General features: G+C 40.5%; 3 protein-coding genes, 1 long non-coding RNA gene and 1 other non-coding gene across 5 annotated transcripts; 3 read left to right on the forward strand and 2 right to left on the reverse strand.

Moving 5' to 3' along the window:
* Positions 1-18,120: 18,120 nt before the first annotated feature.
* On the reverse strand, positions 18,121-18,210 carry TRNAY-GUA (transfer RNA tyrosine (anticodon GUA)). Its single transcript is given in 2 exon segments — positions 18,121-18,156; positions 18,174-18,210. It is a non-coding gene; the product is annotated as a tRNA-Tyr (tRNA).
* Positions 18,211-69,062: 50,852 nt separating this feature from the next.
* JARID2 (jumonji and AT-rich interaction domain containing 2) lies at positions 69,063-280,157 on the forward strand. Its single transcript, XM_066558193.1, has 18 exons — positions 69,063-69,611; positions 159,898-160,033; positions 189,005-189,146; positions 220,390-220,559; positions 234,607-234,783; positions 243,953-244,182; positions 252,012-253,029; positions 256,950-257,452; positions 262,565-262,657; positions 263,096-263,214; positions 263,345-263,415; positions 264,223-264,337; positions 267,557-267,662; positions 268,446-268,628; positions 273,532-273,662; positions 275,724-275,907; positions 277,396-277,503; positions 278,218-280,157. Exons 1-18 carry the CDS (start codon positions 69,567-69,569, stop codon positions 278,392-278,394), a joined length of 3,708 nt encoding a protein of 1,235 aa, XP_066414290.1. The 5' UTR covers positions 69,063-69,566; the 3' UTR covers positions 278,395-280,157.
* Positions 280,158-280,828: 671 nt separating this feature from the next.
* DTNBP1 (dystrobrevin binding protein 1) lies at positions 280,829-343,915 on the reverse strand. Its single transcript, XM_066558205.1, has 10 exons — positions 343,810-343,915; positions 340,429-340,479; positions 337,459-337,509; positions 336,723-336,783; positions 334,036-334,168; positions 327,491-327,623; positions 315,960-315,982; positions 286,081-286,236; positions 284,076-284,219; positions 280,829-281,727 (listed from the first exon to the last, which is right to left on the reverse strand). The coding sequence occupies exons 1-10, from the start codon at positions 343,863-343,865 to the stop codon at positions 281,480-281,482; spliced, it is 1,056 nt and encodes a 351-aa protein (XP_066414302.1). The 5' UTR covers positions 343,866-343,915; the 3' UTR covers positions 280,829-281,479.
* A 69,305-nt stretch (positions 343,916-413,220) lies between these two features.
* Positions 413,221-418,343, forward strand: LOC136556344 (uncharacterized). The gene is made up of 3 exons (XR_010783655.1): positions 413,221-413,295; positions 416,512-416,549; positions 418,302-418,343. It is a non-coding gene; the product is annotated as an uncharacterized lncRNA (long non-coding RNA).
* Positions 418,344-499,248: 80,905 nt separating this feature from the next.
* MYLIP (myosin regulatory light chain interacting protein) lies at positions 499,249-514,758 on the forward strand. The gene is made up of 7 exons (XM_066545169.1): positions 499,249-499,458; positions 500,463-500,653; positions 509,539-509,724; positions 510,468-510,665; positions 511,005-511,169; positions 512,601-513,021; positions 513,364-514,758. The coding sequence occupies exons 1-7, from the start codon at positions 499,372-499,374 to the stop codon at positions 513,451-513,453; spliced, it is 1,338 nt and encodes a 445-aa protein (XP_066401266.1). The 5' UTR covers positions 499,249-499,371; the 3' UTR covers positions 513,454-514,758.
* The last annotated feature ends 35,106 nt before the right edge of the window (positions 514,759-549,864 follow it).

Here is a 549,864-nt window from a genome sequence, read left to right on the forward strand (position 1 = left end):
AGGTTAATTAAAATTTGTGTGTCATTTCCATTTCCTCTGCATGTCTACAAGACTGTTTATTCTCACCATCTGAAAGAGATTCTCACCATCTGAAAGAGATATTAATTGCTGCTCTTGGTTTGTGAGAATAAATACTACAGGAGATCAAGTTCCCTAGTGAAGCCTTCTCAGTTTTGCTTTTAAACCCCAATGTAACAGCTTGAAAGGGCTGCTTTTATCTGCACAGCGATTGGCCTAGGATGCAAGCCAAGGGTGAAGTCCATTACCAGTTGTCCACCAAAATTTTGTTGACAAAGACTACATCAGCATTTGCTGCCCATTTCTATCACTCACAGCTCAGTGTAGTAAGAAGATTTTGTCCAGAGATTAGTTTTAGGCTATTTGCTTCAAATAATCCCCTTTCTTCACCACTTGTGCCAGCACTGTGGTAGCTGAAGTGATCAGGAGCAGGTAGGATCCCAAAACAAGATCTTGCACACAACCAGGAGAGACACAGAATGGAGAGAATGCATATGTTAGCTCATCAGTATTTCAACATTGATGCAACATCAATGCTGACATGGGGCCTAACAGACTCTGCTGCTGCACAGCTCATGGTGCATCTGGGGGATTGCTTACCTCCTGCCAGGATAACACCTTGTAGTAAGAGAGAGCACACAGTTTGGTGGCAATTTCTACCCCTGTGCCAGAGATCACTGGGTGGTGCAGCCAGTGCCAGCCCAAAGCTACCATAGCATGGTACCCATGACTGTTTTGACATCAGCATCACTTCCATTATGTCTGTAGGTGTGGGGTTTTTTTAAGTCCTGGGTGCTTAGACTTGTAAAGCCTGACCATATCTGTGATGTGAATGCTTCCCTTTTGCCAACATCGCTTCTTTCCAGGCCTTCAAAGCAACTACAGCAAAAAGCATTAAAGTGTTTCAGCTGGATGGGCAATGTCAGTCCCTCAGCTCTGGGAACATGAGGCCAACAAAACTGGACAAAACACAAAACAAGGTGCAAGCTGCTCACTGTCAGACCCCAATCCACCTTACAATGATGCTGAAGTGCATTGGAGTCTGGATGGAAATGGTAGGGCTGGGGTATGGAATAATACACCCACAGATTTCACTGATCCTGGCAGAGGGCTGATCTGCAGCCCTGTGATGTGCTACTGAAAAAAATACAATAGGAAAAATTAATGTCCATGGCAAAGTGAGATGCTGTAGTGAAATAGAACTCTTGTAAGTTTTAACCAGCCCAAGGAAGTACTATGTGCGTGCTAATGAACCATCCAGCTGACAGCAGCAGAGAGAGCATATACAACAGGCCAAAAAAGTTAGGTTACACTATTCATAGACCATTGTATTTCACTGAGATCTAACAAGGAACACCCATATGTAGCAGCAGGTGATGAGGGAGACTAGATAGTCCTTTAGCAACAGAATGCAGGTTAGACAAAAGAAACTGGACTGTGCTGCTCATGCAGGAGAGTAAGGAAGTGCCAGCAAGTGTACATTTTCGACAGGTCTTTCAGCTCCTAGAAGAGTTTTGACAAAGCTGTAGATCAGGCTTATATTGTTTTCAAAAATGAAAATCACTACCAAATAGTTGGCCAAAGTGCATAAAAAACAAACAAAATATATTTTAAAAATTCCACTGACACTTGCCTATGATTGTAAAAACTCAAAAGTTGGTTGTGCAGTACCTGTTAGCCATTTCAGTTACATGTGGTGTGGATGAAATGGATTTCAACTAAGCATAAAGAAGAGGAATTACTGTGGTATACTTTCAGCCAAAATTTCTAGAAATGTGACAGAGACTATAAATAATTAATTTCTAAGAAGACACAGTGTGAGAATACTTCTCAGTTAGCAGTATTTCTTTTGTCTCTCAACCAGTTATTCACCTGAACACTTCAGTTCTCAAGAGACCTAAAGTGATGCAAAAAACCTACCTCTCTTGCAGCATCTGTTTACAAAAGCTGCAGAGGCATCACAACAAAACAAATTTGGCTTCAGTGCTAATTTGCTCACAGTAAGTGTCACTTGAGACAAAAGCTAGCTAGACCTGGAGTAATAGATGGCAATCTCCGTAAATGTATCCAAACAAAATATTTCAGCAACACTGAAAGGCTGTGAAAACTGATAAGAAAACACAAAAGTTAGGGTATCGTCTTTTGGGCATTTCTGGGTGAGTCAAGCTACATTCAAGATCTTTTCTCTTCCTATTCTTTGGGGTGCCTAGACTACATTCATTTTATGCACAGCCCAAATGTTAGACTGCTGCTTTACAAGTTCTGCCTATTTTCTTGCATATATTGCCTTTCTACTACTGCAAAAAATACTAGGCTGACTTGATGGGGTGGGGAAACAGTACTTTGTACCCACCTCTGACCCACAAGAAATGAACAAGAATCTTACCACTGACTTGAGACAACGGGAAGACACTCTTACTGAGAAATAAAGGCATACATTATATTTAGGCACATGTACCTCTGGTACACTGGCAGCATAAATTGTTGCAAGTCTCCTGGGTCTATTTCTAATACAAACACCTAAGCCAGAACTATCAAGTGCAAACAATGACAATTTAAAAACCCTAATAAATCCTTAGGCTTTTGAGTAAAAGAGAGCACATCAGTGATTTGCTAATTAATGTATGGACCCTCTTGTGAAATGCTAGGGTGTCTCCAGAAACTCATCATGTATACTTCAATTTTCCCTAAAACATTTTGGCTATATGACACATTGAGAATATGTAACATATTTATCCCTACATCTTACAACAGTGCAACTGCCATTATTGGCAGCACAGTAATCGGATACTAAATCCTATCCATCACTTTTGAAATGTCACTCTAATACCAGCACCACAGCTCCAATGCACAGCCTCCCCTGGAGATACACTAGCCCTTGTACAAACAGGTATTTCAAAAACCCACTTCAGAAAATTCCACTTCACCTCAAGGTAAACTGGTGTTTATTTAATATCATCTTTAGAGTATTACAGATAGTAATTTTTTATTTTTTTTAACCATGACACCTTTGTGTCCTAGAAATGATCATGCTCAGAGTTATCCCAGTCCGCAGAGAGAGTGGTCACTGGAAGCCAAAACAGACAGGATATTTCCAGAGTCCCTTCCCCTGAAATTCCTGGTTGATGGGCACAGTTACTTACAGGACTGCAAGGCATGCTGCAACAAAACATATTTTCCCCCTTGACCAGTGAAACACCTGGGCTTGTCCCCAGGTGTCTGTAGACACTAGTCCTACACCCATCAGAGCAATATTGTATGCATGGCAGAACTCCAACAAAGAGCACCAGGAACAAGGTTAAATATCAGTCAGGGAGGTGCAACACCGAATAAAAGGTGAGATCCAGTGGGAGGAAAAAGATTACAGCAGTGCAGGATCCTGGGGTGCTCCTGTTACACTCACATCCTGAGAGCTCGCTCGCTCGTCTGTGCTTTTGGTTTTAATTAGCATTTGTTAACATATGGAGATATTTACCCAGAAGGAAGGTCGGTGGAGCGGTTAGCAGAAACAGCCTCTCTCCCTTTCCCCCATCCCCTTCCCACTGGGGCACGGGGGCCAGCGCTCCAGCTGGTATAAATCTGTGGTACTCTGCTGATTTACACCAGCTGAGCATCTGGCATCAAGACATTTCCGATTGTTTATAAAAAGAAGAGCAATGTGGTGTGCTACTTATAAATCTCTCCCCTGAGCCAAGGTTGTGGTCCTCACCTGTGTCCTGCTTGCCCCATCCCATCACACCGAAACAGCCAGGCCCACTCCTGGCCACTGTCACCTGGAGAAAACAGGTACAGGATCCTATCTCACATCAAATCTGTACAAAATGGAGGTGGGAGAGAAGAGGTGAAAAATCCCTGCTCCTTCCCCCAGCCACACAGGGAAGATTAGATAGCCAGTTTTTATAAATTGCCCCGAAGGGGTCAAGTGCAGGAATGATTGGTGTCAGCTTCTCAGCACTACATTTAACAGTACACCAAGGGTTACTTTTAATTTCTCCTAATAACTGAACAAATGGGACGGGGTGTCCAGCCTTCCGCTTGCAAGGGCAAGGCTTGGCCTTGTGCTGCCATCCCCTATGGTGCAGGAGGCATCACCTAGGCAGGTGATGGCAAGAGGCAGCACAGCCCCAGCAGAGAACACCCACTTCCAGCTTAGCCCCACTGTACCCCACCTCACCCTGTGCTTGCTCAGCTTTCTGGCCCCTTATTTAATGCAGGGGGATCACTTTCCCCCTGAGCCTGGTGGGACTGGTGTGCACAGGGGAAGGAGCATTTGGGCTTGCTCTCCCCAGTCCTCACCACCTCCCATGGCTCAAGCCATGTTCCCACCACAGACATTCCAGTTCCATTCCTACCTGCAGTTCTTGTTAGCATTTTCCCCAGGGACAAGTGGCAGGAAGGTGGGCCATCCCCCTTGCTTTCTTGCAGACCACATTTGTGTCTTTGCACTTATGTTGTTCCCAATCTTTACCTTGTTTTATTGAAGAAAAAGTTATTCCCTTTATAGCAGCTAAGAAATGATCTTCAAAATTGTCCAGCACTCATATCTTCAGTCTAATTGGGCTTCTAAACTGATTTGAATTCCTTTTCCTGTCTTTCCTTTATAAGGAAAATCTGAAATTTATACTATACATATTTCATTTATATTTAAAACTGCATAAGTTTCAAATATAGTTTCAGCGGGAAGGAAATTAAAATAAAATTTGATACCATAGAAATATTTTTGCATTGTGGTAATATTTTGCTGATCCATCTGCACTCTTGTGACAAAAATTCCTAAGCCAGGATAACATAATATCATCCATGTGGCAGCAACTGCTGCCTCAGGAGACAAAAGAAGAGGAATCGTCTTAGGTGAGAGCAATGAAAGAAGAATTTATTCAGCCACAGCAGAAATGGTCAGTCCAGATGGTGCCACAGCTGACCATGGGGCCAGGAGACAGCCCCTGTCACAGTGGGGGGCAGATCTTGCCATGGGTAAATCTGGGAAAGAACGAGAACCTAAACTGCAGCCACCCCATCTTCTCCAAGGCTGCCAGAGCAACTGTGTGCAGCTCTCTTGTAGACAGAAAGCCAAAGTATCGCATTCCTTTTGGATCCCTTGGTACTGGGGCAGCTACATTGCCAAAGATGGCATCACAATGCTCACCACATCACTTTATCGGCCTTGCTTCCTCAGAGAGGCAGCAAGGTATTTGGCTTTAAAGCACATAATGGTACAGCCTCAGCCCTGTGTCTCCTGATGTCCTTGGGAGTTTTGCTGCTGGCTTTAACAACCAGGCAGTCAGGGGGCTCACTGTGTGGTGCTTAAGCAGCCCCCCTGGAATCACAGCCCCAGACTGCAATTAGTCCTGATTTATTCTGGGTGACTACAGTTCAACACAGACCAGCACTGGTCTGGCTGCCACAACTCATCCTTGAGATTTGCCAGTAAAGGCAGCAATTCTTTTGATCTTCCTAATAGAGAAAATTGGAGAGCATACAGTCAGCCTCTCTTTCTTCCCCACTGCCATTTGGATATCACTGCAAGTAGTCTGAGGGGAAGTCCTGCTTGGAGCAGTCTGCTCCTACAGTTCTGCTGGCCACAAAGTCAGAAGATTTAAATGCTCTCAACATCTCAAGATTTAAATGCTCCCACCCCTGAACATGTCGGACATGTAAGGAAAAAGATCTTGAAATAAAAGCAAGTGTATTGCCTGGGGCAAGAAGGAGGGAGTGACAGAGGAACTTGTAGTATCATTTGACTGTAAAGCAAATTGTTTTACATAGGTAACACAGCTCGGTCAAGTAGGAATCAAGGTGTGACTGAAATTATTGATCAAGCACACAGCAGGGCGAGCAAAGAGCCCAAATCTGTCTTTCCAACTCCATTCACTAGGAGCTGCTTGTTGGCTGCTTCTCCAGTGCAGATCAGAGGGGGCCCTGGCTGGGCTGTACTGCACCAGCTCTGGGCAAACACAGCAGCAAGTACTCAGCAGGACACAAAGAACATTGTCTCCAGGAAAGGAGGGGTATGCAGGACATATGTCCTGTAAAAAGGATCAACTGAGATCGTGGTCATTTATTTAGGCTCTCCATTGTCCTTGTCCTTTGAGGTGTTTTCTGTGTGCCCCTAAGCACTCATTCAATCTGCAGACAAGATGTGACCACATGACCACAGTCACTGTAATGACAATTCTTCTGGACTGAGAGTGGGGGATCACAAGGCCCTTCTGAAGAGGGAAAGGTGCAAAGAGAAGCCACCATCCCAAAGAGGGGTTAGGCAGTGAGGATTGAACAGAAGCACAGCCACAGGAGCGGGGTGTGAGCAAACTCACAGCAAATCACTCCTGTCCTCCCGCCCCCCAGTATGGTCGTGATTATTGAAAAGCAGGGGAATACCAGCCATGACATCTGTACAAACACGCCACAGGAAACCAAATTGCAATGACATCAGCAATCAAGACCAGATTCTTGGTTTGTTTGTTCAGATATCAATATCCACTAAAGACAGCCCCAGTCACAGCTGTAATTGGCACAGCAGCAAAGGCTCCCAGGGCAGTAGGGAAGGTGAATAGGCCAAGGTGGGCAAAGAGCAAACCTGGTCCCTCTGGGATCCTCTACTGTTTCAAGAACAACTTAAGAACTGTTGTGGAACAGGGCATAATTAAATTAGTCTGGGGAAGAGAAGTGTCACACAAACATGTCCTGATCAGTGTAATTCAATGGCATTTTCACTTGACATTCTTACTGAAGTTCAAGCTGCCAGAGAAACCATTCAGCTACAAGCTCTTCTTTCTCCTCCTGAAAACATCAAATAACAAAAAATCACTTGCAACCAGAACTGTGCCAGCTGTTCCTTGTGAGTCGTGCAAAGTATAATGTACACTTTTCCCACCAACAGTGATAAAAGGTGGTTTTGTTTGTCCATTTGCCTCAATGTTTAAACATTTATTCTATAGGGGATTTCTTCTTTGGAGGTTAAAATAATGAAAGAGACCAGAATTTTTTGAACAGTTCACCTAATGTGGATCAAATGCTCTGTTCTTGGATCTTGGATGCCAGTTAAACATCATACTTACTATAAGACACCCAGTTATAATGCGAGCATTAGCATTTAGCACACATTTACTCAGAAAAAACAAGCCCACACAAACTACAATTATCTTAACTTCAAAAATGCAGGAATCCTTTTTTAAAAACCTCCAGGAGGAGACTTCCTTTAATGCTCTGAGTGCCTTAAAGTCATTCACAAATTAACAAGCACATAGTATGAATAAACTGAGTAGCTTAAGAGGTGCATGTGGCTCACCCTCAGGGAGCAGGGGGGGAAGAACCCTGATTTTCTGCATTAGAAGACTATGCCAAAAAAACCCCAAACAAAAAGGCTGAAGCACACTTTCCTTCAGGGGTCTTCCACTTTACCAGAAGTCCTAAAAATAAGGGAAAAATTCTGTTTTTTCTTTTTCCATCCACACAGAAGAAAATCCCTCTCTTCTGTATACTGTATGTCTCTATAATGCATCAAGCATTAGCACATACAGGCATGAAATACATTATAAGATTATTAATAACAATACATATTTGCTGCTAGAATGCATCCTTTTGCATCAAAATCTCAAGTAAATTAATCACTTCAGCAAATATTTAAGAACATCCTGGAAACAACGGAACTTAGGTGCTTTGCCTCACTGGGCCCTCAAGATGTAAATATGAGATTTGATTTTATTTTATTAGCTCCCAAAATCAAGAAAATAGTGAGCAAATGCAGAATTCACCAGATTTCACCAGATTCCACTACACTAGAAACAGAGATACTCATTGAAACCAGCAACTGTTTAAAACAGAGAAGAAAAACTAGGTTTTTCTTACAGCAGGTAATGAATTTCTGGAATATGTCCCTGCCTTGTCTTCTTTCCTGCCTCTCACAGGATAGAAGCAGCGCTGCTTATCTGTTAATCTTTCCCAAACCTCAGCTATCATCATTCGCCAAAGTAAGGAAACTTGCACAGCCAGGGAATGAAATCTGCCTTCTGCAGAGAGAAATGTGGAAAGCTGAGTCACTTCAAGAACTAAATAAAAATAGTGAAAAATAAATACAATAATATTTCTCTCCTGTTTTGGATGCTGGGGAAGGAACCTAAAAATAACAACAACAACAAAACCTAAAACCAGTTTGCTCTAGTTATGATAATCCAGGCATAACATTTATATGAGAACATAAAATACAGCACACAGCTGTAAGTAAAACAATATGTGTGTTCCTGAATAATGGGAAAATAGCTTGCCAATCAGGATATATTTTGAGCAAATGAAAGATGACCTGGAATTGACTCTAGAGTAACAACTTGATTACTTATAAAAATAGGAGGTAGGGGAAGAGAAAAAAGTAGAGGAAGCAGCGGTTGGGAAGAGCTTATGTTATGTGGTATTTGATGTATTTACTTTGAAAAGTTTCCTTTTGATGAATAATAAAAACAATGCTGTAACAGCCATCTTCATGCCAAAAAATAAGATTGGCTAGGGATTTTACAGCTAATGTGGCTCTGCTCACCCAGATACTTCATGTCAGAAGGCCACATTTAAACTCAGATGGTGAAACTGAAGCAAAAGAGATTGAATAAGGAATTCCTCTGGAGGTGAAGGGAGAGAAGAGCATGTGGCACAGTTCCTTGAGAGAGAGATTACTGGCTCTCCGGCCTGCAAATTGTTTCCATGCTGGTGTGCACAGCAACATACTAGTGTGCCTTGGAAGAAACCCAACACGCTTCCAGCTAATGCATTTTTTTCTTTCAATATCCAAGGTGAGTTTAGTGTTCATAAAAGCAGAAGATTGCCAGGCTTGTTGGCTGAAACAATCCACCACCACCCGTGAGGCATTCACCCTTCAGGCTCTAGGTCCTGGACGAACTGCCAGATATGTGGAAGGGGAAGAGGGGGGACAGTGCAACCCCACACCAGGTTACTGCTGGGAAAGCTTGGTCTGTACACTTGCAAAATATGTGGGATGAGTGCTGTGATGCAGGGCCCTGGAAAAACTCGTAGGTGAATAGTAGCACATTCCTCTGTCTCTACCCAAGAGATTAATGGCAAGACTCCCCCTACCTTGTTTGAGTTCCTCAGCCCTCATCCCTAAGAGACTTCAGGGCTAAGAATGTCTCTGTGACTCCCTGGATTCTTGTCTTTCTGCTGGTGCCAAATGCAATGGTAATTTCTGGAATAAAACTGGTATAAAGAAAGAGAAAAAAGTAGAATCAATGCACTTTACACTAGGTTTGAGCATTTTTAAATTTAAAGAAACCTTTTTGTTGGCTTTTTTCAAGTTGTGCTTGTACATTGTGATTGTACCACTGTGAAATAAACACCACTCTTATTCTTGTCCCTCTTCTCCTTTCCCATATGCGTGACCTTTTCCATTTGCTGGTTCCCTCCACTTCTGGGTCTTTGCCCGTATCTCTCTCTCTCACTCTCTCTCTCTCTCTCTCTCTCTCTCTCTCTCTCTCTCTCCTTCTGGGACATTTCCTAAAATTTAAATATCAGCCTAAAAGTCTTCCTCTTTAGTTGCTGAAGAACACAGTGTTGGGGTCAAATGTAATGTATTTCTGCCTAGCTCAAAAGCTGAGGGACTTTCCTGAAGAATACCACTCACAATTGCTTTCATGGTAATGAGGGAGAAAACTTCAGGTCTGGTCCTCATTTCCAGCTAATCTAAGCTTACATAAAAGCTCCTTGTGATGCACAAATAAATATTTACTATATGAATTTGAGCAACATTTCCTGCTTTGCAAAAACAAAGTTAGTGTTTGAGCTGGGCTTTCTGTCTAGTAGGTTTCTAATATACAGTGCTTGTTATGGCATCCTGACAGGTTTCTTCTTCACTTTCTCAGCAGAACCTGTTCACAGGAAACAGGAGGGCCCAGATTTATATACTTAAAGCAGCATTTTGTTGTTTTATGTTGACCCTTGTTTTAATTCAACAAGGGTCAAGCAGTGAGAAGCAAAGGATGGAAGAGCGAGTATAGAGGCAACATGAAGAAGTAAATCAGATTAATTTTTCCTGTGGAAACACTAGAGAGAGGATTGCTTTCCTTGGAGAACATGAGTTTGTTAACAGAGATGTTGCCATCATTACTGGTATGACTAAAATGTGGAGTGCAACTACTTCATCTTTTATACAGCTCTGTGTCCACAGAGGGGAAAGCTTTTAGAAAGCAATAAGGCAGCAGAAAGTCATAGTTATTAATCTGAGGTATTTAATCTCTTTTCTCCAGCTACATCTATTAGCTGTGCATGTGAGTCTTTAAATAAAAGCCTTTCTTGTGTCCTCTTCTTATGCACCCCTCCTTTGTTCTTTTATTGGTTTAAGCTGAAACTTACAGGGTCAAGAAAATCATTCCCATTTTTACTACAAGTCTTTATAAATAATAAGTCATACATATGTGAGGAGTAAGAACAAGAAGTAATTATTTGCCAAGGTCTGTCTTTCCTAGCAAAGAAAAAACAGCCATCAATTGTGTAGTTTTTTTAATAAAGTGGGTATCATCAAGTGCACTGAGGAGACAAAGGCCTCATCGTAAAGAAAACAAATGGGAAGGAACCTGTTGATACCTTGGCTTTGGAAAAGCTGTATTTCAGGGGGTTTTTCACCAGTAATTACTGTGGTGTAGGGAAAAGGCTCCAAGTTCCACTTGTTCTCAAATCACCAAAGATCCCTTATCATTCCCTTGACGCCAGGCTTTTTTGTTGTTTTATAGGAGGATATGGGATTTCCTCATAATTCATTCCGGAGTCTACTGCACTCCCCTTGAAAGAGGGCAGTTGATGAGAAAAAGCCCTGAAAGAGAAATACAACTCACATTAAAACACAGATTTTCTTTCCAGTCCCTGCACACACAGGGAAGAGCTTGGTACCAGTAGCATTCACACAACTGTCCCTGGGGGCAGCGTGCATCGGTCTCCTCGGTGGAACCTGCTCTCTTTGCTGCTCTCTTCTTCCTTTTTCCCACCAACAAGACTGAAAAGGAACCACCCAGTTTCATGCACTACTCCAATCTTCAGGATCTCAGGTAGCACTCTTCCTTTCCTGAGTCAGAACCTATTTAAGCCTTCTACTCTAATATGGTTTGCCATTTAGCCTGTGAGCTTTTCTCTTTATTCTGCCCATTGGCCACCTTGGGGGGGGGGGGGGGGGGAGATGAGAACCAATGGGAACTGCAAAGTTATGTCAAAGTAGATCTTTGTCTTTCCAAATGTAAGTTTCTTTGGTCTCCTTCCAGCTGCCATTTCCTATGCTTCCATGGAATACACAGCTCAGAGAGTTTCTGTACAGAAACACCCAGCATGTCTCTCCCAGCATTGCACCATTGCCTTTTTATTTTTTATTTCTCTTTTTGTTAAATTTTACATCATTTTACAACGCATACATTGCTGTTACGCTGTGGCAAGCTTTCAACTAGTAAGGAAGAAGCTTTAACAACTGTGTTTCTGAAAAGGCTCCAATTTATTCCTCATAAAGATCCTTGGGATAAAAAGCAGATTAACATTCAGAAGTAAGTTAAATGAAAAATTGAGGCTGCTCAGAGGGAGATATTAAAGGCTGATTGGCACAAAAGGGTACTTTCTGGCAAACTTCTTGAAGCACTAAAAGAAAAGGGTCAAGAGTCATCTGCTTAAGTAATGATCTCCAAGGCAAAAATATTGGCTGGTCCATCCCATAACTACAATGGACTATTATATGTATGTTCTATAGGCTGAATGCATCAATTATACTCATCATGTGGCTTCTTGAACATGCTTAACTTGCTATTTCCTTTTATTCAATGTGATCGCACATAAATTAATACAAAGGCATACATGAGAGTATTTTATACCTTTTCTCCTCTGTTTTAAATTTTGAGAATCAGTGGTTTCACTATGAATAATTTAGAGGGAAAAACTTTCAGAACTGGGGGGCTGGTAGGGCATGTCTGTGTCTGTGAGCTAAATTCTGTCCACTAACCACACTTATGCAGGATAGGAAACAGCTTTGCCAATCATTTCCTGTTACAAGCCATCATAACTCGCCTCGTAACAGGAAATGAGGACTCTGCAATAATGCAGTTTTAATTTTAATGCAATTTAAAAGAAAAAACCACCCAGTACCAGATGCTCATCAGAAGACCATTAAATGTTATTACTCTATGCTATTTCCCTTAGGAACTCTCATGGTTAAAAATCAACAATAAGAAACAGCCTATATCCTTTTACAGTGAATCTCTTCAGCTGCAGTTCAGCTGAGAGCTCTGACAGGTCACAAGGTTCGTCACAAGTTTGATATTTCTCAAAAGGTAAGATGAGATGAGGGTAATGGCTGTGTTTTTGCAGACCTTCTCACCACAAAGCTACTCATGCTCTCCTTCCCTCAGCCTGGTGAGAAGAGGCTCAAACACAGCTTTGTGTCCTCTCTGCTTTTTTCACTGTCCTTTCCTAGGTACATGTGCTGTTTCATTTCTCACCAAGGACCAAGCACTGGCCCATCCACATACAGGTGTCTTCCTGCAGGAAAGCAACAGTATGCCTCAGAGGATGGATGGATGGATGGATGGATGGATGGATGGATGGATGGATGGATGGATGGATGGATGGATGGATGGATGGATGGATGGATGGATCTCCAAGCAGGGCTCCTGCACCACAACCCTACTTGGTTGACACCACTCTCCTCCGTCTCCCTTAGATGACAGCAGGAGCATTCCCTTCCACCACACACCACTCTGCCCTCCTGGCATGGAGTCAGTGCTGGAAAACTGGTTGTGTCAATGCTCTAAAATTTAATACAGCGATATACTCCTAGAGTTTCATTCACTGGTAGTTCAATAGTTTTCTGGGACAAGGAACCAAGGAGATAATTATGTGTGAAAAGCTGTTGCTAAGTAAAATAATGGGAAAACTCGGTGCTGGTTTCTCAGAAAGTTAAGTCAATGGTTTACCAAGAGCTAGGAACTTGAGAAATAAGGAAGGGTGGTATGGACACAAAGCAGCCAAATCCTCAGAAGGTTCAGGTGACATTTCCTGCTCTACTGCAGCTGTTTAGGACCCATCACTCAACTGCAGCAATCCTAGGGACTAACAGTGTTACATGAAAAAAGGACATAGGTACCTCTCAATGTCACAGGAATGTAAGGATGGATACACAAAAGTCCGTGTGGAGTTCAAAACATAGTGATCTCCCAAAAAAATCCTTATACTGACATAAAATTATCAGTATATTTTTAGCTCCACATACTCAAGAAAAAGGCAATATGGAAGACGAACACCTCAACTCTGAGTTTAGAGAGATCCTTAATTCACAAATACAGATCTTCTCAAGTTTCTGTAAGGTTTGGGGGACTTAGAAGCAATCATGAAAACAAAACAAAAACACACAAAAAAAAACACAAAAAAAACCCCAACAAAAGACCCAAACAAACCAACAAACAAAACCTCACCATTTATTTTCTTCAGCCTTCAAATAAACATGAAACTCATGGACCCAACAGTCAGCCATAACTTTCTTCCCACAATTCCTGAGAAATGGAAGGGTAGTATACTGCAGGAAAAGGGAATGATGAAACCTCTCGATATGCAGGAAAAAAAAAAAAAAAAAAAAAGGAGGCAGGATTCCAGGATTCTTAGCATAAAGACACAGATACACAATACACAGACAAAGACTCTTTTCTTAGGAACTGGCAGCAACGCAGTACACCCCTCTCACAAACTGGACAGACAGAATTGGTTTGCAGTGCTGAAGAATCATCTGGCACTGCTTTCTATGAAGAGGCTGATGTTCAAGTAGTACCAGCTTCATTTTCACAGCAGACATCTTTAAGTAGTCAGGTAAGTAACCCCAGTGCTGCAGTGAGAATGCTGAGAATCTTCTAGGAAATTAGGCCAAATAGCTACAGCACCTCTGCACTGAGGAGTAATTGAACACTTTGATATGATAATTGATTATAGTGCATTGATTAAAGATGACAAGAAAGCATACATTCTCCAGATGACTTTCAAATTACAAAGCCACAAACTTCAAAGCTTATTTGGACTCACACAACAAAATAGATTTTGTTATTTACAATGTAAAAAAAATGTACCCTCTTAAATGAGGCAAGAATTTTAAATCAGTAAATGGTGAAATGGCACAACCTGAAATAAGGAAGTAATCAATGCTATCAAATGGCTTCAATCTGTCCTGAAAACTCTAATCATATCCAGATGATAGCATGGGACTGATTGGGTGTCTCTGGCAGCAATTCTTATCAAGGCCTGATTATAATGACGACAATAGGAAAAAGAAAAATTGGTTGTTAGAGGGCGGTTAAGAAGGCCTGAAGAAATGTGCAAACAGTTGCTTAGTTTGCTGTAAATCTATGTGGTATGGTGGATGCAAGTAAAGGCAGCAACTACTGTTGGTCATTTCCAGCCATGATGAGATGCTTTTCATAAATTCAGCTAAACACACACTGGAGGAGAGTTTTACTTCGTGGTAAAAGCAAACCAATTTGCAACCACTTGCAATTTCTACAAACTAGCAAATCATCAGCAAAGCATCTTGACTTGCTTCCTGGGTTTAAAAGCTTTTTCAAGCTCTCCTTAATTGCACATTACTTTAATTGCCATGATTCTACCTCTAGAGCTGTAAGGGAATCGTGCAGTTGTTGCTATTGATTTATATTATTATTCCAGACAGGAATCAGGACTGTGTTTTCCTTGCCATAATAAAAAACTTTACAAAGATATGACCCTGTACAGAGAGTTTTATCTAAGTCTGCATGACCAGAGGCAACAGGTGGCTACAAGAAAGCAATGACAGCAAAAAATGTTACAGTGCTCAAAGGAAAGCAGTGGGCTCAGTACAAAATTAAGGCTTCAGTCCTATCACTGATGCAGCACTACATTTCTGGGCTGAAACCTGATACCAGAGCATGCAGCTCACATCCAAAATTCGGAGACTACCCAGCATCCTCTGAAATTTCTTTAAGGTTAATCAAATTTTCCTAGGCAGACCCTGCTTTGCTCAGTAATTTCACATTGTGTCTGAATAAGCAATCCCTGCAACAGAGCTTTGGTGCAACCAGGTGAAAACAGGTGTCTAGAGAGAAGCTGGGATTCATTTGTATTGGAAAATCAAAACAAAGCTCAAGATACACAAAGTCATTCAATTCAAGTACAACTGAGAACCTGGAGTTATGCCAGTGCCAAAACTGCCCTTTTAATTTTTAATGAAAAGTTACTTTCAGGATGAGCACAGAGGAGACCAGCCACAAACCATGGAATGCTGCTTAGCAAAAGTGCAAAACACCCATGTAAGAAGAATTGTGGGTGTAGACAACTGGACCCAACTCACCAAGCTGTCCTATGGGAGTGCAAGCATTGCTCCTTCCTTGGGGGAGAAAGTACAGATATTTTGCAACATGTTTACACCAACTGGGTGAGCTTCAATTTCTTCACTACACCATGTGGGTATGCTGCTTCTAAACTAGGTGATAGGTTAAAGGTTTGATTAGGGACAAGAGGTGAGACAAGAAGACAAAAAGACAAGAGTTTAGGAAAGGAAAGTCCCACTCATCCCACTGATAACAAACACTATCTTGTCTAATGGGAGTGTACTACTGCTGGTCTATCATGTCCCCAGCTGGTTACATCTTTGTTTCAGAGGTTTGAACTATGGAGTGCCATTCCTCAGAAAAGGACACAGCGACCTTCACAATGTCTGATGAACCAGAGGTCTTTGGCTTGTTCAAGATTAAAGGAAAAGTTGAAGCTCATAATCAAAAAAGACAATACAATTTTTAAATGCTTCCCACCACACATGTGTGAGAAAAACACCAGGACTTTATTTAAACTCACATTTCTGGCTTGATGGCTACAATTGCTGGAACTTTATAAAATTACCTGATGTGAATGTTGTTTAAGAGAAAGAGACAGAGTCAGTGTTGTCGCTGCATCAGTAAAAAACAGGGGGGCAGCACTGGCAGCTGAAATAGCAGGCAATGGAGCAGCCATGGGATAACAGAAGCTAACCACATCAGGCGGTATTCTCCACAGGCCTCAGCTCTCCACTGGAGTGCAGCAACATGAGGGTGAATCCATAGTGGAACAATTTGCCCTCTTCAACCACAGAAAGAACACCATTTGCAATGAAAACCTACTTCTAACTAATCCTTTCTCCCTTCATCCCTGTTTCAATCATACCTTGTGCAACCCAGAGTGAAATATTAAGTCAGGAAAGATCTGCACATCAACAAAATACCTAAGAGGCAGGCAAACTGCCCATCAGTCACTGCCATTCCCCAGTCTCAGGGAAAGCATTGGTCTCTTCCCTGACATGAGTACAAGGATTTACATGGCATGATTATTGGCAGCTTTCAAGCTTATTTTAGCAATTAAAGGCATGAATCACAGAAAGGTTTCCACTTTGCTCACCAAGACCATAAAAGGCACATTGTAAGGAGGGAATCTGTCCCAGGTGCCTTGGGACAGATTTCTAATCTGGGTTAGTTACAAATATACCCGAGTTCCTCCTGTGACCTCACCCAGGCCCCTCTCTGCCTCCTCATATAAATTGACTGCCAGATTCCCAGTGCAGGTGATGCTGCTGTGCATCCTCCTCCCTAGGAGTCCTATCAGGACTGCAAAGGAATCTGCTTGCCTCTCTCACCCCTGCTTTTACAACCCCATGCTGCTGTGGGAGGACCTATGAAGGAATAAAGGGATGACCTGCCCACCCCCAGGGCCTGGAGAGCTAGTTTTGTTGCTGGGAGGAGAGGCAGAACTGCCTCCTCCTGTCCTGTGCCTCCCTGTGCCGAAAAGCCATTATGGTTATGAGGCTGTAAGTCTGTACTGCTTTGCAAGCTGAAGGGGAATTAATGCAGCTGGGTTTGGAAGGACAAAGGAAACCAGTGTTGTACTATGATCGATGGTCATTGATCTGACGCTAATTAGTAAAAAAAAAACCCAACCTTTTAGAATATTGGAATTACATATAATCGCTTGATTATTCATTCTAGCTGGTTTCTTGATGTATTTGGCTCCAACTACTAGAAAATATTTTTTACTAAGCACAATGAAAGGTAAGCAACTGAACAAAATTGCCACCTCCTTCTACCTTTGTTCAGCTTAGCACTGCACTTTGCATGAGGAGATGCTTTGCATGAGAAGCTTTGCATGAGCTTTGGGATTTAGATCCCTAATGTCATCTCGTCTAATGTAAACATATAAAACCCTCTAATCTTTTCTTTAATAAAGCTTCTTACAGACGTCTCAGAACTCATTGTGTCTTGTGAAAGTGAGTCAGTTTCCTGTGTGAAACAAAATTTTAACAGGTAGCAGTGCCCTGTTTTCTATTCTCCGAAAGTTTCTGTATGAATGAGTCCTTAAAATGCCTTCTTAACCTTTCTTAGCTCTCTTTCTTAAACATTTCTTTTATACCAGCCCCAACCTTTATAATTCTCCATTGAAATGGATAGTTCTTGGAAATGATATACCTCAGGACAGCGTGCCCAGTGGTATTCACAACCCTTTCAGGAGGCCAATGATCATTGTCACATGTAGTCAGCGTCTCAGACAGGTATCAGGACCTGAATGATCCTAGTGTTCCAATTTTTAGTCCCCAGCTCTCTTAGCTCCCCACTGCCCCACTCAAACCTCACAATTTCAAGATGAAAGAGTGAGATAGGAAAAGAAGTGAAACCAGCAACAAGGGTGCTCCAATAATTGGACCTGCCCCCATTTTCCACACTCCACTCAGGTAAAAGAAGCTTTGCAAGCTCTGCACCAGGTGTCTGCTCCAGTTCTCGAGGGTCTGTAGGTTTTGAGCTTCTGCAGGAAGAGAATCTCTTATGATGGCCATCAACTGATAAGCTAGATTTCACTGAATATTCTCAGTAGGAAGGGACCCACAAGGATCACTGAGTCCAACTCCTGAATGAATGGTTCATAGAGAAGTGACACTGGTCACAGCACCACAGCTGTAACAACCATCTGAATCAGAGAAAGAAAATAGACTAAATTTCTCACAGGGTATAGAGTGGTTGGAAGGGGATGTTCTACAAAGGTGTAAACTCTGGAAAAAAGTGAAAGACAAAACTGAAAACAAACCTCAAAAATCTTTCCTTTGAGCCGGAGTTGAACCAGCGACCTAAGGATTACTCTACAGAGACAGGCTACAGTCCTCCGCTCTACCAGCTGAGCTATCAAAGGAAGGTAAAGAAATGCCAAGAATGAGTCAAGACTGCATCAACAATAAATAGCCTTAGGCTTTAATGGGTCTCCATATGTATTGCTTTTCACAACAGCAAAACAGTATCCAAAAAAAGGCACAAAGCTAACTCTCCTGCAAAATTGGATTTTGGTTACAAAACTGCCAGTTTCCTTTGCCAAATAGTTCACAGCTCTTGTAAGACTGTTGGCGGTGGTAGCGTTAAGGTTGGAGTTCTTCTCATGACCCATATGAAATATGTCTACAGCTTGACAAAGAAATTTGCCCACTCTTTGGTGACCTTGCCACATTTCCTAAGTTGAACCAGGAATAGAGGGAGACCTCCCCTCCACACTATTCTCCACAACAGTTCTCCAGCCAAATCAAATAATAAAATAGCAAATGAAACAGTTAACACCTCCCTGGCAGCCTCCATAGTGAATGCAGAGGAACAGAAAAGAAGGACAGAAAGAAATAACCACTGTGGTTTCAATTCAAATCCAACCAACTCCCTCAGTGCATCTAAGACCCCTCAAACACAGATGAAGTTGCATTGCAACCAGTGGCCTCCCCAGCCCCTGGGCCTGGAAGGCTGAACCCTCTGTGAATCATCTGAGTGCTGCAGCTCACAGCTGTGGCAATTGAAAGCAAACTAAACTCTTCTGAATTATAGTGATTCACCAGCGTTTGTCTGTCTGAGCAGCAGGGTGGGGCACAAAGCTGTGAGCAGACACCCTGTTTGCCGAAACCATGCCATCCTACTTGTGATGGGAGTGTGTGCAGCAGCGTTACCTCAGTGCCCTACAGCATATCCATCCTTAACCCATGCTAACCTCCACCTCTTGCTTGTGACTCAGCCCCAAACACAGGGCTGTTGCAGAAAGCACATAGCCAGCAGGTTGGGGGAAGTGATTATTCCTACATATTCAGTGCTTATGAGCTTGAATTGGGAACGCTGTGGCCCACCTTGGCTCCTCAGTATAAAGCAGGCATGGACATCATGGAGTGAGTCCAGTGGAGGGGCACCAAGATGGTGAGGGGGCTGGAGCACAGGGTGGAGGAGGGAAGGCACAGAGAGCTGGGCCCATTCAGCCTGCAGAAGAGATGGATGAAGGGAGATCATCCTGCAGCCTGCACCTCCCAAATGGGAGAGTATAGGGAAGGCAGGGCCAGGCTCTGCTTGGAGGCACGCAGGGAGAGGTGATAGGCACAAGCTGCCACCAGAGAAATCTTGTTGAGATACAAAGGGAGAAAAATACCATGAAAGTAAAAATTTTTACCATTGCAAAATCTTTGCAGAGGATGGAATTTCCAAAGCTTGACTGACACAGCCTTGAGTAACGTGACCTAATTTTAAAGTCTACCCTGTCTGGAGCAAGAGGTCGGACCAGCTGCTCTTCAGAGGTCTTTAGCAAATGAACACAACAGCGATGTCCATGTCAGGAGGTTGATTCCACAGAGCAGATGGACTCACAGCAAAAACTATCACCAAGTACATCTCCGTTTGGAAAATACAGCTCTTTATCCTAACAACCAAACACGCACACACATTGTATTTATTTTCATACTAACAGACTTCTTAATGCTCCTTCACTGCTAAAACCAACACACACCTCAAAACAAATGCAGTAGGATGTCTTCCTGGGAATATAGGAAGGTCAGGAAATATTTGACTTATCTACAAGGTACTATTGCAGTTTCTCAGAGGCTTAATCCTGGTGTGTCATGACAGTCACTCACCCATCAGCAACGTATCAGCTGATGCTGTAAAGAAAAGCATATGGTAGAGAGAAAGAGAAAAGAGAACTGCTGTTTGCCTGAAGGGGCAACATCTGCACACTCTGGGGTCAGATGGCCTAGGTGGACCCATATGCAAGAATGTGGGGTTAATTTTGCACTGGAGAAAGAATGGCACAACAGACAACAAGGACCCAAGCTCCTAAATCAGGGCAGATAGCATAGCCCCAGGGATCTTTTCCAGTTTGCAATCCCCACAGCATTTTCAAGGGGTGCTTCAGGCTCCTTTCAAGCCAATTTAAACCCATTGTCATGAGTCTGCCTTATCTGAGTTACCTTTCACAGACCCCTAAAAAATAATCCACTAGTTCTCACACACACATTCAAGGACCCCAGACCTGAAAATTAATGCTCTACCCAGTTTAAGACTTTGGCACTGACATCTAATCCAAGGTAACAAACACAGACATTTTAGGGCTAGTATCACCATCTCTTAGCTGTCAGAAGTTGTTACTGGTGAAGATAACCCTAAACAATTTGCACTCTCCTGTTAGAAATCAGTAGTGGTTGAAGTCAAGATAAAAATCCAAATGATCAGATAAAAAGTAGATGCTGTTACTATCTATGCATGAACAAATGGGATGCAGAAACCACAGTGTTGCCTTGACAATAAAAAGCATTGGAGATGTCTTTTTGTGCAACTTGCTAGCAGTGATATATGGGTGATTTGTGAAAGATATTCTAAACTACAAATGTACCCTCCAGGGCAGGTTTTCAAAGTAGATATTCCTAAAAAAATTAATTAATTTTTTCTTGATTTTTTTTTTAACCTCGTAAGCTTTGAATGCTTAACAGAATTAAAATTTGGCATGGAGTCCATGAAAGATCTCTGATTAATTCGATTCTTTTAACTGATTAAATGAAGATATCAAGCTTTGAGAGCCATGTGACTGGAGCCCTGAGCTATATTTATTTATAGCCCTTTCCTATATAAAGGGAACAGCTCACCTGTTTCATGTGGTGTAGAATAAGATGAAAGGAAAGGATGTAGCTTGAAAGCAGGATGGAGAACAGCCAGAGGTAAAGCTACTAATAGCTGGACTGTATAATTACACTTGGTAATGCTATGTGTTTTGTTAAGCTCAGATTAGCATATGATGGTCTCCAGTGTTTTGTATACTTACAGAGTGACTTTCTAAGGTGGCCTTAAATGGTTTAAAGGTTTTTAGTTTGGTTTCGGTTGGTTTTTTTTCCAAGTGAAAAGATTTTTAAAATATGATTTATTCTGAAGGACTTGCAGGAATTGTTTTCCCTTCTTTTGAGGTGGAAATACACACATATTCTGAATAGGAGCATAAGGCTGGACTCACAATAAATTTGTGAAATCTCTGCATTCACTTTATTCCTGTCTGGGTGTGTGTTACATGCCACGGGTTGACTACTGTGGTTTCTAAACCACCAGCTAGGGATGATCTCAGGGTACCTCAATTTGGCAGCTTTGTGCTGTTATTCCTACAAGAGAAGAGGAGGTTTCCTCAAAGACTACTACTCACAGCAACTTGAATTTAGAGTCTGAAGCATCAGAGAAACAATCATCTCCCTCTGATCTACCTGTTAAAATTCAAGATAGAAATCGCTTTGGGCCAGGGACTACCTTGGTACTTAAAGGCTGAATAGCAGCTGGCACAACAGACCCCCAGTCCTGTCTGATGCCCCCAGGCTCTGTTGTGATGTAAATAATATGTAGGACTTCTTGGGCCAGCTTCAGAGACAAGTCTAATAATGCCAGTGCGAATGAATGCCAAAGGGCAGGAAGGCGGGAATGAAGAAAGAAAAGAACTGGGACAGTACATGAAGGTTTTATATAAAGGAAGTTTGATTGCATCCCCACAGTGTGGACTGCATTTCAGAAACACAGAGTTTATAGGACATTGCTTACAGCTACCCGTTTTTGTTGTGCTCAGAGAATCCATTTAATACTTCTGATGCTGTTCTGTTACAGCAAGACATCCAGAGGGAAGTATCCTTTGGGTATTCAGCACCTGAGCTGTGTATGCTGAATTTTTCTACCTAACAACCTTATAGGTCTGGGGTTGTTCTTAAGAAAAAGAAAATACTCTCTTATCAGACAGATTTTTAATTCCATTTTCTTCCTATGTATGGCCAGTTCCATAAGCAATTAACACACAAAAGCTGAAGTCCCAGGGCAGTCCCCAGATAACAGATCCAGATTGCACAACCCAGTAGGGATGATACAAGTGCCTGAGAGCTCATGCCATCAGCAGGCATGGAAAGAAGTACCCTCCATGTAGTTATCGAACTATTCTTCAACACTAAATGTTCACCCACGTTAAGTCAAGTTACAAAATGCAGCGAGCAGCATTCCTGTCCTCTCTCCCACAAAGAGTTCCAAGTCTTGCCCATCTCCTGGTGAAAGACAAGACTAATAATGAGTGAACTTTTCTTTGATGACGATCAGCCCAGAAAGTTTTGATTTTTGGGTGGCAATTAACCACAGCTGGGACATGACATTACACAGATACAATGTACTAGCTCCTAGCTGCTGCAAATTGTAAATCAGAGAGCCTCACCCCTATGTAGGTTAGCTTAGTTTCCATCCAACAAGTACCACGGTGCCCTTTTTGTTTGTTTGTTTGTTTGTTTAAGCAGTTTTTCCCTCTGTGTGTCCTCACTGCTTTGCCATAACAGTTGTAAATGCTGTGGCCTCACCGGAAGCTTCAGTGGCAGCAAAACCCTGCATCACCTGAGGGAGGGCAGTAGTGCAGAGTACAAAAGTGGCACTATTTGGGACACAGCAGAGCTCCCCCACGTCCTGTGACTGCTTCCCTTCAGGTGGCAGTGCTTCCATCCAGGCACTTCCCTTCCCCTGCTCATCAGGCCTCTCCAAGTATAAAAGCCCTAATGAAAATGAAACATGCCTGTCATACACAATGAGGAAAGGCTCAACTGCTGGCAAAAAAAATAGTGTGAAATTACAGTATCAGTGTGAGAGGGAGAGATATGAGCCCTCAGTCCCCAGGAGAGAATTTGAAAGTGCATAATTTTCTCCATTCATAAGTGGCATTTAAGGGGCAGATTTTGGAAGCTGAGAGGAAAACCCAGAAGAAAAAGAGCACTTACAAGTGGAGTGAATATTTCTGTCCTAAATATTTGGGACCGTTTTTTGATACGCAGGCTTGGTTTAGCACTGGGAGATGTCCATGCACAGCCCTGATGAACTGGTGTGGTTCCTAATGTGTTTTTCTACCCATAGCTAATGCTTTATCTAGCCTTTCTGAAGACTCAACACCAAATACTTTAGGGGTTACAAAAAAACCAAAACAAAACAAAAACAAGCAAAAAAAAAAAGGACTAGGATACAACTCTTTGGCTGTTTTTTCTCTTTACGGAAGAATTTAGCAGTTCTGGGTAAGGAGAAAACTTGCTTGTGTCAAGTTGTGGTAGGGGATATGTGCTTCTCACACTCATGAGAATATAATTTATTTTTAAAGAGCACTTTAATATAGCATAACAATATTACCACACATCTTGCTTAAGCAAAGAATTTTTCCAATCTATATTCAGTGCCAGATAGAGTGACCATAAAATGAGTTACTGTACCTTAAATTTCTGGCTTGGCTATAGTGATAGGAAGTTAATTAGACAAACTCTGACCATGTCTTCTTGATCTAAATCCGCATTACTTGGATATATAAGAATTACCAGCTGCATAAGAGCTCATGTTTTTGGAGGGAGCTGGACTTAAAGGATTAATAACAGGTAAAGGAGTGGAGAAAGATGGCCACTGTGGGGCCCAAACCAGTGAAGCAGCAGCACTTAAGCTCTTTTCCAGCTAAACTTTAACACCTCACAGTGCAGCCAGAATATGTTAGATGCATGTCTGAGGCATGATTGCTGGCTCAGACCGCATGTAAAACTAAGCTCTAAACACAGTTTGACTTTTTCAAGTTATTCTTAATTTTGGAGAACAGCGAATTGCAGCCAACTGCACACACTGATCTGAGGGAGCAGACCATACATAGCCCATGAGGTTACTGACCTCCTTGACCCTGGCAAATTCTGCTGGGCCATAGCAGACCTGGACCTACTGGGATTCAGCAGTCCAGGCAGCAGCAGTTTCAAAACTGGGCTTCACCTCAGCTATCAGAAGCAAAACCTTTGGTCAGTGTTTTCTGATGCCTCTTCTGCAAGGATCAGAGTTTCTGAGAAATTATTCTTGAGAGCTACCATGATCTTAAAAAAAAAAAATCTGTTGTGTTCCTACTTCCTTGTCAGGAGTTGGGTTACAAACTATGCCCAGATAATATATCTTTTCTGGTATTCCTACCTTTACATAGTCAGAGCCAAACATTCCAGATATCACTAAGCATCAAACAAGGAGTAGGGTTAATATTTAATTTCAAAGGATCAAAACATCCTTTCTGAAAGGGATGAGCAAACTTCAAAAAGTAAGAGCAAACACCTAAAGTAATGGTTACATCCCTACAAGCTGTATAATCTTTCCCTTTTCTTAGGTTAGGCTTGGATACAGCACTGAGAAAGGGACTGGGCCAAGGGATCTTACTGCTACTACTTTGTGGATGTTGTTTGTATTGCCACAGGACTCTGGGACCCCAAATGGGGATGAGGGTCCCATTGAACTAGGCACTATAAAAACAAACACCACACAAACTGTTCTCTGCTCCTGGGAGCTAATATTTGGCCATTTCTCTGCAGCATCTGGGGATAGAGCAGGGCACAAGGAAGTGTATTAGGGTATACAGCATGGACTGCAAGTAATCTTATTTCTGTAACCCTTGTCCTTTCTTACCCTACTGCTTCTCTTCTGTTTTTTAATCTGTTTTACTATCTCAGTTTAAATTTAATTTGTGAGCTTCTTGGGCAAAACTCTTTGTGTCTTTTCATTTGTTATGTTTATTATGGGTTTTTTCCCCTTTTTCATGGTTTTGAGACACAAAAATAATATGTATTATTGAAAACATGAAAGAAAACTTCCTTCCCTCCCTAACTAAATAAATGGATATGATCTATTTAAATGTGCCTCTCTGAAGTGTTATGATTTTGTACCTCTATAGAGCCTAATGTAAGCCTGTGGAACAATGAGCAACACAACTGGTATGGCAATACAAATAAAGAAATCTGGTCTACTTGTATATACACACCAAGTACTTCTCCAGATGATATGCAGACAAAGGAGGTAGAGCAGCAAAATAATTCCTACTGGTTAAATATGAAAAAAAGCTGCTGGTATACTGAATTGTAATCAATAAATTTGCAGGACCCCACAAAGATAAAGCAATGTGACAGAGTCAAGGGAATACAATCTCAGCATTTCCAGGACCTGGAAAGAAATGTGGATGTTTTCCTACCTCTATGGCCATTCCTTCCAGGCCAGCCTCATGCCTGCAGCATCTTCTTCCCCTGCCTACAGCCACAGCAGCTTCAGTAGTACCAAGGGACTATTTCTTGGGAAAGGGAGGCGTTGGGACATTGTCAGTTTTTAACATTCCCTAAAGAAGAGATTGCCGGGCCAGAAGAGGCCGTGAGGCGATAGCTACAGCAGCGCAGTAGGCCCAACAGCTCTGCCACCATCCTTACATAACTCCTGCATGCCCTAGAAGAGGAAAAGAAAGAGGTGTTTGTTAAAAGCTTGTTTAAAAGGCTGTGCTGAAGAGCTGTAAACAATAGGGTGTGTTAGTTTACACGGGCAGAGTAAGGAAGAGGATACAGACAGTTTAATGGTGCAATTCACTCCTGCCTCCCCTCCAGGCCACACGTATCCCCCGACTGCCATCTCTAAATACACCTGGCTTGCAAACCTCAAATTTACTCTGTCCAAGGCAGCAGAGTGTGTGATAGAATCTCCAAAGGGACCAAGGCTTCCCTCAGACTTCGTTCTGCTTCTTCTCACAAGCAGCAGAGAAAGGTTTGGAGCAGTGCACACCTTGTGAACACGGCCTGTCCTGGTCCGAGACCCACACGGCGGCCGGCGGAGCAGAGAGTCGGGGGAGCCCCTTCACAGTTCCACAGTCAAGGCTGGGAACTATTTGGATTAGATGAGGAATTTCAAGTGGAAACCATCAGAATGTGTGTGAGCGCCTGTGCGAAGCTGAGCTATGTTTAAAGAAAACAAATGGCTTCTTAGAGTACCTCTGCAAGGTCCCATTCTAAAAGGGGGTATAAGTAACTCTCATTTTTCCTGCCACTGCAAATTCAAATGGGATTATGGGGTGGGAGGAAGTCCTGAAAGCAGAGAATCAGGAAAAACCCACGACAGCAACTGTATGAATAAATTGGCAAGATACGCTCTAAATAGCTCTGATGCTGAACAAAAATAAAACAAACAAAAAAAAATCGTATTGCAGCCATTTTAAGATTTGTGCTTCCTTCTGCACCCCTGCCACTAAGCAGACTTCTTTAACATGTGACAAGAAGAATTCAGAGGCATGCTTGCCAAGTGTTTTCTGACCCAAATCCTAGAGGTATCCTCCATCTGCAGCAACAGACAGCTTGCTGTGCTCTGTCATTACCTTCTGTTTGGTTTTCAACACCAGCTACCCTAGTTAATGAACGAAGATGCAACCACCAAAGAAATTGAACAGACAAACTTTAGCAGCATTTCTGGAAAGCTTAGAGGAGGACTTCTCTAATCTTGAATAGGTCAGAATGCGGGACAATAATGACTGAGGCATGCATTTGTAAGTGCATTGCTAATAGCAAACTCATATATTAGGAAAACCAGCTACATAATGCCAGGTGAAAAGGATTTAAGGACAAGAAATGAAAGGCAGAGCCAACCATTCAATTTCTGTCACAACATCACACCTCTATCTGCAGGCAATAAATGTCATAGCTTGAAAGAGCCAGGCTGTCAGAAATATTTTTTCCTGCAAGATTGAGACCCAGCTACACATCCATAAAGTTCTTCTATGTAAATGTTTGCATGTGGCCCTTCACATCTAAGGTTTGTAGCAATGCATGGTATTTAGCAAAATGCCATTCCCCTAAAGGGCAGCATATTTTTATTCTTATAATTTTGCATGGAAATTAAAATGAACATATTTTAACATGGGAAAAGAAAACACTTTTCCCCCCAGCTAGGCACTGCTGCCTCACTGAAATGCGGCTGCTGATGGTGGCCTGATATTTTTCTCTGCATATTCAGAAACAATTCAAATACAACAAACGCCCATTTACCTACCACATAAACACAAGGTACTTAAAATGCTTGTCTTTGATAAACCATTCTCCCCTTTGAGGATCCATTAGGCCCAACATGAATGAAGCCTAAAAAGGTACTTAAAGCTTTTGGAGAATTCTCTGGATTTTCAGCTTCACATTTCAGTTACTGTGATGTTTGCATTAAGATGCTTGTCTGAGTTCTGCCCTGCAGGATTCAGAAAAAGAAAAATGTTCCATTTGTATTGAACACAACCAGTAGGTATTTAGCTATTTTTTGTGTATTATGACAGTACCATCTGGCATTCATCTGCCGTATACCTCAGGAGAATGTCCCCTTCCTACTTGCCTGTATGATGCTGGACAAAATGACAGAGTACACCAAAGGTTAACTTCCTGTAATGCAGTCTCATGGCTTATCTTGAGTAAGACAGTAGCTCCTTTATATTCCTCACTTTGCATTTCACATGTTCTCCTGCCTGCCTGGAAAACAGGGTCACAGGAGATTCTTATGGGTCAGACACCTCCTAATGTGAATCCAGGGGTAAGCCTAACAAACTTAGTAACAACAATCCATAAGGCCAGTTGGTGCTGCACATGCAGAAGGAAATGTGCAATTGAAATGGAAACTTGCCCAGTTAGGTTTGCTCTGTTCCACTGGAAAGCTCTGTACAGTGGAAGCATAAACAAACCACTGGTCTTAGAAGTCATGGTTCACCTGCTGACTCAAACACTCATGTCTGTCAGCCAGCATGAGAGGCCAAGGGAACTATCTGTTTGGGTTTCTCTTTTGGTCTCAACCTAATTTATCTTGTCAGTTCCAAGATCTCCGCTCCTTTCTTGAAAGGACTATAAAGGAAGTTTGGCTTTGCCCTGCCCTCCAGTTATTTGATTATTTTTAAGCAAACAAAGAAGAACTTCTCGTGGACCAGTTCAGATTGCCTAGTTCAGCTCCCAGGTAACTCTTAAAGCTATTTTCATCCTAGCCTCTTCCTCAAATGGCAGGTCCTTTGAGGAGATATACTTTAATACTCCCAACCTGCTTCTTGCAAACAGCCTTTTCAAGAGAAACAAGCCAGTCTTGAGCAATTAAGACCTATAGATCTCCCTTCACTTCCTTCAAAGCCATTGTGGAGGTGCAGCTGAAACCCATTAAATTCAATTGAGCCCAAATGGCCCATAAGTCATATGGAAACTTCCTCTGGGCTTTTAACAAAGAGCCTTGCTTTAAATTCCAAATTACAAACAAATTCAGTGTGTTCAGCCTTCACATAAAACATAAAAATTAAAGAAAACGTACAGAGGAAAAGTTGCATCAAATCACAGGGAGCATTATAAGAAAGCACAAGCAGCAATTCTTGTTCTGAAGTTACATTCTTCAGTAAGAAATGTCATATTAATTCATGGCAATATTTTCTTTAGTCTGGACTGGGAGCATGCTTACTCAGTGTGTGACTGAGAGAAACTGGTGGAATTCTTGACCCTATTCTCTCTGACTTTTCCTAAGAATGATTAAAAATAATATATGCTCACATCTATACACATAATTTGACGTGTATATATGTATAATTATACTTTATAGCATATAGCTACCACACTAATCTCAGGTTCCTCTATAATAAGTAGATAATAAACATTTATAGACTATATATACTCAACATTAAGTATTGCTTTATTGTGGGTCAGTTTTTTATCAAGTTGACAAATTTATTAATCTGGCTTTATATTACAACTCTCAATCTGTCTAAGATTGAGGATCAGTATATGTACTGCAGGATCATAAGTCAGCTAAACACTGAAAAGATACAGGCAGACACTAAACTTGAAAATTATACAGCAAAATTGTTCCATAATACATCTTTATTCAGATCCCCCCATGGGACTGGCATGCTGTAAAAGCCTTAAAAGAGCCTCTACTTGAGGGTTAATTTCACCCTAAGGGCTCTAGGAATAACTGGAGGCCCAGATCTTTATGACTTTGTATCAATTAATGTTTTTTACATTCTTTTTAACAAGAACTTGATGAAAAATATCCTGCTCTACCTATTCCATTTGGCACTCAAGTTACAAGTCATTAGAAGTATCTGAATCGGTTTTAAAAGTGCTATTTTATAAGTGGAGTGATATTTTCTGAAGGTAATGGCTCTGAGAATGCAGACACGCACATGTTCCCGAGGCACATGAAATTGAAACGAAAAGCAGCAGTGCCTTTTGCTTTCACGGCTAATCAGGACTGTGCCAAGCACTGTTCCAAAATGTAAGGGCTTGGCTGCCGATTGATTCCCTGCAGGCCCAAGGCCTTTGTCACGGTGGGGCAACATCCCCACGGAGGTGGAGCAGGGCTCCACTGTCTGGTGATGGACTCTGCACCACCAAGGTAGGGGGGTCAGGGCCCTGACACACAGACTTGGCCTCCTTCCCCTATCCCTGGGCAAATACTTTCAGGGGGCTTTGCACAGACCCACTGGCAAGGGCAGGTAAAATTATGACAATTAAACAGCCAGCTCTGTTTCTCCCAGCCCTCCTCCTGCTCATCTCCTTCCCCTCTAGCCCCCTCTCCCAACCTCCTCATGCTGCTCCCTCTGTGACAGCCCAGCACCACTTCAACTCACTGAGCTCAGCAAAAGCAAACACTTCAACAGAGCCTCCTAGGACAAGAAAGAGGGATGACAGTGCAAGGAAGGTACGACTGTGAAGCCAGGAGCGGAGAAAGGAGAAGCAGGACTGAATTGTGGCAACAATCTGCTTCATGGACCTGCATCTGAAAGGCATCAAATTTGTTAAATTAACAAGAGAAAAGGACAGCTGAAATGTGTCAGCCTGCATCTAAGAAAAAAAATAGAAAATAGGTCAGCATAGTATATTTTTATATATATAATGTACTATGTATAGTGTATTATGTATATTTTATATGCATAACAGCTTTACTCTCACCCCACTCCTTTCTCAACATCACCCAAAATTCATTGGTAGTTAAATCTCACTCTTGACACAGTGATAATAGAAACTACAGAACTTCTAAGATGACTACTGAGGTCTGGGAATATTAAACAGACAAGCTATTTCACAACAATGAATTAAGTAACACTTATTAGGAAAGTTTTAGGGGTGGCAGAAGGTGGGAAGGAGAGGAACGACCGAAGACCTAGAAAGGAAAAACAATGCTGAAAAATGATACCTGCTTGAAAGAAGTATGTTCTCTGGTTTATGTTTTTTCAATTGTCCTGAACTGCATACTCCACAGGAACACTGTAAATCGGAAGAATTGTGGACAGGACATGTTGAATTTTGAGTAAGTGGGAGAAGGAGAGGGGATTCGTTTGCTCTCTGCTGATTGCCCACTGCCAAGCAATAGCAAATTAGGACTGCTGAGAAACCAAGTGTGCTGAAATCTCCTCTTCTGGTGGATAAAAGTTATCTGAGGGCAAATTCATCCCCATAACTATAATGGGGTTACCCTAAGCTTCACAACTCTGAAAAAGGCAAAAATTAAAGTAATAATAAAATCGCCCCCAAAAATACAAGCCAGTATTCTAGGCATGTGGAAGGAAACAGTCCAATCTGATTCAACTGATGTTTGAGGGAAAAGACGGGAAATCTCGGGATGGGTCTGCAGCACTAAACAACAGACCAACAACACCAAATGCAGAGATGCCTCTAGAGCCAACACATCCCCATCTCAAGCCCAGCTCTGACTCAATTTGTCTTGGGCTGGCCCAAATACAGAAAAACACAGGCACTTGACAGTCACTGTCAGGATACTTTTGTTTACAAGCTAATTCATAAGTGCTTTCCAAAACAGTAAATTATTTTTTTTTCCCTCTGAACAAAACCCATGACTTCTAATTTGAAAGGGGATTTTAAAATGGTTGTGATTCACAGGGATTTATGGATGTTTCCCAGGGAGTTTCAAAAGCCTGGACTGTCTTCCCACAACTCCCAGGAAATGCAGTTAAAAGTCTCCCATAGGTCGTTAGTTCAGCGTGTTTGGACTGGTAGTGCGGGACAATCACCTGGCAACCTCTATCCCAAGGAACAATCACCTGGCAGCCTCCATCCCAACACCTGCGTGGGGCAGAACCCTTAAAGATGCTATGCAAGGCTGTGCCCAAAACTATTCCCCAGTGTGGTTGGGACCAGCATTAACTTGGACAACAGCTACATGTCATTTCCATTTCTGCATGTTGCTAATTTATAGAGAAACAGGATATGACTGGGGGCCAGCGGAACAAATTGGGGAAGGGAAGGGGGGATGCTCACTTAGGGAAATGAACCTTAGGAGATTTCTTAAGCCAAAGGCACTTTGAGAACACCATTCTTTGTAACCTAAGCACTATTTTGCATTAATCCCAATTTAGCCACTGAGATTTTTAGCTCCAACTGGTTACAGCAAATAATGCCCTGGAAAACCCTGGGTGAAGCTTTCTCACCCACCTGCCTCACACAGGACTCACTTCCAAGGGATCTCTAAATGTCAGCCCTTGAGTGATGGATTTTATACACCAGAGCCTGTTGCCTTGCACAATTTGAAGAGAAACCTTCCGTGTTTTTCTTTCCACCTTTTCTATTCACCCTGAACGTTGCCTTCACTGATAAAGCTAAAAAACCCCACCCTTGCTTGTTATCCTGACAATATTTAATTCTGACAGCACATTCAGTATGCTTCATGAAATATGCAACCCTGTGACTAATGAGGTATTTGCACGTAAGGGCCATATACAGTAAATTGCAGGGCAATAAAAGTAAAGGAAAACCATGAACTGATCAGCCAGCTGTTAAAATGAGGCAAAATGTGCCTTATTAAATGTGTTACGCTTTACCCAGATGCTGACTAGAACCCAGCACTGGCTCCCTCACTAAAGCTTCACCTTAAAAAAAATATAGGTCTCCATTTCTATTACCACATATTAGCTTTCTGCTTTTCAAATACTGATGGAAGTTCACCTCTCTGCTGTCTCCCTCCTTTCGACTCATCATGTAAAGGAAGCACTATTTTGATTTTATGCGTGAGATTGAGTCTGCTCCAGAGCTAAGCATCCTATCAGCATATGACCAACTAGCAAAGCTGACATTTTTGCCATGATTATCCATGAAAAGTGTTTCCTACCTCTGATTTACAAGAGCCCTATTCATGAGAAACGATTAATAGCTCACTAGTGCTGCCAAAAAGCACATAAATCTAGACATCCTCTATGCTCCTGACATGCCACTCATCTTGTAGATATGTTCAGATCTCTCTCTTCCTCTCTCCCGCTTATCTGTGTCTGATCCCCAATGGGCACACGCTCATGCTGATTAGGCAATACAGTTGCTGACTGGCACAATTTTAGGCTTATATTACTGATGGCACCCAATTAGAGGCTGCAGAAAGTAGTGTCCTTTCTGGCTTGTACTAGACAACCATGATTAAGTGTTAAATGCCTTCTAAATTAACAGGCAGTATCACCCATGTGTCTGTTACAACTTATCAGGGTAAGAAACCAGCTCCACTGCCAAGTTTTCTCTGTTCTCAGTTAAGTCTCCCAGGCTGTAGAGTAACAGAGCTGAGAAGAGGGCAAGCTGCACACAAGCGTACACCTGACTCAGCTGATGCTTAACTTACTCAACAAGGTTTCACACTCTTGGCATGAAACACGTCTCCAAGCGCCCCACTCAGATGTGATAGATTTAAACAAGCACTGTCTGCACCAGGGCCCACAGTATCATTCTCCATCCCCTCACTACCCCACCCCCCTGGCCTAATAAAAGCTGTTTCACAGCTCTTGAGCATCCTTCTTCTGAAGATCCTAGAGTGTTTTGCAATAACTAAAAAACGTGCCTATCCATTTTATTCCATAATTTCAGCAGGGCTCCTAGCACAACAAGACACACACACACACAACACACACAGAAAGTAGCTCATTGTACCTAGTGTGTGAAGAGACTATCAAGGTTGCAGTGTTTTCCCTATGTGTATCCACTGTGACACAAGCCTTTAATTGTTCAATCATGTTCTACTTTACAAATAATAGAGTACAACATGCCTTTTCCTCACTGACTTTGGTGCAGGCAGGTTACAGCTTGCTGCTGGGTTTTATTTCCGTATTCACAATGTTCACTGTTGTTGCAACCCAGTGCATTTTTAATTGAAGATATTAGCATCACACCTCAGAATCATGCACAGCTCCCACTGACATCTATGGAAACCCCAGCTATTATCCCAGCTGTAATAGTAATAAATATCAATGTTATTATCAAAAAAATTATTATAAAATAGCACATTTTTTTCTAGGTGTGTTTTAATAGGATTACTGGCAGCCATGTTCTGCTCAGTTTTTCCCTTCTTAACTTCCTCATGTGTAATTTCTGGTCCAACCTTACAAGCAGCTATCATCTTTTGAGTGCACCCACCCTGAATTTTGCTGGATCACACATTTTCAACAGATCCTCTTTGCAGTCATTGGACTTTAGTACTGCACAAACTACTTCTCAAGTAAATACCTGGAAAGAATTGCAGCAATGCAAAGGGATGTCTTGTTGAGTTGGGCAATCTCTACAAGTGTAAATGCTGCTCCATTCTCCATATACCTGATCTCCAAGCCATCTGGTCCTTTTCCTACATAACAAATGAACTTTCATCAAAGTTTCTCAACTGCTTCCTTAAAGAGAGGAGAGGTCTCTGTTATTTTCATGCCTGTGCCAAGGATAATAAAGTTATTCGTGTTGCTTCTCTGGCCATTGCATCTCAAATCTTTCTAAAGCAGAAACAGTACATTTTATCCCTCAAAATGATTTGCCATGACCTGGTGGCAGACCTGTATGCTGCCAGGCTGTTTGTGCAGCTCTAGCCACAGGCTACATGCCTGAGAAGGAAGCAGATGATGATGACATGAACAGGTGTTCATGGCAGCTGTATTTTGTGTAATGCTGTTTGCAAAGTATATAACCACTCAAAGTAAAAACAAAAAACAAACAACAGCAGCCATTTTTGTTGCTCAGCATGCCCACGCCTTCCTGGCCAGTGAGTCAGAAGAGCCAAAGGGCCTTGACTCCTCCCCCTTGCTCCTAAGCCATGCTTGCAGCTTCTTACCTGACATTTCTTCTGCTGCATTTGGAACGATGTCTCAGACTGAGTAGCTGGATTCTGCTCAGCTTTCGCATTGCTTTATTATTGCCTTCCTACAAGCAGCTAAAGACATGTTTAAATATTCCTATCATTTAGCCTGAAGGAAAACTGTTTAGCACATTTAACATCTCTACCCAGAACCCAGACTTTCCATAGATGTAAGACCCATCTGATGGCCACCACTAACACTTTAAAAAAATAATCTTCTAAAAGAACAGCTACATGCAAAGTAAATAGAGAATTCTTCTATACAACAACATAACTTGCTGCCCCAAGTGCAAAAGGAGATGTTTAAAACTGTAAGTTGCAAATAGTGAAAGTTATTTTTCACTCTTATTTCTGTGATGTGTACAAAGGAGAGCAGTAAGGACAAGGTGTTAATATCATCATCTTCCAAAAGGCACAATCAAGGCAAATGGAAACTGTGATGGAAAGCTCATCTACTGGGTATATACCCACTTTTCAGCTTTCCAGATAGCACAAAACCTTTTTCTTTACAACTGTGCTGAATAATGTAGAATTGAATACAACACACGCAAACAGACTCACCCCAAAAGCTTTCCATGTGTTTTTTTTAATCTGTCCATATATTTTCTTGGCCATTTCACTGGGAGAACAACACACCAACTTCTCTAAGGTAACACCCCTTGGTAGTGCAGGTAGGAAATGTTATCTATTGGGGTTGGCTGCACTATCTGATTAGAGATCTCCCGACAGCTCATCTTCACTGAGTTTCATAATTATGTGAGTGAGCGTCACTGATCCTCACTCAGCAGTTCCATGGAAGCTTTCTCAGTAGACACCATTTATTCTATTTCTTTTTCTGTCATCCTTATTTCACCATTTGCAGTACTCAGAATAGTTTCCAGATACCCTTTTTCCACAAAAGATGTTGTTTGTTGCTGTGGGGACTCATACTGAAAGCAGAGCAGAGAGGAATAAATGACACTTGGGGTATTTCATTACAGCCATAACCTCAAAAGGAGGAGGAAAAAGGAGAGGTGTTTAAAATAACTTTTGTTCCTCTCGGTCACAAAAACACACTGACAAATTACATATTTGTATTCTGTCAGTAGACAACATATTTACAAGAGCTCTTCTGCCTGTCTCCTTTTGTATAATAAAATGCTCTTGCTCAAGGTTCAGGCTATTTCAAGGATTATTCAATGCAGACTTATTCTATGGCTAACAAATGCATGATTTAACCAAGGAATGCCCAGGAGTAAGGGTAGGAATCAACACTGAGCTTGATCTTATCCTCCTTTGGCAGGTGCTGTATTTTCATAGACACAAATACAGCTAGAACAACTCTCAGGGAAAGGAAAAAAAAAAAACAACAAAAAAAAGAAGAAAATTATTTTCATGGATCATTTACCTGAACTTTTCAAACTCATTTCCTATGCATTTATGAAAATAAGTATAACACAGCATTTAAATTCAAATTAGTGACATAAAGAACCATGATATACTGAAGTTTCTTATGGCACTGTGCATGTTCTGGATGCTGTTTTGGTCCTTCTTAAATCAAAAGAGCAATCTGTCTAGCTGAAGTTCATGATGCCATTTTGTGAGTAAAGAAATTAATGGATATCAGCACCCAGTAAGACTTGAAGTGTAGGAAGCAACTTTCTCTACTGCTCATTTTTCAAGAGCATGTGTTTAAACATCAAACACTTAATGGGAGCAGTGAATACTCTCATCTGCTTGGCATAGCGAAATGATACCAAATAAATCGTGACATGTTTTGGGAGAATTTTATCACTAAATATTATGCACACACAGTCTTGATCCTTACACAGTTTGATGAAAAAAAGCTCAAACGGGTAACATGAAAGGATTTTTTTTCCCGAAGCTAAGAGAATCTTGCATGACCTAAGCTCCATTTTCTTTACTTAAATAAAGAAACTGAAAATCCAAATCATGATCTTTCTGAATAAATTAATGCTAATTAAGTAAGGAAAGTAGAAGTCGTGTGGTTCTAGCACCAGCAGAATCAAAGCACATACCATTATTTAGCTAATACAAGCAATTTTGTTAAACAAACTATACCTTTGTTCTGTAAATACTGGAAGTTAGGCTTTGGACAGATGTTCCCTGCTGTATACAGACATGCTGGGGAAAGGTTAGAGCCCCAGCTGTTGATCATCACTTCTTTGCAGAGGTTACTGCCCCCTCACATTTGTTGACAGAGCTTGCTTACAGAAACACTCCCGCAGCCACTTCAAGTTAAAGTGAGTGGCACTACTATTTAGACAGTTTAAGCTAACTAGCACGGCTGCTGAAAGAGTTCGTGCCTGACTGTACCTTTAAACTTCCAGTGTTCGCAAGGCTGCAAGTTCTCACAACTTCTTGTCAGGGCAGAAGATTTTCTCACCTTTTTGTGTAGCACCAGAGATCAAATCCCCAACCCCGTGCTTGTATATTTAACCTTAAGTGCCTCCTAATTAAACACTGACAATTGTGTTAAATGTGCTAGCCAGCTACAGTCCTATTTCTCCTCCATCCTTTTGCTTTGACTAGCTTTCAAATCACTTTTGCAATTCTGTGCTCTTCCAAACAACAAGCAAAATCCGTGTTATTTCACCATGCGAGAGCATCCTGCAGACCTGTTTGACACCTGTAAGGATACACCGTCTCAGGATACACAAAAAGCAGCTCGATGCAGTGATATTGGGACCCACCAGGCTATGGGCAGAATTCAGTATGTTAGACACGTGCCTCACCTTTCTTCACTGTTTTCTCACCTACAAAAGAGTGAAACTTTTGCAGTGTTCTTTGAAATGAATGAAAAGTGCTATATGTTTGTGTGTGATAACTGTTGTTAAGAATATAGATGCACTATTCTTTGGCTAGTTAAAAAAAGAAAATGCATCATTCAAGAATTTCATCAACAAAAAATTATTAATGTTTTGTGAATAGTTATGATGTTTGTATAAAGCAAGGTTTATTTTCTCACTCTTTTAAAAATAATATATATCTATGAGTAAATTCCAATATATCACCAATTAAGTGATGCATTGAATTTACAGTTGATTTTTGAGGGATTTTTTTTCTGTTTTTTATTCCTGGCATGCTAGGATATTGATTAAGCTGCAGAAAGTGTCATACACAGCATGCTATTTATGTGATGGTGTCCATATCCAAGTGAAATTGCTATGTTAGACTTTTTCCAAGAAAACAAAAATATTTTGCAGACAAAACAGAAGTTATCCAAGGCTTTAAAAACAAATTTTCTGATTCTTTCCTCAAGTGTGGAGTTACTTTATTTCATGCATTTTTCTACCTCCTCTACTGCTTGAGTCACAGATAATACCAAGTAGCAAGTACGCCAATAACCATATTAAAAGAACATTACAGATACAAAGTCAATCACTCAAAACTTACAACCTTACAAGATTTCCCAGACAATTGCATTTTAGGCCCCTTGGCATACACATTACATACAGGACTGTGGATGACATGACTATTTTTCCCAAAGCCATTTCCGCATTCAGTGAACAGACTAGATGCTAATTATTACATAAGAGAATGTTCAGGTTGTTGGGGTTTTTTGTTTTTTTTTTATTCTTACTATTCTCTATTAAACACCAGAAATACAGATATTTACTGAGCTGTACTCAAGACTTGCTACAAAGGCAGACTTCTGAATGTCTGTTGACTTTTCTGTCATGCCATCCTTGCACTACTCGAGTGTTTTCCAGCAAGAAATCACCCGTATATGATCCTGTGATGAGCGCCCCTTCATTTTCACAGGTGAAAAGATTTTATCATGACAAGCTGGAAAACACATATGTATTAAGTAGTTTCCTTAAATCTCCACAACTGAATAACTTTCCATCACATCCCTTCTATGTTTTAACAGTTCTCAAATTCTTCTTGCATGTGCGCTAGGAGGTTTGGAAAGCCAGGACCCTGACAACATTGAGACACATTGCTTCTACCTCCCAAGTACTGAATTCTTTCTCCAAATCATTGGTTATATGTTTATTTTTAAGAAAAGCAAAAAAGCAACACATTTCTCTTAAACTTGTTCTCAGAAAAAAAAAGCATACATTTTTGGAAACTTTAGATATTCCTCCAGGTCCAGTCTCCAGTCTGTACATTTTCAGTCCAAATTAAATAAATTTGACAAATCTTTAAGCAACTGAAAACTGGGTCTTGTGATGGGAAGTGTCAAGCAAGCTTAACTATAGGTGGCATTCACAGTTTCACCTATAATTGATACTTCCTAAAATGAGCCTTCTGGTAATCCAGATGAGGCCCAGCACAACAGCTCTCTCTGCATACCTACACAAAAGACTGAGGCTGTGCTAAAAGCTCTAATTCATTCCTCTGATGATCTGAAACAGGCATCAAATAATTTTTATCGTGCAATCACTGTTCACAGCCTCAGCAGAGTACCAGAATACAGCACAGACGCACAAATGAGCATCTAAAGCAGAAATGAGCATCTAAACCCCCTTCTTGACATTCCTACATAGGAACCAGTAGGCTGGTGAGTTACTACCACATAAGGAAGGCAGAAAGGAAAACTTCACTTCCAAAGAAACCACTTCTAGAAATAGGTGACTGTGATCCAGCCAGTTCTTACCCTGGTGAGTCATGGCTACATCTGTTCTGATACAGCCAGCAGTCATTACCCAACGTGTCTTCTCATGGTCGACGCTATTCCATAAAGGAAAAGACAAGAATGGAAAAGGCCTTGTCCCTAATAAACCTGGCTCTGTGTCATTGTAAGGAGCACCTTAAATGTGACTGACATCTGCATTCCCCTTTGCTAGCGTTTCTAGAGCCAGCTTTTCTCAAGCTCAGTTTTTATGTGTGTCTGTGGACTACAGGAGTAAATCATTGCTCTATCACAGCTCATTTACTCAACATACTACAACATATTGTAGTCCCATAAAGGGCTAAGAAATCCTTGATGATTTGAAACTCTGTAGTATACTACTCCACTTAGCAGAATCACTAAATAATAGTAAAATACAATCTGTCATTAACGGAATAATTGTTTTATTCCCCCCCCCCGCCATGGAAGCTGGAGGAAGCATATAAACAGTTCATGTCTTTTTATGGAAATGAAAACTAACACATTCAACTAACTAGGGGGTGGTTTTCCCCTTTTTTAAGTCAGAAAAATATTTTTCAGCATGTATTTATGTTTTCAAGATTGTCTTGACATCTGTTCTTAAAAAGCACAATGAAAGGCTTTTAACTACAAACACTGATAAAATATGGTAATGCTCTGTTTCTCCCTGCTGCAGAACTGCCAAGTAATAAGGATTTGCATGACTAAGCATCTATTATGCTGACATATGGAAAAGTGAGGAACAATCATTCTTTCTGGTTTGACAACATTTAGAAGGCAAACACTCCTTTTACTCTCCTCTAGGACATGTTGGGCCCCAGACAAGATGAACAGCATTATTCAACCAAATCAATTTTGAAATGGACATTTAAATGCTGAGTTCTCTTAAGCAGAGACACTTGGACAGCAACTTTATTATGTGAGCTAAAGGGCACTACGGGTTTGACTGACACTCGCAAACATACAGAATTTCATTTTACATGCCTCTACATATGTCTCTGCCACACCATCCAGAATCTGCTTCCTAGACCTAAAATAAATGTTCAGTTAAGCTTCTTGAAACAGCTTTGCAGAACTCCTGAATCTGTTTTCAATATATTGGGAAAAAAAATCCAGCTAAAGGATAAAAATGTTAGTAAATATTTCCAAACTAAGGTGTCTAAGGTTATTTTCACACCAGCAACTTCCATTGGCCAGCTTTCCTTTGAAAGCAGCCTCTGCAGGTCCAATTGACTTGAAGTGTCTGTCAGGTGCTTGGTTGCCAAGAAGAATATGATTTATCAGTCTAATTTAAAAAGGTTGCCCTCTTTCAGAATTAAATTTCTCCCTATTTACTCACTATCTTCCATTGTACCGTACAGTATATCAAAACTTAGATTTCAACAAAAACCACAGCAAATTGCAAATAAAATGTAATTCTGGGCTATGGTACTCAGGGGTAATGAGGTACCATTTATTTTCTAGACACCTAGTCCCTACTACACATTTCAGCATACATCTCCTTGAATGGCAATGTATCAGTGTGTATCTCCAACCGACCTAGAGCATCTAGATACCACATACAAAATAAGACATATCCTTACCATTTCTACTAAAAAAAAAAAGATGGTGTATTTCTGAAGATAAAACTGTCAGCTGCAGCATGTCCAGAAGCTGGCTAATGCAGTACAACTATGATGCCAATTCTTACTATCTCCCAGACAGGGTGAATAGCCTGTGGAAGTCTGAGAAAGAAGCATTTCCATGCTTCCATAGGATGCCCACATTTGTAACGATGCAGAAAGAGAGTTAGGATTCAACACACATCAATCTCAGCCTCCTGCAAGGAATTCAATGGACTTTGAATGGTGAGTCCAGCTTGGCCAGCAATTACAATTTTTAACAAATAGATACTGAAAATTATTAGAATTGCAATTAACCGGGGAAGTGGGAGGAAGAGATCACTACCACAGATCCTGAATGCATCACTGTTGTCACTGCACCTTTCACATCTCATTGCTGTATTCTGGATAAAGTTTCATTAATGGTAATCACCAGCAGTCATCATCTTCAGCTTAGTTTTGTACATAATGAAGCTTAAATCATTGTGTTATCTGCCTCTTTCCATCTGTTTACCTCTTCCCACTCCCTCCCCTTCCCCCAGCCTCCCTCACAGAAAACTTCCTGAGCTGTTGGCCAATCCAAATCAGTGATTGCATTTTGTACACACCCACTGATAGCACTGATACTGTCAAAGCAGAACAGGTGGAAATGCCCTGATGAAAAGAGACTATCTCCTAGTGACCTGTTGGTGGTCACCTGGAACAAAAGAATGATTGAGATGACTGACACGAGGAATAGAAAACAAGTTTAATAATTCTACAGTAAGAAAGTAAGCCTAAGTGTCTTTCTTACATAACTATATGTGTATGTACATACAAAATTAGGATACTTTTCTGCTTACTGTTTTTTCAGCAACTCACCAAGTATTATCACATGCCAAGAATAATAATTTCCATTAAAATTTATCAGTAGGCAGCAAGTGTCCTGAAGAAGATGTACATTTCCTTCCTTTCTCTTTTTTCCCTTCCAGAACAACTCTTCTCAAGCAGGGAGTCTTTTTTATTAGGATTTAAGCTGAGAAATGCCACACTGACAATCACAGGAAAATCAGATAAATAAGTATCTGGAATCAACACCTGATATAATTATTTGGAAATGCTGTCTTCCTGATTAATGCCTCCTTTGGATTATCTGGTGAATGCTGCAGTTAACTAACTTTCTTTTGATCCTCCTACTGGGAAATATAGAAAGGATGAGATGGTGGGGGTGGATAATTATGCTGAAGAAGATGCGAGTATCTGATCCATACTAGGAATGCTAAACTCAAGTAGTTCCCTCTCAAGACTCCTACTACAAACTAGATATGCCAGTGTGAAGCTGTTTAGCCAGTTTCAAATTGGTAAATGTTCTCATGTTCTTGCGACACCTGGCATATGGTGAATGCATTGAGACCTGTAAAAAAAAAGAAACAACCCAGTGATTCATTGTTAATTATTCAGAAAACAGCCAGAGATTCATTGTAACACTGTATTTCTGGAAAAGTGCAACTACACCCCAATTTTTTATCTGTTTTATGAGACAGAAACTGCAGGCGGGGTTGAGAACGGAATCTGAATCCTGATCTGTCTTACAGAATTTTGGGGAGTGTATTATGCGTGGTGAGCTGTGCAGATTCAAGGAGTGACCTCACAGTTGGGAGATTGGTATGAACTGTCCACTTTTCAATGATGGGCTCAGCCTTGCACAAGCAGCTTCATTCATGGGTTGAGTCAGATCTCTTGTAAAGGCTGAATTCTGATCTCCTAGTCTGACACAATTACTTTTCACAAAACATGCACACTCCACATGAGCCTATTCCAGGAAAATATTGATTTGTCTTTGCATAAGGAATATTTTAAGTAACTTTTTAATCAAAAACTTGCCATGTCACTCTCCTGCCTGTGATTTTCCATAGTTAAATCTCAGGGTCAGAATCCTCACTTTGATCTCCAACAGAAAGGCATGTTAATTACTTGTCTTCTTTAAAATCACTGCAGTGCTGCTCCAAGCTTAGCAGGAGAGATGTTCAGATTCAGCAGTGCCTCTCTCTTTCTTTCTTTCTTTCTTTCTTTCTTTCTTTCTTTCTTTCTTTCTTTCTTTCTTTCTTTCTTTCTTTCTTTCTTTCTTTCTTTCTTTCTTTCTTTCTTTCTTTCTTTCTTTCTTTCTCTCTTTCTCTCTTTCTCTCTTTCTTTCTTTCTTTCTTTCTCTCTTTCTCTCTCTCTTTCTCTCCTTCCTTCCTTCCTTCCTTCCTTCCTTCCTTCCTTCCTTCCTTCCTTCCTTCCTTCCTTCCTTCTCTCATGACTTCTGCTTAGCACCAGCAGCGATCCAAAGTGAAGGCTGACCCTGTGGAAGAAGTGGACCTCGCAGAAGACACAGAAAGGATAGGCATAGCAGTAGAGGACAGGTAGATTGAGGAGGGAGTTGAGCAGGTCTTTGGTAGGGACAGTTGGCAGAGAACATGCAGAGGCCAGTATGGGGTGAAGAGCAAGGATGTAAAGCATGCACAGCTGTGTAGTGGGAGGCCAAAGTAGCTGAAGGATGAGCTGAAATGTCCATTCTTGGACCTCTGAAGCAGAGAACCTGCCCTGTGCTAAGTTGAGTAACAGAGAGCAGTCCTCCAGGCCCTAGGCTGTTCCCTCTGTCCTGCAAAAGCAGAACATTTCAGCATCCAATTACCAGTGCAGCCAAGGAACAGCTGCCAGGCTGCCCTTGGGAGCAAATGCAAGAGCACCTGGGACTCTCCTCACCAGGAGCTATCCCTGCCATGGGAACAAAATTAATTCCTAAGAGACTGCATGACCACGTGTGGCAGATAGAAAATGTATAGCTAAGCATTATAAAGTCTTGGATCAAGCTGGGTAAACCCTTGTGAATTCTGGGCAGGCTGTGGATTTGAAACCATACCTCACTGGGCCCAGGCTCAGTTCTGCTATAAATCAAAAACATCACTAATGGATAAACAACATCATAAATCCTGTTGTTCAGCTCCTCTTTGCATTGCAGCACAAGGCATGTTGTGTCCCAGTCACTGAATAAAATGTACCCAAAAAAGGGTAATAATATTTAAAATTGTACTCCTCTCTGTTAATCAATTACATTAATAACACACTCAGCATGCCAGCAGATAGAGCTTTCTTGAAGTAGATAAGAACTAAGTCTGTTTTCAACAAATTAAAGCATGCCAATAAATTAAGGTATCCTATTGGGGCCAGCTGTAAACTTCATCCAGGCCAGCAAAAGTGCTAGTAACCAGGGGGAAATTCAGCCTCTATGTGAGGAGCATTGCCTGCATTTTTTGTACTTTGTTAACAATGCAAAATATTGATTTTTTATTTAAACATATTTTCCAAATAATATGGGAACCAATGAAAAATCAATAGATAAATTATGTGATAGGGAAGAAGTTTACACTTAGATCTGTTAGTTATACTGCACCTCCAGATTCCCTGGAATATGTAAAAAGCAGGCAAGTGAGTTCCATGGGGCAAGACAGCAAGGAGCACATAAGCCTGGATTTGTTCAAAAGTGCTTCCACAAAAGAAACAACTATATAGCTATCCAATCCAACTTTACATCTGCTTCCAATTTCATAGTTTTCTGTGTCTTTGATGAAAACCCAATTTTTCCCAAAAGGAATTGCAGCACAGTTGAGTAAATAAAGGTCTATTGATAAATCTAATGCATCTTTTACAGAGTGTGATGCTTCAGGGGTTTGGTGGTGGGGAGAAGAGTTTTGTCTCATAATGTTTTGCTGCATCTCTAAAGCTCCCTTTACATGTCACCACCTTCTAACCTAAGAGGCAGTCTATTTCAAGCAAGACTGAACTACCTCCTTTTTTTATCAGGATCCCTAGGCATCTTAGACACTCGCCTCCATCTAAGCAGACAGTCTGAGATTTTTTTTTTAGCTCGCATTTTTAAGCAATGTACAGTAGCACAGTTTCAAATCCACTTGACACTAGCTTGTCCTTCTGACACCCTCTCCAAAGAGAGGAGTAAAAAAAATAATAAAACATCAACAATAAATAATGCTTATTTTATTCTGTTTCTTTCATAGAAGCTCAAGAAAATTACATTCCTTCTAAGAGCACAGCTCATATAGTTCTTAAAGTAATGCTAGCCCTAGCTATGGGCTAGTTCACATTCCAGCTACTTATATTAAACTCTTGGCCCTTTCAAAATTAACAGAAATCAACAGGGACAAGACACACTGCTCGTGTTTCAAGGCACACAAAAACTTTGGGGTCTTGTCTGTCATCAGCCCACTATTTTCTGCTCTGCAGCCTTGTTGTCAGAAACAGTCCCCTGGCTACACAGGACACATAGCTTTTCAGGGGGACATGAAAGGTACTATAAATTGCTATCCGACACAATTGGGCCTGAAATCTGACTTGTATAAGGATGCAAAATTCCACTGAAGTCAGGGGGCCTGTGCTTATTAATGTCAAGGCTTCATTTCACCCATTAAAAAGTGAACTGTCAGCTAAGCTATGCTCTGTGAACTCTTGTGGGATTTCCTGCCTTCTTAAGTTACGCGTTTCCAGTTGCTTGGAGTCCCGTTAAATGTACGAATTTAAAATAAATGCATTTCTGGGGACACAGGATAGTCTGCCTACATTACATGATGCTTCCAACGTAAAAAAAAAAAAAAAAAAAAAAAAAAACAACCAAAAAACAACAAAACAAAAAACAAATAAAAAAAAACCCCACACAGAAATATGATGCATTTAGTGTAAAACCACACCTATCCCCCTAACAAATGTGTGCCCAGGAAAGGTGGACTATTCCTACATGAGACAGGAAGGTCAGGTCAACTACAGGATAAAGGCAGAGTCAATACCAGTTAACCTGATGCTTAAGACAGACCAAAAAAAAAGCCCCAAACACCCAAACCAAAGAACCACCCCCCCAAAAAAAAAACAACCAACCAAAAGAAACAACACAAACAAGAAAACACCCCTCCCCCGCCAAAAAAAAAAACCAAAAAACAAAAAACAAACAAAAAAAAAACCAAAAAACCAAAAAAACAACACCGAAACAAGCCAGCCCAGTAACTTTTTCCTTTCCTACAGCCAAGATGCAATAGGAGTGCTAATTTACTTAACATCCTTTCTTATTTCAGCACCTGTCTGGGGGTCTGTGGAAGCATTGGGACTGGCTAATCCACTGAATGATCTTTAATCAGACAGTAATATTAGGTGCTAATAGCTCTGATAAAGGGACTGTTTAACCCAACTGTTAACACAAAGGCGTGCCTGCCACAACGACTATTTCAACAATGCATTTGCCATTCATATTAATTAAAACTAATTCCTTGCAGGCCACAAAACGCACAGAGTAAACCCGCACGGAAAATGTCTAGATTCTACCATGACAAATCACATTAAAGTAAAAAAAAAAAAAGAAAATTATCCTGAGGCAATGAAATTTGTCTCAGAAAATATACTCATTTGGAAATACTCGAATTGTAAATCCATGGCAAAGCTGAAAAGGCCTTTAATAGAGTCATCTGAATGTATAACTATACATCTTTGGCTCTGTCCTGTGACTTCATAGAAGTCATTAAAAGCTTCTTGTAACTCAAATACAAAGCATTGAGCCTTGCTAAAGGTCGTGAGGAGACAGTCATTTATGTGTCGTTTAGACGACTGTCCAAGGCTCGAGTGGTTTAAGTGAAGCAGCAGAGTTAAGTCTCCTAGATAGGTTAACTGTATTTCATCTTTTTCTATTTCTAGAGAGCTTAAATAAATTTTAAAAATACATTTATCAGGCTATGAAGGGGTAAATCCTACACCCTCTGCATACAAATTTCACGCATAAAATTTATAACTACTTCATCTGGAAAATCTTAGGATTATATAAATGATGGCTTATCCTTTAGAAGTATTTAGTCTGCAGAAAAGTGTTTATCTCTTAAAAAGTCACACAATACTAACAGGAATACACAACTTAAGGACTTCAGAATTCAAATGGATCCCCAAGGATATTTTGGTTAAGAGGTAAAATGCATCCAAGTTAACTCCCCAACTCGTTTTATTCTGCAGTCTGTGAATGGAGAGACAATCAGTGAGCAAAATGAGAAGCTGTTATCAATGTGACTGTACAGCCCCAAAGCTGAACTCAGCTGTGATAACATCTGCCAGGACCTGTAGGAGCCATAACCTGGGAGGACAGAAGAGCGTTATGAAAAACCACACTCCAGAAACCTGTGCAATGCTCAAGCACTCCTTTATTAAAATGGGAGCGGTGGACATAAGCCTCCAATATTGATGTGTTAAAGTTTTCTTGCTAGCAGATCAGTGCCAAGTTATGTGTATCTATCTCCGGGGCAAAGAAGATTAAAAGCCATCTGGACATAATCCTGGGCAATCTGCTCTAGATGACCCTTCTTCAACAGGTAGTTTAGACAAGATGCCTATCAGAGACCACTTCCAGCCTCACATCTTCCAGCCATGAAACTAAAAGAAAAAAAAATCCATTAACACCTACTCAACTACCTCACCGAGAAGTTAACAGGAAAGGAGTACTAGCTTTTTTTAAAAGATAATGCTGCAGTGTTTTTGGAACTCCCTTCACTTTCAGCAGTTAGTCAGGAATGTGAGAAAGCTTTCTTTTACAGGATTTTTGCAAATCTTTAGCATTATCTTAATGCAGTTTTGTTAAGTGAATTATTTATTAACTTGATGCTCTCATTGATTCACATAGGGAACTCCCATAAAACCAATCAATTTGGCTTCTGAATGCAAATCAATAGCAAGCATTTAAAGGGATATTCTTCCTTTGATGCACATAGGAAACACCCATGAAACAATAAGAGGAAGTGTACAAAGGCTTTTCTTGCTAAAAATTGTGCGAGATAAAGACAGCTTTTGACTACGTCTGTTTTGGTGTTGTTTTGAGGTTATGATTTTTAACCTGATTTACATTATGCATTACTGAAAGTTAGCCTGGACTCTGTTTAAGGTTTCTCACAGAATATAATTTGTTCTCTGACTGGCATTACCAAGTTCTTCTACAGTTTATTTGAAAGGACATTTATTCTGGAATCACCCCTCATTTAATAAAACAGAGTATCTGTTACAGGATTTAAACATAATCTATATTCCGAAATAAAACATCCGTACAAGATACTGTTTTGCAAAATAGTTTGTCCCATAATAGCTGTGTCAATTAGTCTCACCATTTGGATATGTTCTGAGCTTAGCTGAGCAGAATTTTGAATTTGCAGAAACAGAAAGCCAGGCTTTATTGTTTTATTAAGGTTTACAAGCCAATCACTTCCTGGTTCTTAGTAAATTTACAGCCCGATATTCAACGGACTGTAAATTGCTAAATAGACTTATGTTAGCCAGGTACCGGGTTGAGCTTTTATTGTTTGTGAGGCAAGTTCATTTTGCCCTAGAGTCGATTTTTTCCTCAAACAAAATGCATTAAAGCTATTGGAACTGAGAATTAAAAGAATCCTTGTATTTGTCAATAAGCCTGTGCAAATGTGGATGCTTTATGGAAGTACCTTGTGTTAGAAATTATGCTGTCATACATTAAAAAGAAATAGTACCTTAGAAACTTAAAAAGTATTCAAATTTTCCAGAGTACTTTGACTCAAGAGATGTCAAATCACTTTGCACTTTTTCTTGATACCACCACAATGCTGGTGAATCATAGCTACAATCATCATGGGACCACAAACAATTCTCTGCCCTGATAAAGTATTTCAAATAACAAAGGACAGACAGCTGCTAATCACCGTGGCAGAAGCTTTTAGAAAAAGGGCATTTCTTTAACAATTATTTCAACTATAGCACTTAAACGGGTGCCCATCTTCTTTGTCACTTTATCCTTGACTTGAACAGCATTCCACATCCTGCCCAGAATCTGTATGGAGCCCAGCAATACCTAGATCAAAAACATTTAATGAAAATCCACCTAATTTAATGCAATAAGAGTGGGTTTGTGTGTAGGCTTTGTATCCAGTCATTTATTTTCTCCCCGTGTAAGACTTTGCTGTTCAGAACAAGAATCTCTCAGGTATCACCTAATTTTCCACAACTGTTATTAACGAGGAACTGCCATCCTCCCATAGACATTGGCATCAGTAAATCTGATCACAGATCATCTTTTCCAATACATATATCCATTCCACTGCTCCCACAAAAAAAAGGGGTGCAACATTGAGGAGGGCCAAAAAGATGATGAGATGGTTGGAACACTTCCTATGAGGAAAGACTAAGAAAGTTGGGATTGCTCAGGCAGGAGAAGAAAAGGCTCCAGGGAAACATTATTGTGGTCTTTCAGTACCTAAAGGAGGCCTATAGAAAAGAATGGGAAAAAACATTTTATCATAGCCTGTTGCAACAGGTCAAGCTTGGGGTGATGTTTTTAAACTGAAAGATTTGGATTATAAATAAGGAAGATTTTTTTTTTTTTTTTTTTTTTTTTTTTTTTTTTTTTTTTTACAATGAATGTAGTGAAAAACTGGGACAAGTCGCCCAGAGAAGGTGGTGGATGCCCTGTCTCTGGGAACATGGGAAGCCAGCAGGCTGACCCAGTTGAAGATGTCACTGCTTATTGCAGGGGGATTGGGCCACCAGACCCTTGAACGCCCCTTCCAAGCCAAACTATTATATTATAATCTTGGCCAATGAAAATGCAGACACACACAGAGAACTTGTTTAAGACAGCATTCATATTCTCTTGGAATCAGCAGTGAATTAGCCCTCTCTTTAGACTGGCACAAGCCACAACCCCTTGTTCCTTTCCTTCCTCTGTGGCACAGAACAGCCTGCTGTCCAAGGCCATCTGGACAATTTTGCTGAACTTTGGCTAGTGAAGAAACTTATTTATCACACTGACCTCCCTTGTTGCCTTATGCTTATGCTGTGTACTATTGAGCCGAAGTTTTCTTAAGGATTCTCAGAAATTACTTTTGCCCACATGGACAAAGTGTCAGAGGGCAGATTTTCTCTGTACCCTTCTGGAATAAACAGTGTACTTATAATCAACAACAGTTTGCAGAACCCAAACTGAAAGACTGACTCTTACCTTTTTCTGTCAGTATAAATATTTTCTGGGGATATCAACCATATCTCTTTGTTTTAATGGCATGTTTAAACATTGTGGTAGTGATGGAACTACTCCTCTTTGGCAACTGGAATTTACTTTGTTTAGAAAGATCCATATTTGATTGTGTTTTACAGAGAAAAGCCACGATTTCATGGCAGAGTCCTCATTTTAATGGATGTTCTCTCTCAGGATTATTGACCACCGGTTAGGAATTTCTATCTGATGGTGGAGAAGGCAATGTGAGAAGATGGGAACACATTGGAGATTTCCTGTTTGTAACATGAGCCTCTATACCACGACTTTCAGATTACAAACTGAAGAAGCTATTAAGGGAAAAAAGAGCTTCTTTGGAAGTGAACAAAAGTGATGCAAATTTCTCTTGCTAAGATTCTCCACATGCTTGTGCATACCACATTATGGCATTGCACCCCAGAAACTGATTGGAAGCAAGGAAAAAGGTATACAACTTTTCACAAGCAAGTATATCCAGAAAAGAAGGAGAAGGAAGAAAACTTGACTGGTCAACTTACAGTCCTGTTTCTGGATTCTGCAAGCAGGAGCACTGACAGAAATATTCTAATAGAATGATTTCCCATCAAAACATTCTGGACAGAGACTAAGGATGACAGGCTTCCTGGTTCTTCTGGCTTTACGTTATCTTGCCAGGTGGGCAACTGGAGGCTGCATTTCATGTATGAGGCATGCCAGGTGTGTAAATGGTTCCATTTTTAGCAGTTGCTGCATTACAGAATGTAACAATAAACAAAGATATTCCAGAGTGTGCTTCTCCCCAGCTCACATTGAAAACCTTTCCCGAAGTCAAGCTTTTCCTATTTCTTTGTCATTACAGCATATGCTGATGCACAGTCTTCTCAAAAGAAAAGTTTCATTGACTGCAACAATTGGAAATCACACCAGTAATTTCATGCTGTGAAAGGAAACATTTCCAATCCTGCTAAATTCCATTGTCTTTGTGACTTCCTGGGCTTTTATCCCTCTAGCTAAGGGAGTCCCAAAGGTTCAGGGGGACACAAAGGCAAGGTGCTCACGGTCAAGCACTGCCTTTTGTGCTAACAACTCTAAGGTGACAAATGAAGGCCTTATCTTAACTCATGGTTTCCTTGGGAGACTTGACTATATGGGTGGCTCCTCTTCCAAAGAGGCGTCAATCAAGTTAAATCAACATATTCTAGAGTTAACATACAAAATATAGGAAAACACGAGGTGTTCTTACATTATTCCCACACTTCAGTAGATGATTCTACCATTTGTAGTAAAAAACCCAGACTCCTACAGTGTAAGTGACAGAGGTGGTGCCCTCACGATCTAAGCACACCCATGTACCCATGCCGCCTTTGATTTCCAAGATGTGATTTTCATACCTCTGTATACAAACGTGTGCGTAAATAGGTATTACAAACACATAAAGGTTGTGGTGAAAGCTGTCATACTGTTTTTATAAGAGGATATTATGAAAGCCATTGCTTTCTTTTTCACATCCTAGCAAAGAAAAAATATACATACATATATGGGTCAACATCTTAGCACAATTCAGCTGCTCTCTACCACTCCTTTGTTACTTGTTTCAATGAAAGATAAATTATGAGATCCTTGTATGTATTTTGAAAAAAAAAAGAACATAAATATTTGTCAGAAATATGATGCCTACAATGATACTGAGTGGTAACTGGAGATTTTGATTCTGAAGTTCTCTAGTTATTTCGTACTGCAAGACATTTCTGCCAAATGTGTGTCCCGACTGTGGCAGTAATTCTGAAATTTTTAGTAAGCTGTTGATGAGAATGAGTCTATTTGTAGCCTAATTTTGTATCCCTGCTGATGACAGTAGATATATTCTCCAAAATACACTGATAAATATTACAGCATTGTTTGTTTCATCAGAATGTAAGTGCAAATGAAACATGTGGATAGTTTAGAGATAAATGTAATTATGCCTAAAGAAGGCTGATTTCTGTTTTAGCACTTTTCTGAGATCTTGGCTTGTTGTAAGACTCCGCAAGATCTGGGTCTTTGCCTGCCTCTCCCTTTTCTTTTACGGTGTGACTGCCTTATACAAAGTGATATTCGTATGCCAGAAGGTAGCATGTGTATATAGCAGTTACTCTGACCTGACAAGTACTGTAGTGTATTTCTTCTGAAAATTGCCCAAGGTGGGGTTATTTCGCCTGCCTTGACAAATTCTAGGCGCACTATCCGCATTACACTGTCACATCTACCTTAGGTTCATCTGCAGCTTATTACCGATGCTGCTGTTTTCAACTCTAAATACATTATAGAGAAAGCAAGGAAGCGCACAAACAAACCTATGTTAGCAATCATTTTTTAAAACAAAGCCTTAAGCAATGACACTGTGCAACAGCCTAGAGTGTTTGGGTTTTGGGGTTTTTTTTTGGTTTTTTTTTGGGTTTTTTTGGTTTTTTTTTTTTTTTTTTTGTTTGGGGTTGGTTCGTTGGTTTTGGGTTTTGGTGGTTTTTTGTTTGTTTGGTTGGTTTTGGGTTTTTGTTGTTTTTTTTTTTTTTAATAGCTGTGTTCTAATTCTTCAGAGAACAGAAAGGGGAGCTTTGAAAAGGTGCTAATAGAGCATGAATTTGCAGCAGTGTAGTTCACAGCTAACTAAGCACACTCCCACTTCGAGCTCCGTCTGGAGAAAAAATGAGGGCAGCAGAGAAGTGAATTAAAAATCATGCTAACAGTCCCAGCCACAAGCAGGGCAGCAGCAGCTTATAAGATCAGCCTCGTTTGGCAGGCTGCCTGTCATACCATGACCTAACAGGGCCAGGGCATCAGGGTATCTCATGCCTTGCAAAAAGAGGATGGCATGGGCTGCCAGGGAGAAGGATGGGAGCAAAACAAATATCTTTTAGGCCTATATTGAATTAACTTGTTTTACAGAACACTGACAGCAAACTTCTAGGTCTTTTCGGTGTGTTTGGGGAGTTCTTCTTTAATTTATTTTATACCGTAGACAAATATTCTCTCTGGATCAGCTGTCCTACTGGGAGAGATTACTATCGCAATGCCCCTCCTCCTGCCTGGGGGTATTGTCCCCTCAAATCACCCAGAGATGCTCATGTGCCTTCTCCAAATGTAGCCGTGGTTCCATGGCACTCTAATCCGATGTAAGCTGCGGCTGCCACGGTCCCTCCTTCCCCAGCTGCTGCCCTTTCCCGTGCCAACAAGGATGCTTGTCGGCTCTCACTCTGAACTGGTTCAGAGAAGACAGAACTAACTTCAAAAAAATCTTAGCACTGCCGTGTTAGTTCAGCTCCCTGTGGAGTCAGACCAGCAGCAGCGCTGGGGCAATACACGGGGTGGGGATAGGAATGATTCAAAGCCAGGCACAGCCTCTGCTCTGGTTTGGATCAGCTTACACCATCTTGGAACCACATTCCAGGAGGAGCCACCCAAGGCCTGCTATTGAAACTGCTCGTGGTGATGTCCTTCTCTCTGCCTGGCCCAGGGGTGTGAGTTTTCCTAAAAAGAGCTTCTTCATCAGATCAGAAAGGGTGGGCAGCCTGCCCTTGCTATCAGCAGCCCTTTCCTCAGACACACCTGCTCACAGGGTTTTGTGTGATCCCTGAATCCCACGAGGAGTTCCTGCATTCCTGTGGCAGGACAGGCACTCATGAGCAGTCCTCTGTTAAATCAGAAGCTCAAGTCAGGGTCAAAGCCAGCCTCCCAAGATCCCTCCAGCCAGGGCACTCTGGGCAGCTGTGATGAACCACCAGGATCCATGCCTAATGTGACAGATGATTCGAATGTAGAGATGCCAAAGAAAGATTGTAGAGACACACCAAAGTCTCTCTGGATTGGAAATTGATATAATTTCTTTTTTCTTTTTTCTCCCTTTCTGAAGTTTACCATTTTTAAAATCAGATCCTGAGTAATAAGGCAGTAAACAAAGTGGTTTCAAACTCCTGACTTTTTGCACACATAATTACATCTGATTGTGCATACTGGTGAGGAACATGCAACAGCAAACAACAAACACATAATTAAGACAGTTTTAGTATCTCCAAAGGTCACCTGCTTCTTTACAGTAGTAGCTGTAGAACAGTTTAGAGCCAAAACCCTGGAGGGCAAAATCAAGGGTTCAAAAATTAGCCTCTAGAGAGGGAGAATATCCCACAAAGATATATTGCGTCTTCACTTGAAAGGCGAGTTTAATTGCCGACTCTTTCATGGTCTTCCCCCACCACCTTAGTTTGATGAATGTTTAGTTCTGCTGTACCCACATACATCTGTGAAGAGTACATTCTGTAAAATGCTGTGGTGATAGACAATAGGAAATGAAGATGCTCAAACAGCAGAGGATGAGGACTATAAAGTCATCAAGAGAGAAAAAACCCTAACTTCCAGAAGTGAGAGAGGATGATCTGGGAAAAGACCATCAGCTTCTGAGGAAACAAAGGGAGGAAGCAGTTAAGTTAGAAGAAAACCCTGAAGGCACCTTTTTGATGTCAGACCTGGTACTGGAAAGCATCTTTACCTCCAGCTTCCCAGCCTGTGACATTTTACTTACAGCAGCGCATCTGAATGGGTGAGTGATGTAGCTTGGGAAAAGAGCAGGAGTAACACTGCTCAGACTTCAAATTGCATGATCGGGGAAAATATCTTAATAGTCTGAAACTACTGCAACACTTTCTGGGGGGAGATGGGTAGGGAAGTGAATAGAAAACATACGGGGAAGGGAAAGAAGGCAAGTTCAGTAAAGCAAAAACTCTAACCTAAATGGTTGCAGAACAGTGTACTGGTCTGAAGACACTAGAACTAAAATTTACTTTCTTTTTAAGTAGGTAAAACTGTTCAGCTTATTGTCAAACATCCACCTGTTTATTGCCAATTGCTTGATTGTCAGATGCTAATTTACACCCTAAGTGTCTTTGGGTTGAGATCACTGCCCTGTTCCGGAGGTAATCCTGTGGCCAGCATAGAACTATCCCTTAGGTGCAGTTCATTTGTAACACAATGGAGATTTGCATGCTCTGTCATAAGAGAGGGACTCCAAACAGTAGCAACACTCAGCAAAGAATGTTATCTGTGCCCTCCCTCACACCCTTCCCCTCGAAAAAAACTTCATGGATCGAGTTCTGCTTTTCCACTGATTCTCAGAAGTATAAAGATCCTCTCTGCCAGTTGCAGATGTGTTCTATTTTTTTCCTACATCAGATTATGAATCACTCTAAACAATGAAGAAAGGCTATTCATCCCAAATGGGGAAGATCTCACACACTATGTGATGATAAAGAATTTCACCCATTTGTGAAAAAAAGGAGAAAACACTACCCACAGAACTGCAACATCACATCCTCTGCACTTTGCTGAATGTTCACAGAACAACATTGGAAGTCATTGAAGTGTCAGATAGTGATTTCATCATGTGTCAGGCCTCCCACTAATAAATGATTCATCTTTCCCAGTACTGACACCTCAAAGAAAGAAGAAAGAAATTAATAAACTTTAAAGTGAGAAGTACTCTACTGATATTATACTTCCCAAATAAACACAAGCTTATGCACATACAAAGAATGTGTACATCAATAGAATTTAACCTTCTATTTATCTGATGTGTACTTTTAAGTTTTAAAAGCTAATCTCTCACAGAAAAAAAAAAAAAAAGATATCATGGAATTCTATGTATATTATACCACCACAATGCAAATTGAACAAAATTGTTCAATTTACAAATATGAGATTTCACAGAGCACACTATCCAGAGCTGTGTACTGAAACTGGATTTGGGGAGAAATCTTCTAGTTTACATAGAAGCAATTAGAAGCATGCTGGTGACAATAAAACAGCCCCAACATCTGAATTCTTTTACAGTTGGAAAAGAAATCAAATTCCTCTTGAAGGTGATGAGGAACTTACTTTTGACTCAAATGAAAATGGGACTGGGAAGAAAATCTGTCATTTTAATAGGAATTTGCATAATAATTTTTTGATGCTTCCTAAAGCCAGAACATCTTCCATTGATGACAGTAGCTCTACTGGATGAGCAGGACTAACTAGAAAGCCAAACTTAGGTATCCCAGAAGACATGAACTTAAATACAAACCCAAACTGCGCAATGTACTTAACAAGATACTACCATTATTGCTTGGCTTGCTATGACACTGAAGTTTGGAAAGTCACACACTGAGTTTCCAGGCTTTTTTTATTTTTCTCTATTGTAACAAAATGCAGTAGATACACAGAACACTCAAATTTCCACATTCTTTGTAAAAAATAAATAGTTAGGGGAAGAAAGCGATTCTAAAAGTATCAGAGCTGGAAGAAAAAAAAAAAGCTGTAACATGAATTTAAACCTTATGAAGCATTAAAGAATCCACATGGGAGAGAGACCTGACAAATGACCCCTCTGTAGGAAAAAAGAGACGATTGTAATTCACTATGAAACCATGAGGCACCAACCTAGAGAAAACCAGGCTTTGCTGGTTCTGCCACTAATAGAGCTCCTTTGACTGTAGGAGATTTTTTTTTCCCCTCGTCAAAACAGCATCTATTATAAACAAAACACTTCAATCAGTAGACTCAAAGCTGGATAGCATACAGATACAGAATTTATCCCACTTGATTCCTCTCTCCTGGAGAGGGGAAAAGAATTAGAGGAAGATGATAAAATTTGGACTTGGACTTGGAGACCCATTCTCAGCAGAAATAATTAGTCTGGTAGGAAAACTGCTGGGGACAGAAAAAAGCCACAGACCTCTAAGGTCTTACATCCTACCTAAGCAGGTACTTATTTCTTTGTCTCACTCTGAATATGTATACCAGAGTTAACAATATGATGAATAGAGTTCTTAAAAGCAGTAATACAGAAAAGCAAATTATTCTTTGCTGTTACCCCACCTGTGTTCTGGTAGAATTAATCTGGGCATTCAGGGTAAAGATGATGTCCAGTTTCTCCAACAGTTTGATTTAGCATGACCTCTTCACTGTCAGCAGAGGAATGTAAAAGATGGCAATGAACATTTGTATGCAAGAAAATTTACATGGCTGTGGGGCAGGATGCCTGGATGATCAAAAAGCAAAGAAAATACTAAATACTTAAAACACTTCACCATGAAATCGTTTTCTTCCCTTTCCCCCACCCTCCCCCCCCATGTTAAATCAGGTAGAAAAGTGTGATAATATTAAGGCTTAATCCAATTTAAATAAATTATTTTCTTGTAAATGTTAAAACAATCATTACATGCATCATTTACCCCCTCTTCTGCCCATAGTCTTAAATTATGCTCCATTATATCCAGATGGAAAAAATATGCAGAAAATGTTTCTTAAATATCGGAAATTTTGTTGTTGATTATACTCAGAGGTAAAAGTCATTAAGGAGTTCTAGCAAAAAAAAAAAAAAGAAATCTTAAAAAGCATTATGGGATTTTGTGTAGCAAACTTAATTAAGAAATTTCTTTGCTATGTAACCAACAATATTTTATTACAAGCTTAAGGTATAAGATCATTACAGCTCTCTGTCGTGCTTGGCAGCAAAGAAAGAACACATGCAAACAACAATCTTGTTCCTACAATTAATTACAAATGTACAAATGAGTGATATATCAGGCCCTGTCTACACTGCACAGTCGTGCATTTATAACCATTTCACCATTTCATACACAGTTATTAAATTCATGCTTTGCATCTACAGTAGCTAGATACCACATCACAGCCACGGGTAATTATGTTTATTCATGCACAGCTACCACCAGCCAGAAGTGTATGTATGTGTCAGTCCATTTTAGCAAAATCTACATCAAATAACCAGTAGTGCAGGTCTCTTCAGCTTCCCCCTTTTTTCCTTTTGAAGCAGGCAGACTGGAAGCAAGATAGGAGAAGGTAAGCCAGAAAAGAATGGGTGGCAAAGAGCAGGTGGTGACATCCAGCAGGCTTCAGCCAGGGCCATTCTGGGTCAGTTGATATGGTGACAATCAAACAACTCAGAATCCCTTAGCAACCCATCCTGTTTATCTCACAAATCCTTACTGTCCCAAAAAGGGTCTGCCACAGAAGAGGTGAGAAATTCTCTCTCCACCGGCAGCATAAATGGCTGAGGAGGAAGCACCCAGGCACTGGCAAGCCTCTGGCTGCTGGTAGGGACCTCCACCTGTGCTCTGAGGATTGCCAGTGGCAGAGCCCTGCAGGAAGGCTTCTGCAGCACACAGGACAACGAGCACAACGAGCAACGGGACACTGATGAATTTCCTCAGTAGAGAAGTCCATCTTAAACCCTGCCCTCAAAAAATTTCAGTTGATCCAGCTGAGCTACTGGATCACAGTGGGGTGCCAAGTCTGGGTATCCAACAAGAGCAGAATACAGAGAGCTACAGAAGAAAACAGTTCAGAGTGTGTCCATTTAAAGACTGAGCCAAGTCACAAACCAAGCAGAAATCCCTGCTGTGACTACAAGGACACAGCACCTACACACACTTTAGACACAGACCTAACCACATTGCTCAAGGCTTTTAACACTGATCTCACAGGCAGGATTTAAAAATCACCACTCTTGCTATTCTCTTCCAAGGCCAGCAAAGGATATTTTGCTTTAACCTCAAGCCTTCAGTTCATGCTTCTCCCTAGGAACATTTGTTTCACTCGGCTGTCCAAAGTCAGTCCTAGCCAGAAAACTGAATAACACCAGTCTCACTGAGAAGTGTGTCAACAAATCCAAACCACTGCAGCCCTGAGCACGTTAACTCACCAGACAGATTACTGGTTTATACAGGGAATTCCAGTCTTTGACTCACTGGTCCATAACAGTGTTCCCACGCCATTCCCTCACATCCAGACAATTCCCTCATCCAGAATGGTTTGCTAAGAAAGCCTGAGATTATTTCTGTTGTGTTCCATGCAGAGAAACTACAACATACAAACGTATTATTATACAGTGATGAGATGTTCCAGTTCCAAAAGCCATAAATTCTGAACAAGATTAGCTTGGGTTTAAAATTCATCTTCCTGGGTTCACAAGAGGAACCATCTCATATCCCAGATAGGCAAGCTGACATATTACAGTTTATGTAACCATATGTAAGGCACACACTTACTAGAAAGGGCTACTAGGGCAGTTGCCCACACTTTTTGTGACAGCTGCAGGTGCAATATTCTCCTGTCAAGTGATGAAAGAATTATATAGGAACTCAATATGACAAACTTTTTTTTTTTTTTTTTTTAATTTACTGAAAGTTTCAAAACTTTTAATTAATGGACACGACACACTGGGTACATGCATGGTGCAAAGCTGGCTAAACTGTCTTGGCTACTAGAGGCATACTTGGCTTTCTGCACTAATTTACCATCTCAGGTTAATTTACCTTCCAAGGGTACTTTTTATATACTTTTTAGTGGTATAAATGAGCACCCCATCATCAGCTAGACTGCCAGAGGCACTCAGATTGGTTTGTTCAAAGCTAGCTTTGCTATACCCCGTCAATCTGCAGTACAGATCTAATCTCTGTTTATCAGAAATGCCACAAGTGGAGCAACTCCCACATCCCTGTGGCACCTGTAGAGATGCAGGGAGTGATGACTACAGCAGATCCATCCGAGTTCAAGTGGAAGGGGAAAGAATGAAGGGGCTGGGACACTGCCCAAGGATCTGCAGAGCTGCCTATGTACTTCTGATCCTGGGGAAGCAATAACCTGATAGTGCTCTATCCTGCTGTCTTGGCAATACGCAGGCTTCAAAAAACATGTTTCTATTGTTACCAGACATTCACTTTAATAAACAAACTTTAATAAAACAAACAATTTAAAAGAAACGCCAAATCCTCTCACACAGCATTCCTCACAAGCCAATTATGGAGAACCACTCTCCTGGGCCAATGAGCAATCTCTTCCCAGGCCAGGCAGTGAGCAGGAATGGAGCCTGCTGCAGCTGCTAGGCAGGAAGGGCTGGGCCCACTGGGGCTTTGAAATAAAACAAACAGCTTGTTTGGCAGATAGCTATTTCTTCATGGACTGGTCAGCAGGAGGGATCGTGGAAGCTGGCTGGCTGCTGGTGTGTTGCATCCATGTCAGTGAAGAAGGCAAGTCTTCAGCTGTACCCAAATCCCTTAAGAATTACAGTTATGTGTGACTGACACTTGGTTGGTTAACCATTCTCTGTTGTTGTTGTAGCTGCTGCTGGTATTTAAAAACCTAAGTCAGCTTTTACCATGACTCACTTTTACACAATATCCTTAATCTACAAACACTCAAGGATGATAATTCAGCTTTATTACCCATATTCCCTGAACCCACATTTCATAAAGCATAAGCACACTCAAGAAAGAATGATTCCTAAAATAGCCAGGCATGTACATTTCTACCTTCTCTTCAGGAAAGCAGTTCAAAAACATAGGTCCTTGTAACACTTAAAATTGCTAACCTGAGCCTCTTGATAACAGCAGGCAATATCTTAAGAAACAGTTGGGGTTTTATCTTAGCCTCTCACACCAAGTTACTACATACCATCACCCCTGCTTACACAGGCACTGAACTGACAGAAGACATGGCATGAGCCAAACAGAGCACAAATTCTATCTCACATCAGCAGAAGACTGAAACTGCACATCCAAAGCCAGCACATATTACAAATTCAATAAAAAACAAAGACCACCACTGAAGTTATTAAACTGTCTATCACAAACAACAAGTAAATATACCCCAGTTTTTGGGCAATAAAAGCCATTCCTAAGAACAAGCAAGCTGTTCTCACACTTTATTTCCTACACTCTGCTCTTTGCTGCTTGATTTCATGGTGTTGACACTGTGCATTGCGGGGGTACCTCAAAAACTGGTCAAAAATCAAAAGCAATTGAGAGCACCCAGCACTTGGTAGGATCAGGCCTTTTCTATACTGCTACTGAGCACTGAATGGCCTGATAACCTTCCTTATGACTACATCAACTTGCTGCTTCTGCCTTTTCAGTAGGAGCCATCACTGTGTGTGTTGCTTGATTAGTTACAAACATGGCCTTTTATTAAAAACACAGCTTCCACCAGGCTCAATTGATTCTGCTTGGCTATAATACAAATGATGTTTCAAACATCTGAAATTTATGGTCAGTTACAAGGCAAAATGATGGCTAATTTTTGGCTAGTAAATTGGATGCCAGCAGCACAGACCCTGCCAACACTGGAGCCAAACTCAATTCCTTATTCACCATTTTTCCATGCTATTCATTGGCTGGAATCACCTCTGGGCAACTGAGCTGGGTGGTTTTCTGAACAGGAAAAGTGAGTGTGTCCTGTGCTTGGGAGGAGCATCAATACTGCCCATGCAGATGGGCTTTAGCATGCAGCATCTCATCTCAGAGCCCTGTGTACTCTCTCTCTTTGGAAATCAAGCCCTGGAAGACAGGCTCTGCCCAGACAGCTGATGTGCAGACAGGAAAAGCAGAATGCAAATGACAGATTCATGGAATGCTACCGGCTGAACTGGGAGTCTCTAGAGCCTCCGGTCCACCCTGGAGCACCAAAGCCTGTGCTGCCTCTTCCCTTCCTCCCACAAAATCACTGGATTCAACTTTCTACAGTAAAACTGGCCTTTGCCCCTTTCCATTTACCTACTCCCTGCGCCCTGTTCCCCAGCCCTCCATTCTCACAACCTACCTGCTTCTGCACTCCAGTCCCACTCTCCACTTCCTCCTCTCAATTCTTCCCCCATTCCCATGCCACTTTTCACCAATGGAATACTAGCAAGGCAGTCATCTTCCCTTCCCCTGCTCCAGCACTGCCCCATGTGTCTTTTGGCTGCAGAGAGGATCTCCCCTTGCCCATCAACATTGTTCTCTGATCACAACTTTGAGAGTATTAGTTCCACAAGCCTGATCTTCCCCACGGCTCTTCATAAGGCTGAGGGAGAGAGGAGGAGGAAAGACAGATTTTCAAACAAGCATAGAGAAGTAAAAAGAAGAGGAGGAAGAAGGATGGAGTGCTTCTCTCCACCCTCTCTTCCTTTCACTAAGACACTCCGGTTCCCCTTCTTCCTCATAGAGCTCTTACCTCCATGTAAAAGCCTCTTACTTCAATTTAATGAAATGGTTTAGACTACTAATTCAACTAAAACAGTTCAAATTTATGCAAGATTAGAGTATGCAGCCACTTGCACTGAAACAAAATCAGGAGTTCATATCAATTTGACAATTTTTGTTCAAGCTTGTGCACTTCTGAGCATTTTGTTCAAGCTTCTGTGCCTCAGGGGTTACTGTCCCACAATCCTACACAAGGACAAGCAACATTACATTGCTAGCTGTAAAAAGGAGTGAAATAAAATGCAAAGAAAAGAAAAGCTGACAAAGTACTAAGGTACTAAATTCAATAGAGAAAAGGCAGACAAAGAGCCAAATGAAGAGATTTGTGGTGCTTTTTCTGCAGTGCTTGCTCCAAGAACATCATGGCAGTCCACAAATGATATGTTGCCATCAGTTCTGTGTGCTAAAGGAATGTATTAATTCCATTTTACAGTCTGTAAACTGAAGCAGTCAGAAATGAAGATCTGAAGAGTCTCAAAATACCTAAAATCCAGGTCTTGTTAGCATTAAACACTGCATATTCTGCATTCAAAAGATACAGCTTCCAGCAGCCTTTGGTGCAGATGCACATGTGTAGTCCTAAGACAACCCATAAAATGAGGAACAATGCAAGAGCTACAACAGGAACACTTTAGCAACTACAAACATACTTATTTCCCCATCTCCTCTTCTACGTTTTCAAGTGGGAGAACAAAGTGTCCTGCACACAAGATTTGGATCCAAGAGCTATGATAGTCACAAACCACAACTCATCACCCACCTGACAACTGTAGCTATTTATGTACAAATTAGTAGTGCTGACCTGGCCACTATTAAAAGATTGATGTAAAGGGTTTAACCAGCATCACACTTCTTGGCAGAGGATCAACTTCTCCAAAGCAACACTCAGCTGCCTTAACAATGAGATTATGTCTTCCCTTCTTACACTCACAGGAACACAGGAGGCTAAGAGTTCAACAGACAACACTCTCTCTCCTTCAGCATGTACTCTAATTCATCCCCAGAGCAGGCTCACTTAATGCACCAAATAAAACCCAGTCATTCTATGGAGGTGGGGGGAAAGGTATGTAATCTATTTTAAGATTAATACAAAGCAATATATAGATGTATGGATAGAATTAATACTGCATAAGCATTTCCCCAATTCTGGCATTTCGTAACTTTTGAGTGCTTAACTTATCCATTTTCATATCCTTTCACTCTGACCATCTGTGGAGTGTCTGCCTGCACGTGCATGTATGGCCACTTCAAGGATCCTGGAGATGCCAGGCACCATGTCTCAATTACCCAGAGGCCTTTAAATCATGTGCATAAATCCACAGTGCATGAATCCACCCTTGGTGCATGTGATGCAGAATCTACTACACAAGTAGAGCCTAAGTGCATGCTGGAAGCTGCCTGTTGGGAAACCCTCAGACCCAGATGCAGAGGAAACACCTTGCGTGTTCAGCAGCTTTCTATGTTGCACGGTCATTATATTTGCATTTTATGTAAATATTTAACAAACACCTACATTTATACATATATTTCACAAGTAAAAGAGGTTGGGGGGAAGTGGCCAAACTGATTACCAGTAACTGGCTACTCGTATCTCTATTTCCCCGTGGGAACAAATAAAAGAAAGTTCCACTTCCCTCTTCCCCAAGGACTAAATTCACTCCAGTAGCTGGTTTTCTCTTAAATAAGTATTGCAATGCTATTTTTAATATTCTACTCCAATATTATGCAATGTGTTTCGGAGCTTTAAAGACCAAAGCTAAACAATAAGGCAGACTATGAATACAGGACAGCTGGGATGTAAAGCATGACAGGAAGTGGAGAGGAACCCCAATTAGGAAACATGGAAACCAGAATGTCAGGTCTAGGCATCAACTCAAGCCAGTGGCAAGGGATCTGTAGGCCGAGGTCTCTCTCTGATGGCCTCCACACCCTTCTTAGTTGCTAGAAGGAAGAGCTGTCTGCCTATGGTAAAGTTCAATCTTCTCAAACATGAAACAAAATATGCTATACATAAATGCTGTCATTGCTTGTCACACAAAAAGTTACTCTGTAGGAATGTGTGTTGATTTGACAGACCTGGGGGTCCACTTTTAAAGTCTCTTTACCTACTCCATCAAGCTTCCAAGAAGTGATTCAAACCTCAAAAAAAACCCCGAGAATTCCCCACAGATCTCTGCAGATGGCCAACCAGATTCCAGGGCTAGAAGCAAGTTCTGTAGCACAAAGCTACCAACCCTCTCTCACCCTCATCCTTCTCAATGTAAAAATCATTTTGCTTTAATCCATATAAGATATAAGGTCTCAGAATTCAAAGCTGCATCACTTTCTATTGTAGGAAATCTGTTTGACACTAGAGAATTTATTCTTGTCTTTTCTGTGGCATAATTCAGATAAATAAGAGTTGAAGGAAAGGTATCCAGAAGTGGTCTTTATGAACTGGTAAGCTGCCATCTGTCCACATAGAATCACAGCCTGCCCCCAGGACAAGGCTCTTTTATGGCCGATCTTGTCTGGCATCACACCCTTTGTTTGCCCACTGGGGAACTGTGGCTCACATGAGTTCATCCCATGTTCTTTCTGTCTTCCCCATACTGCTTGTGCCTATTGTTTAATCTATTTGACCAATAAAAAGAGAGAACAACCAAAAAGCTTTAAAAATTATATATTTTTCCTTATGAACTACATATTCTTTTTTATTAATTTTGACCTGTTTTGACCAGCACCCATAGCAGGACCTTCCACATTAACTTACTAAAACTCTTGCCCCAGAATTCTGAGGACACCACAAACCAATCTGCACATATATCTGTCTTCCAAGTCCAAAAGTGCCAAAAGCAGTAGTCCCCAAATTAAATTAAAAAAAAAAATACAGTCAGAGGCAAGTCAGCCATAATGAATGCTCTTTTCCTATAACCTCAGATGGATTTTATCTTCATTGAGATTTGAACTAGGCACATATTATGTAAACTCTAGTAGCTGGAGAGGTATCACCAAGGTTCCTCTTGAATGAAGTTTCCTTTCACTTTTCACTGAATTGTATGCTGGAAAGTTCTATTATATGCTAGAAAGTGACCATATTTCACCTCTTGTTCAGAGGCAACTGCACCTAGGATGCTTAGTATGCACAAGTCCAAATGAACCATGTATAAAATGTGATATGCTCATGCAAAGAAATAATACACAATATCCTCACCCCACTGCCCCCCTCCAAAAAACTGATCCTAAACAAACCATGCAAACCAAGAAATCCCCCTTCCCACCCAAAACAAAAAAACCCAACAAACCCAAAGAAACAAAAAATCCCCAAAGTTTTTTGTACAATAGCATTATACTCAGACCACTGAGGTTGTTGGAAAGGTTGACACTGGACAATGACTAAAAACTAGTTGTAGAACACATAAATCCAGTTTGGGAGCTCTTTTGTGTGTAATTGCTGTAAAAGTATTATTTAAAATGAAGAAATGAGTAAGAAGGAAACAAGGGGAAAAAAGGAACAAGGAATCTCTATCCTGCTAAGCAGTAGTCACTTCTCAAACATCTTCAAGCAGAGTTACAGTTGGAAGTGACCATGATGAAAGTCACAATGAAACTAGAAAAAAAAGTGACCAAATGTAATTGCAAACACTGACATCAATAGCAGTTAACCTATGATACTAAGTGCTATTGTACCAGCATTTAATTAATTTTGCAAAGCAGTCCAGCATCAGTATTTAAAAGGTCAGTCCCCAAAATGTACACAAGCTAGAGCTGAAAGGCAAGGCCCACGGCGGATACACGATACCCAGCATGTGCACAATACAATGCTCTGTGTAACAGAACACAAATGTAAATAGAGCCACGGATGCATGGGAAAGGTTTCTGCCACCCAGCCTCGAGAAGAAAATTCATTAGCTTGCACTGACAGTAAGCTCTTGTTCAACACATGGCACAAAAGCCAGCAGCAAACATAGCAACACCAAGACTTTTAAGACCACTCAGGAAGCAATCTCCAAAGTAAAGGGGTGGGGGAATAGCTGGGTTTGCTACCTTATGCCATCTGAGAAAAGCCAGGTAGGTTTTCCATAAAAACTTTTTGCTCAGCTCTTGACTCAGAAATACATGAATGGCCATCTTTGTCTCTTCTGGCTTTCCAAAATGTCTCTTGGAGGAGCACAGACTCGTTGTTACTAATTGAAGAAAAGCCAAGACAAAAGCATTTTTTTCCAAGGATGTCCTAGACCTTCATGCTACATAAGCACCTTAATAAAAACAAGAGAGGACAGGAAGTTAAACAGTCCTATGAGAAATGTGCATATTTCCAATTTCAAGGAATGAAAACCTCACTTTAGACTTACTCTTAAGAAGGAATCTACATTTTCCCATAAGAGACCTAATGGAAAGGCTTCAGAAGACTAACCTGATCACAAGTAGTATTATCCTAAAAGCTTTGATACTGGATGAGGCCAAGCACAGACCATTTTATACCCCAATTTTTATTAAACAAGATTGGGAAAAGAGTCCTGAAATAATTACCAATAAACACGAAGAAGTTAAGGGAAACAAGAGAAATTATGACATAACTTTATTTCTTCCATTCAGCGTCTTAAACATTATTTGTATTGTATTTCTAAGGTAAAGGGAGAACACCACGGTCACTTATTTATATAAATGAAGAAGGATGGTCTTGTTATGAACAAGTTCAGAAGTTAATACAATTAGAGTTGTTAGTGTTAATCTGAAACTGTAACAAGTTAATTGTGTTATTTAAATTGTTGTTAAATGTTAAACCTTGAAGTTACCCCCACCGTTAATCCCCTTACCCTACCAGTAACTTTGTTACATCTGTGGTGTACTGCCTCCGCTGCTTCCCAGCGCTGCTTCCCAGCGTGGCATCAGGTAACACCCCCGGGAAAATATGCAAACTAAGAGACGGTCAAGGAAATCCAACGAAAGACCCTAAAAACAACGAGCTGGCCGAAGATTTAAGGAACTAAGTGATGGGTCCTACTAGCCAAAAGTTCTCCTACTGCACCACCAAGGCTTTAGATGTCACTGTGACCTGACTAGAACTGGGTCAGAATGAGGACCCTAGACGACAAGCCTTAAATTGTCTTGCCAGACACGCCTTTGAGGATGGAAACCCCAGTTCTGCTGTGGAGCAAAACTGTCTACCTCCTCCTCTGGCCCACATCCAGAGCTGATCACTCAATAAAGGCATCCAAAAGGAGCTGGTCTCCTTGCCCTATTCATTTCAGCCTCATGGTGAAAACTTAAGACTAGGTACTAGTGAGTGACATTCTGGCAAGTTCTGTGTCCTGCTCTCCTGCCCCTGAACACTGCCACTCAAGAGTCTTGCACAAAAATTGTCATTCCTGTGGGGCAGATATAATACTTTCCAGAAGGGAACTGAACATAAAAACTGCAGGTGGAAAACAGTGTAAAGCCCCTAAAGCATCACCCAAGTGTAGTAATTAGCGTAAGAGTAAAGCAGCTCATAGTTGGTGGTGAGTCCTACAGAAAAGCACAAACACACACTGCGTACGGTGATACCTCACACCAAGGGAGATCATTAATGACGCTCTTTCCTCCCTGTCCCTAGAGGAGATGTAATTATAGAATCATAGAATATTAGGGGTTGGAAGAAACCTTAAAGATCACATCGTTATAGCTCCCGCTGTCCCGGGAAAGGACAATTCCCTCTAGATCAGGATGTTCAAAGGCCTTCTCCAACCTGGCTTTGAACAATATGGATGGAGACTCTACAGAATATTTTCTTTTCCAGGCTGAACAGTCCCAAACATTCGCAGCCTGTCTCCGTAGTGAAGGTGCTTTAGTCCCCTCATCAACTTCGTGACCCTCCTCTCTTGCTCCAACCCCCTCACCCGCCATTAAGGAACTGCTGGGCTTTTGCTGAAGGACATTCCACTTCCGTAACAGTTTACTTTCTTTTTGTTTTAATGAAATAAAAAATACACTTGAAATTAATCGAGAATTGGAACTTCGGGATTTCACACCAGGAGTTTCCAGGAGCCGCGGGCAGGTCCAGCGGCAGAGCCCGCCGGGGATGGGGCAGCAGGCGCCGACCAGCCCTGGGCGAGGACGGGCCGCTCTCCTGGGCAGCCGCCGGGCTCTCGGCGGCGTTTAAAAGCACACATCCATCCATCCATCCATCTGCACAGGAAGGTTATTCCCGGGCGCGCCGGGCCACCGGCCCAGCTCCCGCGGGGCAGCCCCGGCGCGGCGGCGGGGGCGCAGGAGGCGCGACCTCGGAACACCTTGGAGACACCGAGCGGGCCCCGCACGGGGCAGCCCAGCCCGCTGCGTGTCCCGAGCTGACACGCCCGCCCTCCCGGCAGGCAGTCCGTCTGTCTGTCCGGCAGACCCAGACCGCCGCCTCCTCAGTGGGCGCAGCATACAGACACGAAGTTTTCGGCCGCCACTTCCCAGCCCAACCCAGACACATTAATCCCCGCGCTCCGCCTGCAGCCTCCCGCGGCGCCTGCCTGCCTCCCCACTCCCTGTCAGCGATTCCCAATAAACTTCCCCCTCGCCCTTCTCCTCCTCCTCCTCCCTTCTCCTGTCGTGCCTCTCCCCCGCCCTCTGCCCCCCCCCCCCCCAGCCTCTACCATCGAGCGCCGCGGAGGGGGGAAACCGACATGGGGGGGGGGGGTGGTGTTGGGGAAGGACGAGCGTGGTGAAGGGGGTTCCGCGCCCAGCAGCCAATCGGCCGCCGGGCGCGCGGCGCACGCCGGGAGGTGTAGTTCTCCGCCGTTCGCCATTTTGTGGCGAGGGAACTACAACTTTCCCCACGAGCAAGGACAATTCTTAGGGCCTGCGCGGCCAAACGTGACTTTCAGGTGCTGCCAGCGCGGCGGGCCCCCCGTGCGTGCCGAAGCCGGGGGAGGCGCGGCGGGCGCAAGGACGGAGCGGAAGGACAGCCCTTGGCAGGCGGGAGGAGTGAGGAGGCTGCAGCGGGGCGGGGAGGGGGGCAGGGCACGGCGACAGAGCGTGCTGCGCTCTTGAGGGACCGTCTTCAAACTCCGGGCTCGGGTTTCGGCGTAGGGCTCGCGGCGACCTTCGCTGCCGGGTGGCCACGCTTAAATGCCGAAAGAAGGGAGGTGGGAAGAGGGGTGGGGGTTGGGAGAGGGAAGCGCATGACGCTTGACCCGCATGGAGTGTTCAGCGAGGCCTGTTGCATGCGCTGAGCGTGGCGAGGGGCCGGGCGCTGCGGCTGCTGCCCCGGTTGGGAATTAAAGGCGAGCCCTAGGCGGTGTATGCATGTATGTGTGTGTGCCGTGTGTCCGTGTGTGTATATATATACACACGCATACATACATACATACATATATATATATATACACACACACATACACAGACGCGCGCGCGCACACGCACGCACGCAGACATATATATTAACAACAGAGGAGGGGAGGAAAAAAAAAAAAAAAAGAGCCAGGTCCATTTAAAGTTGCTGGCGGAGAGCTGTTCTCATTGGTTAGGGGGGGAGCTGGAGGAGCGGAGACACACACGGTGCGTGCAGCACTCGCTGCCGCCGCCGCCGCCGCTGCTGCCGCCGGAGCCGCCGCCGCCGCCGCTGCTGGAGTTGTCCCTGCCGCTTTCCCTGCTGCAGCGGCACAAACGTGACTTCCAACGTCCCGATTATTTATCTTCTCCTCCCGGCCCCTTTCCTCCTCCAAGATGTAACTACAGCTCTGACACTAAGGACCTGCAGATCGCTTAGGCGGCTTGAAAAAGAGAAAAGGGGATATCAAGGGCGTCGTTTTTTGTGTTTAGGGGGAAATTTTCCATTATAATGCTTCACTAAAGTGAATTTTTTTTTTTTGTTTCCTTCGCATTCGTCTTTTTTTTTTTTTTCTTCCGTCCCCCATTTCTCGGATTTATTGCTAGGAGAATCACATTGTGAGGAAAGAAAGTCGGATTACAAGATACCACTACAAACAACCCCCTCCCCCCTGGATTTTTTCGGGTTTTTTTTAAATTTTTTTTTTTATTGTCTCGGCTTTAATTCATGAAGCAATTGTCCCCTTTTGCAATCAGAATTTGGATACCAGAATGAGCAAAGAAAGACCCAAGAGGAATATAATTCAAAAGAAATACGTAAGTGGTCATAACATACATCGTTTGACTCCCAGTTTTACGAAATGGCAGTGAATGTCAAGTTTATAGCTAATCTTGCAGCTCTAAGGCTTTGGGAACAAATGTGATGCTGAATTTGATTTTTCTGTGGTGTGGTGGGGGAGTTTCAGAGGCCCCTTTTAACAGGGAAGCCTGCTATCCAGTTCGGTTATAAAACCAGATTTGTGTAGCGATTCCTCCAGTGAATAAATGTATTGACCTCAAATGACACAATCATAATCTAGTTTTAGATGAAACGCGAGGAGCTTGGGGGGCTGCCCCGATGTGTCACCGAACTGCATTTTCAAGCGGTTTTCTTAATTCTGTGCTTTTGCATGCTAAAATAGGGTTGTTGTTGTTTTTTTTGTTTTTTGGGGTTGGTGTTTTGGTGTTTTTTTTTTTTTTTTTGGTTGGGGTTGGGCTTTTTGGTTTTTTTCTTTCTTCTTTTTTTTTTTTTTTTTTTTTTAATTATCTACGTGTGTCTGTCCCCGTCTGGTGAAGCGGCGACGGTGGTTGTTGGAAGCCCTTTAACTTGAAACCGAGTGGTTATGGCGAGCTGGTTTCTCGCAGTACCACATCCCCTTCTCCTGTGTGCGATCCTCGGCTGCTCTGCCTTGCGATAGACACCGGAGCAGCTGGGGATCGCCTTACGGGCAGCGCGTTCCTCAAGATTGACTGGAATAATGAGGAAAATGGCTCGGTGCTGTTTTAAAAATAATTCATTATGATGGCTCGAAAATTTGGGCTAATCCAGCGGAGCCTGGGCTGTATTTCTGCCTCTCTTTATTCAGCCGCTTAACCAATCCCTCGTAATTGTCTAATCCTTTAAACATATAAATGTGGATGGGTAGTTGGATTTTTGTTCGTGCTCCAGTTACGTTTTGATTGGCACAGGACAGTTCTTCCTTAACGTTTGGGAAAGCGGAGGGGATTATCTATATATGCAGTAAAGCGAATAATGATTTTTATCTCCATGTTTAAAAAAAAACAACAAATTTTGGGGGGCGGATATGGGGGGAAATACATAGAAATCCTCGCTTTTGGGCGTGTTTGATGCGAGGCTTTAAAAGTTGTAGTTTATATCGCGTCTTGTCGCCTGCGCCGATTTCTTTCAGCGTAGGGGTGTCCCTTGGCAGGGAGGGTGACCTTCGGGACACTTTGCCTCGGTATTCTATAGATTTGGTAAAAACTGCAGTTGACTCCAGCTGACTGCCGCTATCGATTGCCCGCCCCGCTGCAACGCTGCCCGGGGGAGGCGGTGGAACGATGTGTGTGTGCTTTTGGGGATGAAGGGGAGGGGGGGCCTGCGCGCTATGTCGAAGCTGCCCCCCTCCTCCTTTCCAACCCCCCCCGCACCCCCCTAAATTTCCGAATTAAAATACATCCGCATTGCAGAGGAGAGGGGAGCCCGGGGCCGGCGAGTTTAAAGTATGGCATCGAGACGGGAACGGCGGGTGGAAAGTCTGGCGAAACACGCGAGGCGTCCACGTTTCCCAGGCAGGCAGACAAAAGCGGGGCGGGGGGGAAGGAAACCGCGGTGTTATTAATTAAAGGGGGAGGGGGGGCAAGAGGAAGAGGGGGAGAGATCACCCCAAAGCCCGGCTCCCCCCGGGCTCCCCGGGGCGAACAATGCGGCGCCGCTCCCGCACCGCCGGGCAGGGGCCGAGAGCGCGGCTCCCGGGGGAGGAGAGACGAGGGCGGACAATGTGCAGGGGTGCTCGCTCTCCCGCTCACAACTTCGTGGCGGCGCTTTTATTTAACCCTTCTCGCCCGTCTCCTATTTTCCCCCCGAGCCCCTCCCCATTTTCGTTTTTTTGCAGGGGGCGGCGGTGCCGGCGGGGCGCGCTGGCGGCGGCGGCAGCAACAGGTTGCCGGGGCTGTGACGGAGCCCGCGGGCCGCCGGCCACGCCGCCGCCCGGCCAGGTTCGCCCCGCTCCCGTGACGTCACAAAGGGACGGGCCTGCGCGCCGCGGAACCTTCGGCGTCCCCCCAGCACTGCACCCCCCCGCCCCTCCGTGACGTCACGGCGAGGCGGGGCGGGGGCGGGAGGAGCCCCCGGGGCAGTGCTCGGCGGCGGCGGCGGCGGCGGCGCCGCGGGGGAGGGAGGCAGGCAGGCAGGGAGCGAGGGGGCGGCCCGGGCCAGGTGAGCAGGTGCGGGGCCGCCCTGCCGCCGCCTTCGGGGTGGGAGGAGAGCGCCCGTCACGTTGCCCTGTGGCGACAAGCGTGGTGGCACGTCTCCTGCCCATGACCTTCGGGCGCTACGGTAGCCCGGCGGAGCGCGCCGCCACCTCTTCCTCCTCCTCGCCAGTGCCAGTACAAGCTTCGCCTGCACCTCGAACAATGGTCCCGGTGTCGGGACCCATTTTGCCCACCCCGGTCCCTCGTGCCCCTAGGCCGGAGGTGATGCTCCGCCAGAGGAGCGAGGGCACAGCCACCGCACGGGCACCAGGTGTGGTACTTCATGGCCCCGCTTCTCTCGTGTCGCTGCCAGTTGTCACAGAGTCATGGAATCACAGAACGGTTTGGGCTGGAAGGGGACCTTGGAGATCACCTAGTTCCAACCCCCCTGCCGTGGGCAGGGACGCCCTCCACTAGATCAGGTTGCTCAGAGCCCCATCCAGCCTCGGCTTAGACTGGCCTTGTGTCAGGAGTGAAGCCTGTTCAGGCTGCTGCTGCTGCTGTTTTTTTCTTTTCAGCATTTGCGAAATGAATTCTGAAAACAAGAAGGTAGTGAGAACAATGGAGGAAAGCCTCCGTGTTGTGGGCTGCCCTCGCAGGGCTCGGCTCCCTGCTCAGTAAGTGCTCGCAATTGAAAGTTCTCTTAAACTTAGGGAGCGTTACCTTTTGCGATTGGCAAACCAGGAATGAGGAAATCCGTGTATACATCTTCTTTTCCTGTGGTTTAAAATCGCTATCGCTTAATTTTTAAAAGATCCATGGCTGACTCATGCAACTCTTTCTTCTCACTTTACCCTCCTCCTTCTCAAACATCTTTACATATCAAATATTGCCTTTTGGCTCCAGCCTCACAAAACTGACAGCTTTGTAAAGCATCCACTGAGAAGCCAGACTGCGTTCAGTATGCGTTTGGAATTAATAGTTCTTGATTCAAAAGCTTTGATGTCTTGTACGAAGTTCACAGGTGCATTTTTCTGACTGTTTTTGTGATGGTCGAATAGCAAATCTTCTGTTCCTGCTAGCTTAGGTCTCAGAGTATCAGACCTGGATTACCGCCTTAAAATACCTGCACAGTTCTGCCACGGTAGCAGATGGTGAAGTATAATTAAGGAGTAATGTCACTACTGTCACCTCCTGTGATTTGTTTCCTTATCCTTGCAGAAGTAAAAGTGCTGTAGTCTGCCATGAGGTGACACACTTCACCTACGGATGGCCTGGTAAGCCCCTCAGACAGAGGGCCAGCGAGGCCTGGCCAGGATTAGCATGCTGCAGACATCTGAGAGCTATGGTGCCTGCTGCAGCCTTTGAAACAATACTCTTTATTTGGGTGTGCTTGATGTGGGCTCAGGGAGTTGAGTTTTGGGGGGGGATGGTAACTGCAGCACCACCCCCTTCTTCTGCATCGGGGCATTTGTGCAGGAGCCTGACCCTGGGCACTCCAGGGCTTCAGCTGGAGCTGCCTGCCCTGTTGCTTTTTCTGTGAGAGGTTGCCATTTCTCTTCCCCATCCCCACAACTGACAACAGGCTCAAAGTCTGACCACTTCCTACAAGAAATAATGTAAAGAGGGTGCTGGCAGCAGAGATAGTACTCAGTGTAAGCTGCATCTTCATTCGCATCACCTTTGGGGGCTTTTTTTTGCTGGGTCTCTTTCACACTTGCTGTAACAATTCCAGCAGCATAGCTGCTCAAGTCTTTCCTGTGTGAAAAACTTAAACATGCTAGCTGCACTCGAGAGCTACTTTTGGGTTCCTCTTAACCTCCTTCTGGTCTCTTGAGACTATATCATTATGTTGTAAGTGGCTATAGGATAGTACATAAGTAGAAACTAATAATTAAAGTACTTTTTTTTTTTTTAATGAATATTTTGCTATCAACAGATGCTTTGCCCTGAGATACTAATGGACTCCTGCTCACTCTGATGGTCTGCAAGCCAGGAGCAGTAAGATGCTGCCCAGAGTGAATTAGAGTGAATCAAGGCCCCTGTGAAGAGTTTCTAATGTTCATTAAGCACTTTCACCTTCTCTTGTGAGGCCTATGAAGCCAGTATTAAAAACATATTACCCCCTCCTTTTCTGTAGTAATAGCTAATGTTATGCATATGCTAAAATGTGGTATAAACGTCAGCTGATTCTGTAAGGCAGTAGCATTCCCTCCATTTTATTGTTTGATGAAAAAGAAAGAAGTCTAAATTACTAGCTAGCCTGAAGCTACATGCTGTAACAGCGGCAAAGTTGGAACTAATCTGTATTTCTGCTGCCTTCTCCAGTATTCTATCCTGTAGCTTACAGCCTGTTGCTACAAGGCATGGCATCTGCATTATAAGAGACTACTTTATGTAGTTCCAACTTTCTTCAAAAATTTCCCCTATCCTAGTTATGGTCTGGACTGTTAGATTAATGTAATATTCTTAAGATAATAAAAAAGGCATTTCAGTATGGATGCTTCTATTTTTTTTTTAATAGATGATCATACCCTGCAGCTGATAGAGACCAGTTGATACTGTGATGACTCAGCTGTGGGAGTATTACATAAAGTAGGTCAACTTTTAAATCTTACAGTCTTAAGCTAAAGAGAATCCACGTTAAAATTTATGTTTTGTTTATGCACTTTACTGTTATTTCCTGGCTTGAACCTAAGTGAAAGCTCTTGAGGAGGTGGAACATGTTTTGGGGGGTTGATTTGGGGTTTGCTTTTGCCCATTTTTATTGTATAGTGACTGAATTCAGTCAACTTGACGGAGGGGAAAGACCAGCTGCTTTCATTTCTAAAGTTTCCAGTTTGCAGCAGTCAAGTGAAAGGAAGGCTTTAAAGGCAATTTTAAAGTAGGGAAAGCAAAAGCAGAGACACGTTTATTATTTTTTATTACAAGCACCCAGCTTTTGTGTGATCTAGCAGATGTGGAATTTGCAGAGGAATACTCAATTCTTCAAAATCCAAATTTGCATTTAAAACACTCTGGTTTCTCCCCCTTAGTCCTTTGCATGGCTTGCTTCCCAACTATAAATGTAAACCAAGTGTAAATGATGCATTGTTTGCCTTAGTGGGCAGACAGTCTGAAAACAATAGTGCTGATGGATTTGACTGCCTCTGTGTAAGATTAACGGGACATTAAAATTCAAGTCTATTAATGCAAATTTCAGTGTTGCCAAACCTGAACTTCCCTTAAGTGTTTCCTGGTGCTGATGGCCCTTAATGTCCCAACCCCACAGGCCAAAACTTAAGCTTGACAGTTTTTAACCTGTTGTTAGGACCTTAGAGAAAAGGGTAAAATGTACCTGGAGTTTAATGTCCAAATGAATGATGGGACATGGTACACATAGACTTTTTGTACTTAACCACCATTTTTTATTTAAAGCACTTTTAAGTGGTAGGAAGCCACCAGGAAACTTAAAATCTGCAAGCCCCTTGTAAAATTCAGGTCTAGTATGTGAGGATTACTTGGCACTGAAATTCAGATACAGGAAATAATATGATTGCCAAAATCTATTTGGTGTTCTCTTAGATCTTTGATGGGTTGGTTGTTTTGCTGGCTTATTACTTCTGGGAATATTGGATGCAATCCTTCTTGGTTTTTAACAGGCAGGTTTTATTTGGGAGCTCTTAGTTTTCATTTGGAGGGGTGAGTTTATTTCAGTCAGTTACAGAAACGTTTCCTCAATGAAGCAGTAGGTAGAAGTTTAAAACCATTTGCTGTTTCACTTGCTCGGGTTTCACACTTTCCCTTGTGTAATGACATCCTGTTCTGAAGTTGTTCCTTCAGTAATCTGACAGCAGCCTGGTATTTCCAGTGTGGGCTGTGGGAAAGGAATAAACCCTTTAATTATAGCAGTGAGGTCTTGTTTGAAAATATGCTAGCTCTCCTCCCCTCTGCTTGTCCTGTCTTTTTGTCTGACTCTTTCCTATGCAGAAAAGGGATCTGAAGCTGTAAAATGCTGCTGTTGAAGTTGCTCTGCAAGGGTGGCCATGATGAGTGGCAAAGCTCAGCAGTGCCTGGGACCATAGCCATGCCAAACACCGCGTCTCCAGGCTTGGGATCACGGTTCCTTGGTCCGTGAGCAGACGGATGCTGGGAGTGCACCCCATCTGCTCCCGTGCCAAGTTTATTGGCTTAATTTATGCTCCTGCAGGAAGCCATTCCAAGTGACCAGCCTGGCTAAGCACAGAAGCAGAGAAAGAGGCACAGGTGGAAATCGTTTCACTGGTACACATAGATAGGGAAGATGTGAAGCTGCTTCAGCATTTCTGCAGGAAATGTCTCATCCTGGACTGATGCATCACAAACAATATCCCCTATTTTTATCTGAAGGACAAAAGCCTCCTTTTATTGGGCTTTAATGGGATTGTGTGATTAAAAATCCACTGAAAACAAAGTGAGAAAGGTAAACTAAGGTCTCTGTATACTTTCTGCATCTAGGTCAGGCTTTTGGAGCTAGAGTAGTTTCTGGTCAGGTTCAGTTTAGTGCCTGTAGAACTGCTACAGGTGGAATTGGATATTTTGACACTGCTAAAATCAGTTCAGCAGAAATGTGATGATGCCCCCAGAAGAGTTCATAATTGCATCACTTGAGGGGCATGATTTAATCCTTTCTAAATGTCTCTCCTCTGTAATCTGCTTCGTCTTTTCTGCATGGCTTCTTGCCATCTTTTCTGCCAAGTTCTTCCCTTGATTTGCTCTGCAAAAAAGGCAGCCTTGGATCTGTGACTGAGAAGAAATGCAAATAATAGGAAGTTGAGAAACTGTGGCCTGCTGCTGTACTCCAGGAGGGTTTGTGGTATTTGAGTCCCTGGTGCTCTGCTTTCAGTTCTTGAAGCTTGCCTTTCTGGTCTGACATCTTTTGGATGACGTGATAGTTGCAGGAGATTAGCGTATTTTGGCACACACATGCTATGATGACTGGCTAACGATATTTACAGCATTCAAAAATAAACCATGGGAGCTCATTCTGACATAATCTACTAATCTTAGTTTTGCACTTTGATACTGTGTTGTCTGAGCCAAGTTAGGATAACTATATATTGCAAGCAATTCATTTTTAGCTTTGCTTGCAGATGAGTGTTGAGGCAGTGCATGCTTTTCAATTAAAAATGATGGGAGTGAATTTGGAGAAATTATCCGCTCTTTCAACTATATGCTTATTCTGTGCCTATTTTTGAAACAGTTTTATGTGAGTGGGTAGAGATGTATGCTCCACGATATTTCTGGATATGTTGTGTACTGGCATTTTGATGAAGTTATTTTTTTCCTTCACTGCCCACAAGAATGGGATGGTCTTCTGTGCCCTTTCCCACATTTGTATGTTATGGGAAGAACTTTCTTTTCTCTTTGAGCATTGTACTTCATTCTTTTTCTGGATAACAAAAAAAATCTATTACTGCCTTGGGTAAACTTTAGTCTTGTGCTAGGCATCTTGCTAGTTATGCTGCATTTGGGGGAGTCCAGCCAAGAGAGTAAGCTTTTGAGGCTCCCAGGTAGCAGGAATTCAATTTGCCCTGGACCTTGACAACTGCATTTAAACAGCTAAATAATAATTTTCTGTCCACATTTTTGAATGGCCTGCATGTTTAAGAATTGCAGTGAGGAACTTGGTGATGTAAAGCCTGTGAATCAAGTCAATGGCAATGTACAAATATTTTTTCAGGTTGCTACTATTGAAATGGACAGAAACCATGAGTCTTGGACAGGAGTCTGCAGTGTCTCAGTCTTTAAGATGCTTATCATATTTTTATTAGCTGTTATATTTAGCATATAGTTTCCTGTTTTGGTCTTAAACTGGGAGTCTTTATGTTCACAAAGTTCATTGCAATTAGATTTTTAAGATGCTGCAGGCCACCAACTTATGTTTATAGCTTTTTTTTCTTTTTGTAAGGTACCCATTAGACAGACTGAGGGTGACTTAGAGAAGGGATATGTTTCCTTCTTTCTCGCCTTTTTTATTTTATGGGTCCTACTTTCAGCCACTTTGTCCTACAGTTCTTTTTGGTACATCAAAGTTGTAAGCCAGATTTCTCAGCTGCAGCATGCATGTTAAAACCCCCAAAACAGAAATTTGCAACCCTGCACATATGTCAGATGAATTAGCTTCTTAACTCAACTTGAGCTGAAAAAACCTCAAAAATCCAACATACTTTTGTTTTGATTTGAGCCCTAGAAAACTTGATTCAGACTTTTGAGTTCATAAAACTCAAAGCCAATTAAAAAGAAGGCTTTCTGTTACTGTTTTTTAAGTTGACTGGTAACTAAACTGGTGTTGTATGAGGTTCCTTTTTTGGTGGTGTTTCAGGTGACCAGCCTTCATTAAGTCTATTTCACGTATGGATGACCTAGATGGAATGTACACCTGAGATGGGGTTTTCTGATTGATAATCACTTTTTTCCCCCCTCCTGAAGTGTAGTGATAATGATGATAATTCTCATGGCCTGTTGCCACTTTGCAGGCTGGTAAAAGATTTGCAAACTTAAGATTAAGGCTCCAGCAGCAGAAAGACTGCCTTCTTACAGTCTTGTTTGGGTATAGTAGAGCTTTTAATAAATTATTAGAAGAAGTGCTACTCCAACTAACTTCTGCTTTATAGCCGCAACTGAAAGGGACATTCTCTGGTCTCAGAAAGCCAGTGTTAATTCTATTGTAGTTATTCAGCTTATAATGGAGACATAGTAATATAATTCTGTAAGACAGGCAACTTCATGTAACTTAAAAGCTGGAATTAGGGCATGTTATAGTAACTGTAACTTGTGAATTATTTATAATGTGGAAGAAATAATGGTTGTCCTAATGGCAAATAATTTTGAAGCGGCTTTTTTTTTCCTGATCTGTTATGCCATGAACCAGTAAAAACAACAAAATAAGAAGTAGCTGTCAAGAGAACCTGTCCTGTCCTACTCTCTTTTTCCTAATCTGTGTTTGAATGCCCTGTGTATGGCTTAAGATTTTGCCTTCAGTAACAGCATTATGAATGTGGAGACCAGTGAGGTGCCTAGTGCTGTGATTCTGTGGTTACTCTAAGCCTGCACTGCACTGGAGGAAGTGGTTCAGCCTTCCCTCTGGCTGCTTCTTCCCCTTCTCTTCTGCAGGCTGACATGTGTCAGGTGATCACTCCCACCTCAGACTGGGGACTTTGCAGGTAAAAACTGAACTGACAAAATGTGGTTGATTTTTAATGTGGATTCATTTAATATTGCAGTTTGTGATGTAGCTAGAAAAATACTTGGTCTTGGGAAAGTGTTACAGGGACACCCAGTGAAGTGGCAAGGGAGGGGTAGGATTGCGTCTGTTAGCAATAGAGTGAGTTTAAATGGGCTGTGAAATTATGACTAAATAGGAGTCAAGATACATGTTTTATTTCATAGCAAGTAAAATTAGCTGTCCTTTTCTGTTTTAAGGGTTGTTCGGATTTAGATCTTGCTGTACTGCCTTACTGCTGGAAGCATCGTGAATATTAAACAATGTTGAAATTAAGTTAGACCTCACAGGTGAAAATGAAGCTAAAGGTGTTTGTGCCTGTGGTGATGGCAGTGCCATAATCATTTCCAAAGTGCTAAAATCAGTTCAAATAGAATTAAAAATGTTCTACTGTTACATGTTACGCTTGCTTAGGTAGGATTTGAACAATTTTGTCCTTCAATGAGAGAAATAAAAAGAGGAAGAAAAGAAAATTAAGATAGCTGTTCTGCTGGAGGCTAAGTTCCACTGCTGAATGTGGTAGAAGAACTGCTACTCTTTTCTAGTTCAGCAGCCACACACACCCATCCCATATGCAAGAGCTTCACTGTGGAATTGAAGCCAGTGTACTGTTCTATTTTCTACATCTTGGGATAAGAACCTGCTTACATAAGGGAATTCATCCAGAAATTTCCCATGGCTTTATTTGTTTTATTTTGTACCAGTCAATAATAAGTTCAGATAGCTTCTCATATTAAAACTACTCATATCTATTGAATGTGCACATGAACTGAAGGGCTGATGTATTTTTGCCCTGGGTTCCCAAGTAGTGTGAGAAGGCCAAACCATGTCAAATCAAAAAGCTGCAAAAACCAAGGCTTCCTTTAATTATAGGAGCAGCAGGATGTGGCATCACATGCTTTTTTCTCACCATTGAAGCCAGCAGTGGTGACGCTATGAATCATTCCTTCATGGTATGGTGCTTTGGCCATATCAATACAGCCAAAGAGCTGCATGTGAAATAGGGTCACTGAAATTATGAGACTTAAAGAGTAGTTATCTCTAGGCTCTTTTTTCTTCCACCTTCTCATCTTTAAATGGTCTGGTTTCAGTGCAAGCCTGCAGGACTTTTTAGTGGCACAGTTAAGGGAGCAGCAAGGCACAAGGACCTCTTTGGCTTTGCTGTGGATTAAAAAGACGTGGAATTGGCACCCTCAGTTTGGATCCAGCAAGGCACTGAAGCACGTGCCAGTCTCAAATGTATGAATACTCTTACTGACGTCAATTGAAGTACTTGGAGCTTATGAGTTAAGCACACGCCGAAGTGCTTTTCAGGGCTTGAGATTTTGCTGTTCCTGTGTAAGAGTGTGTGCAAGTATTTGCAGGCAGGAATGTTAGTTTTCCACAAGGGTGATAGCCATTTACTGGTTTTAATAACTTTACTAAGTGTAATACTGCCTGTTTTGGGTTTTTTTTTTCTGAAATGTTTCAGGGTTTTTGTTTTTTTTTTTTCTTTTTCAGCCTCTTAATGTTTTATTTAAAGGTAATAACTGTCATTTTTCTTTGCTTACTCTTCATTATAGTGTGCGTGTGTGCATAGTGCTGGCATTTTTACAGTTCACTCTCCCCTGTGTTCTTGTCTTCCACTGCTGTGCTTTTCTCTCTTCATTTCTGTGTATTTCTGACTAAGGTCCTCTATCCACTTTGTCCTTGTCTAAGAAAATCAGCTCTTACAAAGCTCCTGCCATCTCTTTGCAAAAAAGCAAAATGGACTATTGGTGCAGTATTATTTTCATTTCCTGAAGGCCGGACAGGGAGATGAGGCAAGGTTCATGCCGCTCATTTGGGAGGCCAGCTCCATAGGAAACACATTGGAAGGGGAGGGATTGTACAGTTAAAGCCTGTATGCAGAATTTGAGTGTTGTTTATAGAAAATACTGGCTGTGTGTTTGTTTTGCAAGGCTCAGCAAACTGTTAATACACAAATACTGTGGAGAAAAATAGAACGTGGCCCTGCTCATTCCTTTTTACAGTCCTTTTATGAACTTTTGGGAAATCAAATCCTGCTGATGTGAGCATTCAGGGAAAGCTAATTTCATATTTCATGTACATTAAAGACTTTTATTTATAAGCCATTAATATTCATGCTCTTTCAGTCAAGAGCAGCATTTTATGACACAACTGACCAATCATAAAAGCCACTTCGTGGCTTCCATTATTGAAAGGGGGTCTACAATCTTCATTTGAGTATGATCTTCCAAATTAACTAACGATGGTCAGATTTCTTGCAGCCTGGGTGACAGACCAGGCATAATGATCCTGTTGCTTTGGAGAGCAGGAATATGATTTTTACCAGAAATATGCTATGAAAAATACAATCTCCTGAAGTCTTCTGGGTAATATAATTTCTTGATCTCATACTTAGTATTTAATTATCGTACTACTTGAGCTGGCTCCTGTGAAAGCTGGTTATCTATAGTGCAAAAGATGGAAATGTGTTTATCATGTAAGTAATTATGTGTGTCTCCATATCACCCCCCCCCACCCCGTGGCATATTTTCTTATATACTTGTTGATTCCTTTTTCTTTCTTGGTGTAATTTTTACACCTTGCAGTTACTCTTGCAGTCAGGGATGCAGTGAGATTATTTCCCTGCAGGCATTTTGGAAATTACTGGGTCTCTAATTTGGATGGAGGAAAGTGAAGGGGTAAGCTATTATTCCTTTTCTTTATGCTAGCTTTGCTCAGATCCTGCCAGTGGCGAGCCTGTCATTTTCCCCCTTGCAGACTGCCCATCTCCTAAGGCCTTATAACACTGCTGTCCTCATGCCTGATGACTCAGGCCATTCCTGCTAGGCTCTGCCTTCTGGCCGAAATGGGACCAGAAGCAGCGTTCCTGCATGCATGCCTGTTTGTACGTGTCCTGCTTTCCTCTCTGCAGTAGCATCGACTTGACCACAAGGATTACTTAGCAAAGTGGTCAGAGATGTTTTTTGCTTTTTGGAACATTTTTTTCAGGATATGTCTTTGTCTCTTACTTTTTTTTCCTCTCCTTTTCGTGTCCCTGTTCACCTTGCAGAACCACAAGTAGATGGTACTGACTGCCTGAAGGACTTCCTTGTTATCAGCAATCTCAGAATCTTTCTGCTTCACTTGAGGCCATTTCGGAGGTGCTTCAAATCTCTGTCAGCTTATTGCTTGCACTCCACAAGCATGACTGCAGCTTCATCTCAGGCTTTCTTGGGAGCAGAAGTATATTCAGCTCTGGAGAGCTAACCTGCCCTCCAGCACAGTTTGTGAAACCAAGGTTAGTTAGCATAATGTCAGAAAATGGCCAGGATATTTATCCATGGTTGGAGTCCTGCTCATGTGGAGGATGGCTTGCCCTGAGTTTCTGGTCCTGAGCTCCTACCACTGTCCCTGTCTTTAGCCATCATGGTGGTATTTTTGCTGCTTTTACTTGTGTGTTCTCCCTCAGCATTGTATTGTGGTCATGTCTTCAGAAGGTCAACTACAGCTTGTCTCATGGACATGATAGCATAGGAGGGAAATGCTTCTCCATCTTCTACAATGGAAGAATAAATACAAGCACACTATGCTATTGCCTTTGGAATAGGGCTTTGAAGCTGTCTGTTCAGTCATGCTTTTGAAGGTGTTCTGAAATTGCTCCCAACCATCCTCTATAGGTGTTTTATCACCATTCTTCTGTTCTCATGGAGCAGTAAATTGCATCTTGGCTGAAACATTATCCTTTCTTCTTAAAAGACTTCATGGTGCTGTACTGCTTCTTCCTTAATTTCATGCTCTCCAAATGTCCAAGTATTTTTTTCCCAGTAAGAGAAGACCCAGTATTTTAATCAGGAACCCACGTGTTACAGAGCTGAAGCAACACAGTGTAGCACTTCGGCTTTAAAAGGTCACTCCTCTGCAGGAGAACGCCATTAAGACAGTTTCAGCTGGTTTCCAAATTTCCAATCCATTCACTTTCTCAGGGGCTAAATCATCTTTGATAAAAGCAAGGATCTGCAGGTGATCTGGGGGATTCAATAGTTTAATTTCAACATATGTGAATAATGTTAAGCCTGTGCATAAACTAGTCTAGTTAAGGAGAACAAAATAATAGGTGATCTCTTGAGGCAATCCTTTGAAACAAGAAGTAATATCTTATAAAATTTTAAGTACATAAGAAGGAAGATTGACTAGCTGTCATTATTTGAGACAAAGACTGTAAGAACAATGCTAATACTGGATGACTGATCTACCATTCAGCTTAGAAAGTAGGACAACGTCTAGTGTTATAGTGGACTTCTTATCAGGGCTCCTAATCCTGTCATAGATAAGAGAATATAAAACTGTCAAAAACAGGGGTTTAAATCTGTATCTCCTAGGTTGCTTTAACTTGCATGGCTGCCTTTATTTTTTTTTCTTTCCCCTTTTTGTAAATTGGTTTGATTGTTTGTTCATGCAGGAAGTCCCTAGAGAGAAAACAAGAGAATTTCCTCAATGAGATGGCCTTTAGGTTCTTGCAAGTGTCTGTTCTCAGAGAACAGACCTATCTCAAAACTTCGTCTTCATTTCATATTTGGTTCATGCTACAGCATGAGAAAGTTCTCTGGAGCAAAGTGTAATGCCATATAGCCTCATTTCATACATTTTTCCAGTGTATGTCTTAATGCCCATGGAAGTAAACTTGCACAGTTATTGTGTTGGCAGGGTTGGTAATCTCACAGCTCTTGTTGTAGAAGATTCATGTGTCTGGCTTTTCTGGACTAGGTTGTACAGCTGCTTTATTGTCACTTCTGAAAAGTGGTTCTGCCCACGTTTTCTCAATACAGCGAGTCTCCTTTTTTTTTTTTGTCAGTTTTTGACTTTCTGGTGTGGAAGACCAATGCAAATATTACCAGGGTTTAATAACAGCCTACCTTTGGATGAGTATTACTGTTGTGATAAAAATGATAGGAGGCTGGTTGCTCATTGATTTGTGCTTTTTGGCCATTTTCCAGGATGAAACTAACTTCATTACGCAAGAGTTTCAGAACACTGTGGAGTTGTTCATTTATTTCCTTTGACTGTTATCGAGCTGACAGCTTGCCTTTGGAGGGTCATATGTTCAAAAGCTGCCAATTGGATCTTGCTTCATTTTAGCCAAATGTGGCACAGTCTGAAGTGCATTTCATCCCTAATATCCCCCCTCCCCTTTTTTTTAACCCCCTTAACTTTTTTGCCTTTTAGTCTCTCTTCCTTTTCCCTCAATTCCTCCTGCTAAAAATAAAAATGATCTGGGAACAGAGGCAATGCCACAAATAAAAGGAATTAGGTTTTTTTTGTTGCTGCCTGTAATTTTGGTTTCTCTTAATAAGACTTTAGTTTCTCTGGTTAGACAGTTCTGTACTGTGGAGAAATGCACGCGTTTCAAAAATGGTAAATGGAAGGTATTTTTCATCTTGCTATTTTTGCTAACCAAAAAGTCACAGGGAACAATTTGGCTGCTTATTTCCAAATTGTTCCCTGTGACTTTTTTTTCCTCCTCCTGCTTCATCAGTGCTCTTTTCTTTTTGGGTACCTTTCCTCGGTAAGCCTGTATGAAGTTGGCACTGCACTATGCACTCAGCTGAGTAATCCTGTAGATGAAGGAGAAATGGGGAGGGAGACAAAGCACGTGTAATATCTGCCTATGTACTACTTGAAATCAAAAAGTATATTTCTGTTGTGTGACCCAGAGACATGGTTTCCTCACACTGAGCAGTTGTGAGGACAGGCATAAAATTTTTTCATGTCAGTAGGGTAGTATCTTAAATTCTTCCAAGTATTTCATACAACTTAGCTTTGTTTTTTTTAATGTCTCTATGCATACCTGAAAAACAGATGTTTTTGTGGTTCAGTCTTAAAGAAATGTTCTTAATAACTAAGTAAGATGAGTTGAATCACCTATTTTATGAAGTAGGCAACTTTGATTTTTCTGGCCTCTTAAATACAGTGTTAGATGCAATGGAAGAATAGTTTCAATTTTGAACAAATGTATTCTGTCTGTGAAAATTTTTTCTGTTAATTACTTTAAAATTTTTTTTCCCAGAGTAATTCGTGACTCTTTTTCATTACATATTTATGTCCTTGTTAAATGGAAAAATGCTACCTAAGTAGTACTATGCAGTGTATTAAGCTGCTTGCTTTAGTCTGAAAGAAGCTCTTAAGATTTCTCTTAGAGGAAAGCAAGCATATGTCCATTTCCTCTAAGATTTTGTCTCAAATTCCTTCTCAATTCAAGGCTTGTAATTTTCAGTTATTTTAAATTCACACGTATGTTTATACATTTATTTTATAAAAGTTTGTAGTGTGTTTTATACTTTAATGTGGATTATTTCTTAATTTTGCCTTGTTTCCTGCTTAAGTAGTATTCTGTAATTACCTGATTCACTCTGGTTGTGGGTGAATGAAACTATGAAATTTGTTGTCAATTAGCAATCAATGTGGTATCCATATTTTTAAATGTTATAAATTGCCTATTAAAGCTAATTTTCCAGGGCATCTCTATCTCCGTTCTTAATGTAATGCAGAATATTTTACAATAATGCCTAGGTTAACAATGATAGTCTTGCTGCATTGTGCAAAAAAGGCTTCTGTGCAGACCCAGCTGGGTTTCAGGCTTAATTCATTGCTCTATGGTGGGATCACCACAGCTGCTGTGGGGCCTTTACAAATGCAAAAAAGCTGTCAGTGTTTGTTTCATCAGATGCATAAATGATGAGGCCAAGTTGAGGAATCCATTCCAGTGCGCGCGGTGTGCATGCTGGAGGCATTATTGTTTATAGAATTAGTGTCTTAATGCTTTAAAATACATGGTGCGTGTTTTACCTTAGAGCAAAATAGTTTAGGAGTAAGATGGTTTAAGGATCCTCTGCAATTTAGTCCCTGCTTCTAACAGCGTTTGCCCTGACTTGTGTAAATGTGCATCTGAATTACTGCACTGTACCTGCCTTGGTCACGAGTAGTTCAGTTCTCCTGTCTTGTGCATCTTTTTTGCTAGTACTTTGATTATCGTAAGGAGTCACAATTAAATAACTGCACAGCTTTAATGCAGATTTTTGCCCCCCCTTAGCTGTCAGCCGCAGGAGTTGTGCTGTCTCCTATGGTCACCAGAAGTCAGAGTACTTCTTTTGGCTGTCAAGGCTTGAGCGAAGTTCCTTCCAGCCAATTAGCAAGTAACGATGATTGGTTTCAGAGAGGGCTGCTTAAGAATGCAAAGCATGCCTCTGTGCTGGGGCCGAGCACACAGTTCCTTTACCAATTCTCCTTTCCTTTGCTTGCAGCTCCAGGAATGTAACATGAAGTAGGGCTTTTACTTACATACTTACGCCAGACTGGCTTTTGGGAGGCAAGGGTGAGGGGGTTCAGGTCTTAAATTGTTTTTCTGTGGGAGCGCTCATGTGATCTTTCAGTCTTTGTTGCAGTCTGTTGGCTGCGTGCGTGAAGTTTCATTAGGGCATGCCACCCTTCCCATATCACGTAACTCCAGCAATAATAAGCATTGCAGGAATTGTAACTAACGCACCGTTTAAGCCGTTGTCGCTATGATTTTATTAAATGTGCTTGCGGTGTGGAATTTTGCTAATGCTGTAGAGTCATCTGTTATGCAAATTGAATGTAAGAATGGGCTAGTGGGAATTTGTTGTCTGTATGTTGGAGACCTGTCCTGTGCATTTGGAAATAAAATGAGCTAAATAGTGTCGATGCAGACTGCAGCTGAAATGTTCATGCAGCCTTTGCTTTCCTGCTTGGGGTGTGATATTGTCACCCCAGAGGCCAAATTTGGTTTGTAGGGAGGGGTGGTGCTGTGAGCATGCTTGCTGCTGGTACGTGCTGGCCATGTATGGGTGAGCTGAACATCCTAAGTGCAGGATACCTTAGGCACAGTTGTATACAAATTAGATTATGAGATTCTGGCTGGTCGACATGGCGAGTCAAAGCTGTGTTCTTGCTTAAGCTCTTCTGCCATAATGCAGGCAGATTTCTCTGCCGGAGCAGATGTTTCATTCAGGGCCTGACTGGTGGTATTCATGTTGGCCTGTAGCTAAAGCAGCACTTCTCCAGGTGTGACGTGTGGCAAGGATACTCTTGAGTCCTGCCAGGTGAAGTGGGAAGGCAGGGACTTCAGCTTCTTTTCTGGATTTGCTGCTTCACTGAGGCACATGAGTTGCTGCAACCCCAGCAGACGTGAGAGAAAGTCACCTCCTCCCCGCGCTGCTCTCATGGCCTCTATTATCTCTCGGCTCAGGCTCAAAAGGCGACCAGCCTTCTCATGCTGTTCCAGGGAGCAGGTTGTTTGCAGCTTTCCCTCTGTCAGCACTTTGTAGCTAGAAAAGCAGCAGCAGCCGAAAGAAATCCCTACCTGGCAGGCAGTGCCCTTACGTCCCTCCCTTCCCTGCTCCTCGTTTACAGTCGCCGTAAGCGCTGCCATTTATTTCCCTCGGAGTCTCTATTTTGTTATTTGCTGCTGCCTGGGGGACTGGCAGTGGTGTGGGAGGGCTGCCCTGGGGGTGCTGAGCTGGGGTGCAGCGACAGCACGTGCTTAGCCAGGACCTGGAGGAGCTCCATCCCTATGGCCCATAGATCAAGGGAAGAAAGGCAGTGGGCTTTGACTGCAGCTAAAGTATCCTCAGCGCCTGAGTGCTTTCTCTTAGCGGTGGTGGAAATGCATGTTTTTTAAGGAGGCTGTTTTAGGCAAAAGCAAAACTTCCTTGCAAAGGGCTATCCTTTTTTCAATGTGTAGGCCCTTAGGCCTTGCTTGGCCTCATGGCACAGTAGTTTGGCTGTGAAATGTGTACAGAAATACAATGAACACATCATGGGGCATTTGTATTTGGTGTGGGCATGGTGTAGTGGATGGGCAGCTACTCTTATCCCCCAGCAATGGAAACGTGCTTTTATGAGAGACGGGGAGTCCTCTCAGGCAGAAAAAAGTGTTGCAGCACCAGGAGGTGAAGTTTGTACCCATGATGTGGCTGCTCCTGTGCCCCATCGCTGCACCAAGCAGACAGGGATGTCACACAGGGATGTGAATTCTTTGCTGTGGGTGACCCTAGTGAGAGGCCAGATTGTGTCCAGCATGCTGCAAGTACTCTGTGAGGAGATGGGAGTCCTGCAAATTTGTCTCCTGAGGTCTTCCTCCCGTTTTCCTCTGATTCTCTGGTGTTTTATAGGCCATATGGCAGAAAGACGGAAATTATTATTAAATTCAAAAGGGGGAAGGAGCAGAAAGGGAATGTGACTTTTTTCCCTATTCCCAGGGCAGGCTTGTTAGTGGCCTGCACTGCTTGTTCCAGGAGTAGCTGCTGCTGCATCCCTGTCCACCACGGCATCCTTGCTTCAGCTCTGAGTCCCATCTGACTTTTGAGTTCAAGCTTAGAGGTAGAGCTGCTTCATTGGAATATTTTAAAAGTTAAACCAAATTATGTACAGTATAATTCTTCTTTTATTTTTTAATGTTTTTTAAAAACAAGCATTGTTGTAGAACCAGGCTTTAGGAAAACGCAAATTTTGAGCCAAATCATCTTTGTGGTTTCCTGTTGCCCTTTGGGTTGCTGGTAACATGCCAGGTCATGTTGGTAAAGAAAACATTTTAGTAGTTACATAAAAACTTGGATATATTTAGCTGTCCTGAAAAATGCAGCGGTAATGTTTTAAGTGTAATAAGCATTTTTATTAATTTTATTAAGTTTGCTCCCCCTACTCTTATGTGTTAAGCCACTAATGAGGAAGTAATGGAAACTGAGATTCCAGTTTTTTATTTTGACTTGTAAATGCATTGGCTTTGGAAATAGTCTTGCAGTGCTAATGGGAATGTTTGCTCTGCCAGTGTCAGGAATGTATTTCATGATAGGAGGCTGTGTTAAGCAATTGTCTCCTTGCTGGTGAATTGGCTCTTGATGGAGATTCAGAAGAGCTTATTTTAATTAGGCTTTGTTGGAAAACATGGCTCAATTTACTAACTGAGGTAGGTGCTGCTTGCCCATGGACTTTTCACAGTGTTAATGCAAAATTCCAGGATACTTGCTGTTTAGGCATGATTCTTCTAATACTGTTTGTATGAGACAAAGACAATTGTATAGTAAGGGCATCATATTTTGTATTAGGAAATGAAAAACCTCAAGGAGCATGTGGTTAGAAGCAGTATTTCAGAACCTTCTGTTGGGAAGTTGGATTTTGGATGAGGAATGTGGAGGTAATGTGCTGTTACTAACAAAGCACCTAAGCTTTGGAGGCAATACATTTGCCTTGGGAAAGCAGTGGTGAGTACTGAAAACCCTGCCACGTGCTCTCTGCAGAGACACGGCTTCTCTCCCTGTGCTGAGCTCTTCCTGTGGCAATTGTAAAGCAGGGGAGAGCTGCTTTCGTGCTTCGCTTGGCACAAGGCATGTTAATATGTAGCTGCCCCGTCTGCTTTTCTTTTAAATAGATTAGCTGGCGTTCAAGGCTGAGGGAAGTGCAAAACAAACTGAAAATATTTCAGATGCTTTAATTAAAAGTGGTGGAAGTGGAGAATTAAAGCTGCTTCTGTGTTAGGACGGCTTATTCAAACATGCAGCTTAACCAGTTAGACTGCAAGGTGGAAAATGCTAGAGATTGTGTATCTGAATTAAGCAATTTTAATTTGGTCTTTCATCTCTGTCATTACCGAGGGATATCCTGCAGGCTGGTTTAATGAACTCAATCTAGAGGTGTGTAGAGGCACATCTCTTTGCTTGACAGCAGCAAGATGGCATGCTATGACTGGCAGACATATCTTCAGCTTGTGTAATTGTCTGCTCTTGTCATATGATGACAAATGGAGCGATGATCATATTAAACAACAAAAAAGTTCAAAGTAACACGAAGGCTCTGAATAAACTCTTGGAATCAAAGAGATTCTCACATGACAGCATGTCAGCATGGGTATTTTTAGCCTGAATTAATGCAGCTATAGGAAACTCCCCTCCCCCAGAAAGTATTATGATGTGAAGTTAAATGTCAGTCAGGATTTTTAGGTTAAATTCTCCACTTCCTACAGGTGTGGGTGCTTGTCTTGTTAGCGCTCAGTCTGTTGCACGCACAGGCAAGGTGAAAAGTGTCTCAGGTCAGGAACTTAAAAAAATAAATAAAGTAGTAACTAGAGTTTGTCTGTAGACTGACAAAACTGAGGTTTTTTTTGAATGAGTGTCTTCCAAATCCCGATGCTATAAGGATGAGATCGTGCAGAAAAAATTCATCAGGAACTGAGCATAGTTAGGAGTTCTTGCAATTATGTTAGAGCGTAATATAAATTTCCTTCTTCCTCTTGTATTTATCCAGTTTTTTATCCCATCCTGGGTGAAAGTTAATGCACTTCTGTGCATTATGGTACGAGGTTTTAGGTTTTGCAGAAGAAACTGTCTTTCTGATAAAGTCTGAAATCAAGTAACATTTTTCCTTTTGTGAATAAGAGGATTCTGCAGAAGGGAAGTACCATTCTGAAAAAAACAGGGAAGTTGATTTAAAACAAAATGCAGTATTAAAGCGTTAGGAAACAGGACCCAAGGGGACAGAAGCTTCTCTGTGTGGCCCCTTTCTCCCACCCCCCCCCTTTCCCATTAGAACTGGGACTGAATGTAGTTAACCACAGTGGAAAATGAGTGATACAGATTTTCAATTTTATTCAATTCTTGGAGCTTACAGTTTTTCAGTTTGGTTGGTATCTCTGTTGCAGTTTTAATTAAGCTTTCCTCTTTTTTTTTTCCCTCTTTTTTTTTCCTTCCCCTCTAATCTATTTTTTTTCTGATAGGGAAGAAAACAATTTCAGCATTTTAAAAAACACATATGCTCCCACACATGGCCAGATTAAAACTTTTCTCCTCTGAATGCTTTATTCATAAACATCATATAAAATTGCTTTACTTCTGGATTGCCATTCTTGTGTGGTATCCCAGCCCTATAAGCACATTTTAAATGCTGTTTTCAAAAAAGGGCTCTTTTAGCAGCTGCCCTGGAGCTGGGTTTTGTTGCCGGGGTGGATGTGGGGAAGTACAGAGTGCCCAGCCCAGAATTCAGCATATACTTATGTCAGAATGGGTCTGAAATACATCCTTTTTTTTATGTGTAAAAGTCTTTTTCACTTGCCAGTTGAATCAGTAAAATATCAGGAAAATGTTTTGTATTTGTGATATCTGAAATATCCTTAGTTTAGTTTTGAATTTGAAAATTTTTACCATGGTGGTCCTGTTGTCATGAGAATAAAGGGTTGCACATGTAAGCCTCCATTCTCAATTTCATCAATAAAGTAATCTTAGTCAAAAGAGTGCCTATATAAAAATAGCCCTGTAGAACTTAACAGTTAAACCTTGTGTGAAATATGTCATTTAACGAAATCCCTGTGTGTCAAGTCTATTAACTTTACTGACAGAGCTAATTTTTATTAGCTGTTTTATTATTAACATCATGCAATTTCCACCTCCTGCAGAAACTACATGTAGCTACTGCTTTGGTACATGTATGAGTAAGGGCATATCTGTATCAAGAAAATGTGCAACTTTAGAAAGCTCAGGTGTAATTATGTTCCTAGTTTTGGATGCATTTTCTTTTCCATATATTAAAATGTGCCAGTAGAGTATTTTTCCATACAGATGAGACAGAAAGGAGTAGTGTTCTTTTTTGACTAGTGTTCATTTAAGCATTGAATACACGCAAATGTTAGAGCTGTTGCAGGAAAACCAGTTGTGCTTGCAGTCTGCAGAGCTGCACAAAAATCATTTTACTGTTTTTGTACTTGTATGTTTAGATGTAAGGAGCCATGGAGAGCTGTCAAACATGGACTCTACATTGCTGCCAAAGCTTCCTTCTGAGTATAAACATACCTTAAGAAGATCTACTGCCTTAACGCTATTCTCCTTCTAGTAGAGATTAAAATTCAGGAGTAGAGTTGATGTAGCTTAAAAAAGGAATAAAGCTAATTGGGCCTATTTGCTTGTTTTATGGCTTGAAAAATAGGCAGTAGATTAATCAGAGGTGCGATTCAACATCTGGACTGTTCATGCAAAGATGACAGGGAAGATGGAGATAGATTGTAGAGGGCTTTAAAGTGTGAAACAGCAGAGAAAAGGGAATTAGTTGAGAAATGCAAAGATGGAAGTGACCGAGCCAGCACAGTAGTTATAAAAGTGATTTCTGTGAAATATTCTGATGGGATTCATCACTGCGTAGTAAAAGAATATTGCAGTAATGGGGAAAGAAAAGAGTGAGAGTCTTTCACAAAGCGTTTTGGCACTGAGGAAGATTTGTGTCTCTGTGACATTTTGCAGGAAGAATTGGCAAGATTTGTCCCTGATACGAGCACTAGTGCCTGCAGAGGGGTGTGAAACACTTGATAGCCATATTGTATTTTGAGTGACGGTTAGTCAGCCAGCAAGTAGCAGCCTTTTACAAAACTATTCATGCAGTTGTGTGCAGAAAGGTGGGGGCTGGTTCTGTTATGAGTCTCTCCAACAGTAAGGGGAAGAGATTGTCAACTCTTGAAACATCTGTCTTCATTTCGACTACAAAAAGTAAATGTTTGGAAGTGATAGAAGCAGCATCTTTAGGAGCATTAGAAAATAGCCTGATTATTGTGGTAAATAGACTCACATCTCAGTGACTATTTCCATGTTGGTTTTAATCTGAGATTCCTTTATTTGCAGACTGATGGTTACATGTGGTGGATGCTATTGTTGACTGACTTGCCAGCACGCAGTCAAATGCTTGATTAGCACCAGTCACCAGCAACTTCTGTAATTGCCATGGGTTGAGTAAAATGATTACTTAGTATCTTTAGGTTGAGCAGAATAAATCTGGGTTTAGCTGTTCTGGAAAGGATGTGTCTTCTCTGATCAGCCTCTCCTTTTCCTTCTTTCTGTTACTAGTTGTATGTGAATGGATCTCACTGATCTTGAAGCCATTTTTGTGGACCAGGGCGATGTTAATATTTGGTGGAGAATGCATTCTGTAGGCAGCATTGTTTAATCAGCATCTCAGTAGCTGGTGTGAAGTGGCTACATTTCAGGATTAGTCCTTGCTGTAGCATACAGTGGAGAGGTTGAGTGCCTGGAGGATATAAGCAGTACAGCCCAAATGCCTCTGGTACCTACGTCAAGTGTCATTTATAGAATTTTGAACTGTATACTAAGGAAGAATAAAGTGAATGTAAATGTATTATTGCTCCTATTATAACACTTCAGTAGGATAAAAAGAGAGAGAAAAACTTCAATAGCTCTGATGATAGCCTGCCAGAATAAATGTTGGCTCAGAAGCAACTGTGGTAATGTAGCTTTTTTTCCTCAATCCATTTGAGTTAAATGAGAGTGGGGCCAAGCTGAGAAATTAGATTTTAAGTAGTGCTGGCTCTGCTGCTTCCAGGGCGCTCCAGATCTGCCATTTCCCTGTCCTTTCCATTCTTCCCCTGGTCTTAGCAGAGTTGAGTGGGTCAGGTCAGGGCTCATCAGCAGCAACAGGGTTTATGCTGTGCATGACACTGAAGGGAATAAGTGGTATCTGAGCAGGTGTGATTTTGCATTTAAATGTGAAGCTTACTGGTAGCATGGTAAAATAATTTTGACTTAAAAAATATATGGTGTGAAGAATGCAGATTGGCATGGGTGTCTGATTTTTTGGTATCTGACACTGGCTTTCCTTCTGAGTTCATGGGCACAAGTTCAGTTTACATCTGGTCTTACAGCTATGACACTCTTTTGCTTTTAGACCTATATGAATAGAGGGGTTATTTATAGGCAGCTTCTGAAATACATGGGGAAAAGACCATTTTTAGAATTCTAAATTTGAAATGCATATAGATGTGACTTAAAATCTTAGCCATTTAGTCTCTCTTGGGATTAGAGGGAGAGAAACGCCTGTAATAAAGGCAAAGGACTGACTTCAGACTGTGGAAAGATATTCCCACTGCTTGTGATGGCTTTACCCTCACTGGGCTGGAGGTTTGCTGTTGCTTTTCAGTTCCTTTAAACTTATGGCCAAGGAAGTCTGGGCTAGTCTTAAAAAATGCTTAGTGCCAGTTTTCCTATGTCGTAGGTATTGAGTAGGGGAGGGTGTAGTTGGATGAAGAAACTTTCCTCAAGAGGCTGTCAGATATGAAGGTAAATGTGAGACTGTTTGGTTTTGGGTAAAATATTGTGATGGTCATAGCAAATGCTCCAGTTGCCTTTATTTGTACTTAGCAACCAAAAGGCACCTTGGAAGTGAACCAGTTACAAACCCAAGCATCTGATTAGAAACAAAAATTTTAGTAGGCCTTTTAAGGGTAGACCCATGGCTTGACACGGTCCTGGCTAGAAATAAAATGCCAACAGAAATTCCAAAGATGCCTTTGATCTTGCATCCATGTTTGAAAATGATGGCTGTCATTTCCTTATGTGTAAGCATAGTGAAGCTGAAGAACCACAGGTGTTGTACTCCTGCCCATTGTAGTTTCGATGCACCTTTCTATCTTAATCCCACTCAAGCTTCAGTTAATTGGGAGGTGAGATCTTCATCTGATAGAAACTGGCAATTGAATTTTAATAGATCTCTGCTGAGTACATTCCTCCCCATTGGATTCTTTGCTTTTAGTTCTCTGTCTCAGCTTATGTATCCAATGCCGCAACATAATTTTGGAGGGAGGGAGGAGAAGAATAAGAATGGAAGGGGCAGCTGAGAGATGCATGTGCATTAAAAAATGCCACTTATAGTGTGGGATATTTAAGTTGAAAGATATGAAGTAAATATAGAAAATTAGATCATTTACCTTAGTATCATAGAATGTTGCTGTTTAAGATTTAGTTGTAGCAAAGATGATTTGTGGAGGCTGTGCTGTTGTGGCATTGCTTAATTTGTATATGCTCCTTCCTAATAAAATGTGTCAGTACCATTGTATGTTTGGTTTGGTTTCCTGCCTCTCTCTTTCCCTTTACAGTATTCTAGTTGGAGACAGGATTACAGTCTTGGGAGCCTGTGTTTTGCACGTCTGTGCACTGCTCACGAAGAAGCAATCACTGTAACTCATAAATATGGACACTCATCCTCCAAAGACATATAAAACATGTTTGAGCTATAAGGCTATACAAACACGGAGCAATGCTGATGACGACATGCAAACCACAAGGGGGAAGCTTGACTGGCTCGATCTTTTTAGAACCTGGAAATGTTTGTGTAGCCTTGTTGCTCGGCTGCGTGTCTTCCTTCATAGATAGATGGGTAGGTGGGTATCAAAGACTTGAGTGAAAGGCTTTCTTCAGCTGTGTGATGTGTTAAATCCTATCCTGTTGTCCAGCTTTTCAGCCTTAAGTCTGGTTTTCTAGTTTCTTTCCCTTTCCTGCTTACAGCTGCAAAAAACCCCAATTGTAATGACCAGAGGACCAGGACTCAGAATCTGATTTTTGGTCTGCAGCAGTTCTCCTGTTGGACAGTGTGTCAGAGGAGCTGTGTAGCCTGGAAGAGATGCCTCTGTATTATGTAGTGCAAGTCCCATGCAACTTTATAATCAGTGCATTCCTGCACCACAAGCTGTTTCAGGGAATGTTGGATCATGTGTGGAGTAAGGCTGGACATGATTATGGCCAGGAAATTATAGCTGTGCTGTAAGGAAGACATCAATGAGTTGCATTAAAAAAAAATAAAATTTAAATATATTTGCTTTCCTTTTATGTAATTTACCTTCTCAGATTCAGTTTCTCAGGACAGAAGAGGAGAAAAGTTGTTCCTAGTGTATTTTATACCTTTTCTTTCTATTTTGCATGTTAAAACAATTCAGTAATACTTCAAACAGCTTTTTAAAATTTTGGTTTTTTCTCCCCCTACCCTCTCCCATGACTGTAGTAGAAATTTTACTTTGAAAGTGTTACTTTCCCTATGTGGTGATTCTGGTCTTCTGGTGGTGATGGAAAAGTTGGTTTTTCATAGCCATGACTTCACACAAGTCCAATACAGCAAGAAATATCACTTTAAAATTTTATAAATTTAGGATTGTGCATCTTGAGGCTGAGGGATGTGGTGGAGCCAAGGACTAGACTGTTTTTTGGACAAAATATGAGTCATTGAGGCCGAATGTGATTTGACTGTGTTGTTTCTATGACCTGTCAGAAATGACATATATGTAGGTGCTAGTATGTTATCAATTAATGTATGATTAAATAGAGGATTTGAGAGCATATGTTCGATTATGTGTGATTTCCTGTGGTAAGGATGCCAAAATTCATGTTGCTTACAACAGCCAGATGGAGTTCAGGTTGGTCCTGACTGTGTCTAAGGTATAAGCCCCTTTCTCAGAAAAATAACAACTCTGGATATTTCCAAACAGCTACTGGTGCCTGGCTCTGCAATGGGTAGAAAGAGAGGCTTTGAAAAGAATTCCACCATGTGCTGTACGATGAGGTATGACAAGTGTCATGGGTTGGCAAAAATTGTTTACTTGGTTTTGTGACATGTAAAGGCAGGATGATTTTGTTTTCTGTGAGTTTGGAACAGTATTTGATCTGTTTGTCCTTTTTGAGTCTAGCAGGAAAGTGTGACTGGGTCTTTAATTTCCCCTGGGTGACTGCCAGAAATTACTTGTGTAGCACTCCAGCACTGGAGCTGCCCCTCTAACCCACTTCCTTGCTCTGCCAGGCTGTATCGAGTGTTGTCTGTCCTGGCTTTGCAAAGGAGATGCAGTGGCAGTGACACCTGAACTACAGTTAACCCCACCTCTCTTCTCAGTGACTGCAAGGCTTCTTGGGTCATGGACTGGGCCTAACTGGGCTGGGAGAGCAGAGACAAAATAGCACCAAAAAATGCCAGAACTAGTCAACTGGAGTTGTGAGAAAAGTTACATTGACATTTGCTATGTGCATTTAACTGTTTTGGTTGACTTTCTATGGATGAAATTGAGCATTATGTGGGATGTTTCTTTCTGTGAGACCTGTGCCATAACAAAACTTTTCTATTGGCACCTAGCACTGCTGAGTACCTGCTCCTTACTGACAGGGCACTGGATTCCATCCCTGCCAGGCTTGTACCTGAAGATCTCAGAGCATGGCAGTTCATGCATGCAGCATTTGTAAAATCAGGTTTGGCTAAAAAGCCATGTTACAATGGCTTTGCTAACACCTTACTTCAAAGACAAAAATGTTTAAAAGGAAAATATGCTTTATTGTAACAGCTGGATTCGAAAAAAAATTTTTTTTTACTTTGTTCATTTACATTTTGTTTCTCCCTATACTTTGAAATGTGGACTAAGTTTGGGTGTAAGCCTGTGTTGGGGAAAATTTTGCTTGGTGTCACATCCTGTAAATTCAGTCTAGAGAGTTTCCTAAGCAAATAATTAAGCAACTAAAACTCTGTGTGCTTTTGAACTGAGGCCTGTTGATCTTAAAATACAAAGAATTAATTCCGCAGTCTCTAAAAAGAAGTACAACATTTGCTCTTCCTTCCAACTTGGCAGCTAAATGAAGGTGGTGCAGTCAAAAGGAAGTGGCTACAAATAGATGAAGCATATTGGTTGTGAATCTGCCAAAGGTGGCCAGCTGTATTTCTATTTTCAGCTAATTCTATGCACTTAATCAGAGTTTTGGCGTAAATTAAAGACTAAAGGTATATTTAGTGATCATTAGGCCCTCCTCAGTAGAAGAGCTTGTTCTGTGGTTTAATAATGGGGATGACAGAGAAATAGAAGGTAGCCAGCTAACCATTATTGCCTCTTTTTCTGTGCTAAAATATATCAGGCCTCTGTGATCCTTAGAGGTTTTAATTTGCACTTTGATATAAATGCCACTTTTGGTAGAGCCACATCATTCGCATTCTTGACTTTTTCACTTTGGTGGGATGATTTCAGAAAGAGTGAGCCATAGACAGCACTGTACAAAAGCTTCTGTGAAAACTCCTGCTACCACATGAGCTAAATTGAGCTAAATACCCTGTAAGTAAACCTTTCAGTCTGGGTTTTCCAACTCTGTCTGGAGTGAAGGGTGCCTCAGGTCAAAAGGCTGCTGGTCATGCTCCTTGTTTCTCAAGGTTTTGGAAATACACATTGCGAAACTGTTATTGAGGGGGAAAAATAGAATGGAAACCAAATATACAGGTTTGTCATCTATATATAAAATATTTTAGCTTTTCATAGACTTAAAAGGAATTAAAAAGGCAAGCCAAAAGTGCTGGGTTTGGTTTTATAAGGGCTACCAGGGAAGTGTACACAGAGCATTTATATATTAAAAAATGTTAAGTCATTAAAAAATAATTAGAATTAGTCAATAGATATTCCTACACTATTTCCTGTCTGTTTCGTTCTGTTTTGGTTTTTTTCTCTTGTTTTATGCCTTTATCTTCGCCTTGAATTCCCTGAAGGGATACTTTTTCACTGTCCTGAGTCTGGAATGTACCCTGTAGGTTTTGAGCCCTACAAACTTTTGGGCATTGTCAGACACAGCAGGGCACCTTGAAATGCTCTGAAAAAGATTCATCTTGTGTCATAAGCTAGCAAATTCCTTGTAAGTGTGAGCAAGGCAGCAACCACAGCATGTTGGCATCAGTAGGGGTGGTTTGGGGCATCCTAACCTGGCAGAATGAACTAACACCTTTTTGGCAGTGCCTTTCTATTGCTCCTGCTGCTCTGCAGTGGATGGGCTGTCCTTAGCACTGGGGTCTGCTTTTGACTTCATTCCTGCAAGGGCACGTAAAAAAAGGAAATTACCTCCCCAATGCAGCAGCACAATAAATATCCCTGAAGGTCTCAGTCCATAAACCCTGTTATAATACCGCAATTTACAATTATGTTGTTATTTGTCAAGAAAACCATGAACAAATCTTTTGTAAAGGAATGCAAGGCACTAAATAGGGAAGCTCAAAAGCACCGATGCATTTCAGAGGGAATTTTTTAGGAGGTTCGTATCGATTGCCTTGCACCAGAAGTTGAAATGGGTGATCTGTGGTGTGCTGGAAGCGTGACTGAGAGCGTTTGCACTCTGCTGATTTATTCTGCAGAGGTGCATGTTTGGTTAGCATGGCCTCAGTGCTGCTACAAGCTGTTGTGGTGTGCTACCTTCTTAGTAAGAAGTCTAGTCCTCAAGATTGCTCCCTGGACTCAGTGGGGCTGGAGAGATGGCCCCTGTGTTGTGGGACAGGACTGTGGGAATTGTCTGACCTGTGAGTGTTTGTGCATTGATGCCCAGTGAGGCTGGCATTTGCTAAACAAACACACATCTCTCACCCACATTTTCGATTACAGATAATGTCCCTCGAGGAAATATAGGCTTTTGACAGCCCTGCCAGGAGAATGAATGTTGTTGGGATGGTATTGGGTAAACGTTTGCAGAACAGATGTGCTACTGTGTTAAGATGAACTACTTAAAATCAGTGAATAAACTGCATGTATATTCGTTTTAACTTATGATGTTATTGTGTCATACTAGAATTGAGTGTTAGACAGTTTGGCATTCTCTAATAGTTGATTAGCAAAGTCTTTCCCTCCCATCAAAAATATTTTTCCAGTTGGATTGCCCTCTGTTTATTTGTTTGCTTGTGTTTTGATCTTGAAAGACAAAATAGCTGTTTGCACACAGCAAAATAGCTGGATATGGTTTCTTGAAATGTCTGCTTAGAGGGTGGTATATCTGTCTCCCTGAAATATTTCCTGAGGTTAAAGCATACTGATAACAAAACTACTCTTGGCCTGGGCAAGGCAGAGTGTGTGGACAAACTCGTGTGGAGCCGAGGAGGCTCAGGGGCGAAGATCCTTCTGCACATCCTTCTTCGAGGCAGCGCTTGAAGCAAATGGCCAAATAGGAGAAGATGGGTTTTCTTCACTTGGTGCAGCAACTGGAACTGAAATTAATTTTAAACAGCTCCCTTGCCTTTCAAATCTATGATGTGTCTGCCTTTACTTGGAAGATCTGAGAAAGCAGGCTTTAGAAAACAAAAAGCATTGTTCCCTGTAACGAACCGACAATTGGTCCGTCATGGTTTTCAGTTGTATTCGTGATTACGCTTGTGAAAGAGATTAAAATACTTCTCTTTTATTATCAGCAAAGTGAATTCCCCTGCTGCCCGTTACTAACAAAGCGTGCCTGGCCCAGCTCTGCTCTGCCTTGGGCTTCCCTTCCATTCCCCGCGTGCTTATTCCTGTTCAGACTGGTGTATATGTGACAAAATCTGCTCAAATTCAGTATCTTCGTGGTGGGTTTAAATTTGCAGATTTCTCACTTCTTAGACTCTCACTTCTGTAGACTCTATAATTGTATGGAGAGCTTAAGAAGAATTCTGCTTCGGTATTTATGAATATTTTTTGAGCATTCTTCACAATAGGTTCAGGCACAGAGCATATCAGTGAAACTACATTCTGAAATGCATTTTACACATTTGGAATTTTTTGTCTTTTTGCTTTGGTTGTTGTTTAAGCATTTCATCTATCTACTTTATGAACACAGCTCTGATCAGGAATGCTTATTGTTTCATATTTGGGTCTTTGTTTTGATTGTCTAAAGTTCTTTTTTGTGTTGTGGGACAGTAGGTGACTGGGTTTTATCATATACTTATTTCTCATCTACCACCTCTTTTTTATACCTGCAAAGCAATTTGAAGACAAAATACAGACCTGCTGTCACTTTTAAAATTATTTTGACATACTCACTGCTTACGGTGTAAGTTTATTCCCAAACTGCAGAACTGATGTGTGTAGATTATTGAAAACAAGGACTGTGCACATTTTGGATCACTGATTAATTTGTAATTGATCCAGGAATCCCGCATTTGAGCAACCTATTTTGAAGAGATGCTGGCTGCATTTCTCCTGCATAGAACCATAAACTCTCCCAGTCAGGAGACCCAGCATGATGCTCTCCTTAACGGTGTGCAATCAGAAAAGTGATGACAGTATTTAAAATACAGATAGCTTGGTTTGAGACCTTCCTGTTTAAAGTTAGGGACAAAATTTATGAACCATATACGGGATGGAGGAGCCTGCCTGTCCCTGTCCCTACTGGGGCTCAGAGGGATGGTGTTGGGCATGCAAGGTTCTCCCAGCTCCTGGTGGAGGTGCTACCCCAGCATGATGTCAGCACCTGGGAGTCTGGCAGTGCCTCCTGTAATTAACAGCACAAGGTCCACATTCTCCACTTGGGACAATTTTGAGGAAAGGTTAATGCTGCCCAGGCCTGTAAACTTACTGCTAATGAACTGTTTGCAGTAACACAACAAGCAGTTTAAGCGTGTGGGTTCAGCAAACAAAGTGCAGTGTAAAGTTTATGTAATTAGTGTTAATGTTTGGTACAAAACACCCCATCGACAGAATCAGCTGACTTATCTCATTATAATCTATAGCTGTTTCATGAATGTAATAAAACATGAATTTTTAAGACAGGGTAGTGAGAGTAAGAGGAAGGCATGAAATTAGATTAGAGCCTATAAACATAAACTCTGCTTTGGACAGGGGCAGGGGTTGTCTTTTACAGCAAGCATTGACTTTATATTTGAGCAGTAAGGGCCAGGATACTGTCATCCTGGGAAAGTCCTTTTATCAGTCCCTTACAGAGAGGAGTGTTTTTTCAATTTCCTTTACTGAGATCTGGAGTTTCTGACTCGACTGTAGTGAAAGGTTTAACTGAGCTGTTACTTGGTGTTGTGAAATACTGAGAATCCTGCTCTGGAAGGAAAAGGGTTGTTCCGATCTCCTCTGCTTCCGTACCATGTTTCCGTGATATGAACTATGACTGTGTGGCTGCTGTCTCTGTCTTCTTCCTCTTGTATTGGAAGGCAAAAGGTCATCTGTGAAAGGAGAGGGGAAACGATAAGTGCTGACTACTGCAGCGGTAAGAACCTTGGTTTGCAGAAGGATGAGCAAAGTCCAGCAGTCCTGAACTGGGTGGCTCCTGGGCAGCTGTGGCTTTGGCAGGGTGAGGGATGGGCTGCAGCGTGAACCTGAGCTGCACAGATGTCATTCAAGCTGGCGGTGAAAGGGGTGACTTCACTGTGGTGGCAGCCAGGCAGAACTGAGTTATGCGGAACACTTGTTAATTTCCTGACTCCAGGAAATTTAAAATCCCTCTTAAAACAACACTTTAAAAAAAAATGGTATTTTTTATTTAGAAAGTGGCTAAAACTTCAGGGAGATCAAGCATATTCCTGGAAGAAATGGAGCAACTTCTTAAATCTGAAACATGAAATAAAATCAATGTTAGGGCACAGGGTTGGTAAGCAGGAGGAATGGCTGGTTTCTGCATTCATCAGAGCCTTTAAACAAGGCAAGAATGAACACTCTGTAGAGTTATAGGGTGTCTGAGGTTACCTGCTGTGAAAGAGCAGATTAGCATGCTCTGGTATTTTGTTTGACGTTTCAAGAAATTATCATATCCGGATAGCAAATCCTTGTATAGAAATATACTGCTGTTTCTTCCTGAGATAGTTTCCTTTATCCTAAGGTATTTTATCCTCCCCAAGATGGAGTTTACTGAAACTGTCTTCATTCAGAAAGTAAAGAAATTTATGGTACGATTTTTTTTTTTAAAGCAGCCCCATAGTCTGTAGATATGTTTTCACAACAGGAGGATTGACAGATGACTAACAGGATTTTCCTTTTGCTTTTTACAACATTTCATAAATGCTGAATAATTTCCATAGTATGAATTGTTTTCATGCTGGTGTGTAGTTCAAGTGGAAAAATGCCAGGTATCAGTAACCTACCCGGTATGCACAGTGCTTTAAAGTATCTTCAGTTATATTTAATATAAATACTGTAGGCCATCATCATCTTGATGGTCCTGGCTGTCCCTTCTGCCGTGCAAATACCTGCAAACACTCTTAATTCCCTCAATCCCACGTGTCTTCAGTGTGGAACTGGAAGCACTAACCTCCACGTTTATCCTACCTTATTCCAAAGTGCTGTGAGAAGGACTTGCCCTTTCAAACTCAGCATGACAGTGTACTTGAGCTGGGATTATGCCTTTAGCCCCCTACTTATAGTGAAATAAACATCTCTTGCTTATTTGGAAAAAAATCAAGTTTTCTACATTGTGCGTAGAAATCTATATGAATTTAGATTATTTTTTACTTTTGCTGAAGTTCTTTGTTATATTCTTCAACAGAATGATTCATTGTTTTATTCATGATATATTATCTATGCAGAAATGTCTTGATTGCATTTCATAAGCCCAGTAAATTGGCTTCACAACGGGAGAGTTAGTTTCTCCTCGTTAGTGATGCAGACCCTCACCAGTTGGGGCATTTTCGTTATTACGTCAGCAGCAGCATTGCAGTGGCATGGTCGTGCTCTGTGTTACATGTGGAGAACATGCAGAGAAATTTTCATTTTCTCCTCTGCCAGTACTTGGCTCGGGGGAATAACAGACAAAGTTTGTTTGCCACGTTTTGCTAGTAGTTGCTAGCTAACTTTTGTGCTCAGTGCTTTTCTCCCGTGGGTGTAAGTAGTCTTGGGGGATGATGACAGTCAAAAAAATGCTCCTAGCGTAGGATACCTATAGTAACTGAAGGTGGGAATTCAAACACAGGGCACAATTGTAGCTGGTTGAGCATCATCCCTGCAGTGTTCTGCAGAGGTAAGGTAAGGGTTGTATGTGCACATACATTTGTTTGCTTTTTAACACTTGGGTTTTTTAAACCTGTTATGATGAGAAGATTAAATATGTTAAGTTTGGGGTTCGCTTTTAATTCCAACAGCTTATGTAACTGAGTGAAAGTTAAATAAGTTACTGTGTTTTGGAATATTTGGTAAGCATCATATGTACTGTAGAGCCTCCAGGGTTTTAGGAATAAGCTACTTTCCAGGACCTCTGATGACATCCAGATAATACATGATATTGGCCAGAGGTAAAGCTGCTTCTTTTTAATAAACTGTTGCAAATTTCCACTACTTGCCTTGGAGAAAACCTGTCTTTTGGGAAATGGGAATTTATTTGGGACTTATTCCAAGATAAGGTTATGTTCAAACCTTGAGTCTGGAATGAAACACAGACAAGAAGAATATAATTTTAATGACTACAAGATGCCTGCAAAGTGCTGCTCTGAGTTCATCAGTAAATGAACTATCCTGACCCCAAGAGCAGTATTTGGTGGTTTTTGGTCCATTGAAGGTCTGCGTGGGATCAGCAGGTTTTCTGATGGATAAATGTGCTGAAGTGGCTGAGGGCATGAGCCAGGGAGGATGCACAGGCACAGGTGAGAGGGAGAGTTTGGCTGCTGCTGAGGAAGATGTGATGATTTGATGTATTTTGCTGCTATGAAAATGGGTGGTGTAGGTCACTTTAATCAATTGCTTTGGTCCGCAGAGTTGTCTGTGAAACCAGAACCAGCAGAGAAGGAGAGGTGGGATGCATGGCTTGACTCTGGGGCTCAGTGGAAGGGGAAGCAAAGAGAGCAGAAGACTTAAGAGCAAGCAGAGGAGTGAACTTCCCCATTTGGCAGCAGGGTGTTATAGTCTTGAGGAGCTTCATCTTAGGGCTTTGTCCAAGCCTCTGAAGTCTATTTGCTTATAAGGTCCCTCAGTTTGAGGGTGCTCACTGGGTTTGGTGGACAGCCCATGGTTGTGTCCTTGACTGCCAGCTCTTCCTGAAATCCCTGCTACATCCCTCAGCCTGAGGGGCAGGAGGGGAAAGAATGCCATGGGAGCACTATTTCCAGTTGTTGGTAGGAAAGGATAAGCAGATTGATGATGGGGAAAGTAAAGCAAATTTTTTGTTGTCTCCTGCTCGCATTAATGAGAAGGGTTGTGAGGTGCCTGTGTATGAGTTTAGATTTTGCTAAGCCAACTGATCTGTAAAAGCAGAGAGTAAATCCATTTTGCCCCTACTACTTTAGTAATTGGCAGAAGGCAGAAAGTCATTGTTGACTGAGAATAAACAGATTTCAGGCATTCCTAGACTGAGAAACCTGCTTAGCTTTCTAAAATCGGTCTCCCTGGTGCTCTGCTAAAAGCTTAATTGGCTGACATTTTGTATGTGAGAGATTTGCTCTGCTGGCCTAAATTGAGTTATTTTGTGTAAATGTTTTTGTGAGGTTTATAAAATACTCTCCTCAGAACATACGTGTGTATAAACTCTGGACTGTTTCTTTTGAAAGAGTAATAATGAGTACTAGATGTTGTGGCTTTGGCATACAGGGGATAATTTAACATGGAATTCAGTTTACACTTCTAGTTAACCTTGTGAGGGATAAATATCTGCTTTTTCCCCCCTGCAAAACCAGCTGCTAAGATACAGTCTTCCTGTAATTATGAAAAATGATGGCTGTGCTGGTCATGCCAAATAGTGGGGATGGATAGGCACTCTTTTTAAGCATTCCTTTCTTAACTGTGTAAGTGCTGCAGCTTCATCATAACAGGTACAGCACAAAGCTTTGCAAGCACTTGAATCCTTTACAAGTTGCTAGGTCTCATTAGGAAAGAGTTAATGTTGTGGCAGGGCCACTCTTGCTGCATTTCTCTGGCTTCAGCAGTGACCAAACTGTCTCCTCCTCTCTTCCTTACAGTGCTCGAAAGTCATCTCGCACACTTCCTTGCTCTGTTTTTAGTACATTGTAATTAGTATTTTCATTCAAGCTTTAAAATTCCTTGGAGATTTGCCTAGGAGAGGGCTGTGCACTTTTAACCCAGCTGCAGAAAAGGGATCTGCATCGTATTAACCGTGAAATTTGCAGGTCAGCGTTGGAATTTCAATATTTGGTGTTTATAACTTGCTGCCTGGTTTGGTCTTTTTTATTTCGCATTAATTTCCACCTCTTGTGCTCCCAAATGTGACTGTGTTTCTCTCCTTTTTTAATATTTTTTCCCTATTGGAATCAAGTGCTTACTCCATCCAAATATTTGATGAACTTTCTTGGCAGGGATCAGCAGAGCTGCAGAGTTGCTACTTGGGGCTTTCTTTGTTGGAGATCTGGAATGAGTTTAAACATTAAAGTTTGTTTAGTTTTGGATATGACAAAGGCTCCCCTTGAACCTTTTTTTTTTGCATGCTGTTAGTACAGTAAACATGTGTAGTACAATAAACACCTCCCCCCCGATTTAGGTGTCCAGCAGTTCATGCTGGGGATGGATAAGCCTAATTTCTTAGGGAAACAGGGCATATACAGTAGCTTTGTTTCTGTTGTCTTGCTCTGAAAACTTGTCTTCTAATTCCTAACCAGAAGAGGATTTTAGGACTATTTTGAATCATTTGCTGATTGTATTTTTTAACATGGAAGTGAGCTAGAGTGATTCTGAACTGGTGGCCCTGTGAGCAGAAAGGCAGGCAAAGCTCAGCAGTTGTCTCTGTGTTGCAATGTGCCCGTGCCTCAGGCCCCGAGGCTGGGAGAGCTGGCAGGGATGGAGGAAAAAATGTCATTGCTGCAGCCAGAGGAGCAGAACATATTTGGGGGCAAAAGCCATGCAGCCAGGGAAGAACCCCACTCTTCCTGTCCAGCACCCCCAGCTCAGTTCTCCCTTTCTATTCCCCTGCTATTAAACTTCCACTGGACTTTATTCTATTCAGATGTCCTGGTCAGAGGGATTGAAAACAAAAGGCATGGTTGAAATGCCAAAGATTGAGACTATTTTAGGAAAATGCTAATGTCTTGGAAATTGTCGAAGGTGCCAGCTGTGTGAAAGAGGGCTAGGGTTGAGTCAGAGAGGCTGGGCTGTGGTGCAGCCTCAGGGGAAGGAGGGTGGAAAGACGCTGGTGTATCATCCGAGAGGGAAAAGGAAGAGCTTCAGCCAAAGGTTGTTTCACTGCATGTAGTGGTTGTGTGCGTATTAAGAAGGTGGCTACAACAGGCACTTCTAATAAACATTTAATGGGGGGTATTCACTCCCTCTGTGTGTTGATCTGTGCCCTAGCAGGGTGTGCTGGTCTCCCACGCCTTTAATTTCATCTCAGCCTTGGAGTGATACAGCCTGTCCTTGTGGCTCAGTTCTGTCAGGAAATGCTTTGGTGTTGCAATGTGCAGGAAAAAAGGAATCCTGAACACAATCCTTCCTTGTCTGCCAGAGGAGCACCAAGAGAACCTCTGAGAATTTTTGTGGGGCAGTGGGTTTCTTGTTTTATTGTAGAACACTCCTGTAGTGCCTACCCTGCATGGCAACCACTTCTGGAGTAGGTGCTCGTGAATGTCGTGACTTTGTGGATGCCATCCCTTAGATCAGGAAATAACACATGTGCCTAAAACAGTTAATATTCTGGGGTGCATGCTGTACTATTCACTCCAAAAGGCTAGTAATTGGAAACACAGATTTTGAAGTTAAATGGTATGGTCTGAGCCAGACTGGTAGCTTGCTTCTGCATGAAGGGGTGAGTCATGCTTCCTCCTCCTTCCTCACCAACTTCCAGTTGCTGCCTTCCGCTCTGCCCTTTGTATCATGTCAGCCTTTCATCTGTTTGCAGAGCAAACATGATCAATTTGCTGGTTTGTTAGACACCCAATAAAAAAAAAAAAAAGCAGTGAGGGAGGAGTGGGGATGGAGAGGAGAGTGACTGGCCGGCCAGGGCAGGAGCTTGCTCAATCACATTGTGTAACCACACCCTTGGACATACACAGGCTCTCTGGCTGCCAGAAACCATCCCTTGGACTTTCACTGAAAAGGCAGCAGAGCCCTTCTGAGAAGCAATGGGCACATGGGCTGACTGGAAGCAGGGAATGCTTCCAAAGTGAAACTCTGCCTTGCTTTGACACTGATGCATGGCTGTGCACACAAATGTGATTTTACCCAGTTTTCCTTTCCAGACTCTTAAAATGAGCCGTGGCTGTGTTGCAGCTGCAGGGACTGGGCATCAAACCCAACAACCTGGATGAACCAGAGGTGTGAAGGTGAAATCTGTCCCAAATTTGCCATTGCTCTGTAAGTGAGAAGTATATAGTAGAGAGCATTAACACGCTGAAGTAGTACAAAATGTAATTTATTCTAGAATTGATAGATATTTCCCATCAAAACTAGAGTGTTTTGTATTATGAAAATAATGCCAAAGTCTGAAGACTACACTATGTTCACCCTGTAAAAAATACATCATTTTGTGTGTTTCCTAGAGGATATTTTGACAAGGGTTATGTGCAGTGACAGCAAATAGGAGTAGACAGGGTCATCCATTGAGCTGATCAGTCAAGAGCCTGAGAAAGTGCTGTTGAATCTTTGACAGCCTCCCCATGTCAGGAATTGGTTGACCTAAGTGCAGGCCAGGGAAGAGTCTAAGGGAAGGCTTCAGGACTGACCTAACCAGTTGCAAGTGTGGTGTTAGTGTAGTTGTTATAAGGGCTTCCTTTGTATCCAGAAAGTACAGCTTGTGTAGGTATGTTTTGATAACATGCTACTTAAGAAAATGAGTGATCTGGGATTTTGCCAATATGAGCAGGCTTATTTTCTTGATAAGCTCCTAGAAGCAGTAACTGCATAAAAAAAGAGAAAAACAGGAAAAGTTTATAGCAGAAGAAAATTTTTACTCTATTCACATGATGTTGAAGAACTTCTAAAAACTTTATTCTATAAAAATAAACTTTATTCTATAAAAAATTTTATTTTTTTGTCGCTTACAAAGCTTGCATTGCATTGTGTTGCCTTTGAGACCAGTATAAACCCACTGTAAGTGCTCTGGTGCCCATTTTATGGGAGGCAGACCCATTAGCTGGACAGCCTGAGGTTGGTGTTTGCAGCAGAGACATTGCTTATTGGGGAGGGATGGCAACAGTAGATGGAAGTTGCAGGATAATTCAGGTGAGCTTAAGCATGTGGGTCAAGGTGCCTGTACTTTGGTGCTGAGGGCCCAGCAGGAGTGAACTTTTCCAAAGATGTATAGGGACAGCAATTTACTTGTCACCAGCTATCTTGGAGGCCTTTTTGGTTGTGATGGTGGTGGTGTGTGGGAATGGTGGGTGCCAGGAACAGGCTCCCACCGCCACAGCAAATTACCTGGCTTGCAGCCTGCTCCTAGCCCTTTACAAGAGATAACCCTGGGGTAAGGGAGCAGCCAGAAAAGTGGGAGATTGGGTTATTCTGGCAGCACGACTTTCCCTTGGCTGGCTGGTACCCCAAGAGATCTGTGGGTGGGTGCGAACTTATTCTTTTACACGTGTGTGTGCTGCAAGCAAAACTTCTGTCGTTTGTGTGCCACCTAAATGATGCTTCCAGCGCATCCACCTGTATAGGTTTGGTGGGGTGGGTGGGCATGGCAAGCTGGGTGGCTCCTCGTCACCAAAGTAAGGTCTCATAGCCTGCCAGAGGGAGGACTCATCAGGGATAAGGATTAACTGGGGAGTCCTTGATTGGTTTAGCGTTTTGAATGGAATGGTTTCTGCCAGCTCCTCCCTTCAAAGTGTTCAAAACTTTGTACTTATGCAATGTCTGCCATGAAAAGATCTTCAAGGGTTTTGCACACATTTACGTCCTTCTCCCACAAATGTTGTCAGGCAGGAAGGAGGGAAACCATGTTTCTATAAATAACTGCTCCTGAGTGCACAGCAGCTTGCTGGGAGTTGTATGCAAACAAGGCAAGAACATTTCCTGGACCTGCTTCTTGTTCCTGGGTTTTTCATGCAGGACCTTCTCCTCCAGTAGTCCCTCTTGGCTTGCCCACTTACGCCAGTACTTCTCTTCTGGGCCGAGTGAGCTGGCTGCGTATGCTGGCTTTTGAAATACAAGGTGTTCTTCCTTGCAGAGTTGACAAGCCATATTACAAGTAGCAGACCTGTCATGGCAGTCTTGCTATCCCCACCCTGTTCAGCATGCACTGAGATGGAGGATGCTTGGAGGAAATACTTTCTGTTCACTCAGTGCCGTGTATTAATCATAAGTGGCGATGTCACAGTAGCTAAGAAATTAGATGCATCCTCCTTCTACTTCCTCCATGGTTCCTGGAATAGCCTCTGAATGGTGTCTTGTCTCAAACTGCGGTAAATCAGCCTGGAACAAAGGCATTATGAACAGGACTACCCACAGATGTCATGGGAAGAAACGAAAAATTGCAAGGCTTTACTTTTGTGCTGTTGTCACAGAACTTCTTCTTTTTTCCCTTTTCTTCGTAAATGATTCAAAGCTCTAAGGAGGGTAACATCCTCTCTTTAAAACCTGCTGTCAAAACAGAAAGGAAATGTACAATGCAAACAAAAAACCAAATTCTGTTTAGGTAACAATGACCTGTCTAAGTTGTCCTCGGTGTGTGGTCCAGAGAGCCAAAGTAGCTTCTGTTTAATTTATAATATGTACGTGCTCTGCAGAGTGCATCAAGAAAAATGAAAAGGGGAAAAAAAAAAAAAGAAAAAGAAAAAAACACCCTTCTGGAAGAGGGGGGATTAGAAGCAAACTGACAGACTGTTTATTACGCAGCGTATAACTTACCAAATGGCTTCATTTTTCTTAGTGGTCCAGACTTGTCACTTCCATTTGGCAAACTCCAACGCTGCAAATTCTGAAAGCAGCTATTATTGGCTTCTGCCCGAACTGTGCTCAGCTCATATAAATTTGGTGTCTGATCTTTTATATTGAGATTAATAAATATTTATTTAAGCAGACCAAATATCACAGGGCCTTTCCTACAAAATGTGAATTTGAATGCAGTGCAAGATTCTCAGGTAGGCATTTGATTGCTTAAATATGTATAATTAAGCTTCACACATTTATACCTTCTTTTTCCTGCCTCAGTACCTCTCTGTTCTGCAGTGCTATATGTAAAATGTGTAGCCAAACATATAGGCAGGGACTGTTATTAGCGATAATCGTGTTAAGAATGTGCAAAACTGCGTGGTTTAACATGGAGGAGAACAGACAAAGTAACTCTTGTTCAGTACAGCATGTGCTTTTCTTAGTTAGGACCATTACTCTGGTATATTAGGTGTATTAAGAGTTTACATTGTCTTGTCTGTGTGCAACTTGGACAATCCTGCTGAATTGGTCTAAAGAGCCTTCTTTTAATTCAAATTCATCCTCTCCTTTGATTGTTTCTCTACATAGGCCAGCCATCACACAGCATGGTATCATCATTTTACCAAAAAGCATGTGCAAAAAAGACTTTCGGGGTGCTCTTGGAGGGGCATTGTGGTTTTTGGGTTGCTCTAATGCTCTGTCACTTCAATTTTCAGATTTAGAATTGGCTCCCATAATTTTATAGGTACAGAAGCACCTGGGAAGTAACTGGGGTACTGCCTGACAGCCATTTGTGCAGCCAAGCATGGGGCTTTTTTTCCAAGGGTATTTGGTGTGGCAGGCTGGTAAAATGGCTTGTGAGGGGCCTGCTGCCCCTGTGGTTAGTCAGTCCTATCTCCTGCAGCCCACCCCAGTGGCCTGTCCAGTCCTTTTCCTCAGCAGAGATGTTACCACTGCTTGGTTTAGAAAAAGAAAGGTATGTGTGAAAGAAGTGTATGTTGGAAGAGAAACGGAAAAATACTCTGGATCTTCAGAGGTCATTGAGTATTGAGCTGCATTTTGCTTACAGTTTTCTTCTGACTTCCAGGAGGTTGCAATTAACCCTCTGCCCTTTGCCATTAACCCTCCTAAGGCCATTCCACCTCATTCCCAGCTGTGTCTTCCTGGCGCTTGTTCATTGAGTATTGGACAAATGCAGTGTTGGAGACACTGTTCTTGGAAAGACTGTGTGCTTCATTCTCTCTGTAGATCACCTCAGGTTGGAGCTTGGGAGTGGAGGATGGGAAGGGAGCACATGCACCATCCTACCTTTCCCAGGCTCGCGTCCAGGAGGTATTACACTTTGTCTTGATGGAGGTTTCAGCTGGTGGTGAATCACATCATTGCTTAATACCTTAGAAGCTGAAATTTTCTGCTGCCAGTTTTCAGGCGTCTGTCACCCTGGTTGATTGATTCATCTGTCCTGCATAATGACTGGAGATATTCATATGATATTTCCCCATGTTACTATCAGAATTAGCAGGGAGATTCAGAGTGTACTGAGCAAATTAGTAATTTTCCATTCTTTTTTTATTTCTTGCTTTTAAGATACCTGTCCCATTGCCTGATAAGGGAATTTATCTGTAACACCAGTAAGCTCTGTATTCATAGTTCTCCTCTGCAGTTATCCCCTGTTGCTTGTGAATTTTCAAAGATTTTCCTTTCAAGTCCAGGAAAGCTTTTATTTTAAAAATGCTTTGAAGAGCTCAGAAAGGCTGGACCTTATGGTCCACATTCATAGGCTATTAAAACTTGTCCCTTATACCTTACGGAGAAAGATTTTATTTTGATCTTCTGCACACCATTCTCCCTTGTATCTGATGATAAGGGAGTCATATTTGTCTTTTTTCTTTAGTTTTTCCTAGGGGGGGGAAAAAGCTAATATATAACAACAAAAAATAGTCCCCAAAACATCAAGTCAAATAGATTTTTCATTAGTTTTGCCTCAGAAGATTGTGGTAGGAACCCTAAATGTGTATTGAAACCTCTCAAACATTTTACGATAGTGGGCGGGATACGGAGCCTTCAGTGAAGTCATTTATACTCCTACGCCTTCATCAGTCACCAGTGAAGGGGGAAAAAGAAGTAGGCAGCTGTAGATGAAACTCTTCTCTCCTAGCTCCTGCAGGTTTAGTCCCACAGGATAGGCTGCCCTCTGCACTCTGTAAATCACCAGGAGCCTTTTAGGGAGAACGAGCCCTCACGTTTTGTGTGTACTTAAACACAAATCCGCTCTCCAAATTTTCTTGACAAGGTTTCTTTGTGTATTGCAGAGAAACAAAAGGCATAATTTAATTTTTCTGTAGATGCTGCCAATTTTCTTTTTCTATACATGCTACCTTAAAGGCAGATTTAGAGGGAAGGCATTTTGGCATCAGTCGGTGTGAGTCAGCGAACCTTTCCATCGATTTACAAGTTCTGACAAAACCTGCTTTTCAGACACTGCTTTTGATGCACTCCAGGGCTCTGGTAAAGTGGATTTCATTCTGTCTGGCCATCTCTGTTATTAGAAGAACCTGTTGGGAGAAAGAGGTTTTTCTGTTGCTTCAGGACAAAATGCAAAACTGGTTTCTTTAATTTGTCCCTGTAGATAATGTGGAAGTTCAAACTGACCCAGGACATTTCTTCCATTTTTATTTCTTCAGTTCTGGGTGAACGTGGTGTCTTTGCAAAGCAGGATTTACATAATCTGGATATTAGGACAGATGTCAATTTTTTTAGAATATAACTTTAAAGAACGGGAATAACAGAATGTTCTTTCTTCTATTTAAGAGCTAAAAATATTTATTGCATCTTGGGGGTTCTTTCTTTTTTTTTTTTTTAATCAGAATATTTAATCTTTTGGTTGGCAGTGCTCCTGGCATTACTGGAGACAATTTGATCAAATGCATGTTCGGTCTAGGTCATGGAAGAGTTTTGTGCAGCATAACAGCTGTTACCTGCCATTTAGTCACTGAATTCAGGAGATTGATGTGCTTTATTGGGCCAGCACAGCTCTCGATTGCAATGTCCTTTAAGTTACTTTCCAAAGAATTTGATTTAAAATATACATAACTAATAAAAGAGCTCTTGGAACAGGGTATGTATTTAAAACCCCATAATAATTTATGTTTCTGGTTGGAATGAAAGCACTTGGCTTGTTTATTATGACCCGTTAGTGGCTGCTCCTGTTAAAGACATTCCCTCAGCGGTGGGTAGGATGTGCAAGACCAGGGAAGCAACTATGGGAAGAATGGAAAAAGTTTTAAATTCTGTCCTCTGAGTCCTGATTTCTTTTGCTAATGCTTGTTGCAAAGGGAGGCTGCAGTGTGATTAGGGAAGATTTGATTCTGTACAAGTATCTTTATGAGTTTCTGTATGATTTTGAATTTCCGTTAACCAGTGGGCTACTAATGGAGAAACCATCTCTTGCCATTCGGAGAAACTGTATGGACATTACCTTTTTTTCTTGTGGTATGAACAACAGAATTAGGACAGACTTTTCCCCCCTTTCTTCCATCTATTTCAAGTTGTGCTGACTGGATACATACTCCTTTTAAAATCCCTTTGCACTGGAAACATCCATGTTTTGCAACAATTCAGAAACAAATACCCCCGCTCTTGCGCTTCTGTGTCTTGGCAGTGATCCTTAGGGACCAGAACATGGTCTTCCACTGCTGTAGCTGGGGGCAGCATTGGTGTATGGAACTCCAGAGCTTTGGAGCATTGGCTGTTGCTTGGCTGTCTGGCTGCCCAGGCAGCTCACTCTTAATTCTACCACTCAAGCTGGAAAATAGTTATCTTCTGGGGAAACTACATCTCTGGTCATAATAGTAACTTGCACCCCTGCCTCTCACATTTGCTTCCTGTGCAGGTCTGGTGCCTGGGGTGGCAGTAGCTGCCCTGGACAAGGCTGCTCTGCAGTTCTGGTGTCAATTAAAAGTTGTAGGTAACACGCACAGGGTGGAGGCAGGGCATGGTGTGCAGTGGCTGTGGAGGTGGTGGTGGGCAGAGCAGGAGTGCATATTGTCATGGAGAGCTGTGTGGACCTTTTCACACTGGTTTCTTTTCACTGCATTGTGAATTTAAAAAAAAAAAAAAAGTAGCAATTCTCATACCAAGATGGTGTCATCATCATCCCAAGACAGAACTGTGCTTTCAGTTGCATTTAGGAAGTCTGGGCCCTTGCTGGTGCAGGTGGATTTGAGGAAGAAGTGTGTGGGTTTCAGAGCTGGATTTGGCTTAGTCTCAATCTTAAAACTTTCTATTTTAAATTTAATATACTGACCTTCAATAATCAGCCTTTTAGGCGTGTTTTCTTGAACTAATGGAAAGAATAAATTGTTAAAGCAAATTTAAAAGAAGATCAGGACCATGCACGTTAGCCAGACACAGTGCTTGTTTCTATGCTGACTTTAAAAGCAGTGCTTTCCTTTCCCATGATAGAGCTGGATTTGTAGCAGTTGGCTCCAAGTTTCTATTGTATGCCTTTTAATTTTTAAGCAATTTGTTTTCACCACAAGTCTGTGTCTGGAGCAGCTTGCATGGCAGAGTGGAGACTTTTTTTATGGAAAGGTATGAGCTGTCATTCCTTTCTACATGCTGTGAGGTGTGGAAATATAATTATTGGTGTTTAGACAGGAGGAAGTGGAAGCACAGAGCCATTCTGTGTGAGGCTGGCCAGGAGAGCCAGTGCAGGCTTGGATGAGAAACATCAGCACCAGGTGCCCCTCTCAGGCCCTTGGGAATGGCTTGGCCTGTCATGCTGGGCTGGCTGCGTTCGTGGGGAGATGGAGGCGGGGGGAATGCAAAGGTGACTGGGACAGAGCACATTTGGTCAGAAATTACTATTGTTCAGAATCAGTGGCATCATTTATTTAATGCATCATTTCAGTTCAGTCTGGGTCCCATTTTCTTTTTGCAAAGGCACTGCAGAGGAAGTTTGTAGATGTGTGAGATTGCATTGCTGCTGCTTCAAACCAAATTTACCAGAGCACAAAGGCGTCACCCCAGTTTTAAAAATCTGTGTATGTAGGGTTTTTCACGTTCAAACACTTACTAACTTTAATGCTGAGAAACCTCAGCCTGAAAGGAAACCTTTTTATAGTCACCATGTGAAGGAGTATAAATAGATCTGTAGATTGAAGGGCTCTTTCATCCCCTGTCTGGAGCAGCCAGGACAGTGGCTGCTTGTGCTGTAGAGCTGGTGGGTTTTCAGATTCCTTGGGATCTGCAGAAGCCAATTAAGGAAAAAGTAGTTGGTGCTTTAAAGTACAATGCAGTATATAAGTTTTCAGTTGCCTGCTTCCTTCTTCCCCAACACTTTTTTTTTTGTGGTGTGTTTAATGAACAAGTCCCACACTTTCAACAAATTCATCTCCATTGTCCTTTTTTTGTTTTGCCTTTTTTTTAGTGGAAACTGTGACTCATGTAATATTTTAATCCCTGTTACTGAGCATCATTAAAATGAAGATTGTTCCCCAACAGTGTGTTTTTGATTTAAGAACTCTTCATGCTGTGAGTGCTCCCTGCATTGAAGAATGACATGTAATAAGTTGATGAAATTAGAAGTTTTATAAGACATAGTACTCATAACTTTTTCTTATGTAAAGTAACATACTTCGTGATTTTTAATTCTGTTTGCTTTTATACACACAGGCACATCTTACTTGATAATATATGAAGCACATTAAAGTACTAGTTAAGGTAGAAAAGGGGATAAGAAAAACAAATTACACATTTGAAAAGTAAGATTGTCTTTCAAAAAGTGTCCAGTGCTTGCAAGCAGATATGACTTAGGATGAGGAAAACATATTTCAGGAGGACCATGGGGATGCTGCTTAGTCCCTCTGCCTAAGGTATTCTTGTTAAAAGGGGACAGATGAGCGTTGAGCTCTTATGTATGTTCAGTAGGTATGGTGCAGGGGTCATGGGCTGGGAGGGGGTTGGCAGCTTTGGCATTTGGTGCCATGTCCCAGCCTTTGGCCAGAAGTCTGCGTTGGGCTGGCCCTGCCATTGGGCACAGGCTTGTGCTCTTGGTCGTGGGATTCGCTGCTTTGCAGGAGACAGCAAAGGGAGAGGAATGTGGTGTGTACATGGCTTGTTAACATCTGCATGCTGTATTTCAGGAAATTTCTTTCACTGTTTCTTCTAGGGGACTACTTAGCACTACTTAGCATGTGCCTTCCTTCCTTCCTTCCTTCCTTCCTTCCTTCCTTCCTTCCTTCCTTCCTTCCTTCCTTCCTTCCTTCCTTCCTTCCTTCCTTCCTTCCTTCCTTCCTTCCTTCCTTCCTTCCTTCCTTCCTTCCTTCCTTCCTTCCTTCCTTCCTTCCTTCCTTCCTTCCTTCCTTCCTTCCTTCCTTCCTTCCTTCCTTCCTTCCTTCCTTCCTTCCTTCCTTCCTTCCTTCCTTCCTTCCTTCCTTCCTTCCTTCCTTCCTTCCTTCCTTCCTTCCTTCCTTCCTTCCTTCCTTCCTTCCTTCCTTCCTTCCTTCCTTCCTTCCTTCCTTCCTTCCTTCCTTCCTTCCTTCCTTCCTTCCTTCCTTCCTTCCTTCCTTCCTTCCTTTCTCCTCCCTCCCTCCTCTTTCATGTAATGTAACAGTGACAGGCTTAATAGTGGCCCTAAATTTTTAAATACAGGTTGTGAAAGAAAGAAAACAAAAACACAAAAAAGGAGAGGGGGAAAGAAAGTGCAAATAAAGCAGATGTGTGCAACATCCTGTGCTTTTACCCAACACTTAATTTTTAAAGGGTTTTTTCTTTACCCACAAATGCCTCTTCCCTTAAAGAGAAATACTTTAGAAGCTGCACACTTACAAGTACTGGACACATCACATAAAAAGCATAACAGCATAAGTCCTTCAAGTTAGTAATTAAAAAATGGCAGGATTTTTTTTTAACCTTTTCATGCACTACCATTTCACATGCAGCAAGCTTAAGATGGAGAAATTTTTCTTAATTTCTTTTAAAATTGTCTGCGTGGGATTCCTTGGCTCACCATGGCTATAAACTCATAAAGGGTAGAGGTTGCATTTAGAAACCATCCAATTTAAAAGGGAACTGGGCGGGAGGTAGGAAACAATGCTGAGTGGGATGCTTAAATTGCTCAGGATGTTGTAAATAGAGCTGCCGCCTTTTGATCTTGTGAAGGGCCGCAGAGATGCCTTTGCTTTGACCAAAGGATGTTGGAAGCAAGTGGCAAGAAATCACCCACCTTCCATCCTGTTTTCCACAGTTGTTACTTGGCTTATGACTGGTGTTATTAAGGAGGTGTAAGGAAGCAGCGCAGACAAGGCTTCACTTTAGGGTCTTGTTGCGGCTGGAGAATTAGAGAGCGTGTTTGTTTCTGGTCTGTTCAGATGTTTTATGGCAGCCCCTTGTTGCTCGCTGCCTGCTCAGGCTGGCTACTGGCTCTCATTAGGTGTAACATCAGGCTGCTGCTTAGGAGGGAAAAAAAGAGATGAAAGCTCCTGCATAACTGGAGAGAGAGCCTGAATGAAAAGTTAATATTGGGGAGATGGCCTGTATGTTATTCAGAGAAGAAAGTAACTTGCATGTAAAAACCTTGCATAGCTGAAGTGGGGAATGCTTATGTGTGTGTGTATATATATATATATATATATATATATATATATATATATATATATATACAACAGTAACAAAATATAATGCATACACAGAATTAATTTTTTAAAGAAATACTTACAATTCCCCCCCCCCACCGAAAGCATCTCTGGCTTTCGGTGAAGAAATTTAGTGGTGAACAAAGAGGATCCTGTCTCAGCATGCTGCTGCCTGCTGTGCACTGGGGAGGCAGAAGTGGTTTTCTAATGTCACCCATACATACAGCCTTGCCCCGTGCACAAATTGTGACTTCCCCACTCTCATGGGCCAGTCCTTTCTTCTTCAGCCTCTTGTCCCACTGGAGGACAGCACCTTCAATGAACAAAAGGACCTTTGCTGCTGGATGGTTACCTTGCCTTATGTCATAGCAGTTTGAAACCACAGCCTGTGCCTTTTCTGAGGAGCAAAGGCTGCCAATTTTGATTGAACCAGATTCAGCTGGGGACAAGTGGCTTCTCAAAATGCAGTGCTGCAATCATTCAAAGATGCTTTTAATTGTCATAAATTAGAATTGCTGTCTCTTGCATTTTACAGCACGATGTCAGTGCTGGTAGATGGACAGTTAGCTCTTTGGAGGTTTTTTTATATACAAGACATTTCCTGCATTATTTAGACAACTGCATATGGGGGAATTAGTTTATTAAAAACCACCTCTTCCTGTAGAGATAATATCATGTCTTTACAGCACATATAGTAAACTGGTTTCTTAAACATTCCTGGTTATTTACAGAAGCAGGAAGAAGCAATCTTTCCACGTATCAGGGAGGTTGTAAACTAGAAGACCTGATGCTAATCTGAACTAAATTCCATGAAGTTGGGGACAGAAAATATTTTCAAGCATTTACTAGAAAGATATATATTGTATGTGAATAATTACATTCTAATAATAATCATAGTTTTTGCAAGCTACTGTATTTTAACTTGTCTGGGGTCCGTTATGGTGCGGTTCATAAACAAGATGAAACTATGTGGCTAATAATATGAAATGTTTCCTACTTTGATCTAATCGGATGCCTGTCTCAAGCTGGTGGTTTAGATCTTCATCAGAGGAGAGAAGGATGTCGGAAATAAGTCCTCTGGAGTGTTTCTCTCTTGGCAATTAGCCACAGGAGCTTCATTATTACTTTTTGCCTGGATCAAATGAGGTCAATGGCATGAGCTTCCTGCATGAGATCTTTCTTAGAAGCAGCAGCAGATGGTAACTGTGAACATCTCCATCCTGCAGGTCTGTGTCCTGACAGCAGCCACAGGATGCAGTCTAGAACCTTGGAGGGAGGGGTGGGAAAAGCAGACAAATGACTGGGGGCCTCTGAGGAAAACAGCACTTTGACAGTATTGCTCTGCCTTAAGATAAATATTCACACCTTTCAGAAAGTTGTGATGATGATGGTATAAGAGCAAGGCTTGCATGAATGGGAGGCCTGCTCACTTCAGGATTAAGATCACAGTGGCAGCCACCTGAAATTCAACTTACTTTTTGCTGTGCCATTTTAAGGAAAACTGCTTCAATGTTGACTAAAAAATGAATGCATTAAAAGCAATGCCTCTATGCCTGTATGCAAATATACAAATATAAGGTTTTTTTCTTCTACCTCATGATGAATTTCCATTATGTTTATGAATCAAAAAAAAAAAAATTAGGTCTGTAATCTTAACGGTGAATTTGTGTGTAGAATATTCCCTTAAAGTGTCTGTAGGAGTTTCCATAGCACCTGGCAGTGTCCTCATGAGGGATCCTTGTCAGATGAATGAGACACTGTCATCTTCTGCACATGTATTTGTTCAGTTTTAGTAGTGGTGTAATCCACTGACTTCCATCTCTCTAGAATAAACAGCAGAAATGAGAAAATTATATATTTGATAATGAACTATTGATGGAGCATCTTTAACCCTGTGACCTATCACGCAGTTTCTGCTATGCAGTATAATTAAGTTGCCTTGTCAAGTGAGGAAACAGTCTTATTTAAAAATAATACTTAAATATGCAAATACTTTTTGTGATAGTAAACAGTGAACTTCATTAGTATGTCTACAAATAATTTGATTTGTTGAAGTTTGTCGAAGTGGGGGGCTTTTTGGGTATTTTTGTAGAAGATCCTCATTGAACTTGAGCGAGTCCATCCATTGAGTCCTTCCATCCCAAATCTAAGTGCATTTAATGACAAAAGTGAGTTGAGTGGTTTAACTTTAAAAGCCGGAGTTTTAGTTGGGTGGCTCTTTCTGGAGCTGGGACATACTAACCAGAGTTCTCTCCTGACCCCATCTCTGTTTTCACTAAATGCAACTGGAGACAGGCATTTGGATTTGGATTCGGATTCCAGCATACCCTCTAAGTTGGCACATTCCCATCCAGTTAGATTATGTAAATGGTTTTATTGGCCTTTATTCCTTCTCTTCCCTAAGAGAGATGTGCCCTGCTGCAGTGGCTCAGGAGTGGATCCTGGAGGTTCTCTTAAGTGCAACAAATGTGCCCTGGGATGCAGGAAGAGATAGCAAAGAAAGCTAGGGTTTAACTGAGAGAATTCCTCAGACCTGGCACCCACCCTTGCACCTTGGTATACCCTAATCAGGTTTTTCTGGGCAGAGGAAAAATTGCTTAGTGGGAATACAGTTTCAGCTATTTGCATGGTATTTGTGTGGATGTTTTTAGAATCTTCTTGATCAACTTGAAAACTATGCACTTGTGTGGGTAAATCAGATTTCATTTTGAAATCAGTATTACCTGATCATGTGGTGGTAGAGGAAAGTTTGGAAAGCGTCAACTCTGTGGCTGAACAAAATGGTGGAAAAAACAACACACACACAGAGCAGAGCCCAGAATATTTTCATTTTGTGGTCTTTGTGAAATCTGGAGATACAGTATTAGTTTTTGAACCTTGTCCATAGTTAAGGAATCCTTTGCACAGGGTAACTGATGTAATGAAATAACATTGAAAAAAGAAAGGCAGAGAAATCGGCCAGAGAAGAGAAATGTACAATAATATCTCAGTGAGGCAATAAAATGACTTCAGTCTTTCAGTACGCTGATTCTGGTGGCTAAAGATAATCTAACACTTGTTGCTGAGGAGTGTGGTTTTCTGATGAGCTGATTTTAAGAAATGAGGATATTAAATACTTAGACGATATTGTCTTCTGTCTCTGAAAGGAAAGATACCATCTCACTCATATAGGCTGGTTGAAATTTTAATTAAACTCGAGCCAAAAAGCATTAGTGAATAGACGAAAGCAAATTCATTTAGAGACTGAAGAGACTAAGGGTGAGGGATTTCTATGTGAGAAAGATAAGGAAACATTATTTAATATGTTTATGCCATGTCTATAGTCAAAATATTTCTATGCTAAAATCTTTCAATAAAAACTGGGTTTCAGTTGGGATGTCGTTGTCAGGGATGTAGGATGCAAAAGAGTCAGAAGGCAGGGAAGGAACATGGTCGCTTACGGGAAGGAAAATACTTGTGAAGGGAAGAAGAATAATTGTCTCTCCTCCTGTCATGCCTTGTTTTCTTCCTGCTCCTTCAGCTGACTGAGTTGGCAGACACGTACAAGCAAATGCTCTTTAATTTTTGTTTTGGTAATCCCTCCTCCCCACCCGCAGCTTTCTGTCGTAGATGGCTCCTGCCTCTGATTGATGCTGCAAGGCAGGCTCTGGGAGGGAAGTGCAGTGCCTGGCACTGGCCAGGCTCAGTGGAGCACAGGATGGAGCATGGTGGCTACGGAAGCGGCGCCTCCCAGATAGGCATTAGCGGGATAACTGACAGCATGCCTGCTCCAGTACAAAGAACAACGTTTAGGCATGGTTTCGATGATGTGTTGAAGTAAACTACGTTATGATTATACTGCTACATTCTTGGCAGGCTTACCGTAAACCATAGTGTGCTTTTTGGTGTGTACGTGGCTTTTTTTTCCCTTTCGTATGGGTAAGCAGATTAGTTAATGCCTGCCTTTCATGAGCCTAGGCTTTCATCCTTAATGCTGGGGTTAAACTGCATTCAAGCTGTCTGTAGCCTGTGAAGGTCACACTACCATTTTGATTTCCTCTCCCCATGTTATGAGCCTCCTGCAGGAGCGGGTGCGGAAGGGTCACGCAGCCCCGATGCAGAGACTGAGCCTGCCCCCACTCCTCCTGCTCTGCTTAAGGGATGCTCTTCTACTCTTACGTGGTTTTTCAGAAAAAGCAGGTTTTTTGTTGTTTTTTTTCCTCAAAACCACCGTCATCCTTTTCATTGTGCTTAACTGCATGTCATTAAATACTCAGCTTGAAAGGCACCAACTCAGAAGTAGGACATGCATTTCTCTCCTCACTTTAAGATCTTGTGGCTTGGCTTTAACAGGCAGGCAGCTCCCACCTTGGCATGTCTGAGTGAAATCGATTGCCCTGACATAGGCTTCTGCTCCTAGGTTTTGTGCTTAGGAGGACACTGCTTCCTTCAGCCTATCCATATTTACATACGCCCAGCCTGGACTGGGCTACCTTTCCTCTTCCCTCCTGTATCACAGCATCGCTGCTGTCTCACCCACTGGCTGCCTGAACATCCGCCATCTGGTCCTAAAAACCAAATGAGAGCGGTGTGTTGTTTTAATTATTTTCTACTTGTGTGGTCAGGAGGTTATTTGGTCTGGTGAGCTCTACTTCAGGCAGGCCCTTGCTCTCATTAATACCACCTTGCATACATCCTGCACTAGTACAGGAATGGTTGAGCTATCCACTTGTGTGGCCGGCTCTTGATACAGCACAGTGGCCAGTATTTACAATTATAAGAGAAAGCTGTTAGATGTGGATTATCCTGTATTTTTCTCCAGTGATGGTAATTATATACGTAAATTTCAATTTAATCACAGGACTGAAGTCTCGCTAAAAATTCACATGTAAAAATTCCATTATCCTGAAGTAAATTTGGCTCATTTAGATTTTGAAATTGTATTTATTAAAGAGCCTCTTTTCTGATTTGAAGGAATCCTGCACAAGTATTTGTAAAACACAACAGGCTTATCAAAAGATGTAAAACTTGATGGAAGAAGAGAGCAAAAGCTAGAAATAAGAAAAATAGTTTTGTCAGCTTCTCGGACAAGGGATCATTTTTCACTTGAACAGACAAAGCAAACACTTGCAGCTGAACACTGAAGCTGGAAATGCCTGTACAAGATGTTCGTCATGACTTTTAAGTTTTATGCATCCTTGATGGAGTCCTGTGGTCAAGGCAACCCATCAGACAGTCACAGCAGGCAAACTCCTGCCTCCAAATCTAAACAGGTAAATGTCAGATTCAAAAATACTTTCACGTTCTAATTATTGATACACACTTCACTGCAGCAGCTTGGTATAGTGCAGAAACAGGGCTGGACAGGGTTTTGTTTCAGTCTGGTTCCCATTGTGTTTCTTGATTTCAGAAAAACAAACCCTAAGGGGATGTAGCTGGAGGAAAACAGTAGTAATTAGGGGCACTGTGCACTGAATTTGGCTGGGACTGTTGAAGCTGGCTTTACTTCCAGTTGCTGCTGCAGCAGAGACAGCTCCTTTCGTTCTTGCTGGGGATCATAAAGGGCTTGCTGCACCTTGAGAGCAAGAATATCTGCTCACGTTGTCACAAGATTAAGCTGACATGCCTCCAAGTCACTGCAGGGCTTCTGAGTCACTGTTTAGATGGTATGTTTAGTGAAGGCCCTTTCAAAAGGAATAAATCCTCTCGATGTGTCTATGAGAGTTCAGTATTGTCAAGCTACAATTTGAAATGGTGGAGATTTCTTTTATCTCTTGGGAAGCTAAATAGCTCAAATTCCTGGGGCTTCTTTAACAAAGAGACCTTAAATTTTTATATTTACTTTAATTTTTATTTAATAGCAGAGGTCTTCTCAAATATGCTGTTCATATGTCCCATATTAAGAAATATAGAATGGGGGGAAGTAAAAAGAATGCAACGTCTTTATATGTAAAAAGGAATGTTCTCCACATCATCAGCATGTTACAGAGCCCTTGGACATTTTGTGGTTGATGATAGGACACAAAGGAAATTCAGACTTCTGCATCTGAGTTAAGCAGCCTGGGTTTCACAGTGAGCTAATACACAGCTACTCCTGTGAGAACTCTGTGAATGGTGTAATGCACAAATCTGTGTTACAAGGAAACTACAAACATGTTCTCAGTAAATTAACGAGGAGGTTTAGTGTAGGCTTCAGCATGCATTTCAGAAAAAAACCCCACCCATCCAAAAGTGTTTGTGGTTTCTGAGTTCTCTCACACCGCCTCTGCAGATCCCTGTGATGCAAACCAGGTTTTGGTGAGTTAATCTTCCTTCTGTCCATGTGTTCGCCACCTCTCTCAGAAACAGGGCACAGCTGGGGAAGAGGGGCTGTGCCTGAAAGGAGTGATGAGTGGGAGTCATGAATAATCATTATTTCCCACAGAATAATTCAGGTGTGGTTTTGGATGAAAAGGGTATTTCATGGCAGTTCTTGAGTTTGTATAAATCATGTATGTATCTTTATGTTAAGGGTCCTCATCTGTGTTTTTGTTTGGAGTTTGTTTTAGGGCATTTTAAGGTGAGTTTTCTTGTTTGTTAGTTTTAAATACTGCAACTTGAATGCATGCTTCCTGTTACGCAATTTTTCACTGAACTCAGCAGAAGCTACCTCCTGTCATTTCCCTTTGAAACCAATATAATTGACAAATCTTTCTCCAGTTTTCTCCCATCAGCTTAATTTTTAACTTTTCCTTTTTTCTGTGCAGGAGGCTGCAAGACATGTAGGTTATTTTAAAAAGCACAGGCTAATTTTAAAAGGCCTTGGATTATCTCATTTTGAGAGAACGATTACAACTTGTTCATGACCTTGTGTATTGGCTCCAGACCTCTGACTTCAATAGCCAGTACAAGTGTATACTGATTAAAAGGTGAAGTACTTGGAAGAAGTATTTTGAGTATTTCAGAAATATCCTTGTGTATGGTGCTAGATAAATGTTAAATGGGAAAATTTTGTGTCCTCAGTAAATTCCTCTTTTAAAATAAAAATATTTGATGCATCTGGCAATATAAATCCTGCATGTTGTTTTGTCCAAACAAGGCAAATGTTTCCACTTTTCAGGTATTTTAAAAGAAAACTATGAAAACAGCAAGGATTATCTCATCTCATTATACCAGAAGATATTTAGTATTTCTTGGAATATTGCTTGTTTGTTCTCTTGTATCTTTCCAGATGGACTAAAAATACAGTTTTGCCTTTTCAACAGTTTGCTACTGGCCGAGTAGTGTAGTATCAGAACAGCTGATCTGCAGGTTTAGCCTCCAACAAAAATCATTACATTTCAAAAGTCAACATTTTGCTATCCTTATACCTTAATTTTGAGGTCAGATTTCAGCTCTGAAAATATTGTAGCAACCATAGTTAAGTTAAATAGTGAAGACTTGGGCATTCAGAAAAGGTGGTAAGGATTATTAATTTCTTTTTTTTTTTTTTTAATTGGGAAATATTTATTCCTTGCTACCCTGAAGCATCATTGCATGGATGCCCTGCGGTGTGAAATCGCGAACCATGTGCTTGACATGGAACATAGCCCTGAAAATACAAGTTTTATAAGGGGAATATTGGCAGAACACAAACTTTATTAATACTTGTAGTCAGTCTGCTCTAGTGTTTAAAATCCCTAGTTTCCATGTTACTTTGTAAATACAGCTTTGCTTAGCTTGTTTGAAAAGTGACCCTTTGTGACTCTTGAATTTGTGCATACTTCTACTTTCACTCAGGCTTTTTTCTCCTAGGGAAAACCTGGGGACATTGTTTAAGATTTGAGATGAGAAGTACTGGTTTTGCCTTGTCCCAGGAGAATTTGGATGTTTAGTAAGACAGCCCTAAAAGATTTTTTTTAACCTCTTCAGTAAGTAGAGGAAGCATTTGCAAGTCACTCTTGGCAGGAGACAAGACGCTGAAACACCTGACACTTGAATTCATCTCTGTTGAGAAAGTATTCCATGTTTTGAAAGGTAAAGCCTGCCATTGAGAAGCTGTGTTCTGGTTATAAATACTGTCTGGGGCACAGGTAGGGAGATGGTTTGGCTGTGCTGGTCCCTGCTGGAAGACCCCTGCTCTGCTCCTGGCAGCTCATGCATCACAAGGTGTGGAGGCGTGGGTGGACCAACTCACTCAAGAGCAAGAGGTCAGAGAAGGCTCATGCCCAGGGCATCTGAGGTGATGTCTTTCACTCTTTATTGGGTATGAGTGAATTGACATGCCTGTATTTCTCTGTGCTATAAGTCTGCAAGTAAATTGAACCCATGGTGATACTAATCCCAGTTGATGGCACAATGTTGGGGATACTGTTGCCTTTGCCCTCACTCAAATATGGTGCTTTCTGTTCTGCCGGAGGACACCTTCAGTGTAAGGTCAAGCCCACATGTTAAGTCCTCCTTCCCTTCAGGGTATCATCAGGCATTCAACTTACAAATCCTCTAAGTCTTCTGAGGTGTTTTCCTATGTACTTTTAAAAACTACATAATCACAGTGAAGAGCTGCTTCTACTAAGTTGGCACACCTTATATTTGATTAAACCTTTGCTTTGTGCTTGAAGGACAGCTTGGCTCGCTTCACAAATCCACTGGGTTTCCCTGTTTGAGACACAACAGTCACCTAGAGTGATTTTTCCCCCCCCTCCTCTGATTTATGGTTTGGGGGAAAAGGAATTGCCGGAGAGGGCAGGTCATGCCCTCTGTCTCCAGCTGATTGCAGAAAGTCATTTTGGCAGAGCATTTGGTAACATCTGCCATTTGACATGTCAGTGTTTCCTCCTATTTTTCATTTTCTTTATTTTGCTTTGTTACTTAGCCAAACAGTTTATGCCTAGTAATCCTTACTTTAGAAATCCAGGTCACTTTTGGTACAGTTTTACATCCTTGAAGCAATCCCTCCATCAGTTCATATCTCAGTATTTACCTGCAGGTACATTCCTTCTGACTGCAAAATGGTTTGGATTCTTTCTTCTGTCCCTCTCTCATGGACTCTGCAGGGGCTGCATCTCCCCAGCATGTTTTATTTTTCCCCCATCTTTCTAATGACTTGGAGATTTGGCATTTGTCCCTCGTTGATTTACCAAGTCCTATTCAGGTTGCAGTTTTTGTGTTAGAGGTCTGGGCTTTTATGGGCTAATAAGTGGTGGTGTTAACTGCTCTGATCAGGAGGTGGCCAGGGGATGGTGCTTCCCTCCCTGACTGGCTGAAACCCCAGGCAGAAACTCTGGAGCTTCATTCCTATGAGTGCAGAAGTCCATGTGAACAGTGAAGGCTTTGGGGTCAGTATCCAATTCGTACAGCTCAATCTCACTGAAATGTGATTTATTTTATGTGGACTGCAGTGCCACTCCATTTTGTTGTCCTTTTCCAAGGAGCCATCCCATGAAGTTTGTGTTGCAGTGCTGGTCGTTTTGCCCACCACTTCTTCCAGTTAGGCAGTGAAAGAGCTCCTGCATCTTGTCTTACGGTATTGCAAAAGTAAAACAACTGTGTTTGGCCCCTGCACTGTCTGGTGAAGCACTGGCCTAGAGGGACTGAAATCCAGGAAAATCTACAGTTTTTTTGTATGTTCTGTGTTTTAGTATAGAGGAAGGTAATGGAAATACTGTAGAACCAAGATGTCTGCTTCTGTGCATTGACTTCATAATTGATTTTTGCAGTGATATCCTTTGAAATTCATATTAGAAATGATTTTTGGCCTCATCTATGAAATCACCTTTTGGAAACTAAAGTCTGACATGCAGTTAGAAGGAATTTATTCACCACTGAGTAATTTTAAAAATGTGGGTTATATTTTTGATTCTCATGGCAAAGAACTCTGCTTGTTTTGTGTGTTCAGAGTTGGAAAAGTTCAAGTTTAAAATCTGAATAGATATTTTAATTTCTGCTATGCTGTTGATGAAAATGTTTATAGCAGGCTGTAGTTGTTATTTCCCCCCATAATCTGAAAGAGAGCCTGTTGAGCAGATAACTGTATGGATATACAGGCATTTGTAGAGAGATGTTTTCAGACAAATCTGCACATGCTTCTTCTTTGTCAGCTTTTTCTCAACATTTACGTGGTTCAGCCTCCCAGATATGCTGCTGCCTCTTTGGCAGTTTGGTACTGGGGAATTGACCTAGAAAACATTTGCCTGCTGCTGGAGGTAAAATAAGCAGAGGCAGCATGGAGGTGCTGTATGTGTTGTTTGGAATTTCATTTTGGTTGGTGCATGGATGGGGAAGCCAAAGGGAAGAGGTGCAAGGATTGTGGTGTAGGGTTTGGGATGCGATAGCCTGATTGATACATGCTGGCTTGAGATCTGCTTCTCCCCTCCTCACTGGCACTTTGTCCTCCTTCCTGTGTTATAGTCAGCATTTGGCTAAGGATAAATGTAGGAATATTTCAGTGGAGAGCAGGAGTGCCCCTGTCACCAACAGCCTGCTTTTAGATCAGCTTAAGTGAAGCATGAAAGCATAACCATAAGTTTTAGCATCCCTGGAAGCTTTCCTTCCAAAGGTGTTTATGTAAATGAATGAATTAATGGGAAAAAAAAAAAAAACCAGCTGCAAGCAACAATTGTAAACAAGTGGATTTTAAGCTTGTTGGTTTCTGGAAGGCTGTTTTGTATTTTGTTCTATTCATCAGTGGGTAGTTTGAACTGATAGAGAGGACTTGATAGAAGCTAAGTACACTCACAAAGAGAGGGGCGAACAATGCAGAAATATGCCACATCCTTCCTGATCCCCCTTAAATTTATCCATGAATATTTGGAAATTGATATGTGCTCAGTGACAGGACCTAATTGGGCTAATGTTAATGTGAGCCAAAGAAGAAAGCTTGTGTGTTGGTGAAGTTCTTTAAAGATGGATTATTTGTATTCACATTGCAGCCAGGTGAGTGTTTTCTACTGATACACTTCAGTAAGGTGAGGTTTGTGTTATCTAGAGGTCCAGACTGTAAAGAATGTAGGAGTTATAGGGGGTTTTATGTCTGATCTGTAGGATGTTGAAGATCTCTTGTTTTTACATTTCACTGATAGCATTGGTGGCAAAGGAAGGGCTTTTTTGTATGTGCTATATTTTTGGGATTCCTCCTGCCCCCCCTTTTTTTTTTTTACTGATCTTGCAAATGATGTTTCATCTAGCCCTTTTAATGATGGCATTTGGGAGTCAAATTTTATGCCTTGTTTTTTGTTTGTCCCTCCAATATTGAGCAGATGTTTCTAAGAGTTAATGTCGCTTCTCAGTTATCTCTGACAGAAATAGAGTCTGCTCTACATCAGAGAGTTTAGACTAATGCACATTGATCTTGGCAGGGAGAACACAGGCTCCTTGAGCTCACTAGGCAGTACAGGCCTGCAAATTGTTGTATTAACAAGCCAATTAATTAATAAGCAGGAAATTGATGTAAACCCCGAGGCAGTATGTACTGATACTATATTCTTAGGTTTTGAAAAATAGATGTTGCTTTAATACATAACATGAAGCACTCTCCATGCTGTTAAGGTCCAAGTGGGGAAAAGCTTTTCATATTTCTTTTCAAACCAAACTCCCTTTGACAGTTGTCACTGCCAAAAATTGCTCTCCCCGTGCTTTACCTCCTCTCCCAACTCATGTTTTTCCCAATGCATGTTTTTCCAAGAAGCAAGTGGAGGAGAGAAGATCGTTTACCTGCTAAGTGGAGTGGTGTAATGGGCTATTTCTCTGCAGCTTAACTACTTGGCTGCCATTTAATAGACTTGTATAGGTTTAATTTTGCTGCTTTACAGATGCAGCACAGGCAGCTGCACAGAGGTTTCCAGGTGTGCTGAGGGTGAGTGCCTTTAGACCAGTTCCCCTTTGGGAAGCAGAGTCCATCCCATGCAATAGCTGGGGCAGGCAGAGGGGTTTCTTTCTCTCTGGCTTGAGACATAACAATACTTGGGTGGAGGAGAAAATACCAGATTTGGAGTTGAGTTCATTTATGTTTCTCATCAGTGACTTTGTACACCCCAGGAATGTGTTGCATTGATCTAATCTGGTTTTCATTCAGTAGCTCAAAGCCTCCTCTGTGCTATTCATTTGATAGGCACTGTGCAGCTGTAAGAAGTAAAACTCAAGTTGTGCTGCACCTTGAATTAAGACTCTTTCTCTGTAAATGGCTCATATGCCTTAGGAAAATTTGATCCTCAGCATTAAAGAAGCAAATGTAAATCTCACACTCTTCAGAAATAAATCACCTGAGTTTATAAATGAAGTTCATTTCTACAGTCTTGGTAACTAGGTTTGACAGTGTTATTCAAAGTTGTGACATTAGTTTTTAGACTGTATAGGTTGTTACATACCCGTCCGAAGGCAATTAACATTTGTTTGCAGTTGGCTGAGTTTTTCAGTGTTTTAACCTGCTATCCCAAAATTTTGTATGCCAAATTTAGTCAATTACTTTTCTAAGGAATAAGGTATATTTTTTTCTTGAAGAAAGTGATGTTCAGATGATTACTGTAATATTTTTTCTCTTTGAAGCTGAACCAAAGTAACAAGGCAGGAGGAGAGGAGTAAGAGCACGAGCTTGTTGCAACTGTGGTTCTTCCATCACCTCGCCATCAACCAGTGTTTGCAAGATGGGCTTGGGGTTTCTTTTTTCTGGAAGGTTTAATGTGGAAAGCCACACTCTTGGCACATGCATCTCACCAGGCTGACTCTGCCTTCAAAGCACTGCAGAAATGCCACATTCAAAAAGAGTTTTTTCTCCCGCTGCCAGGATATCACTTGCTGTGCTTCCTCCCTTTCTCCGTGGTTCTGATGGTAAATCACAAACCCTAAATTAAAGGCAGGTTTTGATGCAGGGAAGTGCCCAATTGTGTGTGAGGGGCTTTGGTGTCTCCCGGAGGTTAGGTGGGTAGCATCCATCTGTCCGTCCGTGTCCATCCGGCCAGCCCTGTGTTTGCTGCTTCCCACTTGTGCGCACAAATTTGGCCTGGCTTAAAAAGAAGCATTGCAAAGAAAAAAGCCCCTCAGAGCAAGACGTGTTGGGGAGAGGAGGAGGAAAAAACCCCCTGACCTGCAGGTGTGTGGAGAGCCAGCTCCTCCAGCATTACAGTCTGAAGGTGGGCTGGGGTTTCCCAGTCTCCCTTCCCAGGCTGTGCCTAAAGCAGCAAGATAGGGAAGAGTCATCCTAAATAACTGGGGTTTGAGACTGAAAGCCAGCAGTACATGTTGGACTACAGCACAAACATCTTAAATAGAAGGTGGCGTTAAGAATTAATTTTTGAGCCAGCCTAGATGAAAAAGAAGCCAAATTTCTTATTCTGCTGAAATGATGGGGAACCACCTTACAGTTAACACTGGTGATAAATGTCAGACTGGTTTGTATTAAAAATGCTTTAATCTGATTTGGCCCCATTAATTTTTAAACTAGCAGAGGAGGTCATTAAATCACAAGTCCCTTTTTTGTTATAAATGCTTGCACCTCCGTGTTCCCTCTACTTCCACGGATTCTGCTTCTAATTAAAGTGGCAGTGTGGTTCGTGGTTTGTCAAGCAGATTAATGTGCTTTTCAAATCTGGGTTTTTCTTTTTTTCCCCTTCCCCTATATTGCTTGTCTTCCTGATGGTTTTTTTGGGCGTAGTGTTGCTACTGCACCTGTATACAAAGCCTACAAAAAGGTTTTGACTCTTACTGTGCGGGCTTGGGTGCACCGTGGAAGAGCCGGGGGTGGGGAGGCAAGGAGATGGAGAGAAATCTGCTTGTCACAGAATGACACATTCAGTCTCGTTTTCCCTTGCATTTGAGTGACGTGCGTTCTTTTTCCGACACCGTGGATGCGCCGCGTTCGAAGGTTCCAAAACCTGCAGTCCTTCCTGGTTGCATCCTCCCCTGGATGAGACCATCCGTGCTTGCCTTCTCCTGACTAAACTCGAAAGTGGCAGGTCACATCCCATCAGTGATGCGGAATTTGCTGTACCAGGGGCTGAGCTGAACTGGCACCTCGCCAGCAGCCTGAGGGTTGCACTTAATTTGCATATAAATTTACATAGGAGTTTAATTGGAGATAAATGCACATGTTTTTTATTTATAGAGCTCTGCTAGTGTATACACAGATTTACTTAAAAATTAACCAAAAAAACAACACACCAAGCTCACCTGCTTTAAAGCTGAGTGGGATTAGGGTTATAAATGGGGCTTGAACCCCATCACATCAACAAGCCCCTGACAGCTTGTGGCCCCTTTGGCCAGGGGCTCTTCATCTGTGAGGTTCCTGCCAGCCTGCAGCCCCATCTCTGAAATGTGCTTCCTCCATCCCTGCTTCCACCAAAAAGGCATAAAGCATGCTTGTTTCAGAGTGGCTTTGGAGCACGCCCCACTCTTCTTATCTGCAGGCAGCCTGTGCTGGTGCTGGATTCTGTGGACATGCAGTTACAAGCTGTAGCCCAGAGACCAAATAAGTGTCTTCCTTCCTCTCCCCCCTATGTGATATACAGCCCCGGTAGGCTCTGTGGGCAGCTTGCTAGAAGATAAAATTAATTTTTGAGTAATGCACGTTGGAAGGAATAATCTGAACGAGACATGCACATTACTGGGTTATAAATTAACTGTAACTACTGAGGAAAAAAGATGCGGGCATCACCCAGCCTGGCTCTTGCAAACCTTTTCATGTTCTGTTACAGCATGATGATAGTCAGGCAGAAATAAAATAAAATAAAATCGTGCAGAACAGAATGAAATACAATTATGAAACTTCTCTGTTGTTCTTGCAGAATTTGGTGGTCTGACGTCAGCTCTAAAAGTGTTTAATTTTGCTCATCTCAGAATACTGACGGAATGAAAAGCTGGCCGGAAATGAATCATACAATGAATAGAGGAATATAATTTTTTTTTTTTTTTTAATTTTAAAGTAGTTGGGGAGGTGGAACAATTGAGATGAAAAGGTAAAATGCTTGCAAAGTGTAGGCAGGTGGATTTAATGAAGGAATGCGTAAGCCACTTACGTATGGGTAGAAATTAAATGGCAGAAGTGTGCAACATAATAAGCAGTAGAGAAGTAAATGGAACACTGCTGTCTTTAACCTTGCTTTGCAATAGGTCGTCCTGCTTCTCTCATGGCTCCAGCAAGACTTCTGACATGATCCTTTAACCAGGGCAGGGGCAAATGCCACGCAGTGAGACATTTAAGTCAAATGAAAGGGCCGTGTGTGAAATGGTTAAAGGGAATTCTGTTTTCACAGTGAATAATTAAACTGGGAACTGATTGCCTTCTGTGCAGGAACATCCGTGTCTCTTTCCAAATCAGCCTTCTTCCTCTGCAATGCATTGTTCATTAAAATAGACAAACAAAAGCTCATAAGGTGTGAAGCCATTTTTTCTAAATCAGGTTGCCTGTTTTGTTGGGGATTTATGGGTTTTTTTAAAGCTCTGATCTTGGATTTTGTGCTGTCTAAAATGGCTGTGATAACTCTGTGATCTTGTGCACTGAGCTGTTAATGGGCAGCAGAAGCTCTCACTGAGAAATTTAGTATGGCTGAGAGTGTGCTGAGGAAAACGAGGAAGATGAAAACGTTGAGTCTGAAAATGAAGATCTACTTAATGCTTAAATACATAGATTAGAATCTAAATAATATAAAGGTTTTGACAGTGTAATACGCTTTTAAAATGTATTTTTTGAGTTTATGTTTATGGATTTATCAAGTAAATTGCCTTAATCTTCATCAGATCACTCTGAAAAATGTTCACTCTGACAATCCACATATGCGTCTCTAATAAGTGCATGCAAATCAGTAACAGTATGGACTCTTAGGCTAAACAGAATTTAATTTGCCAGATCAGAGGTAAAAAGAGAGAACAAAGCTGCAGCACAGGAAGCGATTTAGACTGATCTTGCCACTCCTCTCAGGTTTCTGATGCAGGGCTGATGTGTCTGTGTGGATTAGAGCAATGTACAATGTCTGATAGGCCAATATAGGGTAGAAACTGGAGAAATCTAATGAGCAAAAACTGAACAAAGCTTTGCCTTCAGGAGAATTTTTAAAAGTACAATAAAAGTTCCAGCAGCAGCTTTATGAAATATTTCTCTCTGTCATCACGGCCAGTTTGACTCATGTTTAGCTACAGATACCTCCCTCCCTTGCACTCTTACTTTTCTTTTAAAATCTCTGAAGTACTTTCTCCAACCCCTTTTCCTGTCAGCTTTGGAGGGGGGACGCGGGGGAGGGAGCAGGAAAATTTGTTCTTTCTAAAGCCACTGCTCTGTGTAACCCAATTTAGGAGCACAAACATTGGCTCTCTGTTGTGTAGCTGACCCCGGTGAGGAGGGACCAGAGTGTCATGGAGCTGCTTTGGCTCTCCTGAAGCTCATGAGGAGACTGTGCTGCCCGCTGTCTCCAGATCTCAGCCTGGAAATGCAGGCTGCCTGGGCAGTGCCCATGTACTCTGTGTGTGTGTTGTGCCATCCCATCTCAGCACAGGTGAGGGATGGCAAAACCCTTGGGAAAAAGGATGACCTGTCGTCCTTCTTTGGGAGAAGCAGAGCCAAACAATTCCTTTTGGCAAGCCATCTCTTCCCTGTGTCTCAGTAGATGTCTTCTGTAGGCAGTCTGGGATGGCTGCCTGCCATTCGCCTGTTTGAATTACGATAGAACTGATTTCTTTTTGTTCTTTCCTTAAGATCCCAGATCATCTGAATGCATCATGTGAGATGCTTTATGGTTTTGATTTTCAAAGGTGTTTCTTCTTTGGCTTGTGCAGTGCTGTGGTTTGCTGGCACTGTGAGATGCCCCCGTGCTGTCAGGACTGGTTTTGTTCTGCTCTGTGAAATATTGACATTCCCAGTGCTGGCTTTTGCTGGTGTTAGCACGCATAGAAAAAGTGCCTGATTAAAGGTTTGCCACATGTTGCTCATCTGTGTGAGTTTTCTTTGTTCTGTGACTTGGGGCAATCCTGTGTATTTGGCAGTATTTCTGGTGTGTGAGAACAGGGTCTGTCTTTCTTGATTCTCTTGGAAATGTGTGTGGTTTCTTTAATGTAGTAATTTTATTGAACAATTTTAAATGCAGTTCATACATGTATATTATATATGTATACTTGTTAAAAAGAAAAAAAAAGTAGTAATTTGTTCCAGAAGGGCAGAGAAATAGGAAGGGCACATTCAAACTGAAATACTGTTTTCCCAAGGTATTTTCATAGCTGTTGAAGTAATTCTTTCTTTGTGTTTTCTTTCTGTGTAACATACATTGCCTTCTTTCTTTTAACTCCAAAATGTAAATTGCTGCCATTATGTTCTGTATTCCATAAGATTCTTGAAACATTTTTCTCAACTTAAATGCTAAGAGCCCCATAGCCTCTAAAGCCTACCAGAAATGGTGACTATTTTCCCCAACTTTTTAGGCATTATTTTCAGATGCTTTCATTTTTTGGCTTCATTTGATCTAAGTACATTTTAGCAACATTAACCATGTAGTGAATTTTCCATCACAGAATCTTACTGAGAATGGATAAACTTTATAATAATTTTTAAAAATACATGTGGCTGCTTCCTGTTACTTGGTGACTCTAGAAATTGCCCGATAACGTTCTGCATTCTTTTAACCTCCTCTCAGGCAGAAATTTTGGTCTTGAAAATTTGTAAAATTCTATGAAGTGCTATTCATCAATCAGTGTTTTGCAAGGAAGACATAAAGGATCATTCCTGGATCAAATCTGGTATTTTACATCCACTGGAAAAAAAATCCCAAACCCGTGTGCTACGAAATAAATATTTCTAAGCTTTTCCAGACCTGAGCATCATGTTGCAGCTCTGAGGAAAGTACAGCTGGAGTGATAAGAGAAGCAGCTGTGCTGAAAGGAAAATGAAGTGGAAAGGTTTAGCTTCATTAATCAGGGTGAAAGAGTTTTTTTGGACTTGAAAGACACAATTGACCACTTTCAGGTTGAGTGAAAAGTAGTCATCAACAGAGTATATCTCTTTGGGAATGGAAAAATAATCTCAAGTATATGTGTCACAGACAGATGCAATGATCTTAATATTTGAAACAAGTTCTTGTAGAAAACAAAAAAAAAGATTAAAAAGTGAAAAATGTGTGATCCTAAGGGGTCCCTTTCAGCTGGATATATTTTACAATTCTGTGATCCCCAAGGTTTTTCTAGTAATAAATTGATTATATTTGTCCTGCTTGTTTCATGGGCTAATAAGTAAAACTAACCCTGTCAAAGAGGGTACATACTGTGGTGCCCCAAATGAGTAACCTTTCTGGTTGGCTGGATCTGGCTGGGGGCCGTAAGCTGTGAATAATTAGATTGTAATTAAAATCTATTTATCACCTTTTCTCTTTCCAACTGATTTAGGCAGTGATGTTAGGTAGATTATTTTGTTCCTTCTGGTGTCAAAAATACAATGTGCCACTTGCAAATACTGCAGGTTTTTTAAAATGCTCCCTCCATACAATGATAAGAATTTTTTATATGTACCTATATATATATATACACACATACATATTTTTCTGTATTTTCTGTTTCACAGATAAGTTATGAAAGTATTTGTAAAAATCAAAACTAGCCACTCTTTTCAGAGGAAACACATTCTCTACTGGGATTTTCCCCAGTACATGCTGTGATCTGGCTTGGGGGACAGTGACACATCCATGTGAGAGTCCCAGCCTCCTGGCTGGAACATTGAGTAGTGCCACTGCTTCCCAACCTGCCTGTTGGGATCTCTGATTACTGACCCCAAGGTTACTGACCGCCCCGACTTGCCAACAGAAACATTTTGAGTGGGACTTCCCAGGGACCTTCTTGCGGCATTATGCCATTGCACAAAACTCCTGATGGAAGGTAAAGACATTTGAGGATTGATTTGTACTCTTTTTAATAAAGCAGTGTCTGGAGTTACTGAAGCCTTAGGGGAAATTCAGAATACTTCTGGAAGAACCAGACTGATTCCAGATGTCTTTCCTTTTAACCCGGATCTCTAGCTGACCATGCTTTTCTGGTTAATTCCTCATAATAAGCTACCTAATTTGGTGGATTTGTGAAGAAAGGCCTCAAGATGAAATGTATCCTTTTTAGAAATACGTGTCTTTTTCCAGCAGATAGTCTGATGTAAAGACTAGGCTTAAAATTTAAAAAAAAAAAATAAAGTAAGAAGAGTAAAGTCATCGTAGAAATAAAGCAGGATTCTGGCACCAATTGTCTTTAGAAGTGTAGTGTTGGACAAAGTTTATAGGTCTTGGCTTGTCAGACCTAAGAGTATCTCCTGTGGAACAGCTGAATGAGAGAATGAGAGGAGGGATACCATAAAGGGAAATTAGGCCTGAGAAGAAAATGCCAACACTTTTTTTTCCCCCCATGTAGACAGCAGTTCTGGATCAGTTAAACAAAGGGGGGAAAATATGCAAGGGACTCAGAAAAGCACTTTTCAAACTTCCAGGTCTGGTTTTAATCTTGTTCATCCTTCAGTGTTTCCTTGCCAACACCTAGAGGCCTCACAAGTGCTAAAGCGCACAGGATTTCCAGTGGCAGTAATCATATGTAGCAAAGTTCACTTGATAAAGTCACACTTGCCAAGGCAAAAAAAAGCTTTAACAGCTTCTCCTGAGCTGAACTCATCCATGCCTGTCTTGCTTTCCATGCAGACCTGGGGAAATGCTGCTCTGGGATGTGAACACTGTACAGCCATATGATAGACATCCTCAGGGATCATTAAGGTGCAATGTGTAGCAACCAATGTGCTGTCCTGGATAGGTGTGCAGATTCCGTGGAGCTGCCTGGCTGAGGAGAGAGCTGGCCAGGCTGCCTTCTGCAACAGCGTCTTCTGAATGCAGCATTTATAACAGGCTGTTTCCTGCCAGTTTGCTTACTGGGCAGATAAAATGCATTTGATATCCTCTTAATTCATCGCTGCTTTTAATATTTTTTTAAAGTCAGCTTTATTGCTTCTGAGTAGCAAGTGTATAGTAAGAGTAGTATAATTTTTTAACTTTCCTTGCATCTCTTCAGCCTGACTTCCTGCTGAACTACTTAAATATAACCACTGTATTTGCTTCTCCTGACTTCATGGCAATGTTATATATGCTTCTCGGTGAAATCCTCAACAGATGAAAATCTCTTTGACATCTGCCTTTGACTTCCAAAGAATCTATCATTTTATACTGTGCATTTGTTGGATGTATATGCCTTCAATTTTAGAAAAGTGAAAAACTTCTTCTCCCACCCCCACCCCCAGCCATTAAGGTGATTCATGTGTATGTGGTGCTTGATGTGTCTGTGAGTTTTTTCATTTTACACCATGTGTAAGGATTTGCAGATGAATTGAAGTGTAACAACACAAAATTAGTCTCTCTTTACTTTATGGACTTCTGTTTTTATCTGTCTGTTAGCAGTGCCAATGATCATTCAGCAGTAAGATAGTATACAGTAGACACTGCAAAATCTTCAGCAGTAGACACTGCAAAATCTTCAGCAGTAGACACTGCAAAATCCCTAAATTGATTCTCAACTTCCCAGGCTCCTCCTTTCTTCTTAACCATGTTGTTTCCACAGTAAGAAATCTCTTTGCATTGCTATTCACAGGAGCAGGAACATTAATCAGATTTGCAGATATATGTCTACCTCCATAATTTTTCTTGCCACTCCTGTGGCTCCAGCTCCTCTCTTGCATGCCCTTGGTGTATCTTGAGCATCTCTGTAGCCCATCTGGTTTTCTTTCATATGCTTGTGAGAAGCAGCCTTCATGCTGCAGCCATTGTGCCAGGGCTGGAGAGTTCCCAGTCTGCAGGAGCCACAGTTCCAAGCCAGCCCTGGATGGTATAATAAAAAGCGTTTTCCCAAACACGAGGTGGATTACAGGGACTGATTTACAGTTCTGTTTACATGAGGGGTTGGGCTGTTGTGCCTTCATTTCCAGACATGATTGCATTTGTAATGATGTGTGTCTGTGTAGTAACAGGAAGGTGTGATTTCAGCTCAGGTGGATGTTGCCCGCTCTGGCTTCAGCCTACCAGCAGAGATGTAAATACATGAAAGAAAATAAAATGCATGAGGATGCAGCAGCATGGGTTTGAGCCTGGGTGAGCAACTGGAATATGAGCCTTCTGGGTATGCCCAAAACATGTCATGCTGATTTGGTAGCTAAAACTCAAGCCCACGCTGTCACATCCCTAATGCCACTTCTACTTAAATTTGTTTAAAACCTTTACAAAACCAGACAGACATAGTGAGGGTCTGTTTCAAAGGTTCTTTTAGTTAGGAGCATGAGACACTAGTTAATGGCTGCTTACTGTAAGAGAATTTTTCCATTCATCTGGGTCTGAAGGGAGCTCAGGCTGTATCTTGAAGAGAAGTCGACTCCACTCTCAGCCCCTACATGGATGTAAGACTCAATCCTCAGGTTAGATTGGAATAATGATCTGCATTTTCTTACAAGTCAAGTACTTTACCAAATGGAAGGAAAAAAAGGTTTGTCTTGAACTTCTCTGAGTTCTGTTAGGAGTAGCAGCATGAAATCAGTTTTAGTACTTCCTTATTAAAACAAACAAACAAACAAATAAAAACGAAACAACGAAGCCCCCAAAGTTGCTGTTTAGGATCAGCTGAAGCAAAGGGCTGAGAACTTGAGACAGAAGGAAAGGAGATCTTGAAACAGGTTATACTTAACTTCTTCTCTCTGGCCTTGATAGATGTCCTCATTTCCCCAGATTTTTTACTTCTCTCTCCAGTCACACTAACCAGTTGATTCCTGATCTTGTTATCCAGCTATTAATATTGCTTAAGGCTGTTAAAGCCTAAGCCGTGCTGTTTACCTGTAATGCTGAATTGAGGGGGGTGGGGAAAGGCATTTTTTAGATTATTTGAATAATTTATTCCTGGTAAAAGGATTGGGAAGAAAAATCTGATTTACAGAAAGAAAGCCTTACATTTGATCTAGACGTGGCTATTCTTGTTTTAAATTCTCCTGCAATAATTTAAAAAATCTTTTTCATATACTTAAGGTGTACCTTTGAAAACAGTAAGCTTTTACAGAATGGAAAAGACTTATTTTTAGATAGCTGGCTGTTTGCTTGCTTGAGTTTTTAGTAAATAATTCCTGGTGAGTTTGCAGTGTTTGTTGTTGAATGTCAAATTGCTAGTATGACTGCTTGAAATGTGCCTCCCTACATTTCCAGTGTTGCGGAAATGAAATCTGTTTGGACCTGTCATAACTGAAAGATGAATCCTGGTTTTGTTACAAAGGCCTTCAGAATTTCCACAGTTCCTATGGGAAGTGAAAATTTATTGAATTGTGGTAGGTGCTGGAAAGCAGGTAATGAGCTCTGCACACCAATTCTGATGTCGCTTGTCACTCTTCTGATCAGTGCACTGAAAGCAACCTCATGTATCCTCCCTTCTGGAGACCACAATTTGATATAAACCATTTATTTTATATTTCCTTCTGGAAGGTTGTTTTCATCTGTGCTACACACACATTGTTCAGTTTTGTGTTAGTTGACTTTCTTGGATAATCTTTCAGTTCAGAAACTGTCTTGTCATAACAGCCCTGAAACCTTAAAAAAATTATGAAAAGTAGTATAACTGTGATAGTTGTTACAAGACAGAATGGACATCAGTTCCCATATGTATACTGTTTATGAACTCCACCGTACAGATGTCCTGGTATTTTGATTTAATTTTCAACTTCATCCAGATTGAAGAATAAGAGCCCCCTCTCTATAACTGACCAGTTTCTTTGACCTCAGCACTGTGATGCCTTTTAAAGTGGATATCATTTTTATGGTGGATTTTTTTTGTGTTCAGTTTATTAAGGACTATATATGCACATGCCCTCTTAGATGGACTAAGATGCTTCTAATACTTGTTTGTTGTCCCCAAAGATGAGTCAGGTGATACGGAATATGCAGGAAACATTGGAAAAAGGAGCACTGGTTTTCAGGTACTTGATTTGTAGGATTAGGTCATCTTACTAATAAACTTATGGTAATATTTTAAATGTTATATTCTCCCCTTCTGCTGAGAAGGAAAAGAAAGTTGGACTTCACACAAGCTGAAACTAAAATAGCAATAGCCATAATTTGCATTTAGACGAGTATACACAAAAAAAGAAGGTGAAGTGATTGGACATTTGTGACCTCCATTCATAAAATTGTAAGATCTTTGACTTAGTTTGCAGATATTTGCAGGAGTACACAGTTGCAGGTATTGTTTGCAGTTGTGCTATTGGATTATTTTGGGCTGCATCAAGGGTCTGTTGTGTAGGGGCGTGATAATGCTGAGATCAGATGAGCTGATGTAGTTTTATTGGTTTTGTGAACTTTCTAGCAATTGCATGCTTTTCCTCTCTTCGTTTCCTCCTCCTTCTGGAGGTGTAACGCTGGTAGATGCCTGCCAAGTCTTTGGAAGAAAATTTGGGAAAATGCAACAAAGTGTAAGCTGCTTCACAGACATCTTGAATGTTGTTTTCAGTGGAGACTGGAAGTACATAAGCAGGAATTCAGTGTGCTCTGTTAGCGGGAAGGAAAGCTGGTGAAGGGCCTGAGGAGATGACGGCCAGTGTGAGGGTTTGGGCCATGCTGGATGCATGGAGCAGCAAGGCAAGGGTTTCCATGAAGGGAAGAGGCCATTGTGTATGGGGAGTAGGCCAGCATGCTGCCATCACCCTTCTGCCCTTCACCAGCCAGTTTGTAATCTATCAGCAGATGCCCAGGAAATTGCACAAAGGGATAGGATTCACAAAGGTAACTCCTGCAAGTGGTGTAGCTGAACTGAGGAGCAGAAGGAAAGTTGGTGGCACCTTCTGGGTGCTTTGTGCTGGCCAGCAGCAAGGATGGTGCTGGGGAAGCTGAGTACAGGAGTCACATGCAGTCAGATCTCATTAGTTCAGCTGCTCACAAAGCAACTTGTTTGAATAACTCAGATTTATGTCTGTGAACACAGAGAAATTTTTTATTCGTATTCTACTTGGTGTGGCAGCTGGGGAAGCTTTTCTGAGACTATCATCCTGCCTTTTCCCTGATAGTGAATGGGAGAGTGCCCATGCTTCCAGAGCAGTGCCCATGCTTCCAGAGCAGTGCCCAAACCTGATTCTGATATGAGTAATTAAGCAGCCCCACCTTTATTTCTTGAAATGCAGCAGCTGGACCCTGTAAGATGCTTGGCTGAAATGGAGAAGTGGTGGTTTACTAATTGATTTTGCTTTTGAACTCCCTTTATAGCCTATGTGTGGCAATAGAGGTAAGAGGGAGAGTAGAGAAAGCAAAGTAAAAATCAAGTGAAGCCATTTTGTCTCCTCCTTTCTGGGCTGGTTTCCTCTGTACCAGTTTGGACTTCTCTGCGAGGGGGCTCTTCCGTGCATAGGGCAGATTTTTGTGAGCTCCCTTCCCCAATACCACATGCCTCAGTGGGATGGGTGCCCTGCCTCTCCTTGCCCCACACAACTAGGCTCGGGAGCGGAGCAGTGTTGAGGTTGGGCAGTGGGATTGGTTTTTAACACTCAGACACAGAGGCCTTTCAGACATGGTGGCCCCTGGGACCGTGTACTGCAGAGTTCGTGTGGAGGCGCACATTTGTTTGAGGGGATAAGCAAGTCTCTGTCCCTGAGAAGTGAAGTTTCACTGCCCTGGTCCCAGGGTGGTTTGGCACCTTGAGTTACTGCTCAAGCAGAAATGTCTTTTTCTCTCTTTCATGTAAGAGAAATTCCACAACACAAAATTTGAGGGAATGAACCCATTTGAGGTGTTTAAGGCACACTGTAGAGGAAAAAATGGTGAAAACATTTTCTACATGGGTCTCCTTCTTCTCAATATCCCTCTGTATTTAATGTCTTTCCACCCTGGTCCAGGACCACTGCTGTGGCTACAGCCTCACCATGTTCTGTACTCAGTACTGAAAACAGTTTGGTAGCCTTTTCTGTATTCCCATTTTGATGTCCGTCCTTCCTTCCTTCCTTGGCCATGGCACTCTACAGTATGAACAAACATGTCATGCCAACTATCTCCAGCTGTCCCAGTGTCCATCATGAACTCATCCCACTGCCTGGGTGGCCGCTGATCCCCCCTGAGCTTGGCCCATTTGCCCCACCCAGTGTGTAGGGTCCTCTTGCGCGGGTGCCAACCCCTGCAGGCACACCAGAATGGGTCTCTCTCCCTGAGCATCTCCTCCTCACAGTAATTAATGTGTGCAGGACCTTAAAACTGTTTCCTAAATTAAAATAAGATTTATTACGGAAATAGGTCATGGTGCCATCTGCATCATAGATAGTGCTGTGTCCTTGAGTGCTTATCCTAGGCCAGCCATGTTTCTAGTTAGGCATATCTGCAGTGCAGAGAAAAGGACTAATTTCAGCACAAGCAGACAAGCATGCATTACTTCCTGGAAATTCCACATAAAAACAATTTATTTGTGGGTGAAATTGGACATGGTGTTCAGCAGTGGTATACTGTATACGGCTTTGCAGTATTAAATGCTTTGAGGTCTGTGATGCTTCATTTTTTAGGCTTAGTTCTGCACACTCAGACATATGCTGGGGGTTTCCCAACACCACACTGGCCTTTCACCCAGCCTCACTTTCCTGCTCTTGCCCTCTCCGTGGGTCTCCACTTACAGCACAGTGTACACCAAGGCTGGTTATTGCCCCCAGGTAAAAATTGTTCCTCAGGTTGGTGTCTTGCCTAAAGTGAAGACTCTGGTCAGCCTTCTCTCACTGCCAGGTTTTTTTGTCCTATTTCTCTTAACTTTTTTTTTTTTTTAAAGTTAGTATTTCATGTTTTTTACCTGACTGAGGGAAAATATATTATTTTTGCACGAGTAACTGTTCGCTTGTTTTATCCTACTGCCCTTCTCAGTCCTTCTGGAGATGAATTTTGAGGTTTTTGTTTTCCCTGTGCATTTTCCAAGTTCCAATAGCTTTCGGCTCAGAACCTCTTCTGCAATCGAATAAGAAGGTTTATTGTTATAGGAAGTGGGGGGGGGGGGGTGAGAATCTTACCAGATTGCCATTCCTGGCAAGTGTTACAGGCCAGAAACACAGAAAAAAAGTTCAAATTGAATGATTGCTTTTAAACTTTGTGATTTATGTCTTTTTTATCCTCTTTTTCATTGCCTTGGTCTTGTGTATATTTTTGGTCATGAATCCGAATTTTTACCCAATGAAGTTTGCTGCAAACTGCACTAGATTGTTTAACTGTTAAGTAACTTTCACAGTATTTTGATTTGCTGCCTTTTTCATTTACATTTCAAAACATTTCCAATCTGTAAATATCTTTCTACCTCCTCATACTTTTGGCACCATACTTTTTTGGTGAGGTAGCTGGAGCAAAAGGATCTCTAACCTGAGAAGTAAATATTTTCTCATTCCACATTTGAAATGTCCCAGCTTTATTCTTGCATGGCTAGGTTTTTTTTCCCCCTGCTATCCAAGACTGGCTGTAGAAGGTAAACACTGGGGGAGCTAAATGAGATTACAGCATCACTTTGGTAGTGTTCCTTAATGAATGGGCAGCTGATCTGTCCATAATGCAAAACACTTAATGTATTGAAGCATCTAAGAAAGAAAGCTACTGCTTCACCACTCAGGGTTCAATTTCAGAATAATAACACTTATTTGTAGGGAAAAACCAGTTAGTTCTGTAGGTAAAGTAGATATTGTCACTCAAAGCATGGTCTTTTTATTAACCTCAGATTTATATGGTTAAGTAATTGTTGTATTAGTAGCGTTTCTTGACTGGTAAGGTGGAAAAAAAAAGATGTCTGTGTACCATGTACTCCTTGTTTATTTATCTGTGGTGGGCTGGGGCAAGAGAATTGGCCCACTCTCAGGGGGCTGTGAGCAACAGAGAGCTTCAGGTCTGCCAGCTGAGGCTTGAGACAGCAGCAGCTCATGGGGAACACGTGTCATGTACTTCTTTGTGTGTATGTCTGTCTGTCCTTTCCTGCGCATAGCAGAAGGTAGGGTAAAGGCTTCTGCGAAAGTGACACATACTGAATTTTGGTTTTCTTGAATAAATTGGCACAAAAAAATGTTACTTTCCACTATTGGTTTATATATGCCTGTGACTTTCTGTGGAAGCAGAGCATATTTCTCCAGAACAGAAATTCACATGTAATGGCTGAATGCATGGCTTGGTGGTAGTACATACAGAATGCTTGGAGGTACTTATTTTTTCTTAGTATGATACTGTTCAGATTTTGGAACTAAGGAAAATTCTTGTAATATATCCTTTTCTACTTTGTTCTTCCAATTTCGATAACATTTTAGATTAGAAATGTCATAACTTTGGTCTGAAACTAAAAGCTTGTTACTAAGAAAGGCAGGAGAATATTCCTAAAAAGAAAAATATTTAACCTATCTTCTTCCTGGGCATTTTCTTAAACCTGTAGTAAACAAGGTGAAATTGAGTGAATTTCTGTTAAGCAGACTCCTCTGCTTTCAAGTCACGTAGGGAACAGACAATTGATGGCATATTTCCAGCTGGCAGAGCTCTTGAAAGGTAGCATGCAACTTCAACTCCATTTTTTTTCTTTTCAACATATGATTGTGCAAGTCTAGCTAAGTTCATCAGAGAATAAATATTCCTTCAGTGTGCAAAATAAAGAATAAATTAGTGAGTTGGATTCAGTGAGTAAACAGATTATTATCATACTACAGGTTTTTCTTCAGTACTGTGAATGCTTTAGACACTCAGGTTTTTCAAAGATGATGTGATGATCAACTTGATATCAACTGTCAGAGTTGATATGAAGTCCCATAAGTTTTCTTTTGCTTTTTAGGGTTTTTTGTTGGGGAGAAGGGGAGGGACAGGATAAAGAGTTTGCACAGTATTTGCTAAAGCTTGTGTGGAAAACCAGGCCATTTAAATCTGTCATATTTTTCAGAAATAGAAGAAAACCTCACCACATTTTGGTGGCTGTTGTTTCTCCCACATGAGGTACTTTGGGACTAATAATGGTGTTTGCAGTTGCTGTTGGTTGTGTGTTGATCATGTTTTGCCAAGTGCTTGTCTGAGTGTTAGCAGCTTCTCATGGCCTCCCCTCTGGTAAAATAGTGGGAGGTGATAATCTGTCCTGAATAAATACGTGACAAACTCTGCTTGCCGCCACGTGTGACTGGTGGCTGAAATCCTGCTTTTCCCATCCGGTATCCCTGGGACTGTTTAGGAGCCTGAGGACATTGTATCATCCTGGGAGCGCCTTAGAGGGCTAAAGTGACTGCAGCTGTGCTGTGAATGTAACATCAGTGGGCACTAGCAGATTCCCAGGTTTTGAGCAGAGACTCTGTGTTGGGAGTATATAGCTGTCAGAGTAGACAATGCTGGTTGCATCATATTTTAAGAGGAAGGTGCATTTGTGCAGTGCTTGCCCTGGGAGCATTGTTGCCTAGTGAAAACAGTTGACGTCAACCCAAAACAAGCCATGTGACTGCCTATGGTTTAATTTGGTCACACAACAGAGACAGAAAATCATTGAATTGCTCTTTCCTGACAAGTACTCCTTCAATGGAGTTGGTGTAAATTTAGTCAGTTCACTTTGTTGAGTATCGAGAGCAGCGTGATATGTAAATAAAGCTTTATCAGACGAGATAGATTTAAAATTCCACAGTTGGCGAGGAAGCGTTAGCAGTATAATATAATACAAATATTTACACAGTAACTTCTAAGTCTTCAATAAGTGCTTAATATTTGAAATATGTGTTGTGAAAACATTGACTGATTAAGCTGTACCATTGCTGCTACATCTGTATGCAGCGACTTGCAATGGCTAGGATGCAGGAGTCACAGGGAGGAATAGGTCACCCAGCGATGCAAAGGCATTTAAACAAGTTACACTTTTTTTTTAAAATTGTAATTAGGATTCAGCAAGATCTGCTCTCCCAAGGCACACATAGCTCTATTCCTGCATCTGTTGGAGCTGCTGCTCTCAAAGGGTGCTGCATTCACGTAATATGACTGGATGTGATCATGTGTCCGGTGCATCTGAGACTGCCCCAGTAGGAAAATCGAGCTACCAAATTTGGTCTTGTCCACAACATGGAGTGTAATCATCACTAGTCTCTTCCTCCTCCTTGTATCTGTCATAGCCTTTTGATAAGGAATTGCAGTGGGCTGAAATTACAGGCGGTTGATCTTTTGCCTGCTCACAGTGTCACAGGAATGGCGCTGGTCTGCTTGTTTTACGGGAGCAGAGGCTGGTAGCCAAGGAGGTTCCCTCTTTGGGTGGATATATGAGCTTTGCCCAGTCAATAATTGCATTCAGCCTCCAGTTCCACCATTACTCTTGAATGAGCTAACAAAACAGTAGACTCAACAGACTGCAAACTAAAATAAATAGAAAACAGCTCCTAAACTTGCCTGGATAATTCTCTGTTGCCACCTCATTTGCCAAGAGACTGCAAGAGCTGATCCACATCTAAAAATGTAGGGCTGATCTAATCCAGTCTTCATTTTTTTCCTTCTCTCTTCTGGCTACCCTAATTTGCCGCCTGCAAGCACACAGCAAAGCTGAAAACCAAAGTGGTTTGTTGTGTGCTTAAAGTGTGAAGTTCAGGTTGAGTTTATTGTTGGTACTGTGGGTATGGTTAAATCACAGACTCGATTGCAAATGGCCTTCGTAGCCATCACTGCAGTGTTGCTAGATACAATTGAGCCAGTTCCTGCAATGTTTTGGCAGAAACCTGGTTTTGATAAGTCCTGCTCTGTCTAGACCCCTATGAAATTTCATTCCACTAAAACTATCCATTTCCACAGAGAAGCAACAGACAGCTTCCATCAAGCCCACACTCTTTTCCCATGGGAGGGTTGAAATGATGTGGCTGGTCATGCAGGAAATCCAGCCCACATAATGAATGCCCCCTCTTCTCCTACAGCAGGCTAATGCAAACAACCAGCACCTGGTGGTGATGATGTGTGGGGAGATGTATCTCAGCCTGTGCTTCTGCCCACTCCCTGGGCAGCTGCAGTGGTGCCTGGCTCAGTCTTTGGGAGGGCTGGAGGTAGGCATTGCTACATGGGGCCCTACAGAGTTCTCCCAAAATCTCAACTTTGTATTTACTCCTGCTCCAGTTGCAGAAGGTTTTCATGTCTGGATCAGTTCTGGTGGTAAGATGGAAAGCTAGATTATACAAGACGAGGGTGACATAGCAGGTGATTTCACTAGAAGCTGATGTTGGAGATGTTGCTCTGGATGGTTTAGCAGGCAGGTGATGTGTTGTGAAAAATCACCTGCAAAAGTGTTTTTCTGAGGTAAGGCTGTAATACTTGCTCATCCCTTAGCATGATGCAGATTAAGGGTTGGAGAGTTTGCTGAGAAATGATGCAATTCTTGTATTGCTTATGATGTTTTTGCAAGGCTAAGAGCAAATAATCTTGAAATGAGCTGGCAGGTTTATGATTGGGTTTTATGAGCTTTTACGATGTTTATAATTTGGCATTGAACTTGCAGTTTAAGAGGTGAAAGGTTTAAAGGAACACAGTAGCAAAGGTGTACTGCTGAATTTCTTCTGGGTGTAATTTTAACATACATTTTAGATGCTTCCCTGATGTGGCAGGTTTGTTGAAGTATGGGCCTGTACAGTTCATAGTGAATGTGTCGCTGAGTAAAATGGACTCCATCCATATCACATGTTCCACAGAGGGAAGAATTGAATGGAAAATGAGATTTTGCATTCTCTAAGGAAGGATATGGATTGGAGACAACTGCCTTGTGTGGTGTAACTGCCTTGTGTGGTGTAAGGCCCTGAAATGCAGCCTTGCCATTTCCTTTTAAATCCCAGCCCCAGAAATACTGTACATTGTCCATGCCTGCTTCTTTTCTTTGTTGTTTTTCTGGTACTAGTAAAAATGTAAAGTCCCCTGCAGTCTTTAAACTGGAATTCTTGAATTATGGCTTTCCTCCATGGTACTTCTGGAGAAAATGAATACTTTTTCCCCTACTCTTGTGATTCTGCATCCGCTTCTTTTGATGGATGTGTGCTTCAGAGGTCCTGCCTGCAGATGTTTGCATATGTACAGCATAAGCCTGTTCTTACTTAACTATCCATTTCTGTTTTCCTGTGTTATCTCACATTGCTCTGCGGGGCTCGGTGAGCAGCAGGTTTGCTGCTGGCTAGCTTTTTGAGGTTTCTCTTATGCACAGTACTGTATTTGTCTCCTGGTTCTTTGATTTGTAATGTTTTGCCTTTGATTGCTGCAGAAGGTATAAACAAGCCTGTCAAAAGCCTTGTTTAGCGTGCAGATTCTGTGGGGGTGGCTGGCAGCCTCAGACCCTAACATAGATCTAGCAACGAACTGAACGGCTTAAAACCCTGGGAATTTAATTTGATCTTTCTTGTTGCCTTAAATATTGGGACTGAATGAGAATTTCTCTAACAGAACAGAAGGTGAACATGTTGGTATGTGACAGTAATAGAAGAAGGGTCCAGACCTGCTGTCATTGAGATGCTCTTCTGTAATCAGAGGCTGGGCTTGGCCGTGGGTAGGGGCATGTCTGCTATAAGTCACCATACCTGAGGAGGGGAGTGCTGTGTTCTCTGATGTTACAGCATCCATGGGGACAGTTGTTCTGAAATGCTTCTCTGGATCCAGTCGTAGGATAGTCATTGCAGGAAAACCTTAAGCAGTCCCTCATGGTTTTAGCATCTGTTTTATGCTGGCTTTGTGAAGGAAGAAAGAAGAAGCTGCAAAATCACGCAGGGGTTCCTTTTTCCCCCTCTTCTTTTTCATGTAGCACCATGCAGTTAGTAATATCATAGTTGGGGTTTTCAGTTGTGGTGGTGAGAAGGTAACAATGATTTGGCTTCAACGTGCTGCAACAGCTGCAGAATTCATTGAAGCTTAGAAGCCTGTGAGTTATAGCTGTGATGCCATTTACAGCTTTTATGGAAGAGCTCTTAAATTTGTGAAATGTGTTACTTTTTGAAGTGCATTATATTTGTAATTTGAATTCTCTAAAATCCTCTCTGAGGGGAAAAAAAAAGCGTTGAAAATCCTCCTCTACCCTCTAAAAACACAGGGAACTCTGACCAGGCAGGGTATCAAGTCTTTTAAATTGAGTGATAGAACACATAGATGGATTTGTAAGTGCTAAAATGTCAATTAGTGCACTTAAAAGCTTAATGGCTGTCTTTGATGTACTTCTAATATCTCCAGTAAAGTTTGACTGTTGCCATTGATCAGGGAGTGGAGGAGGGATGAGGGGATTGAATGCCAACCCAAACAGGTCTCATGGAGCTTGTGAGTGGCAAAGCAGAACTTTGGTGTTGCTCAGTCTGAAATTCATGGCTTGTTTGCTGGGTAATATTTTGGAAGCCAGATGTATTTAATACTGAAGAGTGAGCTTTGGAAAGCCTTAGAGTGTAGGTGACCCCTGCTTATATAGCTTATCTTTGTGCAGAAAATTTACTGATGTAACTTCACTGACCTGAAAATATGTTTAGAGTAGCTTTAGAGTCTCCTCGTACGTGTCCTTTAATTGGCTTAGAAGCAAAGAGTATAGGTTTAATTTACATCTCCCAGCTTCAATGGATACTTCCCTCCTAGCTTTAAAGGATATTCTTCCAGTTGGGAACATAAACAGGGACAAAATGATTTTAATATAAATCTCCCTTTTTGGGTAGTAGATCAAGTAAAATCAACATGTTGCACTTTTAGTACAATATCGGTGTGTCCATCTCAGGAGCCTGTGTCAATTCAACTGATTTGGTTCCCCATCAGGCTCAGTAAATTTGATTCAGGCACCAGTATCCTGAGGCTTCCCAGCAGTAGGTTCAGCATATTTGACTGTCATTACCCCTCCCTGGGTTAAAAGATTGACCAGTTTTGTTTTTTTTTTCCTTTAAATCTATTTTTATACCTGATTCCCTGAAATACAGACATCCTGTAGACTGACATGAAAGGGGAAGAAATCAAGTTAAACATTTCCAAGCTAAACAAAGGACTCCTTGCATCACTCAGACCTGCTTTGGGTCACATTTATGCAAACTTGCAAGTCCATCACAGTGCAAGTTACTTGGTGGGTAGAGTTTGCCATGGCCCAGCTTTGGCAGTACCACGCTCTTCGCTGCTGGCTCTGGTCCTCTTGCAGGGCTTTGGTGGTAGAGCTACTCATGTAGGCATGAGCTGCTACGGTGCCTTCAAAGTGAGTCAGGAGAAGCAAAATTTCCTCTTTGGTTGTTTTAAACCAGTAAAACCCATTCATACTGGAAAGGTTTAAAAGAGTTTAATAGGGTCATCCAGCAGGGATATGGTATCCTTCCCAGGGGTTCTTCACTTGCAGCCTCAAGCCTAGAAGACATCAAGTTCCTGGTGGGCACAGCTATATTAAACAGTGTTTCTAAAGTATTCGGCTTTGGGCTGGTGTACCTATTTCACTGAGGGAGCAGCCGGAGTTCTGTGTTCCCAAATGGGCATTTTTGCTTACACACACACACACACACACACACACACACACATATATATATATATATATATATATATATATATATATATGTATGTATTTTCCTGTGTCATAGACAAGGCTTCAGCATCCAGGTAACACAGTCCTACGAAAGAAATTGTATAAATACTGACTTCCTGTTGTACGTGTGAACATAGATGCTAAACACATCAACAGTTCTTCAGCTTCTCTAAAATGTTGATACCATTGACCAACCTTTGAGATGCTGTGAGACACCAAAAAATTAGATCTCTTTAAATTCCCATCTAAATACTGAAGGCAAATTTATAACACATCAGTTTTATCTTTCACTCTTCCCTACTACTTATACACTATTTTGGCATGCAAAAGTGGTTTGTATTTTTCAAATTGAGGATCAGGCTTTCTGGTTGAGGGTGGAAGAAATTCTTAATATAATTAGCAATATGAAGCAGGATTGGATTAGCCATAGACATCTGTAGGTCTTATTAGTAGACATTTAAACTGCAGAAAACGCTTTTTATTTGACTCTATTCATATGACTGCATTCTAGAGCTCAACACCTTTATAAAATACTAACTGAATCAAAATGAAATTAACTAGAAAGAATATATTTGAATTTAATTATCTTGAGCTGCTGAATACTCTTTGCATACAGGGTTTTATATGTCTATGTGAAGTGTACTTGGTGGAGAGTTTTAATTAGGACTGGAGACAGAGTAAAAATTTTTGGAATGTGAAATTTATAAATGGCAGTGATTTTCAGCTAGGTGTGTAGACATTTTTTGAAGCTTGCTACCTTTCTTGCTTCTCTTTCCCCCCTCTTTTAAAGCTACTTTTATGTTCAAATTAATACCAGATCGTGAAAAAGAAGAAATCCTATTGTGGCTCTTGGTCCTCTGCAGCATGATCAGAGTTGTCAGATCTGCAGCTGCAAGAGATTTTTTTACCTTTGTGTGTTTAATGGCTCATACTTCTCTGTAAAAGTGCGGGGCTGTGGATGGCACGGGACATGTGGCTGCCTTGACTACTGTCTCAGATGTCGGACATGCCAAGACTCAAAGAGCTGATTTGGCAGCTGCCCAGCAGATTTTTATAAAGGCTCAGTTGGTGGCCAGAAACCCAGGCTGTCAGAGCTGTGTTATGCAATAAATTGTTTTTCAGCAGAAGTTTCTAATCCAATTTCAGCTGTATTTTTTTTTTTGTACTATGTAATCAAAGATAAATATACATTATTTCATGGTGTTTCAGAGAAGTGGAGATGTGTGGTGTAAACATCACCCATCAGGTTGGTTTGTTTGTTTGTTTTTTAAGAAAGATTTAGACTAATTCACCAACACAGGAAATTATGCTTAAAATATTTTGGTTTCTGCCTGGGACGGATGTATTTGTATACAGCATACCTTTTCAAAGATCATTTAATGTACATTTTAGGAGGTGTTCCCTTCATTTGAAGAGAGCACCAGGTAAGAAGCTATTTATCAAGTCAGAGCTTTTGCTCAGGCATAAATTGTCTACAAACGATGGTCAGACAGAAAATTGTACCTTGTCGGGCTGTGACCTACCTGAATCATTGCAGGCCCTGCCCCTGTAACAGATGCCCTGCCACCCCTTTATATTTCTCTTTCACTTCTCTATAAAGTGCATAATCAATTTTTTAAAAAGTGGGTAAGGTTTATTAGAACACAGTGATATATTTAGGGCTCACAGTAGTTACATTACAACAAAGTTGCTTTCATTTCCTGAATACCATCTGTGATTCCCTCCCTTATCATGGTTGTCATATTTCAGTGCTGTGGTGGGCTTGCATCTCTCCAAGTCTGAGTTGCTGTGCAAATGGAGAATTACACTTTTTTCTCTGCCCCAGCAGTAGTCACCATTTGGTCATGTGATTGAGAATAAGGAAGCTGTTCTGGATGAAGACAGTAATTTTTCTTCTCTTGGGGTGAGGTTTTCACTCTTCTAATCAAACTGGTGAAATAAGTACTTAATGGCTAATGGGTTTGGAGCAGGTGCATGCAATGTGGTGCCAGGTGAATTAAGCTGGTTATCAAAACCACTCCCTCAATCTGAATAATTAGCTCACACCTCCATACCTCTTTCTACCAGCACACTGCCACCCTTGGTTCAGTCAGGTCCCAAAGCTCAGATTTTGGGAGCAAAATGATGGTTTTGATTCCTAATCTGGCCTAAGAAAGTTGTAGCTATGGAGTCAGTGCTATCAGTGAGATGGTTCAAGTTGAAGCTGGACTGTAAGTTGATAAATTAAAAAACTTTAGATCTGTCTTTACTCTGGATTTGTTTGGACTTTCCTTTTTTTTTTTTTTTTTTGGTGTTTATCTTGGCGGACCAGTATGGGAAACAGTTGACAGCTTGTAAGCTTTCACTAGTTTCATACTGAGTAATAGTTTTCTAGAGGTGCAGTAACATCATCAAGGCCTCTTAAATTTATGTAAAAGAAACAATTAACACACAAACCAACTGTTCTTAATTATTTCATTATTAGGCCTAAGATAAATTTAGGAACTATTTTTATGCCTCAGTTCTGGGAATGACTTGTATTTGGAGATTTTGACTATAACTCTTCTACCATAATGTATTTTTGCAAGAGCAGGTTGAAGCTCACTGGGCTTAAAAGTGCCCAAGGCCTTTAGTGACCCAAAAACCAGAGCATTTCTTTCCCATGGTGCTCTTCAGAATTCATCTGAAAGAAGGAAATGCAGTCCCTGGTGCAGCAGAAGGCAGTGAAAGAGTGCAGACCAATAGGAGATTGCAGGAGATGAAAGCTGTAGAAGTGCTACGGCAGGAAGGAGAGAGATTTTTGTTTTCTTCCACTCTTTCTTTGCCATGATAACATTGGTTTTTCAAGTCAGGAGCTGTAATGTAATGTGAGTTCTTTGGGGAAGTTTTCTGGAAGTACGAGGGGAAAAAGTAGCTATAATTACTAGATAAACTTAAATGCTAAAACAGAGCCATTAATAAAGGAAATTTCCCCTTTCTTCATGTTAGTTAGCACATTTTTAAAACATGACCTATTTTCCTAAACTAGACAGAACAGATTACATTTTCCAGAAGGCATGAGTCACTCCACTATAAAGTCTCCAAGCTGTATCAATCTTCATCAACTTAAGCCATTCATGAGTTTTTATTTTTTCTCACTGAATATAAGCAGTTTGTTTTAAATGAGAAGCTGCTACATCCTCTCTGGATAGTTAAACTTGATTAAAAGGTTAAATATTAAATAAGTGTGAACTTTATTCTGAGAGAAAGGAGAGGAGGGACCTTGATAGTAAGCGAAAGACTACAAGGATGTTATTGTGGCTATATATGAGTATAACTAGTTTGCACCATGCTCTGCTTGGATGTAAGAAGTCCAAGCAGCGTGATAACTGCCAGAAGGAGCCAAAAATCTTTATTTATGGAGCTTCAGTTGAATATATTACAGTCTGGTTTCAAATTGTTCCCCTGCAAGTTCAAACTATTGCTAGGAGTTTGTGCCAAGAAGAGCTTCCGCTGTCTGGTGCTGGGGCAGCCCCCTGGGTCCTGCAGGTTATCAGAGGGGGAGGTTACACCCAGGGGCCAGCAGTGGGATTTCCCTCTGCAATGTGCACGTGGGGTGCTGATGGAACTTTGTGATGCCATGGAGACCTCTGCTAACGCAGCAGCAGGGGAAGTACGTGTGCTCATACAGCAGTCAGAGTTGGCACTTCCTCATGAGGTTTGCTCTGTGCCATACACATACCGAGAAATCAGGCTTTGTAAATGAGTAAGGTAATTGCTAGTAAGTGCTAATCACAGTTAGCAGCAGTAACTTGCCCAAGACTGTGTGGAAGGATCTCTGTCAGCCTCTGAAGGTGAATCTGGGTTTTCCACCAAATACTTTTTAGTCTGACTTTTAGAGAAAAACAGGTATTACTGTTTTCCGTTGATAATGTACAGCCAAAAGGCAAAAATCTCTCGCAAGTCTTAATCTAGTAAACAAACATTTCCATCTCGGTCCTTTAGCTGAAAAGTAATTTGTATGATCTATGAAAATGTGTTGTCTGTTTTTCATGCAAAAGGCATATTTTTTTAATGTTGCTATAAATGCAGTAAAAACCACCCTTTGAAATAGTTCTCCTTCAAAAATATCCTTGAGGAAAGGGTAGAAACTTGTGGTTTATTTTTCCTGTTGCTTCAAAATTACCTTCTTACATCTGCAGGAAAGACTCTCTGGGGGCTGTTCAACCATGAAAGCATATTCATTTAGGGCATTGGGTGCCACAGTGATTTTAACCAAGTGTTGGATACAGTGCTGGAAAAAGAAAAAAGAGGGAGCTTGTGTTTTTGTTGTTTTGCTTTTTTGCAACCTGGCATGAAGAATGAGGTCAGGAGATGCGTGCTTGGGAAAGACCCAAAGAGAGAGCTGGAAGGATGCCAGCCTCACTGAGTCATAACACACACATGCTTATAAGTATCTTTGTACCTTACCAAGTCCTGACTTTTCAAATAAAACAATCACTGCTGTAAAAGTATTTACATAAAAATTAAAGCAAATAACATGGAGTGCTGCATGCATTCTCGCTTGTTCCAGCTTTGTTTTACCCTGTGAACTATGACTCCTGTTTGCTTAAGGCAAGGCTGGGCCAGGCTGAAGAATGCTGTATCTGCAATGAATGAAGGGAGAAGCTTGAGTCATGCTGCTGCCCAAGGAGCTCAGCAGCTCTCATGATTTCAGGATGACGTTTCACCTGCCCAGGAGGTGGTGTTAAGCCTGCCTCTTGCTTCTGCTTTTTAAAAATTAATATTTGAGTATAATTTTGGAATTATAGGAATTTAGGAAGGCTGTGTGCAGGTGACATGTGCACACCCGGCAGCTGGACTGCAGGGAACAAGCACCTAAGGTGTAGGTGAATGGTGAAAGGTACAGGTGGTACACATTTTGATTTCTTTGCAGATCTATACACATTATGTATTGATATATATAAAAATTGTTATGTATTGATTAAACATGTATTATGGTCGCTGACATTCAGACATAAATGTACAATGTGTGGTTCCCTGGAATGACATAACCAAGAGGGTGGCATATTTTTTTTTTTTTTAATTTTAAATTCGAAATTTAAAGGAAATTATGCAGTTGTGTTTCTTAATTCTGCCCCAGGGTCTCCCTGGTTGTTTACATCAGTTAGTTTTATTCTGAGTTTATTTTATAATCTTATTGTCATATTGGGAGGCAGAAATCATCTCAGCTAACCTGCAGTGAAGGTTGTGGGCTTGTGGTGATGAACCTGCAGTTTAAGATGTTTTTCGGTCCTTTTTTGGGTCTGAGTCAATATTGGACAATCCATTAGTTCCCCATAAGTCGTTTCAATGGCTAATTACTCGCACAGTTGCAGAAATTGTTCTTTAATTCTGTCTTACGTTTTTCTGAATCGAGTTCCAGCTGTTGGACGATGTTATATCCCTCTCTGCCAGCCTTGAGAGCCATCTATTAACAAATCTCTACTCCCTGTGGAAATATGTAAAGGCAGCAATTGAGTCAGTCCCTTTGAGCTTAGATTGGGGGTGGGGACAGTGGGGTGGTGTTAAGAAGTTACATAGATTAAATTCCTCAAGGCTTTCACTTGACCATATTTCTAAAGAGTGTTGGGTGTGTGTATGTTTTGCTAAAGTGAGATAACTCTTGCAGTTGGTGGTGGTGTGAGTGCAGAGTGGGCACACAACAGCTTTCGCTCCACTGGTGTGACGAGGCAGAGGCGATGTGACCCATGTAATTATGGTCAAATGTGTCAGGAGCTGGAGCTCAGCTGGGCTCTGAGTCAGCTGCTCTCAGCATTTGGCTGCTTTTGTGCCATGGGCTCCAGGGAAGATGCACTTGGCGATTGTGAAACCTTTTTATTGCTCCTGCAGTATGGAGCCATGTGAATACAGGTGTTGGCAGCAGCTTAGCCCCTTATTCTGCTGACCTTGGATAGCACACAGTGTTGGAAAACTTGAGGACTTTTTTCAAGCTGGGTGGTGTGTGCAGGGGAAGCCCACAGCAGAGTGGTGCACGCAGATCAGGGGCTGCAGCCAGGACACAACTGGGCTGGTGGGGAGAGACTCTCCATGTGCATTTCTAGAGGCAGCACTGCTGCCTCATGGGGCAGATGAAGCCAGTATGGTTCATCTGGAGTTTTACTGCTCCAGGAATTAAGTGTGGTGTGAAGTTGCTTCAGTGGGTGCTAAGGTCTTAGTTCCCACCTTCTGGGCCCCATCTCTTAGCTAGTGGCACTAATGCTCAGGCAGCCCTCAGGCTGGTGGGACTGTGTCCTGCATGTTGCTGGCACCAGAAGACACTTTGGCTGCCAGAAAATTTGGTATCCTTTTGCATCCAACATATTGCCTGGGGAGACCCAACACATTGCCTGGGGAGAGGGAGATGACTCCAGGAACTTCACAGGAGGGTGGCCTAGACCAGAGGCTGCTGGTGTGCAGTGGTGAGTGCCTTCCCTTCCACAGGAGGGACTGTGGTGGCCTCCTTCCCTTCCACAGGAGGGACTGCAGCCAGCTGGTGCCAGGGCACAGGTCCTGCGCTCAGCAGATGCCAATTTAAAGACCAGTCCTATTGGCAGGTTTCACCCTGTCACTGTTGAGGCAGTGAACACTGCCATGTACTCCTTGCAGTGAGATGTGGCAGAGTGGATTTAATTTCTTCTGATTTCATTTTTTAAATTTTATTTTTAAAATTTTTTTTTCTGGATTTTTACCAGGGTAAAAGTACCAGTGAGGTCAGGAACTGCTGGGTGTTTTTGTGCAGCTTCCGGTACAAATGCCAGTGAAGGGAGTGGTGTCCACAGGCCTGTGTCCATAACATGGACAGGGGCTGGAGGCGCCTGATAACTGTTTCCTAACTGAGCCTGACTCCCTTAGGGCCTTAGGTAGTTCCAGTGAAACAGAAATGCATGATGTCCCATTGGGTCTTTGTTGGTGGGAATGTAAATGAGGGCATCCTTGGGCAAGCTTTGTTAAAATTGGGCTGCAGCCCTCTCTTAGTGTTGCTTCTGGTTAGGGCTGAAGCTGTGTTGGCAGCAAAACGGTAAGCCAGAGTTGTTTGTGTAAACCTTTGTTGACAAAATAACTGGATGTACTACTGCTTTTAAAATGCTTGCTGAGAGATTTTTTTTGTCCTTTTTTTGGGTTGCTGTGGGTGTTGGGTTACAAAGTTTGATTTCTTGGCCCAGAGCTGCCTGTATTCTAAAACTCTCTGGGCATAGCTCAGTCTTCTTCAAAGTGTAGTAGCTTGTCCCTCGTGCAAAATGCACATCCTGCTGCCAAAATGCTGTCTGCTTTCACTGCACTCATTGTGTTGCTTTTTTTGTTGTTTGGGGTTTTTTTTGTTTTGTTTTGTTTTTTAACCCCTGCCAAGTAATTTGTCCTAGAATTTTTTGGGGGGGGAGGGTGAGGGGTGGAAATGTTTTTGATCACAATTCAGCAGCTGAATTCCAATATGTCATTAGAGGAGCAAAGAAAAAGCTATCTCTGGTCACCCTAAATTATGCTTATTTTTTTGGAAGTTGGCAGTGCCTGTCTTTTCTTTGGCACATGGATGGTCTTAAGCTCTCCTGCCTCCTGGTGGGGATTGCTGATGGGGCTTGTGGAATTTTCAGTGTGAGGTGACAGTACGCTGTGTAGTACACTTACCACTTAAGGTCTGCCTAGAAATGTTAATCTTTTGCTTTGGCAATGATTTAGCCCCTGAGGAAAAGGGCAAGAATGCTTAACCAGAGATTTCCAAAGACCCCAAGAAAATTACGGGGCTTATGAAAATATGATGACTTACCTATGTCGCTTATGTCTTTATATCAATTGGCTGACTTAATTTATTTGAATGCTAAAGGCTTTAGGGAAATACTTTTCCTGGGAGTTAATGTTTTAACTCAAGTGAGTACTAAATTTGACGTAGACTAGTGTTCCTTTTGATAAATTAGCATTTGTCTCCTAAAAATAAAGTAGAAAACATATGCCCCATGAGCCAAATTCCACTTGGCTTTATGCTGAGATAAATTCAGAATAACTTCATTGTTATCAATATACAACTTCATTATAACACTGCAATTAATGCAAAACATGAAACCAGAAAGAAAAATAACCTGAGCCAAGAGACACAAACGAAGACCAAAATGGCAACAAGAGAAGTTGGTTCACCAAACTTGCCTCTTCAATTTCTGCATCATTCATTTTAGTGTTTTGTTGGGGTTTTTTTCCCCCTCCTTTTAATTACCTGAGAGAACACTTCCTGGCTGTGATAAATTTCTCCATGAGGGATTCATTATAAGGATTTTAACAATTAAGTTTTACCTCCTGCCTAACACCTGGTACATGCCTACTGCTGTTTGCAGAATAAAGGATTACAGGGGCTAATGCTCTGATTTGATAATACTTATGTTTCTGTTCTCTGTTAGAGCTGATCAGGTTGCATTTTCTTACATAGTATTCTTCTTCAGTTTTTCTTTTTTTTTTTTTTTTTTTCTTTCACTGAGTTAAAAATAATCTGTGTAGCCTTAGGCTTTGGAGGTTTATTTGGTTTTGTTTAGATTTTTGTTTTGTTTCAGGTGCATGCAACTAATGCCTCCTTTCTGTTTCCATCTCCTTTAGGATGACAGTGATGGGATTCCCTGGTCAGAGGAGAGGGTGGTGCGGAAGGTCCTTTATTTATCACTGAAGGAGTTCAAGAATGCACAGAAGCGGCAGCACAGCGATGGCATTAGCGGGAGCCTCAAGGCAGTGAACGGTGAGACGCCTCTGTGGTACTGCTGGAAGGACTCAGTCCTTCTTCCATGCTCTAGCAGGGAGGTAGACCAGTGTACCATCTGGCATATACACTGTGCTCTTTGCATCTGCACAGAGGAGCTTGTTTCTGGAATGCTTGAAATGCCCGGGTTGAAGAATTTGTATGTTTTGGTTTCTGGCTAACTGATTTAGTTGGGGATAAGGGTGGAGGGCAGGCGGGAGGACAGGGACAGGCTGCCAATCCAGAGAAAAGGAGTCCTCCTAGTCAGTCTGCTTTCTGATGTGCTAAATATGTCTGCAGATAAGGTAGCCATTTAGAGGTGATTGCCTTCAGTTTCTTTGGGGAAGTACACTTGGACAGAATTTACATACTGTCACTTAGATACAAGGAACTGCCTTGCCAGCATCTATCTCTGGAGTGATCCAAGCCCACAGGTGAAGTAGCACAGGACCTACACGCAGAGTTAAAGGGCTGAGAGGACACAAGTGCTGTGACATTGGACTCCCCTGGTTTAGTAGCTCTCAGAGCAGTTGTTTAAAGGTATTACAAGGAGATGCAGACAAGCTTAGATGACAGGAGCTTGAAAGGAATTGAATTTCATTTCTTCAATGCTCCAGTCATTTATTATCTGTTGCTTCCCCTTCCCTTAAAGCTTGCTTTAAAAATCTGTGGTATCCTGAGAAGTGAATATAAAATGTGTCTCTTTCAGATTCACTTAGACCCTTACTTGAAAAGGCTTTGTCATGCTAGCTTGAGCCTTGAAAGTGATGACTAGCAGGATTCAGATTTCTGGGCAGGCTTACAGTTTTCACTCACAAGAGCTTATTTGTTTCTTTATAGAGGTTTATGGCAGTTCCTTTTAGGCATGTGCATAACTATACATGTGCTAATGCATTAAAGCAGCAGCTGGGTGGTTGCTTGGTAGGTTATTCATATTTATATGTAGCTTGTGTTGTTGACATGGTGAGTCACATTCCACTGAGTGTTACTGCAGACAAGGCAAAAAACTAGGGGAATGGCTGGATAACTACAGGCAGCATGATAAGGTCACCGTATTGCATAAGAAATTGCAAACTCCTTAATGTGATTAAAGAAGACCTCAGACTTCCCAGTTCAGTAGTAATATCAAATGCTGATCTGATGGGAAGGGGCATCTAGGTTTAAGAGCAACCCATTTATAAGCTTGGAGGTGTACACAAAACAGCATTGGCTTTTTTCCTTCCAACACCTCTGCATCATTGATCTTCTGTCAAACACAATTTCTCTTGGAAAGTTTCTTATTCCATTGTGGGGGTTTTGTTTAGTCAAAGGAAAAAAGTCCAAAGGCATGAAGCACAGTAATTGTGTGTTAGGAGGCTTTGATAATGTGCCAGGTTACAGGATGACTGAGGTTTTCATGGTGTCTAGTTTCTCCAAAGGCAGCTTAGATAAAAAGTGAGTTGGCTGGGAATGCTGTGTCAATGCAGGTACCAGACATGGAGTATGCCACTGGCTTCCCCTGCCACCAGCAGAGCTCACATCTTCAGAGCTTTTCTCCTTCACAGAAATAGATGACCAGTTATTTGAGGGTTGGGGGTTTTTATTTGAGCCAGAATGAAATTCCATGTTGCTTTCTGTTTGCTGAATGATTTTTTAAAAGTCCTGTCTTGGCATTGCTCTGTTTCAACATCTCTGTCCAAAAGCCTTTTTTTTTGGCCACTGATATTTAGAAGAATGTTTCATTATGCAGAGAAAAATGAGCAAAAGGGAGGAGGATTGATATTGTGAAGTGACATCAAGAAAATCAATTTGAAAATGCAATTTTTTCATTACATTAAAAAAAAAAAGTAGCCATATTTTTTCAAATCTGTGGGCCTCTATCGACTGGGAAAAAACGGGTCATGCTGAGAAATTACTGAGCTATTTTGAATCCAGGGAAATGTGTAGTCTTTTAAGGATGAGTCCTAGATCTGAGATTTCATACTGTTGGGAAGAAAAAATGTTTCCTTGTATGTGTCCTTTGTTCACCTTTCAGGCCACATCCATTGTTTTTTGCATGTTGCTCCATAGGGTAGCATGTGGTTAAATATAGTTTTAATTTAATAGTTTTAAATAGTTGATATGTAAATGACCCATTTTTTTATTAATTTATTTATGTGACTGTAGAAAATTGAATAGGTTACCTTTTAGCACCTGGCAAATGTAACCATTTTCAAAAGCCGAAAGGAAAGATGTGAGGGGGATTCAGGCTGTCTGAATTCCTTGCTCTGTGCAGGAATATGTATTGGTCTTGTGTGCTTCTAGTAGCTGAGGGGACTGCAAACAGCTGGGTAGCAGGATTTCATCTTTGTGCTACCATCTGTAATGCAGAGAGACTTTCTCTGGTCTAGTTTTAGAACAGCCATTTCTTACATTTACTTATTCATAGACTTGCAATCCGTACTTTGTTTTAGTAGAAAGTATTTATTTGTAGCAATAGAAGAAGTTAAAAGGTACCCCAGCTCCTTGCAACTTGTGTCTTTAAGCAGTTTTGATGTATTTGGAGCAGCTGAAGTTTGATCAACATGCTACAAAAGTTCCTTTGCCAGTGTTTGTGAAGCTGCAGCTAAACTTGTATGAAAATGATTGTCAATTGTATTTCATCTGGTGAGTTCAGTAGTATCATTAATGATTTGGTAGCTGGAATAATGGTGCCTCTTTGATTGATAGTGTGAAAAGCAAATTAATTTTAAATGTGGAAGATGAACCTATTAACAGAAGTCTTTTCTGTGTTAAAGTTTCTGCAAGCTCTGATGTGCTGGTGAGGGTGCAGAGACAATTAACTTCTGTGCCTCTGAATAATAAAAACTAAATTTAAAATAAATAAAAATTGAAATTACTTCTGGCAATTTTATGTATTATAATACCTTAGTTGTCTCTGTCTCACTAGTAAATCTACTTGTTATCCTGAAAATAAGCCTACCATTTTCAGTTTGTCTGAAACCCTGTTACTTAAGTGGTTCTGATTAAAGAGAAAGGTGAGTGGGTATATTTTGGTTGTCATATAAGTGATTGTATTGCATGTGTGTTTATGTTGACTCTGGATATTTGCAGAGTATAGATCAACACCATACAGCATGTCTTTGTTTCCTACATGTTCCTCTTCAGCCCTTGGGAATATAAAATTTGAAGGAGGTGCTTGTGCTGCTTGTCACGAAACTCTCTGCAGCCCTAAAAGGGATACTGGAACTCTGATTATGGAAACAAGGTCATGCGCTGAAAAAACCCACTGGGATTTCTTTAGTGATTTTGATTACCGCTGCTTGTCATTTGTGTTAGGATTTTAAGAATAGGGATTGGTGTTTGGAATAGTGAGACCAATTTTCAGAGATCCTCATCTAAAAGGAGAACTAAATCCTTTGGGAAATTGTTTTCTTCTTGTGCAGCTTAAAATGTGGGATAGGGCTATAAAAAAGGCAATGGAAGATGTAATAATGGCTTGCATTCTGTTGATGAGAGTAAATCCAGTACCCTCAAAAGACTATATCATAAAACAAAGTTTTATGACCTAAGACTTGAAGTTCTGTTTTTCAAGACTTGCAATAAAGTAATCTGTGATGCAGAAGTGCACTTCTTGAATGGAAAAAGTGACAAAGTTTCCTTATTTGTTTAAGATGGTTAGTTAATCTACAGAGATGACAAACCAGACGTTAGAATTATTCAAGCAGATAGTTTGTTTTCACCAGCTATACTTTGTCCTAGAAAGGTGTCATGGCAGTTTCCAAACATGTCATCTAGGTTAAGCTCACAGCAGGCATTATCTGTTTATGAAATCAAACATATGTGAGGGAATGCTTTGGTTCAAAGCAGAAGTTGAAGTCTTCTTCATTAAGTAAATAAAGGGATGAGTAAAAAATTGTAATTTTTCTATTCTGAGAGATATCACTTTACATTTAAGATTGTTAAAGGAACTTACTTATATTGTGTGTGTACTTCAAATGGAGTGGGAACCATGTCAGCGCATGCATGGAGGTCGCAGTTGGACCGTAAAGTCTCTGGTGCCCCTTTCTCCCATCACAGAATGATCTTGGTTGGAAAAGACTTCCAGCCTTTGTCTGATCACCATCTTGTCAACTAGACCACAGAAGTAAGTACTACGTCCAGTTGTTTCTTTAACATCTCCAGGGATGGGGGACTGCACCACTTTGTACTGGTCTGCTTCTGCCCTCAGCCATTCCCACATGAAAGTTCACGTGACTTTTGTTGGAGAGTTATTTTTTCCCCATCTCCACGCTGAGAGGCAGCAGTCTCTGAGACAGTTCTTGGTGGGACTGTGGTGCCAGACCCAGTGGCAGCACCAGCCTCTGATTCCTGTGTTCTTCCCATCCCTTTGCTTCCACACTGGTTGTTCAAGCCAGCTGGGGCAGGCAGCAGTGCTTTCTGAAAATAGCTCTTTTTGTAATTGATGCATGCATTTTCAAATATTTTCTGCTCACTGCATGGGAGTTCCTGTCCATGCTCCCCAGTGAGCCATGTTGAAAGGAAGGTGCCCAGTGATAGGGTGGCATGGGACTGTCTTTATCTGACTTCAGCTTGTTGGGGAAACCTCTTTTCCCTGGCTCTGTAGATGGTACTCCAGGCACGGCATGCAAATCACAACAGATGTGGTAGAAATGCCTAAACACCACTAAGCCGGGTGCTCCAGCTCAGTGCCATGTATTATCTGCCAAAAGCTAACTAAGAGAGGATGGCAGCAGCTGCCAGCTGGGCAGCCATGCCTTCCCTTAGACCACATCTCTTCTCTTCTGACTCCTGCAGATGAAAACACAGCAGCCCTTAGGGGGAAGTGCTGTTGTTTCAGCTGTGCCTCTGTGTGCCCAGAGCACTGTGGATCTCCTTCCCTAGCTGGGTCTCTACTCAGCCTTCAATTTTGAACAAGAAAACAGCCCTCTTCATTCACTGTGATGGTTCAGATGTACTGATAACTTCATCTCTCTTATTTCTGAAGGCTGCAATTAAGTACTGCAAGAAGGTTTTATGCTAACGTTTGTCTAGGGAGCTTTTCACTCCATCAGTGAAGTGAGATTGCATTTGTTGACAGTGGGTAATGTCTGTCTGTCTCCTAAGCTTAATAGAAGACTGTAACTGGGCCAAGGACCCTTGTCTGTAAGTGGATTTAAAAAATGCATTTACAGAAACAGAAATACCTCTTTCAACTTTGCAGTATTTTCCCTTTATGTTCAGAGTAAACAGTCTTTTTGGCTAGTTTAAAACTGTGATTAAATATAGATGTTTTCAGCTAAAAGGTTCAGAAAATAAGCATTTGAGCAAATTTGTATGGCACTCAACATCACTTTCACTTTGGTGCTTGCTGTCTAGTGAATTTAAAGATTAACAAAAAAATAACAGGATGTTTGAGTTGGGCTTCATTGAAATTTTCTAAATCTCTTTTCTTTGTTTTCTACAATAGAATTAATTTTGAGCCTGCCAGGGACTTGCTTGCTCATTGGCTGACACAGGTTCTTCTTTGCCTTTTCCATCATCACCATTTATAAAAAAATTTGCAGGCCAAATTATGCCCTCACTAATGTCAGCCGAATTTGATTATGTCCATCCAAATTGTGCTCCTGTCTTAATAAAATCTCAGTGTTTAGCAAGACTGATAGAAAATTTTCTTTCACAGGACAGCCATATCCCTTCTCAAATGTAACAGGGATGGATATTTCTTTAACCTGTGAAACAGAGAAATTGTATAATTGATTTTCTTAAAATTTACTTCATGACCATATAAAAAAAGCTTCTGTTGCTCCTGAGTGCATTTCTAGGCAAACAAATTCTAAAAATAGTCTTGCCTCCTTGTGTATTGCTAATCATAGGTAATAGAAAATGAAAATGGCAATGAGGGATCTGCAGAAGCGTGTGCATTATCTGTAGCAGACTGAATTATTGTAGGCCTAAAATAAATAAGTTGAGGAAAGGTGAGAAAGAGTTCAGCAGTAGCTGATGAGTCTGACCCCCCTCCTTTCACCTCGTGTCTTTTGCTGGCTCTGCCATTTTTCTGCCCATGCAGTTCAGCCAGTCCAGAGTACTAACATGGCAGAAAACTAGCCCAGAAAAAAAAAATATTTAAAAAAAGAAGTAATTGTCTTCTAGTTCAATCAACTATACATGTTCATTAAGAGGTTAGGTGAACACCATGTGCTCATTGGTGGAAATGGGGGAACAGAGTACCTTGACTGAAAGTTGGAGGAAGAGGATATCAGACTCCTCGTCCCTTTTGATAGTACCAAGCTGCTTGACCTGGCACATTCATCTTGTCTAACCACAGCCTTAGGACTGGCGCAGTCATCTCGTCTAACCACAACCTCAGATGCTAGAAGGGACAGCTGTTGCCAGGAATATGAACAAAAAAAGATTCAGCTTAAAAGTTCATTGAAAAGTGCTTCACAAGTGTAGGTGTTAGGTTTATGTTTCTCTTAAAAACAAACAAAACAAAAATCAACCCTTTGCCAGCTGGTCTAGGGAAGTGATTGTCCCACTCTGCACTGCTGCAGCCTCAGCTCAAGTCCTGTGTGCAGCTTTGGATACCACAATATAAGAAATATATGAAGTTGTTAGGGAGCCCCAAAGGAAGACTCCAAAGATGGTGAAGGGCCTTGAGGGGAAGCCATAAGAGGAGCAGCTGAGGTCACTCGGTCTGCTCAGCCTGGAACAGGGGAGACTGAGGGGAGACCTCATTGCAGTCTGTGACTTCCTCATGAGGGGAAGAGCAGGAGCAGACACTGATCGCTTCCCTCTGGTGTCCAGTGACAGGATTCAAGGGAATGGCCTGAAGATGTGTCAGGGAAGGTTTAGGCTGAATATTTTAAAAGGGTTTTTGACCCAGAGGGTGGTTGGGCACTGGAACAGGCTCCCAGGGAAGTGATCATAGTGCCAAGCCTGACAGAGTTTGAGAAGCGTTTGGACAATGCTCCCAGGAATGGTGTGACTTTTGGGGATGGTGCTGTGCAGGGCTGAGAGTTGGACTTGATAATCCTTGTGGATGCCTTTTAACTCTGGATATTCTATAATTCTATCAACCATCTCCAGCACCCCCAAAACCCCACAAATAAATGCACCAAGAAAGCCTCACCCAAAACAAAAAAAAAGCCAAACTCACCACTTACATAGTGGTGAAATTTGTTGTGTTGACTCTCCGTGAGACAAAGCTTGGCCTGAACATCAACAGAGAAAACAGTTTTATTTTCCTTGACTCAGGATAATTTTGCATAGCTGCTGCCTTGGGTTTATTTTCTGTATCAGCACCCTTTAGTGTGGACAAACTGTTTCATTCTCTCTTTATCAACTGTAACATCTCCAGCCTAAATTTACACCATGGCATCTTTTTGGCTGGTATTTACAACCAAAAGAATGGTGGTGGTTTATTGTCATAGGATTGCCAGCTCTGTCCAAAATTGTACCTTTTGTCAATTCTAGTTTGCCTGTTTTGGAAATGAGAATAAGACATACCCCTGCATCTGTCATTAAAATAGCATGCTCCATTTTATTAAGAAAATAGGAGTGTAATGGGAAATAAAATGAGTATTACAAGTAAGTGCAGAGAGAAGTTTCACACATACACACAGACTGTGTAATGCAGTTTACTGTAGTCAATCCTAGGGAACTGTATTTTCTGAAACTGTCTCTGCTTGGCTTTGAAGAAGGCCGTTGCTAATTATTTTTACACTGCAGTGTTGAGCTTTTAGTGCAAGACTACACTTGAGTGCTTTTAGAGTATTAGAGAGAATATGTTTTCAGCCTTCAAGGGACTGTCTTGTGTCCTAGAACCTTCACAGCAGTTTGTATTTGATGTGGGGGCATTTTAGAAATGACTTTCTGTTTTAAATAGTTTGAGAACTATTTGCTCCAGCAGGACATTTCTGAGGCCATTAGGCTGTGTTTAATTGGAACAGGTGTCACGTGTGCTGTAAGCCCTATTGTGTCAACCCTGGCAGTAAAGTGGTTTTAGAAGAAAGAGCAGAGATTCTGTCACTGCTGATGGGCACAGTAGCCAATTCAGCAAGTTGCCTGACACAGCTGCCAATGTACCATACTCTTCACCTCAAATGCCCTACTGTGTTCAGAGGCCTTGGCTTATTTAAAAGTATGGGATGACAATCAAAATGGGTTTAGGGATCCTTGTAGTGATGTGGAGTAAACTGAAAGCACCAGTAGACTGGTGTCAAGTTATTTTAGGTGTCATTGATCCACATCTGAATATAGAATTTCTAATGTGAAAAGCAAGAAAATCAGTCCCCTTTTTAGAGCACTGAAACTCTTCAGGAATTAGTCACATTTGTTTCACGGCTCATAACAGCCTGGGAGATTGGTCTGTGCTCTGAGTGCATGCCTCCACGTTTCAGTTTGGTTTCATTTGAATCTTTTTGGTTTAAAATCTGCAAGAAACCATTCTGAAATAACTGCTCTCTTTAAGTAACTGATGATGATGAGAGGTTCATCACATAGCAGATCCGTTCCAGAGCTTGTGGGTGAATGTCTTCCAAAAAATAAATATAGCCCGGTACATATACTGTTAAATCATAGCAGATTGCTTTCCATAGTAATAAATGTGTCTGCATTTTAAAATCTTTGTGTGTATGTGTGTGTCTGACTAGCACAGATTTATTACAAGCAGTTAAGGTGATGTTGTATTCAGAATTAGTTGAATATATGTTTTCAATAACATGCCTTTGATGCCCTTTGTTTCCCAGTTTAAATGAATTTAATACTGGGGGTGTTGTTCATCAAGTCAAAGGTGTGGAAACCTTGGGCTTAGGGCAACAAGAGGTAACAATGACAAGCTTAACTCATAAGTGTTTTTTCTGGTACCTCTGAAGGAATTTCCATCTCTGAGTGCTAAAGACTGCTGAATTTCCACCCTTATCCATCCTGTTTTCTCCCTGTATGAGACTGTTAGTGAGCATTGCAATCACAGTCAGGACTGTGTGATGTTTCAGATCTGTCCACTAAGAGGCTAACTCATTCCAGATAAGCCCTGAACAGGCAACATTCATTTTTTACTTTGCTCAGAATTTCCTGTGCTTTGTTCTGCATCTGTTTGTGAAAGACTGCGTTATCTTTGAAAGACTTCATCTTGTTTTCTTTATTCAAGCTATACACTAAAATGGAAAAAAGGGAAGAGCTGGAAGGAGCCCAGCTGGAGCAATCTGCCAAAGATCCCACAGAGGGATGGAGCTGGCAAACTCCTGAAACCTCATCAGCTGACCTCTGATACAATTTGGGAAGCCAGGAGATAAGCCATTTTTCCTGCTAAAGGTTTGGCAGCCTCAGCCAGCCATTCTGAGTAATGCCTAAAGACCACACCAGAATTTAATTGCATTTTTCTCCTCCTTCCTTCATCCCTCACTCAGCTTCAGTAGTGGTTGACCTCAAAAATATTTCAGTTCAGCCTCTTCTTAGTCTTTGTGTGTGTATGTGTGTAAACAGACATGTTAGAACTAAATTTCATCTTGACTTGTTCTCTTCCAGACAGATTGTCTCAAAAGCAGGTTCTTCCTAAAATACCCCCCCTCAGACAGTGGTTGATGTCTCTGGTGCTGTGAAAGGTGAGAGTGTTCCATGGCCGACTGTTTTTAAAGATGCCCTGCAAGCACCCCAGTTAAGTTACGCCTCCTGTGTATGTGGATGGATTGAAAGAAGCTTAAAAGTGATGAAAATGACACAGAAGGAGTACAGTTTTTTTCCTTTCTTCACAATGTGGGAAATTTTTCTGTTCAGGGTGGAAATGTTAGCAAGAGGGTGCCATGATAGAAGTGTGTCCTTTCATATCTATGTATTTTCTCATTGAGAAAAGACATTTGAGTTGTACATGCACATACAGGTATACTGGATGGACATGACTGAAGAGGAATTTCATCCCCCTTTTTTTTTCCTGACCCCTGCACCCTTGCTGGGATGTTGAGATCTTGTTTTAGAGCCTCAGGCTCTCTCTCAGTCTGTGGCTCCATATGCCAGAAGGAAACTATAAGATTGCATTGAGCCACAAACCTGAGGCTTGGTACAGGAGTGGGCTGAGGCTGGGGAGAGGCATATTCCTGTTACACAGTCTGCGTGCAGGACTTAATTTCTCTCCCCTCCTCTTGGTTCCTGTGGTCTATCTGTCTACAAACATGCTGTTTCTCTTCCAAGGAGGAGGCACCTAACTTTTCTCTTTAATGTGACAATCTATTTGATGGGGCAGTAAGCAAATAAGTCTGTTTTGCCAAGATAATAAAATCTGGTGCTTTCTAGAGTAGTTGTTCTGCCTCTTTGCTTCTCGGGAGGTCAGCAGCAATTACCTTCAGGTGGAAGTCATGAATAAGGGATAGAAGTTACAGGAATGTGGCTTGAATTCCAAATCTTCTTGAAATGTGGTTTTTTGCTGCTCTTCTCCCCCTCCCCAAAATCAATTGAAGATGGCCTTTTGTGCAACAATGAGGTCTGTGGTTAGGGACTAGTTGTCAAGTTTTATTTAGATGGAAACCTGTCCCAGAAGCGTTACCTCATCTCATTGTCCTGCAGGGATGAACTTCAAATGACAGTTTACATTTGCCTGGAACTGACCTCCTCTAATTGAAATGAACAAGGCTGTCTTATCTAAGTAGATAAACACAGCTCATTTGCAATTGTAGATTTAAATGCACTCTTTCATAGATTACCTTGGAACAGTATGGCACTGTCCTTGAATATTTAAAGTCTCATTAACAAGAGACCAGAATTGAAGAGTAAATGTTCTTTGTGAAAAAGAGGTTTTTGAGCTGCAAACTGATGCTGATCTCTGCTGGGCTAGAGGAAAACTGTTTGGTACAAAGTCCTCTTTATGCCAGCATGGAAGGCGCTCCAATAAAACTGGCATGCAAAGTCATGAAGGTTGATTAACATCCACAGTGTTACACAGGGTTATATACAAATACTCTGCTCATAAAGTAGAATAAATGGGCCGTTGGTTAAGGCATTGCTTAGCACAGAAAACCACCTTTCTTTCTGTTGTGGATCTAGGCTTCTGTCATTAACAGCCTGGAAAGCAGACATTTTAGAAATAGTTGATTAGAAAAATGAGTTTAAAAACTTCCTGCAAACTTGAATATTGGGGTTTATGGGGAAAGTTTTGCAGACTTTCAGATTCTCTGGCATAACTGGATATCGAGATGGTTCTGGATTGCCATCTGGCTGGATTGAAATTTTAACTGCTCAGTTATTTTCTATTTAAAATAATTTTGGACTTGCTGGGGATAGTCTCATGAAAACTAGATTGCAGGGAAACTTAAAAAGGGACAGACTCTTGTGAGAAAGAGTCTGCTCTTCAGTCTATGCTTTCCTGCTTCCAGGAGAGGTTCTACCAGGACAAAGGGCTCAGAAATCTTACCAAGGTTTTAGGAAAACAACTTTAAGGTTTTTTTCTGTGGCTGATGTCCCTCCTGACCTTTGTTGACTAGGCAGTTCTTAAGGCAGCAGGAATGAGAATAGACTGAAGGAGGTGGTGTTTTGCAAGCTGTTTGTTTCCCTTTACTCAGGTTGAAAGCAAAGGAAAAGTACTGGTTTGGTGTCCTCTTGTCACAAGAAGTCCTCAGTTCCCTAAAGTACTAAGGACAATAGGAAGGATCTCACTGAGCTTTTGGTGGTGTGTCTGCTCTAAAGTTGAATTCTGCTCTGCAGCTCAAAGGAGGTGGTTCTCAGCCCCAAGGTTTGGGAGCTGAGTAGTGGGTAGTAGTGGCAATTTCAGTAGGATTTGGCGAATTCCTGAAGTATGAGGAGGGGGGAGATGCCCTCTATAAGGGGCAGATTTTGTCCTGATGTGGCCTTTTATGCACAGAAAATTATCTGGAGGGTAGCACTACTTATACAGGTCCTGCTCTTAAACCTCACGGGGACATGCCAAATGAAAATACGACTTCAGCAGAATTAATTTGCTAAGGTGCAAGAAACTTCTTTTTCAAAAGTGCACACATTTCTCTCTGGCCCCTGCCACCCCTACTTCAGAGCTTGGAGCTCAACTGACTGTAGGTACTGTTGTGAGGAAAAACTGGGGTATGGCCCTTCTGATTGACCCCTCAACACAGAGCTCACTTGACAACTTAAAAAAATATGCTCGCTTAGTCAGAAACTCCAGAGAAGAACAAAGGGAAAGCTGCTGGAACCTCATGGATTTTAAGAGCTTCCCACATTTTGCTTCTCAAAATTCACTAAAGTGCTATCGATGTTTAACTCTACACTTCAGTTTAACTTGCAGTTTTGTTGTACTTACTAACAGCTGTGTGCAGCACATGTTGCTGGTTGCATTTGTGTCATCTCTAAAAACAGAGCATCCAAAACCTGCGTAGGTCCCCGAAACACTGATGCATGGCTTCCTTCCTGGTCCAAATCTGGCAGCGTCTGCTGCCGCTGCCTGTCGGGAGAGATATTCCTATTTATACCCCTTGCTCTCTGTGAAATGTAGGTCAGGATTTTTAGCTTATGATTGCCCATAGGACAAATAATTTTCAGATACTTCCATGTTAATACTGGACAATTAGGAGTACTTCCTGTCTGTTTATCTGAGCTCTTCATCTTTAGTTGACAACCTTTTTCCTCCTTTTTAACTGGAAGGAGGAAAAGGTGTTTTGCTGTTTCTCAGTGTACATTTGCTCTACAGCAACTTGTGTTTTTTATTCTGTCTTTGTTCTCTTATTTCTTGGGCTGCCTTTGAAGTGTGAGGATCTGTTCCTGTGCCATGCAGTGCCATGCCGTGGCAGCAACTCCAGGCTGCTTGCTGCAGGCTCAGTGTTACAGCCATGGAGATTTCTTTTTTCCTTTCCCCCACCCCAACTCCTGGGCCATCCAGCCTAATGTGAGAACAGATTGGCCTTAGTATTTGGAGAAAAGATCTGTAATAAGCACTGGGGACATGCTGGTAAAAAGCATCAGCATGGTATACCAGCTCTGTTGGAGTACTGACTCTACATTAATTCTCTAACTTATAATTAGCTATATTAAATTCCAATTTTCTGAAAGGAACCATTATCAAATAACACTCTGTTTGAAATCTCAAAGAAACATAAGGAATGAAAGCTTAGTCCTCTTATGCTTTCATCTTTCAGAAGCAATCCCTATCTCAACATCTTGACCTACATTTTCTTTTTACCCTCTCCAAGAAACATTGTGTGGATTTAATGTCTCAGAAGGGAGGTAAGGTTTTTTTTAACGCGTGCGTATGTGTTGACATATAAAGTTTGGGAAAAACAATGAGGCCTTCTTGTCCCCAATGACTTTTTTTTTTTTTCCCTTAAGGCTTGAAAGTATTTTCTATAGTATCTCTGAGGCAGATTTTAATTTCAAAAAGCAATTAAATGTAGAAAGTCCAACCTATTATTTTATGGTCCACTTATATAAATCTTGCTTCTGCCAAAGCCTTTCCTGATTATAGATGGCAGTAGAAAAATAAATTGGCCTTTCATTCCTTCTTGCATCCTACTCTCCATTTGCATCTAGTGGTACATTTTCTTTTTATGATTAAACGGGATGGTTTTTATGTTTGTTTATTTTGTGGGAGATGGTATTTTTAAAATACTGTTTTTTTTCCCTTTGGTTCTCACCCTTACTGTGTAGCTGTTTGGTGTTACTAATAAACAGTTTTATATGGGACTTAGGCTTTAGCCTGGGTGTCCTGAATATGCACAGGAGCAAAGGCTGTCAGTACTGCTTTCCCATTAGATTGGTCCATCATTCCCTGTTCAAAAGGTATTTCCAATACTCAGGTGTGCTTGATGCCATCTCTCTGCTTCATCCCACCACATGGCTTTATGTCCTGTCTTCTCCAACTGTAGGATGAATGTTGCCATGGCATTGCCCTATGTGGGAACAGAAAGAATTCTTCTGCCTTTTGTTCAGTGGGGTTTTTCTTAGTTTTGGGGCTGGGGGGGGGGGGGGGGGGGGCTGGTTTGTGTATGTGTCTTACCACTCATAACACATAAAGTGCTAAATGCTTGCTTAACACTAACACTATTTAGTAGTCCTTGCAGCTTGAAAAACATTCTAACTCTAGGGTTATAGTTTACTATGTCTGTGCAGCTTTTTCTTCACAGGGTAATGTAAATGTACAGAGGGATTCCATTTGTCTTTTTTCCTTCTCCAGTATTGTCACATCATATTGAAATAGAGTTAGGCAGTGTTTTGACTATCAATAATGTACTTTTGGCCCTAGATCAGGGAATTTTTTTTTGATTGTAGTAATACAATGGTGAACTTCAGCATACTCACAGCCTCCTGGGTATATTTTGAAAGCTCATTTACCTCTTTAACATATATTTCTATGCTGTTCCATTGGATGTACCTCCCACCCCCTCACTCCCATTTCTCTGATGCTGTACTTAAAACAAGAAATATGCTAATGGGTGTTAGCCTTCAATTACACCAATGCATGAAAGGAACATTCTGTGTAATGGGTTCTTGGCTGGGGAGGAGGAAACAGTATTCTTAAAAAATTGCAAGATAGTACTTTATCTCCTTTGCTTATTTGGAAAGATAAAATCATTAAATGCACATCAGTGTATAGTCTTGACTGTATAAGTGTGTGTTGATGGCTGTTCCAAGGTTTCTATTAAGTCAGGAAGCTGCTAATGCTGTTTCACTTCCTCTTCTGATGCCCTGAAACATGAACAAAAAAAGCTGTTTAATAGCAGCAGAATGTTTCATGGTGGTGGAATTTAACTCCTCTGGGGGCTGGTTTGCCAGGAAGTCTCCTTAACATTTCAGAAGCCTTTTCTCCAGCATCAGGTTTTCAAGTGGCTGCCCCCCTACCCCAGCTCTCATCTCTTCCCCCTGTGGTTTGCCTGTAGAGCTCACAAAAGGGAGGTGAAAGTAAGGTTAAGCTGCTGGTCTCAAGAGCTGGAAATAGAGATGGAAATTGCTTGGCTTGTGAGGAGCCTTTCCTTAAAGGCTGTTACAGCACTGATGTTTCCTGTGCCGATGCTTCAGAGATCTGCAGAGATAATGCTGGCAAGAATCAGATGTTGTCCCCCCAATTAAAACAGGAACAGTTTCCATGTACAGTGTGTCAGGTGGCCGAAGCTGGCGTTATCCGATGCCTTTAACGTGGCCTCACGCTCACTTTGTGCTGTGCGCCATTCCTGCAGTGAGATCCTCGGAGCTCAGCAGATGGCTGAGCACAGGTTCTTCCTGCTTTATCCCCTCACCTGCTCTCCATTCGCTGCAGTGCTGGATATGGTCTGGGAGGGGAGGGATTTCTCCTAAGTGTCTCCCAGCTGCAGATTTATTTCCTGGCGTGTACTTTTCCATTGCACTTTCCCAGCAGGTAGGCGGCTGCGGTGCATCAGAGAGATGCCCACCAACCTCTACCCCCACTGTCAGCACTGCATAGGAATGGGCTGGAACCCCTACCTTAGGCAGGGGCTCCGTGCTCAAATAGAGGTGAAATGTCATTCTTGACATGCGAGCCTGCAGCAGAACAATTTGTTCATTTGTGTCAGGCTTTCGTATTGCACTTGTGCTTTTCAGTTTGCTGCAGTTGGTCTCAATGTTTTGCTGTCACGAGCCTCCTCTCCTCTGACAATAACCCTGCACACAGATTACAGGGGACTAAGTGCAACAACAGAGCAGTTCTTCATCCCAAGCACTCCTCTGACCTTTAATTTTAAAAAGTGAGGAAATTATCCTACTCACTTGCCTCCCCCTACAAGAAAAAAAAAGGAAAAAAAATTCCCCTGAGAAGATAAAAATACAGATATGCAACAGATTTCACAGTAAGATAGGTGGATTTTTTTAATTTGGTTTTTTTTTTAAACATTCTGCTTTTGCAAATATGGATGAAATAGGTTTACTTACTGTATGGTAAAAAAAAACAACTTTCTATGACTACACTGCTGTTTCATGTGTTAGAACCATGTCAAGTGTTTTAAATAATTTTTTTTATAATCAATTTAGCAAGCTAGATGAGAAACCAGTGACAAGGAGGAAGGCATCCTAAAAGATCAAAGGCTGAGTTTTGGGAGCTTTCCAGGTGGTTGAATTTTCATGTTGCTTTACAATATATTGAAGATACTTTCTGTGAAGGAAAGGAAATAAATGCTGTGTTGATGGTATCAAGGGGAAGAGTTCTCTGCCTGGAGAAGCAGCTCTGGTTTTCCACTGAAGAGAGCTCCCTTTCTCTATTAGCAGCGAGGTGCTGAGCCTCATGGATGACATTTAGGGTTACAGACAAAAGCCTTTGAAACCAACAGCTAAAAAGAAATGTTTGAGAATTACTCAGGCAGCTTTCTCCCCTCCCTCTTTCTGGGATGTCACAGGGTCTTATGCTGGCCCGGTTGTCAAGTCTATGTTAAGGCTCTGAACAGACATGTGAGCACTCAGCTGGCAGGGAATTTGAGATCTGGCTGCAGGCAGTGCCGATGCATCCCTGGCATTGCGGGAGACAGCCTTCCTCCCTGCCTGCAGTCCAACCAGAGTGCCCTGGCCTCCTGCACCAGGGGAGGGCTGTCTGGCATGGTGCTGAAGAGGCTAGGGTGATATATTAGAAGTGTCTGTGACCTATTTTTTTTTAAAGTGAGTTGATATTTAATTGCTGTAAACTTGGAGATCGTAATTCAAGTGCTTAGTAGAATGAGGTGACATGCCAGAGGGGGGAAAAAAAAAATTCTTTGTCAGCAAAAGAGGTTGACAGGTTGACTCCTGGAGCTGACTGATGGATGATCTGAGAGTTAGAGAGGGCACATTCACTAAAAAGTTATTGAAAATGTGGAGTAAAAGTAATTAAAGTCATTTAATTCAAATATCTGTCATATGTAACTTGAGTTCATGTGCAATACATAGCATTTAGCTTGGTTAATTTTTCCCAGGACAGGATGAGGACTTTTTCTCTCCTTTGACTGAAAATTCAGAGTGCCTCCAGTGAAGGGAGGGCTGAATCCATGCTCGTTTCTGCTGGCTGCATGGGACAATCACTGTCGCTCCATCAATAGGCTGTGCGTTCTTGCAGCAAACAGGATCCCCATCGCTCATGTCACACTGGGGGGAAAAAATTTCTGTCTGTCTGGAGGGCTGCCCATGCTCCTGGCAAAAGTCATGAAAGGCAAATCCTCAATGACATGCATTAAAATATCAAATGGGACTATGCAATTAGAAGTATGTCATTCAACGTTTGCTTTTCACAGCTTTTGTCACAGAGGTGCAGAATTAGAGACAATTAAGCAGAGGATAACCTCCCCAAAAGGGCTTTCTGGCAGTTCTCTTGTCTTTTCCCCAACCTTTTTCTTAGAGCACACTGCTGTGTTGGAGCCCTCCTACTCTTTCAGAATCTGCTGTTTTGTTTACTTTTGAGGTGTGTGTAGAAGCCATGCCATACTTTTATGTCTCTAATAATTTTATTTAATTTGGTTTACTTGAGAAAGAAGTAACTCAGGCTCTCTGTTCTTTCTGCTTTGCATTTGCAAATGGAGGAGGGCTGTCCCAGTCCATCAGAGTGTTGATGTTACATAAGAGCCATGCTGCATTCTTAGCTCCTGCTGCCAGCTCTTCAGGCTTCTCCAAAGACTGCAGCAGAGGGCTGGCCTGGCTCCTGCCTGCTGCTGCTTTCACCAGGGAATGTGCAAGGACAGAACACCAGTTCCAGAAACGGGCTTTTCTTCATCTCCATCAACCCAGATCACACAAACCCAGCCTGTTTGTGTGATCACTCACCACAGATCACTGGGAACTGTGCTTTGTTGGAGGAAAAGCATGTAGGAAGTGTTCACCAAGACACTGTTTTGCTGTTGTTCCCAGTTTCATGCAGATATGCAGTTTTCAAATTACACAATCTGTAAGGGTTTCCTAGAAACCCTAACAAATACAGCCAAGCCTTGCTAAGCCTCTAGGTTTTAGCAGCACATTTCTTCCTTTTCAGGGTCACAAGAATTCATTGTTACTGAGACATTGCATGCCGTTTTATTTTCCTTGTTGTTTTATTTGCACATTCATAAATTGCATTTTCTTCCAATTAGCAGACTCTTCCTTGCTTTACTGTGTTTGCCTTCACCTTCTTTCTTCCTCCTTCTGTTATACTCTGTGGAGACACAATTACTAATTTTTACTTTCCAGTGTAGAATAGCTGTTGTCTAGAGACATGCTCTTGGCAAAGCTTTCTTTCTCATGTTACTTAAAATATCAGAATGTCTTTTTTTAATTTTCTTTTTCATCTTTACTAATCTGTCTAGTCCCTAGGTGCCAAGGTATGGATAGTTTTGAAGTGTGGATTTATTGTTCCTTTGTCCATCCATACCTAGTGGAAACTTAACTCTTTAACAGGATGAGTCTAAAGGCATAGCCCTGTGATGCTGGGGTAGGGGGAAATAACTGAAAAATGGTACTGCTGTGGTATATTACAGTTAAGCTAGCTCTGTGAAAGTGCTTCAGGAAGGGGAGGAATTGCCCTCACCTATTGACATGAGCGTGACAAAGACCTGAAACAGTGATTAGCTTGTTTTACTTCATTCTAATTTAGCAGTGTCATCCATGTTCTTTCCTTCACATGGCGGGCATTTGGAGTGAAGGACAAGTGAAAATACTTTGGGAATAGTCAGTAACTTTTCTCCAGATAGCTCTCAAATTGATAAAACAAAACAAAAGGTGGAAAGAACAAAAGGAAGAACAAAACATTTAAAAATGAAATTATTTCCTTCACAGGTAAATTGCAGTATTTCTTTACTCTCTCCCATGGGGTGTCACCATTTTTTCCATTCAGTGTCACTGTTTTTCCATTCAGCTGTAAAATTCCCCAGGAAAGGCAGGGTAAACAAGACATGATGGTTTTGCCATAAAAACCAAAGAAGAATTTATTTGTCCCTCACTGATAATTTTGTTAATACTTGACAACTTAGACTTTTCTCTATCTCAGTGGTTATGCTGATATTTCAGTTGCTGATACTCTTGAACTAAATGGAGATAAATTATATTTTTGTGGACCTGCTTGTGTCTGGAATTTCTAATAAAATGCATGTTTAAATCTGTTTCCAGGCTGCATATGAGAGAAGGTGTCTTATAGGACAGATGCAAATCTAAGGGCACTTTACTCCAGAAATAAAGCCACTCTATCCAACACCAAAATCTATGCAAAATCTCACACCACTGAGGGATGCGAATAACACCAGCCCTGTGTCTCATGTCATGGTTAATGTCTGTACCCCTCCCTGTGTTTCACTGTGGAAGCTGGGCTCACCACCTTTATTTTACATTTGGGTGAGCTGAGGTGCCTGGAGAGGAGGTGGCATCTCCAGGGGCACCTGCTTGGCAATGGCTGCATCTGGACAGAGTCCAGGTCCCTGCATCCTAACCAAGCTCTTTTCGTGGTGTTGGTGTTCCTGTTTTTCTGCTGAAGGCTTCATGCCTTTTCTGACTACATATCTGAACATCAAAGGTCTATAGCTCACATTTGGAGTCCTCTTGTTCCTTTGAAGCTTTCTGACTGCAGTCAAAGGAGGCTGTGGGACTGAGGTAGATTCGAGTTGTGTGCATTCAAAAATATTCAAGTGATTCCTTGTCAAAGTACAGGAAGCGTACATGGTGCTCGTTTCCCTGGTGCTAAAAGGGAGTGTTTATAGCACCATAAAATTGACTGTGTTTGTTTGTCAAAACTTAATGGTCTTTACACAGCCTGGTACCAACTTACCAGAAATGCTACTGCTCTCTCCTTATCATACAGCTTCAGGGGCAATTGGTAGGAGCTTGATAGCACAATGGTACAGTATAACACACAGCGAGCAGCTGGTAAGGTGGTGATCAAGTCTCTTTCCTCCTCTCTGTTCTGCTTCATTCAGGACAGCTCTGGCTTTTGGGTTTGGGGACAATTGTTCCTTAGGTTTCCTTTCCCTCAGCCTCCCCTCCGTAAAATTAAGAAGAATATTGCAAAAAATCCAAGAGTAGCCATTTGTGATTTTAAGCTATGACTTAGTTGTCTGCATTTGTAGGAAGGGGGTTTAAGAGGAATGAGTCTGTTCCCCCAGCTTTTTTTTGGGTCAGCATTACTGCTGGTGTCTCCCTCACCTGTCAGTGAACACCTAGCTGGCTGCTCAGCCTGTTTGTTACTCTTGATCCCTCCCTCATCCAGGCCACACCATTATGGAGCCCAGGCTATGGCCTCCATTCTGCCCTTATAAAGCATAAAGTGCCAGAAGAGGTCATGTGTTTATGTGGAGGGATGAGAGGTTCAGAGTTTTCATTATGTCCTTACAAGTGGAGAAATGTCTTTAATCAGAGAAGTGTGTCTCTTTGAATACTTAAAAAAAAAAACAAAAACCCAAACTTAAAATAACAGAAGTATGGACAAATATCAGGTGAGGTTTTCCTCTATTTATACAGTGCAGACATTGGGAGGCATTTTTGGGGTGCTTTATTAGTTTCTCTTGTTTTAAATTTCTTTCAGGTGTATTTTTCATAAATTGAACTGGGGCTTGAAGTATGTAATATGGCCTGAAGTAGTTTCCTGGCAGAATTAAATTAGGTTCATTTTTGACTGTTGTATTCCTGTTTCTATGAGTTAATAGCATCCCAACCTCAGTCCAAACTCCCCCAGATGAAAACAAAACACCATAGGAAGTGTTGTGTGGAAACAGAACTGTTAATTTTGATTAACACAGGTAATGGACTAATATGCAGGACACAAAGTCACAAAATGTCCTTGATTGCTTAATAGTGGTTTTGGATGGAGCTGTAATGGGAGTAAGGAGGTTCTTTCAACCTGTATTATTTAATCAGTTCTCTTTGGTGATCTGGTCTTCTGACAGGCTGACAAACACATCTTTTGCTGTCATGTCGTTCATGCTTGGCTTCTGTGGTAATGATGTATATCTACATATAAAAGCACTCTTCTAGTCAGTTATGAAGACTGTACAAGCTATTTGCTAACAGTCTTTGGCATAGTGGTACTGCTTTATGCATATGCTCTGTTATGTACCACAATCAACCTAATGTCCAGTGGCTTGTCATCTGAAGAGCCCACGTGCTGTTAATTACCATCATGGTGGCAGCACAGTGCATCGTGTGGCGTAAACGATAATGGTTTCATTCTGTGGCTTTTTTATTTAGAGTCAGAAAATTGTTGTGGTTTTGCATTACCAAATTAGATGAAAATAGCCTTATGACAACTATCTTAAAAAAAGTGGACAGGGAATTCATATCTTTTATCCCAGAGAAAAATGTGGTTTGTTTTGTTTTTAAATTATGTCACTATCATGAAAACCCCATTCTTTAGTCTCTGAGATAACCAGAGCATGAAAATAGGCCTTATTTTTGAAGCATGTTGTCTGTTTAATATGTAATGTGATACCTTGTCATGCTGTGACAATGTGACAGATGGCATTTGCACTATAAAACTAAATTATCTTTTGTGCATAGCTATACAACAGCTAAATACAGTGACTCAGTACAGTGTGCTGATTAATGCAGACTGCAGATGTTTTAGAGATACCGGTGTGTTTAAACTTAGCATCAAATGATTAATGTATTTATTTAACATGTCTACCAAGATTTTGGTAGTGTTTCAGCACACAGTATAGTGTGTAAAGGATGGTTTTGGTAGAAGTCAAATTTAGGATTACAGACAATGCAATGTAGATTTGTATTATATGCAACTGGCTGGCTGTTACTTATGAAAAATGGTGAAAACAGTTAATTAATTATAATATGCAAATAAACTTGTATATAAAGATACAGCTTAAAAGAAACTGTAGCGTCCTGTATTTCAAAATTGTTTGGATTGAAAATGACCTCTAAGATAATCACATTGAAGTGTTAACACAGCACTAAACCATGTTCCAAAGTGTAACATATACATACACATCTTTTAAATACCTTTAGGGATGCTCCCTCAACCACTTCCCTGGGCTTGACCAGTGCTTTTGAGCCCCTCTTCCATGAAGAAATTTTCCAGATATCCATCTAAACACCCCCTGGCGCAAATTGAGGCTATGTCCTTTTGTCATATTGCTGGTTGGCTGGGAGAAGAGACCAACCCCCACCTGGCTACAGCCTCCTTTCAGGCAGTTGTGGAACATGATAAGGTCACCCCTGAACCCCGTTTTTTCCAGGTTCAACAGCTCCCTCAGCTGCTCCTCACCAGGCTTGTGCTCCAGACCCTTCCTCAGCTCTGTTTCCATTCTCTGGGCACACTCCAGCCCCTCAATGTCTTCGTTGTGGTGAGGGGCCCAAAACTGAACACAGCACTCAAGCTGTGGCCTGACCAGGGCTGAGTACAGGGGGCAATCACTGCCCTGCTCCTGCTGGCCACTCTATACACACACAGGTATCATCCTGGCTGGTACAGGCCAGGATGCTGTTGTTGGCCTTTTGGTCACCTGGGCACAGACTGGCTCTTGTTCAGCCAGGTGTCATCCAGTGCCCCCAGGTTCTTTTCTGCTGGGCAGCTTTCCTGCCTCTCCAGATCCCTCTGCAGAACCTTTCTACCCTCAGCAGGTAAATGCTCCTGCTCCTGCTGGTATTGTGTGTGAAGTGACTGAGGGTGTCCTCAATCCCCTTGCCCAGGTCATTGATGAAGATGTTAAACAGGACTGGCCCCAACACTGAGCCCTGGGGAGCACCATGGGTGTCCAGCGGCCAACTGCATCTGACTCCATTCACCAGCACTCTCTGGGCCCAGCCATCCAGACAGTTTTTAACCTAGCAAAGAGTGCACCCATCCAAGCTTGACTAGCCTGTTTCTCCAGCAAAATGTGTGGGAAATGGTGTGAAAGACTATACCAAAGTCTAGGTAGGCAATATCTACATGATTGAAGGAAAACAAGAGGTGTATGTGAGACACCAGTCTATTGCTGGCTTTGATATGTATATAGAATATGTGTGAAACATTCTGTACCTCTGTGAAACAGGTGGCCAGAGTAAATATTTAAAGAGATAAAAATTTTTAGATGAAGATAATCCCCCCCCCCCCCCCCCCCCGCCCCATACTTTAGGCATAGAATTCATGTTGGTGATCTTCCATGGTGTGGTTATGCTCAAGAGTTTGTCTGTGTTCAGGTGGTGCTAAACTTCCAGACCATGGTGTGGGGTGGTTAACCTTCAGACTTTATAGCACTGCAGTCAAACCCTTTGTTTTCTAACTTTTGTGCCAGCTCTCCTATATGGGATGTTGCAGAAAGAAAAAATCACTAATATTTTTAAACAAAATAACAAAAAACTTTCCTATACAACTCCCAAGACTGCACAGCTGAAATGCTCCATGCCAATGTATATACAATCCCTGCTATTTATTACATGCTCTCATAAGGATCATTGTCATGCTAGCATGGTGACAATGCTGTCTTGAGTAAATCCCTTTTTTAACTTACTGTAACTTGTGTTTGTTTTGCTGCTTGCCCTGGAGACTGGACTTTTCTACCAGCCCAGAGTGGTTCAGCTTGCAGGGATCGGGGAGGAATGCAGGGAAAGGGTTGCCAGGAGGAAACCAACTCAGAATCTATTGGCAGTGGGAAGAGAGTGTCCCTGTATAGTCAAGAAACACCCAGGAGCAGAGTTACACATTTCACATATTGTTGAGATCTGCAGGATGGCTCCTCTGGACTGTGGACCCTCTGATGTTATCTGATATAGAAAGCTGTGAATATGGTCATGTGTAAATTGTCTTTGTTTAGGTCATTTAATGGTTTTGATATCTTTGGCTTGTGTTTGTGGGGTGTTGAATACTGATTTTCCTAGCATAATGGCTTTGTGGGTTGCCTTTGACTGTGGGAACTGACTGGAAATACAATTGAATGTATTTTTTTTTCCCTAAGCTGCCTTAGGACTGGGAAACAGTGAGCTAAAATAGGTGTTGCTCTATTGTAAGAACATGGAAATGTTCATGCTGAGATGCCTTGTTGGCATTAGAGTAAGTGATGTGGAAATAGTGTTTTGGAAACATTGTGAAAGTCTCTTCATCTAACCACTTAGTTAACCAACCACATGATGCTGAAATTTGCTCAGATGCTCTCCTTTGGTTTCCTGATTATTCAGTAACTTTAATAATGAAGAACATACCAGTAATTGCAATCTCATCTATTTATAAAATCAACTAACTCCAAACCCTCCCTTACATTTTTGCTGTCTTCTCTTATGTTGCTGCTTTTTGCTCCTCTCTTCCCCAGCAATTTTCCTTCTGTTCATTTATGGTTAGCATCATTTTTTATTGTCAAAACAGACCTGGGTATGTTCCCAGGTATTGGGATTTTGCATCACATCTTCAGATGCTCCCAAGACCTGTCCTGCAGGTGCTTGTCAGTCATCTCTCCAGATGACCAGAGATGAGTTACTTCATGAGAAGAGTTGAGAAGAATTGTAGATGGCTGCTAGAAGTGTGTGTGTGTATCACCAAAAACAGTAAGGTCAGCAAATGTGTACCAATGTAAATGATGCCCTGCCTGTGCTGGAATAGTTATGTCTTACTTGCTAGGCTCTTATGAGAAGCAATCCACTTGAGTCAGCACAAGCCCCTTGTAATAAGCTAATTTAAGGAGATTTAGCTATTCTTTACATACTGTTTTTGGTGAGCAGGACATTCCAATTGCTGGAGTAGGCTCAGCAAGCCCTCTGCTCGGCTAACAACTACATCTGAGGAGCAAAGGGGGTGGTGGGCTGCCGTGAGAGCAGGAGGGAGCACGCTGTGTGCAGGTTGTAAAGCCATAATATCCATATTCTGTGTGGGTCACCCGAGAGGATATGGCTCAGCTCTCATAGCAGAGCCCTTCTGCATGTGAAAAAACAAACAAACTTGTAGCCACAGACGGATTGGAAAACATTCAGTGCGGAAGGCATATAAATAGGAGGTGATAGAAGTCTCTGTAATAATGACTAGTATGCAGAAAAAGGGCTTTTGTGCTTTCTCTGGCTTGTAACAGAGTAGATGAAAAAGTGACATTTGCTGCTTTTTCTCAGTACTGAGAAGTGGAAATTCTTTTTTTTTTTTAAGCAGCCTGTATCTAAAACTGTGATTTGGTATTGCAGCATTTGTGGAAGTTTAAAAACGAATTCAGCAAAACTGTGAAGTTGACATTTATGTGACTAAGATACATTTTAGAGAGGATGTTAAGATCTCCATGGTTTGATTTTAAGCTACCCTTTGTAATTATTAGGAATTAGTAATTGGCCTTTCTCTGAAGGCATCTAGTCTTGATCAGTTAGAACCAGAACAGTGTATTTAAGAGATCATAGATGTCATTTGATACACAAATTCCTGTATTGTGACTTAATTAAATAATTCATTATTACTGACTTAATTAAGGCAGTGTTTATTCAGCGACTTTGAACCGTTCAGTGTTTCAGTTCTTTTTAAACTTTGGCTGCAAATATGTACTGCTTCTCTGTATAGATATATTATTATTTCATGTAAGTCATTTTAATATATGAAATCTTACACTAACTTATAATGCAAGTTGCTGTACTTTCAAATTTAATTTTAATGAGGGTTTTTTTTAAAATCTAATTTGACTTTTAAAACAAAGATTTTCTATTACAGCAATATAGTCTTATTTTTATCAACCCTGATTTATTCTGCCAGTTATTCGGGTCTGGTGGTTGGTCATGAGTCCAGCTGCCAGGGAGAAGACAGTGAGAACTGGGGCTGAGATGAGCCTAGTGGGCAAGGGACAGGCAGCCTCTGCCAGCTCTTCAGCAGCTGAGAATGTCATGGACTTTGACAGGAGCCAAGGCTTGCTGGCATTGTGGTTTAGAGGTTGAAAGGCACAGCCATAGAAAAGCAGTAGAGGAACTATTTGTCCCTTTGATTTGATTTGGCTCTTGAGGGCTTGCTGATTCCTTGACTGTTGCTGAGTGCTCTCAAGTAGCCACTCCTTGGAGTGGTTCAGCTTTCCAGACTATGCAGAAGAGTGTTTTCTCACTCAGCTGCTTTTCTCTCTTTATATACATACACAACTGCAGTACTCAGCTTTTAGGAAATATGAATGCCTGCTGCTTCCTGTAGTGTGGCTGATTGGTCTTGGAGAGTCAAACCCACATGGGTTGATGCTCCTTAAGTGCACCAAGCAGACCTGTATGTCCTGTCCACTGCACCGACGCCAACTCATTAATGGTGATAGGAGCGCCTGAGTATCACTTGGCAAAGCTGTGAGGTCCCCATCCTGTCCTGGGGCCTCCAGACCTTTTATAGCTCCCAATTGATGCACAGCAGTAAAGAATGTGGCTTATTGCAGTTAGAGATAACAGGAATGGCGTTTGAAGGAAAAGGTATCTTAGGGCAAGCTGAATGCATTTGATATAAAAATGATTGAGTGGCAATAAACTTTATAACAGTCTGCTTCAGCATGTACTTTCTCTCCAGTGCTTGAAAGGAGGCTTTGGGTTGTGCCTTTCATCACTTCAGAGTGGATTTTGCAATTATGCTGGCCCTGAAAACCTGTAGAACATGACACCCATTCCCAGTATTTATCAGTATCTCTCATTTGTAGTTTTATGCCTCTGTTTTAGGGCACTTGTTTTAGTTGGTTCCAGCGGATGATAGCTAACATCAGTTATGGGCAATATTACTGTGGCCTGGAATGGTGCTGCTTATGATGAATAATGGTTGGCAAACAGATACTTTTTTCCTTAAGGAACACAAATCATTCTTGTCTCCCAAGTGAGCTGATGGTTTGGCAAGGTGAAGGGATGAATAAAAATTGCCTTCCAAGTGCATGCAAGTTGACAGCCTGAAAGGTGATTTTCTTGACTCATATACTTGAGGTTCCTGGGTTTTACATATGGCAAGTCTCCAGAACAAATATTACTTTTGGAAAACCTAATCAAATTTTGCCATAAGAGTTAAGTTACTGAGTGTCAGGCCTCAAATGATACACTTGATTTAGGCTTCTCTGGAGTTCAAAAATTGTAAATTTTATCAGCAGTGGTTTCATGGAAAAATGCAAAGCAAAAGTTGAAACTTTTATAAGAATAAACTTAGGCACTAGAGCTTTTAGAGGGGTTGAGTTCAGCATATAAATATAATCTGTTCAGTGTTTTTTCAAAGTTTGCCTTCATTTCCTTGGGAATGCCTTGAAGGGGATGCTGTCACCCCACGTCATATTGTGTTTTTACACTACAAACCCTTTTGTAGTATCATGTGCTGATACTGAAATTTGTTTTATTTGGTGGGTCACAGTTTGAGATCCCTTTAATGAAAAGGAAATATCAAAAGGAATTCAACAAAAGGGGAGAGTAAATGTAAATTGGGTCATTTTACTTCTCCCCAATAGTCTTATGCTGGCTAGAAGAGACAATTTATTGCAAAAATTGGTGTGTAGTTTCAACTCATGATTTGTCTATTAGGAAAAAAAATTGAGCTACCAGTTCACCGACTCTTCCACAGAAGAAAACCAGAACGTGTTTTTACTTTGTAGGTGCAGTTTTTAAAACAGTATATGCAAAATCTGCAGCATGTGGCCACCACATAGCCCAAGTCAAGAGAAATCTGGTGTAGTTCAGAATTAATATGAGCAAACTTTTGGAAAAGAAGAGAGAGATATAATGCAGGCTTTGGATTAGGAATTAAAAATGGGCACTCAGAGTGATTAGGTTGCAACTGGGGGAGGTTCAGAGCCCGTTGGCAGTCAGTGTGTCCAGGCAAGCAGTGAATAAATGGTCTTGTGGGGAAGGAACATTTGGCTTCAGCTGTGTGGCCAAGCTTCCAGGACGTAGGTACAGCAGCTCACTGGGGGAGGTGTCTTTGCTCTTGTTCTGGTTATGCTTCGTTGTCTCTTTTGAGGTGAGCTTGGTTATGCAATGAGTAAATGCACTGGTGTGCTGGATGGTGATTTTCCTGAAAACTGGGTTCTGAAATGGTGTGGCACTGATACAGTGCTGGTGGAAATTCTTGAACTGCAGTTCTTAGTAAGTGTTTTCAGTGCAGTACTCTGGCCTGGCTCATCTTGGAAGGGGCAGCACAGCCCCCCCTTCCCCCCCACCTTCTCCACCACATTTTCTTTTCTAAGGTGCAATTATAGAGAGACTGCAATGGTTAAGGGAGGGAAGTCCTATCAGCATTTCTCTAAGGAAATACAGCTGTGAAACAAAGCTTTGTTATGCCATATCTGAAACTATTTGGGTAGAGAGCTGAGAAAGCATTCTCCTCGATAAAATTGCAGCTCCTCTGGTAATAAGCTCTTATAACAATAGTGAGCTAATAAAATTGTTTCCTCCCTCTCATCCCAGAGCCTGCTGAAGAGTATGCTACTATTTTAATTCTTCTTTAAGTATGAGTGGTTTCACTGCCTATCTGCTGTTGTTTATGAGTCATGTTATATTGTAGTCACTTGGTGGCATAGAATACACAAAATTTGTTAAATGGTATGCTTACAAAAGTCCAATGCTGTTTTCCATTTGTGTGACTCTGCTTGCTGTATTATTGCTCTAGGAGAGAAAAGGCACAAAAGGGTGGGCAGCTGTGGCCTGTGTACCTTTGCTGCCCTGTGTACTTTTTCTGGCAGTCTGGAGTTATCTGTAGATGAGTGACACTTGGCCAGAAGAATCAAAGTCAGGAAATGGGCATTTGATGTTCACTTCTTTGGGATTTTGGATTTTTTTCAAAGGATCATAAATTGCAGTAGTTGGAAGCACCGGAATGAAGAGCAAGATGATGTCAAATTGAACCAAATGGTAGCTTAATTTTATATCAATCCACAGATAAATGCAAAATACTCTCGTCTATGCTAGTCATAGGAATTCTGTAAAACAAGGATAAACTTGACTAAGCTGTGTCCCTTTTTTGAATGTGACAGGATTATAAACACTATTGCAAATGCTCCTATCACAGTTATTTTAGATTGGGGTGTTAGAGTTAACCAAATCAGAAACAGGCAGACTGGCAAATTTTTATTGGAGTGACTCTATGCAAAATCAGTGTTATCAGTCTATCTCTTTGCAAGACAGTTTCTTTGAGCATCAGCTCTCTATTGTAAGTGTCACATGTGACTTTTATAAAATCAATGCAGGTTTTGAATATTGTGTACTCTTTTGTCATGTTTGCAGGACTTCTCACTAATGGCCAATCTAAAGGATTAGGACCAGGATCAGAACAGCTGGAGAATGAGAAGGACGATGCATCGCAAGTGTCCTCGACAAGCAATGATGTTAGTTCTTCAGATTTTGAAGAAGGGCCCTCAAGGAAAAGGTCAGTAATGAATTATGATTAAAGTAGAGCCTTTCTTCTTTGTCCCTTTTGTCTTAGACTGTTTTTTATGTTATCAGAAGGGAATGGTTGCACCTACTGCCTGCCGTACCATAAATGGACTTTCCAGCATGGATTCCTTCTGTGAACAGCAAAGATATAGCAAACTTTGCTATATCTTTGGTAGCAAAGATGGTAGAGATGGTTCTTGTTGCTGTTTTGGAAAGCATGGAAAAGCAGTTGTTATTTTACAGTGGATGAATGCTAATTTAAATGCCTTAAGACTTTCTCCTCTCCTGGCTTTTGCCTCTCAGGCCATGTCAATATTTATGCGTGTGCAAATTCAAGGAAAGCATCAGTAAAGTAGTTACTGTTACTGTTGTTATTTTTAGTTTTCAGTGAGTTAAACCATGTAAAGTTAAAAAGATAGAAAGGACAAAACATGCTTCTGAGAAGAGGAACTGCTTAGTAATGCGGTGCAGTGGCTATTGGTTGCAAAGAACTTCTTTGAGATACTGCTGCAGCAAGCTGCCTTCTCTTTCCTAGAAGTCACTAAATGTGCAAAATGTGGGTTAAAATCATAGACCTTAAGCCAATCAATTACACAAAATATGCTGAGAATGCAGGCAGCTGGGAGTTGTCCTCTCTGTGAAGTAGGAATGAAAACAGGCTGTCTAGAAAATGCCACTTAAAAGAGAGAATCAGAAATGCTTCCTCAACCTTTTTTCCTCTGCACTTCTCACATCCTAGTTCCAAACCGGAAAGAATTATGTAGTAATAATAATAATAACACCAACAGTATCTTTCAAACAAAAGAAGTATCCCTGTTTTCTGTATGACCTTATAATTCCACTGAGAAGTCTGATGGGGTGAGGAGGAGGACACTCTCCTGTTCCTGTTCCAGTGTTTTCCATCCCTGGTTCCCACAATCTTTTCTGGAATAAACTCAGACTCTAACTAATTATGCTCACTTAGCTCATCGGGTGTATCAGAATATTAATTTATATTATTTTATATTTTTTATATTTATATATACATATAAAATTTATGTTATCTTCCATACTGGTAGAAATTTTGCAAGGCTTATTGCACCTTGCTGCTGGTCAGGGCAAAGATGTTTGTGTTCTGATTTTGGGCTTTGTGAGATACAACAGAGGATTGAAAATTATTTCTGCTGAGCTGTTTATGTGACATCTGCTGTTGGTGTGATCCTGGGAGACCGTGGTCATTATTTCATGGCCAGCCTGTTGCTTGCCCATTGTCTTAAAGAATTTCTGCTTCCATGTACACTTAGTTTGGCCCCTCATTCCTGAGCTGTGCTGGCATAATGGCTTGCAGGGTCACACCATCAATAGCTTCAAGAAGCTGGTTGGGATTAAAAATCATAGCAAGAAGATGAATTGAGGCTTTTTGACAGGTTTCTGCATTTTAACCTGTATGAGACTTTAATCTCTTGTTTAGAGTATGGTTGTAGGAGAGCTGCTGGTGCAACAGGGAGACATCCTCTTTTGCGGCTGGCAAGGGGCAGGAGTGCTTGTCCCTTACGCTGTACCTGCTCCTGGTGCCCTGCACAGTCCAGCTTCAGAAATAAGTAGGATTTCTACATTACCAGTCTCCAGAAACTGCACTTGAGTACTTTGGGTGAAATGTTTTTCAAAGAGTATTGAGTAGGTTTGGACTGAGTGAATTCAGACCCTTGAGAGGCAGCTAGGTGGTTCAGGCATAAAAATAGGGAACTTAGTGCCTTTGGTACTTTTCAGATTAAAACGAACAAAAAAACCCAGGCCCAACACAGACCCAATATGAAAACTTTTCTGGCTTTCATGGAAGGCAAGGCATCATTTCACTACTTCTTCAAGCATCATGAATTTTGAAATAATATTACAGCTGTTACTTCTGTTGCTGTGAAGGAGTTTGTTCTTGTTTTGTTTCTATTTACACCCAACAGAGACTTATACCTATTTTTTCTTCCTCTCTGAAGTTCCTCTTTGCAGGCAGACCTTTTCTGGGCTCCTTCACTTAAGCTGTAGGTGGAGCATGTTGAGTGTTTTATGTTACCTTCTTATTTCCTTTTAGGCTTGTTGTTTTGTTTAGCTGAATATGCTTGAATGTTTCTTCAATCCAGGTTATTTTGTAATCCTAGAAGGAGTTGTGTCAGGATAATTGGGTAAACAAAAAACATGCAGGAAAGTGGTGAGGGGGCAAATGGGACTGAAATGGAATCTGTGGGTTGACTGCCTCAGCTTACCAAGTTTTGACAAGTTATGTCCTCCTTGTCTTCCTCCAAGGTTTCTCTAAATCAAACTTTTCAGTTGTCCGTTCAGCTGTGTGTATAACTAGTGACACTCTTGTGATAAAATACATGTTTAAAAACTGTAGCTTTAGCAATGTACTCTGAACCAACCATTATATGTAAGTTATTACTTATTTCTTTATAGCTTGCAGGGTTTTGTTGGGTTGGTTTGTGGTTTTTTGGTGGTTGGTTTTTTTTGTGGTTTTTTGTGGGTTTTTTGTTTGTTTGTTTTCGTCTGTTTGGGGTTTTTTGGGAGGGGGGGGTGTTTTTTTGGTGCATGGCAGGAATGGTTTTTCAGAAGCTTGAACGCGTCTTGACTTATTCCTTCTAGAGGAATAAGCCACCTGTATTTCACACTCATGATGGAAACAGTGCTAAGGAAATAAGCATAGTAAATACAGGAATCTGTTGAAAGGGCTCCAGTTTCTTTAGTAGTTTAAGACTCTGGTTTGACCTTTCAGTTCTTCAGTGAAATGGCAGGCTGGTAATGTGGAGGCAATCTTTTCCCAGTTTCTTCTTCCTGCCTCTTCTGATCTGCTGTGCCTAGGAGTCTTCTGGCTCCTGCCCATCAGTTCAGGGACTAACCTGGCAGCATTTCCTCCCCCTGAGTAGAGCAGGTCACCTTACCGAAAGGGAATAGGGATTCATGCATGTGTGCAGCATGTGTGTGGTTTTAGATTGCGTTTATAGTTGATCCAAACTCCTCCAGTTTCAGAGGCAATTTGCTCAAGAGCCTGGATGAACAGGAAGTGTAAATTCTTGTAGCAAACTGAGTGAAGGGTGAATTTCCTAGCAGTGAACATTGCCTTGTGGTCTCCCTGTGCCAATCATCACTATTGTAGATTTTCCTTGGGTCAAAAACTACTTAGTAGATGCTCCCAATGAGTTCCTGGACTTAGCTGTAGGTGAGTAGGTGCTGGCATCTATGGGGGAGGTAAATCCCTACCAGCCTGGCTGTGGACCAGTGAAAACATCACTGACAGTATTCCTTTTTTCACATAGATATGCCAAACAGAACGACACAACAGCACTACCCCCAGCCAAGCACACCTTAAGGTTTATCAATCTATTTATTTTCCAGTTTCAACCCCTTTTCTAGTAACGTAGCTTGATTAAAGAGCCATAAAGTGTGCTGTGGTGGAAGAAAGGAGATGGCTGTTATGATGAAAGTGTGCAGATTTAATATAATACTGCAGATTTTGTTTGGAAACTCACTTTGTTTGATGGAGCAGGGTTTTTGAATGCAGGGGCCTGACACTGTTAGGCTTCAAGTGGTTCCAACTAGTCAGCATGTAGTCACTAATTGATACCTTTGCTTTCTGGGGACTGGAGGAATCTTCTTACTCAACCAGGTTTGCATCTGATGCAAAAATTTCCATCTCCATTTCTTTTTTACATGTATAATTTTCTACTGTAACAGTATTTGTGGTGCTGCAGATTTCAGCTGGTGGTGGTGAAAAAGAGGAAAAGGAGTACATGTACAGCTTTGCCCCTTCACAGCCTCCAGATAAGTCCAAAAACTGTAAGCCCTTCTTATAGAGTAAATGGAGTCTGGGGAGGATTGGTAGTGGCAAGCTCAGTACTTCAAAATACTTTGTTTGTTTGAGTTTACACTCAAAAGTATGGAAAACATTTGCTTTGATCTGAGCTGCATGTATTACTAGTGGCCAGGTCCGAGGGGAAGCAGCAGGGTAATCCTAAATGATAAATATTACTTTCAGCCAGTAAAGGTGAAAAGTGCCAGCATTTTATTCTGACATCTGGCAAAAGCCAAGCATTTACATGTTGCACTGAATCTGTTGTGCAATGGGTTGCTGTCTAGTTGCCATGTAAATGAGAGAAGTTGCTGGTTTGTTCAGTGCTTTGGGGAGAGATGAACAAAACTGTTGGTATATGGGCTTGATAAACTACCAGATCAGGTCATCTTCACTATGTAAAGATCACGCATTTTTCAAAACCTATGAACAAAAGGTTATTGCTGAAGGAGAAGGTTAGCTTCCACCTAGCTGCATGTTTTTGTTGTGAATCTCCAGTTTCTAGCTATGATTCTCAGTTGAGAAAATCAGTAAGTAACTGGCCAAAGGTGTTTGGTCTCTGTGCTGGTTGCTGGTACATTTTTATGGGCAACTCTAAAGACTACAGCCACTGGCAATTAATAACAGTCTGCAGACACAGCTGTAGGTTTTCTAGCAATGAGTTGCCCATCTTACCCAGTGTAGTGGTTTTGGTTTATTAATTTGAGATTTTGAGGAAAGGACATGCAGAGCAGACTTGATGTGACAGTATGTTGATCTTTGGTGGTAATAGGCTATTGCTTGCTTCCTGTTACTAATCAGGTGGCGACTCATTTACATGGCCCTCTTCCCAGAAACTCACACAGGGAATTGCCAAATGCACAAATGCATTTATCTTTTATTGTGAAGTTGTGTTAATACAGCGCTGTGCGGAGCGGGAAGAGGTTGACTGATTTTGGTAACTGTTAAAGTTCAAAGTAGGAATTTTTAAAAATTTAATGTCAGAGTATTCTCTTTGTTAAGGGGGAAAAGATATTGGCTTAATTTAGGAAAAAAATAGGGTTAGGGAAATTTCCTCAACAGTGGACAGACATTGCCCACTGGGCCAAGGGTGTGCAGAGCTCCTGGGAGAAGATACTTTGTCCAGTTCTTTTGCTCAGAAGGCTGTTGGCTGCAGGAAAAGGGAACAACCCACTGGGGAGCAGTAGCATTTTAAGCTGTCACAGCTAGATTGGCCAGAAATTGCTTATTAGGAACCTTCTGAGGCCTTTAATTAATACAGCAGCTTTCTGCTAACGGTCTCAAGCATGTGACAGTCAGAAGTGTGATTGTGCGCTGCAGCAAGGCCAGCCCATGGGATGTGCTCCTGCTCTTTGCCTTGTGCTGCCTCCCTGCCGCCTCCTCCTTTCTCCTTTCTCCTTTTTTTTGAATTTTATTTTTAGATGCCGGTATAACTCCCTGAACTGGCTCATTGTGGAGCTACAGGAGGGTTGAGGTTTGTCAGATGAAAAGGTGGTGGGACTATGTGTCCAAGGAGGGGGAGACAAGCATGCTGATCTCCCTTGGCTGGTGGCTGCACAGCTGCTAGGCTGGTAGAGCTGTTTTGCACCTTCAGCATAAAAAAAAAGCCAGTCAAGGGTAGGCAAGCTTTTGCATATTAGGCAAGCTGCTAATTTAAGTGGTTTCTTTTAGTGATACATCCTTTTCAACTTGATTTGCAAAGGACTTTCTTGCAGTAGAGCTGTCAAAAGGGTGAGGGGACTTAGGGATGGGGGGGCTTCCCTCTTTTTTTCTTTTTTCTTTTTGTCAAATTGTTTTTATAGTTAATAATGAACAGTCTCTTTAGCACTAGACTTAGCACCTTTCATGCAAGATGTAAAACAAGGTCAATCCTTTTCCCACATTTGTAAGTTTGTGAGGGATTTCTGCTTGGTATTGTAGGTGATGGAGAGAGCAGTGTATTATGACTCGGGTGTGAAAGCAGGAGACTGCTCGTAATATCAAAGTGTTTTTCCAGGACCTTTTTAGTGAATAGTCTTTTCACTAATTGGAACACTATATAATGTATTTGTGTTCAGCTGTTGCCTGCTACAACACAATGTAAGCCCACTTACCAACCAGGTGCTTCTGTTATTTTTTTCTAATTTCAGTAGGCAGTGCAAATCTGCACTAGTTGTTTGTGTATGAAGAACTGCATTAATCCACAATAAAACCAAAATGGCAATGAGATTTATGTGTAATAATTTTTTAACACCCCCCTGCCCCCCTTCTGGGAATGCTGATATGATTGGAATATATTTTCAGTGCTGCACATTTATATTTAAATAACAAGCCTTATAAACAAAGCAATAATAGTCCATTGGAGTGGATTTGCAGAGGAATAGTAAAGAGACAGATTACCTGCTTTATAATGCAAGTCAAGATCATTGTATATAGTTTGAAAAGGAAGAAATGGATGATTAATGTTCTTTCAGTATTTTCATAAGGAACAAACAGTAGTTGTGACATGAATTCTTCTATCCAACATGCAAAGATATAACAAGGTACAATAATCTGGGAACACTTGAACTTTGTGGGTAGACAGCTATGTAAACAACTTGTTTGAGTAGTGATTTAATAATTATGAAGATATGATTTATAGCAACCTGAGACATGTTATGCCATGTCCAATTCCAACTTGCTTGTTGTAACCTGCCACCTTCTTTTCAGAAGTCAGAGTTGCTGGGAAAGGTCTTCATGACCTTGAGTTTGGAGTCAATCACTGAGGGATCAAGGAAGCTTCCAAACCAGATGAGAGAGGTGGAGTGTTTCTGTTGTTCTGTCTATGGCAAACACTCCTTCACCTGCCTGATAATCCATCCCATAACTGTGATTCGCATAATTCATCTCTCACCCCTGTGTATGACAGGCCAGATGTTGATTGCTTTAATACCAGGGAGAGGTTGCTCTAAAATTACATAGAAAATAGTTGAAAAAAGACACTTTTAAAAGGAAATTTGTTTGCCAATGTAAAAGAATATTTTTTAATGCAAATACACCGTTGTTGGTATAAAACTGTAGCCTGATGTTTGGGCTAACATAACTCTTTGCTACATCTGTGTGGCCCCATGTTCTGTAAAGATAATGATATTAAAAAGGAGAGCATCATTCCAATATTTGAAAGTGAGTATGCTGAGTTTTAAGAATATTGGTGGTGGGTTGTTTTGGTTTGGTTTTTGGGTTTGTTGGTTTGGTTGGCTTTTTTAATAAGCATGTGAAGATTATATTCATACCGTATGCTGGTTTGGCATACACTGAACTATAGAAAATCCTGTTCACTATTCCAGAGCAGGAATATATGTGGCTGATATGGACAATATATATGTGATAAGAATATATTCTCAACATGTTCCTTGCAAATGACAGCATAAATGTGGGCTACTGCTGATTGACCAAAACTGTCAGCAGTGTGGGTATTAATGTTTCTTACGGGTCAGATCAAGATTCCAGGTAAGGGTGTGGGCCTTGAGACTCTCAGATGGATGACAGAGGCCTGGAGCTGTATGAATACTGCTCAGAAATATGTCAGTCCATGTCATCAGCATCTCAGATTGGGATTGCAGGAGTTTTCTAAGTCTGGACTGAATTTGAGAAGTATAAATCTCCACATGGTAAATATCTCCTTTAGAATCTTCTCAGGTCTCTTGTATTGGATAGAAAAATCACAGGAATTTTACACATATCCCCTAGCTTATGCTGGTATGGTGCTTTTCCTTTCTCTTCTTCCATTGTTGCATCCAGTAGCACAGAATTTCCTGAGGGAAACTAATTGTTTTTTTCTTCTTAGCCTGAACATTTGTATATTTAGGTTTTTTAGCAGTATGTTTATTGTTAAGTAATTTGTACAGTAATGGTCATGTCAGGATTATGTTTTGATTTTATGCTTTTTTTCTTTGCTCTTCTCTCTTGGTATTTGTTCTTGGCTCTGATTAAATAAACTAAAGCTTAAGGGACCTTTGACCATGTGGAAAATTATTTGGAAGTTTCTTATTTTTTTCCAGTTATATTACAGTCTATTTTCTCTGGTAGCATACTTATTTCAGCTTTCAGACAAGTTCTCCCCTGAGTTTCATAGTTGTAGTTACTATGGAGATATCTGTCCATTCTTCTTTTTCTCCTCCCTTGCCCTACTCCTTTGCTAGGAGCTCCTGCAGCTGTTATTTATCTTTTCAATAAAGTAAGTAGATTTTGTACAGACTTTGTTTCTAATATCCCTTCTGTTGCAACATGTAATTTGCCTGTAATGCTTTCATTTTCATGAAATCCTGTAGGTATTTGTTTATATGGATGAAAAATTTGGTATTTGAGTAGGAAGTGAGGAGGTCCCTAGCTAAAAAGGTCACTTCTGGAGCTATTATCTGATTTGATCTTTCTGCACAGTTGAGGAGCTGCTCATTGAAGTCATAATTCTGTAAAATGAATTAAATGGTTACATTTGTGTGTATGTATGCTCAGTGTCAAGGACAGCTTTTAGAATTCATTTATTTTAAATGGCAGCTTTTGGAATTTAATATAAACATATTCTGGTGCAAGGAGAAATTGCTCGGGTGAAGAAATGAAAACTTGAGACAACACATCGTTAGCCTTTTAAGTCAGAGAGACTTTTCTTTGCACCTCATCATAATTTGATAGCTCTTTATATACAGCTTTATATATTCCAGCTTAACAGAGAAACACGGATGTTTGGGTAGTCAACTATTCTGCAACAGATATTTTCCTTTGCATTTGTGCTGTTGTATTTCTAAACCCCCTCTTTTGTGGAGGCATTGTCTCACTTATGTCTGTGGTTTGATATCACTGCTTTGCTGAATGACTTAGCTTTGAAATGGGCTCTCCAACCAAGAAGTTCTACCATAACTGCCTGTCTGAGCAGACATCCCACCTGGAAAGCCAGTGTAGCTGCACTGTTCTTTTGATGGATGTGTTTCTTGTGGCAGCTGCATCTTCAGAGTCTTTTCCCCTCTTTCTTTGGAGACATCTTGCCCTAGGTGATGATTATGATGTTACTGTTTTCCTTTGGTCTGCTGAGTGCTATGCCCTGTCACCTGTGGCTCTGCACAATCAGGAGCCTACTGAAAAGACCCTCTGTTTTACAACTGCATATATAACCTACCTTGGGTTCTTGGTCAGATAATGCAAATCTCTTTGCCTCCCACTGAGAGTGTTGGGTTGAAATTGCAGCCTGAAAGCCCACAGGTGATACATAAAAAGGAAGCATGTCCTTCCCTTGACCCCGTTTGTGCCGGGTCTGGCATGGTTTATCACTTGGCCAAAGATAAGATAGGTGGTTTTCTGCAGGGTCAGTGGAACTGGTATTGGACAGATTCCATGGGCACCACAGGGACCACAGCAGAGGTGGCTTTGGGAAAAAAGATGGACAGGAGCAGCATCAGTCCCTCTGGGGGGTGACTGGGTACCCTGATCAATTCAGCCCTCCAAGATAAGAGTAATCTCAGTTTTATTCTAAGCAAGCAAGCAATGTCATTTCCTTTGGCCTTTCCTATTCCTTGTGAGGCAAGAAAGAGACTCTGAAACCCTTTACTTTTTGTCTGCTGTGCTCTTTTATTATGCTTTAGATTATTCCTGGCCAGCTCACAATTTGTTCTGCAAGTTGTCAAGCAAAATGTGCATTTTAAAATAAATTACTCTAAAATTTTAATCAACTCTTTTTTTAGAAGGGAGTCTCATGTTTTTCTTTTGCATGCGTCTAGTTCGCTGTTAAAGTAAGCAGCTGGGACTTTCTTGATTACTTCTATTTTTAGTGACATCTTCTTTACACCTGCACATTGAAAATCATGAGGTTTTCTAACAGAGATTGAGAAATCTGAAATCAACCTGGCCCTCTAATTGCAGTGTCTTGGTGTGGATGGAGTTCTTATGTTTGTCTTACACTAGAAAAATTGACCACTATTGATTTTCCTTGAAAGTTAGTTCATCCCACCTGGTTAATTTGTAACAGAACAAGAAGACAAACTAGGTGTGGCACAGTTTCTGAAACTCTCACTTTTATATCCCTAGGCCTGTTAAATCCTCTCATTACCTGAAAATTAAAGTATTAAGTAATATCTAGGCAAATGTTACAATGCAATCTAGGTTTGATTTTTACACATTTTATTTCATTTCTGTTACATAGAAATCCTCCTGTTAAATTCACTTTTGATACATGTGCTATATGACATTTCAGATTAAGAGTATTTAATTGTGTCCAGTTTCCAGGTGGACTACAAAATAAACTTTAAAGGTGAATCAGATGAGAAATGGAAAAAGAGGGGAAATAGCATTTGAGTAAAGGTCACACTCTCCTTATCAGATGAATCAATTGATGTAATTCAGAAAAAAAACCTCACATGAAAAAAAGTTTGGTTTTTCCTTGAATTAATTCAAACATTTGTTCTTCTTTGGGCAGTACAACCCACAGTATCTCTACGTAGCCCAGGTACCAGGTAGCCTGTGTTCAAGTTCTTGTGTGGCCTTGCACAGTACTTAATGGCTCTATGTCTCTTCCATCTTCAAGTATTTTTGCCAGAGTTTTGAGCAGTTAAAGATTGGAGTAATAGTTGTTTTCAAGGGCAAAGTATAAGTAAATTATATTATTTATATCTGTTTTGAATATGGGTCTATTTTGGGCTTTATTTATTGCTCTTCCTTTTTCTGATCTTAATTTAACATAGATATTCATAAATGAACAAAAAATAAATTCTCTTCCCAAAGGAGGATTTTGAGAGTGCTTTATCAGCACAACTGCATTCAAATCCATTTTTAAATAACAAGAGTTAATTCCTGCATCCACTGAAAGTGCTTATTTATTATTGATTTCAGTGAATTGGACATTTTCCTAAGATGTCTGCAGGCTGAAGAAAGCTATAAATTAAGTGCCTGTGGTTTTGACTTCACTTGGAGTAGCCCTTCAGAGAATCTTGTTTATTTTCCTTTTCAATTATCATACTCTGTGTAAGCCTGCTGCAGTTTTACACCACAGAACGAGCCATCAGGAGGCGGTGCCGTGCACCCTCTGCCGTGTATTTCCCAGGCTCTTACCTGGCTTGGGTCATCTTGCTGCCTCTGCTCAAGGTGGTCTGTGTGAAGTCTGAGAAATTGTTCATTGAGTGGATGGCTGCCAGCCTGGGTTTCACACTTGTTGGGTGCTTGAGTATTTCAGTGGCAGAGGAAGGCATCCTCTCTCTTCACCCACAGGATTGCTCTTTTGAAGCCTTTTGCACATAGTCTGTGTTGGAGGTCCTGCATTGCATCATTTGCCCCGAAGCTGTAGCTGTGCAGGGTTACTAATTCAGTGGGACTACAAAGAAAATATTCCATTCATAGTAAAAAATAGAATAACCTCTCCTTTACACTTTCTTCAAGTGTTATGGGGTAATTCACTGAAATTATTTCAATATTTCATAACAAAACTACCTCATTGTATCCTAAGCCATCCTGTGTTCCTCTTATTTCAAGTCATAGAAACATCTCAATATGGAGCTTTACTACCAATTATGGTCATTATTTTCAGCTTCTTAATTGCATCTTCTTGAGCACTGGTTCCCAACCCCTTACTTTGAAACTGCTTAGTTTCAGGAAACTTAAAGGCTTTTGCTGTTTCGTGTGTGTGGGCTGTGTGTGTGTGATTACATGGTGTTACCTGGTGTCTGCAGTTCAAGGCTTCAGATTGATTTGCTCCTCTATCAGTTTTTTATGTGCCATTCAAAGCCCTCTTGCCAGCCTGAGGATGCAGCTGTATGCTAATTTCCCAGTTTGAACAAAACACTCATAGGTCACTACCAAAGTACTTGGTCTTCTTGATACAGGAGGGAGGAAGTTTCTGGGATGGGATGGGTGAGAAAGGCAGGGTCTGGATCTGTTGCTGTTTCTTGTTTCTTCTCAGCTCTGGGAGATGAAGTTTCTTTTCCTGAGACGGAGCTCTTATGTCAGAAATGCAGCTCTGTCACATCATTATTTCTAATTTTTAACATGAAAAAGGCAAGTTGAAAGGGAATTTGTTACAACTTCTTGTTACTCTGTCTTCAAAAAGGAAGTGTGAATGTAATCTTCACATACCATATCTTCATATAACGATTTTTAAAGGCCCTTTAGTCTGAAGTAGTGTTTGACGTGAGGACAGGCAACAGTATTTCAGTATGTGGGCAGATTTCCAGACCCTGATACTATGTGCTTGTTCTGACCTGTCCTTTCCTCTGGGTGTTCTTTTCCCCCAAGACTTCTCACTGCTCAAGGAACATGTCTTCTACAACTTGACATTCCCAGCTTAAAAAGCAGACTGACAAAAATTTCTTTAAGTTGAAGCTTAAGGACACACACACATTCAGGAATATTTTTTCCCATTTCAAATAGAATATCCTGTTGAGTTGGACACCTTTCTTGGGGAGGAGAGGGGAGGGCAAAATTATGGAGAGCATATTCTAGCAAGATGCTTCAAGGAAGTAGATCAAGAAGGCAGGTACTGAAGCTGTAGGGCAGTGTTATTCATGATTCCAAATACAATATAGGAAAAAGAAAGTCTTCTCCTGCCTTCCTGGACACCCCAGCCCCTCCCACCCGAGTTACTAATTAGGGTTGCAGAATCCCTCTTTGCTTTTCTCACTCAGGTTCATTTTTTTTAACATAGTGTGAAAAATGTTTTGCTCTTCTGAGGTAACCTTTTCTGACAGTTTGTTGGTTTTTGTATGAAAAGCACAGAACCCTTAAGTACTTAAAAGAGAAATCCATTTTCTGTTTGTGTTCCTCTCTGTACTTTACTGATCGTTAGTCAGTCCAGGATGCATGGATTAGTGGGTGACTTTTCTGCTTTGTTTTCTTCCTCGTTCTTTATTCTGCTGTTTCTCTGGGCCATCCCAACCTTTTCTACTGATGTGTTTTTCTGCTAGGTTTTATTCAACGTGGTTTCCCAATATGAGCCTTAATGAAAACAAATGTTTATCGCATTTTCTGAGCATTAGGTGAGCTGCTATCTTTAATTACGAAAGGCTTGGAGATGGAGGAGGAAACCCACTTATTGGCAACAAAGGGCCCTAGGACTGTTTGTGCTTGGCTCATTCATCTCCCTCTGCTTCGCAGACAACTGAGACTTTCTGAGCATTTGAATACAGTTTATTCTATCAATTAGAAAAGAACAAAACAAAACCTGTCTCTTACATTGCTTAAATACCTATTAAGCCCATGAACGGAATACTAATTTCAGTGGTTCTGTATAATGAGCTCTAAATTTCTGAGTCATGTCAGCCATGGAACCTCTTAACAAAGACATGGAAAACCCCAGAAAAAAAGCCCCTAATGTCAGTCTCAGTTCCTTAATTATTTTGATGAGTATTAAAATGAAAAGCTCCAAAGCATTGTGTCACAGTGGTTATTTTTCAGATTGAATATAACAGGGAGGATTTATGAAGATTTTCCGCTCTGTTACTGGGGTGGATGGAACACAGAGCAAGAAAGGCTGAGCACTGGCAATACTCAGTGCCAGCAGCACACCTCATCAGCTGACAAGCCCTTGAAAGTTCTTAAGTGGGATGAGATATGAGATTAGATGGAGTTTTGTGTTTCTTTTCTATTTGCCCTCCCCTGGTATGAATGCCAGCACATATAAATCATGGTGCTTAACTGGTGCAGGAGGAGGGTGTTGCAGTGCAGAGCAATGCTCTACCAGCTCCATAGGATTGCAGAGGTGATGTCTGAGCTGCATGTGTGAGGGTCTTTTACCTCTGGATGGGTGTTGCCTTGAGTTCCTGTGGATTTTAATTAGGCAATGCAGTGATGCTGGGCACTACCTGCATTTCAAAACATAGATGTTACTTGAATGTCATTTATTCTTCCTTTTAATACACCTACAGGCGACTTGGTTCAGCTGCACAGTCCCCATAGAGGAGGCTGCTGAGTGCACAGTGACAGCTTGTATGCTCCCTGTGCATCACAGAAAGTGCTCTGCTCATTCCTCTGGAAAATGTTGTTATATAATGCAGCACGGTGCTTTGCCATGTCTGCTTGGGGGATCACCCCTCTGTTAGGAGGGTTGCATTGTCAAGTTGGGTGTTTTAAGGATAGAATTCAGCATTACTTAATGATTTGTGAAATGTAACTTAATGCATTTATCACTGCTTTAAATTTTCTGGCCTTGCACAATGAACATCCCACAGTGGGAGCTTCATTTTCTCCTTAGACTGTATTATTTGTATTATTGGCAAATGTGCTCATTTATACTAGGGAGAGAAAAATAAAGGCAGGGAACCTTGAGAAATGCCAGCTAATAAAAAATAAGACAGTTGTGTTTTCTAATAAACAATGAACATAGTAAAACTGGTGATGCTACAGGCATCTTGTGTTATTGATGAAAACAAACTGCTTACTGACATCTGCAGCAACCAGTCATTGAGTGGTGGCATCCCAGAGCCCCTCAGTGCCATGTGTTAGGAGAATTGTTGGAATTCACAGTGTGAGACTTTCAGGTTTTGAAGGGGTTTGATTTAATTGGTTTTCCCCCTCAGGCTTTTTTTTCTTGCTGATTTATATTTCTTATACAACTAGAAATAGAAATAAGATAAATATAATAAATAATATAAATAAGAATAAGGGACTTGCTGCCCTTTTCTTGGAAATGTTGTGAAAAGCCATAGGTATTTCTTTCGGACAGCTGATTACTTTAGCCTTCTGAAGCCCCCATTTTTAACAGTTACAATGCATCAGTACTGCTCTGGAATAGCATTTCATATGCTGTAGACTCTTCACTGCTTCTCCTGAACCACCTGACACAGAAAGAACACATTTCTGCAGGTTGTGAACATCCTCTGCTTCATGAGCAAATTCACTTAAGTACCACGGCTTCTGCATCAAGTTGCTCTTAGCACGAGGAAACTTGGGTTCAGCATATGTAGCTGCTGTAACCCTGCTGTATTATGAGGCTGATTAATTAAGTTTTCCTATTTATAGGAAAACTTTGCTACTTGTACAGTATTTGTAGATTGATAGGTTCCCATGTCCGTCATTTGTTCTCCTCCCCCCGCCCCTGGTTGTTTCTGAGATTCTGTAAATTAAGGTGCCATCGTTTTTATTCGTATTTCTTGTCTAGAAGCATGTAAGTCAATGGAGGGGAGAGTACCACCTTGTTCTGTAGTAGAATTCAAATGATGCATTTAAAAAATGATAAGCTGTAACTTTTGATGTATCTCACTTTTCATGGCATCTGTCTAGATTGGGGAGGTTGATGTTCTGGGTTCCAAAGACAGATCCTTGTGCATGATTTTCCTCCATTGAGTGGAATGCAGCACATAAAAAACTTGCCAAGAAATACTTTTAGAAAATTCTCTCTTATCTGCTGAGAGAGGGATGTAGAGGAAGAGCTACCTTGACTTTTTGCTTGTTCCCTATGACCCAGGGAACGTCATGGCCACTGTGGTGGGCAATGACACCACAGATCATCTCTTCTGCATTTGGCTTGTAGAAGATGATAAAGCTCACTATCCTTCTTTTCCTTCTTCCCCTGCCCCCTTTCTGGTTTTCCCCCTAAAACCTCCTTTCTTCAGGGAAATGATTGTGTTGCAGTGCGATTTCCTCTTTCACCTATCCCATCCCCCTCAAGTGTGCCAACCTTTCCCCCTCCCCCTTTTGCCCTCCTGCCTAAGAGCTGTCCATCAATCTTAACATTCCAGCAGAGCATTGTGTGGTTGGCAGATGCTCCTCAGGTCTGGGCTCATTGGCCTGTCCAAGGTCTGTATCCCTGAGCCTTCCTCTCCTCACACCTGGTTGGCCCTCACCTGTCCCTTCCCTCCCCCTGTCCCTGGGGTTTAAAAGGACACGAGACCATGCAGCCGGGTTGTCTGTCTGGAGCTGTTACCGCATTCAGAGGTCCACCATGCTGCAATAAAACTCTGGATTAAAGACTCCATGACAGACCCCCCTTCTTTTCTCTTCACTGCTGCTTCAACCTTTTCCACCAAAGGTAAACTGAGTTCCTACTATGCCTGGATTTGTTCCGAGTGCCCAGCTGCAGCACTCAGCTGGCCAAAGGTATCTCTGGGGTGAAAACACCACAGCTGCAGCCTTTGGTCCAGCAGCGAGGCCAGAAGAAGCCAGGCACCCCCACACCCAGAAACATCGGGGACTAATATTTAATATATGATTGTATGTAATAATTGTCTGCTGAATCATTCTAAAGGAGCTGCTCAGTAAAACTGAGTAGTCATTAATTTAACACTCCAGTGCTGAGCGAATGTGTGAGCTACAACGGCTACTTTGCTTTGCATCTGCTCTTCGAGGGTGTTGACATTCCACTGGTTTCTTTTGGATTTAGGAAACCTTCCTTAAACCTGAAATAGTCTGAAACTCTGAATTTTCTCAGAACCATATTTTGTGGGTATTATGGTGTTTGGATCGCCAATTGTGGTAGCATGGGTTCCTAAATCTGGATGAGTGTTTAGTTTTGATTTTTGATTGCTTTTAAAGCTTTTCTTTGCCCTTGGGGAAGGGGAAAGGTATGTAAAATGCAGTTAATTATGACAGTTTATTATCTCATTAAATTATGGAATACCTTCTACTAAGCTTATTATAGTAATCTAAAAATCAGCTATTCATATTTCTGATGTTTGTCTCCAATCATGGCTTTTCACTGCAGATAACATGCATATGTATATGTGCATGTGTGTGTGCATGTATATGCATGTATAAAACATTGAATAAGTAAAACGTACCTATATAGTTTAATTTTATGTAGCTTAAAGCATTGTTAACCACATCAGTCATGTCAGACTGTCTAAGGTCACTCAATGGCTATGAAGAGGGGTACTGTTAGTGACCCAGTTATTTCTAGTGCAGCTTCTGATCTTGCAGATTTATGTAACAATGATGCATGGAAGTGCTGGAACACATTTGAAGCTGCCTGGCCATAAGGAGTCCCTTGTGGGTAGGGAGAGAGCCCAGGTGAATGCACAAAAATGTAGATTAGCATGTTTGGCAAAATTCTTACTTAGATTTTGAACCCTGTATTATATCAGGGATGTCTCTGTTTGGTATGGTTTTAATACTGCCCATAGAAAATGTGAAGTTGGAGTCATTACCTCTTCCAAAGTATAGAATTGGAATATTTGGAGATGGAATTGCAGCTTAAATTTCTTCTAAAGGCAAAATCTCCCTCTGTCTGTAGTGGGAAACCACCACAGAAAATAGCAGGTTGTGGGGTAGGTTGGCTGGAATCTGGTATAGCTTTAAAAGGGATTTTGGATTTCCTGATCCAGAATCATTCAAGTCTTAGTGGTGGTGCTTTGCTGAGATTTTTTGATGGCTTGTGTTAAAATAAATTAAGATGTAGCTTTTAAATTAATGAAGTTAAACTGGCACAAGAGGCTGTATGGACAGGCTGTCTTTTTGATTTATCTGTCAACAAGGCACTGGTTTAACCTACTCTTAACCCATAACAATCCACATGGATTTGAACTGATTTAACAAAAATTAAGTTGGGGCAGTCTTGTGTTGCCAGCAAGGCCTCAGGAGAAGCATCTCTAGTTCTGCCTTTTGGCATTGTCTTCCCTTGGTAATGGTGTGATAAAAGATGCATTTATATTATTTGTTGACTTAATTCTCACCTTCAAGCTAGTAAGATGTCCTCAGTGCTAAGGGCAGTCACTCACACAACCCGTTGTGGTTGCATTTGTTTGTTATTTTGAACAGTATCCCAAGCTACTGAGCCCATATTTAATATAATTTTAAACCAAGAAAATACTCAGGGGGTTTATGAAATCCTCCACATATTTGCTTACCTGTGGCTCAGTGGTTGGCTGGGTATGAAAAGAATTGCATGTTTTGTCAGATTTCTGCAGTTTTCTAATCAGACATATTGTGGCTGCATTGCCATTCTCTCCTTAGTCATCTGGTCCTCACAGGATTTCCATTTTATTTTTGGTCAACTTCCACTTTCCCTGAACATACCGACAGAATGTTTTAGTTTCTCGATTGTTCCTGGCCTTGCTGCCTTGATTTCTCTTGCTGCCCAAGCATTCTTTCCAATTTCACTTCTTTTGTTCTTGGTGTGGAGTTTTGCATGGCACTCTCACCAATTTGTGTGGCATTCTCACCAATTCCCTTGCAGGTGCCCAGCCTTTGACAACTACCTGAACTGGTGTTGGGTTTATCAAATGTTCACTGGTGGTCCCAGCTGAAGTAATTGCCAATTTCTTGCCACTCCTGTTGGGAGCACTCTTGCCTTGACCTTTTGTATGGCCATGTGGCAATTTGACCTCAAGCCCTCATTTGATTCAAGCAGGAGTGGGTGTGCACATACTGTTTTTCATAGGACTTTTTTCCTTCTGCCTGCACTCTTTTAGTCAGTGTCTTAATTTCAGCCTGGAAAAGGGATAGAAAAGTTGTTTGCCTGAGGACTGTCAGCCAGATGAGTGACCAAATATTGGCTCAAGGCAGTTTAGGAGAAGAGAAGGTGCCAGGAAGCATCCCAGGATTTTGGGGGTTTTCAGATAGATTTACTGTGCTTAGTTGTTGCTCTGGTGATTTATCACAGTCAGTGACCACACCTCAGGGGCACTTCCAGAGGAGCACAGTGCCAGCCATGGACTTTGTCCATGGAGCACCTATAAAGTACTCACTGCACTTTTATGCTGTGTCACTTTCAGTGTAGACAGCATCTGCTATGCCACCCTCTCCTTTCTATTTTAAATGTTTGTAAGCTGAGGCTTTGCTTGTGATGATACAGGGAAAAGTAGTGGGTGATCTGCTCATGGGGACAGAAGGGATGGAAATCAGACCTTTTCATTATTTAAAAAAAAAAACAAAACCAAAACTCTTGAAAAAAACCCCAAGGTTATCAAGTAAAAAAGCCCACCCAAATTTGTCTTCCTTGCTTGTCTTGGTGGAAACTAGGCTCCTTGTTGCAGAAAGGTTGACAGTGAAAGGGACCACACTGGCATTGCTGCCAGGCACATTTTCTGTTAAAATTTTACAGTTCAGTAGCTAATGTGTTTCTTAGTCAGCTTAGGGTGATCTTAATGTGAGCTGCTAGTGGAAAAGGGAGCCCTGTTCTTTCCTCTAGTGTGTTCGTGCTACCTCTTTTGTGCCAGCACCAGCACTTCTGTGCTTATGGACCCCAACCTGAAAAAGGAAAAAGCCCAACCTATAAATTAATTTTCAGCTTGACAGACTTCCTCAGCCAGCTGATTCTAGGGTCTCAGGAGCTCAAGGGCTGGCATAAGCAGGAGCGTGTGGCTGGAGGTGAAGGGAAGAACATATACCACTCCTTTTTTCTGAAGCAGCCTCTCAGACCAGTTTTAACCAAACTGAACCCACTCATTCAGGGGGGTAGGATGCAGGTGAGGCAGTGCAGCAGTTGCTGCTCCAGAAGGGTGTGGTCCCACTCCCTTTGTCCTCCCCCAGGCTGGGACTGTGCCCTCCCATTACTTCCTGGTCAGAGTGCACAATGGGATGCAGAACCAGGAGGAACACGACTTTCTCCTGCCACTATGTGCAAGCTCCTAGTTTATCTGAGTTGTATCATCAAATATCAGGTGTCCTGCTGCTCACCTACCACTGTGAATCCTAAAAGTAAAATTAAGGAGGATGTTAGGGAAAAAGCACTGATAAATCTCACTCTTCTGTGAACAAAGTCTTCTCAGAGGGACTGTATTTTTTCACTTCCTGGACAGATGTGTGGTGTGTACGCACAATTAGTGTGTGTCTGTGAGGGTTTTTTACTATGATTACCTGGTACTGAAATGAGCTCGATATGCACCATATCTTTTTACTGGAGTCTCCAGGGGCAGGGGAATGTGACACGTGTGACAAGAAGCAAGAGAGTATTGAATACTTACTACTTCAGGTAAAGAAAGAAGGTCTGCAGGGAAGGTAATAGATTGTGGTGGCACAGGAATTGTTACCATAGTTTCCATTCATATCATTAGTTCCCAACTACTTCTTCTGGCATTCAGGAGGAAGAGAAAGACAGCATGCTCTGGCAGTCCAGCCAGCCCCCTCTCATGGGATTTAGCATCTATGTAAAGAAGAGGTTTGAGGTGAATGGCCCCTTTCCTTTTCAGGCCAGTTTGACTGGTAGCAGGATGTGGCATGGCTTGAAAGAAGGCATGAACAGAGTTACTGGGACAATTGACTGTGTCTGCCTGATTGACTTGCAAGAATGGGCTGTTTGACTCCTGCAGAGAAAGCCTGGAGAGGGTCGTGGTTTGCTTCCAAGAAAAACTCAATACAAAAAATTACAATGATGAAGGAAAAGAGACCAAAAAATAGAGACAGCATCTGCTAAAGTTTGTATTTTATCTTCAGAGTTATATAAGAATAGCATAGATTTAACATAATGGAATTCAGTATTATATAAGAATAGCATAGGATTAACATAATGGAATATACTGATTTTTATTTTATTTTCTTCCCCTATAGCTCTCTTGCATGATTCTGTTTAGTAATCCTTTTTGGCAAGACAGTGAATGTGACTGATGGGTGTTCTATGCAAAAGTGATCGCTTTGCTGCTTTTCAGAATAAAGTCTGTGCAGTAGATATAGGATGTCTTGTACCTCTTTTTTTTTTTTTTTTTCCTTACTGTGTGTCTAAGCGTTGTAGTTTTTACAAGAGAAATGTTGAGTTTCTAGTAATAGGCAGATGGTAGAGGAGCCCTCTAAAGGCTTTCCCTGTGGGAAGTGCAGATACATGGTTTCAGGTGTGGTTAAATTGCAAGCTGCAACCTCTGCAAGAGGTTAAAAATGCCCACAACCTACTGACTTTTATCACTTCCTGCCAGTAGATGGAAAATCTTATTTGAATGTTAGGGATTAATGCAGGGCTTAATTGAACAGGAAATTTCTCAGCCATTCGGATGATGGCTAGAATGATCCATACACTGTTATTTCTGACATTTCTGCCAGAAGTAATCTGTGGCTTTCTGGCTAGTGCAAGTTGCTTTTAGGGCGAAGGTGAGCGATTGCTGGAGTTGAGGTACGCGTGTTTTTCTGAGATTGGAAAACAAGAATGAAATGGTCTGTAAAACACTTTTTTAAAGCACAATTGCAGAGAAAAGGCTGCTCAAAGTGAAAAAAGAATTTTCCTTCAGTCGTATGGCTTTGATCTTGCATCCTCTTGAGTTTTAGCAGCTGGTCAAATTACTAGGGAGGGAGCTGCTGCTATGTTTGGTATTATTTGGTTTATCATAGGGAACAAAGAGCAGCTCTGAATTGATCAGAGACCAGGGGTTTGGGTAGTGCTCAGGCATCTCATGAGCAAGGAAGTGGGAAGCTCTGTCATCTGAACCGTGCTGGTTTTGTTTAATGCCTCCTGCTTGGGAACTGGGAAGTGAACAGGTTTTGCAGATGTCCCTCAGATGTCTGAGGACACCGAAAATAATACTAGAATAATATTGAAGCTGCACAGTGTGTTGTGCTAGAAGTAATTTTGACCTCTCTGTAATTAAATAGGGGGCAGTGCTCAAGTTTGCTCAAAATGAACAGGTTTTAACATTCTACAGGCTGTCTTCCATAGGGTGGGAAATCTTTTTGTAGGGGTCAAAAGCACTTTTGAAAAGAATCCAATCCATTTGTTTTTTTACCAAACCTGCATTGGTAATAAACAATAACAAATTTAACAAAGTTGCCCACAATTCCATGCAGACAGCAGCAGAGAAGTGAAGTGGACCATTTTGTGCCCCTGGGCTTTCCCATACTGGCTTTGCCTCAATATCAGAAGACTTCTGAGGTTGCTTCATTCTTCCACCTTCAGTGAGTGCCGGCAGCAGGACCATGACAGGTTCCTTGCCAGTAGGTGGAGACCGTGCGAGTGAACTGGAAATTCATCCTCCTTCCAGTGAGGAAGGTGTCTATTAGCATGGAGTTCAACCTTGTTTACTTCCAGCACAAGGGACAGGGTTTAATGTGAAAAAATAACTTTGTTCTTGTGGTTTTCTTCTTGAAAAGAAGTTTGTAGACATAGTACACACTCAGACATCTGGTAGTGATTATTAAAAAGCAAGCAAATGTAAATAGTTCCTTAATTTTTTTTTTTTTTTTTTTTTTTTGCTGCTGTGGTTTTGAATTTTAACTTTGTAGCATGTGGTGATGCTCTTCTGTGCAGCAGCACAGCATAAAATGGCAGACCTGTACTCCTTGGTGATGTTCTTGCTTTCTGGTATGGCATGGTGGTTTTGGCTCAAGCTGAAAAGTAGGAATCTTGGGTCACACTGCTAGAATAGAGGGGCAGCCCTCATTTCTGGATGCAGGAACTGGAAACCCTAGTCTCCATTTGCCAAGAACTTTTGTAGGTAGCTGTGCTCAGCTGTGCTTGGTAGGCAGCTTGCTGAGCGCTCTGGTGAAGAGAACCAAGTAGCAGCCTGAGATGAGGAATGCTGCAGAAGAGGAATGCCTCCAGAACATGGGTGCAGGAGCTGAAGTAAGCTGTGTGCAGGTGGGAGTAGTCAGAAGTTGTTGTAGCTTTTATGGTACTGCTGAAGTCAGTGCTCATCAGCTGGTGCTTGGTACTGTTTCACACCAGTGCAGTGACTCCCACCACAGCTTAGTCCCAAAGAGTCAAGTATCATAAGCTAGGGTGCAATCTCTGTAACATGCATAGCCCAAAGAGCAGCAGGGAAAGAGATGTATCCAGGACACAGCCTCCTCCAAAATGGACTTCTGGAATACATTCCTGTTCCTTCTGAATGAGGCTGGTTTTGCATTACTGTGCACCTTTGTATCTTCTGTGGGCATATCTGAGCTGGCTCAGCCGAATGTTGTTGGCTGTGGTGTTGAGGGTGTCAGCAATAACCAGGACTTTAGGAGGAGCATCTGTAGGACTCACAGTCTGCAGCAATGTTGTTAGATTGATTTCCATGTAGACTGATGAATTTGAAGGCTTTATGCAATGTGCAATATGGTACAGTGTAGACACAGCTGGAGTACAACTTGGAGCAGTCAGAGGTTGAAGTACCAGTGCTTATGTTCTTGGACTAGAAATGAAGCTGCTCCAGAATGGGAATTTTTAAGAACTGTTGCAGGACAAAGGAAGGGTGGCACCACCTGTCTCCAGTATTCAGAAGGATCTCTTCTGCCATCTATTGCCATGTACAGCTCACCACATGTCTGTATGGAGAGGAAAACTTTGTCTAATCTCAGGTGTTATAACCTTGGAGAAAGTAGATTTAAAAGAGTAATTTTCTTTCTGTTTGTCCAGATCCCCCACTTACTTATAGAGGAATAAGGCTTTGGCCCTGGATTTATGGAGAAGTCTGTAGGACAGTTGCTATAGTGTGATCTGAAGGCTGTAAGAAAACTGCTTCTTGGGAGCTTTATTCAGCTGCCATATCCTCATTTGATCACACTCCCACTGCTGCTTCTCTCTGGACAGCACCTAATAAACCCTCCTGTACCTGCCACAGCGACTGGCACATGAGACAGGTGGAAGGGTTTGAGTATTTGATGGTCATTAATGTATTTCAATCTAAATCAGCCTTTATCCAGCTGCTAGAGTCTGAGCTTGAAGTATGCCATTGTTGAGATATTTGAAGGTGGATGTGTGGTTTTGTAATTGTGCTGTGCAGGAGTTGCAACTTGGTAAGTCAAAGTTAAGTTTTGGTTTATGCACGATGAGAGGTTGTGACCCTGCCTGCAGTGCTGCAGTGATGGAAATTGTGTGCAATAAGCATGGACTGTTCTTGCATCAAGTGCAATTAAAACCAGTTGCAGCAATAAGGTGACAGGGGACCCATTCTTCTGCAACATTGACTAATTATGCTTTTGGTTTTTTGGATCATTTCTTGTTCCTCTTTGCTTCCCTGTATCCTGAAGTCCATGAAGGGCACTCAAGTTCACACTGGGAAATCTTACTGCTACATAAAAGTAGTGTCGAAATTCCCTGAGCACTGTGGATGAGCAAAAACCCAGGGCATTTAGTGGCCAGTGTGATTTAGCCCTCTCAAGGTTATCTAGACCACTGAAACGCCTGCACTTACTGGATCCACAGGTGAAACCTGAACACAATGTTAGTTTTCTACAGCTTCTTCTATAAACTGTCCAGTATGGGCCTCAGCCTAGCAGGCAAGGTGTCCATACCTATGCCATTGTGACTGCTTATATAGGCAATGTGGAGTATGTACAAGGCTCATTTATGGTGGCTGGAGTTGTCCAGTTCCTCCTAACACAGTTAAAGTGGTGGGGGATGGTAACTGTGCCCAGCAGCTTTTAAGGACTCCCACTTTGGCCAGTGCTATCTTTTGTGTTGTTTAAACAGCCAGCTGTTTCCCTTAGTAGGTATAAGTGTCTCTGCTAAACTGCATGACATGAGGAGGGTTTGGAGACTGCAAGTACCTTCTTGTAATCAGTGAGCATTGCCAGGAAAAACAGGCGGTTCCAGAATTAATGATAACTGGAGCAGTTTTTAGGAAAAAAAGTTTGTGTCTAACTGTACTTTGAACTAGTCACGAAGCATATGGGTTAGCTCAATTATTGTTCATTAAATGCCATTCCCAAACACCTTTCTGTTGTTAACAGGAGAGGAGGTTCTCAGAAACCGTTTCCCATTTAACAAAACACACACACACCAAAAAAAAAAATCTCAAAGGAAAATGTGCGTTCATTCATTGTGGCTAAAGTTTTAGAGTAAGAAGTGTTTTTTAAAGGAACATGCCCTGTTTGGCTTCACAATCAAGGACTGAATGGACTTAATAGTGTGCTTTCATTGGATCGCTTGAAGATTTAAATCTGGTATAAAATTGTGTTGTTAATTTAGGCCCAATTTTGATTTGCTGGCCCACAGAAAGTAAAAAAGATTGAGTGAATAAAGGTCTTAGTAAAAACAGCTTCTGAAAATTGTTGCATTCAACCTTTCTGCAATGTTTAATTTACAGAAAAGTAGCCCAGATTCTTTTAATCATATGACAGGGTTAAGAATTACACTCCTACCTGGTAGTAGCAGGTCTAGGTTGTGTCTCAGGTTACATTATCTTGTGAATTATTTTGAAGGAGCCATATCTGAGAGTGATCCCATGCTTTGCAATAGTTAGCTGCACTTGATATCTGCATGGATGGGAGCAACCAGGTCTCTTAATTTCTAGTCCCTTCCTGGCACAAACCGATGTAGGGACACAGATACTTGACTGAATCTCCATTTCCTCTACTGCAGATTTGCTGGCAGTAGCAATGGGGTCGTGTTATCAAATGGGCAACAGATACCACTGATATGGGTAGAAGATGCTATCCCAGTAGCTTTGGGGCATGTGGGAGAGGAAATGCAATTCAAAGGACTCCTTCACAAGCTGGCTTTCTTGCTCTTGGTGTGGTGCTGTTGATTGACCTGACAGGGTAGCTTGGGATACAGTGGTGGCAGAGATGTGTGAGTACATATAGAAACACTGCCTAGTGCCACCAGAGCCAACATGTGCACTCAGGTGTGCTCCAGGGACAGCCAACAAGATCTTGTGTTCTGCGGGGAATTTTTTTTCCCCACCTCATATTTTTGATTATCCATCACCGTTTGGGGAAAAAATAATATGTTTCATATAAGTTTTGGCATTATTGCCCTAGAAAACTTGTCGACGTTTGGGGCCCTGTTCACATGAACTGGTGGTCTTCTAGAAGATCACTGTTGGACTTACTCTGAGGATTGAAAGGGTAGAATGTAGCTTAGCCATGCTTCCTGCTGGCACAAGATTTCTTTTTTGTCCCATGAAGAATGATACCTCCAGCAACAAGTTTTGCATACTCATCTTGGGCTTGCCTAGAAGTGCCTATAACATGGTCGACTTTGAGGTGGAAATTACACACTTGATAATCATCTGATTTCCAGCAGACACCTGGCTGTTAAAGCCTAAATTACTTATTTATTTTATTTTTAAATGAGGGCAGAACATTTCTGCAGCCTGTCACATTCAAGTTTACCTTACTGAGCAAAGCTGCACGCACAAGTGAATTTTTCTGTACAGAGGTGCTGTGTGCCAGAGCGAGTGCCACGTTGTATGGTGCAGTTGCACAATTGACATACTTGGTTTATCACCTCCAATGAGACCAAAAGATGGTGCACTTCAGACCTCATCGAGATCAGGGGCACAGAGCCAAGCAAACGTCAGAGATAAGTTTTTCACCATGCCAGCAAAATGTCACAGCAAGGAAGTAAATAACCCAGGTATTCAGCAGAGGGGAAGCTATAATGATGTTAGCATGGACAAAATCTGTGAGGTAGAGTGCCTAGCCATGCCAGAGCCTTCCTTTAATTGTTAAGTGAAAAGCACACTGCAGTGAGTAGGAAAATGGGAATTAGTCACAAAACTGTACCGCTCAAGCAGCTGCTTCACCTATGGTTCCTATAGTGTTTGGAAACCTAGCTCCTAGTCCTGCTGTTATCAAGAAAAGGTTATATCAGGCTGCAGAAAAGCAGGAAAAGACAAAAGCAAAAGTGGAGTTCAAGGAGTAAGTGAAAGGTAATGAGACCAAGCAGTAATGACATATGGTAACACATACTAAGCAGGAAGCTTGGTGGAAACCTGCAGATTGCTGGAGATTAGAGAACATTTGCAGAAGATTGTTTTGCAAATCTCTTCCCAGTTGAGATGCTTAGGCATGAGAACAGCCTCTCAAACCCAGAATTTTCTATAAATAGATTAGTATGCATGCAAATATATTACAAATCTGTGTGTATTTGGTTTTGTGTGTGTTTTATCATACTTATGCTTTGTTTTCACTTAGGAGTTATGAAGTAATAAAGTGAAAAGAGTAAGATTTTTGTATTCATGTACAACAAAATCTCACATACTAATAGTTTAATACTTGATTTGTGGCTAGCACAACATGCACTGTTATCTAGAATGTTAATGTTTACTAAATTTAACGTAGACTGCTATTACTAGCCTGAACTTTGCTTTGTGAAGAAAAGACTGCCTTTGTGTATTAAGTCTTTTTTTCCTAAATGTGAATTTTTTTACAAGCTAAAGGAATGGTGCTAGGATATGCTTTTTTAAAAAGACATTCTGAAGCACTTTTAGTTAACACAAACTGTAGTGTTTTAATTACAAAGAATGCAATTTGCTTAAAATGTTCTACTAAAAATGAGTTCTCCTCTAAAAAAGCTTCAAAAAGTATATTATGTGTCAGGAGAGAAAGGTTTTGTAGCCTGACTTTTTGCAATCAGGATATTTTTGTTGTGGTGTTTTAGTCTCTGGCTGAAATATACTTTCTTAGACCTAAACAGTCAGTTCAGTAGAAGAGAAGCATACCCAAAGGAGGTGACACTTCCTCAGGCTGAGGCTTTTTTGAACTTTGCGTCATAGGTATGTGTTTAAAGTCTCTCAAAAGAAGTAGAAGTAAAATAATCTCTTCTGTTGAGAGAAAGTGGTTTACTGTTTATTTTTAAGTAGTCTGGGTATTTCTGGCTGCATGTTGGGTGTTTGCATGACGTTTAGATGTGGGATTATTTTAAGTTCTTTCCTCATCCTTTTCCGTCTTACGAAGTTTTTTCTGTTTGCATATTTATGAGCCTTACATAGTGTGTACCCTTTCAATGAGGACAAAGTGAGCAATTTATTTTGAGGACGGAAACAGGATTTTTTTTGTTCTTTCTGCCGCTCATGCCAATCTGTCTGTTGTTGCCAAATGCATGCTAAATAGGTCATTCCAGCAGAAATCCTTGCATTAGGAAGCAAAGAGGTGGTGGTGTTAGGCATTTAAACAATCATGGATTCATTTATGTTGGAAAAGACCTTTAAAATCATTGACTCCAACCATTAACCCAGGACTGCCAAGTCTACCTGTGTCCTTAAGTGCCACATCCATGTGTCTTTTTAAATACCTCCAGGGATGGGGACTCAATCACTTCTCTGGGCAGACTATTCCAATGCTTTGCAGCCCTTTCTGTAAAGAAACTTTTCCTAATACCCAATCTAAATATCTGCCTGCAAAACTTGAGACCTTTACCTCTGGTCCTGTCACTTGTTATGTGGGAGAAGAGACTGACCCCCATCTGGCTACACCTTCCATTCAGGTGACTGTGGAGAGCAATGGGATTCCCCTTGAGCCTCCTTTTCTCCAGGCTAAACAACACCCCCAGCTCTCTCACTCACTTCTCACAGGGCTTGTGCTTCTGACCCTTCACCACCTCTATGTCCATCAACACCACCTCAATGTCTTTCTCATGGCAAGGAACCCAAAATTGAACGCAGCATTTGAGGTGTGGCCCCATCAGTGCTGAGTACAGGAGGACAATCACTGCCTTTGTCCTGCTGGCTACACTGTTTCTTTCTAAATGTTAGATGGGTGCCATCATACACACACGGTGTCTTTCTTAACACTTTTATCATTTCTGTTCTTCCTTGTTCAGAAGTGGTGTGTGAGTATGACCTGATACACTTCGTCTAATGTAACTGTAGTGAAGAAGGAGGGTACAATCCTTCTTTGGCAGTAGCTTCACACCTGGATTGGATTAAGTGTAATGTGAAACCATACCTGAAATAATTGGTTTTATGCTGCTAGAGGTTTTCATGGGGACATACAAGTTTATTAAGGTGCAAACATGCCTTCACAAGGAAACAGTTTTAGTTGCTGCCAATGTTTTTTCTTTGCTGGCCCACCTTTGAAACTGGTCATATTTACATAAATCTGAAGCAATGGCTAATTAAGAACGTGTCTTTTGCTTTTGTAATCATGATTCCTCATCCCTGTATGCTGTAGCTACAGAATAGTTTATTTCTTGCTCACAGCTCACTCTGTATGCACTCTCAGGTACTGAAGTAGAAGCCTGTGGAGCACACATATCCAGGCGGGGAACAGTACTTCTTGCAGAAACCTAAAGGATGCTGCAGTCATAAAAGAGTTCTTTCATTTACTGGTGTTCATAAATTGAATCAGTGATATTTACACCCTGTAACTGCTTGTGGTTTTAATAAAAGATGGATATTTCATAAGGGGGCCTGGTTTTGTGTCACTGGTGAAGTCAAACTGAGCAGATGGAAGTAACAGCCATCTTTCCTCTCTGGGAGGAGAAGCATCTCAGGAACATCTGACCATATAGCAACAAGTCTCCACAGCCTCCCCGGGAGAAGCAGCAAAAGTTCATGGTTGTAAGTGGAGGGAATACCTGGAATTTTCTCTATCCTTGCTGAAATCAGGGGCCCCCATGGGTATGAAGAGCCTGTGATGCTGCCAGGCCAGGCTCTGTGCCCCACGGGGACTTTTTTGTCCCAGAAAAGAATGGTAGCAGACAGTGTACTTTCAAAAAGAGAACCAAAAGTACTTTAGGTTCCCTAATTCATTTCACATCCATGCCAAACTTGCAAGTCATTCTCTAATCCTGTTTCAGTGCTCTGGGGACTGATAATAGGGATACTGCAAACCAGCATGGATGATTCTCTTGCTGCAAAGGGATAATTTTGAATCATAAAACAGGCTTAATCTTTACTTTGTGGCGTGGTGGGTGGTGGTACTCCTTGCTTATCACTGATCACATGAGATTTGAGCAGGTACAGAGATGCAGAGAGTGGGTGGGTTTATGTTTTTAACAGCCTGGCTGATGAAGCACATCAATGGGAAAAAATTGCTGTGCAGAAAGCCAGGATGCTCGCTAACCTTTATAGTCTGCTTTTTACCGAGAGAGCATATGTTTTGTGCAGAACAGGAGCCAACACAAAGCATTTTTCTCTGGCTGCATGTATGGTTTTGGTGATAGAAATGTAGTTGCTTGAAATTAAAATACCATTCATCCTGCACATGAGTCCTTAGTCTGCTTGAAGAGATGGGGCTTTGCAAAGCAATCTGAGTAATTTTTTGGAGATACAGGCATATCTATACAAGACCTTAATCCTGGAAAGATAATTGTTCATAGATATGAGGAAATATATGTGCTAAATAGTATTTTAGTTCCAGTTCACAAATTATAAGCACCATGATAAAAAAAAAAAAATTGTAAACACCAGGTTATTTTTGCCATGGATGAGATTAAAAACCACAGTAGAAATGGCTGGTATGTTCAGGGCAGTGGGTGTTGGATAGTGAGGACAAGGACAATTTTAAGCATAGTTTAGGGAGAAAACTGCTGAATGTTACTTTGGCTCTTTGTTGTCATTAGGGGACCTGTTTGTTGTAACAAACCTCTTGTTACCCAAAGATTTAAGGTTAATACCTGTGAAAAACAAGAGGTTTGCCAATTATGTTTTACATCCCTACCAAACGATAACTGTGCTTTCCTTAAGTCCCAGCAGTCGAGGCTGCCATGGAGCGACAAGACCTGGGCTTCCCTTCAGTGTTATTTAATATGTTTCACTTTGACATTATGTAAATACTCTGCTATTAGGGAATAAAATGACATAAAATTGCATCCTTTCTCAACAAGGTTTTAAGTTCTTTCTGTAGCTTCTCTCCTTTGTGAAGCTGTAATAAAGATCACAATTAGAATCCCAGTTGCTTAAGTGAGAAATTAACATGTTCTTATGTGGGGAACTGAGCCAGGCTCCCAGCGAGACCCCCTCCGGGTATCTGTCCTGCCCCAAAATGCTTTCCCTAATACCAATTTACGTTCTAGACATATTAAAGAAAATCATATTCATTGCTACATAGCAGTTAATCAGAGCCTTCAGAAAGGCTTGAAATAATTTGCAGCCAAGTGCCAAAATCACCTGCAGCCGCTCATTTCCTGCAGCCGTATCTGGGCATGTTTTAAAACTAATCAGAGAGTGTCAGTCCATTGCCCATGTGCACTACCAAGACTGAACAAATTCATTCCACACATGTCCTTCAATCTTACAAATTTATCCCAAATCCTGCTTAACCCCACTGCTGACCTCCTTGCTTACTGTCTTCTGGGCTGTGGCCAAGCAAACAAAAATCTAATGGTTTTGACCTGATGTTTTCTCTGTCAAAAATATTTTCTCCTAGAGGTTTTATTTTTTAGAACTCAGCACAAATATATATATAATACCTTATCTATTAATATATATTTTACTATAAAAATAAGATTCTAGCAGATTGGAATAAATTAAAACCTTAATGGGGCTAAAATAAACCTAATTTGTAATTTAATTAAAAACAGAAAGCAATGAGCACTAACACTTAACAAAAAAAAAAAAGGCATTTTCATGGTGCAAAATACAGATTTAATTTCCAAATAAGTGAATGGTAAACTGTAATTGTATCATGTGCAAGAAGACACTCAGAACATATGAAACAGTAGTCACAGATTTTGCAGTCAAGATGTTCCCTTTCTGGTTTTCCAAATTGTAGCAGAAGATACCAAAGGGTAAAACAAATAAAATACTGTCTTCATTATTGACCCAGTTAGGGATTTGGTATTGGTGGGAGATGGATTCAGATCTTGATCTCTCTCTCTTTGTCTCTCTCTCTATCCTATATGGGGTTTTTTTATGCTTTCACACATCCAGCAAGTTCTGCCTAACATGCTTCTGATGTGCTCTTGTTTCCACAGGCCAAGGCTGCAAGCACAAAGGAAATTTGCTCAGTCCCAGCCAAACAGTCCCAGCACAACTCCAATAAAGATAGTGGAGCCATTGTTACCCCCTCCTGCCACTCAGATTTCTGACCTCTCCAAAAGGAAGCCCAAGACAGAAGATTTTCTCACTTTCCTCTGTCTTCGAGGTAGGTACCTGGCAGCAGTGCTGGGGCACAGTCTCATTCACAGAAGGAGCTGTAGCACTGCACACCTAGCAGCAGCCAGACAAATGTACTGGAGCTGCACTTGAAGGTATTGTGTGCATTTCAGCTCTCAGCAATTTGACTGTATCTGCAGCAGGAGCATTCAAGTTCATGGTTCTAAAGATCATAAAATGAGGCTGGTAATAGTGCAAAAAGACATTTCTTTTATGCTTGGCTCTCTGTTACCCTGAATGGGTTTTTGTCTGGCTCTTTTAAGTCCTCCCTATCCTCCTTTGTTTTGTCTGACTATAAACTGGAGAAGTGCTTAACTTACCTGAGTACTTGTTCCTGCAAGAGGAGAAAATCTGCTTGGAAATTCCCCTTGTCTACCTCCTCACTGTCCTTTATTGTTCAATCTGAGTGAGGCTTTTCATCTGACAGTGGGTGGAGGGCCATTGTTCTTGTCTGCCTCAGGAGCTGGATTGTTCCTGTGGTGATAATTAAAACAGGTGAGCTCCTCCTCTCAGCAATCCAAGTACAAAGGAGGCATCTGAAATTGTGGAGTGAAATACTTGAATTACTTCACAGTAACAGGTGCTCGAGCCTGGTTGGAGCTGTGTGGTGTGTCAGGGATCCATGGGCTGTGTGTGTGCAAGCCTGCATGCCAGACTTGGGGGGGCCTGAGCATGAGGTACTGACTAGATTAAGCTAGAGAAGAGGATGTTACTTGAGTGGTCATTTTTCTTAAGACTTTCCATAGCTCCGTGTCCCAAGTCATGTGCTGAAAATAGCATCTTTCAGTTTAATCCCCCAGTTGTCATATTGTCTCTTGCTGTGTGTTTCTGGACAGGTGCATCCCCTGTCTCATTAGTTAGCCATAGCTGCATCCTCTGTGCTGGAATGGTGCCTCATGCTGTTGTTTTGTCCCATTACCTGCTGAAAGGGTGTGCATTTGTTACAGATAGAGCTTGTCTGAAAAAGTCTTACCTGATGGGTTGAATCTTTCAGAGCTTGAGTTCCCCTTTCTTAGGTGGACAGCAGTGAACAACACCACCCATAGCTTCCTGCTGAGGCTTTCTCACCTTAATACAGTGTGGTTTGATTTATTTTTTCTTTTCTTCTGTAAGATTTTAGGCTAGTGGTACCTTCAGACTGGTTGCTAATTTATCCATCTTATTTCACATCCAATATGGAGCCTCCATCCTGCTGGGACCTCTGGTAAAGTGGGTGGGTGGAGGGGATAGCAGAGGGTGATTTGCTAGCTTTTGTGTTTATTTAAAGGATGGAGAGGAGCAGAATCTAATGGAGTTTAAAGTGGCATAACGGTCCTCTGAAATGTAATCTGTGGAAATGTATTTCTAATTTAGTGTGCTGTGAGGTTGATCAGTCTGTTGGCAGCGTGTCACTGCTGTGATCTGGGCCAACTGCCACAGTTGTTGGTGGGAAGAGTCAGATGGGGGTTCTGTGTGTCTGTGTGTCTGTGTGTGAGCACACATGGCTGCATTCACACACTTGTTTCCACTGCTTGCTAACTAAGCATGTGCTATTTATAGCTTTGAAGGCACTTGCACTTATAGAAAGGCAACCTTTGTGGGGGTGTCACTTATCTCCACTTTTATTTCCTACTCTCTTAGCATTCTCTCTGTGTTCTGGTTTAACAATGCAAATGGGAAGCACGGGTACTTTAGTCCTATTCCAGTGCTTCATATTGTTGGGTTTTTTATTTTTTTATTTTTTATTTAAATCAATGGGTGTTTAGCTCTTGCACCTGTAATTTTCTCCTTTGTTATTCATCTGTGGCATAATTGATGTTTTGTACTGTCAATTAAGAACTTGCAATTCATTCCTAATTTCTTCAGTATGCAGGAGTACTCGAACATTTCTGACAACACATGCATTCAGACAGCAAGATCACAATTACAATTATGTTAAAAACCACGAGAGAGAGTCTGCTCTGAGTGCCACACATGGCATGTTCTTGGTCTGCTTAAACCGTCTGAAGAAAAACTGTGAAAGGGAAAGCTGTCAGCTTTGTGTTTCAGCACCCCCACAAGCTTATTACTGCATCACCCCTGTATAAAACATGAAAAGAGCCAGTTCAAAAGAGGCAGGAGAATCTTCTTGGACACCTGCTCCCTGGATGCTTCTCTGTGGAGGAGCAGGAGAGTGCTGTGGCTTGGAGGGAGGAGTGGGTTGTTCAGACCTGTATTAGCATGGTTCTGGCTTCTGTGCCTGAACTGCTGTGTCCTTCAAGAGGTCCTGGCTGCCTCAGGTTGTGCCCATTGGGCCTCTGGGAATGTTTAGCTCCAGGTGGTTGTCTCTTTCAATGTGTCCATTTCAAAACCAGGAGATGGAAGCTAGTTGTTAATATGCTGGTAGGGAGTTCGTGTAGCACCGTGCTGGTACATCCAGCTCCAGAAAGGTCCCACAGGTGACTCTCCAGGGCACTGGCGGGCTTAGTTTGGTGCTACTCTTCTGGTGCTGCCTAGTGAGCCTGGAGAGGGAAGAGCCAGCGGCTTATTATAAGATCCTGCATAGGCAAGGAAGACTTGGGATTTTTTGGAAGGAGTTATTTTGATTTGGAACCTCCATGCTATTATTTTTCTTGCAGTGTTGACGGTTTCAGAATTGTTTGCATGGTGTGACCAAGTGGTTGTTCTGACTTCTGTCTGGCTGTATGTGCTCACCTTGGCTCTTTGTGCTATTACCATGAAATGCAACATGCAATTGCATGGAAAAAAGAGCACACTTAGAGGTTTGAAGATCAGCACTTTGAAAATCTTAAGTGTAGTAGTGATAAGATCCAGGACAGTAAATGCTTATGTTTTTTTAAGTTAAAAAAACAAAAAACCAAAAAAACTCCATCAAAATGATCTGGTGATATAATCCTTAGATTCATGATCAAAGCCTTTTTTTGGACAAAAGAGTCTTTCCCAGGATTGATGGGAATGCAGCTCAGTGGTCTTCTCTGCCCTTGTACCACCATACCCAGCAGTAGTGTCAGAAGCACAGAGCAAATTTGTCACACCATAAAATCACAAGTCACTAAGGGTGGAAAACACCTTCAAGATCACCAAGTCCAACCTTGGACTCAATTCCACCATTAATTCACATGTCAGGATGTACTTTCATTTTCTGATTTTAAACAGAGAAATTTAAGCATCCTGTCACCAATATGGCTCACTCTTGTTTTTGTGAGGTTTTATTTGAGTGGGAGCAGCTGAATTCTGTCAGTGAAGGAGCAATACTATCATGCGACAGTGTGGGAGAAAGTCCCTTGACATGCATAAGATCCCATACTTAGGAGAACAAGTCCCATTTACCTGTCCTGCTGTGTGTAAGAAAATCTAATGATTCAAATAATTTTAACTCCCCCCCACTCCATTAGCACCCTGTAATTTCAAAGGGAAATAATTTAACCAAGATGACCTGTTTGGTTTCATTATCCAGAACACAAAGGCTTTAAACATATTTTAATTAGTTTGTTTTTCAAACTCTTGATTTGATAATACACTGTACTAATTACTTCTTAAAAGGTAAGTGGAGCACAATGAACAAGCTGTAACAGTTGATGAATATCTGAGACCTGGAATACATTTCTAGACTGACCAAACTTGGCAAGGCTCCTCTGCTTTCTATTATTTTAAAATCCTCCTTTTAAAAAGGTTGGTAGTTTTTAAAAAATTTATTAAATTGTGACCTAGAATTTTCAACACAAGGAGGAGAATAGTACAGATATCTCTGAAGTGTTTGTCTGCAGTGTTCTTATCTTTAAATAGCTTCTTTGAAGGAGCCTGTATGCCCTTTGCCAGAGGCATAATTAGTATCTTTCAGCAGCATGTAGATACGAGTATGTCATCTCCATGTAGTTGTACAACAGCTCTCATTTTACTGTGTTTTCTGCTTTTGATCATATTTTTCTTAATAGCTTCTGTTACAGTGCGTTCAAGTTACCTCTGCTCTCTGTAATTATTTACAGGTTAAACTATTGTGAGTCAAATATCAGGCTAAAGGAGGAAGGAAAAACAACTCCCTGTGAGCAGTAGATCTTTGGCAAAAGGTGATAACAGGGAGGCTGTGATTAGGAGAGTACATTTTAAGAAGTTTTCCCATGATCAATTTTCTAATTAAGCTGAGCCTCTGGGAGTTACATGCTAGAGAATTTCAGGGATTCCTAAATAAAAATGGTTTAATTGAGATCTCACAAATTGAGTTTTCAGGCTCTTCTCTTCTGCAAAATGTGTGATTGTTCTTTTTCTTTGAATGCTGTGCTGACTTAATAATCTGATGATTTATTACAATTGGGCAAAATCAGAACAGAAAATTTCACTATGTGAAATATTTGTCTGAAGTGTGCATGTTTGTCTGAAGTTCAGTAACTTCTAACTTTTAGTGCAGTGTGCTCTCAAACAGGCTTTTTATTCTTTTCAACACCCATATTTGGGTGGTAAAAAGGGTCAGTGGCCTTTGATCTGAGTCTTCTTTTTTGAGTCCTGATAGGAGAAGTTGACAGTTCATACCTGCAGAGATTTCCGATTGCAATGGGAGAGCCCCCAGAACCGAAATGTGGGATTTCTTAATCTTGGGGCATGTTAGAAAACAGCTGTTAATTTGCCTGTCTTTTCAGCAAGGCAAAAGGTATTGTGTGCCAGTTAGTTTGGTGTCAGCAGGCTCTGTAGTCAACGTGTGCTGCTGTCCTTGGAGAGCTGCTGCCTTGCATGGGTCACTCTTGAAGCACCAGCCTTTGGCACCATGGACACTTGATCACCACATCAGAGTAGGCAGATTGAAAGCACTGCAACTTGATTAGGCTGGAAGCAAAGCAATGAAATGCTGACACTGCCCAAAAGTATGAGCTTCTTTGCAGTCTGGGTTAGTTTTTATAATTCCAAAATAATATTAAAACATGCAGACATACAATAATTTGTTTAAAATACTGGAAGAAAAATTTTTATTGATTTTGTTATTATATCATCCAGTATTTGAAACTAAAATTTTAGGATGGATTGAAAATTCAAGAATAAACTTTAGGTTGAATTTTAAATGCACAAACCATTTAATAAAAATAAGTTTGCATTTAGTAATTGTAACCTCAAAATTTCTAAGTTGTGTTTTAAAGGTAGGAGTAACATTGAAGTGTAGAATATAAGCTGTTTCTCATACATGCAACCATTTTGGCCATCTATGGAATATAAGCTACTAAGTAACTCTTATGGTGGTTTAGAACGAGAGTAATTTAATCAGTATTGGCAGGGACAAGTGGTTACACGTTCTCAGAGTGAACAACCCTTGTGTGAAGAACAGAGAGAGAAGAGACCCTGGTGACCACCACCATGGATTGTTCCTTCCCAGGGGAACAGAGTGCTGCTGGTGTGCCAAAACTCCAGACATCCAGTGGAAGGTACAATTTCATGTCAGTGTGTGCCTATTGGGAGATTTAAGAGATGGGAAGAGGTGCTGAAGTAAGATGGAGTATCCTGTGGGGAGTACTACAGCTGAGGGAAAGCTTTTTCTTGCTTTTCCAGTTTTTGGGCCCTTTCTGATGTTAATGATTCCAGTATCTACCCCTGCAAAAAGCCACAGGATGCAGTGAAAACTGATTGAAAGGGGAGACTAATCTTGAGGTTTAGCTCTTGTATTTGCCACAGATTCAGTCCGAGTCCCTCAGCAAGCTGCTTAGTATTTTGTAAAATGAGGATAAATATTTAACTCTGTATATAGGTGTCAACATAGCTGGGTGTTGATTATGAATGAGCTACTGGCATAAAATCTGAGTGCTGTGATGGCATCAGCCATTCAAAGCCTCACTGCTCAGGGGGCAATGTAAAGTATTCTGGCAAAGGCAATTCCTGCCCTTCATCCCAGCCAAAAACCTCTGAGCCTGCTTCTCTAACCTGTGAATATAACATAGCTTCAGTGTTATCCAAATGACTGATTTTATGCTAGGGATAAACCTAGCAGGATCTCTTCTTGGGTATGAAACACAGCCTGGTAGCTTGTTGGGAATGTCATCACAGTGCTTTGAAACTTCCATACTAGTTTTGTTCTTGGTGGGAAGGAACATAAAGTTGAAGTGCGTGGTAAGCATTGGTTTTGAGGTTCACTGTAAAATCCAGTCAGGCTGGTGGATTTAAACTGCTTTGAGATTGTCAGATAGGAATTGTAGATTCTTAGAAGCACCCCTTTGTTTTTTGTTTTTTTTTTTAATTTTGGGTACTCTGTTACTCTGGAGTGTTTTGCTAAGTTTGGAAAGTAGACCTTCTATTTATTTTCTGAAGATTACGCATTTCCCCACCTTTGCTCTATTTCTCTAGAAAAGGAAAAATTTTCTTCAAGCTTTTGGGTTTAAGCTCTACTAGCTCAAAGAACAGACTGAGAAGAAAATGGGAGTTATGTTGCTACACTAGTCAATAAATTAAATGTAACTCCAGGTACCTTGTGATTGGAACAATGGCAGCAGAGGGAGGAGTTGGAGCTCAGTTTTATTTCTGTATTTGAGACGGCCTTTTCCTCCCTTTCGCTCAGGCACCAGGAAGCTCCCTCTGGGACTGTTCCTGCAGGTGGAATCAGACAAGTGAAGTACAATTGCTCTTTCCTATAGAATTTATGCAGTTAGTGCTCCTTTAGCCTGGCTTGGTAAAACAGCCATAAGGTGCAGGCATAAATTACATATATTTGCATTTCAGTGATTTGGCATTGTCCTGCCAAAACATAATAAGTGGGACATATAATAAATGCGAAGCAGGCTCTAAAAGTTAAGCATTGAGATGCCAGCACATCAGGAGCATTTGAGAGGCAAGGTTTTTCCACCTGCTTACAGCCACAAAATGGGGCTGTGTGTCAGAGGAGAAGCCAAACCTCTGGATGTGGCTCACTGTGGGGCTTGGCAAGCCATGTGCTTTTTTGGGGCAGGCTGAAGTCCCACATACCTTGACCTGCCCCGTGTGTAAATCATTCTAATGTTTTAAATTGCTTTAAGATTTTTCCAAAGCACATCTGGGTTGTGTTTAATTGTTAGAAGGCAAAAAAAAAGAGGAGCTAGAGGGGGAGTTGGTGTAAATAATTCATGGAGAAGAATCCTCCAATTTTGCAGAAACCACAGCCCAAATTACAGAGAAGGCTTTTGGACTGAGATGATTTTTGTTGTGGTTGTAACATACCAGGGTTTGAATCCCGTCCAGATGAAAACATTTGGTTTGTACTTCAGTAAATACTGCAGAAGCACTGCCAGCTAATTCTGAAGAGTAATGAAATAGTATTTTTGGCAAAGCATATGCACTTTCCATACTTCTGATTCCACTCTTCAGATCCAAATTCAGAGGGTTTTTTTAACATGTTTAGCTAGTCCAAGACAAAAGTTAATGTAATTTAATGAGAAACAAAACATAACTGTAATTTAGGAGAGAGAACTACCCATTTGTCAAAAAGAAAAAAAAAAGTAATAACCTCATTAGTCAAATAAAATGGCTGAAAAAGAGTATAGTTTATTCTATTAATCAGGCACTTGCTGCTGAGGTCAACACATCTGTGTGTAGAGGCTGCAAAAGCATCAATTCTGCCTACTGTTAGTAGTGAGCCTGAATTTTGCACATGCAAAGGGTGACATCTTTCCTAGAAAATTGCTAAAAGCATCACCATGACTTAAACCCCCTGTATTTTACTTTGTACTTATTGTTGTATAAGCACCAAATTATTGTAAAAGAGGACATGAAATACATTTGTCATTCTTTCATATGTGTTAGGCCACACTTAGTGTGTAGTTGTGGTAATAATTTTTTCCTATATATTTAGGCTTTCTTTTGTGTTGCTCTCACAATAGGAGGGAAAACAAAATACTCAAGAGAGAATTTCAATAATGAAACTGAAGATACTGATGAAAGCAGTTGCCAAACATACTTCAAATCTAATTTTTTAAAACAGCTGACTGTCCTCCCTTTCTGTAATAATTCATAGCTCATTGTAACCTTGATGAATAATTTTTAAAAAAACAACTCATTAATGATTTTCTCAAAATTTGCTACATGCAGTAAGTAGTATCTGATTCTAGGAGCTCTCATACTGGTGAGGAAAGGGTACCTAGGGTTATGTTGGCTGTCCAGACTTTCTGTGTGGCTTGCAATCCCTTAGTCAGACATGCAAATTTTTTAGGCTTTCAGAATCTCACTCTGAGGTCCAGCTTTGGTGATTTGGCCTTTCCCCATGTGTTTTGGAGGAGGGGGAGAGGGCTGGGAAGTTCCCTCCAGGTTGCTGCCTGACTTTGGTCATGGCTTTTCTGCTCTCAGCTGTGAGACTTGTTAAGCAGGAAAAGGTGAGTGGCACGTGTCTGGACCAGGGCAGCAGGTTGACTGCGCTGTCAGATGGATGCCTTGCATTGAGCCAGCCTTAGCTGCAATGTCCTGTACACTTTACTGTATTTGTTATCATTTCATGTTGGTAATCCCTTCTCTATCTTCCTTCCCCCACTGGTCCCTCAGCTTGTGTCCATCTGCAAGCCTACCTCTCACCACTCACCTTTCTCCAGCCCCAGCACATCTAGGTTCCTTTCTTCTGCTCTGCTGCTGCTGCACTTCACAGCCTTTCTTACAGCTTACTCCTTCTGCCATGGCTTCTCCTTCCTTCCCAATATGTTACTTTTGCCCCATCCAGATCTTTGGTGACAGTGTATGCTTTTATGCAAATATTTCTGCAAAACAAATCAGCTGTCTTGGCAGGGAGGGGAGGGAAAGCATTTAGGAGTTGTGTGCTTAGACATCATCAGGACACAATGTAAAATGTGCAGTGCCTACATGAGATTGGAAACATACTTCATTTAATGTTTTGTTTAATAACATAAGGGATATATTACACTACACATTCAGTAAGAAAAAGAGTGCATAGAAATTTTCCAAATCTTTTCTTGAGAGCTTGTAACATTACATTACAGTTACAGTATTTATTAATGGACTTTAATTTCCTTAGTCTGGGATTTTAATCTGAATCAGTTCCCTGATCTGATTCACCACATGGCCCCACAAAAAAAAATTACACTGCCACAGTTGATGAGGTGGCACAGGTATAATAAGAAGAGGCCAGGTGGGGGTAGATGTTCTGTAGGCCATTTTTGATGCCAAGAAAAATGTCAGCCACCAATAGTCTAGATGGTTCCTTTTTCCTTGCATGAAATGTCTTCTAAATGAGTGGTAAGAAGTCAAATTTAATTTCTAGGCTGCCATCATATTTGCTGAGTGAGCAGGCTTTTCAGGCACCTGCTAATGGGGTGGTGGCAGGGTGTGTTTCTCGGGGTGGAGGGCTGCTTGTGTGCTTTCCGCAGGCTCTGGAAGGCTGCTCCCTGCTCTCCCCCTTCATCTGTTCCAGTGCCCATGGTAGCAGCTGCCTGCATGATGTGGGGGCTCCCAGCACAGAAGGAGACTTGTAAAATTCAATACAGCAATAGGCTCTCGTAACTCTCTCTCACTCACTCGCTCACTCTCTCTCTCCCTCTCAGATTTTTCTGCTGTTTTCTTGGGGATGGAAAGTGAGGAAGTGGGGAATTGTATACCTAGAGTGCTGACACCTGGCAGGCACCACCTCCCAGGCACAGATGTTGCCCTTTATTCATGGCATTGCTGCTCTTCTTTTTTGCTGTTGGTTATTATTTCCAGTGTCACTCTTTATATTACCCTTGGTAGGCTTTGAGAATCACTTTGGTGCTGGGGAGGGCAAGAGGAAGAGGAGGGATAATTGCTCATCTTTATTTACTCCTACTGCCTGGCTGGGAAATATGTGCAAGAGGGAACCAGCATAGCTGCTGCCCCATGGGTTGCTGTTGCTGAGTGTGTCCAGGAAGAGATAAATGTGCAGAATAGTGATCTGTGAATTTTACATATCAAGGAAGCCCCTACAATGCTATGTTCTGTGAATGTGTGTGTACAGATGTGTCTGCTGAACCTTCAGTTTTCCTTATTCTCATGCCATTTTGGAGGGTTTTTATCATCTTGCTGTCACACATCATTTTCATGGTAAATATCTGTTACACATGGAGTAACCTGAGAGCAACAACTCTCAACCAAGTCTGTCTGTGAGGAAAACCACCACGGTCTTACCTTGCAGTGAAGACCAGACAGATTTTTGAGGAAGGGCAATATATTTTATTTGACCAATCACTACAGCTGGAAAAAACAATCAGCTCTTGAGCACATATTCTTCTTCAGGTTGGCAATGGTCTAGAACATTTCTAGCTTCAATAACACTTCTTAATATTATTTATATAAATCAGTAGCTTTGAGTAACAAATGGGGCATCACATACACATTCCTATCTGATCTCAGAGAGAATGAGGGATATTTAGGACAGGAATCATTATTACACAATATTGAAGAAGATGAGTAATTACATAGCTTCCACTCCACAGAGTTAAGTTTCATTCTTATGAGTTTTGTTGTTTCATCAGTCGTGAGAAGTCTGAGTATTATTTCCATAAGAGGAGTCTTAGGAGGGGTTGCCTAGCTCTTTCCTTGGTGTAAACCAGCAGTGCACATAAACCACTCACACGTTAGGTGTTGTTTAATAAGCATAATTGTCATCATTTCAGCTTGAATGAAATCACAGCGTACTTACAGGCATGTCTTCCCTTCAGTTTGCTCATAAAGGGAATTTGCAGCGTCTTGAGCTTGGCCAGCCTGTTTCAATATTTTAAACCAGTGTTTTCTCAGCCTTTTGGACATGTTTAGCTACATAGGCTTAACGTGGAAAGTGGTTTTTACCAGTTCAACTCATATTTGTGAACAAATTACTTGAGGCTATTCCAGAACTGAAGTAGTATTATAAAAGATGAGGATAAAAGTAGTTCCAATACAAAAATTAGGCAAGAAAACTCAGAGCTTTAAGATTTCTTTGAGTCTTCCATTCCTAACAATGCTTAAATAGAGCAAAAATGTGCAAGTCCAGGCTTTTTTTTTCTTTCTTTCTGTTTGGCAAGTCACATTTAATAAATATGTAGGAAAAGCTGGTGGGAAGGAGGGGAGGAGACCCAGACTTGAACGCCAGCTTTTCTCCAAGGTCTCATATTGCAGAGCACTTAGATCAGTAAAGTGAGCGTTAGCAGGACTCTCCTGTGTTATTGGATGTTGCTAGTCTAATTTCTCTGGAAATGTACTTCCCAAACAGTCCCAGCTGTCCCAGGAATGCAGTTTAACCATTGTTGTTCGTAGTTCTCGATTGGAAAGAATTAAAAACTGTCATTCTGACAGGAGATTTATGCACTGAGATTACAGAGATTGAATACCAGGAGTTAGGTGAAGTTTGTGCCTGCTCTTGAACTTGGGTAAGATTATCCCTCCTTTCTAAACAGACTGACATAGTACTGTGTTTTATTCTCTGTTTAAGAAGAAAGAGAAAAAGGATTGCTAATGTAATAACAACATTTGCATTGCAGATGATACATTTTTGTTGATTGCTGTTTAAAGCAGCTGCCAAAAAATCTCAGAGATGTGGAATTCCAAGGAAGATGAAGCTGAGAGAACAGACATTATATCTATACTCCTATTTTAGTGTCTCAGAAGGATAAATTTTCTGACTATTTCTTTAATTATAATAGGGGGATTTCAGTCTGTGTTTGAATCTAATTTTGAGGGTTCCAAACAGTAAGGTTCTTTTATGCCACCATTTGTTAATGCATAATGGTGTCAGATGGTGTCAGACTTCAAATTCTTATAAGAACTGATGCACTTGCATACAGTTTCTGCATCCATACTACACATTTGGGCACCTAGATGGAAGAAAAAAACAGTTTATTTTTCAGGCAGCACTGTCTCAGGAGTAACTATTTTAGAGTCTTCTGGTTAGTTGCTGTTGAGACTTAAAACTCCCCTACGAGCAGAAGAATTAATGTGCCTCTCAGCACTTCTTACCTACTATGTTTGATTGCTTAGACTGTGCCAGAAAGTTCTGGGCTTGCATAAAAAATGTGAAGGTTTTTTGTTTCTGTAAGTTGCTGCAGCTTCCATGCCGTGAAATATGTCAGCAGTCTTAATTGGATCATTAGTCTATACAAACAGAAGAGCTGTGGCATCCAAAATCCCTTTCCCCTAGGATAACTGTATGTGTCCATACATTCTTGTCTAGTTGGATGGAAAAATGCACAATTTCAAGGGGGAAGAATCATCATGCCCTCAATGCTGCTGTAGTGTTTATCCTGGCTGTCCCAGGGCTACCACTCACACACAGCACAGGATGCTGGCGAGGAGTTTCTGTCTGCTTCTCCCCGAGGCAGCCACAGTTCCGAAGGGGCTGTTACAGAGGCAAAGCCAACATCTTTACAGGTGGGGACTAAGCCTTCAGTGGGATGAAGGAGAGAATTGGAAGGGTCAGTTTTCAGTAAGAATACTCATGGATTGAGATAAAGGCAGTTTATTAGGCAAAGCAAACCCGCAAGCAAAGCAAAACAAGGAATTCATTTGCTACTCACTTTTGGCAGGCAGGTGTTTAACCATTCCCAGGATGAAGGGCTCCATCACATAAAATGCTTACCTGGGAATACAAATGGTGTAACACTGAATGTCCCCACCTTCCTCCTTCTTCCCCCAGCTCTTATTGCTGAGAACAGTCCTATGGTCTGGAATATCCCTTTGGTCAGTTATCCTGTCTGTGTCCCCTCTAGCTCCTTCTGCACCCCAGCCTGCTTGCTGGTAGAGCAGCATGAAAAACAGGGGCAAAAAATGCCTTGACACCATGCAAGCACTGCTCAGCAATGGCTAAAACATCCCAGTGTTATGAGCTGTGCTTCCAGCACAAATCCAAAACATAGCCCTGTTCCAGCTACTATGAAGAAAATTAACTCCATCCCAATTAAAACCAGTATATTTAGGAATGGATTATTCATTGGAGAAAGCCTGTCTCTGTTTTTGTGCCATATTTAGGTAATTCATTAATTAAAAAGTGATGTTTATAGTTATAAGAGTATTTTGTTATAAGAATATTTTGTACAACCCTGGTGGAAGCAGAAATATGCAATCAAAAAATAATCTATAGTTAGTTGTTGGCAGTGGCAACACCAACAGCTCAAGAGCAAACCAAACACAGAATTGCAGTTCTGAAGAGCTTGAAGCCAGAAGTGCTTCCTAAGGAAGCAGCAGTCAAATAGCCACTACCTTGTGTTGGTCTCTAGCCCAGTTCTCTTTGTCCTTTTGTTTTATTTAGCTGCAGGAAAACAAATGAAGTTGCTATTATCCAAGTGTGTGACTATACTTCTTTTCCCTTCTTTAAAAGAAATTTTTCTTTGGGAATAACTAGAGGGCTCCTAGGGCACTACTGGGGGATGGACAGGGGGCTCATGTTGAAGTAGAAAGTGATATTGAGCTCCTGGGAAGGTGCCCATTATTTGTCATCAGTATTTGTACATTTAAAAATCATGGGAGCATCATGGGAAAAGTAGTCAAGAGATGAGAAGCAGCATCCTCAAAAGGAGCACACAGGGAATCAGAAGGCCTTTCCTCTCTTTTCTCCTTTGCCAGGAATCCTCCATGCAAATAAACTTCTCAATGTCTTCACTTTTCTCTTTGTTTCTTACTGCAGAATTCTGCAAAATATTGTTTGCAATATTGTAGAGGTCTGCAAAGCATTGTGAACTTTAAATGCTTTATTGTGATGATAACTTAAAAATATCACTGTGGCACAGACTGGTTTTTTGCTCTTTTTTCTTCTGTTTGGAAAAGCTGTAAGCTCCTAGTTGTGAGTTAAGATTTCAGCAAGGCACTTGAGCACGCATTTGAAATTAAGCATGTGCATTAGTCCTTTTCTGAATACACAGAGTTATTAATTAGGGCTTGTAGTAAGACTGATTGTCTGGAGTATGAATAGAATGTGCTTGAGGGGGGGAGAACCCTGCTTTTCAAAACCATGCATATCCTGTTGGTAAAAACTAATAAATAAAAACCCTCTAGTTAGTCGTGCACTGGTCTGACCTCCCACTCTCCCCTTGCTGTGGAGGACACTGAAGTAGGTTATGATCAATATGGTTAGTGCAGTAAGCTAATGTGATGATGCTAATGAGCCATTTCTTTATAATGATCAGGTTCTCCAGCCCTGCCCAGCAACATGGTATATTTTGGAAGCTCTCAGGATGATGAGGATGAAGAAGAGGAGGAGGAGGAGACAGAGGACACAAAAACAACCACAAACAATGCTTCATCATCATGCCAGTCAACCCCTAGGAAAGGAAAAACGCATAAACATGTACCAAATGGGCAAGGTAGGTCCTAAGTAGTGCTGTTCTCCTGCACCCCCCAGTAAAGAAATTTATGAGCTGAATGTGCTCAGTCCTTGTCTGTCCTTCTGGGTCTGATTGAAAAAGTGGTGGAATAAGATGCAGTTTTAGCATCTTGTGCTTTAACCTCTTTTTTCTGATAATCTGAACTCCATGGCAGAACTACTGCAGGGCTGGAATTACATACACACACACATGTGTATATACTGACATGGGGGTCAGTCTCTTCTCCATGTAACAAGCAATAGGACCAGGGGAAATGGCTTCAAGTCACCAGGAAAGATTTAAATTGGGCATTAAGAAGAATTTCTTCACTGGAAGGGCTGTCAAGGCTGCCCAGGGAATTGGTTGAGTCACTATCCCTGAAGGTATTTAAAAGTCATGTAGATGAAGCACTGAGGGCCATGTTTTAGTGGTGGACTCGGCTCTGTTAGGTTTGTGGTTGGATTTGATGATCTTAAAGATCTTGTCCAACCTAAAAAATCCTGTCATTCTATGAGATGTATTTATATAGGTACACACAGACACACATGGACACAGTCACGCTCTCTGGCTTTTGTGAGACTGATGTTTAATGTAGAATGACTTTATTTGATCAAAGTTAAATATAAGCATTCATAAGTGTTATCAAAATGCGTGCCAGGGGCAACACTTAATTTCTCTTATGCAGTACTGAGACCACACTTGCAGTAGGTTGATACCACATTCATATTGTTGATTGAAAAATTTTATGGAAGAAACTTTTTCAAGTCAGTTATTTCTCTGCAAATCAGCAAAAGCTGCATTAATTGCACAGTAATTGTGTCACGATGTCCTCATGCCGTATCTTGAAAAATGGATCCACATATATTGCAATATTGCCTACTGTATAATGGAAGATTTAAAGCTGTGATGAAAATTTCTTGAGCCTGCTGTAATGCTCCCCTGCCAGCCTCCTGTATGATGTGGTTTTTGCTCCAGCAGGAGCTCTTGTTTCATAACTGTGCTATCTCTGTCTCACATAGTTTCAAAATGTAGCCTATGCTCTCTGTTCCCTTCCTCACTATTAGTTTTCCATGAGAATCTTTCTTTCTGGTGACTGCCCCTTCAGCTCTTATCCTTTTAGTAGGAGGACTGAGAGGAAGGTGTCTTCACAGTGCACTTTTTCAGAGGTGACCTGTGCCTGCTCTGTTTGTTCTTTCATGCTGCCTTGCTCCAAAGAAGAGATTAGTAAATCCCAATTACTTCATTGTGCTGATCCTCATCTCTGCCTTTCAAAAGGGAGTTTTCTATAAAGGGTGCCTTTGTTACATATGCCAAAATTTTTTTCATGACTGCATCTGAATCTGTTTTTATTGCACACCCAAGCTCAAAAACTCACTTTTTGTGAATGATTTGTGGGTAATTGCAAGGGGATGTTGTGCCTAATAGCATTTCAGCTGTCAGCTGTGACCAGGAGCTTTAATGCTTTACCAGCCATAGATCAAAACTTGGCATTTAGGATTGATTTCTAAGTAACCCCCCCAAAATAAGAGGCACAGAACTCTGCATAGGGAAAATGAGGCTGCACGTAACAGAGCTGCTCCCTTAGAGTTTTAAATGTGATATATCACTGGAAAAGGAGCTGATGGTGTTCTACGAGAATGTCCCAGATGGCAGCCACTTTGAAATTAGCTCAAAACCAGAGACACCTGAAATCTTAATTGGGGGTAAGTAAAGGCAAACATAATGAGCCATATAATGGCTTCATAATCTTTATCAATATAGATCAGAGAGAGTGTAAATGAAGCTGCTGCTTTAATAGAGCTGCAAAAGACCTTTATAAAATACATAGGAGACAATGTGAGATGTTTTGACAAAGGTGAAGAAACAGGAATTCCCAGAGAAGACAGCTGCTTCTCCTTCGTCATTGTAATTTCTTTTTTTCTTCTTCTCCTTTTTTTTTTTTTAATTAAAATTTTCTTACCCAGGGGTATTCCCATTCTTCAGTGTCTGTTATGTTGGTTGACAGCCAATAGTATTTTTGTTTCATGTGAATGAAGTAGGTTCTGGTTCCTGTGTGTCTGTTTTAAATGAGACCACACACAAAGGCAGACCAGGGACGGGTGCAGCAAATGAACTTAATCTAGCGTGAGAGTCTATTTTTAATGAATTAAAGTCTTTTGTTTTTAATATACAATGTCTACTCAAGCACTTTGGACCTGAAAATGCTAAGCATTTGCTATGACATACAACAACAAAAGTTCAGAGCTTGATTAATGTCATTAGACAGTGTCAAATGATTGCTTTCTGCTCAGTAGGGGCCAACAATTTTTCTGGGCGAAGTCATTTGTCAATATCCTCTTCTGTCGCCAATATGGGGTATTATTAAGGTTGTACACCAAACTATTTGTTATAACTGAGCCTGTTGAGCCACCTTTTGGAGAGCTGACTCAATCTAGAGTGCCTCAGTGGCAATGGGAAGCACGTATAGCACGTGGCATAGCTTGCGGCACAAGATTAAATAATTGGCTCAACTGACTTGTTGCCTTCCAACCTTACTGCTTACGCAGATACATTTAAAAAATCAAATTGTTACCTTTTCACCCTCCTTTCCTAGTGCTGCTGATGTGCTGCACACACATCCAGCTGTAAAAGAGCAAGTGAAATGCTTGGCAGGAGAAATGTTTATTCCCTGCATTCATGGGAGTGTGTAAAAGGTAGTGTGCAAGTCTTTCCAGGGAGATATTGGGTCTAAATTGCATCTCCCTGCTGCTCAGAGGAAATTCCAAGTTGTAGGTAAGAGAGTAGGCTTAGGTCTTTGTTCCTTTAAACCTAATTCTTTGAATTCCTTGCAACTAAATAAATTCTAGTTTGATTTCATTCTGTGGCACAATGGAAGGTTTTCTCTGGCTCCTGAAGAAAAATGTTTGCAAGTGCCAGGTGTTTTGCAAGGCAGGCTGTGATAGAGAGCTGGAAGGTGGAGCTGGGAAGTTGTTGGGTTATCAGTGCCATCTCAGGAGCAGAGGAGGATAGGCATTACTCTACTTGAAAGGGCTTGTGGGCTGGAAAAGTGCCTCAGGAGGAGCAGCATACGCAAATATAGCTGTGTAGCAACTTAGACATTGCATGCAGCAGGCTGTGGGTCCTCTAATAATGGTTGGCTAATTTTCTCAGGAAGAATGATTGGAGAATTAGATATCTCTCACACCAGCCCAGCAGCTCAAGGGTGGAGAGGAATGCACATCTGGGCCAGCATACCTGGGAATGTCCTGTTGTCTCTGGATGCCAGAGACAGACAATTAAGTTCTAATCTACTTTTAGGAAAACAGAATTAACCATCATTATTTTTAACCAAACTTCTTCATGAAGGGCGGGTCCGGTGTCCTTAGTGGGAGTTAACCCAGGTTCAGTGTGCCAGCAAAACCTACAGGGTCAGAAATGGTTGCTGGATCATGCTGTGTTTTGTTAACATGACGAGATAAAAACTGCTCTGTATGCCTTTTGCCTGAAATGAGCAGGGGAGAAAATTGTAGAGATGCTTCTTTTTTTTTTCTCGCTTGGGGCTTAAATTTCAAAACAGACCTGGCAGTAGTGCATAGTAAGCAAGTATTGCTAGAAACACTATACTCTGCTTCAGTGCTGTCCTACTCGCTTACCAGAAACACAGAACATTTCACTTCTCAATTTGCAATGGATAATTTAGCAGAGTAATTTCCTTACATGTGTAGCAGTACAGAGATGATGCAGGAAAAGATCGTAGACTGCTTTTTTCTTATTTCAGGCTATAGTTCAATGCAGCATTTGTGTATCTCGGGCTTGAATGGCACATCTTTTACATACATTACTGTTCGAGTGTGCTGTGAGAAAATTCTGATTTATGGTTGGAGTTCTTTATTTAGTTTTGGTTTTAACTAAATTTGGTATTTGTGAGTGGGTACATGAGACAGAGCCTTAGGCTTTTACATAATTTTTAGTTAAACTAATCCTGAAGAGGTAAACATTTAGAAGAAAAATATATTTTAAAGAATGAGAAAATTTCAGGCAGAGTGCTGCAATAGTTAATGGGTAGGCAATTATTTTGATGATTTACAGCCTTTTGTTGAAAGACCATGGAACCAGTAATTGTTGCAATAAACATTTTTGCACATTTAATTTTTCTGCAAAAATATGTAACACGAAAATTACCCGGTTTGCAGTAATTTGCATACTTAAATATGCAAATCAGGCACAACACATTTGGGGATTTGCGGATTTTCAGTAGCGAGATGTATGACCTGTGGAGAAGAATAGGGGAGCTGGAAGTTGCTCAAAAAAAAAAAAAATTGAATTGTTATCCTGGTGTGAGACTCGTGATAACAGACAGACACTTCTTGTATGGACTTGCTGCTTAGTGAGTGACCCTTTTGATGTTGTTTGTGTCGTAATGGTTAGGTGAGAGTAATGAATTTGTGCTGAGACGAGACACTTGGTATTGAATTTTTGCAAGCGGTGGCGCGGTGTCTCATACCAATAACGCTTCTCCCGGTGGCCCAATATATTCCTGTGCGTGCAGGGCTTGAGCTGTGTTATTGATGGTGTCAAAAAACGAATTCAGTGTTACCCCTCTGCCATGGCTCTCCTCTTTGACTCCTGCTAGCATGCAGCTATGGAAATTTTCATGCAGTGTCGTTCACTGAGAAATTGAGTGGTGTTGCATTAGGTCTTGGGAAGTGCAGAAAGAGCAATACCACATGTTTTCATATGATGTGGTGCTGGCCTTTTCTTCTGAAGTACACCTTTGCTCCTGACTCTGAGTAGGCAGAGCATGTTGGGGGGTTCCAGAAGACAGCTTCTATCCCTGGAAATGATTTATGGAAGTCAGAACATACCCAACATTTAAGGAAAACAATTGGCAGTATTAAAATACTGTGTTTTATGGAAGTATAAGGTTGTTTTAGTTCCTCTGGGAGGGGAAAAGAATTATTGCCTGGGTCCTTTAACACAGTTTGAGAGCCACGTAAATGTTTTCACAGTGACTTAGAACTGAATTAAAGCCAGAGCAAGAATGTTTTTGTACAGTAATGGATACTTCATGCCAAAAAGTTGATTAATACTACATCTCTTCCCAAACATGATGTATGTAACAACATGAGGCTTGCACGGGAATAGCTGGCTCGGGTTCACAATATTGGCAAGGCTCCCTTTTCTCCTTCTAAAAACAAAACTTCTCCCTTTCACTTCTATCTCCCCTCTATTTTCTGGATGGTTTTATGAATGTGCAATCACTTGCTTTATGCAGTGCAACATGCAGCACGTGTGTATGTGTATGGTCCATGCCTTCATCTCCCAGCCACTGGCACACAGCAAAAGGGTTCTGTAGTCTGCAGTCCATATTAAACCTCCCCAGTTATCTCAAGTATAAAGCATATCAGGTGCAAGAATAACCTCCAGGAAAGCTTGGGAAACAAAGCTTTGTCCACAGAGTCAATAGCTGACTGAACCCAATCCAGTAATTCTGCTGCCTCCACAGTGAAAGTCTGATTATTGTGCATATTATAAATTAGCTTCTGAATGGCTGGCTGGATCCTGTGAAATGTTTGTGTGCAAATTAATTTGTAGGAATACTTCCAAAAATTGCTGAAAACACATTATGTTTATCACCCACTACTGTTTCAATTCCTGTAGTAAAGGCTTAGTTAATCTGTAGTAATCAAGCACATCTGAGGCTTTACTTGACAAAAAATTTTTTTAGACGTTATTATAGCTGCACCTAATAGAGGCACAATTTGCACAGTTTGCATTGGTTTGTGCAGGGATTCTTTATTACAGTTTCAAATGAGATACCCCAGAGTCCCAGTACAGGATCCTGTGTGAATCTTGGTGCCCAGGGTCTGGTTCCCCCGATGCAGGGAGCACTGTGATGCATCTGTGGGGATCATGCCTGCCATAAGGTTTTGTTCTGCTGCCATAAATTATATCAGTGGTTTTAAAACCCCTAGTGCTTGTGAGTTTTGAATGTAGTGGTTCAGTTTCTTTGCATTTGATCGTCCCTGCTAACCAAAAGACCCACAAGTATTTCACTGTGGGACTCTTATTGTTTCAGTTTAATAATAATAATAGCTTTGGAGGACACAGCATTTTGAGAATAAGCATTCAAATGGATACAAGTATAATGATACCCATTTATTCTATCTGGAGTGTCTGAACACTAATAACTTACTTACACTCTTAATTACTTGTTAGTAGTGCTTCTTACCTTTAACTAAAAGCTGTTCTGGAAATATAGAGTAAGGTAGCTGTATATAAAATATATATATAAAATATATATAAAATAATCATAATTCAAGACTACAGGAATGCAAGTTCCACCACTAGTGTAGGTTGGACTTGGTTTTATGTCTTTCTATCTTTTAGTGAAATTATTGCTTCAAGCAATAAATAAAGTGAAACCTTTATTGACTGCTCTTTAGCAAGGAACTAAAGTGAATGGGAACAGAACATTGGATATTGGCATGTCAGACTTATTTCCAACATGGGAGATTTTCCTGGAACACACCTCTCAGGGGTTCGTAAAGCGTACACACCTTTCCTGATTTTCTGAATGTATCAGAAATATTTAGGAGTTGGCAGACATGAAGGAGAATGCCATTTTTAGTGAGATGGGAGGAAAATTGTAGTCTCAGGGGTTTTTTCTGCCCCTAAATGCTTGGCTTGGGGTAGCATTTTGTAATTAATCAAGTTAACATTTAGTTAGATAGTTACTCACATGATTTGAATGTTTGTGAATGATGTGTATGTTTGTGAATTTTTCAGAACTTACTATTGCAGAAAGGCTTTATAGCTAAATATAAAGTAGCTGGATATAACAGTAATCTAGGTGTTGCGAGAAACAAATACTGATTTTTATAGAAACTGATACCATCTACTGTTTAACTGGAAGACAGTGTGGCAAAAACTGTTTTGCCTCTACATCTCCCTTTGTTGTGTTTTCAGACACTAGCTTTTTAAGCTTTTCCTGTGAGACTGAACATTTTTTTCCTCCTGTATCTCTCTTCTCCCTTTCAAGAATCTTACAAATTAAGACAAAAGATAATTACTCAGAGGGTAAAACTGGCAGGGTTCCCACGACACTTAAATTTAATGAGCTGTTGCATATAAAATATACCTTGTCGTGTTTGCTCTTTTTTTTTTTTTTTTTTTTTTTTTGTGAACCCAAGAAGTGCACAATTTGGCTTTTTGGCTGTGTTTTCTGTTTTAGTTATCTTCGATTTTTAAAGGGGCAGCTGATCATAGAAAATTAATCTCTCTGACTTTGAATGTTTCTGTAGGAGCAGATCAGTACATACGATTTGTTCCTTTCAAAGGAAGATGTCACTCTAAATGATAAAATACATATGAACAAGGCTGCCATTGGTTGGTTGTGCTATGTCTTATTAAAAATAAATAGTCATGCTTTGTGCCTCTGTAGTGCACAGTATCCTTCTGATGTGAGAATTCCTTCCAAAGGAGGATGAATGTATTGTCATGAACTTCCAGAGAGGGGTTGGCAATTATTATCAGTTCCATCACTGGAAATGAGACACAAAGGGTTACGTGATTTTTTGAAGAAATCACTGAGAAATCCTTGGCTGGCTGGGGCAGCACCAGTTGCTCCTGAGCTCAGGAGTGACAGAACCATGGAGAAATTTGTGGTGACTCCACTGCTGACAGCTTTTTTCTCATTCTTACTTATTTATGCAAGTGGGAAGGAAGAGAGGAGGAAAAACAATCACAGATTTTTCCTTTTTTACGTAATCTGCTTCAACACTTATGACTGACTGAATATGATAAGGGAACTGAAAATATGATAAGTGACCTGAAAATTAAATTTGTCAACAGTTTGCTGGAGTTCTGGCTCCAGGAAGCTGGATAGCTGCTTGGGAAGGTTTGGAGGTAGAGTGGCCTCAAAAGCAGCTTAGCTGCCTCTCTTCTGTCCAGCAGGATTGTGGTTTTTATTACTACTCTTACTGCTGCTCCTACTGTTAAAACTGTACATCTGTAGAGATAGCTAAACTTCACAACTCTTAGATAAGGTGTGTGTTGTAGGAATATCACCTTTAGTGACAAAAGAAGGTTTTCATTTCACAAGAAAACAGTAACTTTGTGCATTTAGTTACTATTCACAAACAGATGGTGTATGTTGTGTGTAATAAATAAAATGTTCACATAGTTGTGCTATTAAGTATTTATGAAGTTTCTTGTTTGCATCCTTTCCTAAACCATGTCAAAGAAAGACAGGGGTAGAAATTAAGAGCAAAAGGCCGGAGGGCATTTGCCATTGTGGATGTTGGATCACAGGTCTTGGGAACCTCTGTCAAGTGCTCCACTGAAGAGGGTGCATCACTGACATGAATTCAGCACATTTCTGATGAACAAACAGAGAAATGTGATGTGATTTTTTGTTTTAGCTTCAGCTTTCCATGTTCCCTGACAACAGAAGACCAGTGACTCTTCTTAAATAAATTCAGCAGAGAGACAGGAACAAAACTTATTTGTATACATTCACATAATATTTATTGTACAAAAAAAAAGGTGTCTGTTCCGCACTTTCTTATCCCTTCATTATAAGGTTATGGAGCTCAGCATAGGTCCCAGTGTTACTTCATGTCACGTGTTCCAAAATGGTTTTAGTATTTTCCTTTCTTTGCAGAAGTACCTTTTTCTATTTGCAGCTTGTCTGCTATAGGCAAACTGCTGTCAGTTTGATTCAGCAGTTCGGGTACTGATGAAAACAAAACATGCTTTTTCATGGAACGTCTCCTTTCTTCTACATTGGTATAAAAATAAGCCTTTTTTCTGTTTAGGTTATGTTTAGAATTCCCTCACTGCAAGAGCAAAAAAATATATTAAAACTGTCATAAGTAAAAATCAAACTCATAATTCTAAATCTAGGTCAGTCAAAACAGTAATATACCTTGTATGTTTTAATTTGGATATTGAAGATAATGTGTGCTAACAAGCAGAGAAAATACTGTAGTAAATCTGTTCATGTAAAGAAATATGCAAAATAGTGCTATTTCTATTTTGATTTAACTTCAGATGTACGAAGGCATTCACTAAATATCCAATACTGAGAGCAGAGAAAATTGCGATTTTTTGAATGAAGTGTTTGGTCTTGCATACTTTTTCTTTTCTTTTTTTTCCCCCTTAATAACCTGATTTTCTCTCTTCTCAGTTTTCAATGGGTCCAGCAAATCATCGAAGGAGAAAGAACCTGCTCAGAAACACAAAAGCAAAGAGGCCACCCCAGGGAAGGAGAGGAACAGCGAACATAAGGCTGAGAGTCGAAAAGACCAGGCTGCTGCTAATCACCACGCTACTACAAACACTGGCTCCTCTACGAAAGGGCTCACGGCTAACAATCACCACACTCTTCACAGATCGGCTCAGGACTTAAGGAAACAGGTAATAAGTTGTTCTCTGCTGTGGACACATGGGAAAAAAAGGCTTTTAAGGTTCTAAGCTCCTTTTTTCACTGCTTGGTGTAGATCGAACGTGGCAATCCTTAAAAGAATCCTCTGGAGCAGCAGGGAGTTAATTTTCAGTGATTAAAAAAAGGAAAAAAGAAAAATTGATACATGGGAAGTCCATATAGAGCATGCTTTACAACCCTTTTTATTATCTGGTATTTTCATATGAAGGAATAAAGTTCACATTGCTGCTTATGAAACCTTTCTGAGTGGCACTCTGTGCTGACACTGCCAAGGCTGGCAGCACATGGAAGAAGGAGCTGATCTGTGTGGCTTATCTCACGGGTGCTGTGGAGAACCTGACATTACACTCAGGTGTCTTGGTTTGCACAGGGGCAGCACAAACCTCAGAGCCTGGGAAAAATTTTTTTCTGATGCATAAACAAGATGCTCCAAAATATTCCCTCATTCACAATGAAGGTACCTGGTGGGAGATGTTTTTAGAGTTCCATGTTACTGGGTTAAAAGTTAGCAAAAAAATTCAGCAAGAGATTTGTTTCAACCTAACTTCAATTCAGGTGTGGAAGTTTAGCAGACCAGTCTTCCAGTGCTTGTGACTGTCCTTATCCAGGCTGGGGCTGGGTTAACAGAGTACCTGCACCAGGACAGTGCAGTACAGAAAGCTTGCTGCACTTTAGCCTTTTGGGGGTTTTTGAGGGGAGGGGGGGAGCAAGGGATGTTGATTTGGTTGGTGGTGGGTGAGGTTTTTTTGTTGGTTTGTTTGGGGTTTTTTTTTGGAGGGTTTTAGTTGTTAGTTTTGTTGTTGTGGTGGTTTTTGTTTGGTTTGTTCTGGTTTGGTTTTTTTTGGTTGGTTGTTGGTCGGTTGTTTTGCAGTGATGAATTCTCAATGGACTGATTTGAGACAGTCTTTACTTGCTGGCACCTAAAGATTTTTCTTCTAAGTGGTCTGACCTGGTCTTCAGTGGAGCTGGAATTGCCATCTTGTAGAGGGCTGTCAAGGCCTTTGAATGACACCTCTGAGTCGCAGGCTTGGAAATTAAAAATGGCAAAAAGAAAAGCAGTGATGCTCTTGCTGAAGAAATCTTTAATGCTGTGTGTTTCAGTGGTGGTTTAAGTTCACCTGAAATGCCTCCACCAAATTTGTATTACCTTCTAAATCAGATTTGAGATCCAGAAGGCTATTCACAGTGTGTATGTGCCTCTCTAAAATGTCAATTCTTTATTCCACCATGGCAATTTGTCCCTATCTAAGCATCAGTGTGATTGTCTGCCTTCTTTTGCATCCTTTTGAATTTTTTTTTTGTGATTACCAGTATCTTACGGTCCTTGCTGTGACATGCTCTGTCATGAGCTCATGGTTTTGAACAAGTTCCCAAAACATAAGAATGCAGTTCTTAATTCTTTTAACCTACTGGAACACTGGTGTGAAATGCTTTAAAATTGTATCATCAGAGATTGGTTGGCTAAAACTTTTGTGAAAGTCAACTGCTGCCTCTTCTGAAGGTAGCTCTGAAAGGAAAAAGACAAGTGTAGAACAGTTTTGTCCACAATCCAAGTGGTTTTGCTTCATAGAGTATTAAATGTTTTTGATTGTGTGACACACAATGGAGAAAAATATAAAGCAATGCCGTACAAGCAGCAGTCACACCACATGGACACATCAGCAAGGGTGGTCCCCTTCAGAAAATAAGGGGAGGTTTAAGTCAAGATGATGTGGGTTTTCTTTTTTTTTCTTCCTAAGAAATGATTAGACACCTGAATTTTCTTCTGCAGCCCACAGTAGCATTAGTACTTTCTTGCAAATTTTAATGAAAATATGACTCTTGCTAATTAAAGGTGGATTATATGTTTTGCCTGACAGAAAGCCTTAGTTTTGTATACAACCCTAGACTTACCAGTTATGGGACATTGCTAAATTTCTCTCTGTTGTCATGAGTCTTTGACTTTTTCAGCATTTTCCTAAAGGAGATTTTTCTCCCAGGGTGTCAGCCACATGTTCTTCCTTCTTCCACTATTTATTTGCTCCTTGATCACTGCATTTGCATGGTTTATTTTTGTGTGTTTTTGTTTTGTTAAGTCTTACAGAAAATAAAGGTATAACACTAGAAAATGCTAGAGACTTTCTTTTTTACTCATTTTCTGTTTTGATGTCTTTCTTCTTCTGGTGTGCCCTTGCACTTGTCACAGGTTCCTTATCTCTTTTGCTTTCTCCTTTGCCATCTTTCAAAGTCTTCCTACTTTAAAGGGTTGTGAGCAAAGGAAATGTAGTTCAATGGGGCCCTCTCTTGGCCTAATATGGTAATTTACCTCTGCACAACTCCTAAGCACAGAAATGTTTTTATGAATGAATTCAAATCAGTTGCATAACTTGGATTTGTTTGGTACCAAAACTGTTCTCGGTGTTGCTAATGTTGCTCTTATCACTGTGGTTGCTGTCTAGCAGGTTGTTTATTTTTTTGTGTATGGTTTTGGAGGCTGAATCCTAGATGCTATGCAGAGGTGTGTACGTAGACCAGTTCAAATATAACAAACCAATTGCTGCAAGACAGTGCTGGTCCCGTTTTTTTTGTTGTTGTTGTTTTTTTTTTTTTTAATAATAAAGAAAAGAAAAATATGAAATCTATCATAATATGTTTTACTCCAGGGCAAGTGTTCAGTGAAGAAGAGAAAAGAGTGGTCTGAAGATGTCAGCAAAACTAGGAACATAGGTGAAAAGCAAAGATGAGATTATTCATATCCTTAGTTTCACCTTTTGGCTCAAGACTTTACATCATGTACAGCTAATATCAGTCACTTTATTCCTACTAGGGGACACACTTAGTTGATGAATGAAAGGCTGTGGATGTTGTCCCCTGGACTTCAGTAACGCCTTTGACACCACCTCCCACACATTTTGCTGGAGAAACAGGCTGGTCAAGCTTGGATGGGTGCACTCTTTGCTAAGTTAAAAACTGTCTGGATGGCTGGGCCCAGAGAGTGCTGGTGAATGGAGTCAGATGCAGTTGGCAGCTGGACACCCATGGTGCTCCCCAGGGCTCAGTGTTGGGGCCAGTCCTGCTTAACATCTTCATCAATGACCTGGGCAAGGGGATTGAGGACACCCTCAGTCACTTCACACACAACACCAAGTTGGGCAGGAATATTTTGCTGAGGGTAGAAAGGTTCTGCAGAGGGATCTGGAGAGGCAAGAAAGCTGCCTAGCAGAAAAAGACCTGGGGTTACTAGTTAACAATGGCTGAACAAGAGCCAGTCTGTGCCCAGGTGACCAAAAGGCCAACAACAGCATCCTGGCCTGTACCAGCCAGGATGATACCTGTGTGTGTATAGAGTGGCCAGCAGGAGCAGGGCAGTGATTGTCCCCTGTACTCAGCCCTGGTCAGGCCACAGATTGAGTGCTGTGTTCAGTTTTGGGCCCCTCACCACAACGAAGACATTGAGGGGCTGGTGTGTGTCCAGAGAATGGAAACGGAGCTGGGGAAGGGTCTGGAGCACAAGCCTGGTGAGGAGCAGCTGAGGGAGCTGGGGCTGTTGAATCTGGAAAAAACGGGGTTCAGGGGTGAGTTTATTGTGTTCCACAACTGCCTGAAAGGAGACTGTAGCCAGGTTGGGGGTCTGGTCCTATCTCTTGTTGACAAGAGATAGGACCAGACAAAATGGCCTCAAGTTGCACCAGGGTAGGTTTAGACTGGGTATTAGGATAAATTTCTTTGCAGAAAATGGGGGATTGGGGGGGCAGGTATTACAATGGCCTGCCCAGGGAAGTGATTGAGTCACCATCCCTGGAGGTATTTAACAGACCTGTTGGTGTGGCACTTAAGGACATGATTTAGTGGTGGGTTTGGCAGTGCTGGGTTAATGGTTGGACTCCATGATAAGTTTGAATAAAAATTCAAAATATTGTGCTTACCGTCTAAGATTGGAGGTTCTGTCTTAAAGCTGATGGTGCTCATGACATGTTTTGCTTTGAATAGAAGCTGTGAGGGTATTTGCCTTTTTCCATCAGCACTTTTCTGTTCTCAGCCCCTGTGTCACAAGGCCTTGCTGCAGGAATGCCCCAAGTGGCCCTTCAGAGTTCTGGTCACAATTTCCTCAGAAAAAATCATCAGCAGGCTGGAATGACAAGGTGCCTCCATGCAGCCTGACTGCTCACACTGAGGTTTTGTCTTGATTATACCTGACAGCACAATAATCCAGCTATAGCCTCCTGAAACCTTCTGAAAACCTCCTGTAGAGGAGACTCCACAATATCCATTGACAGCTTCTTCCAATGTTTTCCTTTTCTACTAATGAGCAAGTTTTCCTAGGTGTGCCTCAGATCATTGTAGACATTTAATGAGATTTTTTTTCCTCCTGCTTTTCCCAGTGAACATAGAGAGAGCATTTACTTTCTCTTTTCAGAGGAGCTCCTTCTGCATCAGAATACTGTTACAGAGTTGTCCCATTGTCATCTCTTTCAGAGTAAGACCAGCTCCTTTGGCTTTTCAGCAACAATCTTATTTTCCAAATACCTGAACACTTCGTGTTCTCTTAGACTTTCTTCTCTATCTAAATTTTTCTCACAGTATGGCCCCAGCGCTGGGTCCAGCTCTCCTTAGGAAAAGCCTGTGCTCCTACCCTTTACTTTCAACATCCTTAATGATAGGTCTCAGAAAGTGATTTGTGTGCTTTGTATTGCCATTGCATTTTGCAGCTCACTGCAGTCCCCAAATGTTATTCTTCCCCTACATGTATATGATTTGTGCCTCCTAAATATAGCGCTTCCTCTTACTGTAGAAATGTTCTGAAATAGGTTCTTCAAGGTTTTGATCTTGTCCTGTGAGTGATTACAGCCTCTTCCTTCCAGGTGTGTTTCACTATTTTACAATAATGAAAATACTTGGTAGAACCAAGGGAAAGCCAAGTCCCCGCAGAAAGATACATGAAGTGTCCTCCTAGGACAACAGTAAACTATAGCAATGAAAACTTTTCTTGAGGATGACTTTATTTAGTCCCTCATGACCCCACTTTAGAGTAATTATGTCTGGGATGTGTCTGAGGAGTTTGATGGAATGTTCCAGGGGACAGTGACTGGAATCCTGCTGCAGCAGAGATGCTTCTTTACCTGCTCAGCCAGGTGTCTGTTGGAAGGTGATTAAATTTGATAGATTTGCTATTTGACAAAAACCTGGGTAGATTTTGTTGGTTTATTTTTAACATTATTTTGTAATCATTTGTGTGTTTGCAAATTAACTGTTTGATGATTTGTTCCAAAATTATTTTAGGATTGGAAATTAGGTAGACTCTCTGTCTACCCTAACTTATTTCCAGGAGCCATGCCCTAAGTCATTCATGTACCTTCCACCTTACTGGGGTTCCTATCCTAGCCTTTTTGCTGAAATGGATTATGTTCTATACCTGATAAATATTCAGTCAGTGGCACTTCTGTGAAGGTTAATGCAAAAGAAGCAGGAACATTTTAGTCAGGCTATTTGTTTTCCTTCCTTGTGTGGTGCTTTATCTCTTCCATTGTTTGTTATCTTGTATTTTTAAGGCATTTATATATTTTTTTTCTGTTTTAGTTTCTTGCTAACTGAAGTTCCTTTAGCTCCTTGGCCTTTCTGATTTTAATATATGCTTTTTCTTTTTCTATATTTGCCCATAGTCCCATAATTGTGTTACAACTTCCTACTGTGATCATTTTCTAATTTTCCAGTCATTAGAGAACTTTGTGAACAGCCATAATGGCCTGTGCTTTTTACCTTTCCTCTAAGTAGAAATTGCTTTGGTTCGGATTTTTTCAGGTGAATTTTTCTTTTCTTTTGTTTTGCTTCTGGGGGCTTTTTGTTCCTTTTTTTCATTTTTTTCAAAGTCTGTTGTCCTTTCTCTACTGTTGTCACATCTTAGAAATGAAAACCCATTTCATGGTCACTGTCACCCAGATTACCTTCCAGTTCTCCATCAATTCTTCTTTATTAGTCTAGGTAAAATCTTTAATCATTGTTCCTAGCTATTTATAAATCCAGGGATGTTCAACACTTCTTGTTACTGCTGCAGGCAAGAGAGTGTCTCAGCAGCTCTCTACCCATGTCTGTTCTGCAGTATGAAGAAGTGCTGTAAGAGTTCAATCTGAGCCTGCATTTCAAATAGAGAGTACTGCTTAAATTTGAAGGGAAATGGGTAAATGCATTTCTGTTTGCAAGTGTTTGCTTTCCAGATGATACCTCATACATCTTTGAAAAGCTCAAGGTAAAACCTCATGTCATCAGTTAACTGGATTTTCCTTAAGTGTTTCTGCCTCTCAAGCACAGGAAGGACAAGAATATGGATGGCTTTTAGAAGATCATTACTCCTGCTCCAGTTTCTAGAGTACAGAGGAGGAAATGTGCATGAACATACTCACAAACACACACATGTATGTGTGTGTAGGCAGAATCTTGAGGTTCCAGTTCCCCTTCCACAAGTCACTGCTTGCAAGACCATAGCACAGTATTTTCTGCCTCTATTTGATCCCTATTAGATGTTATCTTTATTATGTAAGTGACTGCAGTTCTTGCATTTATTTGAGAGAAGCTGCCATGCTTGCTGATTTGGCAAGGATTTCAAAGTCCTACAGGAGAAAGTATTACAACTCTGCAGGAAGTGGTTTTACTCACCTGAGTGCTGATAAGGGGTGATTGTACTGTATGCTTTCACTTTGAGCACTTTTATCAATGTTTCTGACTTTTGGATGTGTTTTTCTGTGCTCACAGTCATTTAAGGAGGAGAGGAGTCAGTGTTTAAAGTTGTGTAAATGCTGAAATTTGTTTGAGTTTTGAACTTGAACTTCATTTTTTTAGTAGCAGGGTTTAGCTTTGGCAGTGCTGAGCTGTCTCAATTCACTTTGTAGATGGGGATTGCTTTTGGTCTTTAACACATCTTGTAGTTAAAATACAAATTCTAGTCTCATAACTCAATTTAAATGTCTAACAGAAAGCAGCAGAGTTCAGCATTTCTAAGCTCCATTGACACAATATGACCTAATAGAATATGTGTCAGTAACATTGCCCAGATACCAAACTTAAAAAAAAATACATTGGACTACTGTATACATTTTCTTTTATTTCAAATTATCAACTTCAGCAACAACATGCTGTCCACGATTTAATATGTATGACAGACTGGATCCTTCATGGCCATGCTGATCTGTTGGGTGCATAATGTGTTCCACATATCTTTTTATATGAATGCATGGATAGAAGGTAAATTGATTTAAATCTTGATGTGTTTTTTGCAAATGTGTAGATGTCAGTTAGAGGAGATAATATATGCTGCCTATTTTGTCTGCTAAGAAGTAGTGAAATGTGTGTGCATGTAAAGGAATTTTGGTGGGGGAGAGAGAGAGTGTCTTGAGGGCCAGAAAAAGAGGTTATGAAGGTACTAGTTTGTAAATTGGACTGTCTGTGTTTTGTAATCCCGTAACAGCTTTCTGGTAGACAAGGACAGGGGTAGTGCAAGCAAGGGACCTCACCCTTCCTAATGTCAGAGGGTTTGTACCCTGTGAAAGCAAGACTGGGGCATTTCTGGTAAATTAAAAAAAAACAAAAAACAAAAAACAACAAACTTTTAAAAAAATTATATATTATAATAGGCATTATTATAAATGCCTAGTCCCCTCTCTTACCTGTGTGCAAACCATTATGTGTATGATGGGGCCAGAAGTCAGGACTGCAGACAATGGTTGCCCAGCAAATGGGAAACTGAGGCTGAGTGGTCACATTATTAACTTACTTTTCTATTTTGTGTTTCCTTCCTTCTGCTCCTCCTACAACACTTCTGGCAATTCAGGTTTCTAAAGTCAACGGGGTCACTCGAATGTCATCTCCGAGTGCAAATGCAGCCAGTGCCAAAAAGATGAGAGAAGTCAGACCTTCACCGTCCAAAACTGTGAAGTACACTGCAACAGTGACAAAGGGAACTGTCACATACACCAAAGCCAAGAAAGAACTGGTCAAGGAAACCAAACTAAATCACCACAAACCCAGTTCACCTGTCAACCACACAATCTCAGGGAAAATAGAAAGTAGCAATGCAAAAACCCGCAAACAGGTGCTATCCCTTGGAGCATCCAAGTCTAACAATACCGCTGTTAATGGTGTAAAAGTCAATGGCAAGTTGAACCAAAAGACATGCACTAAGGAGGTGGGGAGACAGTTAAGGGAGGGGCTGCGCAACTCGAAGAGGAGGCTGGAAGAGACGAATCACATGGACAAAATACAGTCGCCCACCAAGAGAATGAAAGGGGCCGTCAACTTGGCAGAAGCTGCCAGCAAAAAGGCAGCAGTAGAAAAGCCTTTGCTCAATGGACACCTTAGAAAGGAAGTGCCAGAGAAGAGTTTGGAAAGGAATAGGCCAAAAAGAGCCACTGCTGGAAAGAGTACGCCAGGGAAACAAGCACATGGCAAAACTGAAAATGCCTCCTGTGAAAATCGTTCTACCTCTCAAGCGGAGTCCTTGCACAAGCCACAAGACTCAATGGGAAAGCACGAAAAGGGCAGTAGTAAGTCTGGGTGGGGGATGCTGGGGGAGATTCCCATCCTTAGGCCCTCCACCAAGGAATTTCATGACCCACTGATATACATTGAGTCAGTCCGAGCTCAGGTAGAGAAGTATGGGATGTGCAGGGTGATTCCTCCTCCAGACTGGAGACCTGAGTGCAAGCTAAACGATGAAATGCGGTTTGTGACACAGATTCAGCACATACACAAGCTAGGCAGGCGCTGGGGACCCAACGTGCAGCGGCTGGCCTGTATCAAGAAGCACCTCAAATCTCAGGGCATTACCATGGATGAACTCCCACTCATAGGTAAGGGCTGTGATTCCTTGGCCTTTTGCTGCTGCTTCTGAGTGTCTGTATAGACTTTATGCTCTGTTTGCCTTTATGCTTAACCATACCCCTGATCAGGTAACACTGCAGAGCTCTGAATCTCTCTCTTTTTCCATTGGCCAGGCACGATGCAGGTAGGTTGTCAGAGAGCTTCCAGGGTGACTTTATATCGCCATTTTCCTCCCTGTTTGACCCAGAGGAAAAAGAAATTGCTCCGTGGGACCTTGGTCTGCAGATTTCAGAATCTTCTTCTTTCCCTGCTGTTTATTTATGTGGTTGTATGACTATGTATATTGATAGCCTTGTTTTGAAGGTTGTTTCAGAATATCTTTTGGACCTTTCCAAAGATGTTTTCCTAACAGGTTGCAATGCTGCCAGGCTTTAATGCATTTTTCTCCCCGCCTCTTCCTTTAAAAACATTTAACCAAAGGGGAAAGAAAATATCTCGGAACTGACTTGTGTTTAGGTACTCAGGCACTTAAAATCACAAATTCGCAGTGACCTGCTGACATTTAACAACCATTAAGTGTCAAGAATAGGCAGTAAAATGTAGTTGATTGCAAAATGGAGGTTTCATTATTTCTCCCAGCAGGTGTCTGCCAGGGCTAATGCCTGAGTGAGAATCACTTATTTAACAGAATTCTTGGTTTATGGTCTGCTGTCAGATATGACACGTGACAAAAATGTGACAATAGTTTGTAAAAACATGACAACAGCAGAATACAAATGAACTATTGGATGAGCTACCTCCATCTCTACTGCCTTTGCAGACACCACATAGTAAGAAACCTGTGTTTTTATTTTTTCTAAGTTCTTCCCTTTGTTTTTGAGGTGTTTTGAGTCACAAGCTCCCCCAGCCTGCATGTTGCAACTCAAGGCTAGATTTTTGCCTTAGAGGCATTATCCAACCCGAGGCAGCTTTCGGGGCTGGTTGGATTAAAGGAGACGCTTTTCTGTTTAAACAATTCACAACACTTCCTTCCCCCGCCTCCTCCTTCTTAAACTTTGTTTTATATCACATATGGTAAGTGAGGGAAAATGCATAAAAGCACACAAAATGATTGCAGACTTTATGGTAAACTGATGCAGGGCACAGCAGAGAAATAACAAAATTTCAAGAAGGAGCAATGATAGCTTAGCACTATATTGCAATAGCCATGCAAAAACGTTCAAGGAAATCTGAAAATTAAAATCACTCAAGCAGCAATAAATGAACATTTTGTATGCCTAATGTATGCAATGGTTGTATGCTAATGGAAAAGAATAATGAATTACATTTACATTGGCAAGAGAGAGAAGGAAATGTGCAAGACAGCTCGATTAACGCTCCTGGAACAATGTTAACTTTTTAATGAAATACCTTAACTCGGCATTAAGATGGCATTACTGTTAATTATTTGTATTATTTAAGCACCTAAGAGCCTAATGAATAGTCAAGGTTTCTATTCTGCTGGGTGCCATATAACCAGAGCAAACAGTGGTCTCTTACAAATTTACATCCTATGTATCCTTTCTGTGGTTAATTTCCTACCTATCCTGTGTTTAAAATCAAAAACAAAATGGAGAAAAGAAGCTGGAGATCATCAGTGCACAAAGAGGAAAAATCTGTTGGTTCTGTCAGAAAACATATAAAATAATCTGTGGTGATAAATGCACACTTATTTAAGTAGACATGCATACATAGCCCTTCTCTCCAGGCCAAATCACATTTCCACTGAAGTAAGTGGGACTTTTGCCAATGGCTTGTGTAGTGCCAGCTTTTGGTATTAAATGCATACCTGAAGATTTAAAATTTTCATTTTTAAAATGAGCTTGCTCACTAAGCAATTTAAAAGTATTCCTAACTTAGAGGAAAATTAAGGCAATTAAAAAAAACAAGTTAAACACTGCTACTGCATAATGTGCTAGATCTCCTATTTAAGTCATTTTGCTATAGGTGCTTTTAAAGGACTCCTTTTTTTGTTGTTGTTGGTTTGTTTTGTTTTTTTTAAGTCTTTCAAGGAAAGTTTAAGCAGCAAGCTTAGGTCGATCCTGGAAAACATCAGTCTGAGATATAAATGCTTCTAAAAGTTATGACTGTGTGAAATGGAATTATAATTGAGAGCATTTTGCAAACCTTAGCTGTAGGCTCTGGTTGAATGAAGTGCTACTCAAGCTCTAATATTGCAGAGTGATTATGAGTGATCATTCCATGATGCAGGAGAAAATTGAATTTTCAACAGTGCTGAAACTAGGACCTTAAACTGAGTGTGTGCTGGAGAAAACATATAATGGTAAATTTGGGCCACAGTTCTTTCCAAGTTTGGAGTATGTTACCCAACTTTATGTAGATTGCTGAATCTGTTGGCGTGGAAAGCCATCTCTTGAATTCCACCTTCAGCTTATTTGTGGCTTGCATGTAGAAACCACTGACCAAAAAAGTAACAGAAGCCATCTTGAAAGTTATGTTTCTATTATGTTATGTACGGAAGATTAAAGAGGAAAGAAAGAAAACTTTCCAAACTCATTTTGTTTTTTCTCCCCATGGTATTTACTTTTTCTCAGCTTCAAGACCTTTTTAAAACCTCCACCACCCTATTCCCAAATGTACTAAATAGGATAAATTTGCTACCTCGTGGTCCTGCCTCCACCCTTAGATTCTACTCAAAGCCTTATGCTTGGTTTTGTCTGCAGCCAGACACCTTTGCCTTGTGCTGTGTGGGCAGTATAAATACAGCACAGGGTAGTTTGAAAAAAGCAATATGGCAAGATGATTTAAGAGAATGTAACTGTGCATCCTACTGTAAATATTTACAATAATGTTGCTTCTTGCCCTTCTCTGTTGCAGTAGCATTTCTGAGTGCTCTGAAATGGCTATGGCATGATGATTCTTTACTTCTCTCAAAGGCAAAGGGGAGACAGTGTGGCGGCAGAGATGTTGATGCTTGTTTTGTATTAATGCTCTTTTTCCCTTGAACAGCACCCTGTTGAATTGTAGGTGGTCTTCGGGCTGTTTCTTCACTCTTTCCACTGATGATTTACTTCTGTGCTTTCAGAGTATTTATGATGTTTCTTTTATTGTTCCTCATCCATTTGGCTGCTTTTTATGCTGCAGTTTGTGTAATTTTTTTTTTTTTTTTGACTGGAGTGTGAAATGTGCTAGTCATCTTAAAACATACAAAACCAGAATGGAGTATAAAATATGGATGGCCTCAGACTGGAAGAATAATGTGTCTGGAACTTTTTATGCAGTTGCAGGCTCAAACCCCAAACAACTCCTTGCCTCCCTTTGTTTTTTATATGGATTTTATTGCCTGTAGTGAAATTAATAATGTGCTCCTTTTAAATACTAGCTTCATTCAAGGTGTTGTGCAGATATTAGATAATTGTTATTTCACCTCCAGAAAGGATAGGTATTTGTCTTTCTGATGGCCAGTACCCCAGCTTGACACTGGTTTTGTTTATTCCTGGTATAATGGAATATATTTGGATGTGGGACTGGTGGTGGGTGTGGGTGTGTGGGCTTCTAGAGATGGGCAACCCTCATCTGCCCAGCCACTGGGTAATGACCAGGGCACAGATGCATGTTGAGGAGATAGCTTGGGGTGCTCTGAGAAAAGAAGGGCATGAAACTCAAGGAGGAGAGCAAACAGAACTGTAGGGAAGGCTGCTGCAAGTAGCAGAATACGGCCTGTGAATGAATTAAGCTGGCAAAACAGTTGTATGTGCCTCTCTTTAGCAGGAGGCATACAAGAGAGGGACAATTCTGCTCTGGTTCCCAGGTGCCTGGAGCTGTCACGTCCCCCATGTGCCCAGCCTGGTAGCACATTTGGCATGAACTGCCCACAGCTAATCTAATCCTAATCTACTCCTGTGTTTCCCTTTCCCTTCCTCTGCTGCCTGGCACGTGTGCACCCCAGGAGGCTGCGAGCTCGACCTGGCCTGCTTCGTCCAGCTGATCAACGAGATGGGGGGGATGCAGCAAGTGACTGACCTCAAGAAATGGAACAAGCTGGCAGACATGCTGCGCATCCCCAAAACTGCACAGGACAGGCTGGCCAAGCTTCAAGAAGCCTACTGCCAGTACTTGCTCTCCTATGACTCCCTCTCCCCTGAGGAGCACAAGAAACTGGAGAAGGAGGTCTTGCTGGAAAAGGAAATCCTGGAGAAGAGGAAAGGACCTTTGGAGGGACATTCAGAGAATGCCTACAAGTTCCATTCCTTGCCCCGGTTTGAGCCCAAAAATGGACTCATCAATGGCGTGGTTCACAAAAATGGCTTCCGCAACAAGTTAAAAGAGGTCGATGTCCCGCTGAAGACAGGCAGGCGGCGGCTCTTTGCTCAGGAAAAGGAGACCACGAAGGAGGACGAGGAGGAGGAGGAGGAGGGAGTTCTTAGCGACTTACACAAGTGTATATACAAGGTAATGAGGCTGGCTCTGCCCTAGCTGTTCTGTAGAGCTGGTGATGCTGTTGTGTGGGTGGTGTCTGGGTGCACACCCAGCTGCCTGGGGAGAGCTGTGATGGGTTGCAGTGGCATTCCTGAGGCAGCAGGTATCATGGTTCTCACGGCCACGAAGTCTGGTGGCTTTATCCTGATGTGCCTGGTTCTTGCAGGATGTCTGGAAAAGCTGGGAGGTATTACTGTCATAACAAGATGCACTGGGCTCTGCCCCCCTTCATTTACTTGTGAGAGGCTCCCTGAATACCTCTGCCCAATTATCCTTGCAGACACAGATTTTATTTTCATTTTCTAGTGACATTTAAATTAATGTTCTGCTTTCTCATTCCTGCTTCTTGCAAATCTCTTGTTGAGTGAAGTAGTACTGCACATCAAAACGAACATTACTGGAAATACTACTACATTTAGAAAGGGCAAATTGAAATGCAAACAATATTTTCATCCACGATGCCAGACTTTGCTCAGCACTAACAGTCACATGGCTGCTCAGTCCTCCACATACCATTTACAAAGGAATGCTGACTCTTTCACTGTATTTTATTTGGCAGTCTCCTGCTCTGGAGCAGGACTTGGCGCTGCAGCTCACAGTGCAATTTTGAGTTGAGTTGAATGGTGTAGCTGCACACTGAGAGAAATATAGCATTGAGTGTCCGTGCCCAGTAAATAATATGCTGTTCTTCCCCTTCCAATCTCACTTCCATCACCAGGAAATGAAGCCAGATAGCCCAAAATGACTTATTGTTGAGCTATTTAGGGACTGCATGAGCTCAGGACTTGGGCTTTAAAAGCCTGCTTCAGTTTTCTTTTTGCAGCCTGTTATGATTTGTCAGCCCAAAAATTCTTTTTACTGGGGACTCTGGCCTCAATCCCACCTTGGAAAAGCAATCTCTTTTCTATGCTGCCCTTGGAGAGAAGCTTATCTAATGACTCTGTGAATAGTGAAGTGGCATTTCTGTGCTTAATATCCTGTGCTTAATGATGGTTAAATGAAAAACTTGATAAACCTTACCCTGACTGCTGCATGAACAACCTCAAACTTAGTGGCGGAGTGCCTTTTTTTTTCTTTTCCTGTGCAAGTCCCACTCAAAGTTCAGTAGATACAAAATCACTCAAAATGCAAGTTTGGGATTTGTGAGATTTAGGAAGTAAAAAAAAAAAAAAGGCAAGTGTAGCTGGTATAACTAGTCTGAGTTTGATGAGGATCAGGCCTTTACCCCAAAAGGCAGAGAGCTCCCAGAATTTCTGCTTGGTGACCAAAAAAAGCGCTGGCAGTAGGGGCAGCATCAGAGCCCGAGTCTGACAATAGCAGGTAGAAATACTTCTGTCCTGAGCATGGAGGCTGTTAAAGAGGAGCATCACTGAGCCCATGGGTGGGGGCTCTCCCCACCCACTAAAGCAGCTGCAGCACATGGAGCTACTCAGAGAATGCCTTGGGTTGTCCACTGTGGTACCAGCAGCTTCCCAGACACTGGGAAGTGTCTGTTTTGATCCCATCCCACGTTCTCTCTAGTGCAGAGACTGGGAGCTGCTGTCACAGGTGATGGACTGAGGGGAAGGCCGGGGGAAGCAAATCTCTGGTGGATTTCTGGAGAGATCCCTGCTGTGAAGCACCCTGTGAGACACCTGGTCAGCCTGAGTGCAGAGAGGGGAGTGAAGCTTCATTTCCACAGCACTCAGGGTAAAGCCCTGTAGGAGGCCTGATGCATTAATACTGGTTATGTCATTTAGAGCAAGCCTCAAGACACAGAAATTATGCATTAAGCTTGATGCACCAGGGTAGCCCACAAGATGTAAAATTGCTGTAGTTCATCACTAGGCTTTAAAAGACTGAGGGAATGTGGTACTGGCATCAGTTGTAAGCAGAGAGTGCTTGGTGGCATTTAATGGAATAAGCCTTTTAATCCTGATTGTGTGGATGGGGGAGTGTTCTTTACCTAATAACATCTTCCTGAGAAAATTTGAATTTCATTAACAGAACCTGCCCTCATGTTACAGTTTCCACATATGATGGGATTGTAATGGTTCCTTTTTAAAGCACATTGAGCACATTGCTAATTCTAATAAAAAATGAAAAACACACATAAAACAAAAAAAAACCCCAAACCCACAACAAACCCCCATGTATGTGAAAAATGCCCAGGTCAATATCTTGAGGGCTAGAGGGAGCACATCAGAATCATATGGCTTTAGTCCAGTTTAGGCCATAAAGTCTATTCTTCAGACTATGAAGAGGCCATACATTTAGGATTTCTCACAGTAATTTCTGCAGCCAGCACATGCTTGAGCTGTTTTTAGCAAGACACATCCAGTCTTCCAGGAGCAGTTACCACCATATCACATGTCAAGGTTAGAGTCAATCTCCTTTGTGTTAGCCTGACTTTCTGCCAGGACTCCCAAATTATTTTCAGTGTCTCTCCTTCCCAGGCTGTGAGGCCTGCTGTGCTTTTAAGTGTGTGCTGCAGCCTGCTGTGCTTGCTTGCTTTACTCCCAAATAAGTGGTTTTTCTACCTGACGATGAAAATGTTGTCATTTCTAAGTGTGTGAAGTAAACTGCTGACATCAAAGCAGCATCTGATGCAAGATTTTCACATTTCTTTCCCCAGTTTTAGCTCTGAAAATATTTTTAAAATCTTTACTGGTGCTGACTGAAAGCAGCAGTTATTTCCATACAGAACAAACTGAAGGCATATTAGCAGACTCATTAGAGGGACACACAGAAGAAATCACAATGCAAGTTTTGCCAGCCCTCCCATAAACAGTCCTGGAAATCCTGTGCTGAGCTCTCTTCACCCAGAGACTTGGCATTTTCATACTCCACTTAACAGGAGACCCTCCTTCCCACCTGTGGCTATTGTGAAATCTCTGGTTTCAGCTCATATTTTTGTTTGCTTTAATGTATTTAACATTCATAGCTTTGCAGTGTCCTTCTCTCTGCCTTCCCTCCAGGGTTGGTGGTGATGGTGATGCTCCCCCTGGGTTGGCTCTCATGGCCCCTGCATCAGACCTGAGAAGAATCAGGGGAGGAAATAGGAATTTCTTTTCTTAAACCTTCCTCTCTTCTTGTCATAGAAACAGAGACTTTACTTCGTACCTAGAAGCTCCTAGGACAGTTGTTGAACTGCTGAGATACTTTTCAGGGTGTTTAAAAGGTTATTTTGCTCCCCTGCAATTCATTTTGTGTTCTGGTTAGAATGCTCCGTTAAAACATTTTAAACTATTTTCTGTGTTGTCATCAGAAAATGTTACAAGATTCCTCAGATTTAAGAAAAAACCAAACCTCAGCCATTTAATTTGTTTTACAGTTTTTAGGAGACTAAAAAGATACCAAATTCTTGGCAGAGGAAGAAATGGGTATATGCAATTTTAAAGGGTTAAAGTGTTCCACTTTTCCACTTACTTTTTTCTTGCTCGCTTTGTACTTCTATTTTCTTTCTTGTCTATCGGAGAAATGGAAAGACATGGCTAATCTTGGAAGATAAGGCCTTAATTTTGTTTTTCTGCATAAGATGAGAGGAAGAGGCAGGGCCCTGAGAGGAGGCAGCTGCTGCAGTGCTGGTTTGCTGCCGGTGGCGGCGGTGCCTTGGTGCGGGCCCTGCGCTTTATGAGAGGTTTTGTTGTAAAAGGCTGCCACAATAAACCATTCACAAGGGCATTAAAAGATGAAGGAAATTGCTTATTGGATCACAGAGAATCCAGCTCTGAAGTTTATGGGAAGCAGAGTGCCCCAGGCCCTGGGCATTTCACAAACTTTTTTTTTGCTAAAGCTAATTATGCAGCATTCAATTTAAAAAGTGACAACGTTACAACCATATGAGCAGAGTGATAGACTTGGCCTGTGGGGGAAAGCTGCTTTTATATTCTTTCTAGTTTACTCTTGGACATAGTTATTAAATAAATTAAACACAAGAAAAGGCTGAAGTGGTTTGGCAGATCTGTTTCATAATTGAAAAACTAGAAAGGTAACAGTCCAAATAATAAAACTCATTTATGCAGAGTTTTTAAGCCTGTGGTTGCTCAGATGAGCAGTCAGGGGGCACAATGGGAAGGAGCAGTGGATCTGGTGAGGGGGCACAGACATTTTGCACTCCCTGTTTGCAGAGTGCTGCTGGTGTCTGCCTGCAGCAGTGCCCTCAGCCCAAGTGTGGTGCCTGCCAGCTCTCCTGGCATGCAGCTTCCCAGCATCCTCCTTCTGCCCTGGAGCAGAGGAGGCAACAGAGGTGTTCCTGTCTGGGCACACCATGATGTCAGGGCTGAAAAAGGAGCAAGTGGGTTCTCGTGCTCTTGCCTCCAAAGCCATTGGACGATGCTTACCAGAGCTTCTGGTGGTGTAGGTGTGCAGGAAAGCAGGTGCCTGGAAACTTTGGGCTAGCTCAAGCAGAAAACCAAGTCAGAGCCTCTTCTTGTACAGCTCCTGCAGCAGTGCCAAGAATGCAATCACTTATTCAGCAATTTTACTGTGTTTTCCTTTTTCTAACTTTGTAATAACAGGTCTTGGTTCCTTGGCATTTGGACTGCTTTTATTGAATTGAGCATAACTAGTTTTTGAAAGCAAGTGATTACAGTAATCCTGGCAAACTCTGCTTTTTGTGACGCTCTTCCACCACATACAACGTTTGATGCTGAGCATTTCCGTGAATTTCCTAAGTCTTTTGCACCTGCTCCTTGTACATAAGACCATGGCCACATAGTCCCTGGATAATGTAAATTGCTGTACATTACTGGATAAAGTAAATTTTGACTGGCTGCATGCTGGGTTCATTGCAACCTGTCATGGGGAGCTGGGCCATGTCCATCCTCTGTATTTATCAAACACCAAGTGTTGTGCTGGACAAAGCAGTGTTCCTTCTGGGAACATTCAGTTGGCCTTTTTACATGGTGGGTTTGGGAAGTTCATGTGATTGAATTTCTGTATCCTCTGAGGTATTTTATCTCAGCAACAAAGTGAGCTTTAGACCCATCCTCTTTCCCTCTCTTGTCATCTGGGATCGAGCCTGTAAGGAAAAGAGTGAGGGCATGGGGGAAAGTACGCTTGTTTTTTCATTTTCACTTTTAATTTTATTTTATTTTTCCACAGGGTAGGTCTGTTTCTTTAACAACCTTCTACCGAACAGCAAGAAACATCATGAACATGTGCTTCACAAAGGAGCCTACAGTAGCTGAAGTAGAGGTGAGGCCAGCGCAAGGGGTGGTAAAGGTTTTTGTTTCAGGGCACTGAGTATGGGGATTCAGGATAGTTGATTTCCAAGCATTTCTCTAATCAGTTTAAGGCTGTCTAGTTTAGAATTTAAAAAAAAATAGTCAAATAGACATGGTGCTGATTCTTCCTTTTTAAAAATTTTTGAACATTTTAAATAAAGGTATTGATGAGCTGAGGAAGAGAAAGAATTCTTAATCTGACATGTGCTGAAATACAGAAACCAAGGGGATCTAAATTTTGCCTGCCTTATTGTGACTTCCAGTTATTTATATACTTATTTTTAAGCCATAGTTTATGTTGAATTACAGTGAGGTCATGAAAGCCTTGTAAATTTCTGGGGTTTATATTTTAATGAGAGATACCTTGTTCAGCAAATTTAAAATGCATTACTACTTTCTCTTACCACAGCAAGAATACTGGCGGATAGTGGAACAGAAAGATTGCCATGTAGCAGTGCATTGTGGAAAAGTAGATACCAACACCCACGGGAGTGGTTTTCCCGTGGGAAAATCTGAACCATTTTCAAGGTAAGATCCCCAAATCCATCCTCTTTATTGACTCACTCCTGAGCAGAGCCCAGCAGGGCAGCTTGGCACGGGAGGTGCTGGCATTGGGAATGTGCACTGACTGTCTCCCTCTGTGTCACCCCTCAAACAGGCATGGGTGGAACCTCACAGTCCTTCCTAATAATACAGGATCCATCCTGCGACATCTTGGTGCTGTGCCTGGTAAGCAAGTCCCTTCTCTGCTGGTGTCAGTGTCCTCTGCTGTGGGCACCAAATGCCTCTCCCTCTTCCTGCCCCCCTCTTCCCCAGCTGAGTGAGCAGATATACAGTTGTATGTAGGAGGTGCTATTTAAAGGGGTGAAGGCAGCCATGCAGATAAAGGATTAATGAACAGTTGAGACCCTGTTCCTGGGAGGAACCAGTTGTGCCTTCAGTATCCCTTGCTGTTCTTGCCAGGCTGTCAGTGTTCTTGTATGTCAGGACAGAGCTGTGCTACTTCCACACTCGGAAAATGTAGTCTGTAGCACTGGGAAAAGCAGCACACACAATTCTGAATGAATTGACACAAATTCTCCAGCTGCCTATACACCATTGCAGTTTACTGATAAGAAACATTGGAAAAACAGTGGAATTTCCTGTTGAGATCAGGTGTTGAGCCTGAACAAACCAACTGAGAAACAGAAGGTACCTGTTGAAATGCTTTACATGAAGCAACCTCCTCTGATCAATGGCAGTGAGCTTTAATTATGGGGATTTATGAATTCTCCTAAGAATAAAAGTTTTATACAGCTATTAGAAGACAAACATGTTCAAGGGCACTGCAGTTGGCTGCTAGATATTTTCTTAGTGGAAAATGCTGGATTTGTTTCATTACTCCCTGTAAATTATTCACTCTGATAGGAAGATTTATAACTTCAAGGGTCAGCTAACAGGGAGAATAAGATTTTTGATTTAAATGCCCTCTCAAACTGTCTTTTACTGAACAAACTGAAGTTACTCAAAACTCATTTTTCAATCTCTTTGTTTTAGGAGTGACAATTCCTTGGCTAAATATTGGCATGGTCTTTTCTACCTCATGCTGGTCTCGAGACCAAAATCACCTTCCATACATTGACTACTTACACACTGGTGCTGATTGCATTTGGTAGGTATTCCTGTGGCTTTTCTTCACATTCCCTAAGGTGACTGGCACTAGTAGCAACTTGTGTAGTACTTTTGCATGAGGGAGTCTCACCTAGGGGTCGTGTGTGTGTGTGTGTGTGTGTTGTTGGGGTTTCCAGTTTTAATGGGAAAATGTGATACAAACTTAGGAGATGAAAACCCCTTCCTGGAAGAAAAGTTTCACTTGGTATTCCATGGTCTATTCTGGTGTCTTGATGTCCCCATGGTGGCAGTGGCATCATGGACTGCTCTTTATGCACGTCCAAAGTGTGTTCTCATACATTTCTCAGATGCTGCTGATGTCAGGGGTGCTGATCCAGCTGTCACTGGAAAAGCACATGGCCCAACAAAAAGGATTTGAAATCTGGAGAAAACCGTGAAAGCAGGATCTCCCCTCTGTCTCTAGATGTGTTAAGTTGAAGAGATGTTCTGTATGTGATCCTTTCAAGGGGTGAAGGTGTAACTGCTGGATTATGCTGCAGACCTGGGAGTTTGTCACTTTCTGTCATGGGCATTCCATGGCTCTTCTCCCTGTTCTGTGAATCAGGAATCTGTAATCTTTTATAATAGTATACTGTCAGGACAGATCACCGAGCAAACTACATTGTCCTCAATCTTAGGTGAGTCTGTTCCTCTAAAACATTAAACTAGTCTTAAATGACAGTAAATTCCAAATAGAAGCTGTTCAAGAATCCCCTAATTAAGTTCTGAGGCCACTCTTCATGCTGTGTGTCAAAACATGTGACTCTTGGGATTGAACAGGCTTGCATGCAAGCCTGTTTCCTCAAATTTTAGGAAGGACTACTGTTCTGTTTTTTGAATCCAAGAAGAATAAAAAGCCATCTGCTTTATCTTGATGGACTTATACAGATGAGTACATAGCTTAAGGCATCTTTGTGATGATAGTCTTGATCAAACAGGCATAGTAGGCAGGAATAGCTCATAAGAAGGAAGTGAAACTCCTTTGTCTGTTGAAGCTATTCTTCAGCAAGGCTGCCAGCCTGAAGTGTCAGGCTAGTATTCATTAGCTCATTACAACTTTTAATAGTGCAATAAAGCATCCAACTGTGTTAGGAGAAGATGAATTTAATATCTGCAGGTCTGGCACGGAGCAGCCCTGACAGCCTTGCCTTCAGTCACTGCTTTGGGGACAACAAAGTGGCCACTGGGCTCCAAACATCTCCTCTGTCTTGCCAAGTCCCTCTACCACCCAGAAATCTTCTCCAAGGACAGATCCCTGTGCTACTCAAACCACTTTGCTTACCTGCAGATTGCTCAGCTCACTCTCTAATTTCTCAGGTTTTACCTCCTGGAGATTAAACGGGGGAGAACTCAATTTGCATGCAGGGCGGAGGTCAGTGACCTAACCTTTTTATTCTGGAGGGATCCTCAATGCCCATTAAAAGAGAGAGGGAAATCTTGTTCTGCCAAGACATTCAGAAGTCTACACTGGCTGCTCACTTCCCATTTTTATAGGTACATCAGGAATTGCAGATGAGTGCAATTGCAGCATACACCAGTTGCAAAGGATCTCATTCCCCTCTATGCCCCAGGTATTCAGTTCCATGCACTTCTCTGCTGCCCCTTCTCTTCACACAACCTTCCTAAGCATTTTCCTGTGCCTGTCTTGTGAGGGACTGTGTGCTTGAATATTCTGCCTGCTCCAGCCATATTTTGTGACTCTAAAAGAGAAGAGTGGGTTCTGCCATGATCTGGGTTCAAATTTAAAATATTTTCATCCCCGTAACTAGAGTGATACACCACATTTGGGGAGCTGTACTGAAGCTGTCATTGTTAGCAACAAAGTATTTGAGACACAGATTACAATTAAAATTGCTGTTTGGACTTGATCCTTACTTGTTCCAAGATGAAGTTCTTCTACTTCACCTCTCTATAACCCTGGGAGTTCTTAGCAAGGCCCTGACCATTGTCAATATACCTGTAAGGAGTTGGTCTTTGTACAGCTGGGCAACCAGCTCAATAAACTCTTACTGTGGCTGCACTTAGCCACAGCAGATAATGTAATGTCTTCTGCCTCTTGGCTTGAGGATCAACAAACACAAATCAAAGTCATCATCAGTAGAGTGAAGCATGAGGAGGTGTTCAGATCATAGGAAGTGCAGCCTCCTACAGACTCTTCAGTCAGGATAACCCTGTGTGATGCACATGGAGTTAGTGCATGTTATGGGCAAGTACCCTGACAAGGTGTGTAAGGCCAGGAGAACCCTCATGAAGTTTCAAAAACGACTCTGTGTGTGTGTGTGTGTGTGTGTGTGTGTTACTGGTGTGGGGGCAAATGGACTCCAGGTTGAGGTTTCATTGCCTAAAGAGAAAGGGTAACTCATGGTAAGGCTGGAGATGCTTTTGACTTGCCTGAGCATCCCCCCTCAGATAGGCTGCAGGCAAGAGCAGTGACCAGTTGTCACCATATCGCCTCCTTGCATCCAGGAAAACAGCAGATCTCTGGATGTGTGGCTCTAAGACTTGAGAGTCCTGTGTTACTTCTTGTCATTCTGCTGAGGGAGCAGTGCTGGCAGTGAGCACAAGAGGACAGCTGCTTCCTTGGCTTCTAAGCAGAGGAGGATGTGCAACTTGGCAGATTCCCCGCAGAGTTTGAAACCTTTCCTGCCACTTTGGCTGTTCTTAGTCAGGTCTTGTGTTGGAAGGGAGAGGAGGGATATGGGATTTGTTCAGTAAGCAAAGCAAGAAGGTCTTAGGCAACTTAATGCACTAACAGTAGAGGGAAGTTGTGATTTCTTGACTGTTACAAACAGAAAATGTTACTAAATGTGAAGATCCTTTGGTTGATAATAAATACAGTCTTTTATGGTAAAGATAACAACATATATCGGTGCTCACAAGATGCAAACTTTTGTCCATAATTAGCTGTTTTGGTGCTGTTAAAGTGACCATCAGTCTGTTGCTGGTTTCTCTCCTCTTACTCTACAGAGGACTGAGTTTTCACATTTCTGGTTTGGGGATTTTGTGTCTTCTGATACTTGCTGAACACAATCAGACTGAGTCTGAATAGACAACTTCCCTTCAATCCTCAGTGTTTTACCAAAAGAACTGTATGTGAAACCCTGCGTTGAATTTCTTTCTTCTAATCAATGTGCTGGTCTGAATTGTCTGTTACTGTGTAGCTGTGGACTGTTATTTACTCCACAGTAAATCTTTCTCTTTTCCTCTGACAAAACAACAGGTATTGCATTCCTGCTGCGGAGGAGAACAAACTTGATGATGTGGTACATACCCTGCTGCAAGCCAATGGCACTCCAGGGCTGGAAATGCTTGAAAGTAATGTAATGGTAGGTTAACATTGGGAGAGGTGTTCCCATTTGAGAACCCTAGGCTAATCAGGAGGCTGGTTGGTTGGGGATTTATTTTGGTTTTGTCTTACACTGCAGCAATGCAGAGGGGGCTACTTTCTGTTTGCAGTGTTTACCTACGTGGTATTTTTCCAACAAGGCTGTAATAATGTATTAATATAAAAACAAACATGTAAGTATAATAAATATCCATTTTTAATACTGTCTGTAATGTATTTAGCATCACAAAGGGAGTAGGATTTAATCAATTCATCTGCCATGACTGATATTTTATGATGCCAGCATGGATAGGAGAAATCTAATACTTAAGTATTTTTGCTTCTTTTGTTTATCTTTTGGATAACAATTTATTTTTAGTGCATTTAAGTACAAATTGGGGAGCCCATAACAAAAAACCCTGTCTTGGTTACCCATGTTAACATCTCACAGAAGTGCATTAGTGCACAATGGATTTAATGCAAGTGGGGAAAGATCAGATGGAAAGCTGAATGATCTGCGTTGCTCTCTGTAGGAGCAGACAGTGTTCTGTCCTTGGGCATGGGGGAGTTTAAGCTGTTGGTTTTAGGAGAGAGAGGCATTTCTGCAATTGTCACTGCAGACACTGAGGTTCGGCACATGTGGGATGGGAGAGGGAAAGCAGCTGGAGCAGAGCTGTTCCCAGAGCACAGCTTTGCTCCATGAGCTGTAGCATGGCAGCACACAGCCAGGAAGGAAGTTCCCATTGATTTATTTTCTCTTTTTCTTTTTTCTCTGTCTTTTCAGATCTCCCCAGAGGTCTTGTGTAAGGAGGGGATCAGGGTGCACCGTACTGTACAGCAGAGCGGGCAGTTTGTTGTCTGTTTTCCTGGATCCTTTGTGTCCAAAGTATGTTGCGGCTATAGTGTTTCCGAATCGGTGCACTTTGCTACCACCCAGTGGACAAGTATGGGCTTTAAAACAGCCAAGGTAAGTTGAGAAAAGGAGTTAAAATGGATTCACGGCCCTGCCATCTAAAAGGACAGCAGACATTCCAGGAGTTGGTAGCCTTATGAGAGTAGTGCTACAACGTCTGTTTTTCTGGACTACTAAATAAACAAAAAAAAAAAGGAAAAAATTCTGCAAGGCATAAGACGATCCAGTGTTGTCAGAAAAGTGACTGAGTTGTTAACTGACAGATAAAGACTTGTGTATATATAAAAAAATCAGAAGATTGTTGTGCCTGCAGACCAGTTTGCAAGGAAGTGTTTCAAAAATCCCTTCAGAGCTAATGATTATACATTGTATTATGCTTACTAGTTTTTTTTTTTAAGTGATGTTTTCTAGAACCATTAGAATCTCAGGTGCAAATATCTGAATAACTGTGCTTGTTAGCTCCTATGGTAGGCAGAGTCAGTTAATACTCACAGCTGTATTGCTTGTTTTTCTCTGCCCCTTCATTCAGGAAAAGCTGTTGATCAGGGCAATTTCAATTTAATAGACTTGAAAATCCTTAGGTTCACTGACCAGCCCATCCAATACCAGATGTAAATAAATAACCTTCCCACTCCCTTCTCACACAACTGACCAAGGCAGGTTCCCTGCAGAAACAGGTGATTTGTCCAGTCATCATGATCCTGGCTACATTTCTGTGTTCTTGGACAAGCTATACGTCACTAATTGCATTCCCAACCTTCTGAAATACACTCTGGGTTACAGATACTATTTTGGTAGTGTTTTATAGCTAAGCCACGAGTAAATTATCCTTTACAGCTTCAGACCAAGTTACTAAGTAATTAACTGTAATATGTCCACAGTTAGGGATTGCTTCTTTAGGGTAAATGGAATTCTTCCAGCCTGGTTATACTAACTGTATATTAACTTAGTTTGAAATAAAAGGTTATTTTATTATATATTTATTTTGGGGGAAGGTGGGAATTGTGTATATCTATAGGTAAGGCATAAGAATCCTGAGCTAACCTTTCCTGTCTGAGCGTACATGATTATATTAACTCCATGTGCTGTATTTATCTCTCTACTGAACACTTGTTTGATATCGTGAAAATGCTACTCCTGTAAGAGACAGAAATCACTATGCAGCAATTAAACAGCTCTTGGTGCCTCAAATTCTGAAGAACAGTTTCTTTTGATTAATTTTTAAGAGCTTTGCACTGGGTAAATATAAGCTGGCTGAAATCCCGCAGATTACTGTCTATGATAACCTACCTTGGAAATTGAAGTCACAGCTCTCACAAACTTTACAAGAACCACAGATAACATGTTTATATCTAAACAACTTATGAAACATCTACTGCATTGTTCTTTTCTCTTTTTTTTTTTCTTTTTCCCTTTCTGTCCTCAAACTGTCTTATGTTCTGAATTCCCTTTAATTTTGGAGATTATTTTTTGGTTCCTCCACTTTGACAAGGCACTTTGCCATCTTTGCCACAATGCTGGCCAGGATTGTGCTTCCCAGAGGTGGTGAGATGATTTGTGTAATGCGCAAGATTCCCCTTTTGGACTGTGAAATGAACTCTGATAAACAACTGTACCTTCTGTCTGTTCGTTCTCCACAGCAATACTGACAATTTTTAGCATTTGATAAATTAACTTTGTTTTCATCCTGTGATACTGTGACCTGATTTTTTTATAGTGACTCTCTTTATATTACTAAAATGATGTTGTTTCATTTCTGTATTGAATGACTGCTCAGTCTCCTTTAATACATGAAAAAATGAAATTCTGCATCTGAAATTGCATTGATTTCAGTCTTACAAGCACTCTGGAAAATCTGTTGGAATAAAAGAGTTTATATAAACACCTGTGTAAGGCGACAGTCAGGTTTAAACTAGACCATATTTGGAACAAGTTTGCTGGTTTTTAAAAGCACCCTAAGAGCTCTTGAAATGTTAAGGTAAGGATAAGAAGAAGATTTAGACTTGTGGTGGAAGAGTGTATGTTTGGAGTGGGAAAGGGATAACTCCATAGCTTCAAATAAGGCATTGGGCAAAGTCAGTGAAACTCATTTAGGACACTGAAATACAGAATGTTGGACTAAATGAAGGCACTCTGGGTTAGAGGTTTGGAAATAAGAGGGAATGTCTGGTTTTAAAGGAGGGCTTTGGTGCTCTTAAGGCCTACCAGAAACTGGGTGGGAAGAGACTCAGCTGGTATTGCAATACAAGAGGAAGAAGTACATAGGAAAGATGGAGTTAGTCTTGCAGCTGGAGCAGCACTGCTGCACACACAGGAGAGCCTACAGTCCATAAGCCAGGTTTAAGTCTGTTACAAGTGACACAATCCCTGTGCACTGATCTCCCAAATAGGAAAGTTGTATTAGTGCTGTACTCCCTGGCCATCCATGGAAGACGCTGGCAGGGGCTGGACAATTATTTCCCTGCCTCCAATTTTAGTTGGGGTGAGGAACATGCCTTTAAAACACAGCAGGTTTCCCACTCCTTGGCTCCTGTCACAGAGCTGTCCCACCCTGAGCACATGGGGCTCCTTCAGATGAAACCAAAGGGAACGTGATCCTACAGGAATGTACCTGATGTCCTCACTAGAAAAGAACTGTACTGTGGTGGAGAGCAGAGATTAAGAACCTTGGAAGAGCAGTAAAATGCTAAATAACCACTGCTGTGGAAGTAAATGTACAAAAAAATAAGAACAGTGAACTACCGTGATGGCTTTTGCAGCAAGGTCATGGCCTCCAGCCCTTGAAACTTTTGGAAGTAGGTAAGGACAAGAGTTGCAGCTGAGAAAGTCCATGAGCATTTTTGGGAGAAAAACCTCATAAATAAATAGAGAGGTGAAGTCCACACACCAAAAAAAAAAAAAAAACTGATTTAAAGAAAAGCAGAGGATGGGTCAGTTTTTATCATGACGGAGGTCTTTTTCTGCATTCTTCAGGAGTTTGTTCTAGCACAGTTTAATGTATCCATAAATAACCTAGGAAGGGAAGTTAATGGCAAAGCTAATCCTTTATGCTGAGGATATTAACAGTAATGGCAGCAAAAATTAAAGCTACGAAGTGTTGCAGAAAGATCTCATGATACCGAGTGATCCAAGTGAGAAAATGGTAGATGAAGTTCAGTGTTGATAAATATTAAATTTAAATTTAAAAACATAATCCTAATGTGACAGATACAGAGATGGGCTCTGAATGATGGGCTCTTGCTACTGAGAAAAGAGGTCTTTGGGTTCCTATGGAGCTGTCAGTCAAGTGCTCTGGAGTGGCATAACAAAAATACATCGAGTGTTAAGAATTAGAAGGAGAGAACAGATAACAAAGCAGAAACTGCTCTGCACTGTGTAGTCTTGGAGGTTCGTGTAATTCAGAGCCCCTAATTACAGAAGGAATGTAGAGGAACTAGAAAAAGCACAGCAGAGATCAATGGTTACAATTATTAATTAGCCTCTGCATTAAATACAAGAGTACTACTCAGCCTGGAAAATGAATGACCAAGAGATGCCTGAGATAAAGAGAGACCACAAGTGTCAGGCTGATGACAATTATAATGTGAATGTTCACTGACTTCTGTGACAATGAAAAATGTGTCACTAAAAGAAATAATCAGGCAGCAGTACAAGTCTGTCGTAAAATACCTACCTGTGTATTTCACTACTGTATGGAAAAAAAATGTACCTAGTTTCAGAAATTCAGATAAATGCAGAGATGCAGCAAGCTGTGCTAAACCCAGCTCGGGCTCAGGGTGTCCCTGAACTGTCACCCAGCTGGAGCTGACCTTGCTTTCTTGTCCAGCCACCCACTGTGGCCTTTATTCTGGCTGTGTGTGTTGCCTATGCAGAATTTTTCCCTGGATTGGAGTCTGTTCTTGTGTACACAGCCTCAGACTAAGCAAAACTAACATGGAAAAATCTTCCCATACCACTCCTAACAGTGCAGCTGTTCCAACCCCACAGAGGGTCTAGCAGAGCAAATGGCTTCTGAAAAATACTTTTTTTACCTCTGAACCTCTTTTAACCCTTTTTGGTCAGCAAAGGCTGCTATTCCATTTTTTGTGATAGTTATAACTTGAATGCATGCAGTGGGTGCTATTAAAAATGATTAATTTTATGATACATTGGTTGTGAAAAAAGAAATACTCGGAGCCTGTAATTAGGGTTACAGAACAGGATAAAAAAAAAAAAATAAGGTAAAAAATTTTAAAGTCTTCAGGGTTGTGTGTGCTGAGTAGGTTTTTGGCAGGTTTAAGCACTAACCAGAAATGTCACCCTCACATTACAGTCCAGTGATAGCTCATTTGAGCTCTCTTGACTCTATATAAGCCAAAACAGACCTCTGTAGCTACTGGGAAAATGCTGCACTTTTCCCACCTGCACATTAAATCAAGGAATTTGCCTACCTAAGGATTATCAAAAGGGTTTCAGGTACCAAAATAATTTGGTTTGTACTGGGTGAAAAACACAACTTTAAAAGCTTTCACAGAGAGGAGCCAGTAACAGGCAGAACTGAATCCCCCTCTTTGCCTGTTGTCTCTTTTCCCTGGCATCTGCCTGTTCTGCTAGGCTTTTTATGTTTTAAAAGAAATGAAGTAACACCTGTCCTGGTTTTCAAGCAGGTCATATGTATAGATCTTACACTATTTGTATTCTGAACCATCCAGTGTTACTGAGCTTGAGTGATGGTGTTGCTCCTCTTGCCCTGCACGGGAAGAATTTTTAGGGAGAGAATTTTGAGGTGCTTGGAACATAAACACTTTGTTTAAATGGGACGATGAAAAGATTTTACTTGTGGTTGTTTTAAAAGGCTACTTTTTGCTTCAGTTTATTAGTATCAAAAATTTAATTCATTAACTTTGAATTAGTTCTTGGTAACATTTTATTTTCAAATTTTCCCATAAACTAATGTGGCAATTTCCTCCTGTCCCAGGAAATGAAGCGACGCCGTATAGCCAAACCATTTTCAATGGAAAAGTTGCTTTATCAGATTGCAACAGCAGAAGCAAAAAAAGAAAACGGACCGACTCTGAGTACAATATCATCGCTCCTGGGAGAGCTCAGGTAATGAATTAGGGGCCTGCTTACCTCTTTTGTTTTCATTGACAGACTCCAGAGGTGGATGACGTGGCGTAAGTAATCTTTTCAGACATACCTTGCCCCTACTTATCCAAGCCAAAGCCCAGCAGATGAACCTGAAGACAGGCACACATGGAAGAAGCAGCTTCCTTGGTTGCAGCTGATGTGACAGTGCCCATGGTTAGGATGTCTAAACTCTAAGAATTCCCTACTTTAGACCTCTTAAAAAACCTGAAACTGCAGTTTGCACCAGGTTTTTATTAATTCTTGGTGCTGAGAGTTAAGATTTCCTGATGCATTATGTGAACTATGTGGTGCCAAGAGGTTAAACACCTTCCTTGAGTTTTTCAAACTTTTGGCATCAGTAGTCACTGCCAGTCCATGTCTGTAGTGGGTTTTGCACCAGAAACCCTTGTCTTCAGCATCAAGACTGTTATACTACAGGTGCAAAAGGTCCTTTGTATACACCAAGTTGTCTTGGTTTTAAATAGTGAGTAAGAGAGCAGTTGTGCATGCATGGTAACGCATCTGGCGTTAGAACTCCAGCATTTTAAAGAGTAAAAGCTTCACACTTCTTTTTCTCTTCAGTATTAAGGACACTTGTTCAGGATTTCTCTTAAGATAGGTGAGAAAAGAAAATATAATGTTGCCTGGCTTCCTGTGTAATGATCTTCTCTTTTGTTCCCTACCATGTAGTTGCTACCTATCTTTCAAGTTTGTGACAACTGATACTCGAGATGTCAAGAAAGTTTTGATGAATGGAGTCTACAAACTGTATTTAACTAACTAGCATGTTCATTTGGAAAATTTCCAGTGACATATTGAAGGGGAAAACAGCCCATGTGTTGTTTAGTGTTCAGAAAGAAATGCAAAGAGGTGTGCTGACTGCTTTACCTGCAGGTGGCTCCCCTGCGGAAATAACCACTTTCAAGTGCCTTTTTTTCCCCTTGAAGAGGAAGTCTGCAAGTACAAAAGGCGAAACAAATGTTGGTGTTTGCTCTTAGACCATCACATCGACCTTTATCAGAGTGGTTCTCAAACTTGTTCCTATGCATAGGTTGGAATTCACTGGAGGATGTGGATCCTTCCTGTGGTTGGTTATAGGAAACAAAAGCCCAGACAAAAAAAATCTAAAAAAAAAGGCAAAAAAACCCCGAAAACATCTGAAGTGGAACACTGTGGAACATATTTTTTATCCTTTGTTTTGTTTTGCTTGTTTGTTGTGTCTCTTGCTGCTTCTTCTCCTGATATGCCTTGGTTGCTCAGTTTGCCCGTGCCATTTGCTTAGCTTGGCTCTTCACTCATCTTCAGCTGTGTCTGGTGGTGCACTTTTTTATCCTCCCCTTCCATATGCTCGGCTCACTCCACACTTGCTGTCTTCCACTCAGCTCCAACCCAACCTGCTCTCCTAAAGCTGTAGAGTTCAGCACAGGAGGTATTGTTCACCTTAGAGATGCCGCGGGTGAAGGGCAGCCGGAGGGCTTGGTGGTTGTCCTTTATTGACATCTCCTTCTTTTTCCCTGGGTGTACAGCAAGATCTTCATCTTTTGGCATAGTCACTTGCCCTGCTCCCCCTCTCCTGCCTGAAGCACCTTATGGCAGCAGGTCCTTGGTTCATCTCTGCCTCCTGATGAAGGGGCTGTTGCTCCTGACAGCCACGGCTCCTCTTCTTGAAGGTGGCTTTTGGCAACTTCAGGAATGACAGTCATGTTAACCACAGCTCGCGACTCTCCACATGGCTCAAGCAACCATCGACCTCCAGGAAGTCCTCGGCAGTCCCCACTTCTCTGTGGAGCAGTTTGAGAACCATTGGCTTGATACAGTGGTCGCTGTTGAAATCCGGAGATAGCTTTTGCTATTAGGCAGCGTTTCCCGGGCGCTGGCTGTGTCTGCCATGCCTAGGGAATGGCACCAACCTCCGACAACACTCAGGGCTTTGCTGTGTGGAGCTCAGGTTTCAGTGATGAGCGGGGTGATGGGGTGACTGTGTGTGGCTCTGTGGTGGCTGGAGGCAGTGCCAGTGTCTGACTGTGCCCCCGTTCACAGGGACACGGAGCTGAGGCAGCGGCAGCAGCTGTACGAGGCCGGTCTCCACTCCTCGGCGCGCTACGGCAGCCACGACAGCAGCAGCGCCAGCGTGGATGGCAAGAAAAAGCCTCGAAAGTGGCTGCAGTTGGAAACGTCAGAGAGGAGGTGTCAGATTTGTCAGCACCTGTGCTATCTTTCCATGGTGGGTACAATCCTTTGCCACTCCTGGGGTACTGTCCCCCTGCTCTAGCATTCCAGGGATCTGTAGGCATTCGAGAGAGAGCCATGTCCTGCACAGCCATGTCCATGCAAGACACAGAGGTGATGATGTGGCATTTACTGCCTTGACCAGTAGTGACAGAAGACAGCAGTGACAGCTGGCTTCTCACCCTGCCAGAAGGGATGAAGCAGTGTCCTCAGACACCTAAGAGATCTTTGCACTGCACTAGGAGGACTAACAAAGACACCTGCAGATTGCCAGCAGCAGTAAGTTGTAACAGAGCAGGTCCCAGGATGAGCTACAGCTCAGATATGTGCCATGAGCCTCAGGCATGCAGCCACAGCCCATGCTGAGACAATGTTCTGCAAGCCAAATTGCAGGGGAGATGTATCCCATCGATCAAGCTGTTTGCCAGCCTGTCCAAAAACAGCCCAAAAATAAACTTCTCTCTTTTAGAGGCAAATGACTACTGGCTTTTGAAGGTGTGCTGACCACTGTGGTGACATTTCCAGGCTTAGGGCTGTATGCAGAACACCTACAAACACAGCAATGTTATTAAAAACACCAGAAGCCCCTCCCACAGCCTTATATACCATTTTAATCCTAAGAACAGGTATTCAAATAAATATAATGCAGAGTATGTGAGTCCATATTTAGTCCTTTGGGTTTGGGAGGTTTTTTCTCTGTGATCTTTTGGGAATTGTTTTGGTTATAGGTGTTTGGTTTTTAATGGAAATGAAATGTATCTGCATATAATCAGATGTAGCTGTTCCCTGCCCTAGGATAAAATATGCTGAGTTTATACATGTTTTTAGACCACTTTTTAAGCAGCATTAGTTTGAAGTAACTTTAGAATGAGTTTATTTGAAAAAAACCCAAAATACTAACCAGAACCTCTTAATGGATCTTCTGGTGCATTTGCTCTGGAGTAAGTTTAATAATGGGAAGGATTTTTCCATGTCACTCTTTAACAGTAGTTGTGGATAAAAAACTCCCAACTTGGTTTGATAAATTCCAAGCTGAGTGTGCAGGCCTGGCGGGCAGCCAGCTGAGCAAATGTCACCATTGCTGAACAAGACAGTAGTTGAGGAATCCTGTGGCTAAGCTGATTATATCCTTGTTCAAGGCAGCATTTTAAATAATGGGAAACTGCTCCTTTGAGGAGATCTTTAGGACTGCATAGGAGATGCTAATAAATGCATATGCTGTTTGGATTTAGCCCTCATTAACATTGGTGGAGGGTTTTTTAAAATTATGGATGTATTTGCCAACCTATCTCTGTAAAAGAGATAGGTTCTTTCTAGCTGTTGCACATCCTGAATGATTTCACGATGTGCTTTACACCTCCTTCCACAACCTTGCAGTAAAATCCAGGTGTAGTAATTCAGGCCATAACTGAATACTGTGTGGAGAACACAGGTACAGCTTGGAGTTTAACTGCACTTCTTCTCCCCCACCTCTTTCATGTAGGTTGTACAGGAGAATGAAAATGTTGTCTTCTGCTTGGAGTGTGCCCTGCGGCACGTGGAGAAGCAAAAGTCGTGCCGGGGGCTGAAGATGATGTACCGCTACGATGAGGTGAGCTGACACTGCCCTGGGTGCCCAACATTTGGGAGGACACTTCATTCTGCCTTTGTCCTGCTGAGGCCTCAGGAAAATGGTCTTGGGTTTGGGTGTTTGTCTTGGTTTTGTTTTTGATGTGGGAAGAAGATGCTTTATTATGACTTAGTAAAAAAAAAAAACAAAAAGGGAACATGATGATACAGATGAAACCTGAAGTACAAATTCCATGAATATGTGCCACAGAACATAAGAAGCCGCTTGATGCTTTGGGATGGAACATGAGGCTTTGCTTTCACTGGTTATGCTGTGGTAACTTCTGTACTTTGGAATACCTCTGTTGGTAACTGGAAGTTCAGTGGACTTTTTTCCAGTCCAGCATGATCGTCCTTTAGGGCAGACTTGCAGAGCACATGCAGATGAGAGGTGCAGTGGCTCCAAGCAAATGTGATGATGAATAATCCCAGAACTCAAGATGGGGATTTAGGACTGTGCCTGGGTTCTAGGCTGAGGCTCCATGTCTTTAGCTGTGAGGGGACTTGGCCCCAAAGGTAAAGAGCAGAGCAGTGGGAGAAATGACAGGTCAGCTCTTGGAGAGCAGCACTGGGTACAAGCAGCTTTTTAAGATGGGCTTCCCAGCATTTCTGAGCACTCCATTGCACTCCTGTTTAAGTGACTCTGGAGGAAAAGCAGATACTAATTTGTGTTTTGTTTTTCCCACTTCCTGAACAGGAACAAATAATCAGTCTTGTCAATCAAATCTGTGGAAAAGTATCTGGTAAAAATGGCAGCATTGAGAACTGTATCAGCAAGCCTACACCAAAAAGAGGACCTCGTAAGAGAGCAACAGTGGACGTGCCATCATCTAGGCTTTCATCCTCCAGTTCATCCAAAAGTGCTTCAAGTTAATCCTGAAGATGCCAACACTCTCATTTTGTCAATTTATATATATTTTTTGTAATTATTATACCATAGTTTGGAGTACTTGCTGTAGAATACAAGCTGTCTTTGCACTAGCTCTAAAGAAGATTTTCTTCTGGTTTTAGAGAACTAATTTTGTTTTAGCATTAAACTGTTGAAATTTTTTTTTTGTACTTAGAATAGATAGATACAGCAGTCTGATTTTTTTAAACTGCCGTATGTTCACTGTTTTAAAACCGGCAAGGGGCTGATAAAATATGAATTTGTATTGTCCCTATGGCTGAAAAAAATAAAAAGCCTTTTTGGTAACTGTGAAAAAAGGCTTTTAACCCATTTTTTGAATAGGTTGAAGTTTGATGTGTTTTATAATTTGTTCTCCGGTCATGTGAGCAGATTTTTCTAGAGAGAAAAGGGATAGGAGACAAAAACTTGAAAGAAATTGCTTTACTTTGGCTGTCTTTTATTCTGTCACAGCAAGATGAGTTTTGTAATTTTTTAAATTGGAGAATACACACTTTCTTTGGGAGGTTATGGCAGCTGAAGATGGACTTTGTTTCCTAACTGTAGGCAAAAGGAGGAGATTTGGAGTATGTTCTCTTTTACCAGCACATCACTATGCATCTGTTTTGAGGGGGAAAAATAAAAAAAAATAATAAAAAAAAAATTAAAATAAAAAAAAATTAAAAAAAGGAGGAAAAAAGACTGCCTGCCTTGAGGAGTTATGTGAGGGAAAACTGTGCCTGATTTCATTAGGAAATCCATTCTGTTATTTTTTGGTGCTGTTGGCTACTTTATCAAAAACCCTTCAATAGCATCCTTTAAAAAAAAAAAGATAAAAAAAGAAAAAAGTGATTGAAGCCATAAGTGCTTCTTTTGTCATAGACGTGCAATCTTTCTAACATTCCATTTCCATTCCACTGCTGTTTTTCACACCTTTACACAGTCAAGCATTAATTTTGTTTTGAATTTGTTTCATTATATGATCACATTTAGAGCCACTAGCAAGTCTGCATATTTCTTTTGAATGTGAAAATGCATTTGCTTTCATCTTGTCTATTTTTTCTCTTCATGTTGTAACAAAAAAAAAATCACACCTTTTGTACATATGCCTGTAAATTTTTTTAAATACTTGAGCCTTTTCTTGGGGTGGGGGGAGGGATGGCAGAGAGACAAGATGAAGAAAAGCCTTACGTTTCACTTTCTTCATCGGTTGGATTGGATGCTTACAGGGTTTTTCTTGTAACATTTATAAGTGCTGCTTACATCACTGAACAACAACAAAAAATAATAATGGAGTAGCTGTTGCCCTTTTCTGGTTGTGTGTACAGTATGTGTGGAATAAAAAAGGGAAAATGTTTTCACAAACTGTTCTGTTTCGTAATTGAATTCAACAATACCGTAGCTACCCATATTGCACTGAGCTTGCCAGTGGTGACTGTCAGGAAAGTCCTATAATACAATTTGTTGATTGTTGTTGCAGAAGACTGAACTGTTTTGGAATATTTAACAATAACATAAACAGAGTCAAGTGTTTTCAAATGTGGTTGTCTGGTTTTTATGGCCTTGCTGTGTACTTTTCCCTCTTGACAGTAAACTTCTGACTATGGCTTACAGTTTGACATTTAATTTATTAGCGCTGCTCTGCTCTCTTTCCTTGTAAGGAAAGACTTCATGTTGTTTATTGCCAGTTTTTTGTTTACTTTCCAGGTTTGTACTACGAGGTTTAATAAAAAAAACAAAACTTTTTTGGACATTTTGTCTGTCTTCTGGAAAGCGAGGGAGTAAAGGAAGCTCCTTCAAGATAAATTTCAACAGCTGCCTTGTTGAATAGTAAATCTCTTAATTGTAGGTAGGGAGCTTCCAACCTTCATTTCCCAGGCAGGGATCAGGAAACACTTTGTCAGCTAACAGGAGAATCCTTAAGGAAAGTGGCCACTGCCCAGCTGGCAAGCAGGAAGGAGATACCCCCCTTCCCAGCCACTGGCTTTGTCAGGGCAGGTCTTTGGAAGGGATCTACATCACAGCTCATCCTTTTACTTACACTGTTTCTGATTATATTCCTTCCCTCTGTGCAGGAAGAGCAGGAGCCAGGAGTCTTCTCAAAGGAGAGCAGATCCCTGAAAATAGAGCATGAGACTTGACAAGCAACAGGAGTTAGACATGGTCAGACCTCAAGTTCAGAGAGAAAAACAACTGCAGAAAAAATGGGAATGAGATGATGCCTATAGGTCCTGAGGTTTCTAAAATCCACGCACTTAATTAACAATTAACTCAGGTTTATCTCCCTAGTGTAGTCAAACAGATGTTGCCATGGAAAAGCACATTACATTGGTGCGCCTCATAACCACTTTTCTTCCTGACTTAGGCTCCTCTATTCACTTGTCATGGATAAAATACCTGTGTAATCAAGTAAAAGACATGGTTGGGATAGAAATTCTTTATTTTATCTTGAAAGAGGAGTAAGTACACAATGCTAAGATACCTGCTCCACAAGGAGTGCAACATTTCCATATGCATCTCTCTTCCTTCTCGGGTTCTTATTTTTTCCTTAACACCTATAACTAAGTTGGTCCTGAATAAGAAGTGTGAGAACAGTAGACACTGCTGCATTCGTAGACAAAGGCAGGAGGCAGACAGTAGGTAGTAAAGAGTAGAAAATAACTTTTCATTTTGGTTTGGATCCTAAATCTTCAGTTGCAGCAGCTGAAAACATGCAAGGAACAATTTGGGTTCAGTTTTACACATCAACTCTTAAGCACTTCCAATCAGCCATTTAAAGGTTAGTGGTCAAAGTAACTTCTACCTTTCCCCTTAAATTCTCTTATACATAGTATATACAACAGTTTTACTGCTCCCCTGAGCCCCAAGACTACTGTTAAAGTGTGTGTGCTTTAGGCATAATTTTTTCTTTAAAAACCAACATCCACATGACTGGCAATTTTGTAAAAAGGCAGTATGACTAAGTAAAAAGATCTGGCTGTTATGCTTGGTTAGCAAATTGTTACACAGGCAAGCTCTTCATTCACTTGTTCATTCATTCAGAAGTCATTCTTAAAGGATATGGTTTTAAGATTCAAATAGTCTGAGAGTCACTTTCATCACTGCCATCTGAAGCACCCTTTCTCTCAGTTACAGCAGCAAGGGCAGTGTCCACTTGAACCTCCTCTTCGTCCGACTGGACCACGGGGGACTCTCCCTCGCTCGCGTCCTGGCTGGCCGAGTCGGTGCAGGTGGAGGACAGGGAACAGAGCTTCTGCCGTAACTCCGACTGGCTCGGCACCTGGAGACTGATCTCGTTCACGTAGCTGTTGGAGTCGGGCCCTGAGAGGTGGGAAAACGACAACAGCAACAGTCGAGCTCTGGCTCAGCAAGGGGATTTGAGAAATCAACACATGAACATCAGCTCAGCGTGGCTTAAGGAATCACTTTCAGGCTGTTTTCATTCTTTTGCAAGACATCAAGAGGAAAAAAAACCCCAATAGACTCAGTGTAACAGAACTACACAAACTGGAAATTTAAAACCAAACAAACAACTAGGAAGCAGGCAATAATAGCCATCACCAGTTTTGACTAAAAATCAAGATGCCAAAGCAAATCAAATTTAATTCAGCATGAAAGCAATCCTCTCTGGTAGAGCTATACCACAGCTCAAGTGCACAGGAGTGGGATTTTAAGACTCCGCCTTCCTCCATATCCCGTGCAAAAAAGACTTGTAACACAGTGCAACAGTGTTTGCTTGCAGTTTGAGAGTTCAGGTTTCAAAATTAGATCCTCTTCCCCAGACAGCAAAAAAGTTAAAATGAGGAAACATCTAAACAGTTTCTATGTGATCTGCCAAAGAAAGCCCTTTTTTCCTTCTCTCCTATACCTAACAAGTGTTTCTCCACAGTCAGAGCACCCAGCTTCAGCTCTCTCTAAAGTTACTAAAGAGTAACTTTAGTGAGAAAATTCTCTTTAAAATTTTATGCAGAAGTTTTTCAGAAGGGTCAGATGGATATGAGCTACACCTTACTTCTGCTCAGACTTTTGCACAGCAGTTCAAACCACACTGTCTCTACCTGCTCCTCAAGTACCTGAGTTATATTTTAACACTAAAAATTTTAGAGAACCTGCCTTGTGTGCACCAGCATGCATTAGATCAATTAAGACAACACACAGAGGAGCTTTCAGGAGTGACAGAGCTAACTCAATTTTCCAGCTTAACTTACTGTCATGAAAGGTTGCAAAGCCAATGTCCATAAGCTGGCAATGTTTATAGCAAGGCAAATTTGAAAACATTTCAATGTCTTGAGCTGATTCTCATTTTTACCAGTTATTTTAATAACTTACCTGTATTTTGTGGTGTTCGGGCCAATTGTCAAACAAACCTTGCCCTGACAACCCAGTTCTCCACTGACAGCAAAATAAAGAGTTACCTTTAAGCCAATCTCATTTTTCTGAGAATGAAGACTATTGCATATTTGGCTTATTACTGGGGTGCCAGGTTCTTAAAACACGCACAAAAATCCCTTAATCAGAGGGAAATAAAATGTCTGGAACCACAAGAGCAAGATTCACGAGACTTACACTGCAGTAAGGCTGCAGTGTTGGAACATTATTACAGCACAGGTACATTATATTGCACTGTTATGTCCACATACAGACACTGCACATATATGCTGTAATATTTAGATTACAGCATAAAATAAAGACTGTATTTTTTTTCAAAAGCTAATGCATTTATCTCCTTAGTTAAAAAAGTAGTTTCTGCCCTTCCTTAGATAATCCAGCTGAGACCGTTTGTTGTTAAGACACGAAGCTTCTTGGTCACATCTGCCAAACAGCCAACAAGGGGAAAACAGTCCTAGATTCTGCAATTACTGATCAGCTTTAATAATGCATGAAGTGGATGCCTATCCAAAACCACCCATCTCAATTCAGATTTTGCAATGAAGCACAAAAACCTAAACCTTTAGCAGGCAAGTGTGCCTTGACCATTTACCACAAGCTTTTCATGTTCACAGCACGTGTTAATCACCTTTACAGAGGGAGTACTGTAAGTACTTCTACAAAGATATTTCAACCTGTACTTTCAGAAGGTACCAAAAGGACCTTTAAAGGAGCCTTATCTCCTCTCCCACAAGAAAAATCATTTTGGCTCTTTTGAGGAAAGGCATTTTAGCACTTAACTTTTTAACCAGGAAAACACTTCCATGGTAGGTAAAAGATCCAGTTTTGAGACACTAATTCTCAGTGTAGAAGATCTTTCATTACACGACTGGTCCAAGTTTGACAAGCAACATTCTGGACAAACTCTAAGAAATCAGTATTAAAAATAAAAGCCTAATTACTGCAAGCTTTCTGTTGATGTTTGTCAAAATGTCCTCTATTAACTCTATATTGAGAAAAATGCCCCTCAAGCCAGTATGTCACACATCACCTATCCAGACTGTGATGAATACAACAGGGAGTTGCAGTAAGAAAAATGAGATTGTCTGGAAATACCACACAGTTTTGCAGCAACTCCCTTGTACAGCAACTAAATGTTAATGTTTGGAGAAGCACTAATGAAGAACAGTCAATCTGCATCAAGTGTGATGTTTTACGAGATAACATCACCCATTACAAAAGGGAGCGGTTCTGGTGGTTTATCACTGTCTCTAAGCAGGCTGTCACTACAGGTACCATACCCAGCATGGGAGACAGCACATTATTGTCTTCGCTTCCTGAGTTTAAAAAGACATCGAGTGCTTCCTGGTCAGACATGTCCATCAGATCCATCTGCTCCAGCATGTCCACATTCACCTCCATGGAAGACATACTGCCAATGGGTTCTGCAGGAGAAACAGCACAACTGACCATCAGCTACACGAGGTTATTACCTGCCAAGGTTCCAATTGTCTGCAGCAGCAATAATTAAACTTTGGAATGGAAGGAGCCCGCCCACAGGAGCTGCTCAGCAGCAACCTCAGCCCAAATCCAAGAGCACTGTGTGCAATCTTTGTTGTGAAACTAACATCCATTACTGCTTCTGTAAACCAAAACATTTTTAGCAGCAGTATTTATAGCAATAACCTTCTCAGAAATAAGCTGAGATGGGACTCAGGCACAAGGATTGAAACTTTCCATTTTGGAACACCCCTTTTCAATTTTCTCAACCAGAAGTCTTTTTAGAGAAAAGCAAACACATTTAAGGACACAGTCACTAAATGTCAACATACATGGGACATAGAAATTCAGAAACCAGGATTAATGTTAACAGAGAGTAGCTGTTCTTCTCTCAGATAATCTTAAGAAATTACAGTAGTCTGTTAAACCCAGGCTCATGCCCAGTATCTTCTCTCATGGGTATTTCACATTACTAATTACTCAAGCAAATTACTTATTACTGTCAATACAGTACTGACAATTTGTAAGGGAAGTAAATACTTGGATGAGCATCTTCTTCCTTGAACAGCAAAACATGCAAAGAGGAAACAAGTAAGTTCAGAGTCATTCAGATTTAAGTCCACCTGCTGCATTGTATAAAATTATTCAAATGAACAGTTTACTTGTTTATCTAAATGTAACAATTACATTATTGAAAGCCTTCATAGGTGAACTGAGAATAAATTCTGTAGTTTGATTGGGGGATTATCTTTTTTTTTTAAATATGCTACAGCTCTGCAATTTTTCATGTACTGCAGGTCCAAGTCTTTCATTAAAACAGTTTCTTTGATACACCCAGGCTCCACATTATCATAAAAAGCTGAAGTTCCAAATGTTAGGCAGCCTAACACTCTAACAGAGCTGTGTGTCCAGTACCAGCCCATGACCATGTCTACTTTTAGTCTAAAAGGCAACCCATTACTGAAAGCAGGGGACTCAAACTCAGTTCCTCTCCTGACCATGAATTTAGATTTACATATCCCACCTCTCCTTAGCCACCCATGCAGAGCATCTTGAAGATGATTTTATATTTATAGCACTCATGAAGAGAAACAGAAACCTTGGATTCTATTCCCCACTCTGACATTACAAATGATAGCAGAACTGCATTTGGAGCAGGGACAGAATATCTACATTTTTCCTGCCTAATACAAATACCTAATTTCCCACTGGCTTCCTTACCAGTCCAACAATCCCTGCATTTTGGCTGAACAGATGGAAACCTCCCACACAGAATTCCCTGTAATCTCTGGCATTCTTGTGCTTTAACCAGTCCAGAGATGCCACATTTGTGTCATTTCGTAATAAGGAGAGCATCTATTGTGACCTCCTGTGTCCTAATCATACCCAGCTGCCACCTGGGAACTGCTTGGAAATGCTACACTGAACTTTCCTGTGCACTTTGCAAAATTTTCTGAGGCATCTCCTTGGCCAAATGACAGTCCCAGGCTTTGGAACTCCAGCGGACAAAGCAGCTGCCTCCATCCATATTTTTACATAGATGCACTCTTCAGCTGCAGAGAAAAACACTGTTCCAGATGCAGTTCAGTGCATCTCCTCAGACATGGAGCAGAGCCTGACTAATCTTCTAAGGTATCCAGTACCCCGGGACACCAAGTTTCTTCAAAAGGCTTATCTGAAGTTCCAGTTCTACTGAGGCAGAATTTGGCCTTTTTTCTGTGCTTCCTCTGTAAGCACTGCTGGCTCTTGCCTGCTCAACAATGCTCTCCAAGCTGGGAGTTTGTGCAAAAGGTTTTTACAACTTGCCTCTCCTCTCTGCTATCTGCAAGTATCCTGTGGAAAGGTATTGCTCCATGTCCTGCTGGAAGGCTTCTTCAAAGAACTTCTGGCGCTCCTTCAGCTTCATCTGCTGGGTGTGCTCCATGTCCAAAACCTTCTGTGCATGTTCAGCATCGAGTTCAGCTAAGCATAGAACAAACAGACAAATCAAATATTACAGGTGTATCCCCCCACTCTCAGAATTTAAAACCTACAGAACCAGTTCAATAAATTCTGACAGACTGTTACTGCAACAAAAGGAGCTCTCTGTGCTTTGCAGCTGTATTTTAAACCAGGATGGGAATCCCATATTAATGTGAAGGTTATGCTGCCTAAAGTGATGTCAGAACCATTTATCTTGAGGCAAGATGCAAATTTCCAGAGCTGTATAAACAGGAGCACCTGAGAGCACTGTCCATCAACAACTGGGATTTCAGAATCCTGCCAAAAAAACCTGAGGTTTTTTTTGATGCTTCTGCAGCCATAAGCACCTAATGCACACAAATGCAACACTTTTCATTTGAATAGTGCTGCACATTTCCACCACAATGCAGGTGGCAAGATACATATATGTACTTATATGTACATACACATAAATACACATACATAACATATGAGTGTATGTGTATGTGTGCCTGAGATTCTGGCTTTGCCAGCCTCCAGACAGAATGGAAAAATTCCAGGAAGAATCCTACATGTATGTGCAGCAAAGGAAATATTAGACAGAATTAGGAAATGTTAGACAGAATATCACTAGAGGAACTCCTTCCCCTCTGTTTTGCTCCACACTGGACAGAGGGGAAAAGAATTGTGCTGTCTATTGCAGAATAACATCTTCTAGAATAAAAACATGTCATTGCTATTGAAGCACTGACTGAAGCCAGACTGTTAGAACATGCTTCAGAAAAATTGCTAATATATAACCTGGAACTCTTTTCCCAGAGCTCTCTGTTCACTTTTCTGGTGTCATGAGTGCTCTGCTTACAACAGAAAAGGAATTTTCCAGCTGAGCTACTGATGGAAGGGACGGGGGTGGCGAGAAGAGCTGCTGGTCTGTTCCGTTCTGCCCATTAGGGAAAGCTCCAACAAATACCACTGGGTGAAAAATGTCCAAGCTTTCACATGCCAGACAGACACAGCTGGAATATGGCATCTACATGGATAAATGCTGAGGGCACACGAGGTTTTCTAGGACAAGCATTGTGTCAGTCTTCCAGGAAAAATGTTATGTTAATGATATTCTACAACACAGACATTCATTAAAAGCATTTACTATTGTGCAGATTATTGCCCAAATGCAGATTGTTTTATTAAACCAGGCAAAACATCAGAGAGCAGTTAATTCACTCTGCTGCCTGCATCAAGGTCACAGTTCATACAGAAGCAACTGAACTGTGGCTGATGCCAAAAGAAGCCAGGAAAACTGGACTGACACACCAGATATTCATTAAAACATCAGTAAATAAGCAGAAATCTCTTTTTTAAAGGAGATTTCAGAAGCAAAACATCAGTGTATAAAAGGAATGCATCTTCCCTGAAGGCAACACGTCTTTACTATCAATTATACTGTGGTGTACGATGACTCTGTGTCCCCCGGAGCAACTCGTTTACTGCACTCCTGGATGATGAGCAATTATTAATAACATTGTTTACGATGCAGAAATGCTATTCAATTGTAATAATAAAAGCCAGAGGCTCTCAGAGACAATGGGAATTTTCTGTCTCTCTCATAATATAGTCTGACAGTTTTACACTCTAGATTAGTAATTCAGGATATTTTTAACCCCAAAACAGATATGGCATCTAAGTGAGACTTGATACAATCTCTTTCTTGACATTGAGCTCTTTGTTTTTAAATTTTTCCTAAAATGTCCTGTAAACTGTTGAAATTGTCACTGGCCAGAGCTGAATGGCAACAGCTGCCTGCTGTGCTGGTATGTTCCACAGGAAACTGTAAACACATGAGCTGCAGAGCTGTCACAGACTTGCTCTCCAAAGTCAGATAGAGAGTTAACATCTAGAACCTTGCTGCATGATTTCACACCCTGCCAGGTGTAGTAAGAGATGCTTGGCTAAGCAAAACCAAACTGCTGCATTTAGGTTTCTGTTTGTTGTCAGTAATGCTAAGGATGGGAGGTGAAGCCAACCATCAAACATGAAACCAAAGAAAACAGGTGCATTGTTTCTCTCACAGAGCTACTCAGAATTATGTTTTCCCTAAGCCAAGTGTAGTTTATAAAACACTGAAGAGAGACAGAACCAGAGGAGTTCCAAGAAAGTCCAGAGTATCATCCATATGCCATCATACACTGCTCATATGAGGATGCAAACTGAGACTTGGCACACTTAAAATATTGTATTTTTCCTTTCACCCCAAAACTGTACTTTTCAATTAGCAATGGCACCTATTTCTCTATCACGCTGTGCACAGAAAAGGAGACAGACTACAGAGAAAATGCTAATGCACAATTAGATGCAGACATACAGGAGTTGCCACAATAACCCAAATAAAAGATGACTAATTCCCCACCAGCTATGACTTTTAAGAGAACAGACACTAAAAGTAGGCAATTTTTTTCCTAAAACAGTGAACACTTCAGTGCTGAGGCACAGCCTTCTGCACCACACCCAGGAACAGCCCCACAGCTCACCCTGCTCACCTCAGGGTACAACACACAGCCTGACTCCCCTGCCCCATATCTTCAGTGTTTGAACCAGACACCAGGAGAATCTAAACTCCAAAGGAACAAATGACATTAGCTTGTAACCATACAGCTCAAGTGTAGAGGACACCATTTCCTGGTATCACTTCTAGGCCTGGCTGACACTTCCTACAAATTAAAATTCTGCTGCAGTACCTGAAGTATCTATATAACCAACAAAGTGACCATTTAATGTTTTAATCTAAAACATTTTCCAGCTATGCACAACATATTTCCCAAATAAGCTGGAAGAACGACTAAAAAAATAATTAAAATTTTAAAAAATCAGCAACTGACAACACTGGCTGTTTACATGGCTAGCACATCCCTTAGACCCTGCATAAAAGATGTCAAGTTGTCCAAATGGATAGCTTTTTAGTGCTTTCATACATAACCAGTTTACTTCCCTTCAATTAATTTATTATGTAACTTTACATCTCATGTGATGTAGAACCCATAAATGCATCTGGTCTAAAGAGAGAAAGACACACAAAAAAATGCCCCTTTTTCCTCCCTCTACAGTTCATTTGCTTTTTGCAGACTCATCCAACCAGACATAAAATGTATGCACACATTCTTTGTGGGGTTTTTTTTTGCTTTTGCTACAGATATCAAACCTTCAGTGAAGCAGCCCTTCACTGAACTCACTGCTGGTTTTTGATGTTCCTCCTATGCTAGGAGAGCTTGAAACTGGCCGTGGCATGAAGACACGCTGGGTGGAGGATCATCCCTTCCCTTGAACTCCTGGCCACGTTCCCGTTCACGCGGCCCAGCGTGCTGTGTCCCTCCCTGCTGCCAGATGTGCTGCAGGCTGGCACCCGGCTCGCTGCCCATGGGACCCCCAGGGCTTTTCCACGGAGCCAGAGTCATCTCCAAGCCTGGTGCCAGAGCCCTCCATCTCCTCCTCTGGGATAGAGCTCTGGCTTCTGGTCCCACCCCCAGGTAGGGAATGACCCCCAAAGCACCAGGCTCCCACCCAGCTGGTCACTTGTCCACCCTGCTGTGCATCCATCCAGGCTGGAACATCATCACTCGGCCGCGGGAGCACCGTGTGAGATTGTCACAGCCTATCAGCAGGCTGGCTACTCACTCAACAACCAAAATCCTTCAAAAATCAGAACAGTAAAAGCATAAAAGCAGACAATGGAAGGCAGACAGCCAAGCAGCTTTCTGAGCGCATTATGACTTAGCAACCTCTACTGCAAACTGCCTCGTTACAGACCTCTTCAACTAAAAATATCAAAGGAAGACAAGACACCAGGGAGTGCTTCAAAGGATGCAGTTTCCCTCAAAAATGTTTAAATTATTCTTGACAGAATTTAGAATACATGTTGATGCTGCAAGGGAGGATGTGCAGAGCACTCTTGCACTATAGTCTGCTGACAGGTGGGGAGAGCTGGCAAAATTCGGGGAAAAAATGTAGAATAAGGGATCTAGGTGCACACAAGTCTTTCTTCCACAGAAGAGTGAAAGGAAAACAAGTGAAAACTACGAGTCCTAGGTGTTTTTAAACTCTTATTTAACAGTCTCTTTACATAGAAATTTGGCTTTACCAAAGACATAGTCAAATAATTACAATTTAAAAAATGAAGTCCTGATTCACTAGAATGTGAAGTCAGGATTTCACTCAATGACAGAAAGATCATCTGTGTTTGAAAAAAAAAAACACTGTTCCAAATGAGATTTACTGTCTGCCAACTCTCAAAAGCCTGCACATTCATGAAGAAATGTTTTACTAAAATTATCCAAAAAAACCCATCATTAAAAATGGCTGTATGTACTGCTTGATAATACCTAACTAGGGTTTTTATAGATTGCATCGGAATATGAAAACTCTAGTCAAGAAGAAAAGCAGAGGTTTAACCAGTGCAGAGAGATCATCTTTAACATTTCCCAGCAAGCAGTTTCAACAAGTTGGCTTACCTTAAAAATTCTCTTTAAGCAAAAAAAAAAAAAAAAAAAAAAAGCTTGCTTGAAATCCTTGGTATATAAAGGATAGGCCTAAATATATATCAGAACAAACCACAGAAAATAGGTGCCTGTGTACAGCAGGATTCCAGTTACTAATGCAGCACCTGGAGGAAGAGGCAGCTTCCAACCAATGTGAAAGGAAACAGCTTGGGAAAATGTTTCCACAGAACTCCAACCCTTATCTGGCTACCAGGAAATCATCATAGCTAAGAGACACTAAAAATATGCTCCACCAAAGAGCAAATGCTCAAACTGAGTCCTAAAAATGTAAATTCATCTAGGATCAAAAAACAAACAAAAAAAAAAATTAAAATCACATTTGTGATTAAAAATACGCCAGGCTGAGGGGACTGCTCTGCAAGGTGACCCACTCCATAATGGAGTCTCATTTTAGAACTAGATTTGCTGTGGTTCATAAATTTTTGCCCAGTTCATTTGTCATTAAAAACATCCCAAAACTTGAGTGCATTTGCCTATTTCTTAATTTAAGAAAAATTAGGAGCAGACAATTTTTTTATGCCTGCAAATGTGGTAAGCAGGAATGACTTTAGAATAGTATTAATTGGTTTTAACTATAGTCAAAACCACCAAAATCACTGTTCTACAGCAGATTAAGGGTGGTGTTTTTCCACACTTGCTTCACATCATGCAAAGCATGGAAATGTTACAGCAGAAGTTATGGAGGGGAATTCTCTCCTTCAGGCACATTCCTGACTGCTCCTGGGTTAACAAATCTGCAATCCACCATCTCCCACTTCTCTGGTACAATGTCCTTTATGGTCATGGGTGTTCAACGACAACATGTGTCTTTCTAGAAGACTGAATTTAGCAATGTGACGTCAGTGGGATGTGAGTACCACAAGCCTTCCCCAGCTTACACCAGGACAGGCTCTCTTAGCAAGCATGTCTTCTACCTCCCTGATTTATCCTTTAGTCAGATTCCCACCCAAGTGAAAGAGAATAAAAAGTGACTTGCAAGGGAATGAGGGAAGGATAACATTAAGCTGAACCTTTGTGCAGAAAGTACCAAAAAAAAGAAGAAAAAAAAAAAGCAGCAAGCAAGCAATTTGAGTTCACACCCTTCATTCCTGCCTCCCTTTAAACCTGCCATCTAAAGTATGTAAGAAAAAGAATTCAGTTAGTGAGCTGCAAAGTATGTCTTTCCACTATAAATAAACCTGACAATGTCACATGTACCTTCAGTACATTTAAGTTTATTTGTGAAGATGATCTGGCTTTAAAATTTTGCCACACACTGATGAAAAATCCCACTATTACAGAAATTGTACCTGAAAACAGCTGAAATGATTCAGCACAATTCTACTGTCATGAAATGCAGTATTTAATGCATATGCTCTCCAATCATTGTTTTTTCAGCCTTACCTCAAAAATACTAATTTTCAAATGGAAAAAATTAATCAATAGCAAATATAAACCCAAAGTACTTAAAATACAAACCACGGCACTGCAGCATTCTATTCATGTTTCCAAAGGTCCATGAAAATGTCCCAAATAAGATTAATAACATCCCATTTTCCAAGTACAAATTGATCCATCGAACAATTTAATGACTATTTTCCATTCCAAAAAGATAACCACTCTTGCTTTGGAATTAGAAGGCTTTCAAAGACAGGCAAGTAGCTTCTGCTGCTACAAGAATAGTGCCAATCTTAACCTTTGCACAGCTGTGAGCTATTTGCCTTCTAGATCAAATTATGTGCATGTGCAGACACATAAATTAATGATGAGATACTGTTGTGCTGTCACAACACATTGTGCACAGGTTGAAAACACAGGTTCCACGACATGGCAAATCAGTTGGCAGGTATCAGCTTTTACTTGTCCCTAAGAACAACACCCAGCTCCAAACTCCTGATGCAGTGGAACTACTCTTCACTCAAACTCTACCCTTTTTCAGACATGCAGAACAACACCACTGAGTGCTGAACTAAGTCTTGCCTCAAAAAGTGAAGGCAAAACAATGTTTGCCTTCTTTCCCAATAACTAAAAATAAGGGTTTTACTCCATAAACTGCTTTCATAATAACCAGTTTTCTGACTGAACATGCAATTTCTACCCCTCTCTTCAGAGGGAGGGTTAGATCCTGTCCAACAGTCCTAGAGGCCTTCAGAGCTAAAAGGAATGAGCTGCAGATTTATAGTCTCAATACAGTTCAGTCTAACCTCACTTACTTTACATTGATAGTGAAATATTTTAGACATGAGGAGGGATTTTGGTTTTTTGGAAGACATATTTTAATACAAGTCTTAGGTTAACATGACCAATAACTGCTAAATCAGAACAGGGGAGGAAAAAAAAAAGAAAAACACCTACTTTTTACAAAACAATCACATAACTGTAACTAGTTGAAAGAGAATTTGATTTTTTCACATGCTTGGTAAAGCATTCTGTATTTATTATGTAGACTATATTTGGTAACAGATCATAGAAACACATCACAGAATCATAGAACGAATTCTAGATAAAATAATTGAGCTGGAAGGGACCTCAGGCATCATTTAGTTCCAACCCTCTGCCATGACCTTCCACTAGACCAGGTTACTTAGAGCTCCATTCAACCTGGATGGACACTTCCAAGGAATAGGCATTTGCAGCTTCCCTGGGCAACCTGTTCCAGTGTCTCACCACCCTTGCAGTAAAGAATTTTTCCCTAATATCAAATCTAAACCTACTCTCTTTCCATTTGGATCCACTGCTCCTTGTCCTGTCACTACATGCTCTTGTAAAAAGTCACTCCTCATCTTTCTTGCCTTGTCTTTCCTGTAGGCTCCCTCCAGGTACTGGAAGGTCACAATTAGGTCACCCCAAAAGCCTTCTCTTTTCAAACTGTACAATCCCAATTCTATCCATCTTTCCTAGTAGGGGAGGTGCTCCATCCCTCTAATCTTGGTGGCTGCTTCTGGACTTGCAATTTCTTTCCTTCTTTCTATTTTAAGCAAATTCACAGGTGAGAAACTACAAATTAAACTAAATATTCACATAGTCAAAACTGCAGGATCATCAGTGAAATAACACTCCCACAGGAAGAAGAAGCCTTATTTGTTTATGTCAAAATTTCATATGTAAAAATATTTTAAAAAGACCATAAGCCAATCATTATATCAGTAGCGCACACAACACGCTTGAAATATTTATTTTTTCTTGACAACTCAGTCTATTTCCCATTCAATTTCTGTCAAAACAATTTCTCCAATGCAAGCAAAAAAATTTGCTATTCATTCATGCAATTAATGCTGAGCTTATTTCTTAGAAAAAGAACCATTAGATTACAAATCTAGTCCAGTTCAACACTGTTTGATTAACATCCCAAATGAATCACACTACAGATTTTCTTTAGAAATCCTAGTGATGAGCAAACACTTTTGTTTGATATCATTAGTGAAACAATATCTGAAATAGCATTCCCTCTAACAAACCCGCATCCAGGAGCATCCAAACACAAGGGGATTCATTTGCTAACAGACAGCTATTAGAGATGTGTTACCAGCTAAGGAATTTTAAATTACATGCAGTCTTCCATATTAATTACACATGGAGTATGAGTTATGACAGACCAGATTATTTAAAAAATCCATATTTATTCTCAAATGCAAAGCAAAGATGCCATCATTCTTTTTAAAAAAGGAACATATACCAGTGTTATTTGCGAGTAATGCCAATTTGCAACATTAGCAATGGAATTTCTTTTCCATACTTTTTATAACACTGTAAGACGGATCTCTTCAAGCTACATTGTAATAGTCTCTTATAAATGTGTTTTTCAATCGATGGGTTGCTTTTAAATTCAGCCAATTGGACAGTAACAACTATATAGGCACAATAAAAGGAAGACAACCAAAACAAAATACATTTCAAACAGAACAATCTGGCTGCACATAAAGCCATATTTTCAGAATATATGACTATATTTTCACAGTTAAAATTCCTCATTTTCTGCTATGGAAAGGGATTATATAGCAGAAAACAGGGCATCTGACATTAAGTGCAGAAAAATACACAGTGTGTTTTTTCCACAGAACATTTTAATCTTTAAAATTAAAATGTGAAAAACAGTTTAGTTAGCACTTGGGCTGTGATTCAGAGGTAAGGCAATATTCAGTGTGTCAGTTCTAAGGAAAGGACATTGAGTTTTAAATTTTTAATGAAACCTTTTAAGCTTTCTCCTATGCATCTAGTTTTCATATACTCACAGCCAATTCCACTTGCTTCTTCATTTTTTACAGAATATTAAATGGTCTACAGCTGAGAAATAACAGACCATAACAAAAAAAGCAGCCCTGACAGAACTTTCAACTTGCAAAATATTAGCTGTCATTAAATAGACCAATTCAAAGAATAAATTTATTTTGATAAACTTGAAAAATATTTGAGATAAAACTTTTGAAGGAGAAAAAAATAAAGTCTTGAAAGATGATCTGCTCCCACTGGCTTGCTGACTTATTTGTGTGCCATCTTCCAAAGTGTTCAAACTTGCAACACTGAAGGTAGACTAAAGGTCATCTTTATCTACAGCCAAAGCCCTTCCATATTTTTACTGCCAATTCAGAACAGTTTCTGCAACTTTGACATGCCTGTTTGCTTCCTAAAGGATTTAAGGGCAAACCTTGAGGAGCAAACCATACAACATGGGGCACACAGGAAGAAAACCAAAACCCTTCCTTCTTCACAGTTTGTAAACCACAACAGGAAAGTGCATGGCTGCCTTCACCTTCTTCTTTTGTTCCACCCTGAGGAATGATCTAGATCTCCCAGGATTTCATGTGCTAGCCAACACTTGATACTAATAAAGAAGGGAAGCAACCAGGTCTCAACATACCAGCAGCTTTCAGATTTTTTCCTCTCATACAAGTTTTAACTGCAAACATGTTCACTCAAAACTATTTTTGCTGTTTAGTCATAAATTCATTAATGGCAGCACTAGGCACAAATCAACAGTGTAATTTTAAACTCGCTTATTCTGGTGTAGCTTGCAGTAACAGATAAATTGATTACAAAATTTGCTATTCAAATCAAACTGATTTAAAGAAGCACATCATTAATATTTCAAGTACTGGAGTAGGCTGGTTTAAAAGTAGCACAAAAACTGGCAGGTCTTTTGTCACGTGTGCCTTATCTAAGATCGTAACATCATTAGGTTAATAGATTATTTTAAATAAATAATACATAGAAGTTAATGGACTAATGGAAATAATCAGAGTAATTTATTAGCATTAAATACATCTAGACAAGCTGTCCACTGGTTAACATAACTAACCAGGTCACCTGAACCCTCAATGGAAGAGCACAATTAATAGCTAAAACTTTTGTTTTGTCTTATTTGATGTTCAGTTTTTCACCTGCTTTTCATTGGGAGGAATTGTTACCACTAAAACAGGACAAAAATTCCTAGGTCTCTCGGTTGCTTGACCCAACACCTCAATGAATATATGCAACGAAAAGAGAGACACCCATGTAGCAAGGGAGAGGGTGGAGCAGGTGGGTGATCTTACTGATGCTTCAGTGGAGCATTAAACACAAGAAATATGAAAGGAAAGGAGATACAAAGGAAGAGAAATGACAGTGGGGCAGAGGGAGAGGAGAAGAGCAACTGACAGATTGTTCAAAAGAGATAACAAATGAGATATGATCCTTCACCCTGGATTTCTTCAGCCTGGTAGAGATTAAACAAGTTGTGGGGAGAAAAAAACAATACTAACTGGAAGGAAGACATTTAAAAGAGGCAAAGAAGGCTTTGCCTCTTTTAAACAAGAAACCACCACAAACAAAAAGCCAGTACAATAAAACTGACTCTACTAAAGCTACTCTGACAGAAAAAAATCCCAAGAGGCTGCAGGAACAATTGGGTTTGAGTGAGGAAGCACATCCTGCTTTGTGACCATCAGCGACTAAACCCTATGCCTACAGTGAAAACGACCTGACAGATGACACCTAGGATACAGTATCTTATTTGAGCAAACAAAGAAAATCCACCCAAAGGATGCACAGACATCAAAGTGACAGTGAGGAGTGAATAAAAAGCAGAAATTCAGGAAGCTGATAAAAGCACTTACAAGGGGGAAGGGAAAAAAGAAGGGGGATGACTGAAGAAGGAAGTCAGTGTAATTAGGACTGTGAAACCTGTAAAATACACTTCCTGTGAGATTATTCTTTTCAATATACACAGCTGTATGAAATCTCTCTCTCAGCTTTTCCTCCCCCCACCTTCTTTCCTTCCAGCACAGGGATGCCACACAATGTCTCCTGCTGCACCTTGGGACAGCAAGCCCTGACTTGTGTCTATGCTGCAGCACAGTATAAAATGAGGAATTAATTTCCCCAACATCTGTATCAATCAACTTCTGCCATTTGTAAGCACCTTAAGAACATTCACCTTCAGGCCTGCTAAAAATACAGAACACCTAATTTATAATATTTTCCTTAACTGAATATGTATAAGGCCTTCCTAACCTAATTTTTGATCTTGTTCTTCAGAATAATTTAGCACTAATTAGTCACAAGTACCATAAACCTCACAAAATGCATGCACATTTTCTCCACAGGGCAAACACGCAGCTGATCTCTGAAAAAGTTAAATTTCCTAACTCTCACTCTCTTTCCCTAAACAGCACCTCTCTACTAGGTATCATTCTCTATAGCAACAAAAATCACACATTCAGTCTCTACAACAGATATAGCTGCCCATACCTGGGCCAATTCAAAGAGCCCCTATTGCATAGTGATTCCAAAATAGGATTTAAAAATGCTAATTTTTGAAGCATTAGGATAAACTATAAGCAGAAGTGTACTGATCCTACTCAGTGTCCTATTTTGTCTCTTTCACATGTAAGCTGGAATAATGTGGTGCTTGAAATCTGAACACCAACTAATTTTAGAGGAGGGTATCATTAGAATACAATATGACCTTTATTAAATATGAATTATTTGTTCACAACACATTTGGCATGACAGTGAGAAAAAACCACTGCCTTCAGGCCACCATTATATCTGCCCTGTTTCCTTCTCTTTCTTTCTGTCATCCTACATCTGCTTTGTCAGCCCCAACAGTGCCCAACTTTCACGGCAAAAGAGATTTGCTGCCTCCTTTTAAAGCAACCAAAAGTGGTTTTATTCGTTACTAACACATAAATAAAATCACGAATTTTATGACCTAAGCTTTCAACTGCTTTAGGCAGAATATTTCTCATCTCTTCACTGCTGCTGTAGATTACAATAGATGACACCACATTTGATTTCACAGGCTTCATGCAGGGAAGATTTCGTTCATGCAGACCAAAATTTATTTTTTAAGTAAAAGATAAAGCTTAATGGAAGGGGGTTACAAAAAATGTCAGAGGGTCTGAACATTTAATGCCCAGAGACTTTGGAATACCTTTTAAAACACAAATGAGACAGACAAGTGGGATAAGTGAAGAGAATTTAAAGAAAAAACTCCTCACAAGACTAACACTGAAACCATCTAATCTGTCCAGGGGCTTGGGTAACAACAAAACCAGTGGAATATGACAAACAAAGACTGTGAGGTCTTTCAAGGCAGGGAAAAACACACCAGGAACAGCATCTGGCAAATCACCTCAACATCAGTTCCTAAACATACCTGAAATTATAAACAAAGTTTCAGATGGGGGTGGGAATGAACCAAGAACATTCCTGTTCTGTTGGAACAGAACACATTTTCTCTCTGGAATGGAATGAATGCTATACCAAGGTGGTCAGTAAGCACTGAACTTCAACCTATTGTTCTCTTTTAAACTATTAAATCAGTTTCTAATAGTGACTATCCAAGGCTAATGAGAACTGAAGCATGCATAAGGAATCAAAGTAACATCATTATTATAATTTCATGCTCTATAAAACTGTAGACATTTGGTTTAAAAGCCTCCTATTTTGAAACATCCTTGCTGATATTATTCATTCTAAATTATTTTTCATCTCTGCCTTATCTATTAAGCAAGATCCCTTGGCAATACTTGTGTTTCTATATACATCAAACAGTGGCTGCATCAGAGGCAGATCTAACCATAACAAGCCTAAAATCTTGGTCAAGAAGGAAGAAAATAAAGCACTGATACTTGATAATACATCAATACTGTATTTTTGAAATAAGACTAATAAATACAGAATCACAGAATTGTTAAGGTTGGAAAAGACCTCTACGATCCTCAAGTCCAACCATCAACCCAGCACCACCTCCATGCTCACCGCTAAACCAAGCCCTGAAGTGCCATATCCATGTTTTTGAGTGCTCCCAGGGATGCATTCACAAACATGTGGAAGATGACTCAACCACTTCCCTGAGCAGTCTGTTTCAATGTCTGACAACCCTTTCCATAAAGAAACTTTTCCTAACATCCAATTTAAACCTCCCCTGGTACAACTTGAGGCCATTTTCTTTTGTCACTTGTTACCTGGCAGTAGAAACTGACTCCCACCTCACCACAACCTTCTTCCATGCAGTTGTGGGGAGCAATAAGGTCCCCCCAAGCCTCTTTTTCTCCAGGCTAAATACAAATGCATTGTATCCAATACAGTACAAATAATTTAATATACGAACATATGAAGTATTAAAGGGCTAAAATAAATTGCATTTTGATGAAGAAGCTTGCAAGGAGCAGTTTCCATTTACTATTCAAAATAGGTCAGACATTATATACTTGCATACTGCTATTATAATCCATTTTTAAAAGTGAAAACAGTAATCACATCAGCAGCTAATAAAGTCTGATGGCCTGCTTTTCCTAACACCTGCCTAATGCTTTCTAAATAGCAAACTGAATGAGGATACTCAGCCTAGGGAAAAAACATAATAAAAAAGACTGGAAGAGGTTTTATTTTATAAGCATGTATATAGAAAATAAAACAAGAAATGTTATTCTTAAACCTGCAAGTTAAAATGAAGACCATAAATTTACAGTAAGGCAGCCTATAATAATATAGGTCACATATGATGATTTTCTATTTGGAAAGACCCCATTCAAAGTCTCATTTACAAAACACATTAACTTCTTTTTAAATATTCTTTAAAAGTTCAAAACAGTCAACCATATTTCACCCTTCACTTTTATTAACCTATAGGAACAGACCTGACAGGTTTGAGAGCAAGGCAGCAGCCAACTAGTTAAATCAGCAGTACTGGAAGCATAATGTGCATCCACTGAGTCACCAAGGTTATATAAACTGACACAGCAAATTAATACCACTGCTCCCCTGCCTCCCAAAATACAAACCACTCAGCTACCCAGCCATTACAAATGATATCTGTGTTTCAGTGGTAGCAGAACAACTGTCAGAGCCCAGAAACTGAGCTACCTACTCATTCAAGAAGAGATCTGGAGGTCAGATCCAAGGTGTGCTGAGCACAAGGATGTGCCATTGGCACCTGCACTGTCCCTGCTTCACCCACCTGAGGATGAATGAGGAAATCAAGACTTTGCAGATCACTCCACTTATTTGTGGAGTGATGAAAGTCCTGTAGGAAATCAGTTCTCAGGTACTTGACAGACTGGATTGCATCTACCCAAGACGTAACAGGGCAAAAGAACACTATGAAGTAGCTCAACCATAAAACATGGAAGAGCTATGATCAGAAATACTCTGAAAAATACTTCTCTAGGTACACACACTTTTTGACTCGCAGAATTTAACAGTGTCTGTATGAACTTGGAGCCTCCAGAAGTGTGAGACTCTTAGGAGAAATAAAACACTTGCCCAATATAGACTTAAAAAAGTCATAGCACAAAGAATTCTTAAAATAGAAGCTTGCAAAACGCATTATATTGTCAGAGCAAATCTGCCTCCATCCCGCCAGAGATGCTGGCGCGGTGATCCGCGTGTAACTCCACCTATCTTTTAAGGCAAAAACTGTCCTAGTACTACTGCTTGTGGGTTTTAATGCAAAGTTCTGGCAATCATCCAGGACTCCAGAAGGGAGGAAATGCAGCTTTTCAAATTTACTTTTTAGGTCATGACATAAGAGATCACACTGATGGCCACTAATGCTCCATTTACAAATGCAGAGGGGAGTCAGCAACTTGTACTTAAAGAAAAAAGGAAGGCACTTCTAAAAAAATGCTACATTGTACAGTAACTTCATGCTTTCACAAATTATCTAATACTTTCCCCAGAGCTTAGTAAAACATAAGCCAGAAAATATGGAATTGAAAAACAAGGGTGAACCAGTGTATTTTTGTCCATGGCAAATAGACAATCCTAACAAACAGTGATGTTTTTAAACTGAAGTTTTAAGAAAAATGAAGAAAAGCCCATTTGTATAACATTTTATCCTGTCCCCTATGCTTAGAACATGAAAAGGTATGCATGTTCATCACTGAAATGACCAGACTAAATCTGAGATCAGCTCACTTTTAACGTTAGTTAGTGGTATTTGAGCTTCTATCTTCTGTGAAGAAATCTCAATTGTATTGGTGTTCAATATGTGGTTAAGTCTTCAGGCAATGATAAAATCAAAAACCTTCTCCACTCTTTTCTCAGACTTGCCCTTTTAAGCAAAGTTAATGGTTCCATACAATTTTTTGGCTTTATACAGAATTCTTTACGGGAGCCTTTGCCAGCAAGACAGATGCCACACTGCCTTCTATATCAAAATAGCAACTAAGAATGATAAGTGAGGACATCAGTGGAACATGGATCCAATTAGCAGAATATGGCAAAATTGACATTTATATAACAAAGTTTCAGGTTAGTCATCGATGACTAAATTTATACCACAGAGCTATTAATTCTTCACCCTCTGCAGACAGAAGAGCAGCAGATTACAAAAATCAGAAAACCAATAGATTTTTTTGCCCAACAGACTTCAGTAGAATCACAGAATGGTTGGGATTGGAAGGGACCTCTGGAGATCATACAGTCCAATCCCTTGCCAAGGCAGAGTCACCTAGAGCAGGTGATGCAGGAACACATCCAGGAGGTTGTGGAGTCTCCCTCCCTGGAGACATTCAAAACCTCCCTGGTCAGCCTGTTCCAGTGCTCTGCCACCCTCAATGTAAAAAAGTTCTTCCTCATGTTGAGCTGGAATTCCTGTGTTTCAGTTTATGGCCATTGCTCCTCATCCTGTCACTGGGCACCACTGAAAAGAGTTTGGCACCATCCTCTTGGCACCTGCCTCTGAGATATTTGTATGCTTTAATGAGATCCCTTCTCAGTCTTCTCTTCTCCAGACTAAACAGGCCCGGCTCCCTCAGTCTCTCCTCATAAGAGATGCTCCAGCCCTCTAATTATCCTTGCGACCATCCACTGGACCCTCTCCAGGAGCTGCTTGTCTCTCTTGTACTGAGGAGCCCAGACTGGACACAGCACTCCAAATGTGTTGGTCGAAGCTCCTGCGTTCCTCTTTCCCAGTAACTTGGCAACTACGGTAGGGCAGAAAGCAACTGATGCCAAAATAAAAAATTGAGCAGCATCACAACATAGGCAGACAGTATTTTCATGCCTATTGGATTTAAGAAAGCCTCTTTGCTAAATTAATACTAGAACAGTTTATACAATTAACAATTAGCTGGAGGCATACTAATTACTACAAAACAACCTCCCCTGCTCCCTCCAGTCCAATGCACCCTGGCCTTTCAGGAATTTTTCTTTTTCCTGATGCTAACTCCTTCAATATGTTTACATGTAGAAGTCTCCATGTCCCCTGTTCTGTCAAGCAAGCCAAGCTCTCCTAGCATCTTGTGAAATAAGCTCTCTTCTTATAACTCAATTGTTTCTCTAACACCTCATTTGCAGCTGTCCACTGGAAATCTCATGATTGATCCATCCCTGAATCTTATTTACCCTGTTCACAGTTGAATTAATCCTAATAGTTTATTTCTCAAAAGAGACTTCGTAACTGAGATTGTTTTCCTCCTAAATCATTCTCACTCAATAACCTGTCACTTGCCAAACTTTTTGGTTTGCTATTTATTATTTTTATCTGTGCTAGATAAAATCTTTTCTGTTTTCTCTTCTGTTCTAGAGTTAGTCCACAACTCCTTCACATACCAAATTAGTTTTTACTCCATGGGGTTTTATTAGACTGAATAATCACTAGTATGCAGGAGAAAACTTTATTGGTAGAAGCACCCTGAACTCTACACAGGGACAGAGCATGCATGAGAAAGACAGACAGATGTACCTCTGCCAGACTTCCACCCTGCAACTAGTGGACATATTCACAACCATTTATGGCTTCCCAAATGTGCTGAAAATCAAGGACTTGGCTTTCTATTCTGTCAGCTTTCCTAGAGCTCTGCATCAGAAACATGCTCAATTGTAAGAAGAACCAGACACTAATTGACTGGCAGCACAACCCTCTAAATATGTACCACCAAGCAAAAAGGGAAAAAATATCTACGTCACCCAAACCCATAATGTGGATAGATTTCTATCAGCCACACAGTTTTCTGGAGACAGAAGCTGAAGCCACAGACCCTCCTTGAGAACCCTTGCTCTCCATCAAGGGACAGAAACCATGCTGCGCCTGAGAGTAACCACAATGACAATGGTGCCCTTTAAAATAAAGGTAAATCTTTAAAATAAAGGCTTAGGACATTGTGTCAGCAAAATGGCAATTCCCACATCACTGGTGACCTGCAAACCCCGAGCCTATCAAGTACCGTCAGTTTCATTTCCTACCCTTGTGAAGGCACAAGGGAACTGAAAATAAATTGTGTGGTGTTCAGTGTGTCTTCTCCTCAAGGCATGGGCTTCCAGTTTAATGCTCAATAACCAGAGAGAATAAATCTATAAGGATTTAAGATTATGACCAAGGGAAAACCCTCCTGAGCCAATGGAAGTGCTGGTGTGCAAGGTCTGGAGTGATTACATAATCATCTAATTAAGACAGAAACCTATTCCTATAAACGGCACCATTCCCATTTGATTTAAAATAAGACACAGCCAACTACGTTTTGATCAAGTGTCATTTATGCAACATCAAAATAGCACTAGCTGCCTTCTATGTAAAAGGAAAAAAGAGCTGAGTGACATCTCCACAAGATTCTTATTTCACCCTAATCCACAGAGTAACCCAAGTGATTAAAAATGAAACATTGTGTAAGTCAAAACTGCCTCTTAACCTCTTTTGGCTTTAACTCACACACTGTTAGAAATATGCAATCTAGAAATATTATGTACATATAAAAATGTGTTGCTGATTTTTAAAAATAGCTCACAGTTTAAATACCTATTTTTATTACACAATCTTTCACCCACAAAAGCAGATACAACCCAAAAAAGGACACCACACAAGCTACAATACCAAAGACTTATGTTTGTACAGTTTCAGCTCCAGTGCCTTGATACAATTTCACATGACATATCTCAAATAAAATGGGCTATAGAGTCTACCAAAATATCCACATTTTTGTTCCATTTACTGAAAGGAGTAGAGAAGCATTCAGAATTCCTACATGCTCACATGCACACCTAAGCCATCCACACACATCATTAGAACCAGAGCAGAACAAGTAGTTTGATGACACACTGCTGGGAAAGGCGGGGCTCAGATTTATGTAAGAACATGCTATAAGGAAGGAATAAATGATTTCTGCTGCAGCTTTTAAAACAATTCTACTATTTTTGAACTCTGTAAGAACCAGGATAGCATCATATTTAGAGTACCCCTACAGAAAGAAACGGCATCATGTGGAGAAACACAAAAAGTGTATACTCTATTGCTGTACATTTATTTAGTTACAAATCAAACTGATGAAATGTCTGCATTTACAGTTACATTTCTAACATAAACTAGAAGCAGCATGCCAAAAGAAAGAATTCTGTCATTATAACACTGTCCAAAAATTCATTTGCACCGTGATAAAGTCACAGGCAGCAAGAGCCTACAGCATTTGGTCTTTCAGCATCCCAAAAAATACTACAGCTGGTCTTGTTAGAAAGTTTAAAAGTAGGTATATGAGTATTCTTTAACCTGTCATTAACAGCATTCTACATAGGTGGTGAGCAAAGAGATTATCAAAAAATATGTCTTGCATTACCTTTTTTTCTGTCACAAAGCTAGAGATGAAAACATGATTTAAAAAATTAGAATAATCCTGGTTACCATAGAGGTGTTAACCTTTATGTTCATACTAAGGCTTCTACTTTCTGCTACCTCTTCCCAGAAGTACTTGGAGTAATATTGCTAAGGATTAAATTTCAAATTATTCTCCAATCTCATATTCTAGTCTTTATATAATTCCAAGGTTGGCCCCGACTCCACACACAAAAAAGCTGTTCTACTGTCCAAGATATGATGGTAAATAAGGAAAAAAATAAATATTTTCAGCTGTGCCCTTACTTTCACTGCAAGAACAAAGAACATGTAAACAAGAACAAGTAAAGAGGGACAACTTTTGCCAATATGCACCAAGTAGTTAAGAATACAAAATGGATTATACCAGCAGTGTATGTATATAGATATAGATACATATACTGCTTGCAAGACTACACAATTTTGAGTGCACAGTGGTCACACCACATTTAGCAGAACTGAGGATAAATTTTGCTATCTTTAAGTAAGCAATCACCTAATCTGGCTAGACTTATGGAAAACAGGTATATTTACAAATTAAGTATTTTTAATCAACACAAATGTAAAGAGTTCTCCCATATCAGATTAATTGCTTAAAACAAAATTTTCAACTTTAAATAATTATTCAATGCAAATATCAACTTTAGTGGTCAAAATTACAACTCATAGGTAGAGCCTTGATAAAGGCATGCTCCAACAGGTTATTAAAATAGCAAATAGTTCCTTTTACTCTTATCTTTTGGCTCTGGACAACCACAGAAAAAAATCCACGTGAATGGTAACAGAAAAAAAAAACTCTTCAGTGGTTATGTAAAAGAATATAAAAAGAATCAGAGTAGAAATCTACATTTTATTTCTGCTTCAATTAGTGCACAGTTCTAAACACCATTACTTACAAATTAACAGCATAAAAACGTTATTGGTTGCATGATTAAGAACATTGTTTCGTATGATAAAGGGGGCTTTGTATGGATGTAAATAGCATTAGCTGCTTCATTTAAAATATACCTTTAACACTTGTTTTATTTATCTAAAGGAAAGTAGCATGAATATCTCTGCTAACATTCACTGCTTTATTTTTTTTTCTTGGTTTTATCTTCAGATAATAATTCTCTGTCTCCTCTCATCTGGTGTCACCCCACCCTTAGACACGCCTGCTTGAATTTTAGTTAACAAGATATCTGCGTATTTGCATTCTTTTACTAATTCTGATTAATATTACCTTGACAATAATGCAAAGCAACAGACAAAAGCAAAGCAATAAACAAAAGCCCTGAAAAAATAGACATTAAGTCACCATTTCTTTCCAATTTGCAAAATCAAGTTGATAATTAACCTGTCATTTACAGCACACCCTTTGCAAATCAGGCAATGGTAACGGAAGAAATTAATTAAGCTAAATTTAATTTCATTTTGCATTTTACATTAGCTTGGCAAGTTAAGGTGACAAATAACAATGATGATAATAAAGTTCCACCTACGTGAATTCTTCTGAGTATTCTCAGTGCCTCCCGGAGATGACATGGCAGTAAGAAATAAGCAAGTAAAAGGAAACCCAGCACTGGTCAAGTGAAAGCTCCAGTTACCAAGCAGCCTCAGCGATGTGCATCTTCACTGATGCAGAACAAAGACCTTTGCCAGAAGGCTGCTGTTTCAAAGCAGTGGTACCGCGACGGGCAGTTTCCTTTGGGCCGCTCGCACGCAGATGCAGCTGCACACACATGGATACTTCAACTCAGCGCCTCCCCAGAACCTGAGCACAAGCTCCCAGCAGCTGGGCTCCACCAGAAATGCAGGCATGTATTTGGGAAGATACCACACGCTGCTGAACCAAGGGGTGCTGCGGAGACTGAAATCTTCCCAGCGGGATCTAATCTGATGACACGCAGCTCCAGCATGTGTTTACTTGGCAGAGAGCTGGGAGCGTCTGCAAATGATTCGGAAGCAAGGGGAAAGGTACACAAGGGCTCTGAATTCTTTTTTTAATTAGGCACTGTTCACAAGACTCACCCCTTAAAGCGCCTTTCCTTAACATGGCTTAGCTCAGATACCCCACAAACCAGATTACATACTATTCTTACTTCACACATAAAATATTAAAAGCCTTGGATGTGATTTTCAAATAAATTAGAACAGTATTCTCCACTGAAAACTGAATTTTCTGTATTATATATCCAGGCTACATTTTCATCAAAAACTGAAAAAAAAAAATAGCAACAGCATATGACTGAGAATCTCTGGCTCTGCTGATGCTGCAGTTACACAACAGTGCATTTATGTTCAAAAACTGTAAGGCATTCCTCAGAATTGGGAACCCTGGCACACGTTGCCTTTTTAATTTAGGAGGGTGCACAGTGATGCCAGAAACCAGGATAGCCATAGCAATTTCTTTCTTTTTATTAAAAAGATCACATTTACCAAACCTTCTCTATGACAATTATCAAAATACAGAGTAGGGACAAAAAGCTATTATATTACAAATACTTCTCCAATCGACATCATTAAAAGTAAAAATACCCAGAATGTTTGGCCTACAAAACTTGGGTTTAACTGGTGAAAATAACACCAAAAACATCTATGAGAAAGATTAAAAGAATAATAATAATCATGAGATAATCCCGCTTCAGTCTGGACTTCAGTAATTAAAGGATGAATTCAAGTTAGAGCTGCAGACAGAACTGACTTCTATTTTTTTCCACATCAGTCATTTAAGCATTGGAGACAATTAAAATATTACACCTTAAAATATTTTCTGTTCTACATAAACAGAGTATGACAGGACTTATGTTCCCATGAAATTGTTTCCTATTATCTACACAGTTTGCTATTCACCCTGGCAATGGTTGAAGAAAATCCCTGTTGTCACCCTGGCCTCCTCCACTCCTCACAAAACCAGGATTCTGCAAGGCTGATTCCAGCACAGAGTAAACTTCCACCACAGCCAACAGGACCTGCACCTATACACCCATGAGGCATCTTATCCTTAAGCTGCAGTGATGCCAAATTTTTTGTGATACATCTGACCTCTGAAAGGGCTTTTGACTTAGTGCAATACTAGATTACAAAGAGATAGGAATCAGGGAAGAAAAGAGAGAACTACGTAAAATGCAAAATTATTAAAATTTGTTGGGAAGATAAACCAGCCCCCTCAAAATGCAATGCAAAGACAAGATGAGAGGGCATATGGGTGTCTCACGAAATAAAACCCACAAGATTCTCTAAAAATATATGTAGATGAAGCAGAATTTAATAGAAAGGAAGGTTCCTGCTCTTCACTCTCACCCAGTCAGAATTAGGGTTTTTTTAATTAGCATTAAAAAACCCCTGATAAACACAAGGTTTCAGAAGTATCAGTAACGTCAGCACTCTATGGGTTATGCTAATTCATTGTCTGAACAGTACTTTCAGGTGACAGCCATCATGCAAAATCCTGAAATCTAGCTGAGCATGGAGGCTACAAACTGCACTATCGAATCTGCAATTAACATTACAGCCAAACACACAACAAACAAAAAAATAAAAATAAATAAATAAAAAGGCATTTAAAGCATTAAACTAGAAGTGGTTTAGGGTAAAATTGACAAAACCAAAACTTATCTTTGATCGGCCAAGTTACAACAGCACACACTATTTATTCCAAGAAAATGTGACTATGTAGTTTGCCCATAAATAATCTGGTCTCTCTATAGGAGCCTTTTGAAACTTCCTTTAGAAACCCTACTCCCTGATTACAGCTTTGAAAATTCAGGCCTTTTTCCAATATATAACCACCTTAGTAATGAATGCAATTCTACCACTACAATCCAACTAAGGCTGTATTGACACTAACAAAAATAGCCCTGTTTTCACCTCACCAGTTGAAAACTAATAAAAAATTAACAAAAGGAAATAATTCCTCATCATATCAAATTATTAAGAGCTGGGGTTTTTCAGTCTGGAGAAAAGATGACTTCAGAGAGACCTCACTGTGGCCTTAAGGGTACTTATAAAAAGGAGGGAGAGGGAGACAGTGACAGGACAAGGGGCAATGGATTTGAAATGAAAGAGTGCAGGTTTAGATTAGATGTCAGGAAGAAATTCTTTACTCAGTTGCTGGTGAGGTACTGGCACAGGTTGGCCAGAGAGGTTGTGGACACCTCATCCCTGGAAGTGTTCAAGGCCAGGTTGGATGGGGCTCTGAGAAAGCTGGTCTAGTGAGTGGCACCCCAGCCATGGCAGAGGGGTTGGAAACAGATGATCTTTAAGGTCCCTTTCAGCCCAAACCATTATATATTGAGTTAGTTGACAATGCAGTCTCCTTTGGGCAAAGCACAGTGGAAATGGGCTTTCTGATGTAGTAATCAAAGGTAGAATTGTAGATAATTTTGTTTCTACAGTTGAAATATGCCAAATATCCCATTTTTCCTCTTCCATTGAAATGTAAATTCTATTTCTTGTATAGAAAATATTATCTGTCCTGAAGATTTGAAGCTTATTAACATATTAGATAAATTTCTTTCCAGTCATCTGCAAAATAAATGCGCACACAAGATATTATCCATTGTAGTTTGCTTCACTCCCAGTCTAAATACTTAATCCAGCAAATGTTTTGCTGCCTTGGCAAAGGCAGCTAATACATTTTCAATTATACCTCATGCTCAATTTGCGTTGCCAACTGAGAACAAAGTCATGTTCAGAGGGTCAGCAAGAAGCAAGCAATTGCTTTTGTGCATTATCCCAGAAAACTGAAAACTTTCACTGTTCCTGGGTATGCATTCATAGACAGGACAAGTTCTCAAAGTATGCCACTAAGTTTGAAAACTCAGCCAAACAAAATCAGATGCATACAACTCATCACCATCCACCTGTGGGCTACAGAAATGTATATTTGAAAGCTCAAACATACATTTCACTGTTGGTAGTATCTGTCCAGATGTATAAAGATTCAATTATTTCCTGGGAAGGACTGAAAACAGTGAAAGACCAAGACTGAACCCTTAAATTCCTCTGTTTAAAAGGATTTTAAAACAAAATTGCTGTTTTTAAACAGGGTTGGTTTTAAAGCCATACCATTTAAAGGAAAGCAAAAAAGGAGCAAAAATAGAAGACACAAAAAGATAGATACAGACCTAGAAACTGTAAAAATGTTAAACAGATGCAAGAGTCTGCAAACCTGAAAATATAAAAAGTAAAATCAAAAGCAAGGTAGCTATAAGGACAATTCAGAACATTGTTTCCTCCTCCATCTGTTTCATCCTATTACATTAAAATGGAGGACTTAAATAATTAACTTATTTGCCTTTCACTCAAGGTTTGACCAGAAGTGCCCAAGACTCAGATCTTTCTGATCCCTAGAGAATGGTTATCATATATAAGAGTCTTGGTCAGTTCTTGCCACAAACAACACAGAGCATCCAAAGTTGCAAGGCCCTCCTTCCATAGCCTAGATGGGAAAGAAGCTAGTAAAACACAGTACTAACTAGAAATCTATCAGGGCATTTTCAGCTCATAGCAAAATTATGAGGAAAACCCCTCATATCAGAATATAAATCTGAAAGTTTAATTCCATTTTAGCTTTATTACAAAAGAATTAAGAAATTATTTCCTAACTGTTCTCTGGTATGACAAAGCAAGAGTTGTCTATGCTACAAGGTTTAATTATTGAAATTTTGGACCACAAGTAATTGAACTCCATGTGGCTGGAATTAATTTCTACCACAATGTCACCTTACTCTTGGCTCAGAAGAAACATACAGGATTATGTGCTCAAAATGACAGCTCAACTTCAAGAGCAGCTACGTCACTGAATTTAGCTTTGTCAACCACGAGCTTTAAAGACCTCCACTGCATATTACTCATGCATCTGGAAGGCAATATGAAGAGCAGGAAAAAGGAGTTTTATTTTGACAGCCATCAGAACACAGCACAATAAAGAGGATCCATAGACTGGTTGAAAAAAAAATCAGTTTGACATATTATTTGTTAAACTGAGTAGATTTCAAAAAAATGGCAAACAAAGAGATGGAGTCAACAGACTGCTCCAAAAATTGTGTGCTCTTAGAAAGAGGGAACAGTGAAAGTCCACAAATTAAAGTTTGGATATAAACATCTTTAAGCTCCTGATAAAAGGACTGGAAAACTGCAATTTCAACAGCAGCATATTAGATGCATGAATAGGGATGCCAAAAAAATCTGCATATCAAATATGACCTAATGACTTAATCTTGAAGGCAAAAGCAAGAAAAAACACCTCTTTACTTCACAGGTCAGTTTCTCAAGGAATATTTTGATAAAGCTCTTAAAACTTAAAAGGCCTTGTTTGGGAGAGACCTCTGATTCAAAAGGTTGAAAACATATTTTGTTGTACTGTAAACAAAAGTGCTGAAAATGGTCATATGACCTGTTTCCCTGAGCTTGAATCAAACTAATCCTGCTAAAGCTTAGAAATATGCATGACTCAGTAGCCAAAGCCATGTGTGTATTTGCCCTTGCAAAGTTGCTGCCACCTTTCATTGTCCAAAAGTGCTGTGTTGCTGATCTCCAAACAGCCTCTAGTGCTTTAGTTCTCTTTCCAGAAAAGAACTCAAAACATTGCATCCTGAACTTTTTATTAAAAGGGCCTTTTACAAACAATTTTGAAATCTATCAAGTATATAGCTCCTATTTGGATAAATTAGAAGTAAACTCAACAACATATGTTTTTACCACTCTGCAATTCTACTACTTTCAAAACTTTTATTTTTTTTCCCTACTGTCTCACTGCTGATTACCTACCCCATTATCTGCTCCACTCTTCCATCTTCTAATGAGATTATCAGTATTCTGTAACTATTTACTACACAATCCTGGCTGCTCTGGAACTAAAGGAATGTTAACTCAAAAAAGAAAAAAAAAATTTAAAAATGGTACTATGTGCCTAGAAGGATGATGGAATGACTTGAAATCTCAGTGCAGGCCTAAATGCACTAGGTTTCAAGTATCAGGAACAAATAACCACATATGTACTATCAAATTTCCAGTCTCTCAGCTGTAAAATGAAAATGATACCTTCCTAAACGATGCAAGAGCACAACCCATCAAATACTAAAATCAAAACCACACATAAATATCAAGTAAACTAAACTCAACTATTGCAAGAAATTGCCAAGATTCAGAACAGAACGCTTTTTTTTTTTAGCATCTTTATGAGTGTCAACCAAGACAGGACAGCACAGAGCATAAGCCAGTTCCTACAAGCAGTTCTCTCAAGACTGAAATTAGTGCAAGCAAGAAAGAAACTTGCAGGCCAGTCCATATGGCACACCAATGTTTTCCAATTCATAAAATCACCATCTTTTATAGCAAAGACCTCTGTAAGATAAAGTACCAAAAAAAGAAGAGGAACTGGACAACCTTTGAGATGTTCTGTCCCCATACTTCACGTACACAAATGCCAGTGCTGCAGCAGTGTTGACAGAGCTATCACACACTCATTCCCTGCCTACTTCAGAGAGAGATGTTTAAAACAAAAAAAAAAAAAAAAGAAAAGCTTCTAACCTTCACTTTCTCAGCACCACAGATTATTAAATAATAATCTATTTCAATTACTCTGTAATAGAAAACCCTTGTGGTTGAAAGAAGAGAGACTGGAAAGGTTTGTCCTGCCCCTGCACACTGTGGGTGCAGCAAACAACAAAGGAGAATGTCAGGCCCTGTAAAAATAAGGAAGAAGAGTGAAACCTATTCCTTACAATGAAATAGAGTACAATCTCCAATACCAACATGAAAATGGCAGAAACAAATTTTATGAAAATGGCAGAAGCAAATTCTAAAACATTGACAAAAATAATTCATAATTTCTTAAAGTAGTATTACATTCTTATTTATTCTTATGCTCCTTAAATGTACCAACATCAATGAGCAAGAGAGTTAGTGGATTCTAAACACTTCTCAATGCTGCAAACTGGCATATATACATTCCTTGTTAGGGCCCCTTCTGGGTGACCCCTGCTATCTTCAAAAAATATACTTAAAAGATCAATGAATTACCACTTTGTACCATGGCACACACAGAGGGAAGCTGTAAATAAAACCAGGAATGATTCCATTTCCTGGTTGTGTAGATTTTGCTTTGATATTAAAATAAATAAATACTAGGTGTATATATAAGGGCACTTTAAATGTTTTTAAGGTTACAGACATTTGAATATTTCAGAAATTTACTACAGACTACACCTGTATACCTATTTGTATTTACACATCCACAAAACTCCAGGGAAGTAAAGTTTTAAAACAGATCTGAGAGGTCTGTGAAGCCACTCAGCAGCCTTGTGAGTCACACCTGCACTGTCAGGGTCAGCGCCAACATAAAATTTGCATTTTTTTCTGTATTCACAGTGCAATTGATGGGATGCATCACAGCATTCAAATTTCTAGTGCTGAGCTAATCTGAATCTCAGACTAGACCATTCAGTTTCTTAACTCCAGTAAAACTTACTTTCTATCCTGAGCAAGGCATAAGTACTCATCACTGGTGAACATGAGAGTTGCATCTGGACACTGAAAAAAGTGCATACAACTCTCTTTTAACCCTTCTAGCAAACATATTGAAGGATTTTTTTGGTGCTACTTTAATTCCTGCATATTCAGATAAAGTGATCTTGTATCTTTATGGAAGATATTTTTATGCAAGACATTTACCATCCTGATATCCTGGAAGCTATTACTTTTTAGCATATGGTATTCAAATTCACAAATAACAAGTTACTATTATAAAAAAATGGCATTTCAGGTTTTTCCATTGGAACAGATTTTGATGTACAATGATTTCAAGTGCAAATGCATTAAAAGATGCAAGTGTACAGGAAGATATTTTAAACAGTTTTTCTTTATAGACCCTGCACTGGGTATTTCATGAACAGGATACTGAGGAAGACATTTCACTCTAGACAGTTATGCAAAGATAAATTATTTGAGGATGTAACCTATACTTGCAATATTAAAATGTAAAGAACCATCTACTCAACTACTTCACATGTTTCAGTTGGAACCAACTTTTCCTAGCTTCTTTTGCTTTTTAGATTACAGTGTTAGGCCGTTAACTTAAGACACACTGCTTGCCCCTGCTGCTGCCTTTTTCCTTTCTCTGTGACAGGATTCCTATGGACATCCACAGAGTTGTCTCAGTGTGCTTCATCAATTGGAACTAAAGCCAAGCAAGTGACAGATCATTTTTGCCAAAAATCTAGTGAGCCCTGGAAGCAGCTCAAAACAGAAAACTCAAGTAGGAGCCCTGAGTAAGATTGGGCAAAGCTGTCCTAGAACTAAAACCTCTGCCATTATGAAAAGAATCCTTCACAACTAGGAATCTTCTACTCTCCCTATTTCCAGCTGATGAAAGATACGCCAGATAATAATGTAAGGTCCAAAGGGCCAGAAAAAGACTGACTGAAGCCAATATAATGAATACCTCTACTTCACAATCTGGGTTGACAACAAAAAATTCCAAGATCTGAGAACTTAATGAGTCAGAAACCCAAGAACATTTCCTCCAAGTATGTATTTTCAATCAACTGTGCACCTGGATTTTTAGTAGTTTAATCCCAATTTCCTGGGAAATGTCAGGCAAAACAGTGAAAGCGGTTTCCAAAATCAAAACACTGAATCTATTGTTTATTTTAAACCTTCTTGTTGTCATCTTCTAGAAAGGAATCAGACTTGCTTCACAAGACCATTCTTGAAATTTTCTTAGCTATTACTCCCCTTCTCTTCTGTCAGGTACAAGCTTGTCCACCAGTTCACTGTACAAAAACCCACACAAATTAGGCTGACAGATGTTTAATGTCCATTTTCCATGATGCATCCCTCTATGCTTAACTAGCATTCTCTTGGCTACCAAGACCAGTCTTCCATAACCAATACAGGAAATCCATATGCCTCTGTATCCATTGCAGAGCCAGTTGCTTAGTTTGGTATAAATTTCAAGGTCAACACACAGGTAGCACGTTCCTCTTCCATCAAAATAATTGTCTTTGTAAAATACTTACTGTCAAATAACATTAAAGTCTCTATTAAAACAACAGAGAGAGACCTAGAGAAAAATTACTTTGGAAACCACTCTTCTGGCTTCCAGAAACTCACTTAAAACACTTGATCAATACAAACAAAAAACGAGGATTCACTGTTCTCACAAGCACCAGGTACTACAAAGTAGCTGCCTTGCTTTGGATTAGAAGGAGCCAGCATTACCGTCTGTTTTGTATTGAGCTGCTCTATGTTGAGAGCTGTCAAATCAATCAACCAAAGGGTCTGTTTGGTAAGTTACAGAAAAAGTGACATTTTACATAATCTCTATTGCTTATCTATTACTGTAACTGTTATTTTCCTTTTGTAGCACCACAAAGATGAGATAGTAATGAACTGAAAAGGCAAAGGAATGCAGCTGATAGAAATTTCCATCCCTCCTTTCAATTTCAAGAGACAACTGATTGACATAAGTCAATGCACCCAACTTCATTCTCTTAAATACTAGTCACAAACCCACAGTCACATCCTATCCAAAGGAAGAGAAAATAGCAATTCTCAAACTGATCAAACATTAATGTCAGTAGGTAGAGTAAGCCCCAGTTTAGGATTTACTGAAAATGGTACTGTTTTCCATCTATGTACCAGAGATAAAGAAATAGCACGTGACAGAGTTGCCAGCCATTACATCATATATTGGACAAATATTTGTATATATCATCGAGTGTCTCCAACAAGTTGAGCTACAAAAATTAAATTTGCATAATACTGTAAAAATTCCCAGGAAACAGCCAGACAAAAACCTAACATGTAACAGCCTGCAACATGTGCCAAAAATATATCTGTGCTGAAAGAGACATCAACTAGTTGAAGAAAAAGCCCTTAAATACAAAAATTGAACACCAAGGGAAAGGCTTGAATTAGACAAGGGAATCTCTGAAACCTAGATAAAACAACAAAATATCTGTGTTCTCCCCACACTTGGGACTCTATCAAAGAAAACAGTAGCAAGAACAGGTAAAATGAAAAATACACAGCCTGCTGGGTCAACATAAAATTAACACTGTCAAATGTAAAAGAGCAGAAGTTCCTTCCTAGTTTCACTTAATACACAAATTACCATAACTCTTACAAACATTTAAGTAGAAAATAAAAATAGAATTTACCTTTAAATGTCTCCAGTTCCTTCCTGTTGGAGAAGAGCAGAATTAAAAAAAATTAATTAGAAATACCACATGTAGAGCTACAGGATTTATTTTGTATGCTTTAAGACTCACTAAAAGACAAGCAATCAAAGAATTTGATTGTCACCATGTATAAGGATAATATTACTACATGTGTTTACCTAAAGCAAACAAAATCAATCTGTTTATAAATTAGGCCACCACCTCCTTATAACCACATACAATTACACAAATTCTGCCCACTTATATCTAGCTACATAATTTCCAGATACACTGCTCCAAAGATAACCAAGATTTCCTAAGGCATTAGTTACTAAAGCATCCTTTACTTAGCAGAGATTTACCAATTTACATCACAGTGAATAACAATTTTTATCAATGCTATTCAAAAACATCTTTGCAACACTGAAGGAGAAAAATTTGACAATATCACTCAGTTAAAAGAGAAAGGCAAAGAGACATATAGTGACATTCTTCAGAGGAGAGTAGTTTCAAGTATGGAATATGACACATAACCCACAGTACTCATGTAACAGAAAGCTAAGAAATGAAGAAAAAGATAATAGTATCTTTTTTGCCTTCATACCAGGCCACTTTCTACTTTTAGTGGTTATGCAATTGTGAATGTAGAGGCTAAAAAATGGACAGAAATATCTTCTCTGTTTTAAAGAAATTGCAAACTGCTCTCACTGCCATTACTACAAGGTAATGATTCATCATGAATTTAAAGGCTAAAGAAGAATTTATGTAATAACTGAGATAAAGCAGAATGCTGGCCTTACAAAACACTCATTTGCATCAAACATTTTTTCAGTCTGCACCTCAGAGAGTGCCTAGTTAAATTCTGAATTCTGAAGCAAAAGTGACTGTAATAAAAAGAAATTAAAGATTGAATTCACAGTTGTCCAGATAAATTATTCTATTCTCTATCCACTGACTAAAGCACTCTTCAGTCACCTACCAGAGACACTGTTTCACAATACAGATGCTGTATTAATAATAATAATTGTAATAATAATAACTCCTTCTATCCCTTAATAGATGATGCAATTCGGCATTTATTCTTGCATTAAGAACAGACAAAACTCACTCAAATCTGAAATAATTTATTCTCTAAGCAGGCCAAAGTATTGTAAAAGAAGGAAGAGAATGAATTTACCTCCACATTTTCAGAGAACATCCCACTTTTGTCAGCAAATGTTAAATACAGGTTTTTGAAAGAATGGGTGCTTTATCAGGAAATAAGCTAGAGTGTGATTCACAGTAAAGAATTCTATTAGTTGCAACTTCCTGTGAGTATCTATTTCCTTTCCTGCTTCTCCTCCATTCCTTTCACAGTTTCTCCCTTTTATACCAAAGAAAAAAGCTACTTTACAATACCTGTGATTTGCAGGCTTATATCCCAAAAAATTTTTCCTAGCATGTACACTCTAAATAGAGTTAGAAAATTCTTAAACACTCTCACAAGTTGCCCTCCTTATTTTTTGAATAATGGAACAGTAGCTGAGGAAACAACAATCACAGGAAACGGTTGTTTTCCATGGACTAAAACAAAACCATAGTGAAAGAAACATCTTGTGAAAGTAAGAGGAGAAAAACTACATTACTTGCACCTAAAATCAGGAAATTTTATGACAATTGTCTACAAAAGGAAAGATGAAACAATACTGCCATTGTGTTGAAAGAGGTTAGTAAACAAGATGGTAATACAGTAGCCAAGTGGCAATCATTCATTTTCTCTAAAACCCCAGAATTTTCCTTTTCAAAATCCATCAATATTTTTAGGGTTGAGATGCACTAAGATGTTGTTCCTATATCCATATATATAATTACCATTCATTAAGAAAGTTGGAAATTAGTATTTGACAAAAACTTTTTTCTCTCTGAAAAATTAAAAGTATCTATGATTAGCATACAGTAAAAATACAGATTTGAAATTTAAGGATCTGTACTTCCTTGTATCCTCATACCATTTCAGACACACAGACTGAAGATTTTATATTTTACACTGCATGAATTAATCATATTTTGTGGTTTCTCATAAGACTTTCAATAAAACTTTTATTTAGAAATACATAATGAAATACATGGTTATTGAAACCATGTTCAGCATCAGCAGGATAGAAGATTTTTTTTTTATTCATTAAATCAAATTATCCAAATAAAAAACCTGGAAGTTTAAAAATTTTAATCCTTAAATCTCATTTATCAGCAGATTTGCTAAAAAACATGACACTAAACTAAGAAGTGGAAAGGAAACTGACATGTGATGACGTTGGAAAAACAAATGGTTTAAGAGTATATCAGTACATTTTCTAGTTGGGTAATTAAGACCTGGCACACAGAAGTACAGAGAAAAACATATAACAGAGTAATACACCTCTCCCCTTTACAAGTAAATAACTGGTTTTGTATTTACTGATAAACTGCCAGAAGGAAGATACTTCCTTTGTCTACTCTAAGAGTCTAGTGACAGAAAGTCGTCTGCAGAATACACTGACCTCACATTAAGAGTTGAACTTCATATTTGGAACACAGACAATGTAAAGAAACAGCAATTTGGGAGAGTAATTAAAATGAAAAGGATCAAATTGCAAGCAGTTTTAGAAAAGTGGCCTTCAAAGCAAGGTTAAAAGACAAGCAGAAGGAAACATGTAAGGCAATTGAAAGCACTCTGTAGGGAAATGCTCCTGGATTTTAAAGAGTTTTCATCCAAAAGAACATTCATGCACTTCACAGATGGATGAGATAACCCTTTCCACTACTATTAGAAGGAAAACACACACCTGCCTTGCCTCTGGCCCTCTACACATGAAGGCTCTTGAAGCCCAGTGTGGGCTGCTCAGCATCTGACCAGGATTAAAGGAGCTCCCATGCTGAGTCCAACCACTGATCAATAGAACTACCTGCCATCTGACTATATGCTCTTCAGCTACTAAATTTTAGGTTACTGGCAAAAAACCTGGCTAGTTACTCATAGAAGAATACATTTTACCTTTTCATAGTTAACAGTAAGCTTTCAGAAGAAAGGACTAAATTAGAAGGCACATTATAATATGAATAGCTCTTTTCATTGAAAGACAAAGTTCAGCACCTCTGAGCAAGAAAAAAAGGCTAAAATAACAAGCTAAAGTCTAACATAATCAGACTATAAAGGCATGGAGACACTTCAAAAGTAATCTCGTTCTGTATGCAGAGCAATTTACAAATCCCAGATTCCTTCCTGAAAGACAAGAGGCTGTACAGGCTCCACTGACTGAAGTTATGTCCATGAAAACTATCTGGCCACACATATAGGCAATGGTGTTAATCCCTGCCTTTCCAGTTGCTTGTTTTCATAAAATAGATGGGGGGAGGGGCACTTAATTACTCTGTGAAATTCTGTACACGTCAAACTCAGTTACCAGTTTTTAAGATACCTGGAATGTTCTGATGATGATGCTGTCAGTGGTCTCAACTTCTTCATTTACAGAAAAGGTAACATTCAGGGTTTGTGGTAAGAACATATAATTGTGGAGACAACAGGTGAAACAAATAGTCTACAATATATGACTTGTCCCACAGGTAACTGACATGACCAATTAGAGTTACAATCTAGTTAGAAGGCAGATACAAATTCCCAAGGACCTTCCCATTCCCCTCAGGCTTTTTATTGCACTGTTGGATTAACCCTGTTCCAGCCACTGAGCAGGTGAGATGGACACTAGGAAGACTGTACTGGTATCACTGACAAACAAAAATAAATCTAGGGATCAGAATATGGGAGGACTAGGAGGCTTTACTATCCTCCTTTAAGTTACTGAGATCAAAGGGAATTTAATTTGTTCAGCAACAGTAAGAAAAAAAAAATCTCAGGTTCTACTGTATCTTGCAAAGGGCTGTAACACTAAGATCAATTTCCTAAGTGTAACTAAACATCAAGGAATCCAGTTAAATACCTAGGAGACTACAGAAACACCACATTCCTTACAAAGATGCCACCAGCCAGAATTTCTTACAGATCTTCAAGAAGAAAACAGGCAGATAAGAAAGCAACAGAGTCCTAAATTAATGTCAGGAACACAAGCTCTGAAAGCAACAGTCAGTAAACACCAACAACTAGACTCATATATAAACAAAAGACAATATCAAGACAGAATATAAATGCTAAAAATTGAGGATTGAATTTGAAAGATTTTACAGTTATACGTGTTAATAAATTTTGAGTCATAAGTACTATTTACAAAAAGTATATTTGAAGAAAGTATAGATGCTTATCAGCAAATTAATCTAAAAATAGTTATGGCATCTAACACGATCCAACCCAGAAACTGAGAAATGCCGCATTTCCTCTGCTATGTCTAGTACAGTTAAGTCTTCAAAATTATGTATTAAAAAAAAATCCTTCCATAGCCTGACTCATGCTTTAGTAAGCTAAAAAGCCATGAGATCTCTCCTCTGGGACTTTCCTCTGGATGTCATCAGAAGTAAAAGCCAAAATACGGAGACCTCAAAACCTATGTCACTTGTAGGGTGCACAGAGATAATTTAAGTACTTTTTTTTTTTTTTTTTAGTTAGGATTAGCACTTTTGTGAATCCTGACACAAAACTGTTTTCCCCATCTCTGAGATTGGTTGAGCATCCCTTGGAGATACTTAGGCCAATTACTACTTTGAAATACACTTGAGACTGAAGCAATGAAAAGCCTTTAAGTATTGAAAAATTAGTAAAAACCAACACTATTACTGAACTACTGCTGGAATTGAACTGCAGGCAAGGTTTCTATTCATCTGACAAAACACTGTAGACAGGTCAGGATTCTCCATCATCAAAAGTGACATTTTATCCCCTAAAAGAGAAGAGCAGAGAACTAAGCATTTCAATAATACTGCAATGGAGATTTTTTTGCTTCCATACTCATGCAGATACAGAAGTAGCTGAAGTCTGTTTTCCAGCACAACTTCTATGTTAACTTCAATCCAGAAGATGGAACTGATCAGCAAATTTTTGCATTAGAAGTTACCAACGCTAACTAGTAATCAAGTTAATAAATACAACCAAAAACAAGCATTCCCCTAACACACTCAGCAGTTCCAGGGTACAATGAAAGCATTTCTGTTTCAATGTTTCAAAAAACAAAAACAAATCTTAAGAACATGGGGAGCCAATTTTCAGGCACTATCATTCAAAAGAACAGTAAAAAATAAGGAGGATGGACTTAAAATCATAAGAAAAGGGTAGAAGTCAAATCATTAAAGGCAAGTCTTGTCCTCTGCTAAGGGACAGACACAAGCCATTTACCATTAGAACCATTCCAAACTAGAACCTGCAATGTGGAAAAAATGCTTAGCTCCCTCCAAAAGCTCACGCCTTCAGATGTAGGATTTTACACAGGACACAGTTTTTAATGCTTTTGCTTTCGTCCTGTTATACAAAAAACCCAAGTTTTTACATTTTTAAAAAAACTTTTATCTTAGTATGCAATGTCTTTGGATCACTAAAACATACATGTATCAACAGTTTGTTTTTATCATACAACCAAAATTTTAGGAACCAAAGTTTAAAGCTGAAATTTGAGAACAGAATATTAAGAGAATCCACAATTTGGGAAACTAGAGAGAATGTAAGAGAAGGTGAAGTTTCAGAGAAGGTACAAACAATCCACCAAAGTCCACCTCCACCATCAACTCCACCATTTTTTTCTAGAAAGAAGAGGAGTTCCTGCAAGCCACACAAGAAACTGCAGATCTTCTTTTAACCTGGACATCAATTTCCACATAAGCATTAAAAAGAAGAAAACTGACAGTATTCAAAAACTGGCCAACATTATTCAGTAAGCAACATATGGTACAACCCTAATTCACAGAAACAAGTTAAAGGAGCTTGCGACTCCATGTGCATTCTTGACCAAAAATGCATAATGTGGTTCCACACAGCATGAATGCAATTGTGCCAGAGAGAAGTTACAACTTGTATCTCTTCAGGCATCCTCAACACGTACGTTTGACGTAGGAATGTAAAATCTCCCTCACAAAGCACGGTCAATGTGAATGCATTTCATACATTTCTTTTAAACTACTTTCAAAGGAACTGGTTTTCAATGTAATTGGAAAAGAGTTATTAAAGATCTCAGGAAATAATCCATAGCGAAGAAACACAGAATTTATCAGGAGGCACAGCACAGAGAATGAATTTTAGTGTGGTAATGACAAGCATCTAAGCCCTGTTCTTCTGCCACTAGCCACAATGAATTAATTACACATACAAATAATGCATTTTTGAGGAGAGGGAGGGTACAAAATTATAATTAAGGCAGTCTTAAACCATCTGTTCCTATTATTGGTACAGTAAGTCTGGACAAAGAATGCCTGGTATTAACAGCTTGACAGGATTTGCAGATTATGCCCACTAACAAGCGCCACATAAAGGTAGAGATAAATTATGCAGGATTCACATAATGTTTTAACATTTTCTAGATAACGTTATTAAAAGGTGCTGTAGGGTACAGAGGATCCAACACAAACATTCAGTCTTTAACCACAGGTCACAAAAGCCAAAGAAAAAGGTCTTTTATTTGCCTATTTGAAAGAAAACAAGACTATAAGGAGAAGGTAAGCAGCAAATCTCTTTGTAACAATGTCATTGTCTCTCTGTATCAAGCAAAGATCACCAGAGAAAGGGCAAAATTAAATCAACTTAAAAGTGACATAAATTATACCGTACATTCACACATTGCAAATAAGAGAAAAAACTGCCAAAACCCCTGCAATCTTTAAATCTGCTGTGTGTTCGGTCTTGACCAATGTTTCCAAATACTGGGAGCACTGATGGGAGTAAAACTCGCTAATAATGAAGCAGCATGCTCCTTTTGGCTTGGCATATGCAGAATACTGTAATGCAAGAGTTCTTGCAAAAAAAAAAAGAAAGTTTAGAGCCTTCAAACTACAAAAAAAAGGAAGCAAAATTATCCATTAAACTCTTCCAAAGCTTGTGCAAGTCTCTTCAGGATCAATAGGAATTCTCATTCCACACGTCTGCCAAAGAAGTGCAACAACTGATGGCCATAAAATTAATTCCAGCCAGTTATCATCATGAAAACACTTGCTGTATTCTGATTATATTATATACAATATTGCTGATTGTGCTGCATTCAAACTCATGAAACAGGATAGAAAACATCTTTGCAATGTGAGTACAGAAACTCAAACAATGCCTAATGAAAACTCAAAGCCAGTCATCCACTGCACATCTGCCAGTAAAACTCCTGAAGATAACAAAAGTTCTGCATTCAATCTTGCAAAAATGTTTATTTAGATACCCACTTACACAGAGGCATGGCAGCTCCAAATCTACACCACTAGAAGACTGATCAAAAGGAGTATAGCATGAAAATTTACACTGATGAAAACTTTGATGATAACTATGAAACATGTAGCTCAGGTCTCAGAAATAATTCACAATACACTTAACATTGGAAGGAAAAATATACTTGCTTGAAACATCTTCAACAAAGGGACATATACACTTTTTTACGTATAAAAAGTAAATTTTATAAATTACATGCAAAGCTTGAAAGGGTTATGGAGATAAAATTTAAATGTATCACTGCCAGGTGGGAAGGAATCGCCACTGAGTGTGCTGTACAGTACAGAGTACTGTCCCAGCCTATTGCTTGAGGAATGGTATGGGATCTAAACTAGAGCTACAGATATGGAAGTTTTTCTGTATGTACTTTTCAAATGTTTATGTTGTTGAAGCCTCAGATAAGGCACTGTACCTACATCAACAAACCTTACTGTTCCTTTTGTTCCCAAAGCAATTAAAAAGAGGGATAAAGTTTACAGAAGAAAACAATAACTAAGACATTTTCTCATACACATCTCTAATCTACAGAATGCAATTGCCATAAATTTTATACTCTTCTGAATGAGAAAGTAAATTAGACATTCTTGTACCCCAGAAGCACTAAAGCACCATCATGGCATGGCAATGCATCCAACAAAAACTATGACAGTCTGTCCAACTCTTCACCTACTGCACCAATTATGAAAGCATGGGGTTACGCTACAAAAAAAAACCTCTAAAAATCAAAAATTATGAATAAGCATAAAGAACTTATTTTTTCTTAAAGTAAAGCATTTGCTTAAATAACATCAAAAAGGAAAAAAACAGTAGTCTCACTAAGGTTTGTATTTTAGATTTTTACATTTATTTTCCTTCTGTGTCTGTTCTCAAAGCTGACAAACACTGAAAAACAGAGCAGGTTCTTAAAAAAGACATCCTAAAAAATTATCATTCAGACAATTACATTTTTGGTCAAATAACATACAGTAAACTCTATTCACTCATTTCCAGTGACAAAGACCCTGCTATTTCCAATGTATTCTTACAAAATGCTGCATTTGGGCAGCTCCTTTTAAAATTGACACAACAATCAGGAGTTGCTATTTTTCAAAATGTAGTGATCTCTCTGAAATGGATACAAACGAGCTTCATGGCCAAGTACAGCTTCAGGTCAGAAACATTTCGTCTCACACCACAAGGCTGCCATTCAGGGCACATTAAGAGATGACACAAGAGTGAACTCCTGACAGTGATCCCTAAAGGACACTGTGCCCTTGGGAAAGCAAAAATTGTCACATGAGACTAAGGAGACACAAAGTTTTCTGCAATCAGAATATCCTCAGTAGGAGAATGAAGGAAAGGGAAGAAGAATTGTGCTTGGTTGAAAAAAAGACAGGAAACAAAATTATATGGTTTAATGCTAAGAGTGATCCAAACGATTGCAGGGAGACTAACCAGAGAAAAGAAGGGTGGAATTTAGACTTCATACAACAGTACTGGTACCCTGATCAGTGGATTTAAACACAAAAAAGAGAATATTAAAATTCCAGAGATAAGCTCACAAAAAAAAACCCAAAACCAATCCCCCCAAACACCAGGTTTTAAATAGCTTGGAAAAGATGCAGATTGATGAATCTACTTTGAAATTAGTACTCAACACAATGAGAAAAGGGAAAAAATTGATCTGTTTGAACTAAAATGAAGTTGCTTTATTTAATAGGGAGACCTATTTCTTAAAATAAGTTCCCATAGTTACCATAAGCTGTGTTTCATAGGTTTGATGTTGACCTAAAGCACTTTCTTCTAAGTCTTTCATATAGGATTCTTTCAGAAGATTTGAAATACATGAGCTTCTAGCCTAAGCTCTACAGTGACTTTATAATGAAATTAGGTTTTGTTACATGCTTAAATTAATCAGAGTTTCTAGAGCTCAGATTCATCTCAGTTTTCATCCCTATATTGTCGAAACGCATGAAATAATGTTTTTTTTCAAACGCAAAACCACTTACTCCCTGAAAATAATTTCTGAGCTAAGGAGAGAGCATAGACTCCTGACCCCTTCCCCACTCCTTGATTCTTTCAGCTGGTATCACGATAAAAACCCCAAGCACTGAAGAGAGGAAGACAGGGTATGAGTCCCAAAGACGCACCACAAATCACACTCACGTCAAGTTAACCAGCTGCTCGCTCTTCAAGCACCTACAATGGCAAGGGTCCTTCCTGGAATGAGCTAGCAGTTAATTTCTTACCTAAATAAATACAGTGGTAATGATCAACCAGAAATTACCTGCATTTTTCCTGTTTTGTCTAGGTCTGACCAAATGTAATCAGCTTACAATTACACTAAGTAGCTTGCTTAGCATTCTATTTATAAAACTGATTAGATGCTGCTAAGCAGAGCAGGCAATGTTTTAACACTTTATTTTGACGTTGAAAGCAGTGGCTAGGAGAAAGGGAGCAAGGATGGCAGAGAATAAAAAATCATTCAGAAAACTGTAGAAAGATAATTATATGGGACCAATTCTGTTGCTTTATATGCATTTTAAAATTGTGTTACTTGGTTAAATAGCACATATTCAGAATTTTGGATTCATTACTCTTAGATATTTAGATAACTCAAGTAGGTCTGAACAAGCGAATATTCAGCCATACTGACTGCTGTTGATTCTTCTTGGAGAGAGACTATGGAATTGCCCTGACCTGGGAAAGAGGCAATCCAGGCTGCAGGAAAATTACAGACTATTGCTGAGGCCCTGGCCTGAGGTTAAGACAACTGAGCAGGATGTGAAAAACTAAAGGGACATGACATGAGAAATTGCCAGATGTGACAGATAACGTAGTCAGATACTGACAAAAGCCACAGATAGGACCATGAGGGATGACCGGATTCCACAAGTGTTTAAAGGTGAGTTAGATAAGAAACAGCCAAATTTCACAGAAAACTGAAGGGGGACCTTTAAGGTATTGGAGACCTTTTGGAAGGTAGAACCTGCAACATCAGTACTCCTTCAATAACTGGACCTGTAACACCACAGAAGCCTAAGATTCCCTACATAATAACTGAGAACCACTAGTGAAAAAATAATCAGGGGTGAATAGATCTTTTGGGAAGAGACTTGGATATTTAATAAAGACATTCAAATAAAAAGAGCTACAAGAATGAGGAGGGTGAACACAGATAAGCTAAGGAGAATGTGGCCAGTGCTGTCTGGCACAGTCCCACCTTCGATCACCACAACCTCATCAGAACTGTGAGAACCACTTGTTCTGACCTTACCACATGTATCAAACTTGCTTCCACAATCAAGGAGGCAAGGAGAGTGCCAGGGTGCTTTCCCTGGCTAACAGCAGGACTCCTGCCTGGACAGATCAAGTAACCTGGTTATCCCCATGTCAGTTCAACATCCACATCCACATCCACCCACTCCTCCCTAATAGGCTGTCAGACACTGTCTTTGACAAACTGCTTCAATTCAACTCCTCATTTCCTAATTTATATAATGAATGCAATACTGCTTTTCTTATCTCCTTTTATTAGGTTATTTTTGGCACTGGTGGTAACAAAAATCAAGGAAGTCAACAGTTATTTAAGGGCTTCGTATTTTTCTCTTGCTACTTTATCTTTTAGGCTAACCTGAAGCTCACGAGTTCAAAGTTCTGAATTTTCATACATACTGCTGTAAGTTGAACTCTGATTCCAAGAATTAATGCCCCACTTTTACAAGTAAGAGAATGGCAGGAGATTAATACCTTTCATACAGAGTAAAAGGTACTTACAGGATTGGATACTGATAGTACTGAAAGGAAAATAGAGGAAAATTCAGTTCCTAACCTGACAGGTTCTTGGGGAAAAAAAAAAAAAGGAATCCATAAACCAGGGCAAGGGATTAAAAAAAACAACAGTTTATCTGTGCTTATTAACAACAGCCCTTATTTCAATTCTTTGTGGAGAATAATAAACATGACTTAATCTTAACAACAATGTTGTGATAATTTTCCAAACACATGTACTCTTTGTTCATCACTAAGACATTCAATGAATCTACTACAAATTTGCAACGTCCTGTCAAAGACTATTGTTTCTTTAGAAGATGAAAATAAAAGGGATAATATTATATATGGGGGAGGGATAATTACAAAAGGCTTATATTGTATGCTAATTTATATTTATAACAAGTGTTTTATTTACCTTTTTGTTTTCTTGTAGTTTTCCAGCTGTAATGTCTGCATACATTTGTACCTTTCCAATTCACACTGTTCACATAGTTCCTCAAGACACAACAGATGATTCTCCATTTCCTCAAAGTTTGCCTCTAGCTGGGCTGTAAGAAAGACTTGTATAAATATCTAACTGCATCAATGGACAGACAACTCACCTGAATAGAAACAGTATTTCATAAAGGTAAATAATTAACATGGTGATAATTACACACATATAAATGGCTCCAAAAGACAAACAAATCTCAGCCCAAATCCCATAGTGAATAGTGGTAGCAGAGCCACGTTAAAGGGAGATCTATCTGAGGTTCCCTTGTAGTAAGGTGCTGAACCACTCTATTTGTCCCAGCATCATGGTGACACAGGCTCCTGGCCTGTTTTTAAGGAAGAGAAGCACTCAGAACTCATACTTTTCTTTCTTGAGAGACTGCCTGTTAGCACTTCCTACACAGTACCAATCCAAGGAATAAATCTGTGCTGGCCAAAGCCAGGTCAAATATTCATTTATTCAAATGAAACAAAAATAAAGCATACAGGGAGAATTTTAACTTTCACATGATGCCATGGTAATATAAAAGAACAGATATTTATGTCTCTGAAGACAGACCCTTTACTGATAGATAAATATAGAGATGTACCTATTTTACATACACATGCAAATTTTACAATTAAATCTACCTATTTTACATACACATCTCTTAATATTTTCTTTAAACATAATTGCTCAGTCTCAACTTCAAATAGATCTTGTCTATGACATGTCTTGAGAAAACTGATCTCATTTCATAGCTCACATTGCTTTGAGTAGAAATTTGGACTAGACAATTCCGGAGGTCCCTCCTCATCTGAATTAAACCATGTGAACCTTGTATCAATGAATCACTTTCCCTGACAGTGATTAATGCTAAATTTCATGTCTCTTCTCAGGATCTCACAGAGGAAAATATATTTTCCCAAACCCTAACCAGCTCGTCACTCTGGGATGAAACTGTGTGAACTACAGGAATATTGTTCATCTTTTTGCCAGGCCTTCTCCTATACCACAGGGAAGGTAAATTGCAGGAGCAAGAATAATTCACATTTTTACAAACAAATAGCAGCCAGAGTTAATGTATTTCAGATGCTCAAAAAAAGGAAACAGGAAGCTGAAGGCATCAGTCAAATCCTCCATTCTGGCTTGGCCATTCTACTTGATGCCTATCTTGGACAATAAATAATTTCACCTTCCTTAGCCATTGCTTCATGATAAATAGCCATCCTTGTGGTTCCTCTAAAAAAGCAGAAGTTAAGACTTCATAAGCAAATTTCCTAGGATGCATATTCATATGTTCAGCTTCACTTAACACCATTTTTTTAGCCCCTAACAAAGAAGATCCACAACAGGAAAGGGAAACAGGAACAATATAATCAGTAAAAATTTCCCTAAATTATTTTTCTGTATACAGATCACTGAGGGGAAGTGGGAGGGATTGGCAAAAAACAACAAAAAGTAAAGAAAGGCAGTTGACAATTAATGCAGAAACAAGTTTGAGGAGAAAAAAAATGTTTTTAGTTCTACGTATTGTGATGTGGAACATTCATCACTTACCACGTACTCTCAATTTTCTCTCACAAAATCCAGATGTATTCAAAGCGTAATATCATGATTACAATTATGATTGGTAGGCCCTTTTTCTTTAAGAAATAGACTTCTCTGAGTGCATTAAAATCCAAATACCTGTATTGTGCTAACTTGCTTTTCAGAATAATTGCTCCCTTATTAATCTGCAAAATTCTCAAACACAGCAGGACTGAAAATAATTTACTAAGGTACCTATCAACCACTGTTTTTTCCACTTAAAATGCCTACCACCTGCTTTGCTGTATTTGCTGTTGAAATAATATTAAAAGACAACAACAAAGGATAGGAAAATAAAGAGGATGAAAGAAAGTGAATTCTAGAGAGCAACTGATTTCTAGCACTTGCATTCGAGCAGCCTCTAGCGGGAACTGCAGAAAACACTGTGCTCTTGAAGAAGAGAAATGGACGCCAGAGATCTCTCCAGGAGGCAACAATCCTGCTTTACTGCAACAGAGGATTCAGAATTTTTTTCCTTTCTGAAGTGAAAGAAAAATTGCTTTTCACAAAAAAATTGAAGACAAGCTCCGTTGCAGCAGCTACAGCTGAGAATTAACATCTCTCTTACCCAAAAGAGAATATATGCACTGTGCATACAAAAGCAGTGCCAAACAAAACTATAGACTTAATTAATTTGAAACTTAGGCTGAGAAAAATGCATCTCCTCTAAATCTTTTTCAGATTTTAAAAAACATATTTACCTTTAGATTAAGACTTTTCATATACAGCAATATGCCACACTTGGTAGAAATAGTATTTTTTATTAGACAGCTAAAACAACCAAAAAACTTCTTTGTGCCACATCACTCCAATAACAGTTAGGGCTGTATTTCTTACATTACCACAAGCATAACAACAGTATTTGAAACTTTAATTCTTAGTTTTAATTCTTTCGAAGTATCTTTAAAGTTTGGTCAGGTGACATTACACTGTATTATCTTCTATCAGCATACACTGTTTTCCATGGTTTACCAGCTATCAGGTATTAAAGTATTTATCTAGAACTCAATAACCACGAATTTTTTCTATCCAGGAAACACCTTCTTTCTAAACTGTACCTAATTTAAATGTACCACATAACTTTTCTAACTGAAACCTATGTTACTTGTAGTTCTGTATGAGTACAAAATTTGTTAGAATAGCTAAATCACAGTTGTATGTCAGAAAATAAGTCTCCAATAACTTTAGATGTAGCTTTCCTACACTGTCCCAGCCATTCAAACAACAGAAACCATGTAGGAGTATTAAAGACATTTCTACAAAGCCCATTTATTTTCTGACTAAAAGGGAAAAAGCAGAAAGGATGGAAGCAATTATATCAAAGATGTTCCCTCTACCTCTAGGCCACACTGGGGCAGAGATTACTAAAAGTTTAAAATGAGCAGTGAAAGACATATATGAACAGGAGGAGCTCAATTTAGCTGCAACAAAAAAACAACAAAAAAACCAAAACCAACCAACCAACCAACCAAAAAAACCCACCAACAAAAAACAACACAAAAAAAAAAAAAACAAAAAAAAAAAAAACCAAAAAAAAACTTTATTATATAATTACAGTTCTAGTAGTGCTCAATTTTTATCTGTTTTCACAGAAAGGATCTTAAACCCAGCTAGTATTATACCACTTACATGAAGTTAGAGCAGCTTCTTTGCTGAAACTACATAACAAGTACACTAGGATCCTTTTCCTTGTGTACTCAATCCTCAGGCACTTCCAAGTTTACAGCACCAAACTGTATGCCTTTTATACATATATGTATATATACCTAATACAACAACCCCTTCTGCTGAGTGTTGTGCCCTGGAGCCTATGGAGAAAAATTCCCTGTTGAACACAGATGTCTTTACACAATATTATTCAAATTCTCTGGTTTTACATAAATCTTCCCAATATTTTCCCTGATTTTTTCAGTAAAAGATAAATGCAAATTCTGAAAAAATTAGACGAATTTTGCAAAGCTAGAGAATGGCAACTTTCATACTTGACACACAATCTGAAATAAAAAAAAGACTGACCTTTTGCTCAAGACATAAACAAGGATGCTTCTCCTAAGCAGTGCAAAACGTTCTGTTTCCTCAACAAATTTTCACACCCATCTAGCCCTCACTTAAAAAACAATCCGAACGACTAAGAGGCAAAGGCTTTTATCTCTGTGACTACATGCCCAGCCTTATTTTCTTTGCAGTCCCATGAGGAAAACATTTTTAACCTATGTTGGATCTGTCACCTATATACAAGAGCAGTCTTTCTGAAACCAGTATCAAGCTGATCTTTAAAAGAAAAAACAAAAAAAAGGGAGAAAAAAAGGATTTGGATTAATGCTTGTGTGTATGGATTTGCTGAAACCAAAACTGATGTTTGAGCAAAATGCCACTGCTCAAACATGAAAACACATTTCATACTAAGTATGCTGATATCAGCGAGGAGATATTTTCTACAACATCTCAACCAAAAACTGGCTTAAGTGATGATTCCAATTCTGCACTTTGAAAGGGCAATAACTGTCCTTTCCACTTTTACATGAGAGTAACTTTTTTCTTCAAAATTCTCAGTAGCAGCTACAAGACATGGTATAATTCAATAAATTTATCAAATAAAGCCACAGATTTTCTACTTCAAGTGAGGGATGACTGATAATGTGAATACCTAAGCTAAAGAACTTTATAAAATTGCTAATGAAAATGTGTCCTGTAATACATAGCAAAAGCTAAAGCATCTGTACATGAGTCATACCAATTTTAAGTTGGTCACTAAAAAGATTCATTTCCATTATCTGAAATTTCTTTCACCAAAAGCAGCCAGGGTCCCCTACTTACTCTCAAAATGGAAGCATTAATACATTTATTAGAAGCATATCATGTCAGAAGAACCAACTATTTTGTTGAAATGATGAAGGTTAGCCAAATTACATCTTGAGTGCGTAACTCAGCACTTTGTGACTCTATTTTCACTTTTTTTACAGAATATTTTACTCATATTCAAAATTTACAGTCAGAGAAATAGCCATTTCTTGAAAAGCTGAATACAGTTTATATTTATATGAAGCAATTATTTAAGAGTTATAAAAACTAAAAACAATGAGCAGAATATTGCAGTGAAGTTCTGTTAAATCACCTTCAGACAGTTAGATGTTGAATTTGGTACAAATTACATCTATCTCTTCAAATAGACTCCATAAAAATTATTAGAAGAAAAAATAAAACCCAAAACACAGTTGCTAGGAGAAACTAATGCGAAATTTTAGATAAATTACTTAAAATCTGACACAAAAGGTAAAGCTTGGTTTGGTTTTGTTCAAGGTTTGGTTCAAATCCCAGAACCTTAGCAGTACATGTCAAAATTCATTGCCTTCCCTGAGCTGGCTGCTGAATGCTTCCTTAAATCCTACTTCTGCACTATCAAAAAATATCTAGAGACTTACCTATCCAATAAATTCTACAATCAGAGTGAGATTAATTCTAGTTCATAAAACTGTATTAGGAATCAGAAAGTAGTCCAAATTCATCAGGATTTTACAGCATTTGCAGCATTATGAACTATAAAGGCAATTTCATTAGCTTTGTTTATCTTTGGGCTACCAGTGGACTGCACAGTAATATTGAACTCAGTATTTTAATAAATCATTATTTGAACTTTTATTTCCTTAGAAATATTTTTTTCAAACAGCCAATATAAAATGGTTAGCACAGATGATAAAGCCTTATTAAACAAGATCGTATAAGAAAATTGTAATAAAAAGTAGAATATATTCCCTGCCTCAGGAATAAATAGCAAAGTTATTACCAGCCCACCTAGGAACAAAAGCTGATTTGTGCATGACCACTGACCATGGCAGAATGAGAAATTAGCCCTTGAAGACAGAAAAGAACCCTCCTTTTCTTCACATTGTGTCAGCACAAAAATCCAGCCCACTCTACAAAAAAGACAGAGCTGCAATCACATGAGGAATTTCTGCATTACTTCCCAGCAGCTGTAAGAAAGGGAACTGCAGGCACAGTCCCTGGGGAACTTAGCTACCTAAAATCTATGTGCAGACAGAAGTTTTTCAAAGCTTTAATTTTATGCACCCTGTATGGATTTTCATGGAAGCATCAAGAGACGTGCCGCGGACAGACAGGGCTGCTGCTTGCCAAACGCTGCGGGCCCATTTCAAGGCTCAGCAATAGTAGAGATTTTCAGAGACCAAGAGTCCTCAACATTTTTTCCTAATTTAATTTTCAACAGTTTTGTATAAGAGGTTCCAGAAATAGTCCACCAAAACATTTATCTTTTCATCTTTTAAATAAAATGAACGGATTAACCTTTGGTAAAGTTTTAAAAATTGCAACCCACCTAACAAACCTGAGGTGTTTGCTAATAGGCAGCATTAATATTCACCTATAGAAAAGCTCAGTATCACTTCAGAATATCTTAACCCCATAAATCAATCCAAATTATGGAAGTTACCTTTGGAACCAGCAACTATTCAAAACCAAAGGTTTCTGCCTTGAAAGTGTCCCTAGCCAGGTAAATTCCACCCCCCCATCCCACCCCAAATGATAAGTTTGAACATTATTATGTAAAATTACACAGAATTCAAAAGAAGCAGTTATATAAATTAGCATTTATACTATCAAAAAATCTTAACAATTTAATAAGGCTTCAAGAATAGCATTGTTCACCCATTCAAACATTTGTCAATTTTTTTTTCAAATAGCAACACATACAAAATTTCAACTGCTGGGAGAGCAACCACTGCTACTTGTTGATTAAAGAAAAACAAAACAGTTTGTTTAAGAACTAGAGTTTTACCACAGAAAGCAAAATTAAATTTTGTAATCACAACAATCACAACAGTTGAACTTCAGTCTAATCCTTTGTACTGATCTGAATGTTTGTTATGTCTATAAGAACTTACCTAGGCTTGCTGTGAGGCATTCCAGATCCGCTAAGAACCCGGGTATTTGCTGAAGCTGATCCTGCAGTTCTACCAGACTGCTCCTTTTCTTCTCCCAGTGTGCAGAAAGCATCACAACTTCACTGTCAACCAGCTGCAACAAACAGGTGTTTAATTGCAAACTTCTGTACCTGTTCATGAGCATCTTGACTAATTTTTTATAATTAATACATTTGGAAGCATAAGGTCAGCACAACAACCCTTACACTGCCACTTGTGTACTCCTCCTAAATAAACAACATGCTCAAAAAAATCCCCAGTAGTATGGAATATTTATTTCAAAATGCACTGAACAAAAATATGACAAAAAGTTTTTTCTCAATATACTAATCAATGCAGGAAGTATTTAATGGATGTTATTAACTATAAGCAAGATGTACCTGAAATTTTTCTAGCAGTGTTGCATTGGTGCACAATAACAACATCGCAGTGCTGCGATTTTGGGCATATTTATATCAATAGTTTAATGTTGCCAGTCATACCAATTTCATCTTAACAATAAAAATGAAAATTCTGCACATGTAAAGTAGTCTAGAAAATAAAGTAAAAGGAATGACATTTTAAAAAAAGTTGCCTTTATAACATTACTGCTCTTCTGCTTTTGTGACAAACTGCAGTAGTGCCAAGTTTTTATGAACACATTTCTACATGACTTAAGTTCTTGTTGTTTTATTCTTCTTAAATTTTATTATATAATAAGCTAAGAAAAGGATACACTGCTTCAAAGTCTCACTCATTTTCTATGAAAAACACCAGAATCAAGAGATCTTAGGTAACAAATGTTTCCATTATATATAATTGAGTTGATTCAATTATTGTTTCCCTGCTCCTAATTCCATTACCCATTCTCCCTCTTGCACACAACTACAGCCTGTGGCTGTATTTGCATTCTGAATTCCTCAATTTCTATAGTCTTTCTAGGCAGAACTGAAAAAGTCTGAGCAATGGACAAAGGAGCTCTCAAATGTACAATTCTACCCACTTTATATAAATTCTTTTAAAAGAACAACTATCTTTTGCAAATTCCTCCAGCTACCTATCCCTGTTAATAAAACATCCTGTTTCACCAGACAAGTTTTGAAAACTTATTCCAAAGCCCAGTGAGAAATGGAACACTTTAAAAGACTAAACAGTCTTACTTAACTAAAGCCAGGTCTATTTCTGAGACTGGGATATGGTATTTATATCCGTTAAACAATAAAGCCAACAAAAAAACCCAAAACAAGCCACCATGAGATGGGGACAAACACCACAAACATTTCAGCCCTGAGATAAATGAATGCAGGTAAAATGATAATCATCTAAAAGGACAATTTTGTGCATGGAACTGGTAGTTAACATCTACCATTTAACATGGTAAGACTGTAGCTGCAATTGAAGCCTGAAATTTTCACTTTACTCAACATTTATAAATAAGACAGCACAAGTAAGCAGAAATTGGACACTGGACAAGTGCACCTTTAGGTCTTCTACAGCACAGTCAACCTTCTGTGCTTACACAGTTTTTATTCTCCCCTTTTATAAAAAAAGTATAAAACAAAATTCAACAAAAAATGCATACACTGAATTGTGTGTAAAGTAAATATCTGATTTTAAAGGAAAATGTAAGTCTCTCTGGAAGGTTTTCATTCTCATTTTCCATAATAGCCATAACATGTGAGATTAGGTAATGTTAGTTTAATATATATGAAGAAACCTCACATTGTTTTCAAAATTGCAATTTTTAAAGCAAACTATAGCAAATATTATAAAATTGTGACAACATCATTTATGAGATTTTCTAGGAAAAAAGAACGTTATGAGCAGTAAAACATGCCATACTGGCAAGGAGAACTCTATCTCCCATGCCTGAAGGTTTCCACTAGAATGCAGGGAAAAGCAGGGCCATACCATTAGGCAAGAGAAAGAAGAACATAAGAGACTTTCTTTCTTACTGTAAATACACAGTGAGTGATTTATCCATTAAAAAAAGATATGGAGTAGTCTCTAAGTGAAGAGAAGAGCCAGGAAGGATGCACTCAGCTAAAGTGAAGGTTTCAGACAGCTCAGTCCTCCTCTGCATCATGGCCACCCAGATTACACTGTCTGCCCCTTAAACATGGCTTGAAACTGAAAGTCTGGTGCTGAGTAATGCATCGGTAACACTTACTGGAAATTTCCTTCCCCTTCATTCCACAGATAAACCACACAACTTGTGACTTTGCTTCCAGGGCAGGAATAGTGAATGAAATCAGGAGAAAGCACATACACTTCCCAAATATTTTCTGTTGGTCAAGGCAATCTTGCTGTCTCTTGTGCACTAGGAGTGGGCAGCAGTGTCAATGCCACAGCCCTGCCCTGATACAAACCACTAAGGTGCCTCAACCCCAAATTCATTCTGTACTTTCCCAGCCACCCTCCACTGCTTTTAAAGAGCTAGAGCAGTGACATATAACATCATCTTTGCAACTGTTTACATTGCATCAAGTTTTTTGTTATTTCACATTTCCATTACATTGTTGTTTACATTACTGGGGGAGTGAACAAAGCTGGATGGATGTTTACCTAGGGGCCAAGGTTAACCTTGTAGGTGGGTAGTAAAAGTTTTAGTTTAAAATTATTTACACATTTAAAAATATTTCATGCATGGCATTGTTATTTTTTCTTACCTCTCCAGCTTTTGCACAATCCTTGGCTCCTTTATGAAGGGCAGCCCAAGCATCTTCGTATCTGAAGAAGAGACAAATTACTATTTCGTACTGTGCTCTCCTTACAAAGGAATTCATGGATGTCACTGTGCTTATATTTGCAGGTACTACCAGAAATTACAGCTTAAAAAGCCACGTAATTCTTTCCAGTACTCACTGTTCTGCCAAGACAAATATACAGTGAGAAATAATGTGTTTTAAAGAAAAAGCGATTCATGTTTTTTAACCTGCTAACCGACATTAAAAGCTAAATGGACCAAACAATACCTACAAGACAACTCATCACCTTAAACATCACTTGGAACTCAACTTAATTAAGAAAATTAAAAAAAAAAACATGACTGTAATCATACATGTACCACATCCAATTAAAAAAAAATAGGAAATTGTATCAAATATGTCTAAATTATGAAACCACAGACTAGGACTCGGTGCTGGCCTCCTTCACCTCTCTGCATTAGTCATCTTTTAATTGCAACTTTTCCTCCCAGAACTTCAGTTACATTAACATGACAACACTTCAGGATTGGGCAAGCTTTAAACACATTTATCATTTGGTAACCACTCCCACACTTCTAACTGCAAAACAACCAAGTGGCAACACTTTTATTTTCCTCTCTAATTTCTTTCTTAAGAAATTAGATTTTTTAAATCTAACATAGGAAGCAAACACTAATAAAGAAAAGTAAGGTCATACCTGCTTAGTAATTCCAGTCCAGCAGAAAACTCTGGCAAACACTGAACAGTTCTATAGAACAAATTGCAAATGTACAAAATTGTTAAAGAAAAGAAGACTGTTATAAAAAATGTGTGCACACACATCTGATAGATATGCTGAGCACAGAAATGTTTCCTCCTGCTCCTACTTTCACACTCCTGCTCCTACTTTCACAATTTTTGGTTTAAAATACATTACACGGTGTATCTTACAAGAATATTTCAAAGCTTTTTTCCCTTGTTGTTTTATGATAGCCTATTCTTACCTTTTTTCAACCATGTCCATTAAAAACAAGTTTCATTGAATAATTCCTAAGTACAGTTAACAAAGATATAGGATGAAGGTAATTTTAACCTAAAAAGGGGCACAGAAACATTCTGAAAAAAAAAAGACTACTACACAAGTTCATGTCCCTCAATACAGATATTCCACTTAATATATTCTACACTAAAAATAAATACTAAGCTAAGGAACCTTTGCCAGTTTAATGCTCTAATGATCTCCTATTTGATGCATACACTTCCATTAATAACAGCTTGAAGTATCAAGACATCTTATAATAAGTTATAGAAAATTAACAATACAGTACTTCTAAGGATGTGAAGATCTTAATGTCATCCAAAATTTGTCTCTTGGAAGATCACCCCAATAGACTGTTCTGCACTATCATCCAAACAATTTGAATGGGGAAAAAATCCAAAAGTACCAAAACAAACTACCATAAATTAAATCTTCTTGTCCTTAAAGCAAGGGAAAAGTGACACAGTGAGGTGGAAAGGGACCTCAGGAAGTTCCTATTGCAATCTCCTGTTAAAACCAGCTATGAGATCAAAGCAGCTTTCCCAGGAAGCTTTTCTCAGCTTTTCCTGTCTGATCATCTCTTGTTTGAACTTATGCCTATCACCTTTTGAGCTCCCACCACACACCAGTTTCCTCAATTACCACTTCACGTGCAATGGCAGGCTGCTGCTAGGTCTCCCAGAAGTCACCTATTCTCCAGGCTGAACAACCGCCCAACTCAGCCTTTCCTCATACACAGAGTTCGGGCCCCAACCATTTTGGTGGCCCTCCACTGAACTGCTCCAGAATATTAACACCTTTCTCAAACTGGGGACCAAACTGGACAGGGTAGTTAGTGGTCTAAGGTGTGCTGAATGCAGGGAACAATCACGTTCCTCAATCCCACTGTCGGGGTGTTGTTAGCAGCTCCATTAGCTGTTGGACTTCCCTGCTGCAAGGCATGTCCCTGGCTCACATTCAGCCTGCTGTCTGCCAAGAACTCCAGGATCTTTTTAGCAAAGTTACTTCCAGATAGTCTGTCAGCCCAGTCTGCATTGTTGCTTTCTTCCCAGGGAAACATGGAATTTGTACCTCTTGATTTTCATGAGATATCTCTTGAGCATATGGTCCTACGGGCTTCTATGGATTGAGCATCTTCAATCACTACTGGCCAGGCTCCTTGACCCCTTTCACTAAGCACAAGGCACTGAAGCCACAAAGGCATTAAATAACTCAACAATTATTTGCTGTAATTCACTCCATTCATCACTAATCCCATCCTTTCTTTCAGCCTTTTATTAGCAGTGCAGGGCTAGTCGCTCTTCTTGTCCTTGACATCTCTTGTAAATGTCAGTTCCAGGTGAGCTCTGGCTTTCCTAAGGCTATTCCAGCATGCCAAAGAGGTCATAAGGAGGCATCAAGAAGTTATCCTTGACACCCTCCCAGGGCACTTCTTGATTGCATATGGGTTGCACTTTCAGGAGCTGGAAGCTAAAGGCCCCAGCAACAATGGGGGTTTAAATGATACAGAGGATTCCTCAAACTGTTTGGAGAAAACCTCATTCTCTCCCTGGTCAGAGGGTCAGTGACAAACTCCTATTGCAACACCACCACCTTTACTGGCCTCTGCTTGGCTCCCATCCATATGCCCTCAGCCATCCCTACAACCAAGCTAAGCTGTGTTTGTCCCTGAACCTTATCAGCAAAGCCGAAGCCACCCCAGCATTCCCCTGTTCCTGATGCTTCAATTGGTTCACCCAGTGCTTGCCTCAAAAAGCAATGGATATTTATAACAGTACTCCAGGAGAACCAAAATACTGTGGACTGGAAACACACAGTTGCCTAAAACAGATTTATTCAGACCTTCACCTATTCTTAATTTAGCCTCCATGCCTTGTCCATACACCTGGTCCTCTGTTAAAAAAAATTATATCTAAAACATCAGGATTCAGCACTTAGTTTATTTCAGATGTTTTATTTTTACCACTCGGCTTGTTTTTAAACTAATTTGTGTCGACATAGTATGTTTTAATAAGAACATGCTTTACACTAAAGCATATCTGATTTTAAGAAGTAACTCTCACAGATGTCATTTACAGACAACAAGTAGCCTTTTGCTGCAGCTTACACAGGTTGAAAAAATGAGAACTAAAATGCAGAGGATTAAAAAAAAAACCCCGAATCAATTAAAGAAAGAAAACCAAATCAGCACAATTATCAAAGCTTCTTGAAACAGAAAACTGAAGTATTTCATTACACACATATCTTCCACAATAAAAAGGCTCCTATTTCTGTTTTTCCCCCCCCCAAAAAAAAAACCCTGAGTTACAATTTTAGGACATGAGATTCACAGAGATTGTAAACAATTACATTTCAGTGTACTGCAACCTGAATCTTCTATGAGGTACTACAAAAACACTGCATATTCATTTAATTTAAATAGTAATTTATAAACTGATTGACAGCCATTAGAAATTATTTAGGCCTATCAATGAAGGCTCTATTAAGCAAAGCATCTGCTTTTGTTAAGCTTCGCTGTTGTCAAAATAGTATTTTGTAAAATCATATGCAAATGTTCTTGCAATTGACTCATATATATGAGCCACTTGAAATTTTTCCTTAACAAGAATATCTTATATTAATGCTATATATTAAGACATTCAAAAGTACCTTTGCCTACTTTTCTTTGCATCTCTTGATTTGTCGCTCAAAGTCTTCAACCTACAAATCAAAACACAAATCCATCAGACATTTACAACATCAAAACCAGAGAATGAATTGCTTGAGCACATAATGCCTTAATTCCAGTCTATTACAATTAATTTTGTTTCAGCTTGTTTCACAAATAAATCAAATTTCCCTTAGTTTTGTGGAGACCCTCATATGAATTTATTTCCACTGACACTGCTACTAAATCTTGAAATTTTTTGTAGAAGTGCATCAGACAATTCAGTATGACAAGTTTAATGGGAGTTGTGTATATAAGTCATCTACCTGTTGATACAATTTCCTTAGCAGGCAGGAACTAAAGACATGCCTAGAAATAACCAATCCAGCCCTGAGGAATACCATTTACAGGAAGGCTCTCATGGCAAGGAAAAGCACGACAGTCACACATACACACGTGCCCACCTGCCATAAGTCTGCCACCACAAAACCAGCAGAAGCTCAACTTTTCTTCTGCCAGCTTTCAGAACCTCCAGCAGCATCACCACAGTGCACTGCTACTGAGCAGATCTGGGGCTTCTTTCACACACAGTCCATTGCAAACTGACTGCTATCTTGCTCCTCAAAAGCAAAAAAAACCCTCCAAACCAACTAAACAACCCTCCCTCCCAACTCTTTCTACTCTTTAGCAGTCAAGATATATATATATATAAATATACATATTATATACATGCATATATATATATTTAGTATATATATACACTAGTCAAGTTCACACAGTACAGTGAGAACCAAGCCTGCTGGCTATTCCCTGATCACCCAGGCAATGGCTATCCTCAATTTCTAGGCCCTTTGTGGTCACAAAAATTTTTTATTGCTTAGGACAGTAAGAAATAAATGACAGAGACATAAGCAAGATGGAAATGAACTATGAGAGCCAAAGATATCCTCCACATATGACAGAGAGATCTGTAATCCTGAGTGACCCAGTGACCCCTGAGAAACAACCTAATATACAGACAGATATTCAGGCTGCTTTGAGGAGCAGTCAAATCACTCCCCCAGTCTTGATCACTGTTTTCCAGAAACTCAAAGAAACATCAAAGCTCTACAGCAGGTGGATCACAATTTGAGAAAAGACATGCTAAGGCACGTCTCCCCTCCCTCTCAGAGAGCTGCTCACAACAGCCAAGCTAGGTAGCAACACCACAGCACACTGAGGAAGAACCCACTGCTGAAGGAAGCTGTGCAATTTGCCCTTCTCCACTGCATCCATTCTGGTTGTTTTTCCTCTGCCTGCAAAAGCTTGCTAACAGGTGAATGGGTCAAAATTCAGATACCTCGCTTACAGGACATGCAGAATTAGACAGCAGACACAACTGAGCAAGGAAGGAGGCCACAGAAATAGCTGACAACTCTAAACTGCTCTCTTTAAACCACACAACCCAGATTTAAACTTTTTCAGCAATACATGCATGTTCCCATACTCCTTGGGAAGTGGTATTATTGTCTTAGAAGCCCTGGAAAACCTTTCCCCTCACAATTTCATGAAATTCAACTTGTTCTACTTTGCAAGCATTTATGTGTAGTTAACGAGTTGGCCACAAAAAATACTCTCTTTGGGTTTTGAGAATTATACAACTTTAAGCTGAAGTCTCAACATCACAAAATGACTTCTTTTACCACTTTGGTGGGGTGCAGAACAGAGTAATCCAGAACACCAAGAAATTAGGTTGCATGGTCTAGGAAGGAAGAGGGGGCAAACCAGGTCAACTTGTGTTCTGGATATATGGGAACACTAAAGGAAAAAAAAAAGATGCCTTCCGCAGTCTCTGCCACTGTGGTTCTGAGAAACCGGTTCCCAATGGCAAAAAAAAAAAAAAAAAAAGATTACACCACACATGAAAATACCACTTAAACACAGGACACTGGAAAAAGGGCACATAAATGGATTTGCCAAAATACAAAGATGGACATTATGAAATCAGGGACTGTTCTCAGAAAAAAACATTGCAACACCAGGAAGGAAGCAAAATACATGGAAATATACTGACTCCACTGCAGCAAATATGGAAAACACAAATACAGAACCACAGAATTAAATGACCATCAGATCTGGCATGTTATGACCTTTCTGTTGTTCTCTTTCACCATGTGAAAAACATCCTTTTCAAAAGAGCCTTACACTGTATTGAGATATCAACTCCTCTGAGAAGCAAAAGAGAAAATCAGACAGAAATAAAGCAATATTTTTGTCTGTATTTTTAAGGCAGTTTAATATTCAGTTGCTGTTTGCTAAGATGAGACAGATAACATGTAAGCAATTTATCTGTTTGACTGGCAGCCTCTTCTGTCAGTTTCTCTTGACCATCATACACCGGTATACAAGCAAGTAATGATAAACTTATATTTTCAGTTATTTCAGATATTTTCAGTTTCTAGGGTGCAAAGACATTCTTCACTATATATAAATATTTACCGTAGGGGGTAATATACCGTAGGGGGGGTATAGGGGTATTATAAGGCAGCCTTAACGCTGCCAAAGACCACACAGTTTTTAAAAGCAATTGATTACAACACAATATTCCCCTGTGGCTCATCATGAGCCAGCAGCTCTGCAGCACAGGCATGACCTTGTCCTGCAGCCACTCGCTGGCTTCCAGCGACACTCACTTGGGCCACCTGCTTGTACTAAAAACAGCATCGATACAGGGCCTCCCCAAATAAACCTTGTGAGACAACGCAGGAAGAGTATCTTTCTACTTTTCAGCGCAAGTGCGGGGCTGTTCCATCCGCTTATCCTGCGCTCCTTCTCCCCAAGTGACAGTAACTCATCTTCCAAGGAAAAGCGAGTTTCTCCGCACACCAAGCGGCGCCCAGAAATTCTCTTTAAGGGATTACGCTGATCCATGAAACCTTGAAGGTCGGTAACTTCATAAAAAATTCAAGCGCGTTAATTGACCTCATTCACATCTTCTTTCACAACCGCGGTCTGTCTGACTGTCTGTCCCTCCCTCTCTCTCCTTGCCCTGACCGCGGCTGCTCCCCGGGCACCGCGGCTCCCCCAGCGCTGCCCGCGGCCCCGCAGGGCTCTCCAGCCCGCCATCAGCCCATCCCAGGCGGGAACACGGCGGGACTCGGGACCCTGGAGCCGCCTTTCCAGCCCGTCCCCGCACCCAGGGGGGCAGGCACCCCGGGTGACAGACCGGCCCCGGCAGTGCCTCCCGTCTGCGCAATCTCCTCCTCTTCCTCCCTCCCTGTGCCAGTCCACGCCTCCCCAGCCCCCGGTCACCTGCTTTTCCCCCCCTGCCCGGCCGGGCTGCGGGACGCGGGCCCCTCTCCCGCTGCCCCCGCCAGCCCCGCGGTGCCGCAGGCCATACCCACCCGGCGGTGAGGTCCTGCTGGACGCTCAGCAGCCGCTCTCGCAGCGTCTCCAGCATCTTCCCGGCCTTTCCCGGCTGCGAAGGCCAGCGCCGGAGGGCGGGGCGCGGGCGGGGCTCGGCTGAGCTCCGGCCCCGGTGCCGCCTCCCCTCAGCCCGCCCCGTCCCTTCCGCCCGCCCGGCTCCCGGCGCGTCCTGGCGGGGTTGGGAGCGGGCGAGTTTGCCGGGGAGAGCCGAGACTCTCGTTGTGCGTGTCCCGTAGTGCGAGCGTAGGGCTGCGCTTAAAGCCCGGGCGGCATCAAGGGCAAGTCTTGAGCAGCGTGCGAATCCCTGAAGTTGCGGCTTTGTAGAGGTTATTTTAAAGGAAAGCATATTTACAGGAAAGCACCTTGGCAGGTTGGGACTCTCACCAGAATGATTTTGACTTCAGCGATGGTAGCGTAGGAGTAACCTCCTTAGCGATACAAAATTGTTCAAGGGACTGGAGGAAAGGCTCAGGGGGTTGCACCTCTTCAGCCTTGAGAAGAGGCAACTGAGGGGGAGCCATATAAGTGTCCCATATAAATGTCTGTAGGTGTCCGAAGGGAGGGTGCCAAGAGGACGTAAGCAGGCTCTTGGTAGTGCTCAGCAATAGGACAAGAGACAACAGGGGAAAACTGATGCCCAGGAAGTTCCACCAGAATACAAGGAAGAACTTGACGGTGTGGGTGACCAAGCACTGGAACAGGTTGCCCAGAGAGGTTGTGGTTTCCCTGCTTGGAGATATTCAAGATCCATCTGGATGCAATCTTGTGCCCCGTGCTCTGGGATGACGCTGCTTGAGCCAGGAGGTTGGACCAGGTGACCCACTGTGGTCTATTCCAACCTGACCTATCCTGTGAACTCAGGGAATCAGGTTCTGTCACAAAATCTTAAAAGTATGGAAAGCAAAACCACTGGATATCCCTAGGGTGTCCCTAGGCTTGCCAAGTTCTTGGAGTAAGGGATAGATAATAACCTTTCCAATCCTTGCAAAGCTGGTAGTTGAATTGTTTGTCTATGTGTCCCTCCACTATTTTCTTTGGAGACAGCTTTATAGATACTAGTGATTCTTACAAACAATGACCTAAAAGAAAAAAGGCTGTTCTTACAAATAGTAAATAATCCAGTGAAAAGTTTAAATTAAATTTCTAGGTACTGTCTGCTCAAATAATAACTGTTAGGAGTCATTCAGCAAATCTTCAGACAGTTTAAGTGGAATCAAGACCTTTTCAGAACAATTGGCCAGTCTTTCTGGATGGCTATATTTACAGTTATAGTAACAGGAAGACAGTCTCACACCCTGTGCATCTTCAGTTAATGTTTGAATGACATGGATGTAAGATTTAGGTGGATCCGGGAAATCTTAGACTTCCATTTAATTGAGACTTCAGCTTTTAGAAAAAGCTGAGATTTCAAAGTCAAAATATTTTATTTTCTAAACAATTCAATTTTGGTAGAAAAATCCAAAAATATGAAAAGGAGAGCCCTGAAATAATTTCTTACAAGGAGAATGTATGCAGAGGGCCACTGCTGGATGTGTCATTTGATACTGCAGAAGTATATTCAGGAGTGTTTGGAGGTACTTTGAATCAACTGGAAAATTGACACCATAATCCCAACACAGCTTGTGGGCTTTCAGAAGAGTATATGACCTATAAATTGTTTATGCTTTGGCTTATGGGAAAAAAAGTATTGCTCTGTGGCATAAATTCAAATTGAAAGCTAAATGCCTGCTAAAAGAAAAATGGTTGGGTTGATATTCCAAACATTGAAATTGATGTAGCTTGCCTTATCTTGAGGTGAGAAAGACAGCTTTCATGGCAGACTGCCTATAATGTTCTGCAAAAAAAAAAAAAAAAGTATGACATTTAGAAGGTATTTTTCTCATGCTTGACCTAACAACAATATCTGAAAATAGAGACTTCCCACTTGCCTGCACAGTTACTTCTTCACAAGGAGGGGAAGGCCTTGAATCAAGTGTTTTCTGATGTATTCACAGACACACATTGCAAATGCTGACAAAAGCTGTGCAATCTGGCCTTATGTAATATATGATATTACAGGAATTAAAGTGTTCGGAAGACAAGGGAGGGGTTTTAACCTTTAATTTTCAGCTTTCTTTTGCGAAATCATATTAATTTCTTCAGTGTTACATATTTTCAATTTTCTTGTGGATGGTTTTTGTCAGCGGTGGCCCTGCTAATTCACAGTGAATAAGCAGTTTTAGACTCCATTGCTACTTTTACAGTTAGAAAAACTATTCATAAACTGTTGTACAGTTTTGTTTCACATGTTGTGTAGGATTTGGGAGAAGAAATGTGTTGAGATAGTATTAACAGTCACTAATTCTAGAAGTACAAGACTGGAAGAAACTTCTAAAAGCACATCCCCTGCTCAAGGGCTATGATGAATTATAAATACACTGTGTAAACTTTGTTTTACTGGTTCTTAGGAATTTAAAATTAAGGAGATTCTGCAAGCTCCTTATCAGCTCACATGCTTAGCTTGATGTTGTTTGTTTCTAGAGTGAATAGGCCTGGTTTCTTTTTTTTTCCCTTGTAGTCACTTTCCAAACTTCTTTATGTGTTGGTCTGATCTGGAGATTCCCCTGTTTGTCCAGAAAGTGCAGAGCTATAGCATTTCCATCACTAAAGCTGAATTACATGGCTTCATTTCAAACACAAGTTACATATTTATACTAATTTATTAATATTTATGTACACTAGCAATTAATTTAACAAACAGCTCTGAGACAGGTCCTTCAGGTGTTAATTCAGCACAGTGCCACCTAAAATTCTGCCAGGGGCTTTGGGTCAAGTTTTTTAGAGATAAAATTAATGCTAAATAAATTTTTAGTATCAATGACCTATTCTGCTCATTTAGTAATTAAGTTGTTCAGGTCTGGTTATTTGATGTTAATTCTGACCTGAATTTGAGCTAGTACTTCCCAGTTTATTCTTCTGCTTCTCTGATAAAAACACTTCTAGTATCTTCTGCAAATTTGCTGTGACTGGCTATACTGGTCTGTACAAAAAATGCATAGGCATTCTGTGCTTTGCATGTCTATAAAGAACACCTATAAAGTGATATAAGTCAGTAACAATAAATTTTTAGAGCAAAACATGGAAATGTGTTTGACTGTATAACCCTTGCGTCAAATGAAGATTTCTTTTCTTTTCTAGATCAGCCTCCCTTAGAGGCATAAATTAGGCTACATTTCTGTAATAGATTTTGCAGCACAAAGTCATCCCTAGTCATGTCTTTCCACAATTCCACCTTTTCCTAGGCTTTAGTGACCCCCATTTAGGCTGACTTTAGATTAAGACTGTTCTGAAAGAGTGATACTGTAGACACCAGGCTCATGCCTGTTAAGCTTTTTGGTGAAAAATGATTTAAAATACTTTCCCGTTATGCTGATATTAAGTGAAATTTGTTTAGGTATCTATCTGGTTTATGTCTTCATCTCTTCTTTTGAGTGCAGTTAGCTTGATAGCCTCCAATATGACATTCTCAAACTGACTAGAAATAGTGAACAAAACTCTCAGCCCTTTCAGAATCTCTCAGGTTTGTAGAAGTAATTTTTATCCTCCTTAAGTCTTGCTGATAGTATGGTTTAACAATCTTTATATTTTGGGTGCAAATTTAAGACTTTTTGGTTTTAATAATCTGTAGAACATGATTAAAACTTGACTAGTATATATTATAGCTCTGCAATTCTATACATATTTTGTTTACCTAGCTGGATCTGTACTGATATAAAGCTTAAATATTGTTAGAAATACCTGAGACAAATTTTAATTCTAAAAATCTGCTACTACCATTGTAATTGATAAAGACTTTAATGAAAGTGTATAAAGATCTGATTCAACATTTCTTGCAGGAATTCCATTGCATGCTGAAAAGAAAGGTTGGCATCTCTAAAAAAGTTTTATATGCCCAAAACTTCAGAAGGGTACATTATATCAGTGGAAACTAAATTTAAGCATTACATCCTAAGAACTCTCTGTCGTAGTCTCACTTATCCTGAGGCCTCATCACCATTTCTAGCAGCTTATAAGAGCTTTCTTTTCCAAATTAACCTTTATAGCTTTCTAATAAGAGTTAATTTCTACTCTTACCTGTACTTACTCTTGGGGTTTAGCTATGTAATGGTCTCTGCAGCTGACACAAAGTTTTTTGTTATATGAATAGAGGATTTTTTTTTAATCTCAATAAAGGAAGTTGTGAGGAGGGTTTTTTTTTGTTAGTGTGGTTGGTATTCTAATTTTTCCCCCCATATAACTAGCAGAAGAAGAAATGGGCAATAATCATTCTCAATCCTAAAGAGAACTGTAAGAATAATTTCTGTATACCAAGTAAAAATATTCTTAATTCAGTTCATACAAGAACAGGCATGGGACTTAATCTCCAGGTTAATATAGGTTCAATGTCCTGGTTTAGATGTTAACTTTTTAATGCACTATCTTACAGCATGAAAGTGAATTATAATTCTCAAATAATAATCAAGTCATGTCTTGCTTCAGTTTCACTGTTTCTGTGAAAAAGACTAGGGGGAGAGGCACATTGTAGCAATAGATAAAAATAATGGTAAAATTCCTTGGTCCTCCCCTCCCACTCTCCTTACATTGTATCTAGTGAATGAAGACATGATGAATTCCCACCTTTCTGAACTGTTGGGAAAAACTAGGGGTGGAGGGAATCAGTGGCTAAGCAGAGTTATGAAGCTAAACAGGCATTAGGATCCTCCTTCTGCTGGACCTTAATTGCTGTTGAGGGGAGGACAAGAGCAAATACCTTGGGACAGACAGACTCCAAGGGCAGCCGACAGTTATACCTGACTGGATGAGGTGGTAAAACATGTCCTGATGTGACCCTCTCAACGTGGCTGCTGTAACTCTCCTAATTCAGTGGGACAACTGTGTGTTTTCTTAATCTTCAGTCACAGCTGTCTGCAGTCATGAAGATGTTGATAAAAATTTTGCTGTCACCACTGAAGCTGGCAGATCCTGAAAACTAGAAAGCAGGATATGGGCTCCTGTTATCTTTCTCCTTATCTTCTTTTCTGCCTTCACTTTATTCCTAGTATTTAGTATTTTTCTGCATGAGATTGTGAGCTCTAGGTGTTTCTCCACCAGTGAACTTGCAAGTGGAAGTTGGGTCTGAAACTGTAATTTCTACTGTTACTGAGGTTTTCTGTCATTTTTGTGTGCTTTTGCTTTGGAAGTAATTGGATAGGTCAGCAGTGGTGCCAGATTACTTCAGTTCCTTTTGTCTCTTCCTGAATTAGTTGACTTTACTTTGACATTGTGTAAAAGACCACAAAGCAGGATTTTCTTCTATCAAAAGAACAACTAATAGGAAGGCTGCCTCAAAAGCGAGAACTTTATTTAAAACTTTATAATTTGGATTCTCTCAGTATCTTGAAACTTCTGTACGACTAAGTTATTTAAATTTAATAGTAACAGCAGCTTCCAAAAAGAAAGTGAGGATCATAACTCCTGCTGGGGAATGTAGTTCAGAGTTCAGATTTTGAGAAAAGGAAAAACACTCAGCAAACCAGCCAGTTCCGCTAGAGGGCATGGCAGTGCATAGAAAAGCAAAATAGAGATGTGATAGTATTTATTTCTCTGCAAGGGCATGTATCTCAGATGAGCAAAATTTTACCGATGATGTATTAAGTACAGCTCATGGCTTATTTCATCTCACAAGGACACCTTGGTAACCACCACTGGTTTGAGTGTGTAGTGGCCAGCGGGCATTTGACATAGTCACAGGGTTGTTTAAATAAGCTCCTTTCTCCTGGCTAAGCTGGGTGGGGAGATCTGTGTTACACTGTTTCACTTGGTATTTTTAGGACCATGTAGACAATCCTCATGAACAGAAGCAGAGGCCAGAGTCTCCTTACCCTGCCTCCTAGCAGAATAGCAGTTTATGCCATTTCCAGTGACTCTCACAGTGGCACTTCTGTGGAAATGGTCTGAGGGGCTGCACTTGGTAGCAACTGGCTGAAGAAAACATACTTGTGTAGACTGCATAGTTTGTGTAGCTAACCTTGACCCTGATGTCAAGGAAATTAAAAAGATGTATTAAGCATGAATGAATGCCCTACGATGGTATTTGGAGTAGTATTAGGTAGTTACATTGTGTCTGCTATTTTTATTGCACTTGTGAGTAATTTTGCTGGAGTAGGCATTGTATCCTATGATTAGATGTTCCCCGTGGCTATAAAGCATAATTGGTTGGTTTGAGGAAAAAGTCATGTGTTTTCTGTTTCATTGCAGTGCCAGAAAATGCTGGTGTGGCTTTAGGAGCAGGCTTACAGGGATACTGGTGTGGGAAAGAACCTTAGCAGAACCTGTGTGTTTTGGAGGTGTTCTGGGAGGGACTCCCCCCTTCCACTGCTGTATTCCCAGCACTATGAGGCTCTACTGGAGTCTCTGTGCTGGTGTAAGGAAAGCACAGAAATGCTGAGGGCAGAGAAGGGACTGGAAACTTGTAGGAAACTGCTGTGAGTGGGTGGGATGTGCCATGAAGCACAAGGGGCTTTTAGTCAAATAAAATACACATTTCCCCAGTGCTTACTGCTCTGTTTAAGTTCTTCTGTGTTATGTCCAATTTTCTATGAACGTGACCAATTTCTGTTCCCCTGGATGTCAGAAGCAGGGTTTGAGGGAAGTGCAATGATACCCAGACTGAGATTCTTGATGGACAAGCGTATTATGTGTCAGTTTTATTGATCAGAGGCAATTAGCTCAGCCAAACCCAATTAGGACACAGTTTTAGTTTTAGGCACACAGACATTAATCACTCATTATCCAAGTGAACTCTAAAGGGAATTACAACAGACTAACAGAATAAAATGGCTGTCCCTTTGCTGTTAATGGAGGAGTTTTCTAGATTTTTATTTGGTAGTATAGTGCTTGTTTCGCTGACTTCTTCTTACATTAAATCTGCTTTTGTTTTTTGCACTTTTTTTCCATCAACAAGATCTTAATCATCTGTCATTCTGGCCTTTCTTGCGACAAATATCATCCCATGAGTGATTTTAATGGAGTTTTCCCCGTTTTATTTTTTTCCCTGTTAACTCCTCCCCTTGGTTGCTCCTCTTGCTTAAGGCAATTTTTGTTGAAGCCTTCTGGCTGACTGCCTAGCATTTGGCTAATAACTCTGTGCAATTGTCAACTTCATACTGTTTCAGCGTTTGAAATCAAATTCTCTTTCCTCATTTTATATGGGTCTGCTGTTTACTAGTTCATTATGCACAGAATCTAATCCACTTACGCTGTAAGTAGCCTGGAGACAGAGATAGGTTTTTTTATCTTCATGTTGTATTTTATTTATTGAGCATAATTCAGTTTGAATGAAATGAAATGAAATAGTTAGAATGGCTCTTGTACTTCTGTAGAACTTTCTTATCACAGTACATTTTGTCAGTTTGATTTATTTTATCTGTCTATTTACCATTGTTGTGACAACCCAGAGTTGCTTTACTAGCTACAGTAAAAGTATCTCATCCTCCTGGAAAGTACTTCATATTTCAAATTACATAGCTTCAGGCTGGACCTGAGAATTGCACAGGCGAGTTTTGATTTAAAGTGTTGTCTGCTGGCTCTCTCTCAGTTTTCTTTTGCTTTTTTTTACGTATGCTTTTTGCTTGGAAAGTAGCTATCATTCCTGAATATCAAGGTCCATTAGATGTAGACAAATATTGTTCATATGAAAAACACTGACACAAAAATGCCAAATGCTCATATTTAGGTGCCTGATTTATGACATAGGCTTTTGCGATCATTAAAGGTGGGATGTGCCCATTCTGCAACAGCTGAAAATAAAAACATTTCGGTGCCAAATTTAAGCCACTTTGCTTTGTCATTCTGACCTTTATAATGCAGCACACAGAATGGAAAAACTGGATTTGACCTGTCTGTTGATGTTATACTGCTGTGAGATATAGTATTGGCTTTCTGTAGAAAGTCTTCATGGTAGGGACTTTCCAGGAATGAGAGAGTGTGAGGTTAGTTGTTCAGACCAAGGGTCTGACGTGGAATGCATGGGAGGCTTAAAGAGCCTTCAGCAAAATATGTGCACTAAAATGAGAATGAGGAAATACACTGCCTTGAGAGATGCATCTGAAACCTTGCCTTTTCCCAGCAGCAGAGTAAAGGGAACTATGAAACATGTGAGAATATTATTTTTATTCTCAGAAGAGTTATAAATGTTATTCATAACCAGGAAGCTTTCCTAGTATATATACTTTTAAGATAGTCAGAGGCCTTCAAATGTATCATAAGTCCTTTCTATTGGGAAATGACAATAAAAATAAACCTAGAGTATTTACAGCAAGGCCTTGCAACAAGGAATTTTACTTCAGAAATTATTTCTTTCAGTACAGTGTATCAAACATTGTTTCAGTATTTAATGTACTCGACTTCTGACTTATTAATGTTAATATTGCTGTATTATTGTTTACATAGCAATAATATTCATGTCTAGTAGCCAAACATCCAGTTGTTCTCATAGAGCAATTCTGTGCTATTCAACATGGTTTTATTGTATACATTCATTGTGTACTTAAGCAGTATGACAGGGAGGTACAAGAAATCTGAACTGCTCTCAGGTTTTAAAGTAAAAACTGGTTTCACTCCGAAGATATGGATTCAAGATCTTTAAGTCTAGCTTAGAGCCCTTTGCTCTTCCATCTCTGAATCTCTCTTAGCTTCATAAAATATCAAGTTTTTATTTATTCTTTTCCTAGCTATATCCCGCATCCCACAGCTTCCACTAGGAAATTGTTTTTACTGAGTAAGCAGTAAACAGATGCATCTAAATGCTGCTGTTCATATTGGCACTGTCTGTACATATTAAAGACTTTGCTCATGTCTGCCTTGATGTTGCAAAATCAGCCTATGTGTTTAAACAGTATGTTGAACAGGAAGAAAATATATTTTATGAATATAATTACATGTGGTGGGTCCTGAGCCAATGATGTGCCCTTGTGGCAAAGCAGGTTAATGGAACCCTGTATTGCACTAGGAGGATACAGGGGGTATCCTGTATCCTGCGCTGGGGGTAGTCACAGCAGGTCAAAGGAGGTGGTCTGTCTCCTCTTTTTAGCAGTGGTGAAGCCACACCTGGAGTGCTGTGTCCAGTTCTGGGCTCCCCAGTACAAGGGAGACTTGGCCATAGGGGAGAGAGTCCCGTGAACGGCTACAGAGATGATCAGGGAACTGGGGAATCCTCCCAGTGGAGAAAGGCTGAGGAAGCTGGGGCACTTTCACCTAGAAAGGATAAGGTTCATGGAAGATGTTTTCAAGATCTTATCAGGTATCAAATACCTGAAGGGAGACTGAGAAGAGCCAGGCTCTTTTCATTGGTGCCCAGTGACAGGACCAAAGACAAAAGGCACAAACTGAAGCATGGGAGGTTCCTTCTGAACATCAGGAAACACTTTTTCACTGCAAGTGTGACCAAACACTGGCAAAGGTTGCCCAGAGAGGCATTGGACTCTCCCTCCTTGAGGATACTCAAAAGCCATCTGGACCTGGTCCTGGGCAACTGGCTCTAGGCAACCCTGCTTGGGTAGGGGGGCTTGGGCCAGGTGCACTCTAGAGGTCCCTGCCAAAACCAACCCTTCTGTGATCCTCTGATCTCTGTAAAATCTTGTTTTCTTTGAACCATACTAAGTTTTCAGTTTATAACTGTTTATGGATTCATTGGTATTTCCTTTTTATTCATACATACAACTTTTGGAAGTAACCTGTACACTGAAGACACAGATCTTTAAAAATAGAGGTTTCCTTAAATTTTGTGGGGAAGGCTGAGCTAAAATGGTGATTATTTCATTCTTGCTGTAATGACTTTACTGTATTGTTTTAATTAGCCAGTGGTATGTTTTTTGCTTCCAATTAATCATCAGTATCTAGGAGTGATTCAGTAATTTCAAATCAGCTCATTTGATACTGAGAGTTCTGAAGATGCTTTCTGAATATCAGTAAATGAAGATTCAAATATATACAAACATACAAGATTTAAATATTCAGCAGTTACTTATGGAATTGTTATATAATTAGAAATCAGGTCGCATCAAGATTCTTAGCCTTATATATTTATGTTAGTCCAGCAACTCATTTCAGGATGAGGTTCCCTGCACTTTTTTTACTACAACAAGTCTAAATATGACTAGGAAAAAGAGATGTAATATACATAATGTTTTATGTATATAGGTATACATGTGCATTTATGACTTCATGTAATGGCTGTAATGCTTCCATTTTTGCAGCAACAGAGGAAAATATTAGATATCTAACTTGTATCAGACAATTTTATTTTTAAAAATAGTTACTTTATTTTAAATAGACTATTCAGTGTCTTCAAATTATCAACTAGGCTGAAGAACAGACATTGAAAAATGAAAAGCAATCCAGCTTTTTTTAAATAAAATTTAGTGATTCTATTGAGTTCATATGATTTGAGTTTACATACAGGTATTGATGATTCCATTAGTCCATTCTGTCATTACCAGAATAAGAATGCATCACCTTCACTCTCCTGTTGGAAAATCCTTTTCAACAGTTCTCACTTTACATTTCCTTCGCACTATGAAAGAGAACAACCTGGTTTTCATGCTGTTCACAATTGAAACATAGGTTCTCATAAAATGCGTCTTATTATAAATATATCATCACTTCAAGAAATACAGACTAAAAGGCAGAATCCATAAGTCTTTCGCATAAGAAATTCATACATTCCTTTATTCAAGGAAAAATCTGCAGTTTTAAGATACCAAAGTTAACTTTTTCTGTGAGCAGCAGAACTAATGAAGTTTTTAAAAACTATTTTTGTCTCCCGCATTCCATAGTCCTCCCCATTCTCAGTGCTCAAGTACTTCTTCCAGCTCCTTCTCATGTCTTTTGCCAGTTTGGCTGAGAACATGGCAACATATGCCGCTGCTGAAATAAGCGTGTGCCGATTGCCTGTTCATTATATCCATGGTGATTGGCCAACTGGCTGATCTGCAACTGGCTCTTACTTAGTGGGAGCACTCATTTCGATCCATCTCCAGCAATCAGTTTTCACAAAATGTATGGGAATTTGTTGTCTTTGAGAACTGTGTATCTCTCTGAAGTTTGAAATGCTCAATGGAGTCCCAGGTTTAGGAAGGGGAGGCCTTGTGGTACAGTGCCTTATGATATTCCTTCTTCACTTCCTTGGGAAAACAGGTCCAAAGTTACTGTCCCATAATACTTGCATCTCAGAAAAAAAAAAGGAATCTCAAAGTTCATCAAAGTTAATAAAATATTATCAGAATTGTTAGATCTAGCTAAAATTACTCAAGGCAATAGAATGTCTTTAATTTTGTAGTGTCCTTAGAGGGAGTACCATTTGCAGGAGGTTACATGAGTGTAACTTAATGGAATATTGTAAAGATTTAAAAGTTTTTAAATACTATTATGCTGTCTCTTCCAGAACAAGTGAAAGATGAATCCTGATGCAGGAAAGCAAAATGCTCAGATTATAACATGACAGCTATACCTCTAAAAGGACTTTTGCAGTCACATGAGGTTAAAAACACAGGTGGTGGACGATCAGATCCACTGACCTACAGGCACAAGGCAGACTCTCCCATTTTTCTGAACAGAACTCTTTTCTTTAAGGATGCAAAGACCTGAAATTTCAAAGCAGTGCACATTTTTGTCTAAGGCCAGCTTGCATCTACAGAGTCTTTATATCTGCAAGGCAGGATTATTATTTTCACAGTACAGCATCTGTGTTAAATGATTTCAAGGCACTACATCCCAGACATTGCAGAAGGATTTCTCACTGCCTCAGTGACCTGGAAGTCCAAAGCTCATAGACTTCAGACATGGAAGTCCTCCTCATCATCCCTGGAGCATGGGAGCTAACAGAAATTCATCAGCCTGCAGAGTCTGACAGGTGAACAAGGTTCCTGCTGAGCAATTTCAGTGAGTAGATGCATTCTTCCATCAGTTATCTTCTGTCAAATTGGCATTTATCATTTGAAACCTGTTTTTCAAGAATTTTTCAAGCCAGCTCTTGCAAAAAGGAAGAGTGGAGTTGAATATTAATATTCCTTAATTTGCTTATTTGTCATGCTGCCTTCTTTTAAGAAATGAATTTTTCATTTTCTCCTCTTCATACAGCTTACAGTTCATTCCATTTATCAACTGTTAAAAGTTATTTGATATAAGAAACAATATTCTCAAATGAATAAATTTACTTTATTGCCTATAAACTGTAGCAGTGATCTGTGGCATACTGAAACAGGACTCCCTGTTGATAGTGGGAAAATTATGCTTTGTCTTGCCTAAAGACTGCTTTCATCAAAGCAATTTTAAGGTGTAGTAACTATTACAAAAGCTTTTCAGAAACACATTGGAGCTGAACTAACAGATTCCTGCTGATTTTTTGGGATTAAAGAGGTTTAATCATGTGTTGCTGTGGTGGGTGAATTGTAGATAAGGACCAAATTTCCATCTAGCTTCCCCCTTACTCCTCACTCCTCAGCAGGACAGAGGGAGAAAATAAGAAGAAAAACAGACACAGAAAAGTTCATGGACCAAGATAAAGACAGGAAGATTACTCACCATTTACTGTTATGGGCAAAATACACTTGGTGAAAATTATTTAATTTACTCCCAATTAAAATATATTTGCCTAGTGAGAAAGAAATGTTATAACAACTTTCCTCCCCATTTCCCATGCTGAGCTTCACTCCCTCATACCAAACTCCTCTGCCCCGTCCTGGAGGGGCATAGGTAAGGATGGGTGTGTGCATTACAGCCAGCATACAGTTATTTCTCCTTGCCATTCATCAAATCATAGAATCATAGAGTAGTTTGGGTTAGAAGGGACCTTTAGAGGTCATCTAGTCCAGTTCCCATGCAATGAGCAGGGACATCTTCAAATTTCTCAGAGCCCCATCCAACCTGACCTTGAATATTTCCATTTGCCACCTTTCTGGACAACTGTTCCAGTGCCTCACCACCCTCACAGTAAAAAAATTCTTCTGGGTATCTAATCTTAAACTCTCTTTTAGTTTAAAATCATTACCTTTTGTACTATCCCAACAGGCCCTGATAAAAACTTTATACCAAATACAGTTTCTTATTCTCTTCCTTCCTCTAACACTAAAATACTGGTAATTGAACAGTATGTAAGAATAGTAACTTTATCAGAATAATCTCAGTGTTACACAGGATATTGCCAAGACTCAGTTTTAAACATTACAGATTGACGTAAAGAGGATTCCTTGTTCCTGGTCTCTCTTTCTCTGTGCGGAGAACTTAGTGTGAGATTCCTTTTTAAAGATGAAACCCAACCACAAACTGTGGTCAGTTCCCTGCTCTACCAGTTCATGTCTTTAGCAAGTTTAAAACCAACTGATTAGTCACTATGTAAATGATCCCTTTCCCTCCCACAGACTCAAAGAATTCTTTGAGGAGTTGAGGAAGATTATACTCTCACAGTCACAGACATAGCTGTGTTCAAGGAGAACAGTGACAGTGAGAACCCATCAGACCAGTGCCAGTCTCTCAGAGATTTGATAAACTGTACTTGTTCCCCCGACCCACTTTGCTGTTTGACACTGGTCATATCCTGGTTTTGTACATGCAGTGGGAGCTTATGTACTTCCAAACTTCCGGCTTACTTACTCCAGGTTGCAGGAAAAGGCTGTGGGCCTTCTGGGCAGAGATGAGCTGTTCAGTGTGCCATTGCAGTAGTGACATCTAAAAAGCCACATGCTCTGGCAACCCAGGCCACCTCATGTAATAATTGACTTCCTGACTGTCGTGCTTAACACAAAAAAGAACAGCTGAAGAGGCCAGATAGGTAGTTATTAACTAAACCTAAACTTTCTGTCTAGATGAAGAAACAATCTCACTGGCATCCAAAACTAAATTATTCCCTCTTCTTTTGAAAAGTATGCAATTTGTAATGCCTATTTTTCATGAAATTCATCTTTGTTAATAAGATCTATAATTATAAAGCAGGAAGGCATAACGAGATTGGCTGATTACAATGCAGGGAGCATAGATGGGTATTTCTAATTCCCCAGAGCATGAATCTCTCTGGTGATGGTGCTAGCATGCTTAGAACTGCTAAACTGCTGTTTCTAAACATCTTTATTTTGAAAGAATTGTGTTTCAAGAGATTAAATTAGTTTGGAATGCTCAGCAGCTTTTATTGTAGCTGCCATTTGCTTTCTTTTTGTCTTAATTTCTGTCTCTAACAGAAGTACCACAATCTAGTAACAGAGACTCTCAGTAGGATGTCTCTGGTACAATTCCACTCCTATGGCTGTGATCTGTGGACCAAATTCAGCACTTATTTAATACTGTCACTATTTAGATTTGTTTTAATATGGTGGTTTATTTGAATAAGAAAGGCATTGCTGGGTGACCTGAAGCAAATTTTTCATTTCTCTCTGTCTTAATATGTGTGAAATTGAGATTATGTTGCAGATCTTCAGTCTCTTTCACTTAGGATTCCCAGAATTTATCCCAGGTGCTTTGAGCTGAAGATTGGGATAAAGAGCAACATCTTGTTGTTCTTGTTGGGATAAAGAGCAACAGTGGATGTTGTTCTCAGCTCTGAACTGATGTCCAGCTGATGGGAAGGTGGAAACCTGCTTCTCTCACCCTGCTCCTTAAGGTAGATACTCCTTACAAATTCTCTTCCTTGCCCATCTCCTTAGCAACGTGCTAACATTTAAATGAGAATGTAGCATCTATAACTTATCTAAGGGTTGCTGTCTTTCCTATTCTAAGCACTGCCTAATTTATTCTCCCTTCCTCCTTATTGCTTCATGGAGGTCTTTGCATTTTAATGTTAGAAAAAGTTGTCCATGAAGTTTTGAAGGGCTGACTGGTACGATGACAAACTAAAACAGATGGCTGTACTTGCTGAGTGGAAGATGCCAAGTACACAGCGTGCAAAACTCCACTATCAGTGGACTTCTCAGTAAGCAGAATTTGGAAAGACTGTCAGTCCCAGGTTGGGGAGAGGTTAATGATATCAGACCCCACAGGGTAAGGTTGTGTCTCAGGGTAGCAGATCAAAGAAATCAGAACTATAATGTAATTCCATGTTTTATCTGTTGCCACCTGCTAAAGTTAAGACTATTCAGGTACCTTCAAGAAAGCAGCCTCAAAGCCAGCAAACTCAGGAACTGCTGCAAAAGGAAAGAGAATATCTGGGACATTGCCTCTCTCCATTCTAAAAGCACAGGGTAAAGTGCTTCCCTCTCCCAAATGGGTTATCAATATGTCTGTTGATTCCTTTGGGCTTAGCAGGTAGATACTGAAAGATCAATTAGTGTGGACAGTTCAGAGCAGGGCCTGAACTATCAGACATTGTACAAAGGTGACACTTTTCACTTTGAATTTTACCCACATGATTGTTAAAGGGATCTATTTTTACATGAATAAGAGAGGCAATGATTAGCCTTTTAATATGGAGTTTATTTTATCTCATGATTTAAGTTAATTTTCCCAACTCCCGATAATCAGTAGGCTTTTTAGCTGATGATCTCACGCTCGAAACAGAAAACAAAAAGAAAGAATGGGAAGGAAGTAGTACATTTACTACAAGCCAAGATGTGGCTGCAGGTGATGTGGCAGTTTTACAATATGAAGAGAATTTTTCAATTAAACATCCAGGTTGGATCATCCTAGGAGGATTGTAAAAAGGAATATATGAGTGAAGAGAGAGAACAAGATTAGGAGGTGGGGGAAAAATATAAAATGTGTGAATGAAGGATATTACAAAGAAAGGATCTTCTTCAAACCATTCAGCAGTATACAGGAATATCCTTACTGCAACATCTCCTGTGGGTGTTTCCTATTTCCATCTGAGGAGAAACTTTTACAGCTAAGTGTGAGAGAGGATAGGATCAGAAAAGAGAACATGAGCATAATCCAGGTATTAGTGCCTTCCTAAAACAGAACAAAAGGAATGTTTCAGTCCCATAAACAATTAGAGGAATAAGAAGGAAAATAATATAAAACATACTTTCTGTTTCAGATAAGATTAACAGAAAGATAGAGCTCACAAGGTTATTATAGTGGTTTTCTGTTAGTCCCATGCAGAGACAAAGACTGCAGTGTGATTGCATCTCTGACTAGACACATAGAATTATAAAGTCATAGAATCCTGCAGTATTCTGAGTTGGAAGGGACTCACAAGGGTCTTCAAAGTTCAACTCCTGGATTACAAACTTGGAAATCCACAGACATAGAGAAAATAATAGACACAGACAAAATAAACACTGTTAAACTTGGAGAAGAACTGAAAAGGAGCTTTATCTGGGGATTAGAAGAGCATCTCAATAAATATTTATTTTTTGTTTGTATGGTACATCCTTTCTAAACTCATGAATTAGCATGATTTAAAGGCAGGTGTAGCAGTATTTCAAAATCTTGGCCACTATATTGAGAGAGTAACCTTCATAGAGAGTTTGCCAACTTGAAATTTAGGCAGTGCAGGAACATGTGAAGGTTTGGCTAGTACACTTTTCTTCACATGTCATTGTAAATAGTGCTCTTTAGAATCCTGTATTCCATATCAGGTATTTTTTTTCTCCTTATTTGTTGGAGTTACAGTGAGAGAGCAACTACCAAGGGTAAATAGAAAATAGCACTCCAAATTTCCTAAAATTAGGTGTCCTAGAGGCTGTGAACACTTTCACTTTTTATTTTACCCACATGATTGTTCAAAGGATCTATTTTTACATTAATAAGGAAGGCAATGATTAACCTTTTAATATGCAGTTTAATCTATCATGTTTTTGGTCAATTTTCCCAACTCCCAGTAATCAATAATGTTTTTTTAAGTTTCTGTGGAGACATGGATACCATCCATTTGTTTAATCTAGGCTACTAATGTTTTTCCCTACCCTAGAGCAATTGTAAAGCAAAATAGTTTTAGAAGCCTATTGTAAATTGGACACTATCATTTAATAGCAATAGAAAAAAAAAACCAACAAAAATTTAAAATATCAGAAATTATTGCAATTTTAGCAGTTTCAAAATGACAGCTAGGTATATTCTAACCTGCAAGGATGGGAATCGGGTCTCTTTCTCTTGCAAGATTTCATTGTCCTTTGCAGATTTTTTTTTTTGGGAAAATGAATAGGAGTCAAGTTCATGGAAATACTTCAGTGTTTGTGGTGTTTCACTGGATATGTGAGCTGCAATGCAGAATTCCAAGCTGTGTAGGCTTACATGGCAATGAGATGACAGAGCTGAGCTGAAAATAATTCCTTGCATCTTTTAGCCTTGCAAAACAGAAGGACTAGAAATGTTACAACCTGCTGAACTCTTTGACAAAGAGATTAGAACAATGTCCTGCTGAATTCTCTTGCAAACTGTGACAGTAACAATCAGGAAGAAGAGCTTTAAACCAAACTCTAAAATAGTGAAACACCTTTCCTGCTCAGCACAGCATGAGGCCAAAGTGCCTGACCTGGCTGAGCAGCTGCTGTGTTCTCCCAGAGTATAGGCAGAGAACAACAATCCAGGAATATTCCTGGAGTGCATTGGCCTGACTGGCCTGACTGGGCATTCAGAAGACTCTAATGTGGCTACTTTCACCTCTAAGTTGATTGTCTCTCTATGCCATAACATCACATTGTGTGCACACAAGTCTAAGGAAAGCAGTTTTTCTACACTGTAATTTCTGCTGTTAGAAGTAGTAAGAACAAGTGTAATCAAGTTGATTTTACTTCAAGTGTTTGCCAAGTCAATGTTTGTGTTTCAATTTAATTGTTAAGTTGCATTGGATGAAGCTAAAATAGTGAGGACAAAGGCTTGTTCTAGAGAAAAAAAAATAAAAATACACATGCTATTTCTAGAAGTTTGTAGAATTTAATACTTACAGAGTTACTCTCCTCTTTGCAAAGTTCAGAAGTTTCAGGGTTGCTTTATATATTTATCGATATTTTGAGCTAGGTTGGGTTTTTGCTTTTCTGCAATCCATGCACCAAAGAAACTACTTTTGGTTGGCTTCACACCAGTGGACTGTTTGTGACATAAATCAGTATTATAGCTGCTTTGGAGAAGATGATATTGCTATTGACAGTGCATATTCCTTCCTTTTGTTTTATCTACCTCTTCCTCCCTACCTCAGTCCTCCAGGGGTTTTTTTCACTTATTGTGTCCTGGTTTTAACTTCTTTCTAGAAGGTGCATTCATTTATCCAGGTTTCATTGCTAAAAGCAGTCGTCAAACTGATATTGAAGCCAAAGATTCTGTGTATCTTCAAAACTGCAAGGTGTTTGATATAAAAGGAGGAAGGGATAATAGCACATCTTTTAGAGAGCAGTAAATATGAAGAAGTATGCCCATAGTAGGGTCAGTCTGGGAACTGGTGTTGGACTGTTTTGGTAGATCTAAGTCTCCCATTTCATGTCTACTTCACCAACCTTTCTATCAACTCCTAGAGTTGGGGGAAGTATGGGCAAACTTCTTGAAACACACACAGCAACACTGGAAAAAATGGTTCAAATCTCCTAAAAGGATTCTTTAGACAACAAAAATATCTGTTGGTGGAAGCTCGTGAATGCACACAGTGATCTTGAAAGAATAGCAGCTCCTCTGATTGAGCTAAATCATGTTATGTTAATAGCCATGTTACTAGGGATGGAGTACTACATCCAAAGCCTGAAAGTGTTCACTGAGAACTGATTATACTCCCTTTTACAAGAGAAATACATTTCTTTTGTAATAAGGTACAAATCCTGATTTCCATGGGTTTATTCCATCTTTTATTTTATTACAGTTTACAAAACTGTCCAGAGTTTTTTATAGATTAAGATTCTATGCATCATTTTCTGCATAAGCTGATTCTACTCAGCTGGCTTTGACTCTGTGTCAAAATTTTCTGACAAAATATTACATGTCAAAGAGCTTTGGAAAGTCAAGAGACTAAAGATGTTTTATAATCTCTTAATGTGTGTAAAATGTATTTGATGAAATCAAATAGAGCTACTTTTTACAATTCTTTCTAGCCCAAGTAAAAGTTTCACCATCTGTTACAGCTTCACAAAATTCTCATAAAATATCCATAATGACAAATTGCTTCATATACACAATGGACTCGTGATTTCTTTCACTGAACTTGTCTTTTTAGAGCTCCTAAATGAATTACTAAGCTTGCTACAAAATAAAGTGGTAGTGAAATGTAAATTCATAAAACCCAGTTAAGTGTACCTTTTCATGAGTGACATTAGTCTTTAAAATGAAATACAGTGAGCACTACAATTTTTTTAATTACTTCCCCTCTGTAGGGGCTCATTAACTAATTATATATTAATATTAGCAGGATGATCAAGTTTTGTGTAGTTTTCTAACTTCCTGAAGATACATTTGATTGACATAATTGGGCTTTTGGTTACAGAACGGCATCTGCTTCCCATCTCAGTTATATCACTGTAAATCCAGAGAAATGTATGTTTTTTCAGTTTAGACACTTGCCTGTGAAAATGTTCCATAATCTAGAAACACTTTAACAATTTATTTTAGTCCAGAACAAGCAAGAGCTTTTACTATTATTATTATTATTATGTGAAAGTTACTTTATTTTAAAAGCTAATAGGCAAACAAAAAGAGAAATGGAGAAAAATGTCATTGGCTTTTGACAGGTGTAAAATAACTGGACAAAGTATTATATGGGAGTAGAATGGGGGAAGGTATGGGGTAAAACACAGTTTTATATTTATTTTTCAAGTTCTTTTATCAGGGTGTGAACACTGAAGCAGTGTTTTACTGTAATGCTACCTTTCTTTTCGCTCATTGCAGCTCATAATTTTAACAGTGAGATCAGTCTGGCAAGAATGGATATTTAACATGAAGCAAAAACTGGAGACAGAATAAAATGCAATCTTGAGATTGGCAATTTTGTTGTCTGACTTCCTACATCAGTCCTTAGAGAACACCTTTACAAGAATTACTCCTATGTCCGGATGTTGTTGCACTTTAATTCCGTTTAGCATGCCAATTCAAATGCCCTTTAACAACCCTTTAGCAAGTACTGTATTCATAATGCAGTTTGCTCTCTTTGAGGTTTTCCCTACATATAAAAATTTGATACATTGGCTGAAAGCTGCATTTATTTCAGAAACTAAAAAATGGCTGCAGTCTTCAATTTATTTTTGGAAAAGTACTTGTTTGATGATTTCATAAAAGGCTTTTCTCCTGTCTTCTTGCCAGAGGCGGGCAAAGTTTATGCAAATGGTAATTTGAATGCTGGCTGTGATTTAATAAAAGGGGGATGGTCTCAACTTAGAGTGAAATAACTGGAAGGCATTAGTAATATAACAATTTACAAAAAAGAAATGCCAGTTATTACTATGTTCTTGCCTGAAGGAATTAAATGTGGTTAATATTTTATAGATGGAATTACTCTTTATTCTGCCTATCATAATTAGAAAACAAACAAATCTCAGCAATCTAACAATTGTAGTTTTAAATAAATAACATGGCTTTGGCTTTGGGTTCTAGAAAATGCTTTCCACCTGGTGTACAATCATCTTCAGACACTGTATGTCTGTCTGTCTGTCTGTCTCAGACGGTCCTTCTGAGTCTCCAAAAAATGAAGGAAAAGCCAACTGTCACCATACAAGTCTTTACCAAAGTGCCTGCTAGGGCAGCTTTTCCAATTTTGGCTTTGTGCTGCAGGGGAAGATATGGATGTGTTTTCTCCACAACTGTGGAATTGTATTAATGACACAGTTCTGAAGTTCTCTTTAGGTGTCTATGATGAGAGCAAAACTCTGCCCTGAAACTAAAGAAGCTCTTCCTTACTTTGTCAAGCATCAAAAGTTGGATGTTAAAATGCAGCTAGCTGAACTGCCAGAATAACCAGAAATTACTTATCTATGCTGGAAAACTTATTTTAAAGTCTTTCTAATGTTTTTTGCTCTCTTTCCTTAAAATCAGCACAAAATAAAGTTTTTGCAATACCCACTCTGTTTAACAACAGGATCAAGGCAAGAATTAATTAAGAATAATTAGGCCAACTCAAGGCATAGTAGAGACACATGTTCACTAATTAGAAAATGAAGTTTTAGTCAGGCATTGGGTATCTGCTTGCTGGCAGGAAGGGAGAGATCTCATAAATGCATAAGTGATTATCTCTGTAGTATCACAAAGTATCACCATGTTACTGTGATCAAGCATCACATGGCTGTATGAATTCCTGAAGGATATTGGCTATATATTTTTATGAACTAAGTGGCACAATATAGTATTACACCTCCTTCCAGAGAGAAAAGTGCATTAAAGTGGACTGCTTTATTGAGAGGTAATTACTCAGTAGTTGTTGTGTTTTTTTCTGGTTCTGGTTTGAATGCTCCATTTGGTTAGATAATTTTCTGGCCTTATCAACAAAGGAGCAAAACTACAAAACTTTCCCACACTGGCTGGGATTAATGGAGATGAACCCCAAATCCTGTCTATGCTTTCTGGATCAAATTTGAGGTTGTACATAACAACTGCAAGTTATTCCAGCCACCAGTAAGAATTGGCCCTTGGAAGCAGGTCACAGATAAACCAGATGCAGATACTGCAGGGGGTCAGGTTTCAGCACCCGCCACTTGGCTGTTTAAATCTGCTCCTGCTGCACCTCACTGTTCACTAATGTGTCACATTTTGGCCTCTTCATACCAGATTAATGAAGAAAAGGGCTTATAGGCAGCAGTGTAGTGGTAAAACTGCAGCCATGTGTTGTAAGGTGGGCAGTGTAATAACAGCTTCCCAGAATTACATTGCCAGTGGAACTGTATCAAAAAGCATCAGCTGGCTGAAGGGAATGCAAAGTGGGACTGCATTTTTTTCCCCAGTTTGCTCCATTTGTTCCTAGATGCTGCTTTTTGTGAATTACAACATGGATTATTTTGTCCAGATGCAGGTTCTTCTATTATTTTCTGTGATCAAGCAGTTCATTGAACTCTTGTCAAGGCGACAGATGGTGTTGTGAAGTTCTTTTAGGGTAATATCACAATCATCTTGCCATATGACCTCCCTCCAATGCTGTGCTTGCTTCTATCCTAAATTCCCACACATAATAGCCTTTTCCTGCTGGCTGTAATAATAAGAAACTCCTTTGTTATGAGATATTGCACTTTGTTTTTTCACGCCATCAGCTTTACTTCCTTTTCCACACACCCAGCATAAAATACTGTGTTTATTTTTTTAAAGTATGTGTCAGTAGAATTCTCTGCTTTTTTTCCCCAGAGACTAAGGTCTGCAGCAATAAAATTTCCAGGATCTTGTGGGTCTTATCTTCTGTGTAATTTGTTTGCCATGTAACCTAAATAGTGTTCCTGATATGCTTGCAGGAATCTGAGCATGCATTTCCATGGTCATTTTAGGGGAGCCAAGAGCATAGCTCCAAGGTTTCAATATAGTTTAGATTCAGGTTTTATGTGACTGATTTTTCTTTCCACTGAGGTACTTCTAATTTCACAGAGCAGAGAATCAGGCCTTGAAGCTAGGAACTGCCTCCAAATACAACTGCTTTATGTTGTAGAAATCATAAAATATATATAGTCAATACTGCACCAAAGTGCTGAAGTTTTAGGATAGAGCTGCAATGGAGAATAATTCTTTCTATGTGATTTTTACCTTACTTCTTCTACTTTTTGTTTGTGATAGAATAATTGGTGCATTTCTTGACAAAAATGTGTACTGCTCTTCTTAATTGTGTAGACACTATCTGGCCTATCTCTTTTGCCTAAGCAAATTACATAGTAGTGGATTATCTTTTATTTATGTCAACTTACACCACTCTGACAACGTTGAGGGACTAAGATAGTTTAAACAATTATATAAATATTTGAGTATTCAAATTTTGGTCTGTGCAGTTGTAGTAACTCTTATCCATATAAATTAGCTGGTATAAGTAGTAATATACTTTGTTGATGGCCTCTTAAATAAGGCCTTACATGTCTTCTGATAAAGACCCTGTCTTGTTTTGTTCTTAAAAGAAAGGAACAAGGGAGAAATATCTGCACCTAATTTTCCCTGGTCTATTCTCTAACTGCTGTTTTGATTCCTTGATAGCACTGTTTCTCTAAATCAAGTTTTTCATAGTCTAGCACATGAACTTTCTGCTGCTGATAAGAAAGCATTGGGACTGCACTGGCCATTTCACAGTTGGGTGATTATTTATCACTGTCAAGAAGTCTGGGAGAAATGGCATCTTGTATAGAGAGGAGTATCCCATCTCCGTTACTTGATACACAGGAATGTATTTCAGAAATTCTTACATTTCTCAGTAATATGGGATAGTCTTTAAGACTCGTGTGCTTGCATGTTGTGAATGTACCAGTGTCCGTTGGTAAGGTTGCCAGTGGTTACTCATGGCAGATTTTGGCTGACATCTCAGTCAGAGCTTGAGCTATGTCCTCTCATACCTCCACTTTGCAGTGTCCTGCATCTGTCCTGTCAGTGGAGACTACCCCAGGCACCTTCCCCATCCTCCCTGCTCAGAACAGGGATCACCTGGCTTCTATCCCTTGGTCATTCCCAATATTTTCCCTTATGCATCACCCTTTATAAGCCAATTTCCCTATCTGTTTTCTCTGACCCTTCTAAACCATGAAACAAACCATGTTCACATTCCTGCAGTCAATGCAGTTTCCTAAGGGTAAGACCTATTTCATCCTAGTGACTTCAGCACGTGTGTTTCAAAGTGCTTTCAAAGGAACTTTTAAAGTCTAACTTGAGGTTTGGTCTCATATAATGAATTATCTCAGGCATCCTCCTATCCTACACAGTGTGTGTGTGTGTGTGTGTGTGTGTGTGTTGTGGCAGAAATATTCTCCTGCAGTGACTTCCAGGAATTAGTTGTGACACATGAAGTTGTCCAGCACTCAGCAGCTGCATCTGTTTCCTGTATGTCAAAAGATTTAATGGTCAGTTATCAGCAGCTTGTTACTGTCAGTGACAAGCTTCTGTTAAATAACAAGAAGTTTGTTGTGGTGAAAGCATCCTCTAGGAATTTGTATTTGTCTGGTGACTGGTACTTGGCCAAACTAGTCACATCTGTTATTGTTCATTGCAATGCTAGGTGTCTCTGTAGAGCAACATAATTTAAGATGAAATATAGTAATCTAATGAAACTCCAGCAGTATTTGTTTTTCAACAAATTCTTGCACATTAGGATTAGAAGTAACATGTGCCAAAATATATATGTAAGGTTCTGAAAGCACATAATCAATTTATTGATAAAGCCAATGATTCAAATGTGCTCTGCTGTAATAGCAGTACACATGGGAACTGAAATAATTTAGACGTTGGAAATCTTGTATATGGCACTGTCATAATAAAGAGTCTTCTGGTGTGAGTGAACATCACCGGGAGGCACAAAGCTAGTACCAGCCTTTCCTGGTGAGAGATAAATACAGAATCACAGAATGGTTAAGATCAGGGAAATCTGGTCCAGCATCCCCACTCAAGTATGACTACATAGAGCCATTTGCACAGAACCATATCCTTGTGGCTTTTGAATATCTCCAGGGAGGGAGTGTCCACACCTTCCCTGGCAGCCTGTTCCAGTTTCTAGCACATGGTGGAGACTGTCTCAACAAGGGTATGATGCAAGGAAAAAAGTCTTTTAAATACTTGCAAAAACCCCCTCAACTCTGTGGAAGCAGTTCCAATTGCTTGCTTGAAACACAGGAGAAAATGTCTCTTTTTAAAGTAATGATTTTTCTAAATTTGACTTGTACCTTTTAGCAGTGTGGAGATGGTACCAAATTAAACCTCAGTCCTATCAAATGAGCTTTATTGCTGCAAAACCATTGGTTGTCATTGATATACATATCAAATATTTTATTCTAGCTGCAATGTGTTTCCAATTTTTCTACCTGTGGAAATGCCTTTCATGCCTTTTGAAGATTTCTGTATAACCTCACAGGGAATATTCTTTGGGCAAACCTGTTAAACTTAACAGTAATCCTATCAATAGGAAAACTGCAAAACTGCAACAGCTGCACTGGGACAAAATAATTGTTTTATAAAGAAAGAAAAATTAGTATTTTTTAGATTAATATGAATCTTTATTCAGCAAATCAGTCTTTAATATTTGTGGTTCTTCCCAGTACATCAAAGCCTCCCTTTTTTTCCTCTTCCTAGGTAACTACAGGAAAATAGACACCTCTATGAAACAGGCCAAATGCACATCCCTCTAGTTGGTGTAGTTTCCTAAAGGTAAGACCCATTTCATCCTAATGACTTCAGAAAGTGATTTCTGCTAAACAACTGGAAAATGTTCTTTCCTCTCAACTAGCAGAACAGAATGACTCTTTCTGATATCTATAATTCCAGCTGCTCTCATCACCAATCCACTTAGAAAAGGAGTCCTGAATGTGTGATGGTGGATTAAGTTCTTTTGTCTGTGCCATGACTTTGAGGAGGGTTTGTGCTCCCAAGTCATCTAAAGTGCAGTTAAAAATGCCATACCACTCAGACAACTCTGCTGCAAGGGACCTCTGTTCATAAACAGCCTTATTTGCCATTTTGGTTTTGGAGCAAAACACAGTAAATCACAGCAGCTGCTATAGAGTGAATACAGATTATTGACAAAATAATTACCAGATATTTGAAAGGCATTTTTTCCCCCAGAAGACGTGAAGAACTTGGGGAATTTTTATTATTTATTTACCACAGAGTATGTTTCAGCTCTGGTTTGACAAAATGTCTAGGCATACCTGTATATGTGGGCTTCTGCCCCTGGTTTCCTTGTGAAATAAATCATGTCATCTTATTTCTGTGTCTCAATTTTTCAGCTCTGTGTGGATCATTTATATAATGCTATGGTGTTTGATATGAATAGCAGTTTTCCTTCTCCTGTTAAATTGAGGTTAACAGTACTGCCATTTATGCTGTAAATTATAGTCCATTATGTAGCATTTTTGTGTGCCTAGAACAGATGGGAGTTTGCTTTCAAAACTCTTACAAATTGTTTGTTTACATTATGTTTCCTTCCCTTTATCTCAGTAATAGTAGTACTTCCAGAATTTCATTTTTGTGCTGCAGACTGTTCCCACCCCTCCTCTCTGTTTCTGAGAAACTATTAGGCTGAGATGAGTAGTCTAAAGGTATGTGCTAGAAAGATGGGATACTGTGCCATTTTGGAAGAGTATTAAAGATTTTTCAGGATGTTCTCCAGTGTCTAGGAACATGGAATTGTATAACATGGATAGATACATGCACTTGGTATAATCCACTGCTACAGGAACAGGATTGAGGTATTCTTATTTCTCCTTATTTCGCCCCTTTCTTCCCTCATTCCATTTGGAGTGTGGTTTAATGCACCCATCCGTTCTGCATTCACTCATTCCCATGACCCAAGTACAAATAGTTAGAAATAGTGAAGTAGAAAATTCTCAGCCAATATAAGATCAGAGGAAGTGCAATGACTTTTCAAAAGTACCTTTTGGTGTAAATATTACGAGATTGTTTGCATTTTTAATTTTTGACTTCCTGATTCTGTCAATGGGCATTTATTTGGAGGACCAAGGGCAGATGTCCTCTAGCATGTTTTGTCTTTCTGTGTGGAATATCCCTACCATCTTTCTTCATATGTTTGCTTTCCTATTCTTCTCTCCTGTTTCAGTCCCTGCCATAAGGAGGTGAAGAGAAAACTTGCATTTCACTTGCCATTCACAACACGGAAACCAGATGAAGAAAGTACTTGCCAAAAGTAGTCAATAACCAACACCTTTCCCTAAGCTATAATATATTTTGAACCATTCTGAAGGATGGAAGAAATGTAAAAGAAAAATGTCTCACCATTTGCCAGCCTCTCTGGCCATTGGATTTTTGTAAGTTCCAAAAGCTGGGAAAGTCTAAAATATATAGCTGTCTGCCTGCAGGAAATTCAACAATCACTTAATTGTTTTGTCTTCTGAAAACAAAGCCATGAAAAACAAGTGCCTTTCTGAAGAGTTCCAGCTCTCTTCATGAACATGTATTTCATCCAAATAAATCAAAATACCCTGAAATGCCTTCTGGCATATGATGTATTGTGTTATAATATGATAGATTTGCAAGCAGAAGAGAAACACATGATGGTGTGAATGATGAAATGTGATCCTTCTAGGTCTTCAGTAGAGATTACCCTGCATAGTGGAATGGCTGTCTCTCTGTTGAGCACCTCCAGACACCAAACAGTCTGTATTTGTCAGTGCCCACAGGGCCATGTTGATCAATACTCTCTGTGAGCCACAGCTCTCCCAGCAGGCATGTGGAATCATGTATCTCTGGAAGCGAGGGTAGGAGTAGATGGGAGAATAGAACTGAAATGGCAAGCAAAAATTGATTATTTTGAGCTCAGCTATTTCAAATTGTGTCCCTGGAAATGATAATTGATGCCCATGAATTAAGAGAACTTTAAACTAAAACCAAACACGAGCACTAGAAACACAGTGTGGGCATTTTGCAAGCGCTAACAGAGAGCCCTCATCTAGAAGACTTATTCTGAACTTAATTATGTATGCAAACATGTACAGATCCTTGTTAAACCTTGTTAAATCAGTCTCTTAGTCTTTCTTCCATAAAAGAAAAGACTACAGGGTAAAGATACTCCCAGTGGATACACATAATTCCTATAAAAATAAAAAATGAAAGTGAAATCACATGGTTTAAGTTCTATGTATATTTCTGATAGGGGGTCTGTGGCAAAACTCCATAACTTTGCCTCACAGTTTCCGTGGCATCTCAGAAAACCCTGATCTACAAATGTGAATTCTCTTTGCTATTCAAATCTGTATTAAATTACAAACTCAATTTTGTATACTAAGCATTAATTGCACATATTACAGCTTCACCTTTAAGGATGTAGGCTGGGAATGCCAGGATAAATTTATATGCTCTGCAGAAGCCCATTGGCGAGTCTGTTGGGCCTTGAAGATTAATTATTCAAATGAGAGTAGACAAAATATGGGCTATTGCTACAAGGAAAACACTTTTTGAAATCTGTATTTTACATGGCCAAGAATCATCATGAAAGAAAGCTGTGAGAAAGGGTCAGGGATACTACCTGATTTAAGGGTGGAAAATGTATGATTGAAAGGGCCTTTTAGAAGAGGAATTGGATCCTGAGGAATAACTGCTTGGGAAGGCAATGGAGACACAGGGGATTTCACCCTCTGCAGAACAGAGTTTCCCCACTTTCCCCACTCTTTCCTCAAGCTCCCAAAGACAGGGAACTGCTTTCTGATGCTGTGCGAGCATACTCTTCTCCCTCCTTCCTCAAGCCTTGTTCACTTGCAGATTGCAGAAACATAATTCTTCTGTGTTTCTATGACAATAAATATTGTCTTGAGAAGAAAATGAGCAAAACAAGTCAAGTTTTTGTCAATTGCCAAATAGATTTTTCCCACAGTCATAGGCACTTTCTGTCAGCCCACAGCTGCAGGTGGTTTGCCTGTACCTAGTCCTGTGTGTGCTTTGAGCTACATGGTATGAAACACTGCTAAATGCACAGTTATTTTCTACCTGAAAAGAACATAGCATGAAAAGACAAACTTTATGTGATGGTAATGTGTGTTACATATTTGATAGAATTTCAAACATTGTATGTACTGCTGAGCAACCTCATGTAGTGGAAGCTGTCCCTTCCCACGGCAGGGGACTTGGAACGAGGATGCTCTTTAAGGTCTCTTCCAGCCTTGCCCATTTTATGAGTCTGAGACTCCATTACCAAACTGGGGAGCAAACAATTTTTAAAGTTCTTTTAATATTTTTATATTCTAAGAAAGACATAATTGTCATCCAACAGAGGTGTGTGGGAATGTATTCATAAAATAGGGCCTCTCACATTTTCAGATTATTAACCAGAAGTTAGTAGAGTAGCTATTTGCTGCCACAGACTCACATCATCCATGTGTCAACCACAACCACATATCACAGGGTGATATGGCAAATTAAGACTAGAAGAAAAATAAATACATGCATCTCTTTTGTCTAAAGCATTTCTAAAAAGCTTGTCTAAAACATTATCACAGCTATCTCATTTATCAAAAGCAAGGGGAGTAGGGATTATTTGCTTTCATTTTGAGAAACATTTACAGTACTCTTCAGGACCTGTCAGGTTTTCTTCTCTTGCCTATCATTTCTCCACACTGCACATACATTGATGTCTGCTTTTCCTTTTCCCTGCTTTTTGCTCAACTGTCTGACCTTATTGTCTCTATTAAGTATGCTGTGGCCTGGTTTCTTTTTTTTCCTGCTTTGATTTTCTTATCTTCCCTCTCCTGCTTCCTTCTCTGAGAATGTATTCCTGAAAGATTCCTGCCAGGGAGTATGACCTAGAATAGTACTACTTAGTTTATCAGTTACTATGCTACAGGCATGATTAAATCCGGTAAAATAAAAATGCAGTTATCCAGAATTTTTGTAATTCTTAAGCTTTTGATGAAAAAATTAAATTAGATTAATTAATTTAGAAACTAGTGAGTAAAATTCTATTCCCATGTCAATTTGAGTGTGGGCAAAAGCAGTGTGTGCACTTTTTCTGGGATGGTACTTTCATAGTCTGTGCAATTTACTGGCATATTGAGATTGGCTATGTATTTGTCAGTGTGCATCAGGTACCAGTAGCTCCCTAAGGGATACATCTGATCTTTTCCATCTTAAGCTTTGGATTGTCATTTGCTTTTTGTCCTTTGATTTTCTCTGCAAAGACACCACTTGTGAGGCTGTCAGGTGTTCAGTAGGAATTGGAGTTGCACCTACAGTAAATTTACCAGTAGCTCATGAAATTAAGCAGAGAGCCCTTCACACGTCTTCACAAGTCTTACTCATTTAACTTTGTAAAAACATCTTGCTTTTACATGAAATGAGTTCTACCCTTCCCATGATCCAAATACTTGAAAGAAGACATTAATTTGGTATGCTTTAAAGCAGTTGATTCATTGATTCTATTGTACAGTCATGATATGCAGTCTTTCTTTTCAGCTCATAACTTTGTTATAGGTAAGACTGATTTATTGGCAGATCACAGGATTACTATTGTGCTCTGTTTACAGAAAATGTCATAAATAATACAGCTTGAAATGTCCCTCACACATACAGAGGACTACAAATTACAGAAAGTCTTTGTGTAAGGGCATTCTACAGTGAGCTAATTAAGGCGTTCAGGCATAAAGCTGATAACACAATGAAAAAAAATTAAAAGATACAGCATCTGAAAAAAAATTAAAAGATACAGTGAGAAAATCTATGCTTTTGATTGAGATTTGAAAAGAGAGAATGAATTGATGAAGCAGACAGAAAGAGGCAATCTGTTTCAGATGGCAGGTTACAGATGAGAAGGTGTTTACAGCAAGCGCAGTAAGTGTGAAGGAACAGAAAGAAGCCTGGCTCTAAACTGCAAAAGGAACAGAAGAGGGAAAAGAAGTGTGGTGAACTAGAGAAAATCCATGGGTTTGGAAAGTAAGAACAAGAGAAGGCATCTGTCTGGATCATGTACTGCATGGAAAGCTGAGCTGAGCCAGACTTGAAGAATCAAAGTAGTAGTGAAGAAAAGAATAGAAGCTAGGGTAAGTCTGCAAAGGGGCTATTGCAAAAGAGTGACATTCAAAGGTGTGCTTGTGGGGCAATGATATGCAGGTTTGTGTACTGGAAATTAAATTCTGTCACATGTTGTGCTATTGCACATCCACAGCAAAAGGCTGCCCAATCCTTTCAAATATCTTTCTAACCACATAGGCAACTGAGTAGAGTATTCTCTTATTGCTCAGGAACATCCTGGCTGGGAAGACTGACCAGCACAGAACTTACTCACTGTATGTAAGGTGCAATTGTCTGTCAGTAATAACCAGGCTGTAGGTAGAGAGGTAGAGAGCCTTGCTCTGCCACTGTTCCCTTCCTTCCTCACATTGGATGCTGCACTTGTAGCATGCAGTGGAACACCCCTCCTCTGCTGGTGCAGTGAAGTGCCTGCATAAGTGTCTGGATGTGTGCAGTGATGTCTTTTCTATCTCTTAGACTGCCTCCCAAGAAAGGGTTAAGAGATGGGATACCTGGAAGAGGGAGGCAGTAGATTGCAAGATTGGAGATTTTCACTAAGGGAGTGAAAGTTCTCCCCAACAGATCAACAGGGTAGTTGCACACCAAAGCAAGGCATGTCATGATCACAGAATCACAGAATAAATTGAGTTGGAAGGGACTTCAGAGACCATCTAATTCCAACTCCCCTGGCACGGGCAGGGACACCTCCCACTAGATCAGGTTGCTCAAAGTCCCATCCAGCCTGACCCTGAGCCCTTCCAGCAATGAGGCATTTCCAACTTCTCTGGGCAACCTGTTGCAGGGCTTCACCACCCTCATAGTATACAGTTTCTTCCTTGTGTCTAGTACAAACCCACTCTCCTTCAGTTTGAAGCCATTGCACCTGCTCTTGTAAGTAACCTCTCTCCATCTATCTCATAGACTACCTTCAGGTACTGGAAGGCTGCAATTCTCTTTTCCAGGCTGAACAATCCCAATCCTGTCAATCTTTCCTCATAGGAGAGATGCTCCACCCCTCTAAACAACAAGGTGACCTCCTCTGGACTTACTCCAACAGGTCCAAGTCCTTCCTGTGCTGGGGACCCCAGAGCTGGATGCAGCACTGCAGGTGGGGTCTCACCAGAGCAGAGGAGCAGAGTCCCCTTCCTCCCCCTGCTTGCCACACTGCGTTGGATGCAGCCCAAGACACAATCATCTTCATGGCTGGAAGTGCACACTGCTGACTCATGTCCAACCTCTCATCCAACACTGTATTTTTAGGCAATATGTTTGCAGAGGTTGGTTCCTGCAGGGCAGTAAAGGAATTGGTGTTGTCTGAAAGTATTCTATCTTTATGTTTATGAAGCTTTAGCAAAGAAAGTTATGATCCTTTTCAAGAAGAATGACTTAATCTGTGTTAAAAAAAGAAAAAAGAAAAAAAAAGAAAAATGCAAACTGAAAGTTCCTGCTAGCATAGCCACATGGACTGGAACAGATTTCCAAAGTGTGTTATTTCTGGATGTGAGTACTGTGTCTTTGAATAAAATGTTGAAAAACAGTATGGGTATGCTACTTATGCACATTTCCAGAAAGATAAAGCTGGTAACAAACAAATTAGCTCAAATAATAAGTAGTTAAAATTTTTAATGGGATAAGAGAGGCCCAGCAGAACCAGTCGGTCAGTCAATTACAAATAAACACATGACACATAAGAAGTCATTTATGTCATGTTCTCTCTGGAAGTCAAAACCTCTTCATTCGTAATGGAATGAGGGTCTACATGAGCACAGCTCCTAGTCTGATCCCAGTTTGGCTTTTTTCCCCTAAAGATCTAATTTACAGCACCTTTTTCAACATTTTCTTCAACAATTATTTAAATTTTAAAATCAGAAAATTTGTATTACTGGATGTCTCAGTGTTGTTTTCCTAAACTGCAGTGAACATGTAAAAAAGAGAAGGGATATTGTAACACAGATTAACTAGAATATGTCTCAGTGGTAGTCTTGCTTGTTCCAATAAAAGAAGATTGCTGTGCAAAAGTCAGAAGAATAGAAATGTACCATTGACACCTGCTCTTTCTGACAACTGTAGGTTTCTCCTACACTAGGGACTCATGGCAATAAGGGAGGTAGAAAAACAACTTCCATTGGCAAACTTTTCACAACTCCTAAAAGCAAAAAATTCTGTAAATCAAATCTGTTTCATATTTCCTGCAACAGCCCGCAGTCTCTGTTTGCCTATAAATGGAGCAGTAGGAGAATAGTTCTCTCAAGTACTGCCACCTTACTAGATGGTAAAAACACTTCTTTGTTCAGGTTCCCATAATAAATATTCATGCTTTTATGGGTTCTTGTATCTGAAAAACCTGGTGAGGTATGCAGTCAGTCTTTTTTATTTATTTCATTTTCTTAGGAAAAATGTTTTGGAAATTGGGGGATGAGTAATTGTGGCCTCTATCAGCCTGACACCTTTGTAAAGCTGGTGGCTAAAGAATAGGTCCATAAAGCTATCACCCTGCACATTTAGAGTTTTTTAGTAAAATTGGCTGTCAGATGGCTCATTCACTTAACTCAAAGAGAGGTTTTATTCAGGTACATCTACCATTATGAGTCTTTTTCGTACATCACAGTTCTGATCCATGAGATCAGTGGAAGCCTTTGTATTGAAAGCCTGCATAAGTTTTGGGTGAGACAGAGTCAATTAACATTTATATATATAGAAAACTTCAAAGACTTATGTATGATGGGGAATATGTCTCTGGAAAACAAAGATTATATGTTTGGATGGAGGCTAGAAACAGTATGCTCCTTAGCAGTGAATGTGCTGTGGGATTTCAACACTTAAGAGGTCTATAACAGGCACAAAATTTAACTGCTCACTGATTATATGGTGCACTTCAAACAGCAAACAAACATTAGAATGGGAAAAATATGCTCTGTAAGTAGGCAATAGTGACTATCTCACTGAGGCTGCTTCTGTGCAGCAGAAGGAAAGAAAAGCTAAGCTGTCATTTTAATAACTATTTGAAGATTTGGTTTAAATGGATGAAGTTTCCTGCTAAGCAGCTCATATTATTTTTCTTTTCATCCTTGTTTGCCTGACTGATGAATTTGGAGCCAAACAAGAGCTGAAGAAAGAAACATGAAATATTGCAAGTCTGACTGGCAGGGTCAATTATACTGTCTTGATCTGAAGAACTGAGAAAGTTCCATGGAAAAAAGTTGAGGGTCTGAGAAGGTGGCCATGATAAGGATGCCATCCTGTCTGTGTACTGCCATGAATTGCTTCCCTCCATGTGAATCTTTGCATGGATACACTAACATTTCCAGGAAATCTCTCTAACTTGTTCTTTCAGGTAGAAGTGACGCATATTTGGGCAAGATACTGCATTGCTAGTGCCAGTGGCACTATCAGCCATCCTGTGGGAGATTGACAGCACTGCAGGAGATAAAAAGACCTGTGCAGCTGAAAGCACAGCCCAGTTCAGACTGTTCGTGCACACAGCTTTGCATGATATATGCCTCTGGGATAAGAAAACATAGAGTCATGGAAGTTGTACTGTCCTCAGACACCCCAGGAATTCAGCTGGATAGGCAAGATTTACATAGGAAGCCAAACCTGCTGCAGTAGTTTGTCATCTAATCTTTAACTGAGGTTTACTCTGTGTACATGCAATTTTGTGGAATCTATTTTGGGAAATAGAACTTGTTTCCTAGCTCTCCTTTACCTTCCTCTCTTGGCAGACTGAGTGCTTCCATAGCATTAGCCTGGTGCAGTGACCAGTGTATCTTCTGCATTCTCTTCTGCAAGGAGGAAGATTTTGGTGTGTGCTATCCATGTACATGTTTGCCTGTCTGGCTGTAAAGGGAAAGAACACCAAATATTTGCATGCTCATAAAAAGTGATTTTTTAATTATCTTGTTTTTCAGCTCCCTGAGGTGAGTCCTCTTATGCAATGTATTTCTCTGCCTAGGGAGAGAATACACACCTGGCCCCTGCTGGATTGCTGCTGATCACTCAGGCAGCACAGGTGTCTTTGTGTTGTGATGGACTGTCTTGTCACTACGCAGATCTTCTGCTCTGGACTTTTTCTGTTGTGTGTTGTATTACCTCATTTCACAGCAGTTTTATATTTACTAGGAGATGGTTCTCAGAAAAAGGGAAGATGTCAAAGGGACAGCAACTCTCACAAAAGGTAAAGCACTGCAGGGAGTGCTCATTAATAAGACACAACTTGCAAAGTCATAATGATAATAGAAACGGCTGTGACAATGTCCTGGGTCAGTGCTTTATGTGCATATGTTTCAAATTCATGCAAGGAATCCTATTAGAGCTTTAAAATCATTTGCTTTGCCTCAGCAAGTTTTTGTGCTCATTTAAACCCCTGGTTTATCATTATGAAGTGTGTTAACATTCCCATGTTCGGTGCTTATTTCTATCCTGAGAGAAATAAACAAATAATACTGTGCAAATGGGTTTCTTGGGAAAGGAGGATAAGCAGCAGCAGGGTATCACTTGCACTCGGAGCTGATTGCTTTAAAAAGCTTCTTGAGAGTTCAAAAGGTTAAAAAACAGACTTGGTGAACATGTGCATTTTACTTATATTTTCCTTTTTTTGCTCAGAATGGATTTACAAGCAGTCTTTTGACAGGCATGAGGCAGTGCCAGTTACTCAAGTCTTGGATGAAAGAGGAGAAAGCACTAAGTTGTATTTGCACAGTAATTCTGAGAGACTGCTAGCCTCAAGTGTAGGCTGCTCCCTGCTGCTGCTGCTATATATACCCCATGAAAGACTGGTTTAAAGCATAATGAAACCACAGTGGGAAAAGATGTGTTCCTTTCCCACAAGTATTTGGAAACAAATAAGCATCTTTTGAAACAGTAATATCTCCCCTGGCAAAAGGTAGGCATGCAAAGGTTCTTGTTAAGACCATTTAGAAATGGATATTAGAGGAATGAATGGAGTTCAGAGGGTGCTGATGGAGTGGAAAGGTACATGGAAGTAATGGAAGAGGAAAGTGGGAATTTCTTGGGAGTGTCATCCTGAACCAAGAACATTGTGCCTTGGAATGGCAAAAAGAGATGTTGTCTCTTGCTGTGCAATGGTGTACTCAGGAAACAGAACTTTGTCAATACAGAGGAACGCACCAGGGATATTTCATTCCAGCTCTGATTTATTCTTCTGAAGTAACCAATGTCTAATATGGAAATGCTTTTCCTTTTCAATGAACAGTGAGATTCAGAAATTATTTCATGCTTTCCTCCTGGACATTTACTGCCCCCAGATACAGTTAGAATTCAGACTTCATTTCTCCTAATCACCTACTGTCAATTGCAATTCTTTTTGGAAAAGTAAATATTGATTTTTATAATGTAGGGACAGTCAGTTGAGGACTTAGACAAAGACTAGCACATTTCATGTGATGTAATCTGCTTTTCAAGTGGAAAGACTAGTATATAATTTGACAGTGTTTTAGTACTGAAATTAACTGAATATGAAAATGTTGAAAACTGCTCAGTCAAACTAGTTCTTAATATCTTGGAGCCAGTTTCTTGGGATTTAAATAGAAGTGGCTTGGCTTTTCAAATAGCTCAATACTTGCATCACCCCTTGGCTTAATAAGCACATCTTCTGTGACACGATCACAGCACAACTCATTTATAAATCTGTCATGATAACATCCATGGAATTTGCTTGTTATAGAAATGTGTTGTGGCAGCAGGTGATGGAAAGGTTATAAAAAAATGTATTATAGCTAGAGATTTGAATCACTGTCAGGTTTTATACTAAAATTGCCTTGTAGGAGGTACAGCAATTCTGAACAAAGACTGTGCAATTTATAAATGGAAACTTTTACACTACAGCACTTTCTCCATGCATGGTTAGGCTTCTTTAGAAGAAAAAAAGAAAAAAAGAGTGATGCAATGCTAACACTTATGAGTAATGCATGATTGATGATCTCCTAAAGGCAGTGAGAGAGAAAATTACCTCCTTCTCTCATTTAAGGACATTATTAGAAGACTCAATGAGTTCAAAGCTCAGGAAATTATGTTAAGAGGACTGAATCAGGCTTAAAAAAAAAATCAGGTTAAATTATTTTCTCAGCAGTTCCAGGCTAGGATTTCTTTTAATGCACTGTAAAGAAGGATATTTTGACACACTCTTACATGGTTCTCTTAAAAAGTATCTGTCGCCACATTTGTGATTTACTTGCACAGGTACAATTCCCTTCATGTGCTAAATATGCTGCAATCTGCAGCCCCTCAAATTAATACATTTTAAATGCTATGTATGTCCTAGTGCTCAGAGCAGGAAGTAAAGGGATTCTTCTTTTGGCTGGGTAGGTAACACAGGAAAGAACAGAAGGAGATAACACCATTCAAAACACCAGGAGTGTTTTCTCCTGCAGGGTTTGAGAGTGGGACTGAGTGTCAGCCAACAATGCACACTTCTACTGCTAGAGGCAGGGAAAAGGGGAATGGTGCTAAGAAGATTTAAGGATCCTTTTTTTCTTCTTTTTTCTATTTCCTTTTTTTTTTTTCATTTTTTGCCTTGCATCTTCTGTAATTAGCCATCTCATGGCATTCCTGTAGTGTCTGTCAGGAGCCAGTGAGATGTGTGCTGCAGCTGATCAGAGGAACATGAAACTGGTCTGTCCTGTCAGAATCCTACTGGGGCATGGCAGCTCCTTTTTAGCTAGTTTCAGAAGATACAAGACTTACACAGTGTCCCTCTCTGTGTCTGTCTGATCTGAGTCTACTGACTTTAGGAGAAATTGTCTGAATGATTAAAAATTTGGAAGAGGTAGTTGTCTCAAATGCTTTATGCTCCACACAGTTTCCAGGAGGAAGAGAAGAGGCAGCTTGAGCAGCCTTGTAAAAGGAGTGCCCACTGTAACACGAGCTCCACCCTTATGAGCACAGGGGAGTCTATATGAGACAGTCTGCAAGTTGCAGGCACCTCACATGGCAAGACTATCAGCTGAAACTGACTCTGTGCAGTCACAAGAGATTCACAACCTTACGAAGTCGGGTTTCATAGTTCTTGTCACTTCTGAGTTTTGTAAAAACACAATTATCTGTCCCTCAGATGGACAAAACACAAGATCCTGATTCCAAACGTGGCATGTTTTAACACAGCCTTTAAATAAGGGGGACTTTTCACTACCTACAAAATGCAAAATACATTTTTTGTGAGGTTCTAACCAAAATCCCCTATTGGAGTGGCCTCCAATAAGGACACTTAATTTATATCAGCTTTCATAAATGATATGCTGCAAAAACCTGTTTGTTCAAAGCATAAATACCTTTTTAATTTGAAGTGGATCACAGTGTAACATACCTCTGTCCTATCACAATGTCTTAATGTGGGTTTTTAAATGCATTTCTTGGGGTATGGGAACAATTTTGTGACTTTTGCTATCGAGTAAGAGAGAAAAATGATTTCTGACCCATCTGCAGACAGGAAGGTAAATTTGTAATTTTCCTATTGCAGAACTGTGGAGAGCTTTGTGGATAATTGGCTAGCTGAGAAAGGCCACTTTGATGTGATACCGTTGGATAAGGATAGGGGAAACAAGCTGAGGATTAAGCAACCAGTGTCCAATCACTGACAAAGGTCATGGTGACCTTCGCTGAAACAGGAAGATGGGGGAGAAAATCGCTTGCCAGAAAATGAAGATAGCCTAGGTAGAGTAGCTATAAGAATGTAAACATAGAGACAAAATAATCATTAGAGCATAGAAGTAGGTGTGGTTGATCTAAGTGTGCTTTAACCAATAATGAGCTCAGCTTTTGCAATATGTATAAGCTTCATTAACACCAATATAAATATATGTGAGCTTTCAATAAACTTTGGGATTTGCTGTTCACGCATATTGTGTGAGGCAATTCCTCCACCGTTCACAACACAGAACCTTTATTTTGCTGTAATATAGAAATATAACACTAAAATTCCACATTATCACCTTAATACAGGAGTTTATTACAAATGAGCACAAATGGTGTATTAATATTTTCTGCCAGGCTAAAAGAGCTGAGGTTGTTCAGCCCAAAGAAGAGAAGGCTCTGGAGAAACCACATTGTGGCCTTTCCGTATTTAAGGGTGCCTTATACAAAATAGGGAGAGTGACTTTTTAGGCAGTCAGGCAGGCAGTGTTAGGACAAGGGGGAATGGTTTTAAACTAAAAGAGGAGAGATTTAGATTAGATATCAGGAACAAGTTATTTAATGTGAGGGTGGTGAGGCACCAGAACAGGTTGCACAGAGAAGTTATGGATGTCCCATCACTGGAAGTGTTCAAGGCCAGGCTGGATGGGACTCTGAGCAGTTCAGTCTGGTGGAAGGTGTTCCTGTCCAGAGCATGGCGGTTGGAACTAGATATCTTTAAGGTTCCTTCCAAGCCAAGCCATTCTATGATTCCATGATTCTCTGATTAATGGTAGACCATCTAATTTACTTCTATCTGTACCAGCTTTAAGGGGCTAAAAGCAACACTTGAGAGGCAAGGGAAGTAAATAAATTTTCTTTTTGTTGCCTTTTGAGCAACTTAATACTCATCCCCTAATTTGGCTTAACATCTTCCCTTTGAGCTCTTGAGATTACTTCACCAACTCAGACAAATTATCTGCATTTTAATAGTCACTTAGAAATGACATGGGAATCAATTCTCTGCTGTCTTGGTCAAGACTAATGCTTTCCTAGCATTGTAAAATACACAGCATTGTAAAATATTATGAATTGCAATGAGTTTATTGAATCTACCAGACAGGGTTAACATTCCTGTTTTCCCTTTGCTATATGGAGATAGACAGGTTTTTCTAAACACAAAAAGTATCCACTCTTTTTCAGACTGTCAATATCAAGATATATAAAAGTGATAAATAAAAAAATCATAACAGTAATGTATCCGTGTTAGAATTGCTCTCTTATTTTGTTGCATCCACTGCTCTCATAAAATAGCAGTTGCCTCACAGATACCATCACAGAAGGACAGAAACTACCCTTCATTGCAAGTGCAGCAGACAGGAAAATGACATTGGCTGTGTCTAGATTTACTGAGCCAGAGGCAGTTCTCAGCTCTTTTGTATTAAGCTGCTAGACATTTTATGACATGTCCATGAGAGACCCAGACACATTTCCTGTCCTCCTTCAGATTTGTGCTTTATTTGTGAAGGAAGCAGGGGTATAGGTGTGAAGGGTCACATTTGCTGCTTGAATGAAGCCTGCTGGTGGGACAGTCCAGGAGCAAGTCCAGGAGCATGTGTTTGATAAACAACTTAAATTTAACCAGTATCTACATACCTTCACATAGCTGAACATGCCAGTGAAAGCATTATGCTTTCACATGAACAGGCTTACTAAAAATTTGGTTTAAAAAGCTTAACACAAACCATTAAAGTGCTGGCTTCATCATCATTAAAAACTAATCAGGCCCATCACTGCTGAAACATCAACTTCTCTTGTTTGTATACACAGTACATCATTAATTTATTTAAATGTCAGCAACAGACTTCATCAAGGTTCCCTTCACTTCATACTACATCTCTATACATGATGTGAAGTTATTGCTGCCAACCATCTCAGTTGGTTCAGCACGGTGTAATTCAGATATGATCTTGGACACATCCTTTAAAGTCTTTGATGCTCAGGTGTCACAGACTGTTCACTGGTGGCTTAACACTTTTATACCAGGAGTGTTTTGTCAGGATATTTACAGGGTTTTTTTCTTTACTTTTCCCCCCTGTGACATAAGAAGCATCCTGTAAAGGCCAGGATTATGGCCAGGTGTGTATGCATGTGGCTGGGAGAGAAAGAGAATAGTTGCATCCCTGTCTAAAGTGAAAAAGCAGTTTTCTTCCAAGAGTGAATGCATGCAATTCAGCGGGTAACTCTCATTTGCTTAGTTTGCTGCCCTCTGGGACTGAGAATAGCATCCTCTTCTGTTCTGCCACAAGTTACTGCCCTTGCTTCCTAGATTATCTGAAATTTCATGAGTGCCTGATGGTTGTTTTGTTGAAAAGAATTTTTTGACACAAATTACATTTTAGATAAAAGATGCAGATTGTACAATTAGCATGAGAACTAAAAAAGTCCCTGAAAGCATCAGATCCTTAAAAATGTAGGAAATTGAGTGTGTTAGCGTTAACTTCTGCATAATGAGATGTGCTTGATGTGTTGAGTTAATGCATTAGCCTTTCACCCTAGAAACCTGTGTTCAAAACCAGAATCAAGCAGAAATTAATTTGTTAACCTGATACAATTCTCTTTTGAACATTAATTCACATTATACAAGACACAGCATAGTCTGATCTGCCCAGATGCTAAAGAGCAGGCAGCTGAAACAGCATGGAACACAGCCAGCTCTCTTCTGAGCACCTGCAGGGCAGTCAGGCCCTGTTGGTCCCATGCTTTCCCTTCAGTAAAGTTGTTGCTGCTGTAGGTTTTCCCATTGTTCAGCTGACTTCTGTGCAGCCAACATATATGAGTTGAAAATATGCCCCTACGGTTTCGCAATGTTGAAGTAATAGTTTGTTACTTAGGTTTCATTTAATTAAGACACAAAGAAAAGTCATATTGGCTAATTATTTTGAGATTACATGCTCTGAAAGAAAGAGATAGAGAAGCACACTGCTTCAGTGGCCAAAAATAAATAAGCTGTGAAAAGAGGAGCCTTATTAGAATTGCTGTTTTTCATCACTGTGCTCCATTACATTATGTCAAAATCAAATTGCATTAGGCTAGCAGAGCACCAGCTGACGTGCACATTCTATCAGGGCTTTCTAAAGCATGCTCCCATTTTATTATGTGCATTGTAGGCAGTACTTAAATATTAACTGAGCACAAATTCCACTTAGAAGCATTTTAAAAATAACCCTTGATGCATTCTTTTTCACACTTTTAACAGCCTGAGGCTTTGGGTAAGGAGAGGAGACAGCTACCCAAAGTGCTTAATTTCTCAACTATGCTGAACAAGTAAGAATCAGCAAGAATTCAGTACAAAATCCTTATTGCTCAAGTCCTTAAAGTATATAGACATTGAGACAGTTAAATGTAAGCAGCTAATTCAGGTTTAGGGCTTCAGACACAGGTATAATTTTTTTTAAAATCCCAAACACACATATTTTAGTTTGCATGATAGCAGTGTACATTTATGTGTTTGTGAACTAAGGATGAACAGTCCTTCTCCTTTTCATACATAATCTCTCTGAAAATATGTCTGCATACTTGTACAATTGTACGAGTTGTAAGAGATACTCCTGGATTTGATTGATATTTGCCAGCCTGACTGTCAGAGCAGCACCTATCTTGGATTTGCTGTAAACTGGAGCCATGGAAGTGTGGGCTTGTTTTTCTTTTACTGATGAATCTCTTGAGTTATGTTTTGTTCTTACCCGCTGAGGTGCATTGTCTCTCTCCAGGTGGGGCTGGGAGTAAAAAACTCCCAGACACACAGTGTGTTTCTGTTGTATTTAGTGTGCTTGTGGCACTCTGGCATCCATCCTTGTTTCACAAAACAGAGATCCATATTCTTCTTTCCCAGCTTGTGGTGGGGGACCCTTCCTGCAATGTCAGACTCCCTCTTGGTAGCTGGCAGTTTAGGCAGCTCAGTGGCACAGCTCTAACATGGGAAGTGAAAAGTGTTCCACAACTCTTACAAAATGCAGACATTTACTGTGGAGTTGAAGGAAATATGGTTGAGATCCTGGCACTGAAGGAGAGCTACACAGCAGAGCTCTCATTTCCTGAGCAAGGTCAAGGACTTATGGGCAATCAGCTATGGAGACGTTGTACCCACTATGAGACATGTGAGTTTTGTGAGTACTTAACCTAAGAAGAGGGATGAAGTACTTAAACACAGAGCTCTAAGACAGACACCTGACCTGGAGAGAGAGTCCACATGCAACTCAAAAAGTGCATCCTTCTGATGCCTCACCTTGTCTCTCCAGCACGCTGCAGTTGTGTTCCCAATTTTAGTAGTACCTATGGTATTCTTCTGTGTTTCAACTTCAGCCTTAAGATATCCTTCCCATAAAAAAGCCACAAACCTTTGTCTCATGTACAAGTGGCCCAAGTCATCTCTATAAAATATAACCCACCTCTTGCAGCAGGGTAATGCAATGTTGAAGCTGTAACCCAGCAGTAAGCACATCATAGCCCTTTCAGCAAGTTCATTTTTCTCATCATGTCTCTGTGTGGGAAGCTGTGGTGCAGCAGTGTGGAATGTCACGCAGATATGACATGCTCCCTATCTTGCCTTCCAAACTACTTTTTTTTGGTCTTTAATTCTTAAAAAGGGGTGTTGGAGCTGCCCCCTGAAGTGATGGCATTGCTGTGGTCAAAGAGCAATCATTAGTTCATGTCAGTGTAATGCCAGACACTGCTAGAAGTTAAAATCCAGCCTTGCTCTAATGTCAGTTTACTCTGAAGTGAACATCTGTACATCTGTAATAAGGAAACATTTTCCCATGAAACATTTTTCCTATGAATCCTGGCATTTCACTTCTTTACACTTCAATCATTCTTGACTAAGAAATGCAACAGGAGGATTCCAGAGGCTACCCAGTGGAATAAACAGCAGCCTTTATAAATGCAAAGACGATAAATAGGCAGCTTGATAAGAGCTGGGTATCTGTCAATTTAAATGGCATTCAGCAAGTGAACTTTTAATTGAGACGAAGCATTGTGGCACAATGTATTCCATTTATTACTTTTCATTAACTTTCATGTGACCTATTTCTCTATCTCTTGACAGGTTCATCCTTCTGAGAACTTCACAGACAAAATGATATTTTCCTTTTCTGTCTGCTCAACTGTAATCTCAGTTTGAAGCATTGCTTAGCATTCACTGCTAAAAGAAATAATGCCAAAGGCATTAAACAGTGCCTCATACTCCCCCTCCTGCTGTTTAATTTTCCTCCTGGTTTTTAACCTTATTTGTCTTATAGTCTGGAAAAAAGTATTTGACGAACAATCTTCATGGTTTTCTTTTTTGACCAATTAAAATGAGACGAATGTTTTGCAGTTTTTATTCTCATGAAATAACAGGAAACAAGAAATGTTAGAAACTATGGTTAACCTTAGTCCTTAAACAAATTACAGGCATATGTTAAAGAAGTGATTAGTAATTATGAATCATAGTCAGCAACTTTTGCGTTCATAGGAATATTTTTATCTACAGTTTCTCTCAGTGTTTACTTGATTCCTACTAGAAAGGCAGCAAAATTTTAATTTCAGTGGTTTTGAGTGTAAATACAGATTTGTCATAGATCTTACTATGTCCTTGCTGAATTTCATTTTCCTAAAGTGAGTGGGGATTCTGATATGAATTCTGCCTGGTGAAAGTCCCTTCCAATTTCATCTGAACAGTGGTTACTCTGTACCTCCATTTTTAAAATTCTAAATTATTTCAAGTCCTGCTTAGAAAATTAGTGATACAATAACAGAGAGTTTATGAGCATGTTAGTTCCTGGAGACACTAGCATCCAGATACAATGAGTTGAGACAACTAAAATCCAACTAGGCAGCATCAGGGAAAGGATCTATACCTCCATGAGGAAACGGAGAAAACAAGGGTCTTTTCTTCCTAACCCATGTACCCAAATCCAATATTGAAGGTGCTTATAATCAGCATAATTTTAAGAGCTAGTTTTGAAGAAGTGAGGACTAAATATATTTAGATGTTCATACTAGTTTACAGAATTTATAGGCGTTACTATTATTATTTAACTTTATTCAAGTTACATTCACATAAGGTACATTTCTTGTATAAAATAAGTATCTGTTAAGAAAAAACATCACTAGAAAGTACTAAAAATATTGCAAAAAATTTGAAACATGCAAAATTTAAATGGTAATTTGTGTGTAGGAATATAGTAATTATTTACTGTTGAGACTGATACCTGGAAAGTATAAATGCAGATTTGGCCAAGCATGAAAATAATTTCTGATGTATGATCAATTGGAAAAGTTATCTGATTGCATTTAACTTGCTTAAATAATTTTATAATTTGCTGAAAACATGTGTTTAGTTTAATTCAGTAAAACTTATTTAAATCTACTCCAGTGTCCCACCCAGAAAATAGCACACCACTTTAGGCAGCATCCCTTCTACATAAACCTGAGATTGCTGTAAATTGTTGTCCAGATGCTCTTTAAGAGACAAGCAGGCTGTTTACCTTGGGTTGGAAAGTTCCCAAGAGCTAACATGAGGATTAGCACTGGTATGTCAAATACTGGAGAGTGAATTCCCAGCCTCCAACATGCTCTGCATGAAAGACTATCTGCATCCTCTGTATCCTTTTAATCTGCAGCCCAGGAAGTCATCAATTTAAATTCTTGTATTGAAAAAAGCCAACAAATAGTGGCATTTGCTTGCTATCTGATTTATGCTTATGTTTACTTAGCTTTTGTTTCCTGAAAATCCCCTCTTCTTTCCACAGTCATATAATATAGCAGCTCTTGAGAGCAAAAAATCACATGCAATTTTCTTACTCCAACAACTTTGCTTGGTCTTATTGCAGCATTACTTTTTTCATCCTGAGCTTCAAAAGGAATAAGGCTGAATGCTAACATTTTGAATTCTTGAGAAGAGGGTCAGAGCCTAATGGGTTAGTTCCTGTCTCCACACTTGAGCACGTGGTGTAGGGAAGGTGTTATTGGAACAAACATCAAACATGGGACCTTAATTTCTCGTAAGAGGTTAGAAGTGCTGGGAGACCATTGAATGCCCAAGAAGTATGTTCTTCTTGCCCCTGAGCTGCTGTGGAGCAAATGGGAGCTTGATTTGCTGTATTGTCAAGGCTGAGAGACTGGTATTAAGAATGATCCTGTGGGAAGAGCTGGTAGTCCATTTAAACAAATGATTAATTTTTCAGGAAAACATAGATTCAAGTTAAATGATTTCTCATGGACATTTCTGCTCCTCTGAGGCCTTTAACCCTTTCCCTGAAAAGGCGACATCCAAAACATCCTATTAGATCATGCCTAAATCTAAATATTATTCAGAAAATTAAAGAGGAAGCATGGACTGCGATGTGTGTTTTGGAGCTGCTTGCTTGACAGATACTAGAATACAGGAGGGAGATAATTGGGGTGGTGGCTAAAAGAGATGATGGTGGAAGCACCGCTGAAGGTGACTGCATTATACCAACAATTCTTTTTCTACTTTGCTGCCTAAAGACTTTGCTAAATGCCACTGGTCTCAAACATGAAAGCAGAAGCTACTGCTTTATCAAAGTTGTTGCTTAATCCTTTCTAAATGGCAAAAAAGATCACAGCCTTTTCTTCTAGAATAAAAGTCTGAGCAGGCATTTAATGCAAGTTTTGTTACTGAGTTTCTTATTTAATAATTTGTTAACTCCAAGGCAAACAAAACTGAAGTGGGATCATAGAGGCATAGAACCCCTAATGTTATTGCACAGTGATATATACATTGAGTTATTGCATGCATTGATAGGTGTTACACATGAATTGTTTCCCTCTGTTTGGCTTGTGTTCTATGCACATTAGAATATGATTTTTCAGACAATTCAAGTTCCTAATTATTGTGCTCATTATTTCAATATATTTAGCTGTGCTTAAACATCCACTGAAATTGTGAAGTAAAGTATGAGACAAATTGAAATTTATTGCTAATTCATTTTTAAGACAAGAGAACTACCTAACAATCTCAAAGTAAACCCTTAGAGTAGAGCAGTGGCAATCTGATTAAATAACAAGTAAGTGCCCTTTTGCTATCATTAACATATTTGTAATCAAAGAACAAAATTTCATCTCCCACCCTCTCCAATTGATTTACAGGGTTGAATACTCCTGGCTTGAAAGCACTTTTGAAAATCAAGTCTTCTTCACAAGAGTCTTACAAATGCTTGTATTTTGCCGCTACCTCTCACACATTTGCTACTCCAGGTACCATCTGTAGCTATCACACTATGTCAACAATGCCTGCTTCCTCACCAGGTGTGAAAAGCATTACTATTCATGTTCTTTATCTTCTTAACTACATCTTGCTCTTCTCCTTCTCCTCAGGTATCTTAAGTATTGATCACTTCACAGTCCCTTGTGCCAATGTGAGGTTGGCTGTCCACTTACCTCACTATCATCAAGAAGCAAAAATGCACTGATTACATATTTTAAAGCAGACTATCTTGCTGGCTTTTCACTATGACACTGTTTTTTTTCAAATGTCTGCAAGCCAATCTCAATCTTATGTTCTTTTCCTCTCCTCAGGCATCTTTTGCTGTATTAACTTGTCCAGTAGGTATGTTATTTATAAACTGACTTGTAATCTCTCTGGAACAGCTTTTTATTTAATCTCCGGACTCATTTTATCTCATTAAACTTGTATCACATTTCTTCTTTTGGAAATAACCGTAATTCCCTCTTTTATTCACTGAAATATTGCCAGGAAGCCTTCAGTTTGTACTCGTTTGCCATAGCAGAGCAATTCCAAGATGGTTAAATTTAGGAAAAAAGCAGAAAGAGACTTTTCTGAGCTACCTAAGCTGTTGCAGTTGGGTGACAGCATTAGAAGTAGGCAGAGGTGACAGCATGACTCATTTCATTATGCTGAGTACTGATGCAGCACTGGAGAGATGAGATCTACCCATTAAACTGAATTGGCTGGGATCTGCTTTTAAGGTAGGAGTGATGGGTTTCTTATCTTTACTGCCCCCAGGAGGCTTGAGATTATTCAGAGCAGATAGAGTGTTAACCTGGCAGTTCTCACACAAGCATGCTGATCCTTGGCAGAAAATGACCTGGGGATGCAGGTGGACAGCTGGCTGAAGAAGAGCCAGCGTGTGCCACATGTCCAATAAATCCGATGGCATCCTGGCCTGTGCCAGCAATAGTGTGGCCAGCAGGACCAGGGCAGTGATTGTCCCTCTGTACTCAACACTGGTGAGGCCACACCCAAATCCTGTGTTCAGTTCTGGGCCCCTCACTACAACAAAAACATTGAGAGGCTGAACTGTGTCCAGAGAAGGGGAACGAAGCTGGGGAAGTGTCTGGAGCACAAGTCCTGATGAGGAGCAGCTGAGGGAGCTGGGGGTGTTTATCCTGGGGAAAAGGAGGCTCAGGTGGGACCTTATAATTCTCTACAATCACCTGAAAGGAGGCTGTAGTGAGCTGGGGGTCTCTTCTCCAAGGTAACATGTGACAGAGGGGAAATGACCTCAAGTTGTGCAATGGCATATTTAGATTAGATATCAGGAAAAATTTCATCATGGGAGGGATGGTCAAGCATAGGAGCAAGATGCCCAGGGAAATGGTGGAGTCACCATCCCTGGAGGTATGTAAAGAATGTGTAGATCTGGCACTTGGGGACACTGGACAAGTCCAGTGGTGGACTTGGCAGTGCTGGTTAATGGTTGAACTCAATGCTTGTAGAGAGATTTTCCAACCTTAAAAATTTTATGATACTATATCCCTATCACTGTGTTAACATTAGTAAACAGTACTCTAGGCATTGCTAAGGACTATCACTTCTCTAGCTTTTCTTTCAACTTTTAACAGAATGTATTTTCTCATCTTTCTGGAAACCTTCTATACCTGACAGTATGCTGCAATATTCCTGCTAGGTCAAGAAGAGAGCATTGCACTTCAAGGAAAAAATGAACACTTACAAGTCTGTTGGGGGATGGCAGTGAGAAAAAGCACAAGTCTACAACACATGACCTTCAAAGAAAGACCAAGTGAATTGGTATGTCTGAGAGCAAGCAACAGAAGACTGAACACACTTGACTTAACAGTCCTCAAGAGCATAAAAGGCTGCTTCAGAAAGAAAAAGGATGATCCGTACTCTGTCCATGGTGATTAAGTAAAGGAATACTGAGCTAAAGCTGCAGCAAGAAGATTTGCTCTAAGTCCTAGTGTGAACTTGGCATACATAAAAAATCAATTATCACCTGCTCTCTATTGGCTCAGCCATTCTAGCCAGGTTCTTCAGGGACTGTAGGCTGGTTCTGTAAAACACATTACTAAAGCAGATTTTTTTTTTTTGAAATTTTTTTTTTTTGTTATTTATATTTTGAAAATTCTTTAGCCTTTTAATCCAATTATGGCCCTATTTTATTAGGTGTCCTATAAACACAAAAATAGTCCCTGCCCTGAAGGGACAACTCAGAGCGTTACAAACCACTATCTTTGATGTTTTGCTTTGTGGTAGGACTTAAAAGACACCAGGCATAACTGAAGCTCCTCTGTGCAAGACAGAGTGTCCAGACCTGACCAGCAGAGCTATCCAAGGGTATTACAGCTAAAAGGCCTCTGCTCTGTAATGCTATGGAACAAGGTCTCTTCAGGTTCTCACGCAACCATTGCTCATCATGGGGCAGTATAATTGCAGTAGTTGGTGATCCTATTTTAGGCTTTATTTTACATAAAGTGTTAAATTAAGTCATCTTTTACTTTGGAAGACCCTGTGAAAAATAGATTGGTTACAACATAATCCACACAACAAGAATAAGTCTCCACTCTGTTGCCACTCAGAATGGAAAAGATGCAAAATTTAAAACTACACAAACTCACTCATAACTTTAGTAGCTTCTTTAGATGCTTCTCACCATTTCTTGACATCTGCTTGGTTATATTTCTGCAAAATGTGTTGAAGACCCACAGTGAAAATTGTTTGTTTTTGTTTCAAGAAAGAAAATTTAATCTGGATAAGTTTTATTTTTGTAAATAAGGAATTTTACTATATAGTTGATTGAAGAGGGTTACCAAGTGCTTCAGCTAAGAAATTTAGTGAACAATAGTATTAAGTCATCATTGTTGAGATATTAAAACAAAAATTATTGTCATCATGCTTTCCACTTATGCAGCATCTCTCATTTAAATCTTGTAATGCTGAAAAAAAACTATTCTAGAAGTCCTGCAAGAGTACAGAGACACCAAATATATTCTTACAATATATTCTTACTTGAAGAGAACTTGCAAAGACAGAACAGAGAGAAATTCTTACTGATGTTCTTAAGAGTGAGGAACAAGATCCAGTAAGAAGGTTTTTTGCTTGTTTTGCTTAAACTTTCATTTTTCTGACTTTTCTTTCAGAATGATGGTTGCTGTTCTACTACTTTATGAAACTCTATCTAGAACATATAACATTCTTTCTATCCAGCTTGGTAGAGAGGATTTGTATTTTCCTGTATAAGTGTAGAGAAATAAAAAAATTTATTTCAAAAGTCAAGTGTATTTACCATGAGGAGAAGAGCTACTTCCTTAAAGTTTGGTATTAGAAAAGATAGAAAAGTCTTTGAACTATAGACTAGAATTTCTTCCCCATTGCAGGCTCTTATTATGTAATCCACTCCCAAATGATTCCTGTGCCAGAGCAATCTGTGTCTGGAAAGTAAGTTTTAAGGATACTTTTGCAAAATATGGATGCGTTTAAATTCTGCAGACCTGAAAGTCATGGGTTATATTTACAATACATATGTTGTATGCAGAAGATTGAGTGAGGAAATAATGGCTTTCTGCTTCATTTATTCTGAGAAAGGAACTAATTTCTGCTGTAAATATGTTTTTGTATGACTGATGTTTAAATTGACTAGTGCTCAAAGAGAAATACATGTCACTTGCTCCTGATATTAACTCAGTTTGACTTTAGAATGAAGTGAATGCTTGATTTTTAACTGCAACAAGCAAGAGCTTAACAAGCAAAAGAATGAAAAAAACTGTTTCTAGATTTCAAGTTTGAGCTGATTTGACTGTAATTGCTAAGAATATGGTGACTCAACTTTGAAGATTTTTAGTTCATCTTTGCACTTATAAGGTGTCCATATTGATGTAGATGATTTTGTCATGGGCCTTTACACTAGGATAGAAACTGCATTTATTCCATTTGCAGATAACACAGTGCTAAGAGAGACCACAAAGAACTAAGAGGGAAGATGAGAATTTGGAGAAGTCGTGACAAAACACTGAGTGACATGAAAGTGTGGGATGTGTTTGAGTAAGGATGAGTAAAGGTTCTGTTCTTACACAGGAAGAATCAGCTACACGAGCACAGGATAGATTTCAACATTAGTAACAGCTCTTCAGAAAAGGACCTGGCAGATGTTGTAGATCACAAGCTGAGCATGAGGCAACAGTTGCAAAAAAAGGAAAAAGCCCTAGTACAGTGTAAAAGGGGCCTGCCTGGGAAGGCACATCAGCTGCTTTTTCTGCTCTACTCCACACTCAGGGCCTGGGAGGTGGAATAGGACCTCTACTGAGATTAATTTTGGTTCTTTTCTGTGATTCAGGACGTCATTGTACCTGAATGGTCTTATGGGTCCTTCATTACAGTGGTAGATGTATATTATGGCGAACATTTTCAAATGTATGTAACAATGTTCTCATCAGCCACGTGCATGGTTTAATTCTCACAGCTTGTTTTTAAGTTTTGCACATGCTGTGAGTAGAGAAGAACAGAAATACCAACATGACTTCAGTTCCCTGACTGCAGCAGATGCTCCAATACAGATTCCTGAGACCCTAAATTAAGTGATAGGATAATCTGCTACTAATACCTAGTAGCTAAGATTGGCTTAAAATCTGAAGCATGCAGTTTAGTGTTTCTTCCAGCTTCTGTATTAATAGCAATAATTTAAATTCCAGATGGTATTGTTATCCTTTAAAATGATCAGTCACTTCTTGTGTCATTTTCTGAACTGTAGCGACAGTCTTCACAGTTCAATTGCATGTGGTGTGAAAAGTAATTCTGTATTATCTTTTTGGAAGTGTCCAGAAGAACTAGTGAATACTTTTGCAGAGGTTGTTAACATTGACAATCTTAACAAAACTGTCCAGCTGTCATGAAAATCTCTCAGGTGCAGACTGAATTTTCTGGAAACAAGCAGCTCCACCTCACAGCAGCCAGTAAGCCAGAGGCTAACATGGTCATGTAAATTAACACAGAATGAAAACCGGGGTTTTGTACTTCCCGGGTGTATTTTGGAATTTCTGGCAGTCCATTTAAACACCAACAGGCAGATGTTCCAGAGTGCATTGCATATTCACTGTGGTAGAAATGGCTTCTACGTCATGGCATTTGAGGAACTGGGTTGGAGTATGTGAGGTGAAGGTATGGGTCTTTGCTGCAAGCCACATGCTAAAAATGAATTTTCTGTTTGATAGGTGAGCTCCTGAGCATTCAATATCTTAGCATTTCTAGATGGCTTTCTCTGTTAAGGGTTGCCCTCTTTTTTCTCTCAGAGGAATTATGAAACATGAACTCATGTAAGATATTTTTTTTTCTTTTGCAACAAAAACCTGGTTTTTAAGTCAATAAATGCAATTTTTTTGCCTTTCAGTGGTTGGATATGGTACACCACTCCAGATAATGTTGCACACTTTATGTTACGTTTCTGTACCATTGTTCACTCACTATTCCTGTTTCTCTGTCTTTTTTTTTTTCCCTTTTTTTCCCTCTTCTCTAGCCTTTCCTTGTATGAAGGTGGGAAGCTACCATCCTCCATGCAACCTGCCAGCAAGTCCCATTCTCAAAGGCTTGAATTGACTGGTGTCAGCAGGGTAAGCAGTTCACCTCCCCCACCCTCTCATTCATATTAGTCTGCTTTTAGCAGAAGTGGAGTTCATTTCCCGCCTTGCCATCTACCAGAAGGGCCAGGGCTGGAGTATTTTTCCCTTTTGTTTCCATCCTATGTTGGTACACAATGCCACTACAAGCAGCTATTGAAGAGACGTGGTTTCTCCCCCACCCTCAGCTCCCTTCCCACATAAGCACCTAAGCAGGTTTTAAGAGATAAATGTAATTCATTTTTTCTCTCAAGAGGCTGGGGAAAGCACTCCTGTGATCTGTTGAGCAGCTGAGATATAAAGGTGCCATACAGCTGGAGGGAAGTGGTGGGAGTGTTCTCATCACCTGACCTGCATTTTACAATTCTCAGCACCCAACATATGCCTAACACATTGAGCTCTGCTGACAGGCTGTCTGCCTTTCAAATGGAAAAATATGACCCCACTAGTGAGCACTGCTCTCTGAAATTCCAGCCTCAGAGCAATGAAATCCCTCTTGTTCTCTTCTAGGTCTTTTCTCAAAGGGATATAAAAACCTCTGTGCTAAAACAGTTTTGGAAAGGTTAGTTCTGCTTTCAGAATGTCCTACCTTTTCTCCTGTGCCTGATCACTTCCATTAAAGAGTCAGACAGGTTGGGAAAAGCCACTTGTGCAGTCAGAATAGGGGTGAGTCTCAACAAAATGGTTAGGTCTGGCTCAAGCTCATGACAGATGCTGTAGCAGCACTCATAAATCTGATGTTATTGGCTGTCCTTTGCTAGAATTATGTGGTTCATACTATCATCCCTTGTCACTGGAGAGTTCAGAAGAATGCTTTATCATTTTGTAAAACATTAACATAAGCCTATTAAAATGCAAAAGCATCACATTAATATGGGGGTAAATCACCTAGTCTGGAGCCTTTAAGGCATGCTGTGAATTATTCAATACCATGATAGATTTAGCCAGCACAACACAGCAAGCCTCTGATTAGCCCCAGGATAAATTTTGAGAGGTCATTAAGATCAATATATTCCTTTAAATATACCTTCTGTGTGTGAGTGTACGTGAAAGTGAAAAAAACAAGAAAAAATAAAAGGAAAACTGAAGTCTTGCGAAGGACAATCAAAGAGATCTCATTCTTACAGGTTGTAATAAAACATGGCTGATACCAGACCCAGCTGACCCAGCCTGGAGGCAAAACCACCTCTTCTGTTGTCTTGCTTACAGCAACAATTAGGAGAATGAAGTTTCCAGTGAGAAACATGGGCATGAACCCCTGATAGCTGGGTGTCAGAGACAGTTTGTCAAATACCAGGTAAATAAACAAATCTGATTCCAGTGGAGCTGCTTCAAACAAAATGGAAAGCAAACACACTTTCAGCAATATCCAGCCATGTGCATAAATCTCATGCACATAAATCTGTTCAGTATTTGTAGAGGAAGAAAACCCATGCAAACAAAATAAACCTATGTAGGGTATTTGTACGTTCACTTGATTGGTTTTTTTCTTCTTTAATCACAGATTATGGGAAGTGCTGTCTTTCAGTCTCTAATTAGAAATATCACCACATAGGGTGAGCCTTTACCCCTGTTAATCTGACCAGGAGGTGCATTATGAATAATTTTGTCTGTATCTAGCCTGTCCTGCTTGTTTATAACACAGAAAGGAATTCCGTACCCACAAGTGTCTTTGATCAGGTACAGGATCTTCTTGCTTCTGCATGTGTAATCAACTTCTGCTGTTAATGTTCCTCTGGGAGCTGGTAAATGAGTAGCATGTGTATTTCTTCATTAGCATACCTGTTTACTCCCAGCTGTGCTTTGAAGCTAGATTGGGGCAAGCAAATGCAGTTCCTAGATTGGATCTACCACAGTGGTAAGTACCAACCTTATGAAACTTAGGTTGTTATATATGTTTATAGTTGTTTATATATGTTTTGACCTCTGTCCAGCATCAAAGAGGAATGTATAGACTCTCTTTTAGAGAGTTCAAGAGCATGCTCCTAGAATTTGTGCATTGGAGGTTATCACATGCAGATCTACTGCAGAGCGCTCAAATTCCCTTTAGGGTGGTATTTGTGCACTGCTGGGTTCAGTGCACAGAGGGGAGATCCTTGCCACAGCTCCTTTCCTGCCCTCCCACATGTAAAGTGTAGCATATTGGTAAGGTATATATTGATTTTTAAATTGCCAGAGGACTGAATACATGTAATACTTTTGCTCAGATTTCCTGAGGCAGCTTTTAAGTCCAAGTATAGTAAAAGGTCACAACGAATAGAGTAAAAATGTTAAAGAAATGCTGTTCTTTGGCTCTGACCCACACTCTGGCACTTCTTTCCAAAAGAATTAGGGAAGACAGTGGACTTGCTGAGCTGCCAGGCAAATTTTAATACTTACCATTTTGAAATGGGTTTCACATGGACACCTATTTTCTCATGTTTTTTTCTCCCTCTGCTCACTTTCAGAGCTTTACGGCAAAGCACATTTCTCAAAAGAGCTCCTCCTCCAAAACACTTGTATCTTTTTTTTTGTGTTGGTCCTCCAAATTTTCTAGTTGCTGCAAAGCTCTCTGTGATGCTTTTCCTCGAAAAGGCTTTACCTTCACTGACACTGTTTGCATCTGTTACAGTGCCATCCAACTTATAAGAATACAGCCCTGAAAGATGTTCAGATAGTTTCTAACTGTGCTCCTGAGACATTGGAGCAACATGACTGGGTTTTTATGGTGTAAATTACAGAACTGACATGAAAACAGATGAGTTTATTAAAACAGAGTGAATCACTGATGACATTTAAGTCTAATTAAGTCAAGTTACCCAGCTTAATGATTTTGTTCCCGAGGAGGTAACTGTTTGGGAATTCATAATGTTTAACACAGATCTTCTGAAATAGGGTATTGTACCTAGGGGTGCCATTATCAGGGTCTGTAATAGCAACTGGTTTCACTTATAATGCTGTGCCAAGGACAATCACAGCAAAATTTATCCCAGTTATTTGATCATCCAATCCCAAAATGTAGTCATGGTTGAATAAAAAGCAGGGGGTGAGAGCAGGGGCAAAGGGGGTTAAGATGGCTAAAGCAAAAAAGGTAGTTGTCATCCTCACCTATGAGAGCGTCCTGTCGTTTTATGTTCAAAAAATACAGAAGTGAAACATTTATTTTGGTCTCAATACCAAAAATACCTCAAATTAGGGGAAAGCTGCTAAATGCTGACCCTCACAGTGGTGTTCTTCACAGATTTCAAAATAAAAGTTCCTGTTAAATGCTCACGAGTGCCCTAGTTGACTTTTCTTATTTCTCTACTGGGCTGCAGCATTTCTGTCTCTGTGCAGCCAAGACACACTTGTAATTAATTTTGATTTGCAGTCTGTGCCTGCAGCTTAATAGTTCAAGGATATTTTGTTGTGTAAACTAGATACTGTTCCTCTGACATAACTGCTGTTGTACAGAAAACCTTCCTGGAAATTAAGCCCTAAACTGCTTCATTCAGCACCAGGATGACTGTCTGCTTGTTCTTGAAGCACTTGAATAGAAAATTATGCTTTTTTCTTCAGCAGAGTGTGTTTAAACAGCCCTGTTATCACTGATGGCACACAAAGCTCAAAGGGGCCAGTAAAATCCTGAATGCTCTATCTGCACCTTCTGGGATTTCCAGAAGTCACATCTTCATCTACATATGGGAGGGATAGATTGCATATAGAGCTTTTAATTCCCTGATACTCTGCAGTCAGGACAAAGTCACAACTTGATGATAACAAGGACCTTGACCCAGGTCCTCCGGAGGTAGCTATTTACTTTGGGGCTTTGTTTTCTAATTTTTGGGTGGATTTTGCTGATGACAGTATATGTGGCAGAAAGCATAACTATAGATCTTGGCACTTTAAATGGTTTTGGATGATTGCACAGAGCAAGAACTATATCTATAATGTGCCTCTCATCAAAGGGTACCCTTTGCAAGTCTTTGGCTTACTGCAGCTCTTCATTGAGTCCTCTTGGCAAACCTATAGCAAGGTGTTATGAGGGCTCTGAAATGCTCTCTGGCAATGCTGTCTTCTAACCACAGATTTCTGTGTAGGGTGATTGGGCATTTTTATGTTCCTCAGCTCAAATATTTAAAATCTGTCATAAGGACTGCAGAGAGTTACATTTCAGAGTTACAATTACTTGGATGAAACACATATGCACTTTTGCATACCATTTTATTTGCAAAGTTATCCTCTTTCCTATGTTAATTTGAACAGCATCACTGACTCAATTTACTCCTTATTTCTACAGCTATGTTGCAAGAAGCAATAAGCACTGGACTCCAAAACATCAAGTGATGTACTCAGTATTTTACAAATATTTAGTTCTTATTAGGCAATAGTGACCCATGTTCCAAAACAAAACAAAAAAGAACCCCAACCCAAAATCTGAGAAACAGACAAAACAATCCCACATGCAGATATATAAATAAGTAATAAACCTAGATTCATTTCAGTGCATCTGCAGTATGTGAATAGAGCTATCACATTTCTTGCTTCGTGGAGAGTTGTCATCTGTTGTGTCCTTACTTCACTGTAAAGTTGTACTGGATCTGCCAAAGCATATATGCAATATTAAACACCACATGCAATGGATCCATGCACAGCAAATGTTATGTAAACTGTTGAGATAATTTTAAGTCCTAATTTATGTCACTGCACAAATCTCCTCTGTTTGTTTCTCCAGCTAACTTAACCACTCACACAGTTCATTTATTGTTTCAACTGAGAACTTAAGAACTGTAGTCCCTTACTAAAGTCAGCAGGCCATTCCTGAATGGACCTTGTTCAGAAGACTGGACATTTTTTTAATTGCAGTGCGTATCATTTCAGTATTAAATTGTCTGTAAATGCTGTTCCACTGCTAGATTCTGTCCCCCACAGAGAAACATAAAATAAAGGGTAATCTGGCTTGATAGGCCAGGAGAGAGGTATAGCCATGAGTGGCTAATATAGAAATATCAAAGATGTTTACACAGAGAGCTATTTTGGCCAGCTGCCAGGAGGCCAAGCACTACACTTGATTTATATAGATATTTGCACAGCCTTGCAATCTAGAATAATTTTTGCTGATATTACCAAATTTATTGCAAGTGGAAATAAAAATATGAATACCACTGCAATAAAAAGCTGCATACTATTTGTTTTCCTTTCCTTGTAGATACAGCAGCTGTTTGCTGTTTCATTGGGAGTCCTTAGTTTCACATTTCCCTTAACATCTAGCAAGCTGGCTGCCTTGGACACTACTTGTCTGTGTGGCTCTGAAGGGTGTATAAGATACTGTGATCTGGCTTCTTCCTTTCTTTTTCGTGCAAGTTCTGTTAAAGTTTTCTCATTTCCTAAAAACAATTTTAAGAAGGAAGTTGTAGCACTCTTCAAGATTCATCATGCTGCAGGGGCTAGCCTGCATATGTTCAGAAAAATCATATGATAATACAGGATGTCTCCAGTCCAACATCCTGCTCAAGTCAGGGCCAGCTGAGGGATCAGGACAGATTGCTCAGGGATTTAATGAGCTGAGTGTTGGAAAACTCCAAGCCTGAAGACTGCAAAACCTTTGTGACCAGCATGTTACCCATTGTTCCTATGGGGAAAATAGATTTTCATTATAGCCAGTCTGGAACTCTCTTGTTTCCATTTCTGGCTGTTTTCTCTTGTAATCCTCATTTTCTGCTGTTAGTTGTTGCTCTTGAACACTTTTTCCTAAACAGTGAAGCCTGAGATATCTTGTTTGAGAGGACTGAGGCAAAGAAGACATTGATTCATTCAGCCATGTTTGGGCTTGCTGTCACATACTCCATGTAACAAAGGTCCCAACAGTTTCCCTGATTGGTTTTTTATACTAAGGGTTCTTGTCACCCTTGATATCCCTTACAGGTGTCAACTTTGAGTAAGCTTTAGCTTTGTTAGTGTTGTCCTTGCATGCTCAGAAAATATTTCTAAATTCATATTTCATAGCCTGTACCTTCTTCCACCTCCTTTATACTGCCATTTCACATTGAAGCTTCATCTCAAGCTCCCTGCTTAGCAAAAGTCTCATGAAGAATCTGCTTGTCCTCCTGAATTTCAGGGGACATCATTCACATGTTCAAAGGATGTTGTCCTTGGAGATTTACTGAATTCACAGAGATCCTTGGCCCTTGAGAACTGCCTCCCATCAGAACCCACTTAAACTGAATAAACTGAATCTGCTCACCTGAGTACTCTGCTGCTGTCCTCCCTCACACTTGTCAGCATCTTGAACTTCACTGTTCCATGGCCACTACTGCCAAATATCTCCATATCTCCAGCCATTCCTCCTTGTTAGTGACAGGCAGATCCAACTTGTGTCACCTTTGGTTAGCCCATGCTACATCAGTATCGGAAAGGTGCCTTTGGTTGCACAGACTCATTTTGTTGTGAGACTGCATCAAACTGTTTTGTTGCTTGCGGTCAACTTACAGGCAACTGAAGGACTCAGGTTTACTGGAATGGATTTTTGCTTTTTTTTCTTTGTTTTCTGAGAGACTTTTTAGAGTTATAGTGCTCTGATGTAATTTTGCTGTAGCTGGGTAGATGTTTAGTATTCAGATCAGTACAGCTGTGCACTAGTGAATCCTGCCAGACCTAACCCACATCTGTAACCAGCTGTACACAGCAGTTTCCTCTTTTGGATGCCTTACTGACCACCTTAATCCCAGGACACAGATGCAGCCCCCATGCTGCCAATAGTCATGCTGGTTAGATTCCAAGGGTGAAAACTGGAGGCTTGGAGGAACTTTATGAGGTTTTTCCAACTTTGAAAATGGCAGTATGATTATCATCCAGAGAGAATATTCTCTGACTCTCTGCCATTTTTCAAAGATGCCATCCTTTGCTGCTACTTGCAGTGTCCTCTCATGCTCTGAGTAACCCCTGAACTCAAGGACAGGAGAGAGCCCTCTTAAAAATTCTTGGCATTATCTGTGGAAGATGATGGGCCTCTTAAACATAGGCAAAGCGTTTTAGAACTTTCTACACCCACCAACAGACTGCCCTGACTTTCCAATGGCTTATGCACCTTTACCAACAAGAAATCAAATGTGGCATTTTCATTCTCTCTAATTGGAAAAAGTGGAAATAAATTACTACAGAGTGTTGCTTGAAAACTGGGGTTTTTTTGCATAGCAAGATATAATGGATGTGTCATCTTTTATATAAATTCAAAAGAAATTCCCTTTTACTTCTTCTAGGGAAAAAAGGTGATACTATGAAGTCATACTTGGAGCAACTTATGTGAATTACATAAATATGACCCCCTTCTTCCCTTTAATGTTCATTCATCTACTTGATCTTGCCTCTCATATTTTCCTTTAAACATTCTTTCGTAGCCTTCAGGTCAAATGTGCAGATTCAGAAGGCTCTCCATGATTAAAGCATAAATCATTGTCTTGTACAGTCCACTGTCCATTGTTAGGCATTTGGGGAAATCACTTATTTTCGTTAAGAGTGTACAGCAAATGCATATTCTTTAGTAAAGGTTATATACCTGTATTTTCCTGTCTCCTATTGCCCCTATTTTAAGAAGAAAGAACAATGAGTTTATGCTCAAAACTGACTTAAGTGTCATGTATAAAGTGAGAATGTTATCTTTGGAAAGAAAAAGGGGAAATTGCATAGCATAATAGAAAGATCTAACTCTTAATCTTGAAATGCATATTAATTTCTTCAGGCCACTTGCCAGTATTTTTTTTTCTTTGTCTAACTGCTTTGAGGAAAAACAGTATTTATCCTTTTTTGATAATCAGAGAAGCAAGTAGTTCTGCGCAGGGGCAAAAAGAGTGTATTTCTCTTGTGTTTTGAAGGCAAGTGCATGCTCACTTTTGCTCACACTGCAACAACCTAGCAGTTGTACAGATTCAGTAGTGGGACACTGAACTCAGGTTTGTCGTGCTGAGAAACTAATGACTTCGGCTTCGCTTGGAGCAGGAAGAATGAACTTCTATTTTCTTGCAGAATGCCATGTAGAAATTAACACTCAAGTGAAAACTGTGGGGTTTATTATGGTCCTCAAACTACTTGTAGGGTTGATCTGAAGTGTATCCTCTGATGTGGAAAAAAAAAATCAAATGTTCTCTGCAAACGTTCTCTCTCTGACCTTCTTATTAAGCAAAATAATAATTTGAGAATAAAGGAAGTAGTAGAACACTTACTGGTATGGTTAATACAACCTTCTACTTTTCTGAAAGCAAATTCCAGTGTCCTTTCTCTGTCAGAATTAACCTTGGAGCTGCTGAAGTGAGAGAATTCTATAAAGGACTAAGATAAATGCTGATAAAACTGGTAGTTTTGGGGGGAAAAAAGGAGCAATTGCCCATTATTTTGGGGAGTAAAGTATAAATACTTTATTCTCCACAGTGATAGTCTCATTAAAATTGAGTCACTTGACTACATGTAAGTACTGCATGTGGTCTATTTCTAGAATAATGGAGAGCTCAGATATCCATCTCATTCTTAGGATCTTATACACAGATTAATCTATCTTTTAACAAATGCTTTCTAAATAGTATGGAATGCCTCTAGGGGAGGAAGGGAGAGAAAGAAAATCTTCCTAAAACTCAGGAAGAGAGGAAGCTATTGCATGCTTAATTACATTTATGTAATATTTCTCTATGTCAACTGCATGCTGGGGAGAGAAGGAACTGAAAACTATTATGTAGAGGGACATTCCCCTTTAATTTACACATTCCTTAAAATTTCTCACAGAAGATACATATCCTGTACAGCAAATCTGAACCTACTGGTTCTTGCTCTTACAGATTCCTTAGAAGTAATCCATGTATCCTCAGAAACCACAAGTTGAAGTATCTGAGACTATAACTACCAAATTCCTCAGTTGTTGATTTCAGCCAAAGTGGCATCTGCTAGGTACTGCCCTATAGATTCCTTCAAAGAAGCCTTTTACATCATCAAATATAGGGTAAATCTAACAAATGCATGAACTTGTCATTTGATTGCATCTAATACTGATACTTATTTCCTTTGAGCAAGTGCTGATTCTTGTCAAAGTCTGAGAAATGGAAAGGAAGAGAGGATCCACACAGCCTCTCAGCTATGATGCCAGAAAACAATATATTTAGTCTTATCTCTGGTAAATACAGCTTTGTAGGCTGCCTTAATTTTGACAACTTTCCCCTTTTTCTGTTTTAAATTCATAGTTGCATCCACATGGCATCTTCTTTACCAAGAAGACAGAATATGCTTGAACATCAGAGCTGTCGTCCTTTGCCAAGAAACCCATCTGAATATAGGTGCCTACTTGTGTCTCAGCTGACAGTTCATTATCAGAATTTTCAGTGGTCACCAGCCACTGCTCTTTCAGTGCTTCTTGTGTGTGTTCTTCTTCATTTGTCTATTCAGATACGCCCTATAAATTATGGATATGCCTAGTGTCCCTGCAGCTCCTGGTCTCCTTCTTCTCTCCTCCTTCTTTTGCTTTCACAAGTGCTCAATTACTTATTTAGGTTCCACTTTGTAATTTTCTCCTTTGTTCTTGAGTGATGTACATGCAACCACAGGTCGCATCTTGCTTCTGCTTCTTCCTCCACAGAATGTCTTGAAAGGGCATTCAGAACCCAGAGGGACTATCTGCACTGAATTATTTCCAAGAGACTTTTCAAATCTTTCTCAAGCAGAAGTCCCACTGCTCCCACCAAGTCTCCCTCTGAGACTTAAATTTCTTTCCCTAAACTGCCTTGTTGTCATTCTTCCTCCAAATGTTACTGACTCCAAGAATAAGATGGAAAGGCTCTCACAAGCTTTTCTCATCAACTTACCTTATTTTCTCCTAATAGCTTTTGTTCCTGGTTTTTTTCTTGTTTTTTTTCCTTCCCCAGTGATGTGTGACAGCATGACTGAACTACTTCTTTCCCTTCCTTCATCCATCTGGTGACTTCTTCTATTCGTGTCCTAAACATATTTTAATGTTCTATGCCCTTAAACTTGTATAAGTCTTGGCATTATAATCCTACTCTCTTTCTTCTTGAGTGTCATGCATTTGATGATAACCTCTAACCTTCTCCCACCTTCTACACACCCTCATTATTCCCTACTGCTATGTCAGAAATGCAGCTCCCGCAACAACCTTCTGCCTGACAATCAAAACATGTTTTTACTTCATTGAATCTTCTGGCTCTCCCTTCCAAGATGAAATGCTTCTTCCCAACACCTCATCAAGCCAAATGTCTGTCTTTGGTTCCTTTTGTGTAGTCATCAGTGCCAACCCTATCGCTCTGCTCACTTTCCTTCACTCTTGGTGGCTGCTGTTATCTCCCAGCGTGTGGGTACCTCTTTCTTCTCATTCAAATTCTTCCTCAAAGCACATTTTATCAGAGTTGTTGTCACTAGGCTGTCCTCACCATTCTAGTATTATTTACAGGCCTTTTAATGACAAGAGGAAAAGTGGAAAGCAAAACCAAAATCAACATGAACATTGTAAGTCATCACTTTCTCTGCACCTTCAAAAGAGTCTTTTTGACATCTATTATTCTTCAGGATAAAGTAGGACAGTGTTTGTCTTGTAGATCACCACAAACACTACTGGTGCCTAACAAATGTTGTTAATAACTGTAACTGGTCCTTTCTTCTGAGCAGTCACTCAGAATTATCTACGTACAGAGGTTGTATAATCAGGCTGCTGTCTCAAGGGGCCTGCTGCCAGCAACTCCATGTCCCTCATGAACAGCAGAGCCTGACTATGTATTAATAATGAGCTATGAGATGCTTGAGATTTTCATCTCCTTGCTAACGAGAAAAAACGAGCTAAAGTAAATGTATGTAAGAGATCCTTGTCTGAAGCAAAGACAAGACGACATTTTCCTGCAGTTCTAAAATTCTCTTTAAACTCTTTGTTTGTATTGTATAAGAAGCTGCTGTGACAATACACAGTCAATGTGGATGAGAAACAAAGGGGTCACTTATGTGGGACAAGAATCCTATTTCCTATGAGGTACTCATACTGCAGAGTTACTTGCTGGCTGAAGTGGTGGGAGTCTGCTACCAACTCCAGCAGAAGGGGAGTTTGGGCTGCAGCTTCCCATTTCAAAGCTGCTCAAGAAAAATATTAAGGCCTTTGAAAAACATGGCTCTGCTGCTGAACAAAATAGATTACAGAGAGTAAAAGAACTAAGTGGCTTTCATAAATGTGTGTTCAGCTGCAAGAGAGACCAAATTCAGTGATTTCCCTCTCTCAGCATAAACTGGGAATTTGGTGGATGGCTTATATGAAGACTTAAGTCCTTGTTTTGCATCTGAATTCCATGGCAGAAAAATGTTTGCCCGTGCTTCAACTCAATGTGGATTTTTAAGAGACTTGCAAATAGCTTTTCCCACATCAGACAGTAGCATGTAAGAGCAGCAGCTCCCAGGTGCAGTTCAGAACAGGAGTGTAATAGCAATGTAACAGCCTATTACAGTGGAATATGGACACAACAGGATCAAATTAACTCCCAGCAAGAAGGGAACATTTACAAAGTGTCTCTGAAAGTCCACTTGAGCTACACTAAGATCTTTGTTCCTTAGTAAGAATACTGTTAAATTACAAAACTCCCTTCATCTCAAACAAGGAGTTCTCTCTCTGGCTGGTGGGGTTTTTTTTGTTGATGGGGTGGTTTTTTTTGTTTGGGTTTTATTTTTTTCAAAAGAGGGGGATGAGTGAGAGGAGTGGTTGGTTGAAGTTTCTTTTTCCCCTGAGTACTGTTACCAGTTATTCACACACTTGAGCTTATAAAAAAGGCTCATTTTTCCACAGTCTGCACTCTCTTTTCCCAAAGATTTAAAACAGAGCAGTGCCAGAAACATTAGAAGCCTTCTTTCTGTGAGACTGCACTTTTTGTTTAGCAAAACGGACTTCTGAACAGATTAGGAGTACATTTACTGGGGTTTTAAAAGCAGAGAATCTCGTCTGAATGTGACTCTGCCACATTGCTGTTGTGGTCACTTGTAGCAAAGGAAAATACTCAGTTTTAGTGGCACTTCTTGACCTGTTCCATACAAATCTGACCAGCCATACACAGTTTGGGGAAGCTCTTAGCATTCAGCTTGTTGATGCTGTCTGCAGTTCATGTTGGCAGGGTTCCCAGGAGAGGTTATCACTGCTTTCATCATATATGCAATATCTCATTTCAAAGTGAGGGACAACCCCAAATTTCTATGTAACTTCTAACAGTGAAGACTATTCCACTATCAAATGGAGAAAATAATTTCTTTTTTGCAGTGATTTTTTACTTTGTAAAACAAGTGATAGACTGCTACTTAGGTCTGCAAGTGAGTTTTCCTGTCTGTTGCACATGAAACCTCTTGAGACATTGAACATAAGCCTTTGCCAATAGGTATTAACATGCTTTGCTTCCCTCTCTTAGGCAACTCCTTCCATTAGATCTTAATACTTTAGGCAAGAGAGAGAAAGCAAGAGAGACAGTGAGAGAGAGCAAATTCCTCTTGAATAACACAGCTTGTTTACAAACCTTCCATAGCCTGAACTAAGCCAATGAGAGGTCTCTAAATTAGCCATTGGAAAAGCATTTCAGGAGGGTTTGTGTGCTGGAATGGAATTGATAATAAAAGTTGCTTGTCTGTACCCTGTGAGCTGATTAGCTCAGGAAGAGTACACACAGTGTTACAATTAGCATTCAAAGCCTATTCATCTGTACACTGGCACAGAGAACAGTCTCTGTGGGAGGCTTAACTGGGAGAATTATTCCTTCTTCTATGCTGTTTATAGTTAGTTCAGCTTTAAAGGATCCAAAGCCTTTAAAGAGACTTGGTCTTCAGGAAATCATTGAAGATGCTAGAAGCTGAGGTGCTTAGGAATTGTCAGGTCTCAGAGGGGCTGCTATATTGCTCTCTATCAAGCCTGGCATTTTGCACTACAAAAACATTGTTTAATCAGTAACACATCTAAAATAATGTCAGTAGTCAGGATTCAGTGGCCAAGACAATCAAACGTGTTATATGTGACAATTCTTTCTGCAGTGTTGCTGTTGCCTGTACAGATATGGAAAACCACAAGAAATTGAATAAATTAGTGGTCCTATAGCAGTATAGATGTGCCTGTTTTTCCAGGTATAATAGGCCCTGCATTTAAAGAAGACATTACAATTTAAATAAATGGGGCTGAAATACCATGGAGCACCACAAGTGTGTGATTTCCTAACATGGGGTGTTGCAATAACAGTGCTCTTGCATGCAGGTTTATCCAAACAAGGCCAAAGTCTGAACTTCCTTCTCACCTTCTGTAACTGTCAATACCAGGGAAGATTGACAGAAACCCACAGGATACTTACACTGCTCCCACTCAACCAAATGCTACATTGGGAATCCCAGACTGCCCTATCCCTCAGTAATGTGCACAAAACAAGCTCCCTTCAGTCCTAAGCTGTGGGCAGGTGTGGGGGACTGCCAGTCCCGCTGCATGCAATTTTCCATTTTTGTCCATGTGTCCTAGGAGCCAAGGTTTTCAAGGACAGCATCTCCATGTGAGAATGGCTGTGGGCCATGTCAGTGCTTTACAAGCTTCCCCTCAACAAAAGGAAAGAAGAAAAGCCTTAATGCTCTGGGGGGAAGTTGACCTCAAAACTCTCATGAGTTCCTCAAGTCAACTTGGATTTTGTTGTCTTTTGACTTCCAAAAGGTCTTTGTTTCTATTTTGTTACCACTGAGGTTATTTGCTCTCCAGCTACTACTTTACTGTCACGTTGCAGGAGCCTGAGTGCTGTAAACACCTGTCCCAAGGGTTGAGAATCCATTCAGGCTGTTCCTGACACCAGACAGATGTAGGAGCTGGAAAGGCTGCTTATGCAGCCAGCTTGTCTTTCTACTCTTTGCAAGATTGCACCCTGCCTGCATTTCTTCCCATTAATGCCTCACTGAATACATCTTTGTGTATTAGCTGGATGGTACCCTCTTTGATAGTCTTTTGGGCTCCAACTGCTTTTAGCATTCAGAAATGCACTCTGAGCTCAGTCTCAGCTCCTTCCTCGTTAGTCTGCTTCTGTGTCACAGCATCTGCTGAGATCGAGCAATTCCCTTCCTTCATTTATATTTATATTTTGAAGGTATTTATAGATTCAAGCTATGGCCCCACGAGTTTTCTCTAGGTCATATTTATAGATCTTTGATAAGCATCCCCTAGTATTTTGTTCTTATCGTCCAATGCTTATGTGCTGATTGTAAGCAGTTTCTTTTCTGCCCCCCCCCGCCCCACCGCCATGATTTTGCTCTGCATTATTCCAAATGTAATGATTCTAGGTCTCATTTTAATGTAATATATTAATTGAAAATGAGGCAGCCCCAGTAGATATAATACATAATCCTTCAACAATCCAGCCCTGCAAAATATTCTTAAATGGTTGCTATTTTCTTACCTTTCAGAAGTTTGCTGCTGTTTCTCCTGCTGCTTGGGACAGGGCCTGTCTCTAGCTGTCCTTACAACACTCAGCACAGTGGATTTCCACTTGCCTCTGGGTTCCTTCTCTTGTTCTGTAATGTGAGATAATTAGAAACAAAGGCAGCAATGACTGAAGAGTGAAGAATCACGTGTAAAGCCAGAATCTCACCCGCTCTGCTTTTGTAAAACACTTAATTTTCACACTGAACATTCCCAAACTGCTGTAACTGTAAGAGAGTTAGAATTGAAGGTGATAATGATATGGACTGGTGCAGATTTCCCTGAACCATACGCAAAATAAGCAATCTAGGCTCATAAATTAAGTTCAATAGCTGTGAAAGTGCCTTGAATTATTTAGCTTACTTGTCCAGTGAGAACTGAAAATTATTAAACTCTTGCCAACTGATGTATGTACAATTTTTTTCACAGCACATTTTTCCTTGTGTACAGTTGGCATATTTTTAGACAAACATGGTCCGTCATTCTTCTGCCCGCTGACTCATTTGGAATCTTTTTTATAGATTTTTTCTTCCATTTCCCCCAAATAACTTTCCTCTAATTTTGCCTCCAAGTTTCAGACAGTGCTTTGATTGTATCTTCATGAGCATTCTGACCTTAAAATATCTTAAGAATTTGTCGGTGTGATAATGCAAGCTAGATTCAAGAAAGAAGAATATGATTTTCCTCTTAGTTTGCTGGTTTTTTTAACTTCTTGGAACAAATGAAAACTTAACTTGTTCCAAAACAACTGGGGATTTAGTTTACATCTGCCTGGGCTTTTCTCTGGTGAGAAGGCATTTTCTTAAACAAGTAATATCGAAAGGGAGACACTGCTGTAATTTCAAGAAGTGGTAGATAACAGGAACTTTGTTATGCAGTCTTGCTGGTTTTAGGAATGCCCTTCTCTCTTTATCACTTAGTGGCTCCTGATAATTGTTGAAAAAGTTGATATTTACAGGGGCCTTACAGAATCGGAAGATATGTGGCATATTAGAAGCATTCTGTTTTCTTGAGCATGTTTTTCAAAGGTTACCCTAGCCCAGAGTAACAAAGCTAAATATGTGCTTGTTGAAAGGTTTGATTGGTTTTCTTTTCTATAACCTCAAAAAGTTTAACCTTTTAAGTGAGTAAAAAACATATATTCAGCATCAACAAAACACATGGATTTATCCAGAATATTTCAGAGAACAGAGTAAGATCATTTGTCACAGCAGAGGAGAGGATGGCAGAGTGATTCTATCAGTGTGCTGCTGAGCCTGGACATCCTGTGCTGTTTTCACTTTTCGTGCTGCCTTGTGTCTCTGAGTGAGGGTTTGGGTTAGAAAGCCATAAAAGTCCAATGGGGTGGAATAAGCTGAAAGCTTGCAAACTCAAAACCTGCAATTTCAGTGACTAGTACACCTAGTACTTGTAAGATTAAGTTACACTGTATAGAGGAACATTTCTGTGACAGACTCTTTACACATTTTGCATGTATATTTTATAGTAGGGTGAGCAGTTTCCCAATATCATCATCTAAGGCTGCATTTTAAAAGAGTCACCTCTTACGTGTGCAAGAACATAATGGCCATAGAGCCCAATTTGCAAATAGGTCATTGCTGTCAAACCTGAAGGATGTTTGATGCATTTTAATTCTGTTAGTAGGAGCAATAAACTAATGACGGTAAATAGGATCATTCCTAGATGAGGAAATGAGGGATTACTTGCCTAATAAGCCATTTGTATAAGGAAATGCTTATTCAAGGTTGAAAATGTTTCCAAACTTCAGCAAAAATCTTGGAATAAAAGCCTCCAATCTGCCATCACTTTATCTTCACAAATCTAAGATGCTGCTGTACAATTAAGGTGTGGAGATGCTGTGTGAGCTGGTCTGCAGCTAAAAAAAACCAAACCCCCTTTTCCTCCCTATTAGTTGTTGAGAAGTGGTGACCTGAATGCAGAACGAATTAGGTGTGCTATCACTAAGGGATTTCCAAATGAGCATAATACTAGTGACTGTAAAAGCCACGTGTGGCAGAGTGAAAAAACACATAAATCCCCTTGTTTTATACTGTTACAGCTTTGACAGGGCCCCTCTTGGGATGGTTGCTCCCAAGATGCATTAATTATAGCACTTAAGTTCAAATGTTCATTGGAATAGAGGTATGAACTGACCTTTCCAGAAGGAAAAGGTTAATGTTGAAAAACACTGATTTCAGCAATCCATCTTCTCAAGGTAACCCCAGAGTTTATGGTTTGCTTAACTATACAGTGTTGCTGTTCCCTTAAAAAATAACTTTTTCTCTGAAGTGATCTATGTAGCCAAACCAGTGTTCCCACTTATAAACTGAATTTTAATTGCCTGCTGTCTCTCTCATATGTCTTTGTCACCTGAGAGCATGGAGCAGATGTTTAAATGCATCTGCATCCTAGGTGCTGCTGAGGTGGCAGCCAGAGAGATGTTATCATAAAATCTTCATGGTAGCTCTTTCCTACAGTCATCCTGGAGGGGCCTGACAACAGTGCAATGCTTCAGGAGATGACTGTAAGTGGGATAATGGGATGTCCTTATCCACTTGGCATCAGTTGTTTAAGTTACTCCAATTACATAACAATGGTGGTAATCAGACAACCATGACACATCAAGAATGTTAATTGGGTGTTGAGTAGTAAATCTGAGCAAAGGAGAACTTGGGATCAGTATTAGGATAATTCTTTACAGGGAATCTTTGGAGTAGACCATCTATGGAGAAACCATGGAAACTTTGTCGCTTCAGTCACCTGAAGCAACTAGACGGGGCTCTGGAGCAATGTAGACATTTATTTTCTATTGACAATTCGGAAGCATCAGATGTATTATCTTATATAGCAGCTGGTGTCTCTGCTTGATATCCTCTGATTCCTTTCCCAGGGAAGGAATCCACCTGTGGGGGAAGAGGACTTTGTGACTGCCAAACCCTTGGAAGTGCCCCTCATGGCTGCTCTGTTGTTCTGCAAAAAGCAAGACCTGCATTTGCAGTTCCTCCTGCTCTGGCTTCAGGTAACCCTGCCTGTTCCTATCCAAATGCGAATATAATGGGCATTGTGGTATGGGTGAAGTACAGACCACTTCACCAGTTCCACATGTTCAACTGAAATGCCTATACAAGGGTGTTTCATCAAGCGCTTGTTGTGCTCTATAGCCAGAAAGATCATTGCTCCATTCATTGCTTTGCCTTGTCTTGCTCTAAATGAATAGGACTAATGATGCTTCCAGCTCCTTCTATCAGGAGGTTATTTTGCAGTTTAATAGAGTGCCAGGACATTCCTCCTGGTACTGTCTGACTTACATTTTTCATTGCTCAACTTCATCCAATTAATTTTACTTTAAAAATAAATCCTTTATGGTCTTGTATTTTTACAAGCTCTGAATATTTTTAGATTGTTCTTGTAGTCCCCAAGTAGCCATTACTGGGAAATACTTTGTTCTTCTTTTTTTTTTTGGAAACTACATGCTGCATTTAATTGTAAGCTTGTGATTACTATGACGATAATAAAAAATCTTTTGAATTAGTACTGATTGGAAATTATAGTCATGGGGCAGGAAGCCAACAGGAGCTGTAGGCCAAATCCAGTAAAGTTTTTAGGTTTTCATTAGTTTTCAATGAAACAACTGCTGGCATTGGTGTGAGGCTGGAACTCTATGAGAGAACTAAAACCCTGCATTAGGAGACAGGATCCCAAATGCTTTGCTGGACACAAGACTTTGTATTTCCATATATTGAAAGTCTTTTTATTTTATGAAAGTATGTGAGAGCAGGAAGCAGCATACATGGGGACAGACATTTTCACTCAGGACTCTGGCGGATCACAGCTACTCATCATGGGGTGTAGGCTGGTGCTGTATCTATTTTCTCATCTGTAGGTCAATGACCTTATAGAATGTTTGAAAAAGCTTTGGCAACAGATGAAGGCAAAAGAGTGCCTTGATCTGCCCAGGCCTACAGCAGTTCAGGAAAAGAGGACTGTAACAGAAGACAGCTTTCAACAAAAAGTAACATTAATTACCCCAGTGTTTTATTTCTTACATGTGTGTAGTGGCATTGTGACAGTAGACATGTCTATACCACTACTTCTGTTAAAAGACTTTATTATATGCCTAGGAAATTGAGGAGGTCAAAATCTCCCTTTTGAAGCTGCTAAAAGGCAAATTGCCAGCCTGAACAGAAAACAAGTGGCAACCTGGCTTGCAAACTAAGAGGCCTACAGCTTACAAAAAGTGCCAGGAAATCTTTTCAAAAGGAACAAAGTGGTGTGGCACCACACAATGGCAGGATGGCTTGGTGGTGTGCAAGAGATATCCAAACACTATGACACTGTGAAGTACATCCTAGCACAGATGGACAAATTATCCAAGCCTGACTGAGCCATTGGTCTAGAAGTCAAAAGGGGTTCTGAAATAACCAGAGCCTTCAAAGTAGTTTGTAGGAGGTGGTGCATGCCTCAAAGATTACAGACTTTAAACCACTTTTCCACTTTTAGAAAGCTGGAAAAACAGTATAGTGTTCACAATTGTGTTATCTGCAATGTTAATTTTCATACCCAATGCTCCTATATAATACCATTCCTACACAGGCAGGATCCATCATCCCTTGTATGACATGTAAAACACCTAACTATCTAAACAATATGGCAAGGCTGCCTTGTATAAACTGCAGGAACTGCAGTAAATATAAACTGCCAGTATAAACTGCAGGAACAGTTTATACTGGCATGTCATCTATCACTTTTGTCTTTTTTGCAGCAGAAATGACACAAAGGATTTTATGGTCAGGTCCTCTACCACCAGGTCCTCCTCCACCACCTGTGGTGCCAATCAACACAGCAGTACACACAGATTTTGCCTTTGGATGGATCTTCAAATCAGGAGACCCCATGGAAAATCTTCAGGCCTGTTTGAAATTCCCATCTCTAGAGCTCTGGTGTTGAGTAGTCAAATGCTTGCTTGTGTTGCTGTTCAGAAGTTCAGACAGTCACCTGGTCAGCCTTCAGTCAACACAGTGTTAGTTGGCTGTCTCTCCATTCCAGAGAGAATGGGGAGTTCCTGTCCCAGCCTGCCTGACTAGCTGCTCTTTCAGGAGCCAGGCAGCTGAGGGATGATGCTGCCTGGCTGGTGGTGCTGGGGTTGATCAGCTCTGCCATACACTGGAAGGCATAAAGAGAGACAGCAAGGTCAGCAGCATGGTCACACACCCCTGGGGCAAAAGAGACCAGAGTGCTGCCCCATTCCTCCCAGGCCAGAGCAGCTCTAGCCAGGGGGATCTAGGGAGAACCAGGTTTCCTCTCACCAGTGCCCAGGCCAGCACAGCCATCACACCCATACGTGGCTGCTCCAAGTGAAGCAATGTTGGTGCATGCCTTTGGAAACACGGGAGGAGCAAGTGTCATGGCCTGGAAAAGCACATAGGTTGGTGGCCATATCATCCAGGGCAGGCAGAAGGGAAGCTTCCCAGCAAGGGAATCTGTCAAGGCCAAAGTTGCCCAAGTGCAGGGGTGCAGAGCTCTTGGCAGAGGTCCCTGAGCTGACCCCAGCTGTGTGCCAAGAGACCTTGTTCCCAGAGCCACCAGTGCAGTGAAGAGCCTGGGCATAATCCCAGGGGCATCCTCCAGTGCATGGAGGAACATGTGGTCAGTGCTGACAGAAGCATCTTTTCCCTCTCTCTCTTTGCAAGGTCTTCAGAAATCTGGCCAGACCAGAACTAAAACAACATCAGGGCTCTTAAGCGCTTTTGAGTACAATTTCACTGTTTATTGGCATTATTTTCGTTACTTCTGGAGATCAAACATAGGGAGAGTCTTCTGTTCAACTGTCCTGTGTAATTTCTTGCAGGCCAAACTGAATTGTTAAAATTGGATGACATTTCAAGGATTGCTATTTAAAATAGATATTTTTTCCTGTCTATTTTTTTTTAAGATTCCTGCTTTTCAAAACCCTGTTTCATTTGACATTTTCACAAAAAATAAAGTTTTCATGAGAAATGTTCATTTTCAATTAGCCTGGTCAGATGACACAAGCTTTCCATTAAGTGCAGTAATTTTAAGATGAGATAGAGAAATGTGGAGAAAAAAAACACATGAAGATTAGAAAAAATAAATTAGAAAAACACAAAATATTTTGTTCTCAAGACCAGCCAAATATTTTTAAAGAAGACTATACTTGGTTTGTTCCTTTTATTTTAATGAACATGTGACAAATATGTTTTTATTCTCTTTTCAGGTTCTCTGATAAGCAGGATTGGCAGGGTACTGGAAAGGGTATGCTCCTGCTGCTTGGACTTCCTCTGGTCTGGCATTTCATGCCCTGAAACACAGTAATTTAAATACCTGCCTTCTATTGTCAGTGTTGCAATGCCTCTAATTTCAACCATGGTTTAAAGTGGTTTAGTGTCTCTCTTGGTGCTATTACAAATTCCTGGAGACTCAAACTTCCTAGGAGCTTGTCCGTAAAGGAAAAAGTGCCTGATTTGACTCTTTCCAACAAGAGAACATTTTTAATTAGAAACCTCAACAAAATTATGATGTGGCACTTCAGGACATGCAAAAGATACCAAACAATGTCTGGTTTAGGACCCTGCATAGCCCAGGCACTGAGATTCAGGAAATAGCATGCTGCTGCATTGAGTGTTGTGGTTTGGTCCCCTTTGCTGTCTCTACTTTAACATTTTAATTTCTTACTGTTATTACATCAGGTTCTTCACCCAAACCAGAATTTCTCACTACACAAGCTATACAGAAATGATTACCATGCCAAGTGCTGGCAGTGTCCCAAGGTTTTCTGCTATGTCAGGACATCAGCCCTCTTCTTCTTGAAAGGCCTAAAATTAAATGCATTTCCTCATTATTAGTTCTTTGAGAGCTGGCAACACTGACCAGAGTGGCCTTTCTGTATTAGACCTTTCAACATTTTTGTGATCTTTTCATTGGGTTCTGCAAGGTGCATTTTGCTTTGCTCAGATTCTTGTGCTTAAAACCTGTTTCTGTAATGGAGTGTATATGAAACATTTTTCCTTCTTTCATTTTCCGTGGTCTGGCAGTAAACAAGCAGATGCTTTGTGTCATTGGATAAACTTAAATAGCATTTTATTGTCAGAAGTAAAATGGGAATGTCCAAAACATGAAAAGAAACAAGCATTTTACTCTATCAGCAGAATTAGAAATAATATAACAAATTGCATCCTTCTGCATTAATGGTATTTAACACAGGTATGATTGGTCAAATCATAATGCAGAATGGAAATCCTGTATAATGGTGCAAGTTCCTTGGAACAATTTCTTTGCTGGGCCTTTGCATTTCTTTTAGCTGGTTGTTCTAATGGAAAACACACCCTTTCTACTTACATAAGTATCTTCCCAACAGACACTTTCTTGCTTCAATGGCAATAACGACTTCTTTCTATTCCAGTCTCTGGAACTCTTAAGGGTATTATTTTCCCACAAGATCAGTGAGTTAAATTGCCTGCCAGGATACAACTGGAAATTATTCCATTCCCAAAGAGCAAGAGAGAAGCACTTCTCATAAAAGTAGCAATGATTTAAGGGTACTTGAAGTTGCATCTTTTGGACCACTACTTATGGAAAAATTGTTCCAGGGATTTTTGCCATTTAATTTTGAGTATTTTTTAGTTAGTTTTCATTTCATTTTGTCTTGCATCTTTGGATAAATTGCTGACATTTCTCCAAGCTTGACCAGTACTATATTGAAGATGATATGCAACAAGCCTTTTTATTAAAACTTAAAATATGATCATCAGGAGGTCAGACACTGAAGAACTGAATTTCTCTCAGCTTTTCTAATTAATTACATAATGGACAGATTGAATGACTAAACTGTCTGAAGTGGCTGTTATGCATTTTCCTGGGGTTTCTTTTAGGAATGGAAGAGAAAAAGTTATGTAACTGCAGAAAAAAAAAAAAGAAGTGGGAAAAAAAATTTGAAGCACTTGAATTCAGATTTATAAATTATTTCACCAGAAGTAATAGTGATTCATACTTTCATTTCTTTTACAGGGGATAAATCGGAGGTGTTTTGGCTGAGGAACAACTCTTCCCTGGGGGGAAAAAAGGCCAAAACCAATTCACAGAAAGACAGGTTTTATACTAGAACTCAAGATGACAATCTGACAGCCACTTGGCATCTGCTCTCAGATGGCAGCCAGCTGGCTTCTCATAACAGTATATGCACCAGCAACATTGATAGGAAGAGCTTGCTGAGAAAGGCAAGGCAGTCCCTGCTTCGGCGCGACACCTCCTGTGAGGCTCCTCCTGTGCATAGCCCGGTGCGTTGGTGCGTCACAGCGGGGCTGCTCTGGCACTGCTGCCTTTCCCCACAACATCTGCACCCCCTGGCATCTGTGAGGAATCACCAAATTACTGATGGGGGCTAATCAGTATTAACCACCTGATTTTCTGGGCTTCATCCTGCTAATACACAAGAGTTTATAGCTTTATGCAAGGCAGGGCCAGTCATTTGACTCAAAGGACAACGTGACTGTGGGGTGAAGGCTTCAGAATGTTATCTCTGTGGACTTGGAATTGCTCTTGTTTGCACAGTACCTTGCAGAAGATGAACCCACCTATCATTTTGATTCATAATGGCAGTATGGTTTTGATTAGAAAATTTTCCATTCTTGTTCAGCTCTAGAACAGGTTGAAAAACAGTTGCCATACAAAGCTGCCAAGCTCTGCTCTGTCATGCACACCTTGCAGCCCTCTTATCAGGCCCCACTGACTTCAGTCCTGAAAATGTGCCAGTGCTGGTGGTGTGTACTTCACTTGACATGTAAGCCATTGTTCCTGGCAGGGATAAATATAAGGGCAGGGAGAAATGCCTGCATCTACAAACAAGGACAATACTGCATCAAGAATGGACCTGAGGAGTCTAAACAGCTGCCAAATGTGTATCAGCTTCAGGTCTTTTTCTCTGTCCTGTCTGCACCAGCTTTTTCAAGTGTTCTTGTTTTTGCTCTGAGAATTCCTGATCTATCTCTGGTTTACTGATAGCTGTCACAGACACACAATCCATCATCTTAAGTATTTGTATGATCATGAATTCAATGCAGAACACTGAGAGCTTTCCACTTCTGGCAATTAACTTGAGATAAATAAAAGTGGTAAGAGGAGGCATTAAGTTACCCACCTGCTGAAAACTGGCTCTCTGCTGAGTGCTCTTGACAGATGAGTGCATCTGAGGAAGTGCTAATTACAATGCACTCCTTAATGGTTTTTTTGTTGATGCACAAAAGATTGAGAAAATGGGAAGAAAATGAAAATGCCTCTGTCTTTTGAGTCACAGTGGAAGATATACATGAATTGGACTCTCACAGAAAGAATATGCTAAGAACAGGGGAACAAGCAGAGGGTTGGTGCCATGAATAGAAATCTCTGTCTGTGCTCTGGCCATGGTCCAGACTGTATGACATAGTGTACCTGATATAGTGCCCATTTGGATCATTTATATAACATCATAGGTGCTATGAGTAATGCAGGAAGATGCTCTGTGTGACCCAAGAGTCTCATGTTGAGAGTGAGAAAGACACAATACAAAGGTTCATTTTTGATGCATGCACAGGAAAAAGCAGCACGGGATCAGATGAGGAACAAAGCTCAGGTAAAGAAGCAAGTGCTGATCTTGGCCATAAAAATGGCATGAGAAAAGACAAAGGATTGCTAGGTGGACACAAAGCGCTGTGAAGTAATGGAGCCAAGGGTGAGGACTGAGAGTGCAACAGAAGGAATGGTGAGATTAGACAGAGCTATGTGTCTCTAGGAAATGAAGTTACAAAGACTGTGGACTTGGAAGAAAACAGGAAACTGGGTTATAGAGGTGGTGGACTGTAATATATGTGTATAATATGCAGCTGCTTAAGCAGAAAATCTGACTTGGTATACAATATTTTCGAAGGCATGGGCAAAAAAACAAGAGGCAGGATAAAGGCAAAAGTATCTGGAGTAGATGCAACCAGTGCAGTGAATGTCTGACATGATGGGAGCCATGTGAGCTGGTGGCACTGCTAACCCACTTGGGGTGAGTCAGCTCGGGAAGAAGCACAGTTCATCAAGTAGGAAGGAAATGCAGTGTGCTGGCATCCCCATGGCCATTACTGATGGGAGTGGTGAGAAATCCATAGCCCCACACTTATCCTGCACCCTCCTTCCCCAAAAATGGACCAGGTGCACCTCTTGTCCATAAGGCTATAAAGACCTCAAAAGTGAGTGCAACAACACCAGATTGGAAGTATATCTGAATTTAACTGCAACAGAGCTGCATTTAACCCACTAAACTAAATGATTCCCCAAAGGACAGTATCACAGTTGTGCAATTTCCCACCCTGTTGCAGCGTGATTTCCTGTTTCACCTATCCCAACCCCCTCAGGTGTGCCAACCTTTCCCATCCCCCTTTTGCCCTCCTGCCTATGAGCTGTCCATCAATCTTAACATTCCAGCAAGGGCGTCGTGTGATTGGCATAAGTTCAAAAGATGCCCCTCAGGTCTGGGCTCATTGGCCTGTCCAAGCATCTATATCCCTTGAGCCTTCCCCTCCTCACACCTGGTTGGCCCTCACCTGTCCCTTCCCTCCCCCTCTCCCTGGGGCTTAAAAGGAGATGATACCATGCAGTTGGGAGTTCTATTGGGAGCTGTTACCACATTCAGAGGTCTACCATGCTGAAATAAAACTCTGGATTACGACTCTACGATAGAACCCACTCCTTTTCTCTTCACCGTCGCCTGAACCTTTTCCACCAGAGGTAAACTGAGTTCCTACTTTGCCTGGATTTGTTCCGAGTGCCCAGCTGCAGCATCCAGCCGGCCAAAGGTATCTCTGGGGTAAAATACCACAGCTGCTGCCTTTGGTCCAGCAGCAAGAGCTAGATGAAACCAGGCACCCCACACCCGGAAACCTTGGGATTAATATTCTATATATCACCCTTAAAAGGGAAAATGCATGCTGTATGATACAGAGGGCACAACAGGGAGAGTAGATGTGATGTCCTGGAGACAATTGCTGTAAACCTGCACTATCTCTACTCCATGTTATATTGCAGTGATTATTTTTTCCTCCATAGAGAAACCATAAAAAAGTCAAAGAACAACCAAAGGTTTTTTGCCAAAGATAGAGCAGATCATTTGGCTCTTCAAATTCTATCCCTTTGGAGAAGGGAGAAATGCAGCCAGGATTGCATGTGGCAGCTCAGGAATATCTGGGGAAACAGCACAAATGTTCACAACAACCTCTGACCTGCTGCACAGGATCTGCCCCATGCAGACCAGGAACGATGATTACAACACAGACCTGGCGTCAGCCAAAGAGCACAGCGTGTTCGAAAGTCTCATTTACAGCATGATTTGGGTCAGTAGAAACCAGGAAGGAAATGGTTACGTGAATGTTTCTTCACTGTATTGTTTACAGGATACACAGGGAAATTTTTGGCTTCATATTTGGGTAGTTCAAAAGGCAGAGCCAGCATAGTTGAGAAGAAGAATTGGCAGCACTGAATTTGGCCATAGCAAAGGCAGATTTCAGTGCTGACTGCCAGAGATTACGTCTTTGTTCATCCTTTCAGTGGCAGTTCTGACAGGCTCCCACACCAAATCACTCCAGCTCAGGCCAGCAGAGCTATTCTGGCAGGGTTTATCCACTTACATAAGTAGGGAAAAGATGAGATGCGACCTTGACTGGCATAACTGAGTTGGGAGCAGCCTCCAGTTCTGAAGCAGTTTTCTTGGCAGAATCATGCCACTGAAATGGATGACCTGGATGACCTGGTTTGTTTTGTGAGGCATCTAATACCTCTATTTTGCACTGTGGCTGTACTGTGGGCTGCCTGCACAGACCTGCCTGTGGCTCTGAAGTCTGGATTTAGTGGCCATTTTAGCCTGACTGGAGTTTCCTGGAGTGGGACAGCACTAAATATTGTTTCTCTACTGCATGTATTTATATAGTGTTAATGGAAAATGTTACAGAGTGTCAGATGGATAAAATTTTCTGTTTCAAAGAGCAGAGATATTCCAGTAACCCATATCATGGTCCTGTTGTTATACAATGTACTTTGACATAAAGTTCAAAACATCTTTTAGACTAGGATTGATGAAGGAAGGGCCAGCATCATTCAAACAATATTGAATTTAGATTTTCAAAAATCAGGATAAACTATTCTGCCAGTGGCCTAATCCTATTTGCTTCATTAAAGGCCTGCTGCATTGCAGGGAACTGCAATTCAGGGAGAAAATTCTTCTAACAGAAGAAAATGGCTTTAGCCTTTTGTGTGTGAGAAAGAGGGCAAAGAAAAGATTATGGAAGACCAACTACGATACATTTGTTTTGAACCATTTAAACAGCTCTAGGTATGGGCTGTATTTTCCAGTATTTTCAAACTTATTTTTTATGTGTTACAATAGAACTAGTAAGCAATTGATATTATTTGATGCTTTTATTTCTGTACAAGGGTGGTTTACTAATTATTTATTCCATATTTTTAACACAAATTCATGGATCAGTAAAATAACAAATTGAGCACAGGTCTGAAGAGTTCTAGGTTATTCTCCTGACTTCTACTCTGTCCTTTCTTTCCAATCTAATCAGACTTGGAGAAGTAGACAATAGAGAAAAGATGGAATGCCAGCTGGAAAGAACTGCTAAATGGCCTCTTGCCTGGGAACGGTCATTTGTTAAGCTCTCTCCTGGGATAGGCACTGATTAGTCACAGTCCTTGTGAACTGAGCCTGGTCTGTTCTTGATCAAGATATGTGAATTTAAATCAGAACTTGAGGATCTCCACAACAGAGAGTTGGGAATTTGCTTCATCAGTCCAGGTAAATTAACTCTAGCCTATGGTTATCATCCACAGCTAAGAATCCCAAGTTGATTATGAGGAAAATACAACAATCAAAATCCTACTTAATCTAATATACCTGAAGTTAGATCAAGTTCCTTAGATACCTCTCAGCAGAAGAAGACCAGAGCACTTTCCAATGTTGCACTTTGACTGGAAGACTTTCATAATTATTTCTTATCACTGTTCATAATTATTTGTCAGTCATGGCCAGCATTGAAGCCAAACATGATCCCTTATAATCACAAAACATTTCAGCTTATTCGCTACTTCTGTGTGTTTCAACCACAGCTTGCCACCCTTGGGCTCTGAGATCCAAGCAGTTGCAATGACTACAGATGCACTGAAAGTTGCCAGGGAAAGTGGGAGGAGGAACTGAGCCTCAACACAGACTTATTTTTAAAATTAAATCCATGAAAGAGTGAAAAATGACCTCATATCTTTTTTCTTGGCCCATTCTTTTCCTCTGAGATGAATAAATAAAACAAAGGTTGTGCAAGACCTATTGTATTTTCCAGTTTAACTTCTATTTTAGATTATTCAGAGAGGCAGATGCATGTATTCTGACAGGAGGCATTAAGCTCAGTGAACATTTTTCAGTTCAAAAGCTTCACCCCCCCCCCTTTAAGCAAAATATTTCAAAAAGAGGAGAGCGAGCAATTACCTGTTGCAGCAAACTTAGAAAACGGTTTTTGATACTCATGGCACCATTTTTCCTGCACATCAAAGAAAAATATCACTCTTCATTAAATATATCAATTAACTTATCACAGGATCTAATTGATATTTTGATTCCAGCAAATAACATGCTTGCTTTTTTTGTTCTCCAGCTGCACAATATCTGACAGCTCACTGAGCAATGTTGGCGAGAAATCATGATCAGTTTTGTAAAGTCTGTCAATCATTCAAATATTCAAGTTCTCTTTAGACAGAAAAAGTTTCTGAATTATATTAGAAATTGTGAGTTTCAGTCTCAGACAAAGCCAGAAATACATGAGAAAAATAAACACTTCAACAAAAAAATTCTAACTAATTTATATGCATTCTGAGCTCTGAAAAAGATAATTCAATTGATTGATTCATTTTTAGAGATGGTTATCTCTTTTTTAGCAGGAGCTTCAGGATTTTGATGTGAGCAGAGGCAAGATCTTGTTCCTGTGTATATGCTTCAAGTGGGAGTTTAGCCTGGAGTAGCCAAGGCTGAAGGACACAGTTTGTTTTTTAAAGGGTGGGAGAGAAGAAACTGAAACAGATTAGATCTTATTCCAGAACTTTGAGTTTACACATTAATAGCCCTGTGACAAAAAGGGTGACAACCACTGTGGAAAATGGTCTGACATTTGCTTCAGTTTCTGTAATTCAATGTGATTTCTGTGCAGGCCTGGTGCTGGTGTCTCTGCAAAAGTAAGGAAGAAATCTCACCTAGGTGAAATGTAACCTTCTGACAAAGTATTTGATTGAGGTGCAAGGGACCTGGATTCATTTCCAGGGCTTTCACCTGTACACATTCCTCCCAAACTCACATTCTTAACTTTGCTATGGGGAAATTGCATGATTGGATGATATGTGATAAAGTCAATGTTTATGTGGTGACAGGTCTTTAAAAATACAGAACAGCAAAACAGCACCACCTCCAGAATCTAAAATTAATCTAACTATGTCATAGAAAGGCTGCATAAATACCAGGGATTTTTTCTAGGTTTGCATATTTTCTATTAAATAAAGACTGAATTTTTTTCCATTCATTTACATCTGAGTTATCCCAGTTTGAACTGCATTAAGAAATATCTTTGCCACAGGTCAAATTAATGTTCCCCTGGATAGATGGCTGAACAGAAGGCACAGTGCTGATTCTACAGTGAGAGTCATTGCTCTTGAAATGTGGCGGATGGTGAAGATGAGGCAGGGAAATATACTTGCATTTGGACTTCAGACAACAGCTCACATTTTGCAAGAGAAGTTTTTAGAACATATTGTTGTATTTTTTCTGTTCTCTGTGGAAAATGTTGTAAGGGAAAAATGTAACTTATCTCCCTAGGTGATTTCAGGTCTTAATTCTGATCTTTTCTCTTGATTTTTCTTAAAGTCTGGATGGATTAACTTTAAGGGTTTAATTTTAGTCTAAAGCCTTTCAAATCAACTTCTAAGTCTGTGAAATGACAACCACTGTTTTTTTAAAATTTTCTTTCCACTTTGTCAGAACATTTTTTTTCTCATATTCTTCTCTTCAGTGTATACACCATTAATGTAGTCAAATCATCTCACTGGCTTCAAAGACTCCCTCACTGTCTCCATGATCCTACTAAACTTTAAGAATCACAGGTCCCAGCTGAAAAGAGTATCCTCCATTTGTTCTTGTGCCTTCCTTTGTCCTATTTCTGTCCTTTGTTTTCTCCCCAGAAAGCTCCAGGCTTGATTCAGTTGCCATTTGCAGAACTGCAAGAATTGATGAAATATGATAATAAAAACAGTGGGTTGCTAGTGCAGAGAAGCTCCTTATGTTTGACATCACACAACAGTGGAAGGCCCTCACCTACGTTCAGCTTTGCATTCCACCTCCCAAACCGCTTCTCCTTTGCAGAGGAAGGGCCACATTATTCTGCTCTAGTGCTTTCCACCAAAACTGGGTATCTCATTCTGATGTCGTTCATTCTGTGTCCTCCTCTCCCCCTCTTCGCGTTACCTTTGGTCAATGGCCTGCTGCTACTGCCTGTGTCCTTCAGGCTGAAGGCTGGTGTCCCTCAGACCCAGAGCCTGGGGACCTTCCCATGCCCCAGAACGCTTCACTCCACATCAGTGGGTGGTAGTGGCCCAGGTTTTTGGCAGAAACTCAGGTTTTTGGAGATCCAAAGCCAATGATGAAGATGCCATCTATAGTTAAAATGTTGGGTGGTAACTGGAGCTGGTGAGCAGGCTGGACTGCATTCAGCCTGTGAAACGCGGCTGGTGAGAGTCATGGACATAGGCTGGGATCCCTGGTTGCAGTGGGGTCCAGGGGAGCAACAAAAACTCTGATGGCCTTGAGAACAGGGACTTGGGAGCAGCCACAATATGCAATATCTGCAAAGGCCCTGGTGCCAGGGCTGGGGGAAGCCCTAAGCAGTCATTCAGAGCTGCCTTTGTCAACTGGATGCTCATCTTGAGACCTACTTAATGAGGCTAAGCCAGGAATTGTTTTGATTGAGTGTCTGAGCTGGAATTCTTTGGATAAAATTTTTGTTTTTCTCTGCAGCCTCTTAGAAGCTTGATTATTCCACTAGAGACATTTTGAGACCAATCCCATGAACATATTTTGAGCTTATTAAAAGCCTGTCTTTAAACTGGCGCATACAAGCAGCAATCAATGAAAACTTGGCACTGCTACACTGAACCACATTGTGCTGGCCATAATATTGATGTTTGCTGAATATTTACAGCATTAAAGCAACCGCTCATTTAAAAGAAACAAGTTGGAAAGAATTTACACTGAAAGCAGTAAGTAAATTATATCAAATACCATATGAGTTTTGATGCAGCATAAGTAAATCATTAAAGCTAGCTAGGGCTGTTTTGATAAAAGATTTGTTGGAGAAGTTCTGCATAGAAGATAGTGGATTTATATAGATTTTGGTAGCATAACTTTTTTTTTCCCCTTCCCAAAGAAGTGTTTTCTAGAAGGTAAAGTGATTCAAAATTGTGTTGAACAAATGTGCATGAGAGGGTAATTTGGTTTTTTTACGTGAGTGCTTCACCTCATGGATGGATTCATGTCTGTGTCTAGAATGTCATTAGACTGCTGTGTGTCATAAAACACAAGGGTTTTTTGGCAAGAATAATAAATATGTGCTCAAGAAAAGACGGCTTTTCCTGATTGGCAAAGGCTCAATGTGTTTTCAGGAATGGAGTGCAGAGAAAACCTTTTCCTCAGCTCTGATAACAGTGATAAATTGTAGCATAGTTGAAAAATGCTTTTTTTTTTGTTTTGTTTTGTAAAAAAATAAACCTAAAATATTTCTGCAACATTTTTATTACTTTACATATATTTCTAGCTAGGCAAGAAAAACATCCTATTAAAGTCTTGTTTTATTTTAGTCTTGAAAGGAAACTCACCTGAAATTGAAAACATTGAAAATGTTACAGTCAGCACTGAAAACTTCTGTTTCAACATGCTTTTTGTATGCACATGTCAAGTGTACTATAATCAGCAAGTAATTGAGTTCCATGTATGTACCTAGGATAAAGTATCAGCTTTCCCAGATGGAGAAATGAAAGGCATAGAGCAAATGAACAACTTTCTCAGGATCATACAGTCAGTCAGTGGCAGAGTCTGGCTTTCAAAATGTTCAAGGCCTTGTTTCAACCATTTCACAGGGATTCAGTCTAAGGCTAACATTCTTTTTTTCAGAAGTCACATTGGAAAAGTTTGTTTCTCCTGAGTTTATCTGATGCCTACCTGCTATGTATGATGTACAAAAATATAGTCAGAGAGTAATTTATATAGAACTTCAAGGCACAAACAACAGGAAATGTCCCACCGTGGCAAGTGCCTTGGTGTACAAGCTTGTGCAGTGATCTCACTAAAGCCAGTCCATGCTCCAGTCTCCAAAAGTATCAGATTGAGTTGATAGTTTTTCTCAGTCTCAGGAGTTCCATGTAATTTGCACTAAAATCTTACTGGAATACTTAGGCATTTATGTAGTCTGTAGTATGTAGTATGTAGTATTGTTTCTTCTGGACCCCATTTTAAGTGACCTGGAGAGATGGGAAGAAAATCCCTGCCTGTGAAGCAGTGAGGTTGAATTCACTCACTCCTGGGTGAAATATTCCCCTGCTGATGCCTTGGCAGCTGGGAAGGACCAGCCTACGGAATACCAGACTGAGCATGGGGAGCTGAGGAAGAAGAAGCTGTGTTCATTTCACTCACTAATCAAGAATAATCACAGAAGTTCAAAATTACTACAGTAGTCAGTGCCATGACAGCGTAACAAACATACATTGTAAGGTAGTTAAATAAAATATTTAAGGGAATGCACCTGGCAGTAGCATTTGGTCCCGCAAGGATGGGTAAGTTGGAAATGCAAAGATAAATGGATTCCTTCAGCCTTTGTTCAAGGATTCAGAGTAATAACAGCAATAGCTGACAGTGGGTTTTCTTCACAGCAGGAGGTATCCATTTGGTTCTTACAGCTACTGACAATTCTTCGGTGATTTTTGTTGTTATATTTTTTCTAATCCTATTTGAGTACCTGTTTTTTATGAGATTAATGGCTCACAGTCTGTGAGACACTTATTTAAGATGCAGGAAGAAGGATGTGTCTGCTAGACACATCTGTGCTCTGCAGTCTAAAATTGCCTCCTGTTGTGAGAGAGAGAGAGGGATAGAAAGAAGTGACTAGAGTACACTTGAGCTGCTAACAAGCTACTCTGTAACCTTGTCCCTGGAATTTACTAGTTGCCATTTTAAAAAGCAACTTTTACCAAGTGGTTATTGAGTTGAATTGGGATATTTTCTTTTCTAAGTGGGGCTGTCAAGAGCTATATGGTTTAAGAACTCTTGTTTTCTCTTAAATGATGCTGCACCTGCAATGAAATAATTCTGCTATTCATTGAGGTCTGTTACAACTTCATTAGAAACCTTTCTAATGGCAAACTCTTTTCCAGGGAAGTTAATTTATATTTGAATTTATTTGCCCTGGAAGTAAGACACTGACAGCAGTGACTGAAAACAAGCATTCCATCAGTCAGGTGTGATGGGCCTGCTCTCTTTCAGTCACACATCATGTGTCTTTATGGAAGGCACAGAGCCACGTAGGTGGTTTTCACCTAATGCTGCCCTGTGATTTCTTGAGTGGCTGTGATCTGCATTTTGAAGAGCTGGTTTTGACAGCTTGCAGGGTCTCCTAGAACTCCATGTTCCCAAAGCAAACTCAGTGTTAGGAAAGAACTCTGTAGCAGACAAATGTACAGTAAGGTCCAGCTGCACAATGCCTAATTCCTGATGAAATCTGTAATGGATGTAGGAACTAAATGTTCCTACAGAGCTGGGCCCAGATGGCAGAGAATGAATCATAAGATCATAGGATCAAGGTTGGAAGAAATTTTTAAGATGATGCAGTCCAACTGTTCACCCAGCGCCACCACTGTAACCTCTAAACCACTAAGCCATCCCCCAGTGCCACATCCAGATGCCTCTTAAACACCTTCAGGGATGGTGATTCCACCACCCCCCTGGGCAACATATTCCAATACCTGTTATGCATCCTAACAGTATTTTTTTTTAAATATCTAATCTGAATCTCCCTTGTCTCAGTTCAAGGCCATTTCCCCTGGTCTTCTCACTGCAAGAACAGAGATGGACTGGCCCCTACCTCACTACAACCTCCTTTCAAGTGGTTGCAATGAGCAATGAGGTCCCTTCAGCCTCTTTTTCTCCAGGCCAAACAAACCCAGTTTCTCAGCCATTCCTCATAAGGCATGTTCTCTAGTCCTTTCACAAAACTTGCTGCCCTTCTCTGGACTCACTCCAGCACCTCAATGTCCTCTCTAAAGTGAGGGGTCCAGAACTAAAAGAGTATTAAATGTGTGGTGTCATTGGTGCCAAGTACAGGGGGATGATCACCAGCTCTGGTCCTGCTGGACACACTATTCCTGATACAGACCAGGATGCCATTGACCTTCTCTGCTACCTGGGCACATGCTGGATCATATTGAGCCAGCTGTCAACCAGCACCTCCAAGTCTCTTTCTGCTGAACAGATCTTCAGCCACTCATCCCCCAGCCTGTGTCATTGCATGGGGTTGTGTGTCTCAAGTGCAGGACCTGGCACTTTGCCTTGATGAACCTCCTGCAGCTGTCCTCAGTCCACTGACCAAGTCTGTCCAGGTCTCTCTGTAGTGCCTTTCTATCCTTGAGCAGATCAACACTTGCACCCAACTTAGTGCTGTCTGCAAATTTACTGAGGGTGCACTTGCTCCCCAAATGCAGATCATCAGTAAAGATGTTAAACAGGACCAACCTCAGAGATGTCTTGGGGAACACCACTAGTGACCAGCTGCCAGCTGGTTGTAACTCCATTCACCACCACTTTCTGGGCCCAGACACCCAGCCAGTTTTTCACCCATCAAGAAAAGAGGAAACAGGCTGGGTATGGGAGAGCTGCTCTATCTGTGCTTGTTCATTAGCTCCCAGTCCATGTTTTTCACACTGCAAGCCACAAAAAATAAAGCAAAATCTTTATCATACCAATTTCACCATATTCTGCACCTGCAAGGGCTGTGAAGGAAGAGGATTGGGGGATTTTTGCTTTTTCCAGCTCATTTCAGACTGAAGTCTGAAGTTGCTGCTGTGTTGTGGTGCAAGGCAGGGTTCCCTTGGCTGTCTCAGAGAGCAGCAGCTGTCCAGCCTCTGTGGTATGGCACCATGGCTACAGTAGAAGCCTACACAAAATAGATGTGACCCTCTTGATGAATGCTTGTTTTCATCATCTACCAGAACCCCTGGCAGCAGATTATCAGGATATCAGTCCCATCTGCAGTGATGCACAGGGTTTGCAGAGAGCTTTTCCAGCTACCATACTGACTTATAGATGTACTCTGATGAATGGGCCCATCTGTTCCTTTCCAGAAAGCAGGCACAGATTATTAAGACTGCACCATACCCACAGTTTTCAGAAGAAAAGGAGCCAACTCAAACTTGTGCTACTAGGCCACTGCTTAGAAGATTTGAATAACTTAAAATCAAGGAACGTCCTGAACACCCTGGGATATATACTTTCTCTTCTTACAGTCATAGCTTCACAGCCCTCTGTATAAAGCAATTTGGTTTACTCCCTGAAATCAGTATAAATATGACACATCTGATGCTTCATGCTATTCTAAACATGCATCTTAAAATGCACCAGTACTACCCTCTGATAACGTTTTCTGGGTATCACAGTGGGAGTGCCAAAGTATTTCCAGAGCACACTGATCAAAGTTCAGTAGTCCAGCATAGTAGGCCTGGATATATGACTGTATTTGAAAGAGAATAGCAAAATAGGTGCAGATGTATTTATTTTTAATGGTGTTTAATTTGATCTGGTCACAGGCATATCCAGTCAATACACATAACCAAAATAGGATCCAAGTTACCGAATACTCCAGATTAGCAAAGAAAAGAAAATGTGTTAACAAGGAGGGAGAATGTATAAATATTGTTGAGGAGAAAAACAGAGCTTTACACTGAAGTCTGCTAGCAGATGACCTTCCCCATAAAATGCTAGAGACCCCTGTGAGAGCTGATGGTGGCAGTGATTAATTGAATACCAGCCCAACAGCAGAGGAGGTAGTTCTCTTGGTCAGGCAGAATATCCTAACCTGAGCAACCTCATGAGCAGAGCCTTAGCAGTTTATTTCTCACTGCAGTGCTTTCAGAATTCATATGCTGACCAGCTGTTCATATTGCATAGCCCCCCAGGCATCTGGGGATGTTTGTCAGGTCAGAAGAGTAAGAGCAACACAGTGATATTCAAATACTGAAAAAAAAGTTTCTGGAGTGGGTAACTTGGACCCTATCTTCTCTCCCCACTTCTAACATTTTTTAGTTAATATTCCAAGGAACGTTTTTCCCCCAAAGAGACCATATTTTATTATAGTTGACTTATACCTGGCAAATGTTTCGCCCTTTCCAAGCAGTGTTTTTCCAATTGTTCTTTTGTTGATTGCAAAAGCACCAGCAAGATATGGCAGTTTACTGAGTGGATGAATACAGCCTGATAAGCTCCAACATTTTGATTATGTAGGATGAAGAAGGGTTTAAGAGGTAGCTGACTAATCAGCAAGGAACTACCCTTCCAAGTTTTCTGAGCACAAAAGCCCTGTTGTAGTCTGAAGGAGACCAAATGCTTCCAGGGTAGGTTCCAAGTGGGATGGAAGGGGAAGAGTGGGAAACTTTCCTTTTTGGGATACATACAATTTCCTCTTTTACATTCATAATACAATTGGGGTAATTGAACTGGATGGGTGCTCTGTTTTCCTTCATAATGATCCCATTCCTACTCTGAGATAAACTACAGGCTTTAGGTCTCATAGTTAGTCCCCTTGGAAACCAGATTATTTCCTTTTAAAATAGAGCACACCAATTATCCTCTAAATAGTTTCGATTATTGTTCTTACCCACATAGCAACAAAAGATGTATTATCCACTCCATCATGTAGAGTTGAGCTTCACTCTCAAAGGATACTGGCAAATGTGTGTGAAGGACTCATGCAACAGCCTCCTTCAGCCATATATTTGAGCAGCACAGAAACAGTGATGAGTGGTGTGTTTGGTATATCAGCAGTGGTTAAACATAACTGGATTTTCTGTTTATGTATCCACTCAGAGCTGCTGGTGGAGAAACAATTCCTCCAGATATTGATGGTTGATATATTAAAAAATTGCTTTATTTGGTGTTAGCTCCCATATTGTGGGGCATCTCAGAAGTATCTCAGGAGTAACTAATTATTTCATTTGTGAAGGCATTCATTACTCCAGTCACTATAGATACACATAGAAAATACAGCTCTACCCCAGAGATAGTCTAATGCCTAAACATTTCTGTCTTGTGTACTTTTCAGAGCAGTAACATGAATGCAAGGATCAAACACAAAGAATTTTATCCTTCATGGGAAGCCTTTCAGCCTTCCATATAAAATGCACCCTTTTAAAAGGTGTTCTGTGTTCCTCTGGAAGACTCTTCGGCAATCAAGCAACACCGCAGAGATGGAATCGGCTTACAAGAGTGTTACTGTCTTTTCTTCTCTCATTACCTGCTTCAAGGTGTTTAGTCTGCATTGCAATGGCTAAGATAACACTGAATTACTAAGAAAAGATCCAGTGTGTCTGTGTTAAGCTGCACCTTGGCCAACAGACAGTGAAGTCTGAGCTCCAATTTGGCAGTGCTGTCTCTTCCCTCTTTGTTTAAGCCATAGAATCACGGAATGGTTTGTGTTGGAAGGGACCTTAAAGATCATTATTCCAGCCCTGCTGCCATGGGCAGGGACACCTTCAAGCACTATGAGCTTCATAAAACAGTTGTTGTGAGTTCAGTGATGCTGTTGCTGAGCTAATCTTTTGCCATTGAAGTTGTGGTGCGAATAATTGGTGCTGGGGGGTGGGGAAAAAGGAGTTCCTCACTTGCTAAAAACAGAGTCCTGAAAGTTTCCTGCAGAGCTTGTGAAAAAAGACATTGAGTGTTCATCTCCAGCAATAACCATATGTAACAAATTTCACTCTCTCTGGGGTACTTATTTCTGGTAAGACATAATTACCAGTTCTGACTGCTGGCAGTGCAGTGAGTATCTTCGCCCTCACCCCCAGTCCTTTACTGTTCTCTTTCTGTGGTGGACAAGCTGGATGGAGCTCGATCACTTACACAAAAGGGCTTTATTTGCACAGAATAGACTGTTTCCCTGCACTGTCATTTTCATATTCAGCAGATTATTAACTTGTCTGGCTGCTTTTCTGACCCGCTGGCCCTCCTCTCCTCCAGGTGAACTGCCGCAGCTGCCACGTGAAAGCAGCCTGCTAATCTCCATCAAAAGAGCTCAATTAGGGAAATGTGGTTAAAATGGCAAATGCAGAAGTGAGAGAGAACGTGTTTGTGTGTGAATATGACATTATACATCAGAGGCCTACAAAAGACTGAGGCGATAATTGCCTGTCTAAAAACCTGGCAAATATTTTAATGCAGCCTGTGCCCTCACGTGGCTCTGTCTGCCTCGCTTGGTGACAAGTATTGCTCGTTGATTCCTTTCAGCCGTGTTCCCTTGGCTCCTTCCTTACAGTCATTTGAAACCTAGCTAACACGAGAATGAAGGGGCAGATCATTCCAGTAAGCATTAATTACCTGACAGGAATATCTGGGTATTCTGTTAGCCAAACTTGGTGCGCTCCTTTAGCCTTGCACACCTCCTAAGAGCAGTTAGAGGTGTTTTTAAAACACTAATGACTTTATTCTCCCTGAGATGTGTTGATTTTTCTTACAGTACCCTCTGCTGTTTTTCAAGGTACTGTAAATGTCCCCAGGGTAATTGTGAACTGACCAGAAGTGCTTGATACTGAGCTCTTTCCCTTTAAATACCGTCGAAAATTCCAGCCTGCATTCTGAAACTCTTTTCCTCTATACACATGTGGCAACCTGCATTTTTACCCAATAGATTCAGAGGAGCATCTCACCTCTTTGGAGCACATCAAATGGCACTCAGTTCAAACACGTATCTTGAGACATAAAAAGTTGTCTGGGTTAAATTAAATTTTCATTTTAAAATGAGAAAGGGAAAATGGTTTTAAGAAGGGTGGTGAAAGTACAGTGACTCCTAGGGAGAATACCTATTTTCTAATTAATTAAACAATTCTGCTTTTGAACTCTATTCTGCTTTTGAACTCTTCACGTTGGAAAGCACTGTTTGGGATAGGATTCTCTAGTATAAATAATTTTACTCCAGAAAGGATAATTCAGGTGTTTGGTTACAGACTTTTCAGTGGCTGCTGCTCAGAAGATATTGCTCTAAGACAACATTTTTCCTGAATCCCATAGTTGTTTATTCTTCTTTCAGCAGAAAGCATACTGTCAGCTTGTGTCACATGGACTTATTATCCAAATTTGCTCCTCTATCAGTAGTCATAAGACTTTCCAAGGTCTTGAATCCTTTATCTTTTTCCCTCTCAGAGAGAATGGATGAACTGGGTATTTCTTAGATAGCGTAGGTCATGAAAGACATCCTTGGTAGTGCAGAGAGAGATTACATTTTGTCTGCTTAGGATGGAAATCTTTTAAGTGGATGCATGTCTTGCAGTCTAAAATCACTCATGACATTCCCTGAGCACACTGCAGTGGGAAAAGAGCAAGGCAAGGATGGATGTGTAATTTTCTTGTGCTTGTTGGTCAGAAGTCTGTTAGCAGGGCCACGTGATGGGCAAATTCCATTTGGATGTTAGGATTGCACTATGGTGCAGGTAAGCAGATGCACATGGATAACTATAGGCTTTCTTAGTTAGATATACACTGAAAATGCTGATGGGAACTAAGCAAAGTTGTATTAACTTAAAAGTTAACTACCAAATATTTAGATCTATCTAATTTATATGCACAAATTACTAACAAAGTCAAATTGGTTTAGCAAGACCCTCCTCTCATTAAAATTAATTTTTTCAAGACATATATTTTTGTTTCAAAATAATGTTTCATTTAGATGTGTATAATGTGGAGTAAAAACCACCATAAAAGAAGAAAATATAAAATTAAAGAGAAAATAGAAAATATAAAATTAAAAAGTCTTTAAGTACAAAACATTTTTCTGGGGAATGAAAAAAAAGGGGGAAAAAAGTTTTTCAGATCTACTTAGAATTCAGTTATATTCAACCTTTCCTTTTCAACCACAATAGAACTTTCTGTAGTGAAAGAGCAGAACTAAGAAACCTGTGCTAGTGTTGTGTGAAAAGGTTTGAGGAAGATTGAAATAGTTTCTCTTAAATACTGAAAGTGGTCCAATCATGTCAGAATGGGAGGATATTCTGGCTAATTTACATTGCTTTCTTTTATCTAGCTTGACTCGAGTTAGTTGGGTGCTCCTCTGTTGGTCAGGTGCAAATTGCTTTGGATCAATTGATTTAAAGATCAAAAAAAAAATGTTTGCTCCTACTTCTTTCCTGTTTCAATAAAACAACTTCTTCCTTTCTCTTGCATGAATTTGATCCAGCAGTTTCTTTTTTCCTACTAAGACTAATTCTAATTAATTCTCCTTTTCATCTTAGCCTGTCAGCTCAGTAGTCTGAGCACAGAGAGAGAGCTCTTTATAAAATGTCTAACACATTTAGCATCTTAAATCTGAATATTTCTTGAAGAACTACAAAAAGAAAAGCTTTTCATACCAAGTATTTTGTTTTACCTCCAGGTGAGCTATTTCACAGATCCCACATACCTAATAGGCCCTTCATATCTTTCACTCCATTTACTCTCCTGGTGGTCTGATATATGTACAAATGGTTAAATAAAGCAGGAGCAGTTTTTATACTTCAAGTAGAATAATGTGGGAACAGAACAAGACAAGAGATTGATGAATGAGGTAATACAAGCTGTTTCTGAAATCTCAAATGCAGCTGAAGCCAGGGAAAACAGCACAACTTTGTACATGATGTGCATTACTTTCAGTGTTCTGAGGCATATTTCTAAGACTTCCCTGAGCATCTCAATTACGTAGCATGAGAAAAGTTGCTCTCTAGAAGAGTAATTTATATGGAGAGACATTATTATTCATTTTGAATATTTGTTTTAGTCTGCAATATCCCTTTGTCTTCTATGAGGCTAGGTTCAACTTGGCTATTTATTTTCAATTTAAATAATTTCTACCTTAGACAAGTTTTGACTCACACTGTCATGTTTTGCAGCTAAGAAAGTAGTCAACAAACTGTGTAAAAACCTCCTCAATATTATTTACAGTGACAGAAATCATGTGTGAGGAGAAAAAAAAGCACACTGCAAGGTTTTGAGTGTCATCTCTGTGGTGCAAGTGAAGCCTGATACTGGGAAAACCACTCTGCCAGGGTAAACATCATCCCTCCATTTTCTCTGAAGTGCCTCTGAAGTCTTGGAATTGTTCTGGTGCATGGTAGAGTTTTCCTGACCCTGTGCAAACGAAGCAGAGTTAAAGGGACTTCAAGAAGAAGGCTGGTCTTGAGTCATCACAAGATAATCTCATCTACATTTACGTATATTTAGGTCACTAGCTTCATCTAGGACTTCAATACCCCCAGCAAAGACAATCCCAAGAGCTATTAAAGGGAAGTTACTTCTGTGCTTCAGTGTGTTGCTGCTAGAAAGTTCATTTTACTAGTGCCTGACCTGATTCTTCCTTTCATTTAAACACATTATGTCTTGTCCCATCTGACAAGTAAATAAAGAAAAGAAGCTGCTTCTTTTGCAGCAGTCTTTCATGTACTTTGAAGTTATGATGTTCCCTTTTCATCTTTTCATGTCAAGGATGAAAAGCCCCAAGATAACCTTTTCCTTTTTTGCCCCGAGTACTGAACTGTCTTCATTCACTGAAGCCTTCTTCCAGTTGCCACGTGCTTGTTGAAGTTCTCACATTTGTAGCTGCAAATTCACATAAACCTGACAGAGACTTCAGACAGAATAAGCCTCACCTGAAAAACACTGTCAGCTGAATGCAGACTTTTGAGAAGCTCCAGTCTGAGACTTCAGTTCTATTTCTCTCTGGATACCATCTGTACTTCAAGAGTTTACTGAAGTGTTGATTTCTTCCAGCAGGTACCCCATCTCAGACAACAGTAGCTCAGATACTCAAAAAGAGAGCTCTTGTACTGTGAGGTACTCTAGTGTCCTTCAGCTCTAACAACGTGATCCCTTCTCATCACAGAAATTTCAGGAAAATGTCAGAGATTTTGATTTTTTAATCCCAAAAGGGCACTACTACATAAAATGTCTCTGGGAGAACAGGGAATAAATTTCATTTTTGAAAGTTTAAGGTGTAAGTGGTTGACCCCTGGGAAATAAGTGTACTGCTTCGCTTGCTGCTTTAATGAAGGTCTTCTGCCGGAGAACATGAAGTTCTTTTATGGAGTTTGCTTTGTAATATTGACTTACTTACCTGGGCTGGCAAGGAGCTCATATCTCTCCCTCAAAAGTCACATTAACTGCTTCACTGCTGCCCAGTGTGAGGTGATGCTGATACTGTAATTTGCAGCAGTAAGACAGATAAGGGGTTGGCCAGGCTACTGTCTCTCCTTGCTGCTAGCCAGGAAACTCAAAGACCTGCTACTGTCCTGCCTGCTTGATCCCACCTTCCTGGGCTGCACAACTTGTCCTTAGTTACAGATTCTGGCAGTCAGATCAATTCCTATGAATGTGTGTTATCCCCAAAACACAGCTACTGCAAATGAAAAATATACAGACCAGATTGAGCACCTATTACACTTCTGCTCAATACCGTGTAACAAGATTGATGACTCCTTCAGCTCCCAGTCCTGCTCCTATAGAAGTCAATACATTCATTGCCAATATGAACAGGAGCAGCTCCCTATTTTGATTAAACACAACCCCCACAGATGTAGCTCCCTCTATTCCTTGCCCCCAAGGAGGGTCTCAATGCCCTTGAAGGCTGGCACACTTCCCTAAGTAAGCATGAACTTAATGCCCACTGCAAGGAGAAAAATGCACGAGTGCAGAACCACGGGCAATAGCACGTTGCCAAAGTGTTCAGGCTGGGCTGCAGACTGGAACAGAGTGCTTTGCTGAGCCTGTTTGTGCATGCACTGAGCTCGCCTAACTTATCTGTTAATTGCTTTGACCTGCTTGTTTACTTCCTGCTCGGGAGTCTCAGAATTTGCTGCACTCAAAATGACTTCTGGATTGCAGCACTGAGCAAACATTGACTTAACCTTTTCCGCTACTCTGTGTCAATATTTCCAGTCTATTCATATGCATGTGCTATTGCACTGGATAAACCAGGATTGTGTTCAAAACTAATGCTCTTTCATTTATCTGGAGGTATCGCATTGTGCAGGTACACAAAGCACCCACATGAATGTCTTTAATAAAAAGCTTAACCCTTATCAAACAAAGAACATGTATCCATGGAGCACCGGGCCAGAGCAACTCCAGCTTAGAAAGATTTTCTGCTCCTTGTCAGAGCTCTCCTCAGAACCAGAGCACCAGGTACAGGCAGTGCTGATCCCGTTTCCCAGCAGCAACAAGGCAGAAAACAGGAAGACACTTTCAGTGAGTTCTGTTTGGGACATGACCTCCACCCTCGGGTTGCACAATTAGATGACAGTCCAAAGGACACCCTAAAATTGACCACTAAGCATTCTAGGAACATGAACACCAGCAGTGAGCGGTGCCACCACAACTATTCAGATCAATAGAATGTTCAGGCCCTTACGGCAGCATTTCTTGTGTGTTCAGGGAGCAGAATGGAAAATGAAATTCAGCTAGAAATATTTAATTTTTTATTTGAGATGACAAAACCAATTATTTTGTTGCTGATACCCAGCATTGCTCTTTATTCTGCTTAACTCTGCATACCTAACTTATTACTTAAGAGATGTATTTCTCAAAGGGCCATTTTATGAAGTACTTTTGGAACTCTTACATCTAAAGGGGACTTTGTAAAAACAAACTTTGATCCAACTTGTTTGATCTAAAAGCCAACCAAGCTAGGTAAAAGATGAAGAGCTGTTTGTGCACTGGCTGCCTTTTTGAATAATTCTTTTCTTAAGTAGTGACAGGTTCAACACAGTTCAAACTAATCACAGCATTTCTTTTTCAAGGGTGATAATTAGAAATTTTCTTATTTGGAAGTTACATGGTTCTCTCCTATGCAACACTTGTCAGACTAGCCTTTAAATCAAGCTTTAAACTCTGCAATTTTGTAACTATGTGGAGTTTTTTATGGAAGAGGTTTTTGTTTTTAATGAGCTGGTATTAATTGTTGTTTTATTTCTCTTAGCTTCTACAGCCAAGCAGGCATATTCCACTACCCAAAGCCAGGGTTGGCAATAGGAGTGCATGCCTAAGAGATGCAAAGAGAAAGATCACTAAAAAAACCCCTTGTTTTCAGACTCTCAAATACACTGTGGGGAAACCACTGGAAGGATGAGTGCTTGGGGATGATTTTCCACAGAACAAGTCTTTTTTGACCAAAAATACCTGTTGGACTAGGTAGAAATGGGGATCTGGAGAGAATCCCCACTTTATCTTTTGTTCCTCCACCAAAAAACTGAACTGCCTGGGCACATAGGCAGAAGCTAAATTTTCTCCAGTGATCAGACAGAATATATCTAGACAGATGACAACAAGCAGTACTTGTGACATGATTCATGTCCACCCACCTGCAAATTAAATAGGCCTAGCACCTAAATTCATTGAAAATATTTTATTTTATTAGCTAATGTAGAAATTTATCATCGTCTATTCTTGTTAGCTCCCAGAAAAAGTGTGCAACTTCTCTCTTAAGAATTTTTTTTTTCATCTTTCTTACACATTGTGCAAAATATTTTATTCTGTACACTGGTTCTCAGTATTGAAACAAAAAGGGTTTAGGTCTGGAAAGAATGAGTTAGGACCTGCCTTGAGGGGAGATTTTATTTCAGTTTATGAGTTTTTGTATGTAGGATGGACAGACTAAGCAGCATCTAAGAGTATTTTTGCAGTCTCTGTGACTGAACAAGAAGCATATTTCACCAGTCTAAACCTAGTTCTTGTACAGTCTTATTCAGCCAAAGAAGCATTTGGGGCCCTAAAGTAGGACAGCTTTTTGATAGGACTGTTGCAAATTGGAAATTGGAAGCTGAAATCAGACACAAAATGTTTGTCTTTGCTCAGACATCCAATTGAGGAAGTTTAAATGCAGCTTTCCTTTGTTTAAAAAGTAAAACACATGAATCAAGCCTTTTACTTAAATCTTCCAGCTTTCTCTGAGAAACGATATCCCTTTCAATGAGCCTCAGGCATTCCCACTTGACTCAGGTTAATGCGTTTGGTCTCTATAGAAACAGCAGCAGATCCCACATGTAACTTGGAAAGGTCACCTCACTTTTGTACAAAAGCTCACATTGTCTCTTCCTTCTGTTTTATAAAACAGCAGTAAAAGGAAGCAAAAGGCAATGCACTGTACTCATCCAGAGTCTCAGGGCTCTTCTGCTCTTGCAGACGCTGATGAAAGACCAGGCCCTTCAGTGCTTGTGCTTGCTGACCATCCTGGGTCAAAAGGAAACACGAGCTTTTAAATACAAACTAAATAATACCATTGAGTTGGCAGGAAATTCAAACTGTCCTGAGCTGTCTGGGAGCCAGCAAAGCTAATGAGCTGTACCATTTCCAAATGGGCTGTTGGTAACACCATCTGAGAGCTTGTGTACATACAGAGTTGTGCAGGTTTGCCTCAAAGCATAATTCAAAATGGATTTAATTAAACAAGAGAAAAAATAATATGGAAACTTAGATATCAAGCAAGCTTATGTCAATTTGATTAAGGAATCAGTTTAAACTGAAGCACAATAATCCTCTGTTAAATAGAGATGCTGTCTTTTATCAAGGGTTTTCTAGTGCTTTAGCTGCTCTTGGTTTAAAAAGCAATTGAAGTTAAAGGCAAGTTAAAGTCTGCGAGTCAGTTCCTGACCTCACCATCATGTCTGTTAGTATAAATGGTGAAAATTCTGGGACATGGTGATGAGTGAGACACAGAGAAGAATGTTTGGATGTGTAGTATATGGTAGAGATAATTCATGCTATTTATGTATAAAATATTGTAAAATCCAAGCTAGGTCTTTGACCACCCTTATTCAATTAGTTCCTGGACAACGTGAAGGTAATATCAAGTCTGTTAACGTATGAATGGAACCTTCCCGGGCCATGATCACTGACTTCCCTGCAATGTCAGAACCACTCACAAGGGACCTGCACCTGGGAGATTGCATCTACCACACTCAAGCACCAGTGCCACTGTGCTACATGTGAATGCAGACTCTTCTGAAGTGCTCTGACAACATCTAGACACCTGGACTCACTTTTGTCTATCCCTGCACATGTATGGCCCCAGTTCTACATGTGAAGGGAACAAAGGAACATTCGGTCATTTCTGCCTCAGGCAGAATAAACTGTATATAAGCTCGCTGCATGAAGCAGTCGGTGTGAACCGCCAGGGAGACGCTGACTCTTTGTCAGTCGGATCTCGGTTCACCCAGCGCCAATCCCGGGGTTGACGCTGCCTTGGCTGTGGTGGTTTTTTTTTTTTCTCGAAATTCTATTTTGTTAACAATCTAATAAATCATTGCTAATTTTTTTAATAAATTTGGTTTCTGATTTGATCATTTATAACAGAGGTATCAAAGAAACCTACCTCTAAAGAGAGAGAGCCTTTTCATATGAAAATGGAGTACTGGAAAGAAAAAACCCTCCCTGAATTTCATACGGTTTGAGAGCACTTGTTTTAGTGCTCCAGTGTTCAGTTACACAACCTGTAGTGCGAGGAGCATTGTTCTTTGGAGGGAGAGATGTAGGTGAAAGAGCTCTGCTTTATGTGCAGAGACATTTCACGAGCAAGTCCTGTGCAAGCAAAGTGGTGATTAGTCAGGAGGGTAACTCCAGGCCACAGCCAGACAGTCCTGGGCCATCCCAGCCAGCCCACCACTCCCATTCAGGTTTCTCTCTGTGGCTTGTGGGTTACAGGATTCATGCAAACACTATCCATGTTCTTTCACTCTGCCTTCCTTAGGCAGCTGCTTTGTGTGCTCTGGTATTCAGGGCAAAAGTGAAGGTTTGCTGCTCCTGTGTGCATTTATTGAGTACATTGTCTGTGGCTGAGAGTGACTGCGCTCCCCTTACAGCAGTCACATAAAATAGGATGTGTGCTTTATGCATAAAAGGCTAATCACGAGATCAGCTCTGTATTTGATAACAACTCATACCTTTTGTGTGCAAAGTTTTGATGGCTGTGTGCTGCCAGCAAGTCACTGGCTTTTATTACCTGCCCAGAGGAAGGAGCAGCTGCATGGAGACACAACCATTCTTGGGACCTGGGCACACAGCAAGTGACTCTGGCTGATGCACATCTTCAGCTCCTATTATGTTATTTGCTGGCTTTGTAGGCTGTGCAACACTAGTCTTACTTTGCATTTCAACCCAGTCTTCTTGCAAAAGGATGCTGCTGGAGTCTAGCCAGCCAAGGCCCTTCAAAAGAAATTTGCTTAGAAGTCTATAGTTATAATGTAAATTCATCTTCAATTTCTCTCAAACCCATTAATGTCTTAACAAAGTATTGTTTATATGAAAGCAGAGAATACCACAGGGCATCTTTCAACTTTCTGGCTCCCTCCCTGCTGCCCAGGGAGGGCGACGAATTGAGCTGTGACTCCACAGAGACTGTCTGCAGTCACAAATGTGAATGGTACCTAGCTCAGAAGCCTCCTAAGTGCAGGTGAGACCTTCAGATGCCACTGTAACACTTACTGTTGTAAATCAAAGCAACAAGAAGTGCTTCAGAAGCAGAGTTCATAAGGGGCTCTGCTCTAAAGCCAGATTTAATGTACTCTTTCCATTAGTTTTCACAAGAACATACATCTCTGAGGGCCAAATTTGGAACTAAATGGAAGTTCCCTGTATTTTTCAATGCAGATACCACGGTGCACGATTTGGTAGCATCTTGATAAAGCTATGTTGATAGTAGCATGTACCATTTTAATCTAGTATTTCTCAAGTTAGAGCTGAGGGGTGTCATGCACTCGTAAGACACGTTTGTCTAATCCTGAAGTGGAGTCAACTTGATTAATTTCAAAAAGTGCTCTACTAAAAGAAGCAGCAGATATACCTAGGGAGATATGACACTGCTTCTCAGTTATCGTCATCATCACAATAAAACTCCTGTCTTTATACTGCGTTATTCCTTATATTAATTGAACCTCCTTCTTGTTGAACACTCTCCACCATTTTTCCTAACTTAAAAAAGTGCTTTTTTGCTGTTACTCCAGCTCAGCCTGTGCCCAGAAAAATAAAGGCCTTGTGTGCATCTGCAGACATCTCCAGGTTGTCAGTTCTTTTTCCACTCACCTGGAGCTGATGCCCTGGAAGATACATATTCTTTGCCCCAGATATTTCTAAGATGGGAATAATCAGGTATTGTGTAACAGGAATCCAGCTCTGCTTCAAGCAGTATGTTCCAAGTTAGATTTTATTTCTCTTCAAGGAGCTCTGCTTGCACAATGTAAAGTAAATAGCTGTTCTCATCTGTGGAAGATTTAGCAGGAGAGGGGAAATGATCAATGCCAGCTCTGTCTGTAAGACATTAGTGTACTTGGAGGGCCTGCAATAAATTTTTAACCTTTTCCAGCTTCCCTGGGGATGGGCAGGTATTCAAAAATATCAGCACTCTCATCCTAAAGCTTCACTTTGCAAACCAAAATGAATGAGATGTTTAGCAAACCACTGATAGATAAATCATAATGTTCTCTTTTACTAGACAAATAACATATTTTATTAGCCAAACAATAGAGAGATTACCACTTTCTGTGTGAGTGAGAGCTTAATGATAAGGACTGATTTTATCAAGAGCTGAAATTTCCCATTAATTCCATTTTTATTTAAAATTAATACCCATGGAAGTCTGTGATGTCTGAGGCGGGTTTTAATCAAGCATATTTTGAACACCGAGTAGCTTGTGAGCCCAGCAGCAGCACTGCCCCAGAGTTGTCAGTCTGCATTCTCCTCATTTCTTGAGAAGGTCTGTGTCCCTGTCAGGACACAGTGCCATGGTGAGTGCCCAGATCAGCTCTGAAGTGAACTGCCTCAGGCCCTGGGCATGGTGTCACGCTGCTGGGTGTTGCTCACAGACAGAACAGACACTGCCACAGAGCACAGGGAATGTGGGAACAGGTCACGTTGTGTAACAGCCTACGAGAGGCTGTGCAGGCTTGGATGTCCTGCAGTGAACTTCAGCTCTTTAAGCACAAAAGGTGCTCCTTCATTTGCCTCCAGTACTACCTACACCCAGTTTGGCATGTGTGTGACATGAGAGCTAAAGGGGCAGGAAGACATTTTGCTTGTAGTAAAAGCTTATAGAGAAAGGCAGAAAATGCAGGATGAGAGAAGTCACTGCTGCAGGCTGTTAGCAGTGCCCAAGAAAAAACATTAGAAACTTAGATCAGCTCAAACTAGGACTGACAGTCACAGGTTGGAGGAGAGAAGGACAGAGAATGTTAGCAATCTGCCTAATTATAACCTAACCATGGCAAGGTTACCAATCCCTCTGCTCTGGAAATGGCCCCATAAAACCTAATGTAGACACCTCTAAGTAAGTATCTGACCAGCAGGAATCCTTCAGTGCTGGTGCCTGAATATTGACTATTTTTTGCACTAATCTCCCTTACTGTCTTCTTGCATGTGAATTTTAGATCACTTGTAAATAACAAGTCCTTTTGAAAGCTTTCAGGGGGAAAGATAGTATACAACATTTTTCCAAAGCTAAATTGGGTATACAGTAGAGCTTAAAAATTTTAGAATTTAGAAGTTACATGTATACATATTATCTATCTATCTATCTATCTATCTATCTATCTATCTATCTATCTTTCTCAGGCTCAGTGGGGACCTTATATCTCTCTGTAACTACTATAAGGAATGTTGTAGTTAAGCAGGGGTCAGTCTCTTCTCCCGGGTAGTAAGTGACAGGACCAGAAGAAATGGCCTGAAGTTGTGCCAGGGGAGGTGTAGATTAGATATGAGGAAAAAATTCTTCACAGAAAGGATGGTCAGGCATCGGAATAGACTGCCCATAGAAGTGATGGAATCACCATCCTTGGAAGGGTTCAGAAGAAGGCACGTGGATGTGGCACTTGGGAACTTGCTTTGTTGGTGAGCAGAGTGGTGCAGGGTTAATGGTGGGACTCTTATGGGTATTTTTGAGCCTTAATGATTGTATGATTATATATATATGTATTTATTTATTTATTTTTCTATTTATCTATTTATTTATATTATGAATTCCAAAATCTAAATTGCTGTCTAAGTTATTGCTACTTTATTAACATACAGCACAAGCAAATCTCAAAGAACTCCAACAGTGTTTTTATGGCCCTAGTTTATCAAATTAAATCTTCAAGCAAGATCTGTGGATAAACACATGCTTAGCAAGCATGTATCCAGCCAAGTCTGGGCCTGACCTGCTGTGCCACGCTAATTATTGCCAAATGGGCAGGGAGTGCTGGTGTGTGCCACTGCAAGAGTCTGCAAGAAACTTTCCCTTCAAAAGCTGTTGCTGCCTCCAGCAGGGAAAACCAGTCTTTCAGTTCCCCAAGCTCCAACTCTACATCTCTGTGCAGCAGTGTTTGCAACCCAGAAGGGATAAAGAGGGAGGGAACAGCTGCCTGAGATAAAATAGTAATGCAAAGTACACCTGGCCCAAAGTGATCTGCAGAGATCTGGCTTATAGGAAATCAGAAGCTGGGAACTGTGGTGCAAAATTGGCACTGATGACACTGGGGTATATTTATAATAAATTATTCTGAAACATGTGTACTATAAAATTAAATATGTGTGTAACTCCACCCTCAGTTTCTGTCTTAACAATGTTTTGTGCTCTATCTCACTGTCAAGGGAGGCCAGCTGCACTTGCAAATTAGTGTTAATTTTGAAATGCAGCTGTCATATGCAGTGGGTCAGAGTAATGAAAAGGGTTTTAATAGAAATTGAAATTAGTTAAATCAGAGTCTCACAAGCAATTTTTCCACAAGAGGAACAAATTACTAATACCTCCTTTGTGTTTCTCCATTACTTCAACATTCCAATATCATGTCAGTCACCTTATTTGCATTTTGGCATATTTTGTGGATTATTCAGTATTCAATTGTGGATCCTTCAGAGTCAGTGCAGTGTATCCTCTGAATGCATATTACTGATAGCTCCACAATCAGTATTCTGCACTCATAACATGGAAGGAATTAACTGATTTTATGTGCTTATGACATTCAGAGTAAGATATCTGAAAGATATTAGAGTAGATAACATCACTGTATGCATGCATAATAGCATGTATCCAAACAATAAAAATTATAGGGAAAATACACATTGACAGATTCAGAGTACTTCCCCGCCAGTAACAAACTAACCAAACTTTAATAATATTTGTGGGTTTTTTTAATAGAGACTCATTATGGAATATTTTTTCTACAGCCTTTTGTGTCTCACTCCCTAGGCAGCAATCCTGCTGAATATCATATTCTTTGATATAAGCTTGACTTTCACTATCCATGTAATCCCAGAGGAGTCAGTGGGACTACTCAGACTTAAACAGAAGGAGATGAAGGATAGAAGACTTAGATTGTCTCTCTGTAAAGAGCTCATCATGACCCTTTGAAATGGCCAAAATCTATGGAGCATAACAGAAATGTGCTCTTGAGAAAGGAAAAGCTATAAAGCTCAATTTGGTCCTGATACATGCAAGCCCTTTGGAAATGAATGGCAAAACTGATGTTGACCGAAGAAGAGGGGGTCTCTCTCCCTGACTCTGGGGGTAGCCCCAGGAGCTACCAATTTATGTCACTTAGGGGAACATACATTTTTGTCAGTTGTCTTTGTGAGTGTAAATTCAGAATACAAAAATGATTATCTAATCAACTTACTTAGTTGAGATTAATTTCAGATCTAATCTCTTGGGTTTCTATGTTGTGGAACTCCATGGATGTTTCCTGGGTTTGTCCCTCTGTAATCACATTATTATTTGAAGTTCTATCCATCACGATTGATTTGCTCTGTAATGCATTCAATTGGTGTGATATGTAATCTCCTAATGTCTTCTGATGCTTCTTTCCACAGTGCTGCCTCAGTCACTAAGCAGTGCCTTGATGTGAAGGTGTTAGACAAAGTAACATGTGATATATTTGCTAGTTGTAGGCAAATAAGGAGAGAAACCTAAAATAGGAATTGACAAATGCAATGTAGGTTTATTAAGGCCAGAAGCATTGCCAGAGTCTGTCAAACTTCACAATTTTTTTGACCTTTGAATCTCCTTGCCCTGTGCCTCCAGAAACCTGTTATCTATTCAAAAGGTACTATCTTTTAGCATTTCAGGGGGTTTAGCATTCATTATCAGACACTGATTGGTCTTTTTATATTGATATTATGCTGGAAAAGATGCAAAACACAAAAAATCCCCAACCCTGCATCATGTGAATTGTGTCAGACAGGAAACCAATTGTTGGACCTTAAATTTCCTGTTTGAATAATAATTTTGTGCCCTGTCCTGATGGTAGTCAGATTGACTGAAATAGCCACATAATGAATCATGAAACAACATCAAGCAATGAAGGTGTGAAAGCCTTCACTCAATTGTGTTTTAAGTTTTATGAGTTTCATTCCAGCTAGAGTGAAACAGAGTAGTGAACTTGAGCAGAAGTACCTACTAATTTTTACAGCCGGTTTGACTATTGTGCTATGAACCATAATTTCTTGTGCTCAGTATTGGTAAAAGAAGAAATATCCCCTTTCATACTTGTTGAATCAGAAAAGCAGAAGAATTGAGCTACTTCATTGAGATAACTAAGGGTCTGCTTTTTTATGAGACTCATAATATTGATCAACAGAAGCAGGGCTGCGTTGGAGGGTGCAGGATGGAGAGTCTATTTCATTTTAAGGCCTGTATTAAAGGAAATAGAAGGGCCAATATAACACCCAGATTTCTCATTTGCAGTAGCAGAGAAGAGATTCTTGCAGGATAATGGTTGTAAAGCAATAAGCCCTAGGAGATGTCATGTTTTTCTGTGGAAACAGACACTTTATTTTGTTGACATAAAATAGTGTGGAAGTCAAGTATTTAGTAGGATTAAAAACTGAACAGAGGCACATCTTACACAAACAACCACTGGTGCCATTAATCATGGCAGTGAATCAAGTTTTGATCTTCCATCTTCAACCTCTGAAGTTGAATTTTAAAGTTGAAACGGAAGAAGGGAAAGTATTTAATCATTTTCTGCAACAACCATACCTGTCTACAGTGAGAGGCAGCTATAGATGGAGCTGGACCTGCTGTGAGAAATTACTCTAATAATTTTTCATCTTTTATAAGTCATGTCATTTTACTGACCCACTGTTCTATTTATGGTTTAAAAAGAGATTAAATTCAGAATATTAAGAAATGGATATTACAAGATCACAGCTAAAGATGCAGCTTTTTGTGCAGCAATCTCTGGGCTCAGCTTTGGAAACTTCTTGACTTTCTTGTGACAAGACCCAAGATCATCAGGAAATGCTTGGGAACTTTTTAAGAAATTTAAGGTACTTGCTGCTACCAGGCAAGGACAAGGTAAGAAAGCTGCTCTAGCAGCTTCAATGAGCAAGATCAGCTGCTTTTGTTAGCTGCCCCAAGCTGGAGAGGGCCAAGCAGCCTTTATAGCTGATGCTCAAGTAAGAAATATATAGGAGTGCAGCTCCCAGAGCACAGCTAGAGCACTTTATAGAAAAGGGGTCAAAGAAGAGGGACTCAGGTCAATTTTTCTGCTGAAAAAGTCTCAGACATGGTGTAGATACACCACAGAGTGGTTTCCCTGGCAAGCTATCCATGCCAAGGTAGAGGCTTTGACACAGAGTAAGTTGCAAATGGTAGATGCAGACTCTGCCGTCCTAGGCTGCAGAGAATGCTTGGAGTCTGTTTCTGAGACCAGGAGAGATGTCCCTCTGTCCTGCAGGAGCTGTGATGCCAAGTGGAGGAGTTACAGGAGCACAGCACCAGAGAATAGGAAAGCGAGGCAGAGAGGATCTCCTCTGAAATGAACAGTTTGAAGAGCAGAATCCCATCTGCAACAGCGGGGCAGGTGCTGTTCTCCCCTGGCATCAAGGTAAGTGCAACCTCTGGAGAAGGTGAAGGTAACCTGCAAAACAGGTTTACTGCCCTCCAATCTTGAAGAGGGTCATAGGGATGTTGTCTGCACAACTGATGACATGTGTGATGACATGCATGTTACCTCTGTTAGAGGTATCCAGAAGCACTTACCTTTCAAAAGAGGTGAGTAGCTTTCTCTGTTAGAGCCTGCTTTATGCTAGAGCACAAAGCTGGGACAACTGAATCTCTCTTGCTGGCTTTTCTCTTGCTCTCTTGTGCCATGGGCTAGAATGGAACAAAGCTGTAAATTATGGAAATACCACTTTTCACCCAATTGCTCTGGATGGAATTTCTCTGAGCTCTGCCAGTTACCATTGGAACAACTTAGCATATCCTTCAAAATCAGCATTGCAAAAAAAGTCTTCCTGGAACTACAAAGCATCCTCACTTCAAGTGTGAAGTATTTGGACAATGTAACAGTGATATTCTTTGCTTTGTATAGCAGGGCAAGAGTGTCGGTACATGTTTTGTTGTTCAGGGTTTTTTTACCCCTAAGCTGAGGTTTTTCCTTTTATTTGCTTTAAAGGTGCTTTGTGAATTGGCAAAAGATCTTACAAATGTTCTACATATTTTTATTTTTGTTTTAAATGCCTCCAATTCTCTTTCCACATTCAAGGCAGTGTACAGTTCAAGTGATTTCATTCATGCTGAAAAAAAATCCCATTCACTGTTTACAAGAAACATTTACTTAGATGAGTAGTTTGAAGCTTTTATTGGTAAACATGAGTTTAATGGATAAATCTACCTATTCCCCCAGGATAAATACTTGCAGTATGAGGCTACTGCTACAACATATTTTAAATGTTCAGTGTCAGTCATGAGTACAAAAAGGGCCATGTGCTTTCTCCCTTTACACAACCTGCATTTCCTTAGGAAATACTGACATTAGGACATGTCCTGTCATCAGTGGCCAGTCTCAACCACCCTGACTGACCTATGTGCTTACATCTCTTCTTTCAATCTCTGAGATATATTGAAATATAACTTGAAATCTAATGGCTTAACTGTGCTCAGAAAACATGATGTAAACAGAGATTCTCCTAGGAGTACATCAAAGGAATATTTCACTAGAGTGTCCTTCAGATAGAGTATCACCATAAGTTCCTTAATTGAAGTGTGTTCTGTACAGGAAAGCTAAAAATGTGGGACACTAAAGGAAAAAGTAAAATCTATGGGAAGTGATACATATTGGACAATTGGTTTTGGTTTTCTTATTGTACACATGATTTTCCTTTATATCTTTGATTTGCTGGGAAATGATGAAATGATGTGTCTCTTTTCTTGGGATTTTAAATTTTTTTTCCCTCTGATGATTTGTAATTTCCACTGCTGGCTGTATTTCAATATTAAAAATAAGGTAAGTACCCTGCACTGTACCTAACAAAACACTTCCTTACCTGCTACACAATATCAAGCACTACATGCCCTCAAAGAAGTCACATTTAGACATTTTTTTGTTTAGGATTCTGGGGTGCAATGAATTCTGGGACTGTGCTTCTTGCTTATCTATCTTTAAAACACTTTTAACAGCAGAATAAAACTTTCATTCAATAGTATGTAATTAATATTATTTCTTGTTAGGAATATCTGCTTAAGAAATTTCACCACCTTGTTCAAGGATACCATCTGCTTTGGGTAAGACTATGTAGTGTCAAAACTGTAAAAGAAATCTTGTCAAAGCAGTGTATTCTTACTACTTGTATGCTCTGTTCATGGGCTTCCTAGTTGCTTTTTCAGCAGAAATCCTGTGCTATTACAGTTCAGCTGTAGAAATTCTTTTGTTCAGCTCTGTCACTTAATATACTACTAACACATCTTGAATTGGCAAACCAGATGAGTAATGCAGAAACATCTATCCAGCTCTATCTGTTCTTTCAATTCACAGACTCAAGTGTTTTTAAAAGCTCATCTTTTCTCCCCAACATAGATATTCCCAAGCATCACCTGATTTCTTCATAATGACAACAGTTGTCTCCAATTTCTGATCAATTTGTTTATTCCTATCATGATTGTCCAAAACATTGTTTCCAAAAATGAAGGAGAACGAGTATTTTAAGAATATTCAGTGGAAGTTTAACAACTGTAAGGACCCTCAGCATCACTTTAATCAAAGATTAAATTACTGGTTTTAAGAAGTTGTAAATTTTGTAAACAACCTGCTTGGGGATGACAAATGTCTCTTCTTCACATATTAGTCATATAAGACACTGCTGAGTCTGGGTCATTAAGCTAAAGAAGAAATGAAAGGGTCTGATTCTTCATCTGTTGAAGTCCCATGGGTGTAAGTTCAATAAGAACAGTACTACCCTCTTTGGTTCCTTAGATATTGTTAATCTATATTTAAAACCTGTGTTTTAATTAAACTTGAAATTTAATTTACTTTAACATCTGTGTAAAACAGATTAAAATTCATAAAGTCTGACCCCCTTATGGGTTACCATGAATGAATAATTGCTCTTCAGCAGCACAGGACAGATTGTACTGGACTTTCTGGCACAAGTTAACAGTAAGAAGGAAGTCCAAGAAATACCAGAAACCTTGAACTGCATTAGAAGTTTAGGCTTTCAGTTTCTCTTTATGTAAATTGAAAAAGGATGTGCTAGATTTTGTCACTGATAATAATTATGGAAAATTACCTGCATAAATTGAATATAGAAATATTCTAATTTGGAGCTTGAAGCTGACTGCCAAAAAATTAGTTAAGGATGGTGCTCTTCAATAATAATGCTAATTCAGGTATCACCACCTGGTCTAAATTCAAAGTGAAGAAATGTCTTCCTAAATCCTTTCAGTGCCTTTAGGAAGCTACCACTGTTGGCTACAACTGTTTATTACCATTCCAAGTGTATTCAAAGGCTGAAGTCTCATTTGGTCTCAGCTGAAAAAGGAACCACCCACAAAGAGACACATGGTGGTATTTTGGCAGCAGATCCTGGCAGTGTAATTAACTGAAAGCACCTCAAAGGAAAATCCTGCAGTAAAATAGCTTTTTCTTTTTGACTGGGGAAATAAAATTCATGTAGACTTAGGTGAACCTATAGTTTTTCAAAGAAAGGTACTCACATTGATCTTCAATGCTAATGAATTCCCTTGTACAGATATTTTCTAGAATGTGGATTTCTACCAGGTGAAGGTGAAGGCCTGATGTCTGAGGCATCCCTGCCTAACCCAGTGCTGTGTGGAAGGGACCTTACTGTTTCAGAAGAGGGGCATGTGGCAAATCCTGAATCTGACAGCATCCCACCCTGTGCCTCTGACACAACACCTGAGTGCTCCCCTGGAGCAGGGTCAGCCATCCATCCCTCCTGCTCCAAGGCAGGGCATGCAGGGGTGCCACGCCATGGCCAGGGGCTGTGGTGCACCCGGGCCTCCCTGTACACCACAGCAGCTGCGGCCTGCTGGGCTTGAGCAAGGCCTAACTATGGCAACCCTGCCAGCTGGGCAGCCCTGTGGGCACAGAGGGGTGTCAATAGCCCATCACAGCAGCTGAACTGCTGGAGGACTGAGATCTCTCTCTGCAGCAGGTGCTGCTACTTGATCCTTCAGTTTTTTCCTGCCCACACACTGACCCTGACTAAAACTTAGTAGATTGTGTAGTTCAATGAGGCTGTAATGAAATGTAGTGGGATTGCAGGTAGGCTGCTTTCTGCTACAGTAGTGCTGTTTAATGGGCTCAGATTTGTCATTATCCTTGGCTGGCTCACCTCTAATTGGCAAAGCCCATGGCCATTTGCTAAAAGGAGGGGTGATATGGAGGTGCTTTTGCTTCTTTACGGCACTCATTTCTCCAGATGCACTATTTCTTCATGTTTAACCTGTGCAAATAGTCTGTCTGGGGAGGGGAGCAGAACAGTGAGGGAATAAATTCCTTCAGTGCTAGAAACTGCTGGATAGATTTACCCAGAAAACAGGATTTGTTAGCATAAGGAAGAGAAGGTATGGAGGAGGATTCATTGCTGTGTACCCCTACCTCACATGAGGGCACAGAGGAGACCGAATCAGACCTGATTGATCCATGTGGGTCCCTCCCAACTCAGCTTATTCCATTGCTCCCTTGAAGGTGTACAGTGATAGCAGAGGCAGCAGACACAAGTCAAGGGAAATGGATGTCAGACATGCAGAAAACTCTTTCCCCCTGAGGGTGATCCCATGCTGGCATGGGTGCCCACCGAGGTACAGCTTCTGTTGAATGCATTGGAGAACTCAGCCCTGTGCAACCTGAGCTCACTCAGCTGGTTTCTCCCAGCCTAAATTCCTCTATGGAGTCTTCAGTTTGATGCTGCTAAATGGATATCTGGCTGTTTCTCGTGTTCAGTAACACACCTTTTGTTATTCCACCTGGCAGAGCCCAAACTTCCCCTGTTTATATTTTCACTCAGAGCAGTGGAGGAATGAAGCACTGTGAAACAGGCTTCTCTGAAGTTTCTAGTAATGCAGGATGTCAGTCTATTTATAGCAACATCTGTAGCTTGGGAGACCTTTGATTACTTCATTTCAGAGTATATCTATCTCTTCATCTGATCCGTCTCCCATACTCAGTGTAATGATCCCCGTTGCACTGCATTTGTTCAGCATGTAGTGCCTATTTTCCAGAGACAAGCAACAGCATAAATTCATTTATCACAACTGGTGTGATTACAATAAATGCAAAACCAGATGTTGAAGGTTATTCAGGGATAACCTGTTTCGAAGGAGGGAGAAAGCAAGTGCTGAGCCTGGCCCCAGTGTGTCAGACTGCACACCATGACTGAATAAGCCTGACCTGGCAGGATCTGCTTCTCCAGTCAAAACCAAAGCGTCGTGTGGAGGGGGGCTCTGTGGCTCACATGGGGTGTTACACACAGCAGCCTCAGCACTGGTCTTGGTGTGACACTGAATTTTGCTGCCTTATCCTGAAACATCTCTTATTTGTATTTTCTCCCATCCTAAAGATATTTGAAACTTTTTTTCTGCCAAAACAGATATGTATTATACATGACACACAGCACAAAGCACTTTCTTTTTAATTTTCAGGGAGTCTGTTAGTGCCAAAACATAAAATGCTTAAGAAGGAGGAGGAAAACTGGGGTAAGTGATATTTGGCAGGATCCACATGTTCCATTTGTTTGTGCAACAATCTCTGTGCTGACTTACAGCTTCAGAGGCAGCTGTGTAAATACAGAGCTGTGATGGCTGAGGGAGCCAAGAGACAAGCTGTGGAAAAAAACCTGATAAAACCAGACGTGTTCTGGATGCCACAGAGTAAGGCAGAGCTGAGCTTTGCCACAGACATCTTACTCTGATGCTAAATACCTTCAGTATCCTTTTTTGGAACACCTTCTCTGTTGCTGCTGGGGTGTGTGTTGTGGTTTGGTTTCTTGCTTGCCTTTTTTAATTTTTTTTAAAGGACTTGAAATTAAAGTGTCATTATGAAAGAGACTCAAACCATTCCTGAAAACATAAGGAAGACTTTCTGATGCAGCCTGCCAAACGCTGCTTTGCCGACCGACCTTTGTGCTTCTGAGCACGAGGGCCAGGAAGCCTTGAAGGTATCAGCTTGTGGTGTTTGCTGGCTTCTTATAAATTGGATTTACTAATTTGTTTTGTGAAGCAGTCCTAGGAACTGAAAAGTTATGCCTTTAATAAGTGCTGGAGGTGTTGCCACCCAGTCCCTGTGGGAGCTGACCTTCCCCAGATAAGGCCAGCACAAGCATTTTCTTACAAGGCTGATGCTAATGCCTGCAGCCTGCTGAGCAAGTTAAGCCTGGGCAGGCTCTCTAATTTCTTTTTGCTTCTGATAAAGCAGAAAAAAGATCATGGGCATAAAGAGGCAGGCTGGATTAGAAAACATTATCTATTGGATTTTTAAATTGCAAATATGCATCTGTAAAGCTTATTAATTTCTGCATAAGTTTTCCAGAATTAAGAAATTTTATGAAGCAACACTATTCAGCAGTGCTGTGAGACAGTTTACAGGTAAATGATCACCCAAGCAATTAATCTAATTCTAAGTTTTCAAAACACTGTCTTTGTCTTTTTTGATCAGCGTGTTACCTTTGTCTTTCTAAAAGACATTCTTGTGACTTCTCTGCATTGATTTTTACCTTATAATAGAACACAAAACTTCCCCTTGTCCACCACATCAGATAATGCCTCTGCTGATTACACTTTTAAATTATTCTATAACAATGTATATGATATTATTTCATCCTAGGGTTCTCAGTTCTTCCATGTCTGCTGCACTTCATAAAATCCTCCATCCTAGCTCTCCCTAAACCACTGGTCAAATGGGCAGATGCAGAGGCATTTAACTTGGTGCTGTAGTTCAAAAACTCAGCATGCATATCTTAAATAGGCTGCAAACTATGGAAACATTCAGTTTCTCTTTTGATGCTTGCAAGTTTCACCCTTTTTTTCTAATTTTGGAATAAAATTGATCTAAATATATCTAGAAATCCCTAACTGAACTGGTTTTGTCTTGTTTTGGGCAGAAGGACAAAATTGTGCTCATCACAGGGAAAAGTAAAGGCAGTTCTCATAATAATTTGAACTGTTTACCATCAAAAATTTAAGGAAAACCCTTTCATGAAAAAGGTGTTGCTACATTGTGTAGTAAAGGGGAGTTTGTTTGCTCATCCGCCTCTGCAAGGCACATTTAAATGGTGTTACTTGTCTTTTAGCAGTACAACTGTCATTTCTTCATTCCTATGTTGTACAAAAATTTTGATTAATTTTTTTCATGCTTGGTGCAAATTTATTTTTTTTCTCAAATCAACTATCATGAATCATAAAATACTGTGAGAGAAATTTTATGTTAAAACAGCTGATGGAGTTGAGCCAATATATATGCTCTGACTTCTTCCCTTCAGGTCAGGATTGTATTTGGTTTATAGGAACAGCTCCTCATTCCCTTTCCAAGGATATTTCTGCTCACATTCCAGAGGTGAGCCTATGCTTCAATTTACTCTCCCTGTAGAGTTCAGGAAAAATTTGAGTCAGAGGCAGAAACTGGTTTCTAACTAGAAAGAAATAAAATGAATTATGTTTTCTATTTCTCTTCCAAGGAGGACAATAATTTCTTGTGACATCCCTTTGGAACTGTGTGAATTGAGATGGGACAGGACATTTCTCTGTATTAAATCAAATAACTTTTTGCCAGAGCAAATCAATCTATGAAGCATCTCTAAAGCAGTTTACTAGGCCCTGATCCTATACTGTTGATTAATTTCAGCGAAAGATGTGAATCTTAAGGACATGCTTCTATGTGGAGTTACTTGAAGGAAGAAATAAATCTGTTGTTTGTTGGATAACTCCAAGTATAGACCTACAGGATAAAGCTTTTGATGGTTTGGATCCAAACAGCTAAATAGAAGTGTTGATAGTAGGTTTCCTGGTGGATGCAATAAAAACTATTTACCCAGTCATAACCTTCTGTTTTGAATTTGGAGAGAGGACAGGTCCAAATACAAGGTAATAGCCTGTGAAATTGGGCATAGTTTATCTTCCCACAGAGCCATTGATAGGTAAACACCCAGCATTTCAAAAATATTTCGCTTTTAGATTTAAAAGTGGTTTTCACTCCCATTTTATAGTTGAGGAAACTGAGGTATGTTGAATTTTAGTGACTGGTTGATATCAGAAACCTGGAAAAGGGCAGATTCAAAAATAACAGCTGGGTCTGGAGAGCAGTAACCTAATCACTGAATAATGTTGTCTTAGAGCATAAAGCCTGGAGGAAAAAGCTGAAATTTCTTTCTTCTCAACTCTGTCTCTACCCATGTCTGCATATCAGAGTCACTGAGCTGGAAAAATATGAATGTTGCAGTACAGCATGAATGAACTAAGTTGTCTCCTGAGCAGTCAGTGCATTTCCCAGCTGGGTAGGACATTGTAAAGCTTTTAGGAGTTTCCAGCACCATTTCACTCAAGCAAGATCCTCTCGAGGATGCCCCGGTTGAATGTTGATTTTATTTTTTTTTTCTGTGTCTGAGGGACATAACAATCTCCTGTTTCTAGCACAGCCTTTTCCAGAGCCTGTGTCAGGATGCATAAACAGAAGTCTCTGGTGCAGCAGGAGGTGTTTGCAGAGCTTCAAGAGCTCTGACTGCAAGTGGGAAGGGCTTACATGGTTATGTCTTTATTAGCTGAACAGGAACATTTGCTAAAACCAAGGGGAAGACAAAATGTCAACAAAGGACAGATAATACCAGTGTGATGAGACTGTTGCTGTTTTCACATCATATTGGTCCTTGCTTTGCTACTTTAAAAATAAAAAAACCACCAAAACTGAAACAGAACCCCTCATCACACTAAACCCACAGCCCCAATCCCTCTGCAGTCCTGACATTTCAAACTAACTCAACTTTGCACCAAGTAATCAGAGTTTACCTCCTGCCCCAAGGCTCCAGAGGAGGATACTGTGAACCTTGCTCTGCTTTGAGATAGCTCCCAGCTTCTTCTTCAGCTGCATTTTGACATGAAATGGAGATGGTCAGATTGCCTTCTGGTGCCTGTCTGGGCCAATAATCACTGCTGGTGGCTGGTTTCTCTGGCAATATTCAGAGGTGATGTGCAAAGGGAAAGGAGTTAACTGTTTGACAAGGGACAGCTTTATTTACAGACTGCTGCCCAGCTAAAATCAGTTGAACTGCATGAAATGATGTGCACTGGTTTGTAAAAAGGGTTGGAAAGCTGTGACACTGATTGGCAGTGAAAAGCCTATAAAGCAGCACACATCAATGCAGTAATTGACTGCTTCCCTCACATAAATGATTTTTCTCCTTGCCGTACTCTTCGTGCACTTGAGCAAGCTGTGCTTCATATTGATGGAACAGTACTGAAACCATACTGATGGTTTGCTATGATGGAACATAGCAAACTTCAATAATTTTCTCAAAGCTGTGTAAGACAGGGCTTGGGTGAGATGGTCTTTTGAGATATTATTTGTAATGCTAATAATAATATAGTGAAAAAGACATTGTCTTTAAAACTGTACAAGGAGAAGGGCTTCCCTTACAGGAATTAAATCAAGCAAGAGGGCAGGGCAGTGATGACCTTGCAGATCTAATGCACCCATCTCCTTGTATCCATCTGCTTGCTCCAGTCCCAGAGCTGCTGGATAGCTTGCTCAGCATCACTTCCTTGAGTGTTGTTCATTTGTTTCCAGGGATCTGGCATTTGAATTTTGGAAAGGTGAAAATTCTTTTGTTGAGCTCCTGCTGACCTTGGTTGTTAATAATGATTTCTCCAGCAAGTGTTAGCTTTGCTTCCCTTATAGGGAGGATCAGGTTTTCTTAAAAACCCAGCAGGAGTCTGAGCAACTTTTCTATCTGAAGCAAGCATACATGCAGGGCACCTGCTGTGCAGCTGGGGCACTGCCCTCCAGCCAGGCAGAATTAACCTGCACTGCAAGATTAAAGGATAACCTTGAGTTTGGCAGGGACCTCAGAAAAGCAGAATTCTTCTCTCAGAACAACACCCTGCAATAAGCAAAGATAAGTCTGAGCCACAGCACCAGGTCTGGAGCCAAGCTGTTGTGAAATTTGGCCTGCTCAGAGGTAAGGTTTCTTCATAAACCTCTCCACAATAGAAAACTTTGAGGTTTCTCATTCACTCTTCTGGATTCATAATCCCAGGCATTCTGTTGTTGAGTATGTTCACATTATAGTTTTTCCTTGGTCTGTTGCAAGCTAAGGGCCGGTGTGGGGTTTGGATATTTTTTGTTCAGCATTGCTTTAATCTTCAATGCTACCTTCATATGCTATTCTTATGGGCTTACACAAAACTTTGTAAGCTCCTGTCATCACACAATTTAAGGAAGCTGTTGCATACCAGGTATGCAGCTGCACTGTGGGATCACAAAAAAATGGAGCCTGGTCCCTGTGAAATGTGTGGGAATGAAGCCTTGCTTAAGTGAAAGTATCTTTGAATGCTTTCCTAGATTCTTTCCATAACCACCACTGGGTTGTACAAGGCAAGGAGGTGGAAGTGTTCTCCCTTTGGAAACTTTTCCAGGCAGGGACAGGAGTAGGCACCAAGGAAGAAGGCAAAGAGCAGGCGGTGCAAGAGTCCTCCTGGAGGTTTCCCTCTGCTCCCTGTCTCTTGGTTTCTGCTCTTCAGTGGGACGCAGGACTCACAGCTGGCAGATGAAAAAAAAAACAGCATCAAGGACAAGCTGCCAAAGCTGACTGCTGGTGTCTGGCACTTCAGTGGGGCATGTGACAGCTGAAGGTGCCTCTCCTCTGTGTCCAAAGGGCTGAAGAGGATGTGACAGATCCATTCGCTCAGAATGAAGACAGGAGTTTAATGACATGTCTCAAGGGATCACACTAAATTGATACTGCAGAAGATAATTAAATTGTGTGGCAGTTTATCACAGGAGATGCCTGGATAATCAGGATTTCAAAGGCCTTTAAATCATGGTTTGTAGCCTAGCTGTATTTATGAACTGTAAGGAACTCCTGTGGATTTTGCTTGGTTGTTAGATTCCATGGAGGAGCAGTCAGTTTCTGTCTAGTTCCATGACCCCACCTCATTAGAAATGATGAAGTACTGACCTGGATGCAGGTAGCAGGCTCTCTTGCTTTCAAATCCCCATCTGAAATTTCACTGAGGGTTAAAACCATCAAGTGTTTGAATGCCTTGATATGTCTTTTCCATTCACAACTTCTCCTTTCTTTTGTCAATTATTCCCTCTACGCTTTCTTCTCCTTAAGCAAATCAGGAAACGTCTTCATTTCCTGTATGATTCCCTCCCATGTTATGCTGGTTTCTGCAAGTGGACAAACAGAGCAGCCAAACCTTATTTTCCAGAAGAGGAAAATAACTTCTGAGTGGGGCTCCTGGTTGCAGGGGACAAGACCAGATTTGCTGGAAAACTTTAAGCAAAAAGTCCTGGGTGATGCTTAGCATGCTTTTCAAACCAGCCTTTCCTAGCTAGATCCCACGATGCAAGACCATGGGTGACACCAAATCTCCAAGACACGCCTGATTCTGTTGCCATTAAATGATGTTGTTTTTCATGCTTTCTGTCAGCAAATTGACTCAAATCCCTCAGCCACAAGTTAGGACTCAAAAGGATTTTTAGTAAATTAATCCATGCAGTCAATAAAGCACCTCCAATATATCCTAGGTGTTATACTAGATCTACTTAGATGTTTCCTGCACCAGCATATTACTCCTTCTTTTCTCTGTGTCATCCTCTTGGTATTATTTTAATTCCTACCCAAGTCATGCACAGATGCAAATTTCTACCTTAGACTTCCAGACCTGCATTAGCATATGTCAAATTTGTCACGGTGACCTGGACCCTGTGAGCCCAGAGCATCACAGCCTGAGAGAGCTGGGACTGTCTGTGTTTGTCTGGAACATTGATCCAGGACTTCAGAAATCTTTCCTCAGGATGACTTTTTCCCTAATTAATGGCTGTAGATGACGAGGTGTGCATAGCCATATATGAAGAGAATGGCAAACACAAATGTTTGTGCAGTTAGCAGCTGCTGTCATACAAATGTATTTAGCATGTGCAGCTTGGAGGTTTCCCTCCGGCTTACAGACCTGTAATTCCCACTGGGCTCATATATTTTAACATTGATTAACTGCAGGTACCTTATGTGACTTTCTCTTCAGTCAATTATCTCCCAGTTCCTGAATTAAGAAATGATATATTTATAACTATCATATTTTTTCCTGTAAGAACAAGGAATACTGGAGAAAAAATTGCACAAATAAAGTTTTTACGTTTTGGTATCCATAAGCCAGTCTGTTGAAATGAATGAACCCCTGTCAGTTAAATTCTGTCAAGATGTAAGGCATTAATAGTGTTATTTGAAATCCATAAAATAAATAAGTTCTCAAACTCAGGACCCAGCTGCATCAACACAAAAAAGCTGTTGTACTTCACATGCCTTGCTATCATTTAGGCTTTTCTAAAAGTGGATTCAGTAATTTTTTTCTGCTCTCTAATAACATGGTTGAACTGTGAATTTAAAATCAGCCAAATTTACCAATTCACTAATAAGACAATGCCAAGAATTCTGTATTTCAGACTCTCAGTTGCAGGAATGAAGCTGCAGTCAGAAATGCTTTGCACACTTTCATAGTCCTGCAGCTCCCATCTGTGTATGTGTAAAGGTCAGATTTGCAAAACACACTGTTAAAAGCATAGTTTCTGAGGTTCAAGCATCAAACACATATAAGGGAAGAAATGGCAGAATTAAGTCAGTCTTGTGCAGGTATAATTTGCTATCCATACCTTTCTTGCTGATGTATGTTCTTGTACTGTCTTTAAAGACACCACCAATTCCTTTTTTGCCTAAACATTCTCTGGGAGTTAATTAGGGTTGTATAGTGAAGGAGAATAAAAAACAAACAAACAAACAAACAAACAAACAGGGGCCCTGCCTAAAAAAACTGAAGATATGGAAGTCCATAGAAAAATATTTTCTTGAACCACAGAACCAATAAAAAACTGTTTTCCCATGGTTTCCAGCCATTCATTCCTTAAACTCCTTCCCCTACTTCTGTAACTTCCCTATTTGCCTACGCAAATGTCTGCATGTTGTGTCTGAGCCCATTCCAGGTCCCCAGCTCTACCCAAGTGTGCCAAATCTGCAGAGTATTAATTGTCTTTGACATCACTGACCTTCTGTGAAACTGGGTTGAAATTGCCCAGCAGGTTCATATGTTGTCAAGGCAGAGAGGCAGGTGGGTGAGTGGATGGATGGATGGATGGATGGATGGATGGATGGATGGATGGATGGATGGATGGATGGATGGGAGCTTTGACTGACCTCAATTTTATTAACCTTTTCAATTATCTGTAAAAGATAAATATCATCCCAAATAACACAGTTTTGCTTATACAACAGATTCCTGTGAGGTAAGAAATTTGAATCAAGTTTTTCATAGACAGTTGCATATTTGTACTCTTGATTTTTCTGAGTGCCTTGTTTAAGGATACCGGCATGTGGAAGTGCTACAGCATTTTATTTGCAATCAATGGGACAGCGTAATGTTAAGTAGTCACAAAACATCAGACCTATAAAATCTGAAATTAGGCCAGAACATGCTGATGATTCATGAAGATACTGTAGGGATGATTGCCAGGGATAACCCCTGACTTAATTTATAATGTTCTTTTTACTAGGGCTTGGCTGGTGATCTTGAGACCTTGGAGTATGGAATATTAATCCCAATATTTCTGGGTGGGATGTGCCTGGCCTCGTCTGACCCTTGCTGCTGGGCCAAAGGTGGCAGCTGTGGTGTTTTCACCCCAGAGATACCTTTGGCCGGCTGGATGCTGCAGCTGGGCACTCGGAACAAATCCAGGCAAAGTAGGAACTCAGTTTACCTCTGGTGGAAAAGGTTCAGGCGACGGTAAAGAGAAACAGGAGAGGATTCTATCGTAGAGTCGTAATCCAGAGTTTTATTCCAGGATGATAGACCTCTGAATGTGGTAACATCTCACAATAGAATCCCGACCGCATGGTCCCGTCTCCTTTTAAGCCCCGGGGACAGGGGGAGGGGAAGGGACAGGTGAGGCACCAACCAGGTGGGAGGAGGGGAAGGCTCAAGGGATAAAGACACTTGGACAGGCCAATGAGCCCAGACCTGAGGGGCATCTTTTGAACTTCTGCCAACCACACCACAACCCTGCTGGAATGTTAAGATTGATGGACAGCTCTTGCAGGAGGGCAAAGGGGAAAGGAAAGGTTGGAACACCTGAGGGGTTGGGATAGGTGAAACAGGAAATGGCATCACAGTGCAACATTGGAGCTTTATGCTAAGCAAGAATAAAGCAGTCTATTGAATAGCTGCTCACTCATTCACTTCTGTCTGGACATGTTCCAGATGAGGTATGCTCCTATAAGTAAAATAATTTGTCATTGTAGCTGAAGATAGCACCATTTTGAACACAAGGCAATTATTTCCCACAGGCATGGTATGAATGGAAGAGGGGAGAAGCAAGAGGCTGGACAGTCTTAATTCAATATTCAAATTCAAAGTATTTAATTTTCAACTGAAACAAAAGTTCTTAACCAACAAACATTGTTCTTATTTGTATAAGAACAAATATAATGTGAATATTTTTCAAAAGCTTGTTTCTTGTGGCTCCTATTATTAAAGACTTCCAGCAAGTGATCTATATGTAACTTCCAAACAGAGCAAATTTTAAAATGCAGCTGTCATAAATCCCCAGAGCTGGGGAGAAAAGAGGGAGCAGGAAAGGGAAACCATGATTTAGTAAGTCACTTTTTGTTTGCCAAAAACCAGACCTGTACTGATCAAAAAAAAAAAAAAAGTCCCAACAGAAACCCCAAAACAACAAACCCTAAAAGACTTCATCATGTTACAAAAAATGGGCATTTTTTTTCATATCTCATCACCCAGACCATGCCAGAAGCATTTTCATCCTTGAAAGTTTTGTTTTGCTCTAGTTTGTGGCACTGAGGCTGGCCAGAATACTGACTTTTTTGTTGTTGTTTTTGGTTTTTTTTTATTTTTTAATCAAGTGTTATGAGTAGTTTATTCACTGTGAAATGTCCATAAATACAATATATGCCAGCAGGTCCCAAGATGACAAAGTAAAAAAGAATTTTCAAATTATGCTTCTGTCCTCCAGAACTGAAAAATACATTTTAGAGACAAATAGACAAATCTTAGTTTTTAAATGAGGCCTTTTTTCATGCTGACAAGCTCGTTAACAAAGAAAAAAAATCTTGTTTGCTATCTAACTGACCATGGCACCCAACAAAAAGAAAAAATTTATGCCAGCTGAAAACTTGAGTCCAGCACATTCAGAGACAGCTAAAAGAGTGATACTTCCTAACTGTTTCAATTACTGTAGGAGTAGTGTTGAGGATTTACACATCAATTGAGTCCCAGTTTCTCCTATGACAGCCGCAAAAATCACCAATTCTTTTCTCTGCATCCTTTCTGGCACAAATAATGCCAAGGATTATATGGATATCTAACAACTTCGGTAAGATTTGACATAGTTTGGTGATCTACCTACACAGAGATACTGGTCTGTCCCTTTCCCAATGTATTTGTGAGGCAGGAGAATTAATTAATTCCCTTTAAAAAGAGCAAGTTGAAACAGCTAATTTGCAAATTTCCTCTTAGCAAGCCACAAGTACATGTCTATGCTCATGTGAGTCATCTCCAGCAAACCTGGACCAGCTGGAAAAAGAAAACAGAAACAGGGATCATATGACTTATCCTTATGTCAACTCAGAGGAAAAAAAACAGAGGTAAAGTTCACAAGCTCCGAAAGGTAAGAAAATTGAGAGAGTTGTATTCATAAGCCTGCTCTTTGCCCTCTTGGTAGCAGAAACAATGGGGACTGAGAAAAATTGATTCAAAGATTAGGATTTTATAAACTTTATTACTGGTGTTGATAGTGTCAAAAAGTTACTGAAAAAAAAATTTTGGGATAAATTTTAGAAGGAGAAAATACCAGCAGTAGGCAGAGCCAAATAAAACAAGTCATCCATCAAACAGCAAAAATCCTGTGTCCCCATCCTTTACCCTTTAAACAATGTTTTCTTCCTTTGCTGATTTATTTTGCTTTTGCAGAGTGACTCCTGTACTCTGCTGTGGAATTTTACTCTTCCTCTAGAAAAAGACTGCAGTGATCTAGCAGGCATCAAAGTCCAGGATGACCCTACAGATGTACAAGCATGTCCTGTGTGTGACAGAGGAACCTTTAACCTGGTACTGCTGACTGTGTGTGCTACACCTCCTCATGTTTATAAGCAGAGGTGAAAACAATGGGATCCATCTGGTCCCTACTCCTTCATAATTCAGGTCTGATACTCTTGGAGGGAGCAAGAAAATGGGCACAGAGGGTTAACCATGAACTCTACATTGATGACATCGAGATCCACAGCAGCCTTAAGGTAAATAATTCCTTTCTTGCTCCCATGCTGGTTTGTATCTGCACAAGCAGTTATTGTCTTCATGTGGGTGCAAATGAGGAACCCTTGGTGCATCATCCTGTCTTGCATTGCTTCTCCTCTGAGCTGGCAGAATGATGAACAGCAGAGTTCAAAGTGCAGCTCTTTGGGAGGTCAGTGGCTTGAACCAGATGTTGGTCTAGCCAGTTTTTCATATTGACACTCTTGGAGAAAAGAGAGAAGATGCCCCTGAACTTTGAAGTCTGGTGAAAGACACGTGCCAGGCAGTGGATTATACAAGGAAACATTCATGTCAGTTGTTTTGGACTCTGAGATAAGATAGCCAGGCTGTAGTCAGAACAAGATAAGGCCCCTTTCTGAAAGACTGGCTTATCAATATGGTTAGCAAGTTATTTTGCCTACAAGTAATTAATGTAATTCCAGTTGATTTTTTTGTTTACAATTTTCTGGTTTGCAGAGAGCAGTCCTTACCCATAGTAGTAAGGCAGAGTTCAGTCACAATTGCAGGTGCAATGATTTGGGTTATGGATAGAGTACTACATGACAAGACTGAGTTTAGGTCCTTGTCTGAGGGCTGGATCAGAGGCTGTAAAAGTCTGTATTTACTACATCCAAAAGTATCATGGCCTGTCTTAAGCTGTAAGAGTGTTGCATGGAAAGGGCACTGAAGAGCACTGATTTTATGGAAAGCATATATGAAACAGGATCTAGGACCAAAGTCAAAGAAAGTGATCTGACCTAATAGCTACTGCAATTGATTCAATACTCCCTGAATATTGGTCTTCTACAAAAAGAGTTTTCATTGTGGACTATGACACATGTTGAAAGTGAGTCCTACCCAAAATCATTTTATCCAGCCTCAGCTAAATAATGCTTGACAGGGGAATCCAAAGAATAATTTGGCAGATTCAGGTTGAGCCTAGCATCTGTTGATTTGGAGCCACACAGGAAAAAACCCCTTCATATAACATGTTGCTTGTAGGATGAATCAAGAAGAAGAAATGTGATTATTAAGGAATATGGCAAAACCTGGGGAAATAAACTGCCCAATGCTGAACAAATGGATGGAGAGTACGCAAAGATACCCAGCAGCATTTCTTGGAGACACGAAGTAAGATTACCACGACAAAATGAAGGAAGTTCATTCTTAAAGATAAAATTCAGGTAAAATATTTTGTGTTTTTCCTTCAGTTTCTTAGTTCTTGGAGATCCATATTGATGTACAGGAATGTACCTTAGTAACTCTGTAGTTTGCAAAAGGGTTTTATTGGGCTTTCCTTTTACCCAGTAACTTTGTTTCCAGTACTTTAATGGCTGTGTACATTCAGCTATAATCAACATGAATTTTCCCCTTTAAAGATTATCTGCTTTAAGAGAAACACTGGGGTGACTTTGAAAGAGCAAGGCATATTGATTATCTTCCACACCCACACTCACTCTTCCACCTGTACATGGGAAGCATTCAGGCCCTGCATTTCCCAAGGCATCCTGGAGGGCACCTTGGACTGCCACCAGGGCAGTTTGCTGCCATGAAATTGCACCATTAAAACCATTAAACTGCTACACTGTGACCATGGTAGTCTAATGGATGTCAGCAAGTGTTTTGTTTCCTGCTTCTGTTCACAGACAGTGGCAATCTTGATATGCTCAGTTTCATATTCTGCTACATTTAGAACTACTAGCTTTAAATTAGTTTCATACTGACAATCAATAAGAAAACTTTTTTCAGCTTCCCCAGCATTTGTTCCTAGTAGCAGAAATCCCAATGAGAATATGGATTTTGTCATTGTACATAAATCCTAAGTATATCTGAGAATCTCTGGTCTGGGATATGTTTTTTGCCAAGTCTTGAGGAATGGGTGGAGAGTCTGTACCATGAAAAGCGAAGTTTTGAGAATAAATCTTTCTTCTAAGGTGTTAGTCAGTGGTCCTCTGACAAGAAGCAAGGAGTTAAAGGGACATTTCAATGACCAAGTGCCTTCAACCTGTCACAGGCTCTAAAGAGAGAGGCAAATCAAGTACTTGTGAGTGCTGTTCAATACCAAGGCACACACAGCCACCAAGGACATGAATATTCAGGGAATGTGATCATGCTGGCCCTGAGTTCATGCAGGGTCTCAGTGAGACCCATGCTCTGTATTTCATTCCTAATGTTTTATATTTCAAGCGGAATACTAACTTCAAGAATCAGAAGATAGTGAAGTTCACAGAAGAATAATGAAATAGTTTTGAATAAAGCAACTTCATAGGAATTTTTAAGTGAAAACCATATTTGGTTGGTATGACATTTTAAGCTGGTTTTACCCACACTTTACAAATGCAAAAAAAAAAAAAAAATTGCAAGTGCAACATTGTCTGTGTCTTTATAAATTATATATGTGTGCATATACTCATGTCACTGTGTCACTGAAGAATCTGAATATCCAATATATGTTCCAGTGTTTCAAGGATACAAACTACCCAACATAATAGTTATGCATAAGCAGGGACAATTTCACTTGTTCTGTCATTTGTGCTGAATAATTGTTGATAGATGCACTAATACAGTGTCTATAGTTGAGATAGGAAATTTTTGCTTATTGTTTTCCGTTTCATTTTTACATTACCCTATAAAATAATTGACTCTGTTTCTCAAACCCAGAGCAGTAGTGCACAAGAGCTGCTACTCTAATGGTCCTTATTTTACTATCCTAGGTAGTTCTACTAAATTAAGTTTTCAGATCATTTGTACAAGTAAACTGAGTTAACATGCAGACACACTTTATAGTGGGCAAAAAGTGTTGGGTAGGGTGATGATGTGCATGAAGCCAAACAGAGGCAGAACTGTTCTGGCTACAGAAAGGGGTACCTCAGGTTTCCTTGGGAAAACACCCTGCCATTCCTCCATGCTGTCACCTTTAAAAGAATTGCTGACAAAGGCGGGGTTGTTGCAATTAGCACAATCATTATGAGGTGACAATTATGAAGTGTCACCTCCTGAGAAGGAGCTCTGGTACCAGGCAGGGATGAACTTTCAAAATTTTCATGAAGTGCTCTTGGCAATGTGTGAACTGGACTGTCTACAGTGTATTCCACTTGCCGTGTTTGGCAGGGTAGTGAAGATGGAAGGGGAGCTATGATAATGATTTGAGCTTAGCAGTCTCTCAGGGCGAGCAGTAGAACCTACACAGAAAACAAATGGTTTCTGAAGTATCAGAATTGCTCTGTGGGTGACTTGACTCTATGAGTTCAAAGGACATGAAAAAATTCTTCACACACACCCATAAATGCAAATAAGGACAATCTGTGCCTAAATGAGATGTTCTCCCCACCCCAACCCCCCACCCCTGCCCAGTATTTTTTTCAGGAAGAATATACGAAAAAGACCTGACATATGGCAACTGTCATGTCTGAGCTTGAATTTTTGTTCCCTTTTGTACTTTGAAAGGTTTAAACCAGCTCTGCACATTTTTCACTCACAAATGACTCCTACAGCCCTGCTGTTCTGCCACAATCCATCGGTTTCGTGGGGTGCTGCACAAATACATGCATTTGTTCTTGTCATAAATCCACTGCCGTTTGCCTTCTTTCTGTGATGTTCTCCAGGAGACCTGTACACTCACTTCCAGACTGTGATCTACAAGCACAACAGAGCTTTAAGGGCCTGCTGGACCCATACCACTGTTTAATTGCACGATTGTGGTTAATGTTTTTCCACCATATGCCTCTCTCTTTTCCCCCAAGCAGGTGTAAGTAATCACTGTAAGCAGTGTTTCCTAGAAGAGCTAACACGTATTTCTTCTGCAATAAAGGAGCCAGGCTGACTGATGATATGCATTATGGTGTCACTTCCAGCATAAATATTGTGAGAGAGGTGAGCACAAAGAGCTACGGAAGAGATGGGAAATGAAACATAGAAAAACTTTGGGAAATACTTGGCAGAGAAACAGCATGGCAGAAGACAAGGTTAGAATGTTACAGGTGATGTCAGCAATGTGATGCCAAACCCAGGAAATGGCATGTAAATGTCATAAAAAACCACATGGAGATAATTTTCATGCTCCACTCCTTCTATAGAGGCCTCTGGAGGCTGGAGGTGTGTTGCTGGTTTAGGTGTGTGCCGGTTTAGGTGTGTGCCAGCTTAGGTCACCCTGTTCTGAGGAGGCTGTGAGAGAGAACAGCAGAAACCAGAGTTTCAGAAAATAGGAACTATGAACAGAGGTTCAAACAACTGGCTGGTTTTGGTCCTATTCAAGAAAATTCAAGTGAGATGTATTTCTTCTAATATAAAAAGGTCTGTAGATAATGGATCAATAAAACTGTTGCTGTGTAATTGTCACTCTGATAAGGAAAATGGCAAAATGAAATCAGTTAATTTGCAACAAAAGAGAAAGCTAAATAACCAACTTTGGAGGTTTATTTTTGGGTCTGATTTAGAAAGTATATTGATTTAGGCTGAAAATTAGAAGACTATGCCTTATAGTAAGAGCAATGAAGTCCTTCAATAACCTTCTAGTAGGAATAATGGTGGTAAAATGATTAAGCTTACTATTTGCAAGATATGCTTTAAATCCATTCTTTTTCCCCCTACCCTGCTACATGGCCTTTACAAAAAGCAAAAAGAAGTGTTATTTAACACTTCCAAAAAGAAAAAGACAGAACAGACACAACTTAAAGTGCTCTATCAAATGAGAGTGGTGATCTTGCATAATTTTTTATCTTTCCATTTAGATATCTATATGAATAAAGTCTCTTCTAAGAATGCATACATAGGCCACACTAATCTGTGGGCAGTGTTTTCCCACAGACAACAGGTAGAATATTATGCCTTTTCTGTGTTGTCAAGTATTCCTATGGAATTGCATATTCTACAATTCTGTTTTATGCAAACTGGAAGTTGACATTAGAACAGAAAACATTTTTTTCTAATGCAGCCTTAGATTTTTATCCCTTATTAAGCTGTTGGCTGATTTATAAAGATTTACCACATTTCATCTCACAGCCACACGGTATTAAGATTGTAGAGTTATAAAATTTTCCTTCTATCTCTCCTTTGCCCCTTTGGCTGTTACCATGTATTGCTGGCCCACAGTGCTTCAGTCCAATGTAACATTTTGTTGGGAGTCACATTCTTAGGTTCCTTTATAGCACAATCCAGGGTTTATACCACATATGTAGTCTTTAAGAACCAAAGTCCTGCTGGAAAGCTGGGAAGTATCTCCAAAAATTAAACAAGGATGTTTTCTTCCACTGAATGTCTAACCTACCTGCTAGCAGTTGTGTTTAAAAGTGCTGTCTCTGGCTGGCCCACACTGAATATTTAAAGGCAATAGCAGCACTTATAGTTCGGGGTTGAGGTATGCTACATGAGCTTTGCATGCCACAGATTAAGAGCCTGGAGGAAGGTAAAGGACTTTGCTGGTTTCTGCCATCTGTCCCTGGAAGGTGTCCAGCCTGAAAGGACACTCCTGTGCTGGTGCTCCAAACTCCACAGAGGAGGTATCACAAAAGAGTAGGCATGACAGTGATTACATTATTATTTTGAGATAATTTAAGTCATAGTTCTTGCTGAAAGAGATGGTTGCTACCCACCCCTCTGCCCCATGATGTGCTTTGCCCAGGACTCCTTGCATTCCCACTCTCATTCATGTATTCTCATGCAAATGAGATCAGGGGGCTGCTCTGCCAGAAACTCCGGAAAAACCCCCATAGATCACTTCCAGCCAGATCACTTTTTGCTCTCCCTCACACATTAATGCAATGCCAGTGCAAAGCTGGGAGCAGCAACATCTCCTGTGGTGCCAGGGGAGTGTGAGATCACACATTTCAGCTGCCGTCTGCATCTAGACTGGCTGAAAAATGCCATGAAAATGCAGCCTAGTCTGTCTGCTGGTATGCCTCAGGTTATTTGGATGAACATGGCAGACACACTTAAGGAAGCTTGAGCTGCTTTATCTGGTTTATCTGCAGAAAGAAAAGTAGCCTTGTCTCCCTTAGAGAACAAGTGTAGACAGCACTTCTGTGGAGCACCACAAGGCTGCAGGGCCAGGAAAACTCACTGATGTCCCAGAACACAGGTCAGGTGGGTACCATCGTGTGCTTGAGATGGGCACATAGTTTATGAAATATGTAATACATATAGAAATGTGTATGCATACAAATTGAAAAATATATTTCTGTGATTTGCCTTCCTAATAAATTCATTCTGCTTTACTGTATAAATTAATAATATGATTTCTACTTTCAGGGGAAGGGAATTTCTAGAGGCAAAAGGTTCTCTCTGATTCATTATTTCTGTCTCTGTTATCACATTTTGATGATAGAAAAGGGAAGAAAGGAAATTACAAACTGAATGGCCTCATGAAATTATTAACTATAAATGAGGAATCTGAAGTATGTGATAGGACACCTTGCCAAGTTGCTCTCCCAATCTTTTACTATTTTTCTTGGATATTGTGTGCAGTTTTGGTCACCACGGTACAAGAAGAACATCAAGCTGCTAGGGAGAGTCCAAAGGAGGACCATGAGGATGGTGAAGGGCCTTGAGGAAGCCGTGTAAGGAGCAGCTGAAGTCACTTGGTCTGTTTAGCCTGGAGGAGACTGAGGGGAGACCTCACTGCAGTTACAACTTCCATGTGATGGGAAGAGAAAGGGCAAGCACTGATCTGTTCTCTGTGGTGACCAGTGACAGGACATGAGGGGATGGCCTGAATTTGTGTCAGGAAAAGTTTAGGTAGGATATTAAGAAAAAGGTTCTTCCCTTCATACACGGTGTGACTCATGGGGATGATGCTGTGCAGGGTTAAGAGTTGGAATCAATGATCCTTGTGGGTCCCTTCTAACCTAGCACATTCTGTGGTTCTGTAAATTGCATCTCCTTCCCTAGACAAGAAACCAGAAGCAACACTACTTTTGTTTTATGAAATGACTGAGTACCTTTTCAGTTCCAGTGGAACATTAGGTAGTGCGGTAGGTGAATTCCTAGTTCTGTTGTAACATATTCTCTTCCTTTTTTGTCTCCTTAAGTTGTGCAGGAGGCCTTTAAACCACCATGAGTAATAAGGAATTTTCTAAAGAAAATTGCTCTTGACATGCTCTTCTTTGTAAATAGGTTTGGTATTCTGCTTAGTCTGGCATGGATATTTGCTTTTTGGTGTTGCTACAGTCTGTTATGCTAAGAGGTGAGCAGCCTGCTGTAAACTCAGCTCTGTCCTCCAGGCAACTCCACAGATTTCTACATGGCTCGTTCCTTCCCTGTGTTTCTATTACAGTAACATGGAGTGAGACTTCTTCCGCTTGACTGCAAGAAAAATAAGTCAGCCTCCAGTCTTCCTCCCTTCCCCAAACCAAAGGTTCTGCAAGTAACTGAAAACAGATACTTGTTTTCAAAGGCATGACTTCAAGATGAAGACAGGTTGCATGCTTGGGCTTTGAGAATTATCACACTATTCTTGATGAGGTGGTGGAAACTTCTCTTTGATAGAAGTGTATGTATCTCTAAATATAGATCTAAATATGTAAAATATATAAATATATAAATATATAAAATATATAAATATCTCTAAATATATCTCTAGCAAAGCTGATTAAATTTCCATTTAAATAAGCAAAAGGTGAATGCCATTTACAAACAACAAAACAAATCTATTTCTCCAGTACCTACCCCACCTGCACAGTGAGAGATACTATTGTTGAAACTGAGTGTAATAAGAAGTATCTATGTAATGCATCTATCTGGAAAACACACTTTTTATTTTAAGAGTGAAACACCAGTCTGTTCTATGGACTCAGGTGCTGCCCCTGAGATTCCAGTTATCTTGATCTTTGAGGTTTTTGTATACATGCACAAAATCCAAATACAATTCAGCTTAAGGTGCTGAATGTTGCCTCTTTGGGGATTACATGAATGACACATCTTTTCAGCCAATAACAAAATACCTATTTAAATTTTCTTTTGGCCTTGGAAAACACCAGTCAAGGTAAGCACAAAGAGTATTCATTGTTTCCTGTCAGTTTTGCTACTTCTCCCATCTCCAGTCTCGTACACAAAATGTGAAGGTTAAAATCCTGTAAACCCGGGGTTTCCAAAAGCACAAGATGACGTAAATGAGCCCAGAGGAAATTTATATGTGGCTTCATTGTGTTCCAGAAATGCCAGTTGAAGGCGCCTCTGGAAATCCCCTCAAAGCAGAATTACTGCCAGCCATGGCCTTGCCTGGCCAAAATCTTAAAACCTCCAAGGACAGAGGTTCCACCATGTCTCTGTATTTTCCCTAATCCCTAAACCAAACTGACTTGGAAGTTGCCTCTTCCAACATTGTCTATAACTACCAAGAAGAGTTTGGCTCCATCACCTTCGTAACTGACCTTCAGCTGGTTGTAGGCTGCTGTTCCTCTTGTTGTTTTAAAAATCTCTCTGTGGCTCCTGTGGAGAGCTATGAATCTCTTTTATCTGCACTAGAGCTGTGTTATCTTGCTGTGCTAGCCAGCACCTAACACAAGTGCAATTTCTGTACGCTGGTAAATTAATTGCTACTCGGGGCTTCGAATAACTTGGCAGAGAGTGGGGCACTGCCTGTATTCAGGAGGTTTGGGACTGATTGTTTGTACACCTTCCACAGCATGCTAACTACTAAAGAAACAAACACAGACAAATAATTCCTGATCTTAAGTATTCACTAATTTGGAAACAGATTCTGGTTTGTTTTGACAAATGACCAAATGTGAATGGTACTGGAAGATTTTCTTGCACCCTAATTGCAAAATTTATGCTTGTTAGCTCTAAATAAGACTATGATCCAGCTTTTACAAAATGATTTTAAGCAGAAAAGCTGGATCCTTAACTCAGTTAATTTGACTCTACCCCAGATACCTGAGCTTAGTGTTTAGGAGTTAATCAGATTCTTTTCACAAGCACCTGAGTGGGACTTAGACTCAGAGAACAATATTGATTTTCTTATAGAGTAGTCCAATAACTTAATATTGGGGCTTTTGAAAACTTTAGGGAGATTCTGATAATATTCAAATCTTTAAAAGAAAAATGATTAGGCATCACCCCAGAGGCAGAAATCACCTGTTACAGCAAATAGGTAGTATACAAAAAGAATGCAGGTTGGACATATTACAGGAGGGTGTAATATGGCAAAATAGTAAATTGGACACATTACATGACACAGTTTGTTTAGAACTGTATTTTCAGAAAAATATTTTTCCATCTGCCTTGCAACCACTTTTCTACAAGGACAGAGTTGATGCTGGAGGTTTGGGGTCTGTGTGCTGTGGGTTGTTTTCACTTTGATAACCTTTAGCTCTATTCAAATATAGGAGTTTTTGAAAAAAAATTCAATCTGGATGAATAAGAAGGTCTACACATTTGACAGTTCAAGCCCTGAATCTACAGAATCTAAACATCATTTATTGCAGGATCAATGCCTCAAGCACGACCTCACTGGAGCTCTGGTTTCACTGTAAGAGTTTTGAGCAGATTTCATTGTCACCACAAAGCTCTAATCCTCTTGCATTTTATTTTATGAAAAATCAGTTGTGACTTCCTTTAAAAAAATCTGACAGATTGTTTTTTATAGCTAGAGAAGCAGACTGTCTTCTTTGCCTTGAGGTTGTGAAGACAGAATAATTTTACACTATCTAGATTACAAAAGAAAAATGAAAATTGCTTCTTCTAGCTCTTCTCTTTGTAAACTCATCCAAAGAAATATTTTCTTTTCATTCTCAGTAACATTCACACACACATATATTTATATGTACAGTTAAAAGTTAAAATCATCTTACCCTGTCAGGTTTCTTTGTTCAGCTTTCATACCTTTCATATTACCAACAAACATTTATCCACCTTCACAGTGCTTTGTTATCATAGGTTTGGGGTTTTTTTAACGAGCTGTGGCCCTATAAGCTTCAGGGAAGGTTGCTTATTATGACTATGCTTTGTTCTTCGTTTTGTTTAGAAATTCACCTACACTCTATGCAACAGAAATTTTCTTTGCAAACAAATAAAAAATATTCAATACAATACAAATTTACATCTATATAAAAAATGACACCTTGCTTCTGTCTGGCTTTTGTAATCATTAGAGTAGCAAAATGTGGCTAATTCAGACATAAAAATTAAACATGTCCCCAAATTCATATTTGGAGTTTTCACATTTGTGTTGGAATATATTTATTATAAGACCTGTACTCAGTTCACTAAAATAAGCCTAATTTCCCCATCAAGGAATTATTCTCAATGTATAGCCCTTCAAATCATATTTCTGTTCATTTGCAATGGCAATTGTAGGATTTGAGTTCCAAGAAACTGTATAATTGAATGTTTATGAATAGAAAATATAATTAAGTAATCTATAAGCAAAAATCAGGAAAATGAAAGATTTATACTATGACAGGGAAAAAAAAGAGCAGTAATTCCATCTTCTCTCCTTTTTTAGATTAGATTTGTGCTCTTAAGGATCCTGTGCTGTTTCTTATAAAAACAGGGTTTGATTTTACTGGCTAAATTCCAACAGCATTTTGCCTAATTGCTTCTTGTGTTCTTAATTGGAAAAAGCATTTCTGAGTTTCCAGCCTTGCCTGATTTACTTTTATAGTATCCTTAATTCAGTATAAACCTGGGACAGCCTTCACCAGGAGGTGATTGATCTTTGAGAGCAGGAGATGGCACACTTAGCTATGCTGAGCATGTCACATATCAGTTGCAATGTAATATCAGTTATTGCTTCTCAATATCCAGCAAAGCAACACTCCCCTCCTATCACTACATTTGATCAGTTCTGTGGAAAACATCTAAAAATCCTCCTTTCTGTGCCTCAGACATGCATGCAAATGAGAGATGAGTGAATCCTTTTATTTCTAGATCAGGAGCAGCAGTGAATTACCAGGGCTGGCTGGGTTGCCCAGAGCCCTCCCATCTCTTTGTCCAGCACTGCAGAACTTGGATGTTCTGAGGAGGAGAGACAGATGGCATCCAAGCGCTCGGTACTGCAGAGTAAGCTTTCTTGTGTCCTCTTCATCAGCAGGGCAGCCAGCTCTGCCTGTGTATCCTGTATCTCTTCCTCTTCCCCTTTCAGTCTTTCCAAGAGCCAAGCATGGAAATTAATAGAATCTGCATATGTTAGGCTTAGCAGCTTGCTGACCCCAAAATGAAATGCTTTGTGGTTTGTTAAATGCAACCAATCTGCTTGGAAGTTGATGCTGTTACTCCTGTAGCTCTCTTTTCTCTACTTACTAGGTTCGATACTCCTGTGTGTATGAAATGCTCAGGTGTCAGCAGACATTATGTTTGAGTTATGTATATGTAGTGTCAGAGTCCAACACAGAAATATAGCAGGTATTTATTTTGAAATGTGACTTTAAAAGTTCCTATTTAGGCAGCTAGTCATGGGAAAGGTGTGATGGGAGAGTGGAATGGAGAGCCCCAACCAACTGCTGCTGCACAGCAGCTGCTGCCACTGCTGCCCTTTGGCCAATTCAGGGGAACTCTAAGGAAATATAGATTTTTAGAGGTCATTTAAAAGGTAGATGGGAAGGATACACAGCTGTGAATGTATGTGGGTTTTAATAAAACCTTAGCCACTGTTTTATTTGTATTTTGAGTTCAGGAAAGGCAGTTGATCTATCTGTGCCTCAGTTCTTTTTCAATTAAATTGTAAAAATACAATTCATTTTTCAAAAAGACACTGGGAGTTGGTGTATAACACTTTTTGGCTGTATTTCCATGGCAGCCGATCAGACATGAGGTCTCTTTTTTCCAGACTTGCTGCTTGCAGTGGAAGCCTGTGCAGTACCAAGGGCAGCTCTGAGGCTGTGGCATGGAAATGTCAAAGTTTTCAAGTCTCTGAAATGAGAGATGCTGCAGTAGTAAGCAGTGTGAATTTCTCAGGTGAATCACCCTTCCTCCTCTTCATGCACTGCTGCTTTATGTATCACATGCTACTGCAAGACAGTACTGTTGTATCTATCCTTCCCTCCTTCCTTCCTTGCAATTCCCCCCCTTCCCCCTCTGCTTTGGTGCCCCCACTTTACCATGTTTTATTGTCTCTGTGGAGAGAGTAACACTGACCTTTTCTATTCTGCTCTGCATTCTTTGTCTCCTCCTCAGTTCATTTACTTCAGCAATAAAATTATATTACTCTAGACAAAAGTTATTTACATCTGTTTGGAGGCAGTTTGAAAAGGCTTGGATAAATAGTGATCTGGCAAAGTACTCCAAACAGATTCTAAGGGATTGCTTCACAGGCTTCCAAATCGGACCCATTCTTTCAAAACTGGATGTTTTCCATGGGGTAATTGGGTCCAACTGTCAGAAAGAATCAAATGTGTTTCCATTTTGACCTATTGCTGGAGGTTGTTCCATGTCAGATGTGATGAATCTATGGTACATTGTATTTTCTGTCATATGTTGCATAACAGAATCTGCATTTATTTAGCACCATGTTCAAATAAATACTGTATTAATACAGTAAAATGAGAAAAATTTGAAAAATGAGTAGGGCCATAATACATCTGTGAGCTTTTCTTCTGAACGTACCTTTTTCTTCCTTGAGTGTGCCATCCAAGTGGATTTTTGGTAAATGCAACTTGTCCCTGGATTTCTTTCTATCTGCAACAAGCAAGGCTTTGTAGGTAAGGCACTGAAATCAGGAAGGAGGCCTGTTTGTGCTGCTAGCCATGGACAGGAAGGAGAAGGACAGCAGGAACAGCAGCTGGCTGACAACAGCTAGAGGAGACTGCATGGATGTGACAAATACAGAAGGCTCCCAGGGAAGCTGGGCCTCAGGCAGAGGTGTGAGACATCTGGCAAATGGAGACGTCCAAGTCTGGAGGAGCTCTCAGCAAAAAGGAGGTGGGCTGGTGTGGGGAGTGAGGGGCTGCAGCATGAGTTTGTGAGGAAGGCGGGAAAGGAGGAGGTTTTCAGTAACAGGCTGGGGTGCTCAGACTGGGGGCAAAAGAGTGAGGGCTTGGACTTGGGAGAAGGAAAGGAGAAGGGAATGGGGACGTGATGGGAGGAGTGGGGTGCACAGTCAAAAGTCCCTGAGGTCACTTCAGGGCAGTCTTTGTCCTTCCCACCTTGTACAGCAGGCACAGGCATGGAAGCACAGACATGAACAGTGTTGCTCTCCACTTTAGGTTTGCTACGGAGACACTCCTTTCTCTCCCTGCTCCACTTTCTTAGCTTTTGGAAATGTGATAACTCAAAATAAACACCTTAAATTTAGGTAATCCAAAACACTGGGGTAAATGGTTTGTACCCTAGTATTATCTGACATATCCTGTATATTTAATGTGAAAAGTCAATACTCAAAAGTTTACTTTCAACAAGCATAGTATTTTATTTGATATATGTTGGAACTTCCCTTCCTCTCATTAATCCATTGCATCTATTTTTCACCCTGATGAAAAACAAGCACAGATGTAGCAACCTTCCAGTACTTAAAGAGGGTCTGTAGCAAGGATGGGGAGGGACTCTTTGTCAGGGAGTGTAGTGATAGGATGAGGTGGAACTGTTTTAAACTGCAAGAGGGTGCATTCAGTAATTAGTAAGAAATTCTTTACTGTGAGGGTGGTGAGGCACTGGATCAGATTGCCCAGAGAAGCTGTGGGTGCCCCATCCCTGGAAGTGTTCAAGGCCAGGTTGGATGGGGCTCTGAGCAGCTTGATCTAGTGAAAGGTGTCCCTGCTCACACCGGGGAACTGGAATGAGATGATCTTTAAGGTCCATTTGAACCTAAACAATTCCATGATTCTGTGACTACACAAATATCTTTGTAATGTATTCTAGCAAACTTTTCCTGTATGAAAAATTGGTACATTGTAAATTCATTGCTGGAGTGCATGTAAAGTACTATGAGTCAGATGTTTATCTCAGTAATAGCACTGTATCTCATCAGCAATGCTCCATAAGTACATTGTTGTAACTGAAATTACAATTTAGTTCAAAACAAGAATAGAAACATTTTATACATGAAAGACTGGAAAAAGGCCTTAATATAAGTTCTTAATCCTCTCATGCTCAACTCTAAATACTTAGGTAATCTAGCTTTAGTACTTACTTTCTTCAATTTACAGAAAGGGGGAGAAATAAAACAATAGAACTATATTTCTTTAAAGAAACCTGAATAAAACTTAAATGCTCTGGGTCAGCTTTGCAGCTTGTGAAAAATCAATGTTGCTTCAATTACTCCGTTGACTTCAGTGGACTGGTGTTGATTTACAGTAGTGGGGAGCTACACAATGATTAATAACAAATATACCTTGGACTTTCATAGCAATTTCTCTCGTGAGATTCCTAATTGCTTGTCAGACTCTCTCTTTGCCTTACAGTTTGTGAAGATGAAATGTTGTATTCAGGAGTTCATAAACACTTTCTGTTCAAGACAATTACAGATTTATTCAGATTAATGTCTTATTAAGAAGTTTTATTTAATTTTCTCATTTTTATGTACATTATTTAAACAAGATAAATGCCTGGAGGCAGTTGAAATTGTTGTTAGGGAACAGTCTTTTCAAGAGGTGTAAAACCTTTTTGAAAACTCAAGCACAGCTTTCAGTCCTGCTGTCATATTGCAGGCAAGTTAAGTAAATGTCTTAAATCTAAAATCTTGGGAAGATACCATAAAAACTATCATCCTTTGAGGTGATCCCGGTTATGTACTACTGCTCACTCTGTGTGCCCTTCAGTTTGCTACATAATCCACAGATGTGGTCCAGCCATTTCTTTCCTCAAGGAGATTTTTTTCTTGCCCCCATCAAGCTTTTCTTAGGTTTATTTTTGCCGGAATTGATATCACTTTATTCATTCTCCAGTGATTTTTGAAATGAACTATAATGCATTAGAGACTCTAGTTAACTTTTCATGGCAATTTAAGGGAAGAGGGTGTAAGGATGATCCTCTGTAGTACCTGTGTAAGGGATCATAGATAACTACAGTTGTCATGATTGATGCACAAAATCCTCCAGCTAGTAGCATTAAAGTTCCCAAAGGATGCCATATGGAAAACAGGGGCTGGCAAAGATGTCTGTCTAGTGATGTCCTGCAACTAAACAGCGCAGTCTGTCCTTGCTCCTGGTTGCTCCTGGAGGCACAGAGTTGCAGCATGCCAGATGCAGGATATTTTCCTCTACTGTGTAACTTCCTAGGTTCTTGTATTCTTTTTACTTAATTCTGCTTTACTTAATCCTGGTGAAGGGATGAAAAGCCCTTTGGCCTATAAATACCACTGAAGATAAAATGTTTATTTATCCTTCAGATCTCCTTTCTCATTATTGGCTCTCTGTCCTTTCACATTGAGGTGTATTCACCTCCAGACCTGGCCCATATTGAGATTATCTAGAGCCATGGTAGCAAAAAATCCTGATTAATCTACTGCATAACAAAGAGCAACAACCCACATTATATCAACAGGGTTGAAGAACTTGGAATCTGTTTCAAGTGTCTGTAAAGCACTTTGTACTCTCCAGGAGCAGAAACAGTGATAAGCTTTACTAAGAGCTCCATCAAATTCCCAATATTGGACTTTAATACTGTGTTGTACATACTTGTAGGTACCCATGATTCAAGAACAAATTTCTGGTATATATGGATGATTTAATAGGTTAGTGCTACCCATTTATAATACCTCCTATTTTCAGACTGATGCCAACCCATTTCAATACATGATGAAAGCAATATCATAGAATACTTAATCATACCTATTGCACAAATATGAGAAACAGAACCTGAATCTCCCATCTCTTGAAGCACCTAAAGCATTAGGACTCTGATTCATGCTGAAGATGACTAAATATTTTAGTACTTTAAATAACAAAGAACAATAGTATCAGGTACTTTTAAATCTGTAGATTGTACTGCACGTCAAATTCCTAGCAAGTTATTCAAATTTGAAAAGCATAAAAGATTCACTGACATATTAACTAAAATTGTTTAAAAGAAAAGCTTATTTTCTTCAATAACTGACTGTAAGATGTAGGCACAAAACTCCACACTCAAAATCCCTTACCCCCTCTTCAATAATTGAGTGTTGGTCTTGATATGACTGATGCAAACCTTCAAAAATTGTAATTGCACATGTAAAGCTAGAGCAACTAGGCATTACTCCTATATCTTTTAGAGCACAGACAGTAATTTAATGGAACTCTACATAGCTTCCAATAAAATCACATCCTGGTTTAGTGAATTTGCAATTTCACTATTTCCAATATTCATTGGAACATTTTTGTTTTATTTTGTACCTTACTCTTCATGGATTATCACAGCCATCTGGCTAAAGTGATTTAGGAATCTGCTTTGCAGAGTGCACACTACAATATTGTTTCTTTTTGATTTTGGCTATTAGTTATGGCTGAATGTAGACTAATGCCATCAGAAACTGGCATGCTGGGGTTGGGACAGACTTCAAAGTCTCTGACTTTTATGTTCTAGACCTTTCTTTGGATTTGCTTTGAAGAATATATTTGGATTTATAATATCAATGTTTTGGAAAACACACTGTTTCTGAACAACTGTGTTTTTTAAGAAGCTGGGACATGAGCCAGCTGCAAGTGGATGCTGAGATTATTCAGAGACTTATGGCAGACAGGGATGATCAGTCAGAGTCAGAGGCTGAATGGAGCAGGACTCTGTCAGATATTTGGCTCTGAATGCTTTTTTAATGGCAGAATGTGACACCAGGAGTAGTGGTACAAACGAAGAAAATAACCTCAGCAAAGAGATGGAACAATTAAAATCTCTGCAGGAGAGGTACAGTGCATAGGACAGCCAGAGAAGGTTAAATAAGTGGATGGCAGCAAAATCAGGATGGTTGGTCAGAAAGTAGCTTTTTTTGGGTAATAGTATTGCACTATTTTAATAGCTTCCAGTTAGCCCAAGCAGAAAAAGGTAACTATAAAACTTTAAGGAAACATACCAGGAAAAATACATTATAGAGCATTTAGGACTACTCAGACTGTCTAAATTTGGTCTTATGAATTGGGTAACCAAATTAGAGAGATAGTTTTCATATGTTATTAATGAAGAGAGAGAGAAAGGGAAGGGCTGAAAGACAGAGGCTCGTTAAACAATAATTCAAAATTCAGTTTAAATGCTGCACTTTTCCTAGTAAGTGAATTCTTCCGTGTCTTCATTCTGTTTCCAAGTACAACAGGCAGGCTAAAACTAGTCCATGACACAACAACACGGATTTGATAAGAAGAAATTATTTTGTCCAGAAGAGCAGCTGTAGAGAATAGACAATGATCAGATAATGCAGTTCTGATAAAAGAAGCATGAAGCAGAAAGACATGTGGAGGTCAAAATGAGTCTGCAAAAAACCAGCACATGCTGTGGTAAATAACACAAGCTGAGCTTGGCTTGTTAGTCATAACATAAGACAGAGGAATTTCAGTGAATGTATCACTGCAACAATGATTTGCTGGTACTAGCAGAGCATGCTGGTGTAAATACAGCAAAACAGCACCAAAACCAGCACCCACAGTTCTGGGAAAAAAAAAAAAAAATTAATCACCACCATAGCAAAAGCCAATACTTGCAGTAGAAGATGGAGATCTGATAGTAAATGGGATACTTCTGAGTCTCTTGTAATTGGACAAAGATGTACAAGACAGTATGGTGCCCCAAAGAGTACTGGAGCAATGAAGAAAAAACTACCAGCAGTTCAAGAGGCTGCTTTAAGCCCCTACCTGTGTCCATGCAGTATGTTAATCTGCAGTAGCATTATATTCAAAGTATCCGTTATTGAATTTTAAATCATTATAGAGTCATAGAATTATTTGGGTTGAAAGGGACCCTAAAGGTCATCAAGTTCCAGCACCCTTGTCGTGATCAGGAACACTTTTCTCTTGACCAGATTACTCAGAGATCCATCCAGCCTGCCCTTGAACATTTCCAGAGATGGGGCATCCACAGCTTCTCTGGGCAACCTGTGCCAGTGCCTCACCACCCTCACAGTAGTGGTTTGTTTTTCTAATATCTAACCTAACAGCTCTCCTCTTTCATTTTAAAGACACTTCCCCTTGTCCTATCACTACCTGCTTTTGTAAATAATCTCTCTCCATTTTCTCCAAGGCTACCTTTAGGTACTGGAAGGCCACAGCTAGGTCATGCCAGAGCCTTTTCTTTTCTACTTTTTGCTCAAATCAATAGGATGATCTCCATTGAAGCTCAGGGGAATAGAATAACTGAGGAAGAGATTAAGGATATTACACAAGGCAAAGGGAAGATCTCTGCAGAGCAGTGTGGAAAGGGTTGTGGCTGGGCCACAGTTTGTGATCCTAGCAAAAGCCCATGATAAAGCTGTTATGGTTTGACATTGGTACAATGTCAGTGTTTTTATGAGAATACTTTTTTTTGGTTTTTGTTGTTTTGTTGTTGTTGGGTTTTTTTGGGGTTTTTTTTAGAAAAAAAATTATTAACTAAACTGCAAGGGAAAGGGGAAAAAAAGAAACACACAAGGAAAATGAAAACTTCACAAATACATTTCTTCCTCCTCCCCACTAAATTCTCAATACAATACATCTCTTAAATTTTTTTATCGACTCTCAGTCCAGCACTACTCTTCAGAATACTCAATCTTCTGTTCATCAAGAGGAGAAGGAGTCTTTCTTGTGCTAATGGTGACTTCTTTTTTTCATGTTTAGCACTCTCACTACTGAACACGGACTAGAGCTGCTTCTAGGGTCGACTTTTAAGGATGCTTCGTTTCACTTTAAAAAGGCACAATCTCAACTTTGGGACATCTGTCCCCTCTATATTTTTCACTCTTTGGGGCTGAGGGGTACCTACACCGAACCCTCTTGGTCTTGAGGCATTGCCTCTCCTTAGAATGCAGTCTTTGTATTACAAGGAAACATGGCTCTGTCTATGGCTACACAAAAAGAGTCCAGCATAAGCTACTCTATCATCTCTTCTACTTGGGATCTTCTTTATTTCTCTCATGGCTCATTTCTTCTTATCTCATCTCTATGTTTCTTCTCATTCAGCTTTAGGAGGATTAGCTATTGTAAGGTTTCTATCATCTAAGAAAAGGGTTAAAAATCTGAGGCTCTGCCTGTCTAGAACTCTCACGGCTGCTCAGCCGGGCACCTTCTCGCCGCACTCTCCCCTTCTCTTTCTCGGCTGGCTACTATTAAATTTTAAGGTGGCACAAGCACAGGCACAGGCTCTCTCTGTCTCCTTTCTATCCTGCAGGGGCCTTCCCCTCCCTTCTGTCCAGGCCCCGGCCTACCTCACCCGGCCGCATGGCTGCCCCTGCCCCGCCCAGCCCGCAGCTGGGCAGGGCAGCTCTGAACCCTTCCCTGACCGGAACCCAAGAGAGCCTCCCAGGGGAGAGCCCTGCTTTAACCCCGTGTTCTCAGAGGCGGATCCAATGTCCCAATGGCCATATTAGGTGCTAACATTAAAATCTGAGCACCTATTGGCTTGACCACAGCATACAGAAAACATATTTCCTGTCAAACCACCACAAAAGCATATGCTAAAATAATGTCTGAAATGGTTTTCTTCAGGAAGTGATGGGGAAAATAGAGGGAATAACTTTGCACATTTAAAGAAGAAATTAAACACTCCATGGAAGTAATGCTTCACATAGCAAAAAATAAGCAAATATATAAAAGGGAAAACTTTCTTCTGGTCCTGCTCTTTACAAAGGAAGAAATTCTAGATGAAATTATGTCAAACATTTTTCTCTCCCTTTTGTATTTGCAGGGTTCTGTCAGGCTCTGTTGGCAAAACAGAACACTTAAAGACAGAACAGTGTACACTTAAAGACGTGTTTTATAAGATGTTCCCTACACACTGCCACATCTGTTTTGTTTGGCATGAGGTGTTTCACCAGAAAGTGTTATAGTTTGTTTTTGATATAGAGTAAAAATATTTGCATAGGTTGGCTTTGATCTAAGAGAGACCATCTGAAAAGTCTCACATAAAAATTGAGGAAGCAACAGGATTACTGGGCCAAAGCTGAGCAAACACAAATATCAATCCATAATAATATAATTTGCGTGCTATAATTAGCAAATGCCACAACATGTATGAAAATTCCCTGAGGTACTGGTCTTCAATAGTAATTCTGTCCAACAGGGTAGGGATGCATGTAGTCATTGGGAAAGCTGTAGAAATCGTGCCTAATCCAGTTTGCCTCACTACTCTGAGGGTAGTGCTCTGCCAAGCAGCCTATACTGCAAGATGCCTGGAACAAAAAACAGTGCAATACTATTACCTAAAAAAAGGGAATTTATGACACTGAATTATAGAGTCTGTCCTGTGAGAAATGACTATGGATAGTTCAATAAGGTTGCAAACAACTCCTCTTACAATTGTATACTGTACAATGTATATTGTAATTGTCAAACCCAGAGGCTGATAACTTATTTGTCACCAGCAAAAACTGATAGACATGTATGAATGAATCAACATGAAGCCTTGTGCCTCAGTTCCTGGAGGTAAACAAACTCACAAAAAAAAAAAAAAAAAGGAAACAGAACACTGAGTTACCTAAGTAAATATGGTACATGTATCACTGTCTCTGCTGACTCCTAATCTAGTAACTTTTCACAGAATCACAGAAATTCTAGGTTGGAAGAGACCTTTAAGATCATCGAGTCCAACCCATGTTCTAATACCTCAACTAGATCATGGCACCAAGTGCCACATCCAGTCTTTTTTTAAACTCTTCGAGGGATGGTGACTCCACGACCTCCCTGGGTAGATGATTCCAGTATTTGACTACTCTTTCTGTAAAATACTTCCTCCTTATTTCTAGCTTGCATCTCCCTTGGCGAAACTGTGGACTGTGGACTAGTCTGAGCTAAGCCTGTCAGAGAGGCAGCTGTCTCAAAGACACCAAATTATTATATAAGCTTTGCAAAACTGGATACCTATGCAAAGAAGAGAGGCAGTATCTGTCTCTTCAGCGAGGAAAGATTGCACTACAAACTCAGCCTGTATTAGACACCAGAGAAACCACAAGAGGAACGCTCTTGTAAATGCTCCAGTAAAAGGAAAAGCTTCAGTGAGAGGCAGTAAGTTATGAAGCCAGCTGGGAATCCAACCACAAGACAAATCCATAGGCTTCATTAGTTTTGCTGCTCATGGAAATAGTTGTTATTTATGGGAAGCCAGCACTCACTGAAACCTCCCTTTAATGACTTCCTGCCATAGCCAAAAGCAGCTTCACAAACAGATCATTTTTTTTTACCTATGACAATATAATTTGCCAATAGAATACAAAACTGGGAGTGGTTTGATGTTAACAAAAAACAATAGACCAAAACAAAATCACAGCCTTTTGAACATTTAAGAAAGGATAGCAGAACAGGGTTGAGGGCTGTGTTACCTACATGGTAACAGCTTAAAAAGGGAACTGGGTTCTTACAAAATGTAGGTTTTGACTCACAGAGCTCCTGCTGAGAATGAGTTCCCACAACAGTAATTAAACTAATGCACTGGACAATGTATTTCCAGTCACCAGCTAAGTGGAAGACCTCAGTAATAAGAGCAAGGTGATACTAAAAGGCACAGAGTTAGTGATTCTGAAGACACTATGGGGGGAAAAAAACTTCTAAAAACTATCTGGAGGTCATTTAGGGATTTAAAAAATTATGGGAAAAGATATCTTCTTCTCTACTGGCCTTAAATGAACGTTGACATTAAAGTAGTTGTTAGAGCTCCGTGAAAAATACAGAGCAAGTGAAGTGAAAGAGCCATGTTGATGACACATGAAAAATAGGTTTCCTCAAGCAAGAGATACACCCTTGTGCTCTTTCATGGGCATATCACTCTACTTTTTTTCCTGGTTTGATTTAGTTTTTTCTTCAGTGAAAAATATTAACATAAAGATGATCTTCTTTGTAAATGAAATTTCTGAACATATAAGACCTTCTGCAGAAACAAGAAAATGGCATTTCCTGTGCTGAAAGTTACAGTTTTGCATGTAGTCTCTCATAACTACCAGTCTTTCTTTTCTTTCCATTTTTGTGAGAGCTACCAGGTGCAAACATAATACTTTAGCCAAGTGAGTCTGCAAACAGATGCTGTGTAATGGATGTTGAACTAAATTTTGGAAATTGCAAAGAATTGTCATTTCTCAAAAACTTTTTTTTCTCATTAGAAGAATTTGTGTACAGCTATAAGTGTGAGAGGAATCATAAACCAGACATTTTCTCTTTAACCTTGCCCTATATAATTGGTGTTTACAGAGGACAGGCTCTGACTTTAACGACTTGCACATGACTCACACACACTACAACAAAACACATTTTATTTCTTTCTGACCAATAGAGTTTTCCTACAAAAACTGCAGTGGAAACTATTGTTTTTCTTACCAAGCTGTAGACACACAAAGTAGCCTCTGAGAATAGGGATAATTTTTCTGACTTCTAGTTCTGCTGCATGTATTTTATAGAAAACTTTACAATTTGCTTTTTGTTCTCTTCACAGCTGTGGTCAACTGCAAATCAACCATAACGTCAAAATATTTGCACACAGGATGCCCATTTTTGCATATCCAGTCTGTCTTCTGAGAACTGTGAAAGGGTGTTTTTTGTTTTGTTTGTAAAGTTAAAAGTACAATTCTGGGCCACTTTTCTTGCGTTTCTCTTAAAGTCTGACCAATGCTTTCACGTGTGGCATCAGAGGTTATCAGAATATTTTGCTTTGTACAGATAGTCATCCTCACTCACCAAGCATGAAATCAAACTAAAAAGAGGGCAAATGCAGAAAAAAAATCAAAGTTTCTTTTAAGTTTTTGATGATCCTGAGTCAAGAAGTTATGTTGTCTGTGAAGTATTGCATTCAATTGTGTATTTTGTGGTCACTGTACAGAGCTCTCCCCAAAGAGTTTCCAGATAGCTTTTTCATATAATTTTCTTCATATTTTCAATTTTATCCCCTTTCTTTCTCCAGTCTTTCAAAACCAAAGAGAAACAAATTCTAATTATCTTCTTTCCTTATCAAGGACATAACTTTTTCATTGTGTTTCTTCCTATACCTAAACTTCTTTATGTTATTTTTCTGTTATGTCTGTCTTCCTCTCCTTTGCTCTGCCTTGGTTCCCCGGATCGTTAGCTCACTACTGAGTGCTCAAGCTACTTCCCAATTTCCCAGATTGCACCAGGCAAACAGCCTCTTTCTCCTCCTAAAAATGCACCTCCCCAAGCCCTCGTGAGTTTTTTTCTCTTTGCTGATATTCTTTTCATGCTCCACATTAGATGCCTCCTGTACCAGAAAAGCATAGCAGTGTCCTTCAGCTGCAGATGTGGCTATTGGAGCATTTCACATATATCAACTATGTATCCTTAAACATGTATGACATTGTGACTTCTGTTGGGATTATTTACTATACTGGTTTAATCAAACAATTTATCAAATTATTTCTACCAACTGTTAGCAGTTTTGTTATCTGCTATAAAAGCAACCACAGCTAACTTTGGGGGTGGAGGTGGGGGTGTTCTATGAATAAAATATCTTTCTTCATGAGCTTATTAAAAACATTTGCAATAAGCAGACTACCTGACCAGATCACAGCTTTGAGAAAATTATTTGTTTTTCCTTGTGATTCAAGAATACACTGAGCAAATGTCAGTTTGGGGAGCTGATTCAGGAGAACAAATTCATTCACAGTGAGTATCATGAGCTTTGCCTCTTGTCTAACAAGTTCCTGATCCTGCTAAAAACATGTAATGTAACTGTGAGAAAAATGTGTCAGCAAATCAATTGTCACACTTCATCTATTTCTTGAAACTGGCCATGTTTTCATTGAGTTCATTAAACAATTGGTATCACCCCTTGATACATTTGGAGTATACAGCTAGAACAATTACAAGGCAAAACAAGTAACCTCTCACACTCAGTAATAATCAAGGTATATAAGCAACTGTGTCCATATATAATAAGTATACATACACTTGTCTATATATCTTTAGGAGGAACTGATATTTTGTCCTTACCTCAATGACAAGACACCTTTTTTTCCTTTCTTTTGTTTCTTTCCTCCCTTCACCCCCCACACATTAAGTGTGCTGTCTTTGGTATGAGTACACAGGCAAAAAGCTAATCTGTGAGCTAATTTCCCTTCAGGATTCGAAAGAAGCCATTATCTACTCCTTACCTCATCACAGAAAAACACTATGTGCTGCCAGTGTGGCAGAATTCTGTGTCACTTGGATCTTCCCTTATTTGTAGAAGTGATAAGTACTGGATCTGTCAAGTGACAAAATCATTGGCTGTGACCTAAATTCTCCCTAAAACATGGTATGGAGAGAGAACCCACACACATAGCTTTAAGTTCTCAATCCTACTCTATTTGCAGTTGCTTGCTGTGACCTTTCTTAGGAAAGGATAAGCTTATTCACAGAAAAGAATAATCACCTCTGCAAAATGTTTGTTCCCGTTTTATGAAAGAGTCAAAAGTTTCCTACTTTTCTTAATTTGCTCATTGTATTTCCACTTAACTGGCATTACCACAATTTGGTATCTGCTCGTCTTCCACTCACAACAAATTCCATGCAGGCTTCAAGCCCTCATATGTTGTTGGATTAGACTTCTGCTTTTGTTAAAAATAATGAGCAACACTCGAAAATTATTAATGTAGAAATCCCTCCAATTAGTTTATGAACTCTTTATTGTGATCATGAGAGCTGTAGACCCTAAACTCTATTCTAATTATGAAATGAGAACACTGAAGCTACTGAGATATTCTGGTTTGAAGAGATTGCAAGAGAAAAAATGACTAACAGTGGTGAGTTATGTTGTTTCTAAGAGCAACCAGCTTTGCTTCTGTTTTGTTGGCAATCTTGTTGGCTGACATTTAGAACAAAACGTAATTGTTTTGACTGCAAATACTTGCAATTGAAAGATAATAGTCCATGGAAATGCCTTCCTGAAAAATATGCTTATAAAATTGTGCAATCAGAGTGCTTTTGTGCTCATGTGCCTTTGTCTCTGACATTCAATGGCTAAATATTGGGACATCAATCCCTAGAGACTATTTCTTGGAGTAAATCAGTTGATTGCTATAAAATGATATCTTCTCAAACAAGGTCTTTTAATAATAACACTTGGGGAACACAATATTTAGTAGCAGTGTTCCTCAGTGTGTATCAGAAGACAGATATATGATAGCCCAAGTATTTCTTATCTACCCTTTTTAGGCTATAAGCAAATTTTGTATTCAATTGCTTAAAAGAATAGCGTGAATTAAACTTATACAAGGATATTAGGGCATAGACTAAAATAATATAATAAAATATTTTGAAGATATTAAACATTAAAAAAATTATTGCTAGGTTAAATAAAATTCTTCCATTTCTGTAAACTCCAAGTGAAATAAAAATATAAACTAAATTGATAATGGTAACTATATTATTTTATTTTCCTCAGAATTAATATTTCAAACAAGGGGAATTTCAAGCAGGGGAATACCTACTGTTACATTTTTGGCACAAAATAGACACTTCCCTTTCCGACTTTTGTGAATGATTCATAGGTTAGTTTATATTTTTTTAAAACTTGATGTGACACTTTTGATCTGCACATGCACTCATGAAATCTGATAAGTAGCTCTAAAATCAAAAGGACAGACCATTATTACATAACAGCAGAATTAGAAATCACTCCTTTTGTCTAAACAAAATTCTGGAGGAATCCACCTCACATAATTCCAGTGTTTCTGCAATCATATAATCAGTGTGACATCATCTGAACTCTGTGTACTCTAAGAAGCCTAAATTTTCCAATCATAAAAGGAAAATTTAATTTCTTGGGTTTTGTAATGTAATACCACTGCTATTAATAATTTTATTAGCTTAGGCTACATCAGTGAGGAAGAGTTAATGTTTTTTGTAAAATGTCACACTAAGATTGTTTGATGGTACAAAATGCAACCAAGGAAAAGGAGAGAAAGAGGTAATGAGAGGACATTTTTTGTAAACCATTTGAAATCATTGTAGTTTAGTTTGTTGAATAGCTACTGAATTTTCAAATACACAAATTCAGAATTTTAAAAAAATCTTACAATTTAAACCATCGTTGTCATTAGTGTTCACTTTGCTTGTACATGTGGCCTATCATACATGGTTTTGATTGCCCAGACAGATACTTAAAAAGTGAAGATGGATCTGAGCTCAGCATGTGCAGGGTCTGTGAAATGAGGAAAATGTACATGGATCAAAAATCAACCTAAAAATAAAAAAAATTTTTCCAAAAAGGCAAGAAAGCCAGAAAAATAAGTAGAAGAATTGATTATGAGAGTTTACATAATTTTACTATTTTATATTATCTATTATTATATCAAGCTTCAATGACACTGTTAAGTTTGTTTCAATATTTCTGTCAGTGATGATATTTTGCATTTTATTCAGACAAAAAATGGATTCACTTGCAGGAGAGAAACAATGGAAATTAGAACAGGCATAGTTAGGTCAAATGCACTGATCAACTCAACTAAAAATAGAGAAATATATCTTTTGTCAAGTCTCTTTGTTAGATGTTATTTGTAATAAAAGCACATTACGAAAGTTATATTGATTGATGGACAGAGTTAAAAACAGAAGAGTTATACAAGATTTATAAAATCAATGTTTGACAGGTCTGATACAGCAGAATGAAAAAAGTCTTTTTAAAGGCTTTTTTATTATCATTACATTCTTTTATACTTTGTGGAACTGACTATTATTATGACAATGTAAAACCTTCTGAGATACATGTAAATTTTTTTATATTGTGGTTATCAGTTATTTGACACAAAGAAAAATAGCTATTATACAAGTCTTTCTTCATATTTTAATCTGTTCAAACTCCAGTTCATTTTTCTGAATGTCTTGGAGTTCTGAAGGTGGTGTGAGGAAGGGCAAACAGCTTTAATATATGAGCTTATAGTGACAGCAGTAGGAACAAACGTTGCTGAGAATTTAATTTGTGAAAGCTTTGATTCCAGACCACAAGAGCACATTTTAACAACGTGAAAATAATCAATGATGACTCCATTTTACAAGCACTAAAGGAAGCAAAATGCTCAGAATGGAATCGGTGACCCAGAAAACAAGCTCAAATTCAAAGTGATTTGATGTTTAGAGCTTCTGAAAAAGTGCAGACTGAGGAATTTCTTTCTGATAGCAATTATAAAATAATTAGTTATTAAACTGAGTTAATAGATTTCATGAACGGCTGATATATATCCCAACAACAAGAACAGGATTTCTACAATAATTCTGGTCTCCAACTGGGAAAGTTTTGGAGTATGAAATGCAATTCAAGATAAAATTATTTATCTAATACAAAAAAGTCCCTGAATTACAAAATAGGGGAAGCTGGGAGAGGATTATGGGGAGTAAGAATAAGAATTTCTTCTTACATTCTTTGATACAACATGAGGTATTTACCTTGGGCACTTTGCAGCATATAGACATCAATAAGTATCTTTTATATGTTGCACAGGTCATCTACCACTGGACAAAATTCCCAAGAAACAGGATTCAGGGCTATGTGAATCCTTGGTCTAATCTGGCAGGACAGTTGTTATGTTTGTAAAACATCCTAGACCAGTTTTATCAAAACTCCTGGGGTTGACCACCAAATAATGCTTCATAAAACATCAGTTTATGGCTTGTTAGCTGCACGGACAATCTCAGCACTTTATTCCGTATTCATTATTTTGGTAAAGGAGAAGCAGCACTGTGGGAATGTCGGTCACTGACACACTCTTTTTTCCATAGAAGCCGATTATGCACCATGGACAGTGCAGAGCAGAGGAATATTTTTCAAAAAGTTCAGGCAAAGGCATGATGCATGTGCAAACACTAAAAGAGTATTTTAGGTAGGAAAAAAAAATATGTTTGTGTGTTTATGGATGGATTATGGTGTTTCCCCTAAGCAACCATCACTGTCAGAATAGCCTCTCAGATTTATGTCTCTCTCCATGCTTCAGTCAGAAAATCGTCATCCACGTGAGTGATGCGCATTTGCAACATGACCAGCACTCTTGACAGTGACAAGAAGGAGGACAGACACTACTGTTGTGTTCATGCACAAAGCAATTTTACCCTGGGAGGAGACAGCAGAAGACACTGAGTACAATCATATGATCCCGCTCAGTTTCATTTCAAATCATCCTAAACTGCATTTGTGCTGACCTGGTCTGTGGTTACTCAATTTGATACAGAATACAAAGAGATGGCCAGAAAAAATAACAACAACAACAACAACAACAACAAAAAACACCAAACAAACAAACAAAAAAAATAGGACTAAAATAGCAATGGTATGATGTGTGTTTCCAGTTCTTTTCCCTAAGGATTTGTGTTAGTGGAAAATACCTATTTCAGCAGCCTGACAGAGGCAAGACTGCTGCCACTCCACATCCTCTAAACTGTAATGAGGCTGAACATGTATTCCCAGCTGACACACACAGAGCACATGCATACGGCACAAAATACACATATATGCACTGCTGGCCGTACAGATTGTGTAAAGACACACAGATCGCTCACACCAACACTGACAGCACCACCAGCCTCATCCTGCTGTCTGCTCTAGCTGAGGAGAACAGAGGCCCTTAACTGGCAGTATATATACACAGCTACAAGATGGAGCCTTCCAGCAGAAGACTTTGGTGTGTCCAGCAGCTGCTCCTGCATCCTGGTCTCCCCGTTTACTGCCACCTGGATGTACAAGCTCTCAAAGCCACAGCCCCACTCCTGCTGCTGGTACAAACCCTCGTCACACACATACACCCAGAGCTGTTGGGGAATTCCCTGGTCCCTGTAGTCCCCTTCCTGTGCTCTTGCCCCTAGACACCAGCAGCCATTCCCCACCCAGAGGTGGCCCTCAGAGATCTCCAAACCCATCCCTGCCCCCACAATTGCACCAGCTGCTGCACCACAAACAACCTCATCAACCCCCATATACATAGGGAATAAAGAGCCCCTTACTGGAAAGCAGTTGAAGGTGGAGTTATTGAAGAGAGAAGACAGATTGTGCTGGTCAGGAGCAGGGCACAGCACAACCAGACAACTCTCCACACAGGTGAACTTGTTTATTCCCTTATTCCACACTTGTTAGTGACCCAATCTCTTAAACCTCTACCTTGTCCTGCTTTTGATTTCTCCTCTGAATACCTGTGATGAATTCTGTGCAATCCCCAGAAGCTCTTGACCTGCACCATGTTATGTGTCCCACAACTCCAGCTAGCATGTCCCCTTAGTAACCTGGAAAGCTGCTTCCCATCACACATAGATGGATGGATAGATTTCATACATGGATATCATGGCTGAGCCTCTTCTGGGCCAGCCCTGGGAGGGGACCAGAGAGGGTGTCCTTTCCCCTTAGTCCTTACTTTGCTTTGTTATCTGCCATTGCCACTGTGCTCCTTTGGGCTTGCAAAAATGGGCCTTTCACGACTCTCCTGTGGTGGCAACCAATCAATCTGTCAGTAGCCTAACAAACCCTATTAGTATTTAAACCTACCTAATATCTCTTATTTAAGCCAAAAAAAGTTAGACAACAACAAATAAGAACAGGAGAGCATATACCAAGGACAAAAGTAGGGAAACAGAAACCCAGAATCTACATCATCATACTGCTTGTGATTGTTATATAAACTGATGTGGAAGAGGTTTTACAGCAACTTCTGTGAGCCAGAGAGAAGTTTGATAAGAGGATCCATGTTTACCCCTGAAAGAATTCTCTACCAAGGTTGTTGACATAGAAACCAAGAAAGAAAGAAGGATAAATAAGAGAAACTTGTAACTGTCTATTCCAAGAAGCACTTTGTTTGTCTTTCCTAACCAATGAGTAAAGTGTAAACTTATGAGTTTTGTAAGAATGTATACAAAGCATGCATGCTGTAATAAAATTGGGTTTGAAGCCTTCTGAAAATGGAGTGTTGTTTTGTATTATGACTGTCTCAACTACAACAAACTGGGATTCCAATTAGAAATACTTTCTCATGCAGCCATTCATTCTTGCTAGTACAAAAGACACCACACACCACCAGCACTGTGAGAAGTCTGTCGGTGCTTAGCTTTCCTAGAGAGGGGCAGGCCTCTTCTATGTAGGCCTACAGAAGCTCATCATTTGTCTGGGTTATTGTCTCCCTCAGTCAGCAGAGCACACCTTTGGCACCAAGAGCTGAGCACTTCATTCATGCCTTTAATGTGACTGCCACGAATGAACAGCAAAGATCAGCAAAGATAAATGATAGGAACTTCTAAATACTTGATGAAGCCTCATCCTGAGCACCAGCAGCAACTGAGCATTTTGAACCTTTTACCCTGGCTTTCTGTGGCAATAAATCCTGAACTTGATCATAGTCAACACCATGGACAATAAGCAACAACTGAGGATCTTTTCTAAGATCTTGCATAAATGTCTGGGTAAAGAGACCACAGCCACGCTACTGAATTCCTCACAAGATGGAGTATCATGACAATAGGTTGGAGGAAACCACCTGGGAAGCCTTGAGAATAAAAATCTGTACAAGAGGCATGAGTGTTGTTTGGAAACTATGGTCAATCTTGTCATGATGAGAACTAAATTCAAAGGTCTAGAAATCATTATTTCCCTTCTCCTAGCAATTAGGCTTTTCACAGGATTTCCATTCAAGTGTCAAAGACAAGGAGGCACTATATTTGAAGCAGGATGTGACAAATAATGAACCTTATAGATAGATGACATTTAGCAAAAATGATCAACCAGTGTTAGGCAAAGAAATGTAAATACATAAATGTATATAAGGTGAATCACTTAGGCTCAAACTGACACCACAGCAAAAGGCTGACCCACCATAGAGATCTATGTCATACAGCACACATCATTTTGTGAAATACAGCACTGAGATGACATGTTGATAAACATTGCTCTTTTATGATACACAAAAGGTGAACATCCATGCTATGAGCAGTTTGACAGTGTAGCTCACTGAGTGTTGATAATTTATCAAAGACACCAGGCAGAAGACTGTAAGATATTTCTGCTTTTTCTCTCAGACAGTGCCCAAAGGGCTGCAGCGGGCACTTGTCACACGAGCTGTCTCCTGTGTGCAAAGACAGGGCTTGGTCCTTTACTCTCTTCTGTATGGCATGAATAAAATATCACAGAGAGACTGCAAAGTGAAATGTATTTCTGTGACAGCAGTGTCCAGATTACACCCTCAAAAAAAAATGCTTGTTTTACACAGGGCTTAACCAATCTACGCAACTTACTGCCACAAGCTATTTTTGTGGCTTACAGTTTAGCAGATTTCAAAGCAGGATAACTCTTTTACAGACATAATAAGAACACCCGCATTTACATTAAGTCAGATAAAAGGAAAACACAGGATGGATATTAATACATAGAGAAAGGGTAAGTTTCTCTTTGTCTGGACAACGCCCAGCATAAAGTGAACTGATTTCTGCCACACAAGAAAAATGTATAAAAAAGTAAAGGCTCATCTATCAGGTATAGGCCAGCTTTAACTGTTTAGTGTTAGAGAAAATATACAAGCACATTATTATCTCACAATTGTACAAACATTTTTGCACCTTCTTCTGTGACATCTGATATGAGCTACTGTCAGGGAGAGGATATCAGAGCACTAATGGCATGAGTCATTGTGGCAGTTTTGGTGTTTCTTCATAACACATCTAGGACTTTTTTGATTATGACTGGAAAATCAAAATGACACAAAATACCACAACACCACAATATGTAGAAGTAAAACTAAAATAGAACCAAAATCTAATTTCCTGCATCCACTCCAACAAAAAATAAACAAGAAGTGGAAACTACAGGCTTTTTCCCCATACTAAAATACTTTGTAATTTTGTGTTAGTAGCTAATCCCCTTATAATTAAGCCTTTCCAAAAGAGTTTGGGTTTTTTCCATCAGAAAATCACAGAGTCAAGATGCAATTAATTTCGCAATTTTGTTCATCTTTCTTTCATATTACTTCCCTTTTTCAACCCTCCACTCTATGAATCTGGTCCTTTAAGACTGTAAGTTCTTCAAATTAAACACTCTAGACCCGAGCAGGAAAATCTGAGGTAGGAAGTGTGCAGGTGAAATGTAGCACCACTCAGGTTTGACATCTTGTGTCCTGACCCTTATTTGTCTCCTACTGTTCTGCCTGGTTCAGAACTGAGAGGTCTTCTAGAGTTCACATGAACAAAATGGATCAAGCTCCATATACCTTGTGTACAAGAGTTCCCAGCAGAATAAGCATCAGTTCTGAGCTTTTTTTTTTTTTGTTAAAAATGGAAAATACTAGCAACCCTGACAAGCAAAGCAGAAATTGTGAAACAGAAGCAAGTGACCCATACACATGTGAACAAGCTAATATTCAGCCCTGTGGTGACCTTGCATTAGTGCTGTGGTTTGTTCTTCTTCCTATTATACTTCACTCTATTTCCAGATCCCCATTTCCTGTCACAGCTACTTGTTCAGCTACTTTGTTTGCACACAGGAGACAGCTTGTGTGACAAGTGCCCACTGCGACCCTTTGGGCACTGTCTGAGAGAAAAAGCTGAAATATCTTACAGTCTTCTGCCTGGTGACAGCCTACTTGTTCCTCACCACTGCACTGCTCAGTATGTCTTTGATCTACACTTCTCTTGGGCAACACACACAGCGTGCATTTTGTACTTAGTCCTCCCTGTTGTTTCAATTTACATTGTTAAAGCAGCCATAAACCACTTTATGCACTTTGTATGCTTGACAAACACATAATTCCAAGGGCTTGCCTGGAGCAAGTGTTCTTCCCCTGGTTAGGAATCACCTATGAGATTCATGTCTACAGAGTCTAACGAGTGTAAAATCTCCAGCATCCCTTGGCATGGTGGTGCATGGAGGCCGTGACAGAGCTTGACTGGTCATTCTTCAAATTTCCATCTTCCTCAGGGTTTTGCATTCTTCATAACACAGACTTGAAGAGGCCAAAGAGAGTATGGGAATGAGAACATCAATTTGAATTTTATCTTGCATTTAACAAAAAAGGAGTGTTTGAAAGCTGAGACATGAGCCAGAGCTCAGGGGGACTTTATCGCTTTCTACAGTGCCCTGAAAGGAGGGTGTAGCCAGGTGGGGAGCAGCCTCTTATACCAACCAGCAATGGGACAAGAGGACATAGTCTCAAGCTGCACCAGGGGAAGTTTAGTTTGGAAATTAGAAATAATTTATTCACAGAAAAGGGGATTAGACATTGGAATGGGCTGTCCAGAGAGGTGGTGGAGACACTGCCCCCGCAGGTGTTTGCAGGAAGGACTCAACATGACACTCGGTGCCATAGTCTAGTAGTTGACATGGTGCATCATAGGTGGGACTCAACGATCTCAAAGGTCTTTTCTAACCTAACCAATCCTGTGATCCTGTGAAGGCAGTATTTGGTTGTCATACAGCCCATGGCTGCCCTCTTCTCACATGGATCACAGATTGTCCCTGCCCAGCAGGCTTGGTCCCCACCTGCACTTGGAAGAGCACACCTTGCTTTCATTTAAGTGGACACAATGCCAGGGTGAGCAGCTCCGGGCCGTGGCAGCTGAGGGAGGTTGAGGGAGGCTGAGGGAGGGTGAGGGGGGCTGAGGGGGGCTGAGGGGGGCTGAGCAAGGCTGACGGGGGCTGAGGGGGGCTGAAGGAGGCTGAGGGAGCCCCGCCAGCGGCCCCAGCGCGCCCCGCGACCCTGCGGGCACGGCGGGGGGCGCCAGAGAGCGAGCACAACACAGGCCCGCGCGGCCATGGCGGCACTGATTGGCGGCGGCGGAGGCCCGCAGCCATGAGAGGCGTCCTCTGATTGGTCTGCAGGTGCGGGCCCGGGCGGGGCGGGGCAGCAGAGGGTACATAACGAGGGAGCGGCGCTGGCGGCCCGCAGGCGGCGAGGGGCACGGGACGGGTGTTGCCGGGGTCCGGGCGTGGGCGGCGGCGGGCGACGCGTGCGGGGCTCAGCCCGTGGCGGCAGCGGCCGCTCCGGGTGTCCGTGGCGGCAGCAGCGGAACCGCCTGTTCCCAACCATGCTGTGCTATGTGACCAGGCCGGACGCGGTGGTGATGGAGGTGGAGGTAGAGGCGAAAGCCAACGGCGAGGACTGCCTCAACCAGGTGAGGGGCTTTTCCCCGCCGCCCGCCCGCCGGGCGCCAGCGCTCGGGGCGAGGGCTGTGACGGGCGCAGCGGCGACCACGGGGCAGCGCCGAGCCCTGGTGCCCGGCGGCCGCACGGCTCCCCTGGCAGCCCGCCCCCCTCTCACCGCGGCGGGGCCCGGGCGCCAGGCGAGGGGCGGCGGTGGCGCGGGGCTGGGCCGTGCGGGGGCGGCCGCGGCGGTGGGGGCGGGGAGCGCCGCCGTCTCCCCGCTTCTCTTACGGTTTTGGTTTCTTATTTTTATTTTCCGGTTTTTTCTTTTTTTTTTCCCAACCGTTTCTCCATGTTGAATGCAGAAGGTGCTGCATCCCACGCCACGGGGCTCTCCAGCCCCTCTCCCGTGGGAAGCGCAGGCCCGGGCCTCGCCGCTGAATCCCGCTGGAAGCGTCCCCGGGAGGGGACAGGAGTGGGGCCGCAGGCGGGGGATGTAGCACCCACTGCATCCAACCCTCTCCATCCGGGGCCGAGCGGGCTGGAGCCGCCGTCCAGGTGCATTCTCGCCTTTCCGTCACCACCGCCTGGCTGTGTCTGCGGTGGCTGCCGTGGGGATGCTGGGGGGAGACAGACGGACAGTCCGGTCTGCTGCTGGCACCTAAATAAAACTTGTGGGTGACTGTACTTCGTCACTCCTCCTTGCCCAGCAAGTGCTGTTGGCTACGATGTTGAGGAGCAGATAGTCTTCTCTTGTGGAAATCCGCTGACCCTCTGAAGTGTCTGTCCTGAGGGTGAAATTTGACCGTGGAAGCTCCTGTGTATTTTGGCTAGTGGAGAAATTCCTAGTTCATGCCTGGTGTTTTTTTCTGAGCTGTTTTGTATGCAACCTAAAATCCGAGTGATTAAGCCTTTGTATGAAGGTGCTAACAGCAGGATTTTGTGTGTGCGTTTTAAGTGAGCAGTCTAAAAGACCACTTCAGATGTTACTTTTCATTGTCATGTAGCCTAATTGTAAAGAATCTTATTCTTTCAGGTTTGCAGAAGGTTGGGGATTATAGAAGTTGATTATTTTGGACTGCAGTTCACTGGCAGCAAAGGGGAGAATCTATGGCTGAATTTGAGGAACAGGATCTCCCAGCAGATGGATGGTTTAGCCCCTTATCGATTGAAACTGAGAGTCAAGTTTTTTGTTGAGCCACATCTTATCTTACAGGAACAGACAAGGTGAGTAAATATGGTTGTAAGCACATTTAATTTAATATTTTGTTTCCAGTTTCTGTAACTTACAAAACTAATTACATGCTGGGTTATATTTTTTTATCATATGGTAATTTTGCTTGACTTTTCTATGTAGTTTTAAAATCTTAGTGTTTTTGAAGTTTATTGCTTTTTTTTAAGAAAAAATTTAATTAAATTGGCAACATTAAGCTTCATGTAGCTGCCAGTAAGCAATGAGTGTAATTTTTTGAGCACTTAGTGCTGGAACTGGAAGAAACTAAGTTACATTAGCAAACTTTTTATATGGTATTTTTGTGTCCGATAGTAACCTCTGTTCTGTGGTGTTACTCTAGGTCATTCTGAACCGCTAGTACAGAAAGGCAGGAAATAATTCCTCCCACAGTGCAAAAAAACTTGCTGAATTCCTTTTAGTCTGGTATTATGTTACATTAACTTTCATATAGCTACAGGCCCTTAGAGGCTACAAAAGAAACAGCTGTCTGGCTGCTTCTGTGGCAAGTCCTCTTAACTAAATTGTCCTACTGTTAGTAAATCAGAAGGAATAGTCATCTAAAATTAGTAGGGAACACTTGCTTTTACTCCTTGAGTTTGATTACCACATGAATTGCAATGAAATTATCTTTAAAGAATGCTGTACACATGTGTATTTAATGCTGACCTTCCAGCTACTTTTTCCTGTTAGTTTTGGATAGTACAGTTAATATGAATGGGACCAATTGAAATCTAGTGTCTGTATGATAATGCCAAAACCCATTTTCACTAGTCACCTGAACTTGTTACTCTCAGAATCATTAACTTAGTACTTTCAGAATTAAGACCATGAGTACAACATGGTGCCTTTGCACAGAATGTCTAAAGAACTTGGTCAGAGGCTGACATTCTGATTTGATGTTTATTTCATAGGAAAAAGGTTTTGAATTTATTTTTTGATCTAATGTGTAGGGGAGGCTTTTGAGGGACAGTAGTTCCAGCTCATCAATATGGTTGAAGTTTTCAGAATGCTGTGGTGGTAGACCGTGGTTGTCCTGGATAATAGTTTCAGTTAGGCAAATGCATTTAAACTGAATTCCAGTTCTGATAGACTTTATTTAGGAAATATTTTCTGCTATCCATGGCATATGGTGGAGTATATTTCCTTAAATAAACTCTTATTTAAATATTCTTGGTTAAGTGTAAAATCAAATAACAAATGGGATTTGAGTTGAACAAAAGGAGCCACACAATTTCATACCTGATGAGGCGGAAGAGATTACCCTGAGCATGTCAGATGTGTCTCTGCTCACAAAGCAAATCAGGGTGAAAATCTGAGGATACCTCCAAGTGGCATTTTTATGCTATCATTGATGAATGCTTGTTCAACTTCACAAGGCTTTTACAGATGTCTGTGTTCCTGCCTTCAACACTGTCAATGCAAGACCTGGCAGGAGGTGGAAGTTAGTAGAGAGGTTGAACTGGTGAAACATGCCCCAAGGGCCTCAAATACTGGCTTGTGTAGCTAAAATGTAAGAGTTTATACACCTACATCAAAGCAGCAAGTATTTCTGCACTGTAAAGATGACTTAAAAGGATGTAGGTGGGGCAAGTTTTCTTTTATGTGTTAAGACTGTTCTGAAACTAATATTTTTAACAAACAATTTAAAAATTAACCCGGGCTTAGGCACCAGAAGAGATATATTAAAACCAAATACAAGTTTTATGTCAAGTTGTAATAACTGCCTTTTAGTTGTGTAAGCCCAGTAGTGCACATGTAGCAGGCCTAGAATTCCAGTGCCTGTGGTAAATGTCTATTCTCCTGGATTGTTGACACTGAGTTTTAGTAGAGCGGCTTTTTTTCCTACTTAGGTCTGCTTGAGGATTTACATATGCATGTAAATGTGAATTCATTCTTAGTTTGTGTGTAAACATGAAGGAGAAGATTAAAAACTTGTAAACCTGTTGCCAAACTTAAAAATCAATAAGTATATCATAGAATTGCAAGGATTAGCTGTACAGTTAAAACTGACACATTGTTTTATCTTTATCTGCAAAGTCTTGATGAGGAAAGTGATGGGTATCCTTAGTTTCCTTTAGCTGTTGTGTCCATATTTGATGTATGGGTGTTTCTGGCAGAGCTGTTGCCTTATGGTCCCGTGTGTGAAGAATGCTGGGCAAGTTTTCCAGTCTTTAGCTTGCAGCTTCTGATCCTGTTTTTACATATAAATTAGATGCATGTTGAGACCGCTTTTGAAATCTGAGAAGCTGCAAGTAATTCTAAATTTTGATGTGCTTCATCATGATTATAATGGCAAGCGTTATGACTGAATGAAAAAGCAGAGGTTTTTTTCTGTATACTTAGGAACCTTTGCCAACCCCAGTGTCAGTGCTTCATTGGAGACCCTTGCCTTGCACTGGAGTTTAAAACTCAGGTGTATGTTTGTTTGTAGCAATTTAATGTTCAGGTTTCTACATGCTGTGAAAGCCGATCTGGCAACAGAACGTCTGCCTCTGCTTCTGTTATCTTTATCAGCCCAGAGGAAGATTGCAGCCAATTTTAATATTCTTGTACAAGGCAGCCTTCTTGCTACAGAGCACAAAGACAGAGCTGGTTATAATTTTTTACCTCTCACCACTGTGGCAACAAACCACGTTCACTAAGTGTTTTGGGAATCTGAGAAGTGTGTGGAGAAACCCTTTCTACTGCACTTTTTTTACAACAGGGTTAAAAGCAGTTTATTCTTCTTTGGATCTCAACTTTTAGGTTTTTTATTTGACTACCTGGTACTGAACTGCACCACAAGATTTGATAGTTTAGACTTGTTTTCAGTGGAATAAAAGTGCTTCAGTGTAAGAATGTCATTCAAATTTAATCTGCTTCTGTCAGAGATTTACAGACAAGTCTGAGATGTGAAGAGTGTGCTGCTTTAGAGGAGTTTGAAGAGCTAGCTATAAGTTTTCTTTAGCATGGAAAATCACACTGGCTTGAAAAGGATTGTTACCTCTTTGCTTAAAGACACATGTGATGGCCCAAGATCGAGATCATAACTCTGGCTTGTGTCTTGTTCATTTTCACTGTTTTGTATTTCTTTGATAGGTCGTGCAACAGTTAGGGGTGGAAAAAAAGCAAACCTACTTTTCACTCCTTTACTGAATGACTGTTGTGTGGTTCATGTATCAGATGTTGGGAAGTGTTGAATTGAAGTAAGGAGCTGGGGCTTAGAGAAAGGATTATACTTCGCTAATCGGAATTTTCAGGAGACTTTTTGCCGGGGGTGGGGCCGGAGGAGGTGCCCAGGAGCGGTGCGGGTGTCCGGGGGCAGGGAGCGGGAGTGGCCACGGCCCGGGAGCCCGCTCTGGTTTGAGATACCGCAACCCCTGCCCTGGGCAGAGAGCTCCGGGCATCGGCCACAGGCTGCTGTGGAACGTGGAGCACAGGAGTCTGGAAACTTGTACCCATGGTGCCCGGCAGCAGTCTGGGAGAATGATGGGGTTAGGTTTTAAATTTAGCATTACTTGTCTTGTGTAGCACGACTGAAAGTCAAATGTTCACATGTAAGCTACAAATATGTTAAATTCTAGCGAGCCACATAGTATCATGAAGCGTTCAAAAGAGCTGTGTTTTGCCAACCTTGAAAGTGGCAATTATTGTTTTTGAGGTTGTTAAAAAGTTGTGTGATGTTTGCCAGTATTTGAATTATACTTTCAAAGTACAATTTTTGCTGTATTTTGTCCAGTTGTATTGATGAACTAGTTAAAAATAAGAGTGGCTTTAGATCTGTTGAGGAGTCAGATACATGCAACAGGATGGTTTTCTTGCTTTTTGTCCTGTAACATTAGGTAGCCAGCGCAGCAGTGGTGTGACCTTTGTTACAAGGCCATCAAAGCATGTGTGATTGACACTGGGGTGAGTTTAATGGATCTGTTTGTCTAAGTCAGAGTTAATTGCTGGTGGTAACCTTTTATCCAGTCTGTTATGAGCAATGAAGAACATAGATAATGAGGAGCATAAAGAAAGAGAAAAACATTGCCTTTTTTAAGGTAGGGTGGCCTTGTCTGCTTTTAAAAACAGAATTGTTCTATTTTCTATAGATTTAGAAATCTTTATCAATATATTTTTAGGGAGAACAATCATCCCTCTTAATTTTGATTTTAGACTACAGAGCAGTAAATGTACTGCACAGTAGGAAAGAGCATCAACCCCAAAGAGAACAGGTGTAGTTCCTTGGGAGGTATGCCAAGATTCTTGCCAGTAGTAGTCTGGCAAGAGAATGAGGTCTTTTGGCTATGCTTCTAGAGGTCATTAGTCATATGCAGACACCTCTTTGGTAAAGGATTGGGGTTTGTCACTTCCTCCACTGACAGTTAAATATAGAGCTTAAATTTTTTAGCTACCTATTTGCTCTGTTTCCCTTGTCTTGATTAAAAAATATTAGTAGAAACTACTAGTAGTAGTGCAGAGCCTTGATTCCTAATGCACATAATTGTCTTCAATGAGTTACAAAAGAAAATATGATCTTGTGTTACATGTACTTTTTATAGTATTTTTTTGTGGAGTTGTTACTGCCAGTTCATTTGGATGAACACTATCTAGGTGATTTGCCCCCTCTTGGAATTCCATTGTAGTGAAGTACTGATGTCTGTTTCTGGTAGCAGTATTCAGTATTGTCAGCTTGCATAAATTGCTTCAGAGGGAGGCAAAAAGCAATTAATGCGATTGATATCTGGGTATGTGGCTTTGGTTTGATAGCTATACATTTTTGTGAAATGGACCATCTGCTGAAATCTTGCAGCCTCCCCTTTCTACAGTTTTTGTATCAAATTATTTACATCCAACTGCAATACATTAATCACACCACATTCGATTTTACTGTTTTGTATGTACATAAATCTTAAATTATATGCAGAACATGGATCCAAAAATAAGGATGCAAAATGAATATAAAATCACCAGTGTAGCTAGTGCTTGAAGAAAATCTGGTCTTGTTCTAATTGTAAAGCTGCCCTTTGTTCTTTTGGAAAGGAAGAAATCTGTCTGGGCAGTGACTGATGGGAGTGTAGCTTTGGCAAACTTAATGTGTTGCCCTCTAGTCAGTATGCTTACGTAGTGTTTTGAGCTGCCAAACTCAGAGGAAAATGTTCCACAATTGAATGCACAGGTATGTCTAGGTAGCATGGGGTTCAGAGGGGCAGAAAAGGCTATTTTGGGTTACACACAGTCTTTTGTGCTGATGCTGTCACGTATGGAGAACTTGGGCTATAAGTGCCACGGGAAGTTCTGTTTGTCCTTAAAGTTGCCACTGGTTGATCAATGTCCCAACATGTCTGGCAGGTGTTAGGATGACTAGGAGTCACAACAATTGATGGGCAAAGTTCAGAGTTGTGGAGATTTAAAGACTAAATGAACCCTTGGCGAGGGTAGTAAAAAGCTGCAGAATGTGCTAAGGGATTGTTGGGGCGGGGGCGGGGGGGTAGGAACAGTCAGGCATACCTTTGGTCTGACTTCACTTCTCAAATTTGTAACATGTAATATTAATGTATCAAGTCCAACTGAAGTGTGAATGATGCAGAAACAAAAACATTTCATTTCTTATATGGTGGACAAACTTTAGATTTTCTACCAGCAATGCTGGAAATGCAACCTTTAGGGAATGTAAAAACAGTCTAGTTTTTAGTTTTAACAGCTCATTGTTCTAAAACTTGCTAGGTAAGAACTCCTTTAAGTCTAAAATACTAGTGCTGAAATAATTCCTTGGAAAAAATCTATCTTTTTTACTGTACAACCTGATTATCTTCAGAGGTGAGAAAAGTCTTAATTTTTTTTAATCATATCTAAAGGTTCCAAAAGAGAGACAGGATGGTGGATTGTGTATGAAGTGATTAGGTCACAGTCTAATTTACAAAAACTTACAAAATCCTTTCTTGTAACTAATAGTATCTGTGATAAAAGCAGGTTTTCTACAAGACAGTCTAATGGGTCCTTTAGAATTTGCAGAATTAGATAAGGAACTGCATCAAGGATCCTGATGCTTTTTGCTTGACTGTATTCAGCAATAAAATCACATTCTTAGGTCTTTTTCTTTAAGGATCAAAAGACTTTGTTTAGTTTAGTGTTAAAAGCAATTAAGTCTGTGTTTGTTATCAGATTATGGCTAGTGTCATGTTTTAGACCTTTGAAGAGGAATGATTTTACAGTCAGTATTAGTATAACTTTGAAGGAGTGCACTCTGCAGCAGGATGGGCTAATCTAAACCACTTTTTCTGATATGTTCGTAACCCTCACTGTCTTTCAGTTTCTAGATAAATGCCTTTTCTTCATCAAACACGCTTAGAGTCTAAACAAACAAAAAACCTCCAAGAACAAACAAACAATCCCACCAACACACACACACATAAAAAAAGTTCAGGTAGCAAATTCTGTGCTGCCTTTGGTTCAGGCCATCTGCTCTAACAGGTCAGTGTGAAGTCATTCACTGTCCTGTTATGGGTGCAGTTTAGGTTATTTAGGTGCAGATGGACTGAATTTGCATAGCTAGTTACTTTGCAATAACCGTCCTTTATATGTGCTGTTTGTTCTACTTATCAAAAAATTGCAAAGTAGCTGAGTATTTGTGGGATGTTTTCCCTTATGTGATGTGAGCCAGTTAAGGGAAGTTACTGCACATTAGCTGATGTGATGCTACTTCACATTGTGCTTTAAACCCATTTGTCTTCCTGTGCCATTACTGGCTTTGTAGTAATGGAATGTGACAAGCCATGCATCTGCTGTATCTGTTTCTGTAATTCATCTGTATTTGCAGGAGCAATATTTTGGTTTCCAGCTCCCCTTGAGGTGTCAATAAACTCTTCCCAGCAAGAGGAGAACTCTTGACTTTACCCTGTGTAGTCAGTGCTGTCATATGAAAAAAACCCTGAAGATGCAATATTTTGGGTGTGGTAGTTGTAAATGTGTTTTAGCTAATGAGAAAAAAATGTCTGATCTTTCTTTGAAATTGTTTAATTAGTACTTAAAATGACTGGAAATCCTGTTCTAGAATTGTCAGAGGATCAAGAGTGCATGAGAAGCTGTTTATTTTATGAAATGTTGATTAGAGTTAGGGAAAGGCCTACTATTTTAATTTATTTTGGCTCTAGTGTTTTCCTAATTTATACTGAATTCTTTAAATTTATGCACTGAGCACAAAAATGAGTCTGTACAACTAAATAATCTTAAAAGGCCACAGATATGCCCTCCTGGGCCCCAAGCTCAAAAAGTTGTGACTCTGCAAGGTAGGAGAAACACATGGGAGCAGAGGTTTGACTCCCTCTCAAAAAAAAAAAGCCTAAAGAAGGAATAACTTGCTGACAGTGGACACAACTTTGTCTGAAGGTCTGGTCCCCTTGTCACTCAAAGTTGTGTCCTGCACAGTGTGAGGACATTGGCTTTCACCAGACCCCCCTCTAGAACTGCTGAAGGGTGTGGGTTGATGTTTAGACTTGAGAGTGATGCGATGAAGCACTTGTATCACAACTTGCATGATGCCGTAGCATGACAAATGGTTTGCAAGGGGAAGTGTTGGAGCTGTGAATCCTTGCAGGAAGTGGACTGTAGGAAAGCTTACAGGATAATTTAATACCAAATCTGTTTTGTCCCGATTCAAAAAATTGTGGATATGAGGCTTCTTTTGGGCTGGTATTTTCTCAGTTGCAACATTTACCAGTAGAGCTAAGAAAGAACTCAACTTTTGTGAGTTCTGTATTTGCTCATAATTCTGAAAAAGTCCGATTTGCCTTGTTGTACAGAGGAATTATAGAATGCTACAACAGAATATATGTAAGGTTCAAAATACCAGTTGGAAGGAAAGCTCATCACTTATTAGCATCTTCATCTTCAGTGATGAGAGGCTAAATACAGAGCTTCAGTAAAGCTTTTCTTAAAAGTAGCTTTGACTTCATTTTAGAAGAGTAAATGTCGTGTTCCTGTGGAAGCCAAGACACATCCCTGTGGGTGCTAGGCTTCATTTATTGAAAGATTTTTTTCTGTGATACATAACTCTGTGATACATAATACTCCATCTGGCTTCCATACATACATTGAGCCTTAAATGATAAAAAATTTATATTGTGTCCCCTGAAGGAAAACAAGGATGATCTATAGAAGTTAGGCCAACCCATAGGGGATTATGACATGCTGCTGTTAATGTTGGTGAAAATGTTGATTTGTCTGTCAAGTAACCTATTAGATAATTAAGAGCAGCTTTTTGAGTTTTCAACAAGCTGTCAAACCTGTCTTGGTCTCTAGTGCAAAGGTTGGTCTGACAAAAGCTTACACCATAGCTGTTTTTCTATTTCATTCCCCAATGCCTTTTCAGGTATTTCAAGTTACTCTGTTAATCCTGTTGTTGGCAAAAACACCATGGCTGTAGTGGCAGGGGCATTTCCAGTGTGCAGAGAGAGTACGGCTTCCCCTCTTGCATAACAGAAGTGTGAATATTTTCAGATGCTTTTCCCAAATTTGCTTTTGTGAAATGAAGAATAACTTGTAAATCACAACAAAAATGTAAACATGGGAGACGAATTTAAATCTTTCATTGATACTTTACTCACTAAATTGAAATTACTAAGTGGCCTTAGGAGTTAAAGCAGTTCTTATTCTTGAGATATTCAGGATGATGGTGAAGTGCTCTTTTCTTTTAGTAGTGATTTTAGATGCCACTTTCAGTTGTAGCTTCATGTTTAACAGTAAGTAATGAATAAGATGGAGGCCCTTTTCTTTGCCTCATGCCAGGCTTCATCTCCTTGGTGCATTCATTGCAAATTCTTGATTACCAAACAGCTGAGATGTTACTTGTTACATGTCTTGATTACAGATATCATGTAACACTTTGTGTGAGCAAATGTTTCTGATTGTGTTGCAGGCATATGTTTTTCTTGCATATAAAAGAAGATCTTCTTGCTGGTAATCTTCAGTGTTCTTCAGAGCATGCAATTGAACTTAGTGCATTGTTGGCACAGATGAAGTTTGGAGATTATAACCAGAACACTGCCAAGTACAATTATGAGGAGTTGTGTGCAAAAGAGCTCACCACTACCATTTTGGAGAGGTAAAAAGCACAATGATCTAGTTTCCTTTTTGGAGACCAACAGCAGAAGATTTTGTTATGCATTTAATTGCTGGTGATATAGTGTAAATGAATAATTTTACAGTAATAGCTTTGGAGTTCAAAATCTCCAACCTGAAGGTTTGATGTTCTGATTCAGGTAAATTTTTAAACTCAGTTATGAGGTGATTTTTTTGGCTGGTTGGTTGGTTTTTTCTTAGGAAAAGTCTGGTAGGTGAGGAAATACAGATATATTTAAGTATCTGGAGCAGGGTATTTAAATTGTAAGTCTGTCTTAGACCTGTACTTGTGAATGAAGGAATTTATTTGGCTCAGTACCCTTACTCTGAAAAGTAAACAGAATTCTGAAACATCTTCATAGCTCCTGAATATCAGGAAACATTATGTGTCATACTTTTCTGTAGTGTTTTCTTTAACTATAAACTTAGTGGTAGCTCAGGGAAATATGTTGGGGCTGGTGGTGTTATTTGGAAAACTTTGATTACATATAGCTTTTTCATTTCTAAGCAAATGCACAATATTTTCTCCTTGACATTCTTAGGATGTTTTGGTAATTCTCAACAATTTCCAGTTCATAATTGCTGGAAATCTATAGCCAGATAAAGCAGGTCAGGAGCATTTACTAATCTCTTTAACTAGGTCATCTAAAAACCCATGTTAAAGCTGCTGACAGTAACAGCAGATGCTTGAATTATTTCACCTATCCTTAATCTTTTTATCAACAGCATTATTACAAAGCACAAGGAGCTAGAAGGTCTAAGTCAAGCATCTGCTGAATACCAGATTCTACAGATTGTTACAACACTGGAGAACTATGGGGTAGAGTGGCACTCAGTGAGAGATAGTGAAGGACAAAAACTCCTTATTGGTGTTGGACCTGAAGGCATATCCATCTGCAAAGATGACTTCAGTCCAATCAACAGGTATGTGTTTCCTGGAACTGTTTGCATGATCAATTTTTCAAAAACATGGAGCACACCCCTAGTTTTCACATAAATACACAAAACGGCTCTGAGAATGACTAGAAGTGACTATTGGGATGTAGGGTCTGAGGGCAGTACCTGCTTGTAATTAAGATAAAGAAGTGACCTTAATAATCTTGATTTTTATATATATTTTTGAGCCAGCATCTTTAATCAGTATTGCTGACTACCATCAGAAATCATTGTAACTTCTGATAAAAATGCACTGTAATAGTTTGTGGAAAATGCCCTAATCCTTAACAACTAAATAACCTTTCTTTTTCTGACATTAATTTATAGGATTGCTTATCCTGTTGTTCAAATGGCAACTCAGTCTGGAAAGAATGTATATCTGACTGTTACCAAGGAGTCTGGTAATAGTGTGGTTCTCTTGTTTAAGATGATCAGTACAAGGGCAGCAAGTGGACTCTACAGAGCAATTACAGAGACACATGCATTTTACAGGTCAGTATTGCCCCTAGAGTCATGTGCTGCTGCTCTTCTCCAGTGTTTGATCTAAGTGCTTAAGCAGTCAGCAGTCTAACTGCACTTTGGAAATAGTCTCCAAAATTCCATTGTCTTTGCAGCCTCTCTTTTCCTCTTAAGTCCAGAAGCTGAACAGGTTTTTGCTACTTTCCATTTTGTGGGGTGGGACTAACAAGAAAAATAAGCAAAAGTTTCCCACTGTGAATAACAGCATTTCAGAGTATGAACTTTTTATGTTCCTTGGTACTTAATAAGGAACACATACATTTTTTGTTCCTATGTAAGAGAGAGAATGAGAGCAGTGGGGAAGATCTGGTCATTCAGAATGTGTAGATCCTTTATTTGTCTCCTTCATTTGTTAGGTTATCTGTATGCCACCTTCCCATCCCATATATTCAAACCTTCTTACAGTTCCTCTGTCCTTGCTCACATGCTCAGGATTTTGCTCCAGGCCAGCAGCTATCCACTGTCTCTGTCCTGTTGTTCTTTGAGGGTGGGGTGCTATACTCATATGTTGGTGGGCAACTTTTCAACCCCCTTTCATTCCTATGTGGTGTCCAACACTGATCAGTAAGACTAGCTCTCAAACACACTTAGCAGTATTTTCTTAAAATTAACTACCACATCCTAATTTCAATTACTTCTTGATCTTTGTATCTGCTTACAGTTTTCTGTCCTTTGCAGTTTGATTTTAATTTAAGCAGAATTTTAGTTTGGCAATACTATTTGGCTATAAGCTTAGATCTTGGACCTTGGGCCCTGTGAGGCTGTAGTCCTGATCTGTTTGTGTTTTCCTTCCTGTGTTGCCTAGAGAAGTGATATGCCTTAATAGGCTTCTGAAGATTCAGCTAGATCACTGAAATAGGTGACAAGCATGGTTAGGGTAGCTGAAATGCACAGTGGCAAATAGAAATGCCTTAATTCTCTATACTCCATTTACACTGGTTCCCTTCAGAATGGCATAATACTAGCATATAAGGTACTGGGTGGAAATTGGGTTAAAAACGTTACTTGACTCTATGATAAAAATTGAGAGCCAAAGACTCCTAATTGGAATTCTTTAGGGCAACATTTGGAAATGCCATGCAAAAAGGTGTTGCCGGGCTGAACTGTGGATTAAGCAACTGTTTGCTTTTTGTTAGCATAATTCTTTTAAGTCCCTTTCATAGGCTGACTCCATTTTACCAGACACTGCACATTTTGAAGATGTAAAGTAATTGTCACTTTCCATTTTACACTTTTCAAAGGAGAATTTTCATGCAAAGATCATTCAAGAGCTTAAATATTACCTCAGATGGTTTAATTTGCTTTAATTTCAGTGCTGTTACTTCAACTTCGGGAACAAATTACTGTAGGATTGTTCTATTGGTATTAACTGACCAAGTTTGCATTTGTCCTGTTGCTTTATAGGTGTGACACTGTCACCAGTGCTGTCATGATGCAGTATAGTCGAGACTTAAAGGGTCACCTAGCATCTCTATTTCTGAATGAAAACATTAATCTTGGTAAAAAATACGTCTTTGATATTAAAAGAACATCAAAAGAAGTTTATGATCATGCAAGGCGAGCTCTTTATAATGCTGGCATTGTGGATCTTGTTTCAAGAAGTGATCAAACCCCACCAAGTTCCCCTCTTAAGTCTTCAGAAAGCAGCATGAACTGTGACAACTGTGAGGGTCTCAGCTGCCAACAAACAAAAGCCCTGCAAGAGAAGCTGCGCAAGCTGAAGGAGTCCATGCTTTGTATGGTGTGTTGTGAAGAAGAGATAAATTCAACCTTTTGTCCCTGTGGCCACACAGTTTGCTGCAAGTCCTGTGCTTCCCAGTTACAGGTAAATGCAGTGCTATTAAGTTATGAGTTACTATTTTGTGTGGAAAGTTTTTTTTTTTTTTTTTATATTTGTTGGTCATGGATTAATATGTTTGTGTTGATGTTCTAGTAAAACTACTAAAATTTTTTTGTGGCAAACTAATTTCAGAGAGCATTCTGTCTAAATGATGTGCTAATGTAATTTGTGGTGAGGCTAAGAATGAGCTGCATGCTTCCAGCCATACCCTGTATTAAATATGGGATGATGGAAAAAATGCTATTACTGTGTATGTAAAGTCTCCAGGAAGTGCAGAGACTCCCAAAATACAAAGTAAACTAATTTCCCAATGTTTTTTATTTCCAGTCGTGTCCTGTTTGCAGATCTCGTGTAGAGCATGTCCAGCACGTGTACTTGCCAACCCACACCAGTCTTCTCAATCTGACTGTGATATGATCTACGTACACACTTCAAATGCATCATGTACTCTTCAAACTGCACTAATAAGAAATGCTACCATTGATTGTGAAGAAGGCAATCACTCTGGCACCTATCTACGATCAGAAGCAAAAAAAAAAAAAAATACTGCATTTTTTAACATAAATATTTTTTGTTCAGCATGTCCTAAATGGTTTGGGACATTCTCTGAGAGTAGAAGTGTAATTGATTCATGTTCTTTAAAGAATGATCCATAAGTTTGTAGCACGGCAGTGTTGCCATTAAGCTTGGTAACCCTGGAGAAGTGTGGTGGACACATGCAGATGTACCTGGCAAAAGCAACACAGCCTTTTCTTTTACATGCTCTAAATCCTTTTTAGTACAGTTGCACTGTTTATTTTAATAGTAAGACTTGCTTTTACACATACCAGTTTAGTAAGGCTCATAGCTTCTGCTTTTAGTAAACTGCTTGTAAGAGGAGAGATCTCTTTTTAAAAAATTAGTTCTTAAACTGAAGTTACAAGGCTTCACTAAGCAGCTGTGCTTAACTCAGAATTCTATTACATAGAAATCAATTCTGAGGGAATAGCTTTGGAAAGGGAGGACAAGATTGTTAATCTTCAAGTATTGAGGGTGGGTCAGGAAAGTCTTGTGGTTGCCAGTGTCCTGTGGAAGCACTGCTATGGCAGTTCATTCACAGCTCTCAGTGGGCAGGGTACTCCCAATTTTACCACAGTCCACTTCTGACTGGTGGTGTCTTGGAAGCTGCAGGCAACTGCTCTTCAAGTTGGCTTTATTTTTGGAGACTGATTTTAAGCTATTAAACATGCACCAGTAATCTTTAAGGGTTTTGTATCATTTTAAATGCTTTCTTCAGTTAGCATCTTTAGCAGGAAATTACTTACCCAATAAAATGTTTTTGATTTCCAACCCCCTACTTGGGCATTTTGGGCTCTGGTTTCCTAGTGTCTTCTCCAGGGTACAGAGAGAACTGGAGATCATGTTTGGGTGCAATACTGGCTTAATCAAAGCTAGAAAAGTACACTGTCACTTTACTGAAATTCTCTGACTATACTTTTCATATTGCCTTAATGTAGCAGTAATGTGTGTTTATGCATCTGTTTCTTTGCACAGACATTTTGTCAAAATATTAAAACTCTACTTTTTTATGACACATTAGCATATAAACCTTACTCTAAGAGGGTATTTATTTTTTCACTTTGTAAAGAAAATTTTGTTTCCTCATGAAGCAAGAGCTTTGTCCTATATTGTAGGCAACTTCTGTCTTTTTTATATTCAGATTAATAAAGGACTTTAAAAATCTTTGTGTTATTGCTATGACTGATTTTCTTCTGATATTCATCTGAGGCATTACTGAACTGAAAACACAATGCAGTATTTTCATGTTTAGAGTCTTGAATATTTTGTCACGTTTGAGGTAATGAGGTTTTCTCAAGTGCATGCAAAGGAGGGAAGAAAATTGACATTTGTTACAGACAGTGAACTTTAAAACAGCTGACACATTCAAACTGTAGCATAGCCTTCCAAATTGACCTTGTGAAGAATATTTTCTACAATAAATTGCCCCAAATCTGGGGCAATATACCTGGAGGTGTATTACAGGGGAATGAGAGAAATTTAAAAATGCAGCTTGAGAGTAGAGGCTTGGAGTTTCAGTAGCCCTGTCTAGCAAGTTTTTGATTACAGATGTGTTGGTGTCAGTGTTTTGATTGGAGCTATTCAGACTTGCTAACTCCTTTTACATTGTTGGAGAGATGGTGCTTCAGCACTTCCAGGGCTGTGCTGTGCAATGAAAAGGAAGGAGTGGGTATACAAGTGTGCTCAGAGAAGACTCTGTCCAGCTATTGTACCAGCATACAGTGGTACTTGAGCAAACCTTTGTGTGCCCAGATTACAACCATATTATGTTAGTAACATCTAATCCATTATGGCAGTTGGCTGAAATGGGTTGTAAATTAATATAAATAGATGTTAATACAGAAATCTGATTTAAAGCATGCAACATGATCAAGCTGTTAAAATAGGCAAGCATGAACTCTAGGTCCTTGTAATTAAATTGACTGTGTAATTAGACTTTGCTTATAAAAATAATTCCAGTAGTTAGAACTCTAATCAAGGTAGGGCTTGAAACCGGTTCTATGGCAGTGGTGGAATTTGGCCAAATCCTATGACTTCTGTAAACATACCTTGTTTAGTGTTGGAAAGCTGTGAGGTTTGAGTGCAGGCAGGAGCCTGGCCTGGTGCAGGCTGTGCCTGAAGCTGCTTGGGAGCCTGGTTCTGTCTTGGCAATGCAAAGTGTACAGCAACAAGTGAAGGCTGATGGACTTTGGCAGCTGGGAGGGGGTCTCCAGTCGGTGGGGGTTTGTGGTTTTTTAAATAAAATTGTTACCTGTTCTGAGAATTGAGCAGCAGCCCACCTCTGCAGTGTTGTAAATCCATACAAAAGCCTCACTTGGTTTATATGTAAGAAAAAATTTCATGCAAATCAATGCAAGGATAGCTTTGATTTGTTCACAGACTTCTTTCTTCAGAGGCATTGCTTGAAATGTAGTTGATCATGCCCTGCTAGGAAAGTTTTGCTTAACCATCCAGCACTGCTGTGACTTGTGTTGCTCAATGTTTGTAGGTCGAGTACACTTTATTGCAAGAAGTACCTGTGTCATGTCCATGTGAGCTGCTGACTGCTGTGGAGAGTGTAAAGGAAACAACAGGAAATCTTGGAACTCCACATGCCATTTAGTCATACTGCAGAAAAAGTCAGGTCTTGTTTGCTGAAATGCTATCTTCTCCAAAGATGCTTTGAATGTTGCAATGGATGGTGGGTGGGGAGGAAACCCCAAAATCCAAAATGAGGAAACAGCAGCACATTTTGTGGGAGTAACTGGAATGTGTGTCCTTTATGCTTCTTCCTCAGGAGCATTGATCACAAAGCTTCATTTGGCACGTGTCACATGTAAGTCAGCTCCTGTACCAATATCTGCTACCCAAAGCTGGTACAACTTGGCAAGAAAGCACATGGAACATTCAGTTTTTATTTATCTTCAGAATTGCAGAGCAGCTGTTATAATCCCATTGGGTGTGAGCAATGTCACTTTAAAGTGCTATAGTCTGAAATTTCCCCCACAACTACCTACGTGGGAAAAACTCACCTTGGGAGACAACATGACTTGCTGGGTCAATTTGAGCCAGAGCCTTGCTAGTGGCATGCACCTCCTGAGGGCAGAACAGCATTTAAGAGCAGCCCTGTGGGGAGAGGGTTCCATGTAGGAGATCTGGAGAAGATAAAGTACTGAAATAGTTGCACTTGTGTGTTATTAATAAGACAGAGCTTTGAGGTTCCAGACTTCCACCAGTATCTCCCTGACTTTCATCCTCCCCTTGCTGCACCAAGGTCTCTGTTTATGGAGAGCTCACTTGGCGAGGGGCTCCAAAGGCAGCATGTTGAGATGTTCCAAGCTACAGCTGTTATAAAGGCACAGCTCCATCCTCCAGCTCATAGTTGCTCATTTCAAGCTACATACAAAATGTTAAAATGCTAAAGAACTGTAGAATGAAGACTTCTGTATTTCTTAATTATTTTGATTTCTTCCCCAAGTGCCATAAAAGCATGTACACAGCAGCATGCATATATGTGGAGATTCATTTCCTTGCTAAATCAGCAGTGTTGCTTTCCTAGGAGAATGCCCTTGGGGGAAAATTCTCATCTGTCAGCCTACACTGTTTCATTTCACAGCAGCACGCTGGCATGTTGATCAAAGACAGGGAAAATAACAGCTCAGATTTCCTGTGCATGCTTTTGAACAACAAACTCCATGGAGTGTAAAAATTATGAATTGACAAATTTTAGCTTCAGTAATGCCTGGTCAAACATCCTTCTGGAATCACCACCACCATTTTCAGTGAAAGAACGCTGTAGTGCCAGGGAAATGCTTCAATCACCTTGTGCCCTCAGATTCAGCCAGCTGGAGCCTGTTAAATCAGAATGTAGGAACTGACAAATAGGTTTAAAAAGTAAAACTGTGGAGAGGAAAACCCCCACAACCTGGGGTACACTGCTAGAAGAAAGGTGGACTTTCCAAGGCAAGGCCTGAGCATAGTTTTGCTGGAGGAAACTTGGGTGGAGGCTTCCCCTATGGAGTCCAGGGCTGTGGCTTCCCATGGGACAGGTGCTGTGATAGGAGCATCACTGACCCTTAGCAAGAAGGGCTGGGTGGGATGTAGACTAGGAGAGGAAGGAGAGGACCAGGCAGGACTGGGGGCATGCTGAGGCAGGCAAGACACTGGCAGGCCAGTAATTCCCCAGGTAAACTCTCACTGGAGCATTCTCCAGACAGGCCACAGCCAAACCTCCCTGTCTGCAAGGAGCCATGAGAATCACACAACTGCAAAGGTAAACATCAGCTGGGACCCCATGGTTCAACATGACCTTCAGCAATACTGGGTGGTAAAAGCTACTGTGGTTTCTGGGTCTCCTGGTTTCCTGCAAGGGGTGGTGAGAGCTAGGAAGAGGCACCAGGAGGAATGTTGAGGAGGAACTCTCAGAGCCGCAGTTAAAGGAGTCACTGGTTGATGCAGTAGTAGGAAAATGAGAATTGTGACAATTCTGAAAACTCTCTCCATATGAGAATGGGACATGAGGGATCCAAAAGATTGAACAGGGCTGGTAGTCCTGGGTGCTCAGGGATGGTGAGCAGGGTTCAGCATGACCTCTAGTTCATGGGGACTTTTGGAGGCTGGCTAGCAGCAACTCAAAGCACTCATGCGTATGCCAAGTTCCTGAAAGAAAAAGGTCAAGCAAATAGACCATACCAGCTTTCCTAGAGTTTACCAACAGGTCATTTGCTGATTTCTCATCAACTGAAAGAATTCATTTCAGCTGCTTGGATGCTGGGCTGGGTGGGGAATCAATCTGATCCTGATTTCTCTGCCTTCACTTTGTCCCTCTCCTGAGTGACCTGATTTAATATTTGCTATTTGCTAACCCTTCCTTATTCTTGAAGACTCTTCTGTTCTCTTACCAGTAATTTCTGGAATCCAGGCTTTGAAGCCAGCCCTTCTTCATCTAGCAGCTATTCTCATAAACTCTGTTCCAGGAAACAATCTGACTTGCTTTGGCCAATCCTACCCAGTGAGGATGACAAACACACCACCCCCACCTCTTTCTGTGCCTTGTCAGGAGTGCAAAGGGCACCATCTCTGGCAGCAAGAAAAAAGGAAGGCAGCATAAAATAATCTTTCCTCTCACCATTGGGGTGTCTAAATAAGACTGTTTGTAGCTGCCCTGTCAGGATCACTTAGTGGTTCCAATGGGAATAACAAGGTGTGCATGTGTGTGAAGGCGTTTGCCAGCTTTGCTTTATCCAGTAGTTTGTGTCTGGCTTCTCTGCTTCAAATCAAGCCAATGCAGGTAACAAGAGCCAGTAACATGGCAACTTTTTACACAAACAGGCTTGCCAGAGCCAGATCTTCCTCTCTCCTGCCAGAAAGCTGTTTGTCTGAGGAATCCATGCATCTGGCACCAAATTCCAATCATAGCACTAAAACTGCAGGAATTACAGAGACATTGGCACCTCATCTGAAGAGACAGTACTTGTTTTCCTTGTTTAGAACTATAAATAGTCAATAGAGGACTCTCATTCAAGCAGTATTGATGATTGAAATAAACCAGGCACAGAGACACGGCCAAAAATTGGACTTGTGCTGCAAAGCCAAACCAGGTCTTGCTTCAGAAGCTGAAGTTCCAAAAGGGCAATGCAAAAAGCAAACTGGCCCTGAAGGTACACTGACACACCAGGTGTCCGTATGTGACCTTCAAACTGCTTGCCTAGGTCACTGTTTGAACTGGAATGTTTTAAAAATGCCTTCAGCTTTGCTGTGGTTTGAGCAGCTGACTTCCTTCTTGCCCTCCCCAAAGCCCACAAAGTGAAGCAATACTGGAGTGGCCTGAGAGCACCCTGCCTGAGCAACCCACTGACATCATGCATGCTCTGCAAGTGCAGGTGCAGGGCCTTTATATTTAGCACACTGCAAGTGGTGCTTTACAACCTTATCAGGAGAGCTCTCCAGCCCTGGGGGAGACAAGCATTTGAACCTCCCTTGGTGACAAAGAAGTAAATGACAACAGTTGTTCTATTCCATGGGTGAAAAATGCCTCTGCTACAACAGGAGGAAAAAGGCTTTCTGTTTAGGAAAGAGAGAGGGAGAGAAAAAATTAGTTTCTGTTTTTAAGAATAACTGACAGCTTCTTCTTGGAGAAGACTGGTAGGAATAAAAAGTGTGGAAAAACTTCTGAAAGGAAAAAAGAGACAGAAATGTGCTGCCACAATGAATGCTGTTACCCAAAAGACCATGATGCTGGGTAGGTTGCCAACTGTGCAAGTTCTGGTATTTCCCCCTCAAATCCTGTTCCTACCTGAAGAGTTTCCCTCAAAATTAACTGCCATGTTCTGCAAGCCAAGGTCATAGAATCACAGAACCACAGAATCATGGAATTGTTGGGTTCCAAGGGACCTTAAAAACCATCTTGTTCTGACCCCATCTGCCAGGAGCAGGGACACCTGACACCTTCCACTTGACCAGATTACTCAGAGCCTCATCCAGCCTGGCCTTGAACACTTCCAGGGATGGGGCACCCACAGCTTCTCCGGGCACCCTGTGACTCATCATCCTCACAGTAAGGAATTTCTTCAAAATATCTAATTCAAACCTGCCCTCTTTCCATTTAAAGCCATTTCCCCTTGTCTTATCATTGCATTCCTTTCTTAAAAGTCCCTCCCCAGCTCTCTTGTAAGCTCTCTTTTTAGGCACTGTGAGGTCCTCCGAGGTGTCCTTGGAGCCTTCTCTTCTCCCAGCTGAATGACCCCAGCTCTCTCAGCCTATCTGCATGGGAGAGGTGCTCCAACCCTCTCAGCATCTTTGTGCCCCCTTCATGGTCATTATTTCATGGTCATGGATTGCAAACAATAGTCTCTCTGGCAGGGAGCTCTGTAGTGATGGAAAGAGGCAGAGTAACACCAGGAACCAAGCACAGTCTAGTGACTGTAAAATCAGCAGCACAGCTCTTGCTGAAAATCATGTCCTTGAGTGGGAGGGGAACATGTGACTGTGGAAAAAGAAACTAACAAGGGTAAGGAACAAGTGACAAGAAGAAAAAGGGAAACTTCCCCAAAACTGAATACCTTGCAGTGGTTTCTAATAATAAATTGCACCATATTGTGTTTCTTTTCTCACTCTTGGCTATGCAAATGTTAAATTAACAATCCCAAGCTGCTAAACCCTTCTTTATGTAATACCAGTCACATGGAAACAACATTGTTTTGGTGTAGATACAACCCTCATGGCTAATCCTCAGCTGGGTGTTGTCTCCTTGGCTTTCTTCTAAAAACTTGAGTCCTTTAGGATTGCACTGGGGCACGTTTGTCCTTGGAGCCTTTCCTTGTACAGCCTGTTTGTGAAAAGGATACAGCACTGTTGCATGAAATATTCTGCAGCTTCACCACCAACTTACTGGATACCTACCAGTAAATATTATCCATGTGCAAGGTGATGTTTCAGTCTCTTAGGACTATTCCTGATTGCCCCACATGGTTGCAAACTCCCTTTTCTACATCCAGTCCATCCCTATCAAAATATATTTATCTGAAGCTTAATTTCCATGGTGGTGGATATCTTTATGAAAGGATACTTTAATGAAAAATGTCTTAAAATGTAATGTCCTGGCTTCAGTATGGTGTTCTGCCCCCCACAGCTACCAGCTCCTTTACTTGTAATCTTCTTGCTCTCCCTTCCTCCACAAAACACTTCCCTGCTTATCACTCCTAGCTCAGTCTCATGTTTCTGAGTGTCCTTTCCTGCACTCTGTGTTTCTTGGATTCAAATTCCAGAAGCATGCAGCTTCCACAACTCTATATCACCTTCTGCCTGCATGCTGTATTCTTTGAAATACACAGCAGTATTTCCATCACTCTTAATTCAAGCCAAATCCCCAAATCCCTACAGTCACCTACTGCATTTTGGTTCTTCCTACAAATTACCTGTCTCCTCTGATCTTCTGCCTTTTTTTACAAAGGCCATCAATGCATTTTTTAAAACATGAGATGGCACAGTGTGGGTACTTGGATCTCTGATTAACTGAATATCAAAGAAGAAAAAGACAGCTGGCCTTCCAGATGTGTAGTCCAAAACTGGTGATGCTACTAATATCTTTCTGAAGAAGAAGCCAAACAGGTACCTAAAGTACAGTCAGTTACTCTGGGATTTTCCCAGTGATGTTCTTGAATCTACAGAGGCTTTGAGAGGAAACACGTCTCTAGCTAACTCATCCAAGATGAGAAAGAATTTACAGCAATGTTTCCTGAACAGTCTCCAATAAATCAGAGTTGCTAATTGTTTATTCCTCCTAAACCTTTGTTTCTCTCTGCTGTCAGTGACTTAGCCTGAAGCAGACTTCAGTCTAGACTGTATTTTTCAGTTCTTATCCATGTGCCTACCAGTTTTTTGTGATATCTGTATTTCCTCTTAGTGATCTTCTTATAAGGTCTGAGAGTTTGGCCCAAATTTAGGCCCAAGGCCAGTGTTTGAGCTCCTAGACTTTGTTCAGGGTGTTTATCTGTAAGACACACTGAGGCAAAACCAGATAAACCTCCAGCTTGGGAGCTCAAAGTTGAGACTGTCACCTAGATCAGGATCTCAGCTGTGCAGAGACATAAGCATGTCTCTTGTTTTTGCTAAATAGAGAGACACGTTTTTTCCCCTGACACTCATTCTTTCCCTCTGGTTTTTAATTTGAAGAATGAAGTAATTGCTAGCTTGGAATTTCCATCCTCTGGAAAATGCTGTGCCCTCCTACAAAAGATAGGCCTTTCTGTTAAAAGAGAATGCTCATGGTGGGCGAGTTAACTGTGCTTCCTCCCTTGTGATCCATTTTCTCTGACAAGAGAACATTTTCTCCAGAACTGCTTAGGGCTAAGGGAGGTGAGTCATATGTCTCATTTTACTGTAGGAGTCTTTACATGGACATTAATTAGCAGAACACATCAGTTATTCTTGGAGCTTTGTTTCCCTTATCCCACCAAACCATACATTCCCATCAATGCTGCTATGACCAACAGGATTCCCAGTTCCTCCAAAGTGATGTTAACCCAACTGGACTGTGTAAAGGGGCACATCTCAGGCCCTATTTCATGGTGACAGTGACATGACAGGATCTTCCCCTCAAACATTAAGGACCAATCCAGTTATATCTTTGTCTGGACATGGCCCCAGCTGGCATTTTCCTTGGCACAAACACAGTGCCAAACTGCCACAGGGAGTAGCTGACAGGGATGGAATATGGCAGCCTCTGCTGCTCCACCTGGACTGTCCGGCTTCTTCAGCTGTGCAATGGGGTCAGAGAAATAAAAGGCTGGGGTTTATGGAAGCTAAGCCTCTCTGGTTGCTCATGGGCTCCATCTCTGGTTGCTAATGTGGCTGCTGGTTGGGTAAAGCTTCAGTGAGGATCATCATGTCCTGGAGAAAAAGTCCTCCTTTACCTCCTGGCAGGCTTGTGGTGGGAAAGGAGCACTGGGAAACGGCAGGGAAAGGATGTGAAGCCCTTTAGCCAGAGAAAGGTAAAAGCCCACAAGATATGAGTGCTCCAGGTCAGTGTGGGGAATGTGTTGTGGAAGATGTAAAATCGTGGCCCCAAAGCTCAGAAGGAATGTTCCAGATGAAGAACACAGGGACACGTTGTGGTCCGTTTGTTGACAAACTGATGAAAGCTTGAGGGTTGAGGTGACTACAGAGGCTGCATATGCACAGGTGCATGCATGTATCCCTGCTGTTGCTGATAAACCTTTGGTTTGAAACCTTTGTTTTTTAAACTTTTGGTTTTAAACACTGTACAGCTACTCTGACAATAACACTGGAGTGATTCCATCAGGTCTCTTTCCTTTTAAAAGAAAATTATTTAAAAATCATAAAATTTGACATCCTTGATTGTAGTTCATTGGACTGGTGATCCCAAATCACCAGTCTAATGAACTACAAGTCTGAACAACAGCTCAAGGAAACCAAAGGAAATTCTTGAAGACAACTGCCCAGAAAATGGAACAGGCACCAAGGAATAAGTGAGATGGAAAGAATCTGATCCTCTTCATTTAACTGCTCACTCTTCAACAACAGATGGTGTGTTTGCAAGTGTTTGCTGTTAAGGAAGTCAGGGCCCTGGACCAAAGAGAAAATATAAGCCACATTTAAGTACTTGCATATGTTGACTTTTGGAATCATTTCCAGCCAGATATAATGTCAGTCATCTATACACTGACCCCTCAGTTTTGTCTGCCTGCGCTTTCATTTGTCTGTCATTATGTTTGTCCTGTGACCCCACATGGCAGCAAAATGTTCAGTATTGTTTCACCATAAATAGCAAACAAGCTCAGACAACTACTTAAAGAAAGGAGAACTGCAGCCCATGGAAGGCTTTGTATAGCAGAAATGTTTTAATATAGGCAGGCGGCAACAATTATTATGTCTGCCTATAACACTATTCAAATAACTGTGCCAATTTGCATCACTTAGAATTGATTTTACTGTGTTGCCTGTCTGTTTCAGGCTGATGGAGGTTTTTTTAAATCTCAACCAAAATTTTCTAAGAATGACACGATGGAAAAATATGTTGTTTTGTAATCCTAAAAAATCTTGTTTACGCAAAACCCTTGTGTGTGTGCAATCCAAATCATATAGATGCATGTATTCACATATATCTTTGCATCTTTGCATATATAGAAATATAAATATATATATATATACATATATATATATATCTGTATTTTATTCTATTGTGGTTATTTTACTTTCTGCCCTGCCTCCCTCAAATGGCTCTGACTTGGAGAACATGCTGGCAGCAGGGAGGGAGGAGAAAACTGGCTTGATGCTTAAAGCAGCAAGTCTCAGGGCTGGAGAGCTGGATTTGAATTCTGCTTTTTTGTGGAGCTCCCACACCATGCCAGCTATGTGATGTAGGATATTTTTCCCTGGTTGTTAAAACACATTTACAATGCAGATGGTTGTCCTGAACCTGCAGGGCAGCTTCTATACTCTCCCATGAGTACCTGCAGCAGGAGAGCCCTGTGCTGCCTGGCACTTCCATCTCACAGCACCCCTACAACTTCTTCTGACCCCAGACCCTACAGTGCAGACAGGCAGTGCCAAGGGGGAGAGAAATTGCCATTTGTAACTGGATTTTCAACCAGAGCTGACCAAAGTCAGATTTCATCTGAAGCAGTGCTGTAAGCACTGGGGTGTTTGATTTAAGCATTTATGTAAAAATTAATTCCACACACCCCCGCCCCACACTCCCGCAGTACATTTTGTCTTATCTTTGCATTAGGCATTTTTTCCATATATTTTCTGCTGAGCACATCAGATTCTTCTGTCTATGCCACAATAGATTGAAATTAGTCTTGGATGCAAGGAAACACATTCCCCCTTCCACTCCATGCACATCTCGTACACAAGCCCTCCCAAGCAAAGGATACAACGTGCTCTATGTTTGTCCCTCTGATTCCCTCAGGTTCTGCCATGACCACACCAGTAGAGCCTGTAGCTCCTCTTCCAAGGTAAGCAGCACAGCAGGTCAAAGAGTGTTGCTTCCCCAGAAGGGATTTGGGGCTTTGCTTCATTGAGCTGAGCTCCCTCTGCAAAAGCACCACAGCCTGAAACCCACCACTGGCATTAGAGGTGCTAATAGGCAAAATTGTCATTCCATTAGTACAATTTACTCCAGAGATTGGATAATATACCAGTGGCTAACCTCATCAAAACACTTTTTTTTTTTTTTTTAATACTCGGTGAATCCCAATGGCAATCCTGAAAGAATAGAAAAAAAATCAGCCATGTACTGTCCTTACTGGAAGCAGTAAATTCATTTACATTAAAATGCAGTATTAAATCTCATTCTTCTATTCCACTGTGAAGCAATGGGAGACTTATAAGCAGGATTTTTCTAAGATTTTTTGAAACAGCTTCACAGCCCTGTCACTGATACTGTCAAATTGGCATACTGTATACCTTGAAATGCTGTGCATTGCACAGTCATAAATCCCACATAGATTTATCCAGCAGGCTTAGTGTCATTAGCCCCTGCTACAGACAGGCTGCAGTGCTGAATGAGCGCATAACTTGACAGAGGTCATCCAAGGTAGCAAAGACCTCACAAGGGAGCACAGATTTCATAACAGCCTCTCATTTTCTGAGCGTTGCTGGGAAGGCAGCCTGGATGTGATGCGCTCTCACTTACCATTTCCTTTTGCCTTCAACTGTTTCCATTGAGAATGCATCTGTGCGTCATAAAAAAAAAACCCCAAACATTTATCAGGCATTTTGTTGTCTATTTTCTGACCCAAAAAAAGCTACCTGTCATCTTCAAGAGTCATTGCCAAATCTCAACATGGCTTTTATTTTAATATTCGTTGTAATTGTGTTAACATGTTTGCTGAGCTAGCACTCCTAGCCTGTGCTGACCGCTTGAAATTCAAAATTAGCACAGTAATTATATTTCACAGGCTACTGGTCCATGGGAAATTTCACCTCACTTGTGAATTTGCATGTTCTGAAATAGGTCGGAGAAGCAGATGGCATTGAAAGAAGAAGCAAAATAAAAGGGACTGGGAGTCGAGACTCCTGTTTTGCTTATTAGATTAAGCCCTTTATGACAGGGTGAGTGCTCACATCCAGTTAGGTGGTTCACTAGTGCTGCGTGAATCATCAAGAGTGTCTCTGGAATTTTCCTGGAGGGTATTTTCTGGGTAGCTTCCAGGAGTATTTATGCACAGTGCATCCAGAAGCACAGGCTTGTTATTAACTGTAGTTCCATCAGGGAGTTGGAAAAGAGCAGCAGTTGGATGAGCCTGACATCTAAGAGTCTAAGGGCTGAGGATAAACAGTTTTCTATTACCATGATTTTGAAGTTGTAATTAAATATAGGCATTGCCAACTGAAAGATCTGTTAGATAACTGAGCAAACATATCTCTGGGGAAGCAACCTTGGCCTGAGGTATTTTTCTCACTTCTGTGGACACAAGAAATATCAACATCCCTATTCAAGCCCTTCTTTGATTATAATTTCAATCCCAGTAAATAAAGGCAGTCTCAATAAACTAAAGTCCCTCAAGGAACAGGAACAGAAGCCCACTCTGTCCCTCCAGTGTATCAGCACACTATGATATTTTCCCACATATTATGGCAGGGTGAAAAATAAATAAAAACACTGCAGAGACACACAACCTAATTCTGCAAGTGCTTTCATGCCATGTGTTGTCTGGGTTTGCCTCTTTCTGGGTATCTGTTTTTTCTTTTATGTGCCTTCCTTCCTACATACCCATAAACACTTGATTTATTTCTCAGATTAATAACATCAACAAAAAAGAATGGAATCATGTTAATGACCAGCTTTATTTTTGGAAGAAGCCAACAGTCATGCATAGCCAACTTGCATATGGAGTCTCTTGCTCAGCGAAGAGGCAGCACCATCTGGAAACCTGTCATGCTGCCTCTTTACATTTCGTCTCCACCATGAAACGTATCTGCAGAACCATCCCATGCCACAGTCTATCTGCAGGTACAACTGCAACACCAGTCATGGATGCCTGAGGAGAACCAGTGGGCTCCTGATGTGAAGATTCAAGTCCTTTCCACTTATGCCAAAGGAGAATTTCTGTTGGCTTCTGGCTGAACCCAGGCCATGCTAGTTAGGAGGCTGAGCATGGATAGTACAGCATATCAAAATTAAGGATTTTAGTTTTTTATGTGATGAATTTACCTGGATATGCCAATATTGTAATATTCTCTTTTTTTTAACTTGGAGTCTGCAGATGAAAAACAATACTCAAAATTTTCCTGATTGCTGTGCTCCTGCCAGGATGTGACAGACAGAGCTCACGTGAACCACGTGAGCGTAAAGAAGTTCCTATGAAAAGCCTAACCCAAGAACTGAGTTTTGTTTATCAGTCAGAAAGCAATTAGTAACAACACCATTTTCTTCTCTTAGGAAATGAGATCCATTGTTTAAGTTGATTACCTGAAACCAGTCTGAATGCAATACTTACAGCACCTCAGACAAACCTAAGCTCAGACAAAAGGGCTCAGCCAAAAGGACTCAGTCAGCAAAAAGGACTCAGTCAGCTTTCCATTACTTGAAGGAAGCTTATAAAGGAGAGGCAGAGCAATATTTACATGGACAAGGAGTGACAGAATAAGGGGAAATGGTTTTAAATTAAAAGAGGAGAGATTTAGATTAGATGTTTGGAAGAAATTCTTTACTGTGAGGGTGGTGAGGCAGTGGAACAGGTTGCCCAGAGAAGCTGTGGGTGCCCCATCCCTGAAGTGTTCAAGGCCAGGTTGGATGGGGCTCTCAGCAGCCTGGACTAGTAGAAGTTGCCCCTGCCCATAACAGGGAGTTGGAACGAGATGGTCTCCAAGGTCCCTTCCAACCCAAGCCATTCTAGAATTCCAGGAGTCTGTGAAAAGCCAGAGGCTTTTGTGTGGGCTGGTTTCTCTGTGCTCTAATTTTATGCTTAGCATTGCAAAGATCAAGAACTGATTGTTTATTTATGACATTTAAATCAAGTGCACATTGAGATGGAAATGGAGGATTATTTTAATAAATATATCAATAATCCTTATTAGTAGAAGCCTTGTGGCTTCCTTTGCCTGACAATGTACTCACATTGTCTGTTTTCTTGTTTTGTTATTTTGATTCCCATTTGATTTATATATAGAAAAAATAGTGTATAAATGTGCAAAGAGTGTATCCATGTCAAATAATTTAATAATGAGATTGATATGAACTGCAGAACAATGGAATGCCTTGAGTAATTCATCTTATCATCAGCCTTGAAGTGTGGCTAAAAAATCTTACAAAATTCAGAACAAAAGTTATCTAGGAAAAATGTGACTTATTGCTGTCAGCAAAACCATGTAAAGGAAATCTAAAAGGACAGGAAAAAAGGAAGAAAAAAATCAAAGATGTTTTATGTTGCATCTCAGGTTCTTCTGCCATCATAATTGTTTTCAGTGAACTGTGACTACACTGTTCTTAAATATTTCACATTTTTTCATACAGCAGAAAGGCAAATAAGACCATAATAATTATTCATGCTGGACAATCATTTCACTATATTTAAGTGTTGTAGCTAAATCAGATCAGAAAAAAATATAGCCATGTTTTTTGTCCTTTTCTTGGAGTCTGTTTTTAATGGACATTATTCCAGCCCAGTGATCTTACCTACAGAACCAGCTTGCAGCAGACAATCCATCACAGCCCCAGCATTCCAAGCCCTGATTGATGGTTGTCATCTCATGAGAACAGAACAAGACCTGAGGGTCTGAAGTCATACTTTCTTCTGGGAACAAAGAGAAGAGGCTTAAAATGAGACTACCCTGAAAGATACTTGGACGCTTTGACTTATTAAAAAGTGAGCCCTTTTAAGACATTTTCTTAAGAAACTAACAACAAATGGAAGAAGAAAGACAATTTACAGAAATTTGCTATTTTAGGGATTTATGCAATCTGGGCTGATTCTACACCCATGGCAGGGCCTGCTGGTGTTGTCACCCAGACTTTTGCTACAGGTCCAGAGATCTGGCTCAAAATTCATGCCATCCCATATGGACTAACTACAGTCAGTTTCTTTAGGTGGTAAATCTGAAGCAGCTTGATGTGATGTAGCCTACCTCTAGCTGTCAGCTGCAGAAACCAGCTCACTGTGACCACTTGGCCTGATGTGTCACCAGTGTGCACCATGTGCCTTCTCAGTCCTGTCTGTGCTCAGAATAATGACAGGAAGACACAAGGAGGAGAAGCTGTGATGCATGAAGCATAGAGAAATCATATAGCAAATAAAAACAGCTAAGATAGCAAATAAATCACCCAATCTCTACTGCAGAGTTGGAGAAACACTGAGGATCTGTAGCATACCCAGTACACTGCCCAGCTCATAAGGAGTGCTCTGGCCCCAAAAAGTATTTGAGGAATGCAGCATGTGCAAGACACAAATCAATAAATGCTTTTCCAAGAGAAATCCAATGCTTAACACAGGCAAAGTAAGAACAAATAGGAGCTGCTTGCACTCAGCCTGTTCCTCAAAGCTGGAGCTACCCTTACCAAATAGTTTAGACTGCAAAGCAGGTAGGTGAAGAAGTGGCAAAATCATGGTTTATTGACAGATAAAAAGGCAGGGACACAGTCAGGCACCTTTGCTCCTGACAGGCATCAGAGTTCAAGTCACATTGACCTCTTAATTCCCCAGAATTCTGCCCAAGCAAAGTTGGCATCAGTGCTCTGTGAAGGCAAGGCCATGGCTGACCAGGTCTCTCTCTTCAGCAGCCTAATTTCCAGGCTAGCCCAGATTTTACAGGCCTCCCTGCATAGAACTAACAGTGCTAACTGCTAATTTATTTATAACAAATCCCTAAATTATTTTTGGCTCTCAAATGCCATAGAGAAAGAGGGAATCAGTCAGTCAGCAAGACTGACACACAGCAAGTATCTCCAGGGAAGAGACTGATCTGTACCATTTCTATTGACTTCACTTGGCAGTCTAGGCTGCTTTTTTCCCTTCTGTCTTTTGCACAAGTTGCATCTAGAGCTTGAATTCATCTTGCAGGGTGCCATCTGATTACCCTCAGGCAAGCGGTTTGAAGCTCTCTGATGGACAGGTCGTAGGTCCAGAGCCTCACTGAGAGCTGGGCATGTGTGATGCCAATCTGGAGTACAGCTTTTGGTGCAGTTTCTTTCAGAGCCTAGATCTATGTGCCAAGCAATTTTGTGGACCAGAAATGAGCATGAACAGGAGGTTCATTTTGACACTACTAAATCAAAGTGCAACTGTAGGTGCAGCCACAGATAAGGAATTTCACTGTACCTACCAACCATGAATGTGATCACATTGTTCAACTATCTGAAAAAAAGAGGAAATAACACAAAAAAGGACTCTGATAAAGGACTCGGCTCTTTGGAGGTGTCTTTATGTTTCCTAGATAAAATCTGTAACATGGGTGATTTGGAAATATTGTGGAGAAGCCTGAAGGAATCAAATCTAGAAAAAATATGGAAATTACCATAGTAGAAAAGCATTCAAGAATCTCTCCAGAGCCCTTTGTACTTAATGACTATTAATGGATTTTGTGAATTTCATAGTGTTTTAGTCTGCAGCCTGTTAGTGAGAAGTGCTTGCTCTAGAGGGAGTTAGGGCAAGAATTAGAGACAAGTGAGCAGAATATTCCCTTCCTTTGCAAAACCCATCACAGCATCTTACAGTCACCTGTTCCCAAACAACGAAGGTATTTTCTCAGCTAAGATGTGGACCAAAGAGGCACATCCACCCCCACTTTCTTAAAATAAAACTATAGTCTGCTTCTAACATTAGTCCAAAAAAACAAGCAAGTCACCTACTTTCTTCTGTTTGGGAGGGTCCAGAATCCATAGGAGCTGAGGTGCTAAGAAAATGAAAAAGCCTTTTAAGGTATTTTCTGTGATCACAGAATTTATACACTGAGGCTCTAAACTGATTCAAGAGACACTGTGCTCTCCAGTGGGCTGTAATTTCAAACAAGTTTTATTTAGCAGGTCTAGGATATTATGAGTCATTTCACTCACTTCTTATTCCCTGACCCCAGTTTGAAAATAAATATTTCTTCAGTTCTCCACTTCAAGATAAAATCCAGGAGTGACTCAGAACTTTCCAGCAACTTCTATCTGTATTTCTGAGCAGAGGTTTCTATGGAGAGGAGCAGGTCTATTGTCCTCTGCTGTTTACTTTTTTCTCTGTTCTCACTACAGCTGGCCATACTCAGAAATGGATTAGATTCAGCAGAAATCTTCCCAAAAATTCCAATCCTAATGACTTCCATGCATATTTAACCCAAAAATACTCAAATCCTTGTTGAAAAGATGCAAAAGGCAGAAACAAAAGAGTAGAAAATAATTTTTGCTTTAGTAGATGAACACAAAGTTTTCACTTGACAAGTCATTTGGCTTTGAGATTCTTTACAATTTCTGTTGATAAAATTTATAAAATCTATCAATAATCAGCTGCTTTCTTCTTAAACAGACCCTGCTGATGTTTTAAAAATATTTGTTGGTTTAGCAATAAACACCCTTTTAAATGACTGTTTTGTCTGAGTCTTTCATCGCATTTTTACTTGTATTCCATTTCAGAATAGCAGTGGGGTAAGCAGGGTATTTTGATTTTTTCCTGAGGTACGCTGTTATTTATTTTATTCCCCATGGGAATTCAGAAATTTTTGAACATAAAAAGTTTTTGTTTCTACAAACACCAGTTGTCAAAACCAGTGTTTCTTCAGCTGGCTCTCTAAGTGTCCAAGTAGTTGATCCCTCACCTGGCTATTTCCCCATGCAGCCCTTTTTGAAAGAGAGGAAAGTACCTGGCTAGGAAACAGAGGAAGAGGGCAGGTATTGCACAAAGAGCTCTGAGATTCTGTTCAGGAATAAGAGGAAGTGGATAAATTCTCAAAATCTCCATCTTTCTCACCACAGAGAAAATCTTGCTCCCTTCTGAGTTATTTATTAGAGATTCTCTGTACAAAGGCCCCCTAATGGCTAACTGACCCCTGCAAAAAAGCAATTTATCTTGTAGAAGGGTTTTATCCGTGTTGCTGTGTTAGCTTGGGGCCTCAGTCCTGCTAAGCCCAAGATCCCTGCTGCCCATGTTGCTTCACCTGCTGCCTTATTGCCTGCACCTACACTTGAGTGTGCCTGTGGCCTTTCCAGGCAGGAGCACAGGTATCAAACACTCCTGCTCCTATATTACTGAAGAACACTATTATAATCAAAGTGTTTCCTCTGGATCTAAAAGCCAACAATACTGATCAGGAACTATTTGGGGTGAGAGGTCTGAATGAAGCAGGGGAGGCTGCACTGGCACTCTGTGGGAGCTCTGCTGTGCTATGGCTGCTTATTGAAACAGATGAGAACACTCAAAGCTCACTCACTGCCTTTGATCTTTCATTGCAGGTAATTTATATGAGTGTTTCTGGCCTTTGTGTACTCCTGAGCATGACACCGATGGGCAAAGGAGCTCAGACTTCAGGTTGGCTGTTTATGCCACTGAAGAAAAGAAAGATCCAAAAAAAGCTTCAGGTAAAACCATGTATGTTCCAGCATGTGGAAATCAGGCAAGGATGAATGGCTGAAATCAATGACCTTTATAACTAATTTCCAAAGCTCAGCAGTTCCTGCTGAGTTTTGTTTAGAATAGACAGCAACAGGCAGGAGTTTGGGCAGGAGTGAGCCCTGGGTCAAGGCTGTAGTGATTCAAATCCTATATCCTTGCACCAATCCTAGCCAGATCAGGTCCAGGTACTCATAGCTGGGTCCTGACTCTGTACCCTGAATTTCATCTCCATCCTTCCACAGCAAATAAATATACTTTTGTAACATTCCAGAGCCCAAAATGCACATTTTAGAGCCAAATTCCTGAGTGCTTACATTCTTTTTCTTCAGAGGGCCTAACATTGCCTTCCCTTATGAAGGCAATTATGCTTTGCACAATTAATATATAAAGCTGGTCCTGTTGTGGTTCATATCCACTGAGCATCTCTGTGGAGTTTTTACAGGCATGATGCTGAACTTGATAGTTCTGGCTTTGCCCTAATCCGTCCTTTTATTTCATGGCAATTCCTCTCCTCATCTTGCTTTTTTATTTCTTCAATTCTTTACTAATTTCTTCCCATTTGGACTAACAAGCTTTGAGGCAAATGCTGTCTTTTATTATATATTTGTAAAATCAACCCCTCAGCTGAACTGCTGTCTTTACAAACTATTACAATATTAATAGGAGTGAAAATTAGAACATTTGCACATCATGGAAACACCAGTGGTAAATCCAGTTAATGAACTTTAATGCCTCCTGAAACCTACAGTTCTGTGTGCTTCAGTTGCATGGAGCTACCTTCACAAAGAGAGTTTTAATGTACCCATCCTGGCACAAACAGTTTTCTTCCAAACACAGAAGCCACCATCTCTTTTCCTGTCAGGATACACCCTACTGGTATCCAGCAACATCTCCTGAGTTGCACATGACATCAGCTGCCTGGGAACTAGCAAAATTGCATTGCCCTAATCCTCAAAGCTTGCTTGAACAGATTTGCTGGCACCATGCCTGTGCTAGAGGACAGGAACACTTAAAATCACATAATTTTTTGGCTCATTGAAGTCATTCTGTTGCCTTGTTTTTCCACTGCCATTCAGCCTGATTTGCAAGCAATTTTCTCAATGGAGTACTTCACAGAGGTTGGGAGGATGCTGTGCTCAATACTGCATTCTAGCCATAAACCTCATTGGTGTTGGTTTATTTTCTGGCACTGCCATCTTGTGAGTAACGCTTACCTTCCCAGGTTTTGGCACAAAATGCTTCCTACTTAGTCATCAGATGCCCAGTGCAACTTACTTCATTCAGACACATTCTCTTCTTCTTCTTTTTTCTTTTTTTTTTTAGCTCACTTTCAGAATTTGTTTCTGCTTGTTAATGCAAGCCTCCGAGCATGCTGCTGCTGTGCATTTTTAAACACTTACCCAAATGTCATCTCTATTATTTCCAAACTCTCAGACTCTTTGGGGATAGCTTAAATGCAAATGAGCTGTCAAAGAAAGATTACTTGAACCAACATTCAGAATGACAAAAGGCTTACAGACTGCATGCATAGCACACGGCTTCCAGCTTCCCAGTCAGCCATTATTTGCCAAAATCAAGGGTTTATACACAGTCCAAAAAAACATTCAGCTTCGTTACAATGGGGCACAGTTATTTTCCATTGAAAAATTTAAACCTCTTAGATCTAGGAAAACTCTGATTTTCATAGCTTCTCAGATGTTGCTCAGCTACTCACTCAACCCACACATTTTTTGTACCTAAAAATTCACTTTAGAGCCTGTCTGTCCTCCAATAGGTAGAGCTATTTCTCCCTGTCACACACTTTTTTGGGGATGTTGCAGAGGTGGATTAAAAAAAACCCCAAAACCCACACTCACTTCCCTGCACAGCAGCCTGAGAAACAGTCAGTGTTGCTCTGACAGAACAAACCAGCACCTCTCTTCCAAAATCAATCCATGGCTGCACATGTTGTGATTCTTGGGACTGTCCTGTGCAGCGCCAGGACTTTGGTAGTCTTTGTGGATCCCTTCCAACTCATAACATTCAGTGATTCTGTGATCCAAGAGGCTTCATGAGGAGATGCAATGCTGCCACTGAGAGCAAAGGCATCATTTTGTGAAGCCCAGCTTTCTAACTGCAGATGGCACCCCTGATTCTGCTGAGGTGACACACATTTTGCTGAAGAGCTGATTTCTTCAGCAAGAAATAAGACAGCCCCAGAGACTGAGGGATTTAAACCAAATCCTGACCTGTTTTAACACTGTCTCAGTGTTACACACGGGAGATACACACACTCGTGCACTCATTAAAATGGGACAGCAAGCCAAATTCGCCTCTCATACAACTACTGACATCAACAGAAGGCCCAGTGTTTGAACAGCAGCTGTCACAATTTGTTCTCTGAGTAATATTTAGCCAAGATTAAACCTAGATAGAGATAGCAGGTATTTTGCAGATATTCTGGTCTTACAATGAACATTGAGAAAGTCCTGGAAGTGAAGGGTTTGAGGGGTAAACAAGATATGCTTCATTCTGATTTCCTGTAACCGCTGAGAACTCTTCCCTCCCACACTGGCAATGGTTCAAATTATGCCTTTTTCAGCAAGATAGTAAAATACAGTTTTAAAAGGAAATACATACATTGCACTTTTCATCTCAAGAGCCTGGAAAGTGCAGCTGGGCGTTAATTAATCAGCACAACATCTCTGCAAGTTAAAGAATATTTTCATCCCCTGTGTGGAAACTGAGTCACCAGGAAGTAGAGTATCCTACAAAGGGTCAAAAAGATGTTCATCACTAGAGAAAAGAATTTGCCTAATTGCTGATAACTCTGGGCTAAGAAATACTCTGTGTAAATGAAGTAGATGAGTTCTATGTTTTTCATGGTTTATTCCTGCTGAGAGATGCTCATTGCCCACAAACTGCTGAACCAAGACTGAATGCTATTCAGTACATCATGCCCTGTTAGTCCTCAGCCCAAATCACTTCAGTCTGTAACCCTTGCCAGCACATTTTTTACCCTTTTGGCATGAGAGCTTCAGGTTGAAAGTAGCCAAGATGGTGGCCCACAGTATCTTCAGAGATAACACTGAAGAAAGGGTGCAGCAGGGTCAAATTTACGTGCCACACACTGTTGTCTTGTAAGTACCTCCTTGGATAAAAGAGAGTCATGTGTCACTGATGCTGCTGCACACAGCACATGGAAGAGTATTTTCATATGTATGTCACTATCTTTGAATTGTGTAATGAGTGAACACTTACTGTTTCCAAGACTGTGGATTCCTTCACATGTTCACAATATAGAGCTAGACTAGAGTGTATACCAGAATTGCACCTCTGCCTGGCACCTTGCTTTGGAATCTGCCTCTCATTCTGAGCAGTGTCTTCCTACTGGTTCCTTGTGCCTTTGCATCTACATGTCCTGACTCAGACTGAAATTGCTTTATTATCTTATTTCATTCTTCATTTGTTCAGTGGTATGCCAGGGATGGGATCCTTGGAACCAGAACCATTGTTAGCCTTGCTGTCAACAGCAAAGCATCCTGAGAGGATGAGGAAGGGATGGGGACTGCATTTCCCTGACTACACCATGTGCCACAAAAGCCTCTCCTGGGGCAGAACCAGCTGGGGAAGGGAGAGCACAGAGCAGTTACAGTCCTCTTAACTTGCCTGGTTAAATTTTCTCCCTTAAGAATGATTCATGCTGACCTAGAAAATGTAACAGAAATGGATATGTCGGTTACCAGGTTAGTGCTGTGCCTTGCAAAATCATGGCAAACACTTTCCTAAGGGATGAACTTTCACTCTGTGCCCCAAGTGGTACTGTCCTCTGAAGCACTGGGGTAACTGCAGTTTAAGTGGATTTAGTCACAGCACAGTTGACACTGCCTACAGGGTAGAAAAGGCATCTGTGGAAATAACAAGACCCTTCTGTATAAAATGCAAGAAAGATTTCTGCAGGAGCTTAAGCTACATCTCTCCAGCTGAGCATTGGAGAAAAGTCACAGTGGGCTCACAGCACCCCCAGAAACTTCTCCAGCCACACTGCCAAATCTACAAATAACATTTTTGTATGTTGTGTTGAACAGAATAGCAGAATTTTATCTTTCAAGACAGAGGAAATGTACTGACTCCACAGTAATGATTATTACTGATTTTAGTATCTGGTTGTAACCAAGGCTCTGCCTGTATTCCCAGACAACTCAAAAGAACAGCCAGGAGAATTATGAAGTCTGCCCATTTGTTTACAAAGTAGTGACAAGTTTCAAAAGGCTCAAAAGAGACATTACAAATCTATGCACTGCTGCTCTGTCCATTGCCAAGACACCTAACCTTTTGTCCTATATCTGTGTTTTTCTAGGGATCTGTGTTATTCTGGTTCAAAAGCACTGCAGCATGGCAGAAATAGAATATTTGAAAATTAGCAAAATAGAGGGAAAAATTTTTGATCTCAAATAAATAGCACTAGAGCTGCCACACTGGATGTATTTTTCTTTCCATATTTATATCAATTCTAAAGAGGGATTTTCTAACTAATCTGCATTTGTTACAGAGCTTGGAGGATTTCTACCATTGTGCTATAGACCTAGGAGATCACGTGGCATAATTTAGGCTTCCCTCCCTACAAAGTATACCATTTCTTTGTTATGATGGAAAAAAGGACAAAAAAGGCTGAACACAGGCCAGGAAGGGCTATATACCCCGATGTTGCAAAGAATCATTTGTGGCATAGGTTTATTTGCTTTTATTCAGTTAACTTGTGTTAGCAAAAAAATTGCTAGGTCTGCATGAGGTGGAGCAGCATCCAATTATGTGACTTAACCACATTATTAGTTGGACAAAGCAAACATTTTTCACCTGTAATGGCACGTATCTCTCCAGAGCCTGGAGAGGTTAGGGGTCTGAGCTTTAAGGCTGTAATACTTCTGCTTTCAGGGCTGCTGAGTATGAAAATTATAGAAATCATCTGTGTGTGGGAAACATGGCAGCAAGATATTGTACATGTGAGCTCAAAATCTGGTTTTGTTTTTTGTTTTGTTTTGTTTTGGTCTGGGTTTTTTTGGGGGGGGAGGGGGTTTTGTGTGTTGTTTTGCTTTCTTTCTCAGATACATCTAAAAATTGCATTTCACATCCTTAGATCCTATCTGAGGAGTAAAGCACTGAAAAAAAAGCATAGATATAAAAACAAAATGTACTTCTTCAAACTGCTGGATATTTTTTTCAGCACCGTTGTTTTGGTTATGACTCAGAAGTTTGACTTGTAAGGCAACTTGGCATTTTGTTCACCAGAACACTTCTTATGCTTTGGACAATGCCTGTACAATTATTTGGGAGCTGATTTAGGTGGAGTTAGTACACTGAGTCCTGCAAACAGCGCTGCTGGCAGTGCCCCAGATGTATTCAAAGCACTCTCACACCATGGTTAAGAAGAGCTGAAACTGGAGTATTTGCAGGTGAACTGGTCTGTGGCATGCCTGGCCTTGCACATGCCCAACTTGTGCACAGGCTACTCACAAGAACTTGTCCTTGCATGTATGATCACGCTGTTTCCTTGCAGACTGCATGCTTGCATGCAAACAGTAGAGATGAGCAGTAAATCCAGGCAAGGCCACAGGGTCACACTTGCATTTCCCAGCAGAGCCTGCATTTCATGACTTGAAATGTCCTTCACCAAGGAAAAAGGGGGTACTCATGTTGTCTGTGCTGAGAGACATCTGAATTAACTCTAGCACACCAACTCTGGACTTTGCAGATTCTCAGCACATCTCAAAACCAGGCACTTTATTCTGGCGCTTGTATACAACTGCCTTAGGGTCTCATTTCAGAAATGCCATTTGCAAATTCAGTTCTAAATATTTTATCATGTCTATTCCCCTCAGAAGGAGCTGCAGAGATTAAACACAAAACGCTTGTAGAGTTCTCAGATAAGATGCACTACTGACACAGAGCGTACTGTTAATCACGATTAATTATTATTATTCTGCTGCCTGACAGGCATTTGACTGACGGATACTCTCTAATCCCTATTCTCTCCTCAGATTTTCTTCCTAATTAGTGTCCTCTAGAACCTTGTAATCACATGCCACGCAAATGAACTGCATGTTATTCAGCCAAACAGATGACAGTGGATTGGGTGACTTCCTCTGTCGCCAGCAGGCTGGAAGAGAAGAAGCTCCGAGACGCCACACGGCGTAAATGTTTATTTTCCCCGCCGGGAAACGGGAACGGCGGCCGCGGGCACAGGGCGGGGGTGCAGCGCCCTCTGCGGGCTGCGCCGGCACCGCCACCGAGCCGGGCACCGCACGCACCGCGCCCGGCGGCGGGGCCCGGGCGTCCGGGAGTACATCGCTTCCCTCTGGGCTGCTAACATTCTGCATTAATCGGAAAACCCCCCAGCAAACACCTAAAAAAAACAAACCACACCCAACCAGAATATGGCAGATGCGGCATCACTATTGTCCAGCGGGAATCCCTCGGAAATGGCCTTGAGTTGTGCCAGGGGAAGTTTAGGAAGGATATTACAAAAAAAAATTTCTTTGTGGAAAGGGTTGTCAAGGAACAGGCTGCCCAGTGAACTGGGTGAGACACCATCCCTATAAGTATTTAAAAGACGTGTAGATGCGGCACTTGGGGACACAGTTTAGTGCCAGGCTTAATAGTTGGTCTGAAAGATCCTTAAGATCTTTTCTAAAATAAATGATGCCATGATTCTATGAAATACATTCAAGCACTGGCCACAAGGCAAGGCCAAACACAAAGGCCAGCTCTCAGCTTTGCCCTGCAAAGGTGGCTGTCTGGTTTGGGGCTCCCTGAGCCACATCGAGTCCTCTGCCCATGAGTAGGGGTCTGTGCACCCCTACTTCCCAAACCCTCCCAGCCCATGCTAAACAAAGTTCCAGACCTACATCCAGCCAGGCTGAAGGGTTCACAGTGATTGCCAGCATGGCCAGCAAGGTGCACAGAGAGAAGATACTGTACCTGCCAGAAAGGCTGGGTTTAATCACTTGGTCTAGCTGCAGAAATTAGCAAAAATTGAAGAGACATTTGCAAGTGAGAGGAGACAAAATTCTAGACAAGCTATAATTGGCAAAACTAAATGAGAACAAGGAGTGAGCTAAGATCTCCTTCACCTGATTAAATGATGCCTGGAAGTGTTTCAACGACACAGTAGGAATTTTTAAGTACCAGCCATATATGCTTGTCAAGATTGTTTCATGTCAAAAAACAATGCCAAGATTTCTGATCTGCCTGCCACTGAAATAAAATTTGACTCATTCAAAGGCACTCAGTAAATTATAAATATAAGGTCTATATCCTTCAGAAGAGCTACACCAGCTGAGGTTTAGCCTGTATTTCTCAGGAGTCCCAATCTATCCTTTGAATATCTATCAGTTCCTAAAAATTTCCCCAGTCTGTAGGCTTGGTGTTTGTGATGTAGAGCTTTTTAAAAAAACATGTACTCTGTGCATGTCCCCATCTTTCTTTAAATGTAAACCCACGTTACCGTCCAGCATCAAAGGCATAGATGGAAGGTTCTATCAGAAGCATAGACAAGCTAGACAAAGTTTTGCATGTATTTTCCCTCCAGGCAAGCCCACTACTACACATTGTGTTGCAGCCCACTGCTGGGCAGAGAAGACAGTGGCAAGCGCCCTCCTGGAAGGGGCTGTTGCATGGGATGGCTCATTGGAAGCCAGGGGCAGTTGAGTGTGTCCTGGCCTTTTTCCTGCCCTCCAGTGTGCACTCCTCATGGCAGCAAGGGCACAGTGTCCTTCTCCAGCATGGTAGGGTATCTCTGTCACCCCTTCAAAAAAACCAGGTACAAACCCCACCATCCCTCCAGTACCCTTCTCTTCTGCCACTCAACTCCCACATTTATGAAATTTATCAAACCAATTATCTGATCAATTGGTTTGATTTATTTATTTGATTTAAAATAAAATGAGCCACACAATTTAAACCTAGGGATGGCTATTTTTCATAGAATGGCATGGGAGACAAACATGCTGTGGCCTCCATAGTGCTGTCTTTAAGAAGGAATTAACGTTGTAGCCTGCTTTCCTCTTCCACCTCACAACTGTGGCAGCTCTGCTCAGCCAAGATTCAGAAACAGACTTATTAAATAAGAAAATGATCCTCAACATTTTATCACCTTTTCTCCAGACTTCCTGCTAGCAGGCAACAAAAAAGACTCAGTGTGGTTGGAGGTGGTGGAGATCTTAACATTGCATGAGCAGAAATTGGCTTTCATAAAGACACTTGATGGCCCAATAATTGATACAGTCTCAATACATACACTCACTTGATGGCAATTAGATCTGTAGTCTAAGCATTTCTGGAGTTTTTGCCAGAAAAGAATTGGGAAATTAATGAAGGCAAATTAATTATTTGTCCCTGTGGCTTCTGATGTAAGAATACAGCTGTTCTTTATTGGCATAATTCATTTTTAATGTCTCCCAAAGCTCAGCTCAGCTATATGCCTATGTTCTTCATATGCCAAGCTTCTGTTCTGATTACATATCAAACGGTTTTTAAATATCAAAATGGTTCTGTATTTCCAAGCTCTGTTATGAGCTGTGGGGAAAGAAAAACAGGGACTCCTTTGATCATACACACATGAGTTTTATATGATGACACCACCACTGGCTCCTAAGGATGTAGTCCCAATTTACACTTAGGGAAGTGAGGGAAGCTAGATTGTGTGCCATGATATATACCAGCCTGCTACACTGCAGCCCAAATGGTGGCATGGGAAAGTACTAAGAAGTAAAGAAATATGTATTTTTACTAAATTGGACACAGTGATTCAAGTGAATAATTTTCAAAGATCAGAAATCTGAACATTTATAGACATTTATTTATTCCTATATTTTCCCTTACACAACAGCACAGCCCTACATACCTTAACAAACTCCACAAGACTTTTTTGTCCCAAAAGGGACACTGCAGGTCATCAATTTTCTTGACAAGTTCTTGCTCTGGTGAGCAATACATTACCTACCACCTGATAGCAGGGTGTCAGCAGGAAAAGTAGCCTGCAGTTGAATGCAAGAAGGTTCAGGAACATGAGAGCAAATTAATTGAGCTAAAATAACGAGGAATGAAAAAGAGGGAGTGTGAAGAAGTGCCCCTCCATGTTCTGCTTTCACCATCAGAGCTCTCAAGGGCCAATTGTGCAGCCTTGGGCGATGTCAGAGCAGCACCAGAGAAGGAGCAGGGAGTGGCAATGTGGGCACAGCTGGGAGTGGCTGCTTAGCTGTATTTACCCAGGGACTGCTGCAGCTCTAAAACACTGGGGGTCAAGTGAGGGGAGGGGAGGGAAGGCAAGGGGCTGCTGGCCCTGTAGCTTAACAAGGCTAATTATTCCCTTTCCCACAGAGCTGGGCAGAAGGGCTCAGAAAAGCAGTAGTGTTCTGCTTCTCTTTGAGAAGAGAATGAGGTGCTGCTTAGGTAGCTTGGAGAGGCTGATTATTGCTTTCCTCACAGTGCTCTGCCTAAAGAGGATAGAGGCTTTGCCATCTAAATACATGGGATGGATGGATGGGAAGGAAGGGAAGGAGGAAGTCCAAAGAACTATCCCTGTGTTGGTCCTATTTGCTCATGATACAGGATCAGCACAGACTTAACAGTGTACTGGAGGTGAACTGACATGGGAAATGAGATATGGAGGATTAGAGCAAAGCAAGGAAGCTCTAGAGGAATTGTAAGAGAAGCTACTGAGGATGATAAGAAAAGGTATTTGGTAGTAGGAGAGTCAACTGTGTGCCTGGAGAATAGCCATCCTTTTGGAAAGATGGAGCTAACAGAACTGATTATGACTGTGCCTGAAGCAAATGTTCATGGTATTACTGAGATGTTTGACAATTTAGTCAAGGGAGCTCAAGATGATAGGAAAAGTTATTAGTACTGTATGTGCTGCAGAAAAAAAGGGAGTGAACAGTATCTAATATTTGTATCACACCTTTCATCCTGAAGGATCCCAAAGCACTCCACAAACCACACACAGAAGTGACTTCTGCCTCTGCTGAATACGGACATTGGGGTGAAACATGCCAACTCCTTTAACATCAGAAACCAGCACTGCCACACAGCAACTCAGGAAAAAAGAGAGAGGTAGGCACAAATCAAAATGCAAAATAATAATTTTCTAGGCAAAGAGGAGGAAGACAGACTAAAAGCAGGCAGTATTTTCAAAAGTCTTCATTATACAAATGAAAAATTACTGTAATCAGGATCCATGCCTTACTGCCTCTGGGTGCTGCATATCCAGCACCAAATAATGTCCTTGCTCCACAGATTTCACAGCAGAGGCACTACATATGAAAAATCCAAGCAGGTAAGTGATCTTGAGTTTAGCCCCTTGTTCTACATTCAAAACAAAATCACTTAAATTCCTTCAAATTTTATTGACAGGATGCATAAATCTACTTATCACTACTAAGGATGTTATTTCATTTGGATAATAATTTTCTAAACACCTGTATTTTCAGGAAGGTGAAAACAACTAAAAAAGGTCTGCTTTCTTCCTAAAATGAGGAAGGCAGTTCATGAGATTTGATTGATCAGTTCCACATTGTTTTTTCCTATTTGATTACTTAAAGAACATGGGTACCCAAACCACATTAGATTTAAGCTAACACCAGCTACAGATGTGCAGTTACTGTTGCCTCATATGCTAATAATATTCACTTTTTAAACAGCCTTGCAAAACTAGAGCATATTTTACAAGCTCAGGCATTAAATTTTCCCCTCCCGTTTTATCATAATGATATACGAGAATATTTAGCAGGGTTTTATTTGCTGTGGGAAAGAGAAGCAGCATTTTCTAGGTCATTTTAAGAATATCTTTAACTCTAGCCAGTGAGGAATCATGGGTAAAAAAGGCATAGTGGTGACAACTGAGTTGATGTTAATCATAATCCATATGTAGGTGTCTTTATGAAGAAAGTGTGTGACAGCTGATAAATGCAACAGCTTTTATCTACATCCTATTAAATGCCCAAACTGCAATAAAGGACCAAGCCAATCTGGTTTTCCATATCCTCATGATAAGATCCAAATTAACACAAGGTTTGCAGAGGCAAAGCTACCCAGCCCAAGAGTACGGGGTATTTAGAGTTGTGTGATATGTCATTTTACACACAAAAGGCATAAAACTCTCATACTAATTGAGATTAAAAAAATAATTACAGGTTTATGTATTAATTGCAATGATTAAAGAAAGACCTCGAAACAGTTAAAACATTTGTATCATGAGCATGGTTTTTTCCTGCCTGTAGATGGTGCAGTAGGGCAGTAAAGTTGTTTCGTTTTTCCAAAGATTGAATTGGATTTGAAAGCTATTCATTACCAGATGTTCACAGTTCAGAAGCATTTCTCCCATTTAAAATTTGTGGCAACATTTCCACCCAACATAAAAATGTCAAGGAAAGCCCTGAAAACGAAGAAAATCTTGTTTGGTTAAATAATGGGTGCTGGCTTTTAAAATTAATGTTGTGCTTTTAATTTATTTCATATAGCAATGGCAGTGGGCTTATTCAAACAGACTTTGGGCACCAAGCCAAAAAACCCCACAACTGCCAGGATTAGAATAGGCAACATCCCGACTCCTCTCCATAAGCAGGAAAAGGACTTTCAGAACCTTAGTCTGACTTATGCTCAAGAGAATGAGCAAATCAATGGGGTTAAGCAAGGGAAGCAGATATTATTTTCTTTTCTGTGTTAAGCACCTTGGTCCTGAGTAACACAAACTCGGGGATAAGCCTACAACAGCACTAATTCCATGTGCAACAGATTTATATGAAGAAAGTAGCACATTGATAAAGGTATTACATTAAAAATAAAGAGGCAAACAGCAATATTAGCATTTGCACTGCCTCAGCGGTGCTGTGACTGCTCTGTTGCATACTGTAAAATCAGCTGCTGGTGAGAGAAACATTTATACAAAATTTCTTCTTGAATTCGGTAGTTTCCTCTATTTACATGAGACGGTTGAATTGACAATGGATTCTTGGGAGTTTCTGGGCTAGAAGTAATGGATGAAGTTCAGGTGCAAGCTTGTTTCCAAGTTAGAGTGCAAACACTGGCAGGAGGGGAGGGTATGGCCAACCCCAGCTGAGTCTGGCTTGTAACATGGTGAAATTCTTATGTGCTGTATGACAGTAGGTGATTTGCTAGCAAAAAAATCATCAGCTGATTTACAGGCAACACCAGAAGTTTATTTTTGCTGAGTTCGTCACTGCTCTAATCCTTCTGCAATTATGCATTCTTGCTTTTGTTTACTTATTTGTAAATGTAATTATTTATTAAGGCAGTTTTGCTGCCTCACTGGGGTTGCTTGGTCTAGTGTATTTTGGAAAAGCCTGGTAAATCAGCCTATGTCCAGCCAAGACAAAAGACCTTCACCCCCTCAACCTGAGGTGGTGAAGCCAAGTAGCCAGGCTGTCTGATGACTTGAAAGGAAAACAGATGTGAAAACATGGGCTCAGCCTACTTCTCGCAGCAGTGGTATTAATGCAAAATCAACGTTTGTCTCTGATGAGTTTACTCTCCAGCCTATTTCTCCCAGCAGTGCTATTAAGTAGGCATAAGTTTACTGAGGTCAGTGGCTTTTACTGCTATAAAGCCAGTATAAAATCACAATTAGAGTTATCAATGTGTAACTTGAATAGGACTTTGCTTCATCCTTAAATTTTTCTCTCCATGCCTTTTCCTTATGTAAATGAGATTAACTAATTTGACTATCAAATGACCACCAAATAAACTATGTAATTACCAGATTTTTTAAAGACCCTTCAGACCATGCAGAGGAAGATGCTCTGCAATGACATAGTAATGTATGGAACAACTGAATCACAGAGTGGCTGAGATTGGTAGGGACTTTTCAAGATCATGTAGTCTAACCTCACAGGAAGAAAAAGTGGTTTCTAATGCTTAGATAGAATTTCCTGTGTTTCAGCTTGTGACTATTTCTCTTGTTCTACCAGTGGGCACTGCTAAGGAGAGGATGGCTCCTTACCTACAGCTTTATAGCAGCAACAGAATACCTGTTACATCCTGTGAGAGGAGTTAATATTTCCACAGAGAGAATCTCACTGCCTTTTATAGTATGTAGAACTGTAGTTCTGTAATGAACAGAAGTAACAGTCCATAATGGATAGTATACAACCGGTTTTGACCATTTAAAAAAAAAATCTTCAAACCACTGCTGTGCCAGTAAAGTCCAATAGTAAACCAAACTGGAACTGAGCATGGACCCAGCTACAAGCTCTACAAAACAATTGTCCACGCTTTTTAATTAGAATCACGCTCCCTTGAACAACATGGACAGCTACCACTCCTCCAGGTAATCTGAGGACATTTCAGGGAACAGGGAACTATTTTCAATATGCAGTTTGAGTGAGACCCCTTGAAGCTCACATATGGCATCTAAATGGCTTAGTGTGAGCCACATTCTGTCTCTTGCCTTGCAGGGACAGATTGGTGTGGTCCACTTTACTTATCAGCACAGACAGACTCTTAAGCATATTTCATAAGCCAAGGAAGGTCAGAGTTGCATTAATTATAGATTTCTGTGATTACTTACAATTAACATCTGAAACCTGCTGAAATCAAATGGGAATGGATCCTGTCACTTATTCCTAAGTAAACTGTACCTTGAATGAGAAGTTGTTCTACTGACTTCAGTGTGGGCCTGGGATTTAGCTGATGATTAGCAACTAAGATTATTTTTCCTCTAGGACCTTTGAATTGAAATGAAAATACTTATGGCATACAAGTTTCTTTGTAACAAGTGATCTCCATGCATGTAGTTGAAGTCTGCTTGGCACACTTAGGAAAGGCAGAGGTGTCAGCCCCACTCCTCCCATTTCTGGTGGCTATCAAGGTCAGCAAGAGCCTTAACATAGGTGCTGCAATAATACTGATAGTTCAGAGAAACACCCTTATCTCCCCTGCAAAAGGAAATCTGCTTGCATTTGCAGGGTTTGCTCAGTTATGTTTCTTGATCCATCCACTGGGAAATGCTATTCAGCATAGACAAGGCCCGAACTCAAACAGAAAAACAAAAGGGATTTACATTTCTCATAAGAAAAACAGGGTTCTTTCCTTAAATGTACTGTTTCTCCTTAAGAGTGAAAAATCTTCATCACACATGTGCTGCAGCATGTTGTTCTTTCCAGATATGGGATTTTGCTGGGAAGTTGTGACACACAGTTTGTGGGAGCACTTGTCAGCTGAGCAATGCTTTCACTAGTGCTCACCACACTCCTTAAACAGGCACGTTAATTATGTTACAGGCTGTCTGTATGGAGCTACATGAGGCTATAGTATTTTCCTAGGAACCACAGTAAGGAAGTCAGCATGTGCCTTCAGTTGTGTTAGCTGTATATCTGCTGTGACCAGAATTTCTCTTGACAAATAATGACAACATCATTAAAAATTCACCCTAGAGGTGTTTCAGGTGCTCATGAGTGCTCATACTTTCAGGTTGTCACTGAGTGCTTCTTTCAGTACCAAGGAGTTACTGAGAAAGTGTTCTTATTTAAATAAGAAAAATATGAGGCATTGATAAAAAGAAGTGTTTTTAATGCCATATACAATTAACCTGGTGCAGCACAAATAGCTGGCCTCCAGCTCTACTTAATGTCACCAATCACAGGCCTTTGAGCCCAAAGTTCAATTAGTTTTCAATTCATTTCAATGTCCTTTTAGCTAGTCCACACCTCATCAGTTTCCCTACAAAAACGTTACTTGAAATCTGTCAAAAGCCTAAGTCAAAATAAACAAGATCCAATGCTTTTTCCTCATCCACTGAAAAAGTAATTTCATCTTAGAAAGTGAGCTGAGCATGATTTTATTATCATAAATTCATGCCAACTAGCTTCAGCCTTTCTTGTCCTTTATTCATTTGAAAATGACTTCCAGGATTATTTCCTCCACCACCTTCTCAGGCACTGAAGTGAAGCTGACTAGCCCAGATCTTCCTTCCTTCCTTCTCGCTCTTCTCAAAGACAGGACTGATATTTGATTCTTCTAGTCCTCAGGACTTGCCTTCCCAATCTGATCCTGCTCTTATGAGGGTGTCTTCATTACTCCTGATTTTCTGATGAGTTTCAGGCACCTGGGAATCCTGAGATAAATCTTACCAGGGAAGACAAGGTGGAGATGCCAATGCGTACCTCAGCCTCTTCCACATCCTTCGTTACCACGTCAGATTTGTGAAGTAATTTATACTATTACATACAGCAGTATTTACATTAGCAGGAGGAAAACCACAAGTTCAACAATCTTAGCTGATAATAGGCTTTAGACACAGTAGTAACTATTTGCATTATAATGATCACTTTTTCCTCTTCTCAAAAAGACCTAGCTTAGAAAACTTTTAGAAGATCTACAAATCTACATTGGCATTTTCAGCTACAGTGGCTGAGCAGTTCCCTTCTGAGTGCATTGTTCCATCTGCTTTTAAATATAACTATAAAACAATGAAATAGAGAAAAAAAGAACTCTGAAGGAAAGTAACAAATCATTTACATATCCTAAATTTGAAATCGGTGATGGCTCCTTTGCACTTGAAGACTAAACTGTATCCAGCCTGGATGAACAGCTTTTTTTTCCATAGCAGAAAGAGATAATATGGGATCACTTATCGCAGGCGTATGGCAGTAATATAAAGAGGAATAAAAAAGAGGTGATCTTCATTTCTGGCTATGATATTTATGTGATTATTGATCATGTCCCCTCTAGTGTCCATACTTCAGAAAGGACAATGAAAAAACCAGAGGTGGTTCAACAAGAAAACATAATTTCGTTTACAGAAAATATATATTGAAGTAAGAAACTAGGGAATTTCAAACTTTGTAAACTTTAAAAAACTCTCAAGCCGATCTGAGACACCTGACTAGTCTGTTGGTATGTGTACATGGTGAATTAATGAATATTAGCAGATAGTGTGATCTGCAGGAAAACAGCACTGTGAGCTCTGTGAGTGGAGACTAAAGTACTAGAAATTGTAAACCGCATCAGATATGCATTTTCTGTGGCTTACACATACCACTGCTAGCCCCTATCTCCTACTCTTCAAAACAGTGCTGACCTTTTGAATTCACAGTGCAATGCAGTGGCTTCTTTCTTTCTTCTCAGCATCACATGCCTGCCATGAGGGCAAATGGACGACCTGGTGCCAGGCACAGACAGATTGCATTTGTTTTTTTCCATTCTCAGTCCTCTGCTACAGACATGCCACTTCCACAGGACCCATTCTCATCAGTACTCTTATTACTTAACAGTAAATAGTGGCACATATGTCTCTCTGAAAAATATGTTTTAGTAGTTCCTTTATATTGTGGAGAAAACACCAAATGAATGACCTCTGTTATGCAGATCAAACAAATTATAGAGTCATTTTCCTGAATATCTCCATGGGAAAAATCCACAACAGCAAGGCTCTCCTGGAACATCATCTGGAGTTCCAAAATCCCAGATTCAAGGCCTCTCCACCTGGACAATCAAAACTGCAAACGCTCAAATACTCTGCCTTCTGTGTAAAGCCCCGGGCTCATGCTTGGTCATACTGGATCATCTGGGACACTCAGGCAAAGATGTAAAAGAGCTCTGTGTGAAGCAGGGTGTTGACCAGAAGTATGCAACTTTCAGATAAAGGAGAGAGTGCTACCTCCTCCTGCAATGTGTCTGAGTAAGTGTCCCAGGCTTCCGTTGCCAGTCACTAAAAAGGCTTGCTCATGTGTCTTCCAAAGTCCAAATCTTACAACCCACTGACTTCATAATTAAATAGACTTTAAGGCTTAAGACTCCTGTGGAAGTCATCTCATGTGGTATCTGGTTACCCTGCATTGATCCCTCCGGCAGCAGATGTAGATGGACTCAGCTTGTGCAGTCCTGCTGCTCTGAGTGGTTTTTGACTTGTGTGTTAAACTATGGCTAGCACCGTTGAAATTGGAGGAAATAGGCATAAATCAGGCTCCTGTATGCTGGGGCGAAAAAACAAAACCCAAAAAAACAAACAAGCCACCTCCCAAAAAACCAAGCACCACCAAAAAAACCCCAACCAAACACAAAAACTCTCTGTTGCTTCTCTAAGTGCGGTGAAGCAGGAAATTCCTGAGGCAGCTGCAGGTGGCTGGTGCTCTGACCACTCTCCTATGACCAACCAGCTGCACATTTCTCAACGTCTGTAACGCCAAACCCACACTCTGGCTCTGTGCTGCGCTCTGCAGTGCCATGGGCAGCCCAGCTC

Source organism: Molothrus aeneus, chromosome 1 (genome assembly GCF_037042795.1).
Source record: "Molothrus aeneus isolate 106 chromosome 1, BPBGC_Maene_1.0, whole genome shotgun sequence".
Classification (NCBI taxonomy): domain Eukaryota; kingdom Metazoa; phylum Chordata; class Aves; order Passeriformes; family Icteridae; genus Molothrus; species Molothrus aeneus.

What these genes read in the sequence shown, in the direction of transcription:
- JARID2 (XM_066558193.1), top strand. Translation starts at nt 69,567, where the DNA reads ATGAGCAAAGAAAGACCCAAGAGGAATATAATTCAAAAGAAATAC. An exon ending in CACTTTCCTCTGTCTTCGAG is followed by an intron (nt 220,560 to 234,606) that starts GTAGGTACCTGG and finishes TATAATGATCAG; the next exon opens with GTTCTCCAGCCCTGCCCAGC. An exon ending in TGGGCTTTAAAACAGCCAAG is followed by an intron (nt 268,629 to 273,531) that starts GTAAGTTGAGAA and finishes CTCCTGTCCCAG; the next exon opens with GAAATGAAGCGACGCCGTAT.
- DTNBP1 (XM_066558205.1), bottom strand. Translation starts at nt 343,865, where the DNA reads ATGCTGGAGACGCTGCGAGAGCGGCTGCTGAGCGTCCAGCAGGACCTC. An exon ending in GGACTGGAATTACTAAGCAG is followed by an intron (nt 336,784 to 337,458) that starts GTATGACCTTAC and finishes TCTCTTCTTCAG; the next exon opens with ATACGAAGATGCTTGGGCTG. An exon ending in GGAACTGGAGACATTTAAAG is followed by an intron (nt 286,237 to 315,959) that starts GTAAATTCTATT and finishes TTCTATGCTTAG; the next exon opens with CTGAACTCGATGCTGAACAT.
- MYLIP (XM_066545169.1), top strand. Translation starts at nt 499,372, where the DNA reads ATGCTGTGCTATGTGACCAGGCCGGACGCGGTGGTGATGGAGGTGGAG. An exon ending in GCGAGGACTGCCTCAACCAG is followed by an intron (nt 499,459 to 500,462) that starts GTGAGGGGCTTT and finishes TTATTCTTTCAG; the next exon opens with GTTTGCAGAAGGTTGGGGAT. An exon ending in GACTTCAGTCCAATCAACAG is followed by an intron (nt 510,666 to 511,004) that starts GTATGTGTTTCC and finishes ATTAATTTATAG; the next exon opens with GATTGCTTATCCTGTTGTTC.